This window comes from Stegodyphus dumicola, chromosome 8 (assembly GCF_044657685.1).
Source record: "Stegodyphus dumicola isolate Sdum_Otavi_A_Nest chromosome 8, ASM4465768v1".
Taxonomy (NCBI): domain Eukaryota; kingdom Metazoa; phylum Arthropoda; class Arachnida; order Araneae; family Eresidae; genus Stegodyphus; species Stegodyphus dumicola.
The window spans coordinates 101,832,009-102,293,421 of NC_140775.1; the positions used below are offsets into that span (position 1 = coordinate 101,832,009).

Genomic DNA, 461,413 nt, shown 5'->3' on the forward strand with positions numbered 1-461,413 from the left:
TACGAATGCCGTTAATTTACTTAAGCATTATTCCAATAAATCTGATAACGCAAACGGTTCCATAATTTCAGTGCCTCAAATTCTTCTAGACGAGGAAAACTAAACTCAGTTTCCAAAAATTGTAACTACAAAATACAAAAAAGAACAGTCAATCTTATGTTTTAAAAATATGCTTGAAGTAACACTTTTTATATCCTAAAAGGCTTCAATGGCAGTTCGTTATGCATTGTCGTAATTATAGTTACTCACTGTTCTCACTGCAGTAACCATGTATGTATACAGCCCTTATAAAAATTATTTCGGATTCAGCTTGAAATTATCTTACGTATTTTACTTTAATTCTCGGAAATGAACATTAATGTTCTTTCTCTCATTTGATGAATGTACATTTTTAATTACACATTAAAGTTTAGTGCACCATAGATTTAAAACCGGAGATTTGCATGGCCCGTGACAATGAATTAACTACCAGATATAAAATTTGTCAAATAATTATAAATTAGAGCAGAGGTTCTCAACCGGTGGCACTCGTACCATTGGTGGTACGCAAGAGAAAAATAAGTGATACGCAAAGAAACAAAGTATTTTTAAATATTAAATTCAAAAATTAAAACCCCAACATCCTGATTGAATTTTTTTCTCTAACATTCGTAAATTTGTTCAATCTGAGCTTTGTTCAAGAGTGGTGGTGGTGGTAGTACTTTGTAGTGGTGGTACTAAAGGTTTTCAATTTTTGTTTAGATGGTACGCGTTAGTCAAAAGGTTGCGGACCGCTGAATTAGAGTATAATTACAATCGTTTAGAAAAAACTGGACGTCTTTGCACGACTTCAATGGCTTCTAACATAGCAAGCAAAAAATAGAAATGTAAAAATTCTAGATCGACTTACAATGAAAATTTCGCAGAGCGACTGCCCCAAAGTTTTGTTTTTGTGTGTGTTGGGATTGTCATCTTAGAGTGTTAATAAAACTTAGCGTGTAAGTTTTGCTTGGTATTTTCACAACATTCACCGGTTAATAAATTACTGCCCCATTAAGTCTGCCAACCTTTTCAGACGGGCCCCGGTAATACATTCTGCAACTTTTGGACATGATTTTTTTTTTCCCAAAATTAAAAACGTTCTTTTTTCGATTTGCAAATGTTTTATTCTATTCCTCCAAGATTAATTATTTAAGATTTGCGACGTAAAGAAAAGTGCACAGATGAATACATTGGAGTGTCACTTTCAAAATAATGCGAATGATTGCAATATCATCAAAAATAAAAATGAGCTGCTTTTGGCGTCACTTCAGCCTTATTTTATCAGTATTAGCTGCTCAGAACTGGAAATGAAAATATGAATATAAATAATTATTAACAAAATCTGAAAGCTTTTAGATTTTACATTACGCCCAAAGGTGTTTCTTTTTCAACGTTTTTGTGTTACCTTTATTTTTGTTTTGTTAGGGCGTAACCCGGTCCACCTTGCAAAACAAAGTTTACCTTTATTTATTTAAATATCACGTTCTTCGCACTTAAACCATAAAATTCAGTTCAATGAGCATATCTTTAGAATTTATGATACACAGTCTCGCGCGCTGGAGAAAAAATGTTTCCCCCCCTCTCCCCCCCTTTTTTTTTCTTTTTTCCTGTACAGCTTTCTCATTGCTCGCTTTGAAATCGTTGAGTTTGTTAATAAAAAAATCGTTAAAGTGTTACAAAATATGAAATCGATAATAAAACAAATTTAAAATTAAAAATTCGGCCTTCCAGATGCCCATATTCGGGACTAGACGTACGTTATTCAAAATTGGAAGGCTCTGGGTACCATTGTTTTATCACAATTCGAGAAACATTCATACTTTTATGCAGATTCTTCAATATTTAATTTCTTTAAATGTAAGACAGGGCTCTAATATTTGATGGCAACAATTTGAAAAGTGAACCGACATTTAAAGTGAACCAATGCAAAATGCCAAAACGAAATTAATAGCCCTTCTGGGATAATAAAATCTCTGAGCTTTGAGGTTTTATGTTACGTTAAAGGGAGTTTTTTTAACGTTTTGTGTGTTACCTTTATTTATTAAATATCATGTTCTTCGCACTTAAACCGCATAAAATTAAATTCAATAGCAATATCACAAAGTATTTCAAAACAGCATGTCTTTACAATTTCCGATAGACAGTCTCGTGCGTTGGAGATAAAAATGTTATTTTCCGTACGGTGTTGCCATTGCTAGCTTTGAAATCGCTGACTTTGTTAAATTCATTAAAGGTGAAAAAAATATTAAATAAATGATAAAACAAACGCGAAATTCTTAAGTTGAGGTGCTCATGTTCGGATGGAGGATTAAGTTATTCAAAATTTGCTAGCTCTACCGTCGTTTTTTCAGAATGCGAGAAATCTACATACATTCATGCAGATTCATCATTATTTAATTCCTTTAAATATCATACAGCGCAATAATATTTGGTGGCAATAATCCGAAAAGTGAAACGGACGTTTATAGTGAAACAACGCCAAATGCCGTTTTGAAACTAATAGCTTTTCTGGGAAATCACCACTTTTTTGATAATAATATGGAAATGTGATAGATCATTCAAAGTACCTGTTAATGTAAAAAGTTCGAAGAAAGTTTATGTGGTAGACTACATAACAAACAAACAGCACTCGTGTCGTGCGATGTGCTTTACCATACGAATCACACTGAGGTAATAATTAGCTTTTTTCCTCTTAAAAATAATTTTAATAATGGAACCAAAAGCGTAATAACTCGTTTGGCATATGAAGCATATAAGAAACTTTAATTTAATTGTTTTCGGTGCGTACTGGATGATCTCTGTTGGGTTAGAATGCGGTCAACTTATAGGATGCTATTAATAATTATCAGTACCGATCAGAGTCGTAGCTAGGGTTTTCAGGGCCCAAGCACAACTGAAGATTTCGCGCCCCCTACTGCTTGCCAAGGATGGAAAACATTTAATTCTAAAATGTCGTAACATCAGTTTGGCGCCTCTTGGATTCTGCGCCCGGAGACAGATGCCCCCTTGCCCCCCTCTAGCTACGCCCCCGGTACCGATGCTTATTTATTTCTCAGAAGAATTCATTATTTTCAGAGGTGTTGTCTGCGGAAAGAAAATGCAAGGATTCACTGTATTTTGCTGTTCAGTAATAAAGTATATATTAAGTAACTGTTAATCCGAAATATAAAGCTGATTATTTGATTTAATTTTAAATAATTATTTAGCTTTCAAAACGAGCAAATGTGTTTCAGCAGTGTTAAGTGATTTTTTATAATGCAGAAAATGAAAATTTTAAATTCTTAATTTAAATATTAGCTTTTACTAAGCATTGGTTCATCAACGGGCGAGTATTTAAAGACAGCTGAACATGGTAGTTCGATTCGATTCGAATTAGCTGCAGGGGTTGTAAGGATCTTAAGTTTTACTAACGTTTATTTTATTTTAAATCTTTACTATCACTTCTTATTTTCTACTTCCGGCCAGAATTAAAAGCTTTAACTTATTTATGCAAATTTGTCTGGCGAACGCCAAGTACTTAAGTTGTGGCTTTTTGTCAAGCGAGAGAGAGGAAGGAGTTAGTCGAAGCAGGCCGCTTGCCTTAGCAGTTTTACTCGGTTGCTGGTTGTCTTCCAGGCCAGAGGTTTAATCCTCTTAATAATTTTAAACGTATTGTAGTGTTAACAGTTCTCTGTACTACATACGGCTTCCTGTTAATATACGGCCAATCTTCCACGTAGGCCCTTGTTTATTATTCCAAATTTAAGTTAGAGATTAGTTAATATTTTTATATTCTTACGTTCAGACCACAAGTAGTTGGTCTCTGTATTCCGAAGTACGGAAATTATTGTAAAGAGTGAAAAATAAAGGGTTCGTATACCCTTCCTGTGTATCTTGTCTACTTCCCACATTTATTGAACATAGCTTTAGTAAGCTCCCTGTTCCGAGTCAGGTTCTGGAATGTTCCCCAAGCAAGAAAGGCGGAACACAGAACCTGATAGTGGCGCCCAACGAAGAAGAATAACCATGGCCTAGTTTCAACAAGAACCTGTGCTGCCTGCAGAAGGGGCTCAGAATCCAGAAATGTCAGCTGCCGCCCTGGAAGGATTTGGTTACATCGTCCAGACCATGCGCGCTTCGATGAAACCAGAAGCAACATTTAATGGAAACTCACCGGTAACCAGTTTTTTGGGAAAATTGGATGACCACTTCATGCTCTACCCCGTGCACGAGTTCCAAAAAGTCACCTTAGCTACCAGCGCTTTGAGGGGCCAAGCGCTTAATTGGTTCAAATGCATAAGCAGAAGTCTCTTGGGTCAAGCGGGAAGTCCCACCTATACTGACGAAAATTTCAAGACTGCCTTAGTAAAAGCCTTCCCTGTCGTAAGGGATCGTGCGAAATTAGAAACGGAACTTTTCAGCATATATCAGCAAAGAATCGAAAATCTTTCCACCTTTATTTTAAGAAAAATTCACGTCTTCAAACTCTTGTATGGAAACCGTCCGGATCCTGAGATAATTCAAGTGATTTTGCCGAGGTTACTTCCCCAAGTACAAGACTTTATTGAATTAAGGAATCCGACTACACTGGAAAAGTTATTTGAGCTAGCAATCCAGTTTGAAAGTAGAAGAACGGCGGACATTGAAAGAAGACGCCAATATCAACAACGAAACCAATTTGGTGAGCCAAGACAACAGCAAAGTCAAGCACACGGCTACGGAAGCAAAGCGAATCAGTGGGCAAGGAAAACCGAGCATCCAAAAACAGCCGGCGAACGTCGACAGTTCAATAGCAATCCAGGAAAAAAGTCTCAAGGCCAGTGGAAAAAGAAGGAAAGCATGGAAATGAAAAAAGATTTAAACTAAAACGGATTTCTGCTGACGGGAGGGTGCGGAAATCCGAAGGCCAAGAAAACCCCTCTTCCTTCAAGTTAAATACAGTAATGGTGAAAAATTTGACTCTTCTGAAGATTGAAGTGTTGGTGAATAACATCCCAGCCACCGCACTCCTGGATACAGGCGCGCAGTGTTCCTGTGTGGCAGAAGATTTTTTTAGGAAGTATTTTCGGAAATACCGCATATATAATTCGGATAATACGACAGTGTTAGCTGCGCAAGGAGAAAGATGCAAGTGCATAGGTAAATTACTGCTATACGTCCGTATCAAGGACGAACAAGTAAAGGTTATGTCTTTTATCGTAAAGAATTTGCAAGCACATATTATCTTAGGAATATATTTTCTTTCAGAGGCAGAAGCAACGCTGGATTTTAATGAAGCGTCCCTTAAGCTGACGATGAAACCAGTTCGAGAAGAAAAAACGGAACCGCCAATGTTAAACCTTAACCACCTGCCTAAGGAAGAGCAACAAAGAATCCGACAAGTGGTAAGTGAATTTGCTTCGTTATTTAGTGATATTCCAGGATTTACTCAAGTTACTAACCATAGTATTGACAGCGGAGATTCAATGCCAGTTCGCCACAAAGCATATCGGTATGATAAGAATAAAGAAAAAATTATAGAATGGCACATTAGCGATATGCTACGTAAAAAGATCATAACGCCCATATCAAGTAGTTATGCTAGTCCGGTGGTTTTATGTAAGAAAAACAATGACTACCCATTAACACATCCAAAAAGGTGGTGTTTCGCGATCGACTATCGTAAATTAAACTCCATAACTAAATATCCGGTATATCCGTTACCTATTATTGAAGAAATTCTAAGGAACATAACGTCTACCAAATATATGACGACTTTAGACTTAACGACTGGTTATTTTCAAATAGGGATTAGACCGGAGGACGTGCCTAAGACTGCTTTTATAACCAAGTCTGGCCAAACGGCATTCCTGCGTATGCCGTTTGGCCTTTCAGGGGCACCGGCAACATTTCAGCGATGTATGGACATTGTGTTAAGGCCTGTTCTTGGAAAGTCCACATTTATCTATTTAGACGATATCATTATTACTAGTGATAATCTGGACCAACATGTACAGGATTTAAGACAGGTGTTTTCTTTATTAAATGAGGCCGGTCTAAAAGTTAATGTCGAAAAGTGCAAATTTGCAGCCCCTGAATTAAAATATTTAGGTTACAAAATATCTCACAAAGGAATCAAGACAGACGAATCAAAAATAATCGGAGTGCAAAAGTATCCGCCACCAAATACGGCGAAGAAGCTCTCTTTTTTTCTAGGACTTTGTTCATATTATAGGTCCTTTATAAAAGATTTTGCAGCTATTGCTGAACCATTGTTAAAATTAAAAAGGAAAAAGGCAAGACTCTCGTGGACGGCCGAAGCCAATAGTGCTTTCGAAAAATTAAAGCAAGCATTAACGCAAGCCCCTGTGTTGAAATTTCCTGAAAAGGATGAGAATTTAGAAATTTCAGCGGATGCTTCGGATTATGCGGTAGGAGCGGTACTTTCGCAAAATTAGCAGCCCGTGGCATTTTTTAGTCGAACTTTAAATCAAACACAAAGAAATTATTCCGCGACCGAGAGAGAGGCACTTGCAGTTCTGTTAGCAGTGCAAAAGTTCCGAGTCTATTTTGGAAAGGCGCCAATAACAGTGTATTCTGATCATGCGGCGGTAACTAGATTGTACTCAGGAAAAAACTTATCCCCAAGGTTAATAAGATGGGCACTCAAGCTACAAGAATATAATCTGGTAATCAAGCATACCCCCGGAAAGGAAAATATCGTAGCAGATGCCCTATCAAGAATTAAAATAGATGAAGAAGGTAATACTGTAAAGGTGGCAATGCTCACAGCATGTACAATAAATTCCCGAGAAACTGTAATAACCGAACTGGGTAAGGATCCTGAGTTTAAAAACATTTATGAGTATTTAAAGGATCCTGAAAATTTTAGCCACCAAGATATTGTGGCGATAAGAAATAGGGCGGCCTATTACGAACTAATAGATGGTCTATTATTTTATACAAAAATTACAAATTCCAACAACGAATTTCGACCTGTTATCCCAGCTAGTCTTAGATTAAATATCCTGGAGCTCCATGACAGCCCTTTAGCTTCTCATGCTGGTATTCGAAAAACTATCCAACGCGTACGCGAAGCAGTCTATTTTCCTGAACTGCAAAAGTTAACAAGGGCGTATGTCCTGTCCTGCCCAACATGTCAAGCAGTTAATTATATTAATTTCCGCCCGGCCGGGTTTCTAAATAGTATTAAATCCGATTTTCCAAATGAAATAATTGGCATCGATTTATTGAGCCCTTTCCCAAAAAGTCAGTTAAATAAAAGTCGCTATCTCCTTGTTATGGTTGATCATTTTAGTAAGTGGACCGAAATTGTTCCCTTAAAACGAGCCTCCGCGAAATTAGTTACTGATTCTATTTTAAATAAATATATTTTAAAATACGGGGCGCCCCTAAAAGTTATATCGGATAATGCTCCTCAATTTGTAAGTAATATATTTGAAGACATGTGCCAAAAACTGGGCATACGTCATTTAAAAATGGTCCCGTATCGGCCGCAATCAAATATGGCGGAACGGGTCAATAGAAATATAGTGAAAATTATCCGTAGTTATGTTAAAAATTTTCATAAAAGCTGGGATAACTATGTCAATGAATTTGCTTTCGCCCTTAGGACCGCAAAACATGATAACACGGGCAAAACTCCTGCTGAGTTATTTTTAGGCAGAAAGATTATAACGCCGTTAGATAAATTATTTTATGTTCAACAAAGAGCCCCAGAATTTAAAATGGGTGATATAGAAAAATTAATTAAAGAAGCAAAAAAGAACTCTGAAGTAGCACAGAGAAATCAAAAGCTCTATTATGATTTGAAACGACGGGGAGTAACTTATAAAGTAGGAGATGAAGTATTAAAAATTAAGCATTCACTTTCTTCAGCACCAGAAGATAAAACCGCCAAATTTTTTCCACGATTTGAAGGACCATATGTCATAGAAAAAATAACTCACGCTGTAGTGGTGTTAAAAGCCAGGAATGGTGAAACATGCTCCGCAAACATTGATCAAATAAAACCATACTACGACCGTAATAAAATGCAAATATCCAAAGATCTTTTGCAGGATCCGGCACGGCAGGCATGGCAGGCACAAGCTCCAGAAGTGGAGCAACGTCAAGTACAAGGACAAGCCATTAGGAGGCAGAAGCAATTGAAAAGAAAGTTTCCCCGTTGGAAAATTGAAGGTAACAAGAAAAAGAAGCCGTTCCACCGACCACAAAAGAGAGCGCACGACTACCCCCAGAATGGAGAAGTACGACGAATGCAAAGAGAGCCAGGAGAAATAACGACAACTATAACCCGGCTCCCAAACGGAAGATCTACTCATCGGACAGGACTCTCCGCAGCAAATGTCGCCGAACTGAGGAAGGGCCACCAGCGGCGGAGGAAAAGATACAAGGAAAATTTGAACGGCCAGCAACGAGGTCCAAGCAGGAACGAGAGAGAAGTGTCCCGGTTCCGCCAAGACCAGCGGCCATCAAACGGCCAGGACCACAGGCAGAGGCGAAAAAGAAGGTATTCAAGGGTGACCGAACTGAAAAAAAAAGAAAGCTTCTAGAGGAAGGCACTGAAGGGCGAGCCCGCACACGAAGGAGGATAAATCAAACTAGAGTCTTCGCTACTTTCCAGGACTGGGCTCAGAAAAGAATGTCCGAATATCACAAAGATAAGTAAAATTTTATGTTACTTTGCAAACTTAAGTTAATCTTTCATTCTTACTGCAAGTGGCAGATTTCAAGAAGTTTTACCTCATGTGAGGTCTACCTTTATCGCCAAAAAGGCGAGAAATGAGTTGTTACCTATTTTGGTATTATGTTTTTCAATTACTCGCGAGTAAAACTAATGTTGATGTACAATAGGAATGTGTAAATACTTGAATATTGTAAAAGTTATTGTATAAATTTTATTTAAAAGATTCTGGCAAGAAAGAAGTTTTGGTCTGAAAGACTTTTGAAATGTAGTGTTTCAATGTAGAAGAATTGGCACTTGCTTGGAAAAGAATAGAAGTTAACAATGTACTACTAATGTATGTTTTAAAATGCGTAAAATTAACGGCATGTTAATATGTTCTTATATACAATGTGAACTGTTATTTTAAATGTTAAGAAATACTGTGATATGGTAAAAGTGAAAGTAATGCCAAAAATTTTAAACTTATTCGTGTGACTGAAAAAAAAAAAGAGAAAAGTATTGTGAATATGTGTTAAAGGTTGAATGAATGTAGTTAGGCTCTCTGACGCTACACTTCAGAGTTAGCCACTTTCAGAATAGTACCTCAGGGTTTAGAGTTGAAGATAGGGTGTGTTACGAGGTCTTGTTATGTTGAATTTTAACACGTTAGTGTTTTGATTGTAGGCGGCAGTGTTGAACACGTATACATTAACACATTCGTGTTTGGTGTTTTCTTTTACAACACATGTCAGAGAGCACGGGGAGAGATAATTAAAATAAAGTCATGAATGAAATAAGAATGTTAAGAGAAATATAAATATTCATGTTACTTGCCATTTCATTGTGTAACATTTCATTAAACTAGTTTTCCTTCCAGATCTCTGGAAGGAACCAGATTTGAACTAAAAGCTCCTATTTAGATGCAGTACAGATGAAAAGATTGTCCATGGAGCTGATAATGTAAAAACAATTTTTTTTTTTTTTTAATTTCTAGTTTCTAGTGAGAAATGTTTGTAAAAGATTGGCCTCGCGTTAGATTCTAGAGCTAAAAGTTTTCAACAAGGTCGTTTTAGACCTCAGTTTCAAACTAATTAACTCTGGCGGGAAGTATGTAAGGATCTTAAGTTTTACTAACTTTTATTTTATTTTAAATCTTTACTACACTTCTTATTTTCTACTTCCGGCCAGAATTAAAAGCTTTAACTTATTTATGCAAATTTGTCTGGCGAACGCAAAGTACTTAAGTTGTGGCTTTTTGTCAAGCGAGAGAGAGGAAGGAGTTAGTCGAAGCAGGCCGCTTGCCTTAGCAGTTTTACTCGGTTGCTGGTTGTCTTCCAGGCCAGAGGTTTAATCCTCTTGATAATTTTAAACGTATTGTAGTGTTAACAGTTCTCTGTACTACATACGGCTTCCTGTTAATATACGGCCAATCTTCCACGTAGGCCCTTGTTTATTATTCCAAATTTAAGTTAGAGTTTAGTTAATATTTTTATATTCTTACGTTCAGACCACAAGTAGTTGGTCTCTGTATTCCGAAGTACGGAAATTATTGTAAAGAGTGAAAATAAAGGGTTCGTATACCCTTCCTGTGTATCTTGTCTACTTCCCACATTTATTGAACATAGCTTTAGTAAGCTCCCTGTTCGGAGTCAGGTTCTGGAATGTTCCCCAAGCAAGTAAGGTGGAACACAGAACCTGATAGGGTGTTTCACGATTTTTCTGTTGCGTCACTTAAAAACTTTCTTAGAAAGTTTTCCATACAGGTATGTAGATGGTTTTGTATGATGGCCGTGTTAAACAAACATACATCAGCCATATATCATCGCACCCCGGCATGGAGAATTGCTTTTAATTCCGTCCCTGGTTCGGCCGAATAATGTCCGGATGAGAAAACCATGAAACAATGGTTTCCCTCCCCCCCAAAAAAATTATATTCTGAGGAGTGCAGCTATGTAAATTTTAACGAAAAGGGTATTCATAGTACTTTATCTTATAAAAACAAAATGTAAAATTGTATTTAAATTTTTTACTTTTTGCAATAGTCGGAAAACAAATAATTGTGCATGAATAAGAAAATAGTTTAAAATTTAAAAAATATCTTTTAAAAGGGGAAAAAAATCACAAAATATCGCAGAAATTATATAACATAAGAGAACGTTTAATTACTATGCAGCACAATTTAAGCCAAATGCTGCCACACATTATTATTTTTTTTTCACTTGTTTTCACGTATTAGTCGATCTTTCTAAGCCAAGCAATAATCTTTAAAAAATTATAAGGTTTAGTATTGAACTCGCTTAAAAATGTGTCCTTTAAAGATGTCGTCAACAAATCTGAACTATGTTCTAAAGTTAAAGATTTTGTTATTGCGAAAATATATTGTTCATCAAGCTGAAAGAATTTGAACAGTACTAATAGCGATAGTCTCCATAGTGACTTTAGCTCTCTCTACACTATTAAGAATTTCATTATGCAGTTTTTTGTTAAAGCCATTTCAATGAAACCTAGAAAGTGATTTTACTTTATTTCATGCTTTAATATGAATTTTTATCAGAGTGTGATTATGACCCACAAGGTATGTAGTATTAATCTTGGAATGAGTAAACAAGCAAGCAAATAAACAGAAAAATTAAAAAAAGTGTTTATGTTAGAAACAAATTTCCCAGTTGGTTCGCGCGAATCCCCCCCCCACGAGTCGCATTAAACTTACCACTGCTTCAAAATATACTTTTTAAATGTTTAACATGTGCATACCGGAACACAGGAAATAAACTCCCCTCCCAGGTTTTCATGGAGGCACGAAGTAAGCTTACCTCCATGCAGGTTTTACTCAAAGCCCCCTCTCGCCTCTAGCAATCAGGATACGAAACATTCTTGGAAATTCATTTGTGACACATGGAGATCGTTTTATTTTGTGGAATCGCCAACTGTTGTCTTCTGAATTCATATGATGTTTTGAAAAGCCATACTTTTCTGGAAGCTTTTCTGCAGAGCGAGGGGCGGAGGGGGGGAGAGCCGCAATTATGCTGTTATAGCGTTTTTAAAAGTAGCAAAATAATTTTTGAACGAAGCTAAATATTGCTAATAATTAGTTAAATATAACTAATTGGCGTGCTTCCCTTGCAATCGAATAGGTTCTAAAGAAGTATTTTATTTTACAGATCACTTCAGATTCACATAGCTGTGTCATTCAATTATTAAAATAAATATAAAAAATCACGCATTTTCCACAGCATCTTCAAATAGTACTTGTCTTTTTAGGTGTATTTTGATTTCGGCATACTACCTAATCAGCGGCGTAGCTAGAGTTTACGGCGCTCGGGGGCAACTAAAGATTTTGTGCCTCTTTCTGTCTGCCAAGAACGGAAAACATTTAATTCTAAAATTTCGTAACATCAATTTGGCGCCCCCTGAATGCTGCGCCCGGGAACAGATGTCCCCCGTTGCCCACAAGCGCCTGGCCCCAGCCACCACCCCTGTTCTTATTGGTTGCCGTTTATGACGTCAGGCTGAAAAGATTCCATTATCTGTTTCGTTTGAGTTATGTCAAGGGGAACTTATAACTACTTGTGATTTGGTTCTCTCCTGTGTTAATGTGAATTTGTGCAATGTAACAGAATATTTGCAATTAAAAGGAACCTAACAGTATAAGAAAATATGTCGGCACTTTTTATATAAATTGTTTAATCATGTTAATGGAATAGATAAAACTTTATAATGCGTAAATAGTGTTTGGCTAAGCAATCTGTATTCAATGCAATTCATAGCGCTATACTGATATTTAAAAAATGTATTTTATAATTTCATATAAAAGGAGACCATTAACAAGATTTGCTTCGTCAGCAATGTCAAGAAATAGCACTTAACTCTTACTGTGTAAATAATGTCTGCCGCAGTTTTCATGAATTAGCGGTTTATTTTGCAGAAAAGTGTTTTTAAAAGTGATATAAATGTAAAATTTAGTTATTTCTTTATAAAAAATGAACTGTTTGATAATTAAATTACCTTCCTTTCATTTATTGCTTGTTGTATAGAGATTGTTTGGTATCAAAATTGTTCGTAGTCAGATTAATTTTTTACTTTCTAATCCTAGGCATTAATTTCTCCTCATTTATGGTTAAAAATAAGATAAAGTGATAAGATACTTTTAAATCGTAAAATACTTATAATATCGTTTATTTGACTTTGTCAATTGGAGTTATCATTCTGTTTTTTTATGTATTATTGTTTTGTTTCTTAACTTTTATATCTTATAAAAAGTGTTTATTGTCAAATGACTTCGATATTCGTCTAATGACCAAAATACTGCTAAACGGTTATCGACTGCACATCGAATTGCACCTTTTTTTCTAATATTATGTATATTAACAACATATTTCTGAAGCTACTTTTTATTTTTGTAATTTTTTCGCAAATATGGCAAATTATTCCATTGCTTCACCTGTTTCAGCGCTAAAATGACCTCGAGCTCAAGCTTTTGGCGCACAAAAATGCTGCAAAAATTCTTTTCGTCACTGTATGACATCAGAAGTCGTGTCCAATAAGACCTTGGGGTGGTGGCTGGGGCCAGGCGCTTGTCCGTTGCCCCACCCTAGCTACGCCATCATGGAGGTAGGAAGTAAGATGGAGTCGCCCTAAACAAGTTTCTCCCGTACCCTACTCTGAAGCACCGGCGATCCCTACGTGGTGACCAAAACATTGGGTCATTTACCATTGAGTTCTATGGGATTTGACGCGTTCGGATGTAAATATTTTGTAATTACGTCGTAAATATACATATAAATGTATATATTTTCTTTTTCTACAACACTTCAGAGTATGTGAAAACAACATGTTTTTAAACAACATTTCATTCTGAACGGAATTAAATGCTATATTTTTCACAGGACAGTTTTCTCAGAATGGTTTAATTTGAATGAAATATTTTCACAAGTTTTCGTTAATTACATTAGAAAAAAAAATTAAGGTAATTCGATTTTATTCGGTTAAGGTACAAAAATTAAGATCAAAGTTTATTGTATTATTAATATTAAAATTATGCATTATTTCTTTTCTATTTATACAGCTTCTTCCTAAAATACTTTCTTAAATATGACATGATCTTTTGGCTTCTGAGGCATCTTTTAAATTGAAAAATGTAAGTCAATTTATAATTAATGCTCTATTCGGTTTATTTTAAATTAGAGAATTATTAGGAATTAGCGAAATACTTTAAATAAGTATTTCGTTAATTCCTAATAATTAAATAGGTATTAAATAGTACTTGACTTTTTCTGAACATTTCTGAAAGGGAATAAAATAAGTGTTTTTTTTTTTTTTTTTTTTTTTTTTTTTTTTTTTTTTTTTCAGTATTATTTAAAACTTGTAACTGAGTTATTATAAAATGTAAGGGGGATAATTATTTTAATTATACTTATCAGATTTTTTTTACCCTTCATTTCAACAATACATATTCCAAAACTCTTTATTACGTTCTTAAGTGCGCATCTCATAGCATTTGCTTTACAATACCTTTTAACAGATTGCTTTCCAATACGAACAATTCTTGCTTAAATAGTTTATAACGTATTTGTCAACATAATTTCAGTTTATGTTTACAATTCAATATTAAGGTTATTATATATTTAGATAAGGTTATTATTAATTATATTAGATAAGGTTATTATATATTTAGATATATATTAGATAAGGTTATTATATATTTAGATAACATTTATAATCATTACAAATTAGATACATTTAATAATTAGATTTCTTCACAGTACTTTCACAGTTGTTTATATGTGAATAAATTCTTCATTTCAAATACATTTATAAATAATTTAATGAATATTTAAGCATTTTGTCAAAGGCAGATACATGCTTTTTGCAAGCACATGCATAAATACCCATACATATTTCCTATTTATCATTTCCGGCATGTGCAAATCTTTAATTTCTGTGCATTCACTATATTTTTCGTGTAAAGTAATTTACACTAATTTAGCATACACCCGAAAGTTTTACATAAAAAATATATATGAATATAATTTGAATGAAAATTATAAGTATTATTTTTAATACCCACTCAAAGGTCAGTTTTTCTTCAAAATTCCTCCACGATGGCATCTCTTTCTTTAGGCAGATAGCCCTTGCATGCGTTACTCTATTTAATAAAAACTTAATCTGACCTATGTGCCTAATTACAAATATTTTAACATACATAATTTTATATTTATAAAACGTGTAAGCCCAAAGTGATTATTTTTCAGATATATAAAAATAAAACGATTGGTTTAAAATGAGCAGCAGTAAAGCCTCTCCTCTAAAAAGTTTTAAATGGTACATGTTACAATAATATATGGATGTGAATTTTTTTTTTTTTTTTTTTTTTTATTTAAAACATTTTAACTTTTGGAAAATAAAATAAAAGTAGCGAATACTCTACCAAGGGTATCGAAAGACGTATACAATTTTAAATGTACCGTAAGGTATTTTTTATTCTTTAAGCATAACATTTTTCTTAAAATCTATATTTTTGTAGTGTAACAGCTTATAATTTTATAAAACAAATTCATAATCAAAATCGCTGCTGTTAGTTATCGAAAAATAACCAAGATGTAATTTTTGCGTAAATGTCACTAAACTATACAAATTGCTATTATCCATCACACTATGAATGTTTCTTTCATACGAAAGTGTCCCTTTTTCGATTTCTATGGAACTGTCGTGTGTCGAAATACTATCAGAATCTTGTCAAGCGAGCTTCTGAATGTAAACAAAGAACACCCCATCTGGTGACCCAAGCTTCAAAGCAGTGCTTCACTTTTAGCGCGGGTTGACCCCTCCTCCCTTTCCTACCTCCATGTACGCCACTGTACCTAATACACAGTTTTTCTCTTTCGGGTAAGTTCCTTATTTATTCCAAATTTTCTGCATGCTAAGAGCATACGTTCTGCATACTTTTATACTGAGGGTGGGTGCATACTCCGGATGTACCTGAGTTTAAAGATTATTTTGATAACATATCGGGATTGACCCATGCTGAAACCTGTAGGGCGGGAATGCGGAATGAAAGTAGCACAGCAGCGGATACTATTTCATTTTTGTCATCATTTTCAGCTTTTTTCCCTTTAACTATATCTAGGTTATGGGCCAAAATTTGCATCGTTTTTTTTTTTTTTTTTTTCCCCGCATGGGTAACCACTTACCACTCTGAATATACTAGACCATTGACAACATAGGAAAGTGCACAGACAACACTCTAATTTGTAGATACGATTTATAAATTAATGGCCCCAGCCCCAGCCCGCGTCACGTCAAATACAAATTTTGGAAAACCCATCATGCTTCTTTCAAGGTTAACAAAGCACGACGTTGTATAAGCTAATATGACGTATTTTCTTACGATGTGATTGGTTCCTTGTCGTTTCGCAATCTCTCCATGTTGTGTTTGATACTTACTTAACCGCCGGCGTTGCTGTTGTACTATTATCAGTCTGCCACCTCGTTCTCTGTTAGAGTTTCTTTGAAAATTAGCTAATTATTCTTGTAGCACATTTTCAACATTTTTTCAGCAATGGGAGGAAGATCTGTACAGGATTTACAAGATATTGCAAATAAGCTACGAATTCTTAGCATTAAGGCTACAAATGCCAGTAATTCCGGGTGAGTATTCGTTATCGAAATGTAAAAGCTATGTATAATGATCGAGAAAATAATTCTTATCACGTAGTGAGAAAATTAATTTTAAATCGTTATAGAATAACATGTAAATAGTGCACTAGATTTTTACTACTGCCCATAAAAATTACTTTTAAATGGAACATTATTTTTCACAAATATTACTGCAAATTTCGTGCTGAAATGCATTTGTGTTTGCACCGTGATGCGAATTCATAAAATCTTGAACAGCGTAGTAACACATTTTTTTCTTGTGTGCAGTTTTGATTAATTTTAACTGTTATCAAAAGTAAAAGATAGCCAAGTAAATATACTTAGCAGGCCAGAATTCGTATTGCGATAAAAGTTTGTTTTCCTAAAATTTGAATTTGTAAAAACTAAGATTAAATATCTATTCAGGAAGTTATAAAAGCTCTAACTGTTGTCTATTTTTAGAGAGGTGTAGCAAGTAAGATTGCCATAGAAGTTTGTTAAATTTGCTATAAATATTGGAAACTATTGAAAGGTCAAACTTTTACTTAATAATTTGGAAGTTAATACATATTATAAGTAGCCGTACTTTGTTTAAAGATCCAGAAAGAAACTCATTTTTACCCATTTTCAAAAATTATTTTTGTTACATTCAAGATATGAGTATTCAGATTTGATGTCTTTTAAAAATGAAATGTATGTGAATAAATGGTTAAGGTTTAATTTGGAGAACATATTGCATTTAGTTTCCATTGATATTAAATAAATTTATAATTATTTATATTTTTATGTAGTTTTAAATTGATGCTTTTAAATACTTTTGCTTTGTAATGTAGATTGGTAAATATTTTTACGTTTTATGCAGTCATCCTACATCATGTTGTTCCATGGCAGAACTCATGTCTGTTTTATTCTTCAATACTATGAAATTTAAAGTTACAGAGCCTAGAGACCCATCAAGTGATAGATTTGTATTATCTAAAGTAAGTTAACTTGAATTCATGACTTTCAAAGATTTACAGTGTCTGTGTGTTTAGGAGTTGGATTTGTTTTGCGGTTTTAAGAATATTTTTATTTTTGTTTTTAAAAAAAGCATGCTTCCCTCAAGGTAACTATAACTTGCTTTATTTTTCCAGATTTTGGTTTTACATGCTTAAGTATTCTCTGTTTTTCCCATTCTAAAAGAATTACAAATTACAGTGTTATTTTACTGAATTTTTACATTTTTGATTTTTAGCTAATTTGGTCCTTTTCCATTATGTGCCAGCCATGCATTTTGGCAATTGTGAAAGAGTAGCCAAACACCAGGTGTTTGTAATTGTAAATCATTTTTAATTTTAAGAACAGCTTAAAGATGGCAATATATTTATTTCTAGTTACAGTTGTTGGGTCTGTGTGCATGTTTGGCTTCAGTTGTAACATGCTTAACAGAAAATACTGGTAATTGTGATAAGCATTTCAGTACATTTCAGAAAATTTAATGTAAATAAACAGTAAGAAATTTTATATATATCTTCAACTAATATATTTTTGATAAACAAATATTTTTTAAGTAAGGAAAGGCCATAACTGTTCATATCTTCAAATAAAGTTGTCTTTTACTTGTTTTTCCCTGCATTTTTCACTATAATTAATGAGCAGTTAAATATTGTATCAGCAGCATTATAAAATCAAATGAATTTCACATTATGTTACATTTTATAAGTTGATTTTAATATACACTAAAATAGAATTTTCAATGAAATTAATTAAATAACAATATTCTAAGTATATACATTAATTTTTTACACATATGAATTCAAATATTTCAATGAAATTAATTAAATAACAATATTCTAAGTGTGTACATTAATTTTTTACACATATGAATTCAAATATACTTGGGGGGAAGGGTGTCTGAAATAAATATATAAAATAATTATGCATTTTGTAAAGAAAATACTATTTGAATATATAAAATAATATCTATAAAGTGTAGTTTCAATGAAAAATGTAGCCTAATACTGACTAATTTGAAATAAATGTACAACATGACATTATTTTCTAAACTGTACTGTTTAACTAACATTCGTTATTTAACATGACGAAAAGATGAAACTATGTATGTTGACAGATATCTTTTTCTAAAACTAGTGTGTTTATTTTATGTCACAAAAGTAAATGAAAGTTTATCTTGATCAACTAAAATGTGTTTACTTTCATGTTCAATTTGAAACTTTTCTTTCTTTGTATAAGTTAAACCTATTGTTATAATTTTCTGCCTTAACAGATTATTTAAAAAATTTCAGGATTTTCAAAAAATTGTAATTGAATAATTCTTAATTAAAATGTTTGGTACTTACTTGTTCTAGTGGACCCCAAGATTGAATCTCTAATCAACCAATACATCTTGCCAAAATCTGGCCATGTGTTCTTATACCTTGCTATTGCTTGCTTGTTGCATCTTGGTTGATTAGCGATTAAATTTTGGGGGTCACAATGGTAATGAAGTACCAAATGTTTTCTAAGATATTTTAATTCAAATACATTAAATAACAATTATTAATCATCACCAGCACTGTTTTAACTATGTATGAAATTTGCACCTTTAAAAACTGGTTTTTTAAAATCTAACTGCTAGGTAACAGACTGATTTCAGGTACAGTATTTTTAATAAGTTTTGTTACATTATTTTGGCTTGAGATATCAACAGGATTAGATATTTTTTTAATTTAAGAAAAGAGCATAATGTCTAGGATGTTATGAAAAGCATGTAATGGCCAAGAATATTAGGAAAAGTCAGTTTGAATTAATAAAATATTTATTTTCTAATGATTAACTTCTCTATTTAATATTTTTCAAAGTAACATTTTCTATTTGTACATTTTACACTGGTGTTTAAAATTCCATTTTAGTGTTTTTTAGCATCAACTTAATAAGCATTAAGAAAGTTAAATGGCATTGTATAGTATTACTAAACAATAATTGCCATGAGAATTGACATTCTGCATCACTTTTCGTATTTCATATCTTTTAAATATTAAAAAAAAGAATCGAATTTTTGTATTGGAACCTGCCTAAACTGTCTTTTTAATGTGTCAGCTATAACTCTTGTATTAAATGAAGCAAGTATGTCTGCTTTGTGAGCTACTTCAGTATTGAATGCTAAAATAATTTCTTAGTTAGTAAATATTTCTGTTTAAAATGCTTTATTAATCAAAGATTTAATCTTGATGTTTATCAGATTCCCCTTTTTAATGGAATACCTTACTTAGATTGATTTAAAACAGTTTTGGTACATATTGCAAAAGTTAAAATGCTATAAAATTGGAAGATTCGTATTTTATAACATCTGTATATATTTAGTACTTAATAACCAAAAGTTCAGGTATATTGTTATCTGATATTTTATGAACTAATGTAAATGTGTTCCTTTCCTATAATTTTCCATTTGTTGTTAATTATAAAATAGTACCAATGTTTTCATAATATGCATTTTTAATAATCATTATATGGATGTTCAGACTTTCAGTGAATGAGTAGCATCAAGGAATTTTTATTATTATGTCTTCTTTATACTTCAAGTTTTATCATTTTCTTTCCTTTTAAAAAAGTGCATATGTGTATTCCTTCATTAAAAATGAATTTAATTTTCAGGGCCATGCAGCTCCTATTCTTTATGCTGCCTGGGCTGAAGCTGGGTTATTTCCTGAGGAAGACCTGCTCAAACTGAGAAAGATTGACTGTGACCTTGAAGGACATCCTACTCCTGTAAGTTCCTTGTTTTGAATTTCAGGCTTTCCCCAAAGGTAGAAAGATTGGCTGTGTGCCAATTGTTTGGTACTGTTTTTAGAAATTTTTCTTGGCCTTTTTTTAATATGTAAAATGACTTTTAATTTACCGTATATACCCGCGTATAAGTCGAGATATTTTGACAAAAAAAAAAGACTTCAAAGTGGGGGGGGCGACTTATACGCAGAGCCATAAAAAAATTAAAAGAATCGGAAGTTCAAAAATTTCTTTATATAATGCATTTGTTTTCTTCCCACACTCAAATTGGACGACTTATCAAATAAGTCACTTACTTGAAGTAATTTCATGACTAAAATATGTATGATAATGAGCCAATGACGACAGAAAAGTTTTATGAAATGGTTGGCGAATCTGAATCGGACGTTGAAGGATTTTGATTTTGTTCATTTACCAACGTATTTTTATTATTTACTTTTTTTTTCTCAGATGATTTTGAATAAATGTAGTACTTAAAAAAATGTTTTGAAGTTTATCGATCGATTTCGGAAGTGGAGGGGGTCGACTTATACGCGGGTTTCTTATTTTCTACGAATTTTTTATGTCGAAGTGGGGGGGTCGACTTATACGCGGGTATATACGGTATGTGTACTTTAAAAACATTTAAGAAAGCTATATTGCACATACACAAAAAACTTCAAAATTTAATCTTAGTAAGATAAAATGTATCGTTGGTTTGAAATATTTTTTGGAAATATGCATCAATATGAATTATATAATGTTTCAACATTCAGTTTCACACATTTGAAAGTAACAAATTACATGATTTTTTTCTGTAGCATTACTTAAAAATATGTTAATGAATGGTGAGAATGATAGCCGATTGGTGGAAAATTCTTCCGAATTTTCAGATTTCAGAATTGGCAGCTACCGTCTTTTTCCGAAAATAAGACACTGTCTTACTTTCTTTTTTGGTCCAAAATACGCGCTAGGGCTTATTTTCAGGCGAGGGCAAAAATAAAAGTATATTTATATATTTTTATTTAATATTCATTTTACACAGAATACAGAAATTTAAATTTATTTAATTACAGTCATGTCATCATCTTCTGGAACATCGTCATAAATAAAATTCTGAATTATATACAAAAACAAATTATACTACGAAAAGTTCCGAAAATCACGATTGGGCTTATTTTCGGAAGATGTCTTATTTTCAGAAAAAGACGGTATGTGATTGCAAAGTTGTTGTTTTGGATAAATGTTTCAATAACGAATTACACTTGCTGAACTTTTATGACAGATGTTAGCAATAAGATACAGGCTATTAGATAACTTCAAGAAATTGCAAGTGCCAATGGCAAAAATTGCGTGCAGGAATTGAAAGTGTTTGGGTCTCTTCCCAAATAACACTCACTATAATAAATTTACTGGTTCTTACTTTATTAATTCTCATAATTAAATTACAATCACTCATTATTAACTCGTAGCTGTGACCAGCCCTCGTACACCGTCGATGGCAATTCTCGAACTCGTCTGATCATAATATTACAGATGCGCATGCGCGGATTACATTACAGATGTGCAGGTGCGAACATGCCGCCTCTCATTGCAATGCGTAGCATTCAACTATTGTAATTAAGATATAGTATAAAAAAAATTAAACAAGTATTTAAGCAATTTTGAATAAGTACTATTACAAAAAATCATTATTATAATTAGACATTTACTATATACATAAGCATACAACTCGAAACAATGCAATATAACATTTCAGTTACATAACAACATTTATGTGAAGCACATTCAATACTACACAAGAACGATAAAAACAATACTCATTTTTGTATTGGTAAAACACATAATTTGGTAATTGGTCATTTGAAAGTTCCAGTTTGAGTTTTTACATTGTACACGTGAACCTTTCCATGCTTACCATAAAATATTTCTATTATACGACCAACCGCCCAATTACAACAAGGCAAATTATCTTTAATTAAGACCATGTCTCCAACTTGTATATTGTTTTTAGAGCTTTTAGATCAATTTTGTAAATGACTTAAATAATTGGAGTTCCATTTTTTCCAGATAATTTGTACTAATTTTGTGATCTGTTGCCACAATTTTAACCTGTTAATGTTAACTTCCGCGATACCTGGCTCAGGAATCAAATTAATTGCTCTACCAATTAAAAAATGCCCAGGTGTTAGAATCTCTAAATCATCAATGTTCGAAGACAAGGGTGTCAATAGTCGGGAATTTAAAATTCCTTCAATCTGAATCCTAACTGTTAAAAATTTTTCAAGGTCAATTTTGCTTTACCTACAACACGTTTGAAGTGGCACTTAAAAGATTTAACTCCAGCCTCCCAGAGGCTTCTAAAATTAGGTGCTCTGAAAGGGAGAAATTTCCATTCGATATTCTCAGAGCTCAAATAACCAGCTAAAACCTCATCTTGTTCGTTCACTAGTTTATTTAACCTCTTTAATTCTGCATTTGCACCTACCAAGCGTTATCATTAAATAGTGTTAAACTTTTACCTCTTCGTGCAAAGAAACGTTTCAAGGTAGCTATTAATACTTCAGATGTTAGGTCTGTTATCAGTTCTAAATGAATGGCCTTAGTAACCATACAAATGAATATACACACATAAACTTTCTGATATATACCTTTTCTCTGGTTTTTGTACTTAAGAATTGGCCACAGAGGTCGACTACAGTACAATTAAATGTAAGATTAGCTGTAATTCTTTCCTTGGGTAAATCACTCATGATTTGCTGAGCTACAATGGGATTAGCTTTAAAACATGTTATACAATTTTTTACAATTTTTCTACAAACATTTCTACCATTTACAATCCAAATGATGTAACAAAGTTTGAGAATCACATGCAAATATTTAAATGATAGTAATTAACTATTAACTCTTTTAATTTATGTTTAGAAGGCAGAATAATAGGAAATTTTTTCTTGTAAGTTAAATTGCTATTTCTTAATCTACCCAACTCTCAACAGTCCGTTACTGTCAATGAAAGGGTTAATATTTTTATAAGAACTATCTCTTGGAACAATACCTAATTTTTTTAAGACCATTTATTTCATTTATAAAATACTCACCGTGCACTAATTTTAATAAAGCTTCTTCAGCTGCTCTCAATTCTCCCACTTGTAAATTACCTACCTTCTTTTGTTCTTGCTTACAATTTTTATAAAATCTAAAATAAAAACTTGTAATATGAATTAATTTTAAATACAGTCAAATACCGAAAATCCGCCGACCTGAAATCTGCGTTGCCTTTCAAAATATAAATATATATGTTATGGGTTCCAGAAACCATAACATAGAGTACGAAATATCGAAGAAAAAATACTTACCAAATAATGACTTCATAATTACTGAATAATAAAGAGCCATAACGGAAATAGCAAGTTATTGACATCATAAGTGTTTTTCCCTGCAATCTGCATCGAGGTAAAAAAGCAGACAATTCACTCAACTCTTCTTTCAAGTTCACGATTCACGTTGTTGTATTTTCTGAACTTTTTATTTCACAAGCTTGTTTAGTGCTGCCGTTTTTTTTTTTTTAAATCCGGATATTTTGTGGATAAATTAAGAATATTTTAAATTTCAGCTCTTTTTAATACAATGATAAATAAGAAACGCACTCATGATTTTATTGCTTGCAACGCTGAAATAGGTTAACACGTTGCATTGATGGTTATGCAAAAAGTGGGAATTCTGCTAAAGATGGAAGCAGGAGCTACTCTTCGCTTTATAACAGAATCGTATGGAATAGTGAAACGTACTGTGTATGATATACGGAAAATAAAGAAAAACTGTTGAAATTTTACAGCAGCAGTGATTCTAACACCAGAATCCGAAACCAGAAATCTTTGCATGAGGCGAAATCGGCAAACCTGTCTTGTACGAGTAGTTCCTTCAGCGGCGGAGTGATGGGGTACCAATTTTAGGACCCTTCCTGAGAGAAAAAGCAAAGTAGATTCTTGCTCATGTTGAAATAGAGGAGCCGTGCAATTTCAACAGCGGTTGGCTGAACAGATTTAAACAGAGACACTGTATACGTTATCTGAAAGCATGTGGAGAAAAACTTTCAGCAGATAAAAATGCTGCAGAGGAGTTTATTGATAAATTTTCTGTGTTAGTAGTGGAAGAAACTCTAAGCTCAGAACAGGTGTTTAATATGGACGAGACTGGACTTTTCTGGTGATGTTTGCCAAGACAGTGACAAGCAAAGAAAGTGCACAGTCAGGGGTGAAAGATGTTAAAAAAAAGTTACCATTTTAGTATGCAGCAATGCAATGCCTCATATAATTTAAAAAAAAAAAAAAAAACTTTGGAGCACCCTAAAGTTTTAAAACAAACCTCCATCAGAAAAATGTTTAAAACATGTCGAAAAAAGTGAAATATTTTCTGTTTTATTAATATCCCTTATTTTTATGTCTATTGAATACATCCTTAATGCTTTTAAATATCCATGTAAGCACTAATGTAAATGAATACTAATATAATATAATCAATTTATATATGTAATAATTAATGTACATAATAAAGTATTGTAATAGTGTATAATAATTTAATTAAATGTATCCAATATGCCTTATTTATTTTGCACTTTTAGTCTGAATATTATGATTTATCTTTTCTGTCCTGAAATCTGCAAAATTCTAAAAAATCTACACAACCTTTGGTCCCAAGCTTTGCGGATTTCTGGAATTTTACTGTACTTATTACTGCAATTCAATAAATCATTAACAAAATTATTCACATTTAGATTTAAACATGTTGATAGTTCAGAATCAGCAAAGTTTTTAAGTTCATTACTGTCCTTTTCAGTAATATCTTCAGGTATAACTCTTATAGGGTACTCATCCTTCATTAAGAAGTCAGGCTCGTTCCACCACAGTTGACTTAGTTGCAGTCTTTTGGCAGCCATATCTCTAGACATGAGATCTGATGATGTTGATTTTTCCCCCCCTCTAACTGCAAATGCTCAATAAAATTAAGTGTCAAGAAATTTGACATACTACCGCCATCCAGCAGACACTTTACTCTGTGTTTTCTTCCCTCCTTATCAATTAAAAAACATACGATAATTGAAAGTAAAACTGTATTCTGTTTATTTGAATAGCTGCTAATAAATGCCTTTTGAACCACATTAACATGCCCATTAACATTCAAGGTCGAGTCCTCTCATTTGGGAATGTTGCAGTCAGATACATTTGTTTTGTTTTTATTTTGTTCCGATGAAGAACATTCTTTCTCCTTTATAATATTTGCTTTCGGAAAATGAATAGTTTTGTGGTGCCGTTTTTAACAAAAATATTTCGATGGCCAGTTTGATACTGAATGCATATGTAGGTAGTTAAAACATAATTTGTTAGATTTCTTAACCTGTACTCTTTCTTGTACCGGCAATTTTAAATACGATGGGCATTTTGCCAAACTATGACTTCTATGGCATAAAATACAGTTATCTGTTTTAACATCTGACAAAAATACTTTAGCTACACTTTTTGAGCTGTTATACTTACGATTAACATGAGAATTCTCAGTAAGAGGTTTTCCTCGTGACGTGAAATATAAATCTAATTCTTTACCTAACTCACTGGGTGAAAACATGAATCACCTTGCCTCACTGAAATGTAAGAAGCTGTTCCTGTATCTAAAGATTGTTATAACCTGTCTGAAACTATGAGTTGTCTGAGGGTCTCGAAGTCAGTTGCATTCCTTAATTTTAAATAGTAATCCCAGGTAGTTTCTAAGCATGAAACGAACTGCACATTAGTTTCACGTGGTTGTTTAACAGTTTTTTTTAAGTTTTCTAAACACGAATATGGTGTTGGCTGAAACTCCTTCAGAATTATTACTTTTAGTTTTTCATAATTCGTGATGTACTTAGCATGTAAATAGGTTATTGTATTCGAAGCTTTGTCTCCTAACAGATTTAACAGAATTTCTGCTTTATAGTCCTCCAAAACATTTTTTGTAATAAACACTTGTTCTAATGACGAAAGAAAAATCCCCAACTCTCCGCCCATATAGGAATTTTTACAGTTAAGGTCCTGATACTTTTTATTAATTGATCTAGTGACTCTGATTTTGTTTCGATTTCGCTTACACCATCAAGTTTCGTTTCTGCTTTAAGCTTAGCCAACTTTAATGCATTCTTTAACTCATTCTCAAGTTTTATTTGTTCTAACTCGACAAGTTTTTGCTGTTTTTGCTCTTCTTGTTTCCTATTTTCGATAATAGTTTGCTATCTCTTTTACTAAATCTTGTTTAGTTTTAAAAATTTCACTATTCTCAATAATATTAGTTAAATCTGCTATAGTCATTTTTTCATCAACATTTAGATTTAATTCTAAGGCAATAAGCCTTAAATCTTCTTTTTTAGCACCCTTAAATAACATTGTTATTTATAACAGAACAAATGTACAGAATTAACAAGAGAGGAATCACTTACCTTCGCAGTGATTCACTTTTGATGAATATCCTTATCTAAAATCTGTAATATTCATTGAAAAGAACAAGGTGGGAATACTGGCAAACACAAACACTCCCGTGTTCTCAAAATCGAAACTTTATGTATTCACGCACAAAAACTCAATCTCCGGCTCGAAGGACCATATGTGTTTGGGTCTCATCCAAAATAACACACACTAAAATAAATTCGCTTGTTCTTACTTTATTAATTCTCATAATTAAATTACAATCACTCATTAACTCATAGCTGTGACCAGCCCTTGTATACCGTCGATGCCAATTCTCATACTCGTCTGATCATAATATTACAGATGCGTGGATTACATTACATGTGCATAGACTCCAACTACTACGGATTCTCTGTAGTTTCTACGGAAATTCATGAAAAACTACGAGCTACGAAAAGTATGGAAAAAACTACGGATTTTACAGAAACAAGAGCAGAAGAACCAGTACGCAAAACGGAACCATCTAATTCATCCGATGATTGGCTGAATACTCGTGTTATCATATATCACGTGTTGAGTGCGTTCCTAGTTTTGAAGAATTAGCCAATCATAGATCAGTAACTCCAACCGTTAACAACTTATCAATAGTTCCACCCAATTGTCTGTCTCCCAGGTTCCTCGCTGATGCGTGTTTAGGCTGCATTCGGCTGCATTGTGTAGTTTACGGCGAGAGCTTAGCATGTGTCTTGTGAACTGTGAATCAGGTGAAAGATTTTTAATCATAATGCTGCCTCGAACGAAGAAGCCAAAATTATCAAAGCAGAAGTTTAAAGATTCATATTCTTCAGAATTTCCATGCATTAAAGCATCCGAAATTTCTGTGAATCACGCACACTGCAGTGTATGCAACAAAGACTTCTCAGTTGCTCATGGCGGAAAAGATGACTGTAAACGGCATGTGTTTTCTCAAAAGCATATAGAACTTGGCACCGTAAAATCTAAAGAAATAACAAATTTCTTAATAAAAGATGATGAAACAGATCCTATAAAAGCCGAATGCTATTTTGTTCGTTTTTTAATTGAACATAATCTACCGCTTTCTGTTTCGGATCATTCCAAAGAGCTTTTCAAAGCAATGTTTCCGGATTCTGCCAAAGCAAAAAAATTTAGCTGCGGTCATACCAAAACTGCTGCTATTGTGAAAACGCTTGCAGAAAATACTGTTGCTGATATTATAAAATCAGTGTGCAGTACATCATTTTCTCTAAGTACTGATGGAAGTAATGATAACAATGATAACAAACTGTACCCATTGGTTATAACATACTACAGTAAAGAAAAGGGAGTGATAATTACTTCATTGATTTCTATTTTAGAATGCACGAATAATACAGGAGAAGGTATTTTTAATTGTATAAATGAAAACTTTAAAAACAAAGGTTTAGAATGGAAAAATTGCTTATCATTTTCTTCAGATAATGCTAGTAATATGATTGGAAAGTTTAAAGGTGTAGCATCATTTATCAAAATGCATCAACCAAGTATAATCACCCGAGGTTGTCCGTGCCACCTCTTGCATATAGCTGCAAAAAAAGTTACTGAAAAATTAATTGGCTCAGAAATTGAAATGTTGATAATAGATATATATTTTTACTTGGAGAAAAGTTCGAAATGGAAGCATAGCTTCAAAGTTGCTCAACAAATTTTGGGACAGAATGCAAAATCTCATAAAATTTTGAAATATTGCAGTACGAGATGGTTGTCTCTTTTAGAATCTATAACAAGGATTTTGGAACAGTGGGATGCTGTGATAAATTTTTTTGGAGATAAACCAGATAACAGTGAGAATGAAGGAAAGAGATTGCAAAACATTAAAAAAATTTTACAGTCACCGACCACCAAATTGTACTTGTTATTTTTGAAAAATACTTTACCTTTGTTTATAACAGTAAATATTAATTTGCAACAACAAGCTCCTTATATACATAAATTGAGAAGAGAACTTTTTGAACTTTTAATGAATTTATTTGTTAGATTCGTAAAACCATCAGTAATTTCTAAAGAAAATGAAGATGTTACTCTAACGTCTATTCCATTTCAGAAGTATAGTAAACAAAAAGAAAATGAAAATTTAGTGATTGGTGCGGAAACAAGACTATATTTAAAAAATGCCAAGTTGAATGAAAGTGAAGTGAAATCATTTTTCAATTCTGTGCGAGCTTTCTTTGTAACTGCATGTTCATATATAATTGATAAATTTCCACTGAGTGATCCATTTCTAAACATGCTGAAGTTGCTGACATCAACTTGAGAACTGAAGTCTCATTTTCATCTGTTCTTTACTTGATGAATACTTTTCCATCCATTATTGATGAAAAATGTCTTAATCAAGTAGAAATTGAATTTTCCATGTATCAAGTAGGTGATTTGAAAGAAATTGTAGATTTGCGTATTGATATGGCATGGGGAGAAATTGCCAAATTAAAAAATATGAATGGGTGTATTAAATACAAGGTATTGCCTTCTGTAATGCTTGCTGTCTTAATAATACCTCATTCAAATGCAGCTTGCGAAAGAATTTTTTCTATTGTTAAAAAAAATCAGACGGAATTTCGACCAAATTTAGATCTTAAAACTCTTGAAGCAGTTTTGATTGAAAAAATAAATATGCAGGCAAATGAAGAACTGTGTTATAAAAAAACATTCTCAAAATCAGAACTTAAGCTTGCTAAGCATGTTACATATAAATCTTTGCATTCATAAATTATGCGTATTTTGTTTAATACTTATATGTATCATTCTTGGTTATTTAAATTTTATTTCCCTGTAGAAATCATATCCAGAATAAAGATATGATTTATAGCTTCTGATTTTTTCTATGATTAGTAGTGATTTGAAGTACTTTTTATTAGTGAATGCTTGAGGAGTTAAAAGAAAATTTCTAATTAAATGTGCATATAATTTACAAGGTATATTTTTAATTATTCAGTTTTATATGTATATGGATTTTAAATGTAATAAAATTGATTACAATTAATTATTAATTTAAAATTAATGAATGGTTAATTACAACATACGCTACGCGCACATTTTCAAAGTTGTAAAAATGTCGTTCGCGCGTTGACTACTGACAAGGTTTGCTGAAGGTTGGAGTCTATGCATGTGCACAGGCGCGAACAGAAAGATTTCAAAAATTCATTACAAATATGTATGGCGAACAAAGGTAATCTTTAAAACCAAATATTTCATACACTTTTAGGTCATATAAAATCCTAAATGGCAATTATAGGTCCTTTTCTTTAACCTATAACATCCAGATAATTTTTTCACTCTTTATAAATCAATGCATACAAATATTGGTACTTTCTCGTTAAAGTCATACCTTCAACAAGGAAGCATTTTCAAATTTCATGCCAAAATTCTTAAGTCTGGTACTTGTCTTCTGTAATTACCTTGATGAGAGAAAACAGCGTTGGAGCAATTCAGGCTTAAGAGGTGTGCCTCGGTTCTAAATGTTATAAACATGAGCTATTCTTTTGATATTTATATAATCAAGTAATTTAATATGTATATAAAAGAAATTTAATATAAATATATATAGTATTTAATACAATTTTAGCAGTTGATATAAAATAACATTATTCAACAGAAATTATTTAGTATACACAGTAATTTTTGGATTTAACACAACTATATAAGTAATATATTTAAAATAACAGATATACTGCCAGAAAATTCTATTTATTATTAAACATACCAGAAAATTCTGTTTATTATTTTATTTAAAGTAACTTATTTATTAATTCATTTCAGTTTTTCAAATTGAGGTGCATTTTCTTCTCATTTTTTCCCTCCTGATACTGTGATATAAGTAGATTTTTAAATCTGATCACACTGCTTGGTTCTATCATGTATTGTGGCATTTTTCTTTCAGTGCAATTCTATTTTTCTTTCAGTGCAGTGCTAATTTCTTTCTCCAGTGAGAATCCAAAAGTTATTTTTATCGTATTATGCTCTTTTATTTAAAAAAATGGAAAAATAGTCACTCTGGTCATGAAATTCTCACTGTATTTGCTAAAAGTGCTCTTTCTGATGATACAATTTGAAAGTATGTTGGTAAGTGCGGAAATTTCAATCTCGAACATGATGTCCACTCTGAATGACCATTCTCTGTAAACGAGGACATATAAAAATATGCTGTTACTGAAAATCAAAGTTATATTGTTCAGAAACTATCAGAGTAAATATTATTAAAAGTACAGTACTTGATCATTTGAAGAAGATTGGTTATGTAAGCTTCTGCAGTGTATTGATATCTTGTATTTTAACTGAGCAGAATGTGCTTGCTCAAGTTTTGACATGCAATTCTTTGCTTAAAGGAAGGAAAGAAGTTTCTATTTTGAAACAGCTCATTGCTCGAGGTAAGAAGTAGATACTGTATCATAACTTAGAAATCATAGCGTAAGCCCAAAGAACCTATGTAGTATCACTGAGAGGGAGGACAGCATCCCAAAAAGGATGTTTTGTATATGGTCGAACTGCAAACAGATTGTGTACTGTGAATTGTTGCCTCTAAATCAGACAAAGTGCATAGAACTGACCAGTCTTGGAAGTGTTGTCTTTAATCCTTACTTTGTTCAGCGTAGCATTTCAGTGAATGTCTGGCAAAAACTTGCAGAGTATACCTAAGGTGTTTTGTGCTACTCCTCACATTCACTGTATATAATACACACATAATACACACATATATGCATATATATGACATGCACATGTCATATATACATTTCTGAATTCGGTGTTGATAACAGAAGAGTGCCAATATTTTATGTGAAAGTTGCTGTATTGATACAATGCAAGTATGAAAAAGCGGATTATGCAGATCAGTAACTATTGCAGATTAAATACCAATGCAGAAATGTGCCAAATCCACTATATTGCCAAGAAGACAAACATCAGAAATCTATTGTGGGAAAGAAATGTGGTTATTTTTTTTTTCTTTTTTGTGTATGAACTTTCTTCATTTTTCGTAATTTTATTGCTTCCATCTATTTTTATCATTGGGATCACAAGGAATTGGCATATACCTTTCTTGCATCATTGTTCCAATCAGTCATTGTTGCAGTTCATTTGAAGGATGCTTTGGTTCATAAAAGCTGATATGCATTAACTTTGAAAACGACAATTAATCATTAGTAATAAAAGAAATACTGATATTTTTTTTTTTTTTTTTTTTTTTTTTTTTTTTTTTTTGTTAGTGGTCAGGTACCTTTTTCTTCCAGGTGGAACAAAAGTTGCATATGTTTGTAGTCCAACCCCTTCAGCTTAGAGTTGATTTTGATTTCATAAGATGGTTATTTGAATATGATATTTCTTCGTGAATAATCTTTTAAAGCAACAGGGTAGCCATTTGTTTATCTTTTGACATATCCCAAGTTGTGAATTCACTGCACTGAAAAAAAAAAAAAAAAAGTGCGAGCAATAGTTATAAAGATGATTATCATCAGAAAAGAATCTGAACCAGACTGGCAATCTGAAGCTGACAAACAAACAAAAAGCTTTAATGGAAAAGTGTCAAGTAGTATGCAGATTTGTAAAACTATCAAAGTGGTAACGTGTTGATAAATTTGTTAATAATTTAAGTTCTGCTTTACTGTTATTGGTATGTATGAAATTGAGTGTAAAATATTATATTATCCGCATTGAGAAAAAGATTCTTATTTCTAGCGTTTGTCATTTGTTGATGTTGCAACTGGATCATTAGGTCAAGGATTGAGTTGTGCAGCTGGTATGGCTTATGTAGGAAAATATATTGATAAAGCTAGGTAAGTTAATCAAACTATTTGGATTAAAAATTTTTCCTTCGTGTAGAATTTTTATAAGAATTAAAAGTGTTTGATTTAATGTCTCATTCATATTTTTAACGATTATTCATATTTTTTTAAATAAATAAAGCTTTTTGATAATTATTGGTGAGTTTAGACATAATATAAAATTGTTACGCTAGCCAGTGGACAAATGGCTAAAGTTGCATAAGATTAGTAATTTATCCTGAAATTCTTGGCAGTTAAGCTGCTGTGCGAGATTTTTGCCCAGGACTATTAATTTCGTTTTGGCATTTTGCGTCGATTCAGGATAAACATTGTTTCACTTTTCAAATTGTTGTCACCAAATATTATTGCCCTGTATTATATTTAAAGAAATTAAATAATGAAGCATATCCATGAATGTATGTACGTTTCTTGCATTGTGATAAAACAATGGTACCTAGAGCACCTTAATTTGAATGACGTAATCTTCCATAGAATATGGCCATGTGAAAGCCCTAATTTGAATTTGAAATTTGTTTTATTATCAATTTCATATTTTGTAACACTTCAAGGAGTTTTTGATTAACAAACTCAACGATTTCAAAGCGAGCAATGGCAACTCTGTACGGGATTTAAAAAAAAAAAAAAAAAAATTCACCAGCGCGCAAGACTCCGTATCGGAAATTCTAAAGATATACTCATTTTAAGATTATTTTGTGATATTGCTGTTGAACTGAATTTTATATTTTGTATACGTAGAACATGGTGTTTAATAAGTAAAGGTAATACATAAAACATTAAAAAAAAGACCTTTTGGGCATAATTTAAAATCTGAAACCCTTCAGATTGTATTTCTTTTTTTATTTATTTACCTTTTCCTAAGGATGTTTTCCAAGAAGGCATTTTCTGTTATACGTAAGATAGACTTATTGTGCTTTACTGTAGATTAAGATTGAATTATCTGATTTAATACCATAATTTTCAGCAGTCCCAGATTATTGAATTTAAAATCAGGGTTTGTACAATCCTTAAGAGTCCTTAGAGGAATATTTTTGTGATTCACTGAAAAATATGGTTTTCTCTTGAATGGGTTCATGGGTTATAAATTGTTCCTGTTTCTAACAGTGAGATATTCTAGTTCCTGGGCAAGAAGTGAAACATTAGCATTTCAAAATTATTTCATTTTTTTCCTAATGAAGAGCTCATAAATAACTTATTGTTTGGGGGGATGTGAATTCTTTTATTAAAAGATTCTAAATTTGGTGACTTATCAACATTTTGGCAATTTTAAGATCAGTTTCTATAGAACATTTTAATTCAGAGATCTGTGAATTTTTCGACGAATTATTTAAAGAAACATCATAACATTGATAAATTTTATTAAAATAGTGGTAATATATTGAAATTATATTTAAGAAATAACATTAAAATAAAACACTTTTATTTTTGCTGTGATATTTTAAAGTGATATTAATTTTGATTTTGCTGACTTATTCAATATTTTGAATCTGAAAAATAAATAAGATAATAAATGCTATTAAGCACAATCTAAACAGTTGTTAACAAAAGCAAAATAGCTATGTAATTAATTGAAATTGTCTTTTAATTTTTTCAAGATAAGAGTTTTTCTCGCATAATTGTCTGAGTATGCACAGTTTTCCCTATAAAGTTAATTTTACACTCCCCCCTCTCTGATTTTTTTAAAAGTATTTTTGTCTTTTTACTACAACAGAATTGGTAGCGGTAATTTTTTTGTATGATTTTAGACATTACAACTTGGAAACTTTAGAAGGATTTGAAGGCAAGATTTATAGACCCACTGTTGCATCAAGTTCATCTAGTTACAAGAAAAGTGTAATGTAAAATTCTTTACCTGAATGCATCTTCAGGGTTCGAGATACCAGGCTTCTAATAAACATGCTTCCCAGTAAGAGTTTCTATTAGATTAAGATGCCATTTTGTCTTTTACAAATTTATTCAAAGGAACACTAATATACACTATTTACAAAGTAGGTGACAATCACTTCAAGCTAGCACATTTCAGTTGTTTTTCCGAGGCAGAAGTTTTGTCTTTATGGTCCTCAGAGAGTTTGAATCTAGTCTCGTTCTCAGATCTCGATTAGAGAACAAAAAAGGGAAGAATGCCCACCATCTAATGACAAGAACGGAAATTCCACAATTCTAGAAGATTCCAGAAAAATGTGACAAAATGAAAAATGTCATCAGGTATTAAGTACTAATGGATGTATTTTACAGAAAGTTTGTGATGAATTTCTTATTTTTTGGAAGAACTATGAAAACATAATATTTGAATGTTTCATTTCTGATTCTAGAAGCCTTTTTTGTAATGTGCTTATCCTCCTTTTTTCTCTACTTTTCACTAGAAACAGCCATGGAAAATATCAAAAATGTTTCTAATCTTATCACATGGACAAGCACTTATAGGAAAGAAATTTCTAGTATTAAAGAAATTGAAAACTGATCATCTAAAAGATTTATCTTATATGACTCAATGTGTCATACAGGGTTGGCACTAGGCATTTTCCTACCTGATGCTATCTCTGTGGATCCTGAATTCTGCCTTCTTAAATCTTGCTTCCAGTGCCTTTCTTAAATTCCAAATTACTATTTCTAGACTGTGTTCTTCGGTGTGTCACTAAATTCTAAAAGTTCTCCAACACCGGCTCTGTAACTGGCCTTTATTACCCTGTATCATTTCATATTTATTCTAAATGTTCATATTACTAAAGAAATAAAATTAGCAACTTTTGTATACAAAATGCTTTTAGTTTTTCAGAATAGCAGAAATATTTAATTAAATGCAAAAATTCTAAAATGAAGAGAAAACATTGCAGAAAGAAACTGAATACATAAAGAGGAGGAAAATTATACTTCAAAGATATGTACAGTTATTATTATGTAAATATTGTTATATATGTATATTATATATTTTATTATGTATGTTGGTCCAAAAAGGACCAAAAATGCATTGGCTATGTAATAAGGGACATAAGGATTCATATTTTTCTGTAATGCTATTATTTCAAATAATTTTTTAAATAGGTTTGAGGATGATAATGTGTGTACAACTTTTAGTATATTTCAGTGAACAATTTGTTTTAGTTCCATATTTCATAAGAAGTTATATTTGATAATCTAGTAATAAGTATTTAACCAAGTACAGTCAAAAGTTATATACCCATAATCTGGAATGATCTATAATCCAGACCTCAAAGCTACAAAATTTCTGCGCATGCGTCGTAAGACCTTTACCGCTGCGAATTTGCGTGTGCGCGTGCGCAAAATACGTTTACGAATGCGCGTTTAATGTATAACAGACGGGATAAGCTAAGTTAAAATTATCTAATTATCTATTTCAGTTAATGTTGCAGATTGCGTTGTTCCTTAATCTTCGAATTGGATCCGGATTATTATTTTTTGCAGACTGTTAGAGCAATTTTATAAAAGTAAGCTTGAACTTTCGATTATGTCAAATAGAATTTCCCATATATATTTACTAATATGTAAAGGATATACAAAGCGAAAGTATCTTTCGGAGTCCAGTAAACAAAAAGTGGAATTGCTGCAAAAAATGGATAAAGGCATATCCTTTGTTTATCTAAACTTTAATGTTTGTTTATCTTTAATGCCCCGGCCGCGTGCAATGAATTGGAAGTTGATCTGTCAGCACTATCCTTATCTTAAAGGGCAGATGTTTTTATTTTATTTGGCTTATAATTCCTTACTCAATGTAGTATTTCATCTCGATGTACTCCGTCTTTAATATGATTTAAATCAAATGCCTCGTCATTATAATTCGCTTCCGATAGCGAAGAAAGTGACAGAGGTTATTGAAAACGAAAAAATTTCGATTGACAAATTAGTCGGTATTCTCGACACAGCAATTATAGGACTTGAACAGCGGAACTTTGTAACTGAAGAAGAAATTATATCTGTTTATAGAATTAAAGAGAATGTATTATCACATAAAAAACGAAGCAACTTAAGCAACTTACATTGAAAGAAATGTTTAATAAAGTAAACAAATAAATATTAAGCTTTTTTTTTTGTAAATTTTGATACCCTTTAGATCATAATTGTTCTTTATTTCGTAAATTACAGTTTCATATTTTTAATTTTATAATTTCTGCATGCCATTTTACCAGATTTAAACTGATGATCTATAATCCGGAATCGCCGAAGTCCCGACGAGTCCGGATTAACGACTTTTGACCTAATACAGTTGAAAAATGTCTTTCCTTGCAGTTTAATATTATGCTTGAAATTATTATTACATATATATATATATGATTATATTATTCATTGTATTATATGTACACAGCATCGAGGTTTGCCGATTTCGCCTAGTGCAAAGATTTCCGGTGTTAGAATCACTGTTGCTGTAAAATTTCAACAGCTTTTCTTTATTTTTCCGTATATCGTACACAGTTGTGTCGCAATTCCATATGATTCTGCTATAAACCAAGGAGTGGAACCTGCCTCCATCTTCTGCAGAATTTGCACGTTTTGTGTTACCATCAATGCAACGTCTTTACGTTTTTCAACGTTGCAAGCAGTAAAATCATGAGTGCGTTTCTTATGTCATTGTATTAAAAAGGGCTGAAATTTAATATGCTCTTAATGTATCCACAAAATATCCAGATAAAGAAAAAGGCAGCACTAAATAATCTCGTGAAATAACAAAGCTCAGAAAATATGACAACATGAATCGTGAACTTGAAAGAAGAGTTGAGTGAATCATCTGCTCTTTTTTACCTCGATTCAGATTAGAGGGGAAAAAACTTTTATCATGTGATGTCAATAATTTGTTATTTCCGTTCTGACTCGTTATTATTCGGTAATTATGTTTTTCTTCGATATTTCGTAATCAATGTTGCGGTTTCTGGAACCTATAAACTGATTTTTTATATTTTGAGAGGCAACGCAAATTTCAGGAGTTGGTGGATTTCAGGTCGGCGTATTTTCAGTATTTGACTGTAGTCACATTAATATGCCATGTAATAAGCATAAATTGATTTTATTCTTAAATGAAACAAATTAATATATGAAAGGAAGTTATTTAAATTTTAAGATTCATGTAGCTTTTAAGTTTCCTTGAGATGTTATGAAATTGAAAAGAATTGTATATTATCTGCCGTTCTGAAAATATATTTATTTAGAAAAGGGGAGTGAAATATATAATTGTGTTTACTGCACCATGAAAGAGGTGTATTGTTTTAATTTAAAATGTAAAATTTTGTTCTGGCCCCCAAAAAAGGGAGTTCATTGACAAGACCTCACTTCAGAAATAGAAAGAATGAAAAGATGAAAACATTTGTCATCCTTATGCCTTGGCAAGTGTTGCCTCTGCACGAAATTTAAGACCTCTTATTTCTTTCTGTTAAAACATCTTCATGCAAAGTCTTGAGTGTTGCCATTTAGTTAAATCTGAGACTTTCAATGTATCTTCCAAATTTAATCAATCTCTTTTTTACAAATTACATGGTTTAAAACAAAAAGAGTGCTCTTTGGTAACTTAAATCTTCAGCTAACTTTTTTAATAACACAATGGATATAAATTAAATATTTTAACCAATGATTTTTATGAACATCTACAGCACTGTTATAATTAGTGTTTTCACTATTAAATGAATAATGTAAAATCATTTTTAAAATTTTTATGGTGGCTGGTTTGCATTTAAAATTTTTAATGATAGATTCTTCAGAGTATTGAACTGTAATGTTAAATTTTCAAATTGAAATATTTTTAATCAAAATACATTCTAGCTTCCGTGTTTATTGCCTCATTGGTGATGGTGAATCTGCAGAAGGTTCAGTCTGGGAAGCTCTTTCATTTGCTGGGTATTATAAGTTGGATAACCTTGTGGCCATATTTGATATTAACCGTCTGGGGCAGAGTGAACCAACAATGTTTCAGCATCAGATGGAAGTATACCAAAAAAGATTAGAAGCTTTTGGGTGAGTTTTTTTTTTTTTTATGTAATATATATCTTAGATATAAGAATTTCAAAGTCCATTCTTCATAGGTATTGTATAAGATAAAAAGTTTGTAAACATATATGGTATAAGTATTGGAAGAAATGAATTTAAATCACAAGCGTTAAAAAGACATTCTGCAGAAGATTGACTAAACATTTTTATTAAAGATGCTTCCCCCCCCCTAAGATAAAGCAGCTTCCCACTTTTTAGGCTATGTTATTAGACATACCAAAATATGAAGTTCAGAATTCCATGTGTGCACGTGGAAAATATTCTTGATCCTTGCAAAACTGAATGATCGGTGGGCTTTGACTTGTGATGCAGTCATAAGCCCATTCTTTTTCAAGAAGCAAAAAATAACAGGAAGATTCTTAAACATAGTGAAGAATTTAAGTTTATTAATTATATTATTTATTTCAATTAATTACATCTGAGGTGATATTGAAACTGAATGAGGCATCGTCACATTGCAGCTGACAATCATATGCAACATCTTAAAAAGCAGCATAAGATTGGATGTAATAGGCCAATTCTCTGGCCACTTTGCTTGCATGTGATTGGCCAATTCTCTGGCCACTTTGCTTACCAGATGTTATCTCCAAGAACTTCTTTCTTTGAAAATATGTTGAACACAAGGTACATTCTGGCCGAAAGTATGTATTATGTATGCAAATTCAAATACTGTTGTTTATGTAACTCTTCAAATGCTGCAGAACATGTAGAATGAAACTCGAGTAGACATTCTCCCTGTGTCAGACAAAACTCCTGTAGAATTACACTGAACTGTAATTGCTTCAAAGAAAACTTGGTAGGTTTGCTTTCAAAGAGCACTTTTTGTGTGTTCATGTTTAGTATCCTTAAAATAACTTCTAGAGACTTATCTTCTAACCACTACAAACATTGTGTATCCTAAAAATAGGGTATGCATTCTTATGGGCTTACTCCTCCATTCCTTTTCCCCCAGTAATTTGAAAATAGTGTAAATGGTAGTGCATGTTTTTTGAGTATTCAAATTCATTTTTTAATCTTAATTGTCCAGTTTAGCTTAAAATTATAATTATTCTGCATATGCTTATATATATATATATATATATATATATATATTTCTTTAAAATATTTATATGAAACTTATGTATGCATAAAAGTATAAATAAGTACAAGTAATTTGTAAATAAAGTCAACTGAAATAGGGGATTCGTTAACCGATTCTTGGTCAGCCTCGCATATCATACATTTGGCTGTTTTGTGCCTGTGTGGTCGGCATGTGACAAAGAGTGAAATTACATCATTGAAAGTGAATTCATTGCTATTTACATGTCTCATTATATTCTACCATTAGTTTTTGTACTTCTGAATACTGCTAAAAGTAGGCTTTCATCACATTTTTTTACAGCGAGATTTCCCGCCTTGAATGGGGCCTCTTTGCATTCCTGAAACAACTGTGACTTAATTCTGGACATGTTGGAAAATTGATAATTGACTCTATTGATTACCAGGGATAGTAATTACACTGTGCAGCTAGCCTTAGCCTTTCTCCCATTTCCATAGGAATATTCAAATCCTTTTTAGTTGTCTCCACCAGCAGTTTTGTAGATCACATCTCCTTGTTTACAGGATTGTGTACCATGCAGTTTCTTTCTTTGGGAATTTGTACTGCCGTTACTCATTTTAATTTAAGAAATATGTGATTGGATAGTGCAGGCACTGCAAGCCATTTTTTGTTGCCTGATTGGGATAAATTTGATTATTGCAGGAATGTGTATCATGTAACCCATAAGTAAGTAGAGTGTGCATTAAAGGATTGTAATTAATGTACAAGAAAGTTGGACATCGGTGTTGCTGATGGTGTATATTGTCTCCTTAATGTGAGAAAATTTACATTAGCTTATTGTGTCATTTTTTTGCTTGGTTAGTAGCAATATTTGTGTAGTCAGAAGATTCAAATGCATGTTTAAACATTTAGTTCATCGCATACGTAAGACATTTAATTTTATAATAGGTTTTTTGAATATAACAAATATTTTTAATTACATGTGATTTGCAGTTGTATTTAAGAAAGCCTGTAGGGATGCTTATTAGCCAAATGAACAAATAGAAAATCAGGTAGTAGCTACGGTATTGTAAGTCCAAATTCAGGAAATTGAAGCATACCGTAAGATGTTAAAATTTTGAATTCCTGCTCTTGTAGTGCTTGAGAGTTTGAGAAGTACCCTGGCAAGGAGATAAAGGCACAGATGAAATGGGATACACTGATATTATAAAGTCTCGGAATAAATTCCCAGCAGTCACTTAATGCTGTGTTTATTTCATTAGGGAACCGAGAATTGAAACAAATAAGGAGTAAGAGTTTTTTGTTGCCCTTCTTTTATCAGGACTGGATTCAGGATGTATGTGTGGATATATGTACTCACGTATGTATGTGTGGATATACACATGCATATACATGCGTACATTTCTGAATCTGTCCTCGATAACGGAAGAGCACAAAGTTTTTTTATTTAAAAATCTAGAGTTATCTTTACATCTGAGGAAGAGAAATAAGAGAGTAATGTCTGTGATGTCATGGGTGCTTAGAGTGGTATGTTTCCAAATACTTCTTTCATTAAATTGTTACATTATTAGGAGAAAAATGGCTGTTTTCAGGCTCCACAAAGTCCTTCATTGGGAGTTTAAAGGGCTATTGCTTATTTGTTTTGCACTAACTTGTTTTAATTTTGTCTGAAGATTTTATGTCTGGTCTTTCTAAACTTTAATCTCGGAAGGAAATAACACCCTCTTAGTGGAAAAAAGAGTTAGCTAGAGAATGGCTGTACTTTTCCGTTTCACTGACGCAAATTTCGCCAAGCAGATTTTATTGGCGACAACATATAGTATACACATAAAAAATGTTAACAAATGTTAGTTCTGAGAATTTTTTTATTTTGAAGGCATAACATTTTAATATCGTTTAAAATTTTGTAAAAAGCCAATAAACAAAGACAATAAATTTATGAAAAGGCATTAATTTAAGAATTTACTATGCCTTTCAGGGTTCAACATCCAGATTCGCCGGTTCATATCACATGACCCCAAGTGATCTCATCTCACGTACATTACGCTACAAAAATCTAATTCTCTCAGTAATGATCTACATTAATTTCAAGTTAAATCTCAATTCGGAATACAAGTTTAAATGCAAGAATTATTTCAATTCGTACGAGCAGCTTAATCAGAAATTATGTAAGACCGCAGTGCTTTACTTCTCTAGTGCATCTCATTAGAATGGATGAATTTAACCCTTGACTTTGCTTTATCTATATTTCCGCCTTCGGGTGAGCGGTGTGATTGCATCCTAATTGACTTAATTACCGTGAATGGCCTTAAGGCATAAAATTGAACTATGGGTAAAAATACTATGTAATTGTATGCTAGTATTATTGAAAGAAACAATCAATCTGATAGGAAATGGTTGCTACTTGTTTTTGAAAATGAGGCGTAAAAGGTTACCAATGAGGATATTCCGTTTGGCATCAGTTGTACCATTACTGGCGACTTTATCGCCTGCACCGGCAAAATGGAAAATTACAAAGAACGGCTTTCAGGCCAGATGTTCAGTAAAGAAAATTATATAATCAGTGATTTTGTTCCTGTTAATGAAGCTTTTTTAAAAATTTTGTTGTTGTTTTTCTATACAAAGTGTAAAGAAGTTGCTTAGTATGTTGTCAATAAAATAAAAGATTAATCCAGGTGTCATTAACAAGATACATGTACAAGACACGACACCAGCCAGAACTGTGTTACTTTGCTCACAGTAGTTGCCAGGATGTGAATTGAAACTGCCTCAAGCCTGATTCCAAGATAAGATTTCTTTTATTATTTAAGTAATAGAAACATTTGAAGACTGGGATATTTTTTTTATAAAATAGTTAGTGGTTGGACAAATTATATTAGAAGGTTTTGTAATTTATTTAATTAGATGATTTAGTAACAAGAAAAATGTGTAAAGAAAGGAAGATTTTGTTATAGTGGCAATGGGGCGGGGGGAACAAGAAAGTGAACATTCAAAGAACATTCAGGAGCAGACCAAGAAACATTGTTGGAATTGGAGATAATGGAACTAGGACTTTAAAAAACTAAATTGAAAATCACTAGAAGCAAGCGGAGGCTAGGAATTTGAACACAGATGGAAATAAACAGATTAATTCTAACTAGTTATAAAACTTAACAAAGAGTGTTAACCCAGGCACTACCTCCCTTGAAAGTGCAATGGAAATGAAACGGGTAAAGGAAAAGTTATTAGTAGAAAGTTTACTGAATTTGTTAAGTGAATAGGCAGCAAATTTCCAGATTTATATAAATTCAGAAGAAGTGAAAAACTACCAGAATGTTAAAATGAGGGTCTGAAAGGAATTTTAGCTAATCCTGGAACCTTGTTTAGAGAATTTTCTTTTGGCAAGGAGGTTTCAGTTCGCAGTATAATCAGTAGTTATACTTCAAACTACTAAAAACATTAAATACACCGCAATGCAAAGTGCATCTAAAGAGAAAGCTAAATCTGATATCGCAGTTCATGTGGAACTAAACTCTCAACAACAGTAAGCAAGCAACTGAACACAGACTCTCTGTAAATCCTTTTATAGGTTTCAACTGGTCGCAGGAAATTTCTGGTACTTGAGATTTCTGGGTGGTAATAAGAGGATGGAATTACGGTTACAGCTAACATAGTGGCCAATTACATTTATTCAATTTCAATACAAATTACCAAGATATCCGTTTACTCGCTGTTAAATGCATGTGCCCCTATATTCTTACTTTTCCAGCATAGCCTTTAGGCCCACCAGCGGCCGAGCGATAAAGTTGCTGAACACTGTTAGTTCGGTCCGAGCTTCGAATCCCGCAAACGGGCTGGCTGCATGGACGTTTATGTGGTTTTCCCCATGTGTAACGCTTATACGAGCCAGTTTCCCTTAGAAAGTCCTCCACGGAGGCATCCCTCCCCTTAGGCAGATAGCTCTAGTGTGCCTTGCCATAATTATATAAACCAAACCAAACCGGCATAGCCTTCTTCTAAAATTTGTCTCGTGCTGCGTTGCATGGGGAAATACAACAATTTTAATTATAATTCTGCAAAAATTAGCCATCTAAATACAAAATTCATAACATTGTGCCCTTCCCAAAGACTGCTTATTCTGGGCAGTACGATTCCTGGACAGGAAGACATACTTACAACTAAAGCATAATAAACATTACAATACGATAACAAACAACATAAACGTTAATAAGTAATTTAAAACAAATTAAATGCTAAATCAATAAATGAGAGCACAAATTTAGAAACAAATAGGGTTGTTGTCTTATATTATTTACATTATGTACACCACGTACTATGGTAATAATAAGGAGCTAACCTGTTGTAATGAACGACTTTAGGCTTAGAATTCGGAAACTTGCAGATCCCAACAACGTCATTCAGCTTCTTTAGGATCATCCCAAGGTGACTGTAATTCCCGACAGAGTCCTTTCCGTCGAATTGAATTCCACATCCGCACATTGTCTCCTTCATTGAATCAGTGTCCTGTAACTCTCGTGTCTTACCGGGTTTTTATCTTCTCCGTGGCCAAATTCACTTGCTCTTGTGCAAAATTATGCATCACTTCAAACCAGCCGTGGAGATCTTGGATGTACTCCTCAGGCAATTAAGGCACATCCAGAGGGCGACCAAACAATAGATCACAAGGCAGACGAAGGTCATGACCAAAGAGTATCTAAGATGGAGAATAGCCAGTAGTCTCGTGGACAGCACTGCAATAAGGCAGTAAAAATAGAGGTAACTTCTTATCCCAGTGTTGTTGTTTTCTGGAAATCACCAATGAGGGGTTATTAAGGATGGTTTAATTAAACCTCCCCACCATGCCGTCTGATTGAGGATGTATAGGTATCATTTCAGTTTTGTCAAAGCCAAGTAGCACTTCGAACCTAGAAACCCAATGCTGTACCATGATCAGGAAAGGATACACTTCGGGCCACTTGGGGAAGTAATTGATGACAATGAGGATGTATTTGTAGCCGTGAGCAGTTTGTCGCAAAGGTCTTAGGATTCAGAGTTGATATGTTCAAAACGTGCTTCTACATTGTAACATTGTAGCTTGCTTTGATTGCATTTCTTTTGTCCTTTCCTATCCGCACAGGTGTGCAATATTGGCACCACTTTTGCACGTAGTCCTTTGCATTACTTCAATAGAGGCACTCTTGAACTATCTGCAAAGTCTTCCATATTCTGAAGTGTCCTCCTATGTAGGTCTTTAAGGACACCTGGGATCCAGGATCTTTGAAGTATCAGCTGCCATTGGAAAGCCTTTCCATCATCCGATTCAAATGTGCGGTACAAGATGCCGTTTCGAATATGGAATGATTCCCAGAGAGCCGAATGTTGTTTTGTCGTAGGGCTATAGATTGAAATGTTCTGCCTGCTAGTTTTCTATTTGAAGACTCCATTAAGTCAGTTATGGGTTTAATATTGTCATATATTGTTGTCTTCCAGCTGGTCTTTCATGACTTCGTCGTAATTGCATGGGTCATGATCAACTGATGTTGAAGATATAACTTGTCAGACAATGGGATTCAGTAGCTTGTGTTTCTGTTCAACCCTGGAGCAATGTCGGCAGCTTTCTGTACAGGGTCTTGCAGACAAGGTGTTGGTGTTTCCAGGTGAGGATTCCTTCTGATGATGGATAGTTATGTCCTCCGAGGCTGAATGCAGTTCGTTATTTTTAAAGTCCAAGGAAAAATTATATTTCCTTAGAAAGTCCAATTCGAGTATGCAAGTATCTGTAATATCTGCCACATATGCCTTGTAATAGTAGGCAACACTTTCAAACATGATGTTTAGGTTTAACTTCCCATTTATTTTGATTTGATCACTAGATGCAGTCTGGAGGTTAACCCAGTATGGTGTCTAAATGAGTTTTTCTTTAAACTGTTGAACTAAATCTTTTTGAATGATGGTAACATTCGCTCCTGTATTGATAACCATATTGTGAGGAACTCCATTGATATGTTCCATGATGAAAAGTCCATTACTGCCACCACTTGCTGCAGAAATCTGAAGTACTTTAAACTGGGGCTCCTCATTATCTTTCAAACTTTGTTACCCGAGATGTTGATTGCTCTGTTTCTTGTGTCCTTGCTGTGGAATGGTCTTATTTTCTGTGCCTGGGATGTTCTGCAATTCCTCCATGTATGCCCTTCAACACCGCTCGCAGTTCCAGCACTTTAAGGATCGTTTCTTATCACTTCTATTCCATCTCGGGGTATTATCTTGTCTATTTAAATTATAGATCTTATTTTCCATGCCCTGGAATGTTCTGCAGTTCCTTTGTATGTGACTTTCAGCACTACAGTTCCAACAATTTAGTGTTGGTTTCATCTCGTCCCTTTTATCGTATCAAGGCAATGACTTGTCTGTTGAAATCATCTAGACTAGCAGCCACTTGATCCATTGGCTTCTGGACTTGAGCAACTCTGATTAGGTGCTGATCTCTTAGAGTTGCTTGCTGGGTCACCTTGAATTTCATGGCGTACACCAGAGTGCTTTTTAAATCCTTGATACCTGCTATTTGTAGAGCTTCCTGTATTTCAGGATCACAGATGCCGTCAATGAAGTGCTGCAGAGACAGGATTTTCCTTGTTTCTGTCGAACACTCTGAAAAGGCGAGATGAGACAGCCTTTCAACATCCATGGTGAGCTCCTGGAGCATTTCTGTGGGCTTCTGATGACAGGATTTGAATTGAAGCCTGCTGTAATCTTTTAAACATTTCTTCCCAAAACGCAGCTTCAATGCGCCTGATAGAGAAATGTAGCCTTTTGTTTTCAGGAAATATCTGCTACATCTGCTGTCAGAGAAGCAGCAAGATGACAGGCCTTAGCTTGGAAATCCCATCCATTCGCTTTTCCTGTTATTGAAATTGTCTTTATGTATTTGCCCATCATATGTAGATAACTTCAGAAAAGAAAGAGCAGGCATTGGTAAAAATTTAAAGCCATCAGAATTGCTTCCTGCTGTCACTATGCATTTCTTTAATGTGTCGACTTCTTTGGCGATAACAGCAGAAACCCTGTTTTAAATTTGTTGTTTGATTTGTTCTTGGACAGCAGAAATTCTTTTTTCAATGTGTCCAACTTTATTTTTTATTTTCTTCCATCTTTCCTTGAACGGCTTTCATCTCCGCTTTAGTGGATTTTTTTGATGGATAAATTAATTTCTTGATTTAAACAGACCCAACTTATAACAAAAATTGTGCTTTTTGTGTAATAAATTTTCATTTCTGAAGTAAGAAAACAGGCAGATCATAAACCAATGGGATGCCACTCAGAAAGTATGATGGTTAGAGAAGCTTACTGCAGTACCAAAGGGTCTGGGTTCGAATCCGGGAGAAGGCGTGGTTATAACTGTTCGTCTCTTTATAAGGAGGCAACAGTGGATGCCTATTAAGTGCCTCCATAATAAAATGGGCATCACTTCAGGATTTAGGACAGTTGCCAGTGCTGAATAGGCAAGTGCACGCCATTAGATAAAAAAAAATAATAAATAAACCAGTCGGAGAGAAATATTCCTTACCTTGCAAATGAAGGTTTGATTAGACTGCTTTATTTAGGATTTTCACTTTTCTTTAATTGCTTAATTCAAATGTCAGTTGTCAAATTTTAAAACGTATTGGTTTAAGCATCGTCACAGGCAAAAAAAAAAAAAAAAAAAAAAAAAAAAAAATTTTTGACAGTAGTAAATTTTAAAATGATGCAATCTAGGAAGATTTATTATAAGCCGTTGCTAGATGGAAAATAAGAAATAATCAAATTTTAAAGGAGCTGTTATAAACCGTAGCTTTCACTTGCACTCTAACATTATATTTTTTGTTCATGCATGGGGGAAAATTATTTCCGTAAAATCTTAGAAAAGATTACATGAGTACAAAAGAACAAAAAATGTTAATACTAAACTCCATTCAGCCTAATAATGAAGTATGTGATGTTATCGTGCACACACGTATTGGTAGGCTCTGAGGAGTGTGAGTTAGATGTATCGAATCTGAACTGTGAACTTTCAAATTGTGAATGAGCTTTCATTTTAAGATTATTGTGTTGTGAATTCTCATTTCTAGATTCAATGCTGTAGTTATTGATGGTCATAATATTGAAGAAATTATGAAGTCATTTGATGCTGCAACACATAATAAAGGAAAACCAACAGCAATATTGGCTAAAACATACAAAGGGAAAGGAGTTTCTGGTATGTGATGTTTGTTATTCATGATATATCTGTATAGTTTTCCCTCTGCCATCCTATATGATGAGTAGTGGTGATTAAACAAGTTTTATATTCTTGTATTATTTTTGTGAATTGAAGATTATGAATTAATTTTTTATCCCTATGAAACTGTATAAATTTTTACAGCATAAGTTTTATCTTGTTTTATATTTCACATGAAAATACCCCTTGGCTATGAATAGTAAGTTTGCGTGAAGTTTTTCAACAGCAGTATAAAAATAAGCATTTTGTTAATATGGTAATCTTTTTTTTTTTTTTTTTTTTTCATTTTATATGAAAGTTATATGAATAACTTAGATTTTATAGAATGATCAGTATTTTAAAATTTCATCATTTTATGAAAATTTTGAATCAATTACATACTATTATTTAAAAAATAATAATTCTTGTTTTTTTCCCTGGCATTAGTCCAGTTCAGAATAATGTATAATGTTGGAATTATTATTGCAAAAGCTAAATCAAATATATCTTGGTACTTGCATATTATCCCAAAGACAATGAAAATTGCCAAGCAGCGCAAAAGAGTATATTTTCATTGCATTAAAAAAAATTCACTTTTTTAGAACAGGAAACACCTGGATTTATTTTTAAAGTTATGAGATCCAATCATAAAAAAAAAGTTCATTAATGTATATGATATGGTCAGCTGAATATGGCCAATGAAAAAATAATAATTGAAAAAATTAGCTGTGGGAAGCTTGTAGATGTAGCATTCTAAACAGAGCTTTCTATAAAATTGTTGAGCTTGGAAAATAGTAGAAATTGATGAAAGCCTTACAAAGCTCAAAAAATAAGCTCGTCATATACTGAGTTTTTATTAAATAAAGAGGCTTCACTTTCTTCATAATTCCACAGGAACAAGTAGCACAACATTAATATAATCTTGTCCAACTTTCAAGATTCAGTGGTAGCCAATTTTCACAGTCTACAGGATTATATGCAAGTCCTTATAACTATTATCATTTAGTTAAAATAAGATGACCAGATTTTTAACATCGGTAAAGCAGGACACCATTGGCTGGGAGCAAGAGTTCTTGATTTAAAATTTGGTCTATATGGAGCAATACAAATTTTCATAGAATGCAAAAATAGCATTGTAATATATTTATGTAATTTCAACATAAGTACAACTTACAAATATTAACACATTAAAAAATTATTAATAGTATAATTTTATTCTTCGGCATATTTCTCATTTAAGTGAATTTTTTTAGTAGATTGCTGCTGTTGTTTAAAAAGTCAGGAAATTTTTCACAAGAATTTTTAAAATTATATTTTACACATAAAATGGCTTTCAAAGTCTCAACATTTAATAGCCTTAATTTTCTAATCTCCACACTTTATTTACCATAGAAAAAATGCGTTCAGTTGCAGCATTAGTTCCTGGTAAAGACAGCTTGTAATCCACAATTTTCAGTGCAGTATTGTATGAAGCATAGTTTGTTTAAAAATGATGAAATATTTCTAACCATTTGTTCTCTATTGTAATTTTTTCTGGTGCCCAAGATTTAACCCTTTCCTTATCAATATATTTTTTAATAATGATACCTCATGAAAAAGATAATTTTTGGAAATATTTACTATATGGAAAATTTTGAGCAATATGATCGAATGCTTTTTACACATCATTCCAATTAAGTTCTTGTTTTTATGTAACCCAGGGAAAATGTTCAATATCATAATGTATCCTCCACTATTCTAAATAATATATGCAGTAACTATGGAGCTTTTTAATGTGATATCTGCACGATTTATTGCACCTTGTTCTTTTAGCTGGCTTATACTATTATGGATAGTTAACTGAAGAAAATTATTTTCTAACTGCTCTCGATGCTGAAATTTTAAATTAACTTCATTTGCTACTTCAATTACTGAAATTTTGTCACCTTCAATAAGTTTTGTAGCAGTTTTGTAGCTCTTTTTCAAAAAAAGAGCTGCTTGTTGTGTACAAACTCTAGCCAAATTTTTGAAGATTTTTTTTCAAAAAACTTTTCTAAAATTCTAGGACATTTATCCTGTGAATAGAAAGTAGGGTTTCAAAGGATCATATATTTTCTAAATTCTTTCAACAATTGGCAAAAGGGCTAACCAGCATGTTTTACTGTATCTAAGTATTTTCTGCTATTCAACTTCCACAGTTTCGCAAAATTCTATAAGCATTTGAACGTGCACAGTGTATGTATAGAAATCAGAATATGCTTTAATAGCAATATTTTTCACATCTATGTGCAACAAGTCAGTAGCTGTTTGAATGGCTTTATGATTTACGTATGTTGCGCAACCAACACTAATAATTTTTTTATTAAGGTTTTTAATTTGTAAAAATTATTATTTATACTTCTGGCTTTTCCTCCAAAATTTGCATTTGTGTTTGTCTGCACAATAAGCAATTATTTTGTTTTAAATGTATTTTTTCCTAAATATTAATAGTGGAGCTGAAAATTATTTCTGAAGTTTTGCCGAGCAAAGAAACGTAAATCTAAAATTCTAATTTTTATTCCAGTTTCCGAATCAAGAAATCTAATAATGATTGAAAATAATTTTTATGCTTTATGATTAGATGTGTCAAAATATATGGCTATAAAATTAATTTTTTCTAGATTTTGTTTAATTCTGAAAATTATGTGGGGAAAGCACATTATGCACAATTGCCTCAGATTTTGTTCTAGCATGAGCAAATTTTTTATCGAGTAACCTTTGGACAACTTGTGATGTACAACCTATAGATCTGAAGGAATAATTGGGATTAATAACATGAAAAGGCATAAATCCTTCTGCTAATGCTGATTTCTTTTCTTCATACTCTTAAGTTGTTTTCCGAAAAAATTCCTAAATTTTGGAGAAAGGGGGAGCAGTATTTAAATATCTTTTATGTTTCTGTGTCTCCATGTGCTTTGAAATATCGTTCCCGTCGTGCAAAGTAGAAAATTTACCATTGAATTTTCTCGCATTTTACCATGTAATCGCTTTTGGTGTTTTTAATAAAAGAAAATTCTCTTTGTAGATCATCATTGAATTTGCATCCTCTTTTCTTCCTCATTACGTTAAAAATCTTAAAAACAATGTTTTAAATTATGTATAAATTATTATATACATACTGCTTAAAAACACAGTAAGTAGGTACACAATTACATGAATATATTTTATTGTTAGTTTATAAATTACTTTAATTTGAATCCTATATTTCTTTCTAAATAGTAACAAATACTATCTTGTATTGCAGTAATATCAGTTGTGCCACCTTGAAGGCTGGCGCTAGAGGTTTTGCTGCCACTGTAAAATATAATCACTTGTTTAACTAGCACTGGCATGCAGTACGATGTGTATCATCTGAGAGACAGTTACATAATGTTTTCATCATTGCTAGTGCCAAAAAATGCCATTGTTCATAAAGTCCAAACAATGGTGGTCGAATTCTAACAACTGATCAACAATGCAAACTGATAAGCAGTTCTCGATAATCACTTCTAAAAAATTATTTGTTATTATTAAAGTTTAACATTATAAAATTAAGAAAAATAATATAAAACTCATATCCTGCCAAAATAGCCACATGGCCACCAAAACCCATACATTTCCTTCCTGATCTCCCGACATTCCATAGCTTGTGCATTTTTTCCAAAAATTGGGACTTTTTAAAAATGCCATAGGATGTGGGATAAATTGTTGGACATCTGTACTTTATTTTTTGCAATTTGAACACAGATTATTTTTCATGTCTAATAAGGTAAAATTTAAATGTCATTCATGTTAAATTTGTCATGAAAACTTCTTTGAATTTATTTATGCATAGGAGCCATGATTAATTTTGGAACTTGAAGCTTTTAAAAGATCTCATTTTTATCAAAAGCAGATTTTCACCAGCTGGATTATATTAGGTAAACTGATTAACTGCCTGCAATTAATCCAGTAAATTATTGGAAGAAAATATTTATTTCTATTTTTTAAGGATTTACTGAAAAAGATCCCGCTCTCGGGGGGGGGGGAAGTTTGAAACTAGGTCATTGATGTGAATAAGAAACAAGATTGAAGAGCATTTAGGTTTTCTAAATATTTAATGAATTTTTATAATGTTCAAGTGAGAATGTGTTATACAGGGTGAATCTGCTGAACAAGCGGGCAAAATTTGAGGGGGTGATAGAAGGCAATTTTAGGAGCAATATTTGTCATAGAATGCATGGCTGGAATGCAAACGGGCCACTAGGTGGCATTGTAAGTAACTGGTGTAAAATGGATCAATCCTTGCATCCAACGGCATTTTCTACCATGGATTGCTAGTTATACAAACCATGAAATTTTCAGGGTGATGGATTGGTTGAGGTGGTCCCATAACTTGGCCACCACCGTCACTGGATCTCTCTTGTTTGGATTTTTTCCTGTGGGGCCATATAAAAAGCCTAATCTAACAGTGGCCCATTGAAACCAGTATGGATCTAATCGCTGTTGTTGCCAGCAATATTCGGGAGATGCCTGGTGTCTGGTCGCAGGCTATGTGTCATTTCCTATCTTGCAGTTGTGAAGCCTGCATTGCATCTGTTGAGCAATTTCTATGAATATGTTCTGTTAATAAAATGTTTTCTGAAGTATCCCTTCTCATTCTTGAGTTAATTCTTTAAATGTGATATCGGAAAACTATCTTTTAACTTTTCACCACTTGCATTCTGACCATACATTCTATGGAAAATTGCTCATTTAGCTGCCTTCTATCTCCACTTGTTCAGATCCATCCTGTATTTACTTGAAGAAATATATCTATTTCTTCAGCAAATTGTTAGTGACATTATATCACAGATGAACATTTCATTGCACTTAAGTTTAAAACATACTTTGAAAATTTCTTAATTATATCATAGTAAGAAAAATTTTTAACTGTTGTAAGTTGCAAGAAAGCTTACAACTATTTTTGTTATTTTAATTTTATAGCAAAGGAAGGAGATTCAAAATTAAATTTAAGAATTTTTGAGTAGAGTAGACTTTAAGGTACTCCTTGTATTATGGCGAAGTTGTTGTTTGATTTATCGCCAAGTTGTTTCATTTATGGTAGCCTGAGTAGTTGAATGTTATGGAAAACCTATTGCGACGTAATCAGGTGCATGATTCTGGGAAATTTTGTATGATGGGATGTTTCGTAAGCGTTTTTGTGGTGTGTGTTGGTTTGATTCTTTAGACGGTAGAATGGCCGAATGTAGTAAGATTAATTTAAAGTTTCTGTACGATTTAGAGCGAAAGGGGAAAAGAGCTTTAATTGACTGGTGTGTAAATGAAGATTTACTTAGTAGCCATTATAAGCGTCCTGTATGTTGGAAGGATATGCGTTTAGTCAAACGTAAAAACCATTTAGATGAATTTGAATGGCTTTGTAGGAAGAAAGGTTCAGATAGTCACTATGTGAAGCATTCTATCAGAAAGAGTACTTGGTTCGAAAAAAGTCATTTGAGTATGATTGATATTTTGATTTTTACGTGGCTCTGGGGGTACGAAGCGAACTCGAAAATCATGGTAAGTGAATATTTGCTTTTGGTAGTGCTTAAATGTATAACATGTCTTTCCTTGTTTATGTTAATTTATTGTTTGGTTTAAAATGTATTTTATTGAGATTATGTATTTTTTGTTTGCCTATATTGTAGAATTTGGTTCTCCTTTGACTTTTTAAGTGAAAATATATTGATGTGTACATGGACAAAGTAAAGAGAGTGCGCAATGCAAGTTTGTGCAATTCTGGGATTTTTTTTTTAAGTGAAAATAGGTCGATGTGTACATGCATAAAGTTAAAAGAGTGTGCAATGCCATTTTTGTGCAATTCGGGGATTTTTTTTTAAAGTGAAAATAGGTCGTGTGTACATGGATAAAGTCAAAGGAGTGCGCTATGCCATTTTTGTGCAATTCGGAGATTTTTTTTTTTTTTTAAAGTGAAAATAAGTCGATGTGTACATGAATACTGAGTTTGTGCAATTGTTTTGTCTTGTTATTTTGGTTTTGTGTAGCGGCGATTTTTGGCCGAAGCCAAAAATCGCCACTTCGCAAGCCAAAATAATGAGTTGAAGAATTGCACAAAATTGGTATCCATGTACCGCCAAGTTTCACCAAGGGGTACCCTAAAATGTACTTTTACCGAATTTTGCAAATATTTGAATTTTCCTCAGCCAATTTCTCTGAATTTAAAAACTCTGTTAGAAAAGCTCGAATATGTTAATTTAACTGTTTGGATATCAGTTTAATATTAAATTATCATAAAATTAATTTTTGTCAGACTGAAGGACACAGCTGTCTTTGTAAGGTTTCATTAATGATATTGATATCAACTGGTGATAATGAACAGCAGTATATTTTAAGGGGCCATTAACTCTGGTAGCTAATTTTTGATTGATTCCAGTTAATGAATGGGTTATTGTAGGTAGATTTCCTTTTGATGTGAATAGTTACAACTTTCATTTAAAATCTTAAGGCATTCCTATTCAGATAAGCAATCTTCAAGTACTTGTGGAAATCAAGACTGCGGATGTGACGGGGTCGTCTGCATTTTCTTGATTTCCAACAAGTCAGAGTCCCTTGAACACAGCTGAAGTGAAGTTTCTGCCTTGGTCAGAATGAATCTGGAGGGGGGTCCCAAATCTAGACTCCCAATTCTGTAACAGAACTTTAGCTGTCGTGACAGCCTCTTGATCTGGAACTGGGTAAGCTTCGGGCCACTTCGTAAAGTAATCCATGACAACGAGAATGTATTTGTTGCCATCCGTGGTCCGAGAAAGAGGTCCAAGTATGTCGAGGGCAATTCGCTTGAAAGGCGCTCCTACACTGTATCGCTGCAGCCTTCCTCGGCGAAGTCCCTTCGGTCCTTTCCTGGCTGCGCAAGCATTACAAGATCGGCACCACTTCTCAACATCATTTCTCGCTGAACTCCAGAAGAAGCGCTCTCGGACCTTGTTTAATGTCTTCATACAGGCGAAATGCCCTCCTGTTGAGCTGCTGTGTATTTCCTTCAGAACATCAGGTATTCGGTTTCAAGGAAGCAGCAGCTGACATCTCTTATTAGTTCCATCGTCGCTTTCCCATAGTCGATATAAGACTCCATTTCGGAAGTGGAATGACTCCCAGAGAGCCCAGTACCTTTTAGTTGCAAGACTGAAAATGGAAATGTCCTGCCACTTGGGTTTTGTACTGGATCATTCCTTCAGTTCTATTATTGGCCTAATGTTAGGATCCGCTGATTGGTCTTCTCTAACTTTTTCATCACTCCACGGATCTGGATCAGTTGATGTTGAAGATGTTACTTGCCAGATACTCGGATTCGCCAACCTGTACTTAGCCTCGGCTCTGGAACAATGGCTGCAATGTGCAGGACATGGCTTCCTGGATAAAGCATCTGCATTTCCGTTGGAGGAGCCTTTACGATGTTTTATCTCAAAGTCATATTCCTGGAGTCTTTGAATCCATCTGGCTATTTGTACTTCGGGATTTTTTAAATTCAATAGCCAGGTTAGAGAAGCATGGTCAGTCCGCAATAAGAATTTTCTGCCATAGAGATAATGATGGGAATAATTCAGAAGACAAACAACAAAAATCAGCGTTATATTTACAAAATTTTCACAGGACTAGTTTCGATGGTTTTACCGAACCACCATCCTCAGCTGCAAAACCGCAAATGAACGAGATAGGAAAAAATGATTAGATAAGAAAGCCTGGACAAGAATAAGCAAGTAGCGCCATCTGTTGGCAAAACCAGAACTAAAACATAATTTCTTTAAAGGCCGAAGGCTAGGAAAAAATGATTAGATAAGATAAGAAAGCCTGGACAAGAATAAGCAAGTGGCGCCATCTGTTGGTGAAACCAGAACTAAAACATAATTTCTTTAAAGGCCGAAGGCAAATTTGGATTGGAATTAGGATCGTTAACTAGAACAGAAAGATTTTTATGAATGTGAAATGCCTCTAGAAAATCCAGTTCTCCAATGGAAGATGTTTTTTGAATAATTTTGGCAGCAGAAAAATTGAAAGTGTGATTTTCGGACCAAAAATGTTGCACTACAGAAGACATCTGTGTTTCCTTTTTTCTGTCTCATGTTCCTTGACACGAAATTTTAAGGCTCTCTTAGTTTGGCCAATGTAAATTAAACCACACTGGCAAGGAATCCTATAAATACCCCAGGAATTCATATCCGGAATGGGGTCCTTAAGTATGGAATGATGGGAATGTTCTATGGCCTTTACGATAGCAATTCTTTACGAGTGACGAAATAATTCCTTTCCGGTTTGGACAAGCATTTACTCCAATAGGTTATTACTTGCTCTTGACCATTAATCATTTGAGGAAGGACAGCTCCCATACTTTCGTTGCTTGCATCTGTGTCTAATATAAATTCTTTGTCTGTCTGGGGATATGCGAGCACGGTTGTAGATGTTAATGCCATCTTCAGCTGATTAAAGGACTTCTCGCACTCCTCAGTCCACACGAATTTTTGTTTACTTTCTGTTGATTTATGCAGAGGCCTTGCGATGTTGGAGAACCCTTTCACGAATCTTCTGTAATACGTACAAAGTCCCAGGAATCTCCGTAGTTGATGAATATTCACAGGACGTTCCCAGTCCTGAACTGCTGACATCTTTTCTGGATTTTTGCGGACACCTTCGGCAGAAATCACGTGCCCGAGATAGGTAACTTCACTGCGGAACAACTTGCATTTCGAAGGACTCAGTTTAAGGTTGGCATCTCTCAATTTCTGGAACACCTTCCTGATATTTTCTAGATGTTCCTCGAAAGTACGGCCCACTATAATGATGTCATCTAGGTAGACCAGACAGGATTCGTAATGTAGACCACGAAGCACTGTCTCCATCAGGCATTCAAGTGTTGCAGGGGTGTTAGAGAGTCCAAAGGGCATAACTTTAAACTGCCAGAGTCCGCTAGTCAACGCAGTTTTCTCTCGTAACTGGAGTGCATGCTGCTAGCACTTCACCCTTTTGGATGTTTCTCGGTCTGTGGCTAACATTCGCCACTCTCACAGGGATGAAATCTTTCAAAAGGTCTACTAATGAGGAGGCCACTAATACCTCTCTTGGGCTATTTTCAGGGTATTCAATTAGTCTAAATCTGAAGCTATTCTTTTCTATGGAGCCGGCTATTAATAATTCTGTCATCGGAGGGATGGTGACATCTGTTTTTGTTGTTACTTGGTGAGCTGAGGGAATGCCGCTCTTCATTTCAAACACATTTATATCTTCCTTTGTAGAGTGCATTTCGTTATGTTTAAAGTCCAACATAAAGTCGTACTTCCGCAAAATGTCCAGTCCGAGTATTAATTCGTCCACGATGTTAGTGACGAAAGCTAAGTGCTCGTAGGTCTCATTTCCGAAGGTAATGATGATGTTAATTTTACCTTCAATGGGAATCTTATCACCTGTCACTGTAAAGTCACATAGGATGGAGTCCAGCGCAACGTTTCGCTCAATTTTCGAGCTACATCTGTTCTCACGATGGTAACATTTGCTCCCGTATCTATGATCATTTTACAAAGATGCTTATTCACATATCCTTCGACGAACAGTCCGTTATCTCCGCCGCTCATTGAAGAGATTTGAAGAACTTTCAATGGGGCTGCATCTTTGCCCGGCTAACTCTGCCAGTGAGATTGCCGCACTTTAGTTTCCCTGGTTTTTGTTCCGCGAGAGCTCTCTCCCAGTCTTGATTCTCGTGACAGTTTCTGCTGAGATGTCCTTCCAATCCGCAGTTCCAGCACTTGACTATTTTCATCCCAGTATTGTTTTTATTAGGTCTTCTAACGCCACTGGAATCTTTTATTTCCTTTTTTAATTTCGAGATATCATAATTTGGATCTTCTATTTGAGCCGCTCTAATAGGATGGCGATCTCTTGGAGTTGCTTGTTGAGCCGACTCGAACTTCATAGTGTAGACCAAGGCAGATTTCAGGTCTTTCAGATCCGCCAATCTGAGAGCTTTCTGAATTTCCACATCCTTAACGACATCGACAAAATGCATCAAGGCCAGGTTTTCTCGGACATCAGGTGAACAGTCCAGATATGCTTGATGCACCAACTGTAGAGATATGCAACTGTAAAGAATGTTTTTAAAAGTATGCAGTGGTATAAAAGTGTTTTTTTTTTTTAAACCTGTTGGACATTTCTATTTTGAATTCATATAGTTTATTTCTGATAAAAACTGGAAACAATGACTTGGCATTGAAATAATTTATTAGAAACAGTATATAACATATTTTGAGAAAACTCGAAACCCTTACTGCATTTCAATCTGGTAGACGAAACGAAGAATTGCTTGGCGAATGAGCTGGCAGTAATTTTGTCAAAAGATATTTTTGGACAATGTTCTGCCTACTGCTGGGAGAAGAAATGGCCAAAGAATATCTCTTATTTTTAGTTGCACCATCAAGGGCCGAAAGAAAATGCAGATGTGTGACAACTTGGTGTCTGAAGTGTCAAGTGGGTTTATGTGTTGGATACATTTTATTTAGTCTAAGTTTATATGCTAGCGGTGTAAGTTTGTATGTTTTTATAGAATTATAAGTTTTATATATTTATAGAATTATAAGTTTAGGCAAATATTTATAAATTGATTTTGTATTGTTTAGGATATAACGTTACTCTTTTCTTTCTTATGATGCTTCCGAAGCTAAATGTAATATGAATAAAGAAATTTTGCAAAATCTTAAAATTTTCTCAAATTTTTGTGTTTGATGGCGTAGTCGCGTATAATTTTACCCATAGTTAAAGTGTTAAAGATGATTGCTATTTATAGCCTAAAACTGACTGGAGGTCATGCGCTGGCTACATAATTTTTTTATCTTTTTCCCAGTTGCTAAATTAACTATCTGTATCATTTTGTTTAGTGTGCATTTATTTAAAAGTTTAACCATTGGGTTATTTGGAAATACTTTTAACTTTTTCCATAGTGTTGCATAATTGAAGAAAATTGATCAGTCAGAATATTTTCATATTATTTAAACAAAATTTTGAGAATATATTGCAACAAATGAAGTATTTAAAAATGGAAATTAAGTTAATATTTTCATCATATTTCAGTCATCTGTTTACACAAAGGTGTGGAACTGGGGATGCATATAAAATTTTTTATTGATAATGGTGATGTTTAAGTAGCAGTAGTAGTTTGCACTATTTTGTAAGTCTGAAGGGGTTTGCAGGTACGAAAGTCAGAAGTGGTTTATAGATTTTCAATCTATGGCTATCAGTTCAGGATTCAGGTTCTGATAAGTTAATGGAAACTGAATAAAGATAACCATCATATAACTTCACTTACACTAGCTGAGAATTTAAATTTATCTGCAACAACTCTTAGATGACCATTGACTCTGTTATGAACAATGCTTGTCCGTAGGGCTTCCCTTGTCTTCACAAGATGAGGTTGACAATCGAAGACTTCTTCAGCACATCTGCGAGCAGCTCGGCCCCCCTGCTCTTGCTGTGCCCTTTAGGGATTTGATAAAACTTTTTTGTTTGTTTGTTTGTTTGTTTTTGTTATCTGCATCCCATGAAGTAAAGCCTCTTGATGCCCATGAAGGCTACCTTCTGGTGCTGATGCCATGGAGTACATAGTGAGTTTTGAATCCCTACTCTGAAAGCATGAGATAAGATTGCATGCCTGTGAAATAAAAAAGGGAGTATGCTATCACTGGCGTATTCGAGTTGCAGGCATCTCAAACATTCTATAAATGTGAAAAAGCTACCTGGTTGATCCCTGCCAATAGTCATGTGTTTTTCTCAAAGATTAAGCTATGCATATCCAAGTACATACCATATTAAAGTGAAACTGTGAATTGCTCATTAAATCAATATGGTTCTGTGGATCATACCATACTACTTATATAATTGTGGCAATTCTAGAGCTAATACATACAGCAGAGTTGTAATGTTTGGATCTCGTATGAATTTAGTGAAATTTATTTAACACAGTGTATACACATTCACAGTTTGTATTAAGATTATCAAAATGGTTCATTATTTAAATAATTGATAACTAGTGAGGAAAAAGGGCTTGTTTACAGTAACATTGAATGCAAAATGCCATTGTTCAAACCTAGTGAGCCAACTCAAATAATATCAAAAAGAAGATCGAGTTTAATTTAAAAAAAATTTGAGTTTAAAAAGATTTATTTCAAACTTTTATCAAAGAATGGAACAATCAATTCCAATACATATTATTGTTAACTAACAAAGCTAAAGGATGCTTTGCAACATAAATGTCCAGAATAGGTGTCATAAAGTTATTATAGTTCATCATGATATGCCAATCACGTATATCTTTAGTTTACTTATCAGACTATTTTATCCTGATTGGAATATGTTGCCACATCTAACAGTAACATTCTTAGCCGTAACATTCTTTCACCAGCCTGCCAGTTATTTCTTGCTTTGCAAAACTCTTGATCTGCTTAAACTGTTTTTTTAAAGAAGTATTGATTTCCACTTGGTAAATCTTGTTTTCAGAAAGAGATCAGAAGTTTTTTGAAAATTGAAACATGAAACTGCTTGGAAGATTGCAAATGGTTATTCAGCAAAATGATTAATACAACATTATTGATTAAGGTTTGTACAATTTTTTAACGGAGGCACATGAAAGTAGCTATTTACTTGCCAGATTTAAGAGCATGGTTTCATTTAAAATATCCCACTCAGATGTGTTGCATAGTTATCAAATGATTTATTTTTAAATTTAAAAGAAATTGGAAGTGACTCAGAACAACTTATTTTCAATACCTAATAAATAATATAGTACAAAGTCTGTAATCGGGACATCCATTATCCAGAATGAACTATAATCTGGACCTCAAAGCCACAAACTTTTTTTTTTTTTTTTTTTTTGTATGCGTTTATGCATGCGCATTTAATGTATAACAGATGGTATAAGCTAGGTTAAATTATCTTTACTGATTTTAAGGCATTTCAGTTAATGTTACAGATTATGCTGTTCCTTAATCATCTAATTGGATCTGACGTATTATTTTTTGCAGACTGTTAGAACAATTTTATAAAAATTAAGCTTGAACTTTCGATTATGTCAAAAAGAATTTCCAATTCTGGAGCTGCCAAAGGATCTACAAAATGAAAGCATGTTTCAATGTACCACTTTCGATAGTGAAGAAAGTGACAGAGAGGTTATTGAAAATGAAACAATTTTGATTGACAAGTCAGTCAGTATTCTCGACACAGCAATTACAGAACTTTAACAGTGGAACTTTGTAACTGAACAAGAAATTAATGTCTGTTTATAGAAGAGAGAATTAAAGAGAAAGTATTAGCACAGAAAACAAAGCAATTTAAACAACTGGCTTTGAAAGAAATGGTAAATAAAGTAAAATAAATATTAAGCTTCTTTTTTTTTTTTTTTTTTTTTTTTTTTTTTGTAAATTTTGATGCCCTTTAGATCATAATTGCTCTTTATTTCATAAATTACGGCTTCATAGTTTTAATTGTATAATTTCTGCATGCCATCTTACCAGATTTAAATTGATGATCTATAATCCGGAAAAACCCCTAACCCGGAATCACCGAAGTCCGGATTACGGACTTTGTACTGTATATTACTTTTTTTCTGATATTATGTTAAAAATCAATTCTGTTCTTACAATAATTGAAATAAAAGAGAGTTGTACAGTATCTGAAAGATAATTTAAGTAATTTTTTTATAAATTTTCCTAATTGGGAATATTGGCAGATAAAGGAATAGTTAAATAAATAGTTAATATGAGAAATTTATGGTTATTTTGGAGGCAGATAATAACCAAAATGTAACTTTTTTTTTTTTTTTTTAACATTCAGGCTTATTTTCCTTCTTCTGTTTCATAGGAATTGAAGATGAAGAGAACTGGCATGGAAAACCTTTAGGAGCCAAAGCCGATGGAGCCATTAAAGATCTTTTAAGTGTTATAGTAAATGCAAGTTCATCACCACAAGCTCCAAGTCAGCCCCTGAAGGATGATGCCTCACCAATTGATAATACTCCTGTTTCACTTTCAGAACCACCTAATTATACATTAGGCGAAACAGTTAGTACATTTAAATCATAATCAATGTTTGTAAAATGATATTAAGTCATGATATCCCATATCATTTTAATATATAATTGAAATTTTAAGTAAAATGTTGGAAATAAAAGCTTGTATGTGACTCACTAAAACATTTCTTCCTTTGTATCCGGATGAAAGCGGGATTGTGGTTCTTGCAGTGTTATTTTGCATGGTAGAATTTCTAGATTTCTCGGGAAACAGAAACTATATAACAGGGACCATTGGAATGTGGATTCTTCTAAACTGCTCAATGTGCAAGTACCCCCTTTTTTTCTGTGCTGAAGGGGCTAGTGGAACCAACATTTATTTACATTCAGGTGAAGAATGTGTATAGGAATGCACGTATGTAATGTAGTGCAGTTTTCTAATGGTGTAATGATTTTAATCATAAATACATGAATCAGCTGATGTGCCCACAATCAGATCAAACGTATTTAGTCGTTGCTGAAGAATCGGGCTGCAGTGGAAATCCTTGTGGAAAAAAATGTTGGAGATCCATCTGGGAGACTGCTGACAAGTTAACTGTGAGCAAGTGATGTTGCAACTTCTTAAACTGAGCTGTTATACTTCTTAAATCAACTTGCTCAGTATTTCATAAAGCATGTAAGTAAACATGCTTGTTGAATTTTCTCTAGGTATGGATTTATTCTGATGGCAACTGAATCAGGCTTGGATTCTACTTTAAGTAAACTCTCCAAACATTTTTAGAAGAAAATAGGAATTTTAATAACTATTTATGTACTAAAATATTACTATTACTCTTTTAAATCTTTTTAAAATACAGTAGTAGTCCAGAAATCCGCAAAGCTTGGGACCAGAGGTTGTGTGGATTTTAGGATTTTGCAGATTTCGGGACAGAAAAGATAAAGGCTAAAAGTGCAAAATAAACAAAGCATATTAGATACATTTAATTAAATCATTATATACATTATTACAATAATTTATTATATGCATTTATTATTACATATATAAATTGATTATATTATTCATTTATATTAGGCTCCTCTATTTTTAAATCAGCATGAATCTGCTTCTCCTTTTCTCTCAGGAGCAGTCCTGAAATTGGTACTCCATCACTCGGGCTGCTGCCAGAACCACTCGTACGAGACTGCATCGAGTTTGCCGATTTCGCCTCATGTAAAGATTTCTGGTTTCGGAGTTAGAATCACTATTGCTGTAAAATTTTAACAGCTTTTCTTTATTTTTCCATATATCATACACAATCCGTGTCGCAATTCCATACGATTCTGCTATAAACTGAGGAGTAGCACCTGCCTTTCATCTTTTGCAGAATTTCCACTTTTTATATTACCATCAGTGCAACTTGTTTACGTTTTTCAACGTTACAAGCAGTAAAATCATGAGTGCGTTTCTTATCTGTCATTGTATTAAAAAGTGCTGAAATTTAAAATATTCTTAATTTATCCACAAAATATCCGGATATTAGTAATAAAAAAAAAGGCAGCACTAAACAATATCGTGAAATGACAACTCGGAAAGTACAACAACGTGAATTGTGTACTTAAAAGAAGAGTTAAGTGAATCATTTGCTTTTTTTACCTCTATGCAGATTGGAGGGAAAAAAACTTTTATCATGATGTCAATAATTTGGTATTTCCGTTGTCTCATTTTATTCAGTAATTATGATGTCATTTATCCGGTAAGTATTTTTTCTTAGATATTTCTTACTCCATGTTGCAATTTCTGAAACCTATAAACTGAATGTTTATATTTTGAGAGGCAATGTGATTTTCGGTATTTGATTGTATACTCTTTTAAATTTGGAGTTTCATTGTGTTTAATGTTCAGAATGCTGCCTAAACTTGTTGTGCTCCTCTTTCGAATTCCACCAGTCTCTGTACTCCTGATGTTTTCCCTCTTCACTGTTGCCAGGTTTATTTTAGTTTCTTCTGAAGTCACAGCAAGGAAAATGTTAGCACTATTCTGCATGAGTGTGCAAAATAGCTTGCTAAACATCTGACAGAAGCTCAGAAATCTTTGTAAATGGGTATTTGCATACAGCATCTGTTTCGTTACCATATAAAGGGGAACAACTTTCGTTTGCATAATTATGGCTTGTGACATATTTCTTGCATCTTGTGTACAGCTATATATTTATTTTGTCAAGAATAGTATATTTATGAAGATGCATGTGAGTGACACATAATATCACTTATGTGTCACTCATAAGTATGCAAGTATATATGTATTCAGTAAGTAATAAATTGGTTTAGGAATTTATTTAGTCCTACTTTCATTTTGTTGCATCTTATATGTTTAAACTCGTATTTTAAACTTCTTTTAAATTTTAGATGTTATTTTTATACTTCAGTGCTAATAATATCATATAGGCTGTGTAATGCCTGAGATGTTAGTTTAAAAATTCACCTCTTCACCTCAAATCATAAATTAACACTGTTTTTATTATAATAAAATGGTGACCTTTTGTCCATACCATATTACTTTGAATTTAAACTGCAGTAGGATTTTAAAAGCAGAAAAAATAATTATTTTGCATATTTTATAATTAACAATAACCGAGTGTGAATTTAAACTGCTGTAGGATTAAAAAATTGTAATAACATTAGAAATATTGAATAATAGGTGTTAAAAATAAGAAACATTTTTATTTACTAAAATAGGCATTAATATAAATACGTGCTACTTAATTTATTGAGAGTCTTCAGATATTATTGCTTTCAGCATTTAAATTCACATCATCATTGCTTCAGTGTCATTTAATTCACTAGCAGGGCTAAAGAAGAATTTGAAAGATCTAAAAATTATCATTGTTATATGGAAGGTCAGCAGAAATAATAGGTTAAAATATTCACCATAAATTTAAGCAGCATTCTAACTTGATCTTAAAAATATTAGCAAAATAATCTAGGTGTGCCTCTTGGGCAAATTTTGTGAACAGTAAAATTTTATCCTCTCAAGGAAAAGTGCATGTGATACTTTATTCTGCTGGATATCGTTCAGTTATTTTAACACAATGGGCTCTGGCAGGAATTTAAAGAAATGCAGTCTGTTAACAAAATGTAATCAGACATATCATGGGCGTCTGCATGCTGTGCTTGTTAATTGAAATGAGTGTTAGTACACCAGTTTTCTCGCTATCAGGGCATGCAATTTTTCTTTATTATTTTCTTCTTGGGTTTTGCTAAAAAAGTGCTTAAGTCTGCAATTGAGAAATTGAAGATATTTGAAATTGATGTGTCTAAGTTGCCATTTTTTTTTATAACTTCACTCATGCTTTAGGTAGCTTGGCATGAGACTAAATATTCTCCAGAAGGTTCACATGTAGAATAATAATTTTTGATAATATATGTTAAGTTTGTTTTTAATATTGCATTTACTTTTATATAGTAATATTTTAAAACAGTAGTACATTTGAATGTCTTACATTTTTCTTATTATTGTAGTTATTATTGAAATAAGCATAACTTGTATTATGTTCTTAAAATTTCCTCTTTCATATTTACATTTAACATGCAAATTAACTCTGGAAAAAGATCTTTAGCTTTTAACCAAGAATAAGTTTTACAAAGCAATTAGTGACCTAAACGCAATAAGAATTGCTGATATCCAATTTTACAAATAATGTGCATAATTCATTTGAAATTGTGATGCTTTGTAAATTTGCATGTATAAATTGTTAAGTGTAAAAACAAAGCTTTTACAAATATAATTAAAATATTAGATTATTCACATGTTATTGCCTCATTTAGATCTAATATACTGAAGTGCCACTCAGTTTGGGATAGACATGGCTATGCAAGTTTTGTAGTGCTGCGCCGCATTTATGCTGACGTGAGGGCATTGTGGTTACTTCAAAAATAGCTAGTACTGTGGTTGTTGTTAATCAGTTGTTTCAATTGACAGTATGGGTAAAGCTTCTGATTTAGACACCTTCGATTGCAAACAGATAGTAGGGGCTCGGCGCATGGGCATTCAGTTTCCGAAATCATCGGAGGGCTAAGATTTTTAAGGTCGACAGTGTCAAAAATATACCGAGAATACATGGATGTGGGGGACTAGCGATCGGGCAAATCGCAAAGGACACATAGCCTGGAACCAGCGTGGTGTCAGACGACTCAGCAGTACTGTATATAGCCAGTGAAGCCAAACATTAGCTCAAATTACAACCCAGCTGAATCGAAGCCAGTCTTATAGATATTAAACGGATCGTGCAATGCTCGCTTGACTATATAGGCTTCGGGAGCCGTAGACCCACGAGAGTACCATTGCTCAATGTATGCCATCGAGCTGCATGTCTTGCCTTGGCAAGAGAATACAGAGAATGGCTCTAGAGAATTGGAAATGAATAGCATGAAGTGATGAGTCTCGATTCTGACTCCTTAACACCGATGGAAGGCTGAGAATATGGTGTAAGACCCATGAAGCCATCGATCCTGCATGCCATGTTGGAACTGCACAGGGCCATGGCGGCTCAATCATGGTCTGTGGTGCTTTCTGTTGGCAGTGTGTGGAACCTTTGGAACTTGTACCAACCTCACTCAATATTATTCGGTATGTAAAGTTGCTGGGCCGTCATCTCTGTCCATTTATGTTGCCCTGTCATTCACATGGAAATGGAGTATTCCAGAAACATAACTGCATCACTTACAGGTCCTGGTTGGCTACTGTCTAGTTGAATGAGCATTTCTCTGTCATGAATTGGCTTCCAAGAAGCCCTCACCTAAATTTTACTGAGAACCTTTCAGATGTGGAGAAAGGTATGAAACCACATCACACAAAACTAACGACCCTTGCTGAATTATGGATATCTCTATCCTATGTTTGGCAAGCCATTTCCATAGAATGCTTCCGCAGACTTACTGAATATAACCTCGTCGTGTGGTAGCCATTACAAAGCCAGTATAGGCCCAGCTCGTTATTGAATTTCGATCCTTAATTCGTTGGCACTTCAGTGTATTTGTTACCTATATTAATATATTCATTGTGTAGACACATTATGTTTTCTTGAAAAATTGAGTTAAGTCTATCTTTTGTAGCAATTTTGAAATACTATGTAATTTTTAAATTTTATGAACATAGCGTAATATTTATTTAAAAATATGCTACAGAGCTGAGTATAAAAGCAAATTACACAGACTTTTTTTTTTTTTTTTTTTTTAAGGTAGCTACTAGGCTTGCCTATGGAACTGCGCTTGTGAAACTGGGAGCTAATAATAAGCGTGTTATTGCCTTAGATGGAGACACAAAGAATTCTACATTTTCTGACAAGTTTAGGAAAGCCTTTCCTGACCGATACATTGAATGCTTCATTGCAGAACAAAATCTTGTAGGTGTTGCTGTAGGTTGTTCTACTAGAGGCCGAACCATTCCTTTCACTAGTACATTTGCAACATTTTATACAAGAGCATTTGATCAGCTGCGAATGGCAGCAATATCCCAAGCTAATATCAACTGTTGTGGTTCTCATTGTGGAATTTCCATTGGTAAAATATTTTTCATTATGAATCATTTGGTGCTTATTGCTCAAGGTCAAAATAGCTGATTAATGCTTTTTTTTAAATGTAAATCTGTGCAGTAGAAGTTTTAATTAGCTTTCCCAATCTGAAAAATTTAAATGAACATGTGTTGTTATATTTCAGGTTTATAAAACTGTCAGTAAAGAGTAGTAGACATTATGTACTATATTCTTTAATGCAAATCAATATTATGTACTAGAGTCTTAAATGTAATGTACAACAAAAATGTTATTTTTATATTAGGTATGTCTTCGAAAATTTCATACATTCAGATTTCTTTTTACACCATATTGTTTTTAGCGTATCCGGACATAATCCCGATAAGCCAGAATTCCGACAGACGGAATCCCGACAAGCCAAAATCCCGACAGGGTCGAAATCCCGATTGTCCAATATCCCGACAGGGTCAAAATACCGACACAGACGAAATTCCAATAAGGCCTAATTACCTATTAATACTTCCACAGCTGCAACTAGTATATGCATTGATGATTAGCAAATCTGAAGAAAATTACAAAAGATTATTCCAAGATTTAATTGATTTCGCTGAAGAAAATAATATTGAACTGAGGCCATCTAGAATCATTAGTGATCTAGAAAAGGCAGCTATAAATGCTCCGGGCACTCAAAATGCTGTCGAGGATTGGCACAGAAGATGGGAGACCTTAATTGGACGGACCGTTTATAACATCATAGAAGAATTTCAAAAAGAACAGGAGCATGTGGAATACCAAGTTGAATGCATTCTTCGCGGAGAACAACAACCAAAACATAGGAAGGTAGATGATGACAGAGAAAGGAGAATTATGACTGTTGCGGACGATCGTGATAATCGACCTGTGATGGAATATCTTCGTGCTATCGCTCACAATGTGTCACTGTAAATATGTCGTTTGCATGTGTAAGTGATGTTTTCTTTTTCTTAATAAAAAAATTTTATAAATCTTCATTTCAAATTTTAACGGTCATTTCAATTTGTTAAAAATTATTTAAGTAATGACATAATTTTTATAATTTTTTGATTTAAACTTTTAATTAGTAATATGTAATAGTTAGTTAAAAATTGTATTTTATTAAGCTAAATTGAGTGTTTGTATTTAGATATTAACTTGTCGGGATTCTGGATTGTCGGGACTTTGGGTTGTCGGGATTTCGGCCCTGTTGGGGTTTTGGACAGTCGGGATTATGACCCAGACCCTTTTTTAGCAATAATGTAATTTACCATCTTCTACGTTATGCATATATGTAGTTGATGTTGGCTATTGATCTGAATCAAAAGGTTCTGTTCAACATATAAGGTGTAAGAGAAACAAATAAGTAATAAAAAATAAAGGAAAATCTGAGTTTAGACTATTTAGATAAGTTATAGGAGAAGTTGAATCAAAGCGAGTCTTAGCTGTTAGTCTTTAATTTCAAAAGTTAGTTATTGGGTTGAGCACTAAACCATCTATCAATACTGAAACTGTTCAATTTTTCTTGCAAGTTCTTGGTGTGAGATGAAACTGTCATCTTAGTCTAGATTAGCTGGAGTAGGAAAATGTCTGTATTCCTATGGGAACCATGGATAATCTTAGAGAAGCCTATAGAATGTGCTAATGGAGAAACAGACTATCATCTTGATACATTGAAGACTTCTTAAAAAAAACACCTCTGCTTGAGCTTCCAAGTAGATATCTGTGGTGATCTTTTTTTTTTTCCTTAGTTACACTGGTTTCCAAAAGAAGCAACAGCAAAAGTGATAAAGTACTCAGAAAGTATGCAAGCAAATTGGATGAAACTTGATAACAGCAATATAGACCTGACAACGATGTCTCATGCTGTTCATGATGTTGTCCGTGAATTGAATGGGCCATCAAAGACCATTGATCACATAAAGCAGTTTTAAGTCCATCTAGGGTCTGGGGAGGCTAGCAGCAGGCCTCTTGAGAGCATTTTATACATTTTTAATGAGATTCAGGTTGGGAGAGTGTGCTGGGTATTCCATTTGGGCTATAGTTTCTTCAAGAAATTAATGAACAAGAGGAGTAGCATGAGGGCTGGAATTCTCTGTTTGCAAAATGAAGGTATTGAAAATGCTAACAATAAGACCCAGTATATAGTCTCTGTATTTCTGAGCGCTAAGACTTATATGTGACAGCACATGAAAGTCTGTGTGCCTTTCTGAAGACACTCTTTTTCATACCAGAACACTACCTCCTGCATGGGTATCCCTTTTCTGTTTGTTAGATGGAAGAAATCAAGTGTTTGCTTCTCTTCATGTGTAAACATATTTATAATCACTCTATAAAGCAAAGTGGGACTCGTCAGAGAACAGAACAGACAGCAACTGATTTTCAGTCCAGTTTACATGACTATGTGCCTAATTCAAATGCTTCTTTACTTCCCTGCACAGAAAACTAAACTACTGAGAACCCAGAAAGTAATGAAAATTGGATTAAACCCAAAATAATGATCTTAAGTCAAACTTCTCAACCAGACAAACAATAGAACAGATCTGAAACCCTGCCCATAGGAGATGAAATGGACCATGAAACCACTAATGGCAAAACAGAGGATCATGAGAAAGCAGATGTTGTGAACTTCACTAAATAACACAAAACAGCCAATAAAATATCTCTATTCGTTATTTCTGAAGGTAACGTTAACTGGAAAGAGTTTTAAAAAAGTAAATTGAACTGTTATGGGAGAGAAATTTAATAGGATATCCAAAAGGAGAAAATTTCATAATGTTACCAGATTTTTCAAAGAAAAAGGGTTATTCCATATCATACTTGCGCATTGAAATCTGACAAACCAATCAAGGCTGTGATTAAGAAATTACTATCAAACATCGATATCCGATACAAAAGAAGAGCTAAAAGCTCAGAATATCCCACTAGTAATATACTGCATTAGTAATTAAAAATCATAAGTTTTCCTGGTATATCTTCCCTACTCCACTGCACATGCTGTGATTTATTGGAAAACAAGTGAAACATTCTTATTTACTTCGGTCTGTGACAAATCAAGATCTTCATAGTTTAACCTGTGTTGGCTTGCTAATCTTAATAGTTGTAAACTTCAGCTTAAAATCCTGACTGAAATTTTGGACATTTCAATACGAATGGTAGAATTCTGAATAATTTTGATACACAGAATGGAATAAAAATTGTAGGACCAAATTCTCCAAACAGAATAAATTATAATGCTTCGACAGAAGTATTAGATACTTTTATTAAAAGGGTTACATCATAATAAGAGAAGAAATGTACCAGTTGGCATTAATTTCGAGGAAAACTAGATTCATTAAACTTTCAGTCCCAGGCTTAGCATTATCTTTCATATAGAACTTGCCTTCACTAATCTCAACAGCAGAATTAGAAAAGCACTTTATAGTCAAAATCATAATATTGTCCCAGTTCATATTTTTGATAAAATTCGGCACAATCAAGTAAGAAAATATTGGAAGCTCACCAGAGATCCTAATGTCAAAAGAAGGCTCAGTAGCCTAGTCAGGGAAATAAGTGATCTAATTTCCGAATAGAGAACTGAAAGATGGAAATCACTTTAAACTAATTCAAACAGGAGACATTATGGAAAATATAAGGTTCTTATGATCTGAGTGTCCTAATGGTGTCAACCCACTTACACAGGTAATCACTTAATCAGAGCAAGAAATTGTGGTCATTTTTGCCAAAACTCCATAAGAAATCTTCAACTCTAGCTTGTAACTAAATACAACTATGCAAATCTTAAATGTTGTGGAAAACATCCATAAAGCATTTATTAAAAAGCAATTTGTGGCTTAAAAGTTTCCTAGATATGGACATTCGATAAAATTTGGCATCAAGGACTGATTTTTAAACTTGCAACAATCAAATTGCCTCTTGGGATGCTGAAGTTTTATCTGAAATGTTGAACTTCCTAGGTGTGAGTAGGAGGTAACTTTCAACCAAAAAATTAATCTGTTTGGCCATACCTCAAGGTTTGGTTTTAGTGGCGACTCGTTTAACATACATGTAAATGATATGTCAGAACCACTAAATTGCAAGTTTAGCCAAGATGTTGATATTGAAATCAATTGGGCCACAGCATGCCACTGACAATTTACAATCGAGCCTTATTGTAGCACCTGGGTGCGAAATATGAAAAATCAAACTAAATGCAAGCAAATGCAATGTCATTTTATTTGAATGCTAAAAGAAAAAATCTAGTTAACCTAATTGTATGAATGGATAATCAGTTACTCCCAAAGCAAATTCAACCATATATTTAGGCATCGCAAAGATGCACAACTGAATTTTAAAGAACAGGTGATCTGTGCACTAAACAAGGTTAGTAAACAAGGTTAGTAAATAAAGTTAAAAATATGAAAGCGTAATTTATGAAATAAAAAGCAATTATGATCTAAAGGGTATCGAAATTTATAAAAAAAAGTTTAATATTTATTTATTTATTTACTTTATTAAACATTTCTTTAGACGCGCGCATGTGTAATTGGAAATTCTTTTTGACATAATCGGAAGTTCAAGCTTACTTTTTATAAAATTGCTCTAACAGTCTGCAAAAAATAAGCTGGATCCAATTCGAAGATTAAGGAACAATGCAATCTGCAACATTAACTGATAAAGAAGTAGATAATTAGATAATTTTAGCTTAGCTTATACCGTCCGTTATACATTAAACGCGCATGCGTAAAACGCATATGCTCGTGCGTAAAAGTATTATGCGCATGCGTAAACGCATTATGTGTTTACGCATGTGCAGAAAGTTTGTAGCTTTGAGGTCCGGATTATAGATCATTCCGGATTATGGACGTCCGGATTAAAGACTTGACTGTATATTGATACTTTTATAATGGTCTTCAATATAAGTAGTAAAGGTCTTACGAGGTATATCATCAACGGCTAGATTTACAAAGTAACTTTAGTAAGGACTTATATTAGTAGTTAAATCTACATATAGTAAAATTACTTTTCAGGTGAAGATGGTCCTTCACAGATGGGTCTGGAAGACATAGCTATGTTTCGTTCCTTGCCAGGAAGCACTGTCTTCTATCCTAGTGATGCTGTGTCAACAGAGAGGGCCTGTGAATTAGCAGCTAATACTCAAGGCATTTGTTTTATCAGAACATCACGACCTAACACCCCTGTTTTGTATGCTAATGATGAACCATTTGCAATTGGAAAAGCTAAGGTAATTTGCTTACTGTTTTGTTTAACATAGCTTGGCATTTCTTTAATATTACATTAAATGTAAATTGAGCTATTTAGATGATTATAGTGAAGTACTAGGTGTTTCAGATAGATTGCACATGTGTATCGTATATGTTGTTGTGACTTATCTCACTAGTCTGACAGTAACATCAAAACAAGCCCACGGAATTCAGCGTAGCGAGGAGTATTAGACTACACCTGTAGTTGGCCAGGGCACTATACAGGTGACAGTATGGCTTTGTTCATTTCCACCCCCAATTTTGATGGAGAGCTTTCCGGGGTAGATGGCTCTGAGTTTCTCCCACCCTTCTTTCCCTACTACCAACCTCTCGAGAGGACTTTTGGTTTGCTGATATTTAGAGTGCCCTCATGCCACACAGAAATTGTACATTTACAAACACTCATGCCTTCTCTAGGATTTGAATGCGGCCCCTTCGGTACAGCAATCAGCATCGTTAACAACTATCCCAGGAAAGTAACGAGACCTCCCTGCAGTTAAGACGTGAAAATCTTTGTTTTAAGCATTATTTCAAAGTCTTATCACAAACCGAAAATTCTACGCGGTCAAAATTGCTTAATGACCAATACTCCCGTTTATATCAGGCACGACCATCATGTGTCCCATCTTTCGGCTTGCGGATGAGTGCGTTGGTGGAGGAGTATAATTTGTCCAATATAGATATACAGATGGAGGATTTTTTTGGAATTCCTCCCTGGGAGGATTGGAGAATCCATTCTCTGGATACTTTTCGACACTGGAATAAATCACAAACTAATGAAATCATCTACAAGCAGATTTTTTTTCAACATAGAAACAAATATAGGAAATATATCCCTCTATATACAGACGGATCAAAATCCCAGGATCATGTTGGCGCTGCTTTCGTCACAGAAAAAACAATAGTACGGGTTCGATTACATACAGTTTGCTCTGTGCTTACTTCTGAGCTTACTGCAATCCATCTGGCTTTGACTTACCTTTCAAAACAAAAGTACATAAAATTTATTATCTACACAGATTCCATGAGTGCCTTAATGTCATTGAAAAATCACGCTCAATGTACTCATCCAGTTGCAATCAGAATCCTAAAGTTGAATCATTCTTTAAAAATTCGGGGATACCAGATTCTATATTCGTGGATCCCTGGACACGTTGCCATTAAGGGGAATGAATTGGCAGATATTGCAGCTAAAACTGCAACCACAATGTACAATCTTCAGATTCCACTAGCAGACATCAAAGGGTTTGTCAAAAGCAAAATCCTCAGCAAATGGCAGAAGTAATGGGATGACAAATTTTATAACAAGCTGAGAAATGTAAAACCCACCATTGGATACTGGCCATGTATGGCTAATAGAAAGGAAGATGTCCTCTTGACTCGACTGAGAATTGGCCATTGTCGCCTGACCCATGAGTATCTTCTGAAGGGAGAAGAGAATCCCAGCTGCCCAAACTGCAATGCAGATCTGACAGTCCATCATATCTTGGTGGAATGGCAGAGTTTTAATTATTTTCGCCAAAAAAATTTTAATTGTTCAGAACTGGACTTAGGAAATTTAATTGGAAAAGCACATCATCGTAATTTGTTTCTGTTTTTAAAAGATATTGTCTTTTATAATAGACTTTAACCTGTTTTTTTAAAAGATATCAGCTCTTATCATAGACTGTAATCTGTCTCTTACCTAAGCTAGAAGTTTTTATAAATGACTAATTGCATTGTTACCATTTGTCTGACGCAGATAACCTTGACAGGTTTTGTGCCAAATTACAATAATCCAATCCAAACAACTATCCCAGTTGGGAGGCCGTAAATGGTTTATTAGTGATTCATAATTCAAATTTAATGAATTAAATTAGATAGTTCTTTAAACTTACTACAGATTTGGGCATATACTTTCTGTAAAAGTGTACAGCTTGGATATTCATTTGGGCTTCCTAAGGAGAAAGGTCAGTAACCAAAAATATTATCCGCAATGAAATATGTTAGGCAAAAAATGACCATTCTAAATTACCCAAGGTATCATTAAAAATATGAGCCAGTTTTCCTGCAAAAGGTCATCCAGCTTTTGAATGTGAATTTCTGATACCCTTGTTAGGAAATATTCATTTGAGTTTTGAATTATCATCTGTAGATATGCTACAGTTCATTATTTTGTATTAAAGTAAAATTTTATGACCTGTTAATTGGCTGTTCTTTCCCCACCTTTTTTGGGTGATTTAGGTCATATAAAATTTTGACTTATTTCAAAGCCAAATTTTTATATTATGGATTAGTTTTTTTTTTCCTTCATGTAACATATGGTAAAACGTGGGTAATACTTCGATTTTAGGAGAGGCTAGAGCATCATACATTTCTGTAAATGAGTACAGTACAAAGTCTGTAATCCGGACTCGTCGGGACTTCGGCGATTCCGGATTAGGGGTTTTTCTGGATTATAGATTATCAATTTAAATCTGGTAAGATGGCATGCAGAAATTATAAAATTAAAAATGTGAAATCGTAATGTATGATATAAAGAGCAATTATGATCTAAGGGGTATAAAAATTTACAAATAAAAGCTTAATATTTTTCGTTTATTTTATTAAACATTTCTTTCAATGTAAGTTTTTTAAGTTGCTTCGTTTTTTTTTTTTTTTTTTTTTTTTTTTTTCTAATATTTTCTCTTTAGTTCTCTCTTCTATAAACAGACATAATTTCATGTTCAGTTAAAAAGTTCCACTGTTCAAATCGTGTAATTGCTGGGTCGAGAATACCAACTAACTTGTCAATCGAAATTTTTTCGTTTTCAATAACCTCTCTGTCACTTTCTTCACTATTGGAAGCGTGCATGTGTAAACGCTTTACTGGCTTTATGTGCACATCAAATGCGTAAGTTTGTGGCTTTTGAGGTACAGATTACAGATCATTCTGGATAATGGATGTCCTGATTATGGGCGTTGTACTGTATATGGTATTTTTGATTAATGTTAATGGGTATTTTTTTTTCCCTTGAGTGTTTGGGTTTTCAGTTCGGTTTGTAATCAAGAATAATACCTTGTTTATGTGGAATGTTTCTGGCGTGAGTGTTACAGTGTCAAACAGGTGAAAATTTTTAACAAATTACGTGAATCAAAATTGGATTATGTATGTAACTACATTGGATGGGAAAATATGGGAAAAGAAACACAGTTAACAGAAACTTGAGGATTATATGGGTAAAAGCTGTTAAATCTCTACTTGAAGAACTCTTTGGTCAAGGGCCATTTACATATTGATAATTTTTTTGTGTCTTCATCACTGGTGCACGAATTCATTAGCTTCAGAACATAGATTGTAATAGGACAAGGAAAGAAATAACTAAAAATTTTCTGCTGCCCAAAATGAAAATTCATAAGTTGTTGATCTTGCAGAAGAAAAACCTAAACTTCATTGCTGTCAAAGATGGATGGAAAGTGTTAATTACTTTGGCAATGCATGATGTAAACAAACATGATACTGGGAAGAAAGATCAGACTAGTTAATCCTATCATGAAGGCAGAGTACATCGTACAGTACGATAAGAATATGCAGTGTTATTCCTAGGATTTTTTTGGAAGAGTAAAAATGCTCCTTGACTTTTTTAGGAGGAGTGAAATACAGAAGTAGCGTAAACTACATGTACAGAGACAAATTTTCTATAAAAAAACACTTTTTGAATGGACAAAAAGAATGAGGATGCTATTTTGGTTTTTGACAATTATAACCTGTGTTAAGTATTAGTAGAAATAAGAAATATTAAGCATTATAAATAAAAGAATTTATTTTACATTAAACATTCTAAATAAAATATTTATTTAAAATTACAAATTTAATATCCTTTTCTTCCAATTTTTCCACTATGTTACAGCTGATTTCCTTACAATATCGAAACTCTTTCAAAATTAAAGTTACAAAAAACATTTATTCTTAGTTACATTACAATTTTAATCTCTTTTTCCCCTGATTTTCTTACAATATCACAGCTCTTTCAAAATTAAAGTCACAAAAAACATTACAATTCTAATCTCCTTTTCCTCTGATTTTTCCACAAAGTTACCGCTCTTTCAAAATTGAAATCACAAAAAAAAACATTTCCCTTTTGTTCTTTGAAATCTGGGCCTTGTTCAGATATTCTCGTTAGAATTTCCAGTTGTTTTCCCCCCAATCTATTTCTCCTATTTGATCCTATTTTGAGTAGAAAATCATCTTTCACAAACAGCCATTGATAAAGGTATAGTCATAGCTATTTGTGCCAGGGCTGTAAATCCTGGATATAAGAGTTCACCATCTAAACTTGATGAGAACAACAAATTGGCAAACTGTTTAAAATTGAATTCTCTGTAGTGTGCATAAAACACTGTACTTCAAGGTAACTCTTCTACTGAAACACCCAAAACCGAACTATAATAATGTTTAATAACATTATCTAGGGACTCCAATCTTGATGATTCTGTTGTTGTAACACAAGAGGGATTAAACAAAACATCAAAATCCTGCAAAAGATGCATCTGCTGGAAATTAAATCCTTCTTGCAGATTCTCTATCAGTGCACTCAAAAAAGCATTTTTAGCACTCATGAAATCATTTAAAGATTTAGTAGAAACAGATAATTTCATATCTTGAATTTGATAATACTAATTATTAAGGGCAGACTCTAAAAATTCCTTTAGATGAGTGCCATGACCTTCCTCCTTTTTCATTTTCTGCATGCGATAAATAGTTGATTCTAGACTGTTAACCAACACTGAGAAGTCCACATCAATGCTCTGAAAAATTCTACTGACTTTGTTCATAATCAATAACACATCTCTCAAAAATGACAAGGTAGCTGCAAATGAAAATTGTGAGCATTGTTTAAGTAGTCTTGAAGCCCTTGTCCATAGTATTGCTTGTTTTTCTGTTTGCAATTATGTCTATCAGGGTAAGGATCACAGCATCATAACTGATGTGACATGCATCAACTGCATTCCGAACTGACAACCACTGAACAGCATTTATGTCTTTGAGAGTAATGTTTAGCTCAAATACACATCTTACATCAATTTCAGCTTTTCAATCCTAATATTGGACGTGTGAAAATAAGCATACAATGAATTTAAAATTCTCTGGCAGCTTTGAAATAGGGATATTTCATCAGCAGCTTGGGAAAGAGCTAAAGCTAAACGGTGAGCTATGATAGTGCAACAAACCAGGTATCATATCCTGAAATTTTTTGCCAAGTCCATTGTTTTTTTCCCATCATAACAGCAGCACCATCTGTTGAAAGGTCAACAACTTTTGATAGCGGTACTTTTTTTTCGGTTGAGAAACTTTATTATTATTTCTTTCAGTGCATCTGCATTGCATTCACCCAATAGTTTTAAATTTGCCCAAAGACTGTTTTGACTTTCATTGTTTTTCAAATATTTCTCATATATAACTAATTTATGGTCAACTGAAATATCTGTTGACTCATCTATCATTAAAGAAATGTAGGGGCTTTGTGAAACATCCTCATCCAAATTTGATTCTAATACTTCTTAAATAGCTTTAATTATGCCTGTAACTGAATTTTGAGTAAATTGAACTGAGTCTCTTTCACAGTCTCATTTCCACAGGATTTCATAAGCATCATTAAAGGCTTAAATTTCATTAAGGAAGTTCTTTTCCAATAGTGTGAACAGTCTTGAACATTGCGAAATTGCCATCTGTTGCTGTAGATTTTTCCTTTTTGATGATATTTTCGAGAGCTCTGGCATCTTTCCTGGCATTTAAAGAAAGCCTGTGTTCTGCAGTTTTTTCATGTCGAGGCAGAGTACTTTTTTGGAAACATGATGAACCCATCACACCCATGCCATTCTTCATATTGTCAGATTGACATGTTTTACAAAACATTTTATTTTGCTCTTTATTGAAGAGGACCCAAGGAAATTATTTAAGCCACTTACTTAAAAACTTATCATGTTTAGAAGTAGTTTCTTCTGGTTGTTCATCAATCTTTCGTTTCTTAGCTGACGGTTCTGAGCTTGTGTCAACCACTTGGCTTGACGGCTTTTTTATAAAAAAACTCCTTAATGGGTTTAGAACTCTTATTTAAATATTTAAGTTAATTTTTCTCCTGGAATAATTGCTTCAGTCTCAAGGGGACCACCGTATTGAATTAAATAGTTAGAAACTAAAAAAATATTTTTGATGTGCTTCTCCTAAAAGCTGATCACTTGTAGAAACTTTCGTTTTGCAGACTGTATGGAATTTCTTAAATTTAAAATTTTCTTCATATGCAATCTTAATTTCGCTTCAAATATTAATTTTTATATGAAAGGAATTATCTTATAAGGGCGAATACAAATTACAATCGTTTTAAGAGCGATATTTAGTTAAAATCAGTAATGAGTTAAACGATCTCGCACCATTAAGTTAAAACAATAATAATAAAAATTATACTTCTCTTCTACAGAATATTTCAAGAAAACAAGAGTATTTACAGCAGGGTTTGTACAATCCGAAAAATACTTATTTTTGCCCAAAAATCTGTAAAAATCTCAAAATTTACGCAAAGTATGAATTTTGACTAGATAGATGTCAGCTAAATATCGATTTTCGCATCGGGTGACTCTTAGACAAATCAATTTCATATAACCAGAACGTTGAGTTCCGATTTGCCCACTAGAAGATCGCAAGGAGATGTCTTTTTATCACAGACGACAATTATCGATGCGATTCCAATTTTTGTGCCGAAAAACGTGATAAAATTGCTTTTTTTTTTTTTTTTTTTTTAACGAAATAGCAATAAAACACCCAGATTTGACTAGTGAAGATCATGATTTTTTTAAAAAGTGAAGATTGGAATTAAAATTTTATTTTTGTACTGGTAGTTCTCGATAAAATTTTGTCTTTTTTCCTGACTAGCGCAGAATAATGAAAGAGTTAAAAATGCAAACACTGTACACATAAAAATAATTTAAAGGCATATTAGAAATCATGCTAGAAAAATTTGAAAAAACTTAATTACCTTTATATATGCTTTTACTTGACCTTCAATTTTCTGAAAAGATGCAAAAGATTTTTTCCAGCTCGTAATGTGAAATTTCACCAAACTCCCAAACCACGGGTATCAATAACCAATTCTACTATTTAAATGACCATTCAGTAACATGGAATGTGTGACGAAATCAGTGCTCGTAAATATACAATGAAACTTCAATTTCATTAGTCAGCTTCTTTTTTCTACCCTCTGGCAGTGATCGTTGAGTCAGCATGTCGCCGCGCCTATATTCTTTGTCGCGGAGAAGTCGGGCGAAAATGTCTCAGTGGTGTTTAGAGTAGAAAAAGTATTATTTGTTGACTTCGATGAGGCGCTATGCATATTTTAAGCTAAACCTTTGTTAAAAATTCAATACATGAAAATACGCCTGCCTAGTATTTTTAAGCGTATTTCTGATTTTCAATGCGTGAAATACGCTCTCAGAGGCGTTAAAAATATCTCGGAGAATATGGAAGGGATAGACTTCAGCAATTCCATAATAATTCAGTACCCTCTTTCATAAAAATTGTAAAATGATATAAAAAACTTTGTTTTATTTTTTAACACCAATATTCTTTAAATAAATCAGAATAATCTCTCTTCTTAAATATCATCTTAATTTAGTTAATCAAATTATTTAATTTCCTGTAGAAGCAATAATTAAAACAAAATCAACAGGAATAGTAAATCTCTTCAGACTGATCCAAAGATACTTTCCTTCACTTTGTTAAAGTGGAAGTTCAGGGTTCGTACCGTCCTTAAATTTTTTGAAATCGATTTTTGGTCCTTAAAAGCCCTTAATTTTGGCCAAAATCAGTAGAATGTCCTTAATTTTAATCGTCTGAAATTTCTCTCTGTTTTTACGACTGCCATTTTGAGTGTAAATTAGCATTTTGGAGGAAAATTTTTGGCGATTCACCGACGTATATGGCTATCTTTTGAATGGGTTCATGGGTTATAATTTGTTTCTATTTTTAATATAAATGACGGGATACTCAAGTTTCTAAGCAAGAAGTGAAACATAAGCATTTCGAAATTCATTTTTTCTAATAAAGGTCTCTTAAACAACTTTTCGCTTTTGGGGTTGTGGGTTCTTTTATTAAACGGTTCTAAATTTGACGACTTGTCAACATTTTAGCGATTTTAAGATCAGTTTCTATAGAAAATTTGTAATTCCGAGATCTGAGAATGTTTCGGCAATTTTTTTAAAGCATCATAACATTTATAAATTTCATTAAAATAATAAAAATATATTAGATTTATATTTAAAAAAATAACTTTAAAAAAATTTTTATTTTTCACTGTCATATTATAGAGTTTCGTTTTGGTAACTTATTATACAATATTTTAATCTGAAAAATAAACAAGGTATAATGCTAATTCAGAAGTCAAACAACAATTAAGGTATAATGCTATAAAGTCTTAATTAAGATATATAATACTATAAAGCATAATTTACGAAACAGCTCTTAGTAAAAGCAAAATTAGTTATGTAATTAATTAAAAATGTCATCTTTTTATATTTTTTCATAGTAAGCATTTTTCCTTCTCTCGGATTATTCAAAATTCTCAGAATATGCATCAGTTTTCTCTATAAAATTAATTTTACACTTTTTCCTTCCTTTTTTTTCCAAAATATTTATGGCTTTTTGCTGTTGCAGAATTGGTTGGGATAATTTTTCTTTTGTATTTTAGACATTGCAGCATGGAACATTTAGAAGAATTTGAATGCAAGATTTATAGACCCACGATTCTAGAATATTCAAGAAATATGTGACAAAATGAAAAATGTCTCCATGATATCAACACGTAATGGATGTATTTTACAGAAAGTTTGCGATGAATTTCTTACTTTTGTCTGGAATGTCTGGAAGAACAATGAAACATAATATTTGAATGTTTTACTCCTGATACTAGAATCTTTTTTTCTTAACATGTTTATCTTCCCTTTATTTTCTCTAATTTTCACTAGATACAAGCATGGAAAATATCAAAAATGCTTCTAATCGTATCACTTGGGCAGGCATTATAGAAAGAGTTTTTTTATTAATAAAGAAATTGAAAACTTACAATTTAAAAGATTCATCTAATACGTCTAAATGCATCGTACACAGAGCTGGTGCTAGGCATTTTCCCATCTGATGCAATCTCTGTGGATCCTAAATTCTGCTGCCTATTGCTTTTCTAAATTCTGCTTCCAATGCCTGCTCTAAATTCTAAAAGTTTTTCCATTTCTAGATTTTTTTGTTCTGTGTGTCACTAAATTCTAAAAATTCAGTCACACCAGCTCTGTAACCGGCCTATACCATATATATTTCATATTTCTTGTTCATATTACTAAAGAAATAAAATTAACCACTTTTTCTGTACATTCTAATTGCACTTAGTGTTTTTTAGAATAACAGAAATCCTTAATTAAATCCGAAAATTCTAAAATGAAAAGGAAACATGTTGAAGAAAGAAACTGAACACATAAAGAAAATTATTCTTCAAAGATATGTGCAGTTATTATTATGTAAATTGCCCAATTGTTTATGATTTCACCCTTTACTATAACTTCCCATTTCTGTTTCTTCATATCATAGAGTTACTGAGCCAGATTAAATTGTATAATCTTTCACCACTAGTACACAATTTTAGTTTGAATTTGACTGTTCTTGTTTAATTATGTCACCGTGAGCTGTAATTGACTTTGTTAGCATCAGAATATGCCTTTATGTTTGTTTTAAGTTCTTTTTAAAGAAGAGACTTATTTAAACCTTTGTCTGATATTGTAGTTACTTTCAGAGACAATGATAATTTGTTTCACGTCTCTCGGTGCGGGGGAGACTATTTAACTTTTGCCAGATCAAGTAAACTCTCATAGGTACATTGTGGAGAGGTTGACAAGCTAGGAGATAAAGCACATAGAAACTAGCGAGAACACAGGTTTACATATTGAGACAAATTTCTAATTATTGCCAGAAAAGATGCTTAAAGAGAAGGAAATTGATACAAACTAGCCAAAATGTTTGCAAAGGCTTGTAGAGACATTAGGTATTTTTGAAAGCAGGAAAGATAAAAAATTAACAACGCCTTCGCCGGGAATCGAATCGCGGACCCCTGTAATACTGGCCCAGTGGGCAAAGCACTGCACCACGAAGGCTCGCCAAGAAGGTGGGTGAAATACCTTATATACTGCCCCTTTTAAAGGGCAATTGCGATTTTTAGGGGACCCAATTGCCAAATCCTGGGTGTGGAGAACCATCATCCAACACCCTTTTCGTTCGCGCGCCACTATAAAGACATTAGGTATTTTTGAAAGCACGAAAGATGAAAAATAACCAACGTCTTCGCCAGGAATCGAACTGCTGACCTCTGGAATACCAGCTCAATGTGCTGCAAACCACTACACGAAGGCTCGCCAAGATGGTGGGAGAAATACCTTATAGGCTTCAAATTAAATTGACGGATAAATATTTTGTTCAGTGTTGTTGTTACAAAACGTAAATGTTTTGTATCTTTTAATGTGTAATTATCTTAATATCGTTTAAGAATCAATGTTATAAATTACATGTATTTTAAACTGCGAAATTTATTAGATTTTGATTTTAACAGGGCTTTTTTTTTTAACAAATATTGTTTAAAAAAATTTAATAGTGGCCATGTAAATCCATAATGACTAAGGTTATCTAATTGCCTAATTTAATTATTTATAACTAACTACTTACCCTTAAAAATTATCTCTTCATATTAAAGCAAGTTATTGCCTTTCTTTAATACTCACTGTGGTCACAAGATAAAACACAAAAATGTAAAAATTCAAGTAAAACGTATTCTTTGCATCTACTGAGACTTGAAATAATATATACAATACAACTTAACCTCTGGTGCTTTAATGGCTTATTAGAACCTTAAAGTATATTAACTGAGTTGCAACCCCTGGAACTGTACGTAAAGCTATGACATACTCTGCATTAAGCAGAGCATGACTAACTTTCAACACTTGCCAACCGTGCCTACATCGGGCTTTTCAGGTTTGTTCCAATCAGCAGGTCTCTTTCTAGACAAGCAGCAGAAGGACAACATTCAGTCAGTTGTTATGAATCATACTGATTATTATCTTACTTCTCATTTTAACTTATGCAGTTTGACATAAAATCTCCCTGCTATTTACTAAACCTCTAGACTGACCAAGTATGTGGCAAAATGAGATATAAAAAAATCAATAATATAAAATGAGATATAAAAAAATCACATAATAAAGCTAACTATTAGTAAAACTTAAATGTCACTTATCTTCTTTCAAATATATCCAACTATTATAAGTGTAAAATATTTAATGCTACTTGATAAACTGCATGAAGTTTATTTTATTCCCAAACTTATTAATAATTATGTTAGTTAATTCATGTTTAGTAATAATGCATACTACTTAGGGATCTATTTTATTTTTAGGATGGTATTACAAAAGTGAAATTCAGGCATAGAATAATATATTTAATTGAATTTATTCAGTTCCCATTTGCTCATAGGTCCTTTATTTTTTTCATTAATGGTCCTTAAAGTTTTTAATAGTACTTAATTTTCGTGTGCAGAAATGTGTACGAACCTTGAAGTTGTAAGAAAATGCATCACACTCCTGCAAAAGGCAAATTGGCTATTATGAATGCAAGGTAACATTTAACTGTGTGTAGATCCATGCTTTGAAATTTATCACACTAAAAATGAATTTAAAGTAAAATATTTAGTTGTCAAATGTATAATGTCAAATTTACTAACAGGTAAGTAAATACTGAACAAAACGTAATGTACAAAATATAGACACTCATGAAAGAAACAGCTGGTCCCAGCAGTATATGCACTTTTGTTGCAAAAGCATTAATTACAGCAATATTTAGGTTTGTTTAAACTATACATACTTTCTTAATTTGAACTGTACTTAACACATTTTTTCATAGAAAGTTAAGTGTATGGAATATGATTTTGTATAAATTATTACAGAAAACAACTTGTGAATATGTAATAATTTCATATTTATTTTTTATTGCATTTCAGATTTTAAAAAAATCTGGCAATGATGTGGCTGTAGTAATTGGTGCTGGAGTTACTCTACATGAAGCTTTGAAAGCTTCAGAAATTTTAGGAACACAAGGAATAAATATTCGTGTTATTGATCTTTTCACTATTAAGCCCTTGGATGTTAATACAATTAGAGCTCAAGCTAAAGAGTGTAGTGGTCGTATTGTTACTGTTGAAGATCACTATCCTGAAGGTAAGAAATATAACATTCTGTTATCTAAAAATATAACATTGCTCTAAAATTTTGTTCTTAAAACAAAGAAATGTTACTTTTTTGTATTGGCTTTGAAATGTTTGTTAAATATATTTCCGAAAATAGCTGAATTAATGCATTGCTGTACCTAATACAGTCAAAAGTCTTTAATCTGGACGTCGATAATACGGACATCAAAGCTACAAACTTTCTGTGCATACGCATAATACGTTTATGCATGCGCATTTAATGTATAATAGACGGTATAAGCTAAGCTAAAATTAGCTATTTCAGTTAATGTTGCAGATTGCGTTGTTCCTTAATCTCTGGAGCCCACCAGCAGCCGAGCGGTAAAGTCGCTGAACACTGGTAGTTCGGTCCGAGGTTCAAATCCCACGAATGGTCTGGCTGCATGGGCATTTTCGTGGTTTTCCCCATATGTAACGTGTATACGAGCCAGTTTCCCTTAGAAAGTCCTCCACGAAGGCATCCCTCTCCTTAGGCAGATAGCCCTCTTGTGCTTTGCCATAATTAAATACACCAACACCTTAATCCCCGAATTGGATCCGACTTATTATTTTTTGCAGACTGTTATAGCAATTTTATAAAAGTAAGCTTGAACTTTCGATTATGTCAAATAAAATGTCCGATTCTATAGCTGCGAAAGCATGTTTCAATGTCCATCAAACAAAAAGTGGAATTGCTGCAAAAAATGGACAAAGGCATGAAGAAAGTGACAGAGAGGTTAGTGAAAACGAAAAAATTTCGATTGACAAGTTAGTCTGTATTCTCGGCACAGCACAAAAAAAAAATAATAATAATAATAATAATAATAATAAAAATCCGTTATCCAAGTCCTTGTAAATTGTATCTCGAAGACCTGTTTAAAATTTCATCGAGATCAGTGTAGTCTTCGAGAAATCATGACATAGTTTTGAGAAAAACGCGTTTAAAGTTTTGAGTGACCATCTTACATTGAATCGTCGATTCCTGGGCCATAAAGTAATGAACCTGCTGCAGCTGCAATGTCCTCAGCTTCCTTTTGTTCCTGTCTATGACGAATCCTGGCTTCACGAGTCAATTTTTTTGCTGATGTGCTCATGAAAGAATCATCATGCTGCTCAGGATTTTTAGGATTGAACGACTGTCTCCGTTTCTTGGGTCGATCTTTTCTACGAGCACCTTCCACTAATTGAGATCTTGAAACTTTGGGCATTTTTAAATATAATTTACTTTGGACACTTATAACCTCAAAATAAACCTCATGGTTCAACAAGTGATCACCAAATGAAGTATTTCAATTAGTTGCCCTTAAAAAGAGAAAAGTAGCCATAAAAGACAAATGAACAATAGGCAAGCAGCTGCTCTTTTATACCTGCGGCAAGCGGAGCCCAGGTAGCCTTGAGCGCGCCACTTCAAAAGGCTGTATCTCTGAAACTATTACTCGGATCAACTTGAAATTTTCGGACAATATTTGAGAGATGTTGTAAAAAAAGAAATCGATTTTTTGAACCCGTGAAACCCATGTAACCCCTTAAACTGATGATCTATAACCCGGAATCGCCAAAGTCCCGATGAGTCCAGATTAAAGACTTTTGACTGTATTGAAATATTAACAGAAATAATAATTTACCTTTCTTTTCTATAAAAAATAAATATAAAGGAATTTTATTTTTCATTTGTTGTAATTCATTTCGGTGATGATTACACAGTCAAAAAAATTTATTCTAGATGACATTTTTTTTCCAAGAGGATTATTTATTTGTTTGATCACACTTTACATATTTCAATTTAAATATATTTTACACTTTAAAACTGAACACATTTTTATTTGTATTGTACTGAAACAAAATGAAAGAATTTTGTTGCTTAATTTAAAACAATGTGTAACTTAATTCTGTTCAAGTAAAACATTTTTTACATAAAATAATGAAATTTATCATACTGTTATTTTTTTTTTTACTGAGTTTAATTTCTTGAAGTTATGTAATTTTTTCAATGAAAAATTAAGCTCATAGTTAATTTATGGACAAGCTTTTAATTTTTACTTCCATTAAAAAGACCAGTTAGTTGAAGTTCTACTGTATGTTAATCAAGTTTTATTTTTTAATCTAATGAATTGGTATTAATTGATAAATGTTTTATTGTCAGTACTATCATTGCATCACTTCAAGTTTTGATTTGGTTTTGAATTGAATTAGGTGGCATAGGGGAAGCAGTTGCTGCTGCTGTAAGTTGCTGTCATGATACTACAGTTACTCGGCTTGCTGTTAATGGTTTGCCTCGCAGTGGACCATCTGCTGCCTTGCTTGAAATGTTTGGAATTGGTGCAAGTCATATTGTTAAAGCTGTACTGGAAATCAAAGACTTTTAGAAATAAATTCATATTTTAAGGAAATAAGTATCATTCCAAGGCATAAACAGGCACAAATTAAATTTAATATTTTTCATAAATGTTTAGTTTGATAAGCTTCATTATGGCTTTGTATTTTCACTTTTATTTGAATATTGCCATTGCCTAGTTGCTTTGTTTGTAATGAAATATGCTTTTCATAAAGTGTTTAAAAACTTTCTTCTTCATAAAATGTTGTTTTTCTTGAACATGTTAGCATAGGCTAAATTTAACTTTATAAAGTTTTTCTTTTATTTCATGTATGTTTAAGTCACTTTTCAAAGTTTCGTATAGGAGTAATAATATACTTATGAAAGATAATACTGCTTTAATCAAGTGTTGATACTATTTTAATCTGTGTAAGCATTCACTTGAAAATCAGTGTTTAACAATGGAATTTTTGTACCTGAAGTACATGTTTGAAAAAGTACCAGAAACATTTCATTTTATGTAAAAGTGATTACATAACAGCAATTTAGGTAAGAAAATATCCAAAATGATTTAGAATTATTACATAAATGTCAAATTCATTAAAGTATTTCTTAGCTGAATGAAGTAAAATCAAACACCTTCTGAAAGACTCTGCACTGGACAAAATTGCAGCATTTCATATGTAAAATATTCACTTTCAAATGTATATTTTACACATGGATAATTTAATTTCTTGGCTGCACATTCCACATTTTTTCTAAGCTGTGCAAATGTAGCAGAATCTGTTTCTTCTGCAGTTTCCACAATAATTTATTCCAACATCGTGTTTTTCCCCCATCCCTTGTGCAGCAATAATAAAGTCATGTGCATTAACTCTTAAAATTTTATTTTATTCAACATAATGGCAATAGTGAATTTTATGTTCTTTCTGGGTTAGAAAAAAAAGTGAATAAACAATTTGTGCCCCCCCCCCAAAAAAAAAAGAAAGAAATTTGGTAGGAATAAGTTTATTTTAAACTATTTGATTCATCAGATAGAAAAAGTATTTTATGACATGGATTCTTTTATTTAACCCTTTAAGAATGAGTATTTTGAACAAAATATAAAGTATCAGAAAATATTTTTTCAAAGTAAATTTTCTAAATAAATTGTTATTTATATTAAAATAATGTAATCTAATTTCCCATTAGCAGACACTAACAAAGGCTTTATCCATTGTCACGGGCTGTTTGTGGGAGAATATATTGGTCTCTCTGAGATTCAGGAAGTTTCCGTTAATGGAGATTTGACTATCTAAACTTATGTTTGTGATTAAAATATAATGATTTTATATTAAATTTATGCCTATCAAAGAAAGATTTGCAAAAATAACCATCAAAGTCCAAAATTGCATTTAGGCTATCAACTTCTTATAATTGGTTCCTTTTCTCTCATACTTGCTTCTGTGGAGGCTGTATGTGTTTTCTGATTTTTTTCCCCTTCCTGTGTCCTGTAATTATAATATGACAGAAAAAAGTCTTCTAGCGAAAGCAATAGTATTTGGGCATACACCAACCTCAGACAAATGGATTGAGTTGTTTAATTTAGGCACTTTGATCAAAAGCAGCCAGTGGGATTCAAAGGACTTAATCCCTCTTTTCTAACCAGCGACATCTGAAAAAACTCAGTGATCAACAGATTTTAAAACACCATTCTGCAAATATCCAGCTGTATCACCCAGTCATGTGAGTAATGAAATGTTTCTCCATCACTCAATTCATGGATACATCCATTACAGCCTACTAAAAATGCAAATTTTTGTGTATATACAGAAATAGAAACAAGATCTACCTACTTTAACCTATTTTATGCAGTTCCAATCATTTTTTCTTTTTCTACATAAGAAAGAAGCAAAAATGAATTGTAGCTTATAACACCTATTCTTCCTTTAATCCAGACTTATTGCATCTGGACCTATAGTTAGTTCTACACAATGAACAGAATATCTAGATACATTAAACTTAAGGGTTGAATAATCCTTTATTCCAAACAACAGTTGATGTGATTCTCCATCATATTAGATATACTCATGTGAAAATTATATCTATTTTACGAAAAATATTAAAGCAAAGGTAGGTACTAAATATGCCAATTAGGAATTCTGCAAATATTCAAAGTTTAATACATGTGCATGTCTGCAGAGTTGTGATTCTGGGGGTGGTATAAGTGCACAAAAGGTTTTTGAAGATTTTTGAGCTGCTCAACAACATACGTTGCTTTTCTCATAAGAGTTGGGTAAATTTTATAAGCTATTGGGTAAAATGAGTTGCCACAAACATACAGATAATGAAATAAGGTGGAGAATTACAAATGCAGGAGCCTACAGAACTCAAAGTAATGCATGGTGTTTGTGCAAACACTTAGGACAGTGGATCCACATTGAAAAGACCTGAAAAACGTTGAACAAGATCCATGGCAGTGATCAAAGATAAGGCACATTCATTGCGGCCACACAGGACTGAATTGCTACGACTCTCACATGAGCTGCAGGCCAGAAGACATGCTGTTTGCATTCTGCTCACTGCAGCACACAAAAGACCACATTTAGCATGGTACAGATAACATAGACCAGACTTCATTGGAGTATACCATGTTTTTCAAGATGAGCTGAGATTCAGCCTAGATACTGACTCTTGGCATACCTGTATTTCGAGAGAGCCTGGAACACGATGCCATCCTTCCCTCATCAGGAAAAGGATCATTATGGTGGTGAAGGTGTAATGCAAGAGTGGATACAAAAGAGCATATTTAATGTGGTGCAGACAACATGTACCTTGAACCAGATTTCAGTGGAGCACTGTTTTTACAGATAAGTTGAGAATAAACCTGGACAATGATTTTTGTCGTAGAAAGAGATGAACACAATACCATCCCTCCCTCATCAGGGAAAAAGATCATTACAGTGATGGAGGTGTAATGATTTTGGTAGACATTATGTTGGACTGTTGTACACCCCCACATGTATTTGACAAAGCCTTCCCAACTGCTATGAGGTACAGAGAGGAGATCTTAGACCTCTATTTGATTTTTCAAGAGCACTGTTGGTCTTAGGTTCCTGCTAACAAACTGTAATGTTCATCCATATGGGCTGAATGATTACCTGGAAAGTGAGGATATTTGTCGCATGGCTTGGCCAATCATATCTCCTGCTCTTAACCTTACACAGCATATATGGGATGCTCTTGGAAGGATAATTTCATATCGCCCTGGCACAGAAAAAAATTCTTTCCTGCAGCAGTGGCGATTGACATACACGCGGACTCCTCAGCTGCCTTTTATCTAGCATCTGACTTTTGAGCAGTTTTTTTTTTTGTTATAAAATGTATATTCAAATTTCATTAAGATCTGTGCAATAGTTTTTCAAAAACTCAGCATAATGATAATGCACTAATTCTCTTAATTTTGTACATGAGCATATTAAAATGAAGATGCAAAATAATTTTCTCCTGAAAAAATAAAGCCAACTATTTCTTTCTCTAAATGCATTTTTAACCTTTACTATCAGAAATTAGCACAAAATATGCCGCTGGAATAAAATTGCAACACCATGAATGAAAACATACTCAAAAAAGAGATTTATGGCATGGAATGGCGTGAAGACAGGATGATTAAATTTGTAAGCATTTTGGAGGTTTACAGGGGTGCGAAATTAGTAGAAACAGTTGTCACCCCTGGCAGTTAAAACGGCCCTTATCCAATTAGGAATGGAGTCAAGCTGGGCTTAGATGTCAGAAACAGGCAACTCATTCCATGCTGCTTCAAGTCATGTCGCAATTAATCAACCGTATTAGCTGGAGAGGTGTGGCGGGCCGTCTCTCAGCAACTCATGACCAGATCTTTTGATGAGGTGACAGATCTGGAGACTGTGCAGGCCAGGGCAGGTATCGAATACCCTGTGTATCGGAGAAGGTCAGAACACGTGTAGCGTGTCGTCTTGTATTATCTTGTTGGAACATGGCATTTAGGGATCTCAAAGACAGGGCATAACCACTGGACGTAAGATGTCAGAAATGTATGCATCTGCGTTCAAATTACTATCGATCCAAACTAGAGATGTGCGTGTCGTGTACCCATTGGCTGCCCAAACCATCACACCAGGTGCAGGGCCCCTATATCGATACTGAATGCAAGCAGGCGACATGCTATCTCTTCGGAGCCTCCAGGGACATATAACAGCCATTGGAATACTGCACATAGACCCGGGACTCGTTTGAAAAGGTGACATTGTGCCACTCTTGTATCCAACTTTGTCATTTGGTGCACCAGAGTCCAGGGCCGTCTTAAGGAATTCGGCGCCCATGGGCTACTAAAAATAATGCGTCCTTCTTCCTAAGAAAATACGCAGAATGGCAAATGGGAGTCGGAAAAGTTATACAAAACAAAAGTGTCAGAACTAGAAAAAAACTATTTATTACTTTTATAATAAACTGTTATCTTTATTGTAACTTTTCTTTAAAGTCACTTATTTAAAAGATGGGTATAAATGTTTACCCAGATTTGAGGGGATTATCTCAATAATGACAGTTCCGATCAGTTTTTAGTCTAATCCTTAGAACTTGATCGGAACTATTATATGATTCTCCATCAGTGCATAACATAAACAAAAATAAAATTTAATTAAATAAAAAACCATTTAAGAACAAAAACACACCTTATTCTAAACAAATGTAACTTATATATTTACTTTCCTAGCTTTTTCTTTGGCAAACTGATCAATAATATCACTAGTATTTAAATTTTCAAATAAATCTCTTTCAATAGACAAAATACTTAAATCATTGAGTTTACTCTGTCCCAAAGAAGATCGTAAGTAATTTTTTATTCTTTTGATTGCTGAAAATGATCTTTGGCCACTGCAGTTTGTTGTGGCGATACTTAAAAATATGCGCAGTGCTGTGGTTACGTTTGGAAATGTAGATTCAATTTTTAACTCTATTATTGTCTTTAAACTTAGTTCTGCGATAGATATATTTTCGGTATTTTCCAATAAATTCACATGTTTAAAATGTAGGCATTCTTCAATAAAGTTGTTTTCTAAATCATTCTGATATATTTCGCACAACTTTGCAGCATTATTTCTAATTATGTCTTCATTTATATTTTTAAAATTAACTAGAAACCCAAATGTTGAATAAATGTCAACATATGCACATTTTCTCTTTTGTACTTCTGCTAGAATTTTATCAATAATAGCATAATATGTTTTTATGCGGAATTCGTCATTTGCATCAAGTTGCACTTCTTCCGACGTATTTTCGTCGAACTGTCTTTTTCTTTTCCGTAACCGTTTGTATTCATAACAGCCAGATAATTTTATACCTTCTGATTTGTAAAGGTTAAACGAATCTATATTTCGTTTCGATTGTACAAATTTTTCTAAAGAAGCATATAATGAAACAATGCATTCAATTGTAATATCAACTTTTTGAAGCGCTATATTAGTTTTATCGATGGTTTCCAATATTTCACTCCAAAATGCTATCATAATAGCAGTTTCCAATGAGTTGAACTCATTTAACAACCCCTGGGCTTCAACTTTTGTTGCAGGCTTTTGAAAATTATCTTCGTAAAGTTTAGTTAAAGCATTTTAAAAATTTTCATAGCCCAAAACCACTACTTTCACTGAATCAGCTCTTGCTCACCAACGAGTGTCGCTTAATTTTTTGGGAACTTTATTTTTTGCTGTTAGCGTATTTTTTAAAATTTCCCATCTTGATGTTGATGCGGCAAAGAAATTGTATAAGTTTTGTAGAAACAAAAACAATTTAGTTGCTTGTATGCAGCATTCAGCTGCCGATTGTCCAATTAAATTTAAAGAATGTGTCGCACAGGGCACGTAAATGGCAAGATTATTTCTAGATTTAATGCGTGCTGGAGGCCATTATATATACCCGACATATTAGAGGCATTATCATAAGATTGTCTTCTAAAATCTTCCAAACTAATATCTAAATCAGATAATAGCTTTAAAATACAGTCTTGCATTTCTGAGCTCTTATGGCCAGTATTCTCCAAAAATTTTAAAAACCTTTCAACGGGTGTTCCATTTTTATTGACATATCTTACGACAATGGTTAATTGATCCATATGGGAAATATCGGGCGTCGAATCTACTATAATAGAGTAATATTTTGCCTCTTTTAGTTCCGTGATAATAAATCATCTAACATTTCTGCCCAATATTTTTAGAAACTCATCACAAATATTTGCAGATAAATAAGAAATATTCCCAGTACCTTTATTTGCAAAATTAAATATATGTTGTTGCAAAATAGGGTCAAATTTTGCTAAAAGTTCTAAGCACCCTAAATAATTCCCATTATGTTTATCACCAATAGTTTGATTTTCTCCCCTAAAAGCCAAACCCTTTGAACTTAAAAATTTTATGACTTCGATGATACGTTCTAAAATATTTTTCCAGTAATTCGTATTTTTTTCCATTGATATAATAGAATAATTTTTGAAATATTCCCATTTTTCTGTAGATCTGTTCACAATTATACGGGTGTTTTCTTTATGAAGGGCTGAATTTTCATGGTCCGAAATTTTTTCACTGTGTTTCCAATCGTTAAAACCTGCACTAAATGGATTATTGGCACTACCAAACAGTTTGCAAGGGATGCAATATACTTTTCCTGAAGTATTTGAGTATAAAAGCCAGTTTCGTTTTTGTTGTTTTCCGTTTTGTAAACGTCTATAAAATATCATTTTTGTAGCATACCTGCTCTGTGATTTGTAGACCACTTTAGATGCAGAAAAGTATAGTTCTTGAATATCTACCTCTACGTTAGATATGTTCTTCATTATATATATAATTTTATCTTCGCTTAATCTTCCCCATGATGCTGGATCAGTATAATTAACACTCAACATATTACTAAGTTCATCTTCATCTAAATATTCTCTTTCTTGATCTTCTGGCTGTGGCTGTTCCATGTTTTGTTGTTTCTGGTCCTCTTCTTTTTCTTTCACATTTGATTGCTGGGCATTATTGTCATACTGTTGTTGATTTTTTTCTTTTCCCTCTTTGTGTTGCTCGTCCTCTGTAATATCCATAGAAAGTGTTTCGCCTTTTTTAAAGAAATTTGTTAATGTAGGCATTTTTTCCAAGAGAGCTTTTTGCCTCGCCTCTTTCTCTTCTTTTAATTTACGGTTGGCGGAACCAGATAATTTTTTTCGTTTATGTTCCGTGGTTAGTCTTCCTACATAATGGAATAAAAAATTGTTATAAAATTGTTAAATATGTATATATCATTATTAATTAATTTTTAGCTAACATATACACTAGTGGACAAAAAAAAACGCATAATCAAAAAAATGGCATTTAGCAAGATAATATTTATTAATTTTAAAAGGTTAAAAAATAAATTGGTTTTTTTCTCATTTTATATTAAAAAATATATTTACTTTAAAGTATAAAGAAATTAGGTAGTATATTGAACGGTTTATAAAAATCAAAGTGGACTAAAAAAATGCATATTGTTTAATTAAAACCTTGTATGCCCGCCCTTTGCTTTATAAAGTGCTTCAGCTCGATCTGGCATACTTTCGACCAACTTTTTGCAGAAATCCGGATCAATCCTGTCCCATTCTTCATGCGTTATCCTTTTTAACTCATCAATGTTTTTTGGCTGTCTTTCAGGTTTTCAGGTTCTTGTTTTCAGGTGAGTCCAGAGATGTTCTATTGGATTCATATCTGGTGATTGGGATGGCCAGCTTAGCACAATAATCTTCTTATCTCTGAAATATTCTCTTGAATGCATTGAACGATGCTTTGGATCGTTATCTTGTTGGAATTCATATCTATTAAGACCCATTTTTGAAGCTGACAATGCAAGACAAGAGTCGATTATCCTAGTATATTTAAGGGAATCCATATTTCCTTCAATGATCGTTAACATTCCAGTGCCATTAGAGCTAAAACAACCCCAAACCATAATATGCCCTCCGTCATGTTTAACAGTAGGCTTTAAATTTTTCAAATTATATCTTTCCCCTACCTTACGACGTACATATCTTCGTCCATCTGATCCAAACAAGTTTATCTTGGTCTCATCTGACCAGATTATGCTATTCCAATGCTCTTGAGTGTAATAAACCCATTTCTTAGCATGCTCATATCTGCTTGAAACATTTTCAGGACTTAAATATGGTTTAGAACAGGAAACTCTGCCAGGCAAACCTATAGAACACAATCCACGACGAATTGTTCTAGATGAAACACATTTTCTTTTTCTGTCATTTAATATATTTTTCAATTTATTTGATCCTGATTTAGGATCTTTTGAGATATTTTGCTTCAAAAAAGTTAAATCACCTGATGAGAGTGACAACTTTCGGCCAGATCCCGGTTTTCGAGATGAAGACCCTCTTATAATATATTTTTTAACAATTCTGGAAATTGTTGATTGATTTACGGAGTATTTTTTTGCTAACTCCATTTGGCTCATTCCAGACTCCTGGAAAGCTACAATTTGAGCCTTGTCTTCAATTGATAATTGCTTTGACATGGATGCACTGAATCATAGAATTTTTTTATGTTTTTTGGCGGGAAAAGGCAATTTTTTTCAATATGCATTTTTTTTGTCCACTTTGATTTTTATAAACCGTTCAATATACTACCTAATTTCTTTATACCTTAAAGTAAATATATTTTTAAATATAAAATGAGAAAAAAAAACAATTTATTTTTTAACCTTTTAAAATTAATAAATATCTTGCTAAATGCCATTTTTTTTATTATGCGTTTTTTTGGTCCACTAGTGTATGTAAAAGGAAAAGCACTTACCTTAGGAAGATAATATTATAATTTAATAATTTCCACTTAATTTTCAATTTTTAATTCATCTTATTCAGTCGACAAATACTAAAATTATATCAATTTTACTTTTGTCCTGCAATCTATATTAAGGTACGCATCAGTGACCCCTTTATGTTCCTATCTTTTATCAGGATTGTTAAAATAATACAATTTACGTTTAGATAAATGAAAATGCCCTGGCGACGCGGTGAGTATATGTAGGTGGTCTTATATTAACTCCAGTACAGCTCCGACAGTTCAAATGCGACTGAAACAAAAGTACGATCGGTAGGGTGTTACTCCTATTTCGCGTTGCCCTTCTCTATCTATCGTTTTTCAGCACATTTGGAAGAAATAAAAATCAGTTTAATATTTTAAGAAGTGTTTTAATTTAAAAATAAGTAAAAACTAATAAAATGAAAAATAAATTTTTACTATATCGCAAATAAAAAATTGCCGCCTCAAAAGGCTTGCGCCCTGGGGCTATAGCCCATTTAGCCCTGTGGTTAGGGCGGCACTGCCAGAGTCGCTGTCTCTCTCTATGCTGCATTGTCGAGGGAAAGCTGGAAGTAGTGGTCACCCTGCTGCAAACTTCGATGCACCTTACAAGCTGATACTGGATGTGCTGCCCATTTCCTGAATAATTGTGATGTTGTATGGTTTTGCAGGGCTGATCTCACTAGTCATGGGAGGGCGTTGAGATTCTGCTTGTCATTCAGTATGACCCTCAGCAGTCCATCAATTCCATATTAGCATGACAAGTGATTGGATGTTGACCAGTATAACCGGCAATATCACAGAACGATAATCTACATTTTTGATAGGCAATAATCCAGCCTCTGTCGAATTTCGAAACTTCTGGTAAGCATTTTCTCTTCTTATTCAAGGCATTACACAATATTCTGAGCAAACTCCAATCTTACAAAGCACTTTCTGAATGAGAAATCCACTACACAATTTTTCTTTTACGCAGTGCTTCAGATGTCGTTTCTTCCTCCTGCATCATCTAAATGTGCTGAAATACTAGTCGTTTGCATATTCTTCCTTTCATGTGATTTTGATGTTCGTCAGATCATTCCTGATGTTGCAGTTTTAATGGTCAGCAGTGTAGATAATAAGTGTAGAGTTTATAAGGTTCAAGGGATGACTCAGTGTGTATTTCCAGTATATATGCAGTCAAGTATACAGGGTGATCTTTTTTAAAGTGACAGTGTTTGGAGCGCCCTGTAGCGAGATCTAATAGCCGAAATGGCACCAAACTTGGTATTTAGACTAATCAAGAAATGGGACATCAAGACATACAATCGTACAGTTAAATTACTAATGTTTATTTACTATATTAACTTCCCCGGTGAAGAATTAGACCACATTCAATGCGAGCACCGTTCTCAGAAATAACGTGCATTCTATGCACATTGTTCTCCACAGTAGTATGTAACATATCACGAGGAATATTCCGCACTATCTTTGTTATGTTGTCCTTTAGAATAGACAAATTTGATACTCCACCAACATAAACTTGAAATTTCAAATAACCCCAGAGCCAAAAATCGCATGGCATGAAGTCAGGGGAACGAGGCGGCTATGCAGCTGGAAAACTGCGACTTACGACTCTATCATCAGTGAAGTTTTGGCGCAACAGCTGCTTTACCTTATTACTAATGTGTGGCGGAACACCATCTTGCAAAAAGATTGTCTGTTGGAGACGGTTTCTTTGCTGAAGTTGTAGAATAACAAATATTTGTAGCATTTCGTGGTACCTTTCCGCATTTATGGTGCACGTTTGGGGTTCTGTCGGAGTGATGGTCTCTAAAAAGAATGGCCCAATTACGAATTCGGCTTTGAAACCACACCAAACAGTGACTTTTGGGGAATTTAATGGGATTTCGTGCATGGTCAAATTCGGCTATTTTGTGTGTTTACGGACCCATTGAGATAAAAATGGCACTCATCTCCCCACAGAATGTGCCATAGGAAAGCATCATCAATTTTTATCCTGGCAAGAAACGATAGACCGAATGTCACTTGCTTATCGTAATCACTTGGTTTCAGTTCGTGCAAGCGGCTGATTTTGTAGGGGTATAATCCAATAATGCGTCGCAAAACTCTCCCTACTGTGGAATAATTCATGTCCAATTGTCGAGCTACACCCCGGGCGCTGCTAGTACAGCAATGGTTCCCTGCGATCCTTCGACAATTGCAGTTGCCTCGTCAGTTATTACATCTTCTGATACTGGTTGACATCTTCTCCCAGCGCAAATGGTCAGTGACCCCGTTTCCTCGAACTTCATCATTTTCTTACGACCATTCAACAAGAAAGGCCCCTTTCGTAATTTTTTTCTGGTTCAAAATTCCTGAAGAGCTGCGGATGCATTACATTGATTCATGTAATACAGCTTCACCAGTAACGCACGTTCTGGTAACGTGAGAGGTATGTCCACTGGAGCTCGTTTACTTCAGCTGAGATTATTTGTTGGAGCTGTCTACTACTTGCTTTTATAGCCCCTATCACTGGCGCTGGTGTCGCACAACATTTGCATTTTTCTTCGATACTGGTGTTTTATGCTAATACTCGTTATTGTAAGCTACAGCGGCGCCACAAAATGCCCTAGCGGCAATTTTTGGAACTAAATTTTTTTTTTTTTTTCACGGAATCCATTTTCCCATGTCTTGATTAGTCTAAATACCAAGTTTGGTGCCATTTCGGCTATTAGATTGCGCTACAGGGCGCTCCAAACACTGCCACTTTAAAAAAGATTACCCTGTATATGTCAAGATATTCAGCAAGCAATTAAAAGCTATCTGTGTATTAAAATATGAATTAAAAACAAAGTATTTGTTGAAAAAAACTGCGATCTCAGAACTTGACATTACAGTGCGATACCTCCAAAAAGTTTTTAAAAATTGTACCAGTTATGTAATACATATATGGTGTTTAGAATATCTTTTATTAGTGACAACAAACCTGTAAATATTCATAAAATCCATCAGTTGAATATATTATAAATTATGTTTGAATTTATATTAGATACATTATTGAAAAAAAGTAGAATACAGATTTAAATAAAGTACATTTTTAGCTTTTAAACTGCCTATTTTGTCAATAACAGATCGAATTTTGAAAGATGCATTGTCATACATTGTCAAATGGGAACTCTGAAAATCTGCTATGTAGGAGGAGGCTTGGGAGATAAAGGCTTTGTTTTCTACAGTTGCAACACTTGGCTAGATGAATGGGTGGTAAATGTTGCTTTAGTTTGGATTTTCATCTGATTTTGAGGCATGATCATGTCTATGGATTTTATGTTACTGAGACATACATTTATTGAAAACAGTACTTCTATTTTGAGTGTAAATTAATCTGTTTTGGTTAACATTAAACCTTTTATTTTTTAACTGGTCTTTTATCGTACTTGAATTTTGAGTTATACTGAATCAAATAACATTTAACATTTTTTATTTGGGTGACATCTCGACCACAGGAATTTTTTTTTTTATATTTGTGTGCATGAGTGAATAAAGACAGAAAAAGTAGTAAGAAAAGGTAGTAAAATGCATACACAAAAATATACAGTAGTGTGATATTTATGGATGAAATGCATTACACTGATATCCATTGTAAATCATTGCATGGTGGGAAAAACTTGACCTTAGACCTTACATTTAATTCATACCTTTTGAAATGATATAGGTGTAGTGGCATAGCTATAAATTTTGGGTTCTTTAAAGGCAGAACTTAAGTGTGTATATGTTACGGCCAAAGCCCAAAGTTTGGCCGGGGCGTGTGGCCAATGTACTGGAAATGAATAGCATATATGCAACTATGGCCAGCCACTTCCGGAAGTGCCCGGAACTTCCTGGCCAATGTTTGATGTGCTGCAGCAAGACTGTTCGGCAAGACAAATAAATCTACACATTGGGCCAATAGTCTGAGATCGATAACTTAGTTACAGGCAAAGATCTCGAACGTCGAACAAGAAATGGATGATGCTGTAAATGCAGCGACTCTCTCCACAAACAAACCAGCTGCAGTGCCGATGGAGACATCAGAAAGTCCAGATCAGTTGTCTGACAATAAAAATGTGAACAAATTCTGTGTAATATGTCAACAAGAGTGCTGTTGAGCCCATTCTTGTGGATCCTGCGAAAAGGTTGTGCATGCAATTTGTAGAATAAGTAATGAAGCAGACAAAAGAGTAAAAATTACCTGTAGACTGTGTCATAATAAACAAAAAATTGCAAATAAGAGGTCAGCTGCCCATGCTAGCTCACAAACTCGAAATGTCAAAGTGCTAAAAAATTCAGATGAAAAATTTCCACCAGCGAAAGTTGGAGATAATGTACATATCCACATACCAGATGTTGACAGAGGTCGCGGTGATCCACGAAGCGTCCTGGCATTTGTAATGAACATCGAGGGCGCTTTCTACAAGCTAGGAACAGAACATGGTGTTCTCAAACAACTGTATTCCAGAAGTGAGTTTTCCATTTTGCAAGAGAAACTATTGGCATCCGTGGGCACAGTGGAAAAATTATTACAAACCGTTGCCTCTTCACAATCTCCGACCTGCGGCCAAGGCTGCACTCGATGCAGTTGCACTACCAAGTGCTCAACAAATCGCTGCAGATGTAAAAATAACAAACTGCTGTGCAATTCGAAATTTCATAAAAGTTAATCTTGTTGTAAAAAGTGATGATGCCGATAATTTTCTGTAATAAACTAATTCAGTAGATAATGTGATTATCTTTTTGTTTGTTTTCTCCAAGGGAGAGGAAATTTTCATAAGAGACCAGGAGGTTTCTGGTACTGTGAGATCCTAACTCACTAAAACTTCTCCCTTCAGACTACAGGCCACCTAGGGCCACTGTACCTTCTTGGCCTTTGTTCCGAAGTACAATCCTAGGCTCCTAAGAGGGGCGGGATCGTCGGAAAACTCCTCTATGGCAGCTATAATGTGATTATCATTAGCATTACGGTATACAAACACCCAAAATTTGCTCATTGCCTTTTTCTTCTGACTTTGGCCGATTGCCCCATGCCATTTCGCGAACTGGCTGGCCAAACCCCAAAATCAAGAAAAGATCGGTCATTGTGAGGCGATATTGTCTGTTTCGCGATTTAATCGCCGGCTTTGGCCGTAACATATACGTATATTACATACACGTACTTCTATACTAAATGTCAGAGAGGCAATTAGGATTTGAAAATTCATTTTTTAAAATCAAGTTTTTATTGAATTCCAATTAATTTAATAACACAATTTATTAGCAACAAAATGACAAGCATTCTTAACCCTCAGCTGGAGGAGCTGGCATATAGTACAACTTTAGAGGGGCGGCGTATGAAGTACGCCAGGTCGTTTTTCGAGCCTCTGCTTCGTGTTTGAAACTATTTATAATTTTGTACATGGCATTAATAAAGTGATTCGTCATAGTAAAAAATGATATAAGAAAAAGAATAACAGAAAAAAGCAGTAAAGGTGGAAGTTAACGAATTGTTAATTAATTCAAAAAATGAAATGTGCTGGATATGTAATTTAAAGTTATATAGTATTCTGTATTATTTTCTGTATGAAAATTATAAGGTCATAAATCAAATTTACAAATTATAAATATTCCGTAAAGAAAAGTTCGGTAAGTAATAAATTTCACAAACGAAAAACATAAAAACCTTTTACTACTTTAATCCTCTTCAGATTGTCCCTGTTCACTGCAGCAGGGTTTGCAAAGTTGTACTGTCTTGCCCAGATGATTTTTGCAGGTAAATTTAGAACACTCAGAACATTTTATGGTAGTGTATTCTTCATTTTACTGCACTCAGCGCAGCGTCCTTTGATCTTTTTTGCAGGTGGTTCCTCGTCCCTTTCGGCCATCTTGTCTGCTTCTGTAGTTACCAGCCTTCTAATGCTTTGGATTTTGACAGGAGAAATAGCATTTTCAGACTATTCTGAAGATGTGGTTTCATCAAAGATGTAGCTAGATTTTTCAAAAATCTCTTCTAAACTTAATGGTTGCATCAGGTTTGGTGAAGTTCGAGAGCACTTGTGAATTTATACCCGCTACGTTTAGCAGTGCAAAAAGTATTGCCATTGTCCACCTCTTGGTTTTTCGGGCAACAGTGAAATTACTGCAAAGTTTGTCTACGGTGTCAACTCTGGCTTTACATTTGTTATAATCTCGGATTAAGTGAGGTTTATTCGTTTCCTGGTCAATTTTGTCATCATCGTTTAAGTACTGAGCAGTATTACACACTTTTTTCGTTGCGTTTTGTCCTTTTGAAAACCAAACAGTGAACTGCCGACTTCTCGTTTTTAATGGCTGGAATTCATTTGAAATTTCCTTTTTATTTTTTTTTAAGCATGCCCACAAGTGTTATACCTTTGGTAAGAAGATATTGAGCTAGCGGGTAACTTGTATACCAATTATCGGTCGTCAGGTTACGGTTGGAACCTTCGTACACACCAATTGGTTTTTTGACAATGTCAATACTTGAATTGGAAGCCTCGAAAGGTCCTGGGGGTCGATTGCCTCAATAAATTTCAATTATACCTTTGGTAAGAAGATATTGAGCTAGCAGGTAACTTGTATACCAATTATCGGTCGTCAGGTTACGGTTGGAACCTTCGTACACACCAATTGGCCTTTTGACAATGTCAATACTTGAATTGGAAGCCTCGTAAGGTTTTGGGGGTTGATTGCCCCAATAAATTTCAAGCTTCAATGTATAAAACGTTCATGAATAAACAACTGCAAAAATTTTCAGACCGCACTTTGCGGGCGATTTGAATAAAAGAGCATCTCCCGCGAAGGGTTCCAACTTCTCGTCGATTGTGAGTTCGTCACCTGGTGTATAAACGTTTTGACAGTTCTAATTGAAAGATTCAAAAAATTCTCTTAGTGCAGCAAGCTTATCAGTTTTTCTTCGCACATTGAGCCTTTATCGTCGAATCTAATGGCAGCACACAGTTTTCTGAATCGCTGGAGACCCATGACTCCTTGCAAAATTTCAAATCCAGTACCGTCTTTTGGCCATGCTTCCTCCAAATTGAGTTTTGACATTTTTTTGCACCCTAAAAAAAAAAAAAATTTCCTAAAAAGGCCAACATTTCTGCTGTATTATTATCATACATGCTTTTCTTTGAGATGTTTTGGAGATCATCTGAAGTCCTGTTACATTTGAGATAAATGTTTGTATATTGTACGATAGCATCAATCATATTTGTATTTATGATTTTCTGGAAAAGCTCATCATTGATATCGTCACAAGTTTTGGCACTTGGGCATATTTCACTCATCAAATTTTTTCAAGGCGTTCTGGCGAATTTGCTCTTCAGGGGAACTTTATTCCACTTATAAGTTTCCTTTTCTTCTTTCAGAAACTTTTCTCCAACTTTCTTCTTTTTGTAAATTGTTTTTTACAAAAACGTTGTCATATTTTAAATCTCTCATGTCATTTTCAACATCACTAAAATCATCATTTGTTGGGGAAACATTACTTGAGGAAGGAAAATGAGGATGTTTAGAAACATTTCCCTCAATTTCTGAGTCACTTTCATGATCAGAATGTTTGATGACTTCCGATTCATCGACGTCAGATGCGTTATCCAAATTGTAGGAGTCTTCATCAGCCAAGACTTCTTCTAAAACGTGCAAATAATCTTCAGGAGGTACAATTTTCTTTCTGTACGTACTTGGAGGTGCGGCGTACTGCATTCGCCTACGTGACACGTTCACAATAACTGCTTTCGAAAGGAAGGCAAAAACCAGACTGACCAGAAATACCAGATGCATTGCACTCATGAAATGTTTCTAGGGCTGTAGAGGAAGGGATGAAGCTCAGGAAAGGTTTGTCTAAAAATTACAGACCAAAAGATGGCATTGGCGTACTCTGTACGCCGGCTCCTTCATTGCAGGGTTTACCCTGCAATAAACATTTCTAACTAAAAAGTAGTAATCAAGTTACATTTGTAATATAATAAATGGGTTTAAGAAACATATAAGCAGAGCAGTCATTTGCGTACTTTCATCGAGACAAAAGAATTTCCAGGTCTAATTATTTACTTATTCAAGCTCGATGGCAAAAGGCAATTTAAGTAAGTTTCTTCAGTTCCCTTTCTTCTAGTTCTAGCTTTAAAGATAATCATTCCACTATAGCAACAGTAGAGGATTCGGTAAAACAAGTAAGAAAATTAACATTTCACAGAGGTCTCTTTCCAGGAACAGTACTTTTTAAACATTATTTAAGAAATGACCAAGACATTGGGAAATAAAGTTCATTTTTATAGAATTGCTGTGCATTCATAAATTGTAAATTCTGGCGACAGTATTTCAGTATAAATATCTGCTAAATTGTCACATTTTTGTATTCAATTTCCTTAGCATTGATTCTATAACGAGGTTCCAAAAAATCGAACCGAATTCTCACATTTATCATGCCAAATAAATCAATTTATTTGCGCTAAAATAATGTCTAAAATGCATCCACTCGAAAATATTCACCTAATTGAAATTTATGATGTATCCAAAACTCAACAAAATGACATTTTTAGTTTATTTTGTTACTTGGTTTGAAATTCTGAAGTAATATCACATTTTTTTCAGATATTTGTTTCGATTCAGCTAAACTAAGTTCATATTTGTTCCATAATTTCTCTGTATTTAAACATTAGTTTTCTGCAATACTTTTGAAATATAATTTTATTAAATACTTTATGCATAAATATGCAAATAAAAATAAATTCAAAATATTCTTTTTTTTAATCTACAACTCTTCTTTCCACTTTTTTATTGCTTTTAAGTTGGATTTAATTAAAACTATCAGAATATCGCCATAATATAATTTTACTGTGTTTAGTAAGGTTTACTTGACTGAGTTGGGTTTTAGACAGTTATGATTAGGCAGTAAAATTTGTAGTTTTTACATTTTTCACAGAATAAATATATATCACAGTATGTCAAAAAATGATGTAATTTTTCTACAGCCACTTGATATTATTAATGACTAGGTTTAAAGTTGCATGACGAGCTGTGTACATACTCTACATTTGGCTAAATAGTTTTTATCTTTTGCTGGAGGCAATTATAGCACCATCATATTTGTAACCATAACACATCTTAATTTAATCCGTTGGAATCATTTACACAGGGTTCGTAAATATTTCTGCACACGGAAATTAAGTATTTTTAAGGACCATTAATGAAAACATTAAGGACCTATGAGCAAATGGGAACTGAATAAATTCAATTAAAAATATTATTCTATGCCTGAATTTCACTTTTGTAATACCATCCTAAAAATAAAATAGATCCCTAAGTAGTATGCATTATTACTAAACATGAATTAATTGACATAATTATTAATAAGTTTGAGAATAAAATCATGCAGTTTATCAAGTAGCATTAAATATTTCACACTTATAATAGGTTGGACATATTTGAAAGAAGATAAGTGACATTTATGTTTTACTAATAGTTAGCTTTATGTTGATTTTTTTCATGTCTCATTTTGTCACATACTTGATCAGTCTAGAGCAGAGGTGGTATGTGTGCCACTGGTGGTACGCAAGAAAAAAATAGGTGGTACACAAAAAAGCAAAGTATTTTCAACTATTTATTTCAAAAGTTAAAATCCCAACATCCTGAACTGCTGGTCTAGAGGTTTAATAATAACAGGTACATTTTATGTCAAACGGCATAGGTTAAAATGAGAATTAAGATCATAATCAGCATGATTCATAACCCCAAAAGACTGAATATTATCACTGCTGCTGCTTGTCTAGAGACAGACCTGCTGATTAGAACAAACTTGAAAAGCCTGATGTAGGCACTGTTAGCAAATGTTGAAAGTTAGTCAGGCTCTGTTTGATGCAGTTAGTGTCATCGCTTTGTGCAGAATTCCACGGGTTGTAACCCAGTTAATATACTTTCAGGTTCCAATAAGGCATTCAAGCACCAAAGGTGATAAGTTGTATTATTTTAAGTCTCACTAGATGCGAAGAATAAGTTTTACTTGAATTTCTACATTTTTTGTGTTTTATCTTGTGACCACAGTGAGTATTAATGAAAGGCAATACCTCACTTTATAATATATGGAGATAATTGTTAAGGTCAAGCAGTTAAATATAAATAATTAAATTAGGTAAATAGGTAACCTTAGTCATTATGGATTTACATGGCCACTATTAAATTTTACTTTTTTAACAATATTTGTTAAAAAAAGCCCTAATAAAATCAAAATCTAATAAAATTTCACAGTTTAAAGTACGTGTAATTTATGATACTGATTCTTAAACAATTTTAGAATAATTACACATTAAAAGCTACAAAACATGTATGTTTGTAACAACAACACTCTACAAAATATTTATCAGTCTTTCTAACTTGAAGCCTTCTCAAACATTTTGGCTAATTTATATCGATTTCCTTCTCTTTAAGCATCTTTTCTAATAATAATTAGAGATTTGCCTCGATATGCAAACCAATGCTCTCACTAGAGTCTGCATGCTTTATCTCCTAACTTGTCAACTACTCCACAATGTACCTATGAGGGTTTACTTGATCTGGTAAAAGTTAAATAGTCCAAAACCCCCGATAGATGTGAAGCAAATTATCACTATGTCTGAGAGTAACTACAATATCAGACAAAGGTTTAAATAAGCCTCTTATTTAAAAAGAACTTAAGAGTAAACATAAAGGCATGTTCTGATGCTAACAAAAGTCAATCACGGTGTGACGTAATTAAGCAAGAACAGTCAAATTCGAACTAGAAATGTGGACTAGTGGTCAGATATTATACAATTCAATTTAATCTGGCTCAGTAACCCTACCATATGAGGAAACAAAAATGGAAAATTATAGTAAAGGTTGAAATCATAAATTGGGAATTTACATAATAACTGCACATATCGTTGAAGAATAATTTTCTTTATGTATATTCACTTTCTTTCTTCATCATGTTTCCTTTTCATTTTAGAATTTTTGGATTTAATTAAGGATTTCTCTTATTCTAAAAAACACTAAATGCATTTAAAATGTATAGAAAAAGTGACTAATTTCTTTAGTAATATGAAATTCAAAAGAAATATGAAATATTATATGGTAAAGGCTGGTTACAGAGCTGGTGTGGCAGAATTTTTAGAATTTAGTGACACGCCAAACAACAAAATCTAGAAATGGCAAAATTTTTATAATTTAGAGCATGCATTGGAAGCAGAATTTGGGAAGGTAGTATGCAGTTTAATTTAGGATCCACAGACATTGAATCAGATAGGAAAATGCCTAGTGCCAGCTCTGTGTATGATGCATTAAAACATATTAGATGAACCTTTTAAATTGTAAGTTTTCAATTTCTTTATTAATAAAAATAAAACCCTTTGTATAATGCCTGCCAAAGTGATAAGATTAGAAGCATTTTTGATATTTTCCATGCTTGTGTCTAGTGAAAAGTAGGGAAGATAAACATGCTAAGAAAACGATTCTAGTATCAGGAGTAAAACATTCAAATATTATGTCTTCATTGTTCTTCCAGACGTTCTCCAAGAAGTTAGAAATTCATCGCAAACTTTCTGTAAAATACATCCATTACACATTGATACCATGAAGACATTTTTCATTTTGTCACATATTTCTCGAATCATCTGTCTATAAATCTTGCCTTCAAATCCTTCTAAATTTTCCAAGCTGCAATGTCAAAAATACTAAAGAAAAAGCCATAAATATTTTCGAAAAAAAAAAAAAAAGAAGGGATAGAAAAAGTGTAAAATTAATTTTATAGAGGAAACTGATGCATATTATGAGAATTTTGAATATTCTGAGACAATTACATGGGAAAAACACTATGAAAAATTAAAAAGACTAATTAATTACATAGCTAATTTTGCTTTTGCTAAGAGCTGTTTTGTAAAATGTGCTTTATAGTATTATACCTTGTTTATTTTTCAGATTTAAAATATTGTATAATAAGTTGCCAAAATGAAACTTTATAACAGCGAAAAATAAAAATGGTTTATTTTAATGTTATTTTTTAAATATAATTTCAATATATTACCATTATTTTAATAAAATTTAACAATGTTACGATTTAAAAAAAAAAAATTGTTGAAAAATTTTCAGATTTCGGAATTAAAAATTTTCTATAGAAACTGACGTTAAAATCGCCAAAATGTTGACAAGTCGCCAAATTTAGAATCTAATAAAAGAATTCACATTCCCAAAAGCAAAAATTTTTTAAGAACTCTTTATTACCAAAAATGAATTTCGAAATGCTTATATTTCACTTCTTGCTTAGAAACTTGAGTAAATATTAGAAAACAGAAACAAATTACAACCCATGAACCCATTCAAAAGATAACCATATACGTCAGTGAATCGCCAAAAGTATTCCTCCAAAATGCTAATTTACACTCAAAATGACAGTCGTAAAAAGACAGAAATTTCAGATGATTAAAATTAAGGACCTTCTACTGATTTTGGCAAAAATTAAGGACCAAAAATTGATTCAAAAAATAAGGACCATACGAACCCTGTTACAGCATAAAATCCCAGAAATGTTTCTTTGATTAAAAAATTTATAGGTTCTGATTTAGCTCTTGCAATATGAACATATCTTAAAATAACGCTCAATATGTTGAGCAATGTCTAATAATGAAGAATAAGAGGGAGATGCATTTATCTGGTTCAAGAAAATTTCTTCTAAATTATAATCTGCACATTCAATTAATTTTTATGGTAGAGTTCAGATATCGCACACTTTCTACTGGCATTTTAAAAACTTGTTTCATAAAACTGCCATGTTTACTTAATAATATGCTCATGAAAAGCTTACATTATTTTGACAGCATAAGTATAATATTAAGTAACCATTTTTCAAAAATTTGTCTCGTTATTAAATTTGTTCTTTGAGGTTTTTATCAACAATCAACATTTTTTTTCTATGTTTCATGCAGTAGGTTTTATTTTTTACTGTTAAACTTTTACATTCGTTAATATCTGAACACCAGTTACTATCAGAATCAGAAAACAACTAACAAAGTTTACACTATGCAGCATCCAATAATTTAGAGTAATATGATCAATGTCGTGACACTTGTCCACACTTTTTCATTGATTTACAATATGCTTATTTCCTTATGTAGTTATCTTTTGAAAATGGGCCATAGGGTTTTTCTTCATTTTCATCACAATAAGAAATCTCATATCACGAGTAATATTTTTTACTTCTACCTACTGATGTGCACTTCTTCTGTACATTTATTGTCAACTAAAGACAACTTCAGCTGATAATACATTGTAATCAGGCTCTTTAATACTGACAGACATATCTATTGAAAAATCTTTCTTTGTACAATGTTTTAATAAAAAGCTCTCCAATTTTGGGATTTTTTTTTTCGATCCCCACTCTTTTATTTATTCTTAATTTCAAATATATCAATTATTGTAACTATTTTAATATTTCTTACCTTCAAATTTTATTTTCCAATCAACAACAAATAAAGTAGTTCTTTGTTTGCAGAACACACGTGAAGTACTGAAAGCTGCCAGGACTTAGCTATTCTGGTTACCCCTTTGATCAAATGTGCATAGAGCAATTTAACCAAAACTAGCCTATCTGGTTTGTGATAGCAAATTTTTGCTATGCTTTGGCCTCTTCTTAAGATTTAAAAAAAAAAAAAAAAATAGTAAACACAAATACAAAAAGGCTAATTTGGTTAGATTGCACATGTGTATTTGATAGCTATGCTTGATAGCAGGCCAACAGATGTAAATACTCAGCACTGGAATTAACAGCAGACAAGCTAGGTTGCAGTGGCATTCAATTAAATTTCTAATTTTATATTATTCAAAATTAATACAAACTCTTATAATTTATTTAAAAATTTTAAAATTGCATTTGTACACATAAAATATCAAAGATTCAGCAATAAATTTATTAATTTGTTATTTTTCAGATATCTCTACATATAATAACAGAAAGAGTCTGTCTGTGTGTGTGTGTGTGACCTTCGTTTGCACTGCGCGTAAGCTAAATAGAGCCTTGGCTATGAAATTTGGTACATAGGTGCATCTAGACAAGAGCCAGTGCACCTCAAAGCAATTTTTTCGAAATTCGAATTTTTTTTATTTTATGTTTCGTGACGAAATTGCGTCATTTTGAGACATAATGGGCTATAGGAAAGCGAGATTTTACTTTACACACTCGATTATCACATCGTCATGAAAGTAGGCACTTAGCTATTTTACAAACTTAAAATAAATTTCGTGTCAATAAATCGATTAAATATGAATTTATTTAACAAAGGGAGCGTAACACCTTTTCGCTGGGATATTTTCTATAAAAGTTTATTTTTAAAAAAGTACAGTTTATTTTTCTTTGATTTTTGGACACGTTAAACTTTCATCCTTGCGACTGCTTTTACAAAAAGAATTTTGGAAAAATGATAATATTTTGTATTTAAAAAAGAAATTTTAAATGAAGCTTCCGAGTACACTTCTCACATCATTAAAAATGTGATTTTGGCAACAATTTTCCTCGTATTTTTGTTGGTACTGATTCGTTCTGTTGATGTTTGTTGTACCTTTCTTATTGGTGTTGATAGATTTTTGACGAAATCGCATCATTTTGAATAGTTTCATTCTTTTAGAAATATGGGTCTGGCAACAATTTTTCATCACATTTCTTATGTCACTGGTTTTAAGAGATTGGCATATTTCATTGTTCATTTTTATATACATAATACATTTTTTTTTTTTTATTTATTTATTTTTATTTATTTATTTTTTTTATATAAAGTTGTTCTGCAGAGTAAAATTCTGAGTGGTATTTTATGTTTTTTGAGATTCATGTTATTTTTTGCTTATTTCACTGTAAGATATTGAAAACATTTGCATGATTTTTTTTTTCTTCAACGGAAAGTTGGTTAATTTTTTTATTAGGATAATTTATATTTGTATTCATTGTATTCAGAAAAAGAATCATTCAATCTATCGAGTAAGAAACTTTAAAAAATTAATTTTATTGTAGAATTTTTATATCATTTTTTATGTAGTTGTGGTGGTTAAGAAGGGGAATGTAAATTGTGCTTTAACAAATGTTTAATGCACATCTCATACAATCAGTTTGCTAAAAATTCAAGATGTATATATTTCTCTGGAGATACATCAGAGCCGTATTCAAGGGAGGGTTGGAATCTTAAAGAGAAAAAAGTTGGAAGAACTTATGTGGCCATCGGTCCCAGGTATGTCTTTTAGGCATTTTTCCAGTACGTTTAAAAGCCAGACTAAGGCTGGCTGCATAGCTGCTAGTTCAAAAATAAAAAAGTAATGGCCCCTTAAGCATTGCCTAATCTTGACCGACTATACATATGCCACTGTGTGGGTGTAGTCTAAAAAGGTAGATGGAAAACACACAACATATTTTTTATGAAATTCTTGAAAGGAAATTATTTTACATAATTGTGATTATTAAAAATCACTTTTTGAACATTATAAATGAATTTATAGAAACCATAATATTTTTTAATTTAACTAAAAAAATATATAAATATTTTAAGAAAATATGTTTTAATGTGCAACCCAAAATAATTTTCCCTTTGTTTTTAATATGTAGACTATATAGGGAATTAAATGAGATTTTTTGATAATATTAGCCACCTTAAAAAAGTTAAACTGTGACATGTTAAGTAATTTTAAAAACAGCAAGTTTTGAAGCAAATTTAATTGAAGAAACCAGTATAGTGGTGATTTATTCATAATTACAAATAAAATAATATACACCATTTTAGCTCAAAACAATATTTATTGAATTCTGAAAAGTTGTATTTAAATTTGCAATTTTAATATTTAAAGAAAAGAGCCCTTGACATTTCTTTTGAAAATGCTTATGATTAGATTGTGAAAACATTTCTTTAAGAAAAGTATGAAAGTTTGTCCAACTACATAGCTAATATTTATATGATGTTATGAAATATTACATAATTTTAATCAATACAATTTAACATCAGATACAAAAATTTGCAGATTTTATGTAAATTTTGATATATAAAAATGTTTAGTATTCTGCATAAGAAAAAAAATGCATGTGTCGTGGGTATACTCAGTTGATCAAAGTCAAAAGGATTATTTTCCTCATGCAACATGAAAATATGGAAATGCTTTTTTTCTCTTGCAGGAAAAGGGAGTTTTCATTGTTTAGCACTGATTGTATTGCAATTTATTATTATGTTTTAAAATAAATATACAGCATGAGCAGTGACTGCTCATTGTTATGTAAAGTTTGAGTTATCTTGTAAAAAGAAAACCAAAAAAAAATTGATCTACCTTCATTAAATTTATTTCTACCTTCATTAAATATTTTTTTAATTTATTATTCACTTTTATTTAATCTTATTGCCAAGTCTAAAAATTGTACATACAACTTCTTCCCATTCTTATTCCTTATGCTATTCATATGACGGTGAGTTTAACACATTTGCTTATTTGATTTATTAGCAAATCAGGAGCTTACTAGTATTTTTTTGTTTGAGATTGCCATATGTGAAAAAACAAGCTTTGAAAATGATGTACCTATCTTTTTTTTTCCCCTCAGCTTTTAATGAATACCATTCTTGGATATCAGGAAGAGAAAAAAGACAAAAATGGCACCCAACAAAATTAGAAATTTAATTAAAACAAAATTTTTCATATTACAAGAAACAGAAATTTATTTGAAATATTTACAAAATACCTCAAATAATTTCTCACATTTCACATAAAACAAAACAATTTTCCAAGTCTTTTAAATCAGATTCAAATAGCTGTATAAATAATACTACCCAGCTTTTTTCTGTTTGCATAATGATACTTATCTTATATATGACTGACAGGGAACTTTATATCATACATTTATAAATACATCCATAAAAAAACTAAGAAGAAAACACGTGAAAATATGGTATGATAAATAATGCATCAATCAACATATACCTAACTATTCCCAACATAAACTTGCAAATATACATTTCATTGCACCTGATACTAATTCAGATCTGAGAAAATGGTTTGTACAATTAAGACAACACAATCCATAAACATTTGGAATAAAGCCATGACTAGTCACAGTTTTTTATTTTAGTAGAATATGTTTACTATTTCTAAACTTTAAAATATGATAAAATATCTCTTAACCTTTCTTAAAGTACATTCTTCCACCACAAAGTACAGGTACTTTTACCTAAATAAAAAGTTTAAAATATTAGTAATGTTTTGTTAAAAAAACTGCTTTGTGAGTTGTCAACCAACTTCTGGAACATTTTATTGATTTTCTGAATATAATACAGTGTACATTATTAGAAAACCGCATAAAATAGTTAAAATTTTATAATTTGGGGAATTTAAAAATTATAAAATAAGTTGTTTTTTGCTAGAAAACTGTTCATCATTATGCAGAAAGAAATATTACACTCCATAAATTTAAAATTTTAAATTTACAGGGATAAAATTTTTATACTTGACTCTTTCCTAAAGGCTAGAGATCACCGGTATTAAAAATTGTAACTGTCAACGACTGTTCAACGATTTATAAATGCCAAATGTTATAAAATTTACATAATGCCTTAAAAATTTTTATGATTGTTTTTAAATGAACTGCAGAGGATTTTACAATATTAAATAATGTATTACCTCCAAAAACTCTACAAGAGCAAATGAAATGTTTTTAACTCTTCTTACTATTAAAAATGAAAAATTAAATGCAATCTTCAAATAATCCTACATTCTTAGAAAATAGGTAATATGTATATGTAAAGTGTTTGTTCATGTGAAAAAAAGGATAGCAGCTAGCTAAAAATTAATGGTATAATGGAAAGTTCTGTAACATCTTACAGCCACTGAATCAAGTGAGGACATGCAGTGGCCTACAAGTGCTTATATCTATATCTTGTTACAGCTAGCTGTCTGTGTATAACCACCCTAACTGAAACGTGAAACTGACAGTCACCTAAAATTTTAAAGCTTAGGCCTGAAAAACCTATAACTTTGACTGCTCATAGTGATTATTGGTCTTCATTTTGCCATCTTTAGGACAATCATCTGGATCTGTAGCATGCACTGGTAGAGCCATTGGTAGACGAGGTGTAGTTAAAATCTTCCAACGCTGTAATAAGTAAATTTAGCTAAAAATATTGAATAAATACAATCTAGATACTAAAATTATTAGAAAAAAATTGCACAGAATTGAAGATTAATAATCCTTATGCAAATTTATTTAAAGAGGGAAAATAAGCATCATTGCATTGTAAACCAAACACATAATATAATAGTATTAGAAATATCTTTTATTAATTGATATAATGCTGCAAATGTTTATTAAAATTATCAGTTGCACACAACATAAATTGCATATATTTCAAAACTATAAGGTACATTATAAAAAATAAAATTTTATAAAATTTAACATTATAAAAAAAAATTGTGCAGGGATGGGCAAAGTACGGCTCACGGATAGAATTTTAATTTGGTGGTCCGAAGCAAATTAAAAGAAGTATATATTATATATATATATATATATCCTTTTCTACTTTAAATATCATTTTTTCCTTCCCTTTTTTTAAAAAAAGACTGGTGATCTTTTTACTTTCTCTTTTGTTCTACAAAACATAAATCGACGGATATAGCAAAAACAGACAGCAAGTGTTAAAAGCGGAAGTTCTTTGTTAGTTATAGCTGTAGACTGGAGTCAACAAGCATTATCTCTTTCTCAAGCAGACATATGGGAATCCAATATAGGTAAATTAGACCTCTTAGAAAAAACTTAATTATCTTAATTATATCCTCAGTAAATGAAGAGAAGCTTAAGCATAATGAAGATGGCTTGAAAAAACTGCATTTTGAGTTCGAACGCGGACTTCAAGATTTCAGTGCCATTCAAACAGAATTGGAGACCTTAAAACTACCATGCCTTTCAATGTAAATTGTGAAGCAGTGAGGTCATATTTTCAGCTTGAATTAATTGAGTTGCAATCTAACAATCATCTCAAGCAGTTGTTTCTAAATATGCCAAAGTTTGAGTTTACAAATCATTATCGAAAGTAAATTTCCCAAATTTAATATCTCACGCCCAGAAAATCAGTGCTATGTTTGCTTCATCTTGTATATGTGAACAAGTGTTTTCAACTAAAAACCTTAGAAAGAATTATTTCAGAAGTAGACTGAGAGATGAGCATTTAGCCTCGTTTCTTAGAATCAGTACATCTCACTTCGAACCTCAATATAAGGAACTTTTAAAAATGAAATCGCAGTTTCTTTCATCTCATTAACATATTTAATTTGTAATACTTGTATATTGTGTTTAAAAATTTATCTTGGCTCGCCAAACTTTTTTTCTTTCGATTTTTGACCCAAGACTTCGTTTGTCCATCCCTGGCTTTGTGCATTTATTACTTTTACATAACTCACTTTGCAGTATGATTATATAATGATTAAATTTGAAAGGCAGAAATCTTACTGTTCATTCTGGTAGTTCTTACATTTTGTACTTTATAAAGAGCAAAGAATATAATGAGGGGGTGCAATTTGTCTAAATGACGCTGTTAACCCCTTTGTGCCGACTGTCACGTCTACGTGCCAGCAACGAACACACTCACTTCCCGGCCGACGCGCAGGCGTGCCAGAGCAATTTCCTATTCAGCCCCAACTGTCCTGAAACGTTTTAAAAACTATAATTTCTGCCACAAGATGGCACTGTATGTCCATATGGCTTCAGATACATGTACATTAGACCTTCTACTCGAAATGTGAGAAGCATGACTCACATACACATGTTTTTTGATTATATAAACAAACGGGAGCGTTGGGTATTTTGGTTTGCAGTTCAGTTTTTAGAAAATAATTAGATCTTGTTAGACATGAATTCTTTCTGTTTTTACCGTTGCAATGTCGAAGCGTCGAAAATGTTTCACAGAGCATGAAATAGCAGAAATGATGCAAAATATTTCAGATATTGATTCTGAAATTCTGATATTCTGACATTGATTCTGAAAGATTAACTGAAAGACATTTTCCAAAACTTTGTTCAGAAGAGACTGATAAGAAAATGAGACGACGATGCTTCGTTTGCTCACATTCCCGGAAAAATCCTCCAAAACGGCAAACGAGTTATTACGAGTGCAAGGAATGTAACATAGGACTGTGTGTAGATCCCTGTTTTCAAATTTTTTCATACGAAAAGAGAATTTTAAGTAATATATTTTGTTTTCAGATGTATAATGTTAAAAGTCATAAAATGGTGAGTAATGAAAATAAAATGTGTAAAATATGCATTTAAACAAGAAATAAGGTAATTAAAGTATATATAAAAATATCTATAAAGCATAATCTGTTTAAGTACTCTATAGAGCATTATTAAACAATGCGTTGATACTTCGGAAATTTCATGGCTTTATAGCAAAAAAGCCTCCGGCCCTGGACAGATGCTCGCGTAAGACATTGCCGGCCTCTGCGATAAGCGCGCGTTTGCACTACCCGGCGCGAAGGGGTTAAAAGACCATGCTGCTATGAACACAAATCTTCAAATTGAAAAGTGTACTAACTGCTCCATTTTCCCCTTTCCACCAGGTAAACGTTTATAGCATGTATAAATAGAATATATTAATAAAGAATTCCATCATTATTTATAGATAGTCATTGTACCGCCAAACTAGACATTAAAATTTCTAAATTTTTTTACAAAGCAGGTTGCATATGAAATTTTAGCAGGGGGGAGAGGAAGATACATGACACAGTTTAATGATATAATGCACAAATTGAAAGTAGATGTGCGATGTAATTTAAAATCTTACCTGTTTTAATGTGCCAGGTGTTATAAAAATCTGATACAAGAAACAAACTGGCACACATAACATAGATGAAAGGGCCATGCACCAACCAATGAAAATAGCCCAGCCTGGGTATTCATAATCTTTGTTGTATGTTACTGGCTTGTATGTTATCAAGCTGAAGATGAAAATGCCCTGGAGGAAGAAAAAGATCATTAGATATTATATATACATTAACATATGTTTTAAATATCAATATGTGATAACAAATTTAACAATTTTAAAACTTCTGAAACACAGAAACATGCAAATAAATAGCCAAAAACTTTTTTTTCCCTTTAAAAAAACTTAAAATATTAGTATGACTAAATTACAGATTTGGCTCTTGCCACTTCTCATCATGCATATATATTACAACCTATTTAATACAACTGGTGTAGTTAGTAAGAATACTTTTATTTGGAATAAATTATATATAACTGTCTTATATGGAGAGAGTTTATATAAATAAACTACTATACTTAAAAGTTTGTAGCAATATTTAATGGGGTGAGGGGGAATGTTCATTACCACTGCCACCTGTTGGCAAATTTCATATATTTTTGTTTACAACTCTGTACTAACAAGTGTGTGAGTACCGAGTATCAGGTTTATTCATTGGGCACTTGGCATGGGAATCCAAAGGCCCAGATAAGCTGGAACCATCCAGAATTTCTGGTTATAAATTTCGATAGTTGAAGATAAAAAGTCTTTAGAAAAATAGTAGATGATTTTGCGAAAACAATCCACACCTATTTTAGAGTGTTTTTATTTTAAATATTTTTTAATAAGAATACTGTTTTGTTTTTATTTATATATATATATTTTTACAATAAAAATTAAACATTGAAATTTTGTTTCATTTGTTAGCAGATCCAAGATTCCCTTGGATCTACCAGTGCCAAGGGGGCCCATAGATCTTCTGCGCCCAGGGCCCGAAATGAGCTTAAACCACCATTACCGAGTATATCATGCAAAAATATTAACTTTACACTTATAAATCACCAGAAGATGAAAATTACCATAAAGCTCATGCTGCATTAGACTTGTCATCTAATATATTTCTACTCATAGCTTATCACATATTTAAAAAATAAGACTTTCTAACAATATGCAATTAACATTTTCAAGGAGTTCTTTTAAAATTAGAGGAAACTAAAGAAGAGGTAACTTGCATGAAAGCCTGCACTTGACATCTGATAGCAAACCGCAGACATTAGAAGAAACAAAGATAGATAAGCTTTGTTAATCCTTTGAAATTCTCTAAAGAACCTTATTAGAAAGTTTTTATTTTTTGAAAGATTGTATAAGATTTACTCTCCTTTATCCTTAGTCAAATTTCATTCAACCATATGAGAGAAAATGCAGTCATTATTTTTTAATGGAAAAATTGTGAAAAGGACAGTTAAACTAATTCAGTACAACTTATGGTGTAAGGAATTAATTAAGAATAATGATGCTTGCCTAAATATACAGTTAAAAGTTTAACCAAAAACATTAGATCAATAACAAGTTGATAATTTTTTTAAACAGTAATATGTTCCAGTACGTTCAGTTCTTTAATATGATATATATAGCCCTTTTATTTAATAAATCCTATCAATAAAATAAATTTCTGTTCTTCAATTATTTATAAAATTTTAGTATTGGGCAATGTGTATTTGTTTGTATCTTGATATGATTGGATGCTTTCAACAATTTATTCTGAGGATGTATACTTAATGATATAGACTGGGATTGTCCACTCTGTGAACTGCAGTACATTTCCGGGTCAGTTGTAAGTTATCAGTTCTATGAATATATTGTTTTATATTTTACTCGCATACAAAATGATCATGATGAAAGCTACAGAAATACAAGTAGCTCATGATCCCCAAAAAGGTTGAGTTCTGATACAAACAAAGAAATGTCAGTATTATGCTGCTAAGACATCTGATGTTTCTAATAATGTAAAGAACATTCAAGTATTAGAATCTAATTCTGCTTTTGCTCAAAGATAATAATTCTTCCAATCTAACAAGTTTATGCCTGTCAAGATGAACGACATACACTTTTTGAGGGCAATACCACTAGGAAGTCTATATCGTAAAAATTTAAAGGCACATTTGTTTTTATTCACAGTTTTTAATTTCACATTTTATGCAAAACAGTAATAAATACAGAAATATCTGTTTAATGGCCAAAATTTGTATCCCATACTTTTAGTAAAAAACAATGTGAAAGAAAGGTCAATGGAAAAATCATGCAAACATCATGAAATTACATGTTGTAAATATACTTTTTCTCTGCAAAAGATGAAAATTATAAAATTTTCTAAAAATAAATTAATAGAAATTTAAGTATCTAATATTTCTGGATGTTTCCAAGTAGTTTATAAATTTGATTAAATTTTAGGAAATAAAAGAAAACAAGGAGTTATGTATACTTGAAATAGACATTAAATTATTTTAGCATGAACACAGATTATAAGTATGAAGTTATAAAAACAGATAATTTTAATGTCTTTCTGCCACTACAACATGAAGTATATGCAGTAATAATCTAAATAATCAAAATAAATAAAAAACTATGTCCCATCTATTTGTAATTTTTGAATCTGAAATACACTTTATACAATTAATTGTAAGTATTTATTGAACCAACATAACCAAAGGCACAAGTTAAAGCTATAATTACAACAAATATATGTTATATATATATGTAGATATTTCCAACTTATGGTTTAATTTATGAAAATGAATTCCTTCACAATAATTAAATTATTAGTATATTAACTACATAACCATGACAATAAATGTAAACCTCTTCAGCTTTACTTATCTAAATAAATTTTATTTTATCAAGTAATGAAACAGCATGAACATGATTTAGAATGAGAATGGATATTCAAAACAAATTCCTTTAGTTCTATTATTCGGCACAGAAAGAACAACTTCAGAATTATGAAATTTAACAACTGCTAGTAATTACATTGGCATATTCTTCTTGATGCAAATATGAAAAATATCTTCTAAAAGATGCCTCAAAACAGATCAATTCATTAATGCTACTGCAATTAAAAATTTCAAAACAATACAGTCCCAGGCTAAAAGAGCATGATCAACAGTGATAATCATAAATCAAAACATGGGGACTAGTTTTAAGACATCATGGAAATGTTCAATAAACTGGATACCAAAGAACTGCCTAAAATAATTTCCCTTTAAACAGAAAGCAACTCCCAAAAAGTCACAGCACTCCATCAAATTACTAAGCAAAGTGAAAAAATTTGCAAAAAATAATGTATGTAAAAACAGTCTTACCTTTCCATCCTTCATTTCAACAGCTGCTTCCATAGTGATAAAACGTAAAACGCAAATCCACCAAAAATTTAATGACTTTTACGTAATTTTATACAGTTTTAAATACAGAATCTCTTTAATCAAAAATACATTTTCACAAACATTGATACTTCTGAAGTCGATTAATGAAGAGATATGAATAGTGTGTGCATCATACATTAATTAAAAAAGCCAGTGATATCATATGCACCTATAATATAAATATGCACATAGCATTAGAATTAATTATCTATTAACAATCTGAAGATGTAATTCATAAGAAATCTAAGTGACTGAATGATACTGCCATATTTTACATCAAACTTGCATTAGATTAGAACTGAAAGTGCAATTATTTTGTGAAAGTATTTCCTGAATTTAAATACTATGAAATAAAGGAATTCTTAGTATGTGCATTTCTTCAGTTCAAGACATTGTTTAAGTTTGCATTTAAAAGTGATCAATCAAATAAATTATACATTTTACTTGTATTAGAAATCTTTTCTTTCAGCAGGAATATTTAAGCTTGAGTTTCAAATCAAAATCCTGTTAATCCAACTAGGACCAATTTAGATGTTCTGCAACACCTGCATTTGCAAGGGTCCCAAACTTAGGCAGCCCACAAGATGTTTTTACATCGGATAATTTTTTGTACATTTACTGAAAATCTGCACAATACCTATCACAAATTACAATGCAACTTTGTGCAAGAAATTAAAGGAGTATGACAATGGATTAGTATTACTATTTAAAAAGTTTAAATAAAAATTTATAAAATTAAGTGCAGTTTCTCATTGAAACATTACTTCTGTATTTTAAATTCTTGAAACCAAAATCGTTAACCACCAAAGCCACGGCAACTTGCCTGTTGTCAATTCTCTTTTGAGTATATGTCCAATAACAACTGCTATCCTTTCTTCTGGTTTGGGGAGGGAGGGAGAGGATTTGATATTACTGCTAGTGGGGTAAATAAGGGTATGAAAAAATATGCCAGTGCATGGGAAGTAAAGCCTTAGGTGTACTTGTACTATCTCATTCTTGATAAAGAACTCATTACTAAAAAGGAACACGTTTCCAGTGTTTTGAGAAAAATCTGGGTTTCGACCAAGCTGGTGTTCCATTCTTGGGATATACTTTTTTTTTCACATGTGTATTTTACTTTGCCAGAAGTGGCTGAAATAATGCAGGAGTTCCTTCAAAACAAAACAATTCTGTGTTTTATGCTAGTGCCATGATCAACTAATTGAGCAAGTCATAATATTATAACTTTCTGAATTCTGCAATTAAATGAACTTTTAATGAATATTTCATTATTTGGAAATTTGGTTCAGTGTGGGCTGTATAAAGAGTTTTACTTTTACTACCCATCCCATTGACCATGCAAAATTTGTTTTCAGAAAATTATACACCTTTTTTGGGGGAAATCTTTTCGGCTGATTTAGCGTTAAGGAAATAAGCCATTAGAGTCCTTTTTAGTAAACAAATTAAATGTCCCTTCTTTTCAAATCTTGGAATGAAACTTAAATGAACTGAAAGTTGATATTCTGTCTGCTCTCAAGAGTGCCAGCTTAGAGAAGAGATTAATTATTTTTTATTACATCACCACAGATAAATCATAGTGTGAATACCATTAAGGCTTAACTATGAATTTACAGACTAAGACAACAAGATGGTATGTCCTTATGGAGGTGAATGAGAGTTTACGTTACATATTTTAATAAGCGTCATGTACATTTACTGCTAGCAAAAGATATCCATGCTTCAAAGCAATTTTCCCGGCGAGGGGGGGGAGGAGGAAAAAAAAAACAAATTTATTCTCAGCCAAAACAAAATTTTAATATTTTTCATTTGGGAAGTCTGTAACCTTTAACATTTTAAAGTTAAAATGTTCGAGCATGCTGTAACACAGTACTGAAACTATGTACACTGCTAAAAAAAAAAAAAAAAAGGGACAGTGCTATATCTCCCGTTCTACTGGGCCGATTGACAAAATTCAAACTGCGTTTTTCATATCTTGAAAGCGCGACTTAGGATATATATTAGATTTATATATAGCACTATTCTAACATAGGTATTTTGACACAAAATCGACATTTTCTGAAATAGCATATCAATATTTTTCAATATATCGATTCTACGACTTAAATTATGCCAGAATACCAAGTTTTGTAAAAATCGTACAAGTAGTTTTTAAAATATTAGCTCTTAAAATTTTAGCTCCTCAATGTTAATTGAATTTGGTAAATATTTATTAATATCTCTTTTTATTAAACTTTTATTATTTTTCCTTTCACATTTCGAAATTTAGGTTCATTTCAAATAAAATTTACCCATTTTTTGTATTTTATTTAATAAATTTCTATTTTAAAATAATTTTTATAAATTTTTCAAAAAAAATTTTGAATTATAGCCTATAAAAGTTTTACCATCATCTTAAAGTAGGTGTATTTTTAAGCATATCTGCAAAAAAATTAGACATTTTTATTTAAAATTTTCTAAGATATACACGAATTTACATATTTTCGCGTTTTGAAATTTGGCATCTTTTTTTTGAGCGATAATAACGCCAAATGTGGTCTATGGATTTTTGTTACAGTGAATTGCCACAGCTATTTTTAACCTTAAATTTCAAGTAAAATTTTACAGAGAATTAATTATATGAAATATTTTCCCTCAATGATACGTAATAAATATTTATTAATACTATATGAAAAGCTATTTTTTTTATAGATGATATTATTCAAATTTTTAACTATTTTTTTTTTTTTTAAATTTCTTTCCTTTTTTTTAAAAAAAAATAAGAGTAAATTTTTAACCTTCGGCGTTTTATTGTCTGCTACTTTGTTTAAATCGAATTGTCTAAAACTGAGAATTTTCGTTTGATGTTTATTTGAATTTTATGAAAATATTTTATGGCATTAACTGCATAATTTATTTCTAAACAAACTGTTGCTTATGAAGTGGCTGAAAGAGCAGCTGATATAATCATCCATATTTTTAAAGCACAGTATATTTTTATAGAAACATAAGAATTAGATTAATCATTTTTATAAAAGTCAAATTATGATATAAACATACAACCCTCTAGAGAGTGAATTAATGGAAGTTCAATGGTTATGTAGAAATGATCTGCAACTACTTAATGGCTGGATAAGTCAGCAGGTTCTGGAGACAAGTAAGAATAATTATATAAATGACACCCAACATTCTGGATTCAATTAACAACGAGGATATGATGCTTATTAAATGAATTTAAGAAGTTTTAAAACATAAAAAATCAACTCATTTTTTGTTCATCAAACCTAAAATGTATTTTTGTGCGTAGCGTATTTTCATTATATCCTTAAAATTCTACTTTAGAATGTAATTGTCAAGAACTGAATAGTATTCATCAGTAATATAATAAGTAATTATTACGGTTATTAATAAATCCTTCTTATAAAGTAATTGCAAATATTTCAAAAAAACTTTGAATGAAAATATTTTTCTATGCAAATATTTTTAATTTTATATTAATCAAGATTGCACACGATATTATTTATTTACACTTCAATTCTTACCGTCAGTTCCAGTAGAAGTTACAAATCAATTATATTTAATTAAGGATTTGATTGGATTATTTAATTATGGAAAAGCACACGAGGGTTATCTGCCTATAGGGAGGGATGCCTTCGTGGAGTACTTTCTAAGGGAAACTGGCTCGTATACACGTTACACATGGGGAAAACCACGAAAACGCTCATGCAGCCAGCTCGTTCTCGGGATTCGAACCTCCGACCGAACTACCAGTGTTCAGCATCTTTACCGCTCGGCTGCTGGTGGGCTATTTAATTAAGGAATGAGCATCTAAGTTTAAAAACAGCGTACCATAACAGCAATTCAATTATTGGCACCGTATATTTCATGTTACTCCCGATTGGCAAGCTACATGATTTTTAATGAGTATTCGGGTTTTGCTAGTAACTTCACTTGGAAATCGCGCTTAAACTAGGTTAGTTGGTTATTTGAACATGGGAGCTATTTGATTAAGATGCTTTCATAGAGAACCTAGAAAACTACGAAAACCAACCATGCAGCCTGGGTTAGACTTCGCAACAAATAATTAGTATTTAACAATCTTCAAATGCTAGGCAACTGGTGAGGCTCCAATTAAATCTCCAATTTAATATTTTATTTGTAAATATTTAAAATATTGTTGTAGTCTTAGACACAAAAAGCAGAATTTAAGTTTTGTTAACTCGTTAGTAAACTACCAAGCCGTAGTGCAAATGAATATTCAATTTCTTTTGCAATAATTGTATTCACTTAATATTCTTGAAATATGAGCTAAAGAAGGAATGTTCCCGGAAGATTAAAGAAGTGTTTAAATCCAGTGATATAAGGTTTGTCTTACAAGCTCAGGATCAAAACGATTCTGCAATTGCCCGAGCAGTTGACATGTAAATGGCTGTGAATTAAGCAGATGACTTTTAATCTTACGTTTTCAGTCAGAAAACTTATTCCAAATGTTTTGTATTGCATGACAATGAATGTTTTCATTATTCAATAACCAGTCGGAGAACCGCTTGTGTTCCGAAAATAAGTATGTGTACTCAATCGTTCTGCATGTTCTTCAAATTTGTCTTCTTGTGATTGTTTTTCTTAACCAAAAACTAAAGTTGCCTCTCAACGGAAATTTTTTTGACATTGAAGAGACAAAAGGAGTATGACATCTACATTTAGAGGCATGTCAAAAACATATCTCTACAAGCCTTCTCTTCCATTACATGTTGCGCAGTCGATAAAAAGTTGTGTCAGTGTAAATTCTATAACCTATTTTTATTACACTCTGATTACTTTATTAACATACAGTGAATATATACTAAAACTTTTACTTCAGCTTCAGTAATTTGGAATTTTTGACGGAATTGTTGTCAGAACTACGACTTAAGATAAGTCAAATTGTATATTTCAGATAATCCAATAAATTCAATTTCAAAGTTTAAATATTTTCTTTTTGTAGAGAGGGGAAATTTTTCAATTTTGGTCCATTATCCTAAGTATATTTGCTTCGATTCTTTACTTTTTCCATAAAGGCGAAAATCTTATGCATGATATACATATAATGCATAGCTTCAAGTTAAAATTTAATAATATACAGGGTGGTTATAATTAAAGTTCCACTTTAAAACGGTCATAAAAAGAAAACCACTGGATATCAAACTTGGTAACCGTGCAAAAGAGGTCATGGGAACTTATTTTCCGCGAAAAAAAGAAAGTTCGAAACCTCACCACCAGGGGGGAAATGGCGCTGTATGCAATACTGTTAAACGAAATATGGGTTGGAATCTAACTTAACCTTTTGTTTCACGGGTTTAATATGTTGTATACCCTTAAGAAACTTTGATGTAAGCAAATTACCATTTAAAGGCGTTAAATTCGATAAAAGTCAAGTGCGCCATCCGTGTAAGTGAGAAATTCGTCCGTGAAAACCACGAATTAGCGATTAGAAAATGTGAGATCGCAAATCACTCGCACAAATGCGTACAATCTGGAAATTGTTTTCTTACAGATCGCTAATTTGTAATTTTTGAAGCCTGAGTTCGGCCCTAAAACATGAAGATACTGATTCAAAAAGCTTTTAATCGATTTGGGCCAAAGAAATCCCTCATGTTATCTATCTAGTTCCATTGCATTCTTCTACTGCATTCGACTGCATAGCAGTCATTCCACACCGTTTAGTGTTGAATGACAACTAGTTTAATAACTGAACCTTTTTTTTTTTTTTTTTTTCTGAAGAGCAGTCGACAGCTAGACCACTGTGATTGCAGCTCAATTAGAGTCAAAATGTTTCGTGATACATGAACTGCAGTAACGTGGCATTTTAGATACTACGGTTTTTATTCAGGGCTGGGCCCCACCTCACGTGTGTCGCACAGTTACTTAGGCAATATTTCACGAATGAAGGTCTTATAGGCCGACACTTCCCCTCTTCCCACCAAACCTCAACCTCTGTGACTTTTGGCTATGGGGTTACCTCAAAAGCACTGTTTATGGTGATAATCTAAACAATTTGGCAGAAATGAAAAATGTGATACACCGAAATGTCCGTAAAATTCATCCTGATATGCTAAGAGCTGCTGTTGAGAATGCAGTAACAGGATTTAACTTGCTTTCGGAAAATGCTGGACGCTACATTGAACATGCTTTGTAACACGCTTCGGAAACTATTAAACACATTTTAAACAGATGTTTTCATGTCTTATTTCATTAACAATATTGTATACAGCGCCATTTTTCCCCTGGTGGTGAGTTTTTAAACTCTTTTTTCCCCCCCACGGAAACCTCCTTTACTCGATTTCCAAGTTTGATAACATTTGGTCCGCTAGTTTTCCTTTTATGACCATTTCAAATTGGAACTTTAATTATAACCACCATGTAAATTAAACTTTAAAAGTTTGACAATTTGGTTCAAGTCCCAGCTTTAAATATATATATATATGAATATAATCTTTTACATTAATTCTCTTAGAAAGAATGTTTTAATGCTAACTTTTCTTTCGCGTTATAGATTGTATAAAAAAACATGATCTTTAACATGATTTAGATTGTTTCAGCCGATATAAGAATTGGGTCACTCGGTGGTACAGAATAAACCCTGCTGGACTGTTTTATTTCTTTGTCATTTAGCAACAATTTTTAATTAAAATATTTATCCTTTGGACTTCGCTTTAAACTTTATTTATAGTTAAAATGACAAGAAAATGAAAAGCTGTCTTCAGCTGAAACGCAATTCATGTAATTGATATTTTAAAAAATTGACAAGAATGCAAAATTTATGGAAGTCTAGCAATCGAAAAATCTTAATTTTCTTGTGTGAGCACTGAAAATAACTGTAGAAGGAAAGAAGAAAATTAGGGAGAAAAGTAAGCAAAATTTTGAAGGGAAATTTGGCTGTTAGACATACCAAGATGTTTAAAAAAGTTGGACGCTTTTGAATTAGACATACCAAGATGTTTACAAAAGTTGGACGCTTTTGAATATACTTTCAGAATACTTCAAAGAATTTAGGTGTTCAAGGAGAAAACACTTGAACGTGTACACCAGCAAATACCATCAATTGAGCTTGTGTTAACAGAAAAGACAAAAACGATATTATTGTAGATTAAAGTGAAGAGCGACTGGTTTTAGACTATATGGTTGTATAAATTTAAATTACGTTATAGAACATCATATCGTATCATAAATGGAGAATCCCATGATTTTCTCAGTTCAATTATTTGAAGATTCAGGAGTTTATACAGTGATGTATGTGGATGTCACCTAAAGATGTTTTTTTCCCCCTCCTGATGAAACAGCGGCCAAGCGGTAAAGTCGCTGAACACTGGTAGTTCGGTCCGAGGTTCGAATCATGCGAACGGGCTGGCTGCATGGGCGTTTTCCTGGTTTTCCCCACGTGTAACGTGTATGCGAGCCAGTTTCCCTTAGAAAGTCCTCCACGAAGGCATCCCACCCCTTAGGCATATAGCCCTAGTGTGCTTTGTCATAATTAAATAAACCAAAACCTCTTGATGAAACCAATCTTTTCTTTCATCTCATACCTTCAAAATGTTTAGCCTCTAAAGTCTAATAAAGGCTCTGACCAAATACTTTGTCTAGAACTTTCTAAGGGAAACCAGCTGGCATACTAGGAACACGTGAGAAAATCCACGAAAATGCTCATGCAACCAGCCTGTTTACTGGGATTCGAACACCGGAGTGAACTACCAGTGTTCAGCGACTTAACCGCTCGGCCGATTGCGGGCCTTTATGAAATGGAAGGCGATAACTTTATTTAAAATGATTGTCAGAAATACCAAGATATTTCGAAAAGTTGGATACTTTTTAATATACTTGCAGAATGCCTAAAGAAAAAGAGCAAAAATAAAGTGGAATGCCTGAAGAAAAAGAGAAGAAAAAATAAATTTTTGCGTAGAATTTAGTATTTGTATTTGTTTTTAATTTAAAACCTTGTAATCTTATTTGATTATGATATTTGATTCTTGGGATTTCAAAAATAAAATACTTGACTAAAATATGAATAACATTTTAAGAAACCAAATGTAGGATAAAACTCTGTAAAGCAATGGGCACAATGATAAAACTGTTTAAAGCAGTGTATGCAAGTCATCCTAAGTTAAAATGTCGGTTATACATCTCTCTTATTTATATATATATCTTTTCTGAACGGAACATTGAAAGGCGTGTTAACTGTGCTTTACTGTATTTTCTCTTTTAATACATGCAGTTTTCAAACGCATCGTAGTCTGGGTTGCAAAGTATTCTTCCGAAAAAAACGCAATTCAAATAAATAAAATTAAATTCTGGAAAATTTATATTAGTAAATATATTTAAAATGCTCAGTTCGAAGGAATAAATAGAAAAATTTAAAACAATTGTCTGAAGAGACAATGCAACACAAACAATTAAAAGTATAAAAAATTAAAAATTACCTAAAATAATAACTATAAGAAATATATATATATATAAAGAAAACTATTTGAAAAAAAAATAATAAACGCTGCACCTTTATTTACGCAGTTTGAACAGGTAAATAGAAATTTTTAAAACAGTTATTCGAAAAAAACCATGCAACTTAAACAATTAAAATGAAATTCGAAAAAGAAAAAATTAAGACGATTTAAAGGAAGAAATAATAAAGCTAATTAATGTTCAAGTTGATAACCAAGTACCACCAAAATTCGAGGAGGTTTCTGTAGACAAGGGATTCTCAAATACATTGGTTTCTAAATTATTTTTTATAAAAAATTAATTTTTTTAAAATTTAATTTTTAAAAAAAGTTTAATTTAATACTTGACATTACTTGCTTGTTTATCAAAAGAATTCTTTTATTTTTTTCTTTTTAGAACTTTAATTCTTAAATGCTAATTTATAAGGGTACCACTTTATTGGTATTTCTTTTCGGACATTCTTCACTTTTTCCTTTTGGTTTTGACTTTGACCCTTGCCTACATGAATGACGAAACACGAATTGAATGATTGGAGAGTTAGGTTTGGAGGCAACTTCCCCTTGATAAGTCTGTCTCCTGCCTGCTCAACAGTCATTCACTTACACATTTTTAAAAAAATTGTTTGAATTAATTTTAATTTGCTAAATTATTGAATTTATTTTCATGGATTGTTTTAGCACTTGATTTGCTTATACTTCTCAATTTAAATGATATTGTAGATTAGTTCAAGAATTAAATCTTTTATATGTTTGCACATTTTTTAAAATATTTTTTTTAAAATTATTTTGGCTTTAAATTTAATTTTGGCTTTAATTTTGCTTTTATACGTGTTTGTTAAAATTTAAATTTAAATTTGTTTAAATTTATTAAAATAATAACAGTTATAATTAAAAATATAATATAAAGAATATTATTTGGAAAAAAGGAACGATGGTCACTTTTTTTCCCTCTCACGGGAAAGGAAACTAGGTTGCCATATATTAAGAAGTTCACCAAGTGAACTATTCTTGGCGCAAACTGAAGAAAAAGTGCCAACATAAATTTGTCAATTTCTCTGTAAATTTCGCTCCAAATTTTATAAAATTTCATATTTAAATAATTTGAGTTGTAGAATCGAAATATGTAAAAAAAAATTGGTATGTTATTTCAGAATAAGTCCGATTTTGTGTCAAAATACTTATGTTAGAATAGTGCTATATATAAATCTAATATATATCCTAAGTCGCGCTTTCGAGAGATGAAGAACGCAATTTGAATTTTGTCAATCGGCCCAGTAGAACGTGAGATATAGAACTGTCTTCTTTTTTTTTTTTTTTTTTTTTTTTTTTTTTTTTTTTTTTTGAGCAGTGTACATTGCAGCTTCTATCACTAGGTTTTGAGTGATGATATTTTACTACATGTGCAAACGTTATAAATATCGTTCATTGCTCTTATTTCCAGAGGAGATGGAGCAACTCTATAGTTTTGCTCCATCTCCTCTGGAAATAAGAGCAATGAACGATATTTTCAAAATTCGTAACAATATGCTCTGTCAAAATAACTTTGTTTTAAAAAAGAAATTAATTCCATGTTATAAACAAAATTGTTGCTAATGGAAAAAACTTATTTGAGATGAAAAATGTCCCATTTTTCCTTTGGAAACAGACTCCATCTTTGAAGTATTTTCAAAATAAAAATTTTCTTTATTGTTTGGCTCACTCTACAAACATTTTCATACCAGAAGAATTAGCATCTGCACTTAAGATCAGACATAATTATGGATGTAGGATTGATGCCTTAATTATACCAGAAGGCATAGATTTAGAAAAAAAAATCGATTCGATGACAAACAGGTCCCTCTTCATCAGGAGCAAAGAAATTTGCAAGAGTGGAAATCAGATGCTTTGATGCGTATACGGGAGTAACAGTCCTGTTTATATCCTACTGCAGTAAAGCAAGCCTAGGAGGGCCTAGGGGACTTTTTAAGAAAAACTACCTCATATTTACATTACACTTTCTTTCTACAGAACACACACAGCTAACAAGAACAGAACTAGGATGAACTGACAATATTCAGCAGTCTTTTGTCAAAGTAGTGGGCTTTCAGTTTTTTTTAATTGAGGAATACACCACAACTAAGCAAATATGTTAAATCCTTAAAACAGCAAAAATTATGTTGGAATAAATAAACATACCATCTCAGCATGAGATGAAAAGAATTTATAATAATATATTTAAACACCATTGATTTCTTTAAGTTTTCAACCCTTACAGCACTGAAGACTGAAATTCATTTTTTACTTATGACCAATCTTCATTATTACTTCCAATGCTATATTATATTAATAAAAATATACTTTTAGCTAAGAATTTAAACTATACTACAGTCAAAAGTCGTTAATTCGGACACCCATAATCCGGAATGATCTATAATCCGGACCTCAAAGCCAAAAACTTTCTGCGCATGCCCTACGTTGACACATGCGCATAAGCGTTTACGCGTGCGCGTAAGACCTCTTACGTCTGTGCATATGCGCGTGCGCAAGCGCAGAATACGTTTTCGCGTGCGCGTTTTATGTATAACGGCCGGTATAAGCTAAAATTATCTAACTATCTATTTCAGTTAATGTTGATGATTGCGTTGTTCCTTAATTTTCGAATTGGATCCGGCTTATTATTTTTTGCAGACTGTAAGAGCAATACTATAAAAGTAAACTTGAACTTTCGATTTTGTCAAATAGAATTTCCGATTCTGGAGCTCTCAAAGGATCGTAAAAAACGAAAGTATGTTTCGATGTCCATCAAACAAAAAGTGGAATTGCTGCAAAAAATGGATAAAGACATGAAGAATGTGACAGAGATTTTAGTCAAAACGAAAAAATTTCGATTGACAAGTTAGTCGGTATTCTCGGCACAGCAATTACGGGACTTGAACAGCGGAACTTTGTAACTGAACAAGAAATTTTGTCTGTTTATAGAATTAAAGAGAGAGTATTATCACATAAAACGAAGCAACTTAAACAACTTACATTGAAAGAAATGTTTAATAAAGTAAACAAATAAATATTAAGCTTTTTTTTTTTTTTTTTTTTTTTTTTTTTTTTTTTTTTTTTTGTAAATTTTGATACCCTTTAGATCATAATTGTTCTTTATTTCATAAATTACGGTTTCATATTTTTAATTCTAGAATTTCTGCATGCCATGTTACGAGATTTAAACTGATGATCTATAATCCGGAAAAATCGATAATCCGGAATTGCCGAAGTCCCGACGAGTCCGGATTAACGACTTTTGACTGTATTTTTGGGGTACAGCTTTCACTTCCTTGTAGCAAAAATTTTTGAAAACCTATAAAAATTCTACTATATTTAACTATATGCATTACACATAAAATATTTATTTATCTACAAAACTATATATATATATATATTTTTTTTTTCCTGTCAAGTTCCAATCTCTCCTGTTTATAAATTTCCTGGGCTGTATTTTTCAACTTGACTTGCACAAAATCCTGAATATTAGTTGCCATATGCACAGCATATTACACCAGTTTAAATTTCATCTGCTCAGAATATAACTTGCTCTTTCTTTACCTACTTTTTTGTTTCCTTTTGATGCTTAAGTTAGTTTGCGAAGTTTTAAAAAATTATTTCTTCATTTACTAAGTTTGTATTTCAAGTCAATGCTATATCTCTTAAAAAGATACTTTGAAAACGTATTTTCAAATATCACCAGGATTTCTATTTATTGACTGATTTATATTTTTATGAAGGATAGTTATTTTTTATTTTCAAACCGCTGTTTGTTTTCATTTTTTCAGAAGTATGTCAGTTGTGGGATAGTTTTCCCTTGGTCACATTATAATTTTTAATGCTATTTGTTATTTTAAAACTACACCTTTTTAAAAACAGTTATGTTGCACTTTTTTGCACAGTGAAAACTGGTTTTCTTCTTCAGTTAAGTCATTTGCGTGCATCATGGCAGAAAGATACAATTTAGAGTTTTTTTATGATTTGCAAAGAAAAGATAAAATGTCCATATTACATTGATGCATGGAAAGAGGTTTAATTGTGAAGGAAGTTAAAATATTCTGAGCAAAATATGGTATTAGTGGAAGGGGAAGAACTGAGTGATAGTTTTATTTGAGAGTGTCAGAAGCGTGGAATGAATGATATCATTCAAATACTAGGTAAAGAAAGCAAATGCGTGATTTTATTTGATTTAAGATAGATGTGTCGGGAAAATGTGTTATGGATTGAATGAGTTTCAGTAGAGAGAGGTGTGTGTACAAAAGTACTATCATTGCGGATTCTGGTGTGATTCTAGAAATAGATAAAAGTAAGTTTGAGAAGCAAAAGTATAATTGAAAAGCATAAAAGTGAATGGTACACTGCGGAAAACAAAATGGGGCTGTTTTAATTCTCCCATTCTACTGGGCTGATTGACGAAATTCAAATTGCGTTTTTCACGTCCCAAATGTGCGACTTAGGACATATATTCGATTTACACATAGCATTGTTCTAATATAGGTATTTTGACATAAAAGTGGATTTTTTCTGAAATGATATGCCATTTTTTTCCATATTTCGATTCTATGACTTAAATCATGCCTAAATATTAAATTTTGTAAATTAAGTTTTGTAGTTTCATTCATGCACAAGAGGAGAAAAGGTCCATCGTTCATTCTTTCAAATAATTTTAACAAAGTGCGTAAACCACTTTCTTGTTATTATCACTTATATTAAATACGCCAATTTCAAAGTGCACCAATATGTAAATTCATGTATATCTTAGAACATTTTGAATAAAAAAACTTTAAATTTTTGTGTGTATTAGTGGAAGGTGTGCCTAGAAATACATCTACTTTAAGATGATGTTAAAATTTTTATAGGTTGTAAAAATATTAGGTATTTTTTAAAAGCAGGAGTGATGAAAAATTAGCAATGCCTTCACCGGGAATTGAACCGCAGACCTCTCAATTACGCCTGAATGTTCTGACCTCTACACCACGAAGGCTCGCTAAGAAGGCGGGAGATATACTTTACATATTCCCCCTTTTAAAAGGGCGACTAGGGTTTTTAGGACTCCATCGCCAAATCCTGGGTGAGGAGAATCATCATCCAACACCCTTTTAGTTCGGGCGCCACTGTAGAGACATTAGGTACTTTTTTAAAGCATGAGTGATGAAAAATTAGCAACGCCTTCGCCGGGAATCGAACCGCGAACCTCTCAATTACGCGCTGAGTGTGCTGACCACTATACCACGAAGGCTCACTAAGAAGGCGGGAGAAATACCTTACAAGGTTAAACAAAAACCTTTTCGAAAAATGTATAAAAAACATTTAAAAACACAAATTTTAAAAATAAATAAAAAAATGTGCGAATTGCATTTCGACTAAGCCTAAATTTTGATAATTGAGGAGCTAACACTTTGAGAGCTAATTTTTTTAAAAACTACTTGTGCGATTCTAACAAATTGGTTTGGCAGTTTGGCATAATTTGAGTCGTAGAATCGAAATATAGAAAAAAATGGCATGTCATTTCAGAAAAAATCCGATTTTGTGTTGTGCGGCTACCTTTCCCCCCACATTTCTTCGCCGCTTTGAGTTCTCCTCTTCGCGCATGCTCAGTAAGAATATCATCTCTGCGCGACTGCAAAAGAGAACTTTCGCCTTCTGTTTTTACAAGTTCATGCACGTGTTTTACTCACCCTGAGATTCCTGTTATTTATTGCCATGTACGTATTTTGATTAATTAAAGAATTAATTTTTCGAAATTGGGTGTCTAGCCATTAATCAGACATTAAGAACAACACGTTTTTAATCATTCGAACATGTCTGTTAACGACGATACTATCGTTTCAACGCAAGCACCTGAAATCAACAGAATCTCAGTTGTATTTTCTCATTCTGAAGAACAAAAATTTTAAAAACTTTTGAGAGACATTGATTTAGGCGACGAACACCCATCTGTTTTACTCAGACAAATGCAAGAACTGGGGAACCTCTCATCGGAACTGAATTACTAAAATCATTGTGGTTTCAACGCCTTTCAGCCCAGATACAAGCCATATTGGCCTCTTCTGATATCGAACTTTTTAAATAAAAAAGTAGATAAACTTTTTACATTGTATTCTCGTGTTCGATCTCACTCTCGTGGTCGTTCTAATTCTAGATCTAGGCCCTTGCCCACGAATAAACAAACCGAAAACACATTCATGTGTTGGTACCACACCAAGTTTGGCGAAAAAGCCGTTAAATGAACAGACCTTGCACTTTTAAATCGGAAAACTAAACGACTAAGCGTGAGTGGAGACGCACGCCATAGGCCAAAATAATTGTCGCCTCCTTGTATGTGAAAAATCTTTAAGAACACATTTTTTGGTTGACATAGGCGCTAAATTGTCTGTTTTGCCTCCTACTCCACAAAACCTCCGTTATTACTACTACTACTACTACTACTACTACTACTACATCTACTCCACAAGGGGACCGATGTAAACCAACATCATTGCTCAACTTAATTGCAGCAAATGGTACCAAAATTGATGTATATGGGAAAACATTTAGTCAAGTTAGACATAAATCTACGCCGAATTTTTCCATGGACTTTTACTATTGCTGATGTCTCATGACCAATTTTGGGCGCAGCTTTTTAAAGTAATTATGGCATTATTGTTAATGTGAAATCCAAAAAATTAATTGACAGCATGACTAACGTTGAGTCAGATGGCAAGATATCACGGGATACTGTACCCATAATTACAGTTTTACAACCGTTACATGTGTTTAATGGTTTACTTAAAAAATATGATTCTGTTTCATGATGTTTTAAAACAGCCTTTGGATAACAATACTCTTGGAATTATGCACGTAATCGAAACTAAAGGTTCTCCAGTAGCAGCTAAGGCTAGGCACCTAGCGCCTGACAAATTGGCTGCCGCAAAGCACAATTCACTTATTTAGTGCAAAAAGGCATTTGTAGCCCTTCTAAAAGCTGCTGGAATAGTCCTCTCTACATAGTAAAAAAACCGGATGGGTCTTGTCGGCCTTGCAGGGACTATCGTAAATTAAATTCAATCACTGTTCCAACTAATTATCCAATTAGACGTCTACATGATTTTACGTCCAATTTGTGCAATAAAACTGTTTTTTTCAACATTAGACATCAAGAAGGCATATCACCAGGTACCTATGAATAAAGACATACCAAAAACGGCAATAGTTACTCCTTTCGGATTATTCGAGTTCAAATACATGACATTTGGTTTACGTAATGCTGCGCAAACCATGCAAAGATTACTCAATCAAATTATGTCAGATTTAAATGTCTGTTTCGTCTATATAGATGATATTTTAATTTCTCATCATCCTTCGATGAACATATACTTCATATCGATGAAGTTTTTAAGAGATTAAAAAATCATAATTTGACTGTCAACCTTCCTAAATCCACATTTGCTGCAGAAAGCGTAAAATTTTTAGGTCACATTACCGACAAAAATGGAGTCATTCCTTTATCAGAAAAAATTAAAGTTATCCAAGATTTTCCTAAACAAAAAAACTCTTACTGAATTCAGACGTTTTTGGGGAATTCTTAATTTCTATAGGAAATTTTTAAATCATGCTGCTGAAGTTCAACTTCCTTTAAATGATATGCTCGGACGTTGTAAGAAAAATGACAAAACACCTTTCAATTGGTCAATAGACCCTGAAACAGCCTTTGAGTCATGCAAACAGCTTCTGACACAAGCTACAGTCCACCCAGACCCCCCTCCAAAAAAAAATTGCTCTCATGTGCGAGACATCAGACCGATTTCGCGCCTCCTACTGCTTGCCAAGGATGGTGTTAAATATTTGCATAATCGCCCGTAGTAACGGCAACCGCCGTCAATAAAAGGAGGTGCTATCCTTAGTGGCACCGCAGTTCATTTTAGTTCGAGCCAGAATAGACCTGCCCGGGGGAGAAGCCAGGGGATGAGAGATTCCGGTTTCCGTCCTGTTCCAGTTCCCGTCTTGTTCCGGATCCAGTCCTGTTCCGGTTCCCGTCTTGTTCCGGTTCCAATCCAGTCCAGTTTAAGTCCAAAACACGTAGGAGCGGAAGTCTGAATCCAGCGAATGGAGATATATGCCGAAAGGGCTAGATGAATTCTGTCTTTTAAAAGAAAGTGTTCTTCACCGTGCCGTCATAGCTGTTACTTTAAAGCACTTTGAATGCTTTCCACCCAAGATGTTAAGTTTTCGTTTATGATGTTAAGTTTTCATCAGTGTTGAAATTCCAGTTAAATAAACCTTTAAGTTTTAGACAAGCCTTTTTGTGTTCTTCAGAAAATTTTAGATTCGAAGTCAGATATATCACATAGGATTTAACGAAAAAATCAACATTTGGCGCCAAGCGACAGGATATTGTCTGCAAAGTAAGCGACTTTTTTTATTTTTGAATCATGGAAGCCTTAAAGTTAGCACGAACTCAATACAGAAGATTATTTAGCAAAGCGTGTAATGAATTTGACAATGAAGAAACTAAATTTAATCAGGAAAAAAAATTAATTAAAATAAAAGTTATTGCCGAGAAAGCTAAAGTTTTGTTTGATACTGAAATGAAAATACGAGAATTAATGTTTAAAGAAATTACAGATGAGACTTTACTTATTAAGGAAATAGATGAATCTGAATTATATTTTGATAGGTGGAGACTTATGGAAAGTAAACTAAAAGATCTTACTTCTGGTACCCCGAATGTAACTTTAATTGATCCATCCTTTGTTCAGAATAAAATGTTACATTATCCGAAGATTAAATTGCCTATCTTTGACGGCAACGTGAAGAAATGGCTAGGATTTTGGGGGAATTCCAAAAGATTGATAAAGATCCTACATTAGATAACAATGATAAATTTGCTTATTTGGCACAGGCTATGGAGAAGAATTCTCCCGCAGAGGAAATAGTTAAAAGCTTTCCGACAACTGGCGATATTTACAAGAGCGCAACTGAAGCATTGCAAACGCGTTTTGGTAACAAAGAATTACTAACGGAAATTTATATTCGTGATTTGTTAACCCTTGTTATTCAAAAACAAAGTACACACTCTTTGCGGAAACTATACGATGAACTCGAATCTAATCTAAGAGCCTTGGAGATATTGGGAATAAATAGAAGCAAATATTGCGCGATATTATATCCATTGGTAGAATTAGCATTGCCGCATGAAGTCTAAAAAACGTGGGAGAGACTTAGGTTTTCGCGTAAACGATCAGAAAGTTTAACCGGCGAAAACGCCGAGTTAAGAGAAAGGGATTCTGACCTTGAGCGCCTTTTAAGGCCCGTCCACACGAGTACGCTCGAAACGTAGCTGACGAACGCGCTTTTACGTTACCAGCGTAAAAGCGTCCAAACGAGTACGCTTGCAAAGAGTGCATTTAACCAATAGAATTATTTTGCGCAAAAATCACGTGACGCTGCAGCGTCAGCAGAGCTGTATCTTATTACTTCGCTGTTCTTCTGTATGTTTGCGGCAAGCTGTCCGAATCAGATGATTTTTTTTATAGCTGAAACTTTACTAATGTGCAATTATTAAGCAGAGGCAAAACCGCAAAAAATGGCAATAATGGGTCCGAAAGATTTATTTAGAGCGACCTGTTCAAAGAGATTTTTTTTTTTTTTTTATTTTACTGCCTTCTTTGCGAAAGGAATATCTGGAATTATTAAATTCCTACTATTAGCTCACACTCTCCCTATATCTTGTTCAAATTTTCAGTACATAAAATGCTTTTTATTCATCCACTCAAGTTCAAACACAATTTTTTAAACTTGCAGTGAATGACACTTGATGTTAATACAGTTTTTTCATATATTAAAATTTTTATGTTTGTATTTTTATTTATTTATTTATTTATTTTTGTATTTTTAAACTTTTCTTTGTGGACCTAAGTAGGAATTGACTTATTTTTTTTTGGGGGGGGTATATTACTTATTTTTTAATTCCTTCAGGATGAGTATCGACCAGTTTCACAGACTTGCAGATTCTATATCGTATGAAAATTAGGATTTATAAAATTGGTTTGGAATACAGTATATAAAGAGAATTAAATTACTTAATTCTCTTTATATACACCATCCACCATATACCGTATTTACGCGAATCTAATGCGCATCGTTTTTGGCCAAATGTAGTATTCAAAATTGGGGTGCGCATTAGATTCGATGGCGCATTAGATTCGAGTGCAAAGTTCGCCGATGACATCAACCAAATTTCTCGACTACGTTTACCGTTACATTTATCGTTGATACATTATTGCATAGAGGATACAAACTGCAGAGTACGTAGTCACGAAATGGAGGGCAAACAGAGAAGAATGTCATATGACGCTACTTTCAAACGTAAAGTAATTCTTTATGCTGAAAAAAAAATGGCAATAGAAAGACAGGGAGAGAGTTCAACGTAGCTGAGAGCAATGTTCGCTTGTGGCGGCAACAGAAATTGGCACTGTTTGCAACTAAAGCTAGTAGAAAGAAATTCACTGGCCCTCGCAAAGGAAGACACCCTAAAATTGAAGAAAATGTTTTGGAATTTGTATGTGAAAGGAGGAAGAATGGACAACCTGTGACTAGTGACACCATAAGAAATAAAGCAAAAGAGGAGGCTGAAGTTCTTGGAATACCGAAACAAGAGTTTAAGGCTAGCCGAAGATGGGTGGATCGGTTTATGAAGCGGATGGGTTTATCTCTAAGACGCCGTACAACAATATGCCAGAAGCTTCCTGCAGATTTTGAGGGAAAACTACTAACATTTCAGCGGTATGTCATCACACTTCGGAAGGAAAAGAATTTTTCAATGGGGTAAATTGGCAACGCTGACGAGACGGCAATTTGGTTTGATATGCCTCGTAACTACACCATTACGGATAAGGGGACTAAGGAAGTTATCATCAAAACTTCGGGATGTGAAAAACAACGCGTAACAGTGATGCTGGCAATAACAGCAGAGGGGTGCAAACTTCCCCCTTTCTTAATCTTCAAACGGAAAACATGCCCTAAAACCCCTAAGAATGAAAAGCTGTTCCCAGATGATGCCCTGATTCGAAACCAAGAGAAGGGGTGGATGACGGAATCATTAATGCTTGATTGGCTCCGAAATGTATGGAAACGCCGTCCCGGTGGGCTCTCTAATCCACCATCAATGCTTTGTCTGGACGCATTTCGTGGTCATCTCACCGACGACGTAAAAAAGAAGATGCACAGCCTAGGCAGTGATCTTGTTATCATTCCTGGAGGGATTACATCTGTGTTACAACCCTTGGACGTAGGTATAAATAAACCTTTTAAGGGGTACGTTCAGGCGGAGTAGGAAAAATGGTTTTGTGAGCCAAACCTTGTATTGACCCCGGCAGGAAAAATTAAGCGTGCTGCACCGCACATTATTGCACACTGGGTTTCTACTGCCTGGAAAAGCATCGAAGCACCAATGATTGTGAAATCTTTCAAGAAATGCTGTTCAAATTCATTGAATGGCAGTGACGATGACGTGCTCTGGAACGCCGACGATGACGATGATGAGGAAAGAAGAAATGAATCTGCTTCTGACGAAAAGAGCTGCGAGGATTCCAGTGATGAAAACATTAGTGAATAAAGACGTTTACTATTAATCACTGATTGTAGAAACTGTTAGCTAGATAGAAATGTTACGATTTAATTCATGTTCATATTTTACGATAGGTACCGTATATACGGTAATGCTAATTAACAATGATTGTTTCACATGACAATAGCCCACTAATAGGTTAATTCTATGTTCTGCTACTTTATGTATAAATCCATTGTTGTATAAAATATGGTATCTAAATTTAAATAAAATTATCATACCATTAATTGATAGTTTATATACAAATCCATTGTTGTATAAAATAAGATTCAATAAATTCCTTATATCATTGATGCGCATTACATTCGCCGACAAACAATTTTTTTATTATTTAAAGTTTTAAAATGCGGATGCGCATTAGATTCGCATAAATACGGTAATAAAACCAACTTCATATTTTTTTAACTCGCTCTCCCTTGGTCTTTTGTTTTTCTTTTTATTTATTTTTGAATTTAGAATGAGGTTCAAACTTTGGACAGTTTATGAGAAATTATGTGCATGATAAAATATGCAATAAAGTAAAAATAAAGAGAGAATTTATAGATGATATATGATAAAGAGATGCAGATATGTTATTACATAAGAATTTCTATTTACACTGCGCATTTTTAAACTAAATTAAAAACAATAAAAATAATGAATAAAATAAGAAGTGAAAACAATAATAATAGGTAAAATAAGAATATAATGATTCCTGATTAAATATAAGAAACACGTTTCAAAATGAGAAAATCTAACTGAATTTATGCCGTCTACGGGTGAGGTTCGAACGTGCCACCTTTCCATTCCTCCGCCACCAAAGCAGCGCGCTGACCACTCAGCTATCTGTGATTGCAGTGTTTGTGAAAAATAATGTAACAAGTAGAATTCGCTGCAAAGGTAATTTAATTAAACTTCAATAAATGATTGCTGTATGACACAAGTTGTAACTTTCCTCCAAAATTTCGTGATTGTATTTTATTGAATACTCTTTCACAGTCAACTGCTTTATTTTAGAAGTTGTTATATTGCTGAAGTTAGTTTTTGGTGTATTTAATATTGGGATATTTATAGAGCTTTTTATTACACATTATATAGCCAATATTTATAATAATTAAGGAGAATTTTGGATGGCAGAAACTTTGATTTCGTAGAAACTGTAATTTATTTAGGTTCCTATTACTTACGGTGTTATAAATAGGTGAAGCATATGGATATACTGGTCGGATCATTGCTTTAGAAGTATACAGTTTTTCCCTTTAATGAGAATTTTAAAAGTATACTAATATGTACGGTTTGAGAAATCTGAAGATGGCGTGAAAAATTCTGATTATTTTATTGCTGTATACAGTTATATTTCTAAGCAAAAACTCATCTCTGTGTGGCTCTGACGCCATATTGAAACGGGTAAGCAAGAAGGTTTTCTGATTATGACACGTGATAAGAACTCGGTCGGCTATTGGCTATACGTGCGCGTCGCGGGCGAAAAAGCTGAACAGGAGCGTACTCAATTTTACGTCTTCTGCATCCTGCGAATTTACGCCGGCGTCAAAAAAGTTACGTCAACTACGTCGGGAGCGTCCTCGTGTGGACGGGCCTTTATGTTTCTTGCGCGATGAAGTTGAAAGTGACGAAAAAATTTCTTTAGCAGCTAAATCTTTCAATGTTTTCGATCGATTGGCTCACGGTAATAAGAAAGGAAATTCGGGTTTAAAGATAAGAGAACCTCACTTAAAACCTACGGCAGCTGAACTGTTTACTTCTTCTCATGAAGCTAGAAAAGGCTGCATATTTTGTTCCAGTATAAATCATGGTTCTGCGGAATGTTTTCAGGCGCGTAACTTATCGTTGTCGGAAAGAGAAGTTTTGGTCCAAAGGCACGCTCTTGTTATCTGTGTCTGAAATCTGCACATTCTGTCAGGAGGTGTAGATTAAAAACAGTTTGTTTTACATGCGGTAAAAGGCATCATATTTTTCTATGTAAGGGAATTCACAAATGAGTGAGACAAGGGCAACGGAACAGGCTCCAAATCAGACTGAAACACTCGCCAACATTTCTTCAAGGTCTCCTAAAGTTTTGCTACAAACAATAAGAGTAATAATTAAAGGAGATAAAAAATCTCGTTCGGCTCGAGCTATAATTGATACTGGTTCTCAAAGGTCATATATTCTGCAAAGCGCAGCTCAAGATATGGGTTATAGGTATACGGTAAAGGAATACTTTAGCCACGCATTATTTGGCGGTACGACGACCAGTTTGTGTGAACATAAAGTTTACAAAATGCCTTTATCTAATACGTCTGGCTCGTACAGTTGTAATTTTGATACGTTAAGCCAGCCTGTTATTTGTAATAATATACCTCCTATTGGACAAGGAATATGGCTTAAAGAGCTTGCTGACTGTGGAATAAATTTAACAGATCGTTTAGAAGGACCTATAGAAATTTTAATAGGAGCCGATGTTGCAGGACGATTATTAACGGGGAATCGTAAACAAATTTCAAACGGTCTTATAGCTATTGAGACAAAGTTACGATGGACGGTTATGGGAAAAACCGGGGAGTTGAATAGTGAAGGTTCAACATTCTTAGTTACTTCAATGTTGAATAAAGAGGCTTGTATTTCTGAGTTACGGGCCCTCGACTCGCTTGGTATTACGGACCCATCCGAACAAAAGAGTAAATTGGAATTGTATGAGGCTACCAGGCAACATTTTCTTGATACTGTAAAAATAGAAGATAACCGCTTTGTAGTGTCTTTGCCTTGGTTGGAAGGGCACCCTTCCCTGTCGGATAATTTTGAGTTATCGCTTAAAAGGTTGCACGGTACGATTAAGCAACTTGAACTAGATAATCTTCGCCAAGAGTATGAAAATATATTCCAAGAATGGCTCAAAGAGGGCATAATAGAGGAAGTACCCGTAAATGAATTACTAGATTTACCCCATCATTCTTTGCCACATAGACATGTTGTTAAGGAACATAGTACTACGAAGTTACGGCCAGTATTTGACGCTTCGTCTAAAGCAAAGGGTTCTCCAAGTCTCAACGATTGTCTTGAAAAAGGATTAAACCTTATTGCATTTATTCCTACAATCTTAAATAGATTTCGCCAAGAAAAAATAGGGGTGATTTCTGATATTCGTAAGGCCATTCTACAAATTGGCCTGAATTCTAGTGACAGAAACTTCCTCCAATTTCTTTGGATAAAGGGTGAAGATGGCTTGAAGCATTTTCGTCATTGTCGAGTTGTATTTGGTGTAACCAGTAGTCCATTTTTACTTGGAGCTGTTATTAAATATCACCTAAATTCAATTTTAGAGAAAAATGATGCAGATGTAAAATATCCTTCCAACATTATTGTTAAATTAATGAAGAGTTTCTATGTTGATAACTGTGTAACAAGTGTCGGAAGTGAAGATGAATTACAGCGCTTCATGAAAGTATCTTCAAATGTTATGGCAGAACGAAAATTTGAATTACGGGGTTGGGAATATACCGACTGTAGTTTAAAAACAGAAACTATTGCGAACGTATTAGGTTTGTTATGGGAAAGACAAGGCGATACTCATCAAATAAATGTTGCTAATTTGCAAAATCTCTGTTTCGAGAAAGTCACGAAAAGAAGTATTTTGGCAATAGCCCATAGAGTATTTGATCCCATCGGTATAACATGTCCAGTCCTTATATTACCTAAGATGTTATTACAGTGTACATGGGAAACAAAAGTAAAATGGGACGAAGAAGTTAACACTGAAATTAAAAGTAAATTTTTGAAATGGGTGAAAGACATTTCTCTTTTGAAAAACATTAAAATTCCAAGGTGGATACGATATCAGCCAAAACGGTGTTCAATACATGTTTTCTGTGACGCCAGTCAAGCACCGTATGCAGCAGTTTTCATTCGTGTAGAAGAAACTGAGTTAAAGTCCAGTTGCTTCAGGCTAGGTCTAGAGTTTCCCCTTGTGGTTCGTTGGGAACGTCTGATCGGAATGATGAAGCAAGTCCTTAAAAAAGTTCTTAAACATGCTTGTTTAAATTATGAAGAAATGTACACGATACTGTGTGATTGTGAAGCGATTCTTATTGACCGACCGTTGACAGTAATTCCTTCCGATCCTGAATTTAGAAAGAAATTAGAACTAGTAGTTTGCGGGATAAAAAATATGGTATTAAATCAAGTAATTTACAAAGAAGATTTCAGTATATTTAAACTGTAAGAGAAGCATTTAAAAATAGATTTCGTAAAGAATATTTGGGAATTCTCAAGGTTTCGCATAAAAGAGCTGAAAGGAAAGTTACTTTTAAATTAGATGATATTGTTTTGATCGGTAGTAGTGACAAAAGACTTTTTTGGCAACTTGGTCGTGTCATAGAACTATTTCCAGGACCTGATGGAATAAATCGGCTTGCAAGAGTAAAGACCCGAAATGGAATTTTGCTTAAAGTGGTTCGAACTCTGTATCCTTTAGAGGTAGCGCAATATGGTGTACCCGTGAAGCTGCAGAATGAAAAACAAGATTCGTTGTCTGAACTTAAACTCAATGTAGATGATAAATCTGTGAGACCTGTAACACGATCTGGTAGAACTGTAACTCCGCCGGACCGACTGGCATATTAAGGCTCTTTACAATTGTTTTACTTTGTTGTGAAAGTTCACTTTTTTTCCCCCTTAGGTGGAAGGATGTTAAATATTTGCATAATCGCCTGTAGTAACGGCAACCGCCGTCAATAAAAGGAGGTGCTTTCCTTAGTGGCACCGCAGTTCATTTTAGTTCGAGCCAGAATAGACCTGCCCGGGGGAGAAGCCAGGGGATGAGAGATTCCGGTTCCCGTCTTGTTTCGCTTCCAGTCCTGTTCCGGTCCTGATCCAGTCCAGTTCCAGTCCGGCCGTTTAAGTCCAAAACACGTAGGAGCGGAAGTCTGAATCCAGCGAATGGAGATATATGCCGAAAGGGCTAGATGGATTCTGTCTTTTAAAAGAAAGTGTTCTTCACCGTGCCGTCATAGCTGTTACTTTAAAGCACTTTGAATGTTTTCTACCCAAGATGTTAAGTTTTCGTTTATGATGTTAAGTTTTCATCAGTGTTGAAGTTCCAGTTAAATAAACCTTTAAGTTTTAGACAAGGTTTTTGTGTTCTTCAGAAAATTTTAGATTCGACGTCAGATACATCACATAGGATTTAACGGAAAAATCAACAGATGGAAAACATTTAATTCTAAAATGTCGTAACATCAGTTTGGCGCCCCTTGGATTCTGCGCCCGGGGACAGATGCCCCCTTGCACCCCTGTAGCTACGCCCCTGCATCAGACAAAGCCATAGGCACTTGCGTCCAACAACTCAATGCTCAAACATGGGAACCATTACGATTTTACTCCAGAAAATTGAGCGATACGGAACAAAAGTACAGTATGTACGACCGAGAGCTGTTAGCAATATTTGCCGCTATCAAATACTTCAGATATCTGCTTGAATGTACGAACTTTCAAATATTTACAGATCATAAGCCACTCAGAAAAGAATTTTTCAAAAAGTATGACAAGCTCTCACCTTGACAAATTAATTAACTTAATTTCATCGGCCAGTTCACTACTGATATTCAACATGTGAGTGGTGCAGAAAATGAACCAGCCGATGCTCTTTTCTTGTATCGAAATGGTTGCTAATGTCATTCCTATTAAATACGAATCTATGTCGAAAGCACAACAGAGTGACACTGTACTTCAATTCTTTTTAGACAAAGAAAATCCAGTTCTATAATTAAAGAAGTTAAAAGTGTCTGACAGTTCTATAGAATTGTATTGCGACATTTCACATGGTAAAATCCGTCTTTTTGTTCCAGACAGTCATAGAAAACTTGTCTTTTCAGCTCTGCATAATCTTTCCCATCCTGGACCTAAAGCAATGCTGAAGTTAATTAGTGACCGATTTGTCTGGCCAGGAATGAAAAAGGATGTCACGAACTTCTAAAACTTGCCTACAATGTCAAAAGCTAAAGTGTCTCGTCATGTACACTCTCCTTTAACTACTTTTGTAGTTCCAAATGAACTTTTTCTCACATCAATATAGATTTGCTTGGACCTCTTCCATCATCTCAACTGACTTACTGTCTGACATCTCAACTGTCTTACTGTCTGACATGCATCGACAGGTATACTCGCTGGCCTGAAGCATATCCATTGAAAACGAGCAGATACCGTCGCCACTGCTCTTTATGCTGGCTGGATCTCAAGATTCGGTGTGCCTGCTCAGATCACCATTGATCGTGGTAGTCAATTTCGTAGTGAACGCTTTCGAGAACTAGCCAAGAACTTTGGTATTCGCCTTTCTCACACCACCGCATATCACTACTCACAAGGCGGCAGAGATCCCTAAAGCAATCCATAATGTGTCACACATCAGTACACTGGACTAACGCATTGCCTTCAGTTCTTCTGGGACTTCGGACTGCTTTCAAAGGGGAACTTAACTGCTCTCCAGGCGAACTGGTGTATGGTCAAACTTAGCGTCTTCCGAGACAAATCTTTATGCCTCCTGACAGCAACATTCCAAGGAGAGACTTCCTAAAAAAATTGAATGATAATCTAGAAAATCTTCACCCGACTGCTACTACCAATCACTCTAAAAAACAGATCTTTGTGTATAAAAACTTAGATAAATGTTCTCATGTTTTTCTACGTGTAGACACGGTAAAACCCTCCTTGCATACACCTTACATGGGTCCGCGCAAAGTACTTCGACGTGGTGATAAAACTTTTAACATATCTAAAAAAGAGCATGATATCACTATGTCTATCTACTGAGTAAAACCTGCTTATTTAGTCCCAGATGATGTATCTGAACCTCCTAGGTTAACTGATGTGGATAAGGCCTCATCGCAGCAACCAACCTATTCAGTAAAGGAACAGCCACCTGAAAAAAGTGCTCCTATGAAAGCAAAGTATCAAACTCGTTCAGGACGTCGTGTCCACTTCCCCAAACGATTTGTAGAAGACTAATTTTTTCTCTCTTTTTCAGGTTTTTAGCGGATTTTCTTTTTCCAAGATGGGAGATGGTGTGGGGCTACCTCTCCCACCACCACATTTCTTCGGCGCTTCGAGTTCTCATCTTCACGCATGCACAATAAGAATATCATTTCTGCGAGACTGCAAAACAGAACTTTCGCCTTCTGTTATTACAAGTTCATGTACGCGTTTTACTCATCGCTGAGATTCCTGTTATTTATTGCCATGTACGTATTTTGATTAATTTACTTAGAAATTCAAGACGAGACGGTAAGTCATTTGACAGCCTTTATAAGTCCAGTCCCTTTGTGGATCCGTACATTTATTTGGCAAGAGCTCAGGAACTAAATTATTGTGCAGACGTTTGCTATGTTACAATAGGCCTTCACATTGAACAACTGGACATGTCCGTAGAAATATGAAGAATTGCGCATTTATGTTATATCTGCATTTGTGAAATAAATTCATTATAGTAGTGGCAGGTAAGTTTTCTTATTGTAGCATTAGCTTCGATTTGCCATGTATTTGAAAAGCAGCTAAGTGCTTGGTGAAGCATTTACACAGCCCGGCATGTACTACCAAATTTATCAGCAATAGCTTATGTATGTCCAGAATTATCGTAATGATTCAAGAGGTGGTTTCAAGAATTTTCAATGACGCGAATGAACTTCATTATCTATGTCCAGAATTATCGGGGTGATTTGAGACATAGTTTCAAGAATTTTCAATGATGCGCAGAAACTTTGTTGTCTGTGCCCAAAATTATCGGTACGATTTGAGAGATAGTTTCAAAAATTTTCAGTAATGCACCTATTCTATAATTCATTATGTATATCCAAAATCATTGGGTCGATTTGATACATAATTTCAAGAATTTTCAATGATGTGCAGTGTACTGATTACTAACAAATTCTGGCAGATTCCATTGGATGCCACGCTGAAATTCTATATCAGTCAGTGCCGTCATGAGGGATACTGATTATTCAAATACAATCAAATACCGAAAATCCGCCGACCTGAAATCGGCCAACTCCCGAAATCCGCATTGCCTCCCCAAAATATAAACATTCAGTTTATAGGTTTCGGAAACTGCAACATGGAGCACGAAATATCGCAGAAAAATACTTACCGGATAAATGACATCATAATGACTGAATAAAATGAGTCACAACGGAAATACCAAATTATTGACATCATGATAAAAGTTTTTTTCCCCTCCAGTCCGCATAGAGGTAAAAAAGCAGATCATTCACTTAACTTTTCTTTCAAATACACGATTCACATTGTTGTACTTCTGAGCTGTAATTTCAGGAGATTGTTTAGTGATGCCTTTTTTTTTATTACTATTATCCAGATATTTTGTGGATAAATTAAAAATATTTTAAATTTCAACACTTTTTAAACACATTGCACTGGTGGTAATACAAAAAGAGGAAATCCTGCAAAAGATGAAAGGCAGAGCAGAATCGTATGGAATTGCAACACGGACTGCGTATGATATACGGAAAAATAAAGAAAAGCTGTTAAAATTTTACAGCAACAGTGATTCGAACTCCAAAACCGGAAATCTTTACATGAGGCGAAATCGGCAAACTCAATGCTGTCTCGTACGAGTGGTTCTGGCAGCCGCCTGAGTGATGGGGTACAAATTTCAGGACTGCTCCTGAGAGAAAAGGGGAAGCAGATTTATATTGATTTAAAATAGAGGAGCCTAATGTAAATGAATAATATAATCAATTTATATATGTAATAATAATTTAATGCATATAATAAATTATTGCAATAATGTATATAATAATTTAATTAAATGTATCTAATATGCCTTATTTATTTTGCACTTTTAGCATCAATATTATGATTTATATTTTCTGTCTCGAAATCTGCAAAATCCTAAAATCCGCACAACCTCTGGTACCAAGCTTTGTGGATTTCTGGACTTCTACTGTACCACTGAAATTGCAATCACATTCTCTTTTGGTGAAATCTTCTATATTAGGGAATCGGTAAAAGTAGTTATTCCAAAGGGAAAAAATTTTTTAACGATTTCTTACGTTAGGATCCAAACATTCAAATGATCTCAGTATGCTAGTTCTTATGTTAATTGTGTGAAGAAACAAAATTATTTTTTAAGAAAAAAGGCCTAAACAAGTTAATAGCTTACTTTTAAATAACTTTTCTTCCTTGAATAATAGTTTCTCTGCAGCGTGCATTGACGTGTAGCATTTAATTTACCCTTTCTAAAAGACTGCTCATGAGTAAAAAAAAAAAAAAAAAAATTCTTTTAAATAATGATTTGCAGTATACAGAGGAACCTCGAGATAAGAGTTTAATTCGTTCCAGCACTGAGCTCGTATAGCGAATCTCTCGTATCTAGAAACAAGCGAATCTCTCGTATCTAGAAACAAAATTCCCCACTGAAAATAATGGAAATCCAGTTAATCCGTTCCGCACCCCCCCAAATCTCATTACCTTCTCATCTTCAGTCGACGTACCTGGTGTTTTTTTTTCAGAGAAGGTCCAAGTACAGATTCTTAGCCTTAGCGCAAATGATAGCTTCCGACACCAAATCGCCTTTTCGTTAATACACACCAACAACAGCTTCTCCATTGAACGGTGCTTGGAAATAACTCCTTTGGCCACATCAAGTTTCTTAATTTCTTCCTTCTTCAGAATAGTCTACATCTTCGATGTCGAACAGCCGTAAGTCTCTGCCAATTCCATCACTCTTGCACCATGCTTTATCTATGATTTCTTCCTTAATTTCAATGGCCATGGCTTCCTTCTTTTTCTTTGCAGCACTATCTGAGGCAACAATCTTCTTGGAAGGCATCATGAAGTAATTATTTTCACTTTAAATGTAAAAAAACAATTAACTCACAAGCGCACAAACACACAGTTTAAAGAACACCAAGTGATCTGACGAGGTATTCCCAGAGTCGGGCCGGAACGGGAAACGCGCCATACATACCAACAACCTGGCACATTGCTTGTATTCAGAGATGAATTTTTCGTTCATACTTTCCTCATATCTTGAATTTCTTGTATGGTGAAGTGCTCATATCTCGAGGTTCCACTATACTCAAATAAAATTTTTTATGTAATTAAAGAGCAATGAATATGCTTCCAATTCATTTTACTTCTACTAAAATAAAAGAATAATAGTTATAAACAGAGAGGTACAAAGGAAACCAGAAGAAAATATTTGGTTTCTCTGCCTGAAGAAGAAATGCTCAGGTATTCTGTACAAGAGTTACAATTTTTATTTTCTTAGGACTTAAATTTTTTTAACACTAAACAGTAGATAAGACGCATTTATTCATATTTATATGTAATCATATTAATCAAATGTTCATTAATTTACTTCAAAAGTTTACGTATATTCAAAACTTCTCTCATTATTTTTGAAACGATATAAATTTGGACTTGCGGCTCTTGAACGTTCATAAAATCTATCATGTGGCTTCCATTATCTTGAAGTTTGGCCATCCCTGCTATATATAAATGTAATAAATATCCTAAGTCGCACTTTCGAGACAATGTTAAATTTTTTCAAACAGCCCAGTAGAACGGGAGATAAGATAGAACTGTTTTTTTTGGGGGGAGGGGCTGCACACTGTATACATAGGTATTTGGAGGAGTTGAAAAGGGAGAAAATTTGATAGTTTTTTTATGTTGTTGACGAGAGAATAAAGGTAACTCTTCTAAAAGTTATTCAAAGAAATAAAGCAGTGATCAGGGCTTATTTCATATTGCCGAAAGATATGTAATTGTCTTGAGAATGAAGGGGTTTAGTGGCCCACATTTATAATTTAAAGATCTGTTTCTGGTGTGCACAAAAATTCTATTAAAGCTTCATGGAGTTCTATTAAAAGATCTATACATAGCACAAGTGTAAGGATTAATTTGATTCTTATCTTGTCAAATATACATTGCATAAAATGCGTAAGTATAATCTTCAACAAGAATATTAGAATTCATAGAGGCCATAAAGAAAGTTTATCCTTTTAATAATTATAATTAATAATAATTAATTTCTTGAAAAGGGTAAGTTTTTTTTTAATGCATCAGAGAAGCTTTATTTAAAAATGTATGATAATCACTGCGGGTATGTACAATTCTCCATTTTTTTTTAAAGAGAAAACAGACTGCTGCATAGATGAGAAGAAAAGCAGTAATGTATCATATGATAAAATATATAGGGTATTTAGTGCACCCAATGCTGAGTTTCTGCAATTTTCTGTGTTTTTCATTTGGAAAAAAAAGATTACTGCTCACATGAGGAAAAAGTAGTATTATCTCATATAATATTTACAGTATTTAAGATGCAGTATGCCGAGTTTCTGCAATTCTCCAATATTTTTTTTAAAGCAAAAACAGTTTATTGTGTACATGGGATGAAAAGCAGTAATATATAATATAGAGTTTGTTTAATCTACCATTTTTGTATTTTAAAGAGTATTTTTAATTGCTTTTGCAGTGTTATTTGTAAATTGTATTTTTTACCATCATATTCACATTTAAAATTGCATTTTTAGTTGTTTCTATGGATATTACAATAATGAATCTTTTTGAAAATAGTCGTCGAACTCGCCATATCATCCTTTATAAGAAAACGTTAATGCAAATTTCAATGAACAAGCTTTAAAGAATTATACAGAACAATCAAACCTGATGAAAAGTGTTGATAATTTATTTATATTTTCATACCACAATGGTACAGTAATATTTGAACAACTTAGCAAGAGTAAAACTAAAACTACCATATAATTTTCTTTTATTTCATGGCTAATGATAAAAATACTAACTTCATTTGGTAAAGTTTGATACCTATAGTACATAAAAACTTTTTATACTACAAAAAATAATAATAATAATAATAGTCCAATAATTTACAAAGCGTGAAATCAAAACCACCACATTTTTTTATTTCCTGCCCTGACATTAAAAATACTCACTTTATTTAATTCCTCTCACACATCAAAAGATCCATAACAAAAACAATTTCACCAACTTGCCACATTTTTGAGCACATGTTAGAATATTTATATTGAATACTTAACTTAAAGACAGGGAAAACTTCAATGATATTTCTTCATATTAATAAATAAATTACACAAAAATGACAATAAGGAATATGAGTTAAAAAATAATTTCAAACCATAAAATAAATTAATAAACTAAAATTTCTGATTTCTAACAAGTACTTTAAAGTCTTCTATTGCTTATGACTGAATGCATATAGTCTTTCATAGCCTTAATATACAATTTCCATTCACCATTTCACAAGTAACATCATAAAACACCTTAAAACTGAAACTTTAATATTACTCTTTCTTCTAACATTTTTACCTGTTTTAGCAGTTGACGTAAAAAAATTTTAAAAAAATGGATCATTCATTTATTTCATACAATAAGTGCAACAAAATAATCTTTTTATGAATTTCACTTACATTAAGCATAAAAATTTTAATACAAAGTATATCAACTTACACCAGTAACAAGAGGAGATAGGAATTTCCAGCATATCATGAGCCATGGGTTAATCCGGAAACCCAGCATTTCTTCAATGTTGTCATAGAATCGATTTACACCTATCAGAACAGATCAATTGTGGAGAATAATGGATAAACAGTGGTGAAAATACTGCCTAACACTTCTCTTTAAAATAGTTAAGCATGCTATATTTTTTAGATAATTAACTTTACAGAAAAAAAATTCATATATTGTGTTTAATTATTATGTTAAAAGGGAATTTTTTTAATATTGCTTTTTAAAATGCACTTATTTGAAAATTAACATATAAAATGACACTATACGCATATTATTAAATGAAAAAGTCTGCTTATATAATGACTCAATGATACATTGTAAAACATTTTTTCATATAAAACTGTGATATAAAATAAAATCAATATAAAATTTATGTTTAAAATTTAAGTACAAAATTCAATATGAGGTTTTATAAATGTTCTTGATAATTTAAATCTAAATGTTCTTGATAATTTTTAAAATATTTAGAAATACAACTAATAAAATGACTTAGCTTTTATACATTCAATTCTAATTGCCAAAAGTGCAATATATCTTTTAAACATATACAACAATATCAGGGTAATATATATATATATATATTAAAATACTCAAAAAATTTTTAAATATTAAATGTTGTCAGAGTGTGAATTACACATGGCTAATTTTCATAATATATTTTTTAAACTTATTAATAAAGAAAGATAGCTTATATAATTTTAAAAATAAAATGCAGAAGGGATTTTATTTTGGCTTTTACATAACAAATAATTTTTATTTTATTTTTACGTATAATTCACACCCTGGGAAAAAAGCAACTGGATACTTAAAGGAAACCAGAAGCCATTCAAAACCTGGGGATATTTTTTATAACTAAGTAAATTGAGTACACAGGCTGGAATTCTATGCATATTTTTATAACACTGTCCTTCCAAAGCATTTGTCCTGCTTGAAGGACAGTCAAGCACCCACCATTTCACAAATAACACTACAGAATACCTTAACACTGTCCTTCCAAAGCAGCAATGATAACATTGATCCTGCTCGAAGGACAGTCAGCAACCGCAACATAAACACACCTAACCTTTTTGTAATCTCTGGCCTATTTTACAGCCAACCAGTGCACTAGAAACTTTATTTTGCAAAAATAAGAATTAAGGGAAGTTAAGGTCAATTTTGAAAATTTAGTAATGGATGATGTTTTAGCATATTTCAGTTATTTAAATTTTGATAAGTTATATGCACATTTTAAAATTTTTATTTTGTTTTTATTCATTAGAAAATTTAACACTTTCTGCTTGAATATTTCATAAATGAGAATTTCTTCCCCTACAAACAGCAAAAATTCTCTAAAATTTTAAAATTTGAGAATTTTAATCTTTGAAATTGAAAATTCAAAACAGATTTGGTTGGAAAGCTTCTACATACATAATAACTTAAATAAAAAAGTAAAGTTGAAATATAAAGGGGAAATGCTTTATGAAAAATTCAAAACAAACTCATAAAAAATTACATTTTTAAAGCATAGTGATAACTATGTATAACAAATGAATTTAGAGCAAATTAAATTATAAAGAAGGAAAAAAAAGGTTTGTACAGCTTCATGTGAAATACTACTTTATATTACATATAATTAAGATTTATTTACAGCACTGATTATGACAACTATTAATGTCTGAAGAACCTTTCCAAACAAAGCAAAAACTGATGTCTCATATTTTTAAAGAAACACCTTTCTAGAAATTCTACTTTTGAGTTCATTTCATAATAACATGGGTTAGTAAAGAAGGTAAGGAGTTAAATGCGCAAGGGAACAAAATGTAACTTTTGGAACAGAAAACTGTCAGAGAGGTGAAACTGGTTGGCAAACCTTTTAGAGACTAGGGACAGAGATTAGAGGTTTGTTAGAAACAGCCACCACTGTTACGTACCGTATACCCAGGCAACAGCTCCGCACTCAAAGACACAGAACCACAGCAGAGTCATACCACTTGCCGAGTAATAGTCAAACACTTGGAACACGTACATACCACCCTAAAAAATGAGGTATAACATTAAATCTATTAAGGTCTCAGGGATCCTTGGCAGAAGCCAGAACCACCTGATATCCATAACGATTGCTTAAGAAGGCTTTCTAAATTTATAAAATTATTCATTATTCATTTATGCATTATTCCCTACTGAGGCCATGACTTTGCAACTCACAGAACACGTATTTTAACAAACACTAACTCGAACTCGAATCTTTTGATTATGATTTCTCTCGCAACTTGTAAAATAATTAATAGCACTTGGTAAGCAATCGATATGATATGTCATCACTTGTCGCAGTACTCATATGGATGGTACTGTGCTGACATGTGAAAAAATTTAAGGCATACTTACCATTTCTGTTCTAAAAGGCTGAAACAGTAGAAAATTTGTCCAAGTCTAAAAGAACTAAAAATTAGAGATACTGACTGATACATAACCTTAACATCACTTAAGCTGCCATTGATTTAAAATTGGAACTTTTAAGAACACCAAAGCAAACAGAGAAAAATATCAAAGAAAACACAGTTTAAGAATAAAAAGCTTTTTTTTTTTTTTTTTTTTTTTTTTTTTTTTTTTTTTTCCCATTTAAAATTTTATGAAAGAAAACCTTCTAAATAATGAAATACCAGTCAACTCTAAATAAAACTAAGTTGAGTGGTCAAAGCTCAAACAAGCCAAGATAACATATACAATAAGCACCCATAATGAAGCCATAATAAATTGTCACTAAAGAACTAAACGATAGTATTTCCAAAGAAAAATTTAAAGTTCGATGAAATGCCATGAAATATAAAGTTCAGCAAAGTATTTAAGATCGTAACAAAATTATTATACACCATTATGATTTACTCTAAAATTTTCCCATTAATTCTATACAATTATAATAAAAAAGAACCAAGTTGTTAATTTTTCTTTGAAACCAGCCATATAGCTATTAGATAGAAATAAGTTACAAAACACTATGTACTCTAAAATAAAAATAAAAAAAATAAAAAAAAACTACAGTAAGTGTCAAGGTTAAGGTCTCGGGAAGGCATAGTAGTAAAAGGTATCAATAATAGAAATAAAAATGCATGAATATAGGAATTAAGCTCATTAATAAAAATATATAGCAGTAAAATTCCTCCAATAAGGTAAATAAAAATTGCATGCTAAAGTAAAAGAATCTATCACAACCCATAATACCAGGAAATAAATCAGCTCTGAATACCAGAAATTTAGATATTACAAACCAATATCAAAAGAATGCAAAATAAGAGTTTAGTATTATTAGAACAGACAGAAAAAACTAAAGTTTCTGAAAAGTATTAAATGGCAGTAATAAAATTTTAAATGAGATAAAACAGCATAACATGCAAGACTTTTCATGCATATTTTTTTTAAATAGATAAGTTAATGCATTTGTTACATTTCTATAAAAATAACAGATAAAATATCAAAATTTTCAATAGGTCATAAATCATTATTAGATATCACAAGAATAAAATATGTTACATTATATAGCATTGTTTAATCAAGTACTTCATTTATTAAATCTGACATTTAAAATATTTCTTTTACACAGAATACACGGTTTCAGACAGCAAATTACATCTCTCTGATGCTTCTTAAAAACGATGAGAAAATGTCTAAAAGTGAATGAAACATTCACTGAATACTGATAGCTGCTGCATAATATATACGACTAAAAATTATAAACATCATTAAACCAAGAGAGAAAAAACACACCAAAAATTTAAAATTAAGCAAAACAGCAACTTTCTATTTGGCATAGATTTTATTCTCTGTCAAACATAAGATTGAATATTCTTTTAAATCTATGTCAAATATAAGGTTGTTGTTTTGCTTAATTTCAAGTCATTAAATCACTTAACAAATATAATCATTAATACATGAAATAAACAGTAATTAAATGACATTTGGACTTTGGATTGTATTTTAGCATCATAGAAAATTATTTGTAAAAATAATTAAGAATTATGCAAATTAAATAATTTTTCAAATGGCCTTCACTGAACAAAAAGCTTCAATAAATTCTGTCTGAAATTTGCTACAGTAATCTTAATTTGATAGACAAATGTGCCTGTTGGATGTTTCTAGATTACTCAAATGCATACAAATAAAAACTAGTAAATGCCATAAACAATAAACTAGATTTTTAATTACTCTTTTCGTAAAAAATAAAACAGTAGGAAATAATGCAGTTAAAAAATATATATTAATAATATGCATCTTCGCCAGACAAGATTCTATAGAAGACAGTAGGCTATGGTAGTAATTAATGAATCGCTTAGAAAACATGAAACCCAAATAAGAAAAACATAATTTGAAAATGTAATAAAACTTTTATATAATTTGGTAATCTACATATATCCATAAGCATGTAAAAATAAATGACCTAATATCTAATGAATAGCTTGGTAATGATTAAAAAGAACCTCTTTCTTTTGCATGCATTCACATTTTCTGTTTAAAATATTTAGAGAATTTTGTAAATAATTTACTTTTCTAAATCATACTATTTTAAATTATAATTTTAAACAGTATAAAGATTTAAAAATTTTCTTTATTTCAGGGTTATATACAAATATGACCATAATGTAAGAACTGAAACAGTTACAATATGAAATTACACAATTAAATGTTATTAGTTAAAAATTTAAGAATTGCAGTGAGAAATGTTATCAATGACCGCATATTCTACGGAGTCAAAAAATTGACTAAACTTCTAAGTGGATTTAAATATAGGAATAATGTATAGAATTAAAAATATTTTCAGCATATGCTCTTGAGGCAGCTATATCCAGCAAGCAGTAGAAGACTCTGATTAAATTTCCCATGGAGAGAATAGCTGATTTTTCAATACTTCCTGTTCCCAAAACCTAACAACATGCAAAACTGTGATCAAAATTAAATTTTATTACCATTATTTTTAATCTAAAGAAGAATAAGTAGTGCTTGAAGATTTTAGACAGTCATTTGCCGAGACTGAACTGAATAATTTGATTGCAACAAAAGACTTTAGTACTATCTGTCTCAAGAGCTAGCATCCTAAGAGAAAATGACTAACATTCATGTTAAACATGGAAAAATCAAGAAAGTGCTCATAAAGCTAATCCATTCAATCAAGATCTGAACCTGAATTAAATTACTACTTTCAGTACTTTTCTCACTTGTCTACTGGTTCTAGCTATCATTTACTAAAAATGTAGCATCTTAGTTTTCTCAGTAAAAAGAAATGTACTGAATAAAGAAGAAAATACATAAGTGAAGTTTAACCTATTTTTTAACACAATCCTATTTAAAAGATCCCAAAAAACGTCCTTAGACATATTTAATATGAAGGAAATTACAAACATCTTTCATTGTTTGTTCGCAATTACAATTTTATCGGGTTACCTCCCCTTTTTTCTTTTTTCTTCTTTTAAATTTGATTTCCACTTTTCTAAAATTGTCTCATTTGAGGCATGTTTTGAGTCTATGTGAAATTTCAACTGTTCATGACTGAGCATTAAAATTATATTTCTGATGAAATATTAGATTTGCAAGAAGCTTTCATTGTTTTATTTAAAATAAAAATGCACTTCTTTCTTATACATTTTAATATCACTAGTCTTTCTACAAATCAAATTTTACTTGTATTGATTCGAAATAAAATAAATATTGAATTATTTTGAAACAATAAAGAATATACTAATGTTGAACAATAATATATATTGGATAACTTTTTTATGTACGACACATATAAAATTTAATTAATTTAATTTCATCCTGAAATTGAATGAAAGAGTAAATGCTCATTAAATTCGGCATATTCAGTGTTCACTTGATTATTCACTTTGGAATTTTTAGAACTTTAATCCACTGGCTTAAGTTTAAATGAAATTTTCTGTCACTATGAATATTTTTTTAAGCAGTGATCAGAAATCATTGATTTTCACTGAGAAACACTGTAAACATCATTGAGAAACAATGTAAACAATTTTATATATAAAATCTCACTGATACTATATAAACTGTCCAAAATATATTGGTTAAAGATTTACATAACATACTATTTTCTATTACATAGTTTTCAATAATATAAACTTTTCAATGAATTGTATAGTACTGAATTTACACACACAGGATTAACTGAATGCATTTTAAAATAAGTTTTCCCATTGCTATTATCACTCTACTATTACTTTAAACCTTTTTATTACCTGCTATTACTGTTACATATTTCAGTCTTACACCAAAAATACGCCCTTCACCAATAGTTCTTAAAATTACACCCAGGTTTTATTATAAAAACTTATTGCAAATAGGCAAGTGATGGAACTGATATGGACAACTGACATTATACAAGATATGCAATAATAAATATCAATAATTCTTTTTTTCAAAGATATCATGAGGTTCTGGACTATAATTTAAAACTCAAAATATTAATTTTTCAAGCACCTAAATGAAGGTGAATATTTATTTTAAAACTGACAAGATTGGTCAATTATTATATTTTCTTTTCCACTCTAATTTTCTCTAGATTTATGAAATAAGTATTACTTTCGTTCTATGAATTTATTAAATATTTTTATGGCAGAAAACTATAAACATGTACAAAAACACCACTACTAAACTGAATCAAATCAAGTACCAAAGAGAATTAAAATGCTCTTATTCTAAATATGACATACATAAATATAACATGAAGGTAAAAAAAATTCTTATGCTGTTCTGTGAAGTGCTGTTCTAAAAAATGCATGATACTAATGTATTAAAAGCAACAGAGGATATCTCAGAAACATTCAACACAGTATTCTACATAGTTTATGATTAAACAGTCCATTTTCCATTGCAGTACATTTTCAAGTAATATCATTTAGTATCTGACAGTTTGTTTCCCTCATTAACTTTGTACTATGTTAATTGAAAGCTCACAGACAGATTGTTGTTTTGAAAGAAAATTGTGTGGTGAGATTTTGTTACACAGAGGTGAACACATGTAATATAAATCTGCATCCAACAGATCCAGAATTTTTGAATATATGCATTTGATTAATTCAACAAAATCATGCCGTTTTGATTCCCAACAGAAAATTTCAATAAGAAGATAAAACTACATGATCTTCATTGACAGAAAAATGAAATCATATAATTACTTAGTTATGCTTTTTCTTTCAATATATTCTGCTTAGGGCTATAAAATATGGGTGAATAATTGAAGTAATTCTCTCTTCAACTTTTTACAAAAGATTATTTTGAAAATTTTAGATTTAATGAAACTAAATTTGTAGGTCATTTACAATTTACAATTTTAAAATATCTGCCTTTTATGCAGTATGAGTCATCTGAAAGCTTTAATATTTTGCATTATTTTCTTGCACAGTTTACAGTAATTTCATACTGGTTTTTTTTTTTTTTTTTTTTTTTTTTTTTTTTTAATTGTTCTAATCTGACTATGCACGTTTACAGTAAATTATTATATTAAGTATATCCAAACACAAAAAGTAAGCAGGTACTAACAATATGCATACTAGTAAATTATATTGTAGCAAAAATTGCTCTTTTCGACCAACCTTCCTCATAGCTTAGCGGAGAAGACTCAGGACTCGAAACCCGAAGGTCCCTGGTTCAAAACCCGTCAACGGCAAGATGCCTGATAATCAATTTTCATGTAAATTTCATTTTTGTTAATGTTATCTTATTTACATAAATTTCCTTCCGATTCTTCCCGAACATTTCAAGTCTGGAATGTTCCAGCATGTTCACTAGCTGTATATAAGTAGTTCACTCAGTTCGAGTTAATAAAAAATCTTGAGTATTTACCTGTTCATTCTGTATAATCCCTTCATCTACGTGATAATATCACGGATATTCATTATGCAATGAAAAAATACTTTGCAACTCTAACAATTTTTAATACAAAACATTTTGAAGCTTAAAGGTTGTTTCCAGTTTACAATAAGTGAAAATAATCTACGGAACTTAATCATCACTTTATTCTAAACTATTTTAGCTGATGTGTCAAGTACTGCAAAATATATCTAAGTACACCGAGTCCCCCCCCCCAAAAAAAGGAGGAGTACAGCCTACATTTCATATTCTCTGGATGGACTGAGGGAGTTCAGCTTTCATGTTTCATGTCTCAAAAGCACAACTCACAATAGCTTTAGATTTATATATACCATTGTTCTAACATGGGTATTTTGACATAAAAACAGTTTTTCTGAAATGGCATGATTTTTTTCAGTATTCGGTTTCTATGCCTAATTGCCAAGTTCCATAAAAATCACCCAAGTAGTTTCTAAAACATTATGTCTCAAATTTTAGCTCCTCAACGTTATTTGGTATACACTTATGTGGTAAATATGTCTCATTTTTTATTAAAATTTTGTGATTCCCATTTTCAGAACTTGAAATTTATGTCTAATCTAAATAAAACTCACACATTTTTAATAATCTATTTTCTAAATTTCCATTTTAAAACTATTCTTATAAATTTTTTGAAATCCTTTTTTAATTATAACCTATAAAATTTTCCCCACCATCTTAAAAGTAGATGAATTTCTAGGCATACCTGCAAGAAATTAGTGTTTTTTTATTCAAAATTTCTCGAGATACACATTTGTATACTAGCATGTTTTGAAATCTTCCATGCTTGTTATTAGCAATAATAACGACAAATGTGGTTTACACACTTTGTTATAATCTTCAACGAATTGCATGTTATTTTGAACCTTCAATTTATAAATAAACTTTTACTGAGGATTTTTCATGAGGAATTTCTTTATTTTCCTTTCTATTAATAATGCCTAATAAATATTTATTAATAATATTTATATAAAATACTATTTTTTAAATTTATAAAAAATATTAACACTTTAAAGATTTTCTTTTTTCTTCATAAAAGTATAGTTTCGCCTTCACTATTTAATTCTCTACTATTTGATTTCACTTTATTTCATATGCAACGAAATTTATTTCTTTGGTTTCAAAATTGTGCATCATGTACGCAAATGCTTATAGCATATTCTGAGCATGTCAATCAGTACATAAGAAACATAAATAAAACATGCTATATTTTGCTACAGAAATGTTTAACAGTGGCCAAAATTAATAGAATATAAGATTTTTACCTTCTTTTCTGTGTGTAGCAAATAATAATAATTTTGAAGATTTTTATTTGAAGATGTTATTTCATAGCCTTCTCTGCATAATTACTTCCTCAAACAAATTGTAGTTCCTATTTGAAAGGGTCCCCGATTATCATCAAGGATTTTTTTTTTCAAAGCAAAATATATTTTTATGTAAACACAAGATTTTGAATAAACTTAATTTGACTTTTCATAAGTCAAATTGTGATTTGTCAAGATTTGAATTCTTATCATTAGTAATTAATATAAGTTATGATTGCTATTACATTTATTTTCACATTATTATTATTTCTGTCACATTTTCCGTTTGTTATATTAGAATTAAAATTTTTCTTGTAATATTACTTTAAAAATTTTAAAGGTTTTTCCTTCTGAAAGGACATATTGCTAAGTTTACATCAATCAAAATTTAAACACCTGAACTTCTACTCTGTCTGTCAACTCTGTGAAAAAATACAAATTGAGTGACATCGGCAGTTTGTTCAGCCATTGATACTGTTTGTATCATATTCCTCCAGATTGGAAAACTACACCAGGCTTTGGCGAGTTATAGTGATTAAATTAGGTTGATTGGTTATTAAATATGATAAAGCACACGGTGAATACCTGCCTAATGGAAGGAATGTCTTCACAGAGAACTTTTCTATGGAAAAGTGGCTCATACATTGCACATGGAGAAAATCATGAAAACAATGAGGCCAGCTCGTTCGCCTGGTTTGAATTCTTGGACAAATTATCAGCATTCTTTAACTACTTCGAAATGAGCGAGACCAATTAAGTCAAAAGCCAGGTTATTAGATTTGTAAACTATCTTATATTAACTAACCAGTTAGTGTGATTTAAGTCTTTAATATAACTTCTCCTTTCCATTTCCTCATTAGAATGTAAATAAGCTTCTGGCATTTGCATCTTGCTGTTAGTATTTTTAGCCAGCTTTGTTTTTAAAATATATTCAAGCTTTAGCATTCTTACTAGCCAATGCCTTAAATACATGAACCAGCTTATTGTATTTAACATGTATTCTTAGATTACTTTATTGGCATTCTGTTAATTTAAAATATCCACAAATTGTGGAAATTTCATCTTTAGCACAAGTTTTCCCTTTATGTTCAAACAGAGTAAAGTAAAATTTTAAAATATCCACAAATTGCAGAAATTACATCTTTAGCACAAGTTTTCCCTTTACCTTCAAACAGAGTAAAATAAAATGTTATTTAAGCCTCCTTCTGCATTTTATGAGTTAGTCAAGATGTAGCGATGACTCACTATTTGCTAACCTGTTAGTTTTTAAACTACCACATCATAGTGCAGATGAACATTCAGTAACATTTGCTATTATTGTATGCACTTAATGTTCTTGAAATCTGTAAGCTAAAGACAGGATGATTATCTCCATGCATTATTCACCATCAAAAAATTAAACAGATGTCTAAATTAACCCTTTCCGGCACACTACCTTTTAAAGTCAGAGTTTTGATTTTAAAAAAGGTAGGCAGTCTAATTAGGCCTAGAGGAGTACACAAGTAAAATTTTGTGAAGATAGCACTTATCGTTTTAATTATGTGGGCGTGCCCAAAGTGGCATACTGATTGAACAGAGCTTCAAAAAGAATGTTGAAATGAGCATTGTTGTCAATGAACTGACCAATAAAATGCGGAGAAACAAAGAATACAGACTCTCAGTTGTCCTAGATTATCGGTGAGCCCGGTCTGGGCACAACTAGGGTTCACCGTTTGATTTTATGCAAGATTCAAGGTAAAAATTTAAAATTAATATAGAATAAGGAGATTAGCATACAGCCAAAAAAAATAACATAGAAATTTCTTTTGAAACAATTCCTTTTATACCCTAACAAAAATCTGGAATATTTCTTTGAAAAATTAGGGTCTTAAAAAACTAAACATGGCTAAAATATATGGAGTGGTTTGTGTTGAGCTGCCATCTACTATAAATAAAAAAAGTTCAGAGTAACCTATATAAATCCTTTTTCATTCAATTTTTCTGTGCGGACAGAAGGAAATTTTTAGGTGTGTCCAGACTGGACACACTGTGCCGCGAAGGGTTAAATGCCATAAGGTTTGTTTTACAAGTATCAAAACAATGTTGTAGTTCTGAATGATTTTAAATAGCTACAGCTGGTGCTAGGGTTTTTGCCACCTGGTACAATCTCTGCAGTTAATAAATTCTATTATCCAGTTTTTACTAAATGCTAAACGTTTTGCTGCCCCTAAATTCTGCTGTCCAGAGTGACTGAACTGGCTGCACTGGCTCTAGCACCAGCCCTTCATGTAGCTGACTTAAATAGCTGAGAATTAAGCAGATGATTTTTAATCTTATATTATATATTATTCATTTGAAAACCATTGACCTGCACTTGCGGTCAATAACCACTTTGCAGAACTGCTTCGTCTCGAAAATAAGCATGTTTACATAGTTATCCAACGTGTTCTCTACATTTGTCTCTTTGTGATTATTTTCACTTCATAAAATTCATGTCCTGAAGGAAAGTTCTTCCTGTCATGGGAGAGTTAAAAGGAATGCAATATTCTACTCTAACAGCTGTGCCCCAAAACAGGCCTCTACAAGCCTTCTCTTTAATTACTTATGAGACATGAAGCTGCATCAATGTAAACTTTCTTCATCCTTTATTTGGTTCATTTGCGCTTAAGCAGCTGTAAAAGGTAGTTAAAAAAAACTATTGAAACTAGTACTGAAAAAGTTTAACAATTTACGCTGATTTTTAGTGTTGGACTTTGGTTTTGATTCTTATTCAGCGTGATATTTAAACTAAATTTACAAATGTCAATAAAATAATATTTCTTGTTATTACTTCACCACAGTAAGATAATTTCATTAAAAAAACTAAATCTGAAAGCTTTCAGATTTTATATTATACCCAAAGAGGCATTATTTTCATTTACACACATATACACGTTCTGTGAGCATTTGGGCTAAAAATATTTAAAAACAGCATATCTTTAGAATTTCCAATACAGAATCTCAGACTGGTGGAGATAAAAATGTTTCCCCCCCTTACAATGTTGCCATTGTACGCTTTGAAATCATTGAGTTTGTTAATCAAAACATTCATTGAAGTCTTACAAAATATGAAATAGACAATACAATAAATTCCAAATTCGGGTTTCCAAGTTCCCATATTCAGGTGGAAGAATCTGTTATTCAAAAGTGGATGGCTCTTGGTACCGTTGTTTTTTCACAATGCGAGAAACATATATATTCATTATGATTCTTCGGCAACAGTTTGAAAAGTGATACACTTCATTTAAATGATTCAACACAAAGTTTTGCTTTGAGAATAATAGCCCTTTCAGGCTAACGCCACTTTGGCTAAAAAGACAGACTTACACTGGAAAGGAATTCAGCTCAACAGAAAAACATGAGATAAATTAATTAGTATAGAATTTAGATAGTACAGATAAAATTAGATTCGGCAAAATTATGCTAGTGGTGTTTGTATATATGGACAAATAACATAGTTAAGGGCTTTCTATACAATACTGGCCCATATGTTTGCTGCACATGGAGTTAAAAAGATAAACTTTATGTAGCTATTCTATGCAACAGCAGGGAATACAACTTTTGAAAAGCAAGGAATACAACTTTTGAAAATTACCAGTGTACATCGGCCTAACAGATATGCCAGATGTGATGTAAAGTGAAATAGGTTGTTGTAAACTGAGAAGTTTGCCCCAATATAAATTTCCAAATCACTGTTTTAAATTGAAAAACATAATTAGAATCGCAGAATTGAAATATATTAATAAAAATTGGCATGTTATTTCAGAAAAAGTCCGGTCTTGGGTCATAATGCATATATTAGAACAATGCTATTTTTACACATAATACAAGTCACACTTATGAGCCATGAAAAACTAAAGCTGAATTTCATCAATTGGCGGATTAGAACAGGATATGTAGTACTGGCTCCCATCCCCCCTTTTTGTGTGTGTGTGTGTGTGTAGATGACACCTCCACACACATTTTCTTGACACCATTTTAAAAATACACTTAATGTACATTCAGGGATTTAAATTTATAAAAGAACCGAGATCACCACTTCCCTATATAAAATAAATTACTATTCAAGAGACATCTGATATAAATTTAAGAATATTAACTACTTTGTTTTAGTACTGACCTTTTATGTTTCCAAAATATTATCCACAATTTCATTTCATTCTTAAATTACTGTAAAAATTTTTTGAACAAAATAATTTAACATAACTACAACATAATACAGTCAAAAGTCGTTCATCCGGACTCGTCAGGACTTCGGCGATTCCGGATTATAGATCATCAATTTAAATCTGGTAAGATGGCATGGAGAAATTATAAAATTAAAAATATGAACCCTAATTTATGAAATAAAGAACAATTATGATCTAAAGGGTATCAAAATTTACAAAAAAAAAGCTTAATATTTATTTGTTTACTTTACTTTTTTCGCTATCGGAAGCAAATTATAATGATGAGAAATTTGATTTAAATCATATCACAGATGGAGTACATCGAGATGAAATACTACATTTAGTAAGGAATTATAAGCCAAATAAAATAAAAACATCTGCTCTGAAGATAAGGATAGTGCTGACAGATCAACTTCCAATTTATAGCGCGCCGCGGCGTCCCCCCGCCGCAGAGCAGCGCGAAATTGATAAACAGATTTTGGAATGGTTAGATAAACAAAGGATATGCCTTTATCCATTTTTTGCAGCAATTCCACTTTTTGTTTAATGGACTTAACATACTTTCGCTTTGTAGATCCTTTACATATTAGTAAATATATATCGGAAATTCTATTTGACATAATCGAAAGTTCAAGCTTCTAACAGTCTGCAAAAAATAATAAGCCGAATCCAATTCGAAGATTAAGGAACAATGCAATCTGTAACATTAACTGAATTAGATAATTTTAGCTTAGCTTATACCGTCCGTTATACATTAAACGCGCATGCGTAAACGTATTTTGGGCGTGTGCACACGCATATTCGCAGCCGTAAAGGTCTTAGGCAAATGTGTCAACGTGACGCATGCGCAGAAAGTTTGCAGCTTTAAGGTCCGGATTATGGGTGTCCGAATTAACGACTTTTGACTGTAATAATAACATGCTAAATAATTTTCTTTTCATTAAGAAAAGCATTACTTACGACATGCCTGAAGCCAATCAATTTTTACCAGACTTATAATCACCTATTTCACCTGAAGAGATCTTAAATCTAGAACTTCTTACTGGCTACTCAAAAAACAAACAAACAAACAAAAAAAATTGACCAGTGAAATTATTTGTGTTCATTCATGCTAACATTAGTGAATCTCTATTATTGTATTTTGATAGTAAAGTCAAAAGTCGTTAATTCGGACACCCATAATCCGGAATGATCTATAATCCGGACCTCAAAGTTTCAAACTTTCTGTGCATGCGTTGCATTGACGCATACGCGTAAGACCTTTATGGCTGCGAATATGCTTGTGCACGTGCACAAAATACGTTTATGAGTGCATGTTTAATGTATAACGGACAGTATAAGCTAAGCTAAAATTATCTAATTATCTATTTCAGTTAATGTTGCAGATTGCGTTGTTCCTTAATCTTCGAATTGGATCCGGCTTATTATTTTTTGCAGACTGTTAGAGCAATTTTATAAAAGTAAGCTTGAACTTTCAATTATGTCAAATAGAATTTCTGATATATATTTATTAATATGTAAAGGATCTACAAAGCGAAAGTATGTTTCGAAGTTCATTAAAAAAAAGTGGAATTGCTACAAAAAATAGATAAAGGCATATCCTTTGTTTATCTAAACTTTAACGTTTATCTAAACTTTGTTTATCTTTAACGCGGCGGCGCGCAATGAATTGGAAGTTGAACTGTCCGCACTAACCTTATCTTCAGGGCAGATGTTTTTATTTTATTTGGCTTATAATACCTTACTAAATGTAGTATTTCATCTCGATGTACTCCGTCTTTGATATGATTTAAATCAAATTCCTCATCATTATTATTCACTTCCTATAGCGAAGAAAGTAACAGAGGTTATTGAAAACGAAAAAATTTTGATTGACGAATTAGTCGGTAGACACAGCAATTATAGGACTTGAACAGCGGAACTTTGTAACTGAACAAGAAATTATGTCTGTTTATAGAATTAAAGAGAATGTATTATCACATAAAAAATGAAGCAACCTTAACAAATTACATTGAAAGAAATGTTTAATGAAGTAAACAAATAAATATTAAGCTTTTTTTTTTTTGTAAATTTTGATACCCTTTAGATCATAATTGTTCTTTATTTCATAATTTTAATTTTATAATTTCTGCATGCCATCTTACCAGATTTAAACTGATGATCCATAATCCGGAAAAACCGATAATCCGGAATCGCCGAAGTCCCGATGAGTCAGGATTAACGACTTTTGACTGTATATTTTCATACATTTTCTGAATGTAGAAATACTTTTCATCCAAATGAGTCAAGTTTTAAAGATCAGATTCCATGTGCAACAATACACTTGCTATCAGATATCAAAATATCATTACATGGTTAATGAGACTTTTTTTTTTACTTCTTTATGAAGTGTAATCAATTCCATGCATTGTAGAATACTACATCACAAAATGTTCTCATAGTTAGTTTTCAAGGTCAAACATTTGAAAACAGATACTTTACTAATTCAGAAGTCAAACAACAAAAATCAGCATTAAATTTCAAAATTTTCACAGGACTAGTTTTGATGGTTTTACCGAACCACCATCCTCAGCTGCAAAAACGCAATGGCAGTTTTTCTTGCAGTTTTGCAGCTGATGATGGTGGTTTGGTAAAACCATCGAAACTAGTCCTGTGAAAATTTTGAAAATTAACGCTGATTTTTGTTGTTTGACTTCTGAATTAGTACTTATTCAGCATGTTATTGTGTCTTAATTAACAGATACTTTATTCAACTGTTAGTCCCAGAACTTCATTTCTGCATCGATATCTTCCTTCATAAGACATTAAGAAAATGACATTTCCATTTATATAATATCAAATAAAATTTTCAGAAAATACTGCTATCGATAGTAAGGAAAGTTACAGAGAAGTTACTGAAAATGAGAAAATTTCGATTGAAAAGTTAGTCGGAATTCTCAAAACAACAGTTACAGGACTTCAACAACGTAACTAAACAAGAGATTATCTCTGTATCTACAGAATTAAAGAGAAAGTATTAGCAAAAAAACGAAGTAACTTAAAACAACTTACATTGAAAGAAATGTTTAATAAGGCAAACAAATAAATGTTAAGCTTTTTTTTGTAAATTTTGATACCCTTTAGATCATAAATACTTCATTATTTCATAAGTCACTATTTCATATTTTTAATTTTATAATTTCTACATGCCTCTTACTAAATTTAAACTGATGATCTAGTTATTATTCGGAAAAATCCCAAATCCAGAATCGCCGAAGTTCCGACGAGTCCAGACTTTGGACTTTGTACTGTATCTGCTGATACATTCTACAGAATGGATCCTGGATTCCAGTCCTGAGAGATTCTTTCACAATATTTGTGCATTATATGTACCTCATCTCTTTTATATTGGATTGAGTTTAGAAAACTCTTTAGTATTTTAAAAAGATTTTTGGGACATTTTATTTTTAGTCTCGTCGGAGCATTGGCTACCAAAAGATTATACAGGCCAAAGCTATATCTAGGGAAATTACAAAGGTGTGTGAATCATATTCTCTTGTATTTACCATATTTATATTACTTTCTAGGGTGACCTTTAACTGTTTCATGTTTAAGATGTTTTTTGTCAGAAAATATCAGAATCTCTTTGCCAGATAAATGGGGAAGAAGGCACTTGTATATGTTCCGTCTTTTCCTTCATTGAGAAACAGGATCAAGTTTGCAGATTTTATGCCCTGTGGAAGCAGCCTCTCTTTAAACATATTTTCAACTATTTTTAAAGATTTCTCCATTTGTCATATTAGATTCTTCCACTGTCTATATGGAGAGTTCATCTACTCCTGAAACTTTCCCTCTTTTTACACAATGTTATTTATTTCCTTCAATGTGCAATGCAAAAAGTAAATGACATTGCAATCATTCTCTGTGTTTAGAATTCTATTCACTTCCCCTTTATCTCTTTGGGCTTATTTTCACCTACATCACTATACTGTAGGAAGTGGGAGTCCAGAATGTATTTAATTATGTTCTCTGTGGTGTTTATAAATTCATCATTTGCTTTTTTAATTTTATACAGCTTTAATATAATATTTCATATTGGACTTAATTACCATTTTTATAATTCTTATATTTTATAATTCTTAAACTTTTCAGAAAGCCTAGACTACTTAAAACTTCTGTGAACTTAACAAAACCACAAAAGAGGCTTAAATTACGTTTTTTGATGCATAATCTCTTTTCATGCATTATGTAGAGTTTGATGCATTGTGTACAGAGTTTAATAAATAGTTCTGAAAATAATCAGATAATAAATATGTAAGAATAGCCAACTATGTTATGTTTTAATTGTGCTTTTACAGGAATAATATTGTACAGAAAAGTTATTAAAATGTTTATAACTTCTGATGAATTAATGATTTAAATATATTTAATTATTCACTTAAAATAAAATTTAAAAAACACTAGATTTATACAAATAGACATCTCTAGTATACATAATTGTTATCTTTAATCTCCGTTATTTATCTCAGGACGGCTAGGAACAAGTTTAAGATTGGTTAAATTTTAAATTTTAGTGTTGTTTGAGCCAATAGTGGTTTTGAGGCGTTTCTTAGTGAGTGTCAACTGAGTTTTCTTAAGCCGTAGCAAGGGAGACAGGAGGAAAAAATTTTCAGTTACATGCTTTTCTTTCCGATTGAGCCAAGGAGACTTTCTCGAAGAAAAGAAACGAGATGACTTCTAAGATGCAGAGCGGAGACCAGCAGTCGGGAGTTCCTGGTCAGATGAACGACTAGACTACCTTACACAGAAGGAAGGCATATTGAATCAAGAATTCATGAGTTTGACTGACTTCAGTATGGCCGGTGTTTTGGGGAAGACCGGAGTCCTACCGGTTGGAAGTGGCTGTGGGGTGGAAAGCCTAGCCTCTGAAAGGGTTGCACACTATTAATTCTCATATTGTTTTTCTTCCTTTACAGAAGTATCTACCAAACGTTAATTGTTATTACCTGCGTCGTGACAGTGTCCATCTGAGTTTTTTGCCTGTATCAAGTACCCAAAATTATGTTTGATGCCTCCCAAACAAAAAAGGTGAATTGTTAAATTTGTAAAGGTATGTAACTTCAGTTGTTTCTTCAGATATAAGACTGACCAGTCGCCACTATTTTTAAAATGTAACTATATTCCTACTATTACCTCCTTAATAAACATTAGATTGATTTTACATACTTAGCCTTTGACTTTGCACTGGACCATAGCTTTTGAACGGGTTATTGCCCGACATTATGTCACACAATGCAACTTCCCAAAATTAAGTTTTTTTTTTTTTTTTTTTTTTTTTTTTTTTTTTTTTTTTTTTAATATATTACACTATGATAACTACTCAAACTCCTGTGTTATGTGATTGATACAATATTGGTTGAAATGTTTTTGTTATGTTACCCATATACATACATTTACCTACCACATAATCTGGTATGAACATTAATAATAGTAATTACACAGAAATGATGTTCAGTAGTAAATAATATATATGAAATTATATTATGTGATATTGATATAACAATATTGTTACTTAGAAAAAATTAATTAAATTTTAACTTTTAAACTGAATACTTGGTGGCGTGACAAAAAAAAAAAAAAAAAAAAAAAAAAAACTAGACACTTGTAACAATAAATATTCAATTATCATCTACTTAAACATGACAGCTCTAGCTTTAGTATGAGACATTTCCAAATTTATAAAGGTTAATTATCAAAAGAAAGCACCAATGAAAACATAAAGTCACTCACGAAATCCGCGTCCCACATCTGAGAGACTCAGGGGGCTGCCCGGATCCAGTCACGAAACGTTGAAAACATAACAGACAAGAATCCTTGATGTCCGGAAAACTGATACTGATGTGTGTTCACAGCATAACGAGAATTTTCTCGTAGCACCCGCACTACTCGGTCCAGCAGCATTTAACTCAAAATAATAATAATAATAATAATAATAATAATAACAATCAGTCTTCCCTTTTATTTCGAAGACCCTCTGAAGATAACAAAAGGAGATGATGACTTCCCTATTTTTCCATATTTACCAAAGCAAAACAAGAACTCAAGCACAAGCAGTTCAGACTCAACTGAACAATAAAAATATCAGTGACGAAAACAAAAATAATAGGCCGCAGGACAGGAATCGCCAGCGCCCAACACGACGAGCACCCGCACTATCTCAGACGGGTTTCCATCACCAGAATCTCGGAGATAAACAGCTTCAACTGTATACCACGGTCGACAGCTCGAAGAGTCGCCACCTCAGCACCTCACTGACTGCGGGCAGCCCCCAAGAGCCGCTGTCAAGGAATCTAACCCGCTTAAGCTCTGAAAAATCTGCTAAACAAAATCTCTTTTTCAGTCCAAAAAATTTCTCCTGCCTCCCGCGCAATGGCTTAAGAAAACTCGGTTGACACTCACCAAGAAACGCCTGAAAACCACTATTGGCTCAAACAAAACTAAAATTAAAAATTTAATCAATCTTAAGGAAACTTGGACTCCCTCTAGCCAACTAGAAAAAAGGTAATAAATAGCCTCTAAAATTCTCAGAAATTCAGAACTTTCAACTAGATGACAGACCTTTTTTTTTGCCAAGCAACAGAAAATTGTTTCCAACCTATAACTCTGTCAAAAAAATTGCCGCCCCCTTAGAACTATTCGCCTCTGAACGAGCAAAACACGTATTTTCAACTCCCGCGAAAAGAGGAAACTGCAGCTGGGCAGTATGACCCCTCACCTCCAAAAGAAGCAGACTCATGAAAAACGGAAATACACCCGCACCCTTTTAACTGTAACACATATTCTGCGAAAGTTAAGAGCTTTGCCGTAAAGTTTAACAATATTAAATATTATACATTAATTTTTAAATTGGAACAACACAAATTCATTAATCACAGTAAAATAATACGTAATAATTATACACAACAAAAAATACATAAGAATTTTCCATAACGCCATCTATCGGCTGATAACAGAACTTAAGCTAGATTTTTATCAAAACAAACTAAAAATTTATGCCTTAATTCATAAACTTTACTGGAAGCTGAGAATCCACCTCTCAACTCTTTTGCATAAGCTAATTTCATTGAAAATAAAGTCAGCAACTGATAAATTCTGGATAAAATGATAAGAAAATTATTTTGGTAATGTTAATTATGATAAAGCACGCAAAAGATATTTGCCTAGAGAAGGATGCTTTGTGAAGGAATTATCAAATTAGCTTATCTTACAAATAAGCTTGTTTTACATTACACATGTAGGGGGGAAAAAAAAAAACTTCCACTTTTAGTGATTTTCAGGCTCTTTTCATTGCCATAACGCAAATCTGGTGCTAAACTACTAATGCATTGCAATTTTGGCCACTAAGAAAATTTGGAATTTCAAATTCCGCTTGCAGAAATATCAGATCCATCACTGCCTATTCACAGTATGTAAAAGTTTAAACTACAGCAGTAAATACACCGTACAGTTGGAAACCAATGGCAGCTCTTGATGATTAGGTTACTGTGCATTAGCATTTTCAAGTTTGAATTTTTTGTTCATCTGAATTCACTGCACATGGTAAATAAAATACATATTCAAAAATTAAGTCATAATTATAGGTGTAAAGGCACTTACATTAGTCACCATTGATAGACCGATAAGGAATGACACAAAACAAGTTGCAGCAATGAAGTACTCTCTTCTGTACCCAACCCTCAGATATTTTGGAAACATATCTACAATTGCAGTAACAAAGCCTTCAATTGCAACAAACTGAAATAGAAAACATAATAATTACAAATCTTAAAAGGTTTACAATTACGTTTTCAAAGAAGAATTTATAGGCTGCAGACATTGACTCTTTAATTTTCTAATCTACATGCCTTAAAGTTCTCAATAATTCCAGAATTACTGGAAAATTTCTTAGTGAAAATGATTTGCAAAATTAATACTATTATTTTGAATTAAAATTATTTAAATTAATAATTATTAAAAAACAAACATTAAAAAAACACTAGAGTAAGAAACCAGACAAAATATTAATAAAATATTTGAAAAATCAACATTAAAAGAAGAATACTCAAGTAAGAAAACAGAAAAAATATTGGGTAACTAAAAAACTTTTTAGTGATTCTGCTTCTTCTTTGAATTATAAATTTATTTAGCACATTGCTTTTAGTTGCCCAGTACTTTTCCTGGTTATTTTAATTAAATATTCTTCAATTTTGACAATATTCTATAAAGAAAAAATTACAAATTACAAATTTACTTATGAAATATTTCTAAATATGAAGCAAATACACATTTTTTTAACTACCCTGTCTTCAAGGAAAAAATTAACATTGCTAAAAAAAAGATTCAACGAAATACCACAGCTGAAACAAGGGGTAGGTAGCAAGTAACATATATTGACTCAGAAGGGAGCCATTCTCGACATTTGGTGGCAGGCTATTCTACTTCCTGTTTTTCTTTTTGGTTTTTGATCACCAAAACGTTATTAGAATTTTATTTTATACTAGCAGCATAGCTGCCAGCCTTCGTCTGGATTTTAAATGTGCCGTAGAAATGCCTGAAGGTTATACCGTAAAAATGCCAAACGTTAAATTTAAAACTGCACAGAATTTTACTCTGCAGAAAACTTCTGGAAAAAAACACAAATTTTTTTAAATATTACATATAAAAAAATTAACTAAGTTTCCACTGAAGAAAAAAAACCATGCAAAACTTTTTAATATCTTACAAACAGTGAAATAAACAAAAAATAACATGAAAGAAACTCAGAAAACAAAAAAATTCCGTGCAGAATTTTACTCTGCAGAACAACTTTATCAAAAAAAAAATCAATAAAAATGTATTGTATATATATAAAAAATGACAATGAAATATGCCAATATCTTAAAAACAGTAACATAAGAAATATGATGAAAAATTGTTGCCAAACTCATATTTCTAAAAGAATGACACTATTCAAAATGATGCATTTTCATCAAAAATCTATCAACACCAATAAGAAAGGAAAATTGTTGCCAAAATCACATTTTTAAAGATGTGAGAAGTGTACTCGGAAGCTTCATTTTAATTTTTTTTTTTTTTAAATACAAAATATTATCATTTTTCCAGAATTCTTTTTGTAAAAGCAGTCGGAAGGATGAAAGTTTAATGTGTCCAAAAATCAAAGAAAAATAAACTTTTTTAGAAAAAATCCCGTTGAAAAGGTGTTAAGCTCACTTTGTTAAATAAATTCGTATTTAATCGATTTATTGAAATACGAAATTTATTTTAAGTTCGTAAAATAGCTAAGTGCCTATGTTTCATGACGATGTAAGAATGGAGTGTGTAGAGTAAAATATCGCTTTCCTATAGCCCATTATGTCTCAAAATGACACGTTTTCATCACAAAACATAAAATAATAAAAAAAATTCGAATTCGAATTTCGAAAAAATCACTTCGAAGTGCCCTGGCTCTTGTTTAGATGTACCTATGTACCAAATTTCGTACGCGTGGGTCTATTAACTTACGCGCAGCATGAACGACACAGACTCTTTCTTTTATTATATGAAGAAATTCTTTTCTTTAAGGTAGAAGCACTCCCCTTGAAACTACGACTGTTGTGAATTGAGATTTAATCATAATTAAAGAGTTTTGGAATTTTCTGATGGGACATTTATGGCATCCGAACAGGAATGCTAGTCCCAACAAAGTTGTTTGGAAGTGAAAGAGTGCATATGAACTTCTAACAAATGAGTAAAATAATATTCCATGTTATATGGTGTTAAAGTTTGTAAAGTTAAATTATTAATGTTCTTTGACTGATTGCATAAATAATGGAATACATTCTGTGTTTACAAGGATCTTTAAGCAAACAGTGTTTCATTTTGAGTAGATATGTTCTATACTGATGAAATGTTTTATAATACTGAATAGTCTTATTTTCTACAACAAAAGTTTTTTTTTTTTTTTTTTTTTTTTTTTTTTTTTTTTTTTTTTTAATAATATGAAGTTGGAGAAGAATAGTATTTATTATCTAGTTTGAATTCATACTATTGTGTTTTCATTTAGTATACTTTATATTAAAGAATATTTGTTGAAAAGGAAGTCTTACATTATGGATCAGCTGATTAAATCATGCAGCTCATATTGAGGTACCTTTACAAAATATGGAGAAAAGGCATAGGATTTTTTTAAAATTAAAAGTCACTGATCCTGATTCTTGTATTGATTTTTTAGCACAGCTGCAAGAAAATATTCTACAATTTAATTCTTTGAAGAGGCAATTCTTAACATGTTGTGGACCAATAAGAACCGTTTTCAGAAAGTGTTGGGTGATGAAATCGAAAGTGCTGACAAGTATAGTGACATAAAACCACTCTTTTTTTTAAAAAAAAAAACCTCGGTGGTAACAAACTCAGTAACGACCCCATGGCCTGCATTGCTCAGAAATCTGCTTTCTTCACCTTTGGCCCCCCGAGTGCATCAGCACATGCCCTGGGCAAGTCATCAGCTTGTCGCAGGACCCCAGGTATTTAGTCCTCAAGCGAACTTGGTAATCATTTTATCGACTCGTTCAAGGAATGAAAGGCTCAGTCAACCTTGCCCATCCCGAAGATTGAATCCTGGACCTGTGGTGCAGTGGCGCGATGTACTAGCCACTTATGGAACCACTCTACTTCGCTCCATATTAGGGCTGATCCTAGTGTAGGAATGGCATGATGGTGCACAACACACGGGCAACTAAATTTAAAGGCAGCCAAAATGATTATCAAACATATTATACGGTACAAAGTCCATAGTGTGGACTCATCGGGAGTTCGGCGATTCCGGGTTAGGGGTTTTTCCGGATTATAGATCATCAATTTAAATCTAATAAGATGGCATGCAGAAATTATAAAATTAAAAATATGAAATCGTAATTTATGAAATAAAGAGCAATTATGATCTAAAGGGTATCAAAATTTTTAAAAAAAGCTTAATATTTATTTGTTTACTTTATTAAACATTCATCACTTTTTCATGATCGTCACTTTTAGCATAACGAACCCTTTTTCTTAATTAGACACAATAACACGCCGAATAAATAATTCAGAAGTCAAACAACAAAAATCAGCGTTAATTTACAAAATTTTCACAGGACTAGTTTCGGTAAAACCATCGAAACTAGTCCTGTTAAAATTTTGTAAATTAACGCTGATTTTTGTTGTTTGACTTCTGAATTAGAACCCTTTTTCTGTTAGTCATTGCAAGTGGGGTGTCGGAATCCACAAAATATTCAAAAAAGTTCCCTTTTTTTTTGCTTATGTCATATACAGTTGACTTTCCAATGTCATACTCCTCCTATAATTTTGAGGTGGATATGCATATAATTTTGAGACTTTATCCATTTTTTGCAGATATTCCACTTTTGGTTTGATGGACATCGAAACATGCTTTCACTTTGTAGATCCTTTGGCATCTTCACAATTTGAAACTTTTTTTGACATAATCGAAAGTTCAAGCTTACTTTTTATAAAACTGCTCTAACAGTCTGCAAAAAATAATAAGCTGGATTCAATTAGAAGATTAAGGAGGGGCGCAATCTGCAACATCAACTGAAATGCCTTAGATAATTTTAGCCTCGCTTATACCGTCCGTTATACATTAAACATGAATGTGCAAACACATATGCGCATGCATAAATGCATAAGCATATGCGTAAATGCATTATACGTTTACACATAAAGTTTGTAGCTTTGAGGTGCAGATTATAGATCATTCCGGATATTAAACGTCTGGATTAGAGACTTTGTACTGTATTTCTGTAAATAAGGGCAGCAAATTTTAATTTGCATGTGGGCAACTGATGATCAGGCACTGCCCCATATAGCCACTATACTATTTAAATGAAACCAATTTGTCAAGTGATTTGAATGAAACACAAATTGAGAGCAAAACTAAAAGAAATTTGTATGCTAAAGACTGAAGTACTAAAGTCTGATGATATACTAAAGTTAAAATATTGGCTTTCATTTGGGGATTATTTAAGAAGATTTATGAAGATGTAAATATTCCGGAGGTAGAAAAATTTTAGTATCTCTTCCAATATACTCAAAAAGATTCAAGAGTGAGGGAAGTGGTGGAATCTTTTCTGCAACAGCTGAAAACTAATTCAAAAGTCAAACAACAAAAATCAGCGTTATACTTTCAAAATTTTCACAAGACTAGTTTTGATGGTTTTACTGAACCACCATCCTCCGCTGCAAAACCGCAAACCCTTTTGCAGCTGAGGATGGTGGTTCGGTAAAACAATCGAAACTAGTCCCGTGAAAATTTTGAAAACATAACGCTGATTTTTGTTGTTCGACTTCTGAATTAGTATTTGTTTGGCATGTTATTGTGTCTTAAAGCTGAAAACTATTCACAGACTGTTGAATGTTTACACACCCATTTTGGTAGAAAAGACATTTGAGTTGAAGCACATGTCATGGAATTGTTACTCATACTTTAGTTCAAGAACATAAACTACAAATTGCAGAACTTTATGATAGATTAGAGACACAATTAAGATCACTGTAAGTACTCAGCATTACCAGAGACAAGTATATTTCTATGTTGTACCCCTTAGTTGAATCCAGTTTATCATTTGAGCTTTTACACATATGGGAAAGGCACTTAAATTCTCTCTCTCTTGGATCTGGAGATAAAACTTTCAATAATTTAGAAACATTGATGTAATTTTTTAAGTAATGAAATTCAGTGGGAAGAGAGAATTAATCTGGCTATAAACGGCTTTGAGTTTGAAAATAAAATAAAAATTTTCCAAAATAAATCCAAATATTTTTCTAATAAAGCTATCCCCTAATGTGTATAGAACTTCATCCTAGGGTAAACAGAGTGGAGAACATTAATGTGTATTCTGCGATAAGCCCAATCCCAGAGCAGAGTGCAGAAAGGTAGCAAATTTAGCTTTTGAACAAGAAAGCAATGCCTTATAAAATGGGAAAGCTGCTTTACATGCTTAACATTGAACCATATTTCTAGTTTATGCAGCATTAAATTTAACTGCACGATTTGTGGAAAATCCCCCATACCCTTCTCTGCAGAAGCAATAAAGAATTAACTCCAAATACGCACGGTGTTAGGAATGACCAAGCTACTTTCGAGCAAGACGAGATCTTAGCTGATGTTCTTTCAACTCTAAGTATTCTGTTGCAAAACCTCATTGTTGTTTTGTAGGGTTACAACAAAAGTTTTAAATTCATGTAATAATCGAGTCCGTCTTTCAAAAGTCCAATTTGTTAGAAAGCACTGAAGAAAAGGTCAGCTATTGATGAGAAATGAAAAATTGAAACACTGTTTATTTGGTAGTTTAAGCATGAATAATTGTGAGCAAAATGCTCACAAAGTTTACCTCTCTAATGTCAGTGATAACTACTGTTGTAAGTTTGATGTTCATAACAAGTTACAATTTGTCAAATTATGCCTCTTGTCGCACAATTGCATAAAGGTGATTTGTACGATATGGAGATGCATTTAGAAGATTGTTTTGGCTCCACAGAGCTTCTCATATGCAAGATATAACCAGTAAGCTAATGACAGCTAAATTAAAAAGCCTTTCCACTGTAAAACAGCCATAGGTTGGACGATTTTGGGTCATACAAAGGAATGCACAGAGCAGACTGAAAACTTCGTAGTCACTTTGATGTTAGTTCCAGATGTACAAATTGCAGACCCGTGGGAAATGGATAGCTTCAGAATCGGAGGTCCTGATGAAAAGCAATCACAATTAGGACCTGAAGTTGCATCTATAAACTCTAAGAAGAGATGGTGACTAAGACGTGACTCTAAAAAGAGATGATGATGGCCAATACATTGTCTCATTGCCACGGATCGGACGACACAAAATTCTGTCAAATAAGAAGGTTGCTACCGAGAGAAGACTGAAATCAACTATGAATGTTCTAAAAAAAAAAAAAAAAAAAAAAAAGGCTTTGCTGAAAATTATGAATTTTTTAAAGAATGCCTTACTGAGAAAATAAAGAAACTCGATAAGTTACAGAAGATAAGTTGTCACTACCTGCCACATATAGCTGTATTCAGCGAGCTTTTGACGACAACAATTATACCTCTTTTCGATGCTTCTGGGAAGGGGTAGCTTCTCACTTAATGCTTTTCTAGCCGAAGGCCTGAACTACATCAAATTAATCCCCAGCATTTTGAATACATTTCATTTGAACCAGTATGGAGTAGTTGAAGACATTAGGAAGGCTTTTTTGCAAGCAGGAATAAATGAAATAGATTGACACTTTCTCAATTTTCTATATTAGAAGGAGGTGCGATCCTAATAAAAGGAAAAGTTTTAGACATCGCTGATTAGTTTTGCAGGTGAACCACAGTCCATTCTTCTTAGAAGCTACTCTGAATTACCATTTAAGTAATGCTCCCAATTATTTCAAAAGACAGCTTCCAAACTCTAACAGTCTGTGCACACTGATAACTACATTGCAAGTTGTGATTTGGAAGAAGTGATTAAGTTTATTAAAGAATCAAAAGAGATTATTTTTTCAGTGTGTTTTGATCTTAACCACTTACGCTAAAAAGATGTGCTACACACGTCGAGATGCTTTTGCCTCAAACCATGAGTGACGTGAACACCACGTTGATAGGAATTTATCGCAAAAATGAAAATAACATGGTGCACACGCTGCCTAACAACGAGATTGTTTATTTCTTAAGCTACAGCTCTAGATTGCACTTGCAGACGTGGAGCAGCGTTAACGAGACACTTTACCGCTTGTTATATTGTAGCGCATGGCACCATAACCTTGAAGTTTAGTCCTAGTACAAGTGGTTAATGGCCGCATAGTTTGGTCTGCACCCAGATATGATAAGAGTTCTAGAAGAAACTGGTCTCTGTTCTGGGATTAAATTAGAATATTTTGGAGGATACTCTGTTTTGCGATCCAAATTTAGTGATTATGGACATGTACCTTTGAACAACAGAATTATTCTGTATTTAGCTAGTCAGATATTCAAACTGATATATTTTGTTGGTCCTGTGATTTTTATTTCAAAAATCTTAATACAAGAATGTTGGCAAAGAAAATTGTTGTAGGATACCAGACTACAATGTGATCTCGAGAAAAAATTCCTAAAATGAAAAACAGAATTGAAGTTTTTACAAGATATCAGAATTCCTAGACGAATATTGAGTAACTCTGATTTGAATACTAATTTTTCACTTCATGTATTCTGAGGTGTGTCAAAACATGCTTATGCAAGCTATATATGCTACACAAGAAAATGATTTTGGCACAAAATGTCAACTGATGTAATCTTGTACTTGTGTAGCATTTTTGAAATCTGTCTTGATTTTCAGACTTGCCCCTAGCATGCTGTATGCATGGACCTTATAAGAAATAGACTAACCCAAATGGCTTTTCTCCCTCTTCTGACGCATTCCCGGCTGTCACCTTGATCACATCCGGAGGAGTAGGGGCGACTTGCAGAAACTTACAATGGTTGGCTATTGCAGTTGGTGTAATTGTAAAGAAAAAGTTGGGTGTAGCGCCTCATTTCACAAATTAGAATTTTTAGATATTTTTATTTTTGAAACTGAGATAGACTTTTAAAAATTTAGCATATTTATTAAGCATAATTAACGTTCCAAATAATTTTAAAGTTGTTGCATGCTTTCAGACCTGGCTATTTTTTTAGCTTTTCCTATCCTGTAAGGAAATTTGTAACTACTTCTTTTAGAAAATAATATTTTAAATCTGAATAGAAAATTTCAAACAAAGAATTTTCTCTTATAATTTTTATGCTTTTTATTGGTGTAAATAAGTAAAAAATACTAAAATACCTAAAAATGAATTTTTTAAAGTTTTTGCTTAAAATTTTAAGTTGTGCTGCTTTTTTAAGATTACAGGCGAATATTATAGCATATTTTATATAAAGGAGTTTTATTTCAATTATATTTCACAATACATCATAGTCATAAACACTTTTAACACCTTAATAAATTTTATACATTTATTCCAATGTCAAAATTGTAAACTGTAATAATTGATTGTGCTAACATTTTCTAGTTATTATTTTTTAAAATTTTAACCTAATTCTACATAAGATTTTTTTATTTGCTGTGAATTCAATTTATTAGGCCAAAGGGGTGGGAGTCGAGAGAGGCTATTAGTTTCAAAACGGCATTTTACTCTGTTGCATTATAAACGTACGTTTTACCTTGCAAATTGTTACCACCAAATATTATCTATCGTCTTGTATTATATTTAAAGAAATTTCATAATAAATAGTCTGCATGAATACGTGTATGTTTCTCGCATTGTGAAAAAACGACGGTATTTAGAGCCATCAAATTTTAATCAACGTAATCCTCCACCCGAACAGCCGAATTTCGAATTTGTTTTAATCCATTTCATATTTTGTAAAACTTTAATGAATTGTTGATTAAGAAACTCAACGAGTTCAAAGCGAGCAATGGCAACACTGTGCGGAAAATAACATTTTTATCTTCAGCGCGGAAATTCTAAAGATATGCTGTTTTCAAATATTTTGTGATACTCTGCTGTTGAATTGAATTTTGTTGTTTACGTGCGAAGAACATAATATTCAATAAATAGAGGTAACACACAAAGCATTAAAAAACGTCCCTTTGAGCATAACATAAAATCTGAGCGCTTCCAGATTTTATTTATTTATTTATTTTCATTACACTGAGATAAGTTTATGCTCCAAATATTATGAATTATTAAAATAATCATCATATGATGTTAATAATCAATAATCATATGATCAAATAAATGATCGTCTTTAATGTTATAATAATTTTATAAACCACTGCCTGAAAATGCTCATAAAATTTAAAAATATATATATATATATATCAGATCTTGTTTAATTTGGTTTATTTGTTTCAAAGCTTCATGTACTATCAATCTTTTTTAATTTTACGTTATTCGTACGCAAAATTAAGTTCATAAATTTTGTGCTTAGAGTTTTTGCCGTTTTATCAAAGTAAAAGATGTTTGTACAAAAATTACGCGTGAAAAAAATGCGCGAAAGGCAGAAAAAAGTGCTTAAATTAGATGTTAAATCCTATTTGGAAAAAGCTGTGGCTTTCATAATCTCGTCACTATACAACGTATCACATTTAATAATTAAAAAGAGTTATGTGATACAAACGCCATAGGTTTCAGCGTTAAAGTAAACCAGATCGTCCCTACTCTTTCTTGCCGACATGTCCGTGATGCACACCCCGCCCATTCGGTTAGTCTATCTCTTATAAGGTCCATGGCTGTATGGGATTTACACTGAGAAATTCTCTTAAAAAGGATTTTCCTGACAACAGAGCTCAAATTTTTTACTGGACAGATTCTATGAACACTTTGTTCTGGATTTTTTTTTTTTTTTTTAAAAAAAGGCTTCAGTTTTTCTTATACTGGTTCAAATAAAACTTATTTAAAATGCTGGGGATTAAATTCAATGTAGTTTGAACCTTTAGCTACATTTTGACTTAGACTTTGACTAGTTTGAACCTTTAGCTTTTTATTAACTGAGAAGCTACCCTTTCCTGGAAGTATTTGTTATGAATCATATCAATGAAATTAGATCTTTGAGCAGTACAGATAGCTGGAAGTATGTATGTACCAGGAAGAATGAATCCTGCCAAACTCCCATAATGTGATGGCCAACTCAAATCTGTCTGGTGGACAAGTTCCGAGTTTTTGAAAACTCCCATCACCGAATGCCCAAAGCAAAAATTCTCTCCTGAAATGCAAATCGTTAACTCAGAAAGAAAGAAATAAACCGTTTCTGCCTTGAACACAGAAAATGCATGACAATTTTATTAAAGATATTTTTCTTACTTGAAGTTATTCAGAATTACAGAGTGAATATGCAGATGCATCTCCAACTTTCAAAACTCTCAGCAAATAACAAATAGCTTAATAGCAAAGAACTGAAGCATGCCGTAATAGTCTTGATGAAAGCTTCCTAAATTAATTGAAGGTTGTTTGCAGAGACAGCATCCTATGGTGGATAAAAAATTCCAAAGAATAAGGTCTCTTGCCTTCAGAAGCACAGACTTCCATTTGCCACATTCTACTAGGAAATTGTCACATCTTTCACATATTAGTACAATGGACACATAAAAACATAAAAAGTTGAAACACGGTAGTGCCCAAATATTGATGAATAAATCTAAGGAAAGGTATTCGACACTTAGATGTAGAAAACCCATCAGGAAAAAACACTGCACTGTGTTAGATGCAGAAGATTTACTGTGAATTCTGCTCATTCAGAATCCCCTGCTTTGCCAGACGATTGAATTAGAGATATAGCTCCGTTCAAGGTTACTGGTGTCAATTTCAGGCATCCCTCATATTTGAGACATGGGATTTGGATTGTGCTGTGCACTTACGCAGTTTACAAAGCAGTTCACCTCAAATTATTAACATCACTGTCATCAGAAGAACTTTTGAAAAAATTAAGAAGATTTATTACCAGAAGAGGTAGACCTTCCATTATATGCAGTGATTACCATATGAATTTTTATGGATTTTTAAAGTTATTTGCTAATCCTACACATGCAAAAATCTGTAATGAAGCTTTTGTGAAGAATATAATATGGAAGTTCAATTCTGCCGCTGAACCATGGTGAAGTGGCTGGTGGAAATGATTAATTGGTTGCACAAAACAAATTTTAAAATGAATATTTCTAGACCATTAATTACTATTTCCGAAGATGCTGATGACTTCGTGTCCTCGACTCCTACACGTTTTTACAATTGAATTAACTGAAACTGGTCTTTCTGATCTAAATAACCTAGAAAACGTAAAACTGAGAAGACTGATAATTGTTAAAACTGAAGAAAGATCTATGTAGCAAATTCACAGTTGAATACCTAGGGCAATTAAAACATTCTAAAGGAATGGCCAAGAACAACAAGAAAAATGCTGTAGGAAATAATTGTTCCGGTAGGGCATAATACCAAAATTGGCCTTTGGTTAGAATAGTGGATATATATCCTGGTAAAGATGGATTGGTTAGGATGGCTAAAATTAAGATAAGGAACAGAATTTTGATATTTTCAGTACAAAGACTATAACCTTTTGGAAATTTCTACTGAGGAAAGGGACAACTTCTGAATATATGTGCTTTACTTGAATTAAGATACTTCCCTGAACAGCTTCAAAGCCCCGATGATATGAAGCTATCCCCAAGTACTGATCCTCGTTTTGTCAAGAAGATAGACTTCATTACAAGATCTAACTAGATAGGGCAGACTCATTAAAAATCTAAAGAGATTGAACTTATGAATTCACTGTTTTGTTTATTTTCCCTTTTTAATTCATTTATTGTAATTGTGATGTATATTTAATATAATTATGACTGCAATTGTAATTAACTATAACTTTAACTGTAATGGCATTCATGCTATGGGATTCTCTTGTTGTGATGCACGTGTTACTGTGCTAGCTGAATGTCACGTGAACTGTTTAAAAATGTAATAATAAAAATTTTAAATTCTTGAGATATACTCATTAGTTGAGTTTACTTTTAAAGTATAAAAGTTATTACATTTAACAAACTAAACAAGAAGTTACATGGTGTCAGGAGCAAAATGGATATCAGACCACCTGCTCCGCTAACATTTTCCGTCGGAAATGTTAAAGAAAAATGGAAAAAATGGAAGCAAGAGCTAGAAAACTATTTACTTGCAACGGAAGAAGATGCTAAGTGAGATAAGACTAAAACTGCAATCCTTTTGAATTTATTCGGTACTGAAGGACTCGAAATTTAGAACACGTTTCGATTTCAGCCACCTGAGAATAAAGAGAAATACGAAGAGGTCTTGAAGTCTTTTGAAGATTATTGTTCACCATGGCAGAATGTCGTATATAAACGTTACAAATTCTTTTCGTGTAGCGAGCAAGAAGGACAAATAGTTGAATGTTATGTCACTCAGTTAAAGACTTTAGCATCAACTTGTGAGTTTGCAAAACAAGAAAATGGATTGATTCGCGACCGTATTGTATTAGGCATTGGGGATAGGAGTCTAACCATATCAGTGCCACCGAAATTGTCATCGCAGCAGAAGCAATCAGCACTAGAATATGACTGCAAGAAGTGCGGAAGTAGGCACAAATATCGGGACTGTCCAGCTTTCGGAAAGACGTGTGCGAAATGCAAACTAAAGAACCATTTTGCCGTGAGGTGTCCCAAGAACATTTATGAGGTTGAAATACCAAATAATGAACTTAGTATATATAATGAACACAGTGTATTTGTTGACTCTGTAATGATAAATCTACCAGTAAACGGGCATAGTAAATTTAAAATAAGTGCAAAATCAATCAAAGATCTAACAAATTCCATTGATGAAGTAAATAAGGATACTCACAAGGTAAGTGAAACATGGGTGAAAAGTATTACAATGTATGTAAATAATAAGTCTTTCAAGGTTGATTTTAAGTTAGATACTGATGCAGAAGTAAATATTTTGCCTTTGTACGTTTTAAATAATGTTAAACTTAAGCCTAAGCTTAATGAAACTGATTTGTTCTTAACTGCATATGGTAATTTTAAGTTAAAACCAGAAGGTACTCTTGTAATTAATTGTTCAACTGAAAGGCTTAAGAATGTACCTTTACAGTTTTATGTTCTTGATGTAAGATCTAAGCCTATATTAGGGTTAACAGCTTGTTCTGCATTAAAGCTAATTGAAAGGATTGATTCCTTAAAGTGCAATATCATTAATAAAAATGATTTAATTGCTCAGTATAAAGATGTATTTACAGGTACAGGGCAATTTCCTGACGAACCATATCATATAACCCTTAAAGATGTTGCAGAACCAGTAATACACCCCCCAAGATGTGTTCCTCAGGCTTTACAGCCTAAATTAAAAGATACTTTAGATAAACTTGAAAGAGAAGGGATAGTATCGAAAATAAATAAACCAACTGATTGGGTTCAAAGTTTGGTTATAGTTGAAAAACCTAATGGGAGTCTGAGATTATGCTTGGATCCTAGAGATCTAAATAAAGTAATTAAAAGGGAACACTATCAAATTCCTTCTCCAGATGAGATAATTAGTAGGTTAGAAGGTAAAAAAGTACTTTCAGTTGTAGATTTAAAAGATGGATTTTGGCATGTACCATTAGATGAAGCTAGTTCTGACCTATGAACATTTAATACTCCTTATGGAAGATATAAATTTAATAAAATGCCACTTGGAATATCCTCCACCAAAAAAATATTTCAGAAAAGAAACCAAAAATTATTTGGTGATACTGAGGGTGTGGAAGTTTATTTTGATGATATCATAATTGCAGGATCTGATGAGATTACTCATGATATAATTATCTCTAAGGTTCTTGAAAAAGCTAGATCTCTAAATATAAAATTTAATCCTGATAAATTACAATATAGGGTACCGGAAGTCAAATATGTAGGCCAGATTATTTCTGAGTCAGGTGTAAAAGCCGATCCTAGTCATATTAAAGCAATTACTGATTTGCCAACACCAAAATCAAAAACTGAAGTAAGGAGGTTGTTAGGAACGCTAAATTTCCTGTCAAAATTCATACCTAATGTATCTAAAGTTACTGCTCCTTTAAGAGAAATCATTCAAGAAAAGGTAGGATTTAATTGGGGAAAGACTCAGGAAGAGTCATTTAACAACATCAAACAACTGCTAACCAAAGCTTCAATTTTAAAAGTTTTCAGTGGTAATGAGAATACAGTGTGATAGTTCGAATTATACAGTGTGATAGTTCGAAGGATGGCCTAGGATCGTGTCTAATTCAAAAGGATAAGCCTGTATCATTTGTGTATCGCAGACCTACTAACAGTGAAAAAAACTATGCACAGATCGAAAAAGAGCTATTGGCCATAGTATTTTCTTTTGAAAAGTACCACAATTTTGTTTATGGACGGAAAGTCACAGTACAAAGTGATCATAAATCGTTAATGGCAGTTGTTAAGAAACCATTGCATAAAATTGCATCTAGAATGCAAAGGATGATCTTAAGTTACTAAAGTATGATTTTGAAATAAATTATGTTCCAGGTAATCAAATGCTTTTTGCTGACACTTTGTCATGAGCATATCATGTGAATGAAACTATTAGTGATGATCCTGAAATGCTAAATCTTGTTCACATTATTTTAAAATATTTGCCTATGAGTGAAAGAAGAGTGGTACAATTTAGGAAAGAAACCGAATCAGATCCAGGTTTGCAATTAGTTATGAAATATATTACAGACGGTTGGCCTAAATGTTACAAAAAGTAAGATAGTAGTGTAAAAACATATTTTAAAGTTAAAAATGACCTTTATATTAATGACGATTTGTTATTTATTAATGAAAAATTAGTTGTACATTATGGTTTGAGAAAAGATATGTTGCAATTAATTCATGAAGCACATTTTGGAATTGAGAAATGTAAAAGTAGAGCCTGTGAAATTTTTTACTGGCCAGGTATGACAAATGAAATTGAGCAGCTTGTTTCCAAATGTGAAATATGAGAAAAATTCAGAAATAGAAATCAAAAAGAACCTATAATGCAACATGAAATTCCAACTAAACCATTCGAAAAAATTGCCCTTGATATCTTGCAATTTGGTAATCAAAATTACTTAGTAGTTATCGATTATTACTCTAAATGGATTGAGGTTTCTAACATAAAAGATAAGACAACAAATGAAATTATGATAAAGTTAAAATGCATCTTTGCCAGGTATGGTATTGCAAATGAAGTCATTTGCGACAATAATCCCTGTAATAGCTACTGATTTAAGAAATTTGCTGAAGATTGGGATTTCGAACTTAAATTTAGTAGCCCCAGATATCCTCAAAGTAATGGGTTGGCTGAAAAAGCTGTAGGAATAGCGAAAAAAATCATGAGAAAAGTGCAAGATATAAGTGTAGGCTTAATGAAATATTGAAATACCCCAATTAGTGGAATAAATTGTCTCCTGCACAATTTTTTCTTAATAGAAGATTAAGGACAAAACTACCTATCAGTAATAAATTGTTAAATACTAAAATAAACAAACCTTATTCTAAATTTCGTGCACAAGCTAGGCAAAAATATTATTATGATAGAACCGCACAGAAACTGTCTGAGTTAAAACCTGGAGATAGTATAACCTTGTTCAACTTTAGAACTGGGCAATGGGATAAAGGTGAAATAATTTCAAAAAATAAAGCTCCTAGATCTTATATTGTAAGAAATTCAAATGGGGGAATATTACGAAGAAACAGACGCCGTATAAAATTTTCAAAATGACTTTGCAAAGTTAATAATGATTATGATAATATATTATTATAAAAAGAGGAAAATTCAAATGGAAGCCCTGAGAATGTTTCTGTGCCTGTTAATATAGGAAATCAAGAGAATAAGCTATCCAATAATACAATAACAACAAGTCAACGGTTGATTAGATAACCTTCAAGATATAGAGACTTTGTCATGGAATAAAATAATGTAACATATTGCATATATCATTTTTATGTAACTTTTTTTATTGTATGTCATATTGTGAATATACTTGTATTGATATTATTTACTATTTTTATTATTGTTTATAAACTGGAGGAAGGGATGTGATGTATATTTAAAATAACTATAACTGCAAATGTAAATAACTATAACTTTAACTGTAATGGTGTTCATGCTATGGGATTCCGTTGTTCTGATGCACGTGTTACTGTGCTAGCTGAATGTCATTTGAACTGTTTAAAAATGTAATAATAAAAATTTTGAATTCTTGAGATATACTTATTAGTTGAGTCTACTTATAAAGTATAAAAGTTATTAAGTTTAACAAACTAAACAAGAAGTTACAGTAATAAGTTTATTAATGCTTCCCTTTATGTTCGAAATCAAAGGTGGGAGCATGAGCCATTCTACCTTCATGATTTTTTTACTGTTTTTATTTCTGGAGTCCTGACTTTCAAATAAGTTAGAAGCAGTCACCTTTTGAAAGTAAGACTGCAATGAGAGCTTATATCACTGGGCTAACTTAATGTCTTTTACTACAACTCATTACTGTATTTTGACAGCAATGTAATTAGCACTCAAATGTTTCAAGTTCCTTCTTGTAAAATAAAATGTAATAAATGTTTATGTCATAAGAATGGATGAAATTTAGTTTAAGACTCAAGATTTACTCCCGAACAGGAGCGGTGTTGACAGAAAGACCATACATATGATTTATTTACAATTACAAGTTTACAAGTTTCTCAGGAATTTTTGCATCTTACAATAATAATAAAAATAGATAATAAAGGTATTTAACAATCATCAAGAAATTTTAATTTCAGTTAAAAGCTTTGCCTGGAACACAGAGATGAAAAATAAGACTGAATATTATGAAATGAACAAGATGAAATTTTGTTTCTCACAGTAATCAGATGTTAAAAGAAATTGAACCAGTTTTCTACAAAATGTAAAGCACTTTCTAAATATTCACATATTTTATTTGGAAAATGTTACAAACCTGACTATCCAAACCCAACATTAATATCATGAAGAAAAACAAGATTGCCCATAAAGGAGCCACTGGCATCTGTGTAACTGCTTTAGGATATGCTATAAAGGCTAAGCCAGGACCTAGAAGAGCAAAGATATTTATCAGTTCTTTAAAAATTTTTATTACACAAGGGAATGACATCTAATGTAACAGTTTATAATTTATTTAATGCCAATAATTATAACATTCACCAAAACAATTTAAACAAATTTATAATTATACACAAATAATTCCATTTGTATAGCATACAAAAGTGAATCTGAATATAAGACACATTGTAAAATAAATTTAAGAATTAGATGGCATGCACTTAACTCCTAATTATATGTACTAAGCAATACAATAGTGCACACGAAAAGCAGAAAACCAAAAATAACCTTTATATAAAAAAAGCACAAGTTCGAAATGAATGGTATATGGTGTGTTATGTAAAATACAGTCAAAAGTCATTAATTCCGACACCCATAATCCGGACCTCAAAGCTACTGACGCATGCGTGTAAGACTTTTACGGCTGTGCATATGCATGTGTGATGCGCGTTTAATGTATAACGGACAGTATAAGCTAAGATAAGCTAAAATTATCTAATTCAGTTAATGTTGCAGATTGCGTTGTTCCTTAATCTTTGAATTGGATCCGGCTTATTATTTTTTGCAGACTGTTAGAGCAATTTTATAAAAGTAAGCTTGAACTTTCAATTATGTGAAATAGAATTTCCGATATATGTTTACTAATATGTAAAGGATCTACAAATCGAAAGTATGTTTCGAAGTCCATTAAATAAAAAGTGGAATTGCTGCAAAAAATTAATAAAGGCATATCCTTTTCTTCTCTAACCATTCCAAAATCTGTTTATCAATTTCACGCTGCGGCGGGAGGGGGAGGGAAACGCCGCAGCGTGATATGAATTGGAAGTTGATCTGTCAGCACTGTCCTTATCTTCAAAGCAGATGTTTTCATTTTATTTGGCTTATAATTCCTTACTAAATGTAGTATTTCATCTCGATGCATTCCATCTTTGATATGATTTAAATCAAATTCCTCGTCATTATAATTTGCTTACGATAGTGAAGAAAGTGACACAGAAGTTATTGAAAGCGAAAAAATTTTGATTGACAAATTAGTCGGTATTCTCGACACAGCAATTATATGACTTGAACAGCAGAACTTTGTAACTGAACAAGAAATTATGTCTGTTTATAGAATTAAAGAGAAAGTATTATCACATAAAACGAAGCAACTTATATTGAAAGAAATGTTTAATAAAGTAAACAAAAAAATATTAAGCTTCTTTTTTTTTTTTTTTTTTTTTTTTTTTTTTGTTGTAAATTTTGATACCTTTATATCATAATTGTTCTTTATTTCATAAATTACGGTTTCATATTTTTAATTTTATAATTTCTGCATGCCATCTTACTAGATTTAAACTGATGATCTATAATCCGGAAAAATCAATAATCCGGAATCGCCAAAGTCCAGACGAGCCCGGATTAACGACTTTTGACTGTACTACCCCCCCACCACTCTTGAACAAAGATCAGATCACATAAATTTACAAGTGTTAGGGAAAAAAATCAGAATGTTGGGGTTTTAATTTTTGAATTTAATATTTGAAAATACTTTGCTTATGAACCGGTGAAGAACCCCTGATTTACACTCTATAACAAAAAAACTTATGCACCAAAAAGAAGTTGTATGAGGGAGATAAAAAATTGTTAGATAGCAAGATTATGTATTGAATAGAAAAAGATAAAAATTTCAGAACAATTGAATTATTTATTTCAGAGTTGCATAGTTACAAAATACAAGCTCAACAAGGTACTGACCCACCTCTAGCCTGCATGCAAGCTGCCACATGGCGTGGTGTAGACTGATAAAGCTTCCTGATAGTCTCCTGCAGTATTTTTTGCAAATTTGCTCCAATTGTTGGGCTAGGTCATCAACATTCCCTGGTAGATGCAGTTGCCTTCTCATCATATCCTAGACATACTCAATGGGAGAGAGATCTGGCTGGCCAAGGAAGTGTTTGACAAACTGTAAGACACATAGCAACACGTGCCGTATGTGGTCTGGCACTATCTTGCTGTGAAAATACGGCCAAAAGGAACGATAACAAAACAGGTCTCAGAATGTCATTGGCGTACTGCTGTGCTGTAAGTCTGCCTCAAATGATGGTCAAAGAGGTCTGGCTATCAGGAGAAATGACATCCCAAACCATAACTCCCTAGTTGAGAGCCTGTGTGACATGCAATAGTGAAAGCAGGATCAGGCATCTCCAGACACATCTTCAATGATCCTCACAACACAGTTGGAAATGGGATTCATCGCTAAAGACTATACATCCCAAGTCTACATCATTATAACCTGATCAAGACAAGCGCCACTGTAATCTGGCTTGACAGTGTGCAAGCGTGAGTAGCAGGTGGCATAATGGTCGGTACAAGCATAGATTTTGTTCTATCTGTTTTAATCATATTAATATTTATTGATCCATAATTAAGTTCATTACAACACTCTCACATAGCACACTGTTTAATCCAGACCAACATCAACTGACAATTACTTCACTTCAGTTTGACCAGCAACTAGTGTGTTGCCACATATATGTAACATCTCCCCTCTTTTGGAAAGCTCATAGGAATCGATGCATTACATAATCATATTTGGATGGTCGATATACATTACGACCACTTCTTGTTTTATATACACAATCACGATTAATATTATTGCCATTATTTTGATGGTGAGGATCACTATGTATTTTTGGATGTTCACTACTTATATTTACCTCATTCTCATTACATAGATCATAATAGTCTAATGTCACTAAATTCTGATTTTTAGTTTTTCTTAAATGGAATTTATTATGTCTAATTACCCTATTATCTTTTGTTCTAATCCAATATGATCTAGGAGTTAAATGTTTTTTTAAAACTATAGCAGGCTCCCATTTATTTTCAAATCTCAACATTACCTTTTCCCCAGGAATAAATTCAGGTCTTTCCCTTGCATGCTTATCATAATAGATTTTAGCCTGTTTCTGCTTACTCCTCACCTTTTCTCTATATTGATCTTTTACAGTTGGTTTCAATTCTGTATGTGTAATTGGTAATCGTGTTCTTAAATTCCTACTTAATAGCATTGGACTTGGTGATAGATTTATACCTGAAATTGGAGTATTTCTATATTCCAGTAAAGCCTCATTTAATTTCTCTAATCCTGCTTTTCTAAATAAACTCTTAGCTATACCTACCAACTTTTCTGCAAATCCATTAGATTTAGGATATCGAGGATTGCTAGTGATTATTTCAAATCCCCAATCCCCTGCGAAACTCTTCATTTTCCAGCTATTAAATGGTACGTTATCACAAATTAAAGTTTTGGGTATTCCATGTGTTGCAAATGTCGATTTCAATTTACTAGTAACTTCCACTGCACTTTTATTTTTTAGAGGAATTATGTCTACCCATTTAGTTAAGTAACAGATGATGACCTCTGTTAAAATTTTATCATGTTCTTGTATAGTGCTAGCAGCAATGAGGATGTCATCAAAATAGACCAATACTCCTGGTATATTACCAAAGTTTTCAAGATTGCGTTTCTGAAAAATTTCAGGTGCACAGGAAATACCCATTGGAAGACTTAAGAATTTATAGCATCCAAATGGTGTGCTAAAAGTACAAAGACCAATACTATTTCCATCTAACGCTATTTGAGAAAAAAAAAAAAAAAAAAAAAACATCCTTTAAGTCCAAAACAGAGTAAATTGATTTATTACATAGCTTTGGTAAAATCTCCTCGAATGTTGAAATCAACACATGTTCGCTTTTTATAGCTTTGTTAAGATCTTGAGGATCAAGGCATATTCTTAAGGATCCATTAGCTTTTTCAATTATTAGTAGATTGCTAACCTAGTTCAAAGGTTGATCAACTTTTGCAATAATGCCCTGTCTCTCTAATTCACTTAATTTTAATTCAAGTTTAGGTTTTAAACTAAGTGGTACTCTACATGGTGGTCTCACTACAGGAGCTATCTGATCATCAACCATAATTTTACACAATCCATTAAATTTTCCCACACCTTCAAACACTTCTGAATTATTAATAATAAATTGATCTTTAGATGGAGGTAAAACAATTGTATACTGATCCAACTTACCTTAAATTCATATTCCAACCTAATTTATAAACTGAATTAAATTAAGTTTAACACATGCATCAATTCCTAATAATAGACGTATATGCTTGCTAGAAACAATTAAAAACTCTGGAGTATGATCCACACCATCTGAGACATTAATGACCCATCAGGTTTAACCTTGGACCCCCAAAATGTTTAAAATAAGATTAGAGTTCTTAGCACTCAGTGTTTCGTAAGTTTTCACAGGCAAAACATTCACTTCAGACCCAAAATTCACAGTTTCCCTTCAACAATTACAGTTTTAGCCCACTCTTTTGTAGACGATGTTGAGCACACACTTTTAGTTCTTTGAACATTTATGGAATTCACAAAGAATTCATCATCAGATTCCCTATATACATCTACGTTATCATGCTGAGAAACATTTTGGATGTGCTTCAGTCTGCACATAGTCGAAAAGTGATTTAGTTTGCCACAATTAAAGCATTTTTTCCATATGCCGGACACTGTCCATTAACGTGATGTCTGTTGCATTTTTTACATAAAGATGTCTTAGTATTTGAAGTGTCATCACACCATCCACTGTGCTTCCTCACTGCTAAGGTTGCATTGGCTCCTCCTGCCAGATGTTGCTTCACTTTCCCTCTAGTTACGCTGTCGACATTGTGTTCTCTTAACGTTTGAGCACGAGCTTTGCTCAATTCAGCTGCTTTCCCTAATTCAATTGCTTTTTCCAAACCCATATTATTTTCTCGCACCATCCTCTCCTGTAAACTGGCATCTGATACTCCAAAGACAATGCGATCACGTATGACAGAGTCACTCTGCTCACCAAATTTGCAAGATTTTACAAGTTTTTTCAAGTCAGTTACGAAACAATCAAAAAGTTCTCCTTCTTCTTGTTTTCTCTTATTGAATAAAAATCTCTCCACCACAACATTTGTTCTAGGCGTTGTGAAAGATTCAAACATCTCAAGCACTTTTTCATAGTTACCCTGATCTCCTGTTGAAAGATTGAGCGTGTTCTGCTTCCTCACCAGCGGCATTTAAAAATAAAGCGACTTTCACATCTGAATCTTTTGAAGCATTTCCTGAAGCTTTCATATAAATCTGTAACAGCTGCTTGAATCTGCGCCAGTTTTCAGCCACATTGCCGTCGAAACTTAGGCCTTGCAGTGGGCGACAAAATTCCATCTTGCATCTGCTGAAAGGAAAAAAAACCAAAGGGATTGCCTGGCAATTAGTTGTAATACTATTCCACACGACTACGCCATGGTTTAATCATATTAATATTTATTGATCTATAATTAAGTTCATTACAACACTCTCACATGGCACATTGTTTATTCCAGACCAACATCAACTCATAATTACTTCACTTCACTTTGACCAGCAACTAGTGTGTTGCCACATATATGTAACACTATCAGCTGTCTGTGAATGGTCATGGTGGACACTCATGTGCAGGTCACATGTCTGACGGTTGATAGCGATGAATCAGGTGCTGTGACAAATGATCTGACAATAACTCTGTCCTCCCAATCTGTTATGGCCCTATATCATCTGCTAATATCATGACGCTGAAATCTGCCCTTGACCACCCACCCATTCTTGCCAGGTTCTTCTGATCGTCGCATTGTTTCGATTCATATAATGAGCGATTCTCTGATTTGCCCAATGTGCCTCTATCAATCCAATGATACGATCTCTTCCAAACTCTGGCAGTTGCCTGTAATGAGCCCGACATTTTTTTAGTCGTTGTAAGGTATCCTAAATTGCAATGCAATAGGAAGTTTTAACAACAGTCCAAGAACAGCTCCTTATATATATATATATATATATATATCTGCTGGATGCACAGTTCTGATGTTCTGGAAATCTCACTATTCATTCATTGGACACCAAATTTTAATCACTTGCATATTTGGTCAAAACATTTATGCATACAAAATTTCAAAGCAATCGGATGATTTCTTCTTGGTGAGCCGATTTTTTTGTTAAAGAGTGTTAAATTGGTAAGGCAAAATTTTTAAATCAAAGAAATATCGACCACCACTCCTCATATTTTCAGTTCTATCAGTTTAGAAGATTACTTACATAAAAACATGAGAAAGATATTTCTACAAATCAGCAAAAAATTTTAGATGCTAATTGAGAATTTAAATAAAAATAATTAATAGAGACATTATCTTGGAAGATGACTAATTATTAATATCACTATGACTAATTATCTGATCATAAGAATGATACAATGGCAATTATGTATACTAAACAATAAAATGAGATATTTAAAGAATAAAATAAGATTTTAATGATAACTACATCTTGATCCATGTTTGAAATGAATTCAGCAATAATTCAATAACATCAGTAAGTACATATATGCTACTTACTTAAATGTACCATATTCAATTTCAGTTTACATATGCATCTCCAGCTGATGTACCATAATTCTACACAATCATTGAAGTTTTTATCCAATAATAAAATGCAATAGCGAAATCTGTAGACATAAAAATTCTATACTTCTTAAGTTAAATTCTTTTAGGTGAATGTAACTGATGCAATTAACTAAAATAAATTTGATCAATTTATATAAAAAAATGAAAGTATGCCTTATAAAAAGCATCATTATTTTATTAACATTTATAATTTATGCTATGGTCAACAAATTACAGATGTTAAAATAATTAGGTTCACTGTTAAACTAGTATTTATGGCAAAGTCATATCGAATACTCAGAAAATAATTTTTAGTTAGCAAAAATATGCTAGAATGTTAAGTTAAAGTGCTAGATCCATGAAAATGAATCACATTATCTTCACTTTAGGCCATAAAGGGCAATTGCATCAAAATTAATTGACTTAGTTTTCAAATAATTAAATATGCAAAAATAGTTTTCAATTTAGAAATGTAGGCTGGCAGAAGAAAAATAATTCTGTTGAATAAATTTTGTAAATAAATTTTCATAAAATGCCAATTAAAACATTGCTTTAATTACAAGCAAAATAACTTACCACTTTCTGCAACATATTCAACATCAACACCAAGTTCAGTGGCCATGAAACCAAGCACAGAGAAAATTGCAAAGCCAGCATACAAGCTTGTTCCACTATTTAAACAAGCTATGAATATACATTGCCTAAAATATTAAATTCACGTTACTTTTTTATATATGTATAATAAATTAAATCTTTTATCAAAAAACTAAATGATATACAAAATACAACTTAGACAAATTGAGCAAATATACCTGTAAAAGTTGTTATGAAAATCATTGTAACTACCAAGTGCTGTCATACAGCCTAATGAAATGGCATAAGAGAAGAAAATTTGAGTTCCTGCATCAATCCATACCTAAGAAGAAAGTAATTGAATTTTTTGAACAAATTCAGTATCAGTTACTCATAGTTTAAAAAAGGTGAAATCTTAAAACTACAAACCAGAGTGAAATGCAATAAAAGAAAATTTAAATTACATATTCCTAATTCTATAACATAAGCCTTTTGAGCCAATAAATCAGACCTAAAAAAACTCATATGGATAATGGATTACTATGAAATATTTTATATATCTACTGTTCAGAATGAAATATTCAATATACATGATTATTTTCAGAGCAAATGCTTCTATCAACAAAAATTTTTGGAAATGATAAACATAAATAAATATACACATGTATTTATGATTTTTAATGAGAAATTATAAAATTGCAAAATGTTATGCTGAAATGAAAAATGTAAACATAGTAACATAACAAAGCAATCACAATTCAGTTTTGAAAAATTTAAATTAGGTAAAAAAGCAACTTTAATTGGCATAGATTTTGAATAAAGTTCTATTCTATAGGCAATCAGACATAGTAAGAAGTCTCTTTTCTACAGGAGCAAATAAATTTTTGTTACGATGGGAGAAATGTAAACTTAAGTCTTGAAGACCTCATCCCAGATTGTAATTCTTGGGGAAATTTATAGCAAATCTTATCAATGTTGGTTTGACATACCAGGTAAATTAAACCAGCATTCATTAAAATTTTACATCAAGGAACTTGAATCCTATGTTCAAAAAGCAGAAATAAGCATATATTATAACAGTTAACCTATTCAAATAAGCAGATAGTTGGGCACTTAATCATAATTCTCATTTAAGTTCAGTAAAAATTACCTAGAAAGCTTCGTCAGCTGATAAATTAATTGCTAAAATTTATTGTATCAAAAGAAACATTTCAGAGATCTGAAACTTTCCATAAAAATACTCCTATAAATCTTCACAGTATCACGAAGAACAAGAACAATCAGTAGGGATGCTTCAAACTACTAAAAACATTAATCACAACACAATGCAAAGTGCAGCTAAAGACAAAAGCTAAACTCAAGATAGTATATGGAACTCATGCTGAGCTAACAACTAAGAGCAGCTGACATGGAATGGTGTTGCAAAGCCCCAAGTGCCTGGCTCATTTCTTTACCCCGAATCAAGCGATTAAAAATTTCAAAATAATATACTTAATAATACATTTATAAGGTGTTTCTTGCACCTTCTTAGCCTGCCTTCATGGTGTCAGAGGTTCACATGTATTCGAGACGTCCGTGGTTCAAGTCCCGGCAACGGCAGTGGTCGTAGTCATTTTTCATTTCTTCTGCTTCGAAATAACTTAATGTCTCTACAGTGGCGCCCAAAAACTAAAAGGTGGTGAATGATAATTCTTTGCCACCAGGATTTGGCATTTGGGTCCCCTAAACCCCATTCGCCCTTTAAAAGGGGGAGTATATAAGATGTTTCTCCCACCTTCTTAGCATGCCTTCAAGGATGTAGTGGTCAGCACGCTCCATGCGTACTCAAGAAGTCTGTGGTTCAAGTAATGGCAAGGGCATTGCTCATTTTTAATCTCTCTTGCTTTCGAAATAACCTAATGCTTCTACACATTAATAAATAAAATAACAAATTTGCATTCTGAAAATTTAAAAAATATATTATAAATGTTAATTAATTAGTTGGAGGAGATTGTTCATAAAACTGATCGAGCTGGGAACAAAAAGTACTCAAGTGCATAATGCAGTGGTCATAGTGGTAAAGTTTATACATGATACACAATTTAAAAAGAATACATACAATAATAATAATCCAGTAAAATAACACAAATCAAGGAAGAAAAAATTATAAATAAAATGACATTAAATATTAAACTGCTTCATTATCAACCTAGAGTTTAGTACGGCCATGGGCTGCTTTCTAAGCTGCTTATCCACATAGTTATAGTTCGGGAGATCAGGATGACTAAGTGTTCTCATTTTTGCATAAATTTTCATGCAAGATAGTAATAAAATAATCTTATTTGGACAATTTCAAGTTCTTCATGAATGACATTATCACAAACGTACGAGAGTGCTTTGGAGATTTGTACAGAATTTCAGACTATACAGAACACAGTCTGTGCAGTCTGAAGTTTTTTCTGCCAGATTTACTAGAATACACCAAGACTAGACAGGCATAACATAACACGGGCTGCAACACAGACTTATAAAAGAGTAACACGTCAGTTGACAAAATGCTGTTTCAAGTAATCAAGGGGTATAGTTCAGTTTTATGAACTTAAAACTTCTGGAGAATAGACTGTATGTGTGAGGTCCAACTGAGAAAATTAGTGAGTATCACCCCCAGATAAGGGACTTCCTTAGCCCAGGGCACAGTTGTTCCATATAACTGCAGATGCTAGTGAATATTCTTTTTTTCTGGTGAACATGACTTCAGTGGTCTTCTCACGTTGACTTTGATTTTCCAGGCCTTTAGTCCATATATGTGGCTTTGAAGATGTTGAATAACTGGACTAAATGTGTTTTGTGCAAGGATTGTTGTAACATCAGCATGCACTGCAAATGTAGTGCGAGGTGTACTAAAAATGTCATTCACATAAATATTGTAAGGACCCCTGTGGTACACCTGTTAAAATAACTGAGAGCAGATGCTCTTTCCTGCCTTATATAGTTTTCACCCGACCACCGAGATATTTTTAGTATTTTCTGCTTCTCGAAACTAGACAGACAAAGCAGCTGGAAGGCAATATGAGGGTTGAATTGTGGTTGGAGCTAATATAGTGATCAATTACATCTATTCAATTACAATACCTACTACAGTGATCAGACCAAAATGCCGCCAAGTTTGATGAGTTTAGAGAATTTCACGGCAATTTTGGCAAAAAAAATTAGTTGCCAGCTTGGCGATATCTCGCCAAATTACCGAGATACCCATTTACTTAATGTTAACCAGACTTGCCCCTGTATTCTTACTTTTCCAGCATGGCTCACAGCTCTAGATTTTTCATGTTATATTACACAGAAAAGTACAACAATTTCATATGTACAGCACTTAAATCATCTATCCATGCACAAAATTCATAACAATATTAAACCAAAGTGAACTTCATATGAATGTGTTATGACATGGGACATCATAACATGACATCACTGGAGCTAAAACACACTGTTTGGCAATGATGTATACAGGTTAATAATATTTGAAACTCTATAATGGCATTACAAATCTTTTATTTACTAAAGTTTTCTGGGGAAAAATTTTCTAAAAATATTCCAGTTACTTGAGCTTGCCCATTAATTGAATGGCGGACAGTAGGGCTTTTACTGTACTTCAAACTCTATTGCCTTTACAATTTGCAGCTTCAGCATATATAGCTCATGTATGAATCTGCCCGATTACTTATGGTATTCAGATTAAAATATTTGTGAAGTTAACTATTGGATTAAACCACCCAAAAACAGCAAATAAGAACTTTAAAAAACATTTTAATATTTCTCCGAAGATAAAGAAAAATAAAAAATAGCAATTTTGGGTTCCTATCTATATACAATTTTTACAGTTAATACACTATTTTCGAAAAAAATGTAAAAAACACGGCTAAAACAACATAACATTTCAATGGCTCATTAACAAAGGAAGAACATAGAAATAGAGCATAAGAACTAAATTATTATTAACCCGCAAGCACACGCAGCGGGTATGTCATACCCATGTGCATTTTTCTTTTTGTATATTTCTCGCTCATTATTTCATAAAAGGTCGAAACTTGGTGTAGCTGAGTTCAAGGTCACATACTTAAATGGGGGAAATTCCTGAGGTGGTAAGTGCAACGGTTTTTTAGGAACAGCATTGTTCGGCATGTCATACCCGTGCGTGTACTCGAGTTTCTCAGTGAGTCACTTCGCACTTCTCGTTTTCAAGCTTTTAGTATAGGTTTTTCTTGAGTCGTAAGCATGGTGCCGTATATTCTTTACGATGAAGAGATGAAAAGATTGAGAAATCTCCTTGAAACAGTTTCTTCTGATGAGGATTCATTTAGTGAAGAAGAGGAAGATGTTGATGACGAAGAATATAATAGTAATCATGATTCACCCATAGAGAGTAGTGATTCAGATACAGAAACAGAAAATGAAACTCTAGAATGTAGCAATGAGTTTTTATGTTGGAAAAAATGAAAAAAAAAATAAATTCCGGACTAATGTTAGAATTGGCGCCAAAAATATTATAACTAAACTACCTAGAAATACAAAGTATTCTAAAGACTTCTCAACACCTTTAGATTCCTTGTCATTGCTTATCGATGAAGATATGTTAAAACATGTATTTGACAGTACAAATATTTATATTGATTCAATACGAGAAAATTTTACTCGTAAATGGGATGAGTACTTTTCTCAAAGCCTTAGGGATGCAGCTAATAGAAAATGTTCAAAATGAACGACGACGAGCATCTGTGGTTCCTGATTCTGGACAAACACTGACCACCGATGAACATGTTAACAATGAACAGTCCCCCAAAAAACCTAAAATGACTTACAAGAGGTGTACAGAGTGCTCCAAGAAAAAAGATAGAAAGACTAGATTCATTTGTGAAAATTGTAGCAAAATTATATGTCTAGAACATATGACCTCATTTTGTAAACAATGTTCAAGAAGTAAGTAAATAATTTTTCCTCTCCTTATTGTTTCCTATTTTGTCTAAAATGAAGTATTAACTTGGTTTTACATTTAAATTCTTTTAAAAAACGATTAATTTTTTTGACAAATTTTTAATTACAATTTTTTTATTCGGGTATGACATACCCGGCGCATGTTCTCGTGTTCGTCGGATCGGTGCGTGTGCTCACGGGTTAATTTTGAAAGACAAATTATTTTTTAATTGAAGAAGTCATTCATTTTCTGAGCTGATGATATTTTTCAGATACAGAACAAAGTATTTAATAATACAAATTTTAATATCTAATGCATTTATTTGCACACTATCTTTTTCAGTACATGTGAAATAAGATTGTAATTACCTGTCCATCTAAAAGTTTGGTGAAATCGGGCTTAAGATAAAATATTATTCCTTTCATTGCACCATTAAGAGTAACACCACGAATCAAGAGAATAGTGAGCATAACATAAGGAAATGTTGCAGTAAAGTACACAACCTGAAACACAGTAGTCATGATTACAACATACGATTACTTAAGATACAAAGGAAAAAATACTATTATCAAATGTTAAAATTTACATGCCTTCCATGCATCATATAATGTTAACAAATACTTAATCTCAGACCATTCAATAAAAGCATAGCCAGTGCTTTCATTAAATTAACATGCAATACTGGATTATCAGAACAAGTTAAAATTTCTTTAAAATTTTTATACTCTCACAAATCTAGAAAATTAGGCATATAATTTCCAGTAATTCATTTTCAGATTACCAGAAAAGTTATAATTTAAACATAAAATTGTAATGGGCTGCTGAAGTTAAGATTCCTTTACACTGTAGTCATGAACTACAGAAGACTTAGCAAACAATTTTCTAGAATTTTTCCTTTCTTCCATTATTCATGAAAGTTTCATTTTAAAATTTAAAAAAAAAAAAAAAAAAAAAAAAAGGAGAGAGAGAGAGAGAGAATAAGAAAAATTAATAAAAAAAACGAAGTTTTGAGATATATTTTAGAAGTACCTCTTAGTAGCATATGATAGTGTTAGTACAGTCAAAAGTTGTTAATCCGGACTCGTCGGGACTTCGGCGATTCCGAATTATCGGTTTTTCCGGATTACAGATCATCAGTTTAAATGTGGTAAGATGGCATGCAGAAATTATAAAATTAAAAATATGAAACTGTAATTTATGAAATAAAGAACAATTATGATCTAAAGAGTATCAAAATTTACAAAAAAAAAAAAAAAAAAAAAAAAAAAAGCTTAATATTTATTTGTTTACTTTATTAAACATTTCTTTCAATATAAGTTGCTTCCTTTTATGTGATAATACTTTCTCTTTAATTCTATAAACAGACATAATTTCTTGTTCAGTTACAAAGTTCCGCTGTTCAAGTCCTATAATTGCTGTGTCGAGAATACCGACTAATTTGTCAATCGAAATTTTTTCGTTTTCAATAACTTCTGTGTCACTTTCTTCACTATCGGAAGCAAATTATAATGACGAGGAATTTGATTTAAATCATATCAAAGACGGAATACATTGAGATGAAATACTACATTTAGTAAGGAATTAAAAGCCAAATAAAATGAAAACATCTGCTTTGAAGATAAGGACAGTGCTGACAGATCAACTTCCAATTCATTGCACGCCGCGGCGTTTCCCTCCCCCTCCCGCCGCAGCGTGAAATTGATAAACAAATTTTGGAATGGTTAGAGAAAAAAAAAGATATGCCTTTATCCATTTTTTGCAGCAATTCCACTTTTTATTTAATGGACTTCGAAACATACTTTCGATTTGTAGATCCTTTACATATTAGTAAATATATATCGGAAATTCTATTTCACATAATTGAAAGTTCAAGCTTACTTTTATAAAATTGCTCTAACAGTCTGCGAAAAATAATAAGCCGGATCCAATTCGAAGATTAAGGTACAACGCAATCTGCAACATTAACTGAATTAGATAATTTTAGCTTAGTTTATACCATCCGTTATACATTAAACGTACTTTGAGCATGCGCACACGCATATTCGCAGCCGTAAAGTTCTTACGCGCATGCGTCAACGCAACGCAGAAAGTTTGTAGCTTTGAGGTCCGGATTATGGGTGTCCGAATTGACGACTTTTGACTGTATTTATTTTTTGCTTAGTTATGCAAAATATACTGCTGCAGAATTTTTCAGACATACTTTTCCTGTCCATTTCACTCCCTTCCATATACAGAAGTAGCAAATGATCCATGCTAAAAATAATGTTAAGGCCAATTCCCACCGGATAGTTCCGGGATCATGAATGCCAGAAGAGATTTGCAGAACCTTTCGTCTGTAAAATACAAACATATTTCGAAGTTATGGCAGAAAAAATAAATAAACAAATAAAAACACATTATATAAACTAATTTTAAATGATTATCCATGAAAGAATTTTGGCTAGTTTGTTTACAAAAATATATGCATTACATTTATAACTTGGACTATGCAGATGAAAAATGCATTTCCTAAAAAAAAAGGAAACTTGAAAAACCGAGTTAATGACATATTTGCTTTCGTTATATATATAAAAAAAAAAGACTTAGGGGGAGGGAATCTTCTAACCTGGCTTTTTAAATTGAATAATAGTAAACAGTGACTCAGTGTCCGATTTATATCTTTAGAAGCACTTCAAAGATTTTGATGCCGCCATACATATGCTTACGCCATTGCCTTCTTCATTCCTTCTCATTTGATTTTAGTTAGATGCATTATGCATGCATTCCATGGTAAAATCAGCAATGGGAAATTTTCTGGTGCCATCTTTCCTAAATAACCAGGGATCTTTTTGAGGTGCCCCCTTTCCTTGATGTCCTATACTTTTATTGCTTAATGATTAATCCAGGCCTGCTATAAAGTATCTTTAACATTATGAAAATACATGCACAAGAATCCTACAGAAAATAGTAATCTATACAATTTTTCACAACAAACGTGTTTTGGTGATGTTATGGACACATTCGTCCGCTTATGGCATCAGATTTCTAAAAAGAGAAAACATCCTAATCTGGCCATTTTCATAACAGCAAAAACAAACATTGCCGGTATCATTGTAGGGATTTACTTAGTTTGACTAACAGTTAATTTTTAGCTAAAGCAGCTTTCTTTTCAGTCTCGTTTTCACCCATGCTTTCTGGCCAGAATGATAATAAACTAGCGCGATTGTATTCTAATGAGGCAAAAGGTGGGAAGGTGTTTAAGGGAAGGTGTTTAATTAAGGGAAGGTGTTTTTAGAGCGTACCCGTAGTTTTTAAATGCCTGCTTCTTATTTAAATGCCGTTCTTATTTTTGAGCTACTAGCCATTTGACTCTGTGACGTTGAGTGCTTCTAGCCATTAAGCATGTCTTCAGCCGACTTCTAGAGTCAGAGCCTTCCTGCGCGCTACATTATCGTGTGTACCGTTAGGCCAAATTTAATGCATTTTATTTTAAGTTCACCGTTACCTGTTTGAGTTAAACTAGACGTGTTGGCTTTGTGTAAGCCCAAGTGGAGCCATCTGTGCAACTATATTTGATTGAATAAAGTGTTCTTTAGACCCTTTATCTGACTTTCTGTTATCATTAAGACCTGGGGATAATTCCTCATATAATCATTTAGAGCTCGTGGATTTATACTACCAAAAAGTGCGAGACCGTATACTGGCATCCGAGCAATAAGAACTGTGCCACGGGAAACTTCACCATTCAGAGTGATTTCCTCAACGTAGCAAGCCTGTGTTCCACAGTCAATGGCCGATGCTATTCACACCAGCGGTGAGATTAGCCGCTTAAGCAATTCACACCAACATTAAACCACGCATGCGCATCGAGTTGTCAGATCCGTCATTTGAACCCAATCGAAATGAACGAATTCTATGTATGAGAACTGCCTAAGTGTAGTGAATCTTTTTTTTTTTTTTTTTTTAGGCAGGCTACCTACCTTGGCGTATTTTATCATTTTTTAAGCATTGGCGACTTTCAAAAGTTTAGAAAAGAAAATAGGTTCCTTTTCTTATAAAAAGAAGGAACACATTTCCTTTTATTAAAATATAAAAAAATAAAAATGGTCAGATTTTTATGGAGGCAATATTTATCGTTTTTCTGAGCGGTTGGAATAGTTTAAACGGCTGATTTGGGGGGGGGGACACAAAATGTCCTTGTTTGCATTTTTTGTTCTTAGAATACATTTAGCTTCAAAGATGTGTTTTGTGCAATCAAGACATTCCTCTTCTCTTCATTCCTCTTTGAAAATTTGCGTCCCAGGAAAGATAATAAAAATTAGACTGAGGATTTCTGTGTAGAAAATTTAGACATGACATAAGTTAAAAGTGATTAAATAAACTATTAAATGAACAATTAATCATATAATACTGGTCATTAACAATTCTGTATACCTGTTTATTTTTCTTTATGGAAATACTTGGCATTTTCAGGACACAAAAAGTACTTCAAAGAACTTTGAAATATTAACACAAACACATTAATAAATTAAATTGAAATAAATAATGAGATGTAATTTAGAAGACAGAAATAATTTAATGTAAGAAATTTAGATTTAAAAATTTGCACACACAAATGATTTATCAGATTTTTATAAGGTTTTATTTCATAGATAACTTTGATTTTGAAGTATGGCATTTGAACCTATAAACATGTGTGGATACTGAAAAAGTGATGAACATATAAGAATATTATAATTTTCAGTAAATTTTCTTATTGAATAATAAATTCTGACAGTCCTATGCTATAAGAGTAGGATCTAAGCTTGCATAAAAATTCCTCTGTTAAATAAATAAAAGAATTTAAGTATTTTCTGTAGCCTTTTTGTCAATACATTAAAGATTTTTTAACTAATTACACGTCCTCGCTTGCAATTAGAACCATCATTCAATCCCTATTTTATCTAATCATTTCCTGAACATTATCATGTACATAGATTGACCTCGTCTTTGTAACTGATAATTATTACTTGCAATTTATTCTCTTGCTGGTGAAATATTAACAACCCTTTCTATTGCTGAGTTGGGTTAACAACCTTCGCTATCGCTACCGCTTGCCTTGCTGGTACCTGGGCTGATTGAGCGCATGCTCGAACATGGGTGGTGTGAATAGCCTCTTAGCTATTCGCACCGTCGGTGCGATTAACCACTGCGACAGTCAATACCATGGAGGGGTTTGGATTTATTGTTGACACACTTAGAGCTGCCAATAGCAACTTTTGACGGAAATAACTCAGCCTTAAAATTTTTTTAACAGTTAAGTTCGATTTTCTGCAGCATCCAGTACCAGAGCCGCAGAAAGCTACCACTGTCAAGTCTGCCATTAGAGGACAGGTTTCCAAGTGGTACAAATGCATCGTCAAATTTGTGTTGGGTGAGCCTGGCAGTAAAATCTCCAATTTCGGAAATTCTAAGTATGCACTATTTAAAGCATTCCCCACTGTCAAGGACACAGACAAGCTCCAGTTGGAGGTATTTAGTAAATTTTGTATAAAATCGAGAATTTGACGGACTTCATGTTGCAGAAAGTCCAAATTTTTAATTTGATATACGGCAAGAGTGCCGGATGCAGAAATAATTCAAATACTATTGCCGCGACTACTACACTAAGTGCAGGATTATTTCGGGCTCCGAAATCTAACAATGTTGAAAAGCTTATAGCCACCAGAAACCAAGAGCGGTCTGTGGTGGGCTTCAAAAGGGGGCTATTTTTAATTTTTGACACCGCAGCTGTCCATGGAATATTTAGGGCCAGAGGAAAGGCACAAGATAAAATCCCTGGTAAGGAATATTGCAAAAACCTTTTTGATAATAATCCTGGGTTATATGAATATTATTAATTAAGCGACTGACACAGGGAATTCGGTATCACTAAGAACTAAACTTTATTGTAACCATAAGGTTAAGGAAAATAATCATCGAGGACCATATAAAAGAGATGTTAAGAAACAAAATTATAAGCATAATCAGCAGTCCGTATGCGAGCCTCGTAGTTTTGTGTAGGAAAAAAAAAATAATCTCCCACCTACCAATCATAAAGCACAGCGTTTCGCCATTGACTATACAAAACTAAATAGTATTACCAAGTATCCTGTCTATACCTTGCCAATAATTGAAGAAATAATCCGAAAAATTAAATACACGAAATTCATGATAACGTTGTATCTCACATCCGGGTATTTTCAAATTGGCGTGAAGCTCGATGATGTACCTAAGACAGGGTTTATTATTAAGGTCCAGTGTCTAGGCTTTCTTAAGAATGCCGTTTGGATATATGTTAGATAAAGGGCGCCTGCCACTTTCCAGGGCGCTATGGATATAATCTTGCGACTAGTCTTCTGAATAAACACTTTAACCAGGCTTCCTAAGGTAGTCTAGTCCTAAATTGCTTACATTTGGCATTCAAATTTTGCTGGAGCGCAGCAGAATTCAAAAGGCATTACTTAAAAGCCACAATCCTTGATTGGTAGGAAACGAAGTCTTCTCTTTTCACTAGTTAGTAAGCCGCTCTTCATATCCAATGGTGAAAACTATTTGTCCCCTGCAAACATCTCTAAGGTGCCGTCGATTTTAGGCAAAGAAAAACTGTCTACGACATTTGATGTCTGTCATTGACAAAAAAATTGGGCGGAGTAGTCTTTCTTTCAAATTAAGACTCCCAAGGACAAGATAAGGACTCAATAACGTCATACTCTAGCATCTCCTTCAGAGGATTTCTGTTTGTTAACAGCAGGATAATTTCCTGTGTCGATTCAGTGTTGTATCTCAATCGCACGATCAAAATTACCAGATTAAATTGAGAAGAAATCTTTAAATTCTTCTATGAAACGACTTGCAGTTCGAATATGACTAGCAGTTAATTCTCTGCTAACAATTAAATCTTTTAATTCATATGAAATTATATTCTGATAGATGAAACTTAACACAATACTAGTGACAAGTCAACATTAAGCAGTTTCCTTTCCTTTTGTAAAAGTGCGTGGCCTGTTTACTTACACTGGTACTTCTGACTGGTATGCTTTCTTCTGTAGAATACACTAGAACAGCCGAAATTAAAGTCCTTTCCTATGGGAATGTGTATACTCCTTAAGTAAATCAACAATTCTTACGCATAGTCTTTCGTGAGTTTGCGTTATACCACTAATGAAGTATTCTGTTTTTCTGTATGTATGTAGAGTGATATTTTTTTTATGAGTAGTTATCATATAAAAGTACACACTTCCATTTCATTCACTTCAAATTTCGATATTTTTTCATTAGCGGCCCTCAGTTTGTTAAAGCAAAATCCATATTCCTAAAGAAGTCAAGCGCACCAGAGACAGAGCGGTCAAGTTGCTGAACGCTGGTAGTTCTAATTGGGTTCAATTCGAGGCAAAAGAGCTGTCTGCATGGGCACTTTCGTGGTTTTCTCCATGTGTAGCGTGGATTCGAACTAGTTTTCCTTAAAAAGTCCTTCATGAATGCATCCTTCTCGTTAGTCAGATAGCCTCGTGTGCTTCGCTATAATCAAGAACACCAAAGTAAACCAAATCTTTAAGAATCAAACAGAAAGGTGCATGGATTTGTTATATCGGCCACGTATACTGCGTGATCATAAGCATAATATGACATAATATGAAACTTTATGTGAAAATTAATTTTCTGGTGCACTGACATTTTGTCTCCGCTCACAATCTGTGAAATCAAAGTTGGAGCTTTGCACGGCAGGTTTTTAATCCATTTGCTAGGCTACAACAGGCTCTCAAAATAGTTGAATTAGCGATGGTGTTTGACAAACACGCGGCAAAGGGATCTATTTATTTCTCTTTTGGTATACGATGCTTGATTTCCACTATGAAGGGATGGTAACTGTAGAATGTCGAGAGCTGAATTCTCCATTTCCACGAAATTCTGCTCTTTCCTACTATTTTTACTTCTTAAATCCTTTATGCGCAGAACACTTCCTAGTAAATGCTCTTTTCTGCCACGCTCTATTAGTTTATTATTAGGGCTGTTTTTGTTAAAAAAAATAAGATATGAGTGCCAATCACAATATTTACTTAATGTTAGTTGGCAACAGTACTAGTGTTGTCCTTATCCGGTGTGCACTACTGTGGTTGGTCGTTTCCATGTAACCAAAATATTCCCAATACAGTATTTGATTGTTCAACCTGGACTATGTCATTTATTTAAACCATGAATAATTTAACTTTTAACACATTATCAACACAAAGCTCAAAAGGAAATGCCATAACGATCCAGGATTGAAGATCGCACCGAAGCCTAACCGCGCCGATCGCCGAAGCCTAACCACGTTGTGAATCTGAAAGGAGCTGGATAACCATCCTTTGACGAAGTAAATAAATTTTTTTTCTGGTGAATTTAGCTCGATATATTTACTTGAAGAATGACATCTGAAGATTATAAAATTCCGAAACTAAACGGCAACAATTATCACACGTGGTGTATCCGTTCGCGAGCCGTGCTGGTGCAGAAGAGATCCGGATAATGGAATTGTAATGAATGAAGCGGAGAGGAAAATGAATGACGAAGCTCTTACCCTAGTATTCCTCATAGTTGAAGATACATTTCTAGATGATATCGGAGATTGTGTTAGAGCCAGAGACGCCTGGAAATGTTTAAAAGAAATGCACACAATATTTGGTTTGCTTCACGTACTGCAACTTATGAGAGAATTCTTCAACATAAATATGAAGCCAAATGAGTCTGCCCAATCCTATCCAGCAAGATTAATGGACTTACATAGAAAATTAGCTAATGATGGATATGCATTCACAGATAGAGAAGTGGCCCTAGTGATGCTATTGAGACTGCCTAGAAGTTATGAATCGCTCATCCTAAGTTTGGAAAAAGAAGAAGCAAATCTGACAACTACGATTGTGAAACCAAGGTTACTTGTAGAAGAAAAACGTATAGTTAGAAATGAGAGTTCAGCCAAAGTGCATAATGAAGAACAAGCTCTTCATACTAAAAGTTTTGCCACCAAACAGAAGAAGGCTGCATTTGGAAAAGCCATGAAGAAATATGCAGCTGAAAGGCCAAATGAAGAAGAAACTAACAGAGGAAGAAATACGAAATGCTTCAGCTGTGGCCAGTGGGGGCACATCTCTAAAAATTGTGAAAAGGCCAAATATCAGTCCAAACTACAGTTGACCTCAAGACAAACATTACACTTCTGGCAAACGAAGAAAAATCAAGAAAAAGTAATCTGTGGACTTTAGACGGTGCAGCTACAAAACACATGACCTCTGATAGAAGAAAATTCTCAGACCTTAAGAAGTACACATCTTAAAAAGATGAAGTTGCTAATTCAGAAAGAATAACGGTCACTGGAATTGGAAATATTTCATTTTCTGTTGGAGAAGAAGACGGAGAAGAAAACATCACTATTGAAAATGTTCTATATGTTCCAGAACTAGGAGGAAATCTATTATCCATTGGTAGAACTGAAGAAAGAGGCTTAAAAGAAGAATTTGCTGAAGGAAAAACCAAAGTGATTGGTAAGAATGGAGACACTCTTCTATCTGGTGAGAAAAAGGAAGACTGTACATAATCGAAGAAAAGATGACAACTACCTACGTTACGAAAACTGAAAGTGCCGACTTGTTGTATCGTAGACTTGGCCATGCACACTCTTGTACAACAAAAAATACTATCCCCATCGGCAGAAAACTGAAAACAACAGAATTAGTAAATGCATCTCGCCAAGTCTGTATCCAGGTAAAAAAGGAAGAAATTTCCAAAGGCCGCTAGTACAAAAGCTAAAAACATCCTACAAGTTATACATTCAGATGTTGTTGGTAAAATTTCTCCTCCTTCCTTTGGAGGCTCAAATTACTTTGTGACTTTCACGGATGAATTTTCTACTATACCATGGCATTCTCTATGAAAGTCAAAAGTGAAATACTAGAAAAATTTGAGGAGTACTGTCGCATGGTAGAAAATCTCCAAAACAGAAAAATCAAATTCCTGAGAAATGACAATGGTGGGAAATATATAAGTGAAAAGTTTGACAAGTACCTCGCTGCGCATGGGATCCAAAGACAACTAACTGTACCTGACACACCCCAACAAAATGGTCTGGTAGAAAGACTGAACCAAACATTGATAAACACGACAAGATGCTTACTTATAGAGTCCGGAACAGATCACAGGTTTTGTGCTGAAGCAATGGCCACTGGGCCTTTCTCCACAACAAGCGCCCATCTATGGCAATTGATGGCGACATTTCACAGGAAAGATGGTCAGAGTCTGGAAGCAAAACAGACCGCCTCAGAGTTTTCGGATGCAGAGCCTGTCATGTTCGCTCACACTCAAGAGGAAGCAAGCTTGATCTTAGAGCTACAGAATGTGTTTTTGTGGGCTATCCTAAAGTAGTTAATTATTACCGCGACACAGTGAAGCTAAAGAGAAAGATGCTCAGGGAAATATATTTTACTCCTTGACTCGGATGCACGTTACATATGGAGAAAACTACGAAAATGCTCATTGAGCCGGCCCGTTCGCAGGGATTCAAACTCCGGACCGAAATACCAACGTTCAGCGACTACGTACAACTGTGTACAAGAAATAAATACTTATACATAAAATGTACGGCCACAAAGTCAGTTAAAAATTAAACACTAAATCTATTGTTCTAAAAGAAAAAATAAACAAAACAGCATACAGTATTACAACAGTGCCCCAAAATAAATAAAAATTTTCAAAGGGATAAAAAATATATACAATAGTACAATAACAGAACGAAAAATTGTTATTTTCTATCACATATCCTTAACATGAATATGTTAACATGGTCTAACTTCTCAAAGTTTATAAAACAGAAGAAATATGCCTCAGGAAGTATTTCTCAAAGTATAAAACAGAAGAAATATGCCCCGGGATCGCACTTCGCGATCGCAAGAAACAATATTTCTGCAAAGATGAAACATATTTGCTGAAATCTGAGAGCATAATAACACGTTCATTAGCCTTCAACAGCCCAGGAAAAAAAGGATTTGGGTGCAGATGGGAGAAACGATACATAACACGCATATGAAACAGAAGTCTTTAGGCTTTACCTAGAGGAGAGATATGTATATTCATATCTTTTCTGAAGCTACTTCTATCAAGCATAAAACTATTAGGTTACATATGGGTAAAGCCTGAAATACACTCTTATCACAAAAAAATGTATGCACTCCAAAGAAATTGAGCCACGATCACGAAACTCAGCAAGAATGAAGTCCGGTAAGGGATATGCAAATGACACAATGGTAAGCGGGTTATGCGCATGAGATGAGCAGCTGGGAGAGTTTAAAAGCATGACTGCTCGCGCCGCAGGATTATTCAAACAAAAGTCTGTCGATTTGGATGGACGCTATTGTGACTAGACATGCCTCTGAGACGTAACCGGCGGCAGAACAAACATTTGCCGGACTTTGAGTCTTCAGTTGGTATCAGAGAAGCAGATTGGTCAAAGAGGCGTATCAGCAGTCATCTCGTCGGAGAAATGTGGTAGTTGCTCGGGGTTGGTGACAAAGGATCAAGGAAGGAATAGCGTCGTCGCGGAGGGCCAGGGCGTCCCAGGAACACAAATGAGTGCGAGGATCGCGCAATCATAAGAGCGGCCACTTCCGCGCCAACAATGTCGCTAGAATCGATTCGATGCCATTTATCACCTTCCAGGCATTCTGTGGTATCAAGGGAAACCATTCGCATGTCTGCCACTGACACCACATCATAGGCAGTGTTGACTGAATTTTTGGCGGACTCGAGCAAGCTGGAGTGTGACCGATCTTCAGTGATGAATACCGATTTAGTCTCAGTGCTGATGACCAACGCACACGCCAATGGAGACAGCCAGGCCAGCGGTCCGATCTGGCATTTGTTGTCGAGCGGCACACGGCGATTATGCAACATATGGCAGTATGGGGAACGATTTGTTAGGACACACGATCACTTCTAGTCATCTTTCAAGGTAATATGACGGCTCACAGTTACGTGGACGATATTTTAACGTTGGTTGTACTGCCTATGCTATACAAGTCGCCCAGGTGCCATTTATTAGCAAGACAACGCTCGTCCACATACTGCGCGACTCTTCCAACAATGTATTCAAGGATATGACGTACTCCCGTGGCCTGCCAGGTCACCAGACATCTCGCAAATAGAGCATGTTTGGTACATGCTTGGAAGGCAACTGCAGCCGTCTCGGAATATTAGTGAAATAAACTGCCCAGTTGCAAAGATTATAGCACGATCTTTCGCAGGGGTCATATGTGACCTACCTGATTCGATATCACGCCGTGTTTCGGCTTACAGCTGCTAGAGGTGGGTGGCTACACTACTTACCAATTTGTAACATTTTACATGTCATAACTTCTTAACGATCTTTTGTTCTGAATTTGTAATCATTTGTTTATGTTCTCATACACTACGTATATGTTAAGTTTCGTGATAGTAGTTTGATGCATATATTTTTTTGTGACAGTCTATAATAGTCACACTTTAGGATCTAAGACCTGTAGGGACCATGAAGTAATTGTTGTGTATTAATTTACAGTGCATAATGAATTTATGAATGTTAATATGTGTGAATTGTGAATGTGAGCACAAGTTCTCTAAGTCTTCTCAGTGATTGAGCAATAGGCTTCAAGTTAAAAATTATGCAACACCAAAGTTAAAATTTAACTTTTCTCTTTTCGTTTTTTTTTTTTTTTTTCCCCTACTTAACATTATATCTCCAGCCTTTGGAGACTATACCAGTACACTGGAAAAGTTAGATATCAACTGGTTCAAGATCGCTCAAAAGCCACAAATTTTTAGCAGTATTATTACCGTCATAAATACATTATGTAGACGGATTATACTTTCCAGGCAAATCACCAGCCTCTAAACCAAGAATTTCAAGGCAAACTATTTATCTGAATCTCACAACAAATATTCTATCTGATATTTCACCACATCTAAACCCCGAGAATAAGAGATTAATAAATAATAGACTCACAAGCAGTGAAAATTGAATTTTCAATAAATGAAAAAACAGACGTTTAATGATGAGAGTCTATATAAACTTTAAACATTATTCTAGAAAAATTTGTCCTTGGAAAATAATGAGGGTAATTCCAATAAACATTTGGAAAAAGGGCAAATTTATTAACAACAAGTTTAATAGTATAAGCAAATTTGACATACAGGCGCAAAGAGCACTACAGTTCTAAATGAAGTACTCTTGATATTCACAGGTACCTTGGTGAGATATTGAAACAGTTATCACTATTTTTTTAATAATCATATTAGATGACTTCCTCATAGTTCGCATGGGCTAATTTTTACTTCTTTGTATGAAGTAAAAAGGAAGTATTGTAATCGTGAAAAATTTCAGGTATCATATTTCAACAAAAATATTCATTTTGACCGCTATCGAATGCAATTTAACAATGTTTTTGCCCGATATCTCTACGTAAGAATAGGATAAAGGACTATTTTTTCCAAAAAAAATTGTAAAAGTGATTTAAAATGAATTCTAAAGAGATCTTTTTGTTACGTCTGTACTTGGGAAAATTCACAAGAACTGTTATCCTCAGCGATTCCCGAGCTGCTCTGTTGGCTATTGTTTCAGATAAAAATCCCCTATCACAGGACATATTGGATTGTCGACATTATCTAAAAAAAAAACTGGCATCACTTGAGAAAACTATAATCTTCCAGTGGGTTCCTGCCCTCTGTGGGATTCCAGGTAACGAGAAAGCAGACTTCCTGGCAAAAAAGGGTGCTTTAATCATACGGAATATTTCTCGTCCTGTGCCTTTCCATACTGTTAGGGATCTTATTAAAAGATCTTTCACAGTACGTGCTCAGGAAGGTTTCTATCATCGTGTTTCTCATTAAATCTTCGAAGAATGCTATCCCGAATTGGTGCAATGGCCCAAGGCGTATAGCGATCGCTGAATTCCGCCTTGCCACCGAACATGACTACCTACGATAACATCTCCACAGATTCAAAATTCTTCCTTCTCCGCTGTGCAATTCTGAACGCCGCACATCTTCTCCACTGTCCTGCACTGCTCAAGACTTTTATCGCCGAGCGTTATTGGAAGGCAAAAGATATGTTAAATTAATGGACTCTGTTACACCTTTTTTTTATATTGTATTGCTGTATCATTTTTATATTGTATTCTGTGTTCTTTGCTCTTGTTTTCTACTGTTACTGTTCACGATCTGCCATTGGAAATAATAAAAAAGTACGTACGTTCGTATGTATGTATCTCGCATAACCCAAAAACGAGTAGCCTCAGAATGTTGAAATTTTGTATATAGTATAACATTTAGATGTGCACCTTCTATTTTGGTTCCACCAAAAATTTATAAATACATGCATATACAAGGTGGTTCAAAACTATGCGTCAAAAATACAAAGGCACGTAGAGGAGATCGTATAGGAATATGTGTGCGGTAATGCCGCGTTCGTCACACCAATGCGAAACTGGCGAACATGCATTTCATGTGTGGGGCTGTACAAGGAAATGGATTTGCTGCTCAAAGAATGTATAGGGAACGATTCTACATTACCTGAACTTTTAGTCGATATTCCTCCAGCTATTCTCAAACGAATGCGATACCAACACGATGGAGCCCCAGCGCACTTCCGCCGGAAGGTCAGGAATCACCTGGACTTTGCCTAGGGCCAGCACTGGATAGGATGGGGAGGGTCAGTTCTCTAGCCACCGCATTTTCCTAATTTAATCTGCTTATACTTCTTCTTTTAGGGTCATATTAAAGGTCTCGTATAGCCGGTAGTCTCGTAAAATCTGCAGATCTTGTTGCCCACTTGTCTGTTGCTGCTGCAATGTGCTCGACATGCCTGATGTCTTTTCTAATGTACGCCGATCCATGCGTCACTACTGTGAATCTTCTATCGCTGTTGGTGGCCTCCCTTTCAAGCATATATTGTAAACTGTTAATATATATATTTTTTCGTCTGCACTTGTATTTACAGTTTTCCATGATTCATACTGCTTTACGTGCTAGCGCTTTCCTGCAGCATTACCGCACATACATTCCTATACGAAATCTGCCTTTATATATTTGACATATAGGTCTGAACCCCCCCCCCCCCATATATGTCCACTCTGTTACTCGGCTCAGTAAGATCAGTTTTTTTATTCTTATATGTTTGTAAATTCTGCATTTTTTGCGTATTGAATTATGTTGCTCTTGTCTTCCGTTGAAGATTTGTATGTCTTTAGTTAACATGCATGCAATAATTGTGGAATTATCAACATCTTGAAAGTTTTTTTAAGTGCGGTTAAGCCTAATTACTTCCTTCCACAAAGTAAAATGATGTATTGTAATAGTGAAAAGTTTTAGGCATCCTATTTCAACGCAAATATACATTTTTACCGCTATCGAATGCAATTTAACGATGTTTTTGCGCAACATCTGTACATAAGGAAAGAATAAAGGACTTTTTTCTCACAAAAAATTATAAAACTAATTTAAAATGTATTCTGAAGATAATTTTTCGTGGCGTCTGTACGTATGTATCTCGCATAACTCAAAAACAAGTAGCCTCAGAACGTTGATAATTTGTATATAGGACTACTATAACATGTAGATGCGTACCTTGTATTTTGGTTGCAATCGGCCGCACCACCAGTATATAAATATATGTATATATACACTCTTTTACTCGGCTCAGAAATTTCAGTTTCTTTATTCTTATATGTTTGTAAATTGTGCATTTTTTGCTTTAAAAACGATTAAATTATGTTGTTCTTATCTTCCGGTTAAGGTTTTTATGCCTTTAGTAAACCTGTATGCAATATTTGTAGAATTGTCAACAATTTAAAAGTTGTTTAAGGGCGGCTAAGCCTAATTATTTTTACCATGGTGGCCATGTTTGCTTACATTTGAAACTTGGCAGAATAGTGATTTGTCGCCAATCCAGAGAAACTAAGCTTTGCAACAACAAAGATCAAGCCTTCTTTTATTATTATAAATTAAATCATGCTTAATCCATTTTGGAATTTATTTGAAGAAATAAGTGTTTAAGATTTACTTCGTAATTTAAATATACATGTTTTGAGTTTTATGTATTTTAGCCTTGTAGAGAAGTGAGGAGTGAATTAATTAAATGAGAAATGCTGAATCATCTGTTAAAAACTTTTTTTTTTTTTTTTCAGGGGGGGGATTGTTTAATTTCTTTTATATATCGTTTTAGATTTATTATAATATTTCAATAGAACGTGGCAACGATTAGATTAGATAATTCTTCAGATGATATGAATTTTGTGCATTCAGAGTTATAAAATGAATGAAATACAACGCTGTTAAGGGAACTTAGGGTAGCACCAGTTTGTCACTATGGTAAACAAATATAGTGAGTTTTAAAGAGTGCATTTATTCTATTGTGGTTTATGCATTATTGATGAAGTAGATTTAATTGAATCCAATAAGTTTAAATGAAATACAAGAACATATGCGTATAATTTGATATTTCGTATAAGGAAGTCATGTGGTTTACAAATGAGATTTTCTTTTATTAGGATAGCAGTCATATTTGTTTAGATTTGAAACTTAGCATAATAGTGGATTTGTTGCCATTCTAGAGAAACTAAGCTTCCCAACAACAAAGTAATGTCTTTTATTATTGCCAATTAAATTATGCTTAATCCATTCTGGAATTATCATTTAAGTTATTAGCTTGTTTTTGCGTAAAAATTGGTAATTTTATTTGTAAGATTTTTTTTAATTGTTTTATCTGTACATGGTGTTTTACGTTTTTCTACATCTTTCAATTTTTAATGAAAATATTTTGAATTTTTATGTATTTTTGCGTTGCCGCGAAGTGAGAACTAAATTAGTAGCGCATGCGCATTAGGTAAGTGGCGCTGAATTATCTGAAAAACTGTTGCTTCTTTATTTGTTTAATTTCTTTTATACATCGTTTTTTTATTACAACGATGTATAAAAGAATATTTAGATTATTATAGTATTTGAATAGAACTTGTGGTAATTTTCAGATGATATAATTTTTGTGTACTCTGAGTTAAAAAAATCAATAAGATGTAACGTTGTTAAATGAACCTAGCGCCGAAGCGTCGCTATGGTAAATAAATACAGGGAACTTTAAAGAGTGCATTTATTCTACTGTGGTTTATGCGCTATCGACGAAGTAGATTTCATTCAAAATTCGTTAATTCAATATGTTTAAATGAAATGCAGGGAAATTGCGTGTAATTTAATATTCCGTACAAGGAAATCATGTGGTGTACACATCAGATTTTTATACTAACTATCGATAATTACTAGATATAGATAATCTAAGTAAAACACTTAAGGTATTTTTCCAGCCTTCTTAGAATGCCTTCGTGGTGTAATGGTCAGCACACTCGGCGCGTATTTGAGAGGTCCGAGGTTCGTGTCCCGGCGAGGACATTGGTCATTTCTCATATCTTCTGTTTCAAAATAACCTTATGTCTCTAATGCGGCGCCCTAACTAGAAACGTTGGTGGATAATTCTGCACCACCAGGATTTGGCAATTGAGTCTCCTAATCCCCAGTTGTCCTTTAAAAGGGGGAGTATATAAGGTATCTCTCCCGCCTTCTTAGCATGCCTTCGTGGTGTAATGGTCAGAAAACTCGGTGGTTCGAGTCCCGGTGAAGGCATTGCTCATTTTTCATACCTTATACTTTAAAATAACTAATGTCTCTGCAACTTCACTCATTGAAATCAATAAATGGTGCATATTTATACACCGTGTGATCCAAAAGTAAAAATTCAATAATTTGAAAAGTATAGAAAACAGCGTGATGTGGTTTTTCGCAGAGATACACAGAAAGATATGGAATTTGTTTTAGTATTAAAAATTTGCACAAGAAAATGCGACGAACATTCAGAATCACCCTGAAGACGCATCGTTTTAGGAGCCCATTAGTGGCCGAGTGGTAATGGGATCAAAACCCGACGAATGGGTTTTCTCCATGTGTAACGTGGATAACCATCCTTACATAATTCCAAAGATTTAAAAAAGAAACTGAAAGTAAGCGATTTCTGAGGATGTCTTGAATTTGCAAACTGTGTTTTTCAACAGACAGAGCTATCAAAGGTCCTGTGGACTTATGGGCGTACCTGACACTTAATGGAAGTGTAAAATTACACAACTGCCATACCTGAGTGATACAGAACACACAACTGGGAAACTTTTGATAGCATGGGATGGATTCATTGCCATTTTTTCTTTGAGGAAGTCCACAGCGGTATGTTTCAAACTGTTTCTGTTAGTGGTCGTTAGGCAGCGTTTGTAACAGACAACAATATTCCCTCCTTACAAGAGAGGCAAGTGCTCTCCAGGTTACAAGATGCAACACCAGGGCGACCGATATAACTGATGGTCATATTGAAAGAATTTATTTTACATTATACGACAAGAACCACAGCTAAACTCTCTTTGATGCTTCGATCTGTGTCACGTCTGAGGGTTATTCTTGAACAACGGGGCTCACTAGCGGCGAGCAGTCAAGGCGCTGAACACTGGTAGCTCAACATGGGTTCGATTTCCGGCAAATAAGCATGCTGTATAGGCATTTTTGCAATTTTCCTCACATGTTACGTGTATACGAACGAGTTTCCCTTAGAAAGTCCTCCAAGAAGGCATCCTATGTCCATAGAAAGACAGTCCTCGTGTGCTTAATGAAATAAACCAAATCGTATGACTGACGGTCATTATACTGAACGTTTGTAACCATAGATGCGTTGTGAACTGTGATCTATCAGTGTATGAATTTATAACACAAATGAAGGATCACATGTCAGTGATAAATGTAATTATTTTGTCAAAATATCTCTCTTTATTGAGCGAAATTTTTTGTCTTTTTGTGTACAATAGCGTTGTGCTGCTGTCTATACTTCTATCTTGGAATTTTTACCTTTTTTGCTATTTTTAGATCTTACTAAATTCTAAATCGATACTTAATACAAACTGTTCGTTGGAAGCAATTTTACGGCTAATATGTAAAGATAAAATCGCTGGCAAATGAACAGCTATTATGGTTTAAAACACAAATATACTTCAAAATCACGTTGATATTATATAAAACAACAACAGAAAATTGGCTTGGCACTTACTTAAAAGATTGGACAAGCAACATCTTCCACATGTGTACATCGATAAAACAGATATTAATTTGACAAGCTGTGATTAACAAAAGTATTACTTCCTATATTAATTGAGGTTTTAAAGCCAGTGCCAAATGCGGTGTTTAACAAATCTATTATTTTTTAATATTTTATTATTATTATTATAAAGGTAAAATATTTATTAGGTTTACAAACGTTTTACAACTGATGTGGAAAAAATATTAAATTGAGGATTCACTTACTCCCAGAACTCAACAGCAGCATCCACTTTTGGACTATCTGCCACTTCTCCAGAAGTTAGATTGGACAGTGTAGCATTCAACTCTTTTACAGTAAGACAGGATTCAGTGTTCCAGTCGTTGTCACATGTAGCCCAAGGTAAAGTGTGCGTGAAACTGTAATACAAATACAGCAATCCCCAGCTGAGCACTACTATGTAATATACATTCAGAAAGAAGCAAATCACTGTTGTTCCATATCCAATGCCTAAAAGGCAAAAAAAGTTTGTGATCATCTGCATAAATTTTTCTCCAGCTTTAAAAAATGAGTTGTAAAAATAACTTGTGATGAAGAAAAAAAATTAGAAATCATAATGAAACTCAGAACTACTTAAACATCCTTTTGGCATGTCTGACAACAGTTCGTTTAAAAAATTCCAGATGCTACAGAAAATCATCAGTTATTAAAATTGTGAATGAAATAAAATAAAGAAAGTTATTAGTTATTAAAATTATAGAAAATCATTAGCTATTAAAAAATTGTGAATTTTCTTTGTGCTGATTGAATCTTGACATCTGAGGTTCTGAAGATATTCGTTCTTCTTCTCTTCCCTCCCTTTATGCCAATTAGTAGATTTTAAGATTCACCTTTTAGTTTACCGTAAACAACAACAACAAAAAAAAAAAAAAAAGGAAACTTTTACCTCTCATAATACATTCATGTTACATATTTTTTACTTTCATTCATTCATTAAGCAGACTCTGGATGAATAAAAAGAGGTCACGCAAAATGGCTTTCATATGGATCTTCGACACAGGGAAGAAATTTGTATGGCTCTTATAGCAATAGTATAATTTTGTAAACAGAGTAAAAGAACACAATCAGTATTATTTTACATTGTTTATGCTATTGTACTTCAATAAATTTCTTCACTTTTTGCATGTATAGAAATTACGAGACAGTACGATAGTTTATTTAAGCATCACACATTTTCTAATTAAAGGCGGAGCTGAGAAAGCTGAACTAAATATGCAGATAATTTATCTTTCGAAAATGAGACAATTTTCTGTTGATAATAACAGCAACACATTCCTACCATCCATTACTGACAAAACAAAGGCAGGATAGTATTTACGGCATGGGAAGTTGAAATTGAAACTGTCAAATGGCAATTTATAATCACAACTCGTACAGCTGTTCACTTAGGATGTGCCTCCTTTCGGCTCACAGATTATTTACGCACTGAATGCAGTTCCAGAATTTTCTAATGGCTACAATGAAGAGATCACGTGTTCTACAGTTTTAATAGAATGATCGTGGACTGCAAACGCTACGTTCAAAAATTAATTAGAAAAATTAATTGAACAGAATACGAATGTGAAAGCAATTAGTGAGAATTGCCATAATTATTATATTTTCAGAATCTAAAATATAAGTCTTCCGTCATACAAGCATGTTTAAAACCAGGGTGTTCGATATTAGAATCCAGTATGACAACCTACAGTTTGCTTTTATGCGCTTTGTTCGTTAAAATAAGTTACGTTAAGATATATTAACTTATGTTAAAATAAGTTTTCGACATTAAAAGGGTAGGGTACGAACTGCGCCAAATTTGATCGAAGATCCCCGTCCCCATCTTATCTAATCCACAAACTGCGCGACGTTTCCTGTCCCCTATTTCTTTCCCAAGATTGAGTCCTACAAAAATTTATTTCTCGACCTTAATGGGACATTTTATTGAGACTGCAAGCCTTTATTTTCGTTTATCAACATTGTAAAAATTGTGCATGCAAAACAAATATTAATTTAAAGTCTGGCGTGTGCTAAAGTAAAAAGAAATTTCTTTTACACTCGTTTTAAAGTTTTATGATGCTTAAAGGAATGAGGAGCAATATCTTTTTTATTCTCTGTAAGAATTAAAAACTTTCCAAGTTGTAGATTTTAGTCGCATATATCAGTTTTGAATAGTAAAATTGATAGATTAATGACATACACAAAACTGATACATAATCAACCTATCAAATAGCGGATTTGTAGCTCACCTTAAATAAGTTTCTTGTCTAGATAAATATTAACAAATCTTCTTAGATAGCAGAATGGTTTTAACTTTCAAATTTACCATTTTAGGTAAACAGTTCTAATTTAATTAAAAAAATTCTCTTTATTAAATCTAAAAATTGGACTTATTAAGTCGTTCTAAACTCACACTAATATTATTGCAATATATTCCCGTATTAAGCTTTCTATTTTTAGTCATTGAAGTTATTTTAAGGTTTTAAACTTTCTTACAAATTCTATATTTTAATACTAGAAACGTTTAAACATTTATTCTGTTTTCCACCTGATGTACTTTGGCATACATTTAATTTCTAATACACATTTAATTAATAAATTAATAATTATGAGCGTCAGCAGAATTTTCAGAATTAACAAACAAACAAACAAAAAAAAAACAAAAAAAAAATCAAACTCCCTTATATTCATATCCTGGGATTTTCAGTTCCCTTTTAATCTATTCCTTTTTCACATATTGTTGCACTGTACTCAAGTTTTCATGTATGTAGAATTTATATACTTTGTATTGTAGTTATGCCAATTTATATTTAAATGATAATTTTTACAAATTCTTGCATCACAACTCTAGTTAACAGAATACGTTTCCAACACCTTGTCAAAGCTTAATCTTTATTTTCTAACCTAGTTTCAGGCTGAATTATTTGTAAAATTAATTACTTGAAATTATTTGTTAACAAAGATGGTCGCTAGATCACGCTGATAATATTTCTAACTGTTGTAATTTATAATGCAAGGAGTTCGTGTGATTTATAATATTATTCATTTATAATTTTTTCAGCAGTATTGAAGTTAATACTAACAATATTATACATTTAGATTACAGCGTTTTAGATTTCCATTGCCTTCTTCATTGATGCTTTTATGCTACATTCCTAATATTTCATAATGGCCTACTTATCTATGTTTAACTCATTCACCAAACATGTAAATCTATAATTCAGCCCACTTTTGTTTTTACATGTGCTGAATCTTCTACTTTCTTTAATATATTGTTCTGCTTAATTTCAAAAGATCTTACGATCAAGCGGAAAAGTCACTAAACATTGGTAGTTCGATCCGAGTTTCAAATCCCAAAAAGCCTCTTTTTTTTTTTTTTTTTTTTTTTTTTTTTGTTGTTGTTGTTGTTGTACTTATTTACTGTGAAGAAATGTAACGTAAAAATTTCAGTTCCTGAAGTAAAAATACTTTTTTTGATTTAATCTTTAAAAATATTGCAAAAATTTTCCCCTTTACCTTAGCATGTCTTTTTAGAAATCTCTCTAATAAGAAAATATAAGGAAAGATATTAAACTCGGTTTCGGTGATCGATACCTCGGTGCAAATTATATGAAACATTTTTCCAAAAGCATAGAGTTTATATGGATATCAATAAATTAAGGATTATTTCTCCATCTAATTTTCTTAACATGTTTATTCCAGAATTTTCTTTTCACACTGTAGCGCTAACTTTATGAGTTTTCTATATAATCATTCAATTTCTCTAGTCATAGCAACTTTGCATACCTTCTGACAAGTAGTTATATTTTTAACCGCTGTATTTTAATTCCTGTTGACTATCAGTACATTATTCACTTGTTTCACAAGTGCAACTTTTATTTTATACGCAAATCTACGTAAAATAGCATTAAAACTTCAGTTATGCTGAGCTCCTCATCGATTGCTTGTTAAAATTGAATGAAATTAAGCTTAATGTTACTGTTAATTAACTTGTTATTAATTTAATTATACATTTCTAATTAATTATATGTTCAGATATTTCCAAGTATATTACTCAAACTTTTGCATCCCAATTTTTAATTTTTGGTTAAAAAAATAAACTTTTATTTATTGAGATTCCTGACTGATTATATTAATTTGCAGTATTGTTTATCCAATTCCTTTCTTCTAGATAAATTTTAGAAAAAACTTCTTAGCATAATTTAAATTTATTTACAATTTATACGTCAGTGTTCCAAATGCACAGTAATGTTATTATAACAGATTTCATGCTAAGCTTTTCTTAAATTTAACTAAATTTAATTTCTGCAAACATTTACATGATTACTTTAATTAACAAAAAATATTTTTAGCACACTTTAACACACTTTGATATGGAATAATTTTTTGCATGCTAGTGAACTCTATTAAATTTTCCTGTTTAGTTCAGACATCTTGACTATTACTGATGTAATTTATTAAAAATATAAGTTGTATGCTTTATAATTATTTAATTTATGATATTACAATAATAAATTAAAGATGTTTGTACGGGGCGTATTCGGAAACTAAGTACCGTTTTGAAAGAAAAAAAAAAAAAATGTAGAACAATTTTTTCGAATCTAATTTTATTTTTACATGAAAATACATGTCTTAAACTATTTTTCAACATAGTTTCCGCCAATGATCAAACACTTGTCATAGCGGGTGACCATTTTTGTATACCATTGTCAAAGAAACTTCCCGCTAGTTTCGATAACCACGACTCGACAGCATTTTTCGTGTCATCGTCAGATCCAAAGCGCTTGCCAGCAAGCTCGTGCTTCATTTGCAGAAACAAGTGATAGTCGGACGGCGCCAAGTCCGGGTTGTACGGCGGGTGATCTAACTGCTCCCAATGAAACTGTCTAATTAACCATTGAGTGACACCAGCAGTATGGGGCCGAGCATTGTCATGCAGCAACACAATTCCTTTACTGAGCATTCCTCTTCGTTTGTTTTGAATAGCACGCCTTAGTTTTGATAAAGTCTCACAATATCGTGCCGCAATAATGGTTTCACCTCTGGGAAGAAATTCAGTAAGCAAAACGCCTTTCCTATCCCAGAAGACAATGCACATGATTTTTTGTGATCACATTGTCACTTTGAACTTTTTTTTTTTTTTTTTTTTTTCGGAGAATGAGTGTGTCTCCACTCCATCGATTGTTGTTTCGATTCTGGTGTGAAATGACACACCCAAGTTTCATCACCTGTCACAATTTGGTTTAAAAAGTTTTCTCCCTCATCACTGTACCGCGTGAGAAATGTCAGGGCACTACCAAGTCGCTTTGTTTTATGAACATCAGTGAGCATTTTTGGAACCCATCGGGAACACAGTTTGCGATAATTCAAGCGGTCAGACACAATTTCGAACAAAACAGTACGTGAAATTTGTGGAAATGCCTCTGAAAGAATTGTCATTGTGAAGCGTCTGTTCTCATGAATTGCTTCATCAACTTTCCTTACCAAATCATCGGTGACAACAGAAGGCCGACCACTCCGAGCCTTGGCGTGGACATTTGTTCAACCTGCATTAAACATTCTTACCCACTTTCTCACCATACCATCACTTATCGCGTATTCACCGTGAACTTCTGTCACTTGACGATAAATTGCGGTCGGTTTAACATTCCTCGCGTTCAAAAATTTAATCACGGCACGAATCTCACAGTCAGCGAGAGAACTTGTAGGGTTTATATTTATTTTAACTAACATTTATTTTAAGTTTAAACTATCTTTCCTGTCAAGCCTTACTTTCCCCTGAAACTGCCAATGCCAGAGTATGTAAATTTTAGTAGAACGCGCAAGGATTCAAATTATCAGCGAGTTTCCGAGTTAAATAGAATGGAAACGAGTTCGAGGTGTGCTGTTCTTACTTCACGAGCGCGGAGGTAGTTAGCCTGAAATTGAAGAACCCCGCGTTTCGGCCTGTGTGCTTGCCTCGGAGAATTGTTAATCGTTCAACGTGATATTCCAAGTTTGCTGAATTAGCAGCGGTATTGTAAAACGCGGTGAGGTTAGTTACGTTTAGAGAGCCTCGTAGTTAGAGTCTTGTTATTATTTCTTTTCAGGCTCTTATTTTTATTTTACCGCCGGGTCGGCGTAGTTTGTGAGCGTCAAGAGCACGCAATTGTAATTTCTTAAGTTGAATAAAAAGGGACTTAAACCCTTAGCAATACTCTGTCTATTTTCCAGTTTCAACAGTCACCTCTTGGTTGCGTGCAGGTTGGAGGCGCGCAACTCTACAAACTAATTGTCTTAAACATTTTGAATGTACACAGCAAACTGAAAACACAACATAGAGCAACCAAATGGCAACAATTGAAAGTCAGTGAACAAGAAAGACTAGTGTGCATGCGCGGGACGTCTACCACAGCGCTGCAACGGCGCTAGAATGAAACGGTACTTAGTTTCCAAATACGCTACGTAATACTAATATGTATGTTTACCAATACCTTTTATTTTCTTTGTTAGCTCTTGCATTTATTACTGTTATTCAAGTAATTAGCCTGCTCGTTAAATATTTTTTACTTGTTCTTGTGATATATAATTCTATTTATTTTTATTTTCCTCTTGGCTACAATTGGCTTCGAAAAGTTAAATTGTAACCCTGTAGGCAGTAGGGGGGAAGAAATTTGATTGGCGCAGTTGGACTATAGCTCGACCCGGGAGGGATTTTCATTAGCACAGTTGGAGTACACCCATTGACAGATATTTACATTTCACAAAGGACTTAAATTCAGACAGAGTTTCACAGCTAGGCTCTGGAATTTCTCATTTTTCCAGCGAAAAACGTAGCTTCAGATACAGTTCTGAGATAAAATCCGTACTTTGTGTTATAACCGAATCACGAAAGAAGCAGAGTTACTAAATTAATATTTCTTTTAGCAATTAGTAATTCATGGTAGTTACTGAATATGAACTTACCATTTCCTCAGAATAGCAAAATGTGCGGGAAAACCTGAGTACCTGAGAAACAAAGGTCTTGCGTTTAAATACCCTCTCTTTAAGAACAGGAATATTTATGAACTCTATCCATTTTATTAAGAAAGCTTTAAATGACTAGTAGCTAAAACAAAGAAGCAATTTTTTCTGACCGGGAAGAATACTATTCGAAAACTTTTTCCTATCCTGAATGTATTACGCTTTGTTATCATTAATTTAGCCACTTTCTTTATTTCATTTCAACCAAGCACTGGCTTAATTTCCTCTATTTAGCACTAATTTATTAAAACTATTTCATTTTAATTATCATTTATATAGCGTTTTAATTGCTTCCTTTCCTGTGCCGTTAACATATGGCACTCTATGGGCTCCAGACACGTTAAGCCCTGATTATCGTATATCGAAGATAAGACAGCCTAGAAGAATTCAGCCTTTGAATGCGAAAACTCTAGTATTAATTAAAAATACAGATATCAATGGTTCAAAGGATTCTGATAACTGATTCAGAAAGAAGCGACGAAAGACATCTCTATACATAAATGACAGCTTTAAGGGAAATCCAGATTAAAAGAATAAAAGCACATACACAACTACACGAAAACAATATTATACGACATGACGAAAATAAAAACTAGATTTAGACAGGAATTTAAACGTCAAATTATGTTTCTAAAACAGAAGTGTAGGATGTGAAGATTCAAAAACATTTGTTTCGAACTATACTTGCACATATCTTAGGGCTCTATTTTGCACAGTTATGGATGATACGATTTTTCGTTACTTATAATGCAATTTTTCTGAACATTATTTCAAACTGAGTGTAAATTACATTTGGTTCACTGTTAGAAGGTTTATAACTTTTAAGTTACATTCACTGTTTGCTATACAACAGCGAAATTTAGATCAAAAGCATTACTATCCACTTAAAAAGACAAAAAGATGATGCAGTGATGAATATGTAGAATTAATACACAATTCACACACTTTTAAGATTTTCTTATTCAATTTACCAAAAAATCAACAACAATATATTATTACCTTTGAATATTGGACATATCTCCCAGACTGTAATGCCTCCTTGGCTTGTGAATTGCCCAAGAGCGATTTCAAGTATGAAAACTGGAGCACCACCAGCAATGAGGCAGATGAGGTACGGAATTAAGAATGCACCTGAAATGAAATAATGCGTATGTATAGTGAACATTTTGAGCAGTACACTTAAATGATATGCATAATTTTGTTCGGAAAAAAAAAGAAAACTTGAAGATTTGGAAATTTTGCAGATTCTGCTTTACGGAATATTTAAGTAAACTAAAAATTCTGTATAACAGCAAATACATATAGAGACAGGTTTCATGTACATAAAATGCTGTTTACTTGCATAATATGTACCTGACAAGCACATTGAACTATACTTAAGTTATCACAATGTTATCTAAACTTTAACTCTTGATAAGGTTTGACTTAGTACTGATTAGTTGTTTGATTTAGATATACAGTCAAAAGTCTTTAATCCGGACTCGTCGGGACTTCGGCGATTCCGGATTATCGATTTTTCCGGATTATAGATCATCAGTTTAAATCTGGTAAGATGGCATGCAGAAATTATAAAATTAAAAATATGAAACCGTAATTTATAAAATAATGAGCAATTATGATCTAAAGGGTATCAAAATTTACCAAAAAAAGAAGCCTAATATTTATTTGTTTACTTTATTAAACATTTCTTTCAACGCGCGGATGCGTAAAGCATACCTTACGCATAGCCGAAATTAGAAAATTGCAACCAGAAAACTATCTGATTTCTATTCGTGGTATTTATAATGACGAGGAATTTGATTTAAATCATATCAAAGACCGAGTACATCGAAATTAAATACTACATTTAGTAAGGAATTATAAGCCGAATAAAATAAAAACATCTGCTCTGAAGATAACGATAGTGTTGACAAATCAACTTCCAGTTCATTGCGCGCCGCGACGTCTTCCCCCCCCCCCCGCGCAGAGCAGCGTGAAATCGATAAACAGATTTCGGAACGGTTAGATAAACAAAGAATATGCCTTTATCCATTTTTTGTAGCAATTCGTTTTTTGTTTGATGGACATCGAAACATACTTTCGTTTTCTAGATCCTTTGGGAGCTCCAGCATCGGAAATTCTATTTGACACAATCAAAAGTTCAAGCTTACTTTTAGAAAATTGCTCTTACAGTCTGCAAAAAATAATAAGCCGGATCCGATTCGAAGATTAAGGAACAACGCAATCATCAACATTAATTGAAATAGATAATTAGATAATTTTAGCTTATAGCGTCCGTTATACATTAAACGCGCACGCGAAAACGTTTCTGCACTTGCGCAGACGCATATGCGCAGTCGTAAATGTCTTGGGCGCACGAGTAAAACGCCTTTGCGCATGCGTCAATGCGGCGCATGCGCAGAAAGATTTTAGCTTTGAGGTCCGGATTATAGATCATTCCGGATTATGGGTGTCCGAATTAACGACTTTTGACTGTATAAGCTTTTCTTTTCACGGAAACTTACGGAACGTGTGGTTTTTACGGAATTTTGTTTTTATTTATAATAATTTTGTGAAACAAGAGAAAAAAGTGCTATTGGCATAAATCCTTTGTTAGAAAACTTTCAAGACAGTTTTGTTTTTGAGTTTAAAGTACTAAAAAGGAAGAAATGTTGTTTTTATGTTACCTGGTATGTATTCTTACTTGATATGATCTTGGCCATGTTTCCACGCAAACTTACTAGGTGGTACGGCTGTTCTTAGCAACGCACTGTTCGAGTTGTTGTTGCATTCGTAAAGGTGACACAATGGATGCTGATTGTGAGCAAAGATTGAACATGAAGAACCCCGAGCTTCACTAGGGGTTCGAGAAAACCCCTAGTGAAGCTCGGGAAAATCCATAGTGAATTTTTCACTCGGGAAAATTTCTACTTGTAATTACAGTGTATAAGAAACAGGTCCTCCTTCTACAGAACAAAGCAAAATAATGAATTGTTTCAAGTGTAAACATGATGTCAGCTTCTACTGGCAGTTACTAACATTTGATTGGTTCTCAGAACAAGAACAGTGATTGGCCATGAAAGCAAGATATTACCAACCACTTCATAACTGTGTTTTTTATTTATATTCAAGTACATATAACTTTTTTTCTATTGCAAATAATTGAATTTTGTGTTTTGTATTGAATTCAGTAATAAATTATCTTTAAAATGATATATACGAGTTTGCATTTTGCGAAACGTAACATTTTTTATAAGCATACAAAGTTAAAAAACATAAAAATTTGTATATGTAAATTATTCTACGGATATTTTCTTTTAATATTGCACACTGGGTCTTGCATTTAACCAAATTTTCGCAATGTACTGTTGTTTCTGTTAATGTTAGTAGCTTTTTGGACGGCATTTTCTCCATGTGATCATGTACGCTCTCATTGTTTATTATTAATCATTCTAACTTCATTATTAGAAAAAATTCTTTAAAAAAATCTGTATATATGACTAAAAAAATTATATAAAAAAAAAGAAATAGAAAAAAAAATATATTAGAAATCTTGGGCATATTATTAGTTTGCATTCACCCGTTCGCCAGAATTCGAAGGCTGAACCGAACTACCAGTATACAACGACTTCACCGCTCGGCCATTAAGGGAAATAAGATACTGTAAACTAATCATACTGCTGTTAGAAGATAGTATATTGTTTATCAGGTTCTAAAATACGTATTTACTTATAAATATATCAAATAACTTAAAAAAAGCTAAGAACTGGTGACTGGGCTTTGAACTGCGATTTAATATTTTTTCCTTTGCTTCGGTTAAACGAATTTCGATAAATAGAATTATTATTTCTCTCTCTCTCTCTATATATATATATAATGCATTTTCTACTATTTTCCTGATTTTTTTTCAGTTCTTCATTTCGCTTTGAATACTGTTGAATAAGAGGAAGTAAGGCTACAGGGCATTTGACTGAGAATTAGCCGTAACTACTTGGAAATGACGAAAATATTGCCATTATGAACTCGAAAGAATTTCATTATATGAAATTGGAGAATTCTCACTACGAAATTTCTTTTCTAGTCGGGAATGTCCGATATGTTTCAGACGCAGACCGCAAGTGCCAGGAAGCGTCGGGAAGTCCACCAAAATAAGATAAGAGAACTTGGCAAATGACTCTTAATATTTCGGCCTCTCTTCAGAAGGGGAGCGTTTGACATTTCCCGTCTAACTATAGTGTAAATTCATTCTATTCATCTACATTCGCATTCCTGATTTAAGTTCAAAACCGGGAGAGGAAGGGACAGATCTTTTAATAGCACTTATTTTATCTCGATCTTTGATTGTAATTTACCGTTTCGTCATGCCTTATTCTCGTAAATTCGTCCGATATCGGAATAGTAAAGGAGATGATAGTTGCGGAAGACGTATCCCATGACCTTTTATGCCACCATGCTTTCACTAACCTCCTAAAAATCTCGTCTCACCTACTTAGGCTGAAATCTGCTGTAAGAGAAACAGGAGGTAAAGTCCGGGTGGTGGGTCAACCTCCTTAACCCGATCAAAGAAAAAATCCACTCACGTTTGTAAACATCATTTGCGAAGAGATAAGCAAAAAACAAAGCAGAATTTGATATTTCCACGAAAACTGCAACAGTAATGCAAAACATTTCGAGGAGACCATGAAGTCCTCTGACGAATTAAACAGTCTATTCAGAACAGTTCGTGGTCTTCGTTAAAATACATTTGCTCATTTCTAGCTAAATGCACTCACATAGCAGTAAATATAAGGAAGAAATATACTTCAGCGATTTTCATACAATTTTAGTCTTTTTCAGGGTTTATTGTTACCTAATACTAAGTGCCTAACTTTTGCATCGTTTACACTGGTATTAGAACTAAAGGTTTTGAAAAAGAAATGCAGTAATTTATATAATATTTATATCCATAGTTTTTTCGTTCATGCCGCTCAGACGGGAAAATGGCTGGTGAATTTGATTACCGTTTTGAAGGCCGCGGGTTCAAATCCCAGAGAAGACATAGATGTAAACTGTCTGTGCCTTCACAGAAGGCAATGGTGGCTCCCCTACTAGGTGCCTTCATAATAAAGTGACCACCGCGTCCTACCTTAGCAGTGGCCAACGCCTATAATGGCTAATGTCCGCCTTGGCAGTATACTTGCTTAGAATTAGGATAGCTCTCTTATGTACGTAGGCGATTATATTTCGAAATTTCAGGCGGGGGAGGGGGAAGGAATTTTATCTTCTACTCACGTAACAGCTGCGATTGTTTATATTGATATAGAATATTTTTCATTTTTAATGCAATTATTAATTTAATCATTTGGATGTGAACGGATAAATTTTATAATTCACCCTGAAGTTGCATGTGTGTAGCAATAGTAAGTAGCAACCCCATTCTACCTCATTTGAAAATTTATCTTTAGTCGAGGCACTAAGAATATCTGTTTAAAATGTTGCATTAAAACTTCGAAAAATTAAACAAAGTTACTGACGCAATTTACACAGTGATATTTACAGAAAAGAAATTTAAAAACATTAGAGCTAAAGTAAGTGTAGACTACCTACCAACAGTAAAAAAGGTTTCTGCGGAAGATTTCGAACGTTTTGCATTCACCTCACTACTCTAAAGTAATCGAACTTCATACTATCAGTTTGCTAGTTTAATGAAACACACTGAATTTAAAGCAGATCTGCACTGTTATAATTTGTGTAGTGTCGAATGCTCTGTTCACTGTCAAACCAAACAATTAAAACTGTACTTCAGTATTTAGTACAAATAAATTTTTATACTGCAAAGATTTTGCGCGAAGGGGAAAAAATTGAAGAAAATAATTATTTTGCATCCGCTTGTTTTCGCGTAGAAACTGTAATTTGAAATGTAAATTTTTTTATAAATTGTTTTAACTATATTTGGTGTTTTATGTTTCTCTACATCTTTCAATTATTAAAAATATCTACATTAAAATAGATATTTTGAGTTTTTACGTGTTTTTGGCCTTGTCGAATGAGAAATATACTTATCTTGAATGAGAAATATACCTCTAGTGAAATTCGATGAAATAAGTTTAAATGAAATACTGGGAAAAAATGCGTATATATTTAATATTCTGTACAAGGAAGTCATGTGATGTACAAAACAGATATTTCTGTGATAGTTTACATTTAAATATATTGTTAAATTATGATAAATATCAACGCACAAGAATTGAAATCCATCACAATTAAGATTAATTCATCCTACTGTCTGTCTACGAGAAGAACGGCTTCGCCACAGTGTCTGGCAGGTGGCGGTCGCTATAGCAACAGAGCTAAATTATCTATATTTCAAATAGGGACGAACCAAGGGTTGCTTTATTGCTATTTTGTGTTTGGCAACTATTGGCTGAGAGGTTTGGTTTGGTTGGTTTATTAGATTACGGAAAAGCACTCGAGGGCTATCTACCTTAAGGAAGGGATGCCTTTTTTTTAAGGACTTTTTTTAAGGGAAACTGGCTTGTATACACGTTACACATGAGGAAAACCACGAAAACACCCATGCAACCAGCTCGTTCGCGGGATTCGAGCCTCGGACCGAACTACCAGTGTTCAGCCTCTTAATGGGTCAAGGCTCATTTCTAAAGCAACACATAGCTGTAGACTAACTAGCGAGAGCTTTTCTTATGATAGACTGTATATGACCCCTGTCGTCGAATATTAAATCAGCTCATACCTGCATACTATACTCCAGCTTGACAAAGAGGAAAGCTCTAAATTATCTTTATTGATTTAAATAAATGTACGTATATAGGGCCCAAAAATTTTGTTGAAGTGACTAGCAATTAGGATTGCATATTTGAAGAGTGGCTTTAATCGCTGTGCTTGAAATATCTGCATTATTAGTATATTATATTGGCCGAGCACCTAAAACTGAAAACCACCGGACTGCACCAAGTCAAGGGATCATCATAACGGGAGGTGTGTAAAATAAAAATGTGTTTGTTTCTCCAGAGTTTTAGACGAACCAATCCCTCCCTTATATAGACAGTCCTCATATACTTTTTTATAATTAGAAACCAACAAATAATCTTTTAATGAATTAGCAACACATGTTCAAGAGAAATCTAAGCGCTTTTAGCAGTTCATCTGAAGTTAAGTTTCATTAGTCAAAACAACGCATTAAGAAAAATATTCAGCATTTTTTTGGGGGGGGAGGGATATATAACGATTCCAAAAACATACTTTTAATTTAACAGTCATTCAACATTACTCGTTTAAATTTTATAACGTACCTTTTGATATTTTATTTGGTATGTTATCATTCATAATAACTATTGCGATATTCCTTAATGGCATTGTAGCAGAGGTGATTAATTTCTGTTACTGAGTGTCACATTTCCTTATCACACTCCATCTAATTTTGCAAGAATGATAAGAAAGTTGATGTCAACAGTAAATGAACTTTTTATTTGCCGCGAATGTTAATAGTTTTCAAAAAATCTTCAACTAAAAAACATATTTACCCCCTTAGTGTAGCTTCAAAAATTGTACTATATAGTCCCTTTCAAAGGCAGATGAACGAATATTGAATTAAGCTGCTCCTAAGAAGCTCTAGTTAGGAATGTGGCTCTTATCTTATAGAAAAAATAAAAACAAATTTCTGGGCTTTGCAATCATCTAGAAAGTAAACTTTCCTTTAATTAAAAAAAAAATAATCAAGCTGTCTATTAAAGAGCTTAAATTAATAATATTGTCTTCTTAGAAAAAGAGAGAAACAAATGATCGCGCTATTAAATTTCATGACATTTTTAAAAGCATAATACAAGGGCCCAGCAGTGGCCGAGCGGTAAGTCATTGAACATTGGCAACTTGACCTGGGCTCAATTCCGGAGGAACGACTAGATGCATGAGTATTTTTGTGGTTTTCTCCGAGTGTAACGTGGATACGAGTCAGATTTCTTTAGAAAATTCTCCACGAAGACATTCCATCCCTTAAGCCAATAGCCCTCTGTGCTTTGTCTATTAAATAACCCTAACTAAAAGCATAATAGTAGTTTTAATTTAATTTTCTTTTCTTCTAGTCAGAATTCAATACGATTTATTACCTTTACGCCTTTTAACCATTCTTACGATATCAACAGGAGAAATATATTTCTCTCGAAAAGATTAGGAAAGTATCTAAGACATATGATGCGAGAATGTTTGCATATATGGAAAAAGGTAAATAATGTTGATGCGTCCATAAAATAAAGAAAATTCGAAGAAAAATGTAACTTGCTATTCCAACATGTACATATTCTTTTGCGCTGAAATATTTTATGTCAAGTTTCAAAAATAATTTCTTACATTTGAAATATTAAATTATATTAACTTAGTATTTAAATTTTTTATTACAGCGAGGATGTTAGCTCTTTATACAGAACATTTTAGGAAACTAAGTTTTATAACCTAAGGCATGTTTCTCTCTAATGTGGCGGAAAATGACTAGCTTTCTGTAGCAAATATATATATATATATATATAATACTAAATAGTAATATTTCGATTCTTGAAAAATATATGATTTTCCGGTTGACAGTGTCTCCTCACTAACTGATCTTTAGATTTCTTTTCAGTAGCACTTCTCCAGGAGCTTCATTTCGACCAATAATATTATTAGAACAGACAGGAAACTTGTTCCAATTGATTACCCAAAGTTCCGGTATCATCTAAATATATTAGAACTTTACAAAGGATGAAAAGGCGGAAGAACTACACGGCACTAATCACATCAAACAGTTGCATAATATTTATCAGAATTTAGAAATTAATGTCGGAAGAGTACCTCGATGAGAAAAAGGAAAAAATTTCTTACTACGTGACAGACCTAGTTAAAAGTCGTCGAGCCAAGACTTTTCGTTAGTCGTTTCGTTCGTTAGTCGTCGAGCCAAGACTTTCGTAAGAAAGAAAATAATACAGCAACGGAAATCGACGGATCACTGTCGACTAAGCCAGCGGTTCTCAGCCTTTCTTTCGCGTATACCTTAATGAGACTTCGTAATTGGACAGTACCCCTAACCTTCGCTTTCAGAACCCGTTCAAACCCCTCTAGGATTCTCGCAATATATCTGATAATTGTATTACTCCAGTTTCATAAAACTAATCAACTCCAATGAATAAGTCAGAAAAATATAAGTTGTTCTTTTTCAGAATATAAGAGTTGTGAGGTATCTTTAAAGAAATCTTCATTGAAGGGATCTGAAATACACTATCCCTCTCACTTTGTTTAGGTAAGTAATGTCTGAATAACCCTTGGAGGCATTTTATTCCAGTTATTTCCTGAGGTCATTTGAAATTGATGGTTATTTTTCCTATAAGAATTTATACGGTGAGTCGAACATATTATTCCGATTTTTTTATTTTTAAATATCTAATTTCCCTATATCTAACATTTTGAATTTTGTCAGACGCTTTGAAAACAATTATGGAAATGTAGTAATCTTGGGTTTATTTTTGAAAAAATATCGATAGTTATATGCAAAAACTTAAATCCATTCATTACAGAAATTTCAAACTTGGTAATCACCCAACACTTGCTTGGCGCAGAGGTCAAATCAGAACTATTATCCTCAAATATTTTTGTTCCTAATCAAAGGTCGGCTTGATAATTATTTTCGATTACTGAGCGGAAATTCGATTATTGAGCATAAAATAAAACGAATTTATAACAAAACTCCACACTCAAAATGGTTTGCATATCGCAATGTAAAGAAAGAGATATTAGACTTGATCCACTCAATTTTAAAAATGCAGTTAACTGCCAATCACTGTTTACAGTGGTCTGTGAAAGAAAAGGGAAGTAATTTAGTAATATGACATGTGTAGATGGGGCTAATTACAACTTATATTGCTTTTAAAGGCATTTTTGTGAGTATAGCAGTCGAGATAGCCTTTTCCTTCAGCAATTGCTAAATTCAAATTTTCTGAATATTTTTATTTGTTTTAGCTTTTAATTTTGTTATCTTCCACCATTACTGATAATTTTTTCACATACACCTGATTGTGTGTATGACAGGTTGAGAACCGATGGATTAAGCGATTCTTTAATGCAGCAAAGATTTTCAATTTCGAAGTTCCTGTGATAAAATCCTTTATTTGTCCGTCATAAAGTTTAAACAAATAAAACAGGAAGAATTCCTTCGCGTGAAAGGCGACGGAATGGAGAATGAACTACAATCGCATATGATTGAAATATTGCAAACAAAGAGAGGTTAGGTTTGTTTGTTAATTTATGAAGAAAATACATGTTAAACTCAACTGAAGCTTGCCTTCGAGAAAGTTTTTTCAAAGGCAACTGGTTCGCTGTCAGATTATTCAAGGGTAAAGCTATGAAAAAGTCAGGAAATAGAAAATCCGTCAAACTACGTCTGTTTTATCTGTTTGACCACTGGTAACCCAAGGAAAGAAAGTAGAGATTATTCTCTCGCACTATTTGTGTTTAAATAGCATCGCCAAAGCACATATGACATAGTAGTTATATTGTATGATTATGGATGATGCGACTCTTTAGCACTCTGCCAAATACCTACATTAGTTAGGCCAAAGCTCATTTGTGGAGAAATTTAGAAAAAAAATTGCATGATGAAATTAAATTTTCCCACATTTTTAATTCGTCTGAGAAGAAAGGTAAGGTAGTTCTTATTTAACATAAAAAATCTGCTTAAAAAAGGGTGTAAAATATTATTATACAATGGAAGAAAGGACGAAATCCAAAGGACAGCATCCTTTTGACAAACTTATACAAATATACATAAATACATATTTTGGCCTTGTATAGAAACAGAAAACTAATTAATTATCCTAAATGAAAATTAATCTAATATAAATTAAAGAACTTAAACGTTCCTAAATGATAATAAAGCTGAAAGTTAATTCGAAAAAATTATCCTCGGCAATAACGCAATCAAACTGGCTCATTGATCAGGGGGAGCAGGTGAAAGTACTATTAGTAGTTTTTGGCATCCTTTTCAAAAGCTTAGTTGAAGATACTTTGGTAGCAATAAAGGCAAACTGACCTTTAATTCTTTTTCCAAATTGTAACATTATATTGCTCTATTTGTGCTACAGAATGAGTTAAGATGCCTTTTTAGTAACATTCTGATACTTGTCAACGGCAAAAAGACAACATGAAATCTACCGTTTGCACATCGGCTTTCACTCCGTATTTTTATACCTATTGATAAACATAAGTATTGATCGAAGTTAATATTTATATAAGGCAAATATCTTTACATACAAATAAAATAAATGAATAGTCCGGATGAAGACGAAGCCCTTTATCTAGAACAGGGGTTCCCAATGACGTCGGAACTGACCTCTCCCTGGGGGGGGGGGGGTTGACGAAATTTTTATAAGAATCAAGGGCAATGATGATCAAAAGGGTCAATGGCAATCGGCATAATAAAGATCTTATTGATTACAAAAAATTAGTAATACTGTAAAACTGGAAATTATATATTAATATAAAACTGTATAATGTAATTATGAATAAATCATAAAATTTATTTAATATATTTTTAAAATATAAATTTTTCATGAAATAGAAAGTAGTGAAATATTAAAAAAAATAGATGCAATATAATAAACAAATAAACCACAGAAACATAGGAAACACATGCATGTAGACACACACACAAAAAGAAAATTACCAAGAACGCAAATCTTCCTCAGAATTTAAAAAAAAAAAAAAAAAAAACCCAAGAGAGAGAGAGAGAGGTTTTAATTTTTACTTCCAAGGCACTGAAATTCTGATCCCGCTGAAACGCGATGTTTTATCTCGATATTATAATGCACGAAGAACTGACTGCTTTTAAGTAGCACACGTCTTATTAAAAACAGATGTGTACATTAAATAAAATTTGCTACTGAAAAACATTGAGTGACTTTTCCACCTTCTTACTTAGTAAAAGTCGGTTTGATTGATTAAATTCGAAACTCTTGTACAATTAGAATTTGTGATTTTGTTTCTAAAAATTTGTTTATATTTATAAAATTAAAAATAATAAAACAAATCTTAACCAATAACTTTTTTAAAAATCTAATTATCTTTAGGCTATTTATGAACTATTCTTTGCATTTTACGGTTATGTTGTACGCTGTATATTAACACAGTAAATTGTAAACGGGTCGATAAAAAAAAAACCACCCTCTTTAAAGGGGTTCATGAAAAAAAAATTCTAGGAATGAGTGGTCTAGAATATGAAAGTTCCCTACAAGATTCTGTATGTTCTTCATGAAATTTTAATTGTAATTTGAGAGCTGAAAAATTATGCCAAAATTTCAAAATAGCTGGTCTGGTGGGCGATGGGATGATTAATACAGTCAAAATTGGAGAAACCGAAACTGAACATCGGGAAAAAAAACAAAACAAAAAGGAATAATTAAAAATAATAGTTAACTAGATTTTCGGCAAATTAATCTTGCAAGAACTCGCATTCTACGCAAAATTATCAAAAAAATATATGCAATTCAATAGCTTTCACGCACAGAGGGAGAGAGAGAAAGGAAAAGTATTGCATACATTTTACTATAATATTTTGATAAAATGTTAATATGATTAAACAAAATTAAATCAAGAAATATACATTTTAATCGTGTATTTGCATTAGACTGCTTTAGAAAAATACTATATATATAAGCATGAAATCATATGATTTTGATGAAGAATTATACGATGTAGACACACTTGAAAAATATTAAAATTGAATTCTGGCAACACCTGGCCTAATCGTTTGGTCTTGATTTAGTGTATCAGCACATTAAAATCAAAACGGATGGGTTACCATAAATACTTTATCGGATAACACCATACTTACTGCAAATATCTTGTACTTATTTACTTTGAAAATACACAGCTCGTCAAAATCTAAGGATGTTGACAGAAATACACTGTTACTGGCTGAAAAATTATTAAAAGCAATTTAGACATAAGCCTTATTTAACACACATTACTATATTTGCTAGTGGATTTATCTAAAAATATTGTACTTAAAGTCAAATTTATGGAAAGTAAAAAAGGTGCAAAAATAAGCTCCGTAATTTGCAAATTTTTAAGATGAAGATGATATATAATCACCTCTGACAAAAATGCGAACTTCAGTCCCTGATTTCATAGAATTTGCAAAATTGCTGATCAAGTACTGTTGAATGAAACGATACTCTTCTAAAAGTGCACTTTTCAGATACTGAAGAATCTGGGGAAGCACTTAGCGCGTTGTACTTTGGCGGCTTTCAATAGCCCAAACATTCTCGAATCGGGATAAAACCTGGTGAGTGTGCTCAGTCCATTCGAGTGGTATTTTCTTTTTCCAAATATTCTGACACTACAGATACTCGATACGGATAAGCATTGTGTCATCCAGTATCAAAAACTTGAGTAAATAAATATAACCCCTAAAGAGCCCTACACTAAGTTTCCTTTAAGTGGTAAAAGAATCTCCATCAAAGATACATACTAGCTCGGTGCAGCGATTTTTGACGATTTTTTTCCCAAATCATGTTTTGAATTGTTTTTATGGAAATCAACCTTAATATTCAAGTTTCAATTATATACTCCTTTACTAATTTCACTAATAATTGAAATTTAATAAAGGTTTCTAAGCCGTTCAAATTGCTGGTTTCTAAGCAGGTTTCAAATTTTGATACATTTTAAAAACTTTCAATATTTAACATTTTCCCTTTTGAAATCTTCTTATAGTTCTTAGTTGAAAAATCTAGGAGATTCATCTTAGGATTCGGATGCATAGGATTGATCCAATCTTTAATAAAAAGAAATACTGACCCCCCTTCCGTAGTAGGAATATTACTATTCCGCCGGGTGAAAATAACAACTTCATAAAAATACTGGGTGCAAATGCCTATTGAAGGAAATAAGAGCTTAGTACACTTCAGGCAGTAGAAAACGGAAGGCAGATTTATTTATAGCCGAAGTCCCACTAACCAAATATGCTCTCAAAAAACATCAGATCGTAAAGGAAATGCATATAAAAAAAAGTATTGCATGTAGGAAAGGGAGAAGGGAAGTACGACGTTATTCACCGCTCAGTAGCAACTCACTTTTCTTGGCACTATTGAAGACTACATGAATAAATTCATTTTTTATATCGCATAGTGATAGCGCATGAATATGGATAATGTCCAACTTACCACTTGATTAAAAAAGTGAACATTGCCAGCACATTTCTTCCCAGAAGAGCGCTAAAAAGATATACATATTTTATCACTAGAACGGAAGTAATTAGCTTCTCGCACAACTGTTGGGATCTTTACCAAGAAAAACCGCGCTGCATGGGGTATTTTTTTTAATTAATGAATATAATATGCTTTTTAAAGTTTTATGAACTTAGTCCGCGAATAAAAAAACCGTAATATAAATTATTCTTACATACCGTTTTTGAATTTCATTGCGCAAACTACATAAATAACCGTAACGTAATTGCGCAAACTACATAAATAACAGTAACGTAATTCCGCAAACTACATAAATAACGTAACGTAATTGCGCTAACTACATAAATAGTATATCTCACAAATATTTCAAGAATTAGGCGTTTATAAATGGTTTTATTTCAAAATATAAAATATAAAAAATTAAAAACCACCGTATCATTGTGAAATGATATGTATAGAAATCTACTTTAACAAATAAATGCATTATTAAAAATAAGAAAAAATTATATTTCTGAGTTTCTCTATCGGTAATTAATATGTTCATAGGGTTTTACTCGATCAGAAATTATAAACCTCATCAGACGTGAAGCAAATTATTCCTCCGGATAAGTAACTTACAAGCCGTGAAAAGGTTTTAAAAATCTTCTTTATTAAACATAAATTACAACATAAGTGCACGCTCTTGCGCTAACAAAATCAACCACAGCTCGTGATGATGCAACTAACAATCCATTTCAATTTAAAACGCAAAATAGTAGTCAAAGACTACACGAATAAATTTTACTCTTAGCTGGCTCAGAAATTCTAACTGGCGTATCAAATTCAACTGTCAGCAGCGACAGCGCACAGCCAGATAATTACAACTTATCAGAGCTGGCAGGACTAACGTAACGAGCCCACGAAATGCACAAACACGCTCCATCTTACAACCCCAAAACCTCAGTTTATATACTATCTAATTATTTTCTATTTTAATTAGGAAGAGGAAAGAAGTTATAGTAAAGGATGAAATTATAAATAACCAGGTAATTTAAATAATAACCTTATATGTTAACCTTAAATAAGTTCACATGCGACATACAGTTCATTATAAAGTGCATTTTTCAAAAACAGAAAGATATGCACGCTCGCTCACTCAAACATATGCATACATAAACTTTACGATGTAATACATAAAATAATATTAGATACAAAATGAGATTTGGAATATGGGTTAGATTAAATTTTACCTACAAAATTTCTTCAATAATGATATATCTAAAATATACTGAAAATAAGTAACAAAATAAAAAAAAGGATACATAATTCCATACCCCCAAAAAACCCATTCCCCCTTTTTTTCTTAATAAACAGAGTTTTTATTAACAATGCACTCCTACTTTACGGATACGTTAATCAGTGTCAATGGAAGCGAAAAGCAGTAATTTTGACTGAACAGCAGTGAAAACAAAGTAGGCCATGGTATCGATTAATTACAAAATTTAGATTTTTCAAATCAAATTTACATTCAGTTGATATTTTATACTTTTATTTTTCTTGTAGATAATTGTTATTCAGTTTAGTTGCATAAATAAAAGCTTAGTACTGGTCCCCATAATGAATAAAATGAATTACAAAAATGATGAAACTTGGTCGTAGGATGTAAAAAAACTAGTATGCAGTTCCAGAAAGAGACATGACCTTCACACGAAGTTTGGCAGTCAGAAATCTACCTCCCATCCACAGACGCACATTTTGTTTTTAATGAGATGCTATCAAGATTTCCTTGACCTTTTATCGAGGATAAATGGATGTTTGAGACATTACATGGGAAAAACTAAAGCTTCGAGTAGATAATATCTAAGAATTTTCACTTCAAAAGAATTTCGAAGACAACTCTTCGTGCAATTCAAAGCCATTACCTACATTAGATAAGACAAACTCTTAGCCCGCAACCCGCATATAACAGGAGATTTCTAATATCGCTTTTACAGCTTTTTTCCACTGCCTTTTATTAATTACGTTTTATTAAATAAATTACATCTGATATATTCTCTGATAATTAAATCTGATAAAAATAGCTGCAATTAAAAATCGAATGTTTACTGGCTGAATGTAAAATCGAAACTGGATGATATCCACGTTATACATGCATATTTTCCTGTGGGGAAAACCACGAACAAGCCTATGCTGCCAGCCCGTTCGCAGGGATTCGAACCCAACTCGAGGGTTCAGCGACTCGGCCACTGGTGGGCTGTAAAATTTACAAGGGAAAGCATTTGTTAAATGTAAGCACATACTAATACAGATTTTCAATAAACGAAGAACTTCATTGTCAAAAGTTTATTATTCCACCTACCGGCCTACGTATTTACAACGATGAACGCGTTTCATTTTTACCATTTTTTCTTCAACCTTATTTTTATTGCGCCTTTCTGGTTAAGTTCTCTGCTAAATTTTCTCTGCTCGATTTCATATATATTTACACACACCATCTAATGAATATTCAGTTTGCTAGAAATTATCCGTAACGGTCAGTTAGTTAAAAAACGTTTAACGCACCTTCATAGAATTATCAGTGGAAACCGATGTATGTATTTCTTTGCCGGAAAAGATTAAAATTTCTTTGTTTAAAATGTTAAGATTCTAATTATTAAGAATTATAATCTGAGACATTATGATTTAAAATATGTCAAAAAAGTTTCACACCTTCAAGGCCGGTAACGAACAATCATGATTATCTACGGTAAATAATTATTGATTTCTCAGCATTTTGCATTCAAGTAAGTGTCCGAAGATACTATGATAAAATCTAGCCTTTGTAACCAATGAAAAGACTAAAGAAATCAAACCCTTTTTTCAGATGGAGAATTTTCAAGAAACACCCTCTGCCGGCCTGTTGAATATATGTTATCAAGAGAATTTGACTTCAAAAAAATAATTCTTCGTGTGATGGCAGATGAAAGAGTCGAATGTAAAAGGAAAATTGGAAGAAAAAAAAAAACTGCTTTAATATTTTTTCATTTTAATAAATTATTTCAAAGAAAATAAACTTAGGAAAGGATTTTAATGTAACTTCATCTGAAGCAGAACTTAGAACTACTCTATTCTGTAGTTTAACATTGACTTTCTCTCCAATAACTTTTTTCCAAAGCTCCATCAGCAGCCGGGCGGTAAAATCGCTGAACACTGGTAGTTTAGTTCCGTCCGAGATTCGAATCCCACGAACGGGCTGGCTGCATAGGCGTTTCCGTGGTTTTCCCCATGTGTAACGTTTATACGAGCCAGTTTCCCTTAGAAAGTCCTCCACGAAGGCATCCCTCCCCTTAGGCAGATAGCCCTAGTGTGCTTTGCCGTATTCTCAATAAACCAAACCAAACCAAAGCTTTATCAGTTTTCATGAGTGTTTAAGATTTATTTACCATACTGTAAGTTAAGAAAAATAAGAAATTTACGTGTAATTTGTGAAAAAGTTCATATGTGCCAAAATGAAATTTGACAGAAAGAAAAAAGAGAGACAGGGGGAAAAAAGACAACCCTTTATAGATGTGGGTGTAAAAAGGAAAAAGCTCAGAGTTCAGGTAGAGGTAGGTACATATTCACCTCAGGAGTCCTATTTTAAGTTGTAAAAGCGTGATGATTTGAAACTAGAACGTTCAATAATTTTCTACTACATTTTTCAAAATCAACTTTATTTTATTTCTTAGAAATTATGTGAAAATACTGTTTTATCATCAGCACAAATAAATATGCACAAGTGGAAATGGTTTATTTAAAAAGTAGTTTCAATGTAAAAGATCGGATAGGTAAGGGTAACATCCTCTAATTTTATTCCTCACCTGCTTGGTATTCTGTATAACACTCATGCTAGACAAATCAAAGTGTTTTCATAGCCAGTAAGTTTGGTATGATCAGACGACATCTTTTCATTATATCGAAATCATATACCATACGCTCAAAGTCCTTGACAAATTTAAAAACTTAAATATGAAAAAAGTATCATAAATACGAACACAAAGCTTTTAGATACATAGTGTAATTAAAAATGATTTTTTCTGTTCCCCAGAACACAATAAATAGAGAAACAATTAAGAAAACAGAAATTAGGAAATTGTAGTTGCTATCCAGAAAGCTAAACACACATTGGCTCCTATTATAAACTTTTCGTTTTTTAAATTCAAGTCCAAAGAATATTTCTGTAGGAAGACTAAAAAACCTTTAAAAGTCAAAGAAGCTTTCTAGTTCATACTATAAGAAATTTTTGGAAACTAGAAACGCCCTTGATAAAAGGAAGTCGATGTATATTTGCTGATAACTTTGCTTTCGTTCACAGTCCTGTGAAGAGGACAGGAACTGCTATTGCCAGCTTTTCGTCCAATCCCGTTAGGTGCTGCATAGTCCATATTTATAAAATGCAGAAAACGCATGATGATCAGCTGAATACAGATCATTTGCGGTCAAGTCATCAATTATCAAGAGAGGGGGGACGGGGACATTAGAAGAAGGGAAGATCGGATTTGAGGGAAAATGTGGGGGTCGATTAAATATCCAGCTTCTCTGCATTCTGTTTTATAGAGGAAAATATAGAAAATTGCATTCTTCCAATGAATGCTATTTTGTACTATGAAAATTTTTTCCTAAGGCAAATATTTGTCAGATCAGTTAATTGTATTGTAAATAATGAGTTTTGTATTTCGAATGCTATGTTATGTTATATCAGTACGAAGTACCTAAGTATCTGAGAAATGTCGCCAGAGCGTACAAGATTGTGCCGACAAATGTGATTGTCTTTCAGGCCTCCAACTGTTATTTCTTATAGCGCAAGAACGGGGCATAGTCTTAAGATTAAGAGTTATGTCATCACACATGATTTCACCAGGCTGAACACTCAAATCAATGGCAGACTTATTAGGAAATGAAAAGTTAACAAAAATGAGTTGTATTTTCGTTTTTCCGATTGCGAAACCATCTTAACAGATTGTCATATTTAATCTTTAAATTCTTCCAATATTATACAGAACAATGGGGGCCATTATTCTGAACTAGCATTCACTAATGCAATTTGGTTTCAAAAGCCAATGCATATTTTGGTTTCAAATGGTTTGCATTAATTACGTTAATGGGTGAATATTTGTAGAAATATAGATAAAAATCGTTATACTTTTTATTAATGTTTATATACTATATTATTAAAAAGCTTATTTTTTAATTACCTCATGTTTTATAATGATAAGCAATAAACCATTAAAATATGAAAGGAAAACATAAATAAAATTAATTATTTGCTTATATTTGGAAAAATTTCATCAGATAATATACACGAAGAGTATCTGTGATTGTTTTTAAACCACTCACTTATTAAAAGTAATGCGATGTTATAATTTCAAAGATAAATAAATTAAAGAGCTTATGCTCAGAGAATGACAGCTCAAAAATCGCGATTTGCGACAGCAATGAATGTTTAATGCTATGGTAACCTTAATACAATATAAGATGAAATGAAACAGCAAGTACCATATCCATCTCTAAAAGTCAAAATTAATTTTCCTAATCGAATAAAATTTATGACGCTGAGATATTACTTAAAAAGTATTTCTAAGTTTCAAGGAATTTTGAAAGCTTTCCTTCACATTTTATCCAAGCTTAGGACTGACTAATCCGTCAGTAACAAATGCAAATTTAACAAATAGGCTGCACGAAATTCGCTACAGCTTGCCACTGTATATAAATATACTAGCTAACAGCAATATACTAAATACAAACAAAAGACGATAAATGGAAATCCTACTTTTCTGTACATATCGCTTCACAAGAAGGTTTTTCTTGCTTCCAGCACGCTTCAATGCAAAAGTACATGTTAAAAATAGCTTCACAATAATTATGTTTAAAAAAATGAGAGGTTTTTAATTTAATAATTATTCTCGAGCTCTCAAACATAAAAGCTGAAAACATTCTTTTAATTTTTTCCTCATGCAGACACCACACGCAGTTTTTCTCTTTTCTACAGGTACAAGATCTGCAGTTTGAACTTTATGAAAATTACAGCAGAATAAAAGAAAGAACCTTTATCTACGCAGCTGAACTTCATTAAGAGCGCAGTACTTTTATACGGAAATAAACCGATTACTTACGTTACATTTAACGCAATTCGATGTCCGAAATTGCCATCGAAAGGAATTTCACTGAACCCTTCTGTTAGTTAATATTTACAAGCACGCGATAGATAACCCTTCAATGTGAAATTCTTACATCACTAACTAATCTTAAGCTCGAAAATAATAAGATGTTTAAACTTTCTGGTACGTTAAAATAGCTCTTGGCCCCGTGACAACTAGCGGAGACATTTTATTTTGGGTTCTGTGGGAGCCAAGGACAGGTATTCAAACGCTGCAGAGTACCTGATGCAAAGCACGAGTGTGTTTACTACGCGCGTTTACGAATTTCACTCTGGGGAAACGTTCCCAAATCCTTTTTTGGCTGGAATCCAGGTGTTACAGTGGCGTTGCTGAAGTATGTATAATATATTACGGAACAGTTAACATCATTTTCATTCGTGAGGAAACATGTTAGATAATAGTATATCTTAAATCTTTGCATAAAAATAATATATATAACCCTTTTTATATGTAAGAAAAACCATTTATATTGCATTCAAACATAAAGCTGAAAGGGAACCCTCCCTAACATTTCAATTTGGATTACAATGTAATTTACAATAAATATCATTCGACAATAAAAATGCTATGCAACTAATAATTAATTATACATACATACACACACATGTATATATATGTACACACACACCATAAATTAACCGCAGCCCTTTAAAACCTTTTAAATTTGAGCATGTTCCCCTCTTCATTCTAAAAATAGTAATACAATAACTTTTCTAATATAATCTTTACTTTCCATAATTCTAAAAAGTTATCCGTCATCTGATCTCTATTGCGCAATTATTCCTGGAATGTATCTGAATTTCGTTTAATGTAGTAATGTGATCCGAAATGTAATCTCTCTAATATAATCATGCACTGGTCTAAAATGTCTCTGCTGCCCATTAATCGCCTTTAATTGCATTTAAAAATTACTATTTACTGAGTTTATCTCATGACATCCATCTCGCCTTCGGCTGTGGTGTAATTTTCAATACACCTCTTATTTTATTATGATTACTAATGGCATTTGGTAAAATGTTTAATTACTGGTTAGAACTTTTAGAAGTTGATGCCAGAAGAAAAGATACGATCCTAGATCCTGATCGCCTCTCTTTGCTGTAGCAACATGCTGATTGCCTTCAAAAAATATCTTTCAAGTTTATCCGATGTAAGACGTTCTTTAACATTTGCGCTACGACTAAACTTCAAGGTTGCGGTGCCGTGCGCTACAGTGCAATCCAGATGCATATCGACATGCTGTACACGTCGCTCGTGGTTTGAGACAAAAGCATCTCGACGTGCGTGGCACGTCTTTTTAGCGCAAGTGGTTAAGACGCCGATTTGCTGCAACGCCGATTTGATTTGTCTGGATTAAACAAAAATGTATGCCAACCATTAATAGAAGAGAAACAACTAAATTCGGCCACATCTGCAAATTTCTGGTTTATGCATCCATCTATTATGCCAAGTTATTACAACGAGCTTCTTTCAATTTCATTACATATATATTATACTTCAAATGGCGGGCTTTAGGCGTTTATGAGTGTTGGCTACTACTAGGCCGAAAGCGCGGTGGTTTCTCTATGATGGAGGCGCCTAATAAGGTGGACCACCACTGCCTCTTATGAAGGGACGAACAAATTACATCCATGCCTTATCTGGGATTCGAACCCAAGCCCATCACAGTACGGCAGTCATAATCACTAGCCATTTTCCCGTCTGGGCGGCAAGGAAATATAAATTGAAATATACTATTTATCATGATGAAGCTAGGATGTTTTCAAGGAAAACCTTTCCGAGTTGCTATTTATTTACACATGAGGAATCGTGTAAATTTCATGCAATTAGCTCATTCAATTTCTGGAAGGAGAGAACTCGTAGCCAACTGTGTTTCGCTACATCAATCAATCGGACACGATAATAAGAGAAAGGTTTTATACAAAAAAATTACCATTATTCTTATTTTTATATACTTATAGATACTGCTATTTTCGAGCTAGAATCTAAAAATTCAAGAAATTATTGATTCAAAATCTATGTTATGAAACAACGAGGATACGATTTGTTAATTTACTCAGAACAAATATGAAAACAGGCAAGTTTCTGTGGATATATTAATTTGAAAACAAAGAAAACGCAATATTTTGACAAATTAGTATATTTAATAATAGTAATGATATGCAAATGGTAATTAATATGAATTCTTTGACACAAGTACAAATTTTACAAAAAAAAAAAAAAAGGGGGGGGATAGATTTAAAATGTAATTGAAAATCCGGAGAGTTATTTAGGATTATGCACAAGGAAACACAGCACATTCTGAGATATTATCGAAAGCCTTTTTGTAATTGTAAAAGTGAAAAACCCTGTAACGTCAGAACACCCGTGTTGGGTGCAAGAAAAGACAGGATGTCTTTTAAAATATTTATTTTAAAAACTTAATAAGGAATTCTTGAATAAATTTTAAAATAATTGAATCATTTCAGCCGTAATTCATACAAAGGCCGCTGACGCAGCGACGACGCTAAAAATGCGTCTGCTTTCACTCGTTTACAGCATCAAAAGCCTTTTTACACACTCTTCTCGTTTTGTTAAAAAAACTGGAAAGAGAATAATTAGTCCCTTATGTCCGGAAGCCACACTAGGGGGGTTTCCGCTGCACCCTTCTTCCAAAGGTCTGCTGCCCATTCCGTCGCTCAGAAAAAGATATTTCTCATTAAGCACCTGGAAGTCCGAGGGGTGCATATGTCTGAACGTCACAACCCAGATGAATTAGGGCATCGTTATCTAAAACTAGAAATCAACAGACATATTGTACTGAAAATTAAAGAGTATTCTTAAATCATTGCTTTTAATTTCTGTTCTCCTTCCCCATGATGATATATGGTAGCATCTTTATTACTCAGAAAGCTATTTGTTTTTGAATATACCAGCTTCACTCGTTGATTTGCTGCGAGAATGTGCGTTAAAGCTTTGAAGAAATATAAGAAATACGGGGCAAAATTGTTTGAAATAATAGCATTTAAAACGTTAGGAGTTACTTTCCTTTCCTTCTGTATGTCAAAGCATGTCCTTGTCTATTCCCTACTTGGTACATCCGCATGTTCTATTTCGAGGTCGCAAATGTTGAAAAACTAAGGCTTTCTAGATCCAAGTCTAATCCAACGAATAATCAGCAATTATAGGTTATAGAAGATGCTACCAGCGTCGTTAATAATGCGGTTAAGTCTTTTAAATAAAAATAATTAAAAATAAAAATTGCTGAAAACTCCGAAATTTTCATATAAATCAATCTGAAGACTTTCTGATTTAATGACTATTTCAATCTAAAGAAACATTTGCTGTGCATCATAGATTTTGAGAAGATATTATGAATATGAGATTTTCTTAAGTTTTTAGAATAACGCTACTAAAAATTTTGTTCTTCAAAAAATTAATAATCAGGCAAGTTTTCGATCTCAAAGACACCACTTTTATTTGCACTTCTTAATGTTTAATTCACAATAAAATAAACTGGTAGGACTACTTTGAGCCTTCAGTAGCTATTTACAGAGAGGTACTCGGCCCCCTGTAAAGCGAATCACGATTAAATTCACAACTTGGTTCAAATCATTAGATTCTGTTAGTACCTTCTTACTGCACTTCCATACAGTTAACGAGTGTAGACGCTCTCAAGAATATTTGATATATTTATGTCTGCACGAATAAAAAGTATGAAAGGTATCAAACGCTGCTAACAAAATGTATTCATAAAGTTACAATTACTTTCTTTTTGTTTCTTTATTTACAAATCCATCTCAATAAAATAGGCTAATTATAAAATTCTCTTTTTCTACAACTATGACTTATGATCTATGGTCATTAAACCTTTCTGGAATTGATATTTTACAGCATGCTTACATAAAAAAACTCATCCAATTTCAATTGCTGTGCTATACTTTAAGTAATGTTATGAAAATTCACAAAGCAATAAAAAATAGGAAATAATAGCATGAAATTATTTGTACTCGTATAATAAATATCATGGGTGTCCAAAATTCAAGTTAATAAAAGCCGCATGTTGGAATTCAGAAAATTTCAACAACCACAACGAGATTTTTGAAAAGCCACATTTACATCATTTTAAAACAAATAAAACAGGTTTCAAAAGAGAAACAAGTCTGATAACTTTGTAAAAAACCTGATGTGTACACCATATAACTTCCTTGTACGGAATATTAAATTATACGCATTTTTTCTTGCATTTCATTTAAAGTTATTGGATTGAATTAAATCTACTTCGTCGAAAGCGTATAATCCACAATAGAGAACAAAAGCACTCTTTAAAATTCACTATATTTGTTTACCATAGCGACAATCTGGCGCTAGGTTCACTTAACAGCGTTATATTTCGTTTATATTATAACTATGTCTATGTCTTATCACTTAGTAAGAGGCAATCGACCATTAACGGCCTTTACCAATATATTATACTTGACTTTTAAATGCTTGAGGAATCGAGAAAGTTGTATCCAATAATATGGAAGTACTTGTGCACATGCTATGCTAGAACTCAGAGATTACTAGCGACGGAGGCTCCTGCGCCGCCGTTCGTAGAGTAAGTAAACTTTGATTTCATCCCTAGTATTAGAAGGCGTCGTGTGGCGCCATCTAATACTAGGGATGAAAAACAATAGTTGACTGCAGCTCTGGTTGCGCCATCTTTTGCAGGATGTATTGTAAGGCATTTTTAAAATTTCGTAAAAATTAATTCTTCTGATAAACAATAATTGGAAAGTGAAATGATGAAAAACACAATTTGCTGTACATTGAAACGTTTCACAAACGTAAAAACTATTTACATACAAAGTCTACCTGCTTTGGCAGGAACAAAGTCCGTAGCGCGTTGTAATTTGATAAGTAAATCTATAAGTAAAGAAAATGAAGTAAAATCTTGGCTAAATAAGAAGAAAACGAAAATATATACATTACCACCGACTATTATGGTGAATAGTGCGGGGCCTCTTCTGGCGTTGTTCAATTGTGAAATCATAATTTTTTTTAGTTTTTTGATGATATTCTTAGGATGACTGTTTTAGTTTTTTGATAATATTCTTAGGATGACTGGTAAAAAAAAAGTTATGAAAAGCTTTTAGAATTTCAGAATCCGTGGGTTTAATTTTCAAGTCATTGTGAACAGTGCTGTTTTGTACGAACCAAAGCGCATTTGTAATTCTTTGTATTTTTTCGCGATGATATCTTGCAGTTGCAGCCCACTCTGAGAAAGCATACAGTAAAATCGGGCGGATAGCTTGTAGATAAATAACTCTTTTTGTAGAGAGACTAAGTTTAGAATTTCTCCCTATGAGTGCATAGATACTGCCTATTGCTTGGTTGGCTTTTTTACAAATATTTTCGATATGGATTTTGATCGAGATAAACGCCTAAATATTTAACACAATTTTCATTTGAGATGGAGATATTATTAGTTGTGATATTGTTGAGATGTCTTCTGGAAGGGTTCTTTTGGAAATAAATTGTAGTAGATTTGCTTTCATTGATTTCAATTTTCCAAACGTTAAACTATGGGAAGATATAGTCTATTGCATTTTGGAGGTTTTGGATGGCTCTTTGTGAATTGATAATTTGCTGAGAATTTCAGTATCGTCTGCATAGCAGGCGATTATGGCATCTTTGTGGCTGGAAGATTCGGGAAGATCATTTATGTAGATGTTAAAAAGAAAAGGTGAAAAATTCGAGCCCTGAGGGACACCTGCTTTCATTACACTGATATCAGATATAGCTCGTTCTTCATACGAACTTGAAAAGTTCCGTTTTCCAAAAAACTTGAAATTAGTAGGATTAATCCAGGTGGAAATTTGTTTCCGATAAGTTTCATAAGGAGGCCTGGGTGCTAAACATTATCAAATGCTTTTTTCAATATCAATGAAGATGCCAGCAACAGTTTCTTTTTTATTAAAGGCTTCACCGATTTCAGCAATTCTTGTAACTTGATGGGTGGTGCTAAAAATATGCCTGAATCCAAATTGATGTTCCTTAAGAATATTATTGTCTTCACGAAATTTAGTGAGCCTATTGAACGTTTATATTATAACTCAGAATGCACAAAATTTATATCATTTGAAGAATTGCCTAATCGTTGCCACATGTTTTATTCAAATGCTATAATAAATCTAGAACGATGTAAAAAAGAAATTAAGCAAACAAAAAAGCAACCGTTTTTTTAAAGACGATTTAATACATCTCATTCAATTAATTCAGTTCTCACTTCGCGACAAGGCTAAAATATATAAAAACTCAAAATATCTATATTAAAAATTACGAAGTAAATCTTACTTATTTCCTCGAAAAAATTCCAGTAAGGATTAAGCATGATTTCATTCGAAATAATAAATGAAAGCGTTATCTTTGTTGTTACGAAGCTTGGTCTCTCTAGATTGGCAACAAATCTACTATTCTGCTGTTTCAAATGTAAACAAATATGTCCGCCATGTTATTTAAAAACCAGGCTTAACCGCTCTTAAACAGCTTTTAAATTGCTGATTAATTGTACAAATATTGCTTGCAGATTTAAAAAAGGCATAAAAAACCTTAACCGGAAGATAATATAATTCAATCATTTTTAAAGCAAAAAGTGCACAATTTACAAACGTATAAGAGTAAAGAAACAGATTATTGAGCCGGGTAACAGAATATATATATATATATATATATATTTACATACGTTTGATGCGGCCAATTGCAACCAAAATACGAGGTGCACATCAACATGTTATAGCAGTCATATATACAAAATTTCAACGTTCTGAGGCTACTCGTTTTCGAGTTATGAGAGATACGTACATACAGACGCCACGGAAAATTCTTTTCGGAATTAATTTTAAAGCAGTTTTATATTTTTTTTTTGGGGGGGGGAGGCAAAAGAGTCTTTTATTCTGTCCTTACGTTCAGATATCAAGCAAATACATCGATAAATTGCATTCGATAACGGTCAAAATGGATATTTTCGTTGAAATATGCTGCCTGAAACTTTTCACGATTGCAATACTTCCTTTTTACTTCGTTCAAGGAAGTAAAAAAGAGATGAAACAAGTTATTTACTTTCTGATGGACACTGAACCGTTTTCGTTTACAATATTTCGTACATATATTTTACTTGCATACGAGCCGCGCTATGACCAACCATGATATATATCTATTTTGTAATGAGTCTACAGTTTCGTTTAATTGCTTATATTGTGTGTTATCAGCTCACAAAAAAGCTGAAAATCTTCACTATCCTTAATACTGGTACTTCTTTGCTAATTTACGGGGGAAAAAAAAAAAAAAAAAAAAAACCTCCTAAATCAGTAAAAATTCTTTTATCATTTTCTCTTGTTTCATGCCTCTGAATTTAAGCGTATTTCATAAAAAGTGCATTCTAAACAATGATTTCATTTTATACATCGCCCACCAGCGGCCGAGCGGTAAAGTCGCTGAACACTGGTAAGTTCGGTCCGAGGTTCGAATCCCGCGAACGGGCTGGCTGCATGGGCGTTTTCGTGGTTTTCCCCATGTGTAACGTGTATACGAGCCAGTTTCCCTTAGAAAGTCCTCCACGAAGGCATCCCTCCCCTTAGGCAGATAGCCCTCGAGGCTTTGCCATAATCACACACACCACCATTTTATATCAGGGTATTTTCGAACTCCGATTGAACTCTCGAAACACTGATTATTTCTAATATTCACAACTGGAAATTCTGTTACAACGCATTTGTAACGCATAGTTATTAGCCTGCAAGATGTGGTTGCAATTAGGTATTCAGAAACTCAGTCGAATAGCATTTTAATGAGCGGACTGCAACATTTTATTTACAACAATGATATATTTTTCAGAAAATCCTTTTGTATAACTGCTGAACAAACAAAAGCAACTTGGTTTAACAAACACTGAACTTCATATGTTTGCTTTAATATCTCGAATTATCATCATTTCATCCAAGATTTCACTAAATTACAGTTAGAGATCGCAGAGTTTTACTCTTCTTCAGCGTTATTTAAATAAATTATAATAATATCGTTATACTTTAACTACCAGTTTCTCAAAGTTTTAAATAAGAGTAACATCTGTGAATAGCAAGCATTTTTACAGTCGTAATTATATTTCATTTTTATAGTCGTAATTATATTTCATTAATGAATATTAGTATAACGTCCTAATTTTATGATATTTGTTGTACCCTTTTTATAGAAGAATAACAAGATTACACTTTTATTCATTGATAGTTTGGATATAGGGTCAGTTTGAATGCCTAGCAGACAACGTAGTGTTCATTAATAGTGTCACATTTTCGGTATTTCATTGGCGGCTTTTATCTACAGCATTTCTTCGATTATGAAAAGCAATCAACGATAACAGAAACGACAACCAACAAAAATAGTTCGACCAACAACCAGAGCCGGATTTAAGACTTGATAAGGCTCTAAGCTATTTGAGATATGGGCCCTTTATAAGTCTGTTATATTTTAATTTTTTGGGGGGCCCTTAAGAAAGTAGGGGGCCTAAGCTATAGCTTGTGTAGCTTATACGTAAATCCTGCACTGCCAACGACAACAAAAAATACATGCAGCAATTTTTTTAATAATTGACTTTTATTACTAAAGTAATAAATTAAATTAATAAAATAAAAGTTAATTAGTAATTCATAAAAATCTAAGATAATTACAAATCTCATTATGTCTGATAGTAACATCAGAATAAGTCCATGAAGTTTCCTGCGATCAGGAACCGCAGGAATGTATCTGTCGTTTGGCATGCACACCTTACAAGTGACAGTACTACTTGTCTCAATTCTGTTCCGCTTCTGAAGGATAATTCTCTTTTTTCCCGTCCTCTGCGTTACATCCTGGGCAGACTTAAAATACGTAATTCGAAAGATGTGACATCCGAAGAAGAGACTTATAGACAAACGTGGCCGAATTGAATATAATTTTTATTGGTGGTTTTGAACGAATTATAGTAAACACTTTTCGTCACACATGATCGTGGGCGCAATAATATACATAATCTTAAATCGATTGTGGGCAAAATATGTATATTTAAATTACGCGGCATTGTTAAATCAAATGTAAAGAGTTGATCTGAGGTGGGCAACATTTTTCTCAACAGTCGAAAATAGAGTTGGAGATATGTTGAAGAAAGTAGTTTCATTCGTTTTGTCTATACCTGCATCAAACGCTGCCTGTGAGCATGCTTTTAGTATAGTATTCGATATATGGACTAAGGAAAGAAACCGTTTAAAAATGGAGAACATGTCAAGAGAGAAATCCTAACGTTCTTCAATTTTAAAATGGACTGCATATAGTTTTTTTAATTTGTTAAATCCAGACCAGATATTTTGAAATCCGCACGATCAAATGCAAAAGTTCAAAATAAATTAAAAGTTATGAAAACTGATATTGGTTCTTTTTTTCCTCTCCTGGATTTTGACAGCCAAGAGGTGACTACGCTAGGGGGACACTTCCAATGTAAATTTAATTCTTCAGCTCTAGCAAAATAAATGGACGAAAGAATATTAAAAAAATTAGTTAAAATAATAAAAATGACATGTTATTTATATATTATAAATGATATAGTATACGATGTTCCCTTTAAATTATGATAGATCGCTAAGTACAAAAAGGTTTAAATAAATTATAATTTACAAAACATTGAGACGTTAGGCATATTTGTTTCTTGACAACTAATAACGATGCCAGGTTTGTTGACTATATAGTTTAATTGTTGCAGCCACTATTGCATTGCTGCAAAGAAAATCTAAGGTCATGGAACAATATTTAAAATAAGTATTGTTGCAATACAGCAAATTTTATAGAAAGAATGATGCAATTCATTCATTGCTGAAGAATAAAATGCAATATACATATTTCGAGATATGATAAAATGGGGCGGTTTACGACACATCGCACTTTTAAATAGATTCCTTAATTTAGGCGCCGAACGAATAATGAAACTAATTTTTCATTTAAAATAGGTTTATATGGCGCTCAGATGGGAAGTTCTTAGTGACTCACACTGCCGTACCGAAAGGCCCAGGTTCGAATCCCGGAGAAGGCATGGACGTAAATTGTCTGTTCCTTCATAGGAGGCAACGCACCATCTATTAGGTGCCTCCATTATAAAATTACCACCGCTTCCGTCTTTTAATAGTACCTCTAACGACTAGTGGCCGGCAATGGAAATTTCTAAAAAAAATCGGAAATTGCACAATGCAATGCAAAACAGTATTAAGAATTCATCTTGCAAAGAAAGACAGTAACTTTGTATCCAAATTAGGAGAGTGCGCAATGTAATGCAAAAGTGTATTGAGATTACATCGCGCAAAGGAAAGAAGTTAGCTCCGTTAACAAATTATTTTTGGAGGAGATGACAAAATCACTAGTTTTCCGTCACAATCTAAAGAAGAGGAAAGATCAGAGAATTTAAACAAACCAGTCTTAAAAATAAAGCTTATTGCGTCGAAACCAATCAATAAACATTCAGTAAGGAAAAAAATATATATATATTGACAATATCTGTCATCGCTGATGAAACTGCCGCAGCGTTCAGCAACATCTGTTTGATAGGCCAATGGAAAATAAACAAAAATGGCTGTTTTTTTGCTCTACGTTTTAACGATTACCCTGAACTTGGCAGAGCTTTATTCTCAGCAAGCGGAGTTGAGAGAGGTGATGAACACCAACTACAGCCAATGCCAGTATCAACAGTGTCGGTGAACCTCGGAAATATTTACGGAGCCTCACGCTATTTTGTTTCTTAACTACGGTTTCTTCCTGCAGTTCCTTGACGAAATAAACTACATTTTTATGAACCCAGTTCTTTCCCAAATTAAAAACTAACCCTTATGAAACAAATGTTAGATGCATATGCATGAGACAATATATGCAACCACATCAAAGATAGCAAAACTTGATGATTAATATCTAAAGCTACAGCATATTAAAATATACCATATATTAAATTAAGTGATAAACTTAGATATACACTCTTGAAACGGGAACAACAGCTTCTAACTTATTACGGCAATAGCTTTTGCCAATTTACTTTTAGATTTTTGGTGTAATATTGACATCATTCCTTTAAAAACTACTCACAAGGCAGTTCATTTCATTTCGCGTTAGCTTCCACAGAATTTATATAACAGTTACTCATATTTTCCTATAACGGGAACGTCACTTGTAGTATCTTGACAATAGCCATGCAAAAATGGATGGATAACAGACTGCCATGAACCTACCTTTCATACAAGTACATGGATAAAAGGTCAGATTGTATATTTTTGAAAGTCATCCATGAAAGCATTTCCCCCCTTATTATTTCCCCCCAGATTAAACAACCTCTATAAACGAATCGAAAATGGTGGTTTATTCTAACAGTAACTACTTGATTTTAGGAAATAATTTAAGTCCTTTACTATCCAGCATTTGTCCTTACATTTACAGCATATTAAGAGCGTGTCTTAGTAAATTTACTCCAGCACTACATAATCAAGCGTTATCTTAAAATCTATCAAATGCATAAGAAACTTTTCTCAATAAAAGGGTTTAAATGGCACTTACTCACTAGGAAAATAATAAAAATTTTGTCAGGGTTCTCAAAGGAGAAATCCACTCCCCCTTTGTTTGAAGTGCATAAATGTAAAGCTTATATTTTTTCAATATTAATTACACATCCTCCAAAACATGTCACAAAGAATGAAAAAAAGAATTCAGCGTATTCAGAAATTTAGCGTCGCCTTGACTAACTTCTTCAGCTTATTTATACTACAAACATAAATTAACTTTAAGGAATTATTCTTGATACTGTACTTAGGTGCTAATATATTTTCTAAACCCTTCAAATAATTAAATTCCATTCTTTCTGGTACTGATTTATATTTAATTTTTGGCCCTTTTCGATATAACTCTGAGTGAATTGTTGTTCTCCGTATCTGAAAGATTTGATTGGAATTATTGAAGTTTTCCATTAATAGCTGCAGTGAGTGAAATTTTAATTCTATTTATATTTAAAAATATAATTAACCTACTAGTAATTACAAAAGTAAGTCGTCTAAAACTGTTTTTCCAAACAATACTTTGTACTTCAAAACCTGCTAACAAGCTGTTTTTAAAAATCTTTAATGACATCTCAATTTATAAACTAAGGCATAACTGAATGAAACAGATTTTTTACCTTTTTTAACTGAGCGATGCACTGATCCCCCCCCCCCAAAAAAAAAAAAAAAAAAAAAGCAGCCTTGGTGTTTCGTATTCAACAGTTTTTAAAAAAGCTAACTTTTAGTAATATTTATTATTTCTATTGTGGTATAGTGGCCGAAACCGCTACACAAACCCCAGGTTGTATTACAAGGTTGAAATGAACTTCAGACTCAAGTTCAAACAATAAAATGAATTTTAATAAGATAAAAACAGTTGCGTATCTTGACAGCATAGGACTTCGATATGTTTACTTCCGTAATTTCAGAATTTTGTTAACAGGAAAAATGCTCTATCACATTATACATGAGGAGAAATAGTTCTAACGGGCCAACATGCCCACAACTCTAGCAGGAAAGAATTACCGTCCCTTCGAAATCGAGTCAATGGCAAGGCGGCATTTAGTAGCCGCTGCTACTTTAACCGTCTCTGTTGGGGAATATGTCCTAAGGCGTCCGAGAAGAATTTTTAAAGTACAGGCGATTACCGCCGCGCCAACTAGGCGAAGCTAGGTACTCAAGGTACGTGAGTTTCAAGATTAAAATTTGGAGGTCCAAGCATCTGTTCGTGCGGGTGTCACTTCACTGGTCGCCGTTAGAGCCGTGATAATCCTTCGCTAGTCGGAAAAGAGATGATTCGTCGAGGCCAGTCACGTGGGTGGTCACCCACCCAAGTACTGACCCCGAGAGGAACCGCTTGAGAATGTAAGTCCAACCTAAGGAAATGGAAGAAAGTAAAATAAATTGATGAAGTTCTTGTATTCCTTCGGTTCTCATCGGTTGACGAGAATTATTCGTTATCTTCTGCAAAACTCATGAGGGTCATTGCTGCTTTGAATACTGCCATGAACTTTTCTGAAGTTGTCTTTGCGGCACGTATCTTCTCGACATGATTCACTATGATTCTGAGAAAGTTATTAATTTTTGGGTCCTGTATCCATTCCATCGTTTCTTTGTACTCTATCAGTGGAGGCTGCAGTTTTTTAATCACTTTTTCGCTAAAGATAGTGCATTCGCTCATTGTCTTCTGTACCTTCTGTTAGTTTAGGGAAGTCAGCTGTGGTAGCGACTGGTGCTGCAGGTTTCTGAGGTAGTTCCTTCCTTCAAACCTTTTCTTATAAACGGGGCAACCCCGGTACGAACATACATGCTGTTGAGGCAGAAAATGCACTTCGAGTTTACCTTCTGGTTTTAATTCACAGTTCTTGCTTCTGTGCTGCTGCCCACATTTACAGCATCTCTCTGGATTAGAACACAGATGCTGCCGAATGTCCAAATTCCTGACATCGATAGCATTGAATTATCCACATTTCGATCTTTCCATTTACACTAAACATATTGTTCAGGTGATGAACAGCTTGTCCTTCTTTGGTTTTTTTTTTTCAAGTTCCAGCAAAAAGATGGAGTTTCTCTACTGTTTCGCCTCTTCTTCTGGTAAATTGCTTGACTTTCTTTATAGGAAATTTCCTTCTTTACAAGTCAGCAAATATTTTCTCCTTTTGCGTGGTTGAGGGCAAATTTTACAGAACAACTTTCAGGAGTTTTTCACTTATCATCTGGAACGTATGAAAAGGTATGCTTTTCTTCTACAAGATACTGGTGGCTTTCCTATAATCATCGACAGTCTTGACATTCATATATAGTAGTTTTGACTTCATTTCTCCTTTAAATTCTTCGCTGCATGTCTGTACTAGAATTTCGTGAATTTGTGACCAGAGAACTTGCATGTCCTGTCTCTTATGCTTATGCTTTACGTTCACTACAGGCATCACCTTCTTAGAGCTTAAACCTGATCATTCTAACTTGCCATACGGCCATTCACGGTTGTAGAAAAATTTAGGGAATAATATCTAATTCTTGAGATATATAATATCTAATTCTTGAGAATTCAGGGTATGAGTATCACGTGACCGGTACTAGCCAATACGGTTGGATCCCCAGTGAGGCGTGGTGAGTTCAATTATTTATACTTTGTATATAGTCTTTTAGTGTTATTTATATTTTGTATAAATAACACTAAAAGTTTTTGCCTGTCCAGGCACTAAATCCATGTTCTTAGCAGTAAACACAAATACAAATTCACAAACACGAAATAAATCTTGGTTAAGTACTTGGATAAATACTAGGATCAAATGCTTGATTAAATACTTGAATAAAATGAGATAAGTTGGATAAAATTATATACATATTCACAGCTACCACCTTACATTGTGGTGAATTGACCTAGGTTGTTTAACGACGCTTTCCACAGTGGAATCATTGACTGGCGAATTCTCCATTTTCTCAAAAAGTCGTGAGCATCCATTAGGATCTGCTCCAGTATTCGTTTAATTTTTATATCTTCATAAATGATCGTATTTTTAACATACCAAGGCGCATTAACCATCGTTCTTAGCATTTTATTTTGCAGGAGGTTAACTTTCCTTCGTTCAGTCTTTAACGCCGTGGCCCAGGCCGGGGCTGCATAAAGCAAAATTGGTCTAATAAATGCTAAATACAGAGACCGTTTAATTTTTAAGCTAAGTTTAGGTTTCCGTCCTATGGGATTATAGAGGGGCATGTAAGCTGTATTTGCTTTGTTAACTGCATTAATTGCATGGTCTTTAAAGCTAAGTTGTTCATCAAGAATCACGCCGAGATGTTTAGCGGACTAAGAGACTGGGATGATATCATTTCCAGTTTTTATGTCACTATTAGTTCTTTCATTTTTCCTGTAACGACGAAAGTGAACAATAATGCATTTAATTTTTACCTTTCAGAGCTGACACCAGGCGGCGACAACCTTCACGTAGAGTTGGAGGTTGTTTAGAGCTAACTGCGGGTTTCTTGATTGCGACAAAATAACTCTGTTATCTGCATATTTTAGTGTTTTAGACAACAATGGATTAGGTAAGTCATTTATAAAAATATTAAAAAGCTTTGGTGCGATGACTGAGCCTTGCGGGACCCCACTTTGTATTACTTTATTCTGTGACAGAGTATCTCCAACCCGAACTTGAAAAGATCTTCTCTACAGATAAGAAATCATGAGCTTCACAAGCTGATGGGGAACATGCAATTATTGATTTTATAGATCAGCCCGTCATGGTAGACTCTGCCTAACGCTTTCTCCAGGTCTAGGAAACACGCCGCAACTCCTGCCTTGTGGAAAAAAGCGCTGGAAATAAATTCTACAACATTAAGTACTTGGTGGGTCGTGCTATGGTGCTTTCTGAAGCCAAACTGCGCTGAGTCGATGAGATCAAGGCGTTCTAGGTGACTTGTGATTCTTGAGTTAAGAGCTCTTTCGAATACTTTGCCAATCGCCGTCAAAAGGCTGATGGGGCGATAACTGGTAGCTTCCGATGGGTTTCCCCCCCCCGTTTTAAGATCGTAATAATTATAGAGTGTTTCCACTGAGAGGGGAAGTAGTACTTTCTTATGCACGCATTAAAAATATTAGCAAATAATACGAAACATCTGTAGGGGAGGGCTTTCAAGGCTCGATTGTTTATTCCATCAAAACCTCGGGCTTTCCTGATGTTAAGTCTTTTGATGATGTACTGAATTTCACCTGGTGAAACAAATTTAATAAAATCTTGGTTATCTCTGCCTTTAATGCTATTAATTTCATTTATTTCCTCTTCGTGTTGTGGGTCGGTCGTAAGGTTTGGCCGAAAAGTCTCTTCCAGCGTATCAGCGAAGACATTCGCAATGTCAGCTTCGGAGTGGTGGGTCAAGCCCATGGGATTTAACGCCGCGATATGATTCGTCTTTTCTTTCCGCATAGCATTAGCAATTTTCCAAACTGTGTTTGTATCTGCGCCTATGTTATTCAATAAATCTTCCCAACTGCTTGATTTAAAATCATTAATATTATTAGAAATTTTTCTGCTTAAATAATTAATTTGCCTTTTTAAGGTAGGGTCTTTAATGCTATTATGCCTTTTCCTTAATCTATTCCTTTCTCTGACAGTATTTAGGATATCATTCTTACATTCATAAGACGAACTTTTGACAGCATTTTGAATTTTCAAGGTGAAGGAGTAGATTTCGCTTTCGATTTCACCACATTCCTTGCTCTCGTAAGGGCGCAGGTATGGTGATGGGTTGGGCTCTCGGGTTGGAAATTGCATCTTTGGCCACCGTGTCAGCAGCCTCGTTGCCCTCATTATTCGCATGGGCTTTAACCCAGACCAGATTGAGATGGTAATGAGGGTGTTGCATAAGGAGATATTGGAGACCGAGTATGAGCGGTGAGACATGATGATGGTTCTCAAGTGCAAGTAAAGTTGAAAAGCTATCGGTATAGATATTTGCTCGTGGGATTTGGTAATCTATGAGATGTTGCACTGCTGCCGTAATTCTCAGTACTTCCGCCTGGAAGATGCTATTGTGAGTGCAAAGTTGTCCTTGCCAGTCGTGTACAATTTTGCTATTCTTATAGTTCACAAAAGCACTGCCTACACCATTCTCCTGCTTTGATCCGTCTGTGAAGATCTGGTCCCCAATCCGTGGTGCGTGTGTCGAGGTGTGAGTCTGTTGCTTGTCAATTTTGATGTGGATTCTACTTCCTCTGAGAGCTGGATGGGTATGAATAGAAGTGGAGGGACGTTCGAACTGGACTGTAGCTAGTATTTACGAAAGTTGCATCTTTGCGTAGGTGGATCAGTTTAGTGAAAGTTGCCTCCATCTCTGCTTTTATATGGAGTCGTAATATGCCGGCTAGAACTGTTGCTGCACTAATGGCGGTTGTGCGGTAGGCTTTGCTTAATTGCAGGGCGTTGTAGCGTTGTAAGTTGCCTGATCTTGCGAATTCCCATTGGCTGCGCCCAGATCACTGCAGCATATAAAGCTATTTTTTCTACAACTGTGAGGTATAGCACTTTTTGGATATGGGGCTTTTGGCCCCAGTTGCGACCTTGAAATTGTCTTACTATGCGGGCGATAATTGACGTCTTGTTTCTGGTTTCCATGATATGCGGAATCCAGGTGAGACCCTGGTCCCATACCACCCCCTAAATACTTGAGATTCCGCACAAATTTGATGTTTCTGCCTAGGAGTTTGATGCATGGACGACGCGTTGAATTGATACCTCGTTTGGGAATTATTATTGCTGACGATTTTCCTATGGAGATCGTGAGCTTTAGTTTGTTGCATGCGGTGTTAATAAGGTGCAGGTCTCTGTGTTGTTGCGTTCCAGTTCTTTCCTGGTACGTCTTCTTACGATCAAGGATACGTCGTCTGCATAAGCAGTGATGTTTGTATGCTGTGGCCAGTTGGTTTCAAGGACTGAATTGAAGGTGAGGTTCCAGAGTGTCGGTCCTGCACAGGACCCCTGCGGACAGCCTTTTTCTTGTGCCTTGGATATGATCGTCAGATGAGCTTGAACAAGGATTACTCCGTGTCTGGTCGTTGCTTCCCATTTCACTAACTTACAACCTAACTGAAAGCACGGAACGTCGCTGCCACAAATGTATTGTAGCTAGAGGTGGACACATTCCTTATAGAATCCATTTTTGTAATGTTACCACCCCATTTTTTCTCAAAATACTGTGATATACTGTTTCTCAAAGAATGGATTTCTCTGAATGAGTGCAATAATTTTTTGTTGTAATTCATGTTTGTGTTGAACTTAAGAAAAATTCTATGTCGTATTCATTAAAGAAATGTTTACTGAACACGTCCTGTAAATTTACTGTTTCTATGTTGCTTCATTTTCAAATTAGACACAAAAAAACATGCTGTTCCTTAACTTTTGGAAGGCACTGTAATTAATCTCTCTATAAAGAAAATGACCTTCACCAGATTCGGCTTCTTTTGCATTAATAGATTTTCATTAGTTTCCTATTAACACTGATATGTTTTTAAAGCTTTCAGCAGACCACAGTAATATTTAAGCTGCAGTATTCTGAAGTGAGAAAAAAGTTTTTCTATGCAGAATTTTTAACGTACTGCATAAAAAAGAATAAACTGATAATTGAATAATATGTTCTGAATAAACTGATAAAAATTATTATTCCCAATAATTACACTCTTATCTTGTCCCCCCCCCCCCCACATTTTTTCACATTTTGCTGTGAATCCACCCAAACGGTGCCATTTTTCTAACTTCTGTCTACGAAATACCAACTACTTTTTAACTACGTCAAATAATACGGCTGTCGGTGGTATTTGATACCAGTGTTTATTTGTGCTCTCAGAAATGCTTCGCACATTTAGAGATAGAAGTCATCAAAGGTTTCGCTGTGTTTAGTAAGCCGCCCAGATGGGATAGTAGTTAGTGTCTCCGACGGCCGCACCTAAGGGCACGAGTTCGAAACTGGAGAAGGCACAGATGCTTCTCAGCGATGTCTGTGCGGTAAGGGTGCACTTAAAAATACACCACCAATCAAAATCTTCTCGAGAGAGTAGTGGTAGCGTAGCGCGGGAGGCTGTCAGACTGCATCTCCGGATGCTCTCACTTGGATTTCTATTCGAGAAGAAAAGTTGGTAGCTACCAAGGCCCGGAGATAATACCTAATATGCCTAATTAGATGCATATGTGTCGGCCTTGCTTCAACCTGTACATTAATGTTACGTATATTTAAAGAAACATGATTGTTTTAATTATAGAATACATTTCGCTCAATTTTATACACGGACAATTGTTTAAATTTTTGGATATTTTGTATCATTTTAAACCAAATTTGACAGTTCATAGAATAACTTCTTTATCACAAATTATTCATTTTTAAAATATTTTCTTTATTGAAGCTAAGCCGTCTTTCATGTATTTAACATTCTACATTATCGAAAAATTATTTATATAAAAGAATGATTCAAATTTGTTGCTCATTTCTCAAGTATTAAACGCCGCTAGAACAGAAATCCAGAAATTCTGTTACAAACCAGACTTTTTATGTGTTTCGTGAATTCTCCGACACGTGTACCTATAAAGTACTATTATTTGATTATTGAATGCAATTATGATACTACAAAACATTTTCTCGATCGAATGGGGCGGCAATAGTTAAATCTGTGTTACCTATATTTACAAATTCAGAACACGGGACATTTTCAAGGGTCTATCCTTAAGTGAAAAGGACGTTACATAGACGACTGTTCCGCATAACCTGAAGACCTCGTCACTACTTTAGATTTAATGCCGCCAAAAGGAAGTCTCCCACTTTTATACATAGGGTTTTCTTATATCGAAAATCTTCATTGGCAGCATTATATCTCATTGCTATTTTAAAGCAGAATAAAAGTTATTTTGTTAAGAAGTATGAGCCAGGATTTTCTTCTCCATTTACGATAGACTTAAGAGTTTGAGAACTCCAAGCCAAAATAAATAAATAAATAAATAAATAAATAAATAAATAAATAAATAATAATAATAATAATAATAATAATAATATTATGATCCACAATGTTTCTTCACATTTCACAGATGATACACAAATTTAAAAACTAAAAATGCAGAAATTGTTCATCGTAATAAAACTCAAACTGCTTTTAAAATAGGCGCCATTTTATAGAATAAGAACGTGTCAAATAATTGTCACATTCTAACTTAAAAATAACTAAAAATATCATCGGTAAGTTGCACAAAAGCATGGGAATAATTTTTACACTAAAAACAATACAAACGTTTCAAACATTTGAATAAAAACAGTAGCCAAAGAAAACAACTGGAAGCAACTCTTAGAAAATGTAAGGGTATAAGAAAAAATTACTGAAAATAAATTTAATCATTAGAAAAACAAAATTCAAGTACATTGAATCAGATAACGGATGATTATATTTCGGAGCATTTAAAGAGTCGGGTCATGTTTAAGAGCATTAAAAAGAAACAAAAAGAAAGTACTTTTGCTTTTTAAGACGTCGTTTTGTATTCTAAGAAACTGGATCATCATACTCCAGAGTACAAAAGCGTTTAAGAAATACAGCTTATGATACAATTTTTCATAATTTGCTTTTTTACAGCTGAAGAAATTTTGAATATTTTTATATTCCCTGAAGTTATAAATGGAGGTATGAAGTGCCTCTACACCTCCTTAGTCTATAAAAAAAGTAAAAATGTGGGATTCAACTATTCAAAATCAATAAAATTTGACAGTTAAATATGACGAAATTAATATAATATTTTTATACTGTTTAAAAATAGTAATAATAATAAAGCTTCAGGTTATTAATAAAAGCAAAATCTGCAAGTAATTATTAGCCCAAAGGGGAAATTTGTCCAGGACGGCTATTAATTTTGTTTTGGCATTTTGCGTTGATTCACTATAAACGGCGAATCACTTTTTAAATTGTTGCCACCAAATATTAGAGCCCTGTTTTGTATTTAAAGAAAATAAATAATGAAGAATGTGCATAAATGAATGTACGTCTTTCGCATTGTGATAAAACATCGGTACCTAGCCTTAAATTTTTGAATAACGTACGTCTCCACCAGAATATGGGCATCTGGAAGCCTAAATTTGGAATTTGTCTTATTATCTATTTCATACTTTGTAAAGCATTTATGAGATTTTCATTAAGAAACGCAACGATTTCAAAGCGAGCAATGGCAACACTGTACGGAAAAAAAATCTCCAGTTCTTTTATAATGGTCGGATGATCTTATCCTTTTCTTGCCTTATTAGTTTGCCGAGCCTTTCTAGTAGTTTAATTTCAGAAAGTTCTTATTTCACTTCTGGTGCAATATTACTCCAGACATACTTTGCTCTAACTTTATTATTATTATTATTATTATTATTGTGTGTGTGTGCGTTTTTTAAATTCTGTGACAGAAGTGTTCGGAGTGAGATTAGCAACCTCCCCAGGGAGCGGGGAGAACACAAAAGTTTTGGCGAATCAGGAAAGTTTTGAAGTACCCTTTTACTTGCTACGTAATTAAATATAATTTCATCTCCTACTTTTATCAATTTAATGAATTACAACTTAATGTAAATTATCAATTAATTGTTAACAGTCATATCTATTTATTTATCATCGCTTCATTATGACTTTATTTCTTCTAAGAATCTTCTCCCATCTCCTACTTTTATCAGAGCAACTATGTTTCCTGAGTGTCGCGATTTATCGCAACTACATATAGCTACAAATTAACAGGCCTTGTGAATTTTAAACTCATTTTCTCCGAATTTCTATTGAAATGCTTGATTGAACTATTGTGTAAGTATGGCCATGTAAATAGTAATATGCTTGAACTCACACTTTCTAGAGAAAAATTAGACACAAATGGATTTAGGATAATAACAGTGAAATGATTAGGGAAAAAATATTTCTATGTGTGTCACCCTGTATCACATAAACCACGAAATGATTTCTAACGTTTACAAGATATTTTATAGGTTATGCGCAATGTTCGTGAAAGTTACGCGTCTAGAAAGAACACGTTAACGAAGGTATAAAGGCTTCGTTTAAAAGTTCTAATATTTTATGCTTTTTGCTTATTTTGCAGATTGTTTGAAAAGTCATTAGCTAAATTTAACGAAACATACAATACATATGACAACCTTCAAAGGAAACATTAATAAGCGCGTTAATAATTTGATAGCTAATTAGTATACATAGCAAATTATATAAAAATTCTAGGTGAATATCATGTAAATTCAGAAAGATATCGACGATATAGTTAATGGTTATAGTGAATGGTATTATAGTTACTTTCTAAAATAAACTGGATGGTAACGGATTTTCTACCTGTTGTCATTTCTGTAATTTACAGAACATCTCTTCGCTGTAAATAAATTAATTTAGTACTGTGAAAATAAGCAAAAAACACGTGCCTCATGCTACATCAGAGAAAATGCTTGAGCATAAAACACGTGCGTGATGTCAAAATGAACAAAGAACAGAGTGCCTTTGACAGATACAAATGTTAAGGGAGGGAATCTCTTATTCATCTAGTTTCAGGAAGTAACAGCAATTCAATTCATCATATCGTCAATATCGTTCTGAATTTGCACTATATTGATTTAGAACTTTCACGTAAGTAGTTCTTACTAATTAGCTATGGAATCAGAAAAGAAAAAATATACATTAACAGTTAAACATTATTATCTTTAAATGTTCATTTCTCATCGAATATTCTGTTTTCATTTCAAATTTCAGTTTAATGTTTTTCTGAAAAGTTGCCATGTTTAGGCAAGCTTCTTTAAGTTTACGTGGAAACTTTTCTAGTTATAAGCAAAAAACGTCTAAAAAATTGTAATTAGATATACGAATTCAAAAAAAACTAAAATACATAAAGCAAGAAAAATTGGGAACACTGTTTTTATGGGAATTAAGTCCACTGGACGGAAGACTGTCTATAGCTGCTTAAACACCTTGCACAGTGAACATACCTTAATAAATATTACAGCACATTTTGGATCACTGATTTCATAAAAAAAAAAAAAAAAAAAAAAAAAAAAAAAAAAAAAAAAAACTGAAATTTTTCAGATTTTAAATTACGTCTAAAGGGGCGTTTTTTTAACGTTTTGAGTGTTACCTTTATTTATTAAATATCATGTTCTTTGCACTTAAACCATAAAATTCAGTTCAAGAGCAATATCGCAAAATAATGTTAAATTAAGCATATCTTTAGAATTTCCGATATACACAGTCTCGCGAGCTGGAGATAAAAGTATTTTTTTTCTATATAACGTTGCCATTTCTCGCTTTTAAAGCATTGAGTTTGTAAATCAAAAATTCGTTAAAGTTTTACAAAATATAAAATCTATAATAAAACAAATTCCAAATTTGGGATTTCAGATGCCCATATTCGCAGTAGGATTTCGTCATTCAAAATTCGATGGCCCTATGTACCATTGTTTTATCACAATGCGAGAAATAGACAATCATTTATGCAGATTTTTCATTATTTAATTTCTTCAAATATAATGCAGGACTCTAAGATTTTGTGGCAACAGTTTGAAAAGTGAACCGACGTTTATAGGAGTCCGACGCAAAATCGCAAAACGAAAACAATAGTCCTTCAGGGACAAAGCCCCTTTGGACTAAAAATACTCTCCAAATGTTAATTTATTAGCATTGCTAAATATATTTTTAATTAAGTATATGATATAATTACCTTTTATAAATTTCCAATTTCGTTCTATTAGAATTCATAACAGCCATACACCATTAAACTTTCGTTGTATTTTCACAGGTGCACATAAATTGTTTGTCGTATGTAAGCATTCATTTGGTTTTTAAAAAACTCATTACAGGTTTGGAGATTAAAACAAGCTATATTTCTAACAGACTACCAAAAGATCAAAGACTTGTTTAAATTTTCTTTAGAAAATTCTAAGCATTCTTTTCTGTTAATTTTTCTTATAAACAGCATCCTTACAATTAATTATCTTTTTACCATATGATTTGAAGTTATTTTCCTTTTATCCTGCTCTACCTGTTGCTAGAGCATTTCTTAAAGTCATTTCTCCATGCCTTCACCAGCATTTCGGGTTCATTTAATCAATTCATTTGATACAGTGTTCGTGTATCTTAAATTTTATTCACCATTTATCTGGCGCATAAGAACCATCGAGGTTTTGTGCCATTAAAAATCAACCAACCAACCAGACAGTCAGCCAACCTTACAATTCAACCATGATAACACAACCTCTTGATAACATTCTGTGCTTAGTCGCCACGTTGACCACAGCATTGTCGAGAACTCGAAATAAAAGACGACAAGGCTCGCATTTTTATTATCTTGTAAATCCAGTTTGATAGCCGAAAACCAAAAACAACATAATACACTTGACTTGTGAATGCGTGAAGCTTACCTTTAAATTTGCAAAGCATGATGAAAAAGATCGAATATATGGTTAAAGGTTCTAAATGCTAAATGTGGAAAAAGCGGATAGTCGAAAAGTATCCTGCTGAGAAATCGAGTATGTCCATAATAGGAAATCCAAGAAAGTGAATAAAAAAGGAAAATTTTTTGCACAATAAAATATATTCATGGCCAGCCCAGTTATCATTCTTAATACAGAATACAGTAATATTCACTCTAGAGTAAAAAAGAAATTACAAAATTGCAACTTGCTCCTTATTTACTTACTTTGAAATAAAGAAAAAAAAAAACTTGACTTTATGGAATAGTATGTTTTGTCTTTCCTTGAAAACCTTTTACTCCAAAATTCATTCTATACGGATTTATTTTTCACATAAAACAATTCTTTCAGTATGAATAAAATTATCTTGTAGGTTTTTCTGAAGCAGGAGAGATGAAAAATGTGCAATGCCTTCCCCGGGACTGGAACCTGGATCTCTCGAATACGCGCTGAATGTGTTAACCATTGCACCACGAAAGCATGCTGGAAGGTAAGAGAAAATAATCCAATATCCGCGATTTACCAATACTTAATCGACACTAAAATTTTAAATTAATCATATATCAGCGCAGTAGATTCCAATCGGCTAATAAATTGACGAGGGAAATGAAAATTTTATTATAAAAATGTTTTTATGAACTGCAGTGATTAGACAAAATGTGAATATTTAAAATGTTTTCTTTGATACCAAGTATTCCATGAAATTCCATATTTTAAAGAAGTTACACTACGCTTAATGAGGAAAACTTAGATGAATGGGCTATTTTTATGTTATTTATTGTGCATCCATAATGCTGCTTTACAAGTTACAGAAAATTCTTTAAATGATTAAAATACATTATTAAAAAGGTGAAGCATATTAAGTCAACAGTATTATGTGACCGATACAGTATTATGTGTTGGCATATATTTTTCCAGTCTTTACTCAGTTCATCCTATTGTGTTCGGTTTTCTTAAAAAAAATGGTTTATAAAAGTTTTTTATTTTATTTTTTATTGCTAAAGTTTTTTTGTATTAACTTTATTTATTAAATATCACATTCTTCGCACTTACGCCACATAAAATTAAATTCAAAAATCCCAAAATATTTAAAAACAACATAGCTTTAGAATTTAAAATCTATTGTAAATACCGTTTACGCGTTAAGATTGTCTACAGTCGCGCGCGCTGAGATAAAAAGGTTTTTTTCCGTATAGTGTTGAAACTGCTCACTTTCGAATCATTTCGTTAATCAAAAATTCAATTAAGTTTTACAAAACATGAAGAAATAATAAAAATATATAACGTCATTCTATGAAAATATTGAATATTTTTAATTAGACAGATCATGAATTAAATGACTTTTTACTTTAAGAACTGCATCTACTGCTTTCAAACAGCTTAGTTTGTTAATTCACAACACACAGATTGAATTTGAAAGATAAATATCATACATTCTGCCGAATAGAGCAACACACTCGAAAGGAAAGTGAAACGACGCATTTATAGTGAGTGATTCGATGCAATATCCCATTTCGAGACTAATAGCCCTCTTGGGCTGTAAGAGGGAAAAAAAAATCAGATCGTCAGCTGCTTTAATCATTGCGTTATGTGATTTCCAACATTATAAAGTATAAAGATTTCACATTCAAGATACTTCTCCATTATACGCACTAAATATATATGGTATTCCTAAATTCATGGTACATACGTTAGGAGGGTGACAGACCATAAATGGAGAAGCACAAATTACTATACAATTCATGGTCGGAACTCAAGTTTTAAAGCGCTAGAGGGACAAGTTTTACAGCTCCACGATTTAACTGGTTTTTTACGTGTAACGCCTAATGCGATTGGCGCTCACATGATAGCGAAACTGAATTCTCATCTACGCTTCCCTAAGAACCATTATTAGATAACCCGCGAACGGAATAAAAATGCTGTTCACAGCTGTGACCTGCATTTCTGCTGTGGATAACCCATGAGATGCGTACACGAAACAAGAGAAGCCCGAGACATATAACATTTAAGGGGCTGCAGAGGTCAATGCATGCAAAGTTGCAAGATTATACTAAAAACATTTTACAAGACGCGTCCCAGATACCAGAACCTTTCAGCGATAGCACCAACTATGCGAAAGAGGGTCCTATTTAAATTGCAACGAGAATACCGGGTATGGAGGAAGTGCAAAAAAATATTTTGCAGTGTATGAGAAAACGTCCTCAATGCAGCAGGTAGGCATTGTGGCAAGCTGTTAAGGTGCTCCATCAGATGGTACGGCGCGCACTTCGAGAGGAACAAATGCACCTCTACCATGTGCAAAGGGTTTAAGAGCTCTCAAATACAGATTACGCACCATGTGGCGCATTTGCCATGTGGTTTCTGCAATAGACCGCCGTGGATCCAAACTTTTCAGCACGCGTTATTTTACTGATGAATAGATATTCCAGTGACAGGGAATAGCGAAGATCCATGTCTGAGCAACTGATAATCCACACACCAAGAGTCCAGGGGCGGTTTCTGATTAAAAGTATAGGCCGGAATTGCGCACGACTATCTGACTGATCCATATCTGCTGCCAGGTCGCCTAGACGGATATTCATACCTTGTATTGTTTCGAGAGCTGCTGCTCTAACTATTGAACTCTTCCAGCTGATACCAAAAGACGCCTATGGTTCCAACACGACAAGGGCACTACAGCATGTAATGCCTTGTATACCATGTATCCGGAATTGTTTTTGAAGCCCAATTAACTAGCTGGCTCGCTCACCCGCTTATCATACCTGGACCTTTTCTTTTGGAGTCACATGAAGAGCTTAATAACGAGGGAAGCCCCTTCGATTCCGATGAAAAATTTGTCGGCCGGATATCTATAGATGCTGAAACCATACGAGAGATACTTGATACGTTCACCAATGTACGGCAGTCAATCCACCGACGGTGTCAGTTGTGCGTTACTGTTAGTGGGCGTCATTTTGAGCGGTTGCTGTGATTGGGAATTTATTTTTTCTTTTCAATAAAACCTTTTTTTATATTTCAATGGTTTCCTTTCATTACACTCTGTCTACTTCTTTCTTATCATTTTATGATACATGACGTCTCGCCTTCTAGGGCTTTACCGCTTGAGCTCCAACTATTGGTTGTGTGATGATTTGTGCTGGTCCAGTTGTGGTTTATCATCTCCTAACGAATGTACCATGAGTTAAAGAACACCGTATACGGGCTCCATAAATGAACTCCATGCATTAAATATTTAAAAAGTTTGGCAAATATCTTGAACTACTTCTTTAGTATCTCTAAGGCATAACTTTGTCAAAATGTTTTGATGGCATTCTCTAAACAAATCATAATTGACTTTAAATTATATGTTATTACCATCTAATATTAAAAGTCTGTTAAAAGAATAAAATAAGGATACTGCCATTACACGTCACGCGTCTTTAACGTTCAGAAATTTGCAAATGACTGCGTAAATAACATTCCAATTCTGTAATCAAATTTTGTACAGATCTCATTTATAAATATTTAACACACGACAAGAACACGCCTACAGAAATAAACCTTCATTTCTTTATGCGAAATGTTTCACTTATAAATCCATACACTGTCAGAAAATGCAATGCAGGTTTATGATGTTCTGCTCTTAGCCCTCCCCCCAAAAGGTTTCAGATTTTATTTACGTCCAAAGGTTTTTTTTTTTGGGTGGGGGACGTTTTGTGTTAAAAAAAGTGTACTTTTATTTATTAAATATCATTAAATATTAATATGTTCTTTGCACTTAAACGACAAAATTCAGTTCAACAGAAATGTCGCAAAATAATTTTAAATTGAGCATATCTTTAGAATTTCAGATACACAGTTCCGCGCGCTGGAGATAAAAAGGTTCACCCCCCCCTCCGTAGAGTGTTGTCATTGCGCGCTTTTAAATCGTTGAGTTTGCTAATCTAAAATTTGTTAAAGTTTAGCAAAATATGAAATCGATAATAAAACAAATTCCAAATTTCGGCTTTCAGATGCCCATATTCGCAGTAGGATTACGTCATACAAAATTGAAAGGCTCTATGTACCGTTGTTTTATCATAATGCGAGAAATATACATACATTTATGCAGATTTTTCATTACTTAATTTCTTCAAATATAATGCAGGATTCTAACATTTGGTGGTAACGATTTGAAAAGTGATACGCCGTTTATAGGGTTCCGACGCAAAATCGCAAAACGAAAACAATCGTCCTTCAGGGACAAAGCCCCTTTGAACTAAAAAAATAATATACAATTCTAAACTAGAATTACCTTGTTAATCAAAGTCAGCCGAAACGAATCATCACTTCTACAGAAATACGACATCTCAATTTTTAAGAAAACTAATGGCAGTGCATCATGTTTTAAATGCATGCCACAGGTCCCCCCCCCCCGAAAAAGCATAAACAGATAATTTACAGATCCTCTGCTTCGATATTACTTATAAAACGTTGTCTTGATGACCACAGATATGTTCTGAAAAAGACGTCTTTTATTTTTATGATTGGCCCCTGCGTTTTTCCTGTACCCTAGAGTATGTAAATTTGAATCGATAATCATTGATTCCAAGAGAAATATTCTTTAAGTTTATTCTGATCTTCTTTTACTAATCGATCTTCTATATTTTTATTGATGGATTTTCTACAACCTGATTCTTCCATTTTATAATTTGAAACACAAAAAGAGATACAAACTGCAGAAACTTTTAACTTCTGAAAAACAGAGAAATATTTTTATTCAAAAATTAATATTTTAAAGAAAATATTACTGCAAAATATAAGTTTTTGATGAATCAAATCTAGACATTTGACAAAAAGAAACTGGATGACTCACCAGGATTCAAATTAGCTGTTAAACCAGGGTTTGAATGTTTTAAGAGTCAAGAGTTTCTGGCAGCCCCGCCTGTTGCAGTTCAAGTCTTATTGCCAACTCTGCCAAAGTTTATTCTGGCTTTAGCCATTTTACTAGCCGACGTTAAAATCGCACTTTTAATCACTTGAATCCGCTTAAGTAAGCAATTTTACGTGTAGTCTCGAATTACGTTTCTTGAATTTAAACCTCGTGCTATTTTAAATACCCGCAAATGGTCGACTTCGTAAACTCAATATTTAACAAAAAGGTTATTTTAACTTTATTATCTTACGACAGACTACAGCGATAACTCATTCATCAATCTCGCGGAGTCTAAAGGAATCTGACTAAAGAAACTTTACACGCAAAAACCTACAAATTTACCATTAAAATATTTTTTAAAAATAAAGAAAATGTAAGAAATCATAGAAATACTTAGTATGTTTTATTAAACAAAAAAGTATCTGCACAGCTGCCAAATTATGAAATTAAATCTTCACCGATGAATAACATAAAAACTCAATTAAATAAAAGAACGCGAATTTTAAAAGCTGTCTGCTATGTTAACAGCAATCTTTGGAGGGGAACAACTAACAAACGCTTGAAGGCCTGACCCGTTCATTGAAGAACACAGCAAAGGGAGGGATGAAACGATATCAATGGAAAAATATCAAAATATTGAAAATATATTAATATTTTAAAGAAAGTTGAAAAAATAGAGAGGATTGCAATCTGTACGTTACTATAAAATTTCACTATCATCGTTCGATTTTATTTTGAATAAAGACGGCAGTGCATAATAAAATAGAGCATATTATACTAGAAAAGGCGATGAGAAAAAATGTGTCTGGCGTGGAGCAGTCAAAAAATTTTAGATCTCTCTGTGTGCTCTACGAGTTAATAGCAATATTGAGCAGCCACACATTAGTGTTAAAACATCAAAATAATTATTCGAGACAGATCACTGGGGATGGAAAACAAGGGCAGGTAGGCAGATAAATTGTAAACGCGGTAACTTGATGGATGGAAACAACCATTCTATCTCTTCTACATTTTACTCTCTTACATCTTTCGTGACCACCAATGTCTAAAACTTAACAAACCATCGTCACTGCCACGACTCCTTCTATACCTTCCAGTACTTTCGCAGTCTTTTTATTTTTGGAAGCTTAAACTGTGTATTTATTCCTGTTTATTATTTTAGTTGTTCATATCACTCTTGCTTTATTTTATGTTATGTTTATGCCTTCTTTGGTATGATTTGATTTGTTTAACACCTGGAAAAAGTATTTGCTCAAATTAAATGACTGTTTGCAGATTTTTTGAAATCTTATCTATTACAAATAAATAACAGAAATAAAACAGCAGGTTGCTGCCAATCGATAGTGTGAAAAATTTGTTTATCTTCGGTGTTTCAAAAGTGCATTGTTCATAAGAGTAAGAAAGTGGAGCATTCGAATGCATCCGCACAGTGTTAGTTAATGAACAGGGCGAAAATATAGACATATAGATAGATACCCTAAGTATGGTAAATAAAGTACATTTTTATATTTATAATACATTACTCTTGAAAATTAAAGAACTCTAGAGTCATTAAGTTAGTTTTATGCGGTAGACTTGAAAGATGAGCAATGTCCTTGCCAGGGCTCTAACCTGGACGTCTCGAATACGCAATCGAGTGTTCATTACATCATCAAGGCGTGCAGAAAGGAGCGAGAAAATACCTGATAGAACAACTTGAAAAATATGCTTGGTGATTAAAATTTTCATTGTGTCAAATGACGTAATTATTTACGTGAATTACCTACAGCTGAGAGCATAATTAGACTTCTAAGCAAATTGGACGCTTGATAACGTGCTGCGCTATGAATGCATGCTAGAATTCGGGTGCTTGAAGTCGTTTAAAGCTAATGTGGTTTCTGAGAATGATCAGTAACCATTAATTTTAACTCATAGACATCTTCGAAGTGAAGGACAAAGGTGGTGATTAATGGTAGACTCGAGAAGAACAAACACACATGCAGGCAAAATATAAATTTCTCTTAGTGTCTTATGAAGAACTTGGAACATGCTTTTCAGTACTGAAACAGCTAGTAGATGGCCTGCTCAAGGCCTGTTAAATGCAGCAATTGCTTCAGAAGATTGTTTCTGTAATTATCAATTGAAAGAAACCTTGAAACGTCTACAAGATAGATAGTTTTAGAACTCCACTGTCAGAGAACTCAAATAAGCCGTTCTGTTACTGCACGAAGGCTTCCCGATGTTATATTTTTATGGGAAAAAATGTATTGTTTGTGTCGTACTCCTTTCATCTTCCCGTTTCAAAATGGCACATAAAAAATGGTGTAATTATCCTGTTCAATGTTACTAAGAGGAATGGGGCCGTTAAGTGTTCACTGATCAGTCATATATCGCAATTAATTGAAATTTTAGATTTTTTATGATTCGAAGAGAGAGCAAGAACATCCAACTTGACTTACTTGTTCCTGAAAGATCCTGTTCCTTCGGAAGGGGTTTTCAAAAATGGACGCACCAAATTAAAGAGAGATTCTGTAACCAGTCACAGATATATTGTTACATTCTGTAACCGGTCACATCTTTGGAGGTTTTGTAACTGGTCACAGATAAATAGACGAGGATTTTGAGCCGCATGTTAGGTTGTTTAAGAGGGCTACTAAGCTTAGATATTTTGCTAGTGGATGGCAGTGCTCGTCCGTATTGAGCACTTCGGGTGTTAGAATCATTGGAAACAAAAGATATTGTTCGAATGGACTTGGTAGCGTACTGACCAGACATGACGATTGAACATGGTTGGGATGCCTTAGGTCACCGAACTGCAGCACGCCAAATGATCCACTAATTCTCCAGTATCTAAAAATTGCATTTCAGAAGAGAATAGTTTGGAAATTTTTTTATATCAAGAGGTGAGGTTTGCATTTCTGTCGATGATAACCAGATATAATATTAAAACATTATTGAATTAGCGAAACGAGAGATAGTTTTTCCACAATTTTAAATTTCCATAGATTTGACCTTTAAATTCAATACTGTGAGATTATTCAACTTACAGATCTGGTAGCTCGTTAAATAATAATTTTGTACAATTTTTTTATTTTTCAGCAAGTTACAGTCAAGTTTTATTTCTCTCACTATCCTTTAATTTTGGCGAGCAGTGTTATTATTGTAAAATGGTAAGTCCACGGTTCTCTGACGAATCGAATAATGCTTAAATGACTAGCTAGCTTGCCCTATGCCTCAAACTGCTTTGATGGTTTAAATCTTGAAATATGGTACCATGTTTAACTGCTACGTTTGATAAATTGTTTTAATCATATCGCTCATACCTTTTAAAAATATATTAGACTGCGCACTTTTTGATTGCTTTCCTTCATATTTTGTTAAAAGTTATACTATTTTGTATATCTTCATATTTTTTAATCATTGGGTTGAATGATATTTCCACTTCATAAAAGTGAAACTTCTCTTCGGATATCTTTTTTAAATCAAAAGAAGCATTTATGTAAGCAGTCATTAAAAGAAACGAGGATGTACAACGAATCTACATTGAGCGGATGATTTTAAAGTTGAAAATTTAAGTATTTACTCTCGGAATGGTATATGTTTTTAACGTTTTTCTTACAACAGATGCCGATACTACAATATGCGGAATCGTTTATTGCTTAAATAACCTTTAAATCAGATGTGGTTTGCCACTGAAAGCTTTCGTTTCATGTAACATTTTTCCTAAATAGTTTTTAAGTATTATGTGGCTAGTTTTATGCAACGCGCACAAATTTGCATAACATTCACAGGTTAAACTAATGTTTCCAATGATTTTGTTACATCATTCTGAGATATTTATAATAGTGTATATTTTCGAACTATGCTTTACCAAAAAATATTATATTAATTTAACTCAACTGATACCATTAAGTCAAATACTTTAAAACATTAACCCGATAGCTACCAATAAAAATTTCAAATAAATAAATTTCAAATTTATAGCTAAATTAGCCTTTGTATAGTTTGACCGCCTCATCTGCGACCATAAGCGCAAACACGCATCCGCCATTCGGACCTAATTATTCTCAAAATAGGGTGGAAGCATGGAGGTAGGAAGTAAGAAGGAGTCGCCCTAAACAAGTTTCTCCGTACCCTGCTCTGAAGCACCGGCGATCCCTACGTGGTGACCAAAACATTGGGTCATTTACCATTGAGTTCTATGGGATTTGACGCGTTCGGGTGTAAATATTTTGTAATTACGTCACAAATATACATATAAATGTATATATTTTCTTTTTCTACAACACTTCAGAGTCCTAAGTATGTGAAAACAACATATTTTTAAACAACATTTCATTCTGAACGGAATTAAATGCTATACTTTTCTCAGAATGGTTTAATTTGAATGAAATATTTTCACAAGTTTTTGTTAATTACATTAGAAAAAAAAATTAAGGTAATTCGATTTTATTCGGTTAAGGTACAAAAATTAAGATCAAAGTTTATTGTATTATTAATATTAAAATTATGCATTATTTCTTTTCTATTTATAGAGCTTCTTCCTAAAATACTTTCTTAAATATGACATGATTTTTTGGCTTCTTTTAAATCGAAAAATGTAAGTCAATTTATAATTAATGCTCTATTCGGTTCATTTTAAATTAGAGAATTATTAGGAATTAGCGAAATACTGTATTTCGCTAATTCCTAATAATTAAATAGGTATTAAATAGTATTTAACTTTCTCTGAACATTTCTGAAAGGGAATATTTAAGTATTATTTAAAACTTGTAACTGAGTTATTATAAAATGTAAAGGGAATAATTCTTTTAATTATACTTATCAGATTTTTTTTAACCCTTCATTTCAACAATACATATTCAAAAACTCTTTATTACGTTCTTAAGTGCGCATCTTATAGCATTTGCTTTACAATACCTTTTAACACATTGCTTTCCAATACAAACAATTATTGCTTATGTTCCGTCTTTTTGGTAGATAGGTGGCGCTCTTGATGCGCGCCGATGAAGAATATTCCACTTGACGCTTGAACATGAACAATGACGCATGTCATATTTATTTGATGCTTGATTATGTTTCATGGCCGCTATAGGCGGAAGTAATATAAGTAATATAAGTTTATCGTTAATAAATGTTATTTCTATGTTCTAAGAAATCTTGAAGTTTTGCTTTGAAATTCTTATGCTCTCCCAACCTTGACTCCTGAAACGAAACGATCTTTTCCGATAGAGACACCATACATATATTTTTCTGGTGTCTGAAACCCGCGACAAGGGGAATTACCTTTTGAAAGGTAAGAAATTTGATTTATTTGTTCTTGGTATCGATCTTTGAAAACGAAACATTATGGATGATTTAGCAAAAGAGAAAAAGAAACGTGCTATTGTACGTAGTAAAGTTACTACACTTCTAAATAAACTTGAGAAATTATTATCGGAAGAATTAAGTAAAGAACATCTAGAAGATTTAAATTCATCATATGAATTGTTAATTGAATACCATGAGAAACTTAAAACTCTTGACTCAAAGATCGATGCTCTCATAATTGATGAAAAAGAATATGATAACGAACTACTTGTATGTGAAGAATATGATGAAAAAATTATAACGTTTAAAGCTAAGACTGTTAGTAAAGTAAAGAAAATTAACAGTAATGAAGTTGTTGAAAGAAGTATAATTGCAACTAGTAATGGTATTAGTAGTACTCTGAATGGTAATAATGTTGTTATAAGTAGTGCTTCAGTAAAGTTACCTAAATTAAATATTGAAAAATTTGCTGGTGATCCCAGTAAATGGCTTGAATTCTTTAATTCGTATGATAATGCTATTCATTCTAATCCAAGTTTATCTAAAATAGATAAGTTTACATATTTGAAAAGTTTATTATCTGGTTCAGCATATAATTGTGTTTCTGGTTATGCTTTATCTGAAGAAAATTATGATCTATGTATTAAAAGTTTACAAGAGAGGTTTGGTCGTAAAGATGTTATTATATCAAAATTCATGCAGATGTTGTTACAGTTAGAACCAGTTAAAAGTTCTTCAAATGTTTTTGAGTTAAGAAAGCTCTATGATCAGTTACAAATCTGTGTTAGAAATTTAAGTAGTTTAGATGTTACTAGCGGTTCATACGGACAGTTATTGAACCCAATAATTCTTAAATTGTTACCTGAAGATTTAACTCTTGAATTCCATAGAAAAAGAACATCTAACCAAAATATAGAAGTAAGTGAATTAATAGAGTTCATTAAAATAGAAACTGAATGCCGAGAAGCAAGTATTTTGATTAATAGCTCAAAAGGTAATAAATACACAGGGGTTAATCCTAAACAAGGGTTAAAAAATTATAAAGTCAAATCACAAGCTTCTGCTTTTAACACATCGGTAAAAATGTTTTGCATATTCTGCAAATCAAACGAACATACATCTGCCGGATGTTTGAAATTTTCCGACGAACAAAAACGAAAGAAATTAAAACATGAAGGTCGCTGTTACAGATGCTTTCTGAGATCACATTTGCGGTCGTTTTGTCATTCAAAAATACAACCATGCGAAAATTGTAACGACAAAAATCATAATAAACTTTTCTGACGTTTGAAATCGAAAGAAATGGAAGATGTTAACTCCGCAGATACGCAAAATAAAACTTTAGTATCTACTTCCCACTGTAACACTCTAAAACCTGAAAATAGTGTGCTTTTACAGACATGTTCTGTTATTGCTCAAAGCAAAAATAAATCGAGAATCGTAAGATTATTAATTGATTCAGGTAGTGAACGAAACTTCATCACTCACAAGTTAGCGCGCGATTTAGAATTGCAAGTCATTAGAAAAGAATTTCTAACAATTTATTCGTTTGGAAATCAGCGCGGTAACTCGCAAGAATTTGATGTATATAGTCTAAAAATAAAAAATAAAAACGATGATCGCTGCCTTGTTGTAGAAGCTATAGGGATAGAATTAATATCATCAATAGAATTCCAGGCGCCATCAACATGTCAAAACATTAAAGAATTTATGACTAAAAAGGGCTTGGAACTTTCGGATACAAGTCCCGTTAATGAGAACATAAATATTCTGCTTGGCGCGGAGCATTTCTGGTATATACAAACAGGAAGTAATTCAATGATAAATGATGGTTTGTTTATAGTACCGACCATATTTGGATACACAGTGATGGGAAAAGTAAAAAATAATAATACTCGAATAAATGCGTTGTTTTTATCTGCCGTTGAAGGAAACACATTTGATTTGCAGTCATTTTGGAAATTGGATTCGATAGGAATTGAAAATGAAAACAAAACATTTTCGGAAAGTGATTTGGATACTATTAAGCATTTTAACGACAGTTTAAAATTTAATAGCGGCAGATACGAAACAAAACTCTTTTGGAAGGACAATAAATCACAACTCGCTGATAATTTTTTCGTTGCTAAACAACGATTTCTAGGACTTAAGCATAAATTAAAGGGAAATGATTTCCTATATAATGAATATGATAATATAATTAGAGAACAAGTTGAAAAGGGGATTGTTGAACAATGTAAGTTTGTTGAAAATGAACCTAACTGTTATTATATGCCTCATAGGCCTGTTATACGTGAAGGAAAAGTAACAACAAGAATAAGAATAGTTTATGATGCCTCTTCTAAGTCTGAAGGAGCTAAATCGTTAAATGAATGTTTGATATCAGGCCCTTATTTAAATCCTAACTTGTTGGATATAATTTTAAAATTTCGCGTACATAAAGTTGCATTTTGTGCAGACATAGAGAAGGCTTTTCACCAAATTCAAATTGATAGTGAAGATAGAAATTTTTTAAGGTTCTTATGGTTTGATCATTCTTACGACAATAGTGACAATAGTTTAGGCTTTAAGGTTTTCCGAATGTGCCGAGTGCCGTTTGGAATGACAACAAGTCCGTTTATTTTGTCCGCCACTATCAAACATCATATTAAGGGTTATGAAAAGAAATATAGCAAAGCTGTCGACATGTTAAATAAGTCCTTATATGTTGATGACATTATCCATGGAGCAGACTCCGTTGAAGAAGTTTTCTCATTATCAACTGATGCAGTTAAAATTCTTCAAGACGCTGGTATGAACTTAAGAAAATTTGAATCAAATTCCGTATCTTTAAAAAATCATTGGCAAGATATTGGTTTAATTAATAAGGAAGATAATTTGGATAAGAAAACGTTAAAGGTGCTGGGAATAATTTGGGATTTGGATGAGGACACATTGAAATTAGATGTACAAGAACTTTTACAACCAGTTGACTGGAAACACGTTACGAAGCGAAAGGTATTACAGATTGTGGCAAAAATTTATGATCCAGTTGGATTCATTGCACCCTTTGTTATCAGAATAAAATTCTTATTACAAGAGTTATGGGAATTGGGTATTGATTGGGACACAATTTTGCCCAGCTATTTGAGTGAAAAATTTAAAACTTGGTACTTTGAAATTGAAGTTATTCTCAACTTGTGTATTCCTAGAAAATACATATTAAATGATGAATGTGTAAATTTCGATAAAATAGAGCTTTTTGTCTTTTGTGACGCCAGCCTCAAGGGATATGGAGCTGTTGCATATTTTCGTGATCCTGATTCTTGCTGTACGTCTTTTGTTCTTTCAAAGAGCCGTGTATCCCCACTTAAAAAATTAACCTTGCCTCGTTTAGAACTTATGGGAGCCATTATTGCCGCAAGAATAGTTAAATATTTAAGGGAATTATTTAATATCCAAGAAGATAATGTATTTTGTTTTAGTGACTCTAAAATTGTTCTTCACTGGATCAGGGGTACCGCTGATAAATGGAAACCCTTTGTTGCTAATCGTGTACGGGAAATACAAGATGTTGTATCACCTTCGCAATGGAAATACTGTAAGGGAAATGACAATCCGGCTGACATAGTTTCACGTGGATTAAGAGCTTCTGATCTAGTGGAAAATAAACTTTGGTTCAATGGACCAGTGTGGTTAAAAGAGAAAATTTTACCTTCATCATCTTTTGGTCCTTTGATCGAGCCTATGGTGGAAGAGGTACAGGTAGAACAGCGTCAAACTACTGTATGTTCTGTTATTAGCCAAGAGGCTGAATTTGAATTGACATCCAGGTTTTCATCCTAGAAAAAATTGAAACGCGTAACTGCATGGTGTTTAAGATTCTGCCACAATATTAAACCTACATCTTTAAAACTCAAGGGTTTTTTAACAGTTCAAGAATTGGATAAGGCAAGCAATTTGATTTTTAAAATCATACAAAATTCCGAATTTAGAGAAGAAATTAGACTTTTGAAAGCAGGGAAGAAATTGAATCTCAGCAGTAAAATCCTGAAATTAAATCCTTTCTTTGATAGAGAAGAAATCCTTAGAGTCGGTGGTAGACTCTGTAATTCGAATCTTTCAGAAAACACAAAGCATCCAATCATTCTTCCCAAAAGTCACCAAGTTACTGAATTGATAGTCAAACACTTTCACGAAGTGAACCTTCACGGAGGAGCCACATTAACATTATCTGCTCTGTGACAGAAATATTGGATCGTTAATGGCCGAGAAATTGTAAGAAAAATAATTTGGAAATGTATAAAATGTTTTAAAAATCGAACAAGCACATCCAGTCAAATAATGGGCGACCTACCTGCTTCTCGCGTATTGCCGGATAGAACATTCTCGAATACAGGACTAGATTTTGCAGGCCCCTTTTTAATTAAAGCTAGGAAAGGAAGAGGAGGAACGAGATATAAATGTTACGTTTGCCTTTACATATGCTTCACCACAAAGGCCATTCACCTAGAAGTAGTCAGTGATCTAACAACTGAAGCATTCCTAGCATCTCTGAAAAGATTTGTGTCACGCAGAGGAAAACCCAAGAAAATCTTTTCAGATAGAGGAACCAACTTTGTTGGGGCTGATCGAGAATTAAGAAGATACAAAGCTACACTTTCCTCTGAAGAAGCATTTCAAAACTACCTGAGCGGTGAAAATATTCAATGGATCTTCAATCCTCCTGCTGCCCCTCACTTTGGAGGCCTTTGGGAGGCTGGAGTGAAACAAATGAAGATTCACTTAAAGCGGACTATTGGGACCCAGGTTCTGACATACGAAGAATTTCACACCTTAATTACTCAGATCGAGGCGTGTTTGAATTCCAGGCCAATAGTTTCCATCTCATCTGACCCTGAAGATTTTAATCCTTTAACACCTGGACATTTCCTAATTGGGACTACATTAACAGCAATTCCTGAACCTGATCTTACAAATAATAAGCTAACCCCTGCTGAAAGATGGAAATTGACACAGCAAATTTTCCAGAGCTTTTGGACACGTTGGTCTAGAGATTATCTTTCACAATTACAAGGGCGTACCAAATGGTTGAGGGATAAACCAAATTTAGCCCTCAATGACTTAGTCTTGATAAAGGACGAAAATTTGCCTCCATTAAAGTGGCGACTTGGACGAGTAATTGAACTATATCCTGGTGCTGATGGAAAAGTTCGTGTTGTGAAACTAAAAACTTTATTGGGCAAAATGAAGCGTCCTATACATAAACTTTCCCGCTTACCATTGAGTGAATAAGACTCTAAAAAAAAACCATTAATTGCATATTCATAATTTGTGTCTTTATTATTATTATTAATTCAATTATGTTTCAGATTCAGAGAATGGACCACAATTGTGGATTATGGTAATTTAGCAGTTTCATTATTTTGTTTTCCTTCTAGAGATTGTAAGTATGTTTTATTTGTAAAATTTTTGTGCTAAATTTAATGTTGTTATTCAATTTAAATTTGTCATTATGCATTTTTATTTTATGATATACTGTTGAACTTTGGAAAACTTGTTTGAATCTAAAATTGAAGATCTTATAATAATGTTGTAATGAACCAATGTTCATCGGGGCGGAGTATGTTCCGTCTTTTTGGTAGATAGGTGGCGCTCTTGATGCGCGCCGATGAAGAATATTCCACTTGACGCTTGAACATGAACAATGACGCATGTCATATTTATTTGATGCTTGATTATGTTTCATGGCCGCTATAGGCGGAAGTAATATAAGTAATATAAGTTTATCGTTAATAAATGTTATTTCTATGTTCTAAGAAATCTTGAAGTTTTGCTTTGAAATTCTTATGCTCTCCCAACCTTGACTCCTGAAACGAAACGATCTTTGAATTTATGACTCATGAAGAGAGACAACACAGCTTAAATAGTTTTATAACGTATTTGTCAACAGGATTTCAATTTATGTTTACAATTCAATATTAAGGTTATTATATATTTAGATAACATTTATAATCATTATAAATTAGATACATTTAATCATTAGATTTCTTCACAGTACTTTCACAGTTGTTTATAAGTGAATAAATTCTTCATTTCAAATACATTTATAAATAATTTAATGAATATTTAAGTATTTTGTCAAAGGCAGATACATGCTTTTTGCAAGCACATGCATAAATATCCGTACATATTTCCTATTTATCATTTCCGGCATGTGCAAATCTTTGATTTCTGTGCATTCACTATATTTTTCGTGTAAAGTAATTTACACTCATTTAGCATACACCCGAAAGTTTTACATAAAAAATATATATGAATATAATTTGAATGAAAATTATAAGTATTATTTTTAATACCCACTCAAAGGTCAGTTTTTCTTCAAAATTCCTCCACGACGGCATCTCTCTCTTTAGGCAGATAGCCCTTGCATGCGTTACTCTATTTAATAAAAACTTAATCTGACCTATGTGCCTAATTACAAATATTTTAACATACATAATTTTATATTTACATTTAGCCATCAAGTTTCAAACTTTTCAAATCTTCTAGAAAATAAATTTTGGCAGATCTCTTTTAGCAATTTTCTTAAAATCTATATTTTTGTAGTGCAACAGCTTAGAATTTTATAAAACAAATTCATAATCAAAATCGCTGTTGTTAGTTATCGAAAAATAACCAAGATGTGATTTTTGCGTAAATGTCAGTAAACTATACAAATTGCTATTATCCATCACACTATGAATGTTTCTTTCATGCGAGAGTGTCCCTTTTTCGATTTCTATGGAACTGTCGTGTGTCGAAATACTATCAGAATCTTGTCAAGCGAGCTTCTGAATGTAAACAAAGAACACCCCGCCTGGTGACCCAAGCTTCAAAGCAGTGCTTCACTTCTAGCGCGGAATGGCCCCTCCTCCCTTTCCTACCTCCATGGGTGGAAGGATGGGGACTTTCTTTCCCTCCACTCTCTGTTTCAGGAGAAGAGAAGACTTTCACGTGACTATCATGTCGCAGCACGTAATACGCCCCTTTTGGACGAGTCTATGTGTTTTGGCAGAATGCCAGCCAGGGTTTCGTTTGAGACGGTCGAACTATACCATCAGTGTATCAAAAGAAAGGTTTCGTCACATGAAGATAATGAATTGCCAGTCTTATATTATTAAAAATGAAAAATTAATTTTTGTCGCAAATAGCATAAATGTTTTTCTGCGAGAAACAATTTCTTGATAGAAACAAACCTCACGTTCTATGTTCCGTTTGTGTAATTGAGATAAAGAAAAATAAGTAGAAACTCCGCTTCGAGCTTAAATTGCAGAAAACACTATAATGTAACGCATGAAAACACAATTACATTACAAGATTTCTATAATATAAACAGTGGGAATTTTTTTCAATTTAAAAATGATTTTTAAGGAGAAAATTTATTGTGGATTACAGATTACTTTCTAATTCTGATCAGCGCAATCAGAAAATCAATTTTTGTAGCAAAAAGCAAAAATGTTTTACAAACAATCCTTAAGCACTACAATCTGGTTTTATACGTGCGATATTGAAAACCACGATACGAGCTGAAATCTATACCGAACTTCATACTGTTATATTGACACAGCATATGAAAACATACAAGTTTTCTACAATATAAATAACGGCAACTTCTTTGAATTTAGGAATGAATTTAGACAGAATATTTTATTATTATCGACCTTCTCATACGGATGGCTTCTCAATACACGTTCTTAATCAGATTACAGCAGAAATTCCAAATGTTTTTGAAGATTCTCCACGGAATTCTTAACCAATCTGTCTGTGCTATAAATTGCTTTCTGGACGTTAAGAATCATTAAAAGGCATAATTACGCTTTGGAAATTATACAACATGATAAAATAAAAAAAAAGTTTAATTGAAATTAGAAAAAATCCAGCTTTACGCTGCAGTTACTTTTTAAGATTACTTGCATCTGCAAAGCATCCAATAGAGGATCTTCTACAAAAATAGATTTTCCAAAAAATGTCTGCTTTTTAGCGAAGAGAGACTGTATCAGATTCTCTCGATCAAAAATTTATGGATACCATTAGACGATTGTCCATCATAGTAAGAAATTTCAAATTCTAATTCAACTTTCTCTTCGCTATTATTATTCAACCCGTTTGGTAAATCCCTTTAGCTGCAAGATGTTCAAAGAAATAAACTGTTCAAATTCCTCTATAGATGTAACAATTCTTCCTGTTTTCATCTGAGGAATGAATTTGCTTATTTTTATCAGCAAATAGATCAGAATAGTTTAAATGAAAATGTAACTTACCAGATTTGGCGAAAATAGAAAAGAATTGAAAATTGCCCAATCAAAAGCTGCATCTGAACTCAAAAAAAAAAATGTCGAACTTTCATGTTAAGCATAGATTACAGTTTAATAGCAGTTTTCAATCAAATTCAAATATCGAAAGTCAATATTTAATCTAAATTTTAATTTTTGGCCGATGCTCCATGTATGAAAATGGGAAGTACCTTTGAATCCAATGACAAATTTATATCAATATGAGACTGGCTCATTTAATATAGATCGGATGATTTAACGATAATTCTAATTTTTTAAACAACGGATCTAGTTTTAAATGGAGATTTATTAAACATTCAGTAGGAAAACAAATCCAACATCCCAATTTACAAACTATGAACCTAAAGAATATTCTCTCCTTGCCACGTATCGTTTTTCTAAAGAAAGATTTTATATGCCCCAGATCTGATAAAATCAATTTCTAGCGTTGCCACAAAGCGAAATGCAAACTTATTAGCCCAAAAGGCGTAAAGCCCAGAAGGGCTATTAATTCCGTTTTGGCATTTTGCATTGAAAACTTTCACTTTTAAAATTGTTGCCACCAAATATTATCGTCCCATGCTATATTTCAAGAAATTAAATAATGAAAATGTACGTTTCTCGCATTGTGATAAAACAACGGTACCTAGAGCCATCAAATTTGAATGACGTTATCATCCACCGAATATGGGGATTTTTCATCGCGCTTCAAACGGAACATAATAAATGTTATCTGATGCTTCGCAACTCTGTAAATTAGGTCTTAAAAAACAAAATTACTCAAACAGTCATGCTTTTTTGATCAAATGACTTGTAAAGTTAATCTTTAGCAACTGCAGATACGTAAGGCCTTCCAGAATAAAATCCATATTCGCGCACATAGCCAGGGAAATTATTATTGATTTAGAAATCTATCTCATTATTAGTAAAACCAAAATTTAGCGATCGTCTCTTTTAAATCGAAATTTATTTGGAGTTCAGCTTCAGATTTTCAGCATTTGTCTCATTGAATTTTATTATTTCGCTCTTTTAAGCAACATATGCATAGAAAAGAAACGTTGCCCTAGCACTGAAGGCGTTTTGCCAAAACACGAAAAAATAAGTTTTTGCGCAGTTTGTTTCCGGGTCATCTTTTAACAGCTTCAGTAACTTTCCAGCAAATAAAATTCCCTCGTGTTACATTTATCTTTAAAACACGTGCTGTCTAACAGAATGATGAAAACACGTTACTGAAATTTTCTTTAGCGGTGGACCGTGCTAAGTACTATTCATAGATAGACTGCCGATAATATTTCCACTGATATTAGCGTAGAGCACTTCTTTCATCAACACTACAGGCAGAGGAAGTGTTATAAAAGCGATAAAATACTAAATGAACGTTAACAGAACAACCACTGCAAACAACAATTATAAAAAGAGAACGAAATATACATGACGTATTATGTTGCGTAAATTTAGAAAGAATAATACGATAATAATTCGTATGATAAGAATAATAACGATTTCAAATTTTTATGATTTTAAAAATTAACAAAATAGAATAAGTATTGTATGAATGTAATTTAAGATTAGATTAAATAATTGATTTTTTGAAATTTTAATAGTAAATTCCTTAGCTTTTCGAAAGGACCGCAGTCTAAAATTTTCAGATTACAATTTTCCATCCCCGTTTCCCATTTTAATTTAAAAACCAGTATAAGTATCATATTTAAAAGGATTTTAAACTTGCAAGTTTGCAAAAATTTAATTACTGGCAACTTATAATACGAGTTTCATGTTGATAAAATAATATAAAAACATGCTACCCACGTTCTAGCATGAATTATTCTTATGGTTACGTATGGAATATATAATGAAACATATCACATAGCAGGTAAATTTCATATACAGTAAAAAGGTCCGAAATCCGGACGTTCAATATCCGGAATGATTTAAAATTCTGGCCGCAGGACATTTTTATGCTTTGCGCTCACGCATTTGATATTTTCTCAAAATAAAACATGTGGAGAGTTATTCTTAATTTAATTTCGGTGCTTCGTTCATCGCGGCATGACACTGGAACTTCAGAAATGATTCATGCAGCAATATCTTAGGAAAATTTTTTTTTTAATTTTATGTACTTACGTATTAATGCAAAAACCTTGGTGCATTGTGAAGATTTTTTACAGATGAAAAGGAAAAACATTATTTAAGTGGGTGCAAGATGACTTTTTTTGGGTTTTTTTTAAGGAAAGATTCCCAAACTATCGATATTTATCGTAAATCGGTAATCATTATCAACACATGAACTGAAAATATATTTTAGTGATTTAAAATACAAATTATAATTATTAAATAAGGATCACGTGATACATTAAAAAATAAAACCTTTTCATTTTCTTTAAATCTTTCAGAAATTTTTTTTTGCACTATTCTTCTCCGGAAGTACACAGCGATCTGTTTTCGCTTTAAAAAAAATCAGAGAACTAGCGGAGATTTCTCTTCGAGCGGCTATCTAGGAAACGCATTTCCTCGTTGTTCCTTTTAGAAAATGTTTAGCAAAATTCTGAACTGCTAAAGAAATTTTACTGCAGTTTATTCCAATGCTAGAAAACTCCACAAGTGCATATTTTAAAAATTATGTTTAAAGTTAAAAAAAAAAAACGTAATAATTGGGAACTGAAACTTTAAACCAAAAACTTTCTCTTCGTGTGCTTCCATCTTGCATAACGACGGACATCAGCTTCTGTCTCTGCTTGGACGTAATTTCGGTATTGATGCTTCCTACTACAATAATATCGAAAATGTAAATGTTCTTGAATAGGCACAGCTAGAGTGTCAAACGAACTGTGGCCAAATATGTCAACTGGAAATAAAAATAGAATTAAAACTGCCTCGACTGCTAAGTTTCTTAAACATTACGAAGTCAACATTATTAGCATACTACGCAATCAGAATTCTTCCTCTTCAATATGGATCTATGTACGCATCGACACTGCTCCGGTCTTTCCTTGCTTTTACTATATCATATATATTTTAAGTTTTTATGTATTTTTTTTTTCATAGAAATTGTCAGTTCCTGAAATCAATTTTTTTAAAGCCTCCTTTAAAAATGTTTTACAAACAGCATTATCCAAAAGAATTTGTATTCCTCATAAAATACTATACTATATGGATACCGACCGAAAAATTTGCGGATTACGTAATAACGTTTTACTTATATCATACTTCAGCAGGTACACATGCTGCATATATTTTATTAGAATTTATTTTAGCATAAATTACGTAAAAATATTAAAAATAATATTTACAATTTTTTAACCTCATTCTCGAAAGAGTATATATGTATATATGGGTAATTAAGTAAGTTCTGAAAGAGAATTTAAAAAAAAGGGTATTAATAAAATGCAATGCCATCCATATTCACAGCACACAGCAACAAGATGACCTTCACAGATTGAAAGCTGTTTCCCGTGGCAACTCTGTTATGTTCGATTCCGACCAATAATGACAAAAACGATAGTTGTCTGCTACCACTGTAAGGCAGTAAGCCATGGTTACAGAATGAAATTTCATGTAAGTTTCAAATATTTCATTGTAAGCATTGTTTCAAAATATTTCCTTATAGCACTTTAGCCACAAAAGCAAGCTACCAGTCAGAAATCAGCGGTCAAGGAAATTAAAGCAGCTGTATAAACACCATCACTAAAGTGATTTGTTTCAAAAGCATTTTGAATAATATCTCTTTCCTCATTCTTTCATTTCAAAGCAAAAAAACAGTAGCAAACTGCCATCAGAAAAGATGAACTAATTACTCCTTTATAATTTAATAAACAGCTGCATATCAGAAAATATCACACTTTCCTATAATATATAACAACAGAAGATGAAATGAATATTTTAAGCGACATTCATTTTATAGGTTCGCAAATTCAGAAGACATCTTTTCAAAAGAATCTTTTACATGTACTTTCTTTCCAACTTAAAACTTTATGAATTCTTTATTTACGTGTTTCACTACATATTCAATGAATCTATTCAATGAAAAGAAACTTTTTATATTTTTAATAAATTTAAGAAAAGAAAAGCTTTACATTTTTCCGGAGCGAGAAATGCAAAAAATGAAATCTGCTCTTAAACGGAACCGAAAATCACGTTTTCCGAATGGTAGTTGGACATGTTAACAACTACGCAGGAAGATACACGGGGGAAATTATTTTTATTCCTTATATGATACCACTTTTATCAATAGTGAATGAGAAAGGAGACAAGATCCACTCTATATTTATGGTGACTTATGCCCATCATATTTTTGTTTGTGAACCAGTCTAGACATTATTAGACTTTTTCAGAACATGAAACTTTCTTTTGAACAGCATTTAAGTAACGATGATCGAAACTGCACAAAACTGTGTAGTTTTCTAGACTTTGAAATACATAGTTTTATTAAAAAAGGAGAGTTTGCAATTAGTGTTTCTCGAAAACGTAAAGCAAAACATCTTAGAAAACCTATATACTTGAGTTATCAATGGCATTTAGTCTTACAAACAGCGCCGGCGCAAGGTTATCCGGCGCCCGCCTGCAAAATAGCTGAAGTCGCCCCCCCCTTTTTTTTCTAAATTTTTGTATAGGAGAAGAAAATTTTGAAGAAAGCATTTGTTGAAATTGATTTTAACAATTTATTGAGAATAATTTATTTTTCTGCATTTTATATTTACAAATTTTTCTATAATTTCTTTTCCATCTATTTCTTGACAGATTTCATTTTCAGTGGCAATCAAAGCTAAATTTATGAGTCTTTCCTGCGATATACTTGAACGTAAATCTGTCTTGATCAATTTTAATTTGGAGAATGATCTTTCGCTACTAGCAACACTAACAGGAATGCTCAGTACGATCTTCAAGTACGGGAAGCACAAATTATTTGACACAATTAAGTTCAAAATATCGAATGGGTCATTCATACCGGCTGTAAAAATGTCTTTCGAAGCTACTATTTCGTCATAGAGTTCTTCTGCGTTAATATCTTTATTGTCATCACACTGTAACAATTTTTCTAATTTATCACATTTTATTTTGAAATTTGCGTTATCGATTTCTGATAAATTACCCAGGAAACTAAAATTATCGCAGTGATTTTTCATTGCATCATATCTTTCGTTTAATGATGTCCAAGCAGTATCCAAAATTCTAAAAAAGATTCCTAAAATTCAAAATATTAAGTTGTAAAAATTAATTTCACTTGACTTTTGTGTTTGAAATAAAAAGTGACATAAATATATGTCGATCGCCTTCGCTTGTGGCGTCACAAATCGATGGAGGAGGCCTGTAGATATTTGTCCTTGGGTGTAGCCCCAGAAGCCAACTTAATATTAAAAATCTAATAAAGATTCTCAACGTTTAATGAAAATAACTGAATATAAAACTTCAGTTCTTTACTTCGGCCATCTCAGCTGACGTGCCTAGGGTACTGCGATACTGCGATATACTGTATTGTACTGGGTTTCTATTGCCGGAGCAATACTTCCCAGTCATGCAAGGAGTTCCATGCGGAGCCTGGTATTAGAAAATACCTGATTGAGTTTCCTCTGAGGGGAGAAATAACAGGGAGAAAAGGGGGTTACGGCGCAATTTTCGCCTGGGCTTAGGAGCTGACGCGAGCTATTTGCAACACTGGTCCAACCAAGAACAAGTCCAGAGTAATTACTCCAAAGTCCGTAAGATGCTCGTAGCCTGCTGGCACTTCACTGTGATTGGTCGAAATCTAGATTGGAATCCTTGTCAGAAAAGATGATGTGGAAAGATGCACACGGAGCGTCAGCATGGAGTACTGACGAGTAACACTTAATTATTGGCTTGCCTAATTGAGTGTGCAGCATAAGGTCGGATGAGCAAATCGTCCGGGATGATTTCGTAGCTCAGAATATACTCAACGTTAGCTGTACTGTTGGTCTTTGCTTTCCTGAAAAAGTTTCCATTTATCTTGGATATAGTCTTGCCCAGGCTGAGGAGGCATATATGATAACAGGCCTGACAATTGCAGTGTAAGGCCTTCTTTTGCGTGCAAGGTTTAATCCAGAGTCCTTAGAAAGTAGTGGGTAAAGCTTTTTCACAATGCCGTACGCTTTTCCACACACACTGTTTATGTGTGTATTCCAGGTAAACGATCGATTTGAAATGACTCCTAGGTATTTTTCCGTACTTACAGTAGGGACTGTTTTCCCGAAGAATGTAACATTACAGGTGAGGGGGGTCTGTGGTCTTGAATTTTCTGATAACTAAAACTTCTCCGGGTTGATCTGAATTTTCCATTGTTGACACCATGCTTCAATATTAGGAATAATCCGCTGAATCTTTTCCAAGGCGTGGTTTGGTTGTCTGGACTTCGCGATGATGGTGTCATCCGCGTAGCATGCTAACATAATATTAGGGTCTTGACTGAATTTTGAAAGTCATTTACGTATAAAATATAAAATATTGGTCCAAGGATACTTCCTTGTGGGACACCAGTGTAAATTTGATGTGGGTTTGAACTGGAATCTCCTTGCCGCACTGAAAAAGTTCCGGAGTTCAAAAATGAGCTGAGGATGAGAATAATTTCCCGTGAAAAATTCAAATTCATGAGCTTAAAAATAAGTCCTCTATGCCAGACGCGGTCAAATGCGCCTAGGGTAAGGTCCTCAAGCGGCTTTTTATATGCCTTTTGTCTTTCTGTACAAAAGCGTGCGCGAACCATGGACCTATAAGAGATAGACTAAACCAGTAGGCGGAGCGCGCGTCACCGACATGTCGGCAAGAAAGAGTAGGGACGATCTGTTTAACTTTAACACTGAAACCTATGGCGTTTGTATCACATAACTCTTTTTAATTATTAAATGGGATATATTGTATAGTGATGAGATTATGAAAGCCACAGGTTTTTCCAAATAGGATTTAATCTATCTCATTAAAGCACTTTTTAACTGCATTTCGGGAATTTATTTTCACGCGTAATTCTTGTACAAACATCTTTACTTTGGTAAAACGGTAAAAATTCTAAGCACAAAATTTATGAACTTAATTTTGCGTAAAAATAAAGTAAAATTAAATAAGATTGATAGTACGTGATGCTTTGAAATAAATAAAGTAAAATTAAACAAGATCTGATATTTTTTTTATTATTATTATTTTTAATTTAATGAACATTTTCAGGCAATGAGTTTCCAAACTATAATAACATTACAAAAACATCATATTTATTTGATTATGTGATCATTAAGTTATTAACATTAAAGTGGATTAGTTACTTTAATAATTCATAAAATTCAGAGCATAAAATTTTCTGAGCGTAATGAAGGGAAAAAAAAGATAAAATAAAATCTAGAAGTACTCAGATTTTATATTACGCCCAAAAGGAACCTTTTTTTAAAGTTTTGTGTGTTATCTATATTTATTGAATATCATGTTCTTCGTAAACCACATACATTTGAATACAGCATATCTTTAGAATTTCCGCACTGGAGATAAAACTGTTATTTTCCGTACAGTGCTCGCTCTCTTTGAACTCGTTGAGTTTGTTAATCAAAAATTCGCTAAAGTTTTACAAAATATGAAATAGATTAAAACAAATTCGAAATTCGGCCGTCCAGATGCCCATGGGGTGGAGGATTACATTATTCAAAATTTGATGGCTCTAGATACTGTCGTTTTTGTCACAGTGCAAGAAACATACATGTATTCATGCAGATTCTTCATTATTTAATTTCTTTACATATAATACAGGGCGATAATATTTGGTAACAACAATTTGCAAGGAGACACGGACACTTATAGTAAAACAGCGCAAAATTCCGCTTCGAAACTAACAGCCTTTCTAGGCTACCACCGCTTTGGGCTAACAAATTAAATTAACAGTAAATAAAAAAAAAAAAAAAAAAAAAAAAAATGTTATACAGAACTAAAAATAAATTTTACAAAATAATCGCTATAAAATACAAGCAAAATTAATTAGTACGGTTAAATACAATTTTAATATTAGAATTAAATGTATAAAAAACTTTTAAGGAGTCAAAAGTGTTTATCACTGTAATGTATTATGAAATAGAATTGAAATAAAATTCATTTATAGAAATTATGCTATAATACTCATCTATAATTTAAAAAAAGCAGCACAATTTAGAATTTTAAACAAAACTTTCAAAAATTCGTTTTTAAATATTTTAGTACTTTTTACTTATTTACATCAATAAAAGCATAAAAATTGCAAGAGAAAATTGCTTGTTTGAAATTTTCTATTAGTTCAGATTTAAAATATGTTTTTCTAAAGGAAGTAGTTACAAATTTCCTTACAACATAGGAAATGCTAAAAACATATCCAGCCCTGAAACCATGCAATAGCTTTATAATTATTTGGAACGTTAATTAAGCTTGATAAATATGCTAAATTTTTAAAAATCAATCTCAATTAAAAAAATAAAAGTATGTAGAAATTCTAATTTGTGAAATGAGGCGCTACAACCAGCTTTTTCTTGACAATTATACACGCGGCAATAGGGAACCAATGTTAAATTTCTGCAAGTCGTCCCTACTCCTCCGGATGTGATCAAGGTGACAGCCAGCAGGGCCTCAGACGAGGGAGAAAACCCGTTTGGGTTTGTCTATTTCTTATAAGGTCCATGGCGCGAACACACCAAGATGCTTAATTGGGGAGTCTAGTCATTAAATAAATTGTATAAATGTTGAGAATTTGGACTTAGACTATAAACACCGGCAACCTCTTCCCCCCCCCCGAAATAAACTCTCTATACAAGTGTCCAGATAGCGAAATATCCAGCTATCTGTCGAAAACCGAAATTACCGGTATTACAACAGCACCCACATTACAATAACAATAGCTTACTAGTTTATAAAATAATATGATCGGTGATAAAAATATAACGACCTGGCAACTAGGTACCTAATCGCCTTTTATAAATTGCCGTGCCGTACACTTAGTACACAAGCTAGTGTGCTCCTGTCTGCCTCGAGTATTGCTGATTACTTGAACGATGAATATCTATCGTATTGTTTAAGGCGTCTTAGGGTAGGTTTCAGTTTTTATCTTACTTACATTCTTCTGCGTGTTTGGACAACTGAAAACTATACATCAGCGTAAGTTTTTAATAACCATGGAGTTTAATACTGTGCTATAACTACTATTTCTTTAACTACAGGTATATTAAAAATCAATAACCAGGATGAGTAAGAAGGAAACGAAAGGCACATATATTTAAATATGATTGTAGGCAAATGGTAATAATATTACAACTTCACTTATGTAGTAATTCTTGAACACTTTGTAAAGTTTTTTTTGGGGGGGGGAGAGAAAAAACACACTGGTCCGCGAAAGGTAGGTTTTACCGGTGAAAAAAGGTTGAGAAGCACTGCTCTATAGAGTTTTGCGTTTTCGTCCATGCGAATCTTGCCCTCCCCTCCAACTCCCGTGAAGAAAATGAAAAGTTGGTGCCTGTGTTCATTCTTACATATGACAAAATGGCAAATTTTCACTGATAGAAAGGGCTAATCCGTTCCCCCCTTCCCGTCCTCAGAGAAATTTTCAAGAAAAAAAAACCGTATTTCACTGTATACATTTTAAATAAAAATATAATATAAACGATAAAATAAGGATAAATAGAAATTATATTAAGTAAAATAAAATAAGAAAGTACTTCATCAAATGGACTTTTCTTTTCCAATAGTAGTAAGGTTATTGTGCATCGAAAATTTTCTTCGCCAACCACTCAGTGACTCAGTAAATACGAAAATGGAATATCCCTGACGATTGACGGATGGGTGACAAGGCATTGATGGATGAGCTGGAGGGGAAAGGTGGGGAGGGGCAATACCTTCTGTTAGGAGGTGTTGGGAGGGGGCGCGAACTCCATGGTCCCTGTCCTGTGTAAGCATTCAAGGAACATTCCCCGATAAATGCACATTCTTTTGAATTTAAAAAAAAAAAAAAAAAAATTGCTCTTTGTCATTCGCTGGTTGGCGCCCGCCTGCAAAGAAGGCTTGCGGGCCCGCTTCCGCCGGCCCTGCTTACAAATGTCTAAGTAATAAAATATAAAAGTCCTTAGACAGGAATAAATTAAAAGATGACGATGAAATATTGTTTACTCGAAAAGGTAATACGACCAGCATATTCCTTATTCCAGTTCCGAAAGCAGGGATGGATGCTTGGCTGGTTGATTGGTTGATTAACTGTGGCAAAGCACTAAAAGATACCTAGTTAGAAGTGGTGTCTTCAAACACGACTTTCTACGGAAAACGGGTTCTTGAATTCAATTTACAAATTGAAAAAGCCTACACAACCCGTCCTTTTACCAAGAATCTAACCAAAAGAAGTTCAATTTCGTTTATTTAATTATGGCACTCGCAACTTATGTGCCTAAGGAATGGGATGCCCTCGTGGATGACTTTTATGACAACTGGCTAGCATATACGTTACTCATGAGAGAAAACATGAAAATGCCCATGCAACCAGAATGTTCGACGGGATTCGAACCCAGAATTAAACTAGCAGGGTTAAGAGACTTTAACCGCTCGACAGCTGGTGGGCTCCTAATCCAACGAAACACGCTATTTTCAAGAATCATGCTATACTTGTTAAGGAATTGAATACAACCCTACTTTACCACCAGTCTCTCGAAGGGAATTTTGTATAGACAAATCCAAAGTGCCAACATGCTGCTTACCTTATCCAAGATTCGAACCAAGGAAGGAGAGTGCTTGCTATCAGTCAACACTAACCTTGGTAGCCCAAGCTGCTGAATTTCATTTCGTGATCAATAAAGATACATTAATAGTTGGAGTAGCAAATTCTAGCTTCCAGAATTTTTAACGCATCAACACAATGCCAGAACAACGATTTTGTACATTTGTTGTTTTGGCGTAGTTATGATGATAGAGTACCTACCTAACATTTCACTGAATAGGGTCCATTTGTAAATCTAAACATACAATACAAGCATTTAACTTTTTACAACTTATGAAATCCTTTGAGGATAATTAAATTTGGCGTTCAATCCAATTCAAGTTTGCTTATTACAAGAAAACAATCCGCCCCAAGCAAATCTGCTTTTAGTACAAAATTATAGCGATCAGCTCCCTTTTTAGTGACAGCGTCCCTTTTTATGCAAGGCTGAATGATGAATAAATGGGTAGGTAATTATTTATCATGAAGTATGCCAGTATATCTGCTGTAGAAGTGAAAGCCATTATAAAGGTATTCCTGAGGAAAAGCTGGCACGTTAGCAGATTCCGATCTAATTCATAACTTAAATCCCTTTAATGAATAAAACATTAACACAAAAAATACCGTACAGTTACATAAGGATAATTCGAAAGCTTTCACGCAGTTGCTGGAGAGAAGAGGTAATGAAAAAATGTAGCTTAAATTATTTAATATCAAGAATGTGAAATATTCAGAATCTGAAGCCGTTGTAATATGTTTGAGCGTGGAAACGAAAAGTGGACGTTAATAGTTTGACTCTATTTTGATTTTGACGACTGAAGATGGTTATATGAAATTTCGCAGTTTTTGTTCATATTTAATGTGAATGGAGGCTTTTCTCAAACAGGATCGCCACAAAAGCATCTTCCCAAGGCAATTAGCTCTCGCGTGATAATGATTGAATGTAATCAACATGATCGTGTTGACAATGATAAACGAAGAAATGTAAAGCTTGACACACTGAAAGTGATTTACGTTATTTCACAAAACAATAAAAATGTGCAAAAGTTTTATGTATTTTTAATATACTTTCCGGAATAAAAATTTTTGTAAAGTTTAAAAATTTAATTTTAACAATTAACAATTTAAATAATTTCAGAAAAACTTCAAACCGTTTAGAATCAGGTTTAATTTCTTTTAACATACATGATAGCCTAGATAATTCCAAGTCTGACTTAACGACTTTCTTTATCTTAAAGAATATGATATATATCTCAGTATCTTCAGCATTTTCAGTGAAAATATTGAGAGTATTTCATGCTGATATAAAATTATTATTCATTTCTATTATTAACTGATTACCTATTCGAAATGAGCTTTAAAAAATCAAAGATCTTATCTACGGGTTCATAAGGCCCAATCACACCAAGTTAACGCGAATTTTTAACTATACTAATTACAGCTTAAATGTAATTAAAATGCATGAAAATTAAAACAGGTGAAGTAACTGATTATGATGAAAGGTCATGTCTTCGGATGAAGGCGTAATTTGCCTGAAAATTCTTTGGAATTAATTAACTGGCTGGCCATTAAGGTACAAATACAGTAGATAAGAAACCTTCAGTGGCAATTAAAGTTTGACCGATACTAGTAATATTCATTTATTTATTCATTTCTTCAATGATGGACTTACCACACGAATTAATGTTTAAATTCAACTCAAATTCATGGCTAAAAATCAAGACTGGCGCAGCTAAAGTTTATTCTAAAATTACCGTCCTGTTATGAAGAAGCTGTTATAGCTAGCACAATACAGACAAAATCCGGACGGTCACATCCTCATTAAATGCCCCTTATTTGCGCTAGATCTATTATCTCTCCTGGTTTCACTTCCTTTCAGAACATTGCAACAGCATTCTTTGGCGCAAAGCATGAACACACAATTCGAATTCGAGGTAAAAAGTCTTTATAATTGAAATGCTTTTTAAATAAGCAAAAAGTAGTTCATTATATTTACGTGCTGTTAATATTTTTAACCGATTTATATAATAATATAAAGGCATTGCAACAAAAACAAAGTACATGTTTTTAAAAGCTATGAAATTCAACTGAAAGTGTAGGATTTGAAGATTGACCTACATTCTTCTTTTAAATTAAAAGAAAATAGTTTACGTATTTGCCTTTACGCAGATAAATTAATCAGTCGTTCAGTTTTAATACAATGAATTTTTTTAAAAAAAGGCCTTAACTTTACAATCTTTAAATAAAAACAAAATTCGCTGCTTTATTTTAATCTAAATAGGAATGGATTTTTAGGTTAGGTTATTTAATTACGGCAAAGTCTCGAGGGTTATCTGCCTAATGGGAGGGATTCCTTCGTGAAGGACTTTCTAAGGGAAACTGGCTCGTATACGTTACACATGGGGAAAAACACCCATGCAGCCAACCCGTTCGCGGATTTAAATGGGAATTGAAATTTAAGATATTAAAATTTTTGCCGACAATGCGTTCTACATTTTCGTTATGGAAATGAATGCCTTATTTTTTAACCGTAATAACATCTTTTGATATAAAATGTCATAAGCGCAGAATTAAAACTTTCTCACTTGCGTTATAGTAAATAGTAATTTTATCGGTAGGGTACGAAGTGCGCCAAATTTGATAGAAAATCCCCGTGCCCCTCTTTTTTAATCCACGAACTGCGCGACGTTTCCTGTCCCCCATTTCTTTCCAAGAAGATTGGGTGCTACAAAAAGTCGTTTATCGCCATTAATGGGACATTCTATTGAGACTGCAAGCCTTTATTTTCGTTTATGAATATTGTAAAAATTGTGCATGTAAAACAAATATTAATTTAAAGTCTGGCGTGTGCTAAAAAATAAATTTCTTTTACACTCAGTTTAAAGTTTTATGATGCTTAAAAGAATGATGAGCCAGATCTTTTTTATTCTCTGTAAGAATTAAAAACTTTCCAAATTGTAGATTTTAATCGCTGATATATATATTAGTTTTGAATAGTAAAATTGATAGATTAATGACATACACAAAACTGATACATAATCAACCTATCAAATATCGAATTTGTAGCTCACCTTAAATAAATTCCTTATCTAGATAAATATTAACAAATCTTCTTAGATCGCAGAATGGTTTTAACTTTCAAATTTACCATTTTAGGTAAACAGTTCTAATTTAATTATAAAAATTATCTTTATTAAATCTAAAAATTGGACTTCTTAAGTCGTTCTAAATTCACACTAATATTATTGCAATATATTCCCGTATTAAGCTTTCCATTTTTAATCATTGAAGTTATTTTAAGGTTATTTAACTTTGTTACAAATTCCATATTTTAATACTAGAAACGTTTAAATATTTATTCTGTTTTCCACCTGATGTACTTTGGCATTCATTTAATTTCTAATATACATTTAATTAATAAATTGATAATTATGAGCGTCATAAGAATTTTTTTATAATTAACAAAAAAAAAAAAAAAAAAATCAAACTCCTTTATATTCATATCCTGGGATTTTCAGTCTCCCTTTTAATCCATTCCTTTTTCACATATTGTTGCACTGTACTCAAGTTTTCATGTATGTAAAATTTATATAATTTGTATTGTATTTATGCCAATTTATAATTAAATGATAATTTTTACAAATTCTTGCTTTATAACTCTAGTTAACAGAAGATGTTTCTAACACCTTGGCAAAGCTTAATCTTCAGCATGTAGATTATTTTCTAATCTAGTTTCAGGCTGAATTATTTGTAAAATTAGTTACTTTTAATTATTTGTTAACAAAGATGGTTGCTAAATCACGCTAATAATATTTCTAACTGTTGTTAATTTATAATGCAACGAGTTCATACGATTTATAATATAATTCATTTATAATTTTTTCAGCAGTATTGAAATTAATAGCAGATACTGATAATGTTATACATTTAGATTACAATGATTTAGATTGCCATTGCCTTCTTCACTCATGATTTTATGCTACTTTCTAATATTTCATAATGGCATACAGGTAAGTTTAACTTAGTCATTAAACATGTAAATCTCTAATTCAGCCCACTTTTGTTCTTACGTGTGCTGTATCTTCTATTTTCTTTAACATATTGTTCAGCCTAATTTCAAAAGGTCTTATGATCAAGCGGAAAAGTCACTAAACATTGGTAGTTCGACCCGAGTTTCTAGTCCCCGTGATCTCCTAGCTCTTTCTTTTTTTGTACTTATTTACTGTGTAAAAATGTATAGTAAAAATTTCAGTTCATGAAGTGAAAATACTTTTAAAATTTATTCTTTAAAAATATTGCAAAATTTTTCACCTTAGCGTATCATTTTACAAATCCCTCTGATAAGAAAAAGTAAGGAAAGAAATTAACTTGGTTTCGGTGATTGATGCCTCAGTGCAAATTATGTGTAACTTTTTCCAAAAGCATACAGTTTAGTATATGGATATCAATAATTTATGGATTATTTCTCATCTAATTTTCTTAACATTTTTATTCCAGAAATTTCCTTTTACACTGTAGTGTTTAACTTTATGCGTTTTGTATAATAATTTACATTTGTTTATAATTTTACGCGAATGAAAGTGATCATTTAATTGTAGAAGCTTTGCTGAAAGATAAACGAGAAAACAAAATTCTATCACTTGCGGTCAAGAGAATATTTGATGTAATAATTCTTATATGTTTTCTTTGATAGTTTTTATTTAATTTCTTTCATTTATGCATTACTATATAGTTCTTTTCAAAAAATATTTTTCTGTGCCTCTATGTCCGTATTTCAGTTTCAAGGAATGCGTGCTCCATGTAGGGTATATAATGCTAAACTTATGATATGAAAGAGATCTAAATTCTCTTCTCATTTCTACTGTATTTTTTAAATTTCAACCGCTAAGAAATTTACTCTAGAAATCGTTTTCATGATTTAATATTTTATACTTATTTTATTCATACTTTAGCATTTTCTTTAAGTTTATCCTTTATCATGCTAACCTGTTTTTAAATATTTTTCTCAGCAAAATATTCCGAAGCAAATATATTTTTCACCAAGATAGTCAAAGAATCGTTCGGAACTGATTGAAAATTTAGCTATTTAAGTAATATACACTGACTTCCGGTTGTAGGGGTGAAAAAGGTCAGAGCCAATAAATAGTTTTGCTCATGAAGAATGCCTTGTAGCCCCACATGTTGTTACAAAGATGAATTTAATGCCTGCAAGAGTATTACGAAAGTCCTCTGAAAATTTCTTTTGTGTTACAGAGCAATTAACAAAAGTAAATCTAAAGTGATGTATAAAAGAAATTAAACAAACAAAAAAGAAACGATTTTTCACAGACAATTTTGTGTCTCTCATCAATTAATTCAATTCTTACTTCACGACAAGGCAAAAATACATAAAAACTCAAAATATCTGTATTAAAAATTACGAAGTAAATATTAAACACTTATTTCCTGGAATAAATTCCAAAAAGGATTAATCATGACTTAATTCGCAATAATAATATAAAAAGGCGTTATCTTTGTTGTTGCCGAAGCTTAGTTTCTCTAGATTGACAACAAATTCACTATTCATTTATAAAAATATATTTCTTTATTTTTATTTTCCTCTTGGCTACAGTTGGCTTCGAAAAATAAAATTGTAACCCTGTAGGCAACGGGGGAAAGAAATTTTGATCGGCGCAGTTGGACTATAGCAGGACGAGAGGGGGATTTTCATCAGCGCAGTTGGAGTACACCCATTTTATCTACCTCCCCCCCCCCCAAAAAAAAAGAACAGAAAGAAAAGAGAGGAAGGGGAGAGAAAAAAAAAAGCAACACAATAACTTCGATTTGCTTGAATGTCCAAATAAACCAGTTCGGATATTTTGTGGTTCAAAAGTGTACTTTAAAATTTACTCCGCGGAAAATTTAACTATATACACATCTACTAAATTCTTGAAAATATGTAATAAATTTCTTGATTTTTTGCAACGAAGAAGAGATTGCTTGAGTAAAGTTAAACAAATTCAGTCACCTTTTTTTAACCAAAAAGGCCTTGTATGCGATAAAACTTTGTCAAACAAATCAATGAAGTTTAAGGAGCATTTGACAGAAATCCATAGCAAAAAAAGCTAAAGATTCAGCTTTCTTAAAACAGTCAAAGAAAAATATTTTAAAACGCTATCATTGGGACAACATTTGAGCGAGATAAACGATGTCCTATAACATTTCTTCACTGACTGCAAAGTCGGAAAGCCGCCCACCATTGGCGAAGAACTTATTCTACCAGCTGTAAATGAGGCAATATCAACCGTTTTGCAAAAACCAGCTTTCGATATTAAAAGAATTCCACTGAGTAATAATAAAGTACAAATAAGGATTGACGAAATGGATTATGACTTCGAAAATTCTTTATGCGAGTTCTTAAAAACATCTGAATTTTTTTATACAGTTTGATGATTCAAATTTGCCAGGAAATGAAGCTTTACATTTACCTTATGTGAGACTTAAAGGAAGAAAAATTTCCCAAGAACTGCTATTTGTCAAATGTTTGGAAATTAATAAAGTTGAAATAATACTTGATGAATTAAAAAGATTTTTTTTCGATGTAAAAGCTGTACCCTTAAGTAATAGCAATATCTTCTCTGCTGATTCTGATAGTGCTCAAGCAGTAACAGGACGACACTTGGGCTTCCGGGCGTACTAGTATACTAAAAAAAGCTATGTCGAATGCATTATCTGTACCATTGTGCCCTTCACCGACAAAATTTAGTCACCAAAAATCTTAGTGAATACGTGCATGACTTACTAGATGCTGTGATTACAACAGTTAATAATAACATCAAAAGGAATGCCTTATATGAGAGAATATTTGTTCAACATTGTTGGAAAATGACAAAGATTATAATCGTTTAATACGTAGCATGGAATTCGTTGGTTACCTAAAAGTGCATGTTTGGATAGATTTTATGCACTCTTAGATTCAGTGTTGGAATTTTTGCAAATTATAGACATTGATTTGAGGTTCAATTTAATTATTTCAAAAATGACAAAGCTTATATGACGGACTGATTCATTAAACTTCGCGAAACTAGTTTGAAGCTACAGTGTGATCAAATGAGCTTAATCAAAACTAAAAGTGTAACATAAGTGTTTTTTGCAAAAGTTTTCTTGCAAAAGTTTGGAATTTTTGCAAATTATAGACATTGATTTGAGGTTCAATTTAATTATTTCAAAAATGACAAAGCTTATATGACGGACTGATTCATTAAACTTCGCGAAACTAGTTTGAAGCTACAGTGTGATCAAATGAGCTTAATCAAAACTAAAAGTGTAACATAAGTGTTTTTTGCAAAAGTTTTCTATACAAACAAAATTTGGGAAGAGGAGGATTTAAGTTTCCCAATCTTTCAAAAAAAAAAAAAAAAAAAAAAATTAAGATCTGCTTTCTTACTCTCAACACATAAAGGCTCTTAACTCTGACCTCAGCAAAACATTTGAAGGTATTCTTCATTTGGTTATTTCCGACTGACTGGGTGCTGGACCCTTTTACATCTATTCACAAATTCAGATGAATCCATGCTAATGTAGCATCAATTTACTGAACTATTAACAAATCAGGAATTGAAGCCAATGTCTGAACAAAGATACCAGAAATTCTGGTAATTAAATCTAAAAGTGTAACATAAGCGTTTTTCGCAAAACTTTTTTTTATACAAACAAAATTTGGAAAGAGAAGAATGATTTCATTTTCCAAAGAGATGAAGATCTGCTTGCTGACTGTTAACACTTTTAACGGCTCTTCATTCTGAGATCAGCCAAACATTTGAAGACATTCTTCATTTGGTTGTTTCCAACTGGGTGGTGGACCCTTTTTCGACTACTCACAAACTTAAATGAATCTATACTAATATAGCATCAATTTACTGAATTATTAACAAATCAGGAATTAAAGCCAATGTGTAAAACAAATATACCAGAAATTCTGGTAATTTTATACAGTACAAAGAAACAAAAATTTTATACTGTAGAGACGGGTCACTGTAGATAATCTGTTAATTGCTGTAATTTCTTTAATTCACGTAACTTCCTATTTAGCAGAACGAGGATTTGGAGCAATTATGAGCCTCAGCAGTGAAAAAAGAACTCGATGGGAAATTAATGCTCATGGAGACTTACGAATGTTACTTACAAACATATAGTCGAACATAAATAATATCATCCCATCAGGTTCACCCATCTCATTGGGGGAAAAATAATGGGTTTTCTGTTTTAAAACAAAAGTTATAATTTCAATAAATACTATTTTAAATGCCAAAATATTTTATTTATATTTTACTTCTACGGTTAAATATATCTACGGTTATATTTTACTTCTACGGTTTTATTTATATTTTACTTCTACGGTTAAGTTAAATTTGTGTTTTTTATCATGAAGTTATGCAGAGTTATTTCCCTTTAAGGTTCATGGTCAGGTGTTTCCTAAAGAGGACATCCATGGGCATACATAATAAGTTTTGGGAACCACTGATATAGATAAAATTTTGAGTAAGTCAATTCACTAATGATAGGTACTAAATAATGATAGTTAAATCACAAATGAGCTACTGACGAAAGATAGGTAGTAGAATTATTTAAACTATGACAAAGCACTCGAGAGTTACCTGCCTAAGAGGAAAAATGGCTTTATGTACAACTTTCTGAAGAAACTACCTCATATTCATGCTACGCATGGGGGAAAAAAAAAAAAACTACCATGCGACTAGCCTGTTCGTTGGAATTTCAGCAAGGTCGAACTTTGATTTGGTTGATTATGGCAAAGCACACTAGGGCTATCTGCCTTAAGGCAGGGATGCCTTCGTGAAGGACTCCTTAAGGTAACCTGGGCTCGTATACCCGTTACACAAGGGTAAAAACACAAAAACGCCCATGTAGGTAGCCCCGTTCGCCCAAAATCGAACCCAAGTCGGAAAGACCAGTGTTCAGATATTTTCCCACTCGGCTGCTGGTGGGCATTACAAACATAAAGGTACCAGGAACAAAACCTTGCAATCTAATAATGCTTTCACATGAACCTGTACTTGAAGATTTTATTCCAGAGCTTAATTTAGGTCTAATATACAGAAAAATAGTACGGTAAATAAATCAAACACTACAATCTAAATAACATATTTACAGAAAATTTATGTTTTCCAGTCAGATATTTACAGAGCAACCATTTTCATTTGAATAAAAAACTATTTGCCTGCTGTTATTACTAGTTATTTAACTATATCATTTTTAACACTATTTCTATAGCAACAATGCATATTAGTGGGGAGGAAAGCAATTACGAATATGAGATGCACCAGATCAGTGGTCTGTACGAGACGGTGTATCTATGGCGATAAATATCCAACCAGTACATACCTGTCCACTATGCCTGTTACATATACACATGTCGAAAACCAAAAGTCGGAAAATTACATTATCTGTTACTTCATCAAAACAAATGTAAGAATATACATATATACTATATACAGTACGTGCATATTGCCAGCATTTAATTTAGTAGAAACTTACATACAGTATTAATGGAACACGAATTAAGCAAATAAAAATGCTGTACAAATCCCTGACGAACGGGCTGGCTGCATGGGCGTTTCCGCCGCTTTCCCCATGTGTAACGTGGATACGAGCCAGTTTTCCTTAAAAAGTGCTCCACGGGCCATCCCTCCCTTTCCGTATATAGCGAAATGGCGAAGCACGTACTAATAATGAAAAATCCTGTGCAAATGTCGCATAACTATATCGAAACGCAATGCTTCGATGTAGTTATGGGACATTTTCATTACGCAAAATATGCTTGCTCTTCATAGTATGCAACATCGCCCCTAACATCTTACTTACTTGGCCAAAATTAAATTTCTTGAAAAACAGTAGAGCGCTTTGAAGTTTTAAAACATTTAGCTTCAATCAAAGGATTTCCATTTTCTTTCTAAGATGGTGTCACTATTTGGTCAACAAAGGTAGTTGAAGGCAAAGGCCTTCTTGAACGGCAATATTGTCTTGACGCCAAATCAAATGTACTCGTACTACCAAAGCATGAATAGAAGATCAGTGCTTTGAATGTGTAACGTTTTGTTTCGTTGAAAAACTCACTGGAATTTTTCATTGTTCATGAATTCAAAATTATGAGATTCGTGATTTTATATAAAATTATATGGTGATATTGCAGTCAATTCATTTGCAAGAGAAAAGAACCATAACATCACCCTGGAATATAAGATAAAGACACTGCTTTGGCGGCGGCAAAAGTTTATTTGAGAGACTGACTTGAAGATAAGCGAACGCACTCACTGGAATATACGCTATAAGGCTAAATACAATATTCCCGTATGGCTGTTATGAAACACTGTTAACCTTATTTTTTTCATTAACAGACAATCACAACGGTCTTCATAAAACTAAGCTTCCTAAATACTTTATGGACATAAATTAGGATTTCTTTGCATGGGTTGATCAGCTGAATCTCCGGACTGGAATCTAATAGTATTTTGACCTATTTATTCTACAGGCAAAATCCGCTAGGTAATCAAAGTTCTAGAAGAACAGGATTCTTTGCACCTAGATGTTACAATGGACTAATTGGATTATGAACGCTACTCCTCGCTGCTACTTTTATACTACTTATTCGAAATTAACATATTTCATATTAAAAGCATTTTCATCTCTAGAATTAAACCTAAATTTTCATGCTTTCCGATATAGTATCATAATGATACGCATTTTTCTCCGTTTCATATAAGATAAAATAAGTTTGGGCTTCCCCGCTCCGAGAACTCAATCTCACTGCGGGTCCACTCCCCCTTTGGGCACATCGTGGAAGTTCAACCTCCACTATTACCCTCCAAGAGAGCGGCGCACAACCTGGATAAGACACCAGGCAGCACCGGTCGTCTAATGCTCCTACCAGTCGCTTGGGCGAGCCCGTCGCAGCGGCACATTACCCAGCGACCCCGGGGGAGACCCCCGGGTTACTAGAACCACGTCGAGCTAGGACGTGCCAGACTCCGAGGCCGGCCAATAAGTGACTTTTCCCAGAGCCTTCAGAACCACCAAGTTCATAAATTTTATACCCCCGTGGCCGAGACTGCTTAGGTACAGATCCTAGCCAGTAGCTTCGCAGAGTTCTCCGTTTCATATAGTCAAACATAAATACCTGGCCACACCTGTATTTCCATTGGCTCTTTTTATTTTTGCTGTTGCTTATTTGTTCGTTTGTTTTGTTACTCATCTTAATATACGTGCGTAGTCTAGAATACTCTTAATAAATTAGCTTTAAATGGTTTTAAATTTAAAACTTAATCTACTTTATATATTCCACGTATTTTTCAATATGTATTTCATAACACATGGCCGCCACTTTCAAGCATGTTATAATAGTATGAGTTGGCAAGTTTTTTTAATACGATAATTGGCTATTCATTTCACTTTATGGGTACTTTCACCAGATCCTTATTGTTCTAAATAGGTTTAACTGCTCGTGCCCTAGTCAGCATCTTTCAAATTATTCACAAACATTCCAAAAATGACCTTAACCTCAATATTTATCATATCATTGTTTATAATTTATACAGTATCAAAGCCACGTGAACAAATATATTCAGTTGCAGTGCCGTAGGCAAAAAAATGTATTCATTCATGACATTGTTAAAAATGAAAATTAGGATAAATATTTTGGTCACGTAAGTAAAAATAACGATGTTTACTACAATCTGAACTACTAAACATGATAAAACAGTAAATCGGATGACGAAATATTACAGTTTTTATAGCATATTGACGTCTTGCAATGCATGATTCCAGCGGGATTTAAATGTGCAAATCTCACTCAGTTTAATTAGATTCAGATTATATGATTTCCTTTCTTCTTAAGAATGTGATTTTGCGTTTTCAGAATTGTGATTTGCCGCGTACGGAACAGAGCATTCCTTGAAAATGTGGTAGTTCATCACAAGAACTAAAATCTTTTCCCCTACGAGTTAATAATCATTGCAGAATATTTTTTAACGTTTCGGCAAACATTTCTTCTAATGAATTATGTAGCGAGTCCTCCGTAAGGCGACTACACACGATTCATGGTTTTAGCCTTCTGTGGAAATGTTCAATGTCCATATTTATTTTATTTTCCATATTTATTTTATTTATGTTCTCAATTATACTGGTTACTTTCAAAGGTGGTCATCTTACGGAGGATGAGGGTTCTCTATCTCACACTTGAAATTGATGTTTTTTAATTCCTTTTTTATTATTCGCTTGTGAGTCTTATAAAAATCTAATTCTCAGCAAGCCAACAGAGTTTCCCCCCTCTTCAGCCTATATTTTTCGAAAGTTGATAATTTACTGTCGGATAACTTTTTTAATCGGTTTTAATTCATTTTAATGTTTAATACGTATAATGAAAATATTGATTATAATTGATATAAAAGGGAAGGCCTGCCTTCGCAGAGGATTTTCCACGGAAAACTGACTCGTATCCACATTACACATGGGAGAAACAATGAAAACGCCCTTGCAACCAACCTGTTTGCCTAGAATCGAAGTCGGGTCGAGCAGCAGTGCTTAGCCACTCTTAAAGCTCGGCCGCTGGTGGGACGTTACTTCCACTGTAATCATGAAGGAACCTGGTTCCTTCATGATTATTATCACTTCATGATTATTCATCACGTCATTCCTCAAAAGTTCTTAAGTAAAGCGTGATGCCCGAGTATTGAATACTCATAGAAACCAAAATCCTCAAGTTAATTACATTTTACATTAAAAAACTCGGTAGAATAATTTTTATTTAATCTTTTAAGTCGTTTTAAATTCTTTCAATTTTCTTTGGTATAGATGTTGGAGATTTCTGTTTGTTTAAATTTTTCTTACCGTTTTTAGACATATTTGAAGTCATTTTTTACAATTATAAGATTTCTTGAACATGTTTCATTAATGCAAGTAGTTTCCATGGTTGAAAATCCATTTCTGGTAATAAAGATTTAGTACGAACTGTTATAAATATTGTTCTTAAATGCTTACGATTATTCATACTGACTTTTATTTGCTGCAGGTTTGGAGAATTTAGGGTAATTTGATTTCAAAGTTAACAAATGATGAGTAAGTTATGAGTAATTTCAATATATACGATACTAAATACACAGAGCAGTTGCAGATAAATTTAATAAACAGAAAATAAAAAGACGATTCAATCAATCAATCAATTATAAAATATATGTGCTTTCCATACTATATTGATCACCTACTATGTATATTCCTATAGCGCGAATTTATCTTGTATGCTCTTTACGTTTCTTCTGTCTTCCTCACTCTTTTTCTAAAAATTGTCGATCATTTTATTCAACTGATCTTTTTCAAAATTACTCACTTAAGTGAGAAAATTTTATATGATCAAAAACATATAACTTATATTTACTGGTTAGTGTAAAACTAAAAAGCTACACATGTGTTACAAACAGTGAATTCAAACACAAATTTATTTAGCACGTTATTCACCTTCACATCTCCATCAGCACCTTTCAAAGATTTACAATTTGTTCAGGAACTTCGTACGTTTGAAGAAAACGGTGACTGCACTAAAACGGTGAAAATATATGTAACTAAATCCATCATCAAAGTAGTGGTGGTGGAGAGAACAAACGAAGTGTCACTGAAACACCATTCACAGCAAAGGCAATTTCTGCTGATATTAACATTTTAATGCCTCTTTCATCTTTCTTTTCATTTGCTCCGCAATATCCCATTTCACCTATATGCTGCTGTCAGCCGAATATCTACATAAACTGTGACAGAAAATCTATTTGATGGAAGAATATATATATATATATTTAAACTGTATACCGTTAGTCAACAGCGAATGACGTGGCCTGAACGAAAAGTATACTGTCAGTCACCAGTGAGTGACACGATCCAAAAGGAAAGCACACTGTCAGTCACCGGTAATTGAGATTAGCTTAACGTGTTACAGAACTGCTACCGCACAGCAAATTGAAGAACTTATACACTCGTATTTTATTCAAACTACTAAATAGAAATTCTTCTTCTAGCCTTTGATATGAGATTAAAAAAATTAGAAGAAAAAAACTTTTTATTTCTTTTCAGTTTATTAGCACAAAAGGGCATATTGTCTTGAAATGGGATTTTGTGTAGGTTCACTACAAATGGCGTGTCACTTTTCAACTTATTTGCCATCAAATATTATCACCCTGCATTATTTTTAAAGAAATTAAATGATGAACAATCTGCACGTATGTATGTATGTTTCTCGCACTGTGAAAATACGACGGTACCGACAGCCATCAAATTCTGAAAAACGTACTTCTTCATCTGAACATGTGCACCCGAAACTCCGAATTTTTAATATCGAATTTACTTTATTATTTATTTCATATTCTGTAAAACTTTAATGAATATCTGATTAACAAACTCAGCCATCTGAAAGCAGGCAGGAGCAATATTGTTCGAAACGGAACATTTTAATATACAAAGCGCGAGACTGTTGCCATTTGGAAAAATCCAAGATATTTATCTTTTAGTTTTAATTAGCAAGCTCAGCTCTATGAAAGTAATGAGTTGCCCTAGTCGGAAATAAGATACTTTAATCCTTCACGCACCCGCGTGTTGCCATTCAATAAAACATAAGATACTTTAACATTTAATGTGGAAAATTATTCAGTAATAAACTAAGTTTGAAGATTTAAAAGTAAAAAACACAGTTCTTAAGAATACATTTCTATTTTTTAATTGATTGATTTAAATAAATATCTATTAAAATCATGACATTTGTAATTAGAAATATTCAAAATTTTTATGAAATTACAGTAGCTGAACTCATTAAAATCACTAAATGCTTTTTCATCTTTTTATGATAACTAATTTAGGTGGCTAGTTTTTAAAGAGCGAGTATAGAAGTATTTATGGCGAATATAAAACATATGTATGGCGACTTCTAACACTCTGTGGGTAAAGATATGCTGTTCTTGAATATTTTACAATTTTGCTGTTGAATTATTTGCAGTGTAAGTGCGAAGAACGTAATATTTAATAAAGCTTACACATAAAACGTTAATAATAAAAGGACAAAAAAATTTTTGTAAGCCATCTTACTAAGAAAACTGAACATTGATATGATAAATTGAGAAAAGATTAAAGGGAAAAAATAGAAAAATGTATGCCAACATTTAACACTGCAACGGAAATTCTACACATACACTGCTATGCAGCTTTTAAAAATGTTGCGATTTTATTGAATTACATATGACCTAAGTGAGAAGAAAACAATACTTAATAATAAAGCTAAATAGTTGGTTATGGTTGGTTTACGTGATTACGGCAAAGCCTCGCGGGCTATTTGCCTAAGAGAAGGGATGCCTTCGTGGAGAGCTATCTATGGGAAACTGGCCCGTATAAATGGGGAAAACCACGAAAGCGGCTATGCAGCCAGGACCGAACTATCAGTGTTCAGCGATTTCACCGCTCAGTCGCTGGTGGGCCTTAACACGTTGAACGCGGCGCCGAATTTGCTGGCCTTTCCACTCAGCCGGCAGCGAGCTAAGCCGTATTTTTGTTTAGAATGTTTCAATACATTTCATTAAAACTAAATTTGATCACATTTCATTCAAACTAGATTTATTTTTTAACTTTAATACTTTCGGTCCCGCGGACCGACGCCAGCCAAACGAAAATTCCAGTGCCGGTCTCCAGCGACCGACGCCGGCCACACGGAAAGTTCACTGCCGGTCCCCAGGGACCGGTGCCGCTCTCAACATGTCAAAGCTAAAAAGAAAGATGAAAAAGGTGGAGAACAACACGAACGAGTGTAACAGCTGGACCGTTGGATTGCGAGCTCATAGAAAGCGCAAAAAACCTTATTAAACACATTTGAGTGACCGTTAAGTATTTTCAATCAGGAGATCATTTATTTATTTAATGCGTGCTAATTTAGCTTTTTCTATAAAAAAACACTGGCTCTAAGAATATTGCCGTCCACGCAATAGCATGTTTCACCGCCCCTTACCAATTAATTATGGTAACTACTTAAACTTTAGCGCCAAAATCTCGTCATTTGGGCAAATGCACATCGGTGAGCGGTCCCGACTATATGTAAATAAGTTTTAATAATTTATACATTACTGTAACTGAAAGCTGTTACATTAATTAGCACCATGATTTAAAGTACAAACTTTTAACTTTTACAGGAAAGAAAAAAGGCCACATCAGTTTAAAATTAACATACCAGATTTTAATCAAAAAAATTTAATGTATTAAAAAAGGAAACGCGACTTCTGTACACCCCTAATCTAAAATAAGCAAGCTGCTCTCTGTTCCATCATATTCTGATCATCAAAACGACTATAAAATTGAAATAAGTTAACATACTTTTATATACCTAATGCCCTTACAATTTATATCAATTCATAATTATTTTAATTGCTAATGCTACAATAATCGATAAATAAATATCAAGCATTATAATTCTGTTTAAGATCCAATTATGCTTACAGAATGTTTGTTCTTTTGTTTAATTCCATAAGAAGACCATCTGCCTAGGAAAGAGATACCTCAAGGCAATTTGTTTACGTAAACAACATAAAGCCTAAGAAAAAGGATTCTTTTTGCAAGATCTTTTTAAGAAAAACACTCTATATTTATAAATGTGAAAAGGAAATCTCTCAGAAACGAGCAACTCTTTCATCGTCGGTATTAGAACCTAGATCAAACTACCAGTGTTCAGTGGTATTGGCGGTGATAAGTCATGGTAAGCGATAAATGCTTGCATGGTAATCGATAAATGCTAAATGACTTTGCTGCTGATAAAATATTGAAACCCTAAGGAGAAGTTATTGTAGAAGCGCGGAGAATAGAAAATAAGGCACGGAAAGCGATAAATGAACGCGCTTTTGACTATCAGCAGAGTATTATCTAATCGGCCACTGGTGGTACTGGTGGCGGCTTGCCTTCGTGAAGGACTTTTCTAAAAGCATTGACTCTTATTTACAATACATACGTGAGAAAACATCTAGCCTACATGGCGATGTGAAATATATTTTTACCCAGAAAACAAGTTACAACTTTGTTTACCCTAGGCTATACTTCGTACCCATTTTGTGAAAAACATTTTTCTGATATTCCTAAAATTTGTTGAGCTACAGCTTCAAAAACGAGATACGAGCTTCAAAAACGAGATACGTACTGGGAGAAGAAAAAAGTAAATAAATACCAAGTATTTCACAGCAGCAAACAATTTTATTCTTCTGATTTTATTTTACGACAAATTTTAGATGTGCCCCCCCTTTCGAAAAAAAAGTTTGGAAAAGTCAGATTCTTTCCTTACTGAATCTCTTTAGAGTAAAATCAAAAATAAAAGGCTATTACAATCTTGAGGAACTATGCCAACAATTTTCTTGTTCAAATGAACAAATTCAGCTTGTTTCTCTCCCAAAGAGCTGGAAGCATCGGTCAAAAACATCCAGAGCAACAACTACGTAGTTGGAACATTCTCGTAATCAGAATATATGTACTTCGCTTCACTTCTGTTTTGGTGACTGCTTTGTTGTCACAAGTCGCATTTGTATCGAAAAGTTTTACTCGTATATATCAAGCACTTGCTTGGTGAAGTTCAGTAGCACGTAGAATTTTATTATTTTAATAAGCATGAAACCTAGAATCAAGCTTCTTTAATTATTATTTTGTTAAAGTGGGCCATTATATGATAAAAGTATTAAACTGGAATATGATATTAATACGATAAGAAATTCTGAGATCGGCAGTTAAAGGGGGGATATACCAGAAGGTTTGCGAAGTGTTTTCACTGCCGAAGAATAACTAAGAAAGCCGAAGGGGAGGGCGCAACAAAGCTGACCTTGTTTTTGTATCAAAGTATAGCGTTGCTTTAGGCATTTCAGATAGTAATACGTAAGCTCAAAAATTCACTTACATGCCACTATAACAGTAATTACATTTGAATTAAAAAAGGTACAATTCTGAAAGTCTACTATTTACTTATACTTCTGCCACAAATGATAAAAACAAATATAACATAGCACGCTCCTAACTGATATAACACATCAATCTCTTCTAACAGAACTGTTACATGAAACTTTCATACATGACTTTTGATGCCACATCAGGTATACCGAGTTGCGCTCAGATAATGATAAAAAAATGGTTGAGCTTTACACTTGAAGGGATTAGTCAAATAAATTACTCCATTGAACTTCATATATTAAGGTGTTAAATCCAAGAGTAAACTTTAATTTATTAATATTTTAATTTAATTTAATTAATTAATTAATTAAATTTATTAATTATTTGTATGACTATAATTCTGCTTATATTTAATAGTTTAACGTCATGGCAACTCATTAATTTATTCTACATGATTTAATAATTATTTGTTTAAAATAATCACCTATTACAAATGCATGAAGCATAACGGATTGTTTCATTTATTTTAATTACGGCAAAGAAACTGAGGACTATTTGCCTGAGTAGAAGAATGCCTTTGTGGAGGGAGGGCTTTATAAGGAAAACGGGCTCGTATATAGGTCACACGTGGGGGAAAACCACAAAAAAGGCCTGCAACCAGCTCGTTCACCGAGATTCAAACTCCGGAATAGCTACCAGTGCGTAGCCACTTTACCGGTCGGCCAAAACGAATTAGATTTATTGAACTGGGGTAAAGCACACTAGGGCTGTCTGTATAAGAGAAGAGATAACTTTGTGCAGTAGCTTCCAAGTTAAATATAAAGAATTGCGACTCTTCGGTTTGAAAAGGGAGAAGATATTGAGTATACGACTAGCATATAGAAGTTACTAATATATTTCTTTTTCTTTCCTCCTTACCAAAATAGTAATTCGACTCCTATTGTTGATTTCCTTCAAGCGCATTTCTACCAAAAGATAAAATGAGGCTAGAACGCAGTTCGCGTATACCTCATATATCAGTTTTTTTAAAGAAACACATTTATAAGCAAGTATTTAAAAGAGAACATGGGTAAAGTGCAATGAATCTTCGCATAGCAACCACCTTCCTAGGATGACTGCCTCTCATCGTGAACAGTATTTATGGAAAGAAACACGTAGTCAGAGCATTACCTCTGTGTTCTAGAGAGAACCAAAACTATCTGGAATACACCTGGTCATTTTAGCGAAAGTTAACTTTATATATACAGTGTAGTAATAAAAAAACTTCCCCGATATGCGAACTCCTAGCGGCCTATCGGTTCAACCAACCGAAATGAAATTTCAGGTATGATCCGTAAATGATTTTAAAAAATCCGTAACTGATAATCGAAACTGTAATGATTTAAAACAATACAGCTCTCACAGTTACAATTACAGTGAAAGCATTTCAAAATTTTCATATAGCAACAGCCACTTTTTTCCTGCGTATAACCATAAATGGGGTTGTAACGACACACGTATGACGAAAATTGCCGGTATAAAACATTTACAAAGAAGAGCATTGTAAAGGACCGATGACAACAAAAGAAAGGAAATGGAAAAATGCTTTTAAATACAAGTTTTCAACTTGTATAAATGGGGTTTCAACTTGTAAACAAGTTTTCAACTTGTATAACGTTTCAAAGTACAGTCATCTGTCGAAAGTTGTTAGTTTCGTAGCCACTGAGATCTCCTGACCCCATTCCGATGGATTTCTAGTTCTAGAGTTGATTGAAATCTAAAATGTACACATCAAATACACGAGATTTGTCAAAATTGAAAGGTGCAATAAAACATCAAGTTATACAGATTCCTGTTGTGATGTAACTGTAGTCATGGTGGTCAACAATCTCCCACATGCAATGCGTTATCGCCTGCGAATGTGGGCACGTTGAAAACTTATAATTCCAATAAAATCTTTTTCTCCTCCCTTCTCTTGTATTGTCATTGGACTTTTACAATGCTCTTCTTTGCAAATATTTTATACCGGCAATTTTCGCCATACGTGGCATCGTTGCAGCGCCATTTACGGTTTATGTGCGCTGATCAATTTGCACAGGAAAACAACTGGGTCTACCATTAGAAAATTTCGACACTTTTTTACTGTAACCGTGAGAGCTCTATTATTTGAAATCATCAAAATCTCAATCACATACCTTCCTTCAAATAATAATATCTGAAATTTGAAATCTGTTGGTTCAGCGGATAGGCCACAAAGGGTTCATATAACAAGAAAGTATTTTTATGATCACCCTGTATGTAGACAGCTCAAAAATATTATTCTCCTTCGGTAATGGACAGAAACTTCTAACGGATTAAAATAATTTAATTTCCTCACTACGTAAATGAAAATAAATTGCCATGCTTATTAACATTTTCCGAATGATAGGTCAAATGGTTTGCCTTATCATTTTCGGCGGTCTCTTTGAACAGCGTCCTATTAACATCGGATGAAACTGAAATGAACATTATGTAATCAGCACAATTACACTTCTTCAGTTATGGAGCAGAAAAAAAAATAGATTGACCTTGTCATTATTTCAGCAACCAGTGCTACCACATCTGTTAGGAAATAACACACAGTTAATCTGCACTATTGCGATATAAAGTTAAATTAATCAATTTTTTAACCAAGGCTGCAGTTTTATGAAAAATAATCTCTCGAATAGCAGTAGCAATAATTTGATAAGGAAAGCATCTCCCAACAGCTTGGAACTGTTTTCAATAAACAAATTTTAGTTACATCTGAAGATTCCATACAAATTTCTTCTAATTTAAATTATTGAAAAAGCAAATAATTTTGTTTTCATTTCGGCTTATCCACCTAAAATACTAAATATAATTATATAAGACCATCATTTTATTCATATACGAACCAGACAACTTCAGAAAAAATGTCAGTATTTACTATTTCGTCCTTCTGAACAGCGATAACGCACGATTCTCATTAATACTACACCCAGATATGCCCGCCAGCTACGAAATTGCTCTTTAAGTATTCATATTCTTTTAAATGACACTAATAAAGCAAATTTTTACCTCTTATTTTAAAATTCTTTTGGAAAATTTCTTTATATAATTTCGAGCATTCTGTAATTATGGTGAACCCTTTCTTAGACGAGAACGCATGATTTTAGTCTTTTGTGAGGAAATCATGTTACTGAGGTTGTAGAGTCATTACGTTAATTGGAACCAAAAAAGATGAAAAATATGCAACCGCCTTCGCCAGGAATTCGAACCACGGACCTCTGGCCCAGCGTGCTACCGTTACACCACGAAGACACGCTAGGAAAGTGGGAGAAATACCTTATAAGGTATGTTCAGTACCTATGCTTGTTTCAGAGCTATTCCTAACCTTCAGGGGTGGTCTTGTTAGAAAGGGGTCAAGATGAAGTGTTCAATGTACATGTTTCTTACCATATGGCTTAAAACAGACGCACCCTCCAGCAACCAAGTAATAAAACTGCTAAATACTGGTAGTTCGAGCCGGCTTGAAATCAAAGAAAACGCGCTAGCATGGAAATTTGTGTGATTCAAACGTTCTCTACACATCTAACTTTTTTAAAGCATACAGAGCCCTCAAGCACTTTGCTATAATCCAAACTAATCCTAAAAGATTCGCCTTGAGTTATTTTTATATGCTAGTGAGAAATATAATATTCTCTTCCCTTCCATTTTGTAGAAAATCATTAAAACCGCTTTCACATAAGGGTATTTCTAATTAAATTTAAATTCATTCACCTAAGGACTTGCATCTTCTACAAGAATCAGCGTACAGTAAACTGCCGCACCCCGATTTCTGCGTTATGAAAAATACCTTCAAATAATTCAAATTATTCGGCTGTAAAGTATATTGTAACCGAAAGAGCTAGAAATTCTGAAAATTTCCATTTCAGCTGTTTTCTGTGAAAATGAAGGAACATATAAAAACAAGTTCCTATTATTAGATGGGGTTCGTTATAACAGCAAATCTGTAAAGATTTAAAAATCAATACCATGTTATTGGGATTAAAAGGAGGATTTATACAACTAATTATTATTTTTGTTGGTGGGACAGTCGAGCAAAATAAATATTACACTTCGAAAGAATGACGATCAACAAAATCGTTTGTATCAGGATAATAACTTTCGATATGTTCTACTAGTATATTCAAACAAAATATATTCACAATCACTACACATAAAATTAAGCTTAATGAAAAACTTAGGTTTAAGTTAACGGACAAGGATGAGAATGGAAAAAGCTTTACATTTTTAGAAGTCAGATTCTATCGACTAGTAACGCAAAAGTAATAGAGGAAAGAATAAATATCCATCGACACAATTAGGAAGGTGATTGCAAGGTAATAATTTTCATAGAACGTTAACTGATCTTAAATTAGCGGCTTAAAGTATTTGTGAAAGTGGTGCGTCATTTTCAGAGTAATAATACAGTTTCAAGTTATTGGCAATAATTTAAGGAACTCCTGAACAGTTATCACAAACTAGGTTGCAGGCTGCCTTTGAAAATTCATCTTTGGCATTTCCGCCCGGACGTTTCCTCCGAGAACTTCGGAATCGTGAGCGACAAACACGGCAGAAAATTCCACCACCAAGATATTAAGAAAATGGAACATGTCAGAGCAACTGGGGGCGGAATCAGAGAATTTCGGAACTGTGAGCGACAAACAAGGCAGAAATTCCATTAAGATATTTAGAAAATGGAATATGCCAGAGCGGTATGGTTTGGCTTATTACACTAAAGAGTGAGGGCTATCTGCTTGAAGGAAGGGATGCCTTCCTGCATGACTTTCTAAGAAAATATGACTCATATCTACGTTGCACATGAGGAAAACCATGATAATGTTCATGCAGCCCGTTCACCTGGATCAAAATATCAGTGTTCAGCAGTTTTATCGATCAAGCTGCTGGTGAGCTCGAGGTACATAAAGCCCGTACAAGATGAGCAACTACTGCTGGTTTCAGTCAGAGAAAGCGACGTCGGACGAGAGAAAGACATGACTGTTAAATGCTAAGAATATTTCCAATTTTTAGAATCCTTTTTACTTTCATGTTTTAACTTGGCATCAGTACATGTATTGTATATTATTAATTCTCTGGCTCTTAATGATATCCGTCAATATTTCAGTGTGTTATATATAGTGTATTAAATGTAGCTTAAATACTTGATAAATTAACACACTTTTAAACATAGCACTGGAGTTAAAAGTGAATTTCTCAACAACATTATAGTCTACGTTTACTAGATTCTACGTTATTTTAGTACTAAATAATGCATTGTTACGCGCGTACGGGTTCATAATGGATTGAATGCATACAGAACCGATGATAGCTTAATGAAATTTGTTTTCCTAAAAAGATTTTTATATTCGCAACATTGTTATCGCAATATATTTTTATATTCGCAACATTGTTATCTGACCATATTCCATAGTTGCATGACTACATAGTTACATAAGGACTGGACGAGTTCTAGTTAAAAGGGATCAGACCAAAATGTCCTGACGAGAAATCGCCAAATTTGGGAACAAAATTAGTCGTCAAAGAGGCCGCCAGCTTCGCTCTATCTTGCTAATTTGGCCAATTTCGCCTCAATGTTAAATAGACTTAACCCCTATAGCCTTACTTTTCTGGCAACGCTTTGACCTCTCATGTTTCCGGCAACACATGAGACCTCTCGTGTCGCATTATACAAGAAATACTAGAATTTACCTATAATTAGTCTAAAATTATTTACATATATACTGTTGCGTGTTTTTTTTTTTTTTCTGACACCAATTGTTACGTTATTTTCTTCCTTCACGTTCGTACGGGGTTCGTAGATTTGGAGTGAATAACGACAACACTTGTTAAAGTATCGAAACACACTTTATTTACCAGTATTGTCAGGACAGCTCTAAAGCATGTCTTACAGTCGTCGATGAACTACTATAAACACGCTGACACGATCAGCGACACAGACTTCAGGTTATCAGGCTATCACGGTGGAGACAGCTTCACGGCAAAAAGGGTAGTATAATAAAGTACAGCTCTCGACTCTACATATAAAAATATAAAAAGCACTATATAAAAAGTACAGCTTTCGACTCTGCTTGGTCGTTCTCGGAACTCCATGTACTCTCGAGACTCTCCACGCTACAACTCGCGATGTACTCGACGATACACAAGAGTATAGCTTTCGACTCAGCACAGTCTAAGACAAAGCTCGGCGATGCACTAATTCGCAATGCATTCGGCGCTAGACTTGGTGACGCTCGCTCAATGACTGACTATCAGCTCGCTAGACGAGGCACACACACTAACTGACTGCAGACCAGCAGGGTTTATATAGCTTTCGGCTTGTGTTCGAGAACATTCTGGGCTAAACCGGTAATAATTTGTTCCAGAAGGTTCTCCATCCGTCCATGGTACATCGCCAATTTTGTCGCCACATGTCGCCAAATGGGCGATTTCTAGCCAAATGTAGCAACTCTGAATTCACTTGCCACTTTATGGCTACCCTAAAGCTGCTTTGCGGGGAAGCTATCTCACCGCGCCTGTACATTTCTTAAAAATACAAAATTCGCAACATTGTTATCTGACCATATTCCATAGTTGCATGACTACATTGTCGCAATTAGACTTATAATTGCGACAATGTAGTCATGCAACTATGGAGTTGCGACAATGTAGTCATGCAACTATGGAAATCCTAATTTTGTATGCTAACAAAATTAGGATTTTCAGTGTATTTTGGAAGAACCCACTTTACTAATTTTTTAAAAATCGGTAAAGAACACAAATTTTTTAATGTTATTTTCTAGGTAAGGAGGTTAATTTAGTTAAAGTAATATATTTTTACTTATACTTTTTTAGAAAGTTTTCACGTTTTTAAATCGAAATTAGTAGTTTATTTATATAAAAATCGTGGAAACGCGGAGAACCTTACCTAGGTCATCAACTTCCTAAAATGGCCAGACCAAGGACCAGAAATGGCAGACAACTTTGTGGACAAGTAAACAGTTTAATATATTTCACTGCATTAGACATACATTACTACCGAAATTCTTGTAGAGTTATTTATTGCTATTATTATTAGTTAGGTTATCTGAATATGACACAGCACAAAAGGGCTATCTGCCTGAGAGAAGGGATGCCTTCGTGAAGGATTTTCTGAGGGAAACTTATTTAAGTTACACATGAAGAAAACCATGAAAACCAACCATGCACCCTGCCCTCCAGGATTTGAACTCCAGATCGAACTACCAGCGTTCAGCTACTTTACCGTTAAGTTGCTGGTAGGTCTGAGACCAGAACTAAATTGCTTAGGAAAGCAAAAGTATGAGGCATGTTTAGACTGAAGTGAATATCAGCGAACATTCTTATTTAAAATTACATTCATCATGACACTTCGTTTCAGAACTATCTATTTTATGTCGGTATTCACACTAAATTTACAGCAAAATAAACAACGAAATGTCAAACCGATAAAATTATATTTCTTGTCCTTCTGATCAGAGAGGATCTTGATCAGGTCCACGTATTCATTATGGTTGAGAGAGAGTACGCGCCTCCCGTTAGCCGAGGCATTGGGCACCTTAGGAGACGGTTCGACTTTTGAAAATAAAACAATATGGTTTTTCTTCCATTAATTAATTTTCTAATTTTTAAGGAATTGCATGACAGAGCAAGGATTAAAACATAATAAACATTACCAATTTCAAAATACACCAAATTTTCTCTAACATCACCTCTCCATGGTTCCAAATCTTCGATTTTCTGTGAACGTAGCTACATTAGAAAGATGACGTTCAATAGGATATTTATTTCAGTTTTCAAAAGTACTTTTCACTTCCAAAGATGGTCATTTAAGGAAGTTAATGGCCTAGATAAAGTTCAGTGAATTTCCACGATTGTTATACAAATAAACGGCTAACAGCTATTGAAAATGGCAAAAAAATTCTATCAAATTATTTTGAGTCTTAAATAAGCAACATAAGTAAATAAACTTATTTGTGATAGCGTACTATTTATACAAAAAATTATTATTTTTTTTACATTGCTAAGGAGGACTACTGACCGGGAACAAGCCCTTGCAGTATGATGTCCGCCCTGCAGATGCCATAACGGCATTTATTAAGTCTAAATTTTAAAAAAAAAAAAAAAAAAAAAAAAAGATTACATCTAGATAGGGAATACAAAAAATTACTATAATATATCGCTCTAAATATTTACACCATAAATTTCACAGAAAATTATAGTTCAGTGTTTATTAACTATTAAGACATTCGTTTCGTCTTCTAACCAAAATTTTCTTACAGCTTCGCACGGCAGATTATATAGCTGTGTGCTGAAAAAATTTTCTTGCGTATATCATAAACATGGTAATTCCTGAGTACATTACTTAGATCATCATGTATGTTTAAACGGAACACCCGCGGTCCCTTGTGCGTACAAAAATATTAACGAGTTTACAAAAGTGAAATTGTTTATATATATTTTGCTTAGCTAAAAATACGTGGTGGCCAAAACAATTTAGTTGCTGTAAAAAGATAGCTAGAATTGTATTTTTTAAAAAGATTATATTTGACGATACAACATTATTATGAGTTCTTTCAGAATTTCAATGTACTGTTTCTCAAGCCCTCTCTAGTAGCAAAAATATGCTGTTATGACTGATTTCACATGTATGACAGCATTATGAGATCAAGTTCACTACGTTTTTCGTAACCAAGAGGAAAGAATTGAGCATGCTAATGGCCGTTGCTGAGCACCTTGTGATAGAACAAACGTTCTAATTTTGATGGAGAACACCTCGGGGGAATGGATCTTGCCTTATCACTAATCTCTCGAGAGAACCTTCGACTTAACAGTATTTTAGGAGCTTCCATGCCGCGAAAACACTGCACACTAATAAATATTCATGTCTTCTCGGGAATTCGAATCCAGGCCCAAGGTTTATGGCATACAGCTCCTTTATCATTATGCTAAGAAAGCAGAAAATTACAACGTTAATCTTAGTTAGAATTTCGCTTGAGATTTCTATTGTTAAAGTTATACGCAATTTACGCAACTATGCCAACTTTAATATATATGATATTTTTCCCGCCTTCTTAGCATGCCTTCGGAGTGTAGTGGTCAGCACGCTCGACGCGAATTCGACAGGTCCGTCAAGGGCGTTGCTCATTTTTCATCACTGCTGCTTTAAAAATAACCTAATAACTCTCCAGTGGCGCCCGAACTAAAAGGGTGATGGATGATGATTCTCCCCACCAGGATTTGGCGATAGGGTCCCCTAATTCCCAATTGCCCTTTAAAAGGGGAAGTGTATAAGGTATTTCTCCCGCCTTCTTAGCAGGTCATCGTAGTGTAGTGGTCAGCACGCTGGGCGCGTATTCCAGAGGTCCGTGGCTTGATTTCCAGCAAAGGTGTTGTTCATTTTTCACTTCTTCCTGTTTCAAAAATAACCTAATGACCTAAGACAAATACACGAAATTTTAAACAAGGCTAAACCTTTGAGTGTTAAAAGATATAGGATCTTCTATGTTATAGGGCAACACTCGCCAAACAATTTTCTGTAGAAAAATACAATGTTTATTACAATTGTTAAATTCGTACACTTTTGATCTCTTGTAACAGTGTTCCTTGTTTTCGGAGCAAATACTCTCAATACAAATAACTTAAACAGTCTTCTATTTCGTTCATTATTTATTGAAATAATTCAAAAAAAGATACGTTTAGACAAAAGTTCATGAAAATGAGTTGATCATGAAATTTGTTTTTTCATTAAAAGTACGAAGTTCGTCTACGTATCTTTCTAAAGAAAATTGTTTGACGCGTATTGCTTTTATAATAGAAAACACCCACGTTATTATTTAAGAAAACTTTATGTATCAATCTCACGAAACGTTACTTGATCACAATTCACTGGTTTCGCTGGAAACCATTTTCTGGAAAAATCGCTGCTGATCTACTGAGTTTTATTAAGCTCGAAAAAAAGGGCTAATTAAATTTAACAAAGTAAAAATAAAACCGCAATGACTTCATTATGTGTTTTGCAAAGACTAATTTGCTATTAAAAAAATTCTCTGCAAAAACAAACAAAGCGAAGCGAAAACCTGTTTTCGAAAGGTCGACATTGACTACACACTTCTACTTAGGTAGAAGAGTTATTTTGGATCTTATTCATTGAATACCAGGGCAAACGTACCTTCACTCCAGCTGTGTTTTGCAGACTAAACAAGGTGATGGGAGCAAGGAAAAAAAATGGTTCAGGAAGTACCTACAGCATCAACAGAAAAGAGTACATGCCACCTTATATTAACGTGGCTTTAAAATACTTTTAATATCCCGAACTTCTTGGTGATATTTCTGACAAGTAAAAAAATTGTTAAAAGAAAATATAGTTTTGAAACAGGAGCATACAAATCTTTTCAATTCAACCAGGTACAGCCTGGTATTCATGAAAAATCTGGTAATGAACCAAGTATTTATGTAACCATGATATTCATGAAAAGTATTATTTGGCAAGAGTGGCAATATACTTTCTCTTGGACCAAACTCACACGGTTTTTGAGGAACTTTGACATGCAACACATATATCCAAACCTGCACATCAGCTAGGTAAATTTTGCAATTTCTGATAATAAAAGTTTAGAAAGAAAAAAATAAACGCAAAAAGATAAATTTGGAACTAAAGAGTTCTGTTTATGAAAGACAAATGGTAATTTTTTTAATTTAGTTAACTTCGGCTTGATGGTACTTGAAACATCACAGTAATTTGGAATTGTGATGGCTAGGTTCATAATAATAGTCACCAATATTTCATGAAAAGATGCTAACCATATCTTTGACTGAAGAACATATATTATCATCATGTTGATTGGTTTTCTGACTAACTGATAAAAACAAAACAAGAAAAGGTGACCTCCCAAAGGAAGGGATGCCTTCGTGGACCTTTTCTAAGGGAAAATGGTTTGTATTTATTTATATTACACACTCAAAAGGACACAGCGACTGCTTGTTGAATCGCAGCTTTCAGAACAGAAACTTAATGCGAGATTCCTCTCTTTTTTAAAAGTTCTCACTGTAGATTTAACAGAGCAATATTCAAATTATGTCTGGTACGAATGTTGAATTTAAGACAACACCAAGACCAAATAGCAAGTTTTAAATGGCACTTACAGTAAATTTTTTCCACAAAATTTAAATTTAAGAATACGTTACAGAGACTTTTTTGACTGCGTTTGCGAAATAGATAAATTAGCATAGTCAATTTTCAGTTACATTGTAGATATTTCAAACGAAAATGTTTCCAGGATGGACTAAAAATGCATAAAAATATACTGACCATCTTAGTAAAATAGCTCCACAAACAGAAGGCCCTAGTCCAACAATCACAGAAGAGTGAAACTTTGCGAGTATTACGCCATACACATAAAAGATGGGTAATCGAAACTTCCATTGCGTATTCCTAAAATAAAGCATTCGAAATATACGAAAGCCAGTCTAACAATTGGAAATTTTACTAGTGAATTAGGATCCACCCAGATATGGCAGGCTTTGATATAAAACAATTCGTTTTCTTAATTCTGAAATGTTTCAGAAGAGAAAGACTATATCGTTTATACAAGCGCCATAAAGATGCAAATTTTTCTCGGTGCCGTATAAACAAAAATAATGTTGTTACCTCAAATAAATATTTCACTGACAAGACAAAAGAAATTTTCCATTATACTATTATTCAGATTATTATTATGTCATTGCAATAAATTATCTCAAGAATCTTTCATAATATACGCATTTTTTTGTCAAAAAAGCCAGTATTCAGCCTATATTAAAGCCATTTAACCTTACCCCCTCTGAAAAAAATTACTTACAAAAGTATTTTTCATAAATAAATATTTAGTTACAATGTAAAATAAATACCTGTTATACATTTCAGATCGAAGATTTTTTTTAAGTGTTCATTTTTGTTTTTGAAGATCAGTAAAAAATTGTTCCTATTCTTAACCTCTGAAGTCCAAATACACGCCTCAACATCATGTCCGATATGAATTTTTCACTACCCGACGATTTTTCAACAATTAGTATCTTTTAAAGCAAAAATAATAATAACTGTTACATTCGCTTGCAAGTCGATAAAAGAAAACTGCTGCACGTACTCTGCCTGCTATTATTTCATTACCTTTTATATGGCTCAAAATGCAGAGTAGCTTCATTGTGCTGGGCAAGAAAAAATTAATTAGAATACTTATACCTCCTGAAAGTCACTTTTTTACACTTTTGGCTTTAGCAGCGGTCGATTATTACTCCCCGCAGATTAAAAAGTAATTGTTGATCAAAAGTTACAATTAACGTAAACTTTTCCACCTTAACTAACGGAATAATACTCAGACTAATAATACTAAACAACTTCAAAATAAACAAAGAAACATCACTGAAAATTTAAAAAAAAAGGAAACACGAAGGAGGGAAAAAAAAAAAAAAAAAAAAAAAAAAAAAAAAAAAAAAAACAACAACTAACTCCAAATTTTGTGTCTACTGTAACTATAAAATATACAGTCAAAAGTCGTTAATTCGGACACCCATAATCCGGAATAATCTATAATCCAGACCTCAAAGCTAAAAACTTTCTGCGCATGCGCCGAGTTGACACATTCGCATAGGCGTTTACGCGTGCGCGTAAGATCTTTACGACTGCGCATATGTGTGTGCGCAAGCGCAGAATACGTTTTCGCGTGCGCGTTTTATGTATAACGGACGGTATAAGCTAAAATTATCTATTTCAGTTAATGTTGATTATTGCGTTGTTCCTTAATCTTCGAATTATTTCCGGCTTATTATTTTTTGCAGACTGTAAGAGCAATTTTATAAAAGTAAACTTGAACTTTCGATTATGTCAAATAGAATTTCCGATACTGGAGCTCTCAAAGGATCTACAAAACGAAAGTATGTTCCGATGTCCATCAAACAAAAAGTGGAATTGCTGCAAAAAATGGATAAAGACATGAAGAAGGTGACAGAAAGGTTAGTGAAAACGAAAAAATTTCGATTGACAAGTTAGTCGGTATTCTCGGCACAGCAATTAACGGGACTTGAACAGCAGAACTTTGTAACTGAACAAGAAATTATGTCTGTTTATAGAATTAAAGAGAAAGTATTATCTCATAAAACGAAGCAACTTAAACAACTTACATTGAAAGAAATGTTTAATAAAGTAAACAAATAAATATTAAGCTTTTTTTTTTTTCTAAATTTTGATACCCTTTAGATCATAATTGTTCTTTATTTTATAAATTACGGTTTCATATTTTTAATTTTAGAATTTCTGCATGCCATCTTACGAGATTTAAACTGATGAGCTATAATCCGGAAAAATCGATAATCCGGAATCGCCGAAGTCCCGACGAATCCGGATTAACGACTTTTGACTGTATATACCCCAAACTACATTACAATTCAACAGCATTTTCCGCGGTCAAACTCTTTGGTCATGTTTATGAAACATTTCTGCTGGGGATGTAGGTGTAGAAAAACAAAATCTACTATTTCGAGAGGCACAGGTTAAAATATATCTGAGTATTTAGATATAAGCAAACAGAAAATGCAAGACTTTGAAGAAAGTTTTTAAAAGTTTAAAAGCGAAATATAGAGGCTTTTGGCTGAAGTTCAAAGTTATGTATTTAAAAAAATTAATTATGGACTAATATCATAAATTTGCAACCGACTGCGTAATTTAAATGAAGTACTCATTTCTAGAAAGGTTTTACTAAAAAAAAAAAACAGAGATTATTAAAGAATTCAGATGGTTAAAATGACAAACTGAGCTAATGTATCAGAATGAACATAAAAACAGAAATTAGAAACAAGGGACGAGTCCAAGGGTCTCCCAAACCTCTTCTCCTACCACCAAACCACTCCAGAGGACTTTCCAGTTCACCAATTATTTTGAATGTCCCTATGCCGCACAGACACTATATGTTTACAAACATCAATGTCTTCTCCGGGATTCAAAGCCTAACCTATCCTTACCGCAGTCACAACTATACCGTCTGGCTGGCAGATTAAAGTACAGCTTCTATTATCCACACATCCATTATCCCAACTAATTGTCACCGGAATTCATTAAAATCTGCTTATATAAAAGTTGGTTAAGGTCCAGGGGAAAAAATAGAATATGAAAAAACGGTACTGAAAATCATTTCTCTAAGAGTGAAATGTCTGTGAATGTGAAAATGTCTTCGAAATCTTTCGATTGCTCATCTAATACTGGATAATTAAGTTTTGGAAAGTTTACATATAGTCTACTTCAGTCTTTGAAACTGGATATACAAATATCTGTTTTCTAAATACATTACTAAAAGAGAAATCTTCTTTGTGAAGGTATTGTTTCTCATTATAGCTGTAAACCAAAAAAAAATTACTTTCAAGGAAAGATTTGATACCAATTATTAGCTGATGTTCTTTGCTTGTGCGAAAGCACGCTTTCTGTCTACGGAAAAAGTTGCATTCGTGGAATTATTTCTGAGCAAAATTGGCTCACGTTCCGTATAGGGTAAAACCAAGAAAACATCATTGCCAGAATTTGGCCTCTTTCGCCAAAATTTGGCCGCACCATATCAAGCTCCGGCACCTTCTCAGTAGCTTTATCCTTGAGGTACTGGTGGGCTTATTATTTGCTCCTGAGAAGGTAAAACAAGAAGTAGGCTAGATATTGAAACAATTTGCTAGAAAGTACAATTTAACATCGAAATAAAATGCGCTGCGTTTGTAAATGAATTAACATGTTAAAATATACGATACAATATTTTAAATATGAAAATTTTATCATCGGAGCAAACTCCTTGTTCCAGTCCATCCCAATCTTAACATAATTCACATAATTCAGGCTTAGTATGCATCAATTTAATTTCTCCAATTACAATGAATTCTCTCCAAGATACCCATGGTAGAACAGATTTTAGTCTTCCGTCTATGTAGTTGTCTTAGAAAAGTGATTTTCAATACCGTGTTTATTTTTATTGTCAGAATACTAATAACTTTTAGAAGTGTTCTTGTTCGGGAGGTCGTCCCCATGACATCAGTCACTCAGTTTCATACAAAAGCAAGAATACATGCTAGGCTAAGCTTTACTTCGTTTCCCAACCCGTTTTCACTTAAAACAAACAGAATAGTAATGATCTTTTTACTCAATGTGAAATAATCATAAGACATTCATTTTTCCACAATGATCATTTCCAAAATACTCGACAAAATAAAAAGATATTACAGATTTTGAGAGGAAATTCGAGTGCAGCCATATTTTCTATACAGAAAAAGCATTTTAAATTTATTTCATCTTTCTCATCAGTTCTATTAATTTTGTCCATCACTCAAAAAGGCACCAACAACATTATGCAAGAGAAGGGATTTTGCATAAAAGTCAATAATTTTATTTCACCCGATGTTTAATTAATAAATATAAATTAAGTCAAATATTACTTGCATTACGGTAACTTGTAATGAAGGTTGCAAGCTAACCCTTGATCTACAAAGACGTCCGTGATGTCTCATTTATTATTTAAGTCATTAAGATTTCGATGCATCTCGGATGTCAGAAAATTGCGGTAGTCATTTCAAAACAAGTTTAGAATACAGAATGCGCATTTAAACACTTGGAGGTACATACTAAAGTTTCCACACACAGTAAAATTTATTCCCTATAAATTTTAAGCACTCTGAATTTTATTTATATGTCAAAAGGTTCGATATCACAGTACCATGGTAAAGGTTTTTGCTGGCCGACAATCTTCATGAAGATACTGGCTTCGTTATGCATTTGTCCCTTCTTTACCATCATATTACGTTTGCAAGCGCAAAGATGTGAAAGTGATTGCGAGAGTGGAACTGCTTAATATGCCTGCGCAAAGAGATGAATCGCCTAACAATAGAATCTCCCATGCTACAGGTTTTGGCTTGCTTGCAAACCAATCTTACCCTCCCACGTATTTCGATTAGAGATACGGCACTTCGTGCGAGGCAGCGGAGAAGCAGGTCACTGTGTACACTAGAAGATAGTACACCAGGCGATCGATACGACCGCTGACCTTATAGGGAAGGATTCATTCGATCGAAAAGAAACCAGGGGATAGAGTGTGTGAGGCTTGCGTCGCCATGGAGACGCAAGTGATGCTACGTGGAGCGAGTCGGAACGGAGCTCCATTGAAAAGCAATGCAGCTCCATTTAACAGGGTGATGGATTGTACACGCTGGATTGCAGCCTTTTCATTATCGTCATGTTTCTCTACGATTTAGCTCTCTGAAGGAGATTGATTGCAAAATTCGAGACGAATCTATTAATAAAAAAAGCTAAATCAATATTTTTGATAATATTTCTTCCAGGCTGCTCATGAAAAAGATGATATTTCTGAAGCTATGTTTTCAAACACAAAAGTCTATTTAGAAACAATAAAAAAAACAGTGAACCTGCTCGTCATGACCACTTCCCTGGCAAAATCACCTCTAAAAGTGACCAGTATTTCTAAGAACATAAACTTGGTATTCAACATCACGGCTATAAGACGACTACCTCCACAGACGACCATAATCATCTACTACTATGGGTGCTCGTCTTGGTGAGGTTTCACGGTCTGGCATTGCTTGAAATAAAGAAAAACTTCTCCAAGGCTTACGTACAGGGCCGGCGGAAGCGGGCCTGCAAGGCCTTTTTTGCAGGCGGGCGCCGACCAAGAGAGGGGCGCCGACCAAGAGAGGGGCGCCGACCAGCGGACCGACACTGAGCTATATTTTTAATGCAAAAGAATTTGCACTTACCAGGGAAGAAAAATAAATGTACCTTAAATGCTACACAGGACAGGGACTATGGGCGCTTGCGTCCCCCACCTTTCGTTTTTACAGAAATATTTGCAGGGGCATTGTTATTTGGTTAACTTTCGCCGTGAGCTGGTATCTGTTTATTTTTCGGTGCTGTTGTGGCGTTGCACAAATGGGTTGAAGTAAGACTTAGCTGGTGTTTGGGGAGAGAGAAGTTTCCGGGTCATTGTACACGAAGCACTTGGCAAGCATCTAAGTTTGACCCATCACAGGTCAAACTTTTCCTTGTCCTTTGTTAGAAAGATGCTAATTCTTCACCAACTGCTCGAAAACGTTATCATAAAGGTTATTGTTTTAGTTTCATATTAGCTTCATTTTTTTTTTTTTTTTTTTTTTTTTTTTACTTTTTTTTCTTTATTTAACAGATGTTATGATTTATTTTAAAAGAAAGATTTTTAGATATTTAATAATTAGAATTGAATTAATTTTAAGTGTTTTCTCACCGTGCTTTTCTATTACCTCCCTTTTTTTCTTACAGTGTAGTTGAGGTTTAGCTGTGCACCGGAGGATTAAATCACACCACATGAGTTTCCCCTCGGGTCTCATCACATAAGACTGAAAAACTTCTCACTAAATTTTCCATTTTTTTCCTTTTTTCTCAAAACCAGTACTTTAAAGTCCAGGATTGGCGACGCTGCTTCATTTTCCTTTATACATTCATTTGCAATTATAAACTCCTGCTGAAAATCGATTTAATATTTTTATTTAACAGATGTTATGATTTATTTTAAAAGAAAGATTATCTTTATTTAACAGATGTTATGATTTATTTTAAAAGAAAGATTAGATATTTAATAATTAGAATTGAATTTTAAAATTTAAATTTCAGTGTGAAATTTTGATTACATGGAAACAGGAGAAATCATCCGATGCGCAAAATTCTAAATGCAAGGCTGAAAATAATGCTGCTCCTCAGAAGCAGGCAGACGCAATGCATCATTTCATAAAGGAGACGAAGACTACTGCGGACGTAAATAATGTTCATATTTAATCAGGAGGAGAATCGTCTACAAAAGAATACACATCATTCAGCCAAAGAACATCAACTACATTGGATGAAGTTATTGAAAGGACTGATGAAACTCTAATGGAAGAGAATGATGATCCAAGCATGGAATTAAATGAATATTTAAAGATTATCCAGATAATTCGATGGAAGAGGCTGGCATAAATGAAAATTCCTTGCTTTATATTGATTTTGATGATCCTGTAAAGTGGCCAACTCTTAGCAACAAAGTGAGAATGATTTGTCTAAAAAGGGGCCTATTCAAAGGAAAGGTTCAATGTATCCGAAAAGTAATAATGGACGTAAATTTAGTGATACATATTACAACAGAAAAATGGAAAACGGAGAATTAGTTCCCCTTACATGGCTACTATATTCCATAAATATAAATTCTGTTTTTTGCTTTTGTTGCAAGATATTTGCATCGATTGACAGTAGTATCCTCCTAAAAGGCTACAGTGATTGAATAAATGTATCTAAAGCCCAGAAAAGGCATGAGACTAGTTGAGCACATATGAAAAATTTCTTAAAAGGGAAAGAGCTTGAGAAAAATTAAAAAACTAAAGCAGCAATTGATTCCCAAATACAAGAGATGTACGAAAATGAAAGAAAAAAAAAGGGGTGGAATTTGGTTAAATGTATTAGGAAGCTCATCTGATGTGCTGTACCAAAAAGACAACAGAAACTTGTTAAAATTAGTGGATTTGTTTGCAAAGTTCCATCTAGTTATGAAACTTCACATAGATAGAGTATTATGACCTAATGGTAGCAACAGTTTATTATCTAAGCAAAGAACAGTCAAAATGAAATGCTGCAAATTATTGACAATAGTCTAAGAGAAAATCCTAGTATCTCTTCGAAAAGCGAAGTTTTAATCTACAATTTTAGATTGTACTCCCGATATTAGTAAAACTGAACAGATGAGTCTTGTCATACATTTCGTCTACTGCAGTGATGGAGTGGTAGAAATCAAGGAGTATTCTTAGGCTTTCTTAAAGTTGATGATTCTGCAGGTAACGGCCTATGTGAGACAATAATGGAAATGTTGAAAATGTGGAACGTTTTCCTTGATGCTGTGGGAGGCCGGGAATATGATTACTGAGCAAATAATGAAAGAGAAGAAAATAGGTCTTTAAAACAATAGCTTAAAAATAAATCTTAATGCTTTTTATGTTTCTGTTGCCGCTCATAGCTTAAATTTAATGATTAACGATGCAGCAAAGGTTGCAGATACAGTTAGTTTGTAGAGTTCCTCACTTTGTAATTCTAAATTACAGTTGGAAGTGAAGAATATTAAAAACTGATAAGCGAATAATCGCTTGAGTTCGTGTGACAGGAAACAAAAAGATAGAAGGGTAAACTAACCCTTTATTATTCTAACTAAAGTTTAACAAAACTCCGTCTTGGAGTGTACAATAAAGCCGACACTTAGGCTTGAACTTAAGAAACTAAGAATTAAACTAAACTAATCTTAACTAAAGAAATATAGCCGAAGCTATCAAGATTCTAACAGAGTTGGCCCCTTAACGTTAATAGACTGCGAAGCTATCAAGGGCCTAAAGTACGGCCGAGCGTGATAATAGCTTACGAGAAAGTAGCTTAAAAAGGAGGACGCGTGCAGAAAGAATGCCTGGTATCTCTCTCTCTAAGACCTAAGAACTTCGTGGTTAAATACCGCTCTTCCTCATTATGTATTCAGACGTGATTCTAAAACTACGTTCTGGCCGGAAGTAGTAATTTGAAGTTAAGAAGCGATAGGAAACGAACTTTAACTGAAAATTTAAACTGTTAATAAAATAAACATAATCCTTACAAGCTTTTTTTCGACAATTTAAGAATTATGCAATTTATTTTTTTCTTCTGGCGATGGGCAATTCTTTCTTTAAAAAAAAAACATTTTCTGTTTAACCTTAAAGCCCCTCTCAAACACTTGACGGGAAAGCAAAATTGCAGCCATTCTATCTTTAAGATATCAACTAGGAGAAATCTATGACGCTCATTTTGAAATATCCAAAGGTGAATGGTTTTCAAAAGAAGTGCAACATGCAGCACAAAGTCTGTGTCCCAAAATCGAGGATTATAAATTTATTAGTTCCTTGATACTTTGCCACGATTTGCGTAACAGAATTAATCCTGGCAGCAAACAATTGCAAGCAAAGGGTTTGAGTGTTACACTAGCCTTAAAGACAGTAAGATAAAAGCATTCATTGAAGAATATGGAAGTGACACCAATTATAAAAGTATTCTCGAGAAAGCCAAAGAACTTAGTGAAGAAGAGGATGGCGAGCAATAGTTTAAAACTGTTGAAGAAGTCGGACGAAAGAAAAAGAAATGTCACTTCGATTGCGAACATTCTGATGAAAACCCTTAATCTCCATAGAGGAGAAGTTTAGGGGAAATGTCTTTTTTAGAATTTTGGATATTGTTTGGGTATCATTAAATGAAAGGTTTTATGCAATGGAAAAATCACTGAGATAATTTTAGTTTCCTGGGTAATTTATCAGAAATTGATAATGCAAATTTGAAAATAAAATGCAGTAAATTAGAAAACTTGTTACAGTGTGGTGACAATAACGATATTAACACAGACCTTTATGACGAAATAGTAGCTTTGAAAGATATTTTTACAACCAGTATGAATGACACATTCGATATTCTGAACTTAATTGTGTCAAATAATTTGTGCTTCCCGAACTTGAAGATCATACTGAGAATACTACTTAGCATACTTACTTTACCTGTAGTCCAAACTTGAAACGTTGCCTTGAAATGTACTGTTAGTGTTCCTAGTAGCAAAAGATCATTCTCCAAATTAAAATTGATCAAGACATGTTTATGGTGAAATATATCGCAAGAAAGACTTATAAAATGCAGCTTGATTGCCACTGAAAATGAAATCTGTTAAGAGATAAGATGCAAAAGAAATTTTAGAAAAGTTTGTAAATATGATAAGCAGAAAAATAAATTATTCTCGTTAAATTGTTAAAAAAATTTCAACAAATGCTTTCTTCAAAACATCCTTCTCCTATAGGGAAATTTTAAAAAAAGTCGGGGGCGAGGACTTCAGCTTTTTTGCAGGCGGGTGCCGGATAACCTTGCGCCGGCGCTGCTTACGTATTTGTAGCATACATTCTACAAATTTTTAGACGTAAAATACGTATTTGTAGAAAGTAGCAAAACAGTAATCCCCGAATATGGAATAAACAGTGTTTGTTTGAAAAATGACTAAAATTTCTGAAATAGCTTTAATTAACATAACATGATACTTAAAAATCAGAAGCCTGTTTGATTTATTATAGAAAAGCATGCTAGGGCTATATGCCTAAGGTTGGTTTGGTTTATTTAATTATGGCAAAGCATACTAGAGCTATCTGCTTAAGGAGAGGGATGCCTGTGTGGAGGACTTTCTAAGGAAAACTGGCTCGTATACACGTTACACATTGGGAAAACCACGAAAACGCCTATGCAGCCAGCCCGTTCGTGGGATTCGAACCTCGGACCGAACTACCAGTGTTCAGCGACTTTACCGCTGTTGGGCCCCTGTATGCCTTAGGGGACGGATGTCTTTGTGGAGGACATTCTACGGGAAATTGACTAATCCAAGTTACCGACCGGAAAAAATACACATTAAGCCAACCCGTCCGCTTGGAATCGAACATAGATCGAATTACCAGTGTTCAGCGACTTTACCGCTTGACCGCTGGTGGGCTCATATGGAAATAAAAAATATACGCTTAAAATGCAATTTGTTAACGTATAACAACATGTATTCGTACTTACGTATTATCGCAACCAGGTTGGCGCGATTTGTAAGTTTGAGTAAAAAAGTATGAATAGAAAGAAAATGTACATTTATTAATTACAGATAATTTTTAATACAGTTTTTTATATTATTTTGTTTTAAAATATAAAATAGCAATTAAACCCTTGCGGTTTCGAATTTGAATAAGTTGCAGAATTATTTTTTCGGCGGAAATCTTTTGGCTATTGCTTTTAGCACTGACTGAAAACCGTCTTGGCCATTAACAGCTTGAGCTTGGCGCCATATAAATTCGATAAGGTATGAGTCAAGATGATGACGGGCTGTTCCTCTTTGTTTTTTGTTGCGCCATTTGGCTGAGCCCCACTTGCGCTCTACATGTTGTGTGTGAACGCCCGTGTTGGGATCCACAAAGTTATATTTGTGATTAACAGTTCCATGCAGAAATCCAGCATTTTCTAACTCACTTGTATTGTATCCTTTCCAGCAATCCGAATAAATGATGCTTCCTTCCTTGATATTTTCGCAAATTTTTTCCATGAGGGTAACGGCGCTTCTGTTAGGTACAGTAACCAAAAAAGTCTCTTTCTTTTCTCGGCAAATTCCGCCGAAAACCCACTGCAGTGGTAGTACACGCCCAGTGTTATTTTTTCTTTTTACAAATAAACTTTCTTATAACACGTATAACACGTAGGATTGCCATAAGTAGGGTCGCCAAATTTGGCGATTTATGCGAATTTTGGCCTGGTTGCGTTAATACGTAAATACACATGTATTAATTAAACATATATTTTCGTTCAAATATTTGCAATATGATGTCTTAAACATCTGCAAATTAATTTTCCAAAAATATTTACAAATACTGGTAGAATGGGGCGAAACGGCAACATTTCAAGTTTGGACTACAGGTAAAGTACTACACTAACTGTACAGTTAGTATAGCATGATTCTGATGGACCACACCCAAAGGATAGATTCGAAGGTCTCCCATACCTCTTTCTCTCCCCTAAAACACTCTTAACAGACTTTCAGCTCACCAGTATTTTTATGTGGCGGCCCAACGATATGGTAGCCATAACAAATCAGTATACCGATCAGGGCGGCCCCAAAACATATTTACAATATTCTTCTTCCTTTTTTTAGGTCAAGATAAAGTTTTCCTCTACATAAACTACAGTTCCTAGGAAAGACAGCCTGCCAGTAATTGAACAGTAATATCGCTGAACACTGTTGTTTGACCCAAGTTCAAATCTTTGGTGATTAAGTTGGTTGTAGGACAGCTTTCATGGTTTTTACCATGTATGACATCAACACAACTCAGTTTAACAATTACAAAATACTCTACGTCAGCCTCCCTTCCTTCAGGTAAACAGCTTTAGTATGCTTTGCCAAAATCAAATAATACAGTCTTATTCAAGTGGTTAACAGCATAGCTAATGTTTTCGAAATCTATATCCTTTTCTGCATCATATAAAAAAAATACTATAAAGTAACTTCTGTTTAAAAATCACAGAAGAATAAATTATTATAATTAGTAAGAAAACCGCCCTCTTATACACTATTTAAGTTTGACTTGCTTCAAAAATATAGGCATGATTCACAAGATAATTGTCACTATTAACAAAAGTCAGAATATCCCCAAACGTCTTTATACGGCTTTTATTTTCGCAACCATTGGTTGCAGAATGTTTTAAATGACGCAAATATTCATATCTTGGCATTTTTAAATATTAAAAAATCCCTCTTGTGAATTTATGAATTTAATGTTTTATACGGTGTCTTGATCCTTATAGTTACATGTAGTAAAGATTTATGATTATCGTAAGAGGCAAAAAGATTAACTCCCGTTCGCATATTTCACAAGTGCACATTTGTGTAGCCACCAAGGGAGTGGCTTCTAAGTTGGACCAATGGGCATCCAGTAATATTTCTGTCATGTCACAACATGACCTTTCGCGTGCTTTAAGAAAGATGGTTGAATATAATTTTCTGTACAAGATAACTAAAGCATCGTCGATTTCTTCGTGAAATTTTCAAGCAAAAATAGCCAACGCAGAATGTTATTCAAGTGAACTTTGCATTCGTACGGATTTAGTATGTTAAATTTCCCATTTACTAACTGCTCGCTCTTAAATCTACTGTCTATACAAGCAATATTCATCAAACAGAATGAATTTATCTTATTCACAGCGAATATATTCAATTTACTCACGTATAACTTTTAATGTTAACAATGGTTATAATCAGATCATACACAATATGTATTCTTAATCTTACACTTTCAAAATCAAAAGAATGCAAGCATTGAAATAAGAAAACATTAGCTTCATTGTAACACTTCCATTTCTTTTCAGCTTAATAATAATAAAAAACTATACACTTAAATTTTCTTAATCCACAGGTGTTAGTAAATGCATAATATTCAAGGCTAATTGCAGCTTGAGTCATGTTTTCGATGTCAAAATCAATAATATGCCATAAACTTCAATCCAAATATCAATGCGTGATAAAAATCATGAAAATGAAATGTCAGCGATTGATTAAGCTTATTAAACGAAAGCACTATGAGATTTTCTGCTCTTACGCCATCCATTTATAACTGCGAAACAAATGTAAATTGAAACACGTAAACGACATACGCTCATGCACAAAGATTTAGCGTCACAAGAGCAATAGAAGCTCATTGGTCCATTTTCGAACCCCCCCCCCCTCAGTGGCTCCGCTGATGTGCACTTGTGAAATATGCCTCCCGTTCGATAAAAATTGACCGAGATATTTAATTTCAAAATTTTGACGCCATTTTCGGCGTCAGAAGGTTTCGGTGTCTTGAGGGGTTGGTTAAAAAAATAATTCAAGGCTGATTTTTCTTTTACGTCATTCAGTGATATTCCTGTGTGATTTACTAGAGTTAAACATTCTTTCATTTATTATTTTGTTACATACGATATGCCAAAAGAATTTTAATGAAAGCAGCTTCTAAATTTCCAAAAGCTAAAAATACCATATTAATATTCTCACGCCATTGTACTATTTTAAATCAACTAACAATGCTGCAAAACAAATTCATCATACAAGATATACTTTCCACTTTTAATTTATTCGAATGTTACAAATTGGCAATGCGCCAATATTGAAGGCCTGCTGTTGTTTTCTAGAATATGAATTCTGTTAAGATTCTCTTTTTTCCGAAAGAATTTTCGTTTGCTTGTATTGAAATTTATGGCACAAAACCTTAATGAAAGAATTTTTATTGATCCAGACTTTTCCCTCACAATCTGTACAGTAATGCTCTCCAATTAGTCTATTAACATCAGAATCATTTTTTCTAAACTGATTTGCCATTTTTAGTTATGTACATTCGCACACATTGTTCTTCAATTTGTGTACGATCCTTGAGCAGGACAAAATTTTAAATATCTCGTTCAATTTTTGTGATACGGAAAACAAACGTTTTGTATTGAGGAACCATACAAAAAGTTATATTATGCAATTTTTTCATGATTTGTTTAATTATTTTAAAATGCCACACATGAATATTAGCCTTATTTAAAACATTTTTGCATGTGAAAGCGCATCTCTATAAATAAACAGTTCCAAAATGCAATATTCTTGTTGCATTTTGCAACTGTTAACGCTTCTGCGACTTGATTTCAACGCGTTGACTGCCGACGACACACATCACGGTAAAATGCATAATCAAGCCACATTATTTACCATATTATCAGAAAATTTGTTAACTAGTATTTTCAAATTTGGAATTTTTATTATTTGGCTCATGTATATAAATGTGGCTAATATATCTGCATATGCTAGACAGTCATAGGCTCAGCTATAGGTTATCATCTTCAATTTAGGTATATATTCTGATCAGTACATTTACATCATATTTCTCTCGAAACAAACGTATTATATTACATATATTTGTATTAGATCATTCAAAATCTCAAACCTAAGAATTTAGGTATATATTCTGATCAGTACATTTACATCATATTTCTCTCGAAATAAACGTATTACATTACATATATTTGTATTAGATCATTCAAAATCTCAAACCTAAGTATATTTTTAATTTGTAACAAAGTCTGACAGACAAGTACAGGACGTATATCAAGTATAGAACGCAACATGGTATTTCATAACAATTTTATTTACTTTTGAACAATACTTTATGCTTTAAAGAACACTGCAGCACATATTCATATATTTTGAACACCATTTTGTAAGAAAAAAAATTAATGTTATTTCAAGTATTTTAGAACTTTATACATTTTAACGAGTATAAATTTATGAAATTACATACGTTTGTAATTTGAGAACAATTTGAGTAAAGCGATTTGGAGGCTGAAGAAATTTATATTCTCATAAAACTTCAGAAAAGGTGACTCGTCAGTGGTACATACGGCCACAAACATGAAAGTTGCTGTGATCTACCGGTGGATCATGAAGACCAAAAACACACCCATCATGAACCACAGCGGATCACACGGCAGTTAAGGTATTAAGCAATTCATTATCTTAGGATTCTCTTAAATTTGGGGCATAAATGCAATATATCCGTGGTCTCAAACTTAAGTAACCCGCAGGCCGCACAGGCGATCTAAAGACAGCTGCAAGGCTAGAATTTGTTTTAATAAATAAAGAATTTTATCAACAAAATGAAATAACATGTTAAATAAATTTTAAATTTCGCTTACTAAGCATTTTTCAAAATATAAACAGTATTAATAATATCGCAAAGGGAAAAAAAATCAAACTTACGTTTACATCGTATCTGAAAATCTAAAGTGTGGTACCTACAAGACATTTGTGCTTACCGTTTGTAATTCAAATATACTGATAACTAAATATTAAATTTTTAGATTTACGTTTATTTAAAATAGTTCTACCATGTTTAATAAATCCTTAAAATAATTTACTTTCATCTAACAGAAATTATGAAAATATTTCCGAAAATATTTTTCAAGCATGGGAAATAATCCCAATTTAGGCTCTTCCTCTTATTTATTAAATTTTTCTTCAACGCATAAATAAAAATACGTGTATTTGTATGCAAACAGTTATAAACTTTTTATTTTTTACTACAGCTTGACATTGATGACGTTTCGATTTTCATCAAGTTTGTAGCTTTGGAGAGAAATTACCTTCCTCACGTATTCTAGATGCTCATCGGTCAATCGGTAGTTTTCTATTAATTTTCAGTTGAGAAAAAAAATCCTTTCAAATGTAACAAACAAAAAATTATTCTTAGCTTATACCGAACAAAGATTATTCTTAGCGCGAAAATTCGCAACTAATTTAATTTTTGACAAGTACGAATAAAAGTAATTAAAATCTGTACCTTCAAATCTTTAAATAAGATTTATATCACATTGTAAATTAGTCAATATAGATTTTGTGACGCGTTATTCCCGTTAGTTTTTAATGATAATATAAATTCGGACTTCAAATAATTAACAATCTTGAAATCTTTGCGACACCGTGCTTGCAACAAATTCATAATTGAAATGTTTGCGCGGACCGCATAAAATTGCTTCAGTGGTTATATGCGGCCCGCGGGCCACCAGTTTGAGACAACTGCAATACGTTATACACCATTTGCCCATATCATACGTACTTTCTGATAATCCGCTAACCTCATGAAAAGTCACCAACACATTGGCGAAAAACATTTATTCAGAGTTACTGCTCTGTTTATAGATAATAACAAAGCCTTTTGTAAGAAACAAAAAAGAATTTTTTTGGGGGGGGAGGAGCAAGGCTATATGGCCAATATTTACATTTTCATAGTCAGTACATAATATTTAATCTTGATGATTAAATGAAAAGTATGTAAACTCTTGTGCACTCAAATACTCAATAATGTATATATTTATAATGTATACTCAATAATACTTGTGCACTCAAATACGCATGCACGCGTTGGCTGTTGTCTAACGAATATCCGAAAATACGCCAAAAATACGGTAATTCTACATAGTATTAAAATTGGGTTGCAGATAATCAGATACTACGTCATCTCTTCCATAAAGAATACAATGAAACCTCTCCAATATTACAGCCCACAGTTCTAGAAAATTTTGGTTTTCCGCATAGATACTCGCTTAGAGGTGAATTTCAATATCAATTCTCAGAAATAAAAAGTGTGTGTGTATTTAATTATGGCAAAGCACACTAGGGCTATCTGTCTAAGGGGAGGGATGTCTTCGTGGAGGACTTTCTAAGGGAAACTGGCTCGTATACACGTCACACATGGGGAAAACACCCATGCAGCCAGCCCGTTCGCGGGATTCGAACCTCGGACCGAACTACCAGTGTTCAGCGACTTTACCGCTCGGCCGCTGGTGGGCCCAGAAATAAAAAGTCTCTTCCAGATATGATCGTCTTATAGTGATAAATCATGAAAACAGAGTTCACTGAATTTTATATATGGAAAGCAAAAAGCATTAAAGAATACAACGAAAAAATATAAAAATACATAGTTATGATACAAAAGAAAACTCAAGCATTTATAATTTTCGATGACTAAAAAACTTTTCGCTTCATTTCATGCAAGTTATTTTTCGCTTTCAATCTTTTACAAAACACCGCGTTCTGAAATCCAATGAATCATTTGTAATAACTATGTATATGCATTTTACAGAAAATAATACGTGTACTTCAGATTGCAAGGGAAAAAAATGCCAAGCATCAGCAGTATTTTCTCTTAACCAGAATCAGGCACGTTCCGCTGATTCACTACCACCACTTAAGAACTTAATGCGTTGACGTTAATTACAGAGGGCTTACAAAGAGAGCTTCAACATTCTTGTCATGATCCTTGTAGAAAATCTTGAGGTTGTACTTACAATACTTGTAGAAAATCTTACATGAAGGAATAACTTCTCGAAAAGCGTAGACAAACTCACTGCATTTATATTATAAATGTTATTAGTGGATTTCTTCTAAAGCTTATTAAAATACATAAAGGATGAACCAAAACACAAATATTCAATATAATTTCTGTAATAATGAAATATTCCAAACTTATTTGCATGACAGCAACCTTTATAAATTACCTTTTCACACCACACATATAGTTCAATCAAGACAAAGTTATTTAAAAATAAATAACTAATCAGTAAAGCTGCTAAATATCGATGTGCAACCATCCTTAGTTCTTTCAGGTATTTTGCACAACTTAAAGCCACGTAATATTTAATTGGAACCAATTATGCTTAAATAATTAAAGAATGGTAATAACTTCATAGAAACGCATTTCTCAAGCGAATAAAGTGTTTCAAAATTATTCTAAAACAGATATACCCTACACATAGGCTCTCTCTCTCTTAATTATGGAATTCTGCCAGCAAGTTCAGATGCCAAAAAATCTTAAGAGATCAACTAAAAATAGAATATCTAAGCTAGTTCAAAATTTCAGGAGAGAGTAAAAACACAGATAGCTAAAAAAATTGTAAAATGATCTAGAGAATTTCAGCATTTATCTTGGAGATGTATGTTCAGATTTTATAGATAGTACATTTTAAATACTGCAGAGGACCAATGAAATGGAAGGAGATTCGAAATATTTTCTGGTGTGCCCAACTTAAGCAAGCAGTAGTAAAGTAAGGACACAAGGATCATTGAGACTTCCTAATCATATAATCAACAAATATAGTAAAACTGCCTGCTTTTGAAGATAAAAATTCTTAGGATATTTTTTATTAATTTTAATTTTTAAAAACAAATAAAATAGTATTCGAGGCACACAGCCTTCCTGAGAGTCACTTTTAAAAAAGAAATAAGTTCGACTTTTATTAAATATTCTAAAATATAGAGAAAGAAAATTGATAACAATATTATCTTTTCAATTTCCATTCAAAAATTAAGACCAGGATATGAATATTTTTAATTCAATTCAAACAGGAAACAATAAAATTTCATATAGTTGTTTTAATATACAATAAATACCAACAAAAAATAAATATTTTAAGTTGAAGATGGCCAACTTATGGCCACTCCCCCCCCCTCCATTCAAGATTCTTTCCATGTATGTTATTGGATTATTAGGGTATGATAAAGCATAACAAGAGCTTTCCTATGCCTCCTTGGAAGACTTTCAAAGGAAATAACTCATATTTCCTTATACATGAATGGAAACCACGAAAACTAACTATGTAGCCACACCGTTTACCCGTGTTCGAAACCGGGTCGAAATCCCTGCATTCAGCGGTCTTAACTAATGGACTTGCTGGTGCAACCTAACAAGGTAATGATTATTATTAGAAGTATTATTGCTATTTATTATCGGTTTCCTGATGTAAATATTTTTCACAGTTTTCAGCATCATCAGGATTTGTTGAAAATATCAGTAATATGACTGAAATTAACTCCTTGTCCAAAAATGCTTAGCAATGTTGCAAGCAAAGATAATTTAGAATATATATTACAATAATATAAGAAAAAAATTTAGATTACAAGAAATATAAATTATGTTCGAAAAATATTAAAATGTAGAAAAATTTTATATTTTTAAGAAAACAAAATTGAAATATCGAAAATAATTTCAAAATTTGTCGGCAAAACGTATTTTCAATCTCTTATACATTCCAGCGTTTGAAAGCGTTGAATGAATATGGGAAAGAAAAGAGTGACACTCGCTCCAATTGTCCTGAAATAAAACTGGAATCGAAAGTCAATTCGTGGCCAGTCGTGGAAACGGTAGTCAATTCTGAACGGTTAGACAGGCTTCTTTGACATAAAGGAGTCGGCACTTTTTTGCAAATAAGCCGCTTTTCACGAAGACAAAATTTTTCATTAGGTTGTCCGTATTAAAGGCGTTCATTTTAAAGATCAATTTTCATCGTAAGAAAGCAACCTTTATTAAGGTATCGGTATGTTTATGTCGAAGCTCTGTAGCAGCCGGAGCACAAGTATGATGTTTTTTTAATTAATCAACAAATTAAAACCTACTTGAATATTAACGTTGCTGAAAACTGTTCTCTTCTTTCCCAAATTTTATGAACGCTATTTTCATAAAGTTGAGAACAACTTTCGTAAGTATGCGCGCACTTTTATTAAAATTCCCGTCTTGGCGAACAGTGGCTGACATATACAGAAGTGCAATCACTTTTATCAGTGCAGCCCTTTTAAAACTGCTTTGAAAACGAAAAATACAGGCACATTAATGGCACCCACGTACTGTTTTTACGGTTTATATGATAAATATTTTCTTTCACCGATATTTCTACAATTTTTCACTTTAAAACAGAAATTTTATGACAAAGTTTTATATGCACATCATAACAGTAGAGCGCAAATTTCCATCACTAAGTGAAAGTTACAGATCATTTTAAACTGTATTACATTAGGTAACTCATAGTTCTTCTGTTTTTATTTCGGTTATTAAAACACATGATTATTCCTTTAAATTTTTTATATCGAGAATTCGCAGTATTACTATATAAAAACAACTCATTTTTATTATTACTATGTGTGTAACAAAATGTTGGGGAAATAAAACATTCCTAGATTCGTGTAACCAAAAGACATATATTGGTTTCAACATATACAAAAACTGGTGGCCTCTGTTAACTTATTCTCTATGTTAGCATATGAAAAACGCAATATCTGTACTCTCTTTTTCATTTCTTAGAATCTAGGTTTCGATATTATCACTTGCGTCATGGCATCTAATTAAAAGCGAATAGTATTGGTATTCTTGCATGATTTATTCGCAATATGCGTAAACAATTTCTCAGAACTTTTTCCTTCTTCCAGAATGGAAACTGACATGATGAAGCTAACATTGGCCGAACTGCAATTTCAAATAAATCATATTTAAGCCTTGAAAAAAATCTCCTTTCTCTGAAAAAAAAAATTATGTTCTCGTACAAAACGATAAAACTTATCTCATTTCTAAGAGTTCGTCAGTTAATAAAAAGCAGGGAGGTAATTATTACATAAGACGATTATCAGATTGAAGGGGACGGAAGTGTAAATACATTTTTATTTCGAAATTTTTTTCGCATGATTAGGTACTTATCGTATATTTATTTTTTAAATTAAAATCAAGTAACACCAAACAAGATAACTGTTGATGCAATCTATTTGCAAAATATACATGCGCATTAAATATTACCAAAGATAGCGAAAGAACTGTCATACATGATGAAAAAAATGTAAATATTTTTCTTTTCAATGCCAAGCTGATATTTTTTAATTCCGCAGCAATAAGAAATATATGCAACCAAGTAACATTTTCACCCGGCCATTCCTGATATTTTCAATACATAGAGCAGGGGTAATTAACCTTTTCATACCTACTGCCCACTTCGTTGGTAGTAAAATTTCCTTAGCGCCTGCCGGTTTGGCAGTAACTTAGTTTAGCATAAAATGCAAAGTAATGTTTTGAGTAGGAGCTTAGTAAAAAAATATTTAGCTAAATTTATCCATTCATTTATTATTTTCTTGTATTTTTATAAGAGACAAAGTTTATGGCCTGCGTAGCTAGCTGGAATATCGGTTCCAGCGAAACTGTTTTAGCTATGAAACCTTCTGTGGGAGAAGAAGTTAGTTTCTCATCGAAATTTCTCGTAACCTCAACGCTTTGTTAAAGATGTGATAATCCCATTATGCGCGCAACAGTCACTGAACAACACTTAAGAGAAATGGCAAAGCCTTATTAATATATGGAAACACCAGAGAGCTGCGTCCAGGAGAACGGACTTCCATCATCGGATGGACCTAAAGCCTTATCGGTTAACTATCCCTGATATATAGGGTGCAGCAGAAACAACTCCCCGATTTAGAAACTAAGAAATTGAAGCAAATAACATACAAAAGTTTTCTTTTTTTGCCTGTTTTTATTTTAAGCAAAACATCACTCAATAGGCGGTTTCCATTGTTTATGTACTGCTTGAGCCTTTCTCGATAGTTGTCCAAATCTTTGAGGATCATTTAGAGCGTAACGGCAGCAACTTCCTGTTGCATCGTCCTCCCTCAAAGTTCTTAAACGCTGGACACCCAACAGGTACTTTTTTTTTCTTTTTTGTCAGGAATAGAGTTCTGTCGACCAAGCGCGAAACAAATGCAAAGCAAGCGGCGTTGCTGTCGGCAACCTAGCTATTGTGATTAAACTACCCTCCAAAACCGCGATTTCTGACTAGTTATCTATTCTGAAACCGCACGTAAGTAGCTATTCAAAAGTAACATCCCTATCAAAGAGTATTTTCTGCCGCACCTTTGACTATCATCGTAATCAAACTAGAAACACATGTTCAAAAGTATATCAAGAAAATTTACAAGGCATATCACGAAGCTCAATAAATTCACAAAACTAAATATTTCGTCATCTGGAGTCGTATGTTAATACAAACCTTGAGATAACTGAATACAGTTAAACTTTTCTAAAATGATCATACACGTTCCAAATGATTTTAGTTTTCTGTGTAAGTGATTGCTTTAACCTTTCGCACTCGAAAGACGACTCTCGGTTACCACTTGGTTTGATGGGGTATCACCGCTATATTTGAAGCGATAATTCCAGCGGTAATGATGTTTAGGTTTGGTCTGGGCAATATAGCTTCATAAGTGTATTCAACAATATATGCATATAAAACAGTTGCCAACCTTTAATCTTAAATACATATTTGTTAGATATATCTGTATACATATAAGCGGCTAAAGCGTGTGTCGCCGATAGTTTATTGTTGCCACTCGGAAAAATAAGCGCGGAAATTAACGTTTTCGCAGTTTTTAATTAATATCCCGGCAGATTAAAGCCGTACGAAGATGAGAACGTTATCGATGGATTCGGAGAATTTTTTGGAATCCGAGGATACGCGTCTCCAATTTCAACTCGGCGCCGTTCCGTAGATATTCGAGAAAAAAGAATTTTGCACGTAGCCAAATCCCTGTCATAGGGAAAATCCAAGAAAGAAAGTGGAAAATGTAGGGAAAACGTTCTGGAAAATTAGTTTTTAATTAATATCCCGGCTAATTAAAGTCCCAAGAAAACGCGAATGGTCAAAATGGTGTGTCACGGAGCCACGGATCTGCGGAATCGGTGTGCTTCGCTAAGCGCAGGAGCCAGCCGTTTTGGAGATGATGTTACTTCACCCCATATATATGTAAGATAAAAATGTATGAATCAGAATTATAATATAACTATAAACATTAATTCTTCCTAAAAATCTTTGTAATTCTTTGATATTGTTAGAGGGTTGCAATTTCTTAATAACCTCTATATTTGCATTACTGGGCTGGTATTTACCTGCTTGAATTTCATATCCTAGAAAATTTATTTTTCCTTTAGCAAAATTACATTTAGATTGCTTTAATTTTATATTCTCTTTCTCACATATATCAAATATTATTTTAAGATGATTTAAATGTTCATCAAAATTTGGAGAGAATACTATTATAATATCATCAAAATAATTTAAAGCAAATTGAATCTGATATTTGTTTAAAATTTGTCTAAGAGCTTGTTGGAAAACAGCTGGGGAATTTTTCCAACCAAAAGGTAATCTAGTAAACTCATACAGTCCAAAATTTGTAGTGAATGCCAATTTTTCAGTATCCTTTTCATTTAATTTTATATGCCAATAGCCTGATGCCAAATCCAATGTAGAAAAGATTTTTGCATTTTTTAATTGATCTAATACAGCATCAATTCTAGGAATAGGTTCAGCATCAGTTTTAGTAATTTGGTTAAGCTTCCTGAAATCAATACACAATCTGCTTCTGGACTGCTCGTCTCGCTTATAAGCTAAAGTTACAGGAGCAGCATAAGGACTATAAGAAGGTTTAATAATTCCAGCTTCTAACAATTCATCTATTTGTTTTTTAATTTCACTATTATCTTTAGGAGATGCTCTATATGGTCTATAGGCTATTGGTAATTCAGAAGTTAATATAACTCTGGGAGGTTCAACCCTTATACAACCAACATCATATTTACTTTTTGCAAATATATGGTTATAATCATCAACAATTTCTGTAATTTACTATCAGAATTTTTACTATTTTCAAAATAATTACCACAATTTTTAGAACTAAGATCATTTTTACATACAAAATTTTCGCTATTATCAAAATATTTACTAGATTGTTCAGCACTGATATCATTTTTACATATATAATTATTTTGGAAAAACTTGTCTACTTTAACATTTTTACTTACCTGTTTTCCAAGCTGATGCACTTCATAATTATGAAAATTCAATTGTAATTTAAATAATGAAACACATGGTGATGAAAGCAATAAATAATTCAAATTTGAATCTACTACATAAAATATCACATTATTTTCTATTTTACCTACTTTACACTTTACTTTGATTATTTTCTCTATATGAACTTGACTAGATATTGAAAATATTTTATCATGAGATTTCAATGAAATTTCTCTAAATTATCACCAATTTTGTTAAAATATTTTAACGGTAAAACGTTAATTTGCGATCCCGTATCAATAATACTGGGAATTTTTTCCTGTCCAATTTGGACATTCACTTTAAAGTAATATCATTTTTTAACTTCTCTTTTAGGAACCGTGTTATAATTAATAGCAGGTAATTGTGGATATCGAATTGGCCGATACGCATACTGTAGAGGTCGGTATTGCACTTGTTGATAATTAAAAGGTCTCACACTACGAAAACTTTGATAAGGAGTGGCTTGCACTGGTCTGGGATAATAGCACCTCGGAACAGTTTGCCTTGGAGAAACAAATTGATAATTATTATTTCCTAGACCATCCAACGGCATCTGAACTGGAAACAGTTTCCTAGCAAGAGTAATCCAGTCTTTCGGTGTGTCTATGTTTTGCACTGTTAACAGCATTCTTTGAGACTCAGGAAGTCCTTCCGTAAGTGCTTCCACCATTGTGTAATCTGTTAGTTTCAAGCTGGCTCCTAATTTCAACTTATTACGAAAATAAACATCAATATTATTAAATTTCTCGTATTTTAAAGACACAAAATCACTAAAAGTAACAGATTCCGATGTTGTGAAGTATGTCTCGAAAATAGCCTTTATGTTGTCCCAGTCTTTATCTAAACAATCACGTAAATAGAGGGCTAAAGCCTCTCCTCTAATACACTCTGAGAAAACAAATTTCTTTTCCTTTTCTGGAATGCTCTTTGCGGCACATTTCTCTTCAAACAATAGAAGATATTTGTCTATTGGAAAATTTGTACTTGTGCCATAAAAAATAGGGAATTGGAATTTCATTGTATCCACAATAGCTACGGATTCTTTATCAGTTGACATTTTTGCCGTTTTAGAGCGTGTTAACATTCCAATCACAAAATCTTGAATTTAAGAGTTCGCATACACATCAATTTGAACACTAAAATCAATAACTTTAGAAGCACTTGATAAAACGCATAACTTTGGAGACGAGGGAAAGTACTTAAGAATCGCCGGAAAAGAAGCACAAGCATCAGACGATCACACACTGTCCTTGACCCACTGTTGAATTTAGAAGCGCGTTATAAATAAATCCAGGAGCTTTTTTCCCACGTAGAGGATAAATCCTACCGGCTAATTAATAACTGTAATGTTTTCAGTTATTCCAGTCTTTTTTCCTTTGCTTTTATTATGACAAATAAGCCGGTAGCATAGTTTCCTGCAGCCTGAAACCTCAATGGAAAATTTAATTCAGCTCTTCAAATTATCGTTTTGTGATAAATCCAAGATAATGTGAAAGAAGTGAATCATCAAATGTGTTTTTTCAGTGTTTAAAAAATAACAGATCATTCTTCTGCTGTCGTGTTTTGCAAGTGCTTCAAAAAAATAATCACGCGTAGTGTTTACAGATTGAAAGTAATCTCTCGATAAATTGAGAAGTTCGAATGCCTAGTGAAAAGGATCAGTGAATTACCGTTTAGGAATTCAGCATTACAGCGGGTTCAAGGTCGATCCGAGTTAGTGTTTGCAAGTATGTGCCACAGAAAATTATTTGCACTTCCGCTTTTTCAACAGTTCAAAAATTATTACATTCGTGTGAATCTAGCTCAGGAACTAAATTATTTAATGTGCTGCGGATTCTGTAGTTTTCATTTCAACTTTGGTTAAAATTTCTGCAATTTGTTTTGAGAAAATCTGAAATTCTTGTTCATTAATTTTTCTAATTTTTCATAATTATGTGTGAGAAAATTAAGTAATTAATTTTAAGCTATTTAAATTATTCATAGGGAAGGATATTAAGATAAGTTTTTATGTTTTTGAAATTTTGTTGAGAATTTTGAATACGAATTTTATAATTATTCTAAAAATAAAGATGTTAAAAAATAAATGAAATTAGTACAGATAAGTAATATGAAATTATGGTAAATGCATATTAAAATTTATGGGTTATTGTGTGTTAACTATAGTATGATGAGGGTGTACTGGTTCCTTCAACAGAGGCCTGTAATTACCTCTGTACAGTTGTTCCTTTTACGCTCTTCATGCAAGATAATGTTGGAGGCTCTCATTTTACGAATGCATGTAAATTTTTTATATTATTATTATAATTATATTTTTTTTATTATGGAATGTATTAGTGCAGTTCTCAAAGGCCAGTTACCTTAATGCAAGGAACGGAGGCCTTTTCATGTAACTGCCTAGGCACCCTGGGCCACCAGTGCATAGAACACACAGGTTAGCTCAAGAGGACAGCCCTATTGATGGATATGTTTGTTTAGAAGTATTGCGAGGCTTCCACTTTGGTAAAATCAGGAATTGTAAATGAAAGATGATAACGGTGAAACCATAATTTCTGAAGCTGACTCCTATTATTATATGGTATTAAAATATAATTTATCAATATGAAAATTAATATAAATATTTATGTGCATTACATTTAATTATAAGTAATGATTATGTAAAAGTTTATTTTGTGATATTCTGCGATAACAAGAACCTTCCCTGAAGAATTATGATTATGTGAACTCTCAAACAAAAAGACTTTTGGACCGAAATGCTGAAAAATTCAATAGGACTCTAAAAATTAAAAATTTATTAAAAAAAAATTTATATTTATAAATTATACTTTACAGGACAAAAATTTTATGATTTTTTTTTTTTTTTTTTTTTTTTAACATTTGCTAGTGCTTTAACTCTTTCTCTTTAAAAAGGCTTCTCTGTCGCTACGCCTTTTTCTTTTTGAAGGGGGGGAATATATGTAAGATAAAAATGTATGAATCAGAATTATAATGTAACTATAAACATTAATTCTTCCTCTCTATTCTGAAATCGTAATAACTTATCTGCATTGCGTCATTCAAATTAATCATGCGATCTTACGTAACCGTTAATACCAGATGCCTCTTGACGATCAATCCCCGAATTGTAAACCAAAACTTTTCTCTTCGCGTGCTTCCATCTTTCATAACTACGCACTTCAGCTTTTGCTCTCTACCGTGCTAAGATGTAATTTCGCTGGCTTGCTTTCTATCCCTACAATATCAAAAATGTAAATCTTCTGTGGAAAGGCACGATTAGGGTGCCAAGTGATTGTGGCCACAAATATCAACTGGAAATAAAAATGGAATTAAAACTGCCTCGACTGCCAAGTTCTTTAAATACTACGCAATCAAAATTCTTCTTCAATATGGATCTAATCACGCATCTACAGTGTTCTGCTCCTGTCTTTTCCTTTCCTTGTGCTTTTAATATTACATATATATATATATGCGGCTTAAGTGTTTGTTTGTCGCCGATAGTTTATTGGTTGCTTGCGTAACTGTCCTAGCCAATGGGGTGAAGTTGCCACGGCACAGGGTAGCAGTTTCAATTAAGACGTAGACAACTTCCTGTAAAACTTGCCTTTGCTTATGACCATCAATAAGACTCAGGGCCAAACGCTTAAGCGTGTTGACATTTTTTTAACCTGAGCCTGCATCTGGACACGGTCAGCTTTATGTTGCCTGTTAGAGTTCCTGAAAGAACGAACGTAAAATTAAAAATAATTGATGGTCCTTTGCAAGGGGAGCTTAAAAATGATGCAAAGATCTACACAAGAAATGTACAAAGAGATCTGTGACATGTGAAATAACATTTCATTATTTAAATCACCTTTATTGATTGAGCTAGCGGTGGCTCTTAAGAAATGTATCGCCAGTGGTTTCCTTCATTGCACTCTACTTTAAGCAATTGAGCAAGAAGAAGGGGGAAACCCCGTGGGGCAGTAAGTAAAGGGGTACCTCGCCGCCTGCCCTGGGTAATTCAGTTTAAATTAGCAGACACCTTTGCACAAATCATTTTAATTTCAATTTATAATATCCAGAACAGCGGTCATTTCGTATGACCGCCAGGCTTTTTAGTTAATATATATGCGTCTTCAACGTTAGTTTGAACTCGACAGTCGTGGCAACAGGAATATTGTTTTCAAAGTTATGGAGCCCAATAAGCATGGAATATGACGAAGGAATCAGTTTAAGTGAAGATGAGTTCGATTTTTTTATTGGTGAAGAAAGAAATTACGTCTGTGTATAGACTATTTGACGACAGAGAAGAAAAAAGCAGTGATGAAGATGGGATGAAGTAAGAGGTACAAGAAAATGAAAAAGCAGGGTAATAGAAGGTGAATGTGAAAGATGAAAGAAATAGTGATTCCGCTGAAGAGACAGAAAATCCTAAATGGATAACACGACAGAATCTGAAGAAATACCGAAAGGAATACCATTTGTGTCTGGCCAAACAGCTACAGGATAGTATCTTCTGACATAAAAGAACCATTAAATTTCTGTGAAATCACTTTAAGTTAGCTGTAAAAAATTCGCCAAATATGCGGAAAATCGTCTCGAGCTACTGATACGTCCGAGCGAAAAAGGACTCGAGTGCAAAGGATTAATACCTGTGCTTATTTCTTTTCTCAGGAATCCTGGTGCCTTTCAGCGGCAGTCGTCAAGAATGTTCGTGTGCTATATAGCGGGGTATGAGACGCGAGAATTTCATGAAGCATTGTATCAGTTTGCAGAAAGCGTTACTGTGCTGCGTTCAGTTGAGTTTGGAAGAGAACGAAAATGACTCGAGATTTCAGATTTTCAAAGCGGCAGAAAGTGATAGCGAGAACAAGGTAAGAAAAATGTGACGGCAGTAGTAAGTTCCGATGAAGATGATAGCAATAACAACAAACAAATCCCCAAACGGGAGTAAATTTATACGATTCACTTCAGTGCGTAATTATTATTGCTAAACTTCGCTTAAAGCGCGTAATTATGCACGTACAGCAAAGCAAAAATCAGAATAAATCGATATTATTATAGACATTTTACTCACTTTAATATTGAAAGAAATGAACTCAAAAATAGTGCTTAAGAAAAAGACGAATTTGTCAAACCTCAGATGAAACAGAGAAATGAATTCCTTTCAGCACCACAAGATTGCTCCATCTGAATAGAGCAGAAATTTAGGTAGTTATAAACATTTACTTTACCAATATAAAAATTAATCGAGATTTTTTTTAGCCAATTTGGTTAAGGATTCATCATGAAAATCGCCTTCTAAATAAATTTCCCTTAAATAAATGGAATCTTTTATAAGTTAGATATGTTCATTCCTAATAAATTAATTTTCCGTTTGTTTAAACATGCAATAAACTAATCAGGATTTGATACGTACTGATTAAAAACATACGCAATGAATGTTCGTGGCTTTTGACATGTTTTGTGCTCTTTTCAAGTTTTATCCTCACTTAGTCTATAATTAGGTTTTACTGTACAATTCGGCACTGTCTAACAGCTTTCCGACTTTATAATATACCCATTTAAATGTAACTTATGTTTGAGAAAGTAAAGAAGAAATTATTAAAATTTGTATAGCTAGGATGGGAGAAAGGGTTTCTCCACACTTTATAAAAAATTCACCATTTAATGATTTATTTTTTATTTAAAATTTATAAGAGATAAGAAAAGAATGAAAAAAAAAGAAAACCCATTTCAATGCCTCTCCCTTATCACAATAATTTAAAACTAATATCAAACGTCTAATTCCTGACACACATTCCATTACTTGCAAAGAAATTACCAGGAAGAGATAAGCTCTGATATATATATAATAATTTCAAAAAATTTATACTTTACCGAAAAATAAAGAATCCAAATTAAATAACATTTATATACATGAAATGCTCACGTATGTCTGAACTATTATTAGTCTATCGGTAAGTTAAAAGGTAATTCGTATATAGTCTGTATAAAATGATCTGTATATACTATTGTATCTGTATATCACATTATTGTTTATAGGTCTTAAGTAGATATTTCATACTGGTAGAACACTCAGAGGTTTTACTAACAGAACTTAGCTAGTAATTAGATCACATATCGGGAAGCTGCGAAAACTCCACGTAACCAACGCAAGCGACCACTGTTAAACAAACCTAGAAATAAATAGCCTGCACTTTCTCTCGGACTTTGGATGAGTTTCCATAATTTTGCTTATTTGTTTGTATGTAAGTATTATCACAACTAGTTTAGTAGAAGTCGGAAAATTTTCCGAATGCGTCACACTTTGACAACCATGCGCATAAAGATTCTTCAAGTAACTATACTCGTAAAAACCCTTCAGTCACATACGCTGCCATTTTCGTATGCGTTCTTTTTGTTGTAAGTCAAATTCTGTTTTTATAGACAAATCGTGATTTTTTTTTTTTTTTGGCAACTGTTGCTAGCAACAGTTTAGTAATACTTTTTTTAAAAAAATCTCGAAAATCGTCAACTTGACACCCAATTAGTACCTTTCATCTGTAAAAGACCGCCAGATTGCGCCAAAGTGGTTGTGTTGATAAGCAATTGTTTAACTGAGTACGTCATATCTCATAAAGGCCTGAGAGGGGTGCCTTCGAAAACGGCTTCGTAAGAGAAACTGGTTGATATTTACGTGACACATTCGGAAAAGCTACGAAATCAGCCATCCTGCCAGCAGATTCACCAGGATTCAAACTCAGGTTGAATTACCAGTATTTAGCAGCCTCATTGCTCATAAAGTTTAGGCTAAAATTTTATGTTTTTAATTCAAGAAATAATATTTAACCTTTTACTGCTCTAATCTGATTAATATGAAGGACTAAAACATCCCCTTTCTATTGCTCTCAACCACATTATTAATTAGGTGAAACAAAAGACGTTACACACTTAAATAAGGCTAAATTCGTCTTTACGTCATCGGTTAAAGTTCTTGATGTTTTAAATCATATTACAGAAACTAAAAACTAACACGAGCTAAAAGCATATATTTTCTTTTAAAAACTTAACACTATTAGAGTCTTGTAAAATACTCAATTCTATGACGTTTCTGATGAAAATCATGATTCTTAACGGGAGGGAGTATGAACATCCAATGAACGGAAAATACTTAGCTGCCAAATTTAATTAAATACGTTTAAACGTAATGCACAACAGTCAGCAGAATTCAAACTTAGATGAGATTAAACCTTAAACTGCCATTAATTTTAAAAGAGTTTCTAAATAATCTAACCAAGGTTACTCTTTAAAGAAGGCATATTTATTACTATTTTATTGGCTTAATCTTGAGTTTTGTTGCTATTTTGTTTGTATTTCACAATACGTTCCTTGAAAGAAAACTGCCAGATTATTTCAGAATCACGCAGAGCTCTTCCAATATATTGTAAATTTAAGATAAAATTTGCCTAGTTTTAAAATTCGATCAACTTCAAGTTTAGAAATTAGGTACTTTCACATTATCGCATCCACCATGAAAGTCGGCGAAGATCTCGTCTAAGTTGCGCTTATTATTCCTATCGAATTCTGAAGGAACTAACGTCTATTTAATAAACAATCGAATCAGTTTTCGAGCCGCTTCGTTTTTTCGCTCTAAAAGGTTTTCCCTGAATTCTAGAAATTTGTTACGGCCCCCAATTTTATCGAAGATCTGTTTATAATGTTATGAGTACAAACTACCCGTATGAGTAAAATTATACTTTTTCTGACGGTAGGATTCAACAACTTTGAAAAAAATGCACTGCTTGCTTTTCTGTAGAAGGCGGGGATCAAATTTCAAACATTTTTTTTTTCTTCCAAAATGCAAGGAAACATGTAGCAAAAAGAGTTAACTTATATACTTTTTCATAAAAAGCAAAAGGTGGCTTATCGAGAATAAATCGCGTTACGTCAGACGAAAGCGCAGATGTCGTGCTTATCCAGAACTAGCACAAAATTGAGCTGGCTGGCGAAAGTTTCATAGTCGTCGGGATAATATGTACCATGAATAATATTAGAAACATAATTTTTCCCTTCCTTCTATTACTCAAAAGATTAGAACTTTTCATTTTTATTTGGAAATGTTGATTGTAATTTCAATCAATAATACTACCTAAAAATTGTAATCGCATCTCACGAATAAATACATTGTTAAATATCATTCTTCAGAGGCTGTCTAAAATGTTTTAAGACTGCATCTATTGCTCTTTCCCAATATTAGATGTGGCAGTTCTGTACTAAATTTTGTGATGGTTATATATTCAACGTGTCTGAACATACATTTGGATAGCTATAGCCTTCAGCGTTTTATTACATTGAGTGGAAGTACTAACACATCCTGTCATTGCAAATGAGAAAGACCACTATGATTGAATTCTACGTTGAGCTTGAGAAGATTTATACCTAAGCACTTTGAAATCGTACAACACTCAGCCGTGCTTCATCATTTCAATTGTGGACAAGATGGTAGCATGCAAGTGATCGACAAAGCTCGTTCTGGCAGGTTATCAACTCACTGTCAAAACTTCGCCATTTATGTCACTATAAAGTGACTGTTACGCAAATATCTTGAAAACCATTTGCGCTGAGACATGAGTGGGAAAAGACAGGATTTACTTTTGGAACTGATAATTAATTGCCCAGTAAATAGCCCAGTCATAAATAAATAAGCTCAGTCACATAGTGCTGCTGTGGCACTGGCAACGCTGCCTAAAATACATCCTAACTTACTAAAGCATACTGCATATAGCCTAGACTCAGCGTTATGATGTTCCTTGGCGTTTTCAGCATTGAAAAGGCAATTTTGTGGGAAGAAGTTCTCTTCAGGTAATGGAAAGCCGCAGTTCTAAACAGAATGCCATAAAACAGTTTTATTTCATGATTTTATATCGTTAGTATAACATGAAAAGGCCGGACGTAAAGGTCTTAAACTTGAAAAAGAAAAACAGTAAACTTCGTAGAATCATCCGATTCAGAATAAGTCTTTAAAATTTTCATTCAGCCTATGCATTAATATGCATGGGTAAATTAGAAGAATCTGTGTTTGATCGCCCTCGAGGTCGACAGAATTTTTTTCTTTAAAATCTATGTTAATCTGAAGTTGCCTTGGCCTTAATAACAGAACAGTACCGTTGCTTTTTTGTTCAGTTCTAAATCGATTATTAATCATTAAAATCTAAATGAACATAAAAGGGACATAACACTGGAAGCTCATGTAATATTTATTTAATTTTTATTTTAATTATAATTAATTTTATAATTTTTTCATTTAATTACTTTTTACAGAAAATTCAGTAGGTTTCCTGAACTATTCTTTTCTTCACAACATTTTAATCGTCGAAAAGGTAAACCACTGAAGACTGATAATGCATCTCCCAAGTTCTCTTACCAGGGCAAGGGCTGGCTGGCTGGCTGCATGGGGTTTTTCCCATGAGTAGCGTTAATACAAACCAATTTCTCTTCCATGGTTCTTTGAAAGGCATAAGTGTTTACGTTTAACAAAACTGCTTTCCAAGGATTTATACCTATCTTAAGTAAAATTTCATTGCTTTTGGGGGATACCAAAAAGAAAACAAACAAAACAAGAAAGGCGAAAGGGGTAAAGGAAAGAAATTACAAATTTTTAAAAACTTATGCGACACTTTTTCTGTTGCTTTTTAAATACCTTCCAAAGCTAAAAAATAAACCATCTATCTGATACTATACCATTTTATATCACTAAGCGATACAATCCCCAAAGAACTTTCACTATTCGCCAAATCATCGGGTAAGAGAAACATATTTCGATTATCGCGATTATTGTATCTTTAGTTAGATCTTTTTAAAATTCTTTTGCTTCCGTCCTTTAATTTAGAAAATCAATATGTTGGCAACATTTCTTACGATTTGCTAATAACAGAATTTCTGAATTTAAATTCCGATTAAAAGTTAAATAGTAACAATTTTAAAAACTCAAAAAAAATAATAATAATAATAATAATAATAACCTCAATGTATTTTTTATGTTCTTATTACATTAGAATGTCAAGATATCGTTCATCACTATCGTAATCGCCTCGCTCTTGAGTGACATTTGCGACATATGTCTTTATACCAGTTACACATTTTTTACTTACTTCTGGAAATTCAGATGTCTTAAGATTTTTAACCTTCTCTGAATCTCCTCTCTGGTCTTGGCGTTCGTTTCCCGAGATCAGTATTTCTGACTATACTCGTACAACTGATCAAGATTATTTTGTTTCTTTTACTGCAAACAACAAGATTGAGACTATCTCTTCGATAACGACAATACTAATTAAAATTATTAGACTTTCATGAAATGGTCATGAAAAGTGCATTAGCGTCAATTTGTATTAGTACAGAATACATCCAAATTCTCAAGAGCTTACAGAACATATTGGACTCTATTGACTATTGCTACTATATATATGAAACATAGATATAACGCTTCACGGAAGAAAAATATGCCAATGTAAAACTGAGGCAGGAGATCTCAGTTTGGCGTAGGTTTTAAATAAAACGTCAATTCGCTCACTAACTCGACAGAGATTTGTCTGAATTTGCAAAGTCAAAAATGTATGATACCTAAAGTGTTTTTTTTTTTTTTTTTTTTTTTTTTTTTGTGTGTGTGTGTGTGTGTGTGTGTGTGTGTGTGGTTGTTTTTTTGGAAGATTTTAAATAAATATTGCAGCTCAATTTCACAAAACCAAAATAAAAAGGTCAAAGAATTGCCAAACTCGGTGTCCACGTACACTCCGATCTATTTTCACTTAAAAAAACATCAGAGAATTGCACAAACTCGGCACTGTGCACTGCCCTGACTTTGTCCATGTTCACATCGATCTATTTCCACTTCGGGGGAAAAAAAAAACAATCAGGAAAATGATGACGTCATATAAGGTTCCAATAAAGTTACGGTAACCCTAAGGAGACGGCAATGGAAGCTAAAAATTATCATGGTCACCAGAAATGGGGTTTTATCGGCAAAATTGAACAAAAATTTGCCATCAATCGAAGGGTTCAACACTAGAGTGCAGAATCGCCCACTGCTTGGCGCGTTTTTAAGAATTGCATATACTCGGTGTCCATGTACACATCGACCTATTTTCACTTAAAAAAAACATCCGATAATTGCACAAAATGGCATTGCGCACTCCCTTGACTTTATCCATGTACACATTGACCTATTTTCACTTAAAAAGTCAAAGAAAATTGACAAAAATCCAATTCTTATTCTTACTCTTGTAAAAAGCGCCAAACAAACGCCAATCAAATAAGTGAGCGATTCTGCACTTTAGCCCGAATTTTCTAATCAAACTGAGAAAACGATAGATTTTTAGAACAAGATTTTAAAAATGGTATTGCGGCACATTTGGCCGGCACTAGTTATGGAAACTGCTGTTCAACATTTCCAATTAGCCGCGTTAATAACTTCTACTAAAAATGTTATTCTTTTCCTTCCTTTATAGAAAAAATTATTTGATGATTTGGATCCTAACCAAGCGCAAATCGGGAGTGCCTATGCGACACATCACATAGCGAACACAGGGTACGGCCTAATTACTGTTCAGGGGTTCAGTTCGCTGAGTATGGTTAATCCATAATAGTGGCCATCAAATTTATAGAATTAAGTACAATTAAAAGGTAATATTCCTTTTAGCTTAAAATATCATTTTATGATTGTCTCTTTTCCCGATCTGTTCAACAAATAGCTTTATAAAATAAATTGAAAAAAATATTAAATATTTCTTTTGAGTTTGTAAGGGAAAAAGAGATCCAAGAACATAAATGTTATCAATACGTATTTTTTCATACAGAATTATTTAAAGACAGTTGAAATTACACCATATCTTAATTTTAAAAACGCGAATGACTTACAGAATCACAAACATATGGCTCGCAGTATTTTGTCTGCCAACAACTTTGCAGCTTTATTACTGAATTCCTAGACGATAGATATTCTTTTTAACGTTTTCAGTGTTAGTAAACGTAAAATATTACACTGAAGACTACTTTAATTAAAGTCAGCTCTAATGAATTTGTAGAAGATGGATAACTTGTTCATTTAGTAGTGGCAAATGCTGAAAGGTAATGGAAATCCTGATATTAAGATTTATTCATTTCATCCACATAAGATTAACAACACCGTACAAGTTGCATGCAAAAGACAATAAACTAAATTAATGTACAGAAGTGAGGATTTTAAAATGTCGTTCAAAGGGGGTGGGGGTGATCTAAAGGATCTTTGACTAGACAGTAAAGAGTGTGCAAGAGGTGATTTTTCTGAAATTTGTTCGTTTCCACTGAAACGCATATACAGATCGCGCCAACGTTTTCCACAAGAATTCATTTTACGCGAGTGCAGTTCGGTATTTCAGGTACAAATCCGATATATTTTACATCTGGTTTTTAAACTTAATACCGAAAATAAATTATATGAGTAATAGATTAAACTGATTTAATGTGTTAAACGTATATATCTAAAATATTACTGACAATTTAAAATATTAAGCCAAATATTTCTTTCTAAACGCTGTTATTTGCTTTGATTTTCAAAACATTCAGGTTTACTCTAATAAAGCAGAAAATAATGGTATTTAATCTGAAGCAGTCAATAATGTTCTTTTCTGACACTCTAGAACAGTATTTCTCAACCCAATTTACTCGTAGGATCGGTAAAATATTTCAGTGTTTTATCGCGGACCGGTAAGGTTAGTAATTTGGACTATTGGTATAATCTGTACATATATAAAACTGCGGAACTTACTATTGAAGTACCGGTGAATAGCGTTTGCGGACAGGCGGCTGAAAAACACTGCTCTAGAAGTCAATACTCTTTGACTTTCTTCGGCAACAAATTCAATGTTTCCTTAAACAGTTTATATCATTAATTTTCTTAATATGGGTTCATGCAAAAACTAAAAAAATTCTTGGTCAGTGAATTAATCACAACAAAGTTTTCGCGCGCAAATTTCATCGACATAATAGAGATCATTATCATCTAAATAAGAAATATTATGTTTTCACTCCTGAAATTTTAACCATTTTGAAAAACAAACCACTCGAAATACAAAACTTTGTTTCAATTTAAGGAAATTCTTTGTTCGGCTCAATTTAAACACTGATAATAACATCAATAAAACAATAGTATGGAACACACAGTAACATTCGATTCCCACTTACCTCCCCCATTTTTGTAACATAGGTAGGGGAACCTCCAGACGTTTCCGAGTCCGATGCAGAAACCCACGCAAGATAAAACAAATTCGATCTTGTTACCCCATTTCTCACGTTCTCGATACTTTTGGGGTTCCTTAACTGGGGATCCAGGAGGGCTAGTAGGAATCCTGTTCATCCTTCCGTTGTTTTCCGCCGTCATGGTCGAGCCTCTTCTACAAGAAGATACCTCTACAGCCTTCGTGCGTTGCTCCACGGATTCGATCTGAAAACGAATTAAAAGATCGCTCACGGTTAGAGGAGAACGCGGCAGTGAATCGCTTGTGGCTCCACCCAGCGGCTGCCGGCTGAGCTTCGATGCCGGTTCGGAGGAAAGGGGAGGGGAGGAAACTCGGTCAAGATAGTTGCAGAAAACTCACGGCTAAGGACGTAGTTATGCATTTCGAACGTGAGAGACAAGCGTGATATGAATTTCTGAAGCAAATCTTTATTTTCACGATCAAACGTAAAATAGTAAAAGACAGTTTCGCTAAAAGAAAATTTAAAATGCTATAGCTTTGGCATCAATACGGAGATTGGACTTCTTTGGTTGTCAAACATTCATATATAATTCAATATAAATCGTATTTCTTTATTTTATTTGGAGCCTATATTTATTTATTTTGTCGAAATAGTAAATTTTTAATTTTCTTAAAATTTGTTATACTGTGAAATCTTAGTTTACAAACGCATTTCGCTTCTGAAAACTGTTCGTTACCTGAAATCTTCGTAAACTGAAACTATTTTAAACATAGGAATTAATGTAAAATAGATTAATATATTTCTGGACTACAGATGGTTGCTTATTTAAGTTTTTACAGTAGAATTTTGTGCATAAGCTTCTAATGTAAAATCTATGAAAATATTAGAACGACGATAAAAAAGATAAACACAATAAACAGATAAAATAGTTAGAAACATGATTTAATTTTACTGTACCTGCACGAAGGAGAATCATTGGTATTAAGTAGAAGATACTGAAGAAGGAAAAAGGCAGAGATGTCATTGTTTGGATGGATCACAAAATTTTTGTAGAAATAGCATGTAACTTTTTAGAGATCCTTCATTTTTTTCCTATTCTGTCTCTTTGCGCCTCTCAGTTTTGCTTGAGGTTCGGACGATTTCAATCTCATTAAAAATTTATCAAGAATGATTGCCTTTAACATTTTAAAAGTACATTTAAGCTGAGACATGGAATTATCATTGGAAACTCTTTTGCTGAGGCTTGTTACTTTTATATTAGTATGATATCATTCCATGAAACTCTGCACCTTATCTCACGTTGCCCTAATTTCACAAATCAAAGGATCATCTTCTAAAATTTTTTTTTTTTTTTTTTTTTTTTTTTTTTTTTTTTTTTTGTTCTTCTGAAGCTGTTCCATTTCTTCTGCGCTGAGCTCATTTTTTACGGTCCCCTAATAAATCCTCCACGTCTTCATTGCTAACTTACAGGCCCATGGTCTGACCCTGAGACTCAGTATCACAAACAACAAAGTATCTTTAGTGCCAAAACCTAATATACAAACTGGCTATAGTTTCTTCCAGGCTGAACACATGATCTTGTAAGCTTATTACCAAGCTTTCTGAGTGAGAGTTAACACTGAAGAATATTATAATGATGTTTTTAGAAGTCCTGAGTGTTCATTCAAACACCTCTGAAAATCATATGTTGCCACTTTATATGTTCGCTACTCAAAACAACGTTACTCTCGTTACCTGAGACATTTGTATTCAGGAAATTTGTTGGTGAACTTCTTTGTTCATGAGGAGAGGCATTCGTAAGCCGAATTTTCACTGTATAAGCAAATTATACTTTAAAATTTTCGAAAAGCATAATTTAAAGTTTATTTACTTATCATGTCTTGTTTCATGCGCTGAATGCGGAGAATAACAATGATTGAAGGACTTTTGTCATTTCTTCTTATACATCAGTATGCCTGATTGTCTTCTCATAATATCCTATTTGAGCATTTACAATAGCATAAGTCATAAGTGATTTCTAAAAAAAATGACGTTCGAGTGAAATATGATCTCTGTAGTCATATTTTACAAGAAAAAAAAAAGAACTAAATGTCAGCGTAAGTACTTTTTCAGAAATTTGTCTCCATATTTTCATATCGGTAACACTTCTATTACGTTAAAATGAAAATTCTCAAAAATAAAATTTCTCATTTTTTAACTTTTAAGCAAACTAATAACTTTTCGATAAAAAAAGACAAAGTATCATGAATAATTATTTCAAAGCAGAGACACACATACACACACACACACACACAAAAAAAAAAAAAAAAAAAAAAAAAAAAAAAAAAAAAAAACATTAGTTGCATCACTATCAAACTTCCATAATGTATATTAAACTTTTATAAAATCATGGACATATATTGAATGGCCGAAACATCAGAGTCATTTCCTTAATAATTGTTCTGCGAAACGGCATACATGATCATTACACGGTCTTCTACTACACAGTCATGTTACGTATGACAATTCTATATATCAGAGCTTTCTTTTCGTCAACCACGGAGCTGCCGATCCACTGGGGCGTTAGCATATCGGCCGAAAAGTCCGACTGTTAACTGTGTATAACACTATGCTTAGGATGCACATGCCTGGAAGCCTTTGCGAATACATAAAAACTCAAAGTGTCAAATATAAAGGAAGCGAAAGAACCAGATTGTGGCAAATTATTAACAACTCATGATTGAAAAGATGAATTACAAGAGCAAAAGAAATAAATATCATAAAACAGTTACATAAAATAAATTAGTATGTAGCAATACAATTACATAAATACACAGTGGTGCAGTTGTAATATATTCAGATAATTAAAAGCAGAAAAGTGTGTATAACAAAATACAATTATAAAATAAAACTCTGTGAATAAGACAGAAAAGTGATTACATTTTAAACCTGACATTACGTTAAAAAGAGTGAAGACATTATACAGTCAAAAGTCGTTAATTCGGACACCCATAATCCGGAATGATCTATAATCGGAACCTCAAAGCTACAAACTTTCTGCGCATGCGTCGCATTGACGCATGCGCATAGGTGTTTACACGTGCGCGTAAGATCTTTACGACTGCGAATATGCGTGTGCGCATGCGCATAATAAGTTTAGGCATGCGCGTTTAATGTATAACCGACGGTATAAGCTAAGCTAAAATTATCTAATTCAGTTAATGTTGCAGATTGCGTTGTTCCTTAAAGTTCGAATTGGATCCGGCTTATTATTTTTTGCAGACTGTGAGAGCAATTTTATAAAAAGTAAGCTTGAACTTTCGATTATGTCAAATAGAATTTCCGATATATATTTACTAATATGTAAAGGATTTACAAAGCGAAAGTATTTTTCGAAATCCGAAATCTGTTTATCAATTTCACGCTGCTCTGCGGCGGGGGGGGGACGCCGCGGCGTGCAATGAATTGGAAGTTGATCTGTCAGCACTATCCTTATCTTCAGGGCAGATTTTTTAAATTTTATTTGGCTTATAATTCCTTACTAAATGTAGTATTTCATCTCGATGTACTCCGTCTTTGATATGATTTAAATCAAGTTCCTTGTCATTATAATTCGCTTCCGATAGTGAAGAAAGTGACACAGAGGTTATTGAAAACGAAAAAATTTCGATTGAAATTAGTCGGTATTCTCGACACAGCAGTTATATGACTTGAACAGCGGAACTTTGTAACTAACTGAACAAGAAATTATGTCTGTTTATAGAATTAAAGAGAAAGTATTATCACATAAAACGAAGCAACTTAAACAACTTACATTGAAAGAAATGTTTAATAAAGTAAACAAATAAATATTAAGTTTTTTTTTTTTTTTTTTTTTTGTAAATTTTGATACCCTTTAGATCATAATTGTTCTTTATTTCATAAATTACGGTTTCATATTTTTGATTTTGTAATTTCTGCATGCCATCTTACCAGATTTAAACTGATGATCTATAATCCGGAAAAACCGATAATTCGGAATCGCCGAAGTCCCAACGAGTCCGGATTAACGACTTTTGACTGCACTTATAAAGGCACAAACAGATGAATTAAGTAAGGAACTTGCTGTGATACGATAAACACACAAGAAGTAAATTTAGGAATGTGTGTATACCACATAATTCAGTTTGATAGCAGGGAAAGGTACCCAAAATTTCACAATACAAAATTGCAGCAGTAATCTCACAGATAATGTAGAGTGAATAAATACATGATCAGATAAGATGGCAAATAATTGTACAATACACATGACACTGAAATCTGAAGGACAGAAAGAATAGCATTAAATAATACAAAACAAAATTATATACTTTTCTGTTATCCGAAACGGATTTAGAAATGTATGTATGCATGTACGTTGTATGTATATATGTATGTATGTGTACAAACACACATACATGCATTTCTGAATCCGGTCCCGATAACAGAAAAATACCCAAAACTGTAATACTGGAATCTAACAGATATTACACAGTAAATGAATTGGTCGTCTTATCGGTATAGTGGTTAGTGCTGCTGGAGCTCGGGTGTTTTATGGCATTGGTCTCTAATTCAAATTGCATGCGGGAATGATCTGAAAGCCGCTGGCGGACCACAATTTTTAAACAAAATTTCAAATAACTATCTAAATTTGATCTTAATTTCAAATTTCACTTACTAAATATTTAGTAAAACATACATAAACATTCATAATTACAACATAAAGAAAAACATTCAAATTTATATTGCCAATTTTCTATTTGTAACAAATTTCTTTCGATTACATTTCAAATAAATGTTAAACTTTCGGACTGACATATATTTAAAAAAAAATCCGAATGTTTTGAATTAAGTATTAAATAACCTAATTTTAATATAAACATAAAATAAACAAATTATGAAAATTTAACTGATTTTCAAAGAAAACTTCCCCGGTGGAACAAAACTTGAGAATAAATGACAACAACCTATTCTCTTTCTTTTATGTATTAAATTTTTTATAGGCACACGCAGAAAAATACATTTAATTGCATAAATAATTACACATTTCTCTTTCACTTTTCTCATTTCGCTTAACACTTGATGGCGTTTGGAATTTGATAACTCTCGTAGCCTTGGACAGGAACGTCTTAAACTTCTTGAGGTCCTGTGCCCCTATGCAAAAGTAGGCCCCACCTCCATCCCTTTTACACTCATGTCCATAAATTAAGGATAATGCGAAATCATGCAAAGGAAGAGTTATAAGCAAAACAAATTTGACTTATTTGTAAACCTTATTTATTAAACAAAAGGTAAAGAACAAAAAAAAAAAAAAAAAAAAGATGCTATATGTTTGATATTATTAAAAAAATCAGCGATTTCTTCTCCCTGGAGCAAATTACAAAAAGAACTTATTCACAAAAAACAATATTACATGGTTGGTATGATTGTTAATACATTGTATGTCTCCCAGACGATGCAATACAGTCCGTACAACGCCTAGGCATGCTGAGTATCAAATTATCGATCTAATCTTGGGGGATGTTTGCACGATGAGGACGGGCGTTGTCATCCATAAACACAAATTGTGCGCCCATGGCGCCCCGAAACAAACGTACATACTGTTCCAGAATGACAACCCGATAGATTTGGCTTATCATGGTTCCAATTTGAACATGCAGGTCAGTTCTGCAACCCAGAATAATTTCAATCCAAACGAGCACTACTGCACCACCGTAACGGTGTCGTTCAATGATGTTTTCTTGGTGGTAACGGGTACCTAGAGCTCTCCATATGAAAGTCCAGCGAGAATCAGACTGCAAGCTAAACCTGGACTCGTCGGAAAAAATCACACAAGCCCACTGTCCACAATGCATGCTCGCTACTCCAGGCTAACCGCAGGCGACAATGAGTTGCAGTAAGTGGAACGCATCTGACAGGTCTACGAGCATATAAACCAATCTGCCTTGAGCGTCTGTACACGGTCTGCCTTGAAACTGTCGTACGTGGCTGAAGAGAGCTGACGAGACAGGTCTGAGGCTGTGCTCCGCCTGTTTCTTTTGGCAGTAACTACCAAATACCGGTCCTCATTCGGCGTTGTAACTCTGGGGCGACCTGTGCTGTAACGCCTACTCACATTACCATCATCTTGAAATCGTTGCCAAAGCCTGGAGATGACACTCTGGGCAATTCCAAGTTCGTCTGACACTTCCAGTTGGGTACGCGCACATTCCAGACGGCCGATGATTCTACCACGTAAAAAATCATCCAAATGCGTCCTTTGTGTCATAACTATTCGATTATTGCACTGAAATGCTTATAAAGCGCCTGCGAACAATTTTACTTCTTTGCCTGTATTCCTTATATATCACTCTCTTACACTCTCGTCATTTTGACGTACCATCGGTGTCATCTGGTTACTTCCTGAAATTTTCATATGATTCTTGAAGATGTGTGTAGTGTTTTTACAGGTGATATATTTATTTTAGAGTTCGATTTCCGCGTGACTCCGAATTATCCTTAATTTATGGACATGAGTGTACTTCGTTAAATGTAAGGTTTAATGAAAGCAACCCATAATAAAAGGAAGTTTCATTAGAAAATTCGTTTTATACATTTTAAATTCTCAAAATCATTAATTATCGCTTTAGAAACAACTGTTAATAATACTTCATTTTCAGTACTCATCAAACTTAAATCATTCAAACGAGGTTGAGTCACACGATTTCTCAACTCATTTTTGACCAGTCTGAGTTTTGAAAATGAACGCTCACCACTCACGTTAGTAATCATTATCGACAAGAAAATTCTCCTTACTATTTCAATATTTGGAAAACCTGTGAATAGACTTTCATTATGCATGTATGCGTACAAAGTGTTGATACCAGTCCCAGTCTCCTCATCCAACAACTCTTCTTCATCGTCATCCGCATTTGTAAAATTATACATATATTATGAATATTCCTCTTTCTCCATGTCTTCTCTTTGTTTTTTCTTCAGTTTTTTGCCACCAATAGTTAGATGTGACTTAATATTGACATTCCAAATTCAGTTCCTCTCCATAAACAATTAATCACAAAATTTAGATAGTTTCTCGCATGCTATTTTAATTTCATTTTCATACAAATTACAAATATTTTCAAGAAACCCAAAGATTTCAAATACCTCCTCGTATTTTTACTGACTTTTTGTATGTTGTAAATTAGACATTAGACAGTCGATTATTGGTAAAACGGTTTCTACTTTAAATTACTGGCTGTGGTTGCATTCAAAAGTTACCGTCTGTGCCTTTATCTCCTTCAAGGAAAGTTACCTTGGCTTTTGACTGATAAAAATCAAAACACTCTCTTTTGGTTTTTATAGTAAATATTTTAACAATTTCACTATTTTCGACAAATCCAAATTTTTACTCCAGACGAATAAATTCACTTTGTCAATACAAGTTCAAAATGTCATTACAAACAATAGTTAAAAAAAGTATTTCCCAATTCATTCATTTTTTTTTCAAGTTTTTTGGAGAAAGTAGAGTATCCGCTGCCTGTGATTTATCATTAACCCATACTGGACCACTCTAAAAAATTTCCATCAGAAAAATGTAACACTTTAGAGATATCAATAATATGAGGTAGTAACACATGTAAAATAAAAATTTTCAGATATTGTTTGGATTTTATTAAGTTACAGGCTGTCCTATTAATATGACAACGGTCCAATACACTACTAAATTTTACAAAAATTTTGCTTACTTACTTAAGAGCCAATTAGCAATGAAAATTAGAAAAACAGTCAAAGTCTAATATTGCATAATTTGCAAATATTTGTAGGTTTTCTGCTGCATGTTTTTAACTGTCATCGTCTGTAGCATTCCCCGGGATACCGGTTAATCTCTACAACCGTATGTGATATCATGTCTTCAGCCATCATGTGAAAACATTCAACTGAAGTTTTCCCTGACACTACATTTAGAATATTTTGATGGTCTTGAAAAGAAATACAGCTTGATGAAAGAATGAATTTGGGGTTCATATTTTTCCACTTAGGAGCTTTCACATCAAAATTAGGTTCTTCACAGTTTTTTGATAAAATTTCTATAGTTCCTGCGGTATATTCTACTTTAGATTCGCCATATGGTAATGATATGTTACAGTTTGTGGCAGAATCATCTATCTATTCTTCATCACTAACTGAATAAAGTTCAGGAGGAAATAGTAACCATTTCAAGCTCATTTCTTCATCAGGGAAAGAATTCATATATTCAAGAGCCAATAGAGCTGTTAGAAATTTTCTTGCCATTTTAAAATATTGATCTTTCAAAGACAATTGAAATTTTCACTGAAGTAATAAACAGAGGAGTAACTGATCTACTTTAGAAAAAAAATACTGTGGATTATTTCTCCCAACATAATAAGCGCAGGTGCAGTTCTGTAGAAAAGTTTCATCTGACGTCACAGTTTTGAATGCCCACAGAGGAACCATCAGGATCCAAGGTCAAAAAGAAACTTTCCAGGCTAATTTCTATTTAGAATGTTTATCCATTTTATACAAAATTACACCTGCTACTACTACTGCCAAGGAAACTTTACATAGATGAACCTTCTTTTACTCCGAAAAACATATTTAGGAGGTTACTGTGGTACACTTTTAACCACCTATTTAGGAGGTTCTATTGGACCTGACCACCATTTTTCATTACGTACCAACTTCTCAGCCGCGATTCCTTTAGTAAGCAATTCTGCGGGATTATCGTCAGACGGACAATAGTACCAATCGCTTGGACTCGATCTTTCCTGCATTTCCCCAACCCGGTTGGCAACGAACTGTTTCCGTCTCTTCGCACCTCCCTTTACCCAATGCAACGCAATACAAGAATCACTCCAAAACACTATTCTTCCAATTTTATCCTTAAAACCACTCTTAAGGTAATTTCCCACACTAGCACCTATTACCATGGCCATTAGCTCCAACCGTGGCAGCGTTAGTTTCTTTAACGGTGACACTCCACTCTTCGATATTATGAAAGATACTCTGTAATTCCCATTATTCTCACAATATCTAAAATAAACAACAGTTCCGTAAGCACTTGGTGAAGCATCGCAAAACACATGCACTTCCGATTGCTCATTCTCAGAATCCAAAAAACAATATCTCGAAATAGTAACGTCTATTAATTTTTCAATTTCTTTACACCCCGTTATCAACTTTTGCTGCAAGTCCTCCGGCAATTCTTCTTCCCAATAACAATAACTTTATACGTATCACAAACGGCGCAATCAATTCAATAGGATCAAAGATTCTTGCAGCTGTCTGTAAAACACATCTTTTAGTGCGTCGCAACGTTTTCAACGAATCCACCAAACCCTTCACCTCCAACGACAACTCATCTCTATCAGGTTTCCAATTCAACCCTAAAGACTTTCAGGTGTTGAACTCCCACTATTTCACTGTCACTAAGTCCATTTTCTATCCTCAATTTTTCTAATTATCTACTGTTCGACCTCAGTTTCCTTAAATTAAATCCGCCACTCTTTAATATTGATACAGCATCCAACGACAACTCAAAGGATTCTCTCACACTGTCTCCACCATAATATAATTGAATAGTCTGATTAGGGTTGTATCTACTAGATAATTTTAATTCTACTACTTCGTATAATTTCTCAGTAGGATTTGTTGAGCCAAAGGAAAAAACTGACAACCTTTCCTTTCTAATCGATTTTAATTTTAAGCAATTGGCAAGGGACTTCGTACACCAGCTTCTTTCAGAGCCATTATCGCATAATATGCGCGTCATTTTATTCAATTTTGTTTTATCAACAGAGCTAACGTATACACTGCACGTGAGTAACAGCACAGATGATTTATGTATTCGGCTTGACCTTGATACTGAAGCATTGCACTGAGTTTATTCGGCGCCACCGTTCTCTACTTTGGAAAGAGGTTTATTTTGTTAATAAAAATGAATGATGAGCTTTCCCACAGAAACAATTTCTGGCTCCACACTTTTTCGCATTACACTCCGAAGAAAAACATTTGAAACAAAGGTTATTTTGCTTAATAATGTCAACACGCTGATTTACTGAAAGCCTTTTAAAATTAGGACAATTTTGTAATGGGTGGTTTTGATTAGTTTTACACAAAATACATGTTTGATCTTTTGCTTCAGATATATATACATTAGAAATATTTTTGTAATTATAATTACGAACTTTATTAACATTATTTCCATCGTCTCTTTTATTATCGTTACCTGTAAATGATTTTGAAAAAAGGGATTCTGGTTTTGTTTACCTTTTGATGACAAATAACTATCGCATTCACGACCTAAAGTTTGGGGATCGAACCATGTCTCTCCCTGTTTAACTGCTATATGGTTCTTTACCTCACGATCAAGTTCACTGGATATTTTATCCGAAACCATAAGATCACATAACGATTTAAAACCTTTTACATTTCTCAACTGACAATAATATTAAAAATTTGTACTTAACCTTGATGCAAACTGTACAAAGTTCTCAGATGACAATTTTTGCGTTGAACGAAAATGATTTAAGCACACTTGAGGTGTTGGTTGAAATTCCTTTAAAATCATAGACTTTATCGTAATTATTAATATCTTCTTCCTTCACATATACCATTAAATTAGTGACCTACTCACCCAAAATATTTAATAGGATTTCCGCTAGTAGATAGAATATACCACTTTGGAGCCATGAGGTGCTGAGGTGCTCACAGGGGGGGGGAATTTACAGAGGAGCACGTAGGCAAAGAATCTCTAAGGAGAAGAAGTAAAGGTTCCCCGGGGCAAATGTGGCTCCGTCAGACCGAAGAGACACATTATGTATATCCCTGAAGCTTACTTTAAAGGGGCAAACCATTCCAAAGCTATCCACCCTCCGTACCTCACTGCGCATGTGCGAAATAACATCAGGAGGCAACAAAGCAGCATCAAAGAATACAGCATGCAGTCGGCCATGTTAGCAATCTTTTACCACGTTGTTCGAAAACGTTCTTTGTTGTTGTAGTCAGAGGTACTTGGTTTTAGCTATGTGAAATTCTTTTAAAGGCCTTTTTAAATGTAATGCAGTAAGTGAAATGGTTTTGGCTATTGGGTGAAAATTTGCTCTTGGTTTTCACAATGGTCATTCCAAATAATTGTCTAAACGTTTTCATGGTAATTTGTTTTTAAAGTTGTTGTCGGATAATTATAATGTATTTCAGTGTTTTCAATTTATTTAGGGGTGCCTTTAATTGTCTTTAAATATTTTTTTCTGTTTCAGTTAGTTATTGCAAATTTTGCTTTTAAAATTTCACTGTAAAATTTTAACTATGGATCCATAAAAATTTATTACGTTTTGTATGGCATGTGTTTTCCTCCCTTTTTAAGTTTACAGAAGAAAAGAATTAAGAAAATTATTTCATTTAAATTTTGTCTTCGTACGGCTCGCTGTTTAAATTGAAATAAAAATTGGACAGGATTTCTATAATTCGCCCCAAAATTCCAACTAACATCCTTTTGCTCATAAAACTCCAGAAATGTATGAAAATAAAACATTTTGAGTTATTTCAGAGTAAAAAATTTACTATCTCCTCGAACTGGGCTGTTTAAATTTTACCCTACGCTGGTGTTTCACTGCATAGCCGTGGCTCTTCGGTACAGCGGCGCAGAGGCGAAACAGGTTTACATTGCGTATATGGAAGCTTTCATTCTTCTCCTTAGAGATTCTTTGACGTAGGGTTGCTACGTCATCAACCCTGTGGCTCAAGCACGGATGCGTTGCATCCTGTTCCTGACGTCATCACGCTTGCTTTATCAGCTCGGATTATCTTGCTATTGCTACGTCAGCCACATGTTTCATCCTGTTTGTGTTGTAATCCGGTTTCATGTCCGCGCTTATCTATTAACGAAAATCCGCCACGTGATTGCAGCATGCAGATATATGTTAGAATTTCTAGAACATTTTATTTAGTTCAGCAACGACCGCTAGAGGGCAGTAGTCTCACCCATAGTGCTTTCTGATTGGTTCTCGTGGATCCTGACTAAGGGCTATATAAAAAGACACTGGACCCTTTCATATCATTTCTGTCTGTGCTGTATGCTTCGCTCCTGCTTTCGCCCTTCCTGTTTGAACCAAGACGATTGTACTTCGAGGCAGTCACTCTTATCATATTCACTACGATTGAAAAATTTGACGATCAGTTAATACTGCACTATTTTAATAATTTTTCACGACAAAGAAAAAGCAGATTCCATATTTATGGAATTATGCGCTTATCCATTCTAGCCTTTAAACTTGAATATGTATGGACGGCAATACGTTCCAGCTCGACTTTACTGCGCCTTCGGGGATGATGATGGACTCACTTACAGTTTTTCGGGAACGTCGGTCGCCGCCCGGCCCTGGACTCCTACGCTGCAGCAAATTAAATAGGAAGTTGAAGCACTCACCCACGAAAAATATAATGACCTTCTGCTCAACAAATACCCTGACGGAGAAGCCAAGATCTCCGCGCACAGAGACGCTGAAAGCGCGCTAGACCCTTCGTGCAGCATTCCCACACTGAGTTACGGTTCGACGCGAGAGATGCATTTTATGAGGGAGAATTATATGACTCACATTCTGAGTCTGGAACACGGATCGCTTCTTGTGATGAAACCCCCTACGAACACAGTCTGGAAACACAGTATTCCAATACAACCCGAAGTGAAGACTACTCGAATTAGTCTGACGTTCAGAAAAATTTTACTTCCGCAAGGGAAGCGTTCGTGTGTTGAAATGGAATTTAATCATTACGGTGGTACAATTAATTCCGTAACCCCAAAATCGTGTATGAATAAAAGAATTTTTCCACGCAAGAAAGCACGCTTAGGAGACGAGATACGTCAGGACGACTGGCTGAGTCGACATGCGAATTCATGTTTATCATCAAAAATATTTCGCTATGCTTCAAATGATGAAACTTTGCTGAAGCTTGATTCTTTCCCAAAGAATATGTTTCATCTCGGAGGGGATATTTTTGTGACTGTATCGTGTTTCATAGGTTTCACTCGTGTTCACGTGCGGAAATATGTGACTGATGAGAATGATCTGTTACATCCTAGCAAAGATGGAGTTTCGCTGTCTCCACTAGTATAAAAAGAATTCTGCGATCATGCAAATACATTTGCTTTCTTTGAAGACTCTGACAGCGTTTCGATTGTTAAGAAAGATGTATGTGTTTCGAAACAAAATGTCAAAGGTGAAATAATTATATCACTACAAAGATTATTTCAAAGAAAAGATTTTAGACTGGAATTTGTACCGGAACATGTTCTGTTGAGGACAGAACATTTACTTAAACTTGACTCAAAATATAATGAAATATGTGCCATCCTGAAAGAAACTCTTATTTCTAAAACTCTTAACTATTTCGTGAGAAAGCAGTTGGTTGCTGATATACATTTTGAACGTGCATATGCTAGTGGTCCTGACCGTCCAAATGGATTTCATCAATTGCAGGATTCTTTGTATAAGTGTATTGAAAAATTTAATTCTAACAAAATTACAGAACTTTTTGTATGTTTTGGTTGTCAAGCAGGCTATAACAATCAGCTAGGACATGAATGCTTATCAACAAGCCGTGCCCAAAAGTGTGAAAATTATTTTGACCAAGCTTTGTTTACAGTTAATTGGATTGACATAGCAAAGGACTTTATTCTTCAAAATAAAAGCAACATAAATTTTAGTAACCTAATTGTTACTGATGACTCTTTTGATGTTATTAATGTAAATGATGTACTGACTAATGTTCAAACTTTGTATGTAGGTGAAGAAAGTGATTTGTTTTAAGATTTTTTTTGACTAGTACTTTTTGAAAAGAAATAAATATCAGGATTTTAAATTTTTATATTTGTTTATATTTTCTTCTGCGTCAAGATTTTTTTTTTAAATCCTACTCAGGTTTTGTAATGACGTATTACAGGATCTTACATTTAATCGAAAATTATGCAAAAGTTAACTGCTGTTAATGAATGGGATTGGATATTGGACATTTCATTGCATTTTCTCCCAGTAGCGCATGGGACTAATAATATATAGCATAATTATTGAAATTTTTGAAAATTCTAACTGAAAGTTAATGTTAAAATTAGGTTGAATCAGTATTAAGTGTATCTAAAGGGCTGATTGTACTATCAAATAATTAATGCTTTTTGTGTCTATACTCATAAAGGGAGCTTCAGTTTTTCCCACGCATAGTAAATCTGAAGCCGATAAGAATCTGTTAAGACTCATTTTTTAGGTAAAACTAGTTGCTTTCTATTGCAAATTTCTCAAAAACTCGTTGGGAATTTTATGTAAATAACTTAAATTTGGTAAAGTTTCTATCCTCATTTGAGTAAAATAGCAAATATTCTACAGTAGAACATGTATACTTCATATTTAGTTCCTAATATTATGTTAATAAAATAGTTCTAAGATGGGTATTATCTTCTAAAGCAGTATGTAATGTAGAAAAATTTGAATGAATTAGATAGTCTTTGAAGTTTTCGTAAATCCTGCATAACAGGAAATACTGACATGAATTTCCAAATAATAATACAACTTCAATATATCCAATTTAACTGAAGATACGCATTTAAAACAGACATCACTTTACTTAGAGTTCTTACAGCTCTTTGAGTATATCCGATATTTAATTTTTCCCAGATATGAGAAATATTTTTGCATAAATACCATACAAAACATATTGACGTGAACTCCATATTATGGTCCATCATTGGCAACTTAAATGAACCTTTAATACATTTTAGTATGAATTAATTTAAAAAAGAAAAACTGAAATGCAAGTATTCAAACAGAAATGCTTCACAAATTTACATATTAAGCAAACATTCAAGAGAATACGTATATATCTAGAGATATTATTTACACTAGTTGATAATGTAATTTATTAGAACAGTCGCAGATGTATAGGAGAGGTACGCAATATCCATGAAAAAAACTTCCTACCAAGCCAAAGAGCAATAGTGAAATATAACATATATAAGAAGGGGGAAAATTAAGTATGGAAAACATGAACAAGGAAGGAATATTTTTTATGAAAATGTCCCGAATGGGATAACAGTTTCAGGAATAGGAATTGAAAAAAAATGAAGTATTTTTAATCTTATTTTTCTGTATGATGCATTTATTTATACTAAAATATTCTGTTTGAAGACTTTATTCTACACTTAAAAAAGAAATTTGATAAATCAGAAGGATTTCGTTTTATTACAATTCAAAAGAAAAAAAGTTAGAGCGAGAATGAAGCATTCCGTAACCAATAAAAAATGTTTTTCTTCCTAAAAAATTAAAATGAAACTTTTTCCACAAAAAAAAAAAAAAAAAAAAAAATTCTAAATGAATTTTTTTTTTTTTTTTACTTTTCAAAATCAAAGTGGAGATTTTTTAAAACCAAAGCGTAACTTTTTCCCCTTACATTTTGAATTTAACATGGGTTTTCCCATAGACAAAATAAAAGTGGAGATTTTTCCCCCTAAAAAAATTAAAGTGAAAATTTTTCGACCTAAAAAAATGTAAATGAATTTTTTTCGACTTTTTAAAATTAAAGTGTAACTTTTTCCCCCTTACATTTTAAAATTAACATGGGTTTTACCACAGACGAAATAACAGTGGCGATGTTTCGTCTTAAAAAATTAAAGTGAAATTTTTCCAACTCAGAAAAGCGAAGTGCTTCATTTCAGCCCTAACGGAAACTGCAGTGAACATTTTTCGCCTTAAAAAAACAAACACTTTCAGATATTATCATCAAGATATTCTACTCAGATATATTTTTCTGCTTTTCATGCCATTACATTTCCAATGAAATTTGATTCATTGCCAAATAGTTAAATGTTTGTTATTTTTTTTTTCCCATTCGATGGCATTTCGTGTCTCACATATGCTCATTACAACCAAGTTAGAAGTTAAGTTAATACTTCCTGAAATACTGTACATTTCATTCCGGAAAGTATCTTCATTTTGAATCCTCTAATATTTTTTTTCCAGCATTCCAAGTAAATTTTGTGCATAAAGTTTTCAGTTTCGATGGAAGTTATTTGAGGATGACTTTGATGTTATCGTGTTTCCATAAACCTTTTGAAAACTTTGAGTATTACCAATTTTTAACGTTATGGCCACTGCAAATCATTGGATTTTCATATATTTTCTTATTTATCGTTTACAATGCCTCGTAAAGCTTTGAGAACAAATTTTTATTAAATAGTTATATTATTTGTTTTAATAACGTTTTGCACGTTTGGAAAATTTAACTTCAATAACACTACCACGCTGAATCAGAAATTAAGAAAAGAACTGGAAATTGTATCTTAGTATACTATGGGAATAGAGACTGTTAACTCAGCTCATACAGAATATTTTCTCGAAGTTACCAAGAATCACTGACTTGCATTGTCATAGATTTTTCTCATGAAGTTTATATAGTAATTTCATTAGAAACATGTCTAAGAAAATATCTGACATTCATGAGAAGCATCAGCGCTTTGATTTAAATTAGTATTAAAATAAGAATCATTGTTTTATAAATATGTTTCTCTTTGACTCAAAAGCTTCGAAATGAATAATTATTCGTACATAACTAATATATTGTGTTGATGAACCAGAGTTATATTTTCTCTTACTACATTACATTTCAAGTGAACGTGTACATTGCATCTTTGAATAAAATCTCAAAGGTTGAAATGAGTATTTCATTACCAAATTTGTACTTTCCGACTTCATTCTACTGAAACGAAAACATTCATAAGTTATTGTGAAGAAAAATTTGTACATGTTGTACTTTTTGATTAATTTTTTATACCACTTGATTCTCTTTGAAAATTTGTTTCCTAGTCTAGTGGTGATATACTGCTAATTTTCGCTTTTTCAGTGCCTTTCGTATGTGACAAAAAACTCAGTTTACAACCTTTTCTTACTTAACACCTTGCATTGCATTGCTGAACAGGGTCCATGTTTTCATTTTTATTACATATCATGCGAATATTATAAAAAAGGCACATTTTTCCCTTCTGTTAGCACAATTTGAACGAGCATTTTACTATTACAGAGACTTCTTTAGTAAAATCTCAACGTCAAACTGAATGTTTCATTACTAAATTTGAAGATTCTAGATATATCCTATTTAAACGTTCATAACTGGTTATCAAAATAGTTTATACATGTACTCCGCTCTACTCTTGGTTAATTTTAAATTGTTTTTCATCTATAACACTTGGTTTCTAATGAAGTATCGAAATGATTATAAACTATCTGCTTTTTGCAAAGAATTTCGTAGACACATTTGTTCAATACAGAAAAAGTTTCTAACTTATCAGTATTATTACCAAAATAGAATGCTAAATTTCCCTAAAAATGTATACATTTATTTCTTTAAAAACGCGTACAGAATACCCACATTTAATAATTTAATGAGTATTTTCCTATATCAGAACGAAAATTTTTAAATAATGTCATGTTCCATAAAATTTATGAATTTGTGATGTCGTTGCCTTTTTGCAAGCGCTTTGAGAGAGTGTGCTTTCGGTACTCTTTTAAACACTTCAAAACTGTTTTCTCTTTGCTATTGGAAACTATTTTATCTTTGCTGTTGATATATGCCAATGAATTCTCGATACGTTTTCTCTTGGTTTATCTTCAGCTTAGAAGTTACTTAATTATTTAAAAATATATTTGTAGATCATTTAGGTTGACACTTGTGATAGATTCTTGGATGTGTTTTTGGAAAATGCATTTATTTTATTCACGTGAATGAAACTGATGTTTTCTTAAAGTTTCATTGTATCATTCAATGAGTATTACACATTTATGACAGAATGCCGGATTTGCTCCCAGTATTCAACATTCATATGAACTTCAGTATTCTAAATTTCTCATGTAACTTTAATTTTTCCTGTCAATAATAAGAAGACGAATGAAATAAATGCAGGTTATGCAGACATAAGGTAAAAATCTGGAAGTAAAAGAAATTCTTCAGATCTAGGCAATTATAATATAATAGAATGTGCAAATATTCATCCTATTCGAAGCTTATTTTTGGAATTACATAGCATAAAAATTTACTGAAAAGAGATGTAACGTAGATCAAGTACTCTGCAAAAATCTGCACGGTAATTATACGAAACTAGTTATATGGAAGATTTCCATAAAGTTGTTGGAGCGAAGGAAACACGCCAGCAGTCTCCTGAAACTTTAAGTGAGCACCTGATCTTTGCTCTTACAAAAGTTAAGTAGAATTGTAGATTCTACGTAAGAGCGAAGATCAAAGGCCCACTTAGAGTTTCAGGAGATTGCTGGCATGTTTTCTTTGCTGGAACTTCTTTACGGAAATCTTCCATATAACTAGTTTTGTATAATTACCGTGCAGATTTTTGCGGAGTACTTGATCTACGTTACATCTCTTTTCAGTAAATTTACATTTTTATGCTATGTAATTCCAAAAATAAGCTTCGAATAGGATGAATATTTGCACATTCTACTGAATTGCTTAGATCTGAAGAATTTCTTTTACTTCCAGATTTTTACCTTATGTCTGCATAACCTGCATTTATTTAATTCGTCTTCTTATTATTGATAGGAAAACTTAAAGTTACATGAGAAATTTAGAATACTGAAGTTCATATGAATGTTGAATACTGGGAACAAATCCGGCATTCTGTCATAAATGAGTAATACTTTGAACAACGAAACTTTAAGAAAACATCAGTTTCATTCACGTGAATAAAATAAATGCATTTTCCAAAAACACATCCAAGAATCTATCACAAGTGTCAACCTAAATGATCTACAAATATATTTTTAAGTAATTAAATAACTTCTAAGCTGAAGATAAACCAAGAGAAAAAGTAACGAGAATTCATTGGCATATATCAACAGCAAAGATAAAATAGTTTCCAATAGCAAAGAGAAAACAGTTTTGAAGTGTTTAAAAGAGTACCGAAAGCACACTCTCTCAAAGCGCTTGCAAAAAGGCAACGACATCACAAATTCATAAATTTTATGGAACATGACATTATTTAAAAATTTTCGTTCTGATATAGGAAAATACTCATTAAATTATTAAATGTGGGTATTCTGTACGCGTTTTTAAAGAAATAAATGTATACATTTTTAGGGAAATTTAGCATTCTATTTTGGTAATAATACTGATAAGTTAGAAACTTTTTCTGTATTGAACAAATGTGTCTACGAAATTCTTTGCAAAAAGCAGATAGTTTATAATCATTTCGATACTTCATTAGAAACCAAGTGTTATAGACGAAAAACAATTTAAAATTAACCAAGAGTAGAGCGGAGTACATGTATAAACTATTTTGATAACCAGTTATGAACGTTTAAGTAGGATATATCCAGAATCTTCAAATTTAGTAATGAAACATTCAGTTTGACGTTGAGATTTTACTAAAGAAGTCTCTGTAATAGTAAAATGCTCGTTCAAATTGTGCTAACAGAAGGAAAAAATGTGCCTTTTTTATAATATTCGCATGATATGCAATAAAAATGAAAGCATGGACCCTGTTCAGCAATGCAATGCAAGGTGTTAAGTAAGAAAAGGTTGTAAACTGAGTTTTTTGTCACATACGAAAGGCACTGAAAAAGCGAAAATTAGCAATATATCACCACTAGACTAGGAAACAAATTTTCAAAGAGAATCAAGTGGTATAAAAAATTAATCAAAAAGTACAACATGTACAAATTTTTCTTCACAATAACTTATGAATGTTTTCGTTTCAGTAGAATGAAGTCGGAAAGTACAAATTTGGTAATGAAATACTCATTTCAACCTTTGAGATTTTATTCAAAGATGCAATGTACACGTTCACTTGAAATGTAATGTAGTAAGAGAAAATATAACTCTGGTTCATCAACACAATATATTAGTTATGTACGAATAATTATTCATTTCGAAGCTTTTGAGTCAAAGAGAAACATATTTATAAAACAATGATTCTTATTTTAATACTAATTTAAATCAAAGCGCTGATGCTTCTCATGAATGTCAGATATTTTCTTAGACATGTTTCTAATGAAATTACTATATAAACTTCTTTTAAGAAAGAAATAGACTTCATGAGAAAAATCTATGACAATGCAAGTCAGTGATTCTTGGTAACTTCGAGAAAATATTCTGTATGAGCTGAGTTAACAGTCTCTATTCCCATAGTATATTAAGATACAATTTCCAGTTCTTTTCTTAATTTCTGATTCAGCGTGGTAGTGTTATTGAAGTTAAATTTTCCAAACGTGCAAAACGTTATTAAAACAAATAATATAACTATTTAATAAAAATTTGTTCTCAAAGCTTTACGAGGCATTGTAAACGATAAATAAGAAAATATATGAAAATCCAATGATTTGCAGTGGCCGTAACGTTAAAAATTGGTAATACTCAAAGTTTTCAAAAGGTTTATGGAAACACGATAACATCAAAGTCATCCTCAAATAACTTCCATCGAAACTGAAAACTTTATGCACAAAATTTACTTGGAATTCTGGAAAAAATATATTAGAGGATTCAAAATGAAGATACTTTCCGGAATGAAATGTACAGTATTTCAGGAAGTATTCACTTAACTTCTAACTTGGTTGTAATGAGCATATGTGAGACACGAAATGCCTTCGAATGGGGAAAAAAAATAACAAACATTTAACTATTTGGCAATGAAACAAATTTCATTGGAAATGTAATGGCATGAAAAGCAGAAAAATATATCTGAGTAGAATATCTTGATGATAATATCTGAATGTGTTTGTTTTTTTAAGGCGAAAAATGTTCACTGCAGTTTCCGTTAGGGCTGAAATGAAGCACTTCGCTTTTCTGAGTTGGAAAAATTTCACTTTAATTTTTTAAGACGAAACATCGCCACTTTTATTTCGTCTGTGGTAAAACCCATGTTAATTTTAAAATGTAAGGGGGAAAAAGTTACACTTTAATTTTAAAAAGTCGAAAAAAATTCATTTACATTTTTTTAAGTCGAAAATTTTTCAAATTTAAAATTTAAAATTAAAATTTCACTTTAATTTTTTTAGGGGGAAAAATCTCCACTTTTATTTTGTCTATGGGAAAACCCATGTTAAATTCAAAATGTAAGGGGAAAAAGTTACGCTTTGGTTTTAAAAAATCTCCACTTTGATTTTGAAAAGTAAAAAAAAATTCATTTAGAAATTTTTTTTTTTTTTTTTGAAAAAGTTTCACTTTAATTTTTTAGGAAGAAAAACATTTTTTATTGGTTACGGAATGCTTCATTCTCGCTCTAACCTTTTTCCTTTTGAATTGTAATAAAACGAAATCCTTCTGATTTATCAAATTTTTTTTTTAAGTGTAGAATAAAGTCTTCAAACAGAATATTTTAGTATAAATAAATGCATCATACAGAAAAATAAGATTAAAAATACTTCATTTTTTTCAATTCCTATTCCTGAAACTGTTATCCCATTCGGGACATTTTCATAAAAAATATTCCTTCCTTGTTCATGTTTTCCATACTTAATTTTCCCCCCTTCTTATATATGTTATATTTCACTATTGCTCTTTGGCTTGGTAGGAAGTTTTCTTTCATGGACATTGCATACCTCTCCTATACGTCTGCGACTGTTCTAATAAATTACATTATCAACTAGTGTAAATAATATCTCTAGATATATACGTATTCTCTTGAATGTTTGCTTAATATGTAAATTTGTGAAGCATTTCTGTTTGAATACTTGCATTTGAGTTTTTCTTTTTAAAATTAATTCATACTAAAATGTATTAAAGGTTCATTTAAGTTACCAATGATGGACCATAATATGGAGTTCACGTCAATATGTTTTGTATGGTATTTATGGAAAAATGTTTCTCATATCTGTGGAAAATTAAATATCGGATATACTCAAAGAGCTGTAAGAACTCTAAGTAAAGTAATGTCTGTTTTAAATGCGTATCTTCAGTTAAATTGGATATACTGAAGTTGTATTATTATTTGGAAATTCATGTCAGTATTTCCTGTTATGCGGGATTTACGAAAACTTCAAAGACTATCTAATTCATTCAAATTTTTCTACATTACATACTGCTTTAGAAGATAATACCCATCTTAGAACTATTTTATTAACATAATATTAGGAACTAAATATGAAGTATACATGTTCTACTGTAGAATATTTGCTATTTTACTCAAATGAGGATAGAAACTTTACCAAATTTAAGTTATTTACATAAAATTCCCAACGAGTTTTTGAGAAATTAGCAATAGAAAGCAACTAGGTTTACCTAAAAAATGAGTCTTAACAGATTCTTATCGGCTTCAGATTTACTATGCGTGGGAAAAACTGAAGCTCCCTTTATGAGTATACACAAAAAAAGCATTAATTATTTCATAGTACAATCAGCCCTTTAGATACACTTAATACTGATTCAACCTAATTTTAACATTAACTTTCAGTTAGAATTTTCAAAAATTTCAATAATTATGCTATATATTATTAGTCCCATGCGCTACTGGGAGAAAATGCAATTAAATGTCCAATATCCAATCCCATTCCTCAAGAGCAGTTAACTTTTGCATAATTTTCGATTAAATGTAAGATCCTGTAATACGTCATTACAAAACCTGAGTAGGATTTAAAAAAAAAAATCTTGACGCAGAAGAAAATATAAACAAATATAAAAATTTAAAATCCTTATATTTATTTCATTTCAAAAAGTACTATTAAAAAAAATCTTAAAACAAATCACTTCCTTCACCTACATACAAAGTTTGAATATTAGTCAGTACATCATTTACATTAATAACATCAAAAGAGTCATCAGTAACAATTAGGTTACTAAAATTTATGTTGCTTTTATTTTGAAGAATGAAGTCCTTTGCTATGTCAATCCAATTAACTGTAAACAAAGCTTGGTCAAAATAATTTTCACACTTTTGGGCACGGCTTGTTGATAAGCATTCATGTCCTAGCTGATTGTTATAGCCTGCTTGACAACCAAAACATACAAAAAGTTCTGTAATTTTGTTAGAATTAAATTTTTCAATACACTTATACAAAGAATCCTGCAATTGATGAAATCCATTTGGACGGTCAGGACCACTAGCATATGCACGTTCAAAATGTATATCAGCAACCAACTGCTTTCTCACGAAATAGTTAAGAGTTTTAGAAATAAGAGTTTCTTTCAGGATGGCACATATTTCACTATATTTTGAGTCAAGTTTAAGTAAATGTTCTGTCCTCAACAGAACATGTTCCGGTACAAATTCCAGTCTAAAATCTTTTCTTTGAAATAATCTTTGTAGTGATATAATTATTTCACCTTTGACATTTTGTTTCGAAACACATACATCTTTCTTAACAATCGAAACGCTGTCAGAGTCTTCAAAGAAAGCAAATGTATTTGCATGATCGCAGAATTCTTTTTATACTAGTGGAGACAGCGAAACTCCATCTTTGCTAGGATGTAACAGATCATTCTCATCAGTCACATATTTCCGCACGTGAACACGAGTGAAACCTATGAAACACGATACAGTCACAAAAATATCCCCTCCGAGATGAAACATTTTCTTTGGGAAAGAATAAAGCTTCAGCAAAGTTTCATCATTTGAAGCACAGCGAAATATTTTTGATGATAAACATGAATTTGCATGTCGACTCAGCCAGTCGTCTGCCAGGTCTAGCCAGGGTCTAGCCAGGGTCTAGCGCGCTTTCAGCGTCTCTGTGCGCGGAGATCTTGGCTTCTCCGTCAGGGTATTTGTTGAGCAGAAGGTCATTATATTTTTCGTGGGTGAGTGCTTCAACTTCCTATTTAATTTGCTGCAGCGTAGGAGTCCAGGGCCGGGCGGCGACCGACGTTCCCGAAAAACTGTAAGTGAGTCCATCATCATCCCCGAAGGCGCAGTAAAGTCGAGCTGGAACGTATTGCCGTCCATACATATTCAAGTTTAAAGGCTAGATTGGATAAGCGCATAATTCCGTAAATATGGAATCTGCTTTTTCTTTGTCGTGAAAAATCATTAAAATAGTGCAGTATTAACTGATCGTCAAATTTTTCAATCGTAGTGAATATGATAAGAGTGACTGCCTCGAAGTACAATCGTCTTGGTTCAAACAGGAAGGGCGAAAGCAGGAGCGAAGCATACAGCACAGACAGGAATGATATGAAAGGCTCCAGTGTCTTTTTATATAGCCCTTAGTCAGGATCCACGAGAACCAATCAGAAAGCACTATGGGTGAGACTACTGCCCTCTAGCGGTCGTTGCTGAACTAAATAAAATGTTCTAGAAATTCTAATATATATCTGCATGCTGCAATCACGTGGCGGATTTTCGTTAATAGATAAGCGCGGACATGAAACCGGATTACAACACAAACAGGATGAAACATGTGGCTGACGTAGCAATAGCAAGATAATCCGAGCTGTTAAAGCGAGCGTGATGACGTCAGGAACAGGATGCAACGCATCCGTGCTTGAGCCACAGGGTTGATGACGTAGCAACCCTACGTGCTCCACTGTAAATTCCCCCCCCCTGTGAGCACCTCAGCACCTCATGGCTCCAAAGTGGTATATTCTATCTACTTCCGCTTTTAAATCTTCAGGTAGTTGTTTTGGCCTAAAAGCCCTTTCAATTGACTGGAAAAAGAGATTAAAGGATTCTGCTTTAGTAGGTACAGAAATTGTTAATGTTTTTACACTTTTAATTAAATTTTCCATATTTCGATTTGAGTTGTCTGTCTCAACATTTGGATTTTGTAGCAAGTCTTTTCTAGTGTTAGCTAAAGCTAATTCCTCCTCTAACTGAGAAAGTTTTATTTTCTCTAACTCTGATCTAATTTCGTTTTCTGATTTTTGTTTCTCAATTTGCATTTTCTTTCCCTCTAGAGTATTATCAATAACATTTTGCACAAATTCAGCATCATTTGCATAAACTTCTGAACTTTCTATTAAAATTTTCAAAGTAACAATTTTCGTCCCGCTCGGAATTACTAATCCTAATTCCTCCGCGACGAGCGTCAACTCGTCTTTTTTTAATGACTTAAGCGACTTCAGACTCATCTTAATTCAAAGAAATTACAGCAACCCTGAATTGACAACTAGAACACAATGAATAAAAAAACGAACACATCAAACTCAACACAGGCACTATCAACTCAAATTACCAAGTAAGGAACACCTCAATACACAACACTAATAAACAGAATTTAACACTAAACATTATTTCAACAAACCGAAATAACTACTCACCATAATCTACACAATGGAACAATCTCTTCACTTTCGATTTCCGCGCAACACACATTGCCATATCACCACAATATTTTTTCACAAAAAATTCGATGATACACATTATTGCCATTCTCACCTAACTCCACTTCCTGACACAAAAAAAAAAAAAAAAAAAAAAAAAAAAAAAAAAAAAATGTCACCTCTTTTGTGAAGGGAGCGGAAATTGAACTCCACACTCATTAAAAGATCGACGCTACCTTTCAAGACAAGACATTTATTCCTACTCACTAACATATACTATGATACAGAAAAACTAGCAAGATTAAACAGCGCCCTCTTACGGCGGGCAATGGATGGCGTAACAAACAATCACTGAGTGAAATGTTGTTATATGTGAAATGTGTTTATTTTTATAAACGTTTATTAAACAAATGCAAATATAGCTGCATTTTAAAAGTACCAGCAGCCATTACCATTCCAGTGTTCTGTAATTCAATACAGGGTGTCTCAAAAAAAGTACTCGCAATTTAACTGTCGCAAACATGCTGCCTTTTTTTAATTGCAGGTGGTATTAATTTATCACAGCATGGAAGGAAATCAACTTAGCTTGGAAGAGAGGAAGTTTGCCTTGAAATGTTATTGAAAGACCGAAAACGCCACTGAAGTGCAAAGACGATGCAAAAGGGAATTCGCAAAACCGCCACCAAGGCGCCGGACCATTGCTCGCATCAAAGACAAGTTTGAAGCAGATGGAACCGTCCAAAAGGTCAACAAGAAACTTTCTGGACGACCACAGACACCCATGAGCTCTAGGAAAGCAGAGCAGGTGCAGGAAACACTCCTTCGATTACCACAGAAATCATTTCGACAAACTGCCCTGGAAACCCAAATCTCAAAAGATAGCGTCTATCGCATCATGAAGCGTTTGCACTGGAAATGCTACATTTCAACGCTAATGCATGCTCTCAACGAAGACGATCCTGACTGGAGAGTTCAATTTCGTGAATGGTTCCTGGCAAAATGTGCAAAAGATGCAGGGTTTCCACACTAAACTGTGCGGAGCGATGAGGAAGGAGTAGATCCTTGTTTCACGAGTCAAGCGACTATCAGATTAGTTAAAAGAAATCAGACAGAACTCTTCAGGGAAAACCAGAAATCAGTTCAGGTAACGAAAATGTTATATCTAAGACATTGCGCTGCAAACGGCCTGCGGGAGGATTTTATAGTTTTCAGAGTCCGAGGAATTGCCCTTAAGACAGCGTGTGACTTTAGTGATGAATTATTCCTGCATTTCTTTAGGTAAATAACTACAGAAAAAATTTTAACTCATTATGCAAGCGCTTATTTCTAATGTAATAATATGCTGCAGTAATTTTTTGAAGGATCGTGTTTAACACATTCTGGAGCCGTCTCAAATCAATCTCTGTAGCGGCAGCCCATACTGGAGACGCATGGCATGTAACAGACCTTATAATAGCGATATAAATTTACGCTTCACCAAAGGTTAAGCACAAAATTCGGTGTTTTTCTGTTATTGGGAGCGGATTCAGAAACGTATTTATGTGTACGTGTGTATGTACGTATGTGTGTGTACACATACATACATATGTACGTACATATATACGTGCATACATGAAAACATACATCCATGCATACATGCATACATACGGAAATTTCTGAATCCGTTCCCGATAACAGAAAAGTAACCAGAATTCTTTCAGAGTAATTCTTGCAGTTGAAAAGCAAAAGCAGTTTATCTGCAACATACTTTATGCGCGTGTTTCAAGTAAGTCTCTGATTTAAATATACCCTCAGATAACTGGCACTGGCTAATATAAGCACCTATACCCCGGAAAGATTTAATAACTGAATATTTAGATCTTTTATCTTTTGCACTGAACTAACAGGAGCTTTAATTTTGATGCGTTGATAGAAACTCTCCATTGAGAATATCATTCCTCAACATCCAACATTATGTTCTGCAGTTTACTGATAGTGTTTTAGGCTATATTGAACTGAATGCTACAGAAATGTCATCCACGCAGCAAGCCAGCTCTTATTTGTTTTTTAATTTCCCACCGGAAAGTTCACGATAAAAAAAATAAAGCACGGAGCCGAGACACTATCCCATCTGAATAATATGTAATGTATAATTCAAGCAGCAATGTAAATACTCCTTCTGCCTAAGTATGTGATTACATTACTTAGGCAGTAGTTTAAAACTTTAGTTAAGCATTAGTTTTTTTCATAATGGAAAACCCAGTGTATATAAAATGTATAATTTCAAAGACCGTGTAATCCTGCTGTAACAACTGTATGTATACACTCCAAAGTGAACAAAATAATATTCATATTCAGGCAGAAGTGTAACGCTATTGTGTGCATATAATGCACACTATAGCATCAGTGTAATCATCAGTGTAATCTTCAAGCATCAGTGTAATCCTGTTATAACTATTGTGTGTCACTGATTAAGTGAATAAAATATATGAACTGTATATCCAGGAATGTCGAATGTTCAGTGATCGAACGTACTAATCCATCTCTAGAAATATTTCAGTGGCTCATTTTCAAATTTTGCTTACATACGCTGTCCCAGAAGAAAAGAAAGAACATTCAATATAAATTAATGTTTAAAGTTTAATTTGAGCAATACATTGCAGAAAATGACTATAAATACATTTCTGAAATTTAAAAAAATCAACTGAAAATTTTTAGATAAAAATTTAAACTAAACTCAGTGGCGCAAACAGCCGTAAAAGGCCAAGGCCTGCAGTGCCCCGAAATCTGCTTTCTTGACCGTGGGCCCCGGGGTGCGTGAGCATATGCCTGAACAAGTAGTCATCTTGTCGCAAGACCCCCAGACTTTGGTCCCCAAGCGAACTTGGTGCACATTTCATCGACCCAAGGGATGAAAGGCTGAGTCAACCTTGCCCACCTTGGGGTTCGAGCCCCGGACCTGCGGTGCTGCTGCGCGATGCGGTAGCCACTGCGGCAGCGGGCCTCAGATAAAAATTTAGAAAATCAATAAAAATAATTTGGCTTCAACTTCATGTCAGCCCACCAGCGGCCGAGCGGTAAAGACGCTGAACACTGGTAGTTCGGTCTGAGGTTCGAATCCCGCGAACGGGCTGGCTGCATGGGCGTTTTCGTGGTTTTCCCCATGTGTAACGTGTATACGAGCCAGTTTCCCTTAGAAAGTCCTCCACGAAAGGCATTCCTCCCTTTAGGCAGATAGCCCTCGTGTGCTTTGCCATAATTAAATACACCACACCACACCACATCAACTTCATGTCAAGTCCGTTACCTTCAGATTATATTACCACCAATTAGTTTGTAAATCTGTCTAAAGGGGAGCAGTACATATTCAAAGTAGTTAAACTTAACTTGATTAGTTGATCTATGTCACTGAATATGTACTGACCCTTTTAAAAGATTTACAAATTAATTTTGGGTAAAATAATTTCAAGGTAACGGACTTGACATGAAGTGGAAGAAAAAATATTTTTCCATTGATTTGTTAAAGGAAAAAAAAATCTGTAATTAATTTTTATCATGAATATAGCACACTAATAGTTCATATTTAAAATAATTAAACTTCTTTATTAAAAAAAATAAATTAGGTTACGAAACAAAGAGGTTGAATAATATGAAACCTGAAAGGAACAGGCATTTTCGCCTGTTCACACATTTTAAGATTTATATCTAAAAAGTTTCGATTGATTTTTTTATTGTGAATTGTAGAAATATATTTATTGTCATCTTTATGCGATGCATTGCTTAAATTAAGTTTAAAACATAATTTATCTTGAATTTTCTCTTTTTTCAGCATATGTACGCAAAATTTGAAAATGGGCCCAGTATTTATGTATTCGAGCACGTTCAGATCACTTTTTCCCCCGAAAACTCAGTATTATAAACACGTTTTTTCATTTATTTTTTAGAAGGATTAATTATGGAATATCATGATTTTATGTGTACCATTATTATCCTACAGAAATCTTAGACATTCGTGAAATTTTAAGCAAATTTTTATAAAATTCGAAACATCCTGCATAGAAAAGTATTGCGGTTACAAATTATACAAAAATAAAGTTCATGCTTTTATCTAGAGAACGAACATATAATTTTAAGAAGTTATTAAAAGGTAAAACTTCTTAGCTTAACGAAAATGTTATATGAAATTTTCAAAAATATTTACAATTTAAGTATTTTGGTATGTTATTCTCAAGATATATGTAACAAAGGTACTTTAATTCTAATTTTCTAACTTCTTAAATATTTTATACTCCTCCTTTAAAACTAACATTATACTGAAGATATATCTGTTGGTATTATAATAGAAAACTCTATTGCTAAAATGCATTCACATTATAAAAAGGAAGAATTACCAGTCTTGTAGAAGCTTAAAGTCAGCGATAAAACGTTCATAGAACTTCTATTCCTATCGTTGACACTTGTTCTTCGCTGTTTGTCCTCTTCAATATCTTTAATATATTTTAACTTGTGAGCTTGTGATCGTCTTTTTCCGGTTAGTACCGACTCCTGCGAGTCTTGACTAGTAATTCAAACAGGTGCCAGTGGCCTTTCATGGTAAAATATCTTTTAAAACGTTGTTTTATCCTTATATATTTTGTCAGTTATAATTTTTCTAAGAATTGTTTTCATTTTAAACTTTTCTTACTGTTGCCATTTTCCATTTTCTGAACACTCTGACTTACGATGACAACGAGCTTGAAAACCGTTGGCTTACATAAATAGATAAGGCACACAATATTTTATAAGAATTAAGTAATAAATAAATCTGAAAGGTTTCAGATTTTAAATTACGTCCAAAGGGGTGTTTTTTTAATATTTTGTGTGTTACCTTTATTTATTAAGTTTCATGTTCTTTACACTTAAACCATAAAATTCAGTTCAATAGCAATGCCGCAAAATAATTTTGAAATGAGCATATCTTTAGAATTTTCCGATACAGAATCTCGAGCGCTGGAGATGATTTTTCCCCCTACAGTGTTGCCATTGCTCGATTTGAAATTGTTTAGTTTTTTAATCAAAAATTCGTTGAAGTGTTACAAAATATGAAATTGATAATAAAACAAATTTGAAGTTCAAATTAGGGCTTCCATATGCCCATATTCTACAGAAGATTACTTTATTCAAATTTTGATGGCTCTAGGTACCGTTGTTTTATCACAATGCGAGAAACATACATACATTCATGCAAATTCTTCATTATTTAATTTCTTTAAATATAATACAAGGCGGTAATATTTGGTGGCAACAATTTGAAAAAGGAAACAACGCGTTACGATGGGAATTAAAAAATGCTTTAAAGAAAGCTGTTAAATATGCATCTGAAAAAAATAGGGAGTGCCAAAGCACAAGTGGTTGTTGTTACTGTCGAGGAGTTGGAAGAATTAGTAGAACTATTAGAAAAGTTAGAAGACGACAGTTTTACTATAAGTGACACGAGAAGTGAAGCTACAGTTTTGTTGCAAAATATACTGAATTTTAATTTCATAACGTGAGTCCTCTTGAGAAACTTAAGTCTTCATAACTTAAATCCTCATGAACTCTTGTGGAGAACTGATCGTTTGCAGCTCAGATTACAAGATCCTAAAATGAATTTTAGAGAAGCTTTGCATGACTCTGTAATAACTCATTAGCGACTGAACTTGCAGAAATTGGAGGCGAGATCTGTAAAGGGGCAATAGAAAAGGCTAAGTCTCTTTGTGAAAAATGGGCTATTGATGCAAAAATCCATATTAAAACACGCCAAAAAATGCCTGGAGAATTGGCTAGCGTTGTTGGTCTTCCCGCAGAAATTGACATTTCTCACGCAATAAAAAGCATTCCTGATCGTCTGCGGCAGGAAATAAGTATACGATTTATATGACTAAGTAATTTTAATTCAAATTATATTATACAGATATTAATGGAACAGAACTCTATGTCGAAATACGTGACTGCAAGATATTACTCCACAAGAGAAAAGAAATTGAACCTCAAACTCCATTAGAGTGTCTTACCTTTATAATCTGGTATGGAGAAAATGTTTTTCCAAACCTGAGAGTTGCACTTCAAACACTCCTTACTGTTTTAGCATTCCTTCAAATACTCCTTACTATTTACTAGCTCTGAATGTTCGTTCAGCAAATTAAAATTATTTTTGGCATATCTACGATCAACGATAGGACAAAATCACCTAAGTGACCTAGCATTTTTAAATGTAGAAAAAGATGTAGAGACATCAGGATTTTTTTTTTTTTTTTTTTTTTTTGGAAGCGGAAGAGATGAAAAATTAGCAATCGCCAAATTGGGTGTGGAGAGTTATCATCCACAACCCTTTTAGTTCGGACGCCACTGTAGAGACATTAGGATTTTTTTGAAGCACAAGAGTTAAAAAATTAGCAATCGCCTTCGCTGGGAATCGAACCAGGACCTCCGGCATACCAGCTCAGCAGGCAGAACCACTACACCACGAAGGCACACTACGAAAGAGGGAGAAATACCTTACAGAGAAAAATTTGAAATGATCGACTTTGAAAATATAATTGATAAATTTGCTTCATCAAAGGCAAGAAAAATTTATACATAGTGATTAATTATATGATTGCATTACAATATTATATTATATTACTAATAACTATATCTGCTTATATGTAATAGATATTAATTTTTTTTCATTGTTTAAAAACTGTATGTTTTTAAAACAATTATATAAATATGTGAAATAAACAATATCTTTTCAATTAATTCTATATCAGCGTATATCTGATTTTCCACTAACACAATGACATTTTCGAATCGAATCTCAGTCTTGATTTTTTAACCCGATTTTTTTCTCTCAAATTTAAAGCCTTGACTGAACCTGTTATCCCGAAACATTCTATAGCATTGCGTAGAATTGTAGTTTAATGACTATTCCTAATATATTAGAGTATTTTTAGGCAGATAGTGCATTTTATTATTATTTGTATTATCTTCTGATTACGAGTATATTCTATGTATTATGCATGTTTTTCAGGGGGGGGGGGCCAAAAGTGTATCGTGGTCCGGGTGCCAGTTATGCTCGTTACGCCACTGGGGCATTGGTCATGCATAGATTGTTTTGCACTACAGCAGGTGTAAAAAAATGAAGCATTTACTACACTTTGCATTCCCTGTAACACATTGTTCCAGATAGCTGTTCCTTAGCAATTTTAAAGTTTGTTAATAAACACATCTGTTAGTGACCGACGTTGACCGCTACCCCAAGACCTTTTTTTTTCCTTCAATTTTCTAAGCTAAAACGGCGTTTCTGTATATGAATTATGCACTCATACTTGGTAACACTATTTACAACATAAATACCTTTCACATCATAAATCACTTTTGCATATAAACATCTGCTGATGCGCGATTTTTACTTCCTTGTACGAAGTAAAAAGGAAGTATTGTAATCGCGAAAAGTTTCAGGCAGCATATATCAACGAAAATATCCATTTTGACCGCTATCGAATGCAATTTAACGATGTTTTTGCTGTACGTAAGGACAGAATAAAAGACTTTTCCTCCAAAAAAATTATAAGACTGCTTTAAAACGAATTCTGAAGAGAATTTTTCGTGGCGTGTCTGTACGTACGTATGTACGTATTTTGCATAGCTCAAAAACGAGTAGCCTCATAACGTTGAAATTTTGTATATAGGACTACTATAACATATAGAAGTGTACCTCGTATTTTGATTGCAATCGGTCGCACCAAACGTATATATATATATATATCCACTCTGTTACCCGGCTCAATGATCTCAGTTTCTTTACTCTTATATGTTTGTAAATTGTGCAATTTTTGCTTTAAAAATGATTGAATTATGTTATCTTCCGGTTATGCCTTTAGTAAATCTGCAAGCAATATTTGTACAATTATCAACAATTTAAAAGATGTTTAAGTGTATAAGGTATTTCTCCCACTTTCCTAGCATGTTTTCGTGGTGTAGGGGTTCTGCATGCTGGGCCGGTATTCTAGAGGATTTCGATTCCCGGGGAAAGCGGTTGCTAATTTTCCATCTCTCCAGCTTTTCAAATTAACCTAATGTATCTACATTGGCGCCCGAACTAAAAGGGTTGTGGATGATGACTCTCCCCACTCAGGATTTGGGTTACCTAAAAACCCCATTCGCCCTTTAAAAAGGGAAGTATATAAGGCATTTCTCCCCCTTTCCTAGCGGGCCTTCCTGGTATTGGTTCTGCACGCTGTGCAGGTATTCGAGAGGTCCTTGGTTCGCTTCCCGGCGAAGGTGGTTGCTAATTTTTCGTCTCTCCCGCTTTTCAAATTAACCTAATGTCTCTACAAGCGCGGTTAAGCCTAATTTTTAAATAACATGGCGGACATATTTGTTTACATTTGAAACAGCAGAATAGCAGATTTGTTGCCAATCTAGAAAGACTAAGCTTCGCAACAACGAAGATAACGCTTTCATTTATTACTGCGAATTAAATGATGCTTAATCCTTTCTGAATTTTTTCCGAGAAAATAAGTGTTTAATATTTACTTCGTAATTTTTAATAGAGATATTTTGAGTTTTTATGTATTTTTGTTTTGTCGCGAAGTGAGAACTGAATTAATTGAATGAAAAATACTCAATCGTCTGTGAAAAACTGTTTCTTTTTTGTTTTGTTTGCTTAATTTCTTTTATACATAGTTCTAAATTTATTATATTATTTGAATAGAATATGTGGCAACGATTAGGTAATTCTTCAAATGATATAAATTTTGTGCATTCTGAGTTATAATATGAACGAAATATAATAATGTTAAGTGAACCTAGCGCCAGAGTGTCGCTGGTATGGTATGCTGATATGGTAAACAAACAGAATGAATTTTAAATAATGCATTTATTCTATTGTGGTTTATGCGCTATCGACAAAGTAGATTTAATTCAATCCAAAAAGTTTACATGAAATGCAAGAAAAAACGCTTATAATTTAATATTCCGCACAAGGAAGTCATGTGGTGTACATATCAGATTTTTTAGTTTTGGTTCACTCGATGTAGAAACTGCTTTATTAGGGTCATTTTCGATTTCCTTCGTAACCCGTTCCATAAACGCATTTATGTTTACATGCACTGTTTAATACCAGTACAGTATGGAAATACATAATGCAAGACTTAGTCCGTCGTCTTCGCTGTATAACATGACACGAATTTGACCATAATGGTACTGAAGACAGAAACGAAATTTGTCTTTAAGAACGATGTCTCTCTATCCTAGACGCTCTAAGCACCACTCAGACCGCAGAAGTTTATAATTCATTAGCCAAAGAAATGGCCTCCATTGCAAAAATTCCCAGATATTGTAGATCAGACTTTCTAAAATTGTGGTACATGCATCACTAATGGTACATTGCATTATTTTTGGCGGTACCTTTGTACACAAAAATATTAAATATATACTTAAAATGAACGTAAAATTGTTAATATTTTGTTACATATATTGGCAAATGATGGTATATGTAGTTTCGTTTCTTATTCATGGGGCGCAAAGTTTAAAAAGCTTGAGAAGCTGAATAGACGAAGTCGAATCATACTTACAAAGTCTTATTGCTGAAGAGTGCAATATGATTTTAAAGCTGCTTGGTATTTGTGATTAGACTGTATGATCTGAAGTACCTACGGCATAAGATATCTATCCTTTCTAACGGTGGTACGATGGAGCAACTCAGATACTTTTCACTAGTGAGTTAGCTCATCTGTCTGCAAAGTATTGATTTCAAACTCACATCACCATGGCCATATTCTCTTCGTCACGACCACCAGTTTCTCTTGAAGGATAATCCGCTGCGACAGTAATTTCAAACTTCCACTGCTTGCGGACCACATGTATGCTCTAAAATCAGCTGAACGACCAGTTATTTTTTAGCCCCAAACGGTTAATAGTCTCGAAATGCGATTTTGCGTACGCTATTGTAAATGTGTCGTTTCACTTTTCATTGAGCCTGGTGCCATTTGGAAAAGAGCTAAATATTATTCTTTTATACTTAATCTGTTTGTCATTAATTAATAAACTAAATTATTTAAAAACAATAGATGCATATCTTAAAATTACTACTCTTTCAATTTTTATATGTTTAATATAAATAAAATGCATTTAATGGATGATATATCTAATTAAAAACATTAAATACTTTTATAGTATCACATATGTTTCAGTCTCGCAAGCCGATTTTGTGTGGTCCTTTGTAAATGCGTTGTTTCCCTTTTCATTCGCGTCTGTTGCTATTCGGAAAAACGTACGATATTGTCAAAAATTTTGTATATATGTGAATAATTTTAGTGAAATTATATGTGAAACTGTAGCATCTTCTGTATAATAAAACATAAAATGCTTAGAAAAGTGAAGCTCCGAAAGAAAAATAAGATTTACAGGAGAAAGTCTATTTAAAGTTGAAGTAAATGGCTATCTCGGTAAATTGCCGAGATATCGTCAAGCTGGCAATGGTTTCGGCAACTAATTTTGTTCCCAAATTTGGCAAGAAAGCAATCGCCAAAAGCCATCAAACTCATCAACCGTTTGGTGACATTTTAGCGTGATCCGTATAAATTTGACTACTCCAATCTCTATGTAACTGTATCCGGTTCTTTGTGACTGTAACTGCGTATGCCTTCCAGGAAATTCGAAAAATCGAAGGTACTGGAAATTTCTCCGCGGTCGGCGAGAAAACTACATACATAAGACCGGATAGGGCATCAGCTGTTAGTTTAGTTCAGAGTTTAGCTCAGAATATTCAGAGATCACTGTACGAGCTTACGTATTTGAGGCTTCTTTTTGTATTACCTTGTGTTCAACGTTCTTAGTAGTTTAAAGTAGTAACTACTGATTGTGCTATATCGTACTGAGGAGAGCTATATTACACGTTTCTGGAAAGTTCTAGAACTGTTAAATGTTTCCTCTGTGAAAATAAATTTTTATAAAGCTATCATCGGTACGTTTAATACATTACGAACCTGTAAGCACGCAACAATATTATTCTTTCAGATTTAATCTGTCTGTTATTAATTAACAAACTAAACTATTTAAAAGCGAGGGATGCATATCTTAAAAGCATTGTTTTTACTTCCTTGTACGAAATAAAAAGGAAGTATTCACGAAAAATTTCGGATATCATATTTCAACGAAAATATTCATTTTGACCGCTATCGAATGCAATTTAACAATGTTTTTGCCTGACATCTGTACGTAAGAACAGAATAAGGACTTCCCCCCAAAAAAAACGGATTTAAAATGAATTCTGAAAGATTTTTTCGTGGCGTCTGTTCGTACGTACGTACGTATGTATGTATCTTGCATAAATCAAAAACGAGCAGCCTCAGATCGTTGAAAATTTGTATATATGACTGCTATAACATGTAGATGTGCATTTTTCACTTTGGTTGCAACCGGTCGCACATATCTTTAGTTAACCTGCATGCAATAGTTGTCGATTTATCAACAATTTAAAAGTTAAGTGTTGATAAGCTTAATTTTTGATTACCGTAGCGGCCATATTTGTTTACATTTGAAACGTAGCAGAATAGGGGATTTGTTGCCAATCTGGAGAAACTAAGGTTCGCAGCAAAAAAAGTAACGTCTTCTTTTATTATTTCGAATTAAATTATGCATAACGCACTCTGGAATTACCATTTACGTTGTTAGCTTATTTTTGCATAAAAACTGTAATTTTAATTGTAAAGATTCTTTTAACTGTATTTGGTGTTTTATGTTTTTCTATAGCTTTCAAGTTTTAATGAAAATATTTTGAATTTTTATATATTTTCGCCTTGCCGCGAAGGGAGAACTGAATTAATCAGCAGCGCATGAGCATTAGGTATGCGGCCCCGAATCTTCTGTGAAATCTTTTTCTTTTTTATTTGTTTAATTTCTTTTATGCATCGTTTTAGATTTATTATAGTCTTTGAATAGAAATTATGGTAATTCTTCAGATGATATAATTTTTGTGCACTCTGAGTTCTAAAATGATGGAGATGTAACGCTGTTAAGTAAACTTAGCGCAGAAGTGTCGCTATGGTTTACCATAGCAACACTTCGCATATTAGTGAACTTTAAAGAGTGCATATATTCTATTGTGGTTGTATGCGCTATCGACGAAGTAGATTTAATTCAAAATTCGTTAACTGTCAATTCAATATGTTGTAATGTTGCGCGCTTCCAACCAACCTGCACGCAACAATAGTGGTGACTGCTGAGAACTGGAAAGTAGACAAAGTCTTGAGAAGAGTTTAAATCCCTTTTTATTCAACTTTAGAAATTACAAATGCGTGCTCTTGACGCTCACAAACTACGCCGACCCGGCGGTAAAATAAAACTAAGAAACTAAGAGAAGAATAGTAACAAGTGACTAACTACGAGGCTCTCTAAACGTAACTAACCTCACCGCGTTCTAAAATACCGCTGATAATTCTTCAAACTTCTGAATATTACGTTGGAAGATTAACAATCTGTCGAGGCAAGCACACAGGCCGAAACGCGTGGTTCTTCAATTTCTAACTAGCCACCTCCACGCTCGTGAAGCAAGAAAGTACCCTTTCGAACTCGTTTCCCTTCTATTTAACTCAGCTTATTTCCGCTGACAATTTGAATCCTTGCGCGTTCAACTAAAATTTACATACTCTGGTATTGGCAATTCCAGGGGAAAGTAAGGCTTGACAGGAAAGATAGTTTAAACTTAAAATAAATGTTAGTTAAAATAAATATAAACCCTACAATGTTTAAAGGAAATGTAGGAAAATTGCGTATAATTTAATATTCTTTTACAAGGAAATCATGTGGTGTACACATCAGATTTTTTTTTTACTTCAATTTTTAATCTGGTTGATTTAAGCAAAACTGCATTTAATTCATGATATATCTAATTAAAAACATTAAAGACTTTTATAAAATTATATTGCGTATTTTTTCACTTTTTAAGCATGCAGATAATATATTATTTTCCAGTTTTAGTCTAAATGCAATGTTCTATAAAATGTTTCCCTATTCTACGTGGGTCATCTATATCGATTATCCCTACTGATAAACCACGTTAAATTTTAAAAAAGTCCTTTTAGGCGATGGTAAAAATCTGAATCCTTTGAGATTATTATTATTATCACTGTTATTATTATTATTACAAAATGATAATTTTTTTAATAAAAAAAATTTTTATAACTAAATTAAAAATTTTATTTTCTAAATATTTATTGAAGCGTACAGAAACGGTAATAATAACGACTTGAAAGGTAAAATTACTATTTATATTTATTTTCGATCTGAAAAGTAAATTTTGAGATCTTCAAGAAATTTCTGTTGGTTACGCTTCGTAATTCACCCGTATTAATTTCTAAATGCTATTACATATTAAATATTTCTCAACTGTTTTTCAGTCTGACATTAATTTCAAATAATTGTTATGTGCTAAATCACATAAACTGAAAATTAAAAAAAAAAAAAAAAAAAGTTTCCTAGTATAACAGGAGAATAACGGAAATCTTTTCTCATTCTTTCATTCACTATATGTTTCTTTGCCTCATACAAAGAAAAGTACATATATGTGTATGTAAATAATTATAAACTTTACTACAGCTTCCAGCTACAACATCACATGGCGTTTCGATTTTAATAAAATTTGTAACCGTAGAGTAAAATTGCTAGAAACTGTCTTTTTAACGAATTATAGATGCTTATCGATCACCCTGACTCTTTTTTTTTTTAGGCTTATTAACCTTCATCTGCGGAGAAAACAAAGACTTCGCATATAAATGTATTCCTAATCGAAGGGATTATTCTTTTTGCAAAAATTCATAACCGAGAGTACTTATCTTTTGACAAGTACAGAAAAAGTTTAATCAAATTTGTATCTTCAAGGTCTTTGAATAAGATTTACATTACAGTGTAAATTAATTAGCTCTATTTGTAGATTTTCTGGGGCATTCGTTTTTAATGGTAATGAAAATAAAAACTGACTCTAAATTATTAAAATATTAAACGGGTTTTTGCCTTAATAAATAAAATCATGACAACTGTAACTAATTTACGGGAAATGTATCCGACGGCTGCGTAAAATTACTTTGCATGCGACCGCCAATTTTAGATCAATGCGCTTTTCTATACAGTTTATTAAAGCAAGTCCTCTCATCCAGAAGAAAGACTGTATAACGAATAATGGCTATAAGGAAAATAATATTACCATCAGTTGAAGACATTTTATGTCGATCATTGTAACAAAATGATCGTTATAGCGAATAACCACTATAGTGAGAATAAATGTAACATTGTTCTCCTGGAATCAAAACAGAGAATTTGTAAATATGGCTGTTGAGATACAAATTAAATTATCAGTGGGAAAAAAAGTGAATATGATTATAATGTTTAATAATAGCTCTCTATGTTCCTCTCTTATGCTTCTATTGGAGCTAATTAGCATATGTTGTTATATTGTTCATCATTTACATCGCATTCATATTCTGTGATCGTCATGCAAATTTAATTTGAATTCAGTGAATTCTTGCTAGTATTTCAGTTTCAGTATAGTTAAAGAAGCCATAATAACTACGTGTTTAGATATAAACTCTTCGCATTGTCAAAAAAAAACCTCACTTTCCGAGGGAACACAAATAATTAATTAATTTTAAAAAAAATAGTATATATGCTCTGTAAATAAACTAAAAATATAGCTAGCACACATACTAAGATGAAATACTTAATAAACGTGCTAAAAATTGTAAGGAATTTTCCCCCTCCTTATCGCGTGCCTTCTTGGTGTAGCTGAAAAGTACATGTGGCTTGCAATCGGGAAGTCCAGGTCGGTTTCGAATCTCGGTGAGGACACTGCACATTTTTCACCCCTCTTGTTCCAAAACAAAATGATTAACGGTCTTCCGAACTAAAATGTGATAAATGATAATTCGTAATCACTTAGATTTGCCGACTAGATCCCGACCACCCCAGTCACCCTGTAAGTGGAGTGTTCAGACTGTAAGAAACTTTCTCCCTTTTTACTGTGTGTCTTTTCATGATGTCACTGGAAAGCAGGTTCAGTTAGCAGGAGGCCTAGAGTTCTGATCACGGCGAAGGCAATGGGATTCTTCACATCTCCTGTTCCGAAACAAAATGCCTATTTGTCTCAACAAGTTGATGACCCCCTAAAAATTGACGTGTCGTAGGCTCGTCCCCCACTTCATACATTCTTTTCAGTATACTACATGGAATACGAATAACTATACTTTGGTGGACAAATTTAGTCGTTCTTATCTATGTCGATAAGCCTTACCAAATTGCTCGTTCTTTGTTACACTTCCTTCGAATAATCAGAAAAGCAGGGCTCAATAATTCCATTCACTACTCATTTCTTAACTAATTAATCTCTTCTTTCCCTATAAGTAAAAAGACAGTCCCCTCTGAACAAGTAAAACTAGTTTATCCTCTTTTATAGCAATAATACATTTCAATATAACGAACGCGTTTGTTATTTTTACTTTTTTCGTTTCATTTTTTTAGCATTCAAGCATAAAGATTTCTTAGCACATTTCTGAGAATGCAACAGAGAGCAATGCCAAATTCATCATAACTTAGAGGTTTGTGCAGTTGCGAAATCATTAACGTTATTCTCAGCGTTTGCTTTCCGAATCGTATATCTTCTTAATTTAACGCGAATCTCTCTTTGATGTAAAATACTACTCTCTAGTACTACTTCTTGTGATGTGTAAATCCTGTTTGTACGAAAAATATATTTTTCATTAATATCATTTCACAGTATCATTCATTAAAACTCATTATTGAATCCATAGAATTTATAAGATTCGAATTATTATAGTAGGGAATTTTTAGATTAGAGAAAGAGTATAGGAAAGATAGTATAGAAGATCCTCGATTATCCAAGGTCAAATTATCATCGTAATGGATATGGTTCCGAACTAGGATTCCAGATTTTAAAAGAGTACAAAGTCGATCTACAATTCAGCGTAATTCTGTTTTCTTTCGCAAAAGCAAGAAAAGGGGGTGTTGAGTGTACCTGGAAAATGCTGGATTTAGGCTCTAGATCCCACGATTATCCGAATTGAATAAAATTAAGAACAATGCAAACAATAAATTTATTCGGATAATCGATTTTCACGCAAAAAATAGTCATAAACATTGCATTATTTATTTTAACAAACTATAGATTCATTTTTAAGCATTCATTTCTCATTTCAGCATTGTAATGCATAATTTCTGCAAAATGAACAGAACAAAAGGTACAAACATTTTATATATCTTAAAATATATCTCTTCCATTGACTTTTATCTCTCTCTCTCTCTCTTTTTTTTTTTTTTTTTTTTTTTTTTTTCTTTTCTGTAGCAATATTTAAAAGTCGTTTGAGTTCCACTAGCTGCAGATTTCTGATCTTTTCTAATGCCTAACCCCATACAAACGGTTTCTAGGGCGTATACCAACTATAATAGTTTAATTTTTGAAATGGACATTAATGAAGTAGATGTATCTAAATCACGTGCGTATTCACATCTGAAGCATTGCGAACATAAATTTCAAGCTGATAAAAGCAAGTGTTAGTTATTTGGAAGATAAAAAAATACTTGCGTGTGCTTTTCAATGCAAAAACTGGCGACTGAATTTAGATCGACATATTAACATCAAATTTTGTGTAAACAGTCGGAAAAAGCGTTGCTGAGACAATGGAATTGTTAAAACGTCAGGAAGTGAAGATGCCATGAAAACGTAGAATGTGATTAATGGCATTCAAGGATGAATGAAAAACGTGTGACGTATAAGCCATAGCAGATTCAAGGATGGATTAGAAAATGTGACTTCTAAGTCGGCTTAAAATGACATTCTGCGCTCAAACCAGGATAATTTTGAGAAAAATATTCAAAACAGAAAATAAAACTTACTAAACTTACTAGAATTAGTACTTAAAAGGCTAAACAAAAAATTATTAACAAAAAAAAAAAAAAAAAAAAAAAAGGGTAAAATAAGTTTTAGTAACTCAACTGAACATACTTTATTATTAAGAAGTTATTAGTATAGTGTGAACTTTTGAAAATTATTTATTATTTTAATGGCGTAGAAAAAATCACTTAATTTTGCAGGTTAATAAAGTTTTTACGGTTGATTCAACCTTTTTGACTAGGATATTCCTTATTGAGAATGCTCTTTCGATTGTTGCCGATGAAAACGTATTTTATTATTTGAAAAAGATTGGGCAATAAAACTTTTTTTTTCCCTTTTAAATGATTGAAAATTTTTATCCATTTTTCTTCCCGAGTTTTATTTTTCCAAATTTCGTATTTAGCTGCCCATAAAGCTTTTTCAGCCACCACTTTATAACAAACCTGATCCATGTTTATTGCATTACCTGCGACAGATTCGTTAAATTTTTCACCTGAAAAATCATTCGCCAAGTTACCAGAAGAGACAAACTCCCTCCTACGCAAATGGAAGTGGATAACATCATACGTACTCTGGCACCCAAAAAAGCTCCAGGTCCGGATGGAATTGATAATATCATCATTAGAGAGATACACCGGGAATTCCCAAAACTATTCCTTGCGGTCATTTCAGCTTGCTGGAAACATCAGTACTTTCCTAAAAATATGAAATTGGCAGAAGTGGCGTTATTCCTAAAATCAGGCAAAACTCCAGAAGAATCTACATCTTACAGGCCAGTCTGTCTACTGCCAGCGCTCGGTAAGGTATTGGAAAGAGTAATTCTTTACAGATTGAACTTCTTCCTGCAAAGGAACAACGCCCTGCATCCCAACCAATATGGATTACGAATGGGCAACTCAACTGAACATGCCATAAAAGACTTAATGGCCACTATCAAAGAGAACAAGAATAACAATTTGCACTCACTGGCAATAGCCATTGACATCAAGGGAGCCTTTGACTCCCTTTGGTGGCCAGACGTAATAAATTTGCTGCACAACATGGCCTGCCCAACAGCCATTATTACCATCCTTCGCTCGTACCTTCAAGATCGAAGTGTACATGTAACATCAGACAGCGGCATTTATGTCAAAAATGTCTTTAGAGGATGCCCACAGGGGTCATGCCTTGGACCAACACTGTGAAATATAGTGGCAAACTCGGCATTTCGTCAGTTTGAGGGCGTAGAATACGCTCGAATCATAGCCTATGCGGACGATTTTATGCTAGTTGTGGCAGGAAGGAGTAACCTCGAAATGAGATCTCAATACTGTCTTGATCTGTTCTCCCAATGGGCCAGAGCACATAAGCTTCAGATTTCGGCAGAGAAAGCTAAAGCTTTGCTCATAGGACGCAGCAGGCAGCTAAGACGCAACCCAAGCATTAAACTCCATGGAATACCGGTAAAATGTTTCCCCCAATTGAAATATCTTGGGCTATTACTCGACAACAGACTTTCTTGGATGCCACATGTCAGGAATCTTAAGACTCGAATTAGCATCCTAAGCAACAACATGAGACGCATGACTTCACATAAATGGGGTATCTCATCTAAGCTACTAAAAATTTGGCATAGAACCATTACAGAAAGAGTAATAACTTATGGAGCAGCAATCTGGGGTGGCGAACTCACCTCTCATATGAAAAGATCCCTGCTCTCTATTCAGAGACAGCAGCTACTTCAAGTATGCAGGGGCTACCGTACCACGTCAACACTAGCCCTACAACAACTAGCAGGAATTCCTCCCTTAGATTTGATAGTAGAAAGGGAGGCAGCTATCGTAAGGTTTACCAGGCTGGGTCAAACTTCAACACTCTCGGGTCATAGTTATCACCACTCGGACTACGAGGAGCAAAACAACTGCAATAACTTTCATCCAGCAGCTTTTAATCTCTCTGACGGTATCAGTATAAACGACCAACCAATTCAGAGGTACAGTAATAACCTTTTCACAGATGGCTCCAAAACTGAGAACGGCGCGGGCAGCGCCTTCTGTAGACTAGAAAATGGAGTTGTAACATTCGAGTGGAAAAGGAAATTAGGCTCGAACAACTCGGTATACCAAGCAGAGCTTCTAGCTATCAGTGCTGCAATTAGATATGCGAACACATGTCAATAGGAGAAATTCTCCATACTCAGTGATTCGGCATCAAGACTGGCGGCTATCGCAAGTCAAAACAGCCGGAGTCCATTGGTATACAGAATTCAGAAACAGCTTCTGACAATGCCTATTTCGCAAAGACCCACTTTAAAATGGGTTCCCGCTCACACAGGGATTCAAGGCAATGAAGCCGCTGACCTACTGGCCAAGCAGGCAGCCAACTGCACGGATATATTAGAAAGACCAACTAAACTTCCTTGGTCTCATATTAAGCGAACAACTTTGACAAGTCTGCTACAAAATTGGCAAAGTAGATGGACAGAGGCAGAGGTAGGACGAAACACATTTCGCTTACTGCCAAAAGTTAACATGGAAATAAAGACTCACTGTGCTAGCCTAACACAGTTCTTGACAGGTCATGGACCATTCCCAGTATACCTGAACATATTCAAACTTAGGGATACTCCTTTCTGCGAATGCGGAGAGGAAGGCGACACGGACCATTATTACTTCCATTGTGTACATACAAGAACCTGGCACTTGAAGAAACCAGCGGACTGTGCCTGGGCAATGTGGACGACAAACACACTCAAAAACAGAACAGCCCTTGATAAAATAGAGAAAATCTCAGGACACTGCCTAAGCAGAAACAACCGTGGATAATATTATAATGTTTCAAAAGTACAGAACTTAAAGCAGATAACCAGAATAACGCTTAGTGCCTTGCAGTTAACAATATGTAAAAACTGTTATTAGTATATAATATTCAACTTTGTTACTCTGGAGTTTTCCCCGCCGTGATGGTATATAATTCCGTTTGGTTCATGTCCGTGGTCGGAAGCCATCATAGCGGTGCACTCACTCACTCATCTGAAAAATCAATTTCAAAGAAAATGTTAATTCACCTTGTATATATATATTTAAAAAAACCCACTTCTGCTCCATTAAAACTGTTTTTCTGCAACATATCTATCATGAAATACTCTTCTAGCATTATTTTGATATTAATAGTTCCATTATTTTCTAGTGTTCTAAAATCTTTCTTGTTTCTTCAGGCATAAATTTATTATTAGCCTTTTCTTAAGTTTTGTTTTTAATTTTCCAATTTCGTTGATGAGATTCCTATTCGAGTTTCACTTTTGTGTTTTCCATAATCAAGATAGGTTTGTTAAATAATTACAGTTGCTGTTTCACAAACCACATATACATTTCACCACATTCATTATCAAAACTCCTTTTTGTCATCACTGGACAGTATTTTTGTTAAATAAATTAAGATATCAGCCCTTCATAAATTTCAAATATTCTGAAAATAGCAGGAAGTAATGAAAGCAAACTGTTACTCTGTTCTAAAACCTTTTTATAGTACTTTTTAAAATCTTTTTTGTATACAAATTCCCATAACTCTTAGTTTAGTAACTTGAATCTCATAAACGTGGAAATATTTATAAATTTTGAGCAGTAAAGCTTCTCTTTCAGTAGGTAGAACTTATTTTAAAGGTAAGGATTTAAGTGACAAAGAATTATTAATAGCAGCTAAAGGAACTCTTGCATTTCATGTCTCTATTTACAGTTTTAAGTCAGCAGATTCTTCATCTAAGCACTTTTCGCAGGTCTTCGAAGCAAAGTTTAGACTAGCCAGAATAAAATGTGAAGCTGACATTGTTAATGCGATTGAACCACTGTAGTTTCAGCAGCTCTGCGAAGATTTACAAATGAAGCAAATTTTATGGTTGGTCGGTTGGTGTCGTGTCCTTTGAGAAGTCAAATGGATCCATGCGTGGAAATCACTGCGTTTGCCTCTTCGAACAAACTTTACCATCGCGTCAATAGGTTGCTCCAACCGGGAAGAGATTAAAACTGTTCGAATTTTTGTGTGGTATATTTTGTATCAAATTGGAGTGTAAAAGTTAAACTTTTAAACTTTCAGTCTCCAGGAAAACTATAGAAATACTTACTGACAAACTGTTTAATGTCAGTTAAACTCATAATATGAGCAAAAGAAATATTGTATTTTATGGAGATAATTGCAGTACTGATTTTGAGTGTGTTAAACATAGAGGGGGAATAATATTTATAACAGACTGAAGAATAAACTAAGAGGAAATATTATTGGTATTGAATGCGACGCTAACATCGTATACAACTTCATTCTGAAACTACTTAAACTTAAGCGATTATTCGCTAACTAATTCTTAAGGTTACTCACTTTCCACAGTAATTGAGAAATATACTAGTGAGAATCTTATATTTGTTACTGTAGAAAGTGACGAATCTTAAGAACTAGTTAGCGAATAATCGCTTAAGTTCGTGTGACAAGAAACAACAAGATGGAAGGGTAACTAACCCTTTATTATTTCAATAAGATTTTAACAAAACTCCGTCTTGGAGTGTACAATAAAAGCCTACACTTGGGCTTGAACTTAAGAGACTAAGAATAAACTAAAATAAGATTAACTTGTAGGGTTTATATTTATTTTAACTAACTTTTATTTTAAGTTTAAACTATCTTTCCTGTCAAGCCTTACTTTCCCCTGGAACTGCCAATGCCAGAGTATGTACATTTTAGTTGAACGCGCAAGGATTCAAATTATCAGCGGAAGTATTCTGAGTTAAATAGAAAGGAAACGAGTTCGAGGTGTGCTGTTCTTACTTCACGAGCGCGGAGGTAGTTAGCCAGAAATTGAAGAACCCCGCGTTTCGGCCTGTGTGCTTGCCTAGGAGAATTGTTAATTGTTCAACGTGATATTCCAAAGTTTGCTGAATTAGCAGCGGTATTGTAAAACGCGGTGAGGGTAGTTACTTTTACAGAGCCTCGTAGTTAGAGTCTTGTTATTAGTTTCTTTTCAGGTTCTTATTTTTATTTTACCGCCGAGTTGGCGTAGTTTGTGAGCGTCAAGAGCACGCACTTGTAATTTATTACGTTGAATAAAAAGGGACTTAAACCCTTAGAAAGACTCTGTCATTTATCCAGTTTCAACAGTCACCTCTTGGTTGCGTGCAAGTTGGAGGCGCGCAACTCTACATTGGCGCCCGAACACTTATCGAACTGAAATGGCCGAAAATCGGATGGAAGCCGCTGGAAAACACCAAGAAATGGCAAGCCAATTGGAAGGATTTGGATACCTGGTCCAGAATTTGAGAGCGTCAATCAAGTCAAACGTCAATTTCGACGGAAAAAATTCGGTGGCGATATTTCTAGAAGGCCTAGAAAATCACTTTCAGCTCTACCCTGTGCCTGAAAGACAAAAAGTTGCCATCGCCACATCTGCACTAAAAGGACAGGCCGCGCTATGGTGGAAGAATATAGGCAAATTTTTATTAGGGGAATTTGGAAGCCAGACATATACATTTGAAAATTTCAAAAAATCGTTAGTAAAGGCCTTCCCCATAGTGAAAGATCGAGCAAGGCTGGAAGCCGAACTATATAGTTTCTATCAACGGGATATAGAAGAGCTGACGGACTTTATTCTACGAAAAATTAAGCTGACGGATATGCTGTATGGGAAGAAACCCGATGCGGAGATTATTGAAATAATCTTACCAAGATTGTTACCCGCTGTTCAAGACTACTTCGAAATTAGAAACCCATGCACATTGCAGGAGGTCTTCGAATTGGCGGTGAAGTTTCAAAATCGCAGAATAGCGGAAAAAGCTAAAGGGGCAACGTATTCTCAAAGTACCCGAAGGAAATCTTCAAATGAGGAAACCAGAAATGCAAATCGCTCTTATGGGGAAAGAGCTATCAAGCTAACTCATCGAACCTCGAAGGTCAAGGCCCAAAAGGAAAATTCGAAAATAAACATCCGCGTACCCAGAAGGGACAAATTGAAAGGAAAGCTTTAAACGAGTAGAGGGGCCTGTGAAGGGGAGGGTCCAGACCCCGGAAGTTTTAAAAAAACCCTCAAAAAGACATTTAAATACGGTCATCGTAAAAAACTCACATCTACCAATTATACAAGTCCTGGTTGGCGATGTACCAGTAGAAGCCCTCATCGATACAGGAGCAGAAGGAAATTTTATGAGCGAAAATTTCTTCAAAAAGAATTTTTATAGGGTACGATTATTTAAAACCAAAAATACGGAAATTATAGCGGCGCAAGGAAAAACATGTCACTGCATCGAGAAATTATCATTAAACATACAGGTAAAAGAGGAAAGCCTCAAAGTATTAATTTTTGTAGTGAAGAATCTGCAAAATCCTCTTATTTTAGGCATGGACTTTTAAGGGTAGCGAGGGCCAAGCTGAATTTTCAAGACAGTTCCGTGGTGCTGGAGATGGACCAGAGGGTGGTGGAACCTGTGGAGAAACCGCAAGTGGACCTTAGCCATCTGAATGACCATGAAAGTCAAGCCATCCAGCAAGTGGTGAGTAATTTTTCAAACTTGTTTTCAGAAAAGCCGGGTAGTTGTCAAATAGTTACGCATAAGATACAATTAACTGCCGAAAAACCTTGTAGGACTAAACCTTATCGTTACGACAAACAAAAAGACGTAATCATCGAAGAACATATTCAGGAGATGTTAAAAAATAAAAAAAAATAATAACGCCCATAAATAGTGAGTACGCGAGTCCAGTCGTACTATGTAGGAAAAAGAACGAGTTTCCTCCTTCGGATAAAAGGGCTTGGAGGTTTGCTATCGATTACAGAAAACTAAATAGTATTACTAAATTCCCAGTTTACCCTTTGCCGGTTATAGAGGAAATTATTAGACAGATCAAATCGACAAGATACATGTCTACTTTGGACTTAACGTCTGGCTACTATCAAATAGCTATGAGACCAGAAGACATACATAAAACCGCGTTTATAACAAAATCGGGCACTTATGCATTTTTACGCATGCCCTTTGGGTTGTGTGGGGCCCCATCAACATTCCAGAGAGCTATGGATATTGTTCTAAAGCCTGTCCTAGGAAAATCAACTTTAATTTATCTAGATGATATAATTATAACGAGTAGTACGTTGGAACAACACATTAATGATCTAGAACAAGTTTTTAAATTATTAAAAGAGGCCGGTCTTACAATTAACGCCTCAAAATGCAAGTTCGCAACTAAAGAACTTAAATATCTCGGTTATAAAATTTCGCAAAAGGGTATAGAAACGCAAGATTCAAAAATAAAAGCCATCAAGAATTTCCCATCTCCCAACACCGCCAAGAAACTTTCTTCTTTCCTTGGGTTATGTTCTTACTATCGGTCTTTCATAAAAGATTTCCTAATATTGTTGAACCACTCTTAGTAATCAAAAGAAAGAGAGGTAAATTTACGTGGACAGCGGAAGCAAATACAGCATTTGAAAGATTAAAAGAAGCGCTTATCAATGCCCCTGTTTTAAAATTCCCGGAGGGGACGAAAACCTGGAATTGCTGCAGATGCGTCACACTATGCGGTGGGTGCGGTTCTTATGCAAAATAGCCATCCTCTGGCATTTTTTAGTAAAACGTTGAATCAGACACAAAGGAATTATACAGCTACAGAAAGAGAAACATTAGCCGTATTAATGGCTGTACACAAATTCCGAGTTTATTTCGGCAAAGCGCCAGTAACAGTCTTTTCGGATCATGCGGCTGTTGGTAGACTTTACTCGGGGAAAAACCTAACGCCCAGGTTAATAAGATGGGCTTTAAAACTCCAAGAATATAATCTCAGAATAAAATATAAACTGGGTAAGGAAAACAATGTAGCTGACGCACTTTCTCGTATAAAACTGGACGATGAAGGAAATGAACTTAAATGCGCTGTGTTGACTTCAAAAATTTTAGATTCTAGAGATACGATTATCACTGAACTGAAAGCTGATCCTGAATTTGGAAATATCTATGCATATTTGAAAGACCCAGAAAGCTTTGAGCACACAGATATCGATGCGATAAGAAATAGAGCAGAAAACTATGAATTAATAGATAATTTATTATTTTATACGAAAACAACAAACGAAAATCTTGAATACAAACCAGTCATCCCAGCCTCGCTTCGATTAAGCATTTTGAAGGAATTACACGACGCGAAAACAGCGGGTCATTTAGGGGTCAGAAAGACTTTAAAAAGGGTACGCGAGGCGGTATATTTCCCGCAATTATACAAAATAGTAACTGCGTATGTCAGGTCCTGCAATCAATGTCAGTTAATAAATGATATTAATTACAGCCCGGCCGGGTACTTAAATAGCATTCGCGCTACATTTCCGAATGAAATTTTAGGCATAGATCTTCTTGGTCCCTTCCCCCAGAGCGAGTTAAATAAAAATCGTTTTCTTTTAGTAATAGTAGATCATTTTTCAAAATGGACAGAAATTGTTCCACTTAAACGCGCGTCAGCCAAAACAGTCGCAGATGCATTCTTACACAGATACATTTTAAAATACGGTGCACCGATAAAAGTCATTAGCGATAACGGTAAACAATTCGTTAGTCAAATATTTGAAAACATATGCAATGGACTTGGCATACGCCATATCAAAATGGTTCCGTATAGACCACAGGCAAACATAGCAGAAAGAGTGAATAAAAACATAGTAAAAATAATTCGCAGTTACGTGAGCACACATCACAAGCGCTGGGATGGCTACATAAATGAATTAGCTTATGCTTTAAGAACGGCAAATCACGATACTACGGGAAAAACCCCAGCAGAATTATTTTTAGGTTAATTACGCCTTTAGATAAATTATTCTTTGTGCAACAAAGAGAGCAAGAGTTTAAACAGAAAGATGTGCAAAAACTTATTGATTAGGCGCTTAAAAGCTCGGATACGGCAAGAAATAAGCAAAAAGCGTATTATGACAGAAAACGCCGTGAAGCAGATTTTAAAGTTGGGGATAAAGTATTGAAGCGGAAATTTTCTTTATCAAGTGCCCCAGACAATTTTACGGCGAAGCTAGCTCCAAAATTTGAAGGCCCCTATGTAATTCAGGAAATCAAAGGAGTCGTATTATACCTTAAGAACGAGAGAGGGGAGATCTGTAAAGCAAGTCCGGACCAGGTGAAAAAATACTATAATCCAAACGATTTTGAAATCCTTAAAAGTTTCTTGCAGTCTAAACGAAGTAGAAGGTCCAGAAATAACAACAACTGTTCCACCACCCAAGAAGCTGAGAACTGAAGAGAGACCTAGCCCTTCTACAACCCGGACGACGGTACCAAAAAGAAAAAATAAAGACTTTCAAACTCCAGCATTTAAGAAAAACAAGAATGCAGATGCACCGCGTAAAGAAACCGTGGTAAAGAGGAAAACACCACCTACAACGTATCGCTCATGTAGGCATCACAGGCAATGAAAAGGTAGATGAGCTTGCCAAATCGGCAGCAAATGATAAAAGCCTGAGAGAATATCCTGTGAAACTCCCAACCTCTTATCTCAAGAGAGGTATTCTTGAAAATTTATTATGCCAGTGGCAGGAAAGGTGGGACTCAGCACCCACGGGTAGAAGGACCTACTCTTTTTTTCCAAAAGTGGGAACTGTAGCAAAAGTCACGAACGGTGCACAGACCCACTTTTTTTCTGGACATGGACCATTCCCCACCTATTTAAAGAGGTTCCACTTAAGCGGAACAGAATTCTGTGAATGTGGAGAGGCAGGTGATCCAGATCACTATCTCTTCCATTGTGCATCCACCAAACCTTATCACCTGAGGAGACCAAGTGATTTATTTTGGCCACAATGGGCAGAAACAATCTGCAAGAATAGTATTGCTAAACGCAAATTGAATGAGGTATTAAAGTACTGTGCACAGAGTCATGCAGGCATAAACAGAGCGAACACTTCAGAATAATTGACAATTACTGCACACATCTGTACCTTGTACGCTCACAATTAAAGGATCATCTTAGGGTAAAGACTTCCTTGTGAATGACATAACATTAGCTTTATTACCATTGCAGAACCTTGAACTGTTCAATGTTTGTGTGATTTAACCACATTGGTGCATAGATTCTTAATTTTTCATTGTACACATCTTTGTGACTTTTAGATTACCCTAAAATTAATAAGTCTCATAACTGAAAGAATCATTAAAACGTATTGTAAAAATTACTAGTTATATAACTGTATCATTGTTGAATTGTTTCTATTCCATCATTGGCAGAATTATATTTATTTATTTACTCAGCATAGATGGAGGCATAACCTATTGTTACAAAAAAAAAAAAAAAAAAAAAAAAAAAAAAAGAAAGAAAGAAAAAAAGAAAAAAAAGAAAGAAAAAGAAAGAAAAAAAAAGAAAAGAAAAAGATTTTTTTTTTTTTTTTTTTTTTTTAAAGTTACAGTACAGAATATAAATTGGATTATGTTTTATGCTTGAAATATCAATGTTTAAATCATGTTGTTGGTAGTTCCACTGTATTTGCTAACTAGGAATGGTTTTGAAAAGTGTATTGTAACCTAACCTTAGCATTTTTCATTTATAGTATTATCTTTGGGTACCTGCATCAATATTGAATAACAGTGTATGGTTTGATTAACATTGTATATTATTTCTTAATTTTGCAATAATATGGCTAACTAGCACAATGTGAATTGTAATCAAGATATAGAGCTACTGTATTTGCAGTAATTATTCAGTATATCTGTATAAGTAGTAGTATGAGGTTATGCGACTTTAATGCTTATATATTTTCTAAATTTTGTACATATATATAATAGAATCACAATGTATTGTACCCAATGTAAAATGCAATTCTAGCCGAGTTTGTACTTTTGTAACTTATAGTACTAGAGTGTAAAGTTTCGTAGGCATTGTATTGTACTCGAAATTGTGCGATAGAAAAATGATCTAATATTATCGTATTATATTTATAACCAGGTTTACTATGTCTTGCATTTATATAGGCTATTCTGTGTCTTGCATTAATATATTCTTGTATGTCTTGCATTTATATATGATATTGTTGCAATGTATAGTACTCAGTGTAAAATGTAGTGTGGTCTAGTGTAAAACATTGAAGTAGTATTGTAGTGTAAAGGAATTATAGCAACATTGCCCATGTTAAAGTAGTGTAGTATAGTTAGCAGCGTAGTAGTTAAAATAGAACTTGAGTTAACAACCAGGCAGTTATAGATAATAAAAACCTATGTAAAATAATGAGTGATTATGAAACCTAAGATTTTGAAATAATAAATGCTGTCGGATCAGCGAGTCATGATTAGACAGCATCTGCCAAGTGGAAACAAATACCGTAAGGCTTACTATAGTTAAGGGCGGCAGTCCACTTGAGCAGCGTTCAGCAGTCCTATATACAAAATTTCAACGTTCTGAGGCTACTCGTTTTTCAGTTATGCGAGATACGTACGTACGCACGTACGTACATACGTTCGTACAGAAGCCACGAAAAATTCTCTTCAGAATTAATTTTAAAGCAGTTTTATAATTTTTTTGAAGGAAAAGAGTATTTTATTCTGTCCTTACGTACAGATATCACGCAAAAACATCGTTAAATTGCATTCGATAGCAGTCAAAATGGATATTTTCGTTGAAATATGCTGCCTGAAACTTTTCGCGATTACAATACTTCCTTTTTACTTCGTACAAGGAAATAAAAATGGTCGCGAAAATCCTCAAGACAAACGCTATGCAGACAACAAACTCTTTCGTCAGTCTCTCTTGATAACACTAGATACGGTAGAATGTGAATCCGTTCACCACAGAATATAGTTCAATTATTTCGAAGTACCACATCAATAAAAACACGCTAAAAACTGTTAATATTTTTAATAAAAAAAGAAAGAACTAAAATTGCAAGCTATTAGCATAGAAGAATCATTTATTTAGAAAGTTTACTGAAACACATAGCAATGAATCGAGCGGAGGGAGGCCAGCGCGCAGGAATACCTCCCATTAAAGAAGAATTACGTGTGCAAGGTCAAGAAAGGTCAAGGCGGGGAAGACTGCGAATTTTTTTGTCGTCACATTAAACGTTTGCTGCGACGTGTATGTGACATCCGTACGACATTCACATCCACATCACAATGCGACATTTCTGCGACGTTGTACCGTGGCCACAAATGTAATGTGAAGGAAATGCAACATTGAGAGGTCACTGCAACTTCATGGCAACTAAGTGTGCTGTATGGGATCTCTCCTAGCGTCAGATTACAATTCCTTACCAAAATGAGGTTTTAGAATCCCGTTAAATGCTAAGGAGAAGGAGTAATATGTAAGTCGAAGATCCACTGATATCGAGAGAGAGAAACAGAATTTCTGAATAGTCATCTGCTAAGCGTCCACGTCTTGCTAAGCTGTCACTACGCTCGGCCGTATTACATGCCCTTAATAGCTTCGCTAGCTAATTCGATATTTAGGGGCAACTAGTTAGAATTGTGCTAGCTTCGGCTAAATCTCTTTAGTTAGTCATTAGCTAAGTTCTTATTTCTTATATTTTTAGTTTAAGCCGAAATGGAGGCTTTGTTGTATATTCTGAGAAAGGGATCATCTGTACACCTTTAGTTTGAGCAATAAAGCGTAATTAACCCTTCTTGAGCTTAAGTTTCTATTTCTTAACTTAAGCGATTATTCTCTCAGCTATTCACTAGGTTCCTCTACACTGAGTTAATAGATGAAAGGGAGGATAACTATAAGATGTTTGGTAAAATATTGGATAAAGTACCTGCGAAAAGACTGGATCATCACTTGACGATTAATCATAAATTATCTGTGAAGCATGTAAGGTATTTTCCCCCTATTTTCTGCATGCCTTCATGGTGCAACGGTAGCATACTCGGCGTGTGTTCGAGAGGTCCAGGTTCGTGTCACGGCGAAGGCATTGCTCATTTTTCACTTCTCCAGCATAAAAACACCCAAATGACTCTACTGCAGCGCCCGAACTAAAAGGTGGTGGATGATCATTTTTCACCACCAGGATTTGGCCATTTGTCCCCTAATTCCTATCGCCTTTTAAATGGAGCAGTATACAAGGCATTTTCTCCCTTCTTTCTTTCGTCGTTTATAGACGTCCAAGTTCGATCCCCGGTGAGCGCATTGTTTATTTTCATGTATTTCTGGTTCAAAATAATCTAATGTCTCTACAAGCAATATGGCTTTGTTAAGGATCACTTGGATGACAATGCCTTATTTGATGCTGTAGACTTAATAAGAAGAAATGAGAATGATAAGCATGTTGTTTTCGTATCTTTTGATATCTCTAAGACTTTTGACTTAGCTTTTTGGTCCTGTCTCTTAAGTGCACTGGATAATCTGGAGATTACTTTGTAGGTTTTCGAGATGCTTTCGGACTGTTTTTGAAATAGGAAAAAAGCATTGTTGGTTTCTTCAAGTCGAAATATAACTTACTTGAATTTGAAGAAGGGGCGCCCTCAGAGATAGTGCAGTGCTCTGCTGCTCTAGAATGTGGTCATAAATGGTTTAATTATACAAACTTTTCCTTCTAATGTTGAATGGTTTTACTACGCTGATGATTTTACTGTTTTTGTTGCGGAAGATTCTTTGGAGAAACTGGAGGAGAAATTTCGTGCTGTATGCATTATGCTTAAGAACTGGCATATAAAGGAAAAGTTTAAATTTAACTTGGGGGAAAAAAAAAAAAAAAAAAAAAAAAAAAAAAAAAAAAAAGAGAATGTTTTCCTTTCTTCTCGAGGTGGGAAACTTATTACGAAACCACGAGTTAAATATAATAATTAAAATATTAAGTTCGGGTCTAGTTTATTATATTTGTGAGTTTGGTTGGACGAGAAACTTAATTATTTTGCCCGGCACTTTACTACTATAAGTAAACATACTGATTCTATTTTGAATATTTGTAAAAGAAACTTTTCATCGGAAATTCTGGCTCTTAAAAGTACTACATTCAAAATTATATTTAAAAAAAAAATGTTGTAATTCCAATGGTTATGTTAGGCATTGACGCTTGGGGTGCCAGAGCAGCGGAACTTGTCAGATATTGCGCCTAAAGCTTGATTCAATTCAAAGGAGCTAGATGCTGTCGATCACTAGACTGTTTAGAACCACTTCTACAGAAGTTGTTTGTTTGCTGGTTTGCATTTCGCTCCTCTCGTTACAGTTTTAGTACCACTATGATAAATTTTTACTAATATCAGATCGATTACATCTAAAATTTGATGGAGAAGAATTCAGTATGAGAACAGTTTTTGACAACATTAATGCTGAATTTATCCATCCGGCTGAGAGGATTACAATTCCTTTTGTTAGTATTTCTCCTGAAACTCATGAATTTGTTATATATACTGATGGTTTCGGGTTAGGAGAGAGGATTGGTGCTGCTTTCGCCGTTTACTATTATGGCTTTGAAATGAGAAAAATGAGAATTTGAGAAATTTAAGCTATAGTCTTTCAACTCAATGTATCAAGCAGAACGTTTAGCTATTTTGCAAGCTCTTAAATAGATCAGAAAGAATATTAGAGGATGTCATGAAATTTATTTACATCCTGAATGCTTTTTTGCCTTGTATGCTTTCTCCTGCCTGGATAACATAATGAAAGGGCTGTTGTCAGAAGCTGGTGGAAGAAACGAAACTCTATCTCTCATAGATAAATGCCCATAGTGATTATATTAACGAGAGGGCAAATGTCTTGGCTAAGGAAACCACGAATGAGATAGATATTTATAAGGTTGATGTGCCTATTTCTAATTGGAAGGCTGTTTCTGTGAAGGAAAAGTATTTAATTGAGTTACGAATTTAAGCAGAAATGGCAGAGTTCTGATAAAAATAAAAATTATTAAAAATTAATTGAGATTAAGAAGAAAAGGCCTGTATTTAAGGATATCGATTTTAATCATTTTATTCATATGCACGACCGTTTGCCTATTTTTTTAAGTAGATTGGCTATACAAGAGAATTTTTTGTGTAAGGTACGCAATTTACCAGGTGATAGTGCACACTTCGTGAGGGACTGCTTACTGAGTATTAAATGGCAGGAATGTTTCAAAATTTTAGAAAGGAATTTATTTGACAGGAATGATCGAAGGATAGCAGAGGAAGGAGATTGTGAAAATTATTAATGCGAATAATTTAAAAACTGGAATTGCAGATTGACCGGAAGCAAGAGTTTTGTGTCTTATGTGTTTTCCTTTATGGTGGTGCCTTTGTTAACTTTATTGTTTTTATTTTTAAATTTATTTATTTATTTTGTTTTCGGTTTCTCTTCTTTCCTATTGTCTGTCCAATGATTTGATGGATTTAAATGGGCTTTGAAACATCTTTTCGTTGTACGTATATTATTATTATTATTATTATTATTTAGTTTTTCTTAGAACTTTTTACAACTTACCTGGGGCTTGTGGTTTTGGTTTCCCTTTGGTTTTATTAGTTTTTTTTCTAGTTGTTTGTGTAGTTCTGTTTGCGTGCTTATGGAACGTGGTCGGGTCACTGGCTGTCGTCGTTTTGGCTTCTGGAAGGGTGTTCTTCTAGGCGGGCCGTGCTACGCCCAGATATAAACTTATGTACTTCTCCTGTTAAAGGACGATTGAGTATTAGAGAACCCAGTCACCAAATCCTGAGGGTGACGCATTAGCGTCACCCTCAGGATCACCTTTAGTTCGTGAGTCACTTGTACAGTCTTTTTAGAACTTTTCGATATCAGGAAAGTAAAGAAATCCGCAATGCCCTCACCAGGGCTCGAACACCGAACTTCTCTAATACGTGTCGAGGATGCTTCCAGTTACACCACGAAAGCATACCGAAAGGAGGGAGAAAATGCCTTATAGGGTATAATTATATGGCGACCAGTTTTATTTTTCCGTACAATCCTCATCGACATTGAGACCTACACAGATTAGATTCATACAATCGATGGATGCATAATGTCTTCAATACCTCCTGTATCCAAATCTGTAGTCACATATGTGTATCCAAACCTATAGTCACGTGTAGACCTCTTATTCAATACCTGCATCACTCACAGAATATGTATGGCCAAAGTGCCAAAACGAAAATTCCGAGGGCTAATTCCGGCCTGAAGAAAGGCAGCTGAGGAAACTGCCACTCGAATTCCTCAAAATATTCTTGGTTATTTGTGCTGATCATGTGTGCTGGTTATGTGTGCTGATCCATCTTAAGCTGATCATTACACTGCAACATGTTATAGCAGTCGCATTCACTCTTTGCCTCAGCAAATGGACTGACAGGACGAAAAATGCTTCATAGATCATTGCTTTAGGATTAAGTTGCTTAATTGACTAAAGGGCAATTCATGGTTGGATTAAGGAAAAACAAGCAATCAGTCTGTTTTTTTTTTTTTTTATCTCGACCATGAACGAAATTAGTCAAGAAAGTTTAGTTTCTTTCAGATTTAATATGCATTAAAAAATAGTGAAAGAGATAGGACTTGGATTCATCGATCATTGATAGAAGTCTCAAATTTTATTGATAAACGTCTTTTCGTAACTCTTCAATTTGATGAAACCTTATCATCAGCGCCCCGAATTTGTGAATCTGGTGATGGAGGAGGTCATGTAGGATTTCCAGGGAGAAATGGATATTCCTTATCCTTTGGCTGATCCAACGCAGATAGACGTTTGTAAAATAGTTGGAGATAGTAAGCTGGAAAAAAGAGCTTCGACAGAGGAAATAGGAAAATTCTAGGAAGTTATAGGGAAGTATATAGCGGTGTTTTCGTCCGACCCCGACTGTACGTCTTTGGTCGAATTGGACATAAAATTACTGGATGAGACCCCGGTAAGAGTCAGACCTTACCGAATGTCGGCTAGACAAACCGACATCTTAACGGAAGAAATTAGGCGGTTGCTTGAGTTTGGAGACGTAGAAGTCGGGCAATCTAATTATGCATCGCCTATGATCTTAGTAGAGGTGACAGGAAAAGATTCTCGCTCGAATATAGAAAATTAAATTCAAGAACAATGACCGAATTTTTTCCTCTCCACAATATATAGAAGTGGTTGTAGAAAAGGTCAGTGCAGCTCCATTTTTTACAATAATGGATCTAACATAGGATACTTTCAGATACCGCTCACAAAACGTGCACAGAGATATGCCGCATTTGTGACGCCTTTGGATCTTTCATCCCGAAGAAAATGATGTTTGGGCTTTTAAATGCGCCTTTCTATTTTTGTAAATTAATCGCTCAAGTTTTAGGAGGATTGGACAATTTTGTTCTAACATATATTGACGACATTGCAGTCTTTTCGCCGACTTGGGACAGGCATATGAAGGATTTGGATGTGGTTTTAGGTTGCCTTCAGGAGTATAAATTGACTGTTAAGTCCTCGAAATGCACATTTGCCCAAGACCATATGAAATTTCTGGGTCATGAAGTAGGGTCTGGGAAAAGGTCGCCTAGTGAGGCCAAGATTCAAGCAATCAGAGATTTTCCGACCCCCCACTACTAAAACACAGATAGGTAGCTACCTTGGTACAGTAGGCTACTATGCAAGGTACATAAAGCTTCGTTCAGACGGGGGCGTAAAGGGAATAAGTGGTTAAAGCCGAGCTCCGTTGCCAAGGCAACCAGTCTGTGCTACGTCACAAAATCTGGTTTAGGGCTCGTGGCATAGGGTTCAAAGTTTTCAACTTTACCCCGAGTTTGGGATAAGCGTCGACCAATCAGAGCAAAGCTAAAACGAAGTGGCATTCTACAGAAGATTTCGCTGTCACAAAACAAGCAGAGCGAACGCGGGAAATCAATCGAGCAGGAGAACAGCGCGGGAAAGTTGTAGACACATCCACGCATGCGCAAATTTAGCTTCTCCCATTGGCCACCGCTTACACCACGTTCTCGCAAGTGTGAATGGAATTCCCGTATTTTATGCCCTTACAACCACGCCTCTGTGCTCTTTATGCCGCCGTCTGAGCGTAGCCTAAAAGACTACAGTCGTATTGCGGTACCTCTGACAGGCGCTTTGAAGGGCAAAAACAAAAAAGAAAAAGTGATTTGGACAAAAGAGTGCGACGAGGCTTTCAATGAATTTAAGATCAAACTAGTAAAAAGTCCTGTTTTATTTGCATCAGATGTATTCTAAAGAATTTGTTGTGGAAATCGACGCCAGTTTATATGGTACAGGTATTGCGTTGTCTCAAATTTAGGATCGGGAGGAACACCATATACTGTATGTTAGAAAAACGTTTTCTAAAGCGGAGCGAAATTATAGCACCATTGAAAGGGAACTAGCGGCCATTATTTATGGACTGAAGAAACTTAGTCATTACTTAGACGGACAAAAATTCAAGATCCAGACGGATCATAATCCGTTGACTTTTTTAAACAAAATGATGGGATCAAATTCTCGCTTGACTCGCTGGGTATCGTGTCTCCAGCAGTACAATTTTGAAATTGTTCATAGGCCAGGCAAAGTACACGGAAATACGGATGGCTTGAGTTGTGCCTTAGTCTAGTGACTGAATGTTACTAGTGGATACGATGTTACTGAAAATAATTTTTGTAGTGTTCTAGAATAACTTTTTTTTTATTCAAAATTGTTTGTATTGTGTGTTTCTTTTTCAAAATGGTTATAATAAAATGTTTTATGTTAAGTATTAGTATTTTGTACACTAAGAAAGGTATTTTGTGTGAAGAAGACGATAGCATACGATAGCTGTATTCTTGCTTTTATGTTATCGGTCTAAAGGTGATGTTATCTAGAAATAAGTGCAAGTTAAAGTAACTGGCTTCTCTATTATACTTAAATGGTTACCGCTTTTGTTATGAAAAGTACTTAGAAATTTTCCCTTCCATAGTCTATAAAAATTCTTCTATGAGGCGAGGTGTTGTGATAAGGTCGCATAGAGGGTCTTTGTCTAGGATGAATGATTTTAGATTGCAATACTACCATTCTTGGTGGTGAAATCCTGGTGCAATGAGGCGCCTTTGTTAATGATTCCGGTTGCAGCCTCGAAGGTAACTCCAATGGACAAAGAGATAAAAGAAGTCTTTTCATTAGGGTCAGGAGTTGGACACCTCTGTTGTACGATGGAAGGAATTTTCCCCCTCCGGGAGTTCAGCGCAAGTAAAGACACAGTAAGATATAAAAGGTAGTTTCCTGAGAAGAGACAGGACTTCTTTCCTGCTAGAGCAGTGGGCATGTTGGCCCGCTAAAGCTATTTCTTCTCGTGTATAATGCAACAGATCATTTTTCCTGTTAACAAAATTCTGAAATTACGGGACTAAATATATCGAAGTCCTATAGGCAGTTGACAGTTTAATCTAGTAACAAATGCTATTCAAGAATAGCAACTGTTAATGTTTTTATCTTTTATTAAAATTCATGTTATTGTTAGAACTTAAGTTTGAAGTTCATTTCAACTCTCTATTACAACCCGAGGTTTGTGTAGGGGTTTCAGTCACTACACCACAGCATCCTCTCATTGTTTTGTCCGCAAGAACTTTTAGATCAGCTACTAAAAGGTTCTTGCGATAGAAGAAAAATCCTTCACAAATATACTATAGCAGGTGCGAAGCCCCAGGAAACTTCTCAGCTGATGCAAATTTTCGGAGGAGTCTACAACTTTTAACCATCGACAGTTTTTCTGGATCCGTACGGAGACATCGGCAGAGATGACATGTCCGAGGTAATGACTTCCCATCTCAACAATTATATCTGGCGGAACTTGAACTTTATATTTGCTTCCTTCAGTTTCTGAAGTACCTTTTCAAGATTTTCTAAATGTTGTTCAAAACGTTTTCCAACTATACTGACGTCAGACAGAGAGCTCTCAGCACGATCATCAAACCCCTTCAATGTTACCGGCGCATTACCTAACCCAAACGGGATCATCTTGAAATGAAAAATTTCTTTTCCAGTAGTAAATGCCGTCTTTTTCTTTTCTTCTTCTTCTTCTTTTTTTTTTTTTTTTCATGAGTGTGTATCTCTATCTCCGAATATGCACTCTTTAAGTTAAGCATCGAATATCACTTGCTTTCAGTAAGCGTCCAGAATGTCATCAGTTTTAGGAAGCTGTCTTTCTTCGTGATGTCGTTCAGCAAAGCACAAGGCAAAGCTCTCGAAGATGTCTGAATACTCCGAACTCAACGCTGAACTAAACAGCTGAGAGCTGATGCTCTCTCCGATCTTATATAACTTTAACCCAGCCGCCAGGTCGTATATAATTTTCTCCGAAATCTCTAGTACCTTCATTTCTCGAAGGCATATACGGATAAAATTACATATAAGGGCCGGATAGGTGACAGTTTTTGGAGATTTGTCGCCACTCGCTAATTTAGCGAGATAGTCATTTACCTCAATGTTAAATAGACTTGCCCCTATAAATCTTATTTTACCCTCAAAGCTCTCTTTAGACTTTTCATATTACAATATATTTGAGATTCTACAATTTCATACATAATTTGACTAAAAGTATTTGCATATATACAAAATTCATTACAATATAATTAATTATAGTGATGACAGGCTTCTTCTTTATTCTTGAATTAAAAATAGCATCTAGATTGGCGTAAAATAAGCTCCTCTTCAGTAATTACATTGTTTTTTATAGATTTATAATAGATCTGAAGTTAGAAAGATAAACGACCCAATATATGTTAGAAAGAAAGAAAAGTTGAGCATACAATATAGATACTGGATTTTGTTTCTGCTGTTCTACTGCTTGGAAGAATTTTTAGATAAAAGACCTTCTGCCATTATTTAAGTTCATTCGTTATGAGCGGTATATAAAAATCATATGACACATGATTGAAAATTGCGACGTAGTGGAATGATCCAATGGAATTTCAGAAAAAGCACGGCCAACTTGATAGTTAAATATAATTTATTTCTGGATGATGAATTTCTTAGCACATATCTTCATAACCGGTAGAAGATTAGAGGTGCTAAACGCACCCATAATTTTAGATATGACAACACGATCCTACTCATAGCGTCGGAGGTTTGCTCCTACATTAAAAAGCTGAAGAACAACAAGAACCCTGGTTATGACACCATAAACAATAGAGTGATCAAGAGATTTCCAGTTGATATCCTACTGTTCTTAACAAAGGTTACACTCAGATGGCAGCATTTACCGGAAAGTTGGAAATTGGCTCAAATCACACCAATTCTGAAACCCAAAAAGTCTGCAAGCTCACTAGAGTCATACAGCCCGATAAGTCTGCTATCCTCACTTAGCAAAATTATGGAGGCTGAACTACTAACCAGGATTAACCCATTCCCTGCCATGATCCCCATATGGGGATCATTTACATTTGTATACATTGTGACGTCATGCTGCACATGGGTGGTCCCTTACGGGTGGTTATGCTTTCCTGAAGATTGCAACTAAGGGTAGAAAATCTTAAACAAACACGTGGACTCAGTTAGTTGAGCTCACGAGTTTATTTTTCTTGTTCTCTCGTTACTTTTCACGAGAAAAATAATACGGTTATTTTCAAAGCACAAAAAGTTACTTAGGAACAACTATTTTTGTTGTACTGAATTTGCCTTGATCATTGGTAAGTAATTAATGTATTTATATATTATTTAGCCTCATACTGTAATTTGGATGGGTACAATGAACCTAGATATATCGATCCCCATTTGGGAATCACCTACATTTGTATACATTGTGACGTCATGCTGCACATGGGTGGTCCCTTACGGGTGGTTATGCTTTCCTGAAGATTGCAACTAAGGGTAGAAAATCTTAAACAAACACGTGGACTCAGTTAGTTGAGCTCACGAGTTTATTTTTCTTGTTCTCTCGTTACTTTTCACGAGAAAAATAATACAGTTATTTTCAAAGCACAAAAAAGTTACTTAGGAACAACTATTTTTGTTGCACTGAATTTGCCTTGATCATTGGTAAGTAATTAATGTATTTATATATTATTTAGCCTCATACTGTAATTTGGATGGGTACAATGAACCTAGATATATCGATCCCCATTTGGGGATCATGGCTGATACTGACTAAAATTGTAAAAATAACTGTTTTTCTTTTTTTCCAGGAAATGTCGCGTAAAAGATATCTTTTTTTAAAAGAAACAGAAGAAATTGTAAATTCTGATGATTTTTTTGCATCTGACGATGACGACGATAATAGCCCCATAGATATTGTTGAAATTTCACCAAAGCGGGTTGATGAAATTTCTGATAATGAGGACATGGATGACAACGTAATTGATGATGAAGAACCACTTGATGTTCCCGGGTGTGTTGAAATTCACCGTGTGGCAGGATTTGAGGCAAATGTTTTAGTGAATGCAACTGAATCTTCAGCTAATGAAGTAACAAAATGTACCAGCTTACTACCTGCTAAAAAGAGAAAAGAAGTATTGACTTTCAGTTGGAAAAAGAATCAACCTAAGTACTCGAAACTATATGAAAATTCTGACGTTATAGAGACAAGGCGAAATGATGTCATTAGAAAACTCAGGGGAAAATCCCCAGTAGAGTGTTTTGAAATACTTTTTGATAATGAAACTGTCACCTATATTGTCCAGCAGTCTGTAATATACGACAGACAGAAAAACAATCATCAATTTCAGCTTTCTAATAACTGCCTAAAATATTTATTGGAATACTTCTTTTCACTGGCTATCATTCACTTCCGCAAGAACAATTATATTGGTGTGAAGATGAAGACATGAACATTCTGTGTGTTAGAGCATGCATGAGTCGGAATAGGTATCTGGAAATTAAACGGTACCTACATATCAGTGACAACTCCGATTTAGAAAGGATTCCACTAGGTGAACGTGATAACCTCTTCAAGATTCGCCCATTGATTGACAAGCTGAATGACAAATTTCAACAATTTGGGGTGTTTTCTGAAAGTTTGAGCATTGACGAACAAATGGTTCGTTAATATGACCATCACTACCTCAAACAATTTATACGTGGTAAGCCAGTGCGGTTTGGGTTCAAGCAATGGGATATCAGTTGTTCACAGACTGGATATTGTTATCAAACTCAATTGTACGAAGGCAAATCAAAGAAATTAGGAGATGATGAAAGCATTAGTGGGCTTGGGACATCTGTTGTCCTTCAGATGGTATCTATTCTTGACACCACATCCTCATAAAGTTTACTTCGACAGTTTTTTCACGGGATTTTCTCTGGTGAAATATTTGCAGGACATTGACGTTAGAGAAACAGGAACTGTTCGATTCAACAGAATGAACAAACGCCCTATTGCAACAGACAAAGAGATAAGGAAAAAAGAACGCGGGGTATATGACTACAGATTTGGTTCCCGTAATGAAATTTTAGCTGTCACGTGGAATGACAACAGTTGTGTAAGGCTTCTGTCTAATCATGAAACTATCGAACCAATATCAGAGATGAAGCAATGGAGTAGAACAGAGAAGACAGATATTCAAGTACCACAAACCAAACTGATATCAGAATATAACAAATACATGGGTGGGGTAGACAAGAGATTGGAATGTTCAAAAATACAGAATCAGAATAAGGGGGGGGGGGAAATGGTATTTTCCTTTTCTTACTAATGCCATCGAGATAACACTGGTTAACGCTCACGCACTGTATTGTATTTCAAATGATAAAATTCCATTGCTAGATTTTAGGAGGATGGTTGCTAGAGGATATCTTGCTTTATCTTCAGAACTCTCAGATGCAAAAACGGGTGGAAGGAATTCTTTCACTAAAGCATCAATTAATCGTGTTCCTACTGTTATCCGAACATCTGGTAATCATTATATTGAACGGACCGAAAATGGTAAACAAAGAAAATGTGCAGTGTGCAAAACAAATGCAAGAAAACAATGTGGCAAATGTAATGTTGGATTACACGTAGACTGTTTTGAACGCTGGCATTAAAAGTGGATAGTATCAGCCATGATCCCCATTTGGGGATCGGACTTAAATTTAAAATTTCTGAAAACCCATTGACGCATTTAAGAGAAAAACATATTTTTCTTATTATTTAGATGTAAACTAACAGAAATAAGATAAAAATTGATGAAACAAAAATTTGGCAGTTAATGGGTTAATCAACATCTGGAACAGAATAGCATCATCATTCCTCACCAATTCGGATTCCGAAGCATACATTCTACGGTGAACCAGCTATACCGTGTTGTGGAACTTACCAGTGAAGGGCTACAGAAAAAGAAAGTTACAGGAGGACTGCTATTAAACATAGCAAAAGCCTTCGACCATGTATGGCTGGACGCACTCATCTACAAGCTACACAACCTGCGCTTCCCAGGCTACATTACAAATACGGTTAAATTCTACCTAACCGGTAAACACTTTGTCGTTCGCGTCTCAAATACACTCTCAACACGTAGGGCAATCCTTGTTAGGGTTCCCCAGGGGAGTCTTCATGGACCTACCTTATTCAATATCTACGTGGACGACATTCCCACCACACAGGACACAACACTCGCAATGTATGCTGATGACACTGCGATCCTCTCACAAAGTGCATTTGTTAGCCCAGTAATACAACGACTACAAGACTACATAAACATACTCGGCTGACAAAATGGAAAATCAAACTTAATGTGGACAAGACTCAAGCAATTCTGTTAACCAAGAAGATTAAATTCAACCAAAACCTGCAACTCTTTGGAAAAGTCATCCCATGGGCCAAGCAAGTCCTTTATCTTGGGGTGATCCTCAGTAAAACTCTATCATCCACACATAACATATATCCTTAATAAGTTTCGAGTTAGAAAAGTCACACTTCACCCCTTAATTTCTCGAAACAGTGTACTTTCAATAAACAACAAGTTGCTTATATATAAATTCGTATTGCGTTCCATACTATGCTATTCCTGCCCGATCTGGGTATAGTCATGCAAATCTTATAGAAAAAAATTGCAACAGGCACAAAATCGTGTCCTAAGACAGAATAGATATAAGATAAGAGATAAATTAAAAGTTAAATTTCTAAAAAGACTAACGTGTGCGTCAAGTTTCAATACACCTGAAGTACTATCTGGGAAAGTCGAGAAAGGAGTAATGAGCTAGCTATAGCCTGATGCAGAAAAAAAATTCATAACATTCATATAAATAATAGGCTTAGCAGTGTGAGTCTCTTGGTCCACTAGTAATAATTAAACCTTAAATCTACAACACACTATTAAGAGGTACATAACAGATTAAATAAGTTATACAATATGGGTACTAAGTATGGCTATAGGCCGTTTTCTATTATTTGGGTCATTAAAGTCGTAATCGTAAATCCTTATACCAGGGTTGATGATATTAATAAGATTGGCATAAAAGTTCCGGGCGAGCCGGCAATAAAAACACTTAAGTTGTTCTATACCCAATTCTTCATGTAAAAAATGTTAAAAAACACGATTTAATTATATATATATAAAATTCTAAATATATACTAGTTACTCATAACAGTATTCGGCGAAAAGGGGATAGCTATTTACACGAGGTAGGTGCAGAAGTACAACTAAGGTACACTGGTTAATTTTAGGTTATTATGTAACATGAAAAGATCTCAAATTTGGGAGATACAGGAGAACAGATAAATTTACGGGGAGAACACAAAATCTAGAACACCCGATTTTGAGGTCGCTAATCTGTTCTAGCGCAGCCATCGTATTTTGTTATATTTTACAAGATAAAAAAAATATAAAAGCGGACTTCTAGTTTTAATTGGCTGTAACGTCATTTATTTTTTATTTAATATGGGGACTTACCCTGTCTTAAAAATACCCCTATAAGTCATGCGATCCTACATAACTAATAATAGAAACTACATTAATAAACAATATGATAATAGTATCAAAATCATCAAACTTAGAAAAAATGGAAAGTACAACATACCAACAAAGATTGCAAGGAAAACTAATTACAATTCTTGATAACCTGAAAAATGCATATCTACATAATACGGAAATTACAGATAAAATGGATAAATCTGGACACGCCAAAGTGTCAACTATCAATTCCTATACACAAGCTTTGTACTATAAAAACCAATAAGACGATGTTTGTTTGTTTTATGGCTTGATTTACTATTGTATTTGTGTGTGTGTGTGTTTGTGTGTGTAAAATGGGCGCAGCTCCTTCGTGTCATAAGAAGAGCTTCGCTCGTCAGGCGGGCCGGACTGCGTCCTAAATAAATAATCATGCGATCCTACGTAACGCTTAATGCAAATACCCCTTAATCAATCACAAATTGTAAACCAAAACTTTTTAATTTGAACTTAACTTTTGACTCCCTCCCTTCTTCCTCTGAATTGGCGCGTTACTTTTCGCTCCAATTTCCGTGTTGCGCGGATGCTTCGCTATGCTCGCTTCTATCGCCATATTATCAAAATGTAAAAGTTCTGGAAATATAGGCACGATTGGAGAGCCAAATGAAGTGTGGACACAAATGTGATTTTAAATAAGAAAAAAAAAAAAAAAAAAAAAAAAAAAAAGAGAGAGAGAGAGAGAGAAATTAATCCGGCTCGACTTTTTCCTCTTTAATATGGAACAAGTATCTACGCTAAATAACACTGCTACGCTTCTACTTCTACATCTCATCTAAGTATTACTTCTACATCTCAGTGTTCTTACATCAGTGCTTCCAAAATTCTGCTTTCATTACATATACACTCTTTTGCAAAAAAATCGAAGCACCATGAAGGAAGTGGTTGTTTTTGATGAAATTGAATATGTGTATAGCTCATACACAGATAATAAATTGATTAAAAAATCAAGGTCATATAGTACCTGTTCACGGCTCACAATTACCCATTGAGTGTAGTTGGTCGAACTGCTCCTGGCGTCAATGCATGCTTGAATTCGTCGAGACAGGGAGTGGTAGAGGTTCCTAATGTCATCCTGCGACACATTCTGCCAGGCATTCATTCATCAGTTATCACTCCAAATCTGCGATATTTTGTGGTGCCCGAATCTGCTGGCCTACCATGTCCCAGACATGCTGGATTGGTGAAAGGTCTGGTGACCTTGTTGGCCAAGGAAGAGTATCAACCGCACGGAGACAGTCCAGAGATATGCGAGCGGTATGTGGTATGGCATTATCTTGTTCGAAAATGGCCCCAGAACGACGTGCTATGAAGAGTAATGCAACGCAAGATGATATCAACATTTCATTGAGCTGTTAAAGATGTACGGAGGATGACTAAAGATGACCTGCTGTCATAAGAAATAGCGCCCCACACCATTACAACAGGGGTTATGGCTGTATGCCTTTGTAAAGGAAAGGGTGATTGGGACTTCTGGCCCCGTCCTCTCTAGACACGAACACGGTGGTCATCTGCTTCAAGAGTGAAGCGGGATTTATCCTGAACACTATACTATGCCAGTCTGATGGCAGCTGATGATCGGCTGCGACACCACTCCAGACGACACCACCGATGTTATGGGGTCAAAGGCAAACGTCTTAAAGGCTTCTGTGAGCCTAACCCCGCCTCAAACAAGCGCCGTGAGATGATGGACGGTACTATGGGAGGTATAGACGTGGCTGTAGTGGGTTGAATAGTCGACAATGATACCGTTGAAGCGGTTCGGGCCTGGCGAACAATCATCCTATCTTGCCTCGCATTTGTGCTCCTTGGCCTTCCAGAGCCTGCATTTCGTCGGCAGTTTCCTTGTAGCAACCATTGCTGCAAACATCTTTGCACAGTAATGTCTGTACGCTGCCGCCTATTGCTCGGCATGACCACCCAGCTTCACGCAACCCTACAATACGCCCACGTTCGAAGTCGTTTAGTTGTCTGTAAGGTCTTCGATATCGTCGTATTGGCATCTTTAGTTGCTTCTTTACGGAATTACAATAGCAGCAACCAAAAAAAAAAAAAAAATTCTTCTTCTGTTACTGATTTTATACTTTGCGAGTTGCGCATTAGAAATGCGCGCTATGGTGGCAATTCCTGTTCATTTCCGTTGAAACTTTGATCATTTGCATGTTCGATGATGATGTTTTTGCACACCAAATTTCGTCTCGATTGCAAAAGTCCTTCTTGGTGCTTCGATTTTTTTTTGCAAAAGAGTGTATATGTGCAATTTAAATAGAAAGATAAGTAGGTTGTTCTGGACATTAAACTATCTTCCTTCTCCCCACTTTATTATCCGAATAGGACGAAATTCAGTGATGTATATGTATGGGAAAAGAAATAATTTTAATTTCAAAGGAACTGAATTTTTAATCAGGAGATATAGTTACAAATCGCAAATAATTGCACAAGATGTTGGCCCACATATATTGGTAATGATTAATAGAGTTTGTGAAGGACTTCCTGCGGGACATCTTGCCAAATTTCTCCAATTGTCGAGTAGATCGACGACATCTTGGAATGACCATAGACGCCAACTCATTAGACCCTCAACATATCCTATAAGAGAGAGATTTGGTGATTTACCTGGCAGGGAAGCGTTTCATAAGCACGAAGATAACCAGTAGAAATAATTGCCGTATGCGTCCCAAGAATTATACTATTGAAAATGTAAACCCTGGATGCCTCGAAAGGAAAAGCAACACAACGGACCACAGAATATTGTCAATATACGAACACGCTCTAAGAGTGTCACAGATGACAACTAAAGGGGGCCAACTATCAAATGAAATGGCACTTCAGACCATAGATCTTAGAGCATGCCAGGTCTGGAAGTCCCCTCCTTCTGTTGAACTGTAGTCAGATTAGTTTCCACCGCTATCCTGGATCTCTCCACACAACTATGCTGATCATCGTGACTTAGCTTGAAGTGGGAATCATCGTGAGGACAGTTCTAATACAGTCTCCAGATTCCAGATTGAATGAGCTCAATATCACTGCAAATGCGCTTATCGTTGTGCACAGGTAAGCGGTAGTCGACGCAATAGGCTTCGTAAGCACAGATCCCATTTTCGCCTTATCAATGGTCTTTGAGCCCACACGTATCTTTGTTACACGTCGGATTGTTGATAATGATGAATCAAGCGCTACGACTGCCGCTCTGACGTCTCCCTAGGTAGACTACTGTCTTCTTAATGTTGTGCTGAAATGGTTCAATTATTCCTGCCAACATCGGAGAATGGAAGCATCGCTCGGACTCAAATGTCCAACAATGCTGGATTTAACCACCCTCATTCTTTTAGGCACATCGAACTTCCTCTCTCAACTGCGACATATCCTCATGCTCATTTGAGAGGCACTGGTGCAGTCGAAATAAGCAGAAGGAACCAAATTCATTTGGAAGTCATAAGATATAATTAGAATTTCTCCTCTTTTAATGAATCATCCGGATGTTCAGTTACAATGCTCTGAAGCTCCAGTTATTCATTCACTGGCCGCCACAAATAAATCATTTGCATCTTGGATGGAAAAGTATTTGCATGTGAAATTTCATTACAATCAAATAAATCCTTCTTAGTCCACATTTTTAGTCTGAATTTGACTGTTCTTGTTTATCAAATTCAAACTAAAAATGTGGACTAGTGGTCAAAGATTATACAACTTAATTTTAATTTAATCTGGCTCAGTAATTCTATCATATGAAGAAACAGAAATGGAAAATTATACTAAAGATATAAAATCATAAACAATTGTGCAATTTACATAATAATAACTGCACATATCTTTGAAGAATAATTTTCTTTATGTATTCAGTTTCTTTCTTCAGCATGTTTCCTTTTCATTTTAGAATTTTTGGATTTAATTAAGGATTTCTGTTATTCTAAAAAACACTAAATGCATTTAGAATGTACAGAAAAAGAGGCTAATTTTATTTCTTTAGTAATATGAACATTCAGAAGAAATATGAAATATATATGGCAAAGGGCGGTTACAGAGCTGGCGTGGCAGAATTTTTAGAATTTAGTGACACACAGAACAACAAAATCTAGAAATGGCAAAACTTTTAGAATTTAGAGCAGGCATTGGAAGCAGAATTTAGATAGGCACTATGCAGTGGAATTTAGGATCCGCAGAGATTGCATCAGATAGGAAAATGCTTAGTGCCAGCTCTGTGTATTATGCATTAAGACATATTAACCTTTTAAATTGTAAGTTTTCAATTTCTTTATTAATAAAAAAACCCTTTCTATAATGCCTGCCAAAGTGATAAGATTAGAAGCATTTTTGATAGTTTCCATGCTTGTGTCTAGTGAAAAGTAGAGAAAATAAAGGGAAGATAAACATGTTAAGAAAAAGATTCTAGTATCAGGAGTAAAACATTCAAATATTATGTCTTCATTGTTCTTCCAGATGTTCTCCAAAAAGTAAGAAATTGAAAACTTTCTGTAAAATACATCCATTACGCGTTGATACCATGGAGACATTTTTCATTTTGTAACAATTTATTGAATCTTCTAGAATCGTGGGTCTATAAATCTTCCCTTCAAATCTTTCTAAATTTTCCAAGCTGCAATGTCAAAAATACTACAGAAAAATTATCCCAACTAATTCTGTAACAGCAAAAAGCCAAAAATATTTTGGAAAAAAAAAAAGGAGGGAAAAAGTGCAAAATTAATTTTATAGAGAAAACTGATGCATATTCTGAGAATTTTGAATATTCAATTGATTCAACTGAGATAATTACATGGGAAATATGCTTACTATGAAAAAATTAAAAACAAGATATTTTTAATTAATTACTAATTTTGTTTTTTCTAAGAGATGTTTCATAAATTGTGCTTTATAGCATTATACCTTGTTTATTTTTCAGATACAAAATATTGTATAATAAGTTGCCAAAATGAAACTTTATAATATGACAGCGACAAATAAAAATGTTTCATTTTAATGTTATTTTTTAAATATAATTCCAGTATATTATACATAAAATCTATCAAAGTTATGATGTTTTAAAAAAATCGTCGAAAAATTCTGATTTCGGAATTAAAAATTTTCTATAGAAACTGATCTTAAAATCGCCAAAATGTTGATAAGTCGCCAAATTTAGAACCGTTTAATAAAAGAATTCACATCCCCAAAAGCGAAAATTGTTTAAGAGCTCTTTATTACAAACAATGAATTTCAAAATGCTTATGTTTCATTTCTTGCTTAGAAACTCGAGTATCCCATCATTTATATTAGAAATAGAAACAAATTAAACAAATTAATACCCATGATCCCATTCAAAAGATAACCATATACGTCAGTGAATCGCCAAAAATATTCCTCTAAAATGCTAATTTACATTCAAAATGGCAGCAGTAAAAACAGACAGAAATTTCAGATGATTAAATTTAAGAACCTTCTACTGATTTTGACTAAAATTAAGGACTTTTAAGGACTCTTAAGTACCGTACGAACCCTGTCTAATCAGGCCTCATGAATTACCTTTTTTTTTCATATTCATTTCTTAATTATTGAATAATAAGAATTTTTATACCCTATAATTATTTCATTAATATTTACATTAGTGTTACACATTTTCTTCATAACACCAAACTCAAACTATATGTGAGCCACATGCACAATCTGAAAGCAGCTGGGGGTCAAATTTTTTCAAATAAAGTTTCAAATAACTAATTAAATTTCAATTACTAAATATATCAAAACACATATGCACAATAATAACAATGCAAAGGAAAACATTGTAATTTATACTTTTATTTTCTATCTGTAACTAATTTCGGTTGGTTATATTTCAGAATTCAAATATACTAGAAGCTAAAATGTTAAATTTGGAATGACATTTATTTCAAATAATTCTAACATGTTGAATTAACCACTAAATAACTTGACTTTTAACATACATTTAAAATAAACACATTATGAAAACTTACCAAATTTTCAAAGAAAACTTCCCCATTGGAACAAAACCTGAGAACAGATAAAAACAACCTATTCTCTTTCCTTCATGTCTTAAATTTTTTATCGACACACGATGAAAAACTACATATGATGGTATGTAAATAATTATACATTTCTCTTTATTATAGCTTGACACTTGACGATGTTTTGAATTTGATATGTTTGTAGCTTTTGAGAAAAATCACTGAATGTTTACTGAGGATTATTAGATGCTCATCAGCCAATCAGGCTCTTTTGTTAGACTCATCAATTTTCAACTGCAAAGAAAATTGTTCACATATAAATGCACTCCAAAACAAAGCAATTATTCTTATTGCAAAGATTCACAAATTAGGATATTTATGTTTTGAGAAGTATGGATAACACTTAATCAAGTCTGTATTTCTAAATTTGTTAAAAGATTTATATCACACTGGAAATTATGTGGTTCCTTTATAAGATTTTTGGTGTGTTATTCATGTCCACTTTAAATGGTAATGAAAATAATTTAAAATCAGACTCTAAATCCTAATATCTACTTTCAAATATTCTTGTCATAATAATGTTATCTTATCTTTTTGAACGTATTTTCAGAATTTTCATTTGTAATAATAGGGTGGAATTTAAGCCACAGAAAATGAGTGATTTCCCCTCCCCCTTCTAAATTTCAGTTGTCTCCCGTATTTGCAATTTAACTTTAATAGAAGCATACTTGTAAGTGATAAATTTCCCTTTTCCTTGCAGCTGTTAATTAAGAATATTTATATGACCGGTTAAACCAACAACAAATGCTAAGTCTATTATTCATGTATCAGTATGGAGCTCGTCGCCTGCATTATTTTTTCTGTAATGAAAATTTTAATTTATTTAATCAAAAAATTATTTCTCAACTTACCCACCTCATGTCGTTATTATACATTGTCTCTGTAATCATAATTCCTTCGAGAGATACAAATTTCCAAAGATTCAGAGCTGTCCATGGATAAAGTTTAGGTGAATCTTTACATTATGGTAACTTGGCGATTTTTTGGCGACCAACCCTGCTACAGCAACCTGCTAGTTTTGTTTTGGACGCCATTTTGTTTTCACGAAGTAAAGGCATTTTTTTTTTTTTTTTAAACTCAACATTTTTTCCAGCAATCTGCTAGCCAAATTACGTTTATACTAGAACTTAATGGAACATAAATGCTTAATCATGACGAAGATTAGGTGCGAAATTGGGAGAAAGTGCAGAATCGCAAACCACTTCCCGCGTTTTTAAGAATCGCACATACACGGTATCCATGTACACGTCGACCTATTTTCACTTAAAAAAACATCCCAGAATTGTACAAAAATGGCATTGCGCACACTCTTGACTTTATCTATGTACACATCGACCTAATTTCACTTAAAAAGTCAAAGAAAATTGACAAAAATCTAATTCTTCTTACTCTTGTAAAAAGCGCCGAACAAATAAGTGGGCGATTCTGCACTTTAGCAGCGAAATTGTTTCTAAGTGTGTAGTGTCGCTTCTGTTCCGTTAAGTTTCTAAGGAAGTTTAGTTAAAGCGGAATGGCAACACCTTCTAGTCTCCGCCAAGAACGAAGTAAACAAACTCCGAGTTTTTGTCACGCGATGCTACGTGCATGTAAAATGTAAATAAATCTTATGAATAAGAATCTATAACATCGTATGGAATAAAATATTGGTTCCATAGGAGTCAGAGAAGTGTTATTTTTCTATATTTGTACACCAGACACTTCAAAGTGCTTATTAGCTACAATCACGATCGGAATTTTCCGGAAAATGTCACATTACATGTCTCATGATCTCTTATTTCTCTAAGGCAAAATAATCTGGGATTCGAACTTCTCAGATTATTGCTAAAGTCCTAGCTAGTAACTTTTATCGCCTTACCAAAATGTCGCCAAACTACCTGTTACCATATTCTAAAGATTAGCCAAAGTTTATTATTTTAATAGTTTTCATAATATCATCCATTTGCAAACTTTTGGCACAGAATGCTTCTTGATAAATAATGCAACGTATAGAGCAAAATGTATTGTGAAAATGTTTCTTCATTTACCATATTTCATAATTTTACCATTCCCTATTTTTCTTTTAAACAAACCATAGCAACTTGCAAATCCAACCATTTTACTTCAACTCTATTTTTATCTATTATAGTTTATACCATTCCAGAAAAAATACTTTTCACAAGTTTTTCATTTCATAGGAATTATTTCCAGTAATTTTTCAGAAACTTCATTCATCAGTAACACCACGTACAAAAACGGCAGGCTGGGCTATATCTGCCATGCCAGCATTCTCCTCAGCTGCTATTGAGGATGTTGCAAAATCTAACTTTTTCATTAAATTGACATGATAAATCACTAGCAATTTTGTTCATATGTTCCATTACTTTGTTGGTTGACAAACTAAAATTTTTAAATAAACGTGGATTATCAGGACAAAGAAGTTCAGCAGATTTAATCAAACAATGTTTAACAAATTCCCCATCACTACATGGTTTTGATATTTTTGCAATGATGTGCCTGATAGCAAAACTTGCATGAACTATTGCTTCACTGTATTTATTCCCCTATTAAGGATCAAATCCTGGACCATCTTATTTGTGGACAGGTAGGTGCTCAATGAACTTAGCTACCTGGAGATGGTACTCAGTTCTAAATTATTTAAATTTAACAATAAAATTTGTGAAATCGATCAACTTACAGGCCTGAATCCACCAGGTATGTATATTCTCTTTTTTTTTTTTTTTTTTTTTAAATACCCAACACAATGTATTTTTTCTATACATTTTATACAATGCACTTTACACTTTAATGGATCTAGCTTTATATTTGAATAAAGCAATTTTAGTATCATAAACGTAAGAGATCAAATTACACACCGACATCAATATGCAGTAATTAAGTTATCTTTTACTGTATCAAATTTGCAATAAAAAATTTTTGTACTAAGAGAAAGTATAAAAAACAACCTAAATTAAGTCTATTTTAAACATCAAACTTTACAAGATGTTATTACAATGTACCTAAGAAATCCTACGTGATGGATACTGACTTTTTGATCACCCGGTATATGACTTCTCTAAGCATTCTTCATAATCAACATGAGAGAACAAACAGAATTAAGGAACTTAGAAAGATGTCAATATCATTGAAAATGAATTTCTCTTCACCCATTATGCTAGCGTGAAAATATATTAGTTTCCTTTTCCTTTTTTTCACAAAAGGAAGCAACCCTGACAGGCAAAATTAAAATATTTCTCAGTTGATCTGTGTTGAAAGAGAAATGAAAATTAATTTATTTTAAAGAGTTACTCCTGATGTTCAAGTACAGAGTCTGTCAAGGAAAATGTTCTTGAAGATTGCAGTTAACATGCACTACAGCCCAAAGTGTGTTAACATGGTTATTCTCAGTGGCTGCTGTAATACTTTTAGGGTGTGCAGAACCTATTATTTAGTTGTAGCATACGAGCCCTACAGAGTTGGAATCAATGCATTCATGTATAAAAGTGAGTTGGCATTTTCAAACAAATAGTATCACGTACATAAAATAATATGTGCTCATTGTCTTCGCTTATTATTAAAAGTGGTCATACTTGAACGATTCCATATTTGAACAACTGTTTTGAGAATTTTAAACTACTAAGAATTATGAGTCCTGTAAGGATCTTAAGTTTTACTAACGTTTATTTTATTTTAAATCTTTACTATCACTTCTTATTTTCTACTTCCGGCCAGAATTATAAGCGTGAAGGAGTTTATGCAAAGTTGTCTGGCGAACGCCAAGTATTTAAGTGTGGCCTTTTTGCCAAGCAGGAGGAGAGGAAGCCGTGAGTTCGAAGCAGGCCGCTTACCTTAGAAGTTACGCAGTTGCTACTTTGCCTTCCAGGCCAGAGGTTTTAATCCTCTTGATAAATTAAACGTATTGTAGTGTTCACAGTCTCTGTGCTACATACGCTTCCTGTTATTATAAGGCCAATCTTATTCTAAAGTTAAATTAGAGTTTAGTTTTATTTTGATATCTTTTAAGTTAGACCCCGAGTGGAGGGTCATTGTATTCCGAAGTACGGAAGTCATTGTATATAAAGAAAAAATAAAGGGTTTTGTATACCCTTCGTCTGTATCCTGTCTACTTACTACAATTAGTGAACATAGCTTTAGTAAGCTCTCTGTTCTAGTCAGGTCATTGTATGTTTCCGAAGAAGGTAAGAAGAAACATTGAACCTGATAGTGGCGCCCGACGAAGAATAACCATGGCCGAGTTTCAAGAAGAACCTGTGCTGCCTGCAGAAACAGCTCAGAATCCAGAAATGCCAGCTGCCGCCCTGGAAGGATTTGGGTATATTGTCCAGACCATGCGCGCTTCGATGAAACCAGAAGCAACGTTTAATGGACACTCACAGGTAACCAGTTTTTTGGAAAAATTGGATGACCACTTCATGCTCTACCCCGTGCACGAGTTTCAAAAAGTTACCTTAGCTACCAGCGCTTTGAGGGGCCAAGCGCTTAACTGGTTCAAATGTATCGGCAGAAGTCTCTTGGGTCAAGCAGGAAGTCCCACCTATACCTACGAAAATTTCAAGACTGCCCTACTAAAAGCCTTCCCTGTTGTAAGGGATCGTGCGAAATTAGAAACAGAACTTTTCAGTATATATCAACAAAGAATGGAAAACCTCTCCAGGTTTATTTTAAGAAAAATTCACGTTTTCAAGCTCTTGTATGGAAACCGTCCGGATCCTGAAATAATTCAAGTGATTTTGCCGAGGTTACTACCCCAAGTGCAAGACTTTATTGAATTGAGAAATCCGACTACACTGGAAAAATTATTTGAGCTAGCAATCCAGTTTGAAAGTAGAAGAACGGCGGACGTCGAAAGAAGACGCCAATATCAACAGCGAAACCAATTTGGTACGCCAAGACTACAGCAAACTCAAGCACATGGCTACGGAGAAAAAGCGAATCAGTGGGCAAGGAAACCCGAGCATTCAAAAACAGCCGGCGAACGTCGACAGTTCAATAGCAACCCAGAAAAAAAGTCTCAAGGCCAGTGGAGAAAGAAGGAAAGCACCGAAAGAAAAAATAATTTAAACTAAAACGGATTTCTGCTGACGAGAGGGTGCGGAAATCCGAAGGCCACGAAAACCCCTCTTCCTACAAGTTAAATACAGTAATGGTGAAAAATTTAACTCTTCCGAAGATTGAAGTCTTGGTAAATAATATCCCGGCCACCGCACTCCTGGATACCGGCGCGCAGTGTTCCTGTGTGGCAGAAGTCTTTTTTAGAAAGTATTTTCGCAAATACCGCATATATAATGCGGATAATACAACAGTATTAGCGGCGCAAGGAGAACAATGTAAGTGCGTAGGTAAAGTACCTTTGTACATCCGTATCAAGGACGAACAAGTAAAGGTGATGTTTTTTATAGTAAAGAATTTGCAAGCACACTTAATACTAGGAATAGACTTTCTTTCAGACGCACAAGCTACACTGGATTTTAATGAAGCGTCTCTTAAGCTGACGATGAAACCAGTGCGTGTAGAAAAGGTTGAACCGCCAAGGGTAAATCTCGACCACCTGCCTAATGACGAGCAAGATAGAATCCGACAAGTGGTAAGTGAATTTGCTTCCTTATTTAGTGATATTCCAGGATTTACCCAGGTTACTAACCATAGTATTGACACCGGAGATGCATTGCCGGTTCGTCAAAAACCATACCGGTATGATAAGAATAAGGAAAAAATTATAGAATGGCATATTACCGATATGCTACGTAAAAAGATCGTAACGCCTATCTCAAGTAGTTATGCTAGTCCGGTGGTTTTATGTAAGAAAAATAATGATTATCCTTTGGAGCATCCAAAAAGGTGGAGATTCGCTATTGATTACCGTAAATTAAATTCCATAACGAAATATCCGGTATATCCGTTACCGATTATAGAAGAAATTTTAAGGAACATAAAATCAACCAAATTTATGACAACTTTAGACTTAACGAATGGTTATTTTCAAATAGGGATCAGGCCTGAGGACGTGCCTAAGACTGCTTTTATAACCAAGTCTGGCACTTATGCATTTTTGCGAATGCCGTTTGGCCTTTCAGGCGCCCCAGCAACATTTCAGCGATGCATGGACATTGTGTTAAGACCTGTTCTCGGAAAGTCCACATTTATCTATTTAGACGATATCATTATTACTAGTGATAATCTAGACCAACATGTACAGGATTTAAGACAGGTGTTTTCTTTATTAAATGAGGCCGGTCTAAAAGTTAATGTCGAAAAATGCAAATTTGCAGCCCCTGAATTAAAATATTTAGGTTACAAAATATCGCAAAAAGGGATCGAGACAGATGAATCAAAAATAATCGCTGTACAAAAGTATCCGACTCCAAACACGGCAAAGAAGCTCTCTTCTTTTCTAGGACTTTGTTCATATTATAGGTCCTTTATAAAAGATTTTGCGGCTATCGCTGAGCCATTGTTAAAATTAAAAAGGAAAAAGGCAAGATTCTCGTGGACGGCCGAAGCCAATAGTGCTTTCGAAAAATTAAAACAAGCATTAACGCAAGCCCCTGTGTTGAAATTTCCTGAAAAGGATGAAAATTTAGAAATTTCAGCGGATGCTTCGGATTATGCGGTAGGAGCGGTACTTTCGCAAAATCAGCAGCCAGTAGCATTTTTTAGCCGAACTTTAAATCAAACACAAAGAAACTATTCCGCGACCGAGAGAGAGGCACTTGCAGTTCTGTTAGCAGTGCAAAAGTTCCGAGTCTATTTTGGAAAGGCGCCGATAACAGTATATTCTGATCATGCGGCGGTAACTAGATTGTACTCTGGAAAAAATTTATCCCCAAGGTTAATAAGATGGGCACTCAAGCTGCAAGAATATAATCTGGTAATCAAGCATACCCCCGGAAAGGAAAATATCGTAGCAGATGCCCTGTCACGAATTAAATTAGACGAACAGGGTAATACCGTAAAAGTTGCAATGCTGACAGCGTGTACAATAAATTCCCGAGAAACTGTAATAACCGAACTGGGTAAGGATCCTGAGTTTGGAAGTATTTATGAGTATTTGAAGGATCCTGAAAATTTTAGCCACCAAGATATTGTGGCGATAAGAAATAGGGCGGCCCATTACGAACTAATAGATGGTCTATTATTTTATACAAAAACTACGAATTCCAACAACGAATTTCGACCTGTTATCCCAGCTAGTCTTAGATTAAATATCCTGCAAGAGCTCCATGACAGCCCTTTAGCTTCTCATGCTGGTATTCGAAAAACTACTCAACGCGTACGCGAGGCAGTCTACTTTCCTGAACTGCAAAAGTTAACAAGGGCGTATGTCCAGTCCTGCCCAACATGTCAAGCCGTTAATTATATTAATTTCCGCCCGGCCGGGTTTCTAAATAGTATTAAATCCGAATTTCCAAATGAAATAATCGGCATCGATTTATTGGGCCCTTTCCCAAAAAGTCAGTTAAACAAAAGTCGCTATCTCCTTGTTATAGTTGATCATTTTAGTAAATGGACCGAAATTGTTCCCTTAAAACGAGCCTCCGCGAAATTAGTTACCGATTCTATTTTAAATAAATATATTTTAAAATACGGGTCGCCCCTAAAAGTTATATCGGATAATGGTCCTCAATTTGTAAGTAATATATTTGAAGACATGTGCCAAAAACTGGGCATACGTCATTTAAAAATGGTCCCGTATCGGCCGCAATCAAATATAGCGGAACGGGTCAACAGAAATATAGTGAAAATTATCCGTAGTTATGTTAAAAATTTTCATAAAAGCTGGGATAACTATGTCAATGAATTTGCTTTCGCCCTTAGGACCGCAAAACATGATACAACGGGAAAAACTCCTGCTGAGTTATTGCTAGGCAGAAAGATTATAACACCGTTAGATAAACTATTTTATGTGCAACAAAGAGCCCCAGAATTTAAAATGGGTGATATAGAAAAACTAATAAAAGAAGCAAAAAAGAATACAGAAGTAGCACAAAGAAAACAAAAATTGTATTATGACTTGAAACGACGGGGAGTAACTTATAAAGTAGGGGATGAAGTACTAAAAATTAAGCATTCACTTTCTTCAGCACCAGAAGATAAAACTGCCAAATTTTTCCCACGCTTTGAAGGACCATATGTTATAGAAAAAATAACTCACGCTGTTGTAGTATTAAAGGCAAGAAATGGTGAAACCTGTTCCGCAAACATTGACCAGATAAAACCATTCTATGACCGTAATAAAATGCAAATCTTTTCAGATCTTTTGCAGGATCCGGTACGGCAGACACCGCAGGTACAAGTTCCAGAGGTGGGAAAACGACAAGTACAAGGGCAAGCCAATGAGAGACAGAAGCAAGTGAAAAGAAAATTGCCCCGCGGAAAAATTGAAGGTACAAAGAAAAAGAAGCCGTTCCACCGTCCAAAAAACAGAGTTCACGAACACCCCCAGAATGAAGAAGGGAGAAGGACGACGTATGTGGAAAAGACCGGGAGAAAGGACGGCAACTATAACCCGGCTGTGAAACGGAAGATTGACTCATCCGACAGAACTCTCCGCAGCAAAAGTCGCCGAACTGCGGAAGGGCCATCAGCGGCGGAGGAAAAAGTACAAGAAAAATTTGAACGGCCAACAACGAGGTCCAAGCAGGATCACGACAGAAGTTTCCCGGTTCCACCAAGACCAGCTGCCTTCAAACGGCCAAGACCACAAGCAGAGGACAGAAGGAAGATGTTCAAGGGTGGCCGTAGTGGTGAAAAACGGAAGCTTCCAGAGGAAAGCACTGAAGGGCGAGCCCGTACAAGAAGGAGGATCAACCAAGCTACGGTCTGCAGCACCTTTAAAGACTGGGCCCAGAAAAGGATGTCTGAATATTACAAAGATAAGTAAAATTTTGTGTTACTTTACAAACTTAAGTTAATCTTTCATTCTTACTGCAAGTGGCAGATTTGAAGAAGTTTTACCTCATGCGAGGTCTACCTTTATCGCCAAAAGGGCGAGAAATGAGTTGTGACCGATTTTCTTATTATGTTTTTCAATTACTCGCGCGTAAAACTAAAGTTGATGTATAATAGCGTTGTATAAAGACTTAAATATTGTAAAAAGTTATTGTATAAATTTTATTTAAAACATTCTAACAAGAAAGAAGTTTTAGTCTGAAAGACTTTTTGAAATGTAGTATTATTTCAATGTAGAAAGAATTGACACTTGCTTTGAAAAGAATAGAAGTTAACAATGTACTACTAATGTATGTTTTCAAATGTGGAAAATTAACGGCATCTTGATATGTTCTTGTATACATGTGAACTGTTATTTTGAATGTTTAGAAATAACGTGATATGGTAAAAGTGAAAGTAATGTTAAAAAATTTGTTATTCGTGTGACTGTAAAGATTAAATCATGGTGAATATGTGTTAAAGGTTGAATGATGTAGTTAGGCTCTCTGACGCTACACTTTAGAGTTAGCCACTTTCAGAATAGTACCTCAGGGTCTAGAGTTGAAATTAGGGTGTGTTAAGAGGTCTCGTATGTTGAATTTTAACACGTTAGTGTTTTGATTGTAGGAGGAAGTGTTGAACACATAGACAGAAACACATTCGTGTTTGGTGTTTTTACAACACATGTCAGAGAGCACGGGGAGAGATAATTAAAATAGTCATGAATGAAATAAGAATGTTAAGAAAAGTATATTCTATATGTTATTTGCAATGTCATTCTGTAACATTTCATTAAACTAGTTTTCCTTCCAGATCTCTGGAAGGAACCAGAATTGAATAAAGCTCCTGTTTTGATGCAGTACAGATGAAAAAGAAAAAAGATTGTTGTATATTCCGGGAGCTGCTATTGTAACAAATTTCTTTCTTTTAAAATTTTCTAGTTTCTAGCTAAGTTATGTTTGTAAAAGTTTGGCCTCGCGTTAGTTTCTAGAGCTAAAAGTTTTCAACAAGGTCGTTTTAGACCTCAGTTTCAAACTAATTAACTCTGGCGGGAAGTATGTAAGGATCTTAAGTTTTACTAACGTTTATTTTATTTTAAATCTTTACTATCACTTCTTATTTTCTACTTCCGGCCAGAATTATAAGCGTGAAGGAGTTTATGCAAAGTTGTCTGGCGAACGCCAAGTATTTAAGTGTGGCCTTTTTGCCAAGCAGGAGGAGAGGAAGCCGTGAGTTCGAAGCAGGCCGCTTACCTTAGAAGTTACGCAGTTGCTACTTTGCCTTCCAGGCCAGAGGTTTTAATCCTCTTGATAAATTAAACGTATTGTAGTGTTCACAGTCTCTGTGCTACATACGCTTCCTGTTATTATAAGGCCAATCTTATTCTAAAGTTAAATTAGAGTTTAGTTTTATTTTGATATCTTTTAAGTTAGACCCCGAGTGGAGGGTCATTGTATTCCGAAGTACGGAAGTCATTGTATATAAAGAAAAAATAAAGGGTTTTGTATACCCTTCGTCTGTATCCTGTCTACTTACTACAATTAGTGAACATAGCTTTAGTAAGCTCTCTGTTCTAGTCAGGTCATTGTATGTTTCCGAAGAAGGTAAGAAGAAACATTGAACCTGATAGTCCTAGCTACCTATGTTAACTAAAAGGAGCAGAAACACTTTTGTTACCTTAAAGAAATTAATAAATAAATTTGCAAATGAACAATTGATAAGGATTGTAAAATAAAAATATTAAAACTATGCTTCTATTGCACAACAGAGTGCCATAACCTCGACCTTCCGTATAACTTAACAACCACTTTTTTTAAATCACTAAAAGATTTCTGTTGGTCAAAATGAACATTATCTTTGAAATAATAGCGATTAACTAATGGCTAGACTCTAATAATGTCCAGCACTACCTATATATGATATGAATAATATATAATAATTACTGCATTATTGTAAATACAGTACAAAATTAAGCATGTGAATTTTCGCATGATTCCCAGTTTTGTTACATATTCTAATTTTATATATTGTTTTTTTCCCTCCATAACATGTCTCACCAATGGCCAAGTGATTAAGAATGCTGAATACTGGGAGTTTGTTCTGGGCTTTATCCCAGGCCATGGAGTATAAAGAAGGAGGGGAAACTGGTATTACGACTTTTCCCAAAAATGGTCCACTTTTGTCGCATTATTTATAGAGGGCGCTGCAATCGTTAGCTTTTCGTCTTTTCGTAGTATTTGACATACAGTAATTGCAAAAATACTGATTTGATATCAATTTTCATTATGGAAAAGTGAAAGAATGGAAACTGTTTCGTCCCTGGATGCAACAGTAAGTATGGAACTATTAGACTGAAGAATAAAAGCTTGGGAATCAAGAAACCAGCTATATTTAGAGTTCCAAAGGCGAGCAACATTTATATTATGCCTGATCATATATAAGAATTTATATAACTTTTCAGAACGTCTGGATTGTTAGTAAATAAGAGAATATTTACTGCATGCTTATAAAAAAAAGTAATAAATTGGAAAGTAGTTAAATATTGCAGATAAGTTATGTGCAATCTGCATTTTGTGCATGAAAGTATGCGATCATTAGATTTTAAAGTTAAATAAATTTCTGAAATTATACAAGAATCATAGAGTATTTGTCCTTCTATTTCATTTACAGAAAAGAAGATGATAAACTCATTCTCCTTTTTTTTTTTTTTTTTTTTTTTCCAGTTTGAAATAGGTTTTTATAATAAATGGAAAAAGAAGACAATGCTGCATGATTGAGCAAATACATAACAGCAGTGTAATGAAAAATGGATTTTCTGTGAGATAAATTCAGCATATTAAATAAGTTATGAATATGAAATCATGCCACCTGATCACTTGAATGAATGGCTATTAAAAATTAAGATTTAAATCTTGTTACAGTGCAGAGTGAGAACCATCAAGCATAAGGATTTTAAATTTAAATTTGTATAACTGTTCAAGTGTTACATGCTCAGTTAAATTAAATGGAGACTTTGCATTTTATTTAGCAGAATACATGTTCTCGAAACAGTGTGCAGCAAAAGAATTGGACATAATTACAAAATTTTTAGAAATTGTTCATGAAATTGAATGGTGACTTTTGCTTTGTTATTCAAAAGTATCATTAATAAGTATTTGTGTATATGTTAGCATTGTGAAGATCTTATCAATAAATTTTTAACATAAGTTGTCTAAATTTGCATTAAGGAAATAATTTTATGATGGAAATCAAGGTAAGTGGTCTTTTTTTTTTTTTTTTGTTGTGCATATGTGTGCTTTCTCAAGGATAAAATATACTGATATTTATTCGATGTTCTTCAAAAATAATTTTGCCACATCAGAAAATTTGTCATAAAATTAGGGAGTATAAAAATTTAAGTGAATTAAATTGAATGGAAATTTCACTCTCAAGAATGGTTATTGCAAAAAGTTAAATAATTCTAAGGATTTGAATCAAATAATTTGTTAGTCATTGAATAATTTCTTCCATACTTTCAGAGCAACAAAATTTAAAAAAAATAATTCCAAAAATGTAAATAAGTTGGTTGGAATTCTATCTTCCTCTTCAGAGGAAAAAAAATCTGAATTACATTTCATTAAAAAAATTTTAAAATATCTAAATTTTCAACAAATTTTTTTGATTTATCACATAAAAATTTCAAAATACCCATTTTAAACATTGATAAAATGCTATTCTTACAGTAAAAATAAAATGCTACAGTTATCAAATCTTATTGTCTGCTTGCCATTTTAATAACACAGCAAATATAATAATAATAAAAAAAGCTGAGTGTGAAAATTCAATTCTGCTACTTACATCAGATTGCCAGACCACAGTGTTACAGATTGGCGATATTTACCGTTGGCGAAAAAAATGGGTTTATACTCAAGCTCTTTCCAGACTGTTAGTTCCATAATGATCATCATTATTTTATATGAGGCTGGCACAGTGATACTAGAATTTTTATTTATCCACATATTAATTTTTCCTCCTTCTTCCCCATCCCTGAAATGTGGTGAATATCTGATGAGGTCACATTAAATTTATATCCTTGGAATTATTGTCATACTATATCATTAGACTGCAATGCTTATTTGAAACACAAATTCACTTTAGATCCAGATGAATCAGCAATTACCAACATTTTGAAAAATCGTTCCTTGCTTAATTCAATAAAATTACATAATTTCTTCATAAATGATTCAATAAGCTTCTTATGTTTGTTTTGAATAAATGAAATAATGCTGAATTAGTTTTCGTCTCACTAGCATTGAAATCCTGTGAATATGAGAAATTTCTCATATATCCCATCTTGGAGTTCAGAAAACATATGAAATCTTATCGAAAGATTCTTTTGGAAGGGTATGTATAATGACACAATTTTGATAATAATTTTGTCCTCCCGTATCATTTATGTAACAAATACAAATCTTTCACTCCTAAACAGACTCCATTTAAAGCTATCAGAATACTTAAATATCCAAATGACTTTAATTCCATATATATTGGTTGTCCTGTACGAAATTGTAGACATGATCTCACTATTCTAGATAATTTTTCTAAACATCTTGTTTTATGACCTCTCAAAAATCACACTGCTGAAACTGTTACAGTACATTTATTACAATATATATACCTAGAAGACCAGAAATGATCTTAATTGATTTAGGCACATATAACCCTTGACTAGTGTTTGAATCGATTACCAAATCCTTGGATATTAAATTATCCCACTGTATTCCTCAGAGACCTGAGTATAATGCAGAAAATGAATCTGGTAATGCCTGCATCAAGAGCTCTTTGCTTATACTTCATAAAAAAGGTATTCCATTTAAAAATGCATTGCTTATCCATCAAAATATTTACAATTCATCCTTTAGGAGAACTGGTTATTCTCCTAAATTTCTGCATTTTGGAAGAAATTTATCATTACCTTTTAATATGTTTAATCCTGATCCAAGGCCATTCAGTTGGATAAATCACATTATTTGTGTGATCTTTCAACACAGCTAAAACTAAGTTATGAGCATGCAAATGAGATGTTGGAATAAAGCAAATAGAACTGAATACTTGTCAAATGAAAAGTGGCATATTAAGATCATTCAGTGTTAATGATATAGTGTATGTGAAATCCAAGGTTACATTCCAACATAGGTTTTCGAAAACTTTTTGTGTTATTTCTTCTAAAGTAAATGATGTAAATTATGTTATTTATGCACTTGACAATGATTTTTCTCAGCCATCAATTGCCTTCGTTTGGCTCCTAAAAGATTCTCCCACTAGGTTCAACATCCATCTCCCTCTTCTCAAGTTATACATCAATATGATCATAGAAATAGACAGTAGACTTATTTCTTTCACTCATTTTTTGTATTATCATAGAACATTATTACAAATTATGCAATATGTTTAATTAATATTGTTTGAAATTTATTGTTATGTGCCTTTGTTAATTTCTCGATTGTGTGAGCATAATCATTAGTTTAAGGCTTGATCACCCTTAAATATCATTTCGAGATTAAACAACATTATGCCTAACATATACAAGTGCATAATGTTTGATTTCAACATTTCCTGGTATGATGTGATTATAATGGTTTGTATTGTTTCTTTATCCTGTATGTGATTTATCTAATTAAGTGTAACTGTGGCTGTACAAAAATTGCATTTTGCTTTATCATAGAAATACTTCATTTACAATTCTGTTCTGTGTACTTGCAATACAGTATATTAGAAAATTTTACGTACCATATTTATATCATGCACTTACATGTATTTTACATAAATAGTTGCTTATGTGAAGACTGAGTTTATATAAATATATTTTTTGTATTGAATTATAGAATATTTAAATAAGTGGTTCTATGTTCTAATGTTAGAAATTTTGTTTTTGTGTAGATAGCATGGTTTGGGTGATACCTAAATGATAAATCTTCCAATTTAAAATGTAATTTGTATTTCAGACGTAGCTTCATAGTGATTGTCTTGAATTTATATGAGGCTGGCACCATAATACCGGAATTTTTATTATGCACATAATTAATTTTTCCTCCTCCCCTTGAAAAAAGGTGAATATCTGATGAGGTCACATTAAATTTATGTCCTTGGAATTATTACAGTCCTCTAAAAACAGATAAGGGATTTCATCTGGCGACAATATTTTACTGGTGAATACCGCATCGGGCTAATACTCCACATTTTACTTAAAATAATATGTTAATTAAAGATCTTAAAGACACATTATTTAAATGTCTATTGTTTTCAGCATGCTGATATGAATCTTGAAAAACTGAAAATATTTCCTTCCCAACAGTTCAATATAGAGTAAATTGCAATTAAATGGGTTTTTTAAATAGTTTTCGATATGAATTCAAATTATTATAAAATTACATAGACATGTACACATTCAGCAGCAATACTTTCTAAGCTACAAACAAAAAGAAAAGGTTTGGTTTGCTCTATGTAATTACACCAAACAACTTGCGGGCTATCTGCCTAAGGGTAAGGATACCTCATTTCTAAGGGAAACTGGCTTGTATATATATTTTACCTGGAAAAACCAGGAAAATGCCCATACAGCTAGCCTGTTGTCAGATTCGAATCCAGGACCAAACTGGCAGTGTTTGGTGACTTTTGCTGCTCAAATGCTGGTGGGAAAGAAGAAGGTGCTTGTAAATTGAACACAAATTTAACGAATCACTCTAGCCTCCTGTAGCTCAGTGTGTAACAATATAAAACAATGCTGTTAAGATTGTTTCAGGATTATTTATATAATTACTGTTACATTTTTATTAAATTTTTGTTATTTAATTGAACTTGTTTCTTTCACTGCGAGTCTTTAATCTTTGAAAAAGAGATGTTAAATTGAGAATAAAAAAGTAAATAATTACTGCAAGAGAAAACAGACTTTAATTTTACATAGGTAATCATATTTTTTAAATACCGCAGCAAGCACACATTAGGTATTCTGATATTAAACTGGTAGTTTTGCAACAAATGTAATTAGACTCTATTAGTAAATAATCAGTTCAATAAATGAAAATAAAAAATAGGGGATCTTTTCCAGTAAAAGATAACATATGCATAACAATTTTTTTTAAAAAGCTACATGTACCAATTTGAAACTTAACAGCGATTAAATATCATCTCATTATAACTGCGATAAAATTTTTCTAAACATAAGAAATTCATCTTTTAGGCTATTGAATGGGATAGAATTTTCCTCCTTTGGAGGAAAGAACACATGTACTTTTAGAATAAAAAAGATCTGCATTATATTTTTAGTTAAAATACTGCATTTATTGGTTAGAAGTTAGTTCAAGCAGGACAAAATTAAAGATAGATTGAATTAGTTTCAATATTTTTTACTCTATATTTAATTATAAATAATATACAGTTCAGCATAACCAAGTGTTCAGAATACTTAACTGAATTCAAATCCGAATTCTATTTTAAAATCTTTTGAAATCAATTTGAAACATACTTCTCAAATAACAAAGATATGGAAATTTTTATCAGAAAACGAAAAAAAATATCAAAATCAAAACTGACATCTGATTCACAAAAAAGAATAACTCATTATGATATGACAGTAAGGAAAATTTAATGACTGAAGCAAAAAATTCTATAAGCTTCATTAAAATTTCGCCACAGTTTTTATCAAGCTGACACTCGAGAATAAAATACGATCTGTGTGTGTGTGTATCTAAGCATTTTACAAAATGAGAGATGCGAAGAACCTCATTCTAATTTAATTTAACATATACACAGCAAGTATTATTACTAGTAATATGATTATTTTTCTAAGGGGAAGGGACTGAAAAATATCTTCAAATTAACCATTCTTAAAAAGTACTACAAGCCTTGCAGTATGAAAGCTCTAAATTAATTTTATAATTTGAGGAATAAAATACAATCATTAGTGAGCAGAATATTATAACGTTGATAATAACGCAATCCATCACATTAAAAACATAAAAATTTTTTCATCCGCTAGTAATCTTAGCCGTCTAGCTACTCCATAAATGTTTACATTTGGAACTACTAAGATGGAACAACAGCGCCATCTAGTGAATGCGACATTTTAGAACCGTTTTTCTACTAGGCAGTTTCACCTCCTTCATTATACTCCGTGTCCCAGGCGAAAGGGGTGGCTGCATGGTTGGTTTCCATATTTTCCCCCTTTGCAATGTACATACGAGTTAGTTTCTCTTACAGAGGCCTCCATGAAGGCATTCCTTCTCTTAGCTCTGCTGTGTTTTGCCATATTCAAATAATCTAACCATTTAAGACACTACTTCTTGGAATCTGTACAACTATTTATGTGACAGGTTTTTGTTCTTTTCACTGAAATTCCAATATATCCCATTCCTCTATTAATTAACAAAATGGCTAAAAAAGTCTAGATAGATGTTGTTGATTACCATTCACATTGCTTTCTTTGCTAACAATTAGCAGGCTTGCTTGAAGGTTTATGGCTGTACCCAATTGTAAGATAAACTTTCAGCTCATTTTGGGTAGAATTTCTGAGTTTATAGGCTTACAAGTATTGTGTTGTATTATTTGTGCACAGGAAAACATTGAACAAGGAAAAAAGAAAAAAAAAAAAAAAAAAATAACATGATGGAAATGAAATTGGATCCCTCATAGAGAATAGACAAAGAGGAAAATATTAATAAAACTCCAATGGGTTTAGGTGTTGAACAAAATATTATGAATTGTGAATATCAATCCTTTCTTTCATAAAACTTAATATTTTCAAAACCTTGTCATCCTATCAGTTCACATAAAGTTGAGTTTGCAGAATTCAATTGTATAACACTTTTGCAAAAAACAGAGATCATCACTGCACTATTTGACCTACATTATTACATATTTAACTACTTTATTTCAAACAAAGTAAGAAATTTATACACTGCTCGACATTGAAAATGCAACACCAAGAAGAACTAGTCAGAAATTTATGCAAATTTTAGAGTAGACGCACATCACTGAGTTATGCGAATGATGTGAAATGTGCAGCTCTCCGACACACGTGAAGTAAGATATAAGGGAAGGAACGTGCAGAAGGAGCAATATTCGTGTCGTTATTTCTGCCAGACGAATTATCAAAGAAATTTGGTTTTTTTCCTGGAGGATACATGTAATAGGAGAGAATGGCCAGGCCACCGTCAACGAAGGCACTTCCAGCAGATAGAAGATTTTACGAGGGGTATGGTGATCAGACTGAGAAGGGCGGGTTGGTTCTTACGTCAAATCACAGCTGATGCACACATGGATGCGAGCACGGTGCATCGGCTATGCCGAACATGGTTGGAAGAAGGAAATTTGGCAAGAAGGAGGGGTGCAGGTGCAGCCACAGTGCAGCATGCATGGATCGACGCATCCGGCAGCAAGATGTGGCGGTCCCGAAAGACACTTGTACCGTGATTCCGCAGCACGTGCAAGATACCCTGGATGATCCCGTGTCAACCAGAACCATTTCCCGTCGATTGGTTGAACGTGGCCTGCACCCTGCACTCACGGCGTCCATTAAAGAAGACTGCCATTGACCCCACAGCATAGACCCCAACGTTTAGAATGGTGCCAGACTGGAGCGAATGGCAAAACGTTGTGTTCTCAGATGAGTCACGCTTCTGCTAATCCAGTGACAGTCGCCGCATATGTGTGTGGTGCCAAGGTGGAGACACATCTAATCCAGCAGTAACTGTGGAACGCCCCACAGCGTGACAGCGTGGCATAATAGTTTGGGGCACTATTGCCTACAATTCCAGGTCACCTCTAGTTAGTATTCAGGGCAACATGATGGCCCAACAATACTTGGATAATGTACTGCGGCTGGTGGCAATCCCCTACCTTCAGGGGCTGCCTAATGCAATTTTTCAGCAGGATAATGCCGACCACACAGTGCTTGCATCTGCCAACATGCTCTGCAAGGTATACAGATGCTTCCCTGGCCACCGTACTGTCCTGACCTGTCACCAATCGAACATGTGTGGGATGTGATTGGACGCCGTTTGCAGACTCTGCCTCGTTCAGAAGACGAACTGTGGCAAATGGTTGAAAGGGAATGGAGAGCTATCTCTCAGGACACCATCCACACTCTTATTGACTCTATGCCTAGATGTGTTTCTTCGTGCATCGCTGTCCGCAGTGGTCCTACATCCTACTGAGCCGGCGTTGTTCTCGCTCTGTATTCTGAGTAACATTTTGAAATAAAGATCTCTTATTGCTGCTTGCTGTCTCTGTCTTTTTTCCAAATTTCATCACTTTCTGATCACTCCTTCTTGGTGTTGCATTTTCAATGTCGAGCAGTGTATAAGATTTTGCTTTAGAATGAGACCTTGTTTTATCACACCAATAATGCAAGAGAATTTAAAGCTATTGGAACTATGTAGGTGTATTC

The 461,413-nt window shown here is 33.5% G+C and overlaps 2 protein-coding genes across 3 annotated transcripts; one reads left to right on the forward strand and one right to left on the reverse strand.

Annotated features, from left to right (window-relative positions):
- Positions 1 to 16,103: 16,103 nt before the first annotated feature.
- LOC118189106 (transketolase-like) lies at positions 16,104 to 87,169 on the forward strand. Its single transcript, XM_035359654.2, has 11 exons — positions 16,104 to 16,315; positions 17,166 to 17,283; positions 19,937 to 20,050; positions 32,206 to 32,303; positions 38,076 to 38,267; positions 47,427 to 47,554; positions 61,427 to 61,626; positions 66,791 to 67,112; positions 72,106 to 72,320; positions 84,381 to 84,597; positions 86,799 to 87,169. The coding sequence occupies exons 1-11, from the start codon at positions 16,227 to 16,229 to the stop codon at positions 86,969 to 86,971; spliced, it is 1,866 nt and encodes a 621-aa protein (XP_035215545.1). The 5' UTR covers positions 16,104 to 16,226; the 3' UTR covers positions 86,972 to 87,169.
- Positions 87,170 to 112,391: 25,222 nt separating this feature from the next.
- Positions 112,392 to 368,437, reverse strand: LOC118189107 (sodium- and chloride-dependent taurine transporter-like). Of its 2 annotated transcripts, XM_035359655.2 has the most exons (13): positions 368,164 to 368,435; positions 229,700 to 229,831; positions 221,929 to 222,172; positions 204,746 to 204,878; positions 202,914 to 203,048; positions 197,834 to 197,937; positions 197,598 to 197,722; positions 190,407 to 190,519; positions 173,543 to 173,680; positions 154,458 to 154,560; positions 152,488 to 152,588; positions 116,570 to 116,740; positions 112,392 to 113,886 (listed from the first exon to the last, which is right to left on the reverse strand). In XM_035359655.2, exons 1-13 carry the CDS (start codon positions 368,357 to 368,359, stop codon positions 113,761 to 113,763), a joined length of 1,821 nt encoding a protein of 606 aa, XP_035215546.1. In that variant the 5' UTR covers positions 368,360 to 368,435; the 3' UTR covers positions 112,392 to 113,760. The 2 variants fall into 2 exon arrangements, with proteins under 2 accessions (XP_035215546.1, XP_035215547.1); XM_035359656.2 differs by lacking the exons at positions 112,392 to 113,886; positions 116,570 to 116,740; positions 152,488 to 152,588; positions 154,458 to 154,560 and adding an exon at positions 157,109 to 157,442 and having other exon boundaries at positions 368,164 to 368,437.
- Positions 368,438 to 461,413: the final 92,976 nt, after the last annotated feature.

Excerpts from the sequence above, each read along its gene's own strand:
- LOC118189107 (XM_035359655.2), bottom strand. The coding sequence starts at position 368,359 with ATGACGGCGGAAAACAACGGAAGGATGAACAGGATTCCTACTAGCCCT. Across the intron at positions 190,520-197,597 it reads TGAATATGTTGCAGAAAGTG|GTCCTGGCTTAGCCTTTATA; the intron begins GTAAGTTATTTT and ends TTGCTCTTCTAG. Across the intron at positions 113,887-116,569 it reads CACCTGGCACATTAAAACAG|CGTTGGAAGATTTTAACTAC; the intron begins GTAAGATTTTAA and ends TACTTATTACAG.
- LOC118189106 (XM_035359654.2), top strand. The coding sequence starts at position 16,227 with ATGGGAGGAAGATCTGTACAGGATTTACAAGATATTGCAAATAAGCTA. Across the intron at positions 38,268-47,426 it reads AAAAGATTAGAAGCTTTTGG|ATTCAATGCTGTAGTTATTG; the intron begins GTGAGTTTTTTT and ends TCTCATTTCTAG. Across the intron at positions 47,555-61,426 it reads CAAAGGGAAAGGAGTTTCTG|GAATTGAAGATGAAGAGAAC; the intron begins GTATGTGATGTT and ends TCTGTTTCATAG.